Raw genomic sequence first — 576,716 nt, 5'->3', positions numbered from 1 at the left:
ACCCCCATCTTTTTTGGATAGTGGGTATAAAAGTATTGGTTAGCGTGGGGACCGATTTGAAATTAGCGGATTTCAAAAAAAATTTGTTTTTGGTCACAAATTTGTTAAAATTATTTCTTAAAAATACATTTTGTAGCCTATTTTGTAATTTGAAATATCTAAGACATTGTTAACCCTTATATATTTGGAGTCAAAATTGTCCAAGACATCATATAAAAAGAGTTAGCAATGTCCTAGACATTTCAAATAACAAAATCGTAAATAAGCAATCCAAGGAACAATGATGTGGGAGAGCGCTTATTATTTGGGAGTGATCCTGGTTAGGAAAAATATAAAATTAGGCGGTTAGAACAGGCGATCGTGTGTGTGGACACGGTAAAATTAGTTTAAAATTTTCTGCACTGATTCCTGATTGGCTCGAATGGGTTATAACATCAAGAAGATGATATCGCAGTGTGCACTGATGGCTTTGGTAGGGGATGTAGAGTTGATGGATTGTATTTCGTCGAACAATTTTAATGGTTGATTTGGACAAGTTGCAATAATGACGAATAATGATACCCATAGTTATCTGTGATGACATTACAGTGGGCAGATGTTGTTAAAACTACAAGATAATGATCAAATTGCTTAAAATTAAACAAATTGAAAATTTGACCATTTGTATTAGATGATATTATGAGTTAGTTCAAAAAATATTAAATTATCGTACGACCAATTTTTTAATAATTATTGAAAATAATTGAAGACGGAACGAATTCGAAATTATCATTCTGGTATCTATAGTACTAGAGAATTAAATTTTTAGTTTCATAAAATACCAATCAATATATACTATATAAAAAAATACAGATTTCCGCTATATGTATACTGTTTCTGCTCTTTGAGTCCAAGCTTTAAAACACTGAAGCCTGAATTAATAATTTGAATTAAAAAAACCTTGTTAGTTAATTTTATTCGTTTTCTATTTTAAGACAACAATTGTTGATACGTTAAAAATTTAGACCCATTATATTTTCATTAAGAAACTTTTTCTAGAATTGGAACAAGTTATGCCAAAAATTTTGAAATTTAAAATGCGTATAACTCGATAACTACTCTGTCCAACAAATTGAGACTTTTTGATTGGAACAGAATAGCGAGTCAAATTGACCCTTAAAGAGTGGAGATAGATGGTTAAGATATTCCACAAAAATGATCCCCATAAAATTCCATAATATAACTCTAACAAAAAGAATTCTCTCAAATATTAACTTACAACATTTTTTTCAGTTAGTATAATGCTACAAAAATGATCTACTCAAAATGCCCTTTCAGAATTATAGGGTCACTATTCTGTTCCAAAAATGCTGTAGGACAGTGCTATTAGAGATAAATAACACAAGAAATATTATTATTGGCCTAATCCGGTACTTTCTGATGTGAATACTTATTTGCTACGCCTACGTGAAATTTTATCGGATCAGACAATTAGAAATTGCTGGTTTATTTCCTTAATATTTTGGTCTGGAAATGATGCATCAGTCAGCCACTCAATGGATATATTGAGAAAAAAGCTTCAGTCCTACTGGAAATTTGGTCTGGAAATGATGTATCAGTCAGCCACTTAATGGGTTGAATTTTCCAGTTTTAGCAACACAATTCTGTATGGGGTGACTAAAATTGTATATTATAGCAGCAATTTAAAGGATGTTTTTTATAGAGACGGAGAACGAGTGTTTCTGGTTTATATGCATAAACCAGGAACTTAACATATACCTAGAGAAAAATAATCTAATGGCGTCAAATAACATGAACAAGGTGGCCAGGTCCATTTCTTGAAATAATTCGTTTGCTAAATGTTTATCACAGTTAATTAATTGTATCGTGCGCTGTGTGACATGTGGTACTATCCGGCTGAAACCACATGTCTGCAATACTAATGCCTTCCAATTGCGACATGAAAAAGTTAGTAAACTGCTACGTTGTGACTATTGTTATTTGTGAAGATATATGGACCAATGATTCCACTGGCCCATATATATGTCGCACCAAACTTGAGGATTATCTGCGCTCTGAATGTGTTAATTCTGTTTAACTATTGGCATATTTAACCAAAAGTGTGCTTCATCACTGAATAAAATTTTCAAATGGAGGGTGTGCGAAAATAGGAGCTCAAAGCATCAAACCATATTTAAACTTTAATGCCATACAATTATTTTCTTTATTTTATTTAAATTTAAAGTTCTCCGCCTTTTTAATAAACACCCTTAAGTACTCAGTTTAAAATTTTAAAATTTTGAGTTATGACTATTTTTTGCAGGTAAACTCAAAGTCCTAATGTTGTTGATTCACACAGTCTACAATCTAGATGTTTGAAATGTCTTTATTGAACTTTGTAAGAAAAAGCCACAGACTTCTTTGTTGATTTTTTTAATTTTTATCTAGCTGCGTTATATCCAAAGAATTATTTATTTAAGAACATTTTGACACGTGAAAATTATATAAATAGATAAAGTTCAATTCAATGAATGCGCAAATTTTTGCACTCTTGTTACGATGAACTTTTGTTTAAAAAATAATTATTAGCCCTACATTAAGCAACTTATAATATGTAAGATGGTTTTCGAAAAGTTATTTTTAAGAATACAAAATTTATTTTTTAATTCGTTTTAATATTTTTGAAACAATCCTTCAACTGGCCTATCACAACGAATCGTCATATCGGAGATCGGAGCGTAAGAGATCGTATGTGAAGCCCTAATCGACACGAAAGCCAAATATCCATGGCGCTAAGGTAATACTCTGTAATTGGTGGGAGCAAAAGGGTCCTATCTATTATGAATTGGCCAGACTATCACAGGAAACAAGTACCGATCGCAAGTGATTCTTTTGAAGTGAGAATTGGCGAAAGACGGCCAGACATGAAACCGTAATATTCCATAATGACAATGCTCTGCCACTGGTTGCAATACCTGTTAAAAGGTATTCACATTGACATTGTTAAATCGACTCAGAAAGTGATTCTATGATCTTGAGACTAATGGTTTTCTCACTATGGTGGTATACAAATTTGAAAATTTTGCAAAAAATGTAAAGTGTAGTACTCAATGTGGTCGATCTAAACCGAGTAAAAATGTTCACTTGCTTGTAATATTTTTGATTTCTACATAAAGAAGAAGCGTTTTCCAAAAAAAAAAATGTAATAGATTGTTTAACTTTAGCGACTGATTTAGAGACTGACTTTTTTGTGTGGATTTGTAGGTACGAGCGAGTGTGTGTGCGTGTATGTATGATAGAGTATCTGTGTATTTTTTTCGTATTTAGTAGATAATAAAGCTTTGTCTAACCACTGTCCCAAGTAACGACAACTGGCTGCAGTTACTGAGTGCTGAACTTGACTTTAGGTAACGGTAGCTCTGTATATCAATGCGAATTTTAGTCACTGACTTTAAGCCAGCGCAGACAGTTGGATTTTTGGATTAATACATAGTAGATAGATGTGGTTTTTCAATTTCAAATTTCAATTCAATTATTTTTTTTTGACAAATGAAGTACTCATACAATAAATAAAACGAAAAAAAATAACCATAAAAACACACTCAGAAATTAATAAACAAAGAAATTAAATTTGAATAAAATAAAATATAACGTTTATTAATAAAAAAAATCAAAAAAAAGTAACAACAAAAATAAATAACAATTCACCTATTAATAATACAATTTTTTAATTAACCAAAAACCCCTTTAAGGCAATTAAAATTAAAATTGAAAAATAATAATTAGTATTATTAAAATTAAACAAATAACGAAAATCACATAGAAATTTAAATAAACCAAAAAAAAAGTATCTACTATAAATAATGTATTAAAAGCAACCACAAAAAAACCAATAATTTGCTTAAAAACTGGAAATTCAACACGAAAATTTCCACATGTGAAAATATTTAGTTATTTATTTGAAAATTAACGAACAGCAACAAACAAAAAAAACCGAAAATTATTTAATAATTATTTTGTACAAAACAAAAAAATTAAATTGAAAACCAAACTCCCATCATACATAAAATATCAATAGAGTTTAGCAACAACAACTTTGTTGTTATTTATTGTAAAGAATTAACAACAAACACTTATTATTTACAATTATTTTGATTTAATAAAAAAACTAAATAAATTTGAAATACAATAAAAAAAAAGTACAAAAATAAAAACTCTATTGTATCTAAGCCCGTATTAGAAGATAAATTCTTATGTGTGTGCGTGAATGTTGTTGGCTTTAGTCGTTTTGTATTATATTTTTTCCTGTCATAAAAAAACCACAACTGCAAATTTAAGGTAATAAAATGTACAAAAAATAAATTCAAATTTTCAAATACATTTTAGTTGTAAGAAGGGTGGGCCAAAAGTACCTAAACTTTTATATAATTATCTACATACAAAAAATACAATTTATTTTGTAAATGATATTTTATAGACAATATTTTTTTATAATTTTGTGTTGAGTTATAAACATTTTTTAGCAACAACCTGTCAATGACTTAAACCAAAGTCAGCCCCTAATTATTTATTATTTTTACTGTTAAAACTCGTTATGCAAAATATTGGGGTGAATGGAAATTGATCAACGATAACGAAACGGCCTTGAATTTTGGCAATACTTACAATGTTTACAAGGGAAAATGTTTATATCTTATACACATCAAAGAGACTATTTGCTGGTTTTCTGTTTACAAATTTCCAATAAAAATTATGGAAATAGAAGTTCAATCAAGTTGGCCAATTTGATCCCAAGTGTTAATATAAAGATAGTTTTAATCACAGATGCAACGCACGTGGCGCCCTTAGAACAAGTGAGGTTGCAAAAATCGAAAATTTTGTGTGCCCTATTATTATTACAATCGGTTCAGAAGATATAGCCCTTCAAAGTTGACTGATTTTCAGTGTTCAAAAAAACAGACAATTTTTAGGTAATTTGGCCCGTTTTCAGATACAGTATCTCCAAAATTAGTTAACGGATCTTCATTCTTTTTGATTCTATTTATTAAAAAAAAATAAAAACAAGTATGAGAGCTATATTATATATATAGATCTCTTTTTTTATCCAAATTGTTTTTTATATTTTTTTTTAAAAATTAAAAAAGTTTTTTTCCATTTTTTTTTTTAATTAAAAAAAAATTTGGAAAAAGACTTTATGAAAAAAAATGTTTGATGAAAAAAAAAAATTTGGTTAAAAAATATTTTTCCCGATTTTGGCCCATATTCTTACATACATGATTCATACATCAATATATCGGGAATTCGTCCGGCTCTGTTGCTATTTAAAATCGAAAAAATCGTTCCATAAATGGCTGAGGTATAAGGAAAAAACCGGGATAACCTCGATTTTTGGCCTATTTTTGATCTTTATCTGGATTACTAAGTCATTAATATAGACAATATGGATATTCAATGATAGATATTTAAAAGTCCATTGCAACGATGTATATAAGGCTATAGTAAGTTGGACCTACAATGGTTCAAAATCGATAAATTTTTTAATCCAAATTTTTTTTTCACCAAACAAATTTTTTTGTCATTTTTATTGAAAAAGAAATTTTAAAAAATTTAAAAAACCTTTTTAAAATAAATTAAATAACAATATAAAAAAAAATTTAATTTTGATTACCTTAAAATATTTTAAAGTATAATTTGATGAAATGTATATAAGATTCGGAACAGAAAATTGCTTATTGGGATTATATGTCCCAGGATAAAAGGACGATTTCAGGAATATGCAGAACATAATATTTTTTTACATCTTTTAGAATATGCAAAAATGTCTACCATATATATTTTGGTTATCAAAATAAAACTCCGTCCCAAAAAATCGTTGGCGAATATCAAACAAGAATTAAACTCCTTTCAGCTAATTTATAATTTATGAAGATAAGGTTGCATTTAAATGTTTTTGGTATCTATATTAGTTTAGAAGATATAAAGTTACTGAATTTACGCGTTTTCCCCAAAACACTTCTTAGTGGAATTACATAGTCCGGGAGGAACCCTTAGACATCAAAAACAAATTGTCATTAAGACCTAATTATATATTGATAACAATTTCGTCTATAAATTAGTAAAAAATATGCAATGTTGAATTATAAATACTTAGCATGTATTGTTTAAAAAAAATTAGTTGGAGAACCTTAAAAAATTTTGGGGAACCAGGAAAAAACTTGGCCTTAAGTCGATAAGCCGCCGCCAAAAAAAATTAGACAGCTTGCATCTTTGAGCTGATGTCGGATTTTGTAGATTTAAGATTCATTTGAAAGATAATTTATACTCAAAAAATGCACTCATGAATCATGATACACAATGCTATTTTCAGATGCACAATTGTTGTACATACTCTATTTGTAAGAAAACATACAAGAAACAATTTTTTTAAACAAATATTTTTTTTTGTATTGAGAAATTTGTTGGTGTTAAATGTAAGAAAATATCGTTAGCTTAGTACGCAAACGTAACAAGTACACTTTTGATTGAAATTAAGATTTTAATGCAGAAAGATAGTAAAACTTAAGATACATATTTTGTAATAAAAAAATTTCGTTATTTTGTTTGATTTTTCAGTGATACGCAAAAGTGCTAACTCCACAAACAAAAAATAATAATAAGAAAACATGCTAAGTCCAGCTAAAAACATTGAATATGCTATTTAAATATACTTTTTCAATACTATTTCCTATAATACTTTGAAGATTAACAAATTTTCATGTAATCACTATAGTGTGGTTACACAATTCACTGTAAAATAAAAAAAAAATATTTTAAATTTTGAAGAAATAATAATAAAAAACTAATTTATTTAAGATTTTGAGTTATTTTCCTTTACAGCAATGAAATAAGACAGTTTTTTGTTATGTATTTAAATAATATAAAATAATAATACCAATTTGTAAACTAATAAAACAGAAATTAAAATTTATTATAAGAAAATTTGCTAAGTCCAGCCAAAAAACACAAAATCATAAAAATCATAAAGCTAAAGTTATTTCAATTATTTTATTTTTTCAGCTGATACTTAAAGCCAACAGATCATAGGAGATAACTACGTTTACAGATCTAAAGAATATTGAAAGCAAAAAGAGATAGAACGTTGTTTGTCTCTCCTTTAAAATTCCAAAAATGGGACTTGGCACGTTTGCGTACTAAGCCAACGATATTAAAAATAGTAGCACTTCTCGTTGCATAAAAAAGTGATTGGTTGTTTAGTGTGAAAAATTATAAATACCACTTTTAAAAATTAACACCATGGAAAAATGAAGTTGGAATTTTGAAAATGCTAAAAAACAAACATTTTTTAAACGTAAAGTATTTTTTGCGATTTCTTTTTCTAGAGATTTAAAGCACATGATCGAGGGAATTATAAGTAAACCTAATTTTTAGACTAAATTTGGACTTTGACAAAAAGCACTATTTCTACAACAGTTCTAAATAGGTGAGTTTGCCTCGCAAAGCATCTGTAGAATTTGTTCCGACTGAGGCAATTTCAAACAAAAATCATTGGTCTGAACAAGGGTTCCTAAACGGCAAAAATTTCCTGAGAATTCCCGGGAATATTCTTTTAGACATTTTGGGAAATTTTGGTACTGTAACTTTAAGTTTCCTTCTTATAGCTACAGTACTATTTCCGTACAGATAAAACAGATTTGTTTGTGATTTGTTGCCAATCGAATGATTGTATTAGATTTATAGCTTTTTTCTACACTAGCAACAGAAAGTCTGTTGACGCAGAAGAATTGCGATTAGAGTTATAAAATATTCGACATACACAAAAACTGAGGTTCGGATTATTCGAAAAAGCGTAATTTTTAAAAACCGATTTTCGGGTTAATCTTTCAAAACCCGGTTCGAATGACCGGTTTTTAGTCTTTTTGACAATTTATTATTTTTTATTATTGTAAAACTAATAAAATGAATTTTTTAATGCTTAGTTTAAAACCGTCTCTTTTAAAAACCGGTTTAAAAAAACGGAAAATTGGGGAAAAACGTTTTCTCCAAAATATTAAAAAAATCCTGGGATTGAAAAGACGTTTTTATATCTCCTGGGAGTGGAAAAGTCCGGGAAATTAGGAACCCTAGTCTGAACGCCAAACTAGAACGAGTACTGACTAAGAACATACGTTCCAGAACTAGTTGCGAAATTTATGTGGGTTTTTTAATGCTAGAACAAATTTTGTATCTTTAATTTAAACTGTTTATTTCACTTTTGAATTACACTGTACAACACATGATTTTGGGACTCAATTCTAACAATTGCACGTGAAAGTAGCCCCAAAAATAAGAACTTATGCATCATTAGTTTTGTCAATTTGGCTGCCGTAATAATTTAATGGCCATACGAATTTTTTCCTCAAGGTGGATTTTAATCACTTTTTCTATATTTTAGCACGGTTATATCTCGTATACCGTACGGAATATCTCTTTTGTGGCTGAAGAAAAGTTGTAGATATTGAATATTAGAAGAAAAGTACGGACCTAATTTCATGGTTTTCGGTCCATAATTGGATTTGTAATCCAGTTATTGAGCAAAAAAGGTGAAAAATTGGTAAAAAATTTAAAAACAATGGGCATTTTTGCGAATTTTAAGGCACTGGATGCTACTTTTTCGGGTAGGTATGTTCCGTACTTTTCTTCTACTATTCAATATCTACAACTTTTCTTCAGCCACAAAAGAGATATTCCGTACGGTATACGAGATATAACCGTGCTAAAATATAGAAAAAGTAATAAAAATCCACCTTGAGGAAAAAAATTCGTATGGCCATTAAATTATTATGGCAGCCAACTTGACAAAACTAATGATACAGAAGTTCTTATTTTTGGGGCTACTTTCACGTGCAATTGTCAGAATTAAGTCCCAAAGCAATGGACTGAAAAATGTTGTATTGTGTTATTAAACCAAAGTTAATAAATAATAATAAATTAAACTAATTCACTGGATTTAAGCTCATAATAGTTAATATAATTACTATTTGTATAAATATTAATTGTGAAAAACCTAACTTTGGCAAATGAAGAATATATGTTAGTTAATGAATTTTGTTGTTGCATTGAACAAAACGGAGTGTCTTGCCTCTATGTATAATTCTCTAAGTATTGTTTTACGATAGAAATTATTATTAATAACTTTAGGGCAAAAACCTTGAAAATAATACAGAATTAAAAATTACAACATTAAAAGAATCGTTTAAAGTCATTAGATTAAATCAGATTAGAATTGTTAATTTTTAAAAACTTTACTTCAAAAACAAAATTTTTGCTTCAAAAACCAGTTAAGAAATGCAAAGTTCCAAAAAATATTGTTGATGTCTACAATACATTTAATTAAACATCTTCCAATTATACTCTTAGAATACTAATTACCTTTAAAAATTCCTTAATGTACCTTCAGACGATAAGATTTTTGGTACGACTTTACGAGAGAAAATAAAACTGTCAAAGACTGCCTGATGTGTTTATTGTTTTATGTTTTATGATAACTCGAGCCTCTAAACAAGTGAAGACAAAAATAATCTGCTGTGCTAGCGACACCACCTTATAATAAATACTTCTTGGTCAATTGGTTACATTACATATTACATTTAGAACGATCCCATTCGTACTCTTCTACACACAAATTTGACAGATCATATCACTTGTGATTTCTATGAAAAACGTCATAGTTTAACTTGACTGTTATATTACTTCTATCTAGATATTTGTGTAACTCGTAACTGATGTAACAGGTTAGTATTATATAGGACAATACCCTCTCTTATTTTTACAAAATTAAATATATTTACTTGTGTAACATATATTCATTGTTTATTCTTTACACGCGCTCCATATCTATACAAAGATTAATAACATGCAATACGATTCAAAATTATTAGCACGAGTATATATTAAATATTGACGAAAAACGTGTACTTCCCACTAAATATTGATTTTTAAAAAAATGTTGTTAATTGATTATTCGGTTGATATCATTATTATTTATTGTACAAATCCGAACACAATCTTTTGCAGAATATTAATCCGTCATACCTTAAAAAAGATAAACTTTCCATGGGCGCAAATGTAGGTCAGGTTCCAGTATCCCCAGTTAGATATGCAAATTGATAAACCTCTTTAAGTAAGACCCTAGGAAACCAGCTAGGCTATTCAAACTTCTGCCCTCACACCAAAGGGGCGTAGGTCAATATTATATCACCAGTAGTTCATTCTCGGGTTTAGACTCCCAGTCCTAGTTGCGCCTAGTCGGGCATAAAATGCCTTAATGGGCTTTCTCATAGCACTAGACCTGTGACGATTCTAGTTGTGGGTCTTGTATAGAATAATTCCAAGGTTTTAACCCTTTCTCACTCATTGATCGAGCTATTCAAGATCGTCTTAGTAAGTCCGAGATATTTGCATTGAGTTAATGACAGAATTATAGTCTTTGTCAGTCTGATTTTTAGTCGTCTTTCCATGACCCATTTGAAATTTAGATCATGAGACTGCTGCATCAGTGTCCATATCGTTCAGTGCATATGTACGGAAATCATAATTCGTTAAGTAAACTATCTATAACCTTGGTTTACATTAGGGTGATAATAGCTTGATCGTTCATACGGTTCTCGAAGTTCCACACAGCTAATACTTAATCAGTACGGAGGTCAGCATCTTATAACATGACTTTTGTCAACTTATATTTGTAAATTGTATTAATAATTTAAGTAATTTAACAACTAATAGTGATAAAGCTAGAAATGTTATTAAAATAAACCCAAATTAGGTTAACACAAAAAAACCGTTGGCGAAATAATAGAATTTAGCCATAAACATTTCGAATCGGTACTGAAACTAGCCCCATTATATTAAACCTCAATACATTTGTTTTAAAATATCTAAGGACGTTGCTTTGCACTAAAAATATAATTGATTTCAAAGAAATTTTATAACACATTAGTTAATATATGCATTTGTAATATATGTAAATACAAAACCGTTAGGAAAGGAAAATCCCACACGAATTTTACAATTTAATTTATATTTAAACAATTCGTGAGAAAATTATTTAATTAGTTCTGAAAAGCAATTTATTTACAGTAAATAATTAGAGATAAAAGACAATTAATCAATTAGAATCAAAAGCTTCTATAATAAAGATTATTGCCTAGCAAACAAAAATAATAATACAAATAAAATTATTTAACATTTGAAAAGATTCTTATCTGTTAAACAAAACGTCACACTTTTAATAGCAGTTTTTGTGTATAACATTTCTTAAGATTTTGAATGTTTTTGTGATTTGTGTTTCGTACAATGTTCAAAGCCGTAATAAAACAATTAAATGTTTAATTGCTGCGATGGCTCATCTTCATATAGTATGTATGCGTTATTATTTCAATCTTAATTATTAAATTGTTATCATTTTTATTCCCATTATTATAAATATGGGGAGTATATTGGGTTTATCATTCCGTTTGTAACATATAGACTATATATTGGTCGTACAACCAAAAATTATATATATTCTGGGTTCTTATAAAATTCTAAAACGATTTAGCTTTGACCGTTCGTCCGTATTACACAAATCATGTGTATTTATGCAAAAATCATACTACTGGATTCCATAATTGGCCATAGCTCCCACATAAGATCCACTTCCGAGAATAACTCTAACAACCATAAAACAACAATATTATATGACGATCCTTACTTAATATGTCATAGCTCCCACTTAATAGGTCAAAGCCCATTTTTTTACTAAATACACATCGGGTATATAAGCTTCGATATAGTCGAATAAAACACTTTATTATTGTACATCTAATTAAGTTTGCGTGTTTTAATTGCAATAATAAATAAATAATTGCGAATTCGTTGCACAAATAACTCCAATACTGTTTTATTGACACATGCTTTACATTTTAAATACTATTGTTTATCTAAATATTTGTGTTTTATTTAATTACTGTTTAATGACATTTTCTATAATTATATTCATTTGTTTTATTATTGGAGATTTGATAAGAACATTTTTTTTCTCGTTTTCGTTAATTTGCGGCAAAAAAAAATACTACTGAATTGTTGTTGGTTTCTTTTTTGTTGAAGTAAAAACAAAAATATAATTAATTGTCTAACACTTATTAACATTTAGGTTTAATTTGAATCACTTAAGTTGTATGGAAAAGTTTTAAACGTAATGAAATTAGTTTTTGTATTCAGTTTGGAGTAAATGTGTTGAATTTTAAAAACAAATGCTTTGGAAATTTGATGTTAGGCGTTGAATAGAGGCGAAATTGATAGTTGAGTTTTTATTTAATAAAATAAATATTTAAAGTCAAAGGTTTTTAGAATAAACATATATCTCCGTCATGAGTCCTATGAAATTTGGAATTATTACATTTTATTATTATAGTGGAGTTAATCATTTGATTCTTATATAATTATGGGGGATTTCATGTCAAGTGAACCAACTTTTGATAGTAATTCAGACACACATTTTTAACAATATCGGTGGAGAATTCTCTGAGTTAGAGGGGGTCAAAATTTTACATTTTGTCCAAGCAGGTGTTTTTTGTCATCCATGTAACTTATTATCTATTTTCTTAGCAAAATGTGCCCCAAATTTGACATTTTTTTCCGATATTAAAAACTTTTTGACTTTTTTTTTTTAAAAAAATGTGACCTTTTTTTCTTGAAGACCTATTTGACGCTTAGTGGGATGCGAGTTGGATATCCATCAATATAAATGTTTTGTAAGTCAAGATATACAATTTTTGATTTATTTCAATTTATTTATTTATTTTTTTTGCTCAAAAGAAAGCTTAGGTACATTCCTTTAAGAAGTTTATGTTTTGTAACTCAAGACATAAAATTCTTAACTTTTTTTTGTAAAATCTAACTTTTTTCCACAATTCACTGTTTTTTTAATTTTTATAAAATTTTGATGGTAATTTTTTTTAAAACTTCTGAATATAAAGTATCTTTATTATTTTGGCTATAAAGTAACTATGTGGCCATTTACAGTGCTGTAAAGTAAAATGTTTTTTCTTGTCATTTTAATATTATAAAAATGTGATTTTTTTACTTTTGAATTGAAGTATCCTGTGTTTTTTTAAGTTTTTTTTTTTTGCAAATTAGCACATGTTTTCATTAAATGGTTAGCAGTTAACAATTCTATGTATGTAGTTATTAAGGAGTTTTTGCGTGTTCTTTTTATATAAAAGTGAAGTGAAGTGAAGTTTCAAAGGCCAGAACAAATTAAATGGAGCTATTAGAGGTTAAGTGTAAATTACATCTAATACTATAAAGTATCAGGAGTAAGTACTATAAATTTCAGCTGCAATTATCTGCCATTCCAATAACCAGAATGATTTCAGTGCCTTCATATTTTACAATTTTTTTGTATATGTTTTTGTATATTTTTGGTCAATTACAAAAATTATGTAAGTTTGAGAGTTATTTACGTCTATGCTGAATTGGCCAAACCATGTATTTGTATGTCGAAATATTTTCAATGGATTATTTATGTTATTTTTAATTATAAACCTAATTTAAGCCATGTACAAAAATGACATACTTTTTTCGATACTTTTATAACGTCAATGTTTATTTGGCGTTATATTATAATATAATGTCAATGTTTATATTATAATATTTTTTGCGATGGATCTAGTGAGTTTTTCTTAAATGTACACCAAATTTAAAATTTTACATGAATAATCTAACTTTTCCGATAATTTCAAAACGTCCATGATTGTTTGGCCAAACCCTGTATATGTATTCCGAAATTTGTACGACCATTTTTTTCAGTCACTTATTCATACATTTATATGAATAACCTAATTTTTTCGATGCTTTTATAACGTCCATGATTGTTTGGACAAACCCTGTATATGTGATCCGAAATTTGAATGACCAATTTTTTTTCGATTACATATTTTATTCTTTATTATACCCTACACCACCATAGTGGGGAGGGTATTATGCGTTTGTGCAGATGTTTGTAACGCCCAAAAATATTAGTCTAACACCCACCTTAAAGTATACCGATCGACTTAGAATCACTTTCTGAGTCGATTAAGCGATGTCCGTCCGTCCGTCTGGTTGGCTGGCTGGCTGTCCATGTAAACCTTGTGCGCAGAGTACAGGTCGCAATTTTGAAGATATTTCGATGAAATTTGATACATATTATTTTTTGGGCTCAAGGACCAAGCCTGTTGAAACTGGCTGAAATCGGTCCATTATTTCACCTAGCCCCCATACAAATGTCCTCCCGAAATTGGACTTTATCGGTCATAAATGTTTAATTTATATATGTATCTCCACAAATTCCGCTCCAAATAAGTTCTATATACACAAAATTCATGTCACCAAATTTTGTTACGATCGGTCCATAATTAGTCATAGCTCCCATATAGACCCGCTTCCGAAAATCACTTTAACGTGCATAAATCGCTTAAAAATGTTGGTAAACACACAAAATTCAACATAGTTAACTTTAATATACACATAAATCACACGACCTAATTTCATGGTGATCCGTCCATAATTGGTCATAGCCTCCTTATAAGGCCTAATTCCGAAAATCACTCAAAAATATAAATTATTTAAATTTTAAAAGAAAAAGGTTTTTGCTCTTTTACTTAGTGTAGGGTATTATATGGTCGAGCTTGACCGACCACACTTTCTTACTTGTTTTTGGACTAAATTTCAGCCACTTACATGCAATTTGTTTGATACTTTTAGAACGTCCATGCTTTTTTGGCAAACCCTGTATTTGAAAATCGAAATATTTATCGATCGATCGGTTATGTTAATCTTAATACAAATACAAAATTTCAAAAATTTTTATGAAGAAATAAAGAAGTTATGTATTTTTAGCCGGAATTGGGACCTTTTTATACCCTTCGCCATGAGTGTGTAATAAGTTTGTCATTCTGTTTGTAATTTCTACATTTTTCATTTGCGACCCCACAAAGTATATATATTCTGGATCGCTATAGATAGCGAAGCCGATATAGCCATGTCCGTCAATATATCGGAAATTCTTCCGGCTCGGTTGCTATTTAAAATCGACAAAATCCATAAATGGCTGAGATATAAGGAAAAAATCTGGATAATCTCGATTTTTGGCCTATTTTTGATCTATATCTGGATTACTATGTCATTAATATAGACAACATGGATATCCAATGATAGATATTTTAAAGTCCATTGCAACTATGTATATATGGACCTACAATGGGTCAAAATCGATACATTTTTTAATCCGAATGTTTTTTTCACCAAAAAAATTTTTTGTTTCAATAAATTTAAAAATTAAAATAAAAAAAATTGTAAAAAACTTTTTTAAAATAAATTAAAAATATTAAATTTTTTTTGTTAAAAAGAAAGCTTAGGTCTATTACTTTAAGAGATTTTTGGTCGCTTGGTCAAGACATAAAATGTTTGAATTTTTTTTTCAAAATCGGACTTTTTTTTCCAAAATGGGCCTTAAAGGAAAGCTCAGGTGTTTTCCTTTAAGAGATTTTTGGTCGCTTGATGTAAATGTTTTGGAACTCAATACATAAAATGTTTGACTTTTTTTTTCCAAAATGGGCCCTTTTTTAATTTTTTGCTCAATAGAAAGCTTAGGTCTATTCCTTTAACAGCTTTTTAGTCTAGTAGTGGGATGCGAGTGGAATATACATATATCAAAATAAAAGTTTTAACTCGAAAAATGTATGTCTTGAAATACGAAACATTTATTTTCAAAATATATCTTTGGTGCAAATTTCATGCCGATCGGAAGACATTGATTTTAAAAGTTGGTTCATTTGACATGAAATCCCCCCATATGTATATAAAAACTATTAACAGTTTTCAAAAATATTTAAACAAACAATTTTAAAACGTATATTTAGGCTTAATTTATTTTAATGTTAAATAAACATATAACTGAACAAATAGAAAGAAAAACTATTACAATAAAAACATATTTAACTAAGTATTATTTACACTATAAAATAAAGTAAATAATACATTACATATTAATTTATTTATTTTATAAACTGTACTGCAATTTTTTTTAAATAAATATTAAACAATAATTTAAAAGGTTTTAAATTGTCTATACTATAATAAATTAGTAATTATTTCTAAAAAACTGTAAATGTTTATGGCTACTAAAAACTTTTGAATTACAAATCAGTGGAATATTTCTTTAAACTTTTCTAGTAATATTCCAAAAGAATTTTTTCATATCTATTTGTTTTCTTATTATAAAAGATATAAATTTGCTATATAAATTTTACTTAAATAATCAACACTGTGAAAACAACTTACAATTTAACACGTAACTTATTTATAATCAGTGTAATTTTTATAGACATTTTACAAAAAAAAAATTATGTGATTCTATTTTGGTTTTTTTGCTTTAGAAAAATTCTTGCATTTTACAACTATAATAAATAGAACATATGATAATTATTATTATATTTTTTAAAAAAAACCTCACGTAGCTATTAAACAATTAAATGCTTTAATTAATTTGTTATTAATTATAGTGTTTTTTTTTAAATTGTTGACAACTAAATAGATTAAATAGATTTATTTTTAGTGGGTTGCAATCGCTGATTTCAAACGAAATATATATAATTGACATTTTGAAATAATAAACTCAGACAAAAAATAATGAATTTGTAATTAATTTAAAAATAGTTCCGCAAAACTAGTTCGATTAAATGATGCACTACAAAGCATCATGATACTCTATTATACAAGAAGTCCTTTCGTAGACACATTATTAATTGTATGATTTAATTTTGAGCATTATTTTAATCCCGCTCTAAACTCTAAAGTGACCAAGTATACTAATTAGACAGTATCTCTCAGTATTATCAAGACTTCAATTTACATATTATAGGATTATTTGATATTTATGTATTTTTTGTAATGTAAAGAGAACAGGCAATTGTCTATTTCAATTTACCTAATACGTGCGCTACTAGAGAATAAGTTAGCTTCTAAGAGCAGACCATTATACTGCCCCTTTTTTTCTTGCAATCGCTTAACTTGAATATTCTAATATACCTGAATTGGCTTCTTCTTGGTTCTAATCAAGAGACAAGTTTTGTGACTTTTTCTTGGGGTCTACAAAAAGCATGATCATGCAGTAATTTGCTGCTCTCTAAGACTTCCTCATTCGTGCAAAAACGATTAAAGTTAAAATTGAACTACATACAGATCTAAGATTAAAACTTAAATTTTACTAAAACCTATGATTAAAGCTAAAATTGGACTATATAAAGACCTACGATCTACGATTAAAGGGAAAATCGGACCACCTACAATTAAGGGTAAAATTGTACTAAATACAGATAAACTATGACCATATAAAGACCTACGATAAAAGCTAAAATTGGGTTACATAAACCCATACGATTGAAGCTTATATTGGACAACATAAAGACTAACGATAAAAAGTAAAATTGGACTACATATCGCACTGGTTGCTCTAAATAGAGTCAACTCAAAATTTAAAATGTTTTTTTTTTTATACATTACAATGAAATTTGAAAACGGATACAACTGTATTTTTTGGCGAAAGAGTAGAGAAAACGATAGCAGATTTTTATAGTAAGTAGACATGACCACTGTATATCCATTTCTTGCAAAAAAGTGAAAATTGAAAAATTTTCAGTTGGAGCTCTTTAGAGGAACCAGTGCGATATAGATCTACGATAAAAGCTAAAATTGGACCACATAAAGACATACGAATAAAGCTAAATTTTGATTACATAAAGACCTACGATTAGTGCTTAAATTGGGCTACATAAACCCATACGATTAAAGCTAATATTGGACAATAAATACTTAAAATTCCACAGGGCAACAAAATCGATTTCTGCCGTTTTCGATTTTTCATGAACTTTTTAAAACAAAAATTTTGCTATTTTCACGTAAAAAACATATTTATACCCTACACCACCATAGTGGGGAGAGTATAATGTGTTTGTGCAGATGGTTGTAATTTTTGTGCAGATGTTTGTCCATTATTTCACCTAGCCCCCATACAAATGTCCTCCTGAAATTGGACTTTATCGGTCATAAATGTTTAATTTATAAATGTGTCTCCACAAATTCCGCTCCAAATAAGTTTTATATATACAAAATTCATGTCATTAAATTTTGTTATGATCGGTCCATAATTAGTCACAACTCCCATATATGTCCGCTTCCGAAAATCACTTTAACGTGCATAAATCGCTTAAAAATATTGGTATACACACAAAATTCAACATAGTTAACTTTCATATAGACATAAATCACACGACATAATTTCATGGTGATCGGTCCATAATTGGTCATAGCCCCCATATAAGGCCCACTTCCGAAAATCACTCAAAAATATAAATTATTGAAATTTTAAAAGAAAAATGGTTTTGCTCTTTTACTTAGTGTAGGGTATTATTTGGTCGGGCTTGACCGATCATACTTTCTTACTTGTTTTTGCTTCAATTTGTTATTATAGCTCCGAAAGTACTGACCCGAAAATGTTTTCAAAATTCTATCAATCGAAAGAAAAACATTAATTACTCAATTTTATGTAATTCAAACAAAGAACTAAAATTTTGTAAAAATGAGCGAATTCACTTAATTGTAAATAAATTCGAAAAGATTCAATCGATTTTTATGATCGATATCGCATTTTGTTCCTATTACATGTGGCTTTGCAATAAATTAATAAATCTAAACAATTTTTACCGTATTCGATTTTTCATGATTTTTTTAAAACAAAAAAAATTTTATAATTTCACATAAAAAATATATTTTTTGCTTCAATTTGTTATTATAACTCCAAAACTACTGAGCCGATGAAAAAGCAATATATATGTGAAAATTGGTACATAGTATGGGTTAAATGCTTTCAAAATTCTATCAATCGAAAGAAGAACACTAACTACTCAATTTTATGCAAATCAAACCAAAAACTAAAATTTTGTAAAAATGAGCGAATTCACTTAATTGTGAATAAATTCGAAAAGATTTAATCGATTTTTATGTTCGATATCTCGATTTGTTGCTATTATATGGGGCTTTATGACAATGTAATAAAACTTAATATTTTCTGCCGTTTTCGATTTTTCATGAATTTTTTAAAACAAAAAGTTTTGCTATTTTCACGTAAAATATATATTTTTTGTTTCAATTTGTTATTATAACTCCGAAAGTACTGACCCTTTTGAAACGCAATACATATATATGTGAAAATTTGTACATAGTATGGGGAAAATGTTTTCAACATTCAATCAGTCGAAAGAAGGACATTAACTACTCAATTTTATGTATATCAAACAAAAAAGTTAAATTTTGTGAAAATGAGCGAATTCACTTAATTGTGAATAAATTCGAAAAGATTTAATCGATTTTTATGTTCGATATCTCATTTTATTGCTATTATATTCGGCTTTCTGATAAAGTAATAAACTTGAATAATATCTGCCGTTTTAGATTTTTCACGATTTTTTTAAAACAAAAAAAAATTCTATTTTCACGTAAAAAATATATGTTTTACTTCAATTTGTTATTAACTCCGAAACTACTGAACCGATTAAAATGCAATATATAAACAGATTGAAGGTTATGTAAATTTGAACTATTCTGAGTTTATTTCAATAATAGCCTTTTTGAGTTATCATAAATTATGTGGAGAAACTTCTAAAACAATTCTCAATTTTAGAAGAAACAAATTTTAAAAAAATCTATCCACAGAATTAAAAAATTTTACCATTTTTGTACATAGATAATCATGATGCATCAAATCTATATAGTGGTTAGTGATGCTTTTTTTGCTGTTGACCTGTGCTCTAGTTTAGTGACCGAATTTTACACTTGTGGCTACAAAATTTTAGAAGGGGTAACAAAAATTTGATTGCTTTAACCAAAATTCCTCTTTATTAACTGACTTTCTGTTTATAGAACCGAAAAATTCTATGTGTGCAACCGAATCATTCGATTGGCAATAAAAATTAGGTAAAAGAGGTAAAATTATTAGTTCTGAGACTTTAGTTGTTTCAACTGCATGATTTCGGTTAGGATTCTGCAATGTTCAGATTAAGTCCAATATGTAACGCAACTTCAACTGGATGTGTCCATTATATATATGGGAATAGTAAGCATTGATCATGTTGCTCCATCCCGATCTCTGTTGTTCCGAAACATTGCTTTGCAGTGTGTATTCGGTTTCTACAATTAATGATGAGTGTCTTCCTAGTACAATATTCATGCAGTAACCTGCAACCGCTGTGTTCATTGCATCCCTATGAATATCGTTAAAATCAGCTACTTACGTCTTGTGATTCAGCGGGTAATGTCATCAGAACTACCGGGTACATTAATTTAAATAAAAAATTATTTAGAAAAAATTTAAAATTAATGATTTTTAAGCATATACAAACACTTATATTCATACCCAGTACAACGTCGTCATCATCATCTTCCAACAGCATCATTATAATGAATATTTGTATGTGTATAAACTTCCGTTATAGTTAATTTAGATAAATAATTTTTTTCATTTAAATACACTAACTACAATACAAACAAATATACAACAAAAAAACAATCATTTAAAACTAAATGTATGTATGTGGAACTATAGAGGGATGTGTGTATGAGTACTTAATTATTTCTTTTATATATAGTTTATTCTACACTTTTTTTATTGTTCAACTACTTAATTTTTTAAATGCAGTTCAACTTGATTTGTGCAAAAATTTAAATGGTTTTTTTGTTTTTTTTTTGTAGTTTGATGATACAATGTCAAGTTTATGAACAATTATTTTGATTTACAAATACAGCGACAATTAAAATTATACAGGCGGAAAGACAGACATATTGAAATGTTAAATCTCCTACAACAACTAGTAGTTGTTGTTGCTGTTTTATTCATCTCCTACTGTAGCCAGCCATAAATAAATGTACAATTTTATTATGATGTAAATTAAAAGCATGAGTCTAGGCGCCAACAAAAAATACAAAAAAAAACAAAACAAAACAATACTTGTACAAAAACCCATCTCAATTTATACATTTTCATATGAACGAATACATAGTCTCAATTAAATAAATCTTTCTTTTAATGGTTTTTGGCATTTTAATTAACGAAAGTGTAAAAATTTAAGCGAAAACTAATTGAAAGTACTAAAATCTGATTAATGTTGATGTAATTCATTAAACTATGAGTAGTTTGTGGAAGTGTTGCGTTGTAATTTAAACAATAGTTGTGGTAATTTGTTAATTAAGGGATTAAAAACTATATCTGGTTAGATATGGTAGTATGGATTGTCGCATAGTGGGGCAATTAAAACAAAAAGTGAAAATAAAACTGTAATTTCTAAACGTATATTCCAAATTTATGTTCTCAATCAGATTTGAAGGAATCTACTAGAAAAGATGTAGAAAGAAGTGTTCGAACAAATGAATTAACAAGACAGGGCAACAAAATGGAAAAAAAATTGTAGAGGCTTTTTAAACCACTACACAATTTTGGTACAAATATGGTCCAAGTTCTAAATTCTATAAGAGGCTTTTTTTTAAAAATTTTAAGTAAAATTGTGAATTTTTGTAGAAACGGTTAGTCCGATATTATTAAAATAAACTTAGAAAAATTTAAACTTATATAGCCTTTAATCCGTTTATATATTGCGTTTTAATCGGCTCACTTGTTTCGGACATATAATAACAAATTTAAGCAAAAAATATATTTTTTATGTGAAAATAGCAAATTTGTTTGGTTAAAAAAATTATGAAAAATCGAAAATGCCAGAAATTGTTTAGGTTTATTGCTTTATCGCAAAACCACATATAATGGCACCAAAATGAGATATCGATCATAAAAATCGAATGAGCCTTTTCGAATTTACTCACAATTAAGTGAATTCGCTCATTTTCACAAAAATTTTGTTTTTTGTTTGAATCACATAAAATTGATTAGTTACTGTTCTTCTTTCGATTGATTGAATTTTAAAAACATTTTCCCCATACTATGTACAAATGTTTGCATATATATTAGGTTTTAATCGGCTCAGTAGTTTCGGAGTTATAATAACAAATTGAAGCAAAAAATATATTTTTTACGTGAAAATAGCTATTTTCTGTTTTAAAAAAAAATCATGAAAAATTGAAAACGGCAGAAATGGTTCAAATTTGTTACTTTATTGGAAAGCAACATATAATAGGAACAAAATGAGATATCGATCATAAAAATCGAATGAGCCTTTTCGAATTTACTCACAATTAAGTGAATTCGCTCATTTTCACAAAAATTTTGTTTCCTGTTTGAATCACATAAAATTGAGTAGTTAATGTTCTTCTTTCGATTGATTGAATTTTGAAAACATTTTCCCCATGCTATGTACAAATTTTCACATATGTATTGCGTTTCAATCGGCTCAGTAGTTTCGGAGTTATAATAACAAATTGAAGCAAAAAATATATTTTTTACGTGAAAATAGCTATTTTCTGTTTTAAAAAAAATCATAAAAAATTGAAAACGGCAGAAATTGTTCAAATTTGTTACTTTATTGGAAAGCAACATATAATAGGAACAAAATGAGATATCGATCATAAAAATCGATTCAATATTTTCGAATTTATTCAAAATTAAGTGAATTCGCTCATTTTCACAAAATTTTAGTTTTTTGTTAGATTTACATAAAATTGAGTAGTTAATGTTCTTCTTTCGATTGATTGAATTTTGAAAACATTTTCCCAATATTATTTACAAATGTTCACATATATATTGCGTTTCAATCGGTTCAGTACTTTCGGAGTTATAATAATAAATTGAAACAAAAAATATATTTTTTACGTGGTAATAGCATTTTTTTTTGTTTTAAAAAAATCATGAAAAATCTAAAACGGCAGAAATTGTTTAGTTTTAATACTTTGACGTAAAGACACATGTAATAGCAACAAAATGAGATATCAATTATGAAAATCGATGGACTATTTTCGAATTTATTCACAATATAGTGAATTCGCTCATTTTCACAAAATTTTATGTTACTTTTATAAACGGATTAAAGGTTATGTAAATTTAAATTTTTCTATGTTTATTTTTATAATCTCGGACTAACCGTTTTTCAGTTATCATTAATTATGTGGAGAAACGTTTAAAAAAATTCATAATTTTACTTACAATTTTTTTTAAAAAAAACCTCTCCATAGAATCTAAAATTTGGAGCATATTTGTACTTGCGTCATGGCTACCTATGATGCATCACATCTCTATAATGGTTATTCAAGTGTTTTTTGCTGTTGACCTGTGCAATCAATCAATTATTGTTATATTCATGTTGAGCCTAGATTGAAAAAATGGTTCTAGCGATAATCTAACGTAGACATCAATGATCCTTTCCATTAGTCTATAGTTCTTAGACTTTTTTGACAATACAGTCCGAACAAGGATCTTGGATTTTACCCTGCCTTTCTGAATGGACTAGTAGACATTTTTTCGCTTAAAACAATTCGACTAGAATCTACATTAAATATCAGATCAAAAGCATGTGACATGTGATCAGAAATGATCAGAACACAATTAGTTGAAGCATTCCAAATCAACTCATTTAAGTCATGAATGGTAATTGTGGGTTTTTTACAACCATAAGCTGATGAAGTTATCAGTGTTAATAGAGCAGTATTTTTTTAACAAACAAAATTTCCACCCTTTAATATGAAGTTCAGACCAAGTATTTTTAATTATTTTCTTATCTACGTTTTAGAGCAATTTCCCATTGTTAATTTTAAAGTGTAAAGTATATTTTATCATATGTTATGAAGGTTATAATTTATCCAATTCAATTATTCTAATCTTAATGGTTTCTATTCGACTTTTATTTGGGTCAAAATTTTACAAACAAGCTTGACAACAAGCTTGACATGATTTTTATACAGAATGCCAGAATTGAAATAAAAAAAACTTCTTGACACTTTATAGTGAGAGTAGTGACCTTAATAGTCTGGCTTGTTAAAAAATCTATGCAAGTCATTTTCAACAATTTAAATTTTAAATTATTTCCCGATAAATTACCAACAAATTCCCCATCATTTCCATATGGTTCTCATAATTTTTTTTGTAATATGTTGCACAATCAAAGTTGAGATAAAAAAAACAAATAATTAATGAATGAATGTATTCCCCGAGAATGAATAAATATGAAATACTTTTCACACATATTTTGAACACAAAAAACAATTAGATTTTTTTGTTTTTAATATACTCCCACTTGTAAATTGTTGCTGCTGTTGTCGTTAAGTCAATTTTAATTTAATTTTTTTGTTTTTCCCAAAAAATCTATTAAGAAAAAAAATACTCGTTCATATAAACTTGTGCGGGAAACTGAATAGAAGTTGAAAAAACAATAAACTGAGGGAAATTAAAAAAAAACAAATAAAATTAATTTTATGACGTCACTGTAGCAAACAACATGCTTCAATGATTTATAAGCAAATAAATAATTTGCCACAAATACCTTTTTTTCCGCCATCAAATTTAGTTTAAGTTATTGGATTTTTGTAATAAATAAGAACGAAATACTATTCAAATTATTACTACTATTTCTATAATTTATCTACAAATATAGTTTTAAACTTCGGTTTACGTTAATCATGTGAACATTTGTTTAAAATAGTTTAGTTTTTTTTTATTTAATTTAAAACTAATACAAAAAAATGTTCTAATTTAAGTGAGAAAAAGTTGTTGAAGTATGCAGCAATTATTTAATTCAATATTAATTTTGTTTAATTAAATCTTGACTTGCATTTTCTGTGGGAGCATTATTATGGGAAACAGTGAAAAGAAATTCGAAAAATAATTATTTAATTATTTAATACTAGAAAAGTCCATTATACAGTGAAAACAATTAAGAATAAATAGTCGGGTTTAACTGACCATTTGATACCCTACACCGACCACAAAAAATTGCTATATGTTTCCTATAAACTTCCGGTTCATATATAAGAAAATTTTAAATGTAACCACTTCAGCTATGAACGAGTTTCAAAGGTCTTACTATCAAATGAGGGGTGTAGAAATGAAGGCTGTAATGTCCACTTTTATAGTCTCTGTAGTAATATATTGGGCGTATAACACAGTGCAACAAGAAAAAAATCACCATATACGGACACCAGTGCGTGATAAAAGACCAAAAAAAAGACCCGTATCTCCCAGTTTTGCCCAATGTCATGCACTTTTTTATGGACCCCCAAAGATTTGGGGCCTCGGTGTCATTTTGGCAAAAAAGTGATCAGTTTCTCAGGCTCATATCTTGCAAACAGTTAGGAATTTTGATTTACTCTCTGAGGCAAAGCCCTTGTCATAAAGAACAAAAATGTTTCCCCTGGTCAGGTAGCAAGCCGTTCAAAATTCAAACAACTTTATAGAACATATGAAATTCCTAGGAGTGATTCTAAACACCGTTTAAGTAGATCAATATAAGTTAGGAAGAAAAAACTAAAGGAATTGGGACGTAAACTATTAAATTATTATAAACTAAAGCATACTTTTGTATATCTATTTTTTTAAAAGTTTATTGCGATTTTGATCTTGAAGATGAAGTTTTTTTGATGTTATATATTCACAATTTTCTTTATGGCAAGGGCTACAACTTTGCCTCAGAGAGTAAATCAAAATTCCGAACTGTTTGCAAGATATGAGCCTGAGAAAATTATCACTTTTTGATTGAGGGCCCATAAAAAAGTGCATGAATTTGGACAAAACTGGGAGATAAGCGACTTTTATCACGTAGTGGTGTCCGTATATGGTTATATTTCAAAAAATTATACATTTTAATAATTTATATGTCATTTTAAAGGGTGTCAATTTAATCTCACTTAGTTATTGAACATTATAGCTTAAACAACAAAGTTTGTTTTGCTTGAAAAATTTCGAATTTTGTACCAACAAAGCGTCATATACGGGAAGTTTTGCTTTAATTCTTTAATTTGAAAGAAAAAAAGTACCGCTGAAGTACACAGATTGATCACAGAAGCTTATGGTGAATGTGTTCCATCGGTTTTAACGTGCGAGAGATGTTTTGTGCGGTTCAGAAGTTCAGACACGGAACACAATGATATCACAGGTCAGCCAAAAATGTTTGAAGAACAAGAATTGCAGGCATTGCTCCATGAAGATTGTTGTAGAACTCAACAAGAGCTTGAAAAATAATTATCAGCTTCTCAATCAACAATTTCAAAACGTTTGCGAGCAGCAGCATTCATCCAAAAGCTGGAGAGACCTTGAAAGACGATTTTGCATTAAGGAATTTAACCTATTCTTTAATCAAAGCCACGTCTTTGGGTATTAACTCTTCATCCGCTGCTTCTATCTTCCATCATCCTCCTGGGATTTTATTAAATCTGTTATTTCCGGATTTGGATGTATATTATTATTACACCCTTCACCTTCTTGAGAAGGGTATATATAAATTTGTCATTCCGTTTGTAATTTCCACAATATAATTAAGCCATGTCCGTCTGTCTGTCTGTTGAAATCAATTTTCTGAAGACCCCAGATATCTTCGGGATCCAAATCATTAATAATTTTGTCACACATGCTTTCGAGAAGTTTCCTATTTAAAATCAGCAAAATCGGTCCACAAATGGCTGAGATATTAGGAAAAAAACAGGACAACCTCGATTTTTTACTTATTTTTGAACTATATCTGGATTACTAAGTCATTAATATAGACAATATGGATATCTAATGATAGATATTTCAAAGACTTATGGACCTACTTAAGTTGGACCTACAATGGGTCAAAATGGAAATAAAAATTTTTAACCCAAATTTTTTTTTCACCAAAAATTTTTTTAAATTTAAAAAAAAAAAATTTTAGATAACAATTCAAAAATGTTTTTCCTAAAAATATTTAAAATTTGTATTTTGAAGTATAATTTGGTAAAGGCACAGCCGAACCGATTCTTCAGTGGTTCTTGACCCGTTTGACTTTATTTCATGTGCTAATCTCTTCTTGCCTTGTGGTAATTTTTTTTCTCCTGACATAAGCTTCCGTATTGTTTCATCATTTACCTCATCTACATCTAACGTGCCCAGTTCATGCTTGTTCAATTAACTCTGCTTCTTCCAATATTTTGAAGATTTCCTCATCGGTTTTTTCTTGAAAATCATTTTTTTTGAAATTCCGTTTTTGCCTTGCTTCTTTATGTAGCTCTTTCTCTCTTTCTTCTCAATCCTTTTGTTTAGCTTCCTAAACTCGACTCTTTCCATAATTTTTCAGCTTATTCTTTGTAATCTTTAACACCCTCGATATAAGGTTTTTCGAATTTGTTTCTGATAAAAGAAAATTCTGCTAAAAGGATTACAATAATCCGAAGTGTAAGATATCGTATGTGAAGCCCGGCCAAACAACCGAATCGAAAACAAAGCCAAATATCCATGGTGCTAAGGTAATTCTGTGCATTTGGTGGGAGCGAAAGGGTCCTATCTATTATGAGATGCTGAAATCTCACCAGACCATCACAGGGAACCTGTACCGATCGCAACTGATTCGTTTAAAGCGAGCATTGGCCCAAAAACGCCCAGAATATGAGGCCAGACATGAAACCGTAATGTTTCATCATGACAATGCTCGACCACATGTTGCAATACATGTTAAAAACTATTTAGAATGCGATACGCTTCATCTTGGAACAGAGTATCCGATTTTGGCTTGAATCGTTCTTGGCCTCAAAATATGAGCAGTTGTTTTGGCTCGGAATTCATATGTTGCCAGAAAGATGGGAAAAGTTCATAGCTAAAAATGGCCTGTACTTTCAATAAATTTATATTGTACAAATGTTTTAAAATAAAAGCTAACAGTTTTTAAAGATCCAGCATTTTTAAGTCATACACTCAATAATAAAAAAGTACACTATTAATATTTTGTGTGGGTCCATCCTTAGTATCAATGACTGCTTTTGTCGACGGGATATTAAGATCATTTCCGTGATCGCGGGTGTAATTTCTGTCCAACATCTAATAATTGCAAATTAAAAAAATTCCAAATATGCTCAATTGGGGGATTGTGGAGGCGTAGTCAATATTGAACTGTATGAAATGTCTTTATTATCCTTATTTTATTATCCTGCTGGAAAATTCAGTCATTTCCAAGACTCAAGCTATCTACGGATGCTTCAAATTATCTTCCAGTATACTCTTATATATATGGCGGTCTATATTTCCGTCAATGAAAACTAAACGACCCACTTCCGATGACGCCATTGCCCCCAAACCATAACGCTCCCACCACCATGTTTTACAGTAGTTGCAATATTTTTGGGATCTAATGCTTTATTTTCTTTTCTCTAAACTTTAGAGCAACCATCACTACCGAAAATATATATATTATTAGTAAAGAGGACTCGTTTCCAAAAGTCATTTCAGTTTCGCAATTGAGTTTTTGCGAATTCTAACCGTAATTTACTGTTTGTTTTCTGAAATCCGAGGTTTCTTTCGTGGCACGCTTTTCTTCCGTGTTCATGAAGGGCTCTTTGAATTGTTTTCGGATGGACTTTGGAGCAAAAAAAGTTCCTGCTTTCATAAGATAATTGTTTTCCAAGATGAAGAAATGTTTACCGTAGTATTTAGTAAATGTGTAGTTATGGTCACAGAGTATTTTAAAAATGGAATAACATTGCTTATCTTAATTGTATTTAGAATTATTCGTATAAAGGAAACGAGAGTTCATCTATTTAATTAAATCCAAATATTTTTCTTATTCTCCCAGTTATAGATAATGGGTGCCTCTACAGAACCCTGCCAAACTGTGGCAGTAACAAAAACAAAACTAGACGAAAAACCTCCACTAACATGGCGGGAAAAACTGGAAAAAATCAGAAGAAATATAACTGTAGAGCCAGTTGTGGCGGCGTATATTATGCCGAGTGTGCTCTCAAATTTGGCAACGCAAAATTTAAATTTGGAAAAAGCCTGCCGTGTAAATATGGACTATGGTGATGTGATCTGTGATGCATTGACAAGAAGAGAGACAGCGAATTATACGATGTGAGTAAAATCGATTTAAATTGTATTAGAATTATTGTTTATCTAAAATTCCATTTAATTGTCATGCAGGGAAGAAGAAACCATTCAAAAAATGGTAGCTCACATGGTGGCCTGGAAAACTGTGATACAATCTCTGTTCCCCTGCTTGCTGATATTGTTTTGGGGTTCGTGGAGTGATAGACATCATCGGAGAAAACCGTGCATTATGATACCCATAGTGGGCGAATTCTTAGGCACTGTAGGTCTGATGTTGTGTGTATATTTCAAAGATACTCCCATGGAGGTGGCTGGTCTAACAGAAGCCATATTTCCCTCGCTAAGTGGTGGTTGGTTTGTAATGCTAATGGGGGTCTTCAGTTATATAGCAGACATTACCACCGAAGAGGAGAGAACACTGAGAATTGGCATCTTGAATGTCTGCTTTTCGGTGGGCGTGCCCATAGGTACAGCTCTCAGTGGGGTGTTGCTGAAGTAAGTAAATCTTATAATTTTCCTTATTTATAGACAATACTTAAGTTTTTATATATTTTTTTTAGAAAAATTGGTTTTTATGGCGTTTTCTCCATATCGGCCAGTTTGTATGTTTTCTCCCTGGTGTATGGTTTCTTCTTTTTACCCGAACCCCGTCCTCGTTGCGTACAACCTGAAACAAAAGAGAAACCTAAAAGCTTACTAGCCGACTTTTTCGATAAGGAGCATGTAGTGGAAACATTCCGCGTGGCTTTCAAAAAGGGTGAAAACAAAAGAAGAGAACGTGTTATTTTACTCATGATTGTGGTGATGGTGGTCATAGGACCCATTTATGGTGAATATTTTAATTATGATTTCCTCAAAAAAGGAAATAATTTAATGTTTCTTTAACTCCTTTTCAAACAGGTGAAATGAATGTCATGTATTTGTTTACTCGTTATCGTTTCAATTGGAATGAGGTGGATTTCAGTGTCTTTAACACATTTGCTGTGGTAACGGGATTAGTAGGTAAGTTGTTCTGGAACTTCAAAATAAATAACTTTAAAATAATGTCTCCTTTATAATTCCCTTTAAAGGTGTCCTGTTTTGTGTGGGCATTTTATCGCACAAACTCAAAATTGACGATGCTCTTATTGGTGTTCTATCCAGTACTTCAAAGATTCTCTCGGGCTTTGTTTATGCCTTTGCCACATTGCCCTGGCATATGTATGTGGGCGCTATAGTGGAGATTTTTAATGGTACCTCATTTATAGCCATGCGTTCTATGGCCACCAAACTGGTGTCCAAAGATGAATTGGGCAAAGTAAACTCATTGTTTGGAGTGGCCGAAGCTTTAATGCCAGTGGTGTATGCTCCCATGTATAGTACGCTATATGCTGCCACTATAAAAGTATTTCCAGGAGCATTTTATATTCTAGGAGGCGGTATAACTGTATTGGCTGTGTTAATATTTTTGTAAGTTTGATAAAAGAAAGTAAAACAAAGTATTTATAATAATGTCTATACTTCCCTTCCAGCTGGATGTACAATTTCCAATGTCAACTGAATCGCAAACTAAAACAAACCGATCAAGAGTCCCCTAAAGATACCAATGGCAACATCAGTACCATCGACGCCATTGCCTTGGCCTCCGAGGCAAGGGGCCATTTAAATGGCATCGTTACGAACGCTTTGCACGAACACATTTGCGATCACAATTGCCAGGCAGACAATTGTGTGCGGGCGAGCAGCAATGGTCTGGACAATAAAGCCTTTATGCCCGATGTGATCGATAATGGGGATGTAAAGTCAGAACACAATACGCATTTGTAATTTTAGGTTGTTTTTTTTTATTTTAATTTTTCTATGAGAAAAATTCATAGAAATTGAAAAATTAAAGTGATACAAGTATTGTTTTTTTATGTTTAATTTTGTTAATATAATGTTAAAGTTAAATAAATAATAAAAATAGATTTTAAATGAAGGCGATATTATTTTAGTTTAAGTGTATAATTTAGTATACGAATTTAAGGATCAGAAGCGATCATTATATGTAGTTAATTAATCTAATACCTTTTGCTCGTCAGTTGTCCTAACAAAATATTTAATAGAAATAAAATTATGAGATTAGAACAACTTTGTCAGTCAAAATATATTTAATGCTTCTTTTAGGCTTATGAAATTTGATGAAATAATGATAACACTGCAGAATGAAAGTGAATTGTAAATTGTTACGAGAAGTTTTCTCAACAAAAACATTCGTTGCAAAATAATGGGTTGAAATGCGTTAAATAAGTCACTATATTTGTTGGCATCAGTGTATTCGTATTTGCATTTGAATGTGTATGCAGATTAAGCAGAATTTCTAACAAAATGGAATTTAATCAGCAATTCTCCGATTTTAATAAAACTTCGCACGCTTTCTAGCGAGTCTTGTGATGTTGACTATTTTGGTTGTAAACTGTTTTTTTCACTGATTCATGATATGAGCTTTTTAATGGTTTAATTTACATCAAACATTTAAATTCAACAGTATTTTTAAGCATGTTAAAAGCATTGTTCTGATTCTGAACTCATATATTTAGGTTTTTATAGATGTCAAAACCTATATTAGAGATTTCTTGGAAATTTTTTTGGAACAAACATTTTAAGAAATTAAAAATTGGAGATTTCGAACATAAAATATGGCGAGAAAGGTGAAAAAGAAATATATTTGTCTGAAAATTCATCAAAATTGCCTTATAAATACAAAATAGATTGTAAACTTCTTATGAGAAATTCAAAACATTCAAACATTTTACTTTTGATGCCGGTAATGAAAGGGTTAACGTTTCCCGCTTTCAGTAAAATCTACAGTATATATTTACAATGGAATGAGTAATCAATTTGGCTTAGTAAAACTAAATGACAGTATAAAGTTTTTCACGAAATCCTTAAGATTCAAATCACAGATAAGGTAATATTATGAGAGATATTGAACTATTATTTTTAGGCTTCTATTTTCGTATATTTTCTTAATAAAATCAATTTTGTTTAAGCAAATTTAAAAAACATGTTCAAATTTACACCATTATAAGATAGATAGTGTTCTACTAAGTGCTCCTTTCAGGATTCTAAGACAGAATTATGATTGAGGCTTCGTATGAAGCCAATTATTCTATTTGATGAGAGATCATATACATCCCCCGGGTCCATTAGTTTTGCACATTGCAAATATTGGGTAGTCGCATAGAACATGTTCAGAGGTTTCAGCATGAAGTTCACAACACCTACACTGTTCATTCTCAACAAACCACAGTGTCCGGTGAATGATCCAGTCACCCTTTCCAAGCGATAGCAACATGGTGTATCCTCGTGGGATACCAAAGAAAGGTTCAGTACCTTTAAACGAGCGTCGGGAACCCCTCCAGGCAATCAGCACGTTCATTCAAAGATGTTCAGCAGTCCATAACAACACCAGACCTCACTTCATATGATGATAAGACTCTAAGAGCAACCTGGCTATCCGACATAAGAAATATTCTTGTAATGCTTAATCTGCTTCTCAATTATTCATTAGAGCATATAAGGATGGCGTATATATCCGCCTGAAATATTGATGGGAATGTACCCATTGGGAATGTAGCCATTTTGAAAACTGGGTCCATATATACCAGCCCCAGTGTCACCATTAGCCTGTTTGGAAGCATCGGTAAACCACACTTTATTGGTATTATCCTATCACCATGTCTTATTTATCCACTCATTCCTCCAGTTATAAGGACCTAAACTTCCTATGTAACATCAAAGTTGGTGACATATAGTCTGATATTGCCCTAGTATAGCAATATCAGACTATATGTCACCAAAGATGCCTAAAATACGCATGTGCCCAACCAGATCACCCGGAATTACACGGGATATCTCCGGTAGTCTGGATGCACTCCTATAGGCTTCCTCCATTATCAATATATTTAAGGGTGGGATATGTAGGATTGCAACTAGAGCATGAGTGAGACAGGTTATCATGGAACCAGTAATAGAAATACAGATGAGGCGATAGACATTATCAAGTTATGATGTCGCAGTCATATGTTCCACCTTATTCCATACCAAGGCCTTAACACTGTAATAAAATACCAGTAAATCATCTTCGGTTTTAACCTCCATGTTTTACCAAATAGTCGCTGGCAGGCATATATTGCCATAGTAGATTTTTTTATTGTAATATTATTACAGAAAATTTAAAATATATTAATACGATGTAAATATGTAAGTACAATATTGTCACCCAATCAGGATCATATAATGTATAATGAATAATCTTCATTAAAATGGATTTTTCCATTTTATCCCTTTTTCTCCATTTTCCCGTTTTTTACCATTTTTGGTACTTTTTCTCAATATAAAATGACAATTATTTTATGAAAAATGTACCAAAAACTGATAGTCAAAGCTTGTTTTTATATTTAAATATCTACATATTCTAAGCTTATTAACAAAATATTTATTTTTTACATAAATAAGTAAAGCCTTCATTATTCAATTATCTACACTATATTAAGTGTTAATACTTATTGGTTTATTTTTTCATTTTAGTTTTTTGACATTTGTTAAGACCAATTGTTGTTTTTGTAGACCTGCCACCACCTTGTATGAATTCGCCTTGCCCTTAAAGGTACGAATTTTTAATGATTTTTAATATCCCCCAATAGACTTACTTCTTTGGGGAGGATAGGAACCTACAGTTAAAATTAATGAATCAGCCAGTCAGTAACGTTACTATTAATATAGATAATATCAGCAAAATATTTCCAAGTGAAATTCAAGCTCTGCTAAATATTTGGGTTTAATTGTTGAAAAACATAATTTTAGCACATTTTTTTTAAATTTTAATCTCTCTACTCACTTTATCAAACTCATTTTAAGTGAAAATAGCTAAGCATTTGTGTACGTTTAACAAAAAACAACAATTAAATACAAAAATCATTTAAATTTATTGCTGATTCATTTACGAAAATTATCACATAAAATTGTGTGTGCACAAACAAACGTACTTATGTATTTTTCAACACTGTTATTGCTGTAAGTCTATCAACATTACACTGTTCAATAACAGGACTTGAGTTGTATAAGTATAACAACAAATGTTATTAACATTTGTGGCTATAAATAGATTTATGGGTGTAAACATTTTCAAATACTCATTTAGCCATGCGGATTGCACAAGCAGTCGTGGCCGAGTGGTTAAGGCGTCTGACTCGAAATCAGATTCCCTCTGGGAGCGTAGGTTCGAATCCTACCGGCTGCGAAAATACTTTTTTTTCTTTTTATTTAATTTATTGTTATTCTTTTTGTTTAATTTTAATTAATTTTTTATTTTGTATAAACAAATTTTACTTGTATTAATTACACTATATGTAAATTGAGATTCTGTAATACTTATGTACTACATATTAAATACAATTTAATCATTAATCTGTAGAAGACTATGAAATAAGCAAAATATCGCCACCAACGTTGCTAATGTTTTTTAACTCGTATTTCTTTTTTCCTTTAGCTATTTTCATTAAAATATATGTACAGTGTGTTGTTGTACATGGTTAGCTTTTAATGGATATACAACCTGTTATTATTTATTAACTCTATAGAATAATAAAAGTTATATTAAGTTTTTCATAAGATTAGATAAAATAAAAATACTAAATAAAATTTTAAATTTCTAAAATTGGTCTATATTAACCGAGAGTTTGTACATGCAAGTTCGAAAATTCACAGTTTTGCATTTGTAAATGCAATGTTAGTTATTATTAACCCTTTCTTAACTTTACTATTTGAATTAACTGTCCGTTAGCCAAAATCTTTTGCAATCGAGACTAGGCGTAATGTATCAAAGAGTAATAAGTAAAAATATATTTTTAACGAAAAATAGCATAAAAATTTATGAAATTTTTTAAAAAATAGGGAAATACAATAATCATCAAGATCAGTTGCGACTAACGCAAGAGTTAAGTTAATAACGAGTTAAGAGAAACTCGTTCAGGAAGTACATGAGTTAAATAAGCCGAATTAGAGTTTTCAAAAAACCGAAGAATTTCAAAACCGCAGTTTCGGTTTTAAAAAATTGGAAACCGATCGGTTTCGGTTTTATTTCAGTTTTGTGATAATTTATTAAAAATCAAGTGTTATAGAAACAAAATCAGTTGATAATATAGAAAATGCTATATAAATTTAAAATTCAAACTTGACAAGTGTTCAAGAGGATAAAGGAAAATTGGTACATTTTCTTTTAATTGTGCTTTTTTAATATGTTTAATTAGTTAGCTTATATAAATTAAAGTTGGCTAATATGATTCTCAGTAATGGTATTGTGATACTATTGAGCCTCTTTCTGTTAGCATTTTCTATAACAATGAACCAATAAACATGAAACTAGAGACATGTTATATACATCCTGAATTATTATAAATTCACAACTATTTCTTTATTCTAATTGGGATGGCGTAACGCTATTAATCAGCTATTAATCCATACTTTTATCGGATATTTGAAAATAACAATTTTTTTAAAAATTAAATAAAATGAACAGTCATTTCAATTTTAATTGTCAGGAAGTACTCGAACGATCAATCCTTTTAAATTGTGTCATTCTTTATTAACAGGTTTCCTTGGAAATTGGTTAAATCTTTGAACGAAAAAGTTTATTTTTCATTTCTAAATTTTGAATTTTTCTACTGAAAATAGATTAAAAGTAAAAACTGAAGAATAATTGTCGGTTTCGGGTTTAGGCCTTGAAAAATCGCGGTTTCGGCTAAAACCGAACACTTTAAGCCGAATATGATAAACTTTAAGCCGAATATGATAAAACTGAACCGAATATTCATAAAAGCTCTTGCAGGTATCGGGTAATCGAATAGACAACAAAAGTTTCAGTTCATCGGAGAAAATTCCCGAGCCCGTCTTCTGTCTTTGAACCATCAGTGTAAATTGAAATCACGTCGTCCCCAATCATCCCTTGTCGGTATTTTCATCATAATTTATCAAAATTCGGTGAAGGTACTATGTAGTCCGTTTCTTGACCCATGATTGGGCTGCCTATATTTTGTAGGATGCTGCCGTGACCAATACGATCATGTTTCAGTCCGATCGACTGTTTAAGTTGTAGAGCAGACTTGGCAGAACTGCATTTGATATATATATCAAGGGAGGTTATATTTACCATCGTCTCCAGACTGTCCTGAGGACTGGAATTCATAGATCTAGTAATTACAAGACATGGTAGTCTTTGTACCTTGTTTAGGATAGGAAGGTATCTTAATGTCCACCGCTCTCCACCAACAAGAGCCACATAGGTCAAAATAGGTCTTATGAACGGGGTGTACATCCAGTGTACAATATATGGTTTCTCTTCCCAAAGGTTTTCTTACACTCTCAGCATTACGATTCCACGAGAGCTTAGAGTCTTACATTAAGCCAAGATATTTGGCTTCACTTGGAGTCTTCTGAAGAGTCCCATCCAGTCGCGAAAGTCTAAATTCTGGAATTTTATATCTCCTATTGAAAAGAATCAGTTCGGGCAAATACGCTGAGAGCTGATTCCATGAGTTCACTTATTGTGGGAAGAAACTTCCCTTAAATAAGCACAACATCGTCAGCATATGCGACTACTTTGGTGCCTATCCTTTTTTATTTACGACAAGATTCCACAGAAATGGAGATAACACACCACCTTGTGGTGTGCCCTTGTCACAACTTTCCTTGTCCTACCAATACTCATATTAGAGTTAAGAATATTTCCTGTCCAATTCATTAACCGCTGATCTACACCTAAGACACCCATAATAGTCTGGTCAGATTTCAGCAGCTCATGCTCCCACCAAATACAGAGAATTACCTTAGTGCCACGTTAATTTGGCTTTCGTGTGGATTCGACAGGTTGGCCTCTCTTACACTTTGGGTTATTGTAATGTATCCATTTTTCATCGCAAGTAATGATTCGGTGCAAAAATTATTGTCTTCAAGCTTGCAAAATCGTCTTTAAAGGTCTCACGGTTTTCAATTCGTATAGTACCCAATTTACCTGTTTTTGGATGAATCCTCTTAATGATATTGCAATCTCTTGTTTTACAATAATCTTCATGGAGTAATGCCTCCAATTCTTGGTTTTCAAACCTTTTTGGCTGACCTTGGGCGATCTTTGTCTTCCGAGTCAACATCACCACTCCTGAACCGCATAAACCATATGTCACACGTTGAAACCGATGGAACACTTTCACCATAATCTTTGATGAGCAATCTGTGTGATTCAGCGGCACTTTTTTTTCAAATAACAGAAGTAAATCAAAACTTCCTGCATATGAGTATTCGTTGTTAGAAATGTGTACCAAGTTTTAATAAATTTGGAAAATGTTTGTTTCCTCCCAACTATGACGTTAAAATGACGTTACCGAAAAAACGCCAAGACCTGAAATACTGAAAACATCCAAACCGATGAGATTAACTATTTCGAATCGGTTGCCAATCTTGAAATTTTTTAATAAGAATATAGTTTGAAATTAAAATGTAATCAAACTTGTTAAGATTTAACTTTGACATCTAATATCTCGAGCATTTATTTGGAACAACAAGACGAAGTTCTATTATAATTTTTCATTAAGCAGTTTAGTAATTTCTTAAACATATAGTTAAGTACATAGCTAACTTGCATTACCTGTTCAAGAATTTTGATCGACGTCTTGAATATTCCGTATGTTTGGTTTTTATTGGACGGAAGGAATTCGCGAGAGATGCAACAATTGTTCGTATAAATGCGAATAATTCACATTATATTTTAAGTCTTAAATAAAAGGGTACTTCAAATTCACCTCCCATCCACATGTTTTCATTGTTATAACAGAAACATTAAAATCGATTTATTGATAAAAACATTAAATAAAAAATTACTTTAACTACAAGCGACTTCATAAAATAAAACTAAACGGCCTGAAAGCTAAAAAAATAAAATAAAAAACTAATTAAAGTATCGTTGTTCTATGTTGTTGGCGGGCGTTGCCGTGTGTTTTAATAAAAACTCACGGAAAAAAGTAACATAAATATTTATAATGAAAAAGAAAAAAAAATCGAAAAGAGGCAAAAAAACGGCAACATTGTCATGCCTTTTGGTCTTGTTTTTGCTGCTATAGCCGCTTTTAATAGTGCTCTTACCATATTGTTGTTGTCTGTCGATGCCTGGTTTGTTGTTGTTGACTTGAGTGTAGTAAAGTTGAAACCGTTTTTTTTTTCGTAGTTGTTGTTGATACTGATACGATTTGGGTGCTGCCACAAAATGCACTTGACGTTGTGTCGTGTTACAAACATTTAAACTGCGGTTATACTCGTCGTTGTTATTGCTGTTATTGTTGCTAGTATTTATTTGTCAGTGAGTGAATGTTTAGCTGCAGTTTTGTTTTTGTTTTGTATCCTCTTCTCACCCTCCATTTCGCTCTCACCTTCACTTCTTTCGTTGGAAATCCATTGGATGGATGATGTATCATGTTTATCCATTTAACTTGTTGTATTTGAAAAGATAAACGATACCCAAGAGTTGGGTTTATTTTGATGTTTGTTTTTAGTTCAAATAAGAGTACACGGAGAGATATGTTGGTAGGTTATCGGGTAACTAGTGGTCAGAACTAAAATAGGGGGAAAAAGGTAATTCAAAGAAATTTGACGAATAAATCTAGGAAGACCCATGTCTACCTTTTCTCAAATATTGTCTTTGGTGGTTATACTAATTTTGGGACTCCATGAGTTCAACTCCTGAGGGCAGTCTGGATACAATGCTGGACATACCTTCGTTAGATACGTCAAATCCATCCTTACTTAACATGAACTTCTTAGTCATGACACAATCCTACAAAAAGGAGACAGGAACTTGTTCGGGAATTTTTTCTTAGTTTCTCTCAAATTGCCAAGGCTCCTTTTGCTGACGAAAATTAATGTATTCGATACACTTGCAAGAAGAATCCGGGAATCAAACCTCGAGCCACCGACCATTGATAAATATGTGAATAGTCTTGCATTAATCAAGACTCTCAACTTCAACGAAATGTCTTCTCAATCTAGAAGCATCTGGTCTGAATGGACATAAGTTTGTCGGAAAGTGAATAATGAAAAAAATCGTTATAACATCTTCTGCAACTATTCCGCTTTACTGAAGCTCTTACCTAATTCATGATCTGGCCAGTTTCAAAGATGTGTTATTGATGGATCTAGTCAAATTTGTCAGAATAATTCACATGAATTCGCGAACATTTTCTAGGCGATCGCAATGGACCTAACTGCATCCGAGAGCACTAATTACCAGAGACCCATGTAACCTAAAATATTTAGCGATACTTTCCCTCTGCTTTAACACATGAAGTAGCAGAGAACTCGTTGCTCCGAATCATCTCCAATTGGAGCCTGTATCCTTCTTGAGTAACATATTGCAGTTGATGTTTATATCCTCCCCAATTATTTAAGATTATTCTCGATACAACTCGCCTATCATCGATATTTCTCTCAGTGTATCTCATCGTTTTCATCTCTTATTTTTTGTCCATTTTTATATTCCTGTCTGACCAATTGATTGTCTATCACAAAAATTGGTATTTTGTGTTAAATACGTTTTGCTGGATACTTTGGTAAACCAATACTAACTACCAAACAGCATCAACTGTATCTATGGGTGGTTAAGGCTATGAGTGTGTGTGTGTGTGAGTGTTTAGGTGTATCTGTATACAAATGCAGGCGACATAAATGCCAATTATCAGTAACATGAGCAACTCAATCGTTTGAGTTAAATACAGGTTGCGTTTTGTTATCAAATGATCTCGAATGGAAAAATGGTTACAAAAACAATAACAACAACAACAAATATAGTAAAACATTAAATACCCACCATTTAACCGTGGTAGTCCAGTGTATAAATACTACAATTTTATAGGCATCATTTTGTTCATTTAGTTTAATTTTTGTTGTTGTTGTTTTTCCAATACCTGTGGTTGGTTTTTAGTTTTTTTGTTTTGGGGTTCAATAGTTACACTAGATTTGTATAGTAATATGTAGCATATGTCCGCATTAGATAAAGGGTGTTGCAACAAGGTTTTTCTCATATAAGGTACTCATGGGAAGAATTTCTGCAAGCAGCTCACTTGGGTTCATCCAAAACATCCATTGTGATACCCAAGTAGTAAACAGTAGGTCCCTTAATGATTAGATTTGAGATTCAATCCCGGCAGATCTGCCAAGCATGAGAGTGGTACCAAACATACCTTCCCTCACGGTGACCAAGATCAGACATTGACAGAATATGTGAGTTACCATCTTCATTCTTCACAACTTCTGCAGTAATCGTTGAACCGGAGACCCGGCAAGCTAACCAATAGCCATATGTACTTGCAATTGAATCCAGTTGGCCAAGACGACCTCGCAATATCACACATAGTTTCATTGTACCACTTAATATGAGCAAGCCCAAACAGTTTCTGTTGGACTAGTGACTTATAATATACAAGGAAATGGGTCAATCGCTCATCAATGTTTCCGTGACAAGTTCATCAGCTATCCAAATTCCCCAGCTGTTACCATAATTGTGGTCCATATTAGCGTTATCTCGCTAAGTCATTCAGAGACTTCTGCCATTCTTAAGTTACCCTAAATTTCGAGAAGGTTTCGACCTTCTTGGCGGTGAGACGAAACTATTATAATCAAATCCAGCAGTAGGATCATGTAACTAACATTACTTGATTATGATTGTATATCCTCATAGTATTTTAACATTCTATAGTGCCAAAAGTTCTTACGAGAGCACGAGTCTCCAGCATTTAGCCTAACAGAGATCAACAACCAGTTTAACATGTAGGATGATCTATTCGTATGAATGGTTATCTCAGAGAAATACACAATTTATTCACTACACTATCTCCAGCGAAGTCCTCTGCAACACTCTTCATCTGACGATGGGGTTCAAATTCCGAACGTGAACTCCCTACAAATTCTGGGTGTGCTTTTTACAGCCTATTTCATCCTAGCTGAGCCTCCCTCGAGGCATGTTGGAGAACATGAAAATGTATGTGCAGGATCCAATGATTTCAACGAAAATCATAGAAACGCCATCATTATCACGATTTTAGGATATCAAATGAATGTCGTACTTGGAGGTCGCCCATCGCTCATAGCAAACTCGGAGAAAAATCTGCCGCGGCATAGCAAGGTCAGAATTGAGCAACAGGATTATTACCTACTGTTATGCATGAACCGTACCGTCTCAAATATATGTCCAGCATATTCAACTACTTCACTTTGTCCAATGATTTGTTGAGCAAACCCGTAGAGGAAGCTCAATTTCTAGGCCTTGACCTCGACGCAGAACTGATTAGAATATTGTATAGTTTTAGTTGTTACAACAACATGTTTGAACATGGAACTATATAATCCCTTGATTGAGATTGATGTTTAAAACACTTTTCTGTATTTATCCTGTTAGGAATAAATGGTGTTGTGGACACCAGTTATCGATAAACTACTGGAAGAAATTACACACTTAGGATTCCGTACATATGGTTACGCTGACGACTTAGTAATATCTGTTACTGGGTGTGATGACGTAATGATATCGGAAAGGATGCAGACTGCTCATTCATAATCACCAAGTGGTGCTAGAAAAGGGGGTTGACCTAACCTAACCCAGCCAAGACAATTCTTGTACCATTTACCAGACGGAAAGTTATTAGACCTACACATTACATGACACATCTATAGAGTTTTTCAAATTATCTTTGGATTACACTTGATGGGACTTTCAATTTGAATTCTCACTTATCCAACACTATCAAAAAAGCCTGCCATATGCTTGCCAGCGACTTTTTGGTAGAACGTGGGGGTTAAAACCGAAGATGCTTTACTGGTCTTTTATTACGGTTATAAGGCCAATAATAACATATGCTGTCTTAGCATGGTGGGAAAAAGTGGAACAGATTACTGCAAAATTATTACTTGAGAAGGTCTATCTCCTCATCTGTATCTCTATTACTCGATCCATGAGGACCTGTCCCACTCATGCTATGGGTGTAATCCTACACATCCCACCCTTACATATATTGGTAATGGATGAGACATATAGGAGTGCATCCAGATTACCGGGGATATCCCGTGTAATGCCGGGTGATCTGGTTGGGTACATGCGCATTTTAGGCATCTTTAGAAATGTTCCTGGTATTGCAATATCATACCAATTTTGGTGTTACATAGGAAGTTTTAGGGTCCTTATACCTGAAAGCGACGAGTGGTTTATTGATGGTTCCAAATACGCTAATGGTGACACTGGGTCTGGTATTTATGGGCCCAATTTTCAAAGGGGTACATTCACATCAATATTTCAGACGGAGATTTACGCCATCTATATATGCTCCAATGAATGTTTGAGAAGGAGATTAAGTTACGCTCATTTATAGGTGCTGAACCGTTCTCTGGCATTTCACGTGGATACACTATGGAACGAATTCGTTCTTGTGTTGAAACGGAATTTGCCCGATTTTTGGGTAATTTACCAGGACTAAGACAGTCCAAATGATTCATTACCCTTTCCAGACGTAGATTCCAGTCGTTGCTTATGCTTGGAAAGGATGACTTGAGGATATTTACTGGATTATTCAACGGACACTGTGGTTTAAGGTATCACCAATTTATTTTAGGTAATGTTGAGAGGCTGCACAAAAGATCCTGTGGGTCGCAGTGCGTAGAGCCTCATTAATAATAATCCTTGTACTTGAGGTTTATTTAATTTTTGCATTAAAATGTATACAAAGAAATACTATGGATCTCATAGAAATTCTTTTATTCTTACTCTTCTTCTCTCATATATTTGAAATTTATGAGAAGACAGCGAATGTTGTCCTTTAATAGGGATTAATAAGTTTATAGCTCAAAGTTGTTGGGCCCAAACCGAGTTCGGAACCGATCTGATTCCTCTAAATTATTAGCAGCACCTGGAACGTAACTCAGAGGTTCATTTGCTGGAGGAGGACTGTAATGCTATAGAGAGTAAATCATACGAATTAGCCACAAATTTGGAGAAATTATTCCTTAATGCAGCACCCTTTACATACAAAACATCCATACCGCTAGATACCAGAAAGTATGTAAGTAAGTTGTTGTTGTTATTACTATTGGTTTTTGGTTAAACAAAAATTACTTACTTGGTGAGTACTCATCGTACGAGTTTATTTTAATTTTGATCTCTATTTGTTACGCCGTACGACATTGTACAACCAGATAGATACTCGTATCAATGTAAATATGTTTGTATATACATATTTAGATGTTTATTATTGTTGTAAATTGGTTTTTACTTTATTTTACAGAGCATGTAATTAGAAACGTTTTCATAGACATAGCGCCGCCAATTATCTAGTCAAACTCTCTCGCTCACACATTCATAGACCCGATAAACACACACAAACATTTGTATTGTCTGTACCGATAGATATGACCATAGATAGGCATTGTATTTGTTGTATATTGACTGGAAATTAGTTTTTTTTTTATTTTATTGATTTGATGGAGATAGGGGGTTTTTTCTATTGAAATTTAAAACAAAATAAAGTCATTATACGAATGTGTTTTAAGAAACTCGCAGACTGAAAAGACATTTAAGATAAACATCGCTGTTAGACAGTTTTTCCACACATTTGCTGTTCGTTTATCAATTAAATCTTGGAGTAAATAATAAAGTGATTAGTTGGTAAGCTGCAATTGGGTCAGGAAAATATTTAATTTCGAAGCAAAAGTGTTTTAATTGGTTTATATGTAAAGTGTGGATGGAGTTTATAAGGAATTTGTTATGTAAATATTAACTTTAAGGTCATTGAATGGAGTGTTTCTGATATTGCTTAATTTTTAAATCTATTTACACTTTAGAGAGCTGGTTATTTAAGATTGAAGAGTTTAAGTGGTGGAATTTGTAACAAATTTAACAAATTTAATAATAAATAACACATTAAAGAAAAATGGAGCTATATTTTCAAACTGAAAATAATTGCTGCCGGAAAATGAAAATTCGTGTCACTAGTTAGATTTATCGAAATCATAACGGTAACACTCCTTTAACAATTGCATTATTTATCAAGGATTATTGAAGAAAATATTGTTTGGAATTAAAAATATATTGTTACAGCTTAAATTTCAAAAAGCCTGATTACCACTTTCCTCCAGTCCAAGCATTTACAAATGCTGCAGTTTCCCAAACTTCTTTGATGATTGTTTGAACAGTGTTCAGCAAATCATTATTTATATGTCGCAAGGTCATGACACCATATCAGCAAACTTTTCACATCGTCATTTGATAAAACTGTTTGTAGTACAGAAGAATCTCGAAAAAGTTAACCGAAATGTCCCAAGGGTAATTAACTTTTCCGAACTATTAACCATATTTGAGCGCAGAAACTAAATATATATATTAAGTTGTGCAGAGTAGTTTAAAGAAACAGTCTTGTTTTTGTTTCTTCTTTTTTTGCGTAATAGCTCTTAATCATTTTCGTGAGCATATTAACGAGGTCTTCCATCTGATTTACTTAGATATTATTTTCAAACCATTTTATCAATATATTAATACTTTCAACAGCTTTTGAGAAGCTCACTTTTGGTTGTTCAATCGTAAACCGCACAGAAAAATTAACTTTTTAGAGCGGCATGTAGACGCTGAAATTCGGTTAACCTAGACGAGCGTTTAACTTTTTCGAGATTCTTCTAGGACCGTCGGTAATGCGGTGATGAAACTTCTTATATTTTTAGCACCAAATATGGATGTTGAGCCATCGTTTATGTCGTCTAAAGAGAGAGCTCTTTGAAAAGATACAATGATTAAATATACAAATAATAAATAATGCTCTTTGAAAAGATTCTGCGGAATAGTAGTGCACTGGTAATTTTCCTTTAGAGATCAAATATACAATGTTTACTAAGCAAGTCATATGCAACTGACCGTGTAAAATACATGAATTTTCAAAATTTAACGATTATCCTTGCGCTTTGTTAATGGTTATAGCAAAGGCAAGACGAAACGGGAACTGGAGCCGCTTGAATTCAAATGGTAAGTCGTTGGAAATCATCGGTATTCGTGGAATCAGCATTCGAATCTGCCACCGATGAATGTTGTCTCAATTGGTGAAAAATGTTTGATGGTCAATCTGGTTCTGTTGCATAAATTGCAGATAAGAATATCGGTGATCCAACCTTCAATGTTAATACATGTGGTGGCATTCCGGCTCGTTCAAATTCAGTAGGATAATTGACGGCTTGTTCTTCGTTCATTACTAATTTCACATTACTCAATCCGAATTTTTGTATTTGATTGTAAGACTTTGGAATACCTTGTCGACAATGGCTTGAAAATTCATTTGCATTGTGAATTTTTCCATTTCCGATTTCCAACAATTGCTTTGTGAATGTATCGGCAGAAGGGTATTGAAGCAAATGCACACGCATGTTCGAAGATTACATTCGGCTTCTGTAGCTTCATTTCCAGTGAAATAAATTTGAAGGCACTTCGCATCATCATTGGGAAGCGGTAGCAATGATCCAATTCTGTGGTGCATTTGACCATGAACTTTAAAAGTGGGCATGAAGCCGACATTGTTTACGATATTTGTTGCCCCGAAGGACGTCATTTGAAAGCATGAATTGTACTTTCGGATATTTTTGAGGAAGTACTTGGAAATCGGAGTTAATATCTCAATTAAATTCAAAAATATGCCACACTTAAAACTCGGTCCTTCAAAATTTCAGAAGGACGTAATTTTGAAGGACCAAAATGTCCTCCGTAAAGATGCCTTACAGAAAAACATAAAATTCTTATATGTTCTCAAAGAAAGTTTTTTTTTTTTAATAAAAAAAGAGTTAAGTCACCTTTTCGCCCAAAAATCTACTATTTTTTTAATTTTTAAATTGAAAATCGTTTATTTTTGAATTCATAATTGATATTGCTCTGAAATCTTTTGTGTACTATTGTTTAGTTGTCTAACTAACAAAAAAAATTCGACTCCATTTGGTCTAAAAGTACGCCCTATATTTTTAAAAAAGCGGACCAAGGTATTTCAAAATTTTAAAATTTAAATTTTGAAATGCCTATAGCTCGGAAATTATAAGAGATAAATAGCACAGCCAAGGATGTTTTTTCAAGACCTAGTCGAGCACTTTCTAAAAATATAAAAGTTTTGAAATCGGATGGGAAACTAAATTGCACGTGTTTAAAAAATTTACATGTCGAAGGTACCCTGGAGCATTTGTAGGGCCCATTTTAATAACCCGAATACTCCTTGGCTACGTCCACGTCAAATTTTATTTAGATCGGACCAGAGGTCTCTCTTGTTCGAGACATTCGGGAGCGATTGGCTTCTAGTATTTCGATATGCTGTTCGAGTGTCTCTGAAGCTCTCGATGAAGATGCACTGCGAAGCCGTGCACTTGCTGAAGCCGTGATTCGCGTTCTCTTTCCGTTTCTGCGGCTCTAGACGTAGATGGCCTTTCCCGATTTTCCTGAGGACGTGATTTGCATTCCGCAGCTGCTCTTTTTTCGCTGATGATGATAATGATGATGTTAAGCAACGAAACGAATATTTTGTTGAGAAAAACAATTTTTGGACAAATGTTTTTTTTTTGACAAGATATTTTTTTTTTATAATTTTTTTTTTTGCCTATTTCTTTTTTTACAACAACTACTAACCATTAAAACCTATATATAGGAAACTATATAAATTATCTATAAGATAAATTTCTTTTCTGTAATTCCCCAAAGAATATCTCAAGTAATAAACAATAAAAACGAATTTATAAATTAGTGAATTTGATTTAACACTTAATAATAATAGTTGAATGCTTTTGGACATTGCCATAAAAGTTATCATCATTATATTAAGAGTTCCAGCAGCTTTAAAATAATTATCATAATTTATAATAAAAATTAAAAGTATTCAAGTTAGCTATTTAACTAAAATTAAATTAATTATGATTAATTATAAACAATAATTTTAAAATTCATTTAAAAATACATATTCAAATATTTAAAAATAAATACCGTCTCTTACATCGCACACATTTACTAAATGTCATGTTGCAGCAATGGGTGGTCTAGTAGGAATCATGTAAAATTTAATGTCTATTGAATCAAATTTCCATAAACACATCGTACGACGAGGCAACTACTGCATATGGAAGACACGTTTTACACATTTTCTTTAGCTGGTTGTACTAATTGGGAAAAACTCACACATTTCCCCCCATATATTATGAATGCATTACATTTTTCAGTAACAAGACATTAAACTGTTAACAAATTGCAGTATGTTTTAAAGAAGAGAGGACACATTTAAAATTAATGATTTAAATAGGTTTAGAAACAATTCGTTATCAACATTACGTTTAAATGTTTAATTAAACAAAAAAACACAAGTCGCGTGCCAATGTTCCCAGCAAGCATTTAGGTTTGATACAGATCCCAAAATTTTGCTGATTTTTCAAAATGAAAGAGCCGATATATAAAATATTATTTTCAAGTTCCACCTTGTATGTATTAATCGGTATATTTTATATCAAAATGAGTAAATACCTCTTAAAACTCTTATAAATGATTTAATATTTAATTTTGTATTTGAGAATGATTTAATTAAAAAACATTTTATATCGATTTTATAAAATAGCACTTATCAAATCCAACTCGTAGTTAATACAAAAGTGAAATTCAACCATCTGTTTCAACCATCCGTTTGTTGGGTTGGTGTTGTTTTTTATTTAACATTGAGAGCAATAACAACATTTGTTGATGAGCGCACTTATTATCTACATGTTGCTAAGAAATGAGAAGTAATGTTTTTTTTTTTTTTTTTGTAGAAGAGAATGAATGTTGATAAGAAACTTTGCAAAAGAGAACTGTTAATATAAATTATATCAACATGTTGATTAAATGAAATGTTAATGTTATTAAATGTAATAGCAACATGTTTATTTAAAATTTAAATTTTAAATTATAAAGTTAATAGCAAGGCATTTAACATGTTGAATTAATTAAAATTGTTATACTCAAAGTATAGTCTATGCGGACCAAAGAGTTCAATAAAAAATTTGTTTTATAAACTTTTTATGAATTTAAAAAATTATTTTATATAGGGCACGCTCCTGATGGTGACAACTTAAATAGAATAAAATACAAAATTATTAATATTTATTCATATATTGCTTTTTGTTTACCATACCTTTTCAAATATCCAAAAAACATTCCATCTTTATGGATTAAGAAAATTGTTTTGCCAATTTCTAAAATATTTAATATTTTATTTATTTAATTTCTTCACTATTATAAATACAATTATTTTCTTGATTTTCCATTTTTATTTTTTGTTCGTCCGCACTAGGGTTCCTATGCGAGAGCAATTTACCGTTTTTTTTTTTTTTGGTAATAATTGCGTATCTCAGGAACTATTGAAGATATTATTACGAAATTTCACATGTTTATAGCTGAGGTATTATCATGCGAGTGCGTTGCTCCTCAAAGTTGGTCACATCGGGACTCAAATTAATTAAACAAATCGCCAAAAATCCATTTGTGATCGGAATGAGCTGAAGATCTGCAAAAAATACGCTTACATGTGTAGGTTATCTCAATTAATTTAATAAACATATATTTAGGTTTATTGATTTATTTTTTTTAATTTTGCTCGATCTTTTTATGGATTTTAGAGATGGCGGGCTTACGGAGAATCGAAATTTATTTTTAAAATATCAGCTGTATTGGTGATAGAATTTTAAATAAAATAAAATAAAAAAAAACTTGTTAACATTTATCCAGTCCCTGAAAAAAGTTACAGGCATCCAAATTTGGAACTGACATGTTCCGGGCCGTATTTTTTAAGTTTTTTTCCAACAAAATTTTCTTCGGGACTATATATAATTTTTATATGATCCGGAAAGAGCTCACTTAAGCGGACTCAACACTATCCAGACCCATCCAAAGTTGGCCAATTTAAAAAAAATTATGTTTGGGTAAAAACTTATAAAAAGGCAAAGACCCGATCCTCGAAAAAGCTCAATATTTGTATAACCCTATGTGTTTCTTAATAACTTACAAAGTTATTTAACTATCACACGGTAAATAACGTCACAGTAGGAACTTTTCTAAAAAAAAACTCAGTTTTTGGAACACATTATCCACGTTTTAGGAATTTCGGTATTTGAAAATAAAAAATGTCAAAAATTTTAATGCCATTGATTTAAAGACATTTCAGTCTATATTAGTTCCAAATTTTGTTATGATATCTTCAAACTTTAAAATTGTACATTAATTAAAATTCTATATTTTTCTTCATGGAAATGACGTTCCAAATATTTATAAAATTATTTAATTTTACTAAAATATCAATCTTCAAGTCATAAGGTTTTCATCAATACTCCTCAGAAGTTCAACAAACCTTGCCCCTGGGCTTTCTTGAGTTAAGAACAGTGCATTCTAGATTTGACAACAGTTCGTTCTTAATTTGACAATGACCTCGATTTTTGGCCTATTTTTGATCTATCTGGATTACTAAGTCATTAATATAGACAATATGGATATCCAATGATAGATATTTCAAAGTCCATTTCAACGATGTATATAAGGCAATAGTAAGTTGGACCTTTGAAAAAAAATTTAAATTTTGTGAAGGCTTTATAAGATTCGGGACACCCTCTTACATGTTTTTATTACAAATTGAGATAATATGAATTTTGAAGTTAAGTTTTACCTAATTTATTTGCCACGTAAAATACATAAGGTAGACATGTTTTTAATTAGTTCGTTCTTAATTTGACAACAGGCCGTTCTTAATTTGACGTCAGGTATTTTTATACTTTCTTTTGCAAACTTTTCATATGCTAAAACCAAAACAGCTGATTCGTTACGGAACGAACAAACTAATTATTGGTATCTGATTTTAAATATGTGTAATTATAATGGATTTATTTGCTTATACTGTTTTTGTTTTTAATAATTTTTATGGGCAATTCCATGTCATCGTACGTGACATTTGTACGCCTATATAATGGAATAGATTTTGCAAGAATAAGAGTATCTGAAAAATAATTTGGTCTTTATGTTACATTCTGAGGGTACTATATTTTAAAATAATAATAAGTTCTGTCAAAACATTGTTGTCCAAAATATCGAGCGAAATAAGGTTATAACGTACGTGATATAAAACGGAAGTAATTTTGAGGTACATGTAGAAATTTGCGAAAATTTGCGAATCGTGCGAGGCGTTATGTTTTCTTTTAATTTCTTATACTAAACCAAATATTTTTCCTTTACAATCCGTCATATTTAAATAAAAACAATCTTGGGATGATTTTATAATAAATAAAATTTAATATCGTACGTGACAGATTTTTCTCTTATAGTAAAACAATATATATTCTGCAAATATGTGTATTCAAAAACTAAAAAATAAAATATGTATATTCGGTTTAAAAAAACAATAAGGTTAAAATTTTTGCCGCCATCTTAGCCTAAAACATACTAATTAAATTAAAAAATTAAATATAGTCAGTTTAAACTATTACTGTTGCCCTTAAAATGTTGTAATAAGTTCAAAATACCTTCATAATTTTTGTGTATTCTCCTTTTCAGATCATCTTGAAAAAAAAGTTTTAAGTGTTTTTGTTTTTTCAGTCATGGTTGTCATTCTCGTGGAATTGCCCATACGGAACCATCTTGAAACCACATCAATATCATCCAATTTAGACAGACAGAACTCTTTTATAATAAATGCGCACCAAACAGTGCCACGTTGCACAGTGGTATGAGAATAAAAAAAGAGGGAAATAAATCTGTAACTTTTAAACCCTTACGCCGATTTGAATGAAATTTCACATGTGCAAAGAGGAAGTATAGTCGAGTTTAAGTTTTGAATTTGGGCCTCATGAGCCTACCAGGAGCGGGACCAGTGGTTCCCAAAGTAGGACACCTCGGGTATGTTAAATTTTTAAAATGATCCTATTTCTTCGTTCGTGTTACGATTTAAAAAAAATTGCACATTTAGAATCTCCTCGTCGAGCACTATATAAAACCTCCTAGTAGCTATCAATTATCTCTTAGCTTAGGAGATATTCGCATTTGAAAATTTAATTTTCAAAATTTTTACCCAACCTACTCCAGTTTTTTGGTGACCGCGGTCCAAATATTTCCCGATTTTATCCATTTTTTTATAGGATTAACAATAGATCTATATAGCAAATAAAGAAAGAAGTGATTAAAAATCATGGCTGAGTCCAAAGTTATATTTATTTGAATGTAAAAAAAATTAAAAAAGGCGATTTTTCGCAATTTTTTGGGGAAAAAAGTACTTTTATTCTTTTTAAGTTATCTAAAAAATTTCTAACAGTATAATGTATAATGAATTTGTACTTTTTGAAAAGCTAACTTTACGCCAAATATTTTAAATGCAAAAAACATTTATAATTTTTGATACCGACGGGAGCAGGTCGATTCAAAAAATGCCTATTTTTTATGTAAAATTCAACTTTAGGGCAAAAATTCTCAAATCGCATATTCGATATCAAAATATAGTAACCTATTTTAGATGGCCCAATAAGTTCTTAATTATTTTGTAAAGGGTTCCGATAACCCCGCCCCTGGTATGGATATTATAGCCAAAAAAACGAAAAAATCCCATTTTTGGGATTTTTCAAGATTTTTTGATAACAAATTTCAAACTTTGTTTTCATTTTTGCATTTTAAATAGAAAAATCTACATAACTGTGAAATTTCATTAAAAATTATTCATAAATAAAAATTTTATTTCAATTTGAAAAATTTGTATCTATGCAAAATTCAATAAAAAGCATTTTTTGTCATATTTTTCAAAAAAGTATTCCATGAATTTTTTAATTGTCAAAAGTTACATACATTTTTGAAAAATAGACAAAATCCTCTATCCATTGATATATAACATAATAATAATAAATAAATTAGGGAAAACTAAACAACTCGCTGAGAATTTACCTAGCACTGTTATTTACATTCATAAAAATGTTGTTATGTAGGCAACATGCTTTTTTATGAATTTCTATGTTAGGTAAATTCTCAGCGAGTTGTTTAGTTTTCCCTAATTTATTTGACACGTATCATAACAAATCACATGTTATATATCAATGGATAGAGGATTTTGTCTACTTTTCAAAAAATTATATATATTTTGACAATTAAAAAATTCATGGAATACTTTTTTGAAAATTATGACAAAAAATGCTTTTTATTGAATTTTGCATAGATACAAATTTTTCAAATTGAAATAAAATTTTTATTTATGAATATTTTTTAATAAAATTTCACAGTTATGTAGATTATTCTATTCAAAATGGAAAAATAAAAACAAATTTTGAAATTTGTTATCAAGTATCCCACAATTCCCAAAAAAAATCTTGAAAAATCCCAAAAATGGGATTTTCGTAACACAAACGAAGAAATAGGATAATTTTAAAAATTGACCAGGGGTTCCTACTTTGGGAACCCCTGGTCCCGCTCCTGGTAGGCTCATGATTCGACTACACTACGTCTTTGCGCATGTGAAATTTCATTCAAATCGGCGTAAGGGTTTAGAAGTTACAGATTTATTTCCATCTTTTTTTATTCTCATACCACTGTGCGTTGTGGATATTTCTTTTCGACAATTACATGTGGGTTCTGTTGGCGAGTAACAATACCATCAAAGTGGAAATGTGCTTCATCACCTAAAAATTACAGATTTATTTCCATTTTTAAATTCTCCCACCGATAGATAGTCGAAATAAAAGGGCATTTTAGAGTAGATAATCAAATGTAACCCAACTTGATAAAAACGAATTATGTATTCAAGCAATGTTTGAATCAACTGTATAAAACAATGCGCCCTGAAATTTCATTTAACAGATCATTAACATTAAAATAGCTTGTTATCAAATGCTGATTTTATGCCAAAAAACAAGGACTACTAAACATTTACAAATTTTAATGAGCAAATAAACAAAAGACAACAACAATGATAATTTAGAAAACAAAAACAATAGTACACAACAAACAATTACATGCATCGTTAAAATAATGTTGGCCAAAACAAAAACAACTAGATTTACAACAAAATTAATAAAATAACAACGAAAATAAAAGCGGTTGCAGAGAATTTAATATAAAAACATAGACAGAGAGAAATAACTGTAATAATAACTACAAAACAAAAATAATTTATATAAATGGGAAACAAATGTAAGAGACCGACCACAAAAAAGGACAAAAGACATGTGTGGGTAACTATTCATATAAAGGCTATAAAAGCGAACAACAACCAAAAACAATTATCATAAAAAATTACCACTCTCTGTACAATTCATAAACTCACCCACAGACAGATCCACACATAATTATATACATATAGTAGTACACTCATTCACACAGATGTCCAACTCATAAAGTCAAATTTGATTATGTCGTTAATGTACGAGAGGTGGTAGCCATCCTGGGGGAAATAGAAGATTTTTATTTAGCAAAGTAGACTGCAGAACAGAGCAAAACAAAACTAAATAAAAAACAAAATTTTCATTCAACCAAACTTTATATGGGTCATTATGACAAACCAACAATAACAACTAAGAAAACACAACAACACAGTTGGAAAATTATAAAAAATGCCATCTGAGACCTGACATCAAAAATAGTATTTTCTTTATTTTCCCCTTCTTTTATACATCTGTATAAAGAGAAACGATTAAATGAACTGTTGCATGAATAATGAAAGACAAAAATTCCTAAACAATACAGAAATAATAAAGTTTTCTTGGTTTTGTTTAAAAAGAGACAAATTATGACTTAATTTATGGACAAAAGAAGGAAAATATTTTGTTTGACCAAATGTCCATACAATGAAAAAAAGAACAACATTTACAAGAAAAGTATAATGGAAAAACCACACAAGAATGAATAGAAAAAGGAAATTGCAGGGAGACACATTTACCTTTAAAAATTAAAGAGAGCTGCCAGAGGGGTTTAATTATACCCTTCACCATGAGTGGCAAGGGTATATATAAGTTTGTCATTCCGTTTGTAATTTCTATAATTTTCATTTGCGACCCCACAAAGTATATATATTCTGGATCGTTGTAGATAGCGAAGTTGATATAGTCATGTCCGTCTGTATGTTGAAATCAACTTTCCGTAGCCCCCAAATAATCTGTTTGATACATCAATACATCGGGAATTCTTCCGGCTCGGTTGCTATTAAAAATCGACAAAATTGGTTCCATAAATAGCTGAGATATAAGTAAATACCGAGACAACCTCGATTTTTGGCCTATTTTTGATCTATATCTGGATTACTAAGTCATTAATATAGACAATATGGATATCTTAATGAAAGTCCATTGCAACGATGTATATAAGGCTATAATAATATGGACCTACAATGGGTCAAAATAGGGAAATTTTTTAACCCGATTTATTTTTTTACCAAAAAATTTCTTTTTGGCATAATTTTTTTTTCACTAAAATAAAAAAAAAATAGTTTTACAAATTTTGAAATTTTTTTTTTTTAAATTTTCCAAAAAAAAATTGTTTAGTTTAGTTTGGTGAATGGTATATAAGATTCGGCCAAATATAGTTGTCTTACTTGGTTTTTCTTAATATGAGTAATGGGAGAATTGTTTCATATTATTTTTATGATATCAACAACAGGATTTCTTTCGATGTGGCTGGCTGGCATACTTTTTAAGTTTTGAGGGTCAGAGGTTATTGCAAACCTTGCGAAGATAGTACGGATCCATGTTTAATCAGTGATTATGTCGTGAATTATTATTCTTGTTCCTTTGCAGCAAATACGGATTGCACAATGTTATCTGGGAAAACACTGCCAGACAATACATTTAACAAGGCATAAGTAGATAGGTACCCCAAACCAAGAAGAGTTCCTTTAGTTCCATAGTGATATATATCTAGAAAGTCCTTATGTATGTATATCCGATATATCAGTAGTTCTGTATCATTCATTGCTCATAAAAGTTAAAGTAGTTACAAAGAAGGCAGTCAGTGTCCTTTCCTTATTCTCGTACGCACAACAATTGAAGAAATAATTGCATTCAGTATAGTCACAAAATTATGCTGTTCTATGTAACTAGAATAACGTATTCGGATTATGAAGATCAAAATAAGCTTTATTACCTTGGTAAACTTGAAGTTTTCCATGATTAATTCCTCAGAGGAATTTTTAAGTTTATGCTTGCAAAATACTATGGGAAGAAACACAAAAAAAGAAAAAATCTGGCAGAATCTATAGGTTAATACAGTAATTTTGACTTACCTGCACAATCAACTTTGCACGAAATTTTGTGCAGGTAAGTTAAAAATGCAGTTAACCTCAATGCACTTACCTGCTCATTGATACTGTTAAGTGCATTTACAGTTTACTGCCCAAAAAAGCAGCTAACGGCAAATAATTTACACGAAGCTTTGAGATTTTTCCGTCTAAAAATAACGTCAAATTGATATTTTAGCTACTTTTAAAATTATTAAGAAGTGTACAACATATTTTTTCATTCAAAATCGTATTTTTCTTATATGTTTTGATTTAATTTTGTATTAGGCAGCTAAATTAATTTTTTTTTCATGAAAACCGGTTATAGCTTCCAAAAGTATTATGCACTTATCTTAAATGTGCAGGTATGAACAATGCACTTAAATTACCGAATTTATATGGAGTTTGGTAAATAAATATACAAAACACAAGTTTTGTGCACTTATATGCAAAATGCTCTTAAGTGAAAGGCAGGTAAGTCAAAACTACTGTACTTGCACTTATTCATGAACTAACATTAATATCCCTTCACAGCTGTCTGAATGTCAAAGTGAATAGTTATTGCGACGTTGGGTTAGGTTGCACTGGTCGCTCGAAATTAGTAAGTACACTCGTAGGCCCTTAAAAGTTTTAAAAATCGCCTTCCGTAATTCCAACGATCTTCTGCTCCACATGAGAACCAACCGGAAAATTTTAATAAATACATCAGTGACACATCTCCACATGAGAACCAACCGGAAAATTTGAATAAATACATCAGTGACACATCTTTGAGACAGTATGATTCCCAGTCGTTATCGTTATAGTTAATACATTCATTCAGACATATGTCCAATCATGTAGTGTCCAGTAAGAACACCTATAAGATGTCTAATCGAGTTCATATCATGAGAGTCCTGGTCGTTTCCAGTGTCGGAGAGAGCCAGATGGATATTTTACAAATGATAATCGTAGGGTTATTGGATTGCTACTTTGGAGTGAAACAGGTTAATCTGCAGCACCCTGAAGCCACTTGGATGCCTAACTTAATTTTTCTGTGGGCAAGATCTGTCGAAGCATATTAAGCCTAAATTTGATAACGCTTTTAGACATTAAGAAGAGTCGGAGATAGTCTGAATTAATTTTTTTCCAAAGATTTTTACCTTCATGCTTGGCCCTCGTGCGTTCTTATTCCATCATTCTCTTCACCAAGCCTCTTACTCAGATACTTATTAAGTTTTATGGTGTATTTATTCGACAAGTTAAGAAGAGGAAGCCTCTCACCTTCGTTGGAAAAGGGATGTTATCCTCGATTTCTTTACTTACGTTGGGCGAGAATTCGATATCTCCTGGGATACAGTTTGTAAAAACACATAAGGACCTTTCTTTTTCATATATTATGACCGTGACATCCCTGATATTTGTTGCCATCGAACGCAGTAAAGAAATCATTTTCATGTGTCATGTGCACGTAGTCCATTTAACCTAAGTTTGACTACGATCAATGCTGACCACTTACAGCTTATGTATTGCTGTCAAGGTAGTTGAAAATATCAAAAACTTACCCTCAGATAGCTACATTTCGCACGTAGTAATGAAATCATTTCCACTGCATGCGATTTTCTCAATTAGCGACCGTACAATCTCTTCTTCTAAGGGAAGCCATGTGCTCGTAACCCTTTTAACCTAAGTTTGACTACGATCAATTGATAATGACAAGGTAGTAGAAAACATCGTTTATCTTGACCTAGTAGTCCTATCGCAGGATCTTTGCTAACTGTTGCAGGACTTCGAAATGAGGAATAGGCAGACAGATTCGTTGGTATTTTTTGACTGGTCTGACCTCAAAAACTGGAGTATTGGACATAGTTAAATAGTCTATATGTGGTAATCATGTTAGAGTCAAGTCCACCAGATCACAATTTCAACGATCTCAGGTAACGAGGAGAGGCTTATAATCCGAGAACATCATTGGTTTGTTCTGTTTCGTCGCCTGTCGCTAGTCATCCGTAGCCTTTAGCGACTGGATGACTAGGATGTCTTCTACGTCGGTCGCATAGTGGTTTATTCTTTAAGAAACATTGCGGTTATCGTCACTGTCGTCCGAGTTAACTTTGACCTGTCTAGTACCCGGGGTAACCGTCTGGTCAGTCGCTACAGCATATAAATGAGTTCCAATACAACTTTACTTTTATTTGTATCTTTCATTGCAATATTTGATACTTTTAAAGTCACGCTCACTCTATCTTGCTATTCCAGTACAAACGGAAACTTTAATGCTAATAATTTCCTCTTCTAGCCCATAACTCCCACAAAAACCATAAAAACTGTCACCACACATGTATGCAATTACATGTGGTAACACTGACAGCATGCTGCTTTTGATTATTACAGTTATAAGTACGAGTATATGTATGTTGGGAATAAATATAGATATTTATTCCCAACAGTTCTGGTGTAATGTCTCAAACTATAGATTAGCGGTAATCACCAATTACATAAAAAGCTACGTAACCATACATAGATTACAAAGAGACTGTCTGATAGCTGGTCAAAAATAGTCACCGCATGGGATTCACATACCGGTTATATAGAGCTAGCATAGCTGGTTACGTACGTATCCTAAGCTGGAACTAATTGACCTCAAATAGCCAGTCTAAAAGACATCTCCTAGACTGTTCAATAACCTGTTGCTTGTAAACAAACCTTCCTCCAACTATTTTATGCTTACTACAATGGGAACAGCTACATTTTACAGTCAAATATCCCCAAAAATGGAATGAATATTAAAAACAAATTTCAAAGAGACATCATAAAACATCATAACATCTTACTCAAGTGCAGTACAAAACTAATGTTTAATGTTACTAGACTCTAGAATACTTAAAGACATTAAAGTGATAATTGATTTCACGCCTGATTACCGGAGATACATATAGTAATCAATTGACTTAACTGCAGAACAATGATGTAAAAATTAAAATAAATTTGTATGTAAATTGGAGTCAGACAAATGATCAGACATTAGTGAAAATTGCATTCTATAGGGATACATTGACTACTAGTAAAACTACTGGGTTATTACTTACTTATTTTTACTACCATTAGAAAATTTATACGAACAAACGACATGCCATTTGTTGACATGTGTGTAATATATAAAACCAAAACTAACGGAGATTTCGAAAAAAGTAACAACAACTAAACAACCAAAATATTATACAACTAAAATGTGGGTGAATATTTCAACGACAATACAATACAAAATGAATAAAGTTTATTGGGGATGATAATGTTGGTAAAATGGTACTTTTTCTTGGTATTTAATGAAAAGTACATTGCCAAATGGGGGCAATTGAAAGAAAGAAAGTAAAATTCATATATAAAATGTATAGTGCTGTTGGTACGATGTGTCATAAACTTGAAAGCACAATAATGCTTTCTATTGTGAATTAGTTCATTCCGGAATATAATAATTTTGATCATCATAACATTCTGCATATTTTGCTTTTACTACGTTTCATAGCATAAGAATAGAGACACATCTTTAAAATTGGTTCTATTGACGCTTCCCAGTAAGGATCTATCTACGTTCCAAATTTCAATAAAATCGGTTCAGCCGTTTAGGCGTGATGCTCAAACAAATAAACAAACCAACAAACAAACTTACAAAGACATTTATATATTTATATAGATTAAGCGCTCCCTACTTTTAAATTGAAATAAAACACAGACGCATCCGACACTTTCAGTATTCCATGAATCTGTTGCATAAAGCAGGATATATTTCAACGACAAAATCACATCACCACCATGCCCTCAATTCGCTCGTGCAGGCGGCAAGTAGCCACACATCATCCAATCATCCAATTCAGGCCAAAAGAATTTAGTAATCATCGACCTATAGTGCTCGCCGTTAACGATGATGACCTGTTCAACGTTGTTTTCAAAAAAATATGAACTGATGACGCCACCATTCCAAAATCCATACCAAACAGTGACTTTTTCGGGATGCATTGGACACTCTCGGATCTCATGTGGATTTGTAAAGTCCCAAATTAGACAATTTTGCTTGTCGCGTGAAATGGTCGAACAGAGCACTCATTTTGAGAAAACAATTTTATCATTTAAATGTGTTCTGGAACGCTATCTATATCCATCCATGGTGATTTGGCAAACAAACTGAATAAATGACATCTAATTCGACAGATCACAGTGGGGCAGAATCAATTTTTTTTGGAAATAAATCTGATATTTCTAAACGGCTGGTCCGATAAAATTTGACGTGGGCATAGCCAATGAGTATTCGAGTTTAAATTATTAAAATGGGCCCTACAACTGATCCAGGGGCGGCCCTATTCAAGTCAATATCTCAATGTTTTTTCAAGACCTAGAGCGCTTTCCAAAAAAATTAAAATCTTTGAAATTGGATGGGAAACAAAAAAATTGCACGTGTTTAAAAATTTTACATGTCGATGGTATCCTACCTTGAGCCCCCTTAGTCACTGGATCAGTTGTAGGGCCCATTTAAATAACATAAACTCAATCCTTGGCTACGCCCACGTCAAATTTTATCCCGGTCGGACCAACGGTTTAGAAATGCCAGATTTATTTCCAAAAAATTCTGATTCTGCCCCACTGTGCAGATGTAGATGTAACACCATGACCGCTATCAACTGTCAAAGTTCGGATGTACGTATTAGAAGACCTTTTATTTATCACAGATAACTCATGTAGGCACATTATAATGTTCAAATGTGATAATTTTACAAAGTTTTTAGAACGGTGGACCGTGTTTGGAAAGTACATTTCTTCAATGTCATTGGTACAATTTGTATCTTTCATCTCTGCTCTATACTAACATGGAGTTTTCCTGCATTCGGTCATTCATTTCTTTTAAAAATTTTTGGCAAATGATGATTACGATTATGATGACGATTATTGCAGGACAGGGAAATTGTGCTTTTTTTTAACGAAAAATTTGTGGTATTGAGGGTAAAATATCATAATGAGAGTTATTTTTTACATTTGGACTTTTGTGACACAATGGTTAGAGGGGAGGGTTATTCATGCTTACTCCAAAGTAAGAGTGGGTTAATAGTGACCAAGCAGGGTTAATGTTAAACACCCTAACCTTAACCATAAAACTAAGGAAACTTCCTTCCTTTTTTCTAGCATTTTTTTTTTTGGTATTTGTTTTGAAATGATTTTGTAATCAACTGTTTTACATTTGAAATGTTTGGTCTACTAAGAAAATGTTCACATGTTGTAAACAAATGAAAAAAAAACTAAAGCATTGTTGAGTATTTGCAGGCTAAAACTGTGAAGAAGACCATAAAGTAAAACAAATTTCCGTTGTTAATAGTTTGTCAGAACATTTAATAGACTCGAGAATCCCTTTTTTCTCCATAATAAAGATGATGTTGTTATTGCTCAACATAAAGGAAATGGAATAAATTGGGTCTTTAACTTGAATATGTTGAGTGGAGATTTGTCATTAGACACATAGACTTTTTTTGTTGGAATACAAAGGCAAGATACTTATTCAACAATGTGGAAATATCCTCAATAGTCAGGGCCCTAAGAGACTCAAGAAAATGGACGGGGAATATGATGAAGAGAGTTCAGGGGTAGATCAAGGAATGTTGAGGCTAAAGGCTCACCACAAGGTTGAGTTATGTCTCCACTTTTGTGGAGCTTTTGTACGAATAAGATAGTCGCATATGTTGATGATGTGATCCTTATAAATAGAAAATTTGATTCCTCATGGAATCTGCCATATGCATGCACCAATGAAACAGGTGGTCAACCCGCCGACAATCAAATTGGTATTTTTGCCAGAGGATATGTAAACACGTAATTTAGACAAAGATGGTTATATAGAACTATTCTGAAATTTCTAAGGAAAGACGAATATCATAATGTTGGACTCTAACTAAGCTCTCATGGATGTTATTACAAGTAAGAAAACCATTGGGAAGAGATGAGGTCAAACCTTATATTGTACAATTTTGTACTCTTGTCTGGTGGGTTGGACACCAATCATACCTTTCCATTAGGTACAAAGTACAGAGACTCCATATTCTCTACTGATGGAACTGAGGAACGAACGTATTGGTCGCGCCATCGATATGGATAAGTATCCGAGAATTAAATTTCGAACGTCGACCATTGATATTGTATCAAGGCTCCAACGTAATAAGGTCGCAATGTCTTCACAATTGCATTTTTTTTTTGGCCCAGCTTTGACAAAAAATTATGTGTAGAGGAATGCACAACAAATGGATCGCCTTTGGTCATTTATATCCTTTTGAATCATTCAAAGGTGCAGATTGTGCTAGGGTGTTAAGATTGTTTATTGTGGCAATAAGAATTCCTTCGAAATTTTGCGAATTTAGTCAAAACTCAAAACAGAAAGTGATTCACGCCACTGAGTTGCCCTTAATATAGTGTAGGTTCCACCTCCCTTAATACCAGTGGAAACCATACTGGCAATACTAACCAAACAGAAATATAATCTCCTTACAGATCAGTGGAGGCTAGTTACATCAATGGTGTGCAAGTAGAACACCGGAAGGGATTATCGATCGAAAATCCCTTGAATTCATAGATGTAGTGAAGGGGGTTGTCAATTTTGGTCTTGGCACTGTCAGGTTTCGGTACTCGGAACATTACAAAACCAAAATGGTCCAAATAAATCTATACCACTGTGTGGCAACTTCGGCAGAATTAGCAAAATTCATCACCCAATCCAAGACGGACTTGGCCCTAATCCAAGAACCTTGGATTAACAAAAATAAGGTTTGCGGATTAGACGTTGCGGTTACGGTTGACAAGGTTAGATCGTGTATTTTGACAAAGAATGAACTCAAATTTTTTATATCTCTTTCTTTCAGGAGGGGATATCTCACAAGGGTGAGCGCATGCTGACAATGGCCTCGGAGTATATGCCGTACGAATCAACAGAACAACCAGGTAATGGGGTGAAGGTGTTGACAGCATATACGAGAAGCAGAGGCGCCAACGCACATCACACTGACATTACCAAAAGAGGTGAGTTTGTTTTGAATTTCATAACTTCTAATAATCTTATAATATGTAACAAAGGCATTATATCCACTTTTAGGATTAAAGATAGGGAAGCGGTTATAGATATCACTCTAACCAATAGTAATGATGATCTCATAAGACATTGGTGGCTAAAGACTCGGATCACTGTCGCTTTACCTTCTCGTTGAATTTTGTCGCGCCCTATCGGGAATCCTTCAGGGATCTTAGACTAACAAATTGGGGAACCTTTTACAGCAAGGTTCAGAATGACATGACGCACCTAGCTTTACGTGAATTGTTGCCATTTGACATGGATAGTGTGGTAAATAAGTTTACCCACTTATTTAGGGAGTGCTATGAGCTATCATTACCGGTGAAGTTTCTATGCTGGCAGATACAACCTAAAGAACTTCACGTTCAAAGATTGACGTCTAAAAGGCTGTTTAATAAGGCCATTCTCACAGGACTTTCGAGCGACTGAAACAGATTTTCAATATGTTTAAGTTTGATTTATCTCCCCCAGGACAGCAATTTTTGTACACGTCATTGAAGCCAAAATATATTTGTTTATTTCATTCTAACGAAATTATTGTATTAAGTTTATATATAATTATTATAACACATTTTTTTTATTTTCTCTTGATTTTCCGATTTAATCTCTTCCTAAAAAACTTGTTTATCGAAGTAGTGGAGTTGTGTTTAGTTTTTGAAGGACTTATAATTCTGCAATGTCTCCCCATTTAGTTTCTCTGTTATTTTTCCTATTATTGTTGTAATTTATGTAAAAGGATGCAAAAATTCAAATAATTTATGTTGTTATTGATAAGAATCATATTGGTTTGATTTTGTTATTTTTATTCTGCTGCTCCTGGCAATACTTTCTCCATATATAAATAAATACAAGTCGATTTTTTATATTTGTCCCCCTTATAATCTCTGGCCTTTTGAGCTTAAAGGAAAAAATAGGGAAAAAAATAAGAAAAGGCATTAACAACAACAATAATAGCATAAAATAATAAATAAGCCTCATATATTGGTTACGACAAATTGGCTTTTTTACTTAATTTAATGCTTAAGTCTAGAGATTTATTGTTAGTATTGTTTTAAGGTCTACTAGGGGTGTTCACTTAGTGGGGAGAAATAATCGTCGAATTGATAAAATATAGTATATAGCAAACTCGATAATACAGTAATGCCTTCATTTATTAATCACACAGAAAAATTGGATTCATTGTGGCAACCGAATTTAGATTATTTTCGATTCTAGCAACATTAAGTCAGTTGCTAAAGATTAATTACGGTTGATGCAACTTACATTTTCTCATTTCAGCTAATATTTTGCAGATACAACTGGAAAATCCAGTCATTAGGTCTAAGTCATTCAATTGTTGCTAAATGGGTTGTCATCGCGATTATCTCGTCTCTGTGAATACCCTTAATACTTTATTTTTTATAGGGTTCAGTTATTTTATTCGATTTTTTGTATTTTACTTCGATTTTTCTTCTATTAGCTTTTGTTGTTTGTTGTTGTTCCTGTTGTTATTGCTATTGAATATATTGTTCCCAATTCTGGTTGTTGTCGTTGATGAAGTATGTTTTTGTTTATTTGCCAATATTGTTTTATCTTGTTGTTGTTGTTGATAATGATGATGAAGATGGTGTTGTTCCTGTTGTTGTCCAACAGACCAGCAAATAAATTTTAATTAATTGTTTGTGATTTGTTGTAAACAAACAAACCCACACATCCTACATACATACATATGTATGTAGACATTCAGCAACAATAAAGCAAAATCAATTGATTGTTTTCCTTAAAAGAAATCAGGGTCTTATATATAAACACATATGCATATGAGAACATACTATAATTTAGAGAACAAATACATTGCTAAATATCTAAGCTTAGGGATAATTTATAGGATTTCATATGAAGAATTCAATATTTCTCATTATTTATGTTAGTAAATGTTGGCAGAGAAGAAATTAGAAAACCTAGTGGATTTTTCTTTTCAGTAATTTTAAAGTACTTAAAAAGATCTTAAACTGTAGTTTTTTTTTATGTAGTTGATGTTAATAAGTTTTTAATAGGATTCATATGAGTGTTAGGTTAGGTTTCATACATAGGCAGTCGAATCCAAACATTCGTCTCACTTGGTTACAAACTCCAATCTCTTTGAGATACCTGAAAGGATACAATTTATCGGTCTTATCAATTTAAGATTACCTATTCCTTAACATAAAGGAAGAATCTCAAAAAAATTCTTTAGTGTTTAAGATTTAAAATCTTGACAATGAAAAATTGCTGATGACAGGGTAGCAAAATCGCAAGTTTCACTATCAAGCAATTAGACTTGCAAAACTCTTTCCGAACTAACAATTTTCCACTGGATTAAGCAAAATATCAATCAAAGAAGGAAGATCCTCTCTTCTCTAGCGGATCTACAATAATCATAACAGATATATCAGCAATACCCAGCACCAAAATGAGCTCCAACTCAAACTAGAGAAAAGAAACGTTCAGATAATCTCTGTCTTTCCGTAACTGAATAATGTTATATTTAATACAAATTGAATATAGAAGGGTGTTTTTTATAGAGTGACACAAGTTTAAATTGTAATAAAACAAGGAAGTATATCTTTAATATCAATGAAACGGGCTTTATTTGAAAGAAAATTTTATGAAATTAATATTTAAAAATGATTTCTGCCATGTGGCCGCTACGGCTGGCGCGTAGACGGAGCAATCTGAAACACCGTATTTCACCGATAACTCTTCGAATGTTGATTTCCAGGTGTTCCATTGTTTGTGGTTTATTGACGTAGACAAGTGACTTAACATAACCCCAAAGAAAATAATCCAATGGTGTTAAATCACACGATATTGGTGGCCAATTAATGGCCTCATTGCGTAAAATTATTTTTCATCAAAAGTTTCTTTGAGTAAATTAATTGTAGCGCCCGCTGTGTGGCATGTGGCTCCATCCTGTTGGAACCACATATCAGCAAGATTAATGCCACTTAATTGAGGTACGAAAAATTTCGATTCATGTTCCTATACCATTCACCATTGACAGTAACATTCTGACCATCATCGTTTATCATTTTCTTTAACTTCTATTTCCCTTTTCCTTCTTTCTGTTTTCATTTTACTTCTTCAGGTATCACAAGGGGAACGATTATTGGACCCAAGATAGCTGCACGAGACGAAGGTTTTGGACGGCTGCCTGAATACCATACTTAAAATCAATAGTTTCCGAGTTCGTTCTAGAGCAAGAGTCTTGCAGGATCGAGTCATTCATTACAGAATCATAGGCCTCCGTTTTATGTACATATTCTTCCGGGTTTCATGAGTCAATGGACACTATGCGTATGTCTTCCTCGTTTGTTTCAGAAACGTTGAGTTCTTTAAGATAATTGAGATTGACGTCCGCAGTCGCTCCAGTAAATTCTATCCTGAATCGTCAAAAATCTGTTCGATTTGAATGATTTGAATATCCCAATAACACAACGATTTAACAAACCCTGGTTAAACTACTTATGAATTTGTTAGATTATACTATCCCAATAGCACAAAGATCTACCAAATTCGGAATAAACCTAAACTTAGTTGTCACTTCAGTGGAACTCAGACCTGAGCTTTCCTTCCGAGTACAATTCTGAACTTCACATTTCATTAATGGTTGGTTTTGGCTGTTTTTACTTATAGAAATAAGGTAAAAAAGCAGCTCATCTGGAAATAGAATATATACGACGCATATATTACTTTAAATGTAAAGACTTTTAAAAAACTTTTTACATTTTACTCAACTGGATTTGGAAAAATACTACCTAACAGTAGCAGAGGGCACTAACATAACCGAAATTAACGTATGGAACATAAACTGTAGGATGAGGTTATTCTGCACAATAAATAAATGATACAGGTGCACAAGAAACCTGGGGAAAATGTGCTACTAAGTTGGATCATGGAGTCACATCAGTCGCTGCGCAAAAGCACGAGATCTTCGTGTGCCAAAGTGGTAAGTCATTCATTAAAATAATAAAGGATAATGATAGTTCTTAAATTCCTACTCTATTAAGGGATGGCCAATCATTCATTGACCCGATTGATAAAGCTTACCTTTTGGCTGAATTATTTGCAAATAATTCTAACTTACCGGAAAGCAAACAACCACTACCAGAGCTCGAAAGAGTACCAGTTACTATGCCGAATATATTATTTCGCGCTCGAGCAGGTAAAAGGGTTTTAGTGGTTCTCAACATAAAGAAGTCTCCTGGGCCTAACGGAATACCAGCACTGGTCTTGAATCATTAGCTAACTTTTTCAGCACTTTATACCGTGCCGGGAAATTTCCTCTATGTTAGAAGGTGGCCAGGTAACGCCAATTCCTAAAAAGGGAGACCCTGAAAATTATAGCCCAATATCAATTTGGAGAGTATGGTTAACTACTATCTTGTTAAATATTTAGAGTCCAACAATTTGCACAACGACCGGCAGTGTGGCTTTCGTAGAGGACGCTCTACGGGAGACTTGCTAGCCTTCCTATCTGAAAAATGTTTGACGAAAGTAAAGTGGTGGCTCTAGATTCTAAAGCGTTCGATTAAGTGTGGCATGGTGCGCTTTTATAAAAAATGATTGATTTTGATATCGGTAATAACTTCACTCGATTTATATCGACCTTTCTCGCACTATACTAGTTGTTATAGATAGAATCTCATCAAACAAGTTCAATATCAATTCAGGGGTACCGCATTTCTTATCTTTTTAAACGACCTTCTCAAACTTTCCACCCTATCTACTCTTTTGCAGATGACTGCAACATTTGCCATTCATATTCATTCAATTATATCCCAAGATTGTTGGAGATGAGCAATGAGGCAAAACATGAATGATAACCAAGATCTTGTGACATGGGGTTGTGCTCTCTGATTGGGGTTATGCGAATACATTTTAATGCACACAATGATGTATCTTAACACACAAACGCACAACAGATCATGTTGCTCCATCTGTTTTTATGGGTGGTGTAAATATTAAGGAATCAGAAGCTCTTGATGTTCTAGGCATTCAGTGCGATGTCCGCTGGACAAAACTAATTTTTCAAGTGTCGAAAGAAGCATTCAAGTGTCTTGGTTTTCTAAAACGGGAACATCATCGAAATATGGGTTGTGTTTCACAGTTCTACCTATATTTCAATGGTATGTGCTCTGCCGAAATTAGGAAACTTGTTCCCGAAATTCACTGGACAGTGGATAACACAACACATTATGGGGAAAATTCGTTCTTTAGCCGTACTGTCCTATGTGGAATAAGCTTCCTCCTGAAGTCTTTCCTGTCACTTTCAATATAGGAAAATTCAAATGAAATGTCGACAAAAAGTACTCCCTCTATCCTCCCTACCATAACCTATTTTCCTAGTTCCAACACAATGATTTGCATGAGTTTCTTGGACCCCTGAGTGATGATCAGAGAAAAAAAAATTTGGGATGGGTGTTTCTTAGACCACATTCTTTACAAATAATCTCCTTAAGTTGTGTATATAATGAAGAGTCTGGTCAAAGCTGACTGGTGATGGTCCAATTTGCTGTGAACTATCTGGTATTTGTTTCAAAAATTATCATAAAACAAAACATTTGTATATGACAAAATTAATCCCGGAATGGCGCCAATAGCGGTCACAAAGAAACCCCTTGCAGCCAAAGTGGGTCACTAGCAGTCGTTTAAATAATCATGGAACCAAATTTAACGAGGAATAACAAGGAAACTATTAACTTCGATTAAAGATAGGCAATTATTTAGGATTTATCTTGTCAAATCAAAGCATTCTCACTTAAGATTTATATTGAAATAAATCTAATACTGTTCTTACATGATCATGTTAAGTTCATAATATTTATTAATTGCTTAAACTTTTCTAACACGCTCTTAAACGCTTCTTAATTCTGTTCTACATAAAACTTTCTCTTTTTTTTCCAACATTTAAGTAGAAACTGAATTTATCTTTTCAGTTAATCCTCTACAATGTTACCTGTTTCTTAAGGTAAATTAAACAAAATATTTTCTTTTTACCAAAAAAACTTTGATTTATTTAAATTAAGACTAATTGTTACATTTGCTACACAAATTAATCGATCATAAATTTACATACTTGTACAAAGTTGCTCTATGTAGGTAAGTATTGTAGTATGTTCATGTGAATTTATAAATTGCTTATATTACCAATTTACCTGCAATAAATCAAGTGGTATTAGAAATTGTTGGAAATATTTCAAACGGATTATCCATCTATTAAGTCCATGATATTACATGGCATTAAAATTAATAAATACTCTCGTACAAACATACATGTATTTTATGGCAAATGTGAATGAATGAATGAATCATAATGTAATGAGCTATTTTGAATTGAACTACAGATGAGCTGGGGGTAAGTGCAGAAGGAGGAGAGGAAAGCTCATTACGTTTACAAATATTTATAAGTTTATATTGTATATTTTGTATAGACGATAAGAGGTTGAATGAGTTGAAGATACGAGAACTGTAAATGCAGACAACATGATGCCACTTGACTCCGACGACAACGTCTCATATGTTTGTTAATGATGATGATGATAATCATCATCATGTTGTAGTAAAATTGTCTGGAATATTGTATCTTATTAGTAAATTGATTTTAACTTCGAAGAGTTTGTATTGTTATTGAATGTTAAATATTCAAAATTATTTATTATGAGAATTTCGTTGGAATTCATATATGTTCGGGATTACAATTTAGGGAAATGAATTTACATTCCCTAGACTGTTCATTAAATAAATTATTACCACATATGTATTTAAATACTAAGAACTTGTAACGGCTGTCATATGATCAGATTTATTTATTACAATTTAAGTTGCTAGTTTAGAAGTTCAAATCAATTTCCACGATACTGAAAATCTGAAAGCGGAGCTTAGTATCAGTTTACATTTTCTGTGGGAGCTTAAGATTTTAGAGTATCCATGATTTTCAGTTAGTAATTTCACTAAAACTTAATTTTTGTATCCAAAATATCAAATTTCAACTTCTTCATGCTCTAAAAAGCTAAAATTGAAATGTTATTATCATTTAAATTCATATAAACCCATCAATAATTAAATACAAATTATCGAATTACCTCTTTTTGACAAATTTTATGGCCTATTAATCAATTTATTTGTGAAATTTATTAACATCATTTACATAAATACTATATGAATTTAAAAGAACAATAAATAAATGAACCAATTTTGAAATGTTTTGTGTTGCTTGTGGTTCGTGTTGTTTTTCCAAATTACAATATTAGCTAAACCTACATGTAACTTTAAAAATTCAATTGTATTGAAAACAATCGCTTGAGGATTGTTCCATCATCTTCTTCCTACCACCTACGGTGAGTTCAATGGAACATTGTCTAACAACTGAAATGGTTGTTAAACAATCTTATTTAGTCAATACAAAAGATACAGAAGAGACAAATGGAATAAATGCATAGACACAAACACTTACAGAGATAGATACCACCCATAGATTGACAACAGGAACAGAAATTGATACTACAACAAGTGTCCCAGAATGGTGGAAGAAAAAAAAATACATGTTTCAATACAATGAAATCAATAAAACCAATTGAGATTTCGGTTTGTTTCATTTATGTGTTTTTTTTTTTATTTTTCTTGAGGTTTTTTGTTATTTTTTCGGTATTTGTTTACTTTCAAGAAGTCACGGCAACAAAATATTCTTTTTCCTCAATATGTGAAAAAAAAACAAGAAAAAACCTTAATATAAATACAAAAAATAAATAAATATGAGTCTGTATACAAAAGTGACTAAGAGTAAAAAGGGAATGTTACATGAAAATACGTTTTAATAATAGCAATTAATAAAGTCATAAGTTATAAATATTTGTCTACGTCTAAATACATTCATAAATACTTGCAAATGGATTGAAAGCTACACTGTGGAAAATAGTAATAAGGTTATAGGCTTGTATTACTGTAAAAATGGCCCATTATAGATCAAAACAAGATTTTTTGGTTATACATTCAATTTTGTGAATTGTGGTACCCTTAGAATTCCCTTATGCTGAGAATTTATTCATAAAGGGAGAATAGTTTCGCTCACTAATTTTGTTGGCTATCTGATTCCTGTCGTACCCGTGAGAACCAACCGGCACTTCTAATAAATCTGGTCATATGTACTAGTGACACATCTCTGAGACAGTCCAGATCATTAAAAAAGATCTCTACCAAGATATAGACTATACTCTTCTAAGGCTGGCCAGTCACATAGAATGGGTTGTACTGATTCTTCCTCCTCTTCATCCAAACAAGTTCTACAATAGCTATGATGTGGGTAACCCATACCTAATCATACAGTGCTCAGTGATTGTACCCGTAAGAAGCCTAATCGAATTCCTACTAAGAGACAAAAGAGTCCTGGTCCTATCCTCTGTCAGAGTGAGCCAGAGCATTCTGGATATTCTACAAGTGATGATATTTGACCACCTAAGTTCCGTTACATTCAAAGCCAATTTGGCAATTTGTTGGTATTCTGATCCTTAATGTTCTATTAAAATTCGGTTTAGGTACTATGTAGTCCGTTTCTTGTCCCTGCCTATATTTAGTAGGATGGTGACGTGATCAATACGATCATGCATATATATATATATCAAGGGGAGTTATATTTAGTATCGTTTCTAGACAGGCCTGAGGTGTGGAATTCATAGAGCCTATAGGGACTTTTTCTTGCTAATAAGCCACAGCGACATAACCTATGCCATCGGTGAAATTCAGACTCATTTATGTGCCAGAGTCATGGGAAATTGGACATTTAGGATGCGCTATGATATTTCATACACTTTTTTATTTTAAATTTTAAGATATGAAGCGATTAATTAAATACCGATTATTTCCAGAGCAGCTTTGCAGATCAAACAAATTTTCTTAAGAACCATTCTAGAACTAGATATTTTACACTAGATATTTTAAATGACCTTCTATAGATGAATGATTATAGTGACGTCTTCCATATTATTAATTTGTGTCGGTTAACCGATTAACCGAAATTTATTTTTTTTGCACTTTAACATATTTTTTTGTTTTTAATTTTCCATTTTAATTCAAATACAAATGTCAAAGTAAAATTACATATTTTTCGAACATTCCAGAAATATGTTTAGTAAGTATAATAACTGATATATTTAATTTACATGTAATTGTCGGATGAGAAACTAAAAAATAACTGACACTTATAACGCCTTACTTTCGATTTCTCCAACATATACATTCAGCGAGAGAGTGTTTTCCAAAACTAAAGAAAATTATTTACTTTTTGGTTGTATTATGTTTTGTTTATTTTTTATGTTTTTGTTCTTTTTATTAATAAAATACTTCAACATTTAAATAGAAATTATTCGGGTAATCGAATAATTTAAAATTAACCGATTAAATCTAAACCCCGATTAATTATTTGCTCGATTAAACCAGAAACCCGATTAATTGAATACCCTAATGCATACTTCTGTTATCGTGAACTTTATGGGAACTTTATGTGACAATATGTTCCGACAATTCGTCGTCTCTCATCGACCTCTCACGGAATCGGTTGCTGATTTAAAAGGAGTGCATGTGAGGAGATTGAATATTTCTTCTAAAGACTTCTGCAGAAGTTGTCATCTTGAAGACGGGGAAAACCATAACTGCCCTTGCCCTACTCTATATAGGAGTGGGACTGCAACACTGGGCAGTACATTTCTAATGGATGTATCGTGGGTAGATTTTAGAATTCTTAATTCGTTCATTCGTGAATAGGTTTAGTTCGATACTGAACCACATATGGACATGCCAAGGTCTACGTGATCCTTTTATGGTATCATAAAAGTACCAATTTATGGACCCAAGTGAGCTGGCTGTTTTTATAACTTACCCTACTTCTATCTGTAGCTCCCTGTCAGTCAAATATTATTAGGTTTTTTGTGGGAGACAAGATGTATTCTTGTATTATAACTTTAGTATTATGTCCAAATCAACAGAAATCCCAGTAGAAACTTTATATCTCCATCTACTTCCACATGGTCTTTGGTGACTTTCTTAAGATGTTTATACAGAGTCAGATACAGTTCTAAAGGAAGAGTTTTTGTTGAACTTGAAGATTAATCTATTGCGTGACACTGAAACATACAATCGGCCTGAGTGTTACTAGCTAATTTACTGTAAGCACAAGTGGCTAATGACTTGAATACATTAAGTATTTCTACTGTGTATTTTATTTTTACCATGCGAAAATTAGGTTATGATAGGGAGGAAAGAAGGAGTAGTGTATGTGGACATTCGATTTGAATTTTCCTTCATTGAAATTGACGGGAAAGACTTCTGTAGGAAGTTTATTTCCCTGGCCAATCGTCCACAAATGGATGAGTTATTGATGAAAAACGTAAAATTATGCGGGTATCCGGAATAAGTTCCTTAATTTAATTTTATTATCTATAGATCAGTGAAAAATAAGCCACATTGCGACGGTGCTCCAGCGCATCTAGGGTAATTGAAATTGAGTGCGTCAAAAATTTTTTTACATACATACATTGTATGTAAATGCAATAATTACAGAAAATGATTTGATATCAAATGAAACTTCAAAGCTTGTGAAAAAGTTTACTCTCGATATTTTGACGTCTTTGATTATTATTTTGACGTCTTTGATTATTATACTTCAATGTTAGCATAACATATTTCAGTCTGATATTCAATTAGAGGTATGTCCCGGATAAAACTTGGATGTTGACAGTTCGATAATCTGTTGAAGTATGGAAATCTATCTTGAGAGTTTCTCTGTGTAATTCTACCTAGTTATACCCTACACCACCATAGTGGGGAGGGTATTATGCGTTTGTGCAGATGTTTGTAACGCCCAAAAATATTAGTCTAACACTCACCTTAAAGTATACCGATCGACTTAGAATCACTTTCTGAGTCGATTAAGCGATGTCCGTCCGTCCGTCTGGTCGGCTGGCAGGCTGGCTATCCATGTAAACCTTGTGCGCAGAGTACAGGTCGCAATTTTGAAGATATTTCGATGAAATTTGATACATATTATTTTTTCGACTCAAGGACCAAGCCTATTGAAACTGGCTGAAATCGGTCCATTATTTCACCTCCAAATAAGTTTTATATACACAAAATTCATGTCACCAAATTTTGTTACGATCGGTCCATAATTAGTCATAGCTCCCATATAGACCCGCTTCCGAAAATCACTTTAACGTGCATAAATCCCTTAAAAATGTTGGTAAACACACAAAATTCAACATAGTTAACTTTAATATACACATAAATCACACAACCTAATTTCATGGTGATCGGTCCATAATTGGTCATAGCCCCCATATAAGGCCCACTTCCGAAAATCACTCAAAAATATAAATTATTGAAATTTTAAAAGAAAAATTTTTTTTGCTCTTTTACTTAGTGTAGGGTATTTACTTGTTTTCTTACTTGTTTTTTTTTTATAATAAACCGAAAATGTCTGGGTGCCAAACAATTGTTCACAGTGTAGTCTAGATCCACGAGATGACTGTTAAGTTCCTTTGGATACAGCGATGATTAGTTGCAACTGTATTTTCAAGGATATTGTCTATAACAATCAGAATGAGTAGTGAAGACAGACTCTGCAATGAAAGTTAGCTTATTAGGCTCTTATGAGAGGTTATTAAGATATTCCATATCTTGCAACGGAAGCAACGGAGAATCCTTAGGAGGATTCTTGTAAATATTTTGGATGGTATTTCTAGGATAATTCTTACATTGCGAAAGGTCAGCAGTTTTTGGTATTTTTATAAGGATTCCTTGAAGCCAGTCGTCTGGTAATTTTTCTTCGTATCAAATTTTTTGGAATATCGTTGCCATTTACTTGGGCGGCATTTTGCAATAACTCTAAAATCATTATAATGGTCCTATTATATACCCTTTCTGTATGATTTTTATGATATTTAATGTGTATCCATCCTCAAGGTTGTTAGGATAATTTTTACGTTTCAATTGGTAACATGGGAATATCCGATCATTGTCGGCCCCTGATGACTATGAGTGCCGATCTCTGGTACAGAGTGCAAATTATTTGTACGTCTTACAAATTTAACTCACTTTTCCATAATTCAATAAAGCCGTACTTAAGAAATCTGTCCTCCCTTATAAATACTACCAGTGGTGTAACAATTTTTTCAGCATCTCAACACACAGAGATAGAGATGAAATGAAAATGAATAAATATTATCTTTACGTGCCTATTATGTTATTGTTATTATTTAGAAGTTGATGTTTTTGTTATTATTCCTCCTGTTGTTGTTTATTGAATAGTTGACTAAATGTTTGAATGACTGACTGACTGTATGGATGATTTGATGAGTCGGTGTAGTATAGTCAGTCGTATCTTAAAAGAATGGGTTTCTTGCATGATTGCTTTGAAGTTGCTGTGTTTTGGGATCATGATATTGAAGCGTATACGTTTCTTAGTTTTTTTTTTATCTTAAACCCACTTGAGTTTTAGGTTTTTTTCTTTAAATTTTAACAATTTGTTTTCATTATAATTTGTGTTGTTTGTATTTTGTTTTTATTATTCTTTTAAATTTATTGGACTTTTGATGAAAGGTTTCTTTTTGCATGGTTGAGCATTAATGGCTTTTGGGTATTTGTAGTTTTGTTTTTTTGTAAGAATTTTCCATTACTTATTGGTATGATATTGATGGTAGAGTATGGTTGATTTAGTTTTATGACATTTTAAGGTAGTTTTTTTTAGTGGATATGAAATGTTTTAACATATTCGTCTTGTGAAATATGCATATTAAAATATCATGATGTAAGTTATAGTATTTTTGTATCTACTTATGCTGTTTTCACTTTTGATGTTTGGAAATATTTATTCAATCAAATATATTGAGGCACAATGTTATAATTTGTATTAATTATATATAGGAATATAGCGAAACTATAGTAGAGACCTGACAAATTAAAATACTGGAGTCTGGTGTGTCAATGTTCACTACTTAGGCTTTAAAATATTTAAGCAAAATACTCAAGTTGAAGGGTTTTGCTATAAAATATGTTTAATTTTTTGGAATTTTCAACAATTCAATAAAGCTGTTCAACACAGCTTTACAAGAAGACTAAAATTTATACGACAATAGTCCCATTGTGCTCTTTTATATTCTGTAAATGAAGAAAAAATTTCCTTTTTTACCTATACTCTACTGTTTCCTTGCCATAATGAAAGTGTTGAAATATTCCTTAATATTTTTTTCTGTTTTCCTTACATATTTGTTTACCAAGACAAGCAGCAAACAAAGCAATTTTCCATATTTTCATATTGATGAAAGTTCTGGTTAGTTATTGGCATATTTTCCTTTAAAATAAACAATAGAATTTGAGTCAATACAATTAGGGTTAAGGGTTACATACTAATTTTAGATTTGAAAGTACTTGGAATACAATACGTAATGCTACACTGAGGATTATTAATATTAGTATAGTTTTGTTACATTTTCCCAGTTTTAATCAGCTAAATCACTAAAAATATTGCATTCGATATTCTATTTGCAGAACTTGTACAGGTGACTTCAGACCTCTTAAGATTACTACACGCAGAGAAAAAATATAGTTGGGCATGGTTACTGTAACCATTTCAATATTGTTACAAGTTTGTTTAACTATATAATAGTCACAGTAACCATTTACATGATTGTGGTAACCATAATATGGTTAATTTACGATTCACATGATTGTATCAACCATACATATAGTTACAGTAAGCAAATATATGTTTGTGACAACCATTCATATGCTGAATGGCGTAACTTTGTTTCATTTTTTTTTTAAATTCTTCCAAATCGGATCGAAACTACAGTTTTATTATAGTAGAACTATTTGTTTAGAAGTGACAGATTTAGTTCTACTTTTCTCAGTTTCCCCACTCTCCAATATTATCGTTTTTATACACTAATCCCCATTTGTCTAGGTCCGTATAAAACCATTCTTCATTTTTAAGAATGCTGTTACCACATCATTTACATGAGAATTTAAAGACCTCTCCGAAGGGCGTTTCTGGGCTAGATATGATATTTAGTGGTGATGTGAGTTTCGTGTCTTATTATTTTCTTAATATTAGGACAGAATAAATCCTAATTTATTCTCTTTGGATTCCTAAAGGACTGTGTAGCATCCGGTTTAATTCAAATTCCAAATATTCATGGACTGAGAAAGTTATTTCATTCGAAAATTTCCATGATAAAATTTCCAGCGGAGTTGAATCACAAGCGTCAAATTTACCTGGTTTTTATCTCAAAAGTATGTTCTTCTTCCTTATCAGCAGTAAGAAATTTGTTCTCTATTATAAAATCGATAAAAGGAACGAATCGACATTTGTATCTGTACACACCCACACGAGATAATGACCATTTGTGTCATCATTTATTAAATCTACATTGGCCTGCTCAGAATGTCTTGAAAATCATCTCGTAGTTTCTGGATGAGGATCAGATTCCTAATCATAAGCGAAATATGATATGAAAATAAAATCAAGTGCATCTCTTCCTTTTTAATTTCTACTTCCATTTGAACTTTGTTGGTACAGTGTTTTAAAATAACACACTTTAACCCTTTCGGGACTACTGGGATAATACGTCCCAGCAATCTTCAAATGCAATTTCTTATCTAAATAACACCTAAACCATGTTCAAGAGTTCATTGGAACTATTATTATTAAAAACACTTGGTCTGTTGGATGTGATCCAGGGTTCTTGAATCAAAATCATGTCCTCTTTATACCTGTTGTTATAGGGAATTAAATTTTTTGTTGGCTCGATACACTGATGTAGATTAATTTATAGAACTTATGGGAGGTTGTTCTTCTATTTAATATTTCGCAACGGACCTTCCAAATGGATTATTTGCCAATTATCTGCTGGATACAGTGTATCATTCTGTCAACTTAATCTCGACGCATGACATTCTTCTTTGTTTGGGTTGTATTGAGCGAACTGTAGAGCACTCGATCTCAAGTAGTAGTTCTTCAAATGATCTAAACACATGTTCTCGTTCACTACTTGCTAATTTTAGTTATTAGCTGTTCGATTCTGAAGTTGTTGGTGTTGATAATACGACTCGCTGCTTCTCCTGGAATGTGTAGTTACTCAACTGCGATGTAGCGAGCGTCAGCTGGGTTGACTACTTCCTCATGGGTTGGTGTATGTTGAAGGTTTTTGACGACAGGGACGGTAAATTTTCAGAAGCAGTGCAAGTCTGATTTCTTTAGGTTGATGCATGTAAGTTAATTTTAGAGAGACGATGAATAGTCAGTACATAATAGAAGCTTTTTTTTGTACATGGAAACTCCAAGGTATGTGACACGAGTAGAGTGTGGGATGTTCACGTTATTAAGTGTGAGACAGCTTATTATCTTAACGAAAACTTAACGATTTTACTCGAATTCTCAAATTTTAAACCACATGTAAACTCTTGAATGAAACACAGGTTTTTGGATAAAAAAATAATTTTATTTTTCAATGTAGTCTCCTTTGAACTCAATACACTTTCTCCAATGTTTCTTCAATTGTTTTATCCAAAACTCAATCGATACCGTTCTCATACCCAAGTGATCATTCAAAATTGAAAGCGCTGAGCAATGTGAGATACCTATTGCTTCCACAATCTCTTGCAATTTCAATCTTCGATCAGCCAAAACCATTTTTCATTTGTTTCGGGTGTAGAGACCTCAACTGGGCGTCCAGAACGTTCGGCATCTTACGTATTTGTACAGCCACAACGAAATGCAGTTAACCAATTTTTTACCATTGCAATTGATGGTGCAGAGTTCTCATAGTATTTATCAAGCTTATCCTTGGTTTGAGTGATGGTTGGTTTCTGCCAAAAAAAAAATAATTAATGAGCAGACGAAATTAATTTGTTTCCATTTTATCCATATCCTGCTATCAATGGCATAAATAAAATGATGCAGAATTTTTAGTCGTTTAATCTTTTTGGATAATTTGGGGCATATAGATGATATTTACACAGATCCGAATTATATTTGATAATACATTGTTGGATTTCAAATATAAAGTGGAAAATGTCATTGTTATTCGTTAATTATTAAATTGTAAAACACTGTGTACCGTACAATAATGTCCTTTATTTATCACAATTTTTAAACTAATTTACAAGCATTCTTGATTTTAATTTAAGCACATTTGAGAGACAATTTTCAGGCTACTAATACTTTGCATGTCTATAACAAAATTAAATAACTAAAAATTATTTTCATATATTTTAGATATATGAACATATTTTTCAAACAATATGGTTTATGTTTTGCTATTGTATTTAAAGCATCTTATTTTATTTTATAAAATTTGTTTTTCTATTAAATATTGTACTGGCAATAACAAATTCTAAGCACATTCATTCAAAGTCCAACACAACTGTGAACAACTTCTTACCACAAATTTAATTCTTAATAACTTGCAATGAATTTTTATGTTGTAGTAAATTTACTCTTTAGTTCTATAAAATATTTTGATCATTTGTTAAGTTCGAGTGCTTACAATCATGTATTGTTTGTCAAGGAGAGATAGTTGTGTGTAAAGTCTTGATTGCAATTGGATGAAAGGATTATGATATGGATTGACTTTGTCTGAATTCTGAAATACTCTGAAATACATTCAATGTATTTCAGAGTAAAAACTAAAAATATTATATCATTTGTCTAAATGTATCAATTTCAGGATTCTAGTAATGAAATCATATTGCTTCTCATTGTTTAAATGATATGGATTTCAGGCTGGAAACGAACCAACTAGTCTACTAAAGAGCTCCAGTTCTTTTTATTGTCATATTTATTTTACTTTTAATCTTAAACTTCTCCCTCGACCTACGCTTACACGTATGTGTAGTGCTTAAGGGCTTTTAGTAAATATTGCAGGTATTTTTTCTGTTCAATTCTTAATTCTTCCTCGAACAAGCATTAGAAGTTTGTTTTTTGCTTTTGTCCTCTTCTCCCCTTTTGTTTGGATTTCTAGTGTTTTGTTTATTTATATTTTCCAAAGTTTACTCTTTTTTTGTTGTTATTTTTTTTCCAATGTTTGAGTAAGTCTGTCCATGTGTCGGTCTGTTCGGTGTACAAAATCAATAGAATAAAAGTGCAGTTTATTTACTTTAAATACACTTTTTTGTTTGTTAGTTTTCTAATGATTTCACATAATTCAATATGTCTGTATAGAAAATTGCAGACATGCACAAACATGTTTTGTTGTATTTTCTTATTATTTCTTTTTTTCTTTAATTAATACAAGGGCAATTTAGAAAAAAGTCTGATAATAGTTATTGTTATGGAATTTGGAAGAGTATGGGAAGTGCTTAAAGTAGGAGATTTTTATTTAAAGTCTTTAAGATGATAAATTATCTACAGAGATCGACATATCGAGAATGGTTTAAGTTCAGTGGACATCTGCTCCATTCAGCATTGATTACTTATAAATGAAGTCTTGAGTATTGAAACCCTATGCAATGGTTGTCATAAGATCCCTATTAAGCATTTTGTTTAACTTGGATAATGTCCAATGGACATGTGTATTGTGTTAACACGTTTTGGGAGGGAAGAGAGAAGGAATAGTTTTTGTGGCAATTCGATTTGAACTTTCCTATAATTAAAGTGAGAGGAAAGGCTTATGCAGGAAGTTTATGCCACATATAGAATGAACGGTTAAAGAACGAATTTTTGAAGTAGTATTTTGAGTGATCCACTGCATCATCGAACACGATTGGATGAGCACATGCTGAAAAAATTGATATGGAGAACAAGTTCCTTAATAACAGCAGAATACATTACATTCCAGTATCGGAAGAACAGTGAAGGATAGTGAATAAACAGAGTTGGATATCCTATCTGTCACCGATAAGAACTATCGCTATCTCCTGTACGGTAGCAAGTAACTCCAAAATTGACTGTGAAGCACCGCCCGTACATGAGAGCTGTATTCCATTTGTATTCCAGGTTCAAATAGTGAAGAGATCTGATGGATTAAGCATATCTTACACCATTTTAAAAGTCCGACTCACTTGAATGTTTCTATAGACTAAAATGTGTTTATTCCAGCTGAATTCTCATGGCCTGTTGTTCCTATAAGGAGCATAGGGCCGTAACGATTTCATTAATCATTTTAGCTTCGGATGATTAGCGGATTGGGCTAAAGCATCCTGGACTTATGCTATGGCTGCTAGCTAACCCTACCAGATACGCATGGAGAACATCCGAACATCAAGAACAGACACCCGCTTGCAGATGTACCAAATCGGCGACACCCCGTAGTAGCTATTGGTTTTGAATGGCACCAATTACTGTCCATGTCATTTCGAGTATCATTGACACTCAGAATTTAGGTGGTGGAACCTGTAATCCCTCTGAGACTCTATTCTCGAAAACGCTGATCTGCGGGACGTACGACTATCCGCAACCTATGACCGGTAGCATTCAGCTATGCTTCTCACAGGCAGATAATAAATCGGGCACCAACACAGAGGTATTGTCCGAATTATTATCCGCAATTGGGCGGATATCAAGAGCATTTGATTCCATAATATTTATACAACCTTACAATACAAATGCAGAAATAGTTAAATCAGTCTGTATACAATATCTAGTTGTATGGAATCGGCATTAAGTACACTGAGTGTGTGGAGTGTTTCAAGTGGACTTAGTGTGAACGCCCAAAAGGTATGGAATCAGTCTTGAGATCAGGGATAATGCAAAGTACCTTGGCATAATTCTAGATTAAAGGTTATCCTGGAATCTAAACATTCAGAACAGGATTAATAAGGCCTATGTGAAAGCGCAATTGTTACTAACTGGAGTATTATGCCGAAGGGTATCAATTGGATGGGTTGTTAAACCCATCTTGTTCTATGGAGTATTAGTGTAGTGGCACGCCCTGGATAATGCTACTCACTGGAAGGCCGCTGAACGAGTTCTCAGGACTGTCGCGATACTGATTACCACCTTTAAGGCACTTTTTACTATTTTAAATTGGTTACCAGTTGATTTGATGGTGATACAAATGGCTATCAACTCTGCTGTGAGACTCAATGCTGGCTGTTCGTTGTCTAGTAAAGACCATATGCACTCTAAGATACTGAACTACTATGGACACATGCATAGTAATGTCGATTACTGCATTGCAAAACTTTTTTTTTGACGGGGGCAATAGGGCGGGGGAGGTTTCCATATTGAAAACTTTGGGATAAAATCATACTTTAGGCTACCTAACGTGCATCCAATTATTATCGATTATCTGGTGATATATGAATATTTACTGATAGCAAGGCTGCCTTTAACAGAATAGCGGGTGTCTTCACTGCATTAACCGGGGACTGCCAGGTATCTCTAAGTGAGATAACAAGACATTCTAGGATAACGCTTATATGAGTCCCTAGACACGATGGAAATCGGGGCAATTGTATAGCAGATGAATTGGCCAAAAAGGGTGCGATGATGAATAAGGAGGGCATCGGTATATTTCTTGATAAATGCATGATGGCTGTACAACAGAAACTATATGAGACTGCACAAAACAGGTTATGGAATTTCGTCGTGAGCAAATAAGGCTAATTGTCTCCTTTATTACAGAACACTGTATAATTGGGGCGCATGCTAGAGGACTGGGCTTACTGTAGAAGCTGTCATAATGAAGAAGAGGAGGAAGCTCTGTCTCACCTTCTCTTACAATGTCCGGATCTGACGAACCTGCTTGGATGATCTATCAAGAATGAATCTTAGACGAATCTACTCCTTCATCAGGGAATCTGATAGATTTAACTCGGAGGCAACGGAAGTATTTTAAATACCCTGCTGTTTTCCCCTTGGGTATCACAATGAGATCAGTTTTGAATGGACCCAAGTGAGCTGCTTGATGAGAGGCTGCTCATGGAACCTAATTAAACCTACATCTGTCATGCATTTGTATACTCTATTAGAACAGTCCTATTTTTGAGATTTTCAAAAGATCAATGAGGCTCACTCAAGATCAAGACACAATTTCCGATAGACTTGGACATATCTGCAAGAGAATAGATAGGGTTGGAAGTTTAACGTAGAAGTTCATTTAGAAAAATAAGAAATATAGTAGGAGAAAGAACGGAGCAATGCGATACCCCACACTCAACCTTGAACTTGTCTAAAGAGATCTAATACTTTTGCCAAAACGAACAATGCAACTATACTATCTTTCCTATAAGAAAGCAAGGTAGTCTCTCGTACAGTGTCCCTTACGTATCCAACAAGATACATTACCATACATTCCATAACTTTGGAAGGTGCAGAGAAAATTCTATTATGAATTATTGTTTCATTCTATGTTATGATTGGCTTATAATTGAATGAATTAAGAGCAACCATGGGACAGTTTTTCACAGCTATGTTATTAGCTATTGTGTATGGAGGGCATTTGTTAATCTGGTAAATATTTACTAATGGATTTATTAGTTGTAAAAGCGGTTATACCTCTGCCACCTAATAAAACTTTGGTAATTGAGTATTGGTAGGATTCTGAGGTTATACCCGTTCCCAGCCTACTCAATCGTCTACCCACTCCGGTAGTCTCTCTTGTTGACGCCTAAGACGTGAGAGTGTACTACGGGAAGCCGTTCCCCGTCATCACATGCTTCTCTCCGTGAGAGTATATACAGGAAGCCTTTCCCCGTCATCGCCGTGCCTTTCTCCGTGGGCTACTTTACTCCGTGTTAGTCGGTGGCTAACGTCGTGATAAAGTGTTGTGTTAGTGTTTAAGGGAAATGAAGTACGATTTATAACATTTTAAGGAGAAGAAACCGTATTTTAATCCTTTGGCTTAAAAATAATATTTTTTAACGAACCCTGAGAGCCGCGAGCTCCACCCCGGCATAAGGTGGAAAAACATCATTAGTTTTATATAAATATTTGTTATGGTTCATAAATTAATCAATGCAATTTATTTTTATAGTATTTTTTAGGTTATTTGCCAAACAGAAGCTTTAATTCTTTAATTGATTAGAATCTTAGCTAGCCACAATTGCATGTAACATGCAACTTATTTGAACGCAGTCACTAAATACAATAAATCATTTGAATTTTGTCTAAACTATACATTGTTCCACTGTCCGATCTTAACTATAAAACAAAATCTAAACAAGAAAAATACCTGTAATATTTCGTGTTTATTGGCAAACATAAAACATAACACAAAAACCAAAAAACTCATCAAAGTAATCATAATAATGTATTGATTTGTAACAGAAAAATGTCTGTTATTAAATTAACAACTTCTTCTTTTACATGTTGCCATACATTTCCTTGATTCTGGAAACGATGTGTTTGGCTGTTGTTACTCCATCCCATTCAACACTATTAAATACAGATGAACAACAAACATTCCGGCTTGTACACCTTGTACAAATGTTGCCAAATTACAAAACAGTAAAACAACTCAATTCCAGCAGACCGCTTCCATTTCCCTCCATATGCATGAAGTTTCGGTATTTATGAGTGTATTTCAAAGAACAAAAAGCCTTTTGGCTGTGATTTGATAATGATGGAGGTGATGATAATGATGTTGTTTCTTAATGTTGCTTCAGTTTCAGCAAACTGTTGTTGTTTTGTTATTTTGTGTCGGCGATAAATTGAAGGTGGTGATTTTTGGTTTTCTTCATGCTTCATTGCCTTGATTTTAGTGTTCTCCGATTTTGTTGTTTGGCTTTAATAATATTTGTATGTTTGTCCCTCCATCCGTCCAGCCACCAACCCCGTCCAGCCATCCTTTTGTCATGTTTAGCAGTTTTTTGCTGAATTGTGGTTAAATGCGGTAGCAAAACATTTTAGTACAAATGATGCTTTAAAATTTCATTTCATCCATTTAATTCCATCGCTCCAGCAGCAACAGCACCAATCACAACACAACCATCATCACTTCCATTCGATGAACGAAATATTGAAATATCGAAACTGAACATTGAACATGTAATTTATGTTGCCTTGAGGTTTTTCATCACAAAATTTTGAGCAGAAGAATAAGAAGAAATATTTTGTGGTTTTTCATTAAATATTGGTATCAAGGTTGTGGTTTGTTTTTGCTTTTCTTCTCTCCTTACGGTCGTGTGTATCAGTTCCAAGCACCAGATGTAAAATATGCTCTTTCTGTTTCTATTCCTTTGGATTTTATGGTTTCTTTAACTATCCTAGAGAAAAATCATATACAATTTATAATGAGGTTTGTACTTTCTAAGAACACTCCAGGTTAATATTCCTTGATTACTGTGGCGTTATTGTAAATGTACTAACGGTATGATGGTTGACCAGTTTTTGTACACTTCATCATGAGTGGTAAGGTTATATATAAAATTGTCATTCCGTTTGTAATAGGTATACATACATATTCTGGAACGTTAGAGATAGGGAAGTCGATAAAGCCATCTCCGATTGTCTTTTAATTTAAATAGTTTTTTATTGTGAATCCAGGAAGACAAGGATAAGGAGAGTATTTTCACAGATTCCTCAATCATTCAGTCCCGAACATTTTTAAATGTCAATGGAAGTTCCAGAATACATTTTTATTATTTTGAAGCAGTCCATATTAATTTTGAATCGATTGTATTATGTACTGGATGGGCTATTCTGGAAGAACTCGTATTTTCGGTAACAAGTTCCCGAATTTTCTCTGAACATATACCATTACAATAATCGATAGAAGAACAAATTACAACTCACATAGCGATGATTTTCAAAGGAGTCAATTGAGTTAGATCACCTACTGGCTCCATAATTGACTTTGAAGAACCGGTCCATACATGAGAGATGTATTCCATCAGATGGAGTGAGGTATGTTTTACAGGATTTAGAAAAAACCGATGTACTTGAAGTTTCCTTATCAACTACATAGAAATGTGTGTTGAGTCCAGTGAACATGACTAGACTTGGGTGAAAAATAATAAACAGATTTGAATAAAGGACGGAGCTTTGCGGTACCCTCAGTAACTCCTATGATTAGATCCCGTTTACTAAAGTTAGCAACTATAAACTTGCCAAGTTTACAAAAGGTATTTCCTGATATTGTTTTTTAAAGACCTTGTCCTGCAGAGAGTTGAATACTTGACAACTAAGTTTAATCTGTCAGAAAGAGCATACGATACAATGACTGTAGAATGGGTTGAGCGATCCGGAAAATGAATGTTGAGAGTAACGGACCGAAGAATGCTAAGGGGTTTGACACTTTCTGTAACATCAGTCATCCAGAATATTCTTCAGTTCACAATGCGCAATAATAGGAAAATATGGATTGCAAATAATCGACGGCCAGGTGGTCGTAAAGTATTGTAAAACTTTCTCAAAACCTTGTAGAGGAAATATCTAAATCGTAAGAAAGTTTAATAAATATAGGTAATGTCATGAAAACGCGACAATTTCAGACAAAAAAGTTTGAAGACATTACTCCACGAAGATTGTTGTAAAACTTAATAAGAGCATGCAAAATCAATGTATGAGAGCAGCAGGATTCATCCAAAAGCAGGCAAATTAGGGGTACCGGTCTACCAGTCGATTCGACACCAAAGCCAAATTAAAATGGCGCTAAGTTAATTCTTCGCAATTTTTTATCATGACAACACTCGACCACATGTTGCAATAACTGTTAAAAACTATTTAGAATGAAGTTGTTGGAAATTTTATCTCTCCGCTTTATTGTCCAAACCGTGCCCCGCACAGTGGATTATATAGGGTGAATGCATCTCATAATTGATTTTTGCAAATGATTGATATTAACCATAAAACAAGTTGTATCGTAAAGTTAAGATGTCAAGCAATAATTATTTGCAGAAATTATAGTTATTATGTCAACAAAAGTATTCGAAAATGGCGGCAGAACACACTACTTTCGACTTTAAAGATTTAGGGAGTTAAAATTATACCATATTCAAGCGCGTATTATTAATATTTATAATTATTTTTTTAGGATTGTTATTAGGGTTTTTAATTTAACGACTTTTTTTGATTCCCGGGAATCGGGAAATTTTTTCTACATTCCCGTGTACCCGGCTGTTCTCGAAATATATAATGATACTGTAAATTAGGAATATTATTGCCAAATTTCATATAAAAACTTAGTGTTATAATTATTACATATCAGAGCTTTGAATTAATTAATAAAATTTGTGCATAATTCAGTAAAATCTTAATCCGTAATTAAAAAATACCAGTCTTTCATTCCATAAATCCATTCCTAATATTTAAATTTTTAGATTCATTCCAAAGCCTTTGTTTAAACTGAATTAATTTTCAAGTTAATTAATAACAGAATTTATTCAAACTTTTAATGATAAATTTTTTGTTAAAATTAATCGAAAAAATTGTCTTAAGCCTTTTTGTAATAGATTTGAATTGAAGAACAAGTTAATCATTTAATAAATATTATATATAGTTATTGATTTGAAGAAGAAATTTAAAGATTCAATAAGAAATAAATTCAATAAATAATGAACACTTTTTAAATTTTCCCCAAATAAATAATAATAAGCGGTCTATTATTGCCGAGATATAAGCAAAAAACTGTAAAAAATTTCCACTATTTTTGGTGAAAAAATAGAGTTCTAACTTGTTTTCTATGTATTTTATTCAGTTTTTAATTCCCGGGATTCCCGACTAAAAATCCCGGGAATCGGGTAGTGAAAAATTGGCAAATTTTTCGGGTTTTTATCCCGGGAATTCCCGGTACAAATTTCCCGGGATAAAAACCCTAATTGTTGTTAGCAGATTTGAAATTTATTCCTTTAAAATATATAATGTTTTTTGGCTTACCTATGCAACTTTGACTTGGATTTTAACTATTGGCGCTGTTTGCCGCCCATTTAGTTTTAACATAGAATTAAAGTTTAACTTATTATCTAAAAGATATATCGAAATTAGCAGCCTCTTGGTGCATATAAACAAATGGCATGCGAAAATGTTGAGCAACTTATCAACTTTTATTTGATTTTAGTTGCTTTTCATTGCATATTTTGTAATGATACCTTATAAAAATTTATAAGTATATATAAAGCAAATTTAATTCTTAACAAAACAGTGTTTCAATTTGCTTAACCGGATGAAAATTGTAAAAGTTATTCAACTTTTCATTTGCACCTTTTATAGTATTTTCTCCCTCTGCGAATATGAATAAAAAACAAAAAAACAATTTTTAATTTACAATGTAAATTTTTTCGAGCTTTTTTCTGAAAAGTTAAATAAGTTTTGCAAATATATACCGATTTTAACAAGTAATGTATCATTATTGTCTATATAAAATTATATTTAAAAAACTGTGCAAAAAAAAAAAATAGGATTTTATAAAAACAAATTAAAATAACCATTGTTGAAAAATTACGACAAAAATAAAAAAAAAAATGCAAAACAGACATTTATGAAAGATTAATTCGATGCCTCTCCATAATTGTTTAAAATTTTGAATTTGTCTAAAAATATGTGAGTTAGAGGTACTATAATACTATTACATTTATATAAAAACTCAAAAAAAAAAAATTAAAAATGTATTTTTAACCGCTCATAACTTTTTTTTAATAATTCGATTTTTATAACTAAAATACATGTTAAAGCTTATAGTCCAACCTATTCAACAAAACAAAATCTTACAAAAATCCTCATCCATACAAAAGTTACAGAATTTTGATCCGAAAATGACAATAATTTTCCACTGTGCCCCGTCCGGATATTTGTTTCGATAAATGCAGAACGCTCTCTGTGCCATACGCTTCACTTTGGAACAGAGTATCCGATTTTGGCTTGAATCGTTCTTGACCTCAAATATGAGCAGTTCTTTTGAGTCGGACTCCATATGTTGCCAGAAAGATGGAAAAATATCATAGCTAACTAACAATGACCAAATGTTTCAAAAAATGTTTGAAAAACTTCCGCATTTTTAAGTCATACACCAATATTTAAATTGTTGTAAATTTTATTAATAATTTAATACGGAATTTCCGTTAACGGATTCACAGCAAATATCGTTACGTTAAAATACCATTACCGAAATAAACCAAATATTGTTACTGCTAAAAATCGTTACCAAAATAATGCAAATTATCACTGTTGCGACTGTAACGACATGTCGTTAGCTTTCTAAGCCACTCAAAAAACGAAAAGAGTTGATTTGATATTCACTGATAAATTTCGATAAAAAAATTTTTGTGCGAATCCAAAATATTTTTAAAATATTTCTAAATTAAACAGAAGTAGTACAATGAGGAAACAATTGAAAGCAATTTGTCTCCTGTTTCTTCGAAAAGTCGACACCGAGTGATTGCATCAACAAAAATCTTCGATTAGAATTGATATATTTACTTTTGTTTTGTCCAAAATTCTATAGAAGAAGGTTTATATGGAGTACGTAACCGATTTGGCATTCACATATGTACTTACTTTCATTCCCCAACATCAAAACCAAATATATTACGAGTTCAATGTTTGAAGCAAATTATTTCGTATTGGAAAATTGTTTCAAATTGGTTTTACTCTTCATAAATCGATTTTTGATTCACAGCATTTAACTAAACTTGTTTCATCTCAACCCTCATCTCAACCCTCCAATACATTAATTAAATATTAATTAATATTGACCTTATCTTTATTATTTAATTAAATTTACAACATAATTTAACGCCCTTTAGCTTAAAACCATTTGTATGTCCATAAAAAAACAAATTCACCGCCAAGAGAACCCCTCTTTTCCATAAATTATCAACGAATTTTTTTGTGGAAATTTCTTGTTTTTGGGCTTTAAAAAACAAACCCACCATTGAAAAGAATTTACTGTCAGTAAACACCAATTAAAAAACAAAAAACACAAACATTTCTTTGGTCATATCAAAAACGTAATACATATTGACCATAAATTGAACCATCGCCGCATCAACTCTTAACGGTTGTATTGAATACAACAACAATGACGACAAAAACAACAGCTACAACAACATGTAATCATAATGGAATGGATTTAGCCCAAGGAATATTGCAGCCACAAAACCGATACATTCAGAAATGCTGGCTCGTATCTCACATTCTTGCCTCTGTTTTCACTGCTTTGATAAGAAAACATGCAAGAATGAAATTAAAATACTGTATGGTGGAGGGAAGGGAAAGTAACCAAACATTGACATTGAAAATCACTGGCAGTAGTTTGGTATTTGTGAAAATATGTACTAGAGTAGGGTGTGATGGGTTTTCTAAGTTGATAGTCTAAAAATATAGTCATAGAAAATTAAACAAAAATTAATATTTTATGGATTAATTTGATGTTACAAATTGGATTTCATGTTGTTAAACCATTACGTTTAGGGGGACCTCGGGATACTGACTCCATTTAGATATTCGCTCCGACTCTCATAAAACTAAAGTTTCGGAAACCAACAGCATCTGAGTTAACTAGAAGTTTTTATTGTTGGAATGAACTTTTGTCAATAAAGTTTTGTGGTGATAAACGAATTTGTAGCTAATCAAATGATTAATGACCGAATTTTCCTGTTGTGACTGACAAATTTAACTTGGGTTGACAAAAAATCGGATATTTCAATCGTAATCCTTCTTTATCAACTGACTTATTTTTTTAGCAAGAACCGAAATTGGCTAAAAATTTGGTCATCACATCGCACAGTGGTTTAGAAACTTTTTTTTTGAAATAATTCGGTATCTTGGGAACTATTAGAGATTTTGTTACGAAATTTGTGTTGAAAAATGTTCAGCTTCCTAGCACTAATGTTGGTCAGTGCGCAGCCCCTCAAAGTTGGTCACTTCGGGTATCAAATTTCAAAAAAAAAATCGTAAAAAATCCATTTATGATCCGAATGAAATTTTAAATATAAATAGTCCTTGAGAAATTCTACAAAAAATACGCTTACAAGTGTAGGTTATCTCTATTAGTTGAAGAGATATTCAGGTTTATTGAATTTTTTTTTTAATTTTGCTCGATATTTTTATTATTTTTTAGATATGGCGGGCCTACGGAGCACAGAGGGATTTTGTTGTCAAAGAGTCAATTTTTCAAACACTTAATTTCAAAAACCAAATGATACAGTTTTGTAGAGTAATGTTTAAAGATGAAATGTACACTGATAGTTTTAAGAAAAAAATTTGTTTTTTTTTTCTAAAAATTAAAGTAAAGTCCATGTAAGGGTGTTAAGCAAAAATTTACTTATATTTTCACGCAATTCAGTGGTTTATTTATGTATAATTTTCCTAATAATACCATTTAACTTTAACATATTCGAAAAATATAGCATTTCTCCATAAATACAAAAAAAATTATGGGGATATCATAAACCGTTAAGAAGATATGGCCATATTTATACGCCTCTAAAAATTATTTTATTTTTGATTTTCCATGGAGAAAAAACAATGTTGCCCCACTTTCCTCCAAGCTGTTTTTATAATAAAATGAAGGGTGGGATTGTCTTGTTTCGATTAAAAAACAAAATAGTTTTCGGAAGTTTTCGGAACAGGATGCAAACTTAACATTTTTTGTCGAATAATAAACGAAATATCAAAAAAAATTCTTATCTATGTATGGGATTCGTGGACGGTGGGCGTGACCGATTTAATTTAAACTCGGCATGCATTCCTCTTTTGTTTCAATAAATGTATGTACCAAATTTCTAGACTTTTGCTTGGATATAAACAATTTTATGCGAAAAAATCAATTTGGATTGTATGGGCAGTGGGCGTGGTCGATTTTGATAAAATTAAATTTTTTTCTTAATTTAGTCCATATAATTCTCGGTGCCAAATTTAAATGCTCTAGGACCACTCCTTATAAATTTTGCAAAAAAATGTATGAAGCCTCTGTGCGGAGGGTCGAAATTTATTTTTAAAATATCAGCTATATTGGCGAAAAATTTCTAAATAAAATAGTAAAACTTACTAACAGGCATCTCTTCCCTATAAAGAGTTATACGCATCCAAATTTGGAACTTGTAAAAAGGGCCGTATTTTTTACGATTTTTCCTAAAAAAAGTCCATATATTTTTTTCTTTTGTAGACAAAAATTTTCTTCGGGACTATATAGAATTTTTATATGATCAGTAAAGATAGCTTAATGCAAAAGCGTATAATGAAAATTTTGGCTCACTGAAGCGGACATATCACCCCCTATAACTATCCAAACTTGGCCAATTTAAAAAAAAAAATCGGTTTGAGTAAAAAATTCTAAAAAGGCAAACCACCGATCCACGAAAAAGCTCCATATTTGTATAACTCTATATGTTTCTTAAAATATTTACTAAGTGTTTTTGCTATCACACGGTAAATAACGTCACAGTAGGCTCTTTTCTAAAAAACTCAGTTTTTGGAATACATTTTCCCCGTTTTAGGAATTTCGGTATTTGAAAATAAAAAATGTCAGAAGTTCTAATGCCATTGACTTAAAGACATTTGAGTCTATATTGGTTCCAAATTTTGTTATGATATCTTTAACTGTTAAAATTTTACATTAATTCAAATTTTATATTTTTACTAGCTGAACCGGGTCCGCGTTGCTGGCCCTTAGAAAACATCTGTTTTATATTGCATCTCGATTTTAATATACAGTTTTGGACAAAGTCGGTGATCCAATGAATTCAAAAATTCAGTAGGATAATCAATGGCTTGTTCTTCGTTCATTACTGTGTCAATCTATTTGTATTTTATTGTTTTGCCAGGCAGTTTCAATTGTCTTTGCTTATTGATCTTGTTAACATCATAATTTGTTGGTGCCAAAATTGCATGTTCCCACAGACAATCCGAATTGTTGTAGTTTGTTGTAAGACTTGGGAATACTTTGTCGACAACGTCTTGAATATTCATTTGCATTTGGCAGAAGTCCGGAAATGAAATCTCATTTATGGAGTGATCAATTGGAATTTTTCGTATCGCCATTGGGAAGCGTGAGCAATGATCCAAATCTGTGGTACATTTGGCCTTGAACTTTAAAGGTGGACATGAAGCCGACGTCATTTGAAAGCATGTGTTGTACTTTTGGATATTTTAAAGGAAGTGTTTGGAAATAGGATTGGCGCCAGAAATGTAACTGGTGGCAGAATAACTTTACCGTTCGATCAGCACATTCCCGGGGATTCCTTAGGGAACTTCAAAATGCTGCAATGTAAGTAATGTTTGTTCATTGCACCAATTAGTACATCCTTGTGGTTCCTGTAGTCATCATACTTATTGTAATAAAATCCGGGCAACTTTAAATCGATTCTTTCTCTTGATCGAGCCATTCGGGAGCGAACAACTATATGCTGTTGAGGTGTTTCTGCAGCACTCGATGAAGATGCACTGCGACGCATTTGCTGAAGCCGTGAATCTCATTATCTTCCCGTTTCTGCGACTCAAGACGTAGATGCCCTTTCGAAAACAAATTTTATTTGAATAAAACCGTTATTTTTTATTAAAAGTGATATGTGGAGAGTTATTTAAAATATTATTTTTTTAATAGATTTCATATGGCAATTTTTTAATCATACACCTAATTTGCAAGAGTAAACAAAATTGTTTATCATCGATTGAACTTCTATAGTACCGGACATGTGTTGGAATGTATTCCTTTTTTCGCTTACACCAAATCATTAATGATGATACACCAATAGAATGATGTTAAGCAACAAAATGAAAATCGTCATTGTTTGAAATTTGGAAATAAAAAAAGTATTTATGTATATGTGTTACAGTGTTACCCGCTATGCTTTTCTGAAGATTCCGTGAACATTTTATCAAAATCGGTCCAGCCGTTGAGTCCATATGGAACATACATACACACATCTGTTTTGATATATAATCGCATTAACGGTATAATGTAAAAATTAGATTTTTACACACATCTCCGCCCACAGACCGAATATCAAAAATCTGACTTTACAGTGTTACCCGCTGGGTTATTCTGAAGATTCCCTGAAAATTTCATCAAAATCGGTCCAGAAGTTTTTTTTATATATATAGATGATATTAGCGGTATAATGTAAATGCCACGCCCCTCCGCCCACAGACCGAAAATCTAATATCTGACTTTACAGTGTTACCCGACAGGCTATTCTAAAGATTCCCTGAAAATTTCATCAAAATCGGTGGAGCCGTTCTTGAGTTTATTCGGAACATACACACACACATACAAACATCCATTTTTATATATATAGATTCGTGGAAAATCACCATATTACAATTTTTTTTAGTTCTTAAGGTCCCAAAATGCGATATTAAAAACATGTTTGATATCACATTTCATTGAAACTCCGATTTTTCTATAAATATTTGCTCGGATCTCGATACATAAAGATCTCAGAACATAAATACTTAAATTAATCATGAAATATTTGTTAAACAAATTGCAATACTGCCCATTTCATTCAAATTGTTTTGTCCTTCTCGCCCAGCCTTCATCTAATTGCGATAATGAACTATCCGCCAAAAAGGGTAAGTTTATCATTTTCATTTTGACATAATTAATTTGCCCTTTGGCAACAAAACTTCTTTATATTTGATTGGTATTCGTACACCAATGTTCAGTCATTTTGGCTCATACTTAAATGATAACTATCGCAAAACGAACCAAGCCATTCCGCAAAGCCTAAAAAGAAGTAAGTAATTTGTTCTTGTTTCCTAGTGGTGTGATTTCCAACAGGTATTTATTACCAACTCACATCATTTACTCCACAGCCACACACAAAAGCTTACGCATGCATACTTTCGTTCAACGAAACATTGGCAGAATTATAAAACTCCACTTTAATCTGGCAATTTCAATCATTTAAAAGCACAATGAGCTGGAGTTGACTGGAGTCTGTTTTTTTCTTCTTTTTTTTCGGTAACATGACCATAAGCCCCTCTCTGTTGCTCAATAATTTGCAGTTAGAAGCAACACATGTATTTAAGCTTTCAGCATAAAACCATTGTGGCTGTTAGATGGTCAGTTTAGTTTGTAGCATTATGCTGGTTTCTTTTGGTCGCAAGCCACCCATATTTGAAAGAAATAAATACAAAAAGAATCTTAAATATAATCATTAGCTTTGCATTGGAAATTACATTGAAAATTATCTCTTCATTAGATGTAAAATTCTGCTAAAAGATTCAATTTTTGTTTGGCTTAAATAGTGGTAAATGGAAATTATATGGTAAGCTCTAGCTTAATCATTAAGAAGCGTTAGTAGTAATGGTTATAATATAAAGAAACTAGTATTGAAGCTGTAATTTGTTAATTTAGAAAAACAATCTTTAATCGGAATTACCTTATTAAAGTGCCATCAACCTATTATCATAACAATTAAATTATTTAGAAACAAATTAAATTTATATGAGGAAGTCCTATATTGCAATTATTGCATTGTGCTAAAACCATATTCCGGCCAAAAACCCATAATTTATAATATACAACTTCGATAACCAGGTTTGCCCTCTCGATAGCAATATATTTCATAAATTGTAGAGTGCTAAAACCATATTCCAAGATGAACTTTGTATAAAGACTAAGTTTCAACTACAGAAAGAGGCCAGAGACAGAGACCAATGAGATATCTGCATAACAGGTCCGAACTTGTTATGAAGCCAATTATCTAATCCTGTTTATCAAAAAAATCTTAAAATTTATCTTATATGTTTCAAAGACTATCTCAATATACGTAAATCTCAATGTACATATCCAGAGGTTTCATTCCGAATCTCACAAGATCAGTACTGTTTTGGCTCAACATTGCTTTATGCTAATTTATGTTATTTCGGACCACATTATTCTGCATATGCCCAGATAAATTACTTCTTTGGAGATCAAATTCCGATTCAACTCATAAATTCTGAAAAAGGTAAATACATTCAAATGTTAAATGCGCTTTATTTGGTCATTGCGTCCAGAAGGTCATTGATGAACCTACGGCATTGCAAATAAAGGGCAGATTGATTGAATTTGGTTGTTGCAAAATATGGGTCTCTAATAACTATGTTTGTCGGAATACTCTTTTTCGTTAAAAAAGTTATATTTTTTCTCATGCTGGTAAGTTTGTCACATGAACTTATACAGTATTTTCTGACCACTTGCTCCCGCTGAGTTTGTATTGACAATAGCGAGCCTATATATACACTGTTAACCTTTAACTTATGAGGTGGTGGTAAATTTTACACCCTCTCTTAATTTTTTTTTTTATATCAAAAAGGCTTGCGAAATAAAGTCTCTGCATTTTTGTTTCAAATAACATTTTGCATTCTTTTTTTAATTTTTTTAAATTAAAATTGTTGTATCCTATTGTTAAAAAGCAAATATAAACGAAAAAATGTTTTTTAAAGTGAAATTTTTTGCAAAAATTATAAGGTGTAAAATTTACACCACATCTGTGACTATGTCAAAAATTTTCACGTCATAAGTTAAAGGTTAAATAACCATAGTTTATGTTATGACCCTTTCCCTTGAATTTGGAGGTAGATTTTTAGGTAAATTGCAAAGGTAAGTAAATAATACCTGCTTCAAATATTTTAGGCGAACAAATAATTTTCGTGATGTTCAAAAAGAATCCGAGTCCTGCGTGTCCGGTAAAGGTCTTTATATCTCCGGAGAACCAACTACTGCAACAAAGCGTCATATGCGTGTTCGGTAAAGGTCATTGTATCTCCGGAGAACCAACCAAAGCGTCATATGCGGGACGAAGCTTTACTTCTTTAATTTGAAAAAAGTGTCGCTGAACCACACCGATGGCTCAACGAAGCTTATGGTGAATGTATTTCGTCGGTTTCAATATGACTTTTACACGAAGACAATGATTTTTGGCTGACCTGGGCAGCCAAAAATGTTTGAAGACCAAGAATCGGAGGCATTACTCCATGAAGTTTGTTGTAAAACTCAACAAGAGCTGGCTCAATCATTGGGAGCTATTGAAGCAGTAATTTCAAAAAGTTTGCGAGCAGCAGATATTGCGCCGATATGAAGCCGAGAGACCTTGAAAGTCGATTTTGCATGTCCGAAATGATGCTTGAAGGCTATAAAATAAAATCATTTTTCACCGAGCCATGACTTGCGATGAAATATGAATCCATTACGGTAACCCTACTCTTCGGGTATCGTATGTATCGTATGATATCGTATGTGGAGCCCGACCAACAAGCCGAATTGACACCAAAGCCAAATATCCATGGCACTAAGGTAATTCTTTGTATTTTGGTGGGAGCAAAATCGTCCTATCAATTATGAGCTGCTAAAATCGACCATCACATGGAACTCGTAACGCCCAGATTATGTGGTCAGACGTGAAACTGTAATATTCCATCATGACAACGCTCGGCCACATGTTTCAAAACCTGTTAAAAAGTATTTAGAAAGAAGTGGTTGGGAAGGTTTGCATCACCCGTTTTATATTCCTGACCGTGCCACGTTCGACTACTACTTACTTGTTTTGATCGATGCATAATGCCCTCTCTGGGATACGCTTCACTTTGGAACAGAGTAACCGATATTAGCTTGATTTATTCTTGACCTCAAAAGATTAGAAGTTCTTTTGGCACGGAATCCATATGTTGCCACAAAGATGGAAAAAGGTCAGACTATCTCTTATACTATTGGATCGCTGTAGTATAATTCAGGACGAAGTAATGGCTATTAAGACGGTCAGAAGAAAATTGAAAATTGACGAATGTCTTAATAAAGGTCAATACTTTGAAAAAATTTATATTGTGAAGATATTTCAAAATAAAAGCTAAAAATTTAAATAAATCTCGCATTTTTAAGTCATACACCCAATATTTAGCCGATAGACTGGTTCTAGAGTTCCAGAAGTCTTGATAGGATTCTGTGTAAAGATCTAATATATTATCACGCCAGTTTCTTCAGGACCAGAGGTAGTGCAAGAACATATGAAGAAACATTCGGCTTACTCCCATGCACTTTCCTCGGCTTCCAAACGAACAATTACAAGTCTTAAAAATCATTCCAAAACTTCAAAAATATGCCTGCATGATCCTAAGTGAGAGAAGAATCATCCGATTTCAACGATTATTGACCGCAATGCATGCAATGAAACCTTCTGCTCATGAATGCTAATTGTCCTTTATCTGATGACTTGAAGCGATACCTTTCATCGCAGAGATCGATATATCTACCTAAGATTCATGCTATACCAACTAACCTAATTGAGATCCTGGAGTTTCTGCAGATCCGTGACCTTTATCTACTCACACAGGACTTGAATTACTACTGAAATAATGAATGAGTAGAAGGCTTCTGAATGGAAACTGTCATCCTGAAGTGTGACCAGCTACCGTTATTTTGGAAGACTCATGAATCAGTATAAAGCAACAGAAGGGCAACTGTCATCCTGAACAGTAACCAGTAACTCCGAATCTACATTGGGTATAAAAAGGAGGTCCAAACAGTAGAGGAAGCGAACCATATGAGCTGTGGCGACGAGAATGCATTTTGTTTTGCTAGAAAAGATTCCCCATAGGTTACTGGAATTGTGAGTAAATTCTTTGGTTAGATGGAAGTAGTAGAGTATGACCACGCCCTACAAAATTTTTTTTTTGGAATTTCGGAACTCATACCCTCTAATTTTTTTATATATGGGGGATTTCATGTCAAGTGAACCAACTTTTGAAATCGATGTCTTCCGATCGGGATGAAATTTGCACCAAGGTTAGCTCTATTGGATAGTAACTCAGACACAATTTTTCAACAACATCGGTCGAGAACTCTCTGAGTTATAGGGGGTAAAATTTTGAAAATTTGGTCAAACAGGGGTTTTTTCTTATCCATGTAACTTATTACCTATTGTTCTTAGCAAAATGTGTTCCAAATAGTATAGATAGCTATTTCTTCGATCTTTCGAAAAAAAATATTTAAAAAAAAAAATAAAAAATTTTTAATATTTTTTTTCCGAAATCAAAAACTTTTTTGACTTTTTTTTAAAATTTTTTCTCTTTTTTTTTTTTTTTTTTTTTTTTTTCTTAAAATAAAGTTTAGATATTTTCCTTGAACACCTACTTGGTCGCTTAGTGGGATGCGAGTGGGATATCTATCAAAATAAATATTTTGTAACTCAAAACATAAAATTTTTGACTTTTTTTGCAAAATCAAAAACTTTGTTGACTTTTTTTTTCAAAATGGACCCTTTTTTAATCTTTTTTTTTAGGTCAAACAAAAGCTTAGATATTATCCTTGAAGACCCTTTTGGTCGCTTAGTGGGATGCGAGTGGGATATCTATCAAAATAAATATTTTTTAACTCAAGACTTACAATTTTTGACTTTTTTTTTTGCAAATACGATTTTTTTCCAAATGGGCCCTTTTTTTAAATTTTTTTTTGTAGTCAAAAGAAAGCTTAGGTCCATTCCTTTAAGATATTTTTAGTCCCTTAGTGGGATGCGAGTAGGATATCTATCAAAATAAATATTTTGTAACGCAAGACATACAATTTTTTAATTTTTTTTTGCAAAATCAAAATTTTTTTCCAATATGGGCCCTTTTTTATTTTTTTTTTTTTGCTCAAAAGAAAGCCTAGGTCCATTCCTTTAAGATATTTTTAGTCCCTTAGTGGGATGCGAGTGGGATATCTATCAAAATAAATATTTTGTAACGCAAGACATACAATTTTTTAATTTTTTTTTGCAAATTCGAATTTTTTTTCAAAATGGGCCCTTTTTTAAAAATTTTTTTTTAGTCAAAAGAAAGCTTAGGTCCATTCCTTTAAGATATTTTAGGTCCCTTAGTGGGATACGAGTGGGATATCTATCAAAATAAATATTTTGTAACTCAAGATATACAATTTTTGATTTTTTGGCAAAATCAAAAACTTTTTTGACTTTTTTTTAAAATGGGCCCTTTTTGTAATTTTTTTTTTTGCTATAAAGAAAGCTTAGGCCTATTCCTTTAAGATGGTTTTGATCGCTTAGTGGGATGCGAGTGGGATATATATCAAAATAAATGTTTTGTAACTCAAGACATACAATTTTTGTGTTAAAACATTTATTTTGATAGATATCCCACTCGCATCCCACTAAGGGACTAAAAATATCTTAAAGGAATGGACCTAGGCTTTCTTTTGAGCAAAAAAAAAAAATTAAAAAAGGGCCCATATTGGAAAAAAATTTTGATTTTGCAAAAAAAAATTAAAAAATTGTATGTCTTGCGTTACAAAATATTTATTTTGATAGATATCCTACTCGCATCCCACTAAGGGACTAAAAATATCTTAAAGGAATGGACCTAAGCTTTCTTTTGACTACAAAAAAAATTTTAAAAAAAGGGCCCATTTGGAAAAAAAATCGTATTTGCAAAAAAAAAGTCAAAAATTGTAAGTCTTGAGTTAAAAAATATTTATTTTGATAGATATCCCACTCGCATCCCACTAAGCGACCAAAAGGGTCTTCAAGGATAATATCTAAGCTTTTGTTTGACCTAAAAAAAAAGATTAAAAAAGGGTCCATTTTGAAAAAAAAAAGTCAACAAAGTTTTTGATTTTGCAAAAAAAGTCAAAAATTTTATGTTTTGAGTTACAAAATATTTATTTTGATAGATATCCCACTCGCATTCCACTAAGCGACCAAGTAGGTGTTCAAGGAAAATATCTAAACTTTATTTTAAGAAAAAAAAAAAATAAAAAAAAATAGCGTATTTTAAAAAAAAGTCAAAAAAGTTTTTGATTTCGGAAAAAAAATATTAAAAATTTTTTATTTTTTTTTTAAATATTTTTTTTCGAAAGATCGAAGAAATAGCTATCTATACTATTTGGAACACATTTTGCTAAGAACAATAGGTAATAAGTTACATGGATAAGAAAAAACCCCTGTTTGACCAAATTGTCAAAATTTTACCCCCTATAACTCAGAGAGTTCTCGACCGATGTTGTTGAAAAATTGTGTCTGAGTTACTATCCAATAGAGCTAACCTTGGTGCAAATTTCATCCCGATCGGAAGACATCGATTTCAAAAGTTGGTTCACTTGACATGAAATCCCCCATATATAAAACTATAGTTAAATATGAAATGTTGTCTTTCTATCTTGATTGCAACCCGTGCCGACTTGCGATTTAGTTTTGAGGTGCATTTACAAGGGGAAAAATGCAATTTTTTCTGTTTTTGTAAAAATTTTGCCATTAAATAATTACTTTTGCAATTTTATTTAAAAGAATCGAAATGTGTACTTAATTGTCGTTGTAATGAGATATAAAAGACAAAAATTAACATATTTTGAGAAATGAAATATTTACTTGTATATGAGCTTTTGTCTTAGTAGGAAACCGTTAACCTATTCGCAGGTATGAATAAAAAAAGTATTTTATTAACGACAGTTTCAAAACTCCAATGTCAAATTTTATAACATGGGGATTAATTGACAACATAACAGGAAATAAAAATGAGGAAAAAGTATGTCAATACCTCCTATAGTTTTTCCGTGCCTGCGATATAAATTTTGCGATTTTCGAGAAAAACTAATTTTTTGAACATATTTTGGCAAATGAGACCGATTTCCTTACTGTTATTAATTTTAAGTAAAATCTGTCCAAAATATTATAATCCAGGTAATTTTAAATATAGTCTGAAGGTTTTCTTAAAATCGGAAAACGTTAACTCTTAAATCGTGAAGGTCAAAAGTCAAATTTTTCAATATTTCGAATTTCTAATGGAAAGATCGCTAAATGTTATATATTTTTGGGCCGATTTTGATGAAACTTAAGAAAAATATAACATGAGGTGTAGTAATTACAATAACCGGACAAAAATGGAAATTAACCCTTAAGAGCACTTGGGGTCAAAATTATTGTGTTTTTCGTGATTTTAAAAGTTCAGGGTCATTTGTAACCCAAGTGCTATTAAGGGTTAACGTTCTCGGATTTTAGGAAAACTTTCAGACTATATTTAGAATTACCTGGACTATAGTATTCTGAACAGATTTTACTTAAAATTAATAACAGTATGGAAATTGGGCTCATTCGCCAAAATATGGCCATAAAATTAATTTTTCTCGAAAATCGCAAAATTTAAATCGAAGGTACGGAAAAACTGTAGGAGGTATTGACATGCCTTTTTCACATTTTTATTCCCTATTATGAACTCAATAAATCCCAATGTGATGATGAACAAATTTTGAAATTTGTTTAACAAAATTTTTAAAATTTTGAAATTGGCGTTTTGAAACTGCCGTTAAGAAAATATTTTTTTTGGTTATACCTGCGAATAGGTTAAATGTATCTTATGAAGATAAAAACTCATATACAAGTAAATATGGATATATTATAAGTAAAAATAAACTTTTGTTTTAATATTTCTCAAAATATGTTAATTTTGTTCCAACATTTCTTGTTCTAGTGGCCTGAGTCGCGTTAATGGCCTGACGATTTTTTAATAACTTTAACATTTTTTAAGCAGTTTTAGTCTTTCATATCTTATTAGAACGACATTTACGTACACATTTCGATTCTTTTAAATTAAATTGCAAAAGTAATATTTTAATGGCAAAATTTAAAAAAAAAAATGAAAAAAATGCATTTTTTCCCCTTGTAAATGCACCTCAAAACTAAATCGAAAGTCGGCACGGGTTGACCTTCTTAGAACAAGCTAAAAAATTTGGTACTTGGTGTTTTAGGTCATATTTTGTGAATCAGAATACTATACAAATGCGTCTCACTTGGTCAACGAGGTGGATAATTCAGACGCTAAGTGCAAGACATAATTGTCTGCGAGTAGTGCCTTTTGGAAGGCCTTTTTTGACATATATTTCTCACCGGAAATTTTTGTTCATTGCAATCGGCTTCACTGTAACACGATTTCCAACCTTTGTTTTTCATTAATGTCCTGCTCAAGGCATATTATGTTTTATTTATAACTTAATTTTTTTTATTTAAAGAATACTTGATGCTGTTGTTTTATAAACATATACATAAATATTTATTTATGTAGAGTTTTTTTTTTGTTTAAAGGTTTTTATTTCCAAAATACTTGACATTTTCACATAAACATAAAAAAATCTTTTGCTTAAAATACACACAAAGCGATTTTCAGTTTTGTAACTAGCTGGTGTGGATGTGAATGGATGGATGTTCACCATGTATCGCAAACTGTGGCTTCTGGAGCTGCTGTCGCTAAATAATGTTGATGGCGGTGGTTGTCTGAATGTTTGGCTGGTCGTATGACTCCGTGACACTGTTGAAAATGTGAAATTTTTTTTGTAAAATTTAATCTGTTTAAATTTTGTTTGTAAATTTACAAGCAGGATGTTCATGTATTTTAAAATCATGTGCGTCTTTAAATGTGTCTGTATGGAGGATTTTGTTCATATTTTTTTATTTGCTTTTAAGTAGAAATGTGACAAGCGGATTTGTGTTGCTGGATATTTTTTGTATTTTGCATTCTCAAGATTTTATTAGTATTATTTTAATGAAGTTTTACTGTTTATTTCTTTTATTTTTAATATTTAATCATGATTAGGCATATTTAACCTTGAAAATGAGCTTTACAAATTGCCTATTTGTCTGAAAAGATGAAATTTTTTTCTATATTTTATATTTTTAAATGAAATATTTTTTAAAAATTTTAAAATTTTCGCATTTAAAAGAAGGTTAAAATGATTAATGAAAGTTCATCTATCAATCGGCAAAAAGAAAAAGTTTTCTTTAAAACTATGTTACATATAACAAAGTTTTTAGATCTTAAAGATATTGGATTTTATATTGCCTTTCGTATGGCACAGTGGCTAAAAATGAGAAAAAAATTATAATTTTCTGAATTTGGGCAAAAGTTTAAAAGCATTTTAAAGGCGTGCCTTCATTTGCTATATCTCTAAAAATTCAAATTTTGGAGAGCAATAAATTCAAGATTTTAAATATCTATATTAAAATGCATTCGGTTTTATTTATAAAGATCATTTTTAATTATTATCTTATACACACCTTTATCTCTTGTTTTGAATATTACTACAATTGGATCAAAGTAATACATTTGAAATTTTTTAGCCAACAATTGCTGTTACTTGCAACACTGTTTATCTTGTTGCACACTGAAAATGTTACAGTGACTTATATAAATGCACCAAGTAGACATTAATACCAAAAATGATAAACAAACCTGAGATGTCACAAACAATAAATCAGCATCCAAAATACCACACAATAACAAAAAAACATAATAAGAAACAACAACAAATAAATAAAGAAATATATGAACTTGCAACATGTAGAGAAATCCTAAGGCAATGATTAAAAATGATATTTTACAATGTTTTTCATATCACTGAGTGACTTACTTATACGAGGTTCCCTTTAAATTGCAGGAATAACTAAATTTTACATGATCAAATGTTTTGTCGAAATTGTGGGAGACCTTGATCTATTTCATTCTGGTTTTTGTTCTTGTAAATGTCCTTAATACAATCCTAAAGATCAATTCATAAATTGGGAATCTTAGAAATGTGTAAATTTTCCAAAACTGAGTAAAATTGTTTTATAAATTTTTTCATTAATGTGTTCTGAGATACATAATAAAACCGATTTTTAACTTTTCTATAAATTTATTGTGGATGGATGAATAGATTACGAAATAGGTATAAAATATATTTATTTACAGTAACCGAAAAGTCAAGCAGATTATCAACCTAAACGACCCGATTCGGTCATTATCATTGTCCATTAGAGTGCTCCAAAAAAATAAAATTGCGAATTTTGACCATACCCCCCTCTAGAATTGTTCTATGTATTGTGTAAAATATTAGGATGATAGGATAACGTTAACTGGTGGCGCAACGACGCTGAAGTTTTGAGGTGCATTTACAAGGGGAAAATATGCAATTTTTCAGTTTTTGTAAAAATTTTGCCATTAAATAATGACTTTTACAATTAAATTTAAAAGAATCGAAATGTGTACGTAATTGTCGTTCTAATAAGATATAAAAGACAAAAATTGGTGAAAAAATTTTAAAGTTATTAAAAAATCGCCAGGTCATTAACGTGTCTCAGGCCACTAGAACAAGAAATTTATGAACAAAATTAACATATTTAGAGAAATATTAAAATAAAAGCTCATTTTTACTTAAAATATATCCATATTTACTTGTATATGAGTTTTTGTCTTCGTAGGATACCGTTAACCTATTCGCAGTTATGACCAAAAAAAAAATATTTTTTCTAATGGCAGTTTCAAAACTCCAATTTCAAATTTTTTAAAATTTTGTTAAACAAATTTCAGAATTTTTTGATCATCACATGGGGATTTATTGACAACATAATAGGGAATAAAAATGTAAAAAAAGTATGTCAATACCTCCTATAGTTTTTCCGTACCTGCGATATAAATTTTGCGATTTTCGAGAAAAACTAATTTTTTGGCCATATTTTGGGGAATGACCAGAATTTCCTTACTGTAATGATTTTTAAGTAAAAGCTATTCAGAATAATATAGTCCAGGTAATTCTAAATATAGTCTGAAAGTTTTACTAAAATCGGAAAAGTTTAACCCTTAAATCGTTAAGGTCAAAGGTCAAATTTTTCAATATTTGGAATTTCTCATGGAAAGATAGCGAAATATTATATATTTTTGGGCCGATTTTGATGAAACTTACGAAAAAAATAAAATGAAGTCTAGTATTCACAATAACAGTACAAAAATGGAAATTAACCCTTAATAGCACTTGGGGTCCAAATGACCCTCAACTTTTAAAATCACGAAAAACACATTCATTTTGACCCCAAGTACTCTTAAGGGTTAATTTCCATTTTTGTACTGTTATTGTGAATACTAGACTTCATTTTATATTTTTCGTAAGTTTCATCAAAATCGGCCCAAAAATATATAATATTTCGCTATCTTTCCATGAGAAATTCCAAATATTGAAAAAATTTACCTTTGACCTTCACGATTTAAGGGTTAAAGTTTTCCGATTTTAGTAAAACTTTCAGACTATATTTAAAATTACCTGGACTATAATATTCTGAATAAGTTTTGCTTAATATTCATAAGAGTAAGGAAATAGAGCTCATTCGCCTAAAAATTGCCAAATAATTGGGTTTTCTCGAAAATTTAAAAATTTAAATCGCAGGTACGGAAAAACTATAAGAGATATTTTCATAATTTTTTCACACTTTTATTCCCTATTATATTTAATTATCTTAATAAATTCCAATGAGATGATCAAAAAATTCTGAAATTTGTTTAACAAAATTTTTAAAAATTTGAAAATGGAGTTTTGAAACCGCCGTTAAAAAAACTTTATGTTTTTGTTCATACCTAAGAATAGGTTAACGGTATCCTACGAAGACAAAAACCCATATACAAGTAAATATGGACATATTTTAAGTAAAAATTAGCTTTTATTTTAATATTTATCAAAATATGTTAATTTTGTTCATAAATTTCTAGTTCTAGTGGCCTGAGACACGTTAATGGCCTGGAGATTTTTTAATAACTTTAAAATTTTTTCACCAATTTTTGTCTTTTATATCTTATTATAACGACAATTACGTACACATTTCGATTCTTTTAAATTAAATTGTAAAAGTCATTATTTAATGGCAAAATTTTTGCAAAAACTGAAAAAATTGCATATTTTCCCCTTGTAAATGCACCTCAAAACTTCAGCGTCGTTGCGCCACCAGTTAACGTTATCCTATCATCCTAATATTTTACACAACGTGTTTCTACAATACATAGAACAATTCTAGAGGGGGACGGCCTGTACCTAGAAAGTTTCACAGTCTCCACTTACCACAGCATCTAAAGTAATGTATTAGTAAGCGATATATATGAGGAGCCCGTGTGGTAGTTAACAGTCTGCCAAGCTCAATGGTATACTTTAACAAATATCATGCATATGATCATTGAAATGTACAGCAATTTCATTAGGAAATGTCCTGCAATCAATCGTTATATTATCCTCAGGGACGATGATTTCGGAGATCCAGGTTCGACTATACGATATTCGAATCCAGCATCTTTTTGTAGAAATGCCATTTTACCAAAAAATCTTGGTATAATTTGTAAGCCAGGAAGTTTCACTGCAGAGATGGCCAAGAACAATTCCGGTGTGGGTAGAAAATTTCTGAAGTTATCTCTCAAAACTATCGCTCTTGAAGTTTGAACATAAACTTACTATTAAAATACGAGGCTGTTGTACAGGTCTGCTTTCGTTGATAGTTCTTCCCTGAAATATGAATATACAAAATGTAATTAATTGTGTTAGTGTCATTGGATGGATTTGAATAAATCGTGTCAGATCATTCGATCTCATTCATATGTCCATGGGATGTAAATTAGTGTGAAAGAGATGATCTGTATCATGAGGGCAATGGAGGTAGGCAGGACATCGATTCAAAGTGACGGGAACAATTCATTAACGATATCAGTTAAGAATACTAGAACACCGGGATCTTAATTGTGTCATAGTTAAAAGGGTTTAACTCGGTAATTGCCGCTTACTATTCCAATTCGCAGGATGATATTCACTGAGGACTTTAGTTCTTCTGTAGAAAAATCGGTCGACGTCCACAGTATATCCGGATATGTCGAGAGAGGTGATCTTCCATCAATATTTTATGATTATTGTATCTTGGCTGCTGACATGCTATTAGGAACTATCTGGCAGATTCAGTGATCCACATTATCGGGACATATCAAGTTGCCGCTTACTAATCCAAATCCTAGGAGGATATTCATTGAGGAATTTAGTTCATTTTTATCTGTAAATATTCAATTTCTCCTGAGTATTTGACATATGGGGAATTTGGGGGATGGGGTTTTTCAAAGAGTTGTACTTGTGCGTAAACATCACTGTCTGCCACGAACTTGGGGGTGATAAGAAGCTATTTCTCTTTTTTTGAATATCACAAGCAGCTCACTACTTCCGGTTTAATACCAAGTATCCCCCGGAAATGTCGATGAGGCTCCCGTCTGGAACAGCTAAAGTGAGAAAGCGTTCAATTGAGTAACCTGAATGGCATGTCAACATCACTGTATCTCAGGTAATTAGGTGTTTTTCACTGAAACGCAATTGTTTCTAACCTGCCTAGAGGTTGTTGGCAGCCCCAACACTAGCATTGGAGAAGGTGGCGCAATAAGTCGCTTTGTTCTAAACATACATTATGTAATATTTAGTAATACTATTTAAGCTAATAGAGATATTAACTGGTGTCTTAACCAACAACTCGAGAACCTTTAGTATGCAGATTATATCTGCCTCCTTTCACACAACTATAAATATATGGCATCTAAACTGAAGTACATCGATACAGAAGCCATACAAGATGGTCTAAAAATATAGGTAAACAAGAGTAAGGTAATGCGCTGTAATGCTGCAAACTCCAACAAGTTTCGTATAGAGAACATTGAACTAGAAGAAGTCTCATCATTTTGCTACCTAGACAGCATCTTAACAAACACAGGTGTCTCCAGCAAAGATGTATCGTACCGAATCTCAAAAGTTAACCAAGCATTCGGTACCATTCGGTCAGTATGGAAATCTTCTGCCACATTCAAGAACACCAAGATCGTTATCTTTAACTCTTGTATCAAGTCTGTGCTCCTATGTCCATGCGAGACGTGGAATACCACAGAACACGACGTTAACTCCCTACAAGTGTTTGCTAATCGATGTCTCCGAAGAATATTAAAAGTTTTCTGGCCTGACACCATATAAAATATGGAATTCTGAAGAGAAACAAATCAGCGGACAATCCATATTGATATCTTGAACCGCAAAAAATGGTATTTGCTGGGTAAAATGGTATTTGCAATGCCATTAATCAGCATGGGAATGATCAACATTGTCAAATACTTTGGACAATTCCATTCAGCTAATAATTGTGCGATGAAACGTTCGCTGCTTAATGATGCAATTTAGAGAATATCAAATGCTAGTGATTCTCTGATGTCATGTTGATGTGAGGCGACCGAGAAATGCTCTTTCACGGATAACAATAGTAGTGATTTCAAAATAGGTAGATCTTATTTGCTTCTTTAGTATACTTTGAATTTCCGGACAAGAGAATTCTGTTCCATGCCTGATAATAATATTCATACTGCTTGGTTTTTTCAAAATGGTTAAGATACTAAATATTAATTCCACTACTTCGAAGTCTGTGTTGTAAGATATTGGTAGCGTAAAATTATCGATGACTGTCTGGGTTGTGTTTCATAGGGAAATATTATTTAATAAGTAGCTCATCTATTTGTGGTCGATTGGCTGGTAGATCTCACAACACATCACAGGTAGAAATAGATCAGTTCATATGTTGCAAAACCTCAACGGAAAAGTTTTTCCCAGTTCAATGCTCACAGACTCAGCTCTCTATTTTCATTCCCAAAACGTAATTTTCTAGTTACCTAAAAGGAAGCACTGCTTCAGCAGGGGCCATCACCAGATTGCTGGTTAAAAATATTTTCCAAGTACTGATAAAAATTTTAGAGAAATCCCATATTTGACAGAAATAAAGAAGTTCGAACAGATTGGCCGGTGGATCTCAATAATATGTCAATATTACATTCAGTTTTGAAATAAAAAAATGTCACCAATTCTAAAAACAATTAAAAATGATTTTCTTGGTACTTTTACTCTCAAAAAGAACAACAAATCCAAAACAAATTTCTCAACATACAACCCTCGTTAAGATGATGTTTATTCACTTTGTTTTTGACATGTTTTGGGATGAAGAAAAAACGGCCTTTGTGCCCAAAACAATAATGCTGTTACTGCTGCTGATGATAATGTGGCTGACTGCCTTAGTGGGGCTCTTTGACACGAAAATTTATATAAAACTATAACAAAACAAGCGTTACAAATTGGTAGGCACTCGCTGGAGACACGCAAAGGGCACACGGCTTAGTAATACACTGACATACCTGTGGAAACCCAAAGCGAAACAACAAATAAAATCATATATTCGATGGTAGGACTGCAAAACTCATTCAGTTGCTCACAAACGTATCGAAGAGAAAGAATGAACAGAAATAAAAAATCCAAAAAACATTTAAATTAATTCACAGAATTTGTAAAAGAAAACAAAACACAAGAAGATACCAGAAAAAAGACTAAATGTTGACTGAGTATGGTGGGACACAATTCAGTTTTTGGTTTAATTTTTTTGCCTTTTTCTCTCCTTAACATTTGAAACTGAAAACAAACACAGCCAGTCAATTCAATAAAATGCGGTCAAGCAGTGTAACATTATACCCTTATTATTTTTCTTATTATTATTGTTTATTATAAGCTTTACCAATACATACATATTTCTTTAGAGGAAGAGCTTAAACAAACTCAGACATTCTAGGTAAAGTTTTTAAGATATACGAGAACAGAAAAGGTAGAAACTGAAGAACGCCCATTCCAGCCATCGATAGCCATTCATTTTACAAGTGTAACAGAAATTTAAACAATTCTTTGTTGGCACACAACGCAGCTTATGCGAGGAAGCTTCTTTGCTAGCATGTATCATCTTTAGATACATGGTTACACAAAAACAATACGATAACAACAGCAACTGCAGCAAAAACAACAATAATAATAATCGTACTCCTATCTGAGATCTGGACCAAACATGTCTTTATGCCACTTATAAAGTATTAATATCAAACAAACAAAAACGAAATCTAGAAAAAATAATATTATTGTGGAGCAGACGGAAAGCTACTCTAGGAAAACAAATTGTTTGGTTAAGAGAAATATTATTTTCATTAAAGCATTATTAAGAGAAGCAAACTCTTAAAGAAGAACGAGGAATAGTGTAGGGCTTGGCACTCGGCACTATACTGATCCTCCGGATGTCTCGGTTACAAAGTCCATAAGCTACTATACACGAAAGACACAGGTAACATAAGATCATGTATAGTAGCCAGCAATAATCTCAATATTTTCAATCTTTCTGATTGCATCGATGAAGATACTGTAGTAGGGGCCTGGGTAACTGATGTAGGAACTATACTAGTTATCTCAAGCTACATGGCACATGACCACAGCGAACCACCACCGAAGACCTGGGGAATAAACCATAGGAATACTTATGTATGGTGGAAGGCTCTAAGTAAATCCACCTACTGCTTGATGATTGAGAGAATCCTGCGAATGGTACCGTGAAATAGCTCCCAAATGAAATAACTCCCAATGAAATAACTTCCAATGAAATAATTCCCATTAAAAATGAAATAATTCCCAAACTTGAAAAATGAAATAACTACCAAAGGGTAAAATGAAATTACTCCTAATAATCGGCGGTTTCATAATTTTAAAAATATTAGTCCCAAAAAAGAGAAATAACTCCCAATGAAGTAAATCCCAATAGAAATGAAAAAATTCCCAATCCGAAGCAAAAAAAGTGAAACTATTCTTCGCTTACCAAACATATTTTGCATTACGGGCCTACGGCGTAACGCAAAGTTTTACTCTTCTGGGATGTGTAAAAAACTGGCTTCGCTCAGAAAAGTTTTTTTGCATTGCCGGCCTTTGGCCGTGCGCTAAGGTTTTCTCCTCTGGATTGTATCAAAAACTGGTTTCGTTCAGAAAAGTTTTTTGCATTGTCGGCCTTCGGCCGTGCGCTAAGGTTTTCTCCTCTCGGGTGTATCAAAAACTGGCTTCGCTCTGAAAAGTTTTTTGGATTGCCGGCCTTTGACCGGGCGCTAAGGTTTTCTCCTCCGGGGTGTATCAAAATCTGGCTTCACCTTTTTGAGTGAAGCCAGTTTTTGATATTTATGGGTTCTGGTTTTGCTACCCATTAAAAATTAAATTACTCCCAATACAGTGAAATAACTCCTAATTCCCAAAATAAAATGAAATAATACCCAATAAAAATTTCATTGGGAGTTGTTTCATTGGGAGTTATTGCATTACGAAATAACTCCCAGCTAAAAATTATGAAATAACTCCCTATGCGTTAGGAGTTGTTTCATAATGAAATAATTCCCAAGTTGTATGAAAAATTTGTTGGGTGTTATTTCATTTTTTCGTGGGGAGTTATTTCATTTGGGAGTTATTTCACGGTACCCCTGCGAATCTCTGCACTTATGGTTTCGGGTGCGCAGTGCAGCACTCCGTGTCGTGTTTTATTCGTTATGCTGCACTGGCTACCGGCTGATGTCATAAATTCGGCGGTTAGGTTAAGCACTGTAGGAGCATGGAGGTCTGGTTGTATCGACCATGCGTCTATTTTGGGATGTATATCTCCCTGTGAACATTGACTACTGCACTCCCTTACCCTTTATTGAGAGACGCTTCTCTGTATCGATGGCGGGTGAGTTACATTTTCTTGGGACACGTTTGCCATCTATACAGATGGCTCCAAGTCTGCGGTTGGGGTGGGTGGTTGTTTTCTATATTCCCCGTTTTCAGAAGGGGTGTGTTTCAGGCTACAGGATCTATGTAGTGTAATTCAAGCTGAAATTTCAGCCATCAAAAGGGCGGTACACTGGATGAAGTACTATAAGTACTATAGTACTATAGTAAGCCTGCAATCAAATTCATCTCTGGTGTCTATTCGACATCCTGATTGGCCGGGTATCTTTTAACGAGAATGCGAGACATTCTAACCTGGAGTTATTCTGCGTTCCGGGTCACTCTGGTTTACTTGATAATGCTGTTGCGAATGAACTGGCAAAAAAAGGCTCACATCGATCAATATTTTGGCCCGTTTACCGCTATCCTGCTGTAAATCACCCATACAGCAAAAATTGTTTGCGTCTGTTCAGTTCAGATGGTCAGTTCAGATTGGCCCGTTTTTGACCATCATAGGTCAATGTCCCTCACGGGGCTATCACGGGCTAGTCTGTGAATTTTGATATCCGTGCTTACTGGGCACTACTTGAGTGGTGCGCATGCTAGGAGACTGAACACTCCATATAATGACTTCTATAGAAGTTGGCTGATGAAGACGAGGAGGAAATTATTGAACATATCTTCTGTCTTTGCCCTGCTCTATCGGGGGCTCGGACTTCGACAACAGGTAGTCCTTTTTTCACGGCCTAGAGGATCTATCTACTGTGGACGTCAGGAAGAATCATTAGTTCAGTCGTGCATCAGGTTGGTTCGGAACCTCTTGAGGACTTAAGCATTATCCTTAGGGTATCACAAAGAGACTAATTCATGGACCCAAATGAGCTGGTGGAAAACAAATTCATCAAATTCAACGTATCACTGTTTGATGCGGATTTTGGTCTCAGACCTCATTGGTATAGTACTTTTTCGAAAATGAGGATAGTCAAGAACTGATTGTTGATGGTGTTCCTTATCGGAAGTTCGGTGTTCTTTCTGCCTAAATAGGATGATATTGATGTGGACGACAAGTGGTTTTAACAAAATGGTGCCATTTGTCATACATTACGTGCAACTATTCAATTTCAGCATGAGCCATTTCCCAATCGTGTGCACTCTCCTTTCGGTGAACAGAATTGACCACCTAGATGGTGCGCCCATAACCACCCTGAAGGAGGAAATGCAATGCTGCAAATTGAAATACGGAAAATGGTTATGGTGAATTTCGACAAAAGTGTCGAAGGCCTTGAAGCCCGATGTACAATTCCATATATGATTTAATAAAAAACTAGCTATCAGTTTTCTATTAAATTCAAATCTTCCATAAATTTTGGCACTTCCTTTAGATTTATTTCATGAACTAGATAATAATAGTTTTCGGGGAAGCACAGTAAGACAATAATTTGTTTTAAACCTCCATTAACCAAAGGAAACGAATATTTCCCCTACCCAATTCATAGTATTTTTTTTCCATTTAAACACTATTATTTGAAACTCATCTTACAGACAAACTCAGAGTCGAACTGAAAGAAAAAACTAAGTAGTTGAACCTATGAATTATTGAATTTTTAGACACAAAAAGACCAAATTCGTACATATGATGCACTGACACACGCATTTTTTAGCTTTGTTAAAAAAAACTAAAGATTCCAACAAATGGAAGAAGAAAAAATTGAACTAAGTTTTTCATCTGCTTGCTACGTTTCTTTCAAGTGTCTTCTTGATTTAACGAAACGAAATCCACTAACAGATTGTGTCTGCCCTTTTTCTGTGTATCAAAAACTCATACACAATGTAACTAGTACTCAGTGCTAAAAGCAGAAAGAAAACTCAGAATAAAAATCAACAGCATCAGCTACAATTCACAGCTTCCTATGGAGTTTTTGTATGATTATCTGTCTTAGTGTTTGCGTGTGTCTGTCCGTCCATACGTCCGTCCATCTGTCTGGCGGTGTGTGTTTATCTTATAAAAATATGCGACATGCATATGAATTTATGAGTTATGCTTCCACAAATAATAATATGTATAAAAAAAACTTTGTTTAAGAAAAAAACACAGCAAAAAACCTAAAGTAAGTAAATAAAAATCAAAATGATTCGGCGAAAGTAAAACACCCATGCCGCTGCTAACTGCAACAAAAAGGAAACAAACTTTCTTGATTTCAACTTGATTTATCAATGAGTGTGAGTAAAAGTGTTTTAGTTTCCTATTGTTATATTGTATGTTTGTGTTTGTAATTCCCCTTTTTTTTTCTAGAGGGTGTTAGAATTTACAGTTTATTCCACAAATATTAAATTGGCTCAAATTTCTGATTTCATCTCTCGTTGATTTATATTCCTGCTCACACAATGCGGATTAGAAACCACACATGTGAACAGCAAACAAATTTTGAAAAAAAAACTATCTTAAAGATAAGATAACTTTTTTCTCATTGAATATCTTGAGTGCTAACATTGGGGGGCCAAGACACCTACTGGGTCTGTTGGCTGACAGCTTGAGATATTTTTGCTTGGCCAAAGCGCCAAACTGATATGGAGGAAATGTGTGACAGTGTTTAGATGTTTTTAATCATTTCGTGGAAATCTAAGTGGGAGTGGTAACAATTGTGGGGACAAAATATGGATATACATATGTATGTATGTAGTTTTTAATTGATAAAGCTACGTTGTTGTAAGATAATGGTACTAAAACTTTAGTATTTTCTTTGGTGTATGCGAAAGGTATTTTTAAGATTGATAAAAGTGCAATGTTTTAAATAAACTAACAGCTATACCTAAATAATAGTGTTGTTTATTTGTCAACTATTCTGTGGCCCATATAACTTGTACGAAGAATGCCGAACTAACGTAGCGGATTTATTGAAGTTTTTGTTTATTTTTTTATTTTCTTCAACTATTTTTTAAAATTTTAAACTAAACTGGACGCCTTTCCAATATAAATGTGTTTGAATTCATAATATGGCGATTTTCCATTAAGAAAAATTAATGTAAAATTTTAACGATACCTTTATCATAACAAAATTGTGAATTAATTAGGGTATTCATTCGACTAATGATCGTTCGATCAATCGAATAATTTCTTACGAATAATTATTCGAACAATTTAAAAATGGCCATTTTCGAATAACGAATAATTCGTAAAATTTTATGTAGAATAATCGAATAAAACGAATAAATGTTCATATACAGTGGGGTGTTTTCTGTAATTTTTATGTTTAATATGTAACAAAATGAATTACAATTCAAAACAAAAAACATCCAGTTCTAAATAAAAAAACAGACAAAATTAAAATAACTCGCATGTACCCAATTTTGCCCCCCACATAAACTTTAGGGAAGAATTGCATTTTTTAAAAAAAATTTAAAAATCCTTTATTACGTAAATAAAATTTTACACTCATTGGCATATTTTCTATAAATTGTTCATTAACTTTTTTTGGAATACTCTCTCGTGCTCAATCCGCTGTTAAAGCTCGTACAAATTGGTAGGAGTTAATCTGTATTGTTTCAACCGCCAATTCACGATTCACTAAAAATTCTCAATAGGATTGCACGCAGGACATTAAGCTGATAACTGCATTAATAAGAAATTTTTCTAGGAACACCATTCTTTACGATTTTTGACGTGTGGATTGGGTCACCATCCTATTGAAAAATTAATTGAGTACATGCGAGTTATTTTAGTTTTGTCTGTTTTTTTATTTAGAACTGGATGTTTTTTGTTTTGAATTGTAATTCATTTTGTTACATATAAAACATAAAATAAATGACAGAAAACATTTTTGGGTTTGCTTTATTAGGTTTATTTTTATTCCATAAGAAGTGCAGAAAATAGAAACGTGTACTCATTTGAGCTCCCCACCGTATATTTAAATTTATTAAATTGCTTAAAAGTTTTCATAATTTCAAACTTAAATAAGTAATAATGACTCACAAAAATTGTATTGTTTCTGAAATTCGACAAATAACTAAAGACAAAGAGACTTTCGATCACTGTAGATGAGTGTTCCGATAGCTCCTTCTATAAATATATAAATATTACTGCAAAAAGTTACAATGCTAAAAACAATTGTTTCAAAATTTTTAACTTAGAACTTGAACCAATGAAAATAAAAGGTACGGAATAAAATATTTGTTATTTAGCTGGCGAAATATTAGAAGAATAACAATTAATAATCAAAATATTAACTTAGATTAAAGTAGAGTTGAATGTGTTGGAGAATGTGATTTTGAAACGGTCGTCGAAAGTGATATTAAGGATGATATTTATAATGATTACATTGAAATAGATGAAGTCCATGATCTTAAAATATATGTATGTATATAAGTGATGTTATTAATATGTTGCAAAATATTTAATAAATCGAATGATAAACACAAATATTGCAAACCAACGTTTAGTTGCAAGAAAAGCATGGACTTCGTCTTATACATGATTTTGAACATCGTTGAACATGTTTGTCTAACATAGTAATAAACTTTGTTCGTATTTGTAAATGCTTCAATCATGCACTGCCTGACTTCAAATTAGCCACGTTCACTGACAATGAAATCAAACTTTGGATAGATTCCCTTTATTGTGTAATTCCCCAAGACCACTTTATTAAGCAAAGATTCGGCAACGTTGATAGAGCTTGATGTACAATATAATTTGTTATAAATAATTTAGAAATATTGAATAATTAATTTACTAAAGAATTAGTTACTCAATTTAAAAACCGAATTAATGAACGGCATAAAAAAGTTCTTAATACGTTTATATTGTATTTGAACTCAGGATCATGTCCAACTAACTCAAATTTTTTAAATCATAGCTCTAAAACGGAAACTAAAGGATTTGCTAGTCAATTGTTTTGTAGATTTTTCGGGAGTTAATCTGATCAGAATATTTCTGTTGAAAATGTAATGAGGGACTTTGTTTTTGAATGTTTTTTAACATTATCAATACTTGATTTGTTAACTTTAACGTTATTTTTTGTTTTTCTTTAACAATAAAATATTAAAAAACAGATATCTTCATTCTTTACTTTTTTAAAAAAATTTTAAATTATTCGAATAATTCGATTAATTTTAAACGTGTGATCGAATTATTCGAACAAGTTAAAATCTCTTATTTGAATTATTCGTTTTATTCGAACAAGAGAAAAATCGAATAATTCGAATACCCTAGTATTAATATAGAACCAAATGTATTAATATAGAACCAAATGGCGTTGTAATTTTTTCTATTTTTATACCCTTCACCATGAGTGGCAAAGTTTGAAATTTCTACATTTTTCATTGGCGACCCAACAAAGTATATACATTAGAGTGACAGCCGATTTTTTTTTTAGATTTCAAAGAGTGCCGGGTGGAATATTGTGACACTAGGCCTAAATGTTAAGTGCTAAAAATTTGAGCCAAATCGGGCAACGATTTCTGGGCGCGCATCGAGGTCAAAGTTCAGATATATGCAAAATTTTACTGTTAATATGGAATAAATAGGTGAAACTCGTTAACTTTCTGCATTGTTTTCTAGAAATATGTAGATTTATTTATATTAATGAATATTACATTAAAAAAAAGTTGGAAATTAACCCTGTATCTCCTTTGGTTCAAAATGACCCAAAAACTGTATTATCGCCAAAATTAGAGAAAAATGCAAATTTTTCAGTTTTTGAAAAAATTTTGCTACTAAATAAATACTTTTGCAATTGAATGCAAAAGAATCGAAATATGTACGTAATTAACGTTGTAATGAGATATAAATGACAAAATTTGATTAAAAATTTTAAAGTTATTACAAATTCGCCAGACCATTAACTTGTTTTAGGCCACTTGAACAAAAAATTTAGGAAAAAAATTAAGATATTTCGAAAATATGTCCATATTTACTTGTATATGAGTTTTTGTCTTCGTAGGCTACCGTTAACCTATTCGCAGGTATGGCCAAAAAAAATAATTTTTTTTAACGGCTGTTTCAAAACTCCATTTTCAAATTTTTAAAAATTTTGTTAAACAAATTTCAGATTTTTTCGATCATCACATTGGGGTTTATTGAGATCAAAATAGGGAATAAAAATATGAAAAAATTATGTCAATACCTCTTACAGTTTTTCCGTACCTGCGATTTAAATTTTGCGATTTTTAAGAAAAACTTAGGCGAATGAGTCCAATTTCCTTACTGTTATAAATTTTAAGTAAAACCTATTCATAATATTATAGTCCTTGTAATTTTAAATATGTTTTGAAAGTTTTACTAAAATCGGAAAACGATAACCTTTGAATCGTGAAGGTCAAAGGTCAAATCAAAAAAGGATCGTTATAGATATCGAAGTCGATATAGCCATGTCCGTCTAGCCGTCTGTAGCCCCCAAATAACTTACAAACATGATTGATACATCAATATTTAAAATAAAAATTTTAAATATTTTTAGGTAAACAAAATTATTTCTTTTTTCAAAATTGTTTTTGAATTTTTTTTTTAAAAAAAAAAAAAAAAAAAAAAATTAAAATTTTGTTTACCTAAAAGTATTTAAAATTTTTATTTTTAAATTATAATTTCTTTATTTTCAAAAATCGAAATTCTTTAAACGGGGAAAATATGTTCAAAAGTCTGAGTTTTTTTAAATTGCCGACTGTGACGTTATTAACCGTATGATAGTAAAAAGACTTTGTACGTATCGGTCCTTGCGTTTTTAAAATTTTTTAGTCAAACCAATTTTTTTTAAATTGGACAAGTTGGATTGGATCTGGAGGGAGGTTAATAACTACTGGTTATGTATGAGCCAAATAGGGACGAGATAACGTTAACAAGTTTTATTTTACTTTATTCAGAATTTTATCACGAATATATCCGTATATCAGTATTTTAAAGTAAATTGTTGACCCTCCGTAGGCCCGGCTGAATTATTTCCAAAAACCACTGCATGACGGCATATCCTTGCTCATTTTCGAATTAAATGTAGGCTTACGATGCCGCCTGACCACAAACCGAAATAAATTTCTCATGCTACATCTGAATTGTTTGGACGGCTCTGTGGATCGTGACATTGTCTTGCTGTCAAAGATCACCAATGTCAAAATTAGCCAATTATGACCACAAAGAAACGGTTATCATGGAAATTCACGATGACCGTAATTCCTTGCTCATTTTTTTTCACAAACCGAACCTAAAATTTACCCAAGTTTGTCCTACTTATATGTCAAAGGATGACAGTTCAATTCTTGACATTTGGCAAGTAATTTACTCCAAACTTCAAATTTTACCTCATTCCTTGGCAATGCAAAGAAAGGTGACAACTGAAAAAAATCGCAACAAAACATGTTCATATCTTGGTTGGTAAGAGCATTCCGAAATGAGTTTGCAGTTTTCATTAATGTTCTAAATAATTCTCTAGGAATCGAGTTGCCGCCTTTCCATCAGCAAATGTATGATGATACTGAACTTTTAACTTGGCTACTCTTATAGCCACAATTTCACATGGAATTGCCTCTTGAGGGACAGTCGCTAATTCAACAGTTCCCAATAGATACCACAGCCGAGATTTTCATAATTTGTTGGTGAATATTTTGTCATAATCTTGTCTATCTGGTATTTACGTTATAGAACCTAGATGAAAGACGTCTTAATCAATAGAAAGATCAATATTGACTTCCTACTGATTATTGGTGTTCGCAGCTACATATATCTTTGTTTTAACAAAATATTTGGAGGTTACCAGTTAGATGTTGTATTCCTAAATTCACCTGTTATCATAATCGTTACTATTCTCATAATACGTTCGAATTTGCTTCGAACTTTTCTCCTCCAACGCTAATCAGCAAAACATCGCATTATAGAAAATAATTGGTATTCATAGAGTTTAGTTAATTAACCTTTTTTCTCAATAGAGTAGTTGACGCTCTGGTGGTTCCAAATTGTGTACTAATTAGATGCCAATGTGATTTGTTATCCAGAGGTGTTATTTGTTAATTCGAAAGAAAAATCCATCGCACAGTGGGGTCAAATGCCTCTTTTTTACGGATTTATTAATATCTCAACAACAATAATAGCGACGCTCGCAAAATTTTACGTGGTTAGCCCTTAGACCAATCCACATATTGTAACAAAATTTTAGGGATATAGGAGGGGAAAGTCAATTACCCACCATATAAAATAATTATTAACTGTGCTATATCTATAGAACTAAAATAGTTATGCACACTAATTTTGCTGCGGGTAACTCTAAAAATAAACTACACGTTCCCCCAAAATCGGAAGGGTATACGAGGGTGGAATCGGGTTCCCCCCATACAAATGAATTATTAATTCTCCTATATCTATAGAACTACATCAGTGAGACACACTAAATTTATGCATGTTATTGATAAAAAACTACCATCTTGTTTTAAGATGATATCATTATATCATCTTAAATCTTTCCCAACTCCTGCCACTAAATGACTTGCAAAGTTTAAATGCACTGCTTTGAAATTTATACAACACAATATTTGAAATGAGACAATATAAAAACTACAGATCTGAACGTAACTGGCTCCCGATATAAAACTTTAAAATTCTCGCGATCGCGCTCACTAACATGATTTTTTTATTAAGCTAAATTGCCTGCTATCGGATGACTTCGTATTAACCACAAGAAAAAACTTCGAATTAATCACAAAAAAAAACTTTTAAACAAGCATATACAAGCGTGAGTGCATGAGAGTTAAATTGTTAAAATTCCGCGTGCTATTCATTCACGATTAGAAAATCAACGGATGGAAAACTAAACTGAAATAAAGAAAAGTAATTGGTAAAAGTTTATTATTGTTTATCTCATTATAATACAAGAATATAGCCACGTCCAGGCCTGACTCACACGTGACTCTCGTATTATTAATCACAACACTTGCACATCTCTTATAAAACAAAAAAAACAATGACAATAACAACGATACCAATAAAACGTTTATCAGAATCACAAAGTGATTTTTGATGGTAGACTTAAAGGGTGAAGCCTTTACTAATTTACATATAACTTATGAGGCGCAACCTAATTTTTTCTGAAACAACGCCTAACTGTCCAGGCTTTTGAATTATATTAAATTCTCTGCCCAGCTGATCCCAGCTAATAACTTTATGTCCATTTGAACTGACAAAATCCATTTCTTTTTTGCCCTTCCAATATAAAAACTAATAGCAAAGTCACTTCCACAAATAATTCAAATTTAAATTTAACCAAAACATATCAATAAATACCTGAACTTGATGTTTGCATAATTAGATTTGTTAATTTTTTTAAATTACCTATCACAAATATTATTTATTTGCGCAATTTTTATTTATTTTTTTTATCAATTTTTTAGGTTTTTTTCTCATAATATGTAATTTCAACACGTGACTATAAAAATACCTTTTAATAATTCACATTAATTTTTTGCCTGCTGATGTAGAATTTTGTGCTCTTTAATCTGGCACTTTCAGTTTTCACGATACTTGAAATTTGTTTTTTCAATTAATCCGCAAAATTAGTATGTTTGGCCCCTCTGTGCATCGAATTTGTATGCTTTATACATGGAAATTCGAATCATATTACACAAGATATTTGACATATTCGGATAATATTAGTCTCATTATTTTAATCATTGAATTAACAAATTTATTTTAAATCGCCTAGTGAATAGTATTAGTTCCGTTTTATTTCTATTTACATCCAGTTCACAACCCTGGCATCATTCTAATAGTAGTTCTAGGGCAGATTCCAGTAGTTACAATAGTATTTTTGCTGTTCTCCATGGCTCCATTGGCTGAGTACTGATGTTAAGGTAACTGAGCAGTGGTTGGATACACCTCTTTGTTGTGTAACCAACAGTATTTTTAGAAATATTTGAGGCGCCTAGGGTGGATTGAATACATCTGTAGTTTCAAAGTTATCCGATAAATAAAATGACTTCAGAATTAATTGCCAGTTCTCTTATAATGTCAGTTACTGATTCAAGTTTGACGTTGTTGAATACACTCATGAAAGAATCTTTATATTTGACAAAATAATGAGTTTCGTTAGTTCTGTCCTGGCGTGTGCGAGAGGATCTTATGTAGACATCAATGATTTTGTTACAAATGTTTAAGTATAAAGAAAAAGAAGCCAATTGGTCTGAAGTATTTTCCATATCTTTCGCAAAATGTTTGGTGAAAAATATTGCTAATTTTTAAGATATCTACCACGTTAAAAATCTAATCAGATTTACGACCTTTTTCTTGTTACTTTACAAATGCTGTTATGCTGTATCAGCTTAATTAGAATATCCAATTTTATTTTATTATCTTAAGGAACTTTAAACGAATTCTTAATTATCAGACATGTTGAAAGTAGTGATTCCTTGCGTTCTCCTACATATAAATAAATTTCTAGTTTTCCTATATACTCAGTTGAATGAATCCTGTGACCTTTAGTCCTTTTTATTTAATTAAACTCTCAGGTCAACCATCAATCTTATATGACAATTTCATAAAATATTTATGCTCCAAAAATGTGTTATTTAATTAGTGTTGCCCCTTAAATGAATCCATCCATCAATGTCAAGCAGGAAACTCTAATGAATTAGGAATCTGGACTCAATATATACCAACAATATTAACAAAATTTTCATATAATGTAATTAATTTCAAGCACTTGACAAGCGGCTACCATAAACGTAATTTTCTTGTTACACTTAATTAAAATTAAGGAAAAAATAAAATACAACAGTATGTTTTAAGGATAACATCGGAAAAAACCGTGAATATTTCACACATGTAGCATACAGCAGTGTAAGGCTAATATTACATGAAATGTATCAAATAACACAGTGAGTAAAAGGCGATTTAACATGTTCAGACTTTTTACGCTTCAAACCGAACTGTTACAGACCATATTTATTACATGAATGGTGGGGATGGATGTTAAATATACAAATTTCTTTGGATTACAGTTTTAACAGTTTAACAATTTATACTGTTAACTAACTCTTAAATTTGAAAATGTTAAAATACCATCCACTTGGAAAATAAGAAAACAGAGAGAAAATGTTTAAGATTAAAAGAACAGAGATATTTGTGTATTTTGTTTTGTTTCTAGAAAGAGAGAGATACGAGAGCATTACCTGGTGATGAGTTGTAATGAAATGTAAACAAATAAACCAATTGGCCGCATGAATAAACATGCAAGCAAACATAAACAAAACAAATGCCAAACATACACACGCATATGTATGTATTAACATGCAAATGCGGCTCCCAAACATGTTCGTACATTTTTGTTTTGTTTTCAAAAGAGAGCCAGAGAGAGTACGAAGAATAACTTACCACATGTGTGTGTGTAAGTGAATGTGGGGTTTTTCTGGTTTGCTGTTGCCAACAATGGATTCCTTAGTGTTGAATTTTCTTTAGCATCAGTATTAATTGAGCTCTCGTTTGGTAAACATCATACGGTACGGGAGAGTCTATAACGGTAAAGTGCGTGAAAACAAAATAACGGAGTGTAGCTGTTACAGAAAAACGATGGCGTACGAGTGAAACGGTTGTGCAAAAACAAAATTAAAGGAAGTTTTTGTTTTTCATTATAGTGCGTTCGGTTGCGAGTGTGTGTGTGTATGCGAAAGCTTAACGGGTTTTACGGAAGTGTGGTGAATATTTAGCATGAAAATAGAAATTCAACATACATAGTTGAAGCCAAAAAGGAAAAATAAGCCCAGAATAATAATCGTAGTAAATAACAACAAAGAAAGTTTACATACATAAAAAAGTGTTGATTATAATTTCGTTAGTTTGATAAAGCAGTATGATGATGAACTAACTAAAGGGTAGAGAGAGAGTGAGAAAGAAAGGATGCTGTAAAGTGTGTGTTTTTTGATAAATTTGTGCTTGACTGATATTTTCAGTGTTTGTGAAAATTATTATTAAAACAGAATAACGGCAGCAGCTGATGGTTAAGGACCATTATTAACGGATGCTGGCCGCCGAAAGGAAAACGAATTTCTTACTGTTTTTTTACAAAAATGTTTAACGTTTTCTAACACATTTACAATTCGACAATTCAAGCTAGACTTTAAGACGACTTTGCCAGCTTTTATGCTAGATTCTAAAAGACTTTTGCTTAACAACAAATAGTGTTTGGGTGTAAAAAAGAATAATAATTTTTTTTATTTCAACTTGTATTGTGCTACCATGTCTCAGTGGCATTGTTTAACTTTGTTTGATGCCTTTGCCGTCATATGCAAATTGGTGTAAATTTTATTTTTACCGGTTTTACGTTGGTTAGCAAGTGTTGTTTGTGGTTGTTTTTGTTTATATTTAAAAGAAAAAAAGTTTTTAAACTTGTGCATGTTTACAACAACATCAAAGAAGGTGCTAAAGTGCAGCCATAACCGTGACATGAACATAAAATTACCATCATCATCATCACCATCTAATGGACTTTATCATTGAAATTTCTTTGTGGAGTGCTAGTGTTTTCAAAACAAAATAAAAGGTGTTAAATCTGTAAAAGGCCAACAAAGATAGTTTGGCTCTTCAAAACTTAATTAAAAATTTTCCATATAATAAATTACATAAATTTAAAAAAAGAAAATCAACAAATTCCCTCACAAGCTTGAGAAAATTCCTGTGAATAAAGAAAACCATAAAAACGCATATTTTAAAACGTAATTAGTAATTACAAAACGTGTTTGTACATGCACGTGCGTGCTTTAAAACGAAAAAGAGTGTTAATAATATAAAACGTGATTTTAGAAGTTCTCATTAATAATAATAAGAAAAAAATGTATCATCGAAAGCCTACCTTGTGGTTTAGCAGCCTATTAGTGCTCTTGTGTGCTGCCAGCTTAACTTTGGCCAAATCTTCGCTTTCTAATGGCAACCACAATAATGATCCTTGCTATTTTGAGGGAAAACCACGTAAATGTTTGCCTAGCTTTGTTAATGCTGCCTATGGCAATCCAGTGCAGGCATCCAGCACCTGTGGTACTCATCAGCCTGAAAGATATTGTGAACTGAAACGTGATGGTTTGATGGATGAGTGTCGCATGTGTGATAATTCAAGACCAGATTTGAAATTTCCACCACAATCGCTAACCGATTTAAATAATCCCAACAATGTTACTTGCTGGCGTTCGGCCACCGTGCCGGTACCCACTGATCCGGATACAGCTCCTCCCGATAATGTCACATTGACCTTGTCTTTGGGCAAGAAATATGAGCTAACCTATGTGAGTTTGTCGTTCTGCCCCAAGTCACCCAAACCCGATTCTATGGCCATTTATAAGAGTTCTGATTATGGACAAACCTGGCAGCCTTTCCAGTTCTACAGTTCGCAGTGTCAAAAATTCTATGGTCGCCCGGACAGAGCCAAAATAAGCAAATTCAATGAACAAGAAGCTAGATGCATGAACTCTCATCATGATGGCAATACCAATCGTTTTGCTTTTAATACCCTAGAAGGCAGGCCCTCAGCCAATGATTTGGATTCTTCATTAGTTTTGCAAGACTGGGTAACTGCCACCGATATACGAGTAGTTTTCCACCGTTTGGAATTACCCAAAGAATTGATAAACATACAAGCGAAATTAGACAACAAGCCAGATGCCAATAGTTTTAGTGATGAAATGGCCAGCAGCCAAGAAGATGAGGAGGATGAGGATATTACTGAAGATGATTATGACTATAATTTGCATGACAATGATAGTGTACCCTATGAAGACGATTTGGAAGACTATGCCGAGCCCAAAAAACATTTGGAACTAGACGATGATTTGGATTTAGATTATGCCAATGATGGCATTAATATAATGGCTCTAAAACCTAAACGACTTAATGCTTATAAACAAAAATCCATGAACTATGAAAAACACTATAAAAATAAAGCTGCCAATTTGGCCATGCCCACAACCTCCTCCTCAACAACAACTACTTCCACCACAGCCCAACCAACCACCACCAATAAAAATTCGTATTCCTCTGTTGCCTCCAAAAACTCACAAAAATCTTCATCGTTGGACAAACCTACACCTGTACCTTCTGTACGTGATCTCTTGGCCAACTCACAACACTATGCCGTTTCAGATTTTGCTGTAGGTGGCAGATGTAAATGCAATGGTCATGCCTCTGAATGTGTGGCTCATGTTAGCTCCAACGAGGCTAATCTCTTTAACCATGAGGACGATGATGGTGGTGGCACTGGTCTAGGCAATTTGGGTGAATCCTCAGATGATGCTATAAATTTTGGTCGTTCTTCATCTATGGTGTCAGCAGCGGCAGCAAATACTAACCTGGCCATAAATGCCAAACTTACAATGACATGTGCTTGTAAACACAATACAGCCGGACCGGAATGTGAAAGATGTAAACCCTTTTACTTTGATCGACCATGGGGACGTGCCACCGATACTGATGCCAATGAATGTAAAAGTAAGTTTTAAACAAATATCTGTACTTTTTTTCTTTCTTTTTGCTCTTTTTCCATTCCCATTCCCTTGGTCATGTGTTATCAGTGTGATGTCATATACAGACTCAAATCATAAAAATTGCAAAAATATGAACTGAACTTTTCTAGCAAGCATGGCTGTTGAATTTGTTCGTTTGGTTTGTTGGAGGAGTGTGATGATGATGCTTTAAGTCAATATGTTTACATTTCATTTGTTTGCAGTTGATTTTTTTTTTCAACGCTGCTTTGTTTTTGGTAGGTGATTTGGTAGTTGGAAGATTGTAAATATAGAGGGGGTCTGTGACGGTTATTTAGTTGTCGTTAAAGTCAGTCAATGATGTTGTTTTGTTGAAGGAATATTTTTGGGTAATGGGATTTTTGTTTTAAAGACACAGTGTTTTTTTTTAGGGGAATTGGTACATGAAAAATTCTACAGATGTATTGACAGTTTCTCAACTAAGTAGTATTAATTTTTTATTATAAAAACGGACTTTTATTCTGAAACATGTATACAAATGATATTTTTTATTATTTAATGAATTCCAAATTAAGAAATCGAGATAGCTCAGATACATGAATACATTTTCAAGAATAATATGAATTTTCAACGAAAATGCAACAGATTTGTATAGAATTTGTATCAAAGATTGGTAGAGCATATTTGGCTAACAAAAGCTCAGTTCCTACCTCATTGTGCAACCCAACAAATTGCTAGATCCTATAGTTACTTTAAGTTTTTTAAGCATTTATGTAATTTTTAAAGAAATCATTTAAAATGCAATTTTTAAACACTATTAAAATCAAATGAAAACCACTTCATCAACATTCTTTGTGTGATTTTAGCGCCAGCTGTAAACATCATCCATTTAACTCATATGATTCTAAACTTTTGACAAGTATTTAATTTATTATAAAATTTATGAGTTAAATAGATGATGTTTACATTACAGCTGGCGCTAAAATGACACGAGGAATGCTGATGAATGTCAAAATTTTTTATTAAATTAATTAGCGTCTAAGAATTACATTTTGATTATTATGCATTTCTTAAAAATGTTAAATTTGTAAGATAATTAATAATATTAAGTGATAATCAGGCGCTCTAAATTTCACTATTAACCACAAGAGCTGCTCATATTTATAAGACATTCATCGAAGAAAACATCCTAAGTCTCTTTGGATATAGACATCGAGTCAACTGCTATGGCGAGAGATGATTCGATGATCTGGTTTTTTTTTAGATTTGATTCAAATACAGCTTCTTTTTCCTACTATGTTTCCAAGACAAGTGGAAAATTGTATAAATAAACTGAGTGTTTATTCTAGTAAAGCTACCTCTCATCCATAATTTTGAAGCATTTGGATTGTGCCTCCATGTATTTATTAGCCAATTCAAAAAATATCCCCAGATATAGAGAAAAGTTTAGTCTCATGAATTAAGGAGTGAGATCGAAAAATTCTTAACATACATATATGTTTATAAAAAAGAAACCACTAAACTTACAGCTTTAATTTTTTTTTTTATTTGATTGAAATTATTATTACAATTTACAAAAAAAATTATTTTTATAGTTTTAATCACTAGTGATGAAATTTTGAACCTTTTTCGGAAACCCTTCCATTAACGTTTTTATAGTGCTTTCTGTCACTTTGCTCGAACATGTAGTCCATCTCCGTTTAAAATCTACCACACTTTTGGACACCTTTTTTGTACTCTTCAATTCTCTTTTAACAAGAGCCCAATATCTCTCCACTGGCCTTAGCTCCGGGCAGTTTGGAGGATTTGCCTCTCTTGGTACAAATACCACATTATTGTTCTTGTACCACTCAAGGGCTTGTTTGCCATAGTGACAGGATGCCAAGTCAGGCCAAAAATAAGTGGACACATTATGAAGTCTTATGAATGGAAGCAGCCTTTTTTGTAAACATTCCTTGATGTAAATTTCGGTATTTATAGAGCCCGTTGTAACAAATGAGTGGCTTCTTTTGCCGCAACTGCATATTGCTTGCCATACCAAGAACTTTCTGGGAAATTTTGTCTGCTTTTGGGTCCTAAACTTTTCTTCAACATTCCCTCGAGCATCAGCAACATAAAATTTTTGACCTGGAAGTTGCGAAAAATCTGCCAGAACATACGTTTCGTCATCCATTATGCAGCAAGAATATTTTTTTATAAAACTTGACTTCAATTTCCGTGCTCTGTTTTTGGCCTCTAAATTTTTAGTAGCGTTCCTGTCAGGAACTTTTTGAGCCTTGTATGTTTTTAAACCTGCATTAGCTTTAACTTTTCGTACCAAATAGTCCGAGCACTGAGCTAACCGGGCTGCTTTCCTACCGGATGTGTTGGGAGCTCTTTTGAAAATGCGTTCTATTTTTTTGGCTTTAGAAACATCATGTGGACCATTCCTTCTACCTGAACCAGGTTTTCTATCAACTGACAAGTTCTCCCGGTACTGTTTAATAACATTGGAAACAGTTTGACGGCAGACCTTTGTATGCTTGGCCAACTTTTTGTAAGACCAAGTTGGGTTTTGTTGAAAATATTTAATAATTTCAGTACGCACTATTTTCTGGTCACTCATTTTAATCAGATTAACAAAAAAATTAATATAATTGACATTACACATAATAACTGACATGTTTTTCAAAGGTAACTTGATCAAAAAAAAATTCAAATAATACTTGGGTTAAAAAATGTAATGAAAAACGTGTGTTAAGAATTTTTCGATCTCACTCCTTATATGGTTTTTGGACACTTATATCACTTTAAACTTTTTTGTTAATACAGTCCTCAGATAGAATATTTGGATTTGCTTTCAAAATATACCAAAAGTATTTGTGAAAAATTCAGTCAGAATGTTAATTTCGGTCGAATTCTAATGAACTACTGAATTCTAATGAACTTTCTCTGATAATACCGCATATTTTCAAGCAAAGCAAGTAACTTTTTGGATTATCAATTTGGAATGCTCTCTTTTAATTCCGATTTATTTAAAACTTAATATGAATATGTTTCCTTCCTATATGAAAAATAAACGGAGGATAAATTAATATCAAGCAGCACTTTTTCATCACTTTTCACCATTAGTGCTTTCTTATGAATTATTTCGTTAAAAAATATATTGCAAATAAATGAAATTAATAAATTTGTAAAATAAATAACAAATTACATTTTCTTTCAATGTTTTAATAAAACTTTGTAAAGTAAGACAAACACTTGTTCTAAAATTGTTTGCTTGTAAATGTCTAAAGAAAAGATGATTCTAACAAATTTGTATGAAAACAAGTAAGAAAGTATGGTCGGTCAGCCCGACCATATAAAGAGCAAAAACATTTTTCTTTTAAAATTTCAATAATTTATATTTTTGAGTGATTTTCGGAAGTGGGCCTTATATGGGGGCTATGACCAATTATGGACCAATCGCCATGAAATTAGGTCGTGTGATTGATGTCTCTATGAAAGTTAACTATATTGAATTTTATGAGTATATCAACATTTTTAAGCGATTTATGCACGTTAAAGTGATTTTCGGAAGTGGGTCTATATGGGAGCTATGACTATGGACCGATCGTAACAAAATTTGTTGACATGAATTTTTTATATACAAAACTTATTTGGAGCGCAATCTGTGGAGATACATTTATAAATTAAACATCAATGACCGATAAAGTCCAATTTCGGAAGGACATTTGTATGGGGGCTAGGTGAAATAATGGATCGATTTCAGCCATTTTCAATAGGCTTGGTCCTTGGGCCGAAAAAATAATATATAACAAATTTGATCGAAATATCTTCAAAAATTGCTACTTGTACTATGCGCACAAGGTTTACATGGACAGCCAACCAGCCAGCCAGCCAACCAGACGGACGGACATCTTTTAATCGACTCAGAAAGTGATTCTAAGTCGATCGGTATACTTTGTGGGTGTTAGACTAATATTTTTAGGCGTTACAAACATCTGCACAAACGCATAATACCCTCCCCACTATGGTGGTGTAGGGTATAACTATTCGAAAGAATTTTAAAAACTGAGTGTTTTCCATACAAATTTGTTATTTCGACATCGTGGAACAGGCAGTAAATATCATGTTTATTTCTGAAAAGATTATGTTTGTATAATAATACATGACTTCCAAATGAGGGCGTATCTTTTGATCGAGGTTTTTCTGTCATATGTCATTTATTCTCTCTTACTTATTGAACATTATGGTGTAAACAACAAAGTTTTTTTGCTTCGAAAATGTCGAATTTTGTGCATTGGAGTTATTGCTCCATGAATATTGCTGTCAAACTCAACAAGAGCTTGCAACATCATTGGTAGCTACTCAATCAGCAATTTAAAAATGTTTGCAGGCAGCGGGATTTATAAAAAAGCTCGGAATTTGGGTACCGTACGATTTGAAGCTGAGAGACCCTGAAAGACGAATTTGCTTGTCCGAAATGATGCTTGAAAGCTATAAAAAAATCATTACTTGCGATGAAAAATGGATCCATTACGATAACCCGAAGCGTTAGAGTTCGTATGTGAAGCCCGGCCAAACAGCCGAATCAACACCAAAGCCAAATATCAATACTCTGTCTTTGTTGGGTCTAAAAGGTTCCCATCTATTATGAGCTGCAGAAATCTGGCCAGACCATTACAGGGAACATCTACCGAACGCAAATGATTCCTTCGAGACGATCATTGGTCTAAAACGCTCAGAATATGTGGCCAGATATGAAACCGTAATATTTCATGACAACGATAGGCCTCGTGTTGCAATTCCTGTTAAAAAGTATTTAAAATGAAGTGGCTGAGCAGTTTTGCCAGAGTTTGTCCCGTCCGAATACGACCGTTCTCTCTAGGATTTTGGCTCGGCATCCATATGTTGCCAGAAAGATGGGAAAAAAACTTTGATGTAGTAGTATTATCTAGTGAGTAGTAAATTTATATTGCACAAATCTTTCAAAATAAAAGCTAAGAATTTTAAAAAATCCCGCATTTTTAAGTCATACTCCTAATATTATGGGTGATATATTAGCCGTTACCGTTGAGCTAACATTATACCTAAAATATTCGTTTAGATCGACTACTGTTACATCCCTAATACCATTACCAAAGAACTTCAATTACCGTTACCACTAAAATTCCGTTACTGATACCGTTAATTGAAAATATCGTTACCATTATTTTATAAATAATTTGAAATTATAAAAAAATATATTCTGAATAATTAAGCCCTATATATGAGGCCATCAGCGCAAAAGTGGTGTAACCACAATTTTTTTTGGTTGCTTTTCTGATGTATCCTTACATAACAACTATCAATACAAAAGTGGGGTAAGCTACCTTTTCAAAAGCAGATGGAGCTGAAAAAATCGTTTTTGCACAGAACATAATATAACAAAGTAATGTAGCAAAAGTGGTGTAATAATTCAATTTATTGTTATATTTTAACAATTTCGAATCCACACCTAAATTTGTTGTAAACCATATAACATAATTATTTTAATGATGTTGTAAATTTCCTCTATGTTTTAACATAAATCCCATTTTGTCTTCCATACTAAAAACTCTAGTTTAGTTTAGTTCTGTGAAATTAAACAAACTGCAAAATCTTTTGTAAACCCCTAAAAACTTATTTGTTTGGAACAAAATTATTTATATACATACATATGTACGTAAGTGTGTCCCCAAATAATTTCTGTGGACAGAGCTTCTCATATTTCCTTAATATTGCCAATTTTTGTTGAACATTTATTTAACTTGAGGCATAATTTTCCAACTGGAAAAACGCATTAAGAAACAAAACAAAAAACTTCAAACAGAAAATGCGGCATAAAAAAGTTTTTCATTAAATAAATCTGGCACTTAATTTAAAAATTGAATTTCCCTAAAACTGGCTACAAATTTCACTAAACCGCCTTGTGTACAATGAAAATGAATAAAACAATATGGGACGTAGTACTATTTTCATTGTCATCAGCATCATCATCATGAAAAGCAATATCAGTAGCAGCAGCACAACCAACATTGTCATCTGGTATTGGATTATTTGTGTAGTTACATTTTAACTACGACTACATTTATGTTTTGTAGCTCTACATACAGATATTGTTGGAGTACAATATTGTGCCCTTCAGCATTTACAATTTGCTCTTCAAAACAATACTTTTTTTTAAAAAAAAAACTTTTTTATGTTTTTTATTCTGAGTTTATTTTTTGCTTTTAATTTTTGTATGTAAAAACATGTATCACCCATGGCGAAAAGTGTGTCTCTGTTTCACAACTCACTTCACTCACTTTACTTTACCATCATCATGTAGTTGAAACCAATGATTATGTCTGTATGTTGGTGTAATGTTGTAGTATTATTGGTGGTGGTTGCAGATTTTCCACAACAACTACTACAAACCAGTGATATAATAGCCAAAGCAGACCATTTAGTAGAAATATCTGAATGAAAGATTTGTCAGACTTTCAGACGGTCACCTAAAGACAGCAAGTGGTTTTGATTTTGTTTTTACAATCAATACCATTCGCTCATCCAGCCAGTCAGCCAGCCATCCATTAATATATTCATTCATTCTTTACCAATGTCAATTGTTTTTTTGGTTTATTTAATGAAATGGGTATAAAATATAGAATTCAATATAAACATTTTTATTTAATCCAGCATTTAAATGAAAACATATCAATTCTTTAGGTTCCTAGGTCTGAACATTAGTGTTTGCTATGAATTCACCCATAGAAGCTCTTAAACTAAAGAAAGCTTTATAAAAAAAGTAGTGCCTTACTTTGTTAATCTCCTGTAAGCAGTGAAATAATGTTTTTTGTTAAACTTGTTCTAAATTTCCCATTAGTTTGTTACATTAATTTGCCAACCTCTTAATTTTATTTTTAAATACATTTAATTTTATTTCATTTAAATATGCTGCCTTAATTTCCTTCACTTGTGTTTTGTATTATTTAAAACATCTGACTGCAATTATCTTTAAAATCCTCTGCAAACAGTTTTACTTAATATTTAAATGGCTGGAACACTTAAATGCATGCAGCTATTAAGGCGAGTGGATTTAAATACAAATTGCAGGGATTTGTAATTTCTAATTGAATTGATTTGAGTTGAGTAGCTGCTGCTGCTGCTGTTGCCGTTGATGGTGGTAGTAAACCCCAAATTCTAAGTGCATTTTAAAATAAAATTTCCAACAGCTGCAAATACTAATGGCTTGGATTTGCCATAAATTTATGGCCATTTAATAAAAACAATTAAAATGCCATGTTTCCCAATAGTCTATTCACTCAAAAACTCAACAATAGAAACAGCATTGTCATCAATGCAAAACTTATTGTTTGAAAAAAAAAAACAAAGATTATAGAAATTGCCAATTTAATTTAATTTTCTAATAAGCAGATGTTTTTCTACAATATTTTGGTGCATAAAGAAATTCAATTTTTTGCAAACATTTCAAAATTTTCTTTATTAAACCAACATTATTTGCCTAAGCAAGTATGTAATCAGTTTGTTCGATTTTCTGTAGTTGCTGTTAAATGACCACATTTCATTGCAAACTTTTAGAAGTTCAATTATCATGCCACATCTATGTATGCCAGACACACATAAATACGTTTCTGTAATAATGCCTTCATAGATATTGGAAACAATTTTTAACGGTTTAACCACAAAATAAAACCACAATATTGGTTTACCATCATCATCATTCTCATCATCGTGTACCGTCAAAGGCATAGACATGCAGGAAAAAGATGAACCCATATATTCTCCAATACAAACTAGTTACTAATAGGGTTTCTAATTGGTACCGTGAAATAACACCCCAATGTTCCCTACAAATTGGAACTTCCAATGGAATTATGTTGGGTGTTACTTCATTTTTATGGGATTTAAAAGTTATTTTATCTAAAACTTCGCTCAAAGATTTTCTCCTATCGAATGTATTAAATAGCGTTTTAGCTCAGTAAAGCTTTTTGGATTGCTGGCCTTTGTCCAGTCTCAAATGTTTTCTCATCTAGGGTATATCCAAAATTGTATTGCTGGCGAAAAGGTTTTCTGTAAAACACATTTTTATTGGGAAAAGCCGGTTTTGATATACCCCAGAGGAGAAAACATTTGCGACCTGCCAAATTCCGGCAATGAAAGACATCTTAACTTAGCGAAACCGATTTTTATGCAACCTCGAAGAGAAAGCCTCTACCGTTTTGTACATGGACATGGATTTAAGACAAATATATGTGATATATCGGGATCAGACTGCCTGATCGATATTGAAAGCGACAGGTTGGATCTAGTAGTAGGATCTTACTAGCATCCAGTTCTGATGTAGTTTTTTAATCCCATAGAGTGGTGTGGTTTATTACTTGATTGAACTCGAAATAAATGACAAAATTATAAAATCGCATATCATAGGGAAACATCATAGTGTTGGCTTTAAATTAAAATTTTTAATTTTCCTAAAATTATTTGCTTGTTTTTAGTAACATGATGGAAATAATTTTTGAAATCTCCAAAATTTCCCGGAACATTTTTTTTTCCATGAGAAACCCTAGTTACTACTCATATACTTGATGTTGCTGCTGTTCATGTACATCATAAATTTTTGCACAAAACTAAGAAAAAAACAAATTTCCAATATGACTTTTAAAATAAACGACAGCCAGGCAAAGAAAGAACAAAATGTTAAGGATAGAGGAGATGATTTTTTTTTGGGAAAAAACTTAAACAAACTCTAACGATATTGAGAGACGATATGTTGGTTTTGTGTTTTTAGCAGGGTCATACATTTTGGGACAAATTTCATAAAATGAAAAATGTTGAAATTTTGTCACAAATATTTTCAACTTCGTTTTTGGGTTAATAATCAAATCAATTAAAATTGTTAAATAGTTCGTTACTTGAAATTGTAGAAATTTTGAAAATAAGTTCAAAGTCTTTTTAATTACCAGTTAATCCAACCCTCAGTAGATCTTTGAGAAACAAACTGTCCAGTATTATCTTCGCACAAATCAAGAGAGTCCTCAAACTGACAACTTTTACAATAATCGTCATAACTCAAACGGAATATTCTCGTGTGCACATCTATTACATAGGGCCCACAGTCTCTAGCTCCCTCAACCAAACCCGTGTTATAACCCAACGTTATCACAAAGCCAGTGAGTATCATCCAGTTCACTTGTCTTCATGAAACAAGTCTCTTTAGGATTCTTAAAATGGAGTTTATTAGGTGTTTTCGTATCCAATCTAATAACAAATCAACCGGACATACGAATAAAACTATCTGTTCTACAAATATTCAATCCTAATAGATATTTCAGGTCATGCAGATATCAATTGTCTGGTATTGCGTTTCCACTAATTGAGAGAGCTTTGTATTGACAGAGGTTCTCCTCGTTCTTACACTGACTATTTAGTTCTGTCGTGCTCACCTCTCACATAGTGCCCTGTCAACAGAGTCACTAGACCCCGTACTGATGCTGGCGATGGCCGGCATTCTTGAAAGGGCAAAACATGTAGAACATCTTTTTAAAGTCCTCTCAATTTCCAACTATTGAATGATGAAATTTTTTACTGCTTCTGCTTTTCAAGCATTAAAATCCGTATTTTTCAAAGGTCATTTGGGCTCATATTACTCCTCATTTTATTATACACGAAGAGGAGCATTCTGTGTTTCACCATATTATGTCTAATGCCAAATGAATCACGCTAACGAATGAATATATCTATCATATGAATATTAAGCCCCAATAAATCCTTCAGATCATACAGTATTGTGTTCCTAAGTCTCGAGAGAGCTTTGTATTCTCGTCCTCTCGTTATAGCGGAAACTGTGTCCTGTCAATACAGCCATTAGATTCCATAGCCAAGCCCATAGAAACGCTAACTAAAGCTGTCGATCGTGGACAGTAATAAAGGGTAAACAATTCGGTCCGTAAAGAGCTATATAGATCCCTCTGAACGACTTGCAGAATGAGATGGGTTCTCCAACCATTTAGTCTCTATCGTACAGACGGAAACCGCATTAAGCCAGTTCCTGTGCAAATGTTTTACCAGGAAGCGATTTAATTACAGTCTGAATATCGATAAATATTTGAATACCCTCACCGGATATCTTATACTTTTTCACACCGTTTGCAGCACTCTTATTGGCTTATTGAGACCTTAGCCTAAACGGCATTGATACGGCATCTTAAACGTTACTGATTCCCTAAAACGGGGGGGGGCCACATACATTAGTATGAATTGTTGATTCAGGAAATATACATATATGCGTTAAATTGTTTATAGTATCCACGTTGTTTATGTAAATTGACGTATATCATTATTTTCGAAGCCCAAATAACGAAAATAGCCCGGATTACCCTGAGCTGTTTTAAGGCTAGGCCGAAGAGCTATTTGGCGTTTCTCGGAGTTATAGCCATGGACTTGCCTAAGACATAAATTACCATAAGTGCCACTCTAGTTTGGATGATTCCCAGATTCTTCGCAATAACAAACAGTTAAATTTCATAAATGTTGATTTTGTGCTTTCATGAGAAGATCCGATTTCTCAGGATTCAGGAAACTTTAAAACATTTTTAAATACTATAATACCTATTAAGATTAAGTCATTATGCAATATGTTGGAGAATTGGATGCAGAGAGGAATTGGTGAAACAACCACTCAAAAACTGTCACAGGGTTAGTTTACAGAATATTCTGCTACATGAGAAAATTCAATTCTGGTTGAGCAGATAATAGTGCAGAGTCTTATGTTCTTTGTGGGCCAGACTGAACATTGGAGGTACCAGACTGCTACAGGACCTGGACAGAAGAAGTATAGGGGTAATCATAGGTATGGTCACGGCATAGTTACATTATCTAGTAGCGCCTTATTGACGTGTCTTATTGCTGAGACGTGGAAGGCTCCACAAGATAGCACTGACAACAAATCGGACTGACTAAGTGACATATAGGATTGGTGTAGAGTATTTAATTTATACTAAAAGAAAGAATTTCGACATGTGCACTAAAACAGTTGCTGCAATTTTATTTCATAAAAACAAACACCCTCTACCTTTGATTATTATACTTTTATAGCCATAAAGTTGCAATAAAATCCTACCAAGACATTAAACAGAATTAAACTATAAAATGTTAACATTTTCCTTATACACCCTTGAAATAAAGCTTGAACAAATTTTTTCCAGTACTTTAATAATGACCATAAAAACAAATTTCAAAATTCCTTTTTTCCAAACATAAAATGACATTTTTATAACACTTTGGGGAATTTACCAGAAAAATAAAAAAAAAAAATTAAAAAGAAATAAAATAATTTCACATTTTTTTCTTTTATATATAAACATAAAAAAATACATGCATACCTTAACAAATTTACCATATTTATATAGGAGAGATACATACATATTTTGCAATACAATATTATGAACTTATGAACATACAAATAAATACAAATACGAGTAAAGAGAATGGCTAAGTTAATGTACGTACGTACATGTGGATAGATAGATACACTGGTGGCTGACTGCCTGGCTGGGTTGGCACCTTAATGTCTACGGGGTTACAAAACCAACACAACTACTAGGAACTTTGCATATTTATGTAAAGGGGCTACAAAACACACACACAATCATATAAAACGAGGTATGGAGAGTCACGCACACTTTTTCAAAAAACCAAAAAAAAAACGGGGAAAAATTATGTCAAAAGAAATACCAAATGAAGGTCGATTTTTATTATTGCCTGTCTAATGTGTATAAGAAAGTCAGTTTATATGTGTATTTATGTTTCTGTTTGTATTTGTTGGTTTCTATAGGAAAATGTTAAAATTTTTCCCCGTTTTGCCCCATTGTTGGTACTTTTTTTAGACTATTAACGAAATTAGTTCAAAATTTATTCGAACATAACATTTTATATGTTCAATGTATTAGGAAGATTATTTTAGTACTGGAAACTTAAAAAGGTACTTTTTCAAAAATATACTACTTCGATAATAGTACTTTCCACAAGTATGATTTTTTGACGAATGTAATACTTCTAAAATAAGAATTTTTCGATAAAAGTCCTCTTGGAAAAAAGTACATTTCGAAGTAAAACTTTTCAAAAAAGTATTTTTAAATGTACATTTGAATATATAAGTAGTTTTGGAAAAATGTATTTTTCTAAAAAGTAGACTCTGTTTAAGTATGTATTTATGTTTCCACTATTCTTCGTTTTACCCATTGTTGGTACTTTTTTAGACTTTTAACGAAATCTGTTCAAAACTAACTTGAACAGAACATTTTATATGTCCACAGTATTAGGAAGATTATTTTAGTACTGGCAACATAAAAAGGTACTTTTCGGAAAAGGTACTTTTGCCCCATTATTGGTACTTTTTAGACTTTTAACGAAATCTGTTCAAAACTAACATTTTGCATGTCCAAAGTATTAGGAAGATTATTTTAGTTCCGGAAACTTAGAAGGTACTTTTCGGAAAAAAGTACTTTTTTAAAAATATACTTCTTCGGTAATAGATCTTTTCGGAAATAAAATTTTTTGTTGAGAGTAATACTTCTCAGAAAAGTATTTTCCGATGAAAGTACTTTTGGAAAAAAGTACATTTCGAAGTAAAACTTTTCAAAAAAGGATTAAATGTACCTACATTTCGAATAAATAAGTACTTTTTGTTAAATGTATTTTTCTGAGCAGTGGACACTATTTTTTTATTCTTCGTTTTACCCCATTGTTGGTACTTTTTTAGACCTTTAACGAAATCTGTTCAAAACTAACGTTTTGCATGTCCAAAGTATTAGAAGGATTGTTTATTACAGGAAACTTAGAAAAGTACTTTTCAGAAAAAGTACTGTTTCTAAAATATTCTTCGTCGCAAATATGACTTGCTTCTCAAAAAATATTTTCCGCTATAAGTACTTTTGGAAAAAAGTACATTTCGAAGTAAAAAGTACTATTCCATAAAAGTGCTTTTCCAAATAGTAAATTTTCTTTAATTAGAATTAAAAACAATTTTTTTAAATATTGAAAAAGTACCATTTCTAAGTCTTATTGGACCTGTTTGAAATATAAATTGTTCATCCCTGTTGTAAATATATGAACGAATGAATGAATGAAGGCATGAATTAAGGGATGCTCATCAAATGTGAGCATTAAGATTTATAGTTGTATTAACCAGACAAAAGGACTGTAGGATGGACGGACAGACAGATCGACAGACAAAACAACAAATAACCCATAATGCCTGCACAACACAGTAGATGTGTGTAAAATATACTTTTACTTTTGGCTCGTGTGTAAATTTACTATCCATCTACCTAACTAATCCTGGTACAATCCCTTTTACTCCGTTTACCCTGTTCCTTCTTATTTTTTTTTTGTATAATGTCTAATGTGTTTTATTTTTATTTATTCCACAAGACAATAGAGGCGTGTTTGGTAATTTCCCAATTCAACACACATTTGTTAGTGGGTGTTTTTGTTGTTCGAAATGTATTTATTTGAAAAAATTTGTAAATTTCTAATTTACTATAAAATGCATTTACTTAGTTGTTGCTGTTGTTGTTAAAAAATTTTCAAAATCATCTTAATTTCCTTTGGCATTTATTTCCATCATTGTCATTATAAATAAATTTCCAACAACTGTTGCTAATATCGAGTGAATTATTAAGTTTACATTTATTCAAACATATGAAAGTAGTATGTAGTAGTTTTTTTTGTGTAGTTGTTGTTGAATGTTTTTAATAAAAAAAAATATGAAAATTATTTCACTGATGGTGTTTAAATTATTGTCATTTCCAATTCATTGATTTCATCTTAATTTGTATTGCGCTTGAAAAAAATGTATATTTCTGTAGAAAATATGTTTTGATTTGTAGAAAAACTACTCGTGCAGGTTTTGGCATTAACGATTTTGTTGAAATATTTGTGTAAGTGTAAGTTTAACAGAGTTTTTCTTCTATTAAATACATGTTGGAATGATGGTTGATTTACATATTTAGTTATCGTTATTTATCTTTAAATAAATCTATTAGAAACTTTATAAAAATTTATTGTTTTTTGTTAAATAAGTCAGCGTTGAGAGAATTAAAATTAGTTTCAGTAAGTTTCAGATTTACATATTTAATCTGATTGTCGATTAGCTACCGGAACCCCAATGTTAGGTTAGGTTTAATGAGTATCACATAATTAATGTGTGCATTTTAACAGGATCGTTGATCCATAGTGACGCCGTTGAGATCATAGTCATAGGTTTGTCAACATTTTATTCTTTCGGATATATTTTGCTAGCTTCGTAAATTTTACTATTATCAATGGGTCCATTAAAAACAAAGAGAGCCCAAACATTTAAGCTGATTCCGTGAAAGCACATGATATAAAGAGAGCAAGTGAAGTGTTTTGTCCTCTTCGTCAACAATCTGAAAGTATTATTCTCTCTCAGTTCTCATTAAGAAATATTTAGGATCATTATGTTATGTAATAGTTCTCAATTCAGGTTTACTCGTGCCTGATAATCTCTTCAATGTCATGTTGCTCAGTTATTCCCGCAAGGATTTTGTCGGAGTGTATCTCTGAGAATTATTTCACTTATAAGTTTCTTGTACAGAAAGTCACAGCCGGGCATAAACTTTATTATAACAAGTCCAGGCTTAATAGAAAGAAGTCTGACTATCTATGGTGATGTCATTTGAATATATCGACCTTACGGATGTCAATCCAACTCCTTCAAAGACCGAAAATATTCCTCCTTGGAAAATGCAGCATGAGGTGCTCAGTTTAGAGCCATCTAATACCCAACCTTTCAGAGAAAACTTTAATTTTCTTGCCATTTTCTTTCTTTGTAAATACTTCAATAGCCTCTGTATTATGATTCAAATACTCCCAGTTATCTCGCTTGTTCTTGGACTTGATTCGTCATGTAAACGGTTTTTGTTTTTCTTGATATTGATATTTACATATCATAAATTAGTGTCCAGATTATCTAATATTGATCTGACAGTTATGTTTCAGTCTGTATTCAGCAAATTATTTGATATAGAGATGCAACGAATCCAGTTTCAGTATTCTACAAATATCCAGTATCTGTCGGTAGCTGTAGACCATGTAATACTTAGAACCGCTATTTTATATATTTTATATCCAATAAATTATTCATGGTTTAAATCCCTAGATTTTAACTATTAATTCTTCGTAGGAATACATCACCGCTTAGACCTTTCTAAAACTTTCCTTCAGGTTAGTAGTCAATTTAAGTTTACAATCGAAAATCACACATAGAAACATCGCTTGCTTTGACAGATTTAGAGATTATCATTGTGAATTGAGCCATCTTCGCCTCTTGAATAGAACAATCTCTGTTTCTTGATTTTAAATCGGCAATATAACGTAGAAACTTAGAACTCTTTGGCGGCTTAGCTATTTTTCCCAAGTTGGAGGACTCTGAAGTTCGGTATTCTTCACCGTGTGATATGAACAACTTCTCCTTGTAAATAGAACATTCGATATTCTTCTCCTGTGAATAGAACCATTTCTGTTTTCTGAGTATAAACAGGTATGATTACCAACAAACTCCTCATCCTAGTTTAGGGATTCAAAAGTTTGATATTCTTCTCCTTGTTAATAAAACTGTCTCTGTTTTATGAGTATTAATAGACATAAATACCTAAAAAGTTCGCTTTCTTTAACAATTTTAGTATATTTACCTTATGTTTAGGGAATTAGATGTTCAGTATTCTGCTCCTTGCAAACATGACCATCTACTTTTCTGAGTCTTAACAGTCAAGATTACATAGAACTTTTGAGATTTCCCCGAAAGTTTAAGTAGTTCGAAATTCTTCTCATTCAGGATTACACAGGAATTTCGGTCCATCAGTTGCTTTACAGATTTGTTCCCAACCTGGAGTTCGGTACTTTACTCCTTGTGAATATAAAACCATAACTGTCTTCTGCGTATTAACAGACATGCTTACCGAGAAACTCCTCTTCTTTTGACAGCTTTACAGAGTCCTCCATGTTTAGGTTTTAGAAGATCGATATTCTTTTCCATGTTAATGGAAAAGAATATGGATCTTGAGTCTTAACAGTCAAGATTACATAGAACTTTTGAGATTTCCCCTAAAGTTTAAGTAGTTCGGAATTGTTCTCATTCAGGATTACACAGGAATTTTAGTCCATCAGTTGCTTTACAGATTTGTTCCCAACCTGGAGTTCGGTACTTTTCTCCATGTGAATATAAAACCATAACTGTCTTTTGAGTATTATCTGACAGGCTTACCGAGAAACTCCGCTTCTTTTGACAGCTTTAGAGAGTCCTCCATGTTTAGATTTTAAAAGATCGATATTCTTTTCCATGTTAATAGAACCATCTCTGTTTTATGAGTATTAACTGGCATATTTACTTAGAAACTTCGCTTCCTCTAACCACTTTACAGTATTTACCCTATGTTTAGGAACACAGATGTTCGGTATTCTTCTGCTAGTAAATTGGACCATCTATGTTTTCTGAGTGTTAACAGTCAAGATTACATGAATCTTTTGCGAGTTTCAGAGATTTTCCTGGAAGTGTAGGAACTTTGTAGTTAGGTATACTTTTCATTGTGAATAGAACCATCTCTGATTTTTGATTATGAACAGGCTGGATTACCCAGGAACTTCGGGTCCTTAAGTAGCATTGGAGATTTTTTCACAACCTGGAGTTCGGTATTATTCTCCTTGTAAATAGAATCATCTGCATTTTCTGAATAGAATGTTCGGTACTTTTCTCCTTGTGAATATAAACCCATCACAGTCTTCTGAGCAGGGAAACCAAAATATGCAAATGCATGTTTTTTCTGGTGAGTCTAATGAGCACATGGATAAGATATTTACACGTTTCAGAACTATTTAAGAATTTTGGCATCGATTTGTTAGTGCATATTTTACCCTTAAATACATATTTTTGCATATATTTGTTTTAAGAGCATATTTATGTCATATTTTGCGTTTTTAGAGCATATTTTACTGTTTATTTTGAGTTTATCAAAAACAAATTTTGTCTTACTAATTTTTCGCTGTTGTGTTACAGGTTTTTACTTCCTTTGTTTAAAATTCAAAATTGAAAAATAGATGGCTTTTCACCAAAAAAAAAAAAAAAATTTTAAAAACAGAAATTTTTTTTTTAAAATTTAAATAACAATTCGAAAAAGTTTTTTATCCAAAAAATTAACAAACTGAAAAAAATTTTTGTTCACCTAAAAATATTTAAACTTTTTATATTAAAATATAATTTTTATTTTGAAGTATAATTAGGTGAAGGGTATATAAGATTCGGCACAGCCGAATATAGCTCTCTTACTTGTTTTAATATAAAATAAGCACTATTTTAATAATAGCTCCATCTAAATATCAAATTTTAGTTCTAATTCAAACTTAACCGTTCTAAGTGTTAAAGAAATATTGTCTTTTAAATTTGCTCCTGTAACATCAGTTGATGTCGAAAGAACATTTTCTATGTTTAAAAATGTTTTCAGATCCAATAGACAACGATTTTTATTTGAAAATTTAAGTAAATTTTTTTTGGCTAAAAATTATGTAAAAGTTTGTTTTTTTAAGAGCATATTTTTTAAATTTTAAGAGCATATTTTAAAGTTTTTACTGCATATTTAAAGCGCCTAAAACATTTTTTTTAGAGCATATTTCCGGTTTCCCTGCTTCTGAGTATTAACAGACAGAATTACAGAGAAACTCCGCTTCTTTTGACAGCTTTAGAGAGTCCCCCATGTTTAGATTTAAGAAGTTCGATATCCTTCTCCTTGCTATTTTATGAGTATCAACAGGCATAATTACGTAGAAACTTCGCTTCTTTTAGCAACTTCAGAAGTTACTTTTAGCAACTTCAGAAGGTACTCAGATGTTCGGTATTCTTCAATGATACCTAGAAACTTTTGAGAGCTTTAGAGATTTCCCCGGAACTTTAGGAACTTTTATTTGTGAATAGAACCATCTCTGTCTTCTGGTTATTAACAGACAGGATTACTCAGGAACTTCGGGTCATTCAGCAGCTTTAGAGATTAGATAGAACCATCTCTGTTTTATGAATATTAACAGCCAGGATTACGGAGAAACTCCGCTTACTTTGACAAGTTTTTGAAGCTTGATATTCTTCTCCTTGTAAATAAAACAATCTCTATTTTATTAGTATTAACAAACTGGATTACCTAAAAACATCGCGTCATTTAGAGATTTCCGTTCAAGTTTTGGGAACCCCGAGTTCGGTATTATTCTCTTTATGAATATAACCATCTTCTTCGACAGCTATATAGATTTACCACAATTTTAGAGACCTGAAGTTCGAGACTCCTCCAAGTTTAGGGACGCCGCATTAAGGCATTGTTCTCGTTGTAAATAAAACCATGTCTATTTTCTAAGGATTAACAGATAATTGTGATGATAAAGTGCCAAGAGAGTTCAAATATCAAATATTAATATGAATCTGTCTATAACTATTTGTGGATGTCAATAAACATTAAATTAATAAATAAATCTGTCGCCTTGCTATTTCTAAATATTTTTTTATGTACAGCTCCTGAATGTCTTCATTGCCGAAATAACATTACGTTTCTTCCCCCAGTTTCTATTGCAATAAAATACAATTTGTTTATTTGCTTCCTCTCCGCTGGATGCATTTTGCAATATAAATTTCAAATTACATTACAACGCGGGGTTGTTTGCCGTTTGTTGCTGTTGTTGATTTTATTATTATTAATATTATTGTTGTGCTGATGCACAGATTGTTTAGCAGAGTAAAAGTTAATCAAAGACATCTGTTGATGTTTTATTATAGCGCAGTCAGTATTCCATAGAATTTAAATTCGTATGTATTGTAGGTATGTACGAGGAACGTGCCTTCGTCAGAACAAGAACCCAGAATACTGATTCCAAATAATTTACAGCAAAATATTGTACTAAATCGTACTTTCATTTTTGCTATGGTAAAATTTCAATGCCATTGATTTTGAATTTGTTGTACAAGTGAGTATTTTCCAAATGAAGTGATTGAATAAACGTTATTGACGACGACGACGACGATGATGATGATGATGATGATGACTTAACATGTTAGATACAGTCAAATACTCAAGGTGGTGGTACTATGGACTTGTTTCACTTGTTTTTGTTTATTCACTGGAACGTACCATTTGGTCAATTTGCGTTCGATTGATTTAATGACTATTTTATGTCTTTCTGTCCGTCTGTCTGTCTGTCTGCCTGTCTTTCTTTGTTTATTAAAGTTTGTGCGCGCAAAACTAAATATTTTCAATTGCTTATAATACAAATTGTCAGTTGCTGACAAATGGAGAAAGACACTTGTTTTTTTGTTTTGTTTTGTTCACTTTGTATATAAATCGCGTTAATTTTTAAACAAATTTTTTAAGTAAATTGATAATGACAAATTGAAATTTATGTGAAATGATCGAAAATTGATCACAGTGTATTTGAAAAATGAAAGCAATAAGCTATTTTTTATATTATAAGAAACTAAATAGTCAGTTTATTTACTAAAGTGTTTGAAATATATTTATTTGCCCATAAAGACCTTGTAGAAATGTTTAATTTAAGTTTAATTTAATGAAATGTAAGAGAAAAATGGAAAACATATTTTTAAACCTGCATACTAAAGAAAATCTAAATATCTTAAAATTTCCGGAAAGCTTTCTCATATCCAAGGGATCATTCGAAGTTTAAACCCCTGAGTCATGTGAGATGCCTATGGATTCCACAATCTCTCGCACTTTCAATCTCCGACCGCCCACCATATCTTTATTTATTTTTATTATTTCGGGTGTAGAGACCTCAACTGTGCATTCAGAACGTTTGGATTCTTCCGTGCTTGTACGGCAGAAACGAAATTCAATAAACCACATTTTTACCATTGAAATTGAGTGGAGAGTTCCCTTAGTATTTATCAGGCTTAGCCTTGGTATTCATCTTCTTCTGTCCGCATAACTGCCCGTGGAGCATATGGCCTCTACAAAATTTCTTCAAGATATTCTATCTTTCGCAAGTACTTTTATTTTATTCCAGCTTCTTTCGCTGTTTTCGATGTCTTTAAGCAAACTTCTTTTCCATGTAATCTTTGGCGGACCTCTTTTTCTGTGGATTCCAATCTTGGACATGGCGGCTTATTCATCTGAAATCTGAGTAATGTTTTTTTCCACAAAAACCAATGCTTAATGAGCATACAAAATTATACTTTTCTCCTCTAGTAACTAACTAAATGACGTAGTTGTTCAAATTTTGACAGGAGTCAAATGACATATGACTCTTGACAGAAGCAGTATTGCCATTTCAGTTGGCGGAAAATTAGAAGGGCACTGACTTATTGACCAGCTCTTGTATTTTGTAGTAAATAATATTAAGGTCTTCATTTCCAAAGATTAAAATCCGTTTTTCCAAATACATCTCATTCACCTCACTTGAATTGAAAATACTAGCCTCTTCATGATCATCGAAGAGGAGCATTCTATTGGTTTCCGTATTCGGTATAATTCCAAATCAAACGAACGCACGAATGAAGGTATCTAGACCTCGAATATTCATCCCCAATATATCCTTAAGGTCATGCAGAAATAAACTGTCCAGACAGCCCCTCTTCTCGTTCTCGTCATGTCAACTTTAACAGTTTTCGTTTTAAAGGAAACTAATTCTCCTCCCGTGTTGTCCTATTACATAGTGCAATGTTAACACAGCCAATAGATCCCGTAGCAATAATTAAAATTCAAGATATTATTCCGATTTTTCTTTCTAAACACTAAAATACTTTTTACTAAAACCAGCGAGTTTGGGGTCAATATTCGTCTATTTGGAAACTTATTGGCCTAATTATCGCCTTATATATCCCATAAATTATTCGTTGTTTCCACGTTTTAACTATTAATAACTGACTGGAATACATACATGCATTCGACTTTCTATATTTTTCTTTAAGTTTAGGGGCTTTAGGAAGTTTGCAATTTTTTTCATTGTGAGTAGAACCTCTTCTACTTGTAAATAGAAAATCTTAAATGTGTTGAATTTTTCCAAATATCAAAAATTTTAACTTTAGAATGCCTTTACAAACAATATTCTTGTATATTTATTTTGTCAAAAATGTAGCAACCTTTATCTTTTTTGGGTCAAAATAAAGTTACTTAATGAACAAATATCTTGTTTCACTCCCGCTAAACAAAATCAACAATTATTTTGACCAAAATTCAATTTCTTTTCACATTTGCCTTTTTTTTGTTATGAAGGCACCTTTTACCCGGTAAAATGTACTTTTATATTCACATTATTTAAGTCCTCCTATTGTTTGCCTTCGACCAAAATAAACAAAAAATATTTTTACCTTTTTTGTTTGTTGAAACATGTGGCAGGGAAGGCAGGAAACTTGTTTAACACCCCACCACCCAGCAAAAATTTTTCATTCATACACCATGTTAACTGCTAACCTTTTTGCTTAAAGTTTAGGGTGGATAATAGAGGTGTGTTTCATTCTTTATAGACTGGCTATTATTTTTCCGCAGTTTCGCTAAGGGACAGGGAATTGAAAAAGAAGTTTTAAGCAGTAGGAGCAGAGGTATTGGAGTAGATTGCATTGTGTGTAAAGGTGTTGTTTTTCGTGGTATTTTGGCCTTTCTTTGATTAATTTCCTCATACTTGTAATTTCATTGTTGTTTAAGTTTAAAAAAAAAACTAATACACAAAGTTAATCGCTTGTAATTTATAGTCTTTAGATTCTTTTATTCCGTGTTTTGTAATGTTTGCAGAGAAAATTTGATAAGAATGAAGAGTTGTTGATGATATTTCAAGCGGTTGATGGTTTGTAAGTTTAAACAGTGTTTTTTTGTAACAACTAAACAGTGATTAATGCTGCAGTCTCTGGAGAAACTAAAAATCCTTTTTTCTGCCATTGATTAAAGCTGCTTTCTCTATACTTCCATATTTGCTGCTAATCAGTTTTCCGTTCTCTTTGGATTTGGGGGATATTTCAACATGTTATATCATTAATTAAGGCCTGACACTCAAGTAAAATGCAAAAAAAAGAATCTAAAGGACTTGAACATAAATCTAGGAAAAATGTTACACGCAAATTTACAATCACAATACAAGAATAAAGTTTAACATAAATACTCAAGGATTTCCTGAATCATGCACTCACACTCTTTCTCTCTCTAAACAATTTTCATTCAAATTCAGACCAACTTACACAGCAACAACGCACCAGGACTCAACCACACACATACACTTGTTTGCCACATTTTTTTTTTTTTTTAAATGTGTGCATATTTTTTGTGTAATTTTACTGTGTGTTAGTGCAGCTTATGGTTGCATAGTTACTACAGATATTTTTTCTATCCCTGCAGCAGTAGAAGGAGTAGGTGGGAGGGAGGCTGTTTTAAAAAAAAATAATACTTGTACATACTCGTACATACGGATTTCTCGTGTAAAGGATTATTCTTTTGGTTCTTGTGCTCCTTTTAGTTTGTTATTGTTGTGTATTACTGCAGTAAAGGATTACTTTACAGCATGTGTATCGTTGTCGTTACTTGTACATAGAAACACTCATCCAAGCCTGCTGCTGCATTCATATTACTTTCGCAGAGATACTAGAATCTTAGCAGCAGTAAGGTTGTTGTAAATGTGTATGTTGTGCCTGTGTAGGTGAATTGCGTATTATTGTTTGTGGAAATGAAATTGTTAAAGTGTTACTTTTGGGGAAAAAGTAGTAACGTTAGGGTTGCCAGAAAGCTTAGTAATAGTTTTAAAAGCTTTTAACTAGAAATATGCTAAATTTGTTTAATGAAAATGTTGAAAGCTTTTAAATAGCTTTGCTAATCATTCAAAATTGAAACCACTGAACCATGAGATGCCTATGGCTTCCACAATCTCTCGCACTTTCAATTGGCCGAGCGGACCAACACCATATCGTGAATTTTTTCAATTGTTTCGGGTGTAGATAACTCAACTGGGAGTTCAGATCTTTCGGAATCTTCCGTGCTTGTATGGCCACAACGAAATGCAAACCACTTTTTTATTATTGAAATAGAAGGTGGAGAGTTCCCTTAGTATTTATCATGTTTAGCCTTGTTAGGAGTGATGGTTTTTTTCCGCAAAAATTAATTTCATTTTTTCCATTTTCTCCTCTTCTGCTATCGATTTATGTCAAAGACAAAGTAAATGATGCAGCTTGTTCAAATTTTGACATTAGCCAAATGACATATGCCTGTTGACAGGAGGAGTGTTGTCCTTTCAATTAAGAGGCGGGAAATTAGAAAGCCACGGATTTATTGACCCGCTCTCGTATTCTGTGGTAAATAGTATTAGGATCTTCTTGTCCTTCTTTGAAATGTTGGCAGGTCGATTATCATTTTCAAATATTCGTAACTTTCCAAAAATTAAAATCCGTTTTACCAATTCCATCTCCATCAACTCACTCAAATTCAAAATACTGTCTATTTATGATCACCGAAGAAGTGAATTCTAGGGATTTTCTTAATCGGTATAACTCCAAATCAACCGCAAAATCTTGAAAGCTTTTAAATAGCTTTGTTAATAATTTTTGCTATTTCGGCTAGACTAAAAACTTTAAAGCTTTTAGTTATTTTAAAAGCTTATTGAAAACCTTTTTTTTAAATTTTAGGTTTTACTTTTATGTCTGTATATTGTAAAGCTTTAAGCTAAAAAAAATTCAAAAAGCTTTAAAGCTTTTGTCCAACAAAAACTGCAAAAAATTTTAGTAGAGACATTTTATAGTTTTATATTAAGCCTTTTTTCAAAACACCAAACATTTACAATATATTTAATGACTTTTAAGAGATAAGTTAGATTTATTTAGGAATGTGAAAGCCTTCTGTAAAACTTTTCTTGAAAAGCTTTTACATTCACAAATAATTTTAAAAGGTCTTTTTAAAATCATTAAATATATAAAAGATGTTTTGTTTTATAGAAAAAAGCACTAATTTGTAGAACTTTTGAAAGCTTTAAATTAAAGCTATTGCATTTGTAAAAATCTGTAAATAATCTCTATAAAGTCATAAGGATACTATATTTTTCCTTTTATTTTTATATTATGGTTAAGCTTTTAAAAGCTTTGTGTTTAACTTTTCTTAAAAAGCTTTAACATGCCTAAATAATTCAAACTAATCTCTTTAAAAATTGAAATTACAACATTTTTGCTATTTTTCTTGAACAAAAGCTGTAAAGCTTTTTGATTATTTTCTAGCTTATTGAAAAGTTTTTTTTTAAATTTAGGCAGAATTCTTATGTAGAAAGAAGCTTTTATAAATGATTGGTTCTTAGGCTTTTGAATCATTATATTAAACTTTCCATGAAAAGCTTTTACATTCACAAATAATTTGCTTGAAGTCTTTAAAAAAACATATTCAGTTTTCTAGAAAAAGTTTATAATATTGTTGAGCTTTGGAAAGCTTTATGTTAAACTTTTCTTGAAAAGATTTTAATTTATAAATAATATGCTTAAAAGTTTCTTTAATTTTTAAAGCTTTTATTGCTTTTTATAGTAACGTATACGTACATGAAAGTAGTAAAGCTTAAAGCCCACAGTTTTTTATATCCATTTTAAAACCTTTATTTATATCAATATAAAATAAAATAATAAAATTGTTTGTTGATCTAAAATTTAAGTAAATTTTGTAGAGTTTGTTATAAAACTGTTCAAAAGCTCTTTGAAATCATTTGCTATTTCTTATTAAAATATTCCTTTTGAAGTTCACTGACCTGACCTTGGCAACTCTTTTCCATTCACTGGTGTGGTTTGTATTTTCTTGCATTCTCTTGCATAAAACAGCAGATTTCTAGGTAACAAAAAAAAAACTCTTTCTAATAATTGAAGCTTCATTCACTCGGTTTTTCTTTGGCTGCGGAATGAATACAAACAAGTACATATGTATGAATCTAGAACATTGCATTTCATATCACTGCTGCCATACAATGTTGGCTTGTTTGTATGGCGGTTTATACATTTTTACGAAATGAGTAAAAAAAAAACTTTTTTCTTTTCTATGTTTTTCTACATGCTTTTTTTTCATATGTTTAAGTATCCTTTTTCAAATATATCTAAACATTTACATATACACACACACATACTTAATACCTACATGTATATATGAAAGCTTGCACTTTTGTGTATATGTGTGTGTAAATGAAAGGATATATCGTAAAGTATTTGTAGTGGTGTCTGTAACTGTGTTACAAATTGCAATTAGTGTTGACTTTTATGTAAGAAAAATTGTTGAAAAAAAGAACCAGAGTTAAGCCATCCCAAAGCTAAAGTCAAAGTAGTTGTACTTTGTTGAAAAAAATTACACATAAATACACACATACATTTTTAGTAAAGATTATACAACTACAAATACCAACTACTAAAGCAAGTCTTAAGTAGTAAAGGATTTTGAGGTTTTAATTGTAGATGGGATTTAAGCATGAGCAAAATAGAAGATATATATTTTTTTTTAATTTTAAAAAGAATTATATTGAAAGAGAGAAGGATTTATGAATGATTTAAGGAACGAAAAACCTAAGAGATTTGTTATTTAATTAAAAGTTTTTGGGTAGCTTGCAAAATGAAAATAATTGCATTGGTTTTGGGTTAATTTGAATATTATTAAGATTAAATATGGTAATCGTTATTTTCAGATTTTATCAATACAAAATTAGGCTACAGGTAGTCTAAACTGTTATTAAATGTAGTCTTGTGGTAGTCTTTTGAAAAAACCATTCACCATAGCTCCTTTGATAGAATCTTGTACCACCATATGGAGATATCTCTATCGCACTTGACACCATTATTGAAGCCATGTAAATCTTGCTGTAGAAGTGTATAGGGTCATAGGAAATCTGATTGGGAATAGTATTACATATGATACAATTGCAATTGAATTGAAATTTCAAATTGAAATTAAAAAACTTCCAATTTAAATAGCGAAATTCAAATGAAATTCAGGATTTTTATTTAAAATTTAGAATACTACAATTAAAATTAAGAATTTCAATTAGAAAATCCAAATAAAATTGAGAATTTGAATTTTATATAGGGAAGTTTCCAATTGAAATTGAAAATTTCAATATTTCTTAAAATACAGAAATACAAATATTTAGAGCGGAAACTCGCCTGTCAAAGACCTAACTCAGTTGTAAAAAACCTATGTGGTGAGAATGTATTAGTAAAATTATTAATACACTCTCACCACTTAGGTTTTTAATAACTGAGTTAGGTCTTTGACAGCAGAGTTTCCGCTCTAAATATGTATGTATATTTCTCTATGTTAAGAAAAATATAAATGAAATTGAGAATTTCCATTAACAAATTGTGTTTTTAGTTTGAAGAAATATAAAACATTGTTTTTCTTTTGAATAATGCCTGCGGTAACAATTAACATATTTTCGTGTAAAGCCAATTGATCTAAACTGGGCTTGAAGGCTAAGCAAATCAATTGGGTCTTTGAATTTGTAATTAAATCCGCCTGAAGATTAAATCTGATTGTAGATGTTCTTGCGGAGGAATATGAGATCTGTTGGTTCTTTAAAGCGATAATTAAACCCGCTTAAACCGTTTGGGAATTTATTTGTGTTGGAATATGCGATAAGTGATCTTTTTAGATTGCCTGACAATTGCAATGTACTAGAATTGCAGGATTCTGTCATTATGGAGTATTGGACGATTTATGAATTTCGTATGGGTGTCGACAGATCTATAGCACGAATGCCGAGTGACTTTGAAGAATTTTGCGAGACATTTGAGTGTAACGCTGATTTGTGGTTTTGTGTTTGCGAATGATATTGCCAATCATAAAGTTATGATCGACCAATTGATTGGAATTGCGAGCTGGTTATTCAACGGAATTTATATGAACTAATACAGGTACGATGGGACAAAGAACCTTGTGGCCTAACATCGACTAGTATTTGGTTTTGTCGAAATAAAATTACACAATTTGGTGTTCGGTACTGTGTCATCATCGAGACTCATGTCAGGAGGCTAAATCTGCTTTCAACGATCATTGCAAATAGTTGTCATGATGAGGGGGTAAAGGAGCCGTTACTTCACACACTCTGCCACTATCCGGCCTTGGTGGTCTGAATTACTTAGAAATTCGACTTTGTTCTGTTTGGATCACTAATCAGGAATCAACTGCACTTCTTCATCAAGCAAACAGTAAGATTTGGAGATGTTGGTTGCCGACGGAAGTGAGGTAAGAAAGTGGGATCAAAGATTAACGGAATCAAGTGGACTGCTTCTACAGGAGGATAATCTTTAGCTCAACGACCATAGAAAATAGTCATGATGAGGGGGTGAAGGAGCCATTACTTTGTTCTGTTTGGGTCAAGGAAACAGTAATATTTGGAGATATTGGTTGTCAGCGGAAATGATATCATCAGTCTGTGCCACTCGCACTCAAGGTAACAGAATGGGATCGAAGATTAACGAAACCAAGTCGGCTGCTTCAACATGCAATAGAAGTTGATGCCCGTGGAACCTGGGCATCAACATTATGCATTATGAACCATTTGCCAATTCACAGTGGGCCAGAATCAAAACTTTTTGGAAATAAATCTGGCATTTCTAAACGGCTATTCCGATCGGGATAAAATTCGACGTGGGCGTAGACAAGGTACTTTAGCGCCGCCCCAGGAGCATGTGAAGGGACCATTTTAATAACTTAAACTCAATTCCTTGTCTACGCTTTCATCAAATTTTATTCCGATCTGACCAGTCTTTTAGAAATGCCAGATTTATTTCCAAAAAAATTTAAAGCTGCCGTGAAGTACCAAGCAGCAATGTCGAGTGCTCATACAAAGCTTTTTTCAACACGGACCTTAAGGTACCAATAAGGATTGAGTGGTTTTTCATTCTTCGTAAGTCCTTCACTGTGGGCTAAATTTAGAAGCAAATGTTTAAGGGGAATTTTATATTGCACGTTTCAGACTTAAAAATGTCTAAAAACTGACTAAGGTTTCATTTGACATTACCTGAGATAGGCCTATTCGTCGGTATGTAGCTCTTGTGTAAACATGGAGTCCAGTAGAAACTTTATGCTTCTCCTTAGGCAACATTAAAGGACCATCTACCTTCGATCGATACCTTTGACAATTATTTTGCGAACTAAACTGCATAATTTGCTAGAGGTGATCATTCGAAATTTTTGTAATATCTTTTATTTCAGGTAAAGATTTTTGGTGTGATCTTTCTCTTTATATTAAAAATAATATATGTATGTATGCCAACTTTAACAAATTATGACAGGTGTTGGCTGGATTTTTTCAAAAATAAAACACATTTTTAACATGTTTTTCAAAATGTTAACAGCATATTTTACAACTTCCCGTCTTAAATTATTCAATCTTAAAATGTATAATAAAGAAATTTGTTATAAAAGTCATTTCAGTTGTTAATTACAATAATTCAAATGAAATTATATCCACGTTTCTTTCCAACATGAATTAAGAATTTAAAATATTTCAAACAATAAAAATCGTCAAAAAACAGCAATAAAAATCATAAATTTTCCAAAAAAAAGCAGGAAAAAACATTTCAAGTAAAAATGTCTCCCTAAATACTTAGGTTATTTGCAAAAGGTGCTTAATTTAATGTTAAAAGGAAAATAAATGTAAAAGAAATAGAAAACATAATAAAATCTATGAAATATATTTCAAGAGAGCTGGTAAAAGTAGTTTTACTTAAAAAATTTTGAAAATAAAATTCGTTTATTTAAAAACTCCCTATAAACAAAAGGCCAGCACATGCATTCCCCTTAAATAGCTACAAAAAGGGGGGAATAAGTCTTAAAATTTATGTTCATACTTTAACGGGTGGCATAGTTTATTGGTTTTTATCATTTTAACACAACACTCTACTCTATTTTGGTTACACAGGGATACAATAGGGAGCACACAACCACCGGGAGTTTTTTTTTTTGTTACGACAATCACACTTGAAACACCTTTTGCGGCAAATTGTTTAATGTGTGTGTTGTAAGTTGTTGTTGTGTGTTGTATGGCAGCAAGTCGTCGTCTAGTTTAATGAGCTGCCAGCCACAATTCAACTGTAAGTTTTCTAATGTGGCGCGTTTGTTTTTTATGTTGTCGCCTGCCTGTTTTAATTTCATTTGTTAATGTAAATAGATGGAAAAGAAGCTGAAATAGAAATGAGAAAAAGTGTTTTTTTTGGAAAATATATTGATGTTTTCAAATTAAATGCGTGAAAATTTGTAAAGTCATTAAAATCGTAGAGAAAAGAAGGAAAGAAGTCTTGTAAAGTAACATGTTGACAATTTTAATCGTTTTTTTTCACACACTCACTCAGTCTTAATGTCGCTATGATGTCTTTCATTTCATTTCTCATTATGAAAATATTTTTTGAGCAAAAATGAAATGAAAGAAAAATGTTTGGTGGCAAAAAGAAAATGTTAGGGGAGAAAGTGTTGGTGGCATTTTGGTGGCTGTTTTGATGTTGTTCAGCATGTTAATGATGCTGGCAGCAGAAAAAGAAGGTGTTAAGTTTCATTAAGTTGAAAGGAAAATGTTTTAAATAATTTATTAACTAGATGCGGGCTGCTTTGTAATAGGGTAGGTTAACAAAAGGTAATAAAACAAATCAAATGGAAACTGCGCTACTAATTTAATGCATATTTTGTAGGATTTTATTTTTGGAAAGCTAAGAACTACGACTATTAATACATACTACTACTATTAACATTAGCTTTCTAAAAGTGACATTGTTAATTGATTTAGGAACTTTTGGAATTTTAGTCATACTTGGATTGCAGGATTTATATAACAAATTTATGCTACCTACAGTCGCTTAATATGGTTGACCGGCTTCCTTCTGTACGATGGTAATCAATATGATAACGTTTTGACAAGACAACACCATTCAGTGAGATCCTTGAAATAGATCAAAACTGTTGAGGTATCCAATAAGGTCACGTTGTATAGTTCCCAACACCTCAAATATATCGTCCAATATATATGACCAAAAATCTGTGTGTTATTACATAGAGAAGACATAAAAATTTTGCGTCCTTCTCACGATCCCTGCTGTACAAGTCTGCATACCGATCATCATTGAACATTTCTTCGAATCTCTATTCAAGATGTGAGATGGGACAACGAACTCATATGTTGAGTGATAAGGGAGATTAGACTTGCTTTGAAGTACTTCTGCAGCAGTTGTGAAGATGAGGGGAGACTTAAATTAATCTGCCACTGTCTGACTTTGGCGGTGAAGATGGCCAGATTACTGATCCACTATTTTGATGTGGTAATTTGTTAGGAATCAACTTGAGGTCACTGAACTCCTTCACCGGCGATACGAGATGTTTTAGTTGTGTAGGAACATTTCTGGAATGATATCATTTGGCTGTGTGTGACACAACGATATCGAAGACTCACGTACCCAAGTGAACTTCTGCTACTGGAAATGGAAGTTTCCCTCATTTAATCAAACCTAGTGAGTAATCTCTCCTTGTGAGTAATTCGCTATTGTCTCAAGATCGAAGGAGGTTTGGAGCTGATCACGATCAGGCTAGTTAGTCCTCCTGATTATTACCCTATTAGTCTTACAGTCAGGGACCCTAATTTAAATTGAATGAAGTGTGGACAGCCAGTTGAATTGCGATAGATGTTATGTGTTCCTATCTAGGAAAGCTCCCATTGTTCATTGTTCATTGTTGAAATTCAAGTGATCCATCAATGGTCCTTGAACCTTTTGGTAAGCATGTTTACAGCACGAGAGTCGCAAAGAGCTCTTCAGCTTTCCAAGTTTTAACAGCAAAGATTATGGGATTATTGGGCGCGAGTCATCCACATTCTCGTGACTTCTTTTGGTATTCTTGGGAATACAAATAAAGTTTGATCTCTCCAACAAAACGAAACATGTTTGAGAGAGAAGCAGAGTTGATATATTGTATGGAGCCAAGGAATAATTGATATCTTTGAACTCTGCATCTTTCCTGTAGAATACTATCAGATGCTGGTGATTTATAAGGAGAGAAACTATCAATAGCAAGTAAAATGCTGTCGTTGAGTGGGAAATGTTAAACCGTTAACTAAAATACCGCAAGCCACGTCTGAGCAAATCTAGGACATGGGTATTGAGTAGAATATTCAGAGAGTCATTTCAAGGTTCTGACATAAATTGCATTGCAGTTCCCTTGGATAGAAACTTACAAAGTCTTGCATAGTTCTTGGTATTCTGAATAGATTCGCAGAAATGCTGCCATGAATTTCTTATTAAGATTTCGATGCCATTCTTATAAAATATCTAGAGATTCCGTTGAATATCCAGAGATTCTACTGAAGATTTTGACCAGGAGTTATCAAATCTTTTGTCAAAGATTGAATTGGAATGCACCATGCCTAGAACCTGGCTTCTTTACTTAGTTTGGAGAGTTCCGAATATCTCGTCTTAATCTTTGTTTTGACATTATCAATACCACCAATCATGTCTTCGACTGAGAACTGATAGATGTCATTTACGGGTGTAATGTAAAGAACCTCTTCAAACACATTAACATTTAGCCAACCGTATTGTCATCACATGAAGGTGTCTGATGGTGCAGGTTTATCATGAGCCATGTGGAAAGATGCAATATGAAACTTCTCTGGCTAAGAACGAAGAGAAATACTATATTATGACCTCCTAGTTCACTTCACAAGTTTCCTGAACTGCTCCACTAGAAGGACCTTAAATTGTCTGTAGAATTTGCAACGTCGTCGTTGCTAGGTCTTGTTGAGAGTTCATTGAGCATATTGTTGGCATATGCATCATCGAAGAACAGCTATAGTTGGGATTCTGAAGCTTTAGACATTGCAGAATTTTGGTTCCGTAATTATCCATTTTATGTAGGAAACATTCTAGCCTGCAGTCTCATGAGAATTTCCACTTTCGATGTGGAAATTCTTTTTGGAAAAACGTTCAAATATTTGATTACTCTGTAGATCCGGTTTATCATATGAAAAGTAGAAACCAGTTGTCGACTTATTCCAATTGCCGTGAAAGTGAACCTAAATTACTTGCCACTACCCTTCATGGGAATAGATTAATATAGCATTTTTAGACAGTTGTGAAAATAACTTCCAAAGAAGTGCAAACCATTCTAATTTTTAGTAAAGAAAAGGTAATTTGCTGTTTAAATAGCAGTTTTCATTAAATATCCCATAAAATATACTAAAATATTAAAGTCAGTGTGATCGACTGCATTTATTTTGCTTTAAACTAATAATTTTATTTCAATCCCTAAATAAGTCTTTGATGACTACTTCCACACCCTTCGGAACACTGCCTTTACTTGATGTTTTAAGACGCCTGTCGTCACTTGTAACGGCAAATCAACTTGAATAACTTCATTAACTAGAGCTTCTTTAAGACTCTTATTGACTTAAAAGCTTTTGCTAGTGTTTTTTTCCAACAATTTTCTTGATTTTTTTTTTACTTATTATTATTTCTCCCTCAATTAATTACATCTGTGTTTATATACATTTGCGCTTTTACTAAAAGCTGATGTTGTTTTGTTCGTTTGCTTTTATTTTCAAAAAATACATTAAAGAACAAATTACGCTCATTAAATGTACATTAAAGACATACGAAGGGAAACACTAAGAAACAAAGCAAAACCAAATATACATCAATATAAAAGCGCAAAAAAAGTAGAAAAAACAATTCAATGAAATTACAAAAAATTGTAACCACAACAACAAAAAAAATATTTCAAACTAATTACACATTTGTAGCCCCAGTCCTGCTCTTATACCCCTTGGCTTGGTTTTGAAAACATTTTGGATTTAACCGCAAACCTAGAGAGTGGAGAAAAAAAAACGAATTTCTAAATGAGGCAAGGAAACGGCAGATTATTTGCAGTAATCATGCCATCTCGAAATATTTGGCAAATGCAACAAAAACAACAACAAACAGCGGCAAAACATTAACCGTACTAACATGCCACATAAAGTATTGGGCATGCAACAACAAATGCTGCAGCCGTATGCATTCCACTGCTGCCTGCGAGTACGAGTAATTAACGACAGGCGAAATTCTGGCAAAAATTACAATAGTAGTAAAGAAAAAAAAAGAAATTCTAAATGAGTATGAATGGATTTGTATTTTTGGCATTTTTTAATATCCAATATGTACTGAACAGTTGAAGACAAAAGTGGTTTAACAAAAATTAATTTGGAAAGCTAACCAAAAATCGAGAAATTGCTTATATTCATTGAAGAATTCTGTGTATAAAGCAACGAGTGCGAAGAATGATGACGAAAGTCGTCCATAAAAATCTTAAGGCTCTTTTTCAAATTGTGCTGTTTTGACAATGTGATAGTTCTGCAAGATTAATAGTCCCATGAACTACAAAATTTAAAGGAAAAGGATAATGCTTCCAAAAAATTACTATCTAAGAACGACATGATGTCTGTCACTGTGTCGCAGAGACTCATGCCATAAGGATGGGACTTGCTTTCAACAATTCTGCAGTAGTTCTGAAGATGAGAGGAGACGGCACTTAATTTAATCTGCCACTGTCTGACTTTGGCGGTGAAGAGGGGCAGATTATTGTACCACTGGTTTGGTGCAGGCGCGTATCCTGTTCAACCATTTTGGGGGGGGAGGGGGTTCAAACTTAAATTTGTTCTACATTTTTTTTCCTTTTTTGTATGAAAACATTTCGGTTTTTTTGGGGGGGGAATTCCAAATTTCACCCCCTCTGAATCCACTCCCGGTTTGGTAATTTGATAGGGAACAACTTGAGGTTACTGAACTCCTTCATCAGGGATATGAGAAGGTTTGGCTATGTAGGAACATATCCGGAATGATACCGTTTGTCTGTGTCAATCTTATGAGTGTAACAAAACAATATCGAAGACTAATGGACCCAAGTGAGCTTCTGCTACATAAAATGGAAGTTTCACTCATTTAACCTAAACTAATCTTGGTAAACTCTTTTTATCAGGATGTACTGGTTTGCCAATATGTTAGCCTTGTGAGAATTGATCTCAATACCATACTAGCCTGGTTGGTGAAGTCCCGAATCATAATGACTACTGCTTACACCCAAATCATTCTTTGACAATAACTATCTGGTGTCAATGGGGACTGCGATGTTGTTCTCTCCTAGTGAGTAATTAGCTATTGGCTCAAAATCGAAGGAGATTTGGAGAGGATCGCGATCAAGGAATTTGGTTCTCCTGCTCATACTCAGGGACCCCTACTAGGGTAATTTCAATTGAATGAAGTATGGACAGCCAGTTGAATTGCGATAGATGTTATTTTGTAGAACTTTTGACTTTTTCTATATCAAGGAGAGCCCCCATTGTACATTTTTTGGATTCAAGTGATCATTCAATGTCCTTGTAAAGCAGTCTCAGTTCATTGAACCTTTTGGAAGCATGTTTACAGCTCAAGGGTCGCAAGGAGTTCTACAGCTTTCCAAGGTGCAACAGCAAAGATTATAGAATTATTGGGCACGAGTCTTCCACATTCTCGAGTCCTTTACTGATGGATCAATGTTGAAGCAATTTTGGAAGAGGGCGTTTGTATTTCTGAATACCAAATCAGTATAGAGTTCAACAGGCTTAATAGTCCCATGCAGAACTGCAACATACTTACACCACATTTAAGATATTGAACGTGGATCGCGATCAGTAATTAAATCAACTTCCATATCGTTCGAAAAGGTATAGATCTCTATATTTATGTTACTAATTCATTTTGACGAAAAACTTCTGGGAACCAAGTGGAATTACCTCGAATTGGTCACCACACTTTCAGAATGTTAAGCTTAATGCTCCTATTTTCAATCATCCTCTTGTTTTTCCTTCCACTGTTCATAGAGACAGTATTTCCTAGAAAGCATGGGAGGGTTTTTTTTCATGGCGTAAATTTGCAAACAGAATTCAATTTAATGAACCATAGATGATTGCAAATTCTCGCACAAAATTTATTAAGAACTTCACATTAAAACCACAAAATATTTGGATATTTTTCAGCTGTGAAGTGCAACATTCTAAAAGAAAAATATTAACTTGTCGATTTTTAGACAGTTGTATGAGAATTGTTTTTCTGTTTTTGTTTAGTTTTCAAATATAAAAATCGTTTTTTTTTACACAAATTTTCGTGCACTTGTAAATGAGTAATGGTGGGTTCTGAGTATTTAGTAGGAAATTTTTAACAATATTTTTTCTTTTACTTGAACAGTGGAAAGCTATTGTAAGGCAGGCTAGGTGGGTGGCTTTTGCTTTTGTGGCGCCCATTCTTAGTAAATTGTAATGAGTGTGTTCTAGTGTAGACAGCTTTACGTAGTAATAATGTTTTAGTTTTTTTCTTTTACATTTTTGTAGAAAATTTTCAGTTTCAATTATATTTTTAATTTTTCTTCTAAACATTGTTGTGGTGGTTACAACTAAAATTTGAACGATTTTTTTTGGTAATTTGGGAAGGAACCAAGCTAAAATTTTTTTACATCAATCATAGAAGTTGTTTTAAAACTGTGTTAACATTTGTAGAATCTTCAATTGAATTGTTAAATGACAAGCATCTTTACTTGTATTAGCATCTTTTCTAAAGTTTTGTGACAGTTACAAAAATTAAGTCGTATTCGCTAGTAAAATTCAGCCGTTGAGAATGTATTGGGTTTAAAAAGCAAATGAGAATGTGTTGGTGCCTTCGCACTGAAATATTAATATTCAATCTGGGTTGCGGGTTCGATTCCCGCCAGGACTCCTAGTGTATCTGGAAAAAAAAAAAAAAGCTTCGCAGTTTTTAGGTTTTTTTTTAACTTTAAACAAATCTTTCATAAACACACATAAAAGACACTAAGTGGCCTGCTGTTTTACACGTCGCACAGTGGCGTCCGTAGAACAAGTGAGGTGCCCCTAAAAAATATTAAACAAACCTCTTCTCAACTAACTGTCCAACAATTTCAAATATGCTACTCTTATAATAATCAGATTTTTGGTTGAGAAGCTATAGCCCTTCAAAGTTGACTGATTTTCAGATACAGTAACTCGAAAACTGAGTATCATTCTTTTTGATTCTATTGCAGTGATGTTCAAAAATAAAAATGAAGATATTTGGTGAGAGAGCTACCCAGCAAACATAATGTCAAACACTTAAAATAACAACAAAATGAAGAAAGTTTAAATTTAGAATTTTTGTCAAATAAAACCAATTTATTAAATGAATATAATTTAAATTTTAAGGAAATGAAAAAATATACATTATACGGCCGAAATACTCTCAAATTTTTTATTTATTTTTAACTTTGTTTTTTTGTGTTCAATTGTAATTGAAACGCGTGTGTTTGCTATGCTTCATCCAAAAACCAACCAACAACAATGCTTATTGAATTTCTGAAAAAATTAGACATTTATTACGCTCTTTAAAAGAGCGTAACAAATGTGTTTAAATTTTTTAAACAATTGTTGTATGGGATGAACATCACTGTTCTATTGATAGATATATTTATTAAGAAAAGAATAATAAAGAAAATTGTTCTGTTTGCTTTGTGTTTGCCTATGTTAATCGATATTTACCAACTATCCATTTTTTTTAATAGTTCTCAACTTTGATGGAAAATAAAAAAACTATAAATTTCTATATTTAGCTAGAGGTAAAATTTTAAAAAAGAGGCAGGTTCCAAAAATGAGTTGAATGCATTTTTGGGCAATTTATGACATATAACCGTGAAAACCCATTAGATATACCTTCTTTTACGGATTGTGAGTAATATTTTACAAAAAATTTAAAAATTAATAAAAAAAAAATTAAAATCTTAAATCATAAAAGCCTTTAAAAAGAAATATAAAAATTCTAAAATTTTAAAAATATTTTATTTCACAAATTTCAACTTTGATAATCTATAAATAGGCACCTAAAAGGCACAAACCGATTTTTAAACACTCATTTCATAGATTGATAAATTATCTATAATATGGCTTTTAAATTTTTTGATTATCTCATTTGGTTCAAAAGTTATGATTTTTGCAGCGAAAAAACTCAAATGGCGACACTGTGCATCAATGATTGGACTGTATATACTTAGCATTCGATTGTCATACGTTGACTAATTTTTACCAGTTATCAGCCCAATTTCCAATTTAACTTTGAAATCTATTCAAGCTTTATTGACTTTCTCTGGATATTAGAATCGTTTTTCTGTATATTATTTCAAGTTAAATCTTAAAAACACTATTTAAAAATTGAAAAAAATTTTCGGTAAATAAAAATATTTTTGTGAAAAAAAGTCACTATTACGTTATATACGTCTTTGGAAAGGTCTTTGAAATGCCTTCAATTTAATATCCTTTATCCATGTACGTGACTTAGTTAGCGATATATATTTAGGTAAAAAACTCGAGGTTTATGAGCTAATTTTCCCGATTTTAAACAGCAACTGAGCCAAGACTATTATAACCGATATATTGATGTATCAGCTAAGGTTATAAATTATTTTATTATGGCTTTCTTTCAGTAAATTAATATTCTTTCTTTAAAACACTTTGTTATCTGTTGGATCCTAACTCCGTTTAAACAACATTGTTGACATTGCTTGTGGCAATTGAATTATTTAAAATTTAAAAGCTTTTATAAGATATTTTATTGAGGATACCTCCCCTTTCTCCATGTGTCATTTTAAGTATTTAATATTCTTTCTTTTATACACTTTGTTTTCGTATGGATCCTAACTCCATTTAAACAACTTTGTTGCCATTGCTTTTGGCTTTTAGTTTAGCCAGCCAAGAAAAAAAAAAGAAAAGAAAATAAAACGTTTTAAAAGTGTTGGTTGGTTGGTACAACAATTTTTTCCTAACTGTCTGTTCTGGAGATGGTGTTTATCATCATGTTCTTGCAAATGTTAAGGTTGTTTTTCGTATTTTCCCAAACATTTTCGTAATTGTACATGTAACTGTAAGTAGTATCTGTGTAAAATCAATGAAGTTTTTAAATTTCTATGTATTTGCTTAGATTGTGCGTGTTTTTCTTCTTTTTTTTTGTATGAGTATTTGAGTGAAGTGTTTAAAGTTAAAACATTTTTGAAACAGTTTTTTTTTTTGCCATTTTTCATTTGCTGGTTGTTTTTTGCTCAAAGTGTTCATTCATGACCAGTCACATAGAGCAAGTACACTTGTATTTACAAGAATGTGTACAAATCTATTTTCTATTTACACGTGTTCTATTCAGTGTTTTTTTTTGGTTAAATTTCTTCTATTTTGCTTTATACTGGCCTGGCCTGTCTGCAGGGGTACGAGTCGTTGGTTTTTTGGTTTTAGGAGAGAAACAAAAAAAAAATAACGAAAATCGTTAAAATTGATTTTAAATTGCTTTGTAATTGATTTGCCAACACCAAATAATTTATGGCTTTTTGTGGAGTCTGATGATGAGTTACAGTTTGCAAATAACTTTAGCTAGAAGTTACTGCAATGGAGAAGTGAAAGAAATGTTAGCTTGAATTTTTTGTTAAAGTATAGAGAAATTAATTTTATTTTAAAGTGGTTTATTAGAATTTTGCGGTTCGTAATTTTTATAAATTACAATACAACTAGAGATATATGATTTGTAGTGATTAAAATGATGTAATGGAAATTCAAATTTACAATTTGTCTGTGTACATGACTAACCGGGATGTAGGTCCAAAATAGATTAAAAATCGAGGTAGTCGTGATTTTTTGCTTATATCTCAGGCCGATTACGTAGGTTAACATCACAAAAAGGCTTGATTAACCACTATATAGATTTGACGCATCATGGCTACCAAAGTACAACAATGGTAACATTATTCAATTCTATGGTTATTTTTTTGTTTTTTAAATATGTTTAATTAAAATTATAAATTTTGTTAGAAAGTTCTCAACATAATTAATGATAACTGAAAAAGAAATAAACTTAGAAAAGTTGAGATTTACATAACATTTAATCCGTTTATATATTGCGTTTCAATCGGCTCAGTAGTTACTGTAACAAAAATAAAAAAATTTAAAATTTTCACTCAAAGTACACGCTTTTGTGAAAATGAGCGAATTCACTTAATTGTGAATAAATTCGAAAATAATCTATCGATTTTTATGGTCCATATCACATTTTGTTGCTATTACATGTGGCTTTGCGATAAAGCAATAAATCTGCACAATTTCTGCTGATTTCGGTTTTTCATGATTTTTTGAAAACAAAAAAATTTTGCTATTTTTTCGTAAAAAATATGTTTTTTTGATTCAATTTGTTATTATAACTCCAAAACCACTGAGTCGATAAAAACGCAATATATATGTGAAAATTTGTAAATATCATGGGGAAAATGTTTTCAAAATTCAATCAATCGAAAGAAGAACACTAACTACTCAATTTTATTTATATCAAACAAAAACGTAAAATTTTGTGAAAATGAGCGAATTCACTTAATTGTAGATAAATTGGAAGATAATCAATCGATTTTTATGACCGTTATCTCATTTATTCCTATTATATGTAGCTTTGCGACAAATTAATAAATCTGAACAATTTCTGCCGTTTTCGATTTTTTATTTTCTATTTTCACATAAAAATTTTCTATTTTCACATAAAAAATATATTTTTTTCTTCAAATTGTTATTATGACTCCGAAACTACTGAGCCGATTGAAACGCAATATATATATGAAAAATTGTATATAGCATGGGCAAAATGTTTTCAGAATTCAATCAATCGAAAAAGAACATTAACTACTCAATTTGATGTATATCAAACAAAAAACTAAAATTTTGTGAAAATGAGCGAATTCACTTAATTGTGAATAAATTCGAAAGGAATCCATCGATTTTTACGATCGATATCTCGTTTTGTTCCCATTACATGTGGCTTTGTGACAAAGTAATAAATCTGAACAATTTCTGCTGTTTTCGATTTTTCATGATTTTTTGAAAACAAAAAAATTTGCTATTTTTTCGTAAAAAATATATTTTTTTGATTCAATTTGTTATTATAACTCCGAAACTACTGAGCCGATTAAAACGTAATATATAAACGGATTATAGGCTATATAAGTCTAAACTTTTCTAAGTTTATTTTAATAATATCGGACTGACCGTTTTTGAGTAATCATTAATTAAAAAAGTTCACAATTTTACTTAAACATTTTTTTTTAAAAAGAAAAACCTCTCCATAGAATTTAAAATTTAGACAATATATGTACAACTGGAGCCACAATACATTAAAATAGAGTAGCGATTTAAAATACCTCTAAGTTTTTTTCGATTTTGTTGCCCTGTTTTATAGGCCGATTTTCCAGATTTTAAATAGCAACGATCGATATAATAATGTATGAATCATGTTTGTAAGTTATTTCCGGGCTTTGTACAGTTGATTTCAACACACAGATGGGCACAGATCTATGACGATTCAGAATGTATAGACTTTATGGGTTCGCAAATGAAAAATGTGGAAATTACAAACTTGCCACTCCTGGTGAATGGTATAAAAAACCCGTTTTCAAAGTTATTTTACTTAATTGAAATGTATATTTTTGCTGTTGACTTGTTTGACTTTTGACGACTAGTAATAAGACAGAAATATGATATTGTTTTCAAAACTATGGCACTCAAAGCCCACATTAAATATTATTTTTATAATTAAGACAATAACTTAAGAAAAATTTAACTAGTTCTGAGCTTATATAGTTAGCTAACACAACAAATAAATATGTATCTTTAGAACTTTGAATATAAATAGATAAATATGCTAATAACTGCTTAACTCTTTACTACCACTAATTATAAATATTCATTAAACACTTTTGTATTCGAACAAATTTACATTCATATAAATTATTTATGCATAAATTTGTAAATCTCATAAATTTAGATAAATTTATTTATACACGGTTTTAGATTAAAAGAAAAATAAATAAAAAATAATTACTCTTAGACACACACGAGCACAGCAGTAACTAACTTTAACTCTGAGTTGATTTAATTGATAAATGGAATTTCAATTAAGAAATCTTTACGTGTCTAATGATTGTTAATAATATTAACAAATGTGTTTAGCTGAGCTTGGTTAAGAAAAATAAAAACCAGAATTAACCACAATTTTATAATTACTTTTAGAAAAACAGTAAAAAAGAAAAAATAGATTCCAAACGCTTACACGCCTTAACAACTCGTATTCTCAGACTTGGTGGTATGTTCAGATTTCAACTCCCCTGAACAAAGACTAAAGTAATCAAAGCCTTTTCTACTCATTAACTGTGGGATACCGTATGGCCACAGTGACCAAATGTATTTATTGTCATTAAGCAGAAATAAAAAAAACTATATTTAACGATTTTAAAAATAATGTGTTTAAAGTAAGCGTGGTATTACAAACATGTGGACTGCAGCAGGCCTTCAAACCAACAAACAGCTTCTAATACTAGCGACAAAAGAAAGACAAAAAAGAACCAACTTGCGGCAAGCACACAACTACTACTGTCACTACAACAACTACTGCTGCTAGTAGTACTTAAGTAAATAGTTGTTAATGCAGCAAATAGTAGTGGGGCAAGAATCGGAAAAGACTCGTGCCGTTTTGATTCGAATTCAAATGAATTCCTGCTGTTTAACACATGCTTACATGTCTCGCATTTAGCATCCTCAACTGAAAATTATAAACATTTCCCCGGTTGTATTTGTTGTTGCTTTTTATAGTTTTAATTTGTATTTTAATTTTTTGTTATTATTGTTGCCTTGCTTTTCTGTAGTTTGCTCAACATTGACAATCACTGTATTGCAGTTGCTTGGCTGCTTTTCTTTCTACAGATTGTGTGTTTTTCCATTTATCTGCTCATGTTTATGTTCGAGACCCCAACACATTTTAAATGACTTAAACGAATTGTTAGCGGTTTGTTTTTTAGAAGTTTTTCAAGTACTTGGTTTAATTTAATACTGCATTTAATGTGTTGCTAAAAAGAGAAACGGAAACATTACGAAATGAGAGCGAATGTTAAAAAGTTATTGAAAATACAAGCATATTTATAAAAATGTATCATGTGAAATGACAAGAGTTGAAAATGTTAGTGGGAGATCTTTAAAAATAACTAGTTCACTCTATAAATAGTTTTACAAATTTAAAATAAACCACTTTAAGTCGTTCATTTCAATGCAACACACAAAATCCCAATAATACGACTTCAGAAAAACCCCTTCTTAGATGTTGTAGTGTAAGAAGAGAACAAAACACACACAAACTTGCTTCCAATTGGAAATGATCATGCAAAAATGTAAGGGAGATGGTGAGCGCCACGTTTGTTATGCAGTTCTGGAATTTATTTTAGAAAGAAGGTTACCTTACAGAAGTCGTGAGTTTTGTAAGTTTCGCTTTCTCGCTTACAATTGATCACTTACAATGCTGCATCTAAAAAGCACATTTTTCTAAAAATCCTTTAACCCTTAACTGGTATCGTTTGGTCAAAATGGAACTCAAAATTAAAAAAAATACTTAAAAACAAAAGGCTACTATTTATATAAGAAAAAAGTTATGTTATATGCAAAATGAATTAATAAAACATATATTTACATATAAGAAAATGTTGTTTAATTTAAAATATAAAAACTAAAAATTATGTTTCGAACAGTAAATATTTCATTTCTTCAATGGGGTCAATTTGGACCACCGATACCAATTAAGGTTTAAATATTTCACATATGTACTGTAAAATATTTCATTTTAAACAAATTACTCTTATTCACATTTACATATCTTTCCCTTATGATAAAATAAAAACATTTTAATTAAATTCTTTCTTTTCTTACTTTCTTTTTAGGTAAGTCTAAATGTTTAAAATATCATATTTAAGAGTAAGTACTACATAAATGTTATATACTAAGTAATGGTAATAATTCCACTATACTGATTATTAATTCAACCTGTTGATGCCATTGGAAGCAATTATTTTAATATGACGCATTCTAAATATTGTAACAACTCATTACCCGCAAGGACTAACCCGCAAGGACAGAACAGAAATTTAAAGTTGGTTATTACAGTACATGACGTATACACCTGTGGGGTATTTTTGGACATCTGAATTATTTAGAAAATAGCAGAACTACGTGCGAATCCTAAACTGTTTTCTCGATTTTGAAGAAGTAATTTGCGTAAAATATTCTGAGAATGTTACTAGTTCTTTGTAATAGCACCTTAAAAGTTATTTTTTTCGGGGTATGCTTAATTCTCCAAAAGTTTTTGAAAGATCTGGTTCTTTTGATATAAACTTTACCACAGAACTGATTTGTATTTTCGGGATACGACTCTTGATCTAGAACATTGATGACCATTTCATTGCACAATTGTACAAGCCAACCACACACATATTCTTATTCTCTTTGGTTTAGTAGTCACTGAGACAGCGACGAATGCTCACGGTAAAGCTGGGTTTCCGTATACACCGTAATCGGAGCCGATAACGAAAATTGAAACTGAAAAACGTTGGTGTTCGTCACCGATTCGTTTCTAAATCGTTTTTGTTTCAGTTGGGTGCGTTTCGGCATAAAATAGAAACGAAATTATTTTAATAGTTGTCGTTTGGAAATCAAATAAAACTTCATTATTTTTGACAAAATTATTATTTTTTCTCTTCCAATAAAGAAAATTTATTTTTTTATTCATTTTGATTTTCTTTAAATTTGAAATAAAAAAATAATTAAAATAATTTCGTTCCTACAGCACCGAAAACAACCTACTTGAAGTTGTTTTCATTCCGGCCCCAAATGACAGGTTTTTCGTTACTGATCGGTGCCGTTTCGTTCCCAATTTTCGTTGTCGATTTCTGAAACGAACATTTTTTCAGTGCAAATGTATGGAATTTCGTTTTCGGTGCCGATTACGGTGTATGCGGAAACGTAGCTTAAGCGGGTGTATTGAATTTTTATTTTTTATTAAATTTTTGTTCATGATCAACTTTAAAAAATCATTGAAGTGTTGTCTGGTTTTTCCCCTCAATCTACTTCTGTGAACAATTTTTATCAGATTTAAAATGATTTTATTCCAATAACGTAATAAAATAAGCAAAAAAAATATTTTACATATTTTAAATATTTACAAATTTGCAGAAAATTATTAATATCGAATTTCAACTAATGAAGTATTATAATATGTCGCAGATAATTTGATTAAAATTGTTGACTTGATTTTAGTTCACTAAACTTTTCTTTCAGTGGAGCTCTCTTTCGCTCACCAACACAAATAAAGTTTTAGCTTTGTGCATCTCTAGAACTATAAACGACTGAAAATAAACCGACGAGAATAATTCTTTCAATTGGCTCTCAATTAGCAAACTTTAATGAGTGAGATTAATCGGCTCTCAATCGGTTAACTACAATAATGTGAAAAGATGGATTCTCTTTAAATCGACGATATAAATTCTTCGACTCTTAAGCAGCTGAGAACTAGTTGTTGGGGGAAAAAGTAACGAGCACAATCCCACGAGATAAATCTTTCGGGAATTCGTCGGCTAACATCTAGATTTTGGGGATAATAATCTGTGAGATATACTAATCCAACGATATGTTTTTTCTTACAAAAAAATAAAATTTTTCAGTAAAAACGAAATTACTTTCAATGAATTGTCCTAAAGACAGATATAATTTGGTATTACCACTTTTAGAAAGTGCTTTGAAAACAAAATTCTTATGAATTTGTTAGAATTTTAAAAATAGTAATTGAAGTGGCTGAAAACGATTTATTCCACTAATGCTTGTAATACATCGTTTCAAGTCTTGTTTAGAATTAGTAGTGTTAGCCAAATATTTAAAATTCAATTAAAAATTCAAAAAAAAAAAAAATTCAATTCGATTTGCACTTTGATTTTCACATAAAATCCGAACTTAAGAAAACTTTTGTAAATACTGATTTAGGTTTACAAACTTTATAAAAAATCTAAATTAAATTTTTCATTTTATACACGGGTGGTTGTGGTCTTATTATAATAGATCTTTGAATTCAAATTCCGATGACCGAAATGTGGGAGTTGTAATTGAATTGATTTACGGGTTGTATGGTATGTGGCACCGTACTGTTGAAAACACATATCGTTCACATCAGCATCATCTAATTTAGGCAAAAAAACTCTATAAATATGTCGCGATATCGAGCACCAGTAACTGCCACTATTTGACCAGCTTCATTTTCGCAGAAATATTTCCGATAAAGATCGTTGCAGTTGAGTACGCAGAATATTTGTCAGACCAATCGATCGACGATTGTTATGTCCAGGTACATAAACTCTTCGTGTAAATGAAGAGTGGTTCCTGCTCCTCACGTTGGTTCTATGTCAGTGTCATACCTATTAACCGCTACAACTCTATATACGAATGTGAAACCATTCATGGCTTATGGATACTTAATATAAATGCCTTGTATCCGTTAAAGAAAGATACATCTTCTCTGACAATATTCGAACTGAACTCTTCATCTACTATATTTTTTTAGTTTTGTATCTATCGGACTAGTATTAAGTTTTGAATATCTATATTTGTTAAAATTTTTATTACAATAGATCCTACTGTGCTTCAAACTGCACTCCATTTAAGTGTATATACATAAATGGTTTCTACTAAAATACCAATTTTCTCACAACAATTAAAGCTTTATGATTTCTATGTGCCACATACCTCCAGTTTTCATTATAGTGTTTCAACAAATTCGTTGTTTATTATTTTAATTCTTTTCGAAAATATTGTAAATTTTTTACATTATTTAACATGACACTATAATAAAGAAACACAAAACAAAATAAACACACACAGCAAGTGCCGCTTGCACTTAACAACATGCTGTGACTTGAACATTTTTTATACAAATATTTCGAATCAATGCAAATACTGAAATCTTGCTGCTGTTGCTGCTGCTGCTCACAGTATTTTTTATTTTCTTTATTATTAAACATTAAGAAGAAACAGAAAATTCTATCTCAGCTAAAACCACTTGGAATACCCTTTCACCTCGTTTATATTGTATGTATGTATGTAAGTATTTTCAAAACTGGCATAGTTTTTACTTCAGTTTTATTGCTTTTCAATACACTCCTCGTATAATCGTGTACTTCTACTTCCTTGTCTATTGTTGTCTGATTTGTTGTCTATGGTTTCGTTTAATTTCTTTCCAATTTTATTTTTTTCTATTTCTATTTCAGTGATTCAAGTACTTGTACGAGTACTTGTTGTATGAAGTGTTTTGTATGATGAAACTTTTTTTTTTATTCAGCTTTTTTTCACTTTTATTTGTTTCGATTTTGCTGCGTTCAGGCGGCGTTGCTTGCTGGGTAAGAGGTTTTTTTTAAAATGTAATTGTATCCATCTATATTTATCAGGTTTTCTGTTTTTTTTTATTGTTGTTTTAATGTACAAGTATCGTATCTATGTATCTATCTTTTGCATTAAACAATTGTTTCATGTAATTTCAGTTGTAGTTGTTGTGCAGTGTGTTTTCCATCCCATCTAGCCTGAGGTATCACAGTATTGTTTCTCACTTTATCATTTTCTGGTCATTGTTGTTGCAATTGTAACTTTATTTAATGGTGAAAAAGTATCAAAGTGTTAAATAAACTGTGAGAAAAATAGGACTTTAATCTTCATATAAGTTTTAATCGGAGTTGATAATTTCAAACGCGATAGGGGAGTGCACCTGTTCATCATTTAAGAAAGCTTTTCCAATGAAGAGTGATTGATAAACTTAGTTCCTCTATGGATCAGATCCGTTCTGACTTTAAGCAAGAAAAAGACGCCCATCATTAACAATATATTTTCAGCCTTTTTCGAGCAGTTAGAGGTGTTGTTCATCTTATCTTTGTCTTGAATGCAACTCCTTCGGAAGTTATTATATCGCAAAAACCATTTTCTAGCGTCCCGAGAGAACAGGCAGTGACTACTGACAATTGCTACAACTTTCATGTGAAATGTTGAACAGGATTGCTGAGCGTCGACTGTCATTGTTGTCCCACAGGTGGTCTCAATGGACATAGAGAATCCCTTGCATCAATCGTTTGTACTATTAGATCGTTCAACCAAATTTGTTCAAAAGAGAGGCTCCATTTTCGGCCAGTGCATAAACAATATATTATTCTCAACATGAGGAATACCACTTTGTTCCGGTAGTAAAAGACTACCTATCATCCACTTAAAAATCTTAAATGGATTCCACCATAGAGTTTGTATCTCTTCAATCGGCCCATCAGTGATCGACACATTAAAGATACTGCAGAAGAAGGGTTGTGTGAGTGCAATAATCAATGTTGTACGGGAGTTCGCTGAGATAGCTCAGAATAGTCTCATGCCCAAAGATTGCATACTCCAGTATTATCTACTCTCAAGGCAGCCTTGAGCAAAAAGTTCTGAGCTATATGGTCAACAGAGAAAAGACCAGCAGTGTCGATGTCCGTACTTCCTGTACTTCCTTGGGAACAGTACAATATCAGTTTTCGCGGGGTTCGCACTTCTAGTGTTCTATTAAGAGAGTTTTCAAAGTGCCGATCCAATTGTTTGTGGATTAGTGCCCAGATATTTTCCAGAAAAAGTTTTCTAATCCATAGAATCAAGTTCCATGTGAACTCTACATTAGAGCTGTTAATTTCTATTGGTTGAAGGCTCCCTTTCCCTAAGAAAAGCTCCAATGTATATTCGCGGTCTTTAGGAGTTCCCTCAATGAAATTCACAAGCGTGTGAAGCACCACATCGACCGTTTTGCCTTACAATTAGGCAGTTTGAGAGGTGGCTAGAATATTAAGTATAATCTAAGCTTTCGGTCTAATCCAGAGCTTTCAAATAGAGAGGAGAGTATAATAATATTCCTATATTCAGTTGTGTATGTGATGACTTTCCACTTTTGGGAATGAAGACCAAATAGTCGACATTGAAAGATAAACACCCATTATTTCTTCAGAAATATCGAAAGGATCATAAGCCTTCCACTTCATATGAGATATCCTTACAGCTTTGGGGATGAAAAACACATTGCATGACTTCGCAATATAAAACAACTCCAGACAGACTGTATATATCATAATAAGCCACTTTTGGGAATGAAGACCAAATAGTCGACATTGTCAGATAAACACTCAGTATTCCTCCAGAAATATCAAAAGGATCATAAGCCTTCCACTTCATATGAGATATCCTTACAACTTCTGGGATGAAAAACACATTGCATGACTCCGCAATATAAAACAACTCAAGACAGACTGTATATATCATAATAAGCCAGGGAGAATTTTGGTGCAGAGCAGCCGATATGATACCGTCGATACTCGGGGATTTGAAAGGACCAAAACGACTCAGGACCATATTTAAGCCCTCCTCATGAATGGAACGTCGGGTAAGATTATTGAGGGTAATTCTACATCCAAGAAAGCCACAAAGCTTGTATTTCTTCTCTCATAACATTGAAGACAGACCGTACGTATCCTAATAATCTGGGACATAATTTGGAATGATTGATATTATAACGTCGTGGATTTGATATTATAACGTCGTGATCCGGAGATTTGAAAAAGCAAAGTGACTTGGGAGACGCTTTAACCTCCCCTCAGAAGTGGAAACTGACAGGTCATATAATAGTTCTGTGTCAAAACCAAACAGAACAGCCAGGAAAATGGGTGTTTATTACTACTTCTAGGGTTTCTTGTTCAACAGCTGTCCAGTTGTCACAAGATTTTTCTATGTAAGTCCATCTAGAGTTTCCAATACCTGTGTTTTACGTTCCTTAACATGTTCAACAATGACTTATAAAGTGTTTAGTTTCCCGACTTTATTGCATTGTTGAAAAGTTTTCGACACTTTTTCCCATTCTCTTGAACCTGTTCAACAAAGCCTTATAAAGTGTTTAGTTTCCCGAATTCCTTGTATTTTTGAAAAGTTTTCAACACTATTTCCTAGTCTCCAGGATTTTGAAGGACCACCATTGTTGACTTGGTCCTAAAAATTAAACATTTTCTCCTTTTAAGCAAATAGTTCATAGTTAAACTTTCTGCCTTTAATCTTTTAATTAAGTTGAAGAGCACTTAAGTGCATCTACTTAATTAATTCTAACAGTGTGTTTTACTTCATTCAATTGCCTTCACTAGACTACACTTTTTGTTTAATTCAACGATTTTTATCCAACATTTTTTTTGTCTCTGCCTTAGCAGTAGTTCTGTAGTAGTGATGATGGTAATGAGCTGTTTTTTTCATGCGATATTATTTTTTTTATTTTGCTGCTGATAGTGTTACATTTAAAAGTCTGCATTTAGTTGGCAGTATTGTATTGTCTTGTCTGTACGAATGTTTAAAGTAATCGAACTTCTTCTCTCTTTGCATACCATTTATTTTCTTTTCTCACCTTGTTTTTTTCCACCTATTTTTCCTACACTTCACTTCGTTTCATTTACAGCCTGATTTTATTAAACCGCACCGTGCCACCACCTTGTATCTGTGCTGTTGTTGATTTCATTTCATTATTGCATCTGCATTGAAACGTTTTGACCCTTGGAGGGCGAGCGAAAACAACTCTCGATATGATTTTTATTGTCAGTGCAGTTTGTTTGTATCGTCTCATGTCTTTTGTATGCCGTCTCTGCCATTAATTTAAGTTGAAGTGGTTGGTTGGTTGGCTGTGGATGGCTGGTTTATTCCCTTTTTTTCATATTTTATTTCGTTTCATTTCATTTTTTATTGCAATTGAAGTACACAATTATTTGTTTTCTTTGTTTTTTTCTTGTTGTTGTGGGTATTCTGTTACTTATTTATGCATTAATTTCATTCAAATCTGATTAACTTTGTAAATTACAAATTCTAAAGATTTATTGACTTTGATCATTTGCAGTCTTTATGTGCAAACCATTAAAAATGGTTAATAAGTTTATAAGGTTCAATAAGGTCTGAAATTGTGTTGTAATTAATAGTGAAGAAAAGTGAAAATAGTTGTTTTTGAAAGTGGGAATAGTTTGAAAATAAGGAAAATTCTGGAATTTTAGTTTGTTGCTTAGAACATCAAAATGAAAGAGTATATCCTCCAGTGTACTACAAAAATATGAGGTAAGTGACAACATCCCTCAAACAATAGCAACCAAAAGTTTTACAAAAACATGACTTTAAGAATTTCCAAAGATAATTTAAATTTTATGCAATATACCTTAAAAACTGTTCCCTGTTGATTTTGTTATACCGTTTGTAACACATGAAATTATTTGTCGCAGATCCACATTCAAATATAAATTCTGGATTCTCATAAAATTTTAAGGCGATCTAGCCATGTTCTTCTGTCTGATGAAAACAATAGGGCCCAATCGAAAGGAGCCAGCTAGACAAAAGTCTTATACTCCATGTTCCACCATGAATACTTCTTCTCCCTAAGAATGCAACACCTCAATGTAAATCACAAGTGTGTGAAGCTCCATATCCACCGATTTGCCTGTCTATCATTTAGACAGATTGAGAGGCGGCTAGAAAATTAGGTATAATCGGAGCTTTGGCTCTAAGCGAGAGATTTCAAAAGGAAGGAGAGTATACTAATAGGTTTATATTACTTTATTCGGTTTTGTATGTGATGACTTTCCACGCTTGGGATGAACAGATAAAAACCCAGAGTTCCTCCAGAGATATCAAAAGAATCATAAGCCTTTCATTTCACATGAGATATCTTTCCAACTTTGGGGATCAAGAACACAGTGCTTGACTCCGCAATGTAATACAACTCATTATACATTGTGTGTATAATAATAAGACGTCGGAACTCGGAGATTCGAAAGGACCAAACGATTCAGGAGCATATTCAGCCCCTTCTCATGAATGGTACGTCCAGTGAGATTATTGAGGGTCCTTCTTCATCCAAGAAAGCCACCAAGCTTGTATTTCTGCCTGCATTTGAAGACAGTCTGTACGTGTCCTAATAAGCGAGGACATAATCTGAACTACATATATATTCTGGGTTGTCATAAGACGAATTAGCAATGTCTATTCGTCTGTCCATCTGTCTGTCTGTTGAGAACACGAAAGGAGCCATTTGGCTGAAATATTCTTCATGGATAAGATTTGTTTGGTATTGGAAATGGCCAATATCGGTCAATGATTTCTCCTAGCCCCCATTCAAATGTCCCCCGGATTACAGATTGAGCAGTCATACATATATTGATTATGCGGTAATACAATTTTGCACATATTAGTTCTAAGTACTATGAAATTATACTGTAAAGTATGCCTAAATCGGGCAACATTTGTCCCTAATCCCCATACAGGGCCCCCCTCAGAAAATGACTTGAACATTCATAGTTGTCTTATAACAAGAAATATCTTAATGAAATTGGACATAAACAAGTTCTAGATGAAACTAAATGTTTCTACCAACTTTTGTAAGAATAGCGACAGAATTGAAAAATTATGTACTGTTCGAAACATAACTAATTCAAGTCCCCCTAGAAGGCCAAAACTTCCCCTTTAATGGTAGGTATACAAGATTCGGCACAGCCGAATGTAACACTCTTACTTGTTTCTATTAATTTTTGTTTGTTAAGAATTGCTACATTTTCATTTAAAAACTTCATTACCTTTAGGCAACATTTTGTTTTCCAAATAAACAAAAAAAATAAAACGAGACACGAGAAGTATACCATTTACATACAACATTTAGGGGGAAAAAAGCTTTGGTTATTAAAAAAAAGGAACCAAAACAACACAGAAAATAATATAAATTTTAATTTATTTCTCCAAAATTACACATTAGTAAGTAAATACATATTTTGGGAGGATTTATATACTTGTGCTCCTAAAAAAGAATAAATATTAAGTAAACGTTTGTTTTTTTTTGTTCATTCTGGAATTGCTCCAAATAAAACAAAAGATATTAAAATTGTAGCCTTAAATTTGTTCTTGGCACTTGGCTGGTCTTACAAATTTTAAGCAACAATTTTTATGATTACAAAATGTTTGTTTTTTAGACTTTTTAAGAGGGAGCGATTTTTGTTTTTAATACCAAAATATTATTATTTTTTTTTTTTGGGGGGAAATTATTTACATTTCTCCACTAAATTGTTTGCATTACTTTTATTGTTAAATATTTTTTCTTATTGTTTTTATGCGTTGTTATTTTTTTCCTGTTTTGTTTGTCTGTTTGAAAAAAGTTCCTTATTCCGTTTCCGCTTTCTAGGTGGCTGAGGGTTTGGTATTTTTTTTTACTAGTTTGTAAAATAAAAGACCCATTTCACAATCACTTGTAGTAATAATAAAAAGTCAAAATTTTTCTGTATTTTCTTTTTGGTTATTTTTCCTTTCTTTTGTTTGTTAAAAAATTGTATTTTTAATATTTATTGTGTTTTTTTCTATCTATAATGGAAAGGAATTTGTGCTGTTTTATATTCTTTTACTTGGCCAAAGATTTTTTAAACCAAGTGTTTATAATTGACATTTATGGAAATTTCAAGTACAACAATTTTCATTATTTTTCTGGTAGTCTGGAAATAATTAAAATTTTGTTTAAAGATTATGAGAGTTATTAAGAAAGTTTATGAAGAATTTTTGTAATTTGAATTTTAAGTATTTGAAAATGACAAATTAAAAGTATATTTTAAAGAAAATTAACAGAGACCTTGTTGACGTATTAATATTTATTATTAAAATATTCATAGAATCTTTAAGTTAATAATAAATTTGCTGGTTTTAAGGGAATGTTTAAGATTTTAAAGAAATTGTTTAATTATTGGTAAAAATTAAACATGAAATTAACAGGATGTTTAAAGAATTTTTTTTCAAAATCATGATGACGTATGATTAATATTAATTCTTTAAATTTGCAAAATAACACAGGTCAACAGCTTCAATATATTGATTTATGATGCATCAAACCTAAGTAGAAATATGGTAAAATTTTTGAATTCTATGTATAGATTTTTTTTAATTTTTTTTCTAAAATTGTGAATTTTTTTTAGAAGTTTCTCCACATAATATATGATAACTCAAAAACGCTTAAGCCGATATTATTGAAGTAAACTTAGAAAGGTTCAAATTTGCATAACCTTTAAGCCGTTTATATATTACGTTTCAATCGGCTCAACAGTTTCGGAGTTATAATAACAAATTTTAGTAAAAAAATTATTTTGTTTTAAAAAAATCATAAAAAATCGAAAAAGTCTAAAATTTTTCAGGTTTATTACTTTGTCGGAAAGCCAAATACAATAGCAATAAAATTAGATATCGACCATAAAACTCAATTGGTTCTTTACGAATTTATTTACAATTAAGTGAATGCGCTCATTTTCACAAAATTTTAATTTTTTGTTTGATATACATAAAATTGTGTAGTTAATGTACTTCTTTCGACTGATTGAATTTTGAAAACGTTTTCCACATGCTGTGTATAAATTTTCATATATATGTTGCATTTTAATCGGCTCCGTACTTTCGAAGTTATAATAACAAATTGATGAAAAAAATATATTTTTTAAGTGAAAATACAAAATTTTTTGTATTAAAAAAATTATGAAAAATCGAAAACGGCTGAAATTGTTCAGAGTTATTACTTTATCACAAAGCCACATGTAATAGCAACCAAATGAGATATGGACCATAAAAATCAATTGATTCTTTTCGAATTTATTCACAATTAAGTGAATTCGCTCATTTTCACAAAATTTTTGTTTTTGTTTGATATACATAAAATTTACTAGTTAAATTTGTTCTTTCGAGTGATTGAATTTTGAAAACATTTTCCCCATGCTATGCACAAATTTTCATGTATTTATTGCGTTTCAATCGGTTCAGTAGTTTCGGATTTATAATAACAAATTGAAAAAAAATATATTTTTTACTGAAAATAGCAATTTTTTTTGTTTAAAAAAAATCATGAAAAATCGAAAGCTACAGAAATTGTTCAGATTTTTCGCATTATCCCAAAGCCACATGTAATAGAAATAAAATGAGTTATCGATCATAAAAATCGATGAAGCCTTTTCGAATTTATTTACAATTATGTGAATTCGCTCATTTTCACAAAATTGTATGTGCCGATTAAAGCGAATTTAAAATAAACCTCTTCATAGAATTTAAAATTTGGACCATATTTGTACTACTGGAACCTATACAATTTGTTCGATTTTGTTTCCCTGTCAATCAGAAACTCGATTGAATTTTTGTTTAGTTACGTCCGTTTGCATTTAAGGTGACGATAGAATCTTTAAGTTACTAATATAATTGTCAATTTTAAGGGAATGTTTGAACATTTTAAAGAAAATTAAACAGGAAATTGATGGGTTTTCTAAAGAATTTTTTTTTTGAAAATCATGGTGACGTATGATTAATATTAATTTCTTAAATTTGTAAATAATCTTTAAATTAGTTTATAAATTAACTATTTTTATGGACATTTTTGAAAACATCTAAGAAATTTTAAAGAAAAGTGATGAATGTCTTTGCGTTTTGAAATTTTTTTTTATTTGTTCAGTTGTGTAATAAACAATACAGAATTTTGAAACATTGATTTTACATTGGAAGTCGTGATCCAAATAACTGCTTAATTCCTAAAAGACAAAATTATATATCACCTTTGTTATTCTCCTAGTGTTATTTATTGTATAACTTTTAAAGTTTCTTAAAATAAATTTAAGCGTTCCAACCTAAATTTGCCTGCTTAATCTATAAAACTATTTATTTTGTAAAAGCTTTAAAAAATAATTAATTTTGCTTGGTTTTTTTCTGTTTAACTCCCGCCCAATCATTAAACACTTTAAAGGTCATTTTGTGGGGGTTTGTATTTGTATTTAAATTTTATATTTTTTTTCGTTCACTTTCAACAATTTTAATGACGGCATTTAAATGCAAAATACATAATTTAACTAAATGATTTATTGAAATTTTATTTGCTGCTTGCTGTGTATTTGTGAGGCTGATGTGTGTTTGCTGCAAATATTTTATATACAATTTTTTAATTAGCTTCATTAATTTACAAAAGAGTGATATGAAAGGAAACCGGTAAAGTATTTTAATTTATGGCAAAATTTGGTTTTTAATGTTTTATAATGGCTTCAAACAATTTTAATTTAATGTGGCAACATTACAATATTAAGCCAGTAATTAAATTAGAACAATTGTAAGCATATTTGTAAACTAATTAAAATTATAATATAAAAAAATATTTAAAATAAAAATAACTTTATTTAAAATAATAAAAATATTATACATTGCTGTAGTAGCCAGAACTAAACATTTCATTAATTCTTCTTTTTTACTTTCTTTTCATTTTAGGTAAGTTTTTCAAATTCTTTAAAATTTTCTTATAAATTCACAACAGTAAGTAATTGTTTTTATTTGGAATTATTCTTTATATTATTTACAGTAAATTTCCATAATAAAAGTTTTAAGTTTGTTTAAGAATTCTTGGAAATTTTAAGTTTTCTTTAAAATGTCCATCTCTGCGTATGATTAATATTTATTAGGGTAATATTTTAAAATTTGCCAAATTTTGCAAATATTGTTAAATATTTTCCAACTTTTTATTATTTTTTCATAATTTAGACAATTTTATCTTTATCTTTTTATATAAATGTTTAAATTTTCTTAAAGTTTAATGCAAGTTATTTACTCTTAAACTTTTAATTTAAGATAAAAATCTTTAAAATTAAAATGTTCAAAATTCATTTTAAAATCATAATTAACTTTAGGTTTTTTTTTTGTTTTGTTTAATACAAAACCGTTATTATATCAGATTGTACCTGTACAATGTTACATTATGTTAACTAGGAGTGTCAGTATTTATTTCATTTGAAAAAAACAGACCTTAAAGATAAAAATAAAATTTACATTTACAAATGTTGTTTGAAAAACACAAACATTATCTAACAAACAAATCAGTTTTTGTTGTTTTTGGAATATGTCATATACAAATAATGTAAATTACCATAAAATTATATTAAAATAATACAGACTCCATAGACATACATGTATAACATGTCATAAACCCAATTCTCTGCTAGTGGGAACGTAATGTTAGTACGTTTAAAATTTTTTGTGTAGATATACAAATGTCATAATTTGTATTGATATGCAAATTAAATTTAGAAAAAAAAACCTGCAGATATATTTGTTTATTTACAATACTGGTAAATAACATTTTTTTATAACAGTTAACATGATATTTTATACTCTATTATAAAATTTATGACTGGGCCACACTATAAAGAGAAGGGAAAGATAGTAACAAGATCCCAGCAAGAAATTTAGAAACTTATAACATCATTTTAATTGGAATATTATAAAATTGTATTAACAGTTGTATAAAAATACCTTTTTTATATAGAAATCTACATGAAATTGAGAATACTGTTGTAAAATGTAATAAAATTTTTCTGCTGGGACATTAAATTTTATAATTTGCCTGCCTGTATAAAACTGAGAATGAGTGTGATTGTTTATTACTTTAAATATACACTCCATTTAAACTACAATTTCCTATAAAAAAATCCTTACATTCCAACAAACAGTAATAATACTAAATAATAAATGTAGTATAATAAAATTTATTATTGCATAATTGGCTGCATAAACATTGACATTCAATCCATACAACAAAACTCAATACTACAGAAAATTAAACCAAAAAAAAAAAAGAAGTTAAACTAGCAATTGAACATGCATCATGATGACATCAAACATTGACAATCAATATATAAATCAAGCAATGGAAAACTCATCATCATCATCATGATGACGTTAGAGAAGTCATCAAACTTGTATAAATTTTGTTGTATTGTGGAAATAAAACTACTGCAACTACTACTCTTCATACTCGAGGAGACCAGCAAAATGACATTATTTTTTTTTTACATTTGTCAATCATACATATCAAGATGAACTTTTTGTTTTCATAAAATCTGTTTGAACGATTTGATATACAACTCTCAAATGTCTATTATTCAATTATACTGGAGTATGATGGCTGGGAAAACTGTAATGAAATTTATAATATTAAAAGAAATATCTTTTATGCTGAAATTTATATGCAACAAAATGTACAATAAAATATTTATTGCTGATAAAAAGCTGAAACTATATAGAGAGATGCTGCATAAATGTGATAACAGTGGAGCAAGAAACTTTTTAGGAGCTAAAACCCATGAGTTCCAAAACAAATGGTTAGAAAGCTGAATCTTCCATAGTTGTTTAGTTGTTTAATATGACGACATTGTCATGTCATGCTCTTCAAACATGCTTGGCATGACATACCTAAGTTATGACAAACACAGCTTATGTAAATATTTAGTAACATCTTTTTAACATTGGCATGCCATACATGAACATGAAGAAGGAACGGTAAATTAATGGGTGGTTATGAACTCATTGGCATAGACCTTTGATCTAAATTATCCCCTGAATACAATGTTGTTAAATCAAACGATCATATGCCAATTTCGGTCACGGCAGCAAGACTTGTGGCACCACAAATCGTTTCGTCTCTTGTGGCGATATCAAACAAAAGTAACAGTTGATAATTCACCAGTCTGATTTTCAAAGAATTATAGTCCAATGATGACTCCAGCTCAAAATATATGTTGTGAATGCAATTGCTTTTCGATAATCATATGAGGTTTTTGTGAAACCCAAATAACACAGTTTTGACAATTAAAAAAGCCACCAAGATAAAGTGTAGAATGATTTTGCTCAAAACTTTGACCGACAAACTTGCCTCTCGATTGACTGGACGATATTGAGCTGGACTGTCAATCTGAGAGATGCGGGTTCGATTCCCGCCAAAGACTCTGCAGACAAGCATAACGTGTATCAGTTTGTGTTTGTTTTTGAAAAAAATAGGTCTTAAAAATTCAATTAGTTCAAATTTCACTGTTCTAGATTCAAATTTAAAGTAAAATACATAGATATGGAAAATATTTAAGTTTTTCAGCCTGTTCGAATCATAATAATTCAATTTCGAACTTACTTTTCAAATATTTAAATTGGAAAATCTTACGAAAAATTTTATATTTTTGTATTTGCCCACTAAATTTAGAATATGAAGCTTTGAACTAATAGAAGCTTTGAACATCATATTCGAAAATTCGAACTTAATTTCGAGCATTTTGAAAAAATCTGAAGCAAATCTTGAGAATAATTTTATATTTCGCTATGTGAATTTCAAATTTAAACAGCGAAATATTTTAGTTGCTTCAGCATGTTCGAAACATTATTTTAAAATTTCAAAATTAATTTTGAAACTTTGAATTCGAAGTTTTAAGAACAAATAAAATGTTTGAAATTTCGAAAATTCTAACATAATATAAAAATAGTTTCAAATTTATTAAACATTTCATTGTATTAGTTTTAAATTTAATGATGTTTACTGTTTTTCAACATGTTCGAAAAATAATTTTAAAATTTCGAATTTAATTTTGTAAATTTGAAATTTTATGAAGAAATAATATTTTTAAAATTGGTCTGTTGAATTTAAAGTTAAATTAAAAATTAAAACTTTTAACAACATTTTCGAAAATTCGAACATAATATCAAATATTTTGGAAATATAATTTTAAAATATCGAACATAATTTTGAACCTTCGAATATGAATTATTATAAAAATTAAAAATTGTGTCTGTTAAGTTTAAAGATAAAGCTAAAATTTAAACTTTGACTACAAATTCGAAAAGTCTAACTTTATTTCAAACATTTTCTAAAATAAAAATTAATTTGAATTTTCCAAAATATAATTGTGAAACTTTGAAATTGAAAAATCTTAAGAAAAAATTAAATAGTTTGTTCAGTTAAATTTAGAGGATAAATTTATTATTTTAAGTACATACTCGAAAATTCAAACTTAGTATTGAATATTACAAATACATTAGAAAGGAATTATGAGCAATTTCCGTGTATTTGTTTTAAAATGATCAGAAATATTATAGTTTTTTCAACATGTTCGAAACATTATTTGAAAACTCGAAAATCCGATTTTAAATTTAAAATTTTTAATTTCGAACATTTGAATTTAATTCTTAACCAATTTTATAATATAATTTTGAAATTTAAAAATTTACAAGTCTTAACCCCAGTAACACGAAGTCTGATTATGTGTAAACTAATAGTTATACTGACAGTTTTCATACAAAAATAATTTTAACCGACAGTATAACTATAAGTTAATGCGTAACCAAGCTTCTTGTTAATGGGGGTTAAAAAATTCAAATTTTATAAATTTTTCTGTTACATACATAAATTTGAATTTAGAAGACAAACTACATATCCGAAAATTAGAACTTAATTTAAATAAATCTGAAACAAATTTTTAAGTTTCAAATTTAAAGTTATTGAAATAATTTTTACTTTTTAAAAATGTTTTACAGTTCGAACTATAAGGCCCTAATTTTGTAAATCACGTCACCAAAGTGAAATTTATATGGAAAGCAAAAACAAAATTTCAAAAATTTTAAAAATTTGTTTTTGTTTGCATGAAATTTGGTGCGTTTGTTCTGTTAAGAATTTGTATATAAAACAAAACCAAATTTTTAAAATTTTTGAAATTTTGTTTTTGCTTTCCATATAAATATCACTTTGTGACGTGATTTACAAAATTAGGGCCTAAGTTTAACCAATCTTAGGAAAAATTATGTAAAAGTTTTTCGTTTTTTTAAAGAGTTTTTCGCCATATTCGAAAATTTTGAACTTAATTTTGAAACTTCGAATTTGACAAATCTGAAGAAATATTTATTTTTGGAATATTCGAAGTTACAATTTAACAATTTTAGCTTTTAACAAAATATTCGAAAATTCGAACTCAATTTCGAAAATTTTTAATAAATCAGAAAATATCTAAAAATTATTATATATTACTTTAGATACTACTAGTATATTATTTTTATTACAGGAAATTTTAAATATTTATTTATTTCTTCATACTTTTAGTTCAATCATTTTTTAAAATAACTTTTTTTTAAATATGCATTTTGACTTATTAGGTATTGTGTTTGTGATTTGTTTTTTATTTAAATTTCATTCTTGATAAAAATGTTAATGAAGCAGTTTTTCTAAAATTCCTGTTTTATCTATATTTCCAGAAGTTTAATTTATTCATAAATATCTAAACAGTTGTATACTGTTTTTCTAATAATTTCTGTGTTTACACAAAATGCAATTAATCTTTTTTATCACTTTACATCTAAAACACAAAGATAGGGTAATTCGTTAGTAGGAGTAAGTTTAAATCAACAACTAAAAATTATAATTAATTAAAAAAAGAATTTAACATTATTAATTTTCTTCGATTAAATAAATTATAAGATTGAAAGAAAAAATTGTCAGACAATTAATAAAAATTTGATTTTTATCCCCATAATCACAATCAATTTTTATTTATTAAATGGCTTTAATATTTTTATTAAAAACTCTCTGTAAATATCACCTCTTATTTAAAACTCCTTTATAGAACATCATTAACTGTTTGCCGGTGTGCGTATTTCACTTGTGCACGCGGGTCAGTAGTGAGAGCTGGAAATTGTTTTAAAGAGTAAGAGTTTTTGTGTGTTACATAGTAAATTTTATTTATTGTTTACACTTAACGGTAATTAAAGTAAATTACATTGAAAATGAACAATCAATCAACTCTCTGCTACAACATTATTAGTGTGTTAAAATAACTGTTGTAAATACGAAAATAAATTTATTTGATCATTAAACGAAAAGCAACTACTAGATAAATAATTATAAAAAAAACAAAAAACAATTTCAAAAATAAATCAATTCTCACCACAATAATTAACACACAGGCAGCAACTACAAAAATATTGAGTGAGTTTATCAAATTCCCATCATATCATTAACTGAGACATCCAGCCATATTCAATAGTAACGGTAATAAAATAATAATAATATTATTATTATGGCTATTTTCAATATGACAGACCTATTGTCGCTGTTTTTATGGGTGTAAAACTCTTTTTTTTTGTAACTCCCAAATGAATTTTGAAATTCTAAACAATAATAACCATAAAAAAAGTTTAAATAGTTAATTATATGTAAATTTCCTGCAAAAGAAAAGCATTAAAAACAACAATAAAAACATCAAATAATGAGAAATTTACATAATTTATTATAAATCTACCTACACTCATACAATCGTATAAATCCCTTTATTTACTCATAAAATCATAGCAAACACACTCAATCACTCACTCAAACAATTAACCCACATGTGTAATATTGCTCTAAACAGACAACCAACCACACACCGTTTTAGAATATTTAAATACAATTTAGAGTAAAACCAATAAACATTTGCAACAACAATCAAGTGATAATTTAAATTAATTATTTACATTTAAAATTGTTTAGTTGTCATTATTGTAGTTATAGTTATTGTTGTTCCTGTTGCTATTAATGTTTTTTTTTCGTTTAAATTGTAAATTATTTGCATTTAAAATAAATTTGAAAATCTAATGGATATTTAAATTTCATATTAATTGGAATTGAAATTTATTTTAAATTAGTTTAAGTAGTAATTAAATTAAAATATGTAATTTATGCATATTAAGTAAAATGAATTAAATGGAAAAAACAATTTCAAAGTTAATCAAATGATTTTTAATGAAATTCCATAGAAAACTAAAACAACCCTCCAGTACTAAAAGTTGTGAATGAGGGTAGCACTGCAAAATATTCAGCTAAGATTACATCCAAAATACATAACCGAAATTTATGAGACTCAAACATAAATATTTACCATTTATGTAATGAAATCAGTTTGCTCAATGATGGCAACAATAATTTGGCAAATCATTACTGAAATTAAAAATTTAAATTACACTGTACAACACCAAAAAAAACAAGTAAGAAAGTATGGTCGGTCAAGCCCGACCATATAATACCCTACACCAAGTAAATGAGTAAAAATATTTTTCTTTTAAAATTTTAATAATTTTTATTTTTGAGTGATTTTCGGAAGTGGGCCTTATATGGGAGCTATGACCAATTATGGACCGATCACCATAAAATTAGGTCGTGTGATTTATGTCTATATTAAAGTTAACTATGTTGAATTTTGTGTGTATACCTACATTTTTAAGCGATTTATGCACGTTAAAGTGATTTTCGGAAGCGGGTCTATATGGGAGCTATGACTAATTATGGACCGATCGTAACAAAATTTGGTGACATGAATTTTGTATATATAAAACTTATTTGGAGCGAAATTTGTGTAGATACATAGATAAATTAAACATTTATGACCGATAAAGTCCAATTTCGAGGGGACATTTGTATGGGGGCTAGGTGAAATAATGGACCGATGTCAGCCAGTTTCAATAGGCTTGGTCCTTGTGCCGAAAAAGTAATATGTACCAAATTTTATCGAAATATCTTTAAAATTGCGACCTGTACTCTGCGCACAAGGTTTACATGGACAGCCAGCCAGCCAGCCAACCAGACGGACGGACGGACGGACGGACGGACATCGTTTAATCGACTCAGAAAGTGATTCTAAGTCGATCGGTATACTTTAAGGTGGGTGTTAGCTTCAAATGAGTTATTTTGTTACCATTGTAGATAAAATATATAAATATTCGAATATCAAGTGAATCTAATTGTAAGAGTCTTTATACTTTGTGTAAATTACGTTGATGCCAGTGTCCTGTTATGTCAGAAATTAAGAATGGGTGCCACACCCCTTGTTCCCATCCGTCCCAATTTTGGATAAACTTCATGTAATAAATATTGATATCTATAAATATTGATAGAGGAGACAAAAAAAAAAGACACGTGCATCGGCGTTTTGAAAGTTTACATCTGAGTTTCATTTGAGGGGGGGTTAAAGTTTCCCAACTCTGGCACATTCTTATTGTTAATCGTCATAAGAAACCATGTGATCCTTACATTTTAGGTATAAAATGTGTTCAGCTAATTTATGTAAAATGTTATGGAGAACATTTTTTTAGAATATGTTAACCCTCTAAATCCACAAGTCATGGGTCTTTTTTGTCCTTCTCTTAAAAATGAGCAAAAAACACCATTAAAACAGGGTTTTAAGGGGTTAAAATGTTCCGAAAAAATATTATCCGTAAAATTTTACTATATGTCCATAAATACACCAAAACGGAAAATTCAACCAGAAAGTCAGAAATAAGACATAACAAAAGAGAGCCGAGGGTTAATTTCGCATTTATTAAGAATTTTATTTTAAAGAACATTTTAGGTATAAAATGTATTCAGCAAATGTATGCATAGTGTTATGGAGAACATTTTTGTAGAATATGTTAACCCTCTAAATCCGCAAGGCATGGATCTTTTTTGTCCTTCTTTTAAAAAAGAGCAACAAACTCCATTCAAACAGGGAATTAAGGGGTTAAAATGTTCCGCAAAAATAATATCCGTGAAATTTTATTATAAGTCCCTGAATACACAAAAACGGAAAATTCAACCAGAAAGTCAGAAATAAGACAAAACAGAAGAGAGCTTACACGATACACGTGTCTTTTTCTTTGTCTCCTCTATCAAAATTTATTGGTCGGACCTTGTAATTTTGAAAAAAAATTTATTTTGTTGTATAACTTTATTTATAGAATAACGGTAACGGTATTTACCATTTTATCGGTAACGGTAATTGCAGTTATTTCGGTAAGAGTTGTTGGGGTGAGAGGGTATCTTAATGGCAACGGTAACTTAGCGATAACGGTAGCCAACCTTGCATAGTGGGGCAGAATCAAAATTTTTCAATAAAAAATAAATCTGGCATTTCTAAACGGCTAGTCCGATCGCACTGGAACATTTGTCGGGCCCATTTTAATAACTTAAACTCGGCTACTTCATGGCTACGCACACGTCAAATTTTATCCCGATCGGATTGTGAATAAATTCGAAAAGAATTCATCGATTTTTATGACCGATATCTCGTTTTGTTCCTATTACATGTGGCTTTGCGATAAAGCAATAAATCTGAACAATTTTTGCCGTTTTCGATTTTTCATGATTTTTTTAAAACAAAAAAACTAGCTATATTTACGTAAAAAATATAGTTGTTTGCTTCAATTTGTTATTATAACTTCGAAACTACTGTGCCGATTGAAACGCAATATATATTTGAAAATTTGTACATTGCATAAGAAAAATGTTTTCAAAATTCAATCAGTCGAAAGAAGAACACTAACTACTCAATTTTATGTAAAAACTAAAATTTTGTGAAAATGAGCGAATTCACTTAATTCTGAATAAATTCGAAAAGAATCCATGGATTTTTATGATCGATATCCAATCCCAACCAATAAATCTGAACAATTTGTGGCATTTTCGATTTTTCATGAATTTTATATTTTTACGTAAAATATATATTTTTTGCTTCAATTTGTTATTATAACTCCAAAACTACTGATCCAGGTGAAACGCAATATATACTTGAAAATTTGTACATAGTACGAGGAAAATGTTTTCAAAGTTCAATAAATCGTAAGAAGAACATTAACTACTCAATTTTTTTCTATATCAAACAAAAAAGTAAAATTTTGAAAAAATGAGCGAATTTACTTAATTGTGAATAAATTCGAAAAGAATTAAACGATGTTCATGACCGATATCGCGTTTTCTTGGTTGCTTTGTGTTAAGCAATAAACCTGAACAATTTTAGCCATTTTCGATTTTTCATGATTTTTTTAAAACGAAAAAATTTGGTATTTTTCGGTAAAAAATATATTTTTTTTCCTTTAACTCCGAAACTACTGAGCTGATTAAAACGAAATATATATATGATAATTCATACATAGCATGGGAAACATGTTTTCAGAATTCAATCAATCGTAAGAAGAACAGTAACTACTCAATTTTATGTAAATCAAACAAAAAACTAAAATTTTGTAAAAATCAGCAATTCACTTAATTGTGAATAAATTCGAAAATAACACTAGTTTACAATAATTTTGCTCATGAATTGAAACATATGGGGATTTGTGTAATTAGGTCTTCTAACTTCGGAAAAAATATTAAAAAAATCCTGGACGTCAAACTTTTGAGATATTTCTTAAAAACGAAACATATAAAAATTTACATTAAATTAGTACAAAAAAATTAAAAGTGAAGTGTTTTAGTCCTCTTTTTATAATTATTTTCATTTGTCTCCCTCACGACACTCCCACAGTAGTCTCCTAGCATATTCTGATCCCAAAAACCTTGATAATTCCTCTCGAAAATCTTCAAATCTTGATGGAAACGCTCTCCATGTTCGTCACTCATGTGTCCGAGGTTTTCCAGGAAAAAATCCACATGAGAATGTAAAAAGTGAATTTTGAGGGATATATTTACACCCATCAGTTCAAAATTATGTAATAAATTCACAACAATATCTCTGTAATTTTGACTTTTCTTATTCCCCAAAAATTCTTGAACAACAAGTTTAAAAGAATTCCATGCTGCATTTTCAACGTCGGTTGATAGACACTCAAATTTGGTATCAACCAAAATGTTTCTTATTTGAGGACCCACAAATATCCCTTCTTTTAGTTTAGCCTCAGAAAGACTCGGGAACACGCTGCATAAATATTGAAATGCTGGTTTTGTCTTATCTAAAGCTTTTACGTAATTTTTTAATGTAAATAAGCATTTTGCAGTGTTTGTGTTATAGGAAAACCTTGATTTGACTGAATAATTTTTCCGCAAATAAAACAAAAATGGTCTGGGTTTATTTTACACTTTCTATAAGACATTTTAAAATAGTTTTGTATTTAATAGCGATTTATTAACGTTTATCTACAAGAAAGATGTACTTTTAAACAGTATTTATTTTTTTCCCGTTAATTTTTTTTTGAATTTGTCAAAAGAATACAACTCTGAAAGTATCTAGTAGCTTCGCCAGAGTGTTGTGTACCCAAAAACGATGTAAATACATAATTACCACAATTCGGTACACTACAGTATGCATTAGTAGTACTCAGGTTTGGGGAAAATTAAAAACCCATATATCTCAAAATTTGGACGTATAGAAGGGAAACAAAAAATGGTCAATTAACTAGCGTCCCTAGCTCTTCTCGAAAATATAAGTTTCATTCCATGAGCAAACAAAAATGTTTGATTTGTAAACTAGTGTAATCAATCGATTTTTATGGTCGATATCTCATTTTAATGCTTTTACATGTGGCTTTACGATGTCGCAATAAATTTGAACAATTTCTGCCGTTTTCGTTATTTTCATATAAAAAATATATTTTTTGCTTCAATTTGTTATCATTAGCATCTGTATATATGTACATAATTATTCCTTTTTAATGAACAAAAGCCGATAGCCTTAGTTGCTAGTGCTTTAGCTTTAAGATTTGTTGTAATTTTAATTATAATAAATTAAATAAATAAATAAAAAACTCCGAAACTAATGAGCCGATTAAAACGCAAAATATAAGCGGATTAAATTCTATATAAATTTAAACTTTTCTAAGTTTATTTTAATAATATCGGACTAACCCTTTTTGAGTTATCATAAATTAGGTAGAGAAACGTTTAAAATAATTTTACAAAATAAAAATATAATAAAAAAAACTTCTCCATAGAATTTAAAACATGGACCATATTTGTACTACTTTAACCACAATACATCAAAATTGTGTAGTGGTTTAAAAAGCTTCTAACATTTTTTTTTTGGATTTTGTTGCCCTGTGTATGCTCATAGTCATAGCTTCCATATAAGTTCCGCTTCCGAAAATCACTTTAACGAGCATAAATCTCTTAAAATATTGGTATCAACATAAAATTCAACAGAAAAAAGTTTCATATAGACATAAATCACTACCTAATTCCATTATTAGCTCCTCTTCCAAAAAATCATTCACGAAAATAAATTATTGAAATTTAAAAAAAAATGTGTTTGCTCATTTACTTAGTGTAGGGTATTAGCAGGTCGGGCTTGACTTGTTTTCTTATAAGTTGAACAATAAAGAAGAAAGTCATATGAAAATTGTTTCAAAGCTATATTGTTTACAAGTTCAAAATTTAAATTTGAAAATTACTAAAAGGTTGAATTTTCGAATTTTTTTTAGCCAAAAATCCGCCATTAATCTTTGTCTCACAGAAAATAAGTTTTTTAAGGAACTAATAATGTTTTTCTGATATTTTTTTGTATCTCAACAGGGATAGTTTAAAAATAGAAAATGTTTTAAAAATTACTAAAACGGATTTCCCTAGGCTCTATTGAACTTAACCTAATTTTTATCCAAATTTTTAATTTGAGCTATTTTATTTGGATACCATTATTTTGAACTGATCAGCAAAAATTTTCAAAAACTTTACTAGAAGATTTCCTTTTATAAAAAACTGTACTAATTATAGTATTTCTACAATCTTTAGTTTGTTTTTTAAAAGTTCGAAAATTCGAACATAATTTCGAAATTTTAAAAATCTTTAGTTTTTTAACAAATTTAAATATCTTTAATTCTTAACCTGTTATTAATTAAAATTTTTAATAAATTTAATTTTAATCTTTCTAATTTTTGTTGCACAAAAACAATAAAAGTCACAAGACTGTGACGATATTTTTTTCATACTCTAACGAATAAGGAAAATGGAAAAAATAAAACCAAGAAAACCAGAGAACAAATGAAAAACTTCTTATTTTTTTTTCGAGTTGCAAATTCTATGATGAGATTTTATTTTGTAAAACTCAACTAAAGAGTTACTCGTGGTTGGATTTTCTATGTATGACTTAAGGTTTTGTTTTTGCATGATAGATTATGGAGGGGGATAATGGCAACTCCATGGCAGAAGGTAAATGGCATGCCATGGCTGCCTCAATGGCTGGCTGAATGGTTGACTGCCGGGGTACTGATACATCTTTTCAAAGACCATCATGTATATACAACGTGCAAATGATACTTGAAAGTACAATATACTTGACTTGGAGTTTGTGAACGACGAACGTTGGGTACATGTTGCAAAAACACTGAAATGATAAACAAAACTAAGGAAGGATGACTGACTGACTCTGAGTAGTAGTCGTAGTAGTAGTAAATTCTAGGCCTGTTGTTGTTGGTGGTTGTGAGCCTGGTTATGTGTAGGTATTCTCCTATTAAGTACGTGCCCCCAACTACTCTTGTAGATTTTCTGTATGTGTTTTTGAATAAGAAACACTAGAACCTGACTTTGATATTGATGTATGTTTCCATTATAATACATCATAGAGATACGAAACTGTATGTATCAGAATTTCTTAAAAATCTTCATACAACTTTAGTTACAATGTGTGTGACAATACAGAGGCAGGCGGAAAAGTTATTATTTAAATTCAGATATGTTCTTTTTATCCTACTTAAATTTAAAAACTGTTCATCTTCTCCTCGTTGATAAATTTCATGCAGCACACATATGGAAAGTTGATGTTTTTATTATAAGTTTTTTGTCTTTATTTTCATGTTATTTTGTTCATTCTATTCTATCTAGTTGTTGTCTACAAGATATTGTTAGTTTTTGTTTACTGTATTTTATATATTTTTTTGCATTTTATTCTTCTCCTTAAATACCTAGATAAACTTTAAAGTTATTGTTAAATGTTTTTTACCTGTGCAACATTTGTGCTTCTTCTCCATTCACACAATTCAATGTTGTATACATTTTCCTGATTGTTGCGCAAAATTTAAAATTCTTTTTTAGGTTTAACTGCATGCATGACATACCTTTAATTCTTTATGAAAATAAATCCAAACAAAGAAAAAAATAAAAAGAAAAGGATTTAAGTCTTTTTTCGTTTGTGTATATTTTGTCGTCAGCTTATTCTTATTTAAAGTAGTACGTTCGTTGGTTTCATCTTCTCTTTCTATATATTTATATAGTTTTCCATATTTAAGTTAGATTCAGTACTTGACAAAAGGAATACAAGTATTAGCACAGACACAGTAGTTTATTTAAAATGTATGATGCTGTTGTATAGTTTTTTGAGCAGTGTATTTTCCTAAAGTTTAAGTTTTTTTCTTGCTGTAGTTTATGTCTGAAATATAAGCTCTCTTGACAGCCAGACAGTAAATGACTAAAACTATACAAAGACATAGAAATATACAAATTTACATAGGTAGTTTTTAATAAGGCTGGTGAATTATTTCATATTATTAGTTATATGTTGTTGGTTTTTTAAAGATTTTAAGCATATTGTTATTTAAATTTAATATTTCCAGTTAAAAAAAAATGCTAACCAAAGTCGTAGTTAAAGAAGGTAAAACACATGCACTTATTAGGAGCATTAATGTCAAAGTGTCGCAATACATTTCCAAATAATCTCAATCATTGTCGTAAACAGTCATGTTTTCTCACATAAATTATATGGTCATAGTCAATGTCATAGTCAATGTCATAGTCAATGTCTTAGTCAATGTCATAGTCAATGTCATAGTCAATGTCATAGTCAATGTCATAGTCAATGTCATAGTCAATGTCATAGTCAATGTCATAGTCAATGTCATAGTCAATGTCATAGTCAATGTCATAGTCAATGTCATAGTCAATGTCATAGTCAATGTCATAGTCAATGTCATAGTCAATGTCATAGTCAATGTCATAGTCAATGTCATAGTCAATGTCATAGTCAATGTCATAGTCAATGTCATAGTCAATGTCATAGTCAATGTCATAGTCAATGTCATAGTCAATGTCATTGTCAATGTCATAGTCAATGTCACACTCATAGACATTGTCACTGTCATTGTCATTAAAATATTCGTCTTCAAAATAGTCGAAAACACAAATTAACTTTTTAAAAAATGTTTTATTATGGCTCAACCTACTTCCACAATTTCACATATTTTATTTACATTTATTCTCTTTCCATTTAGTAATTTTTCTAGCCATTTAATACTTTATTATTTCACCGCCTAGTGATCTATTTTTTTATATTATTTTGGTTATTTATCTCCATACAAACAACAGCTTATAAAGCCAAAGCTGCTGGCAGCCAATGCAGCTAAAAAATACTCGTATGTGTGTCTAAATGTAATACTGCTGCATGTATTGGCTGGCGGGTTGGCTGTTTGCCAAAGGTAGACAGCTTTTAACAATCCGTCCTTGCCTGCAATCTCTTAATCTTTAATACACATTTAAACTACTTTAGTTAGGAATACCAAAAATAAAAAATAGAAAAATACAGCAGTGTTCGTATCTATTTTTTAGATGTGTTTTTTTTTCTAGTTACAAGTCAAAATCGACTTTATACTTCCCCTTTTTACTCATTTTGTTTAGACTGTTAGACCAATATTTGCCTAAAGCATCACACCAAGCACTAAAGTAGTAGATTGTCTTGGGTTAAGTTTTAGTTCCCGGTGTAGTTTGCATTGCATGGGTGCTACTGGTAGTAAAATAATTTAAGCTTTTTGCTTGCATATTATCGCAGTTTGCATATGGGAATTTTTTAATTTATCCTGAGCATTTACGTATTTATTTTACATATTTACTAGAGTGAGTACACTTCTGTCCAATAATAGTTGTATTGAGATTTAACAATTACTTTGCTTAATACTTAGTCATATTCTTCTTCAAGCCCTTGTCAAGTAAAACTAGAATTAATAGAAAACGTTATATTAAAGCCATCAGCATATTTATGGCTTTAGAATATTTCTAGTTTTTAAATTATTCTCAAAATTTTAAGGCGAAGTTGAGTACTCAAACTTCGACTCAAATCTCTTAAAAAGAATGATATATTATCATCTCTATTGAAGACTTTTCTGCTGAAATACCTTCAGGTTATCTAAGGAATTAGTATGATTCATCCTTTAGACCTTAAAACAAAGTATCTCAAATGTTATGTAGTTCATTACCTTTCTAATGACCGCAGTACACAATTCGATTAACTATTTTTTTCTCTTTAAGGTTTTGAAAGATTGCACTTTATTTATTTTTAAAGACAGGCAATTAAAGAACCAGCTCTAGTACTAAACTGCTTAGGAAGAAAAAAACTTAAAATATGCAAAGGCGATAAAACTAAAAATTTACTCAATTTAAGCTTCAAGAACAAAGAAAATGAAGATGAGCACTACCACACACTTTGGAAACATTTCATTTCATCGTATATACCTTTAGGGATAACATATGAAAAACATAGACCAGAGTATGAGAGTTTAAGCTAGTCATATTGAAGCCCATAAAGCTGATGATAAAATTAGCATTAATATTAACAAAACTCTCAAATAGTTTTTTGTATTTTTTTATATTAAACTTAAGTATTAATAGCATTGAATAGCTTCAGATTTGATTATAAATTGCCCATAAATTTGGAGGAGCAGTTTCACCCGGGCTCACAACGCATATGACGACCATGATGATTTTTTTAAGCTATTTATAGCTATTGTTAATAAAGTTTTAGAGATTGTCAACACATAATTTTGTACAATGATTTCAACCTTAACTTGTTGTTATTGAATGAGGATTTACAATGAATTTGAATAAAAAGTTGTAATTTTTTCTGGTAATATTTTAAGAGATTATTGTAATAAATTACATCTACTACTTTGACTTCCTCATTATAGTTTATGTATTAGTTGCCGAACACGTTTAATAAATCGCTAATTTTGGTATACCCACAATCAAAAAGATGAGGGGTATATTGATTTTATCATTCCGTTTGTAACATATTAAAATTATGCGTCCTTATAAAATACTAAGAACATATAATCATATCCGTCCGTCTGTCTGTTGAAGGTACGATAGGGTTTAGAGAGAAAGACTTTGAGAATGCAATTTTTCTCAAATATTTTTTGTTGATCAGAAAATGGTTAAAATCGGAGGAGTAGCTATGCATAGTTATGAAACAAAATGTAAGACAATAGAATCAGTCCATGATTTGTCCCAACCATTATACAGATTCCTTCCCGGAATATAACTCTATGGTACATAAATGCCTATGAATATCAGTAGCTATAAAAAATTCAGCAAAAATAAGTTCCATGTAAAAATACATAAAAATCGACTTCCCAAAAACCACTTAAATGTGCATAAATCTCTTATAAATTGCATTATCAGAATAAAATTCGTCTCAAATAATTTCCATATATGTATATATAAATCGAATATTATGAAGATCGGCCCATAAATGGTCATTGCTTCCATATAAGGACCACTTCCGAATCGCTTAAATAATAATAAACATCGTTATCAATTTGAAATTCGACATAAATTATCCTCATGAATATAAAAAACTATTGGATTTCGTAAATATCGGTTCACATTTGATTGTATCCCCATATTAGGGCCTCTTTCGAAAATCACTTAAATACACAGAGAAAACAGATTCGTATTCACAACCGAATTTGGCGCCAATCGAATTTTGTCGGTTGCATGTACTATCACATAATTCGATTCAGACTACTGTGTATTTGGTAATCACAACTGTTAATTAAAAAATAATTCGGTTGGAATAACCAGCAATGTTTATATATTTACATTAGGCTGGCACAATGAAAAAAATATTTTTTTATTATTACTAAATATGTGTTTATTTATTGCAATTTATGTAACATACATTAATATAAATAAATATATAGACAAATTTAATATACGTGAAAGATGTAAAGACGTTAAAATTTGTCTGTTTTCTTTTATGACATAATTCAGTTAAATATGGTTTACTTGAATGCTGCATATATGTTCCGGGTAACAAAATAGATATTTCCATGGAACCGCGTTTCAAAAGTGAGGCTTGACGACGAATGGCGACGTACTATAACGATATTGATCATTAAGAAAGAAATACTTGTTGATAATGCTAAAGAGAATTTACAAAATAATTAGATCATTAAATAAGTGAATGATTGTAACAAAACGGTTGACTATATTGTAAATTCACAATTTCCTTACCGTTATTCGTCCTTTCATCTCTTAGGAACCAGTCAAACATTTAACTACCAGACATTAAAACATGGAGAAGCACTTAGAAGTATGCACAACGACCTGCTTTAGTGCAAAATTCTCCAACTGGATTAGAACCTCACCAGAAATCATTGGTAAACATGGAAAAGGAATGAGAGTTTGTTGGATTAAGTAAATTTTGATTATTATTTACAAGAAGGAGTACGATTAAGTCCACCTTACCCAGGTCTACCGATAAATCATCAAAAATTCGCCAATTTTGTGTTAGTCTATAAAATCTTCTGTAAAGAAATGCAGTGAGAAAAGTTGAATTAATATTTCATAAATTACCCACAAATGGCTCACTTACCGTTCTAAGACCGAGGGTTACTGCACTCTGTGATAACTTATCTTTTTTTTATTAATATTGTACTTTTAAGTGTATGTACAAAATTTATCTTTAATTTCTAATTAATTTATTGTTTATTTTTGAAAACTGTCAAACAAATTTATAATAAACATAATCGTTTGTCGGTTGGAATCACCGAATTTGATTTTTTGGTTTTCTGACCGAATTTATTGGTTATTGTAACTGAAATCGTCAGTCCTCTCTGCCGAATTCCTTAATTTAATATTAACCAGACTCAAATTGATTACGTTAATTAATAAAACAATTGTAGGAACCTCAAATTTATTACAATTATGATTTTTCACTTATAAATAAAGATAATCTGTTGAATTTATAAAGTTTCAATTACTACAACACAATATTGATTTATTCTACTAAATTTTCATAGTTGCAACCGATTTCCAACCAATCCGTTTTCTGTGTGTACGCATATATCTCATATAAATGTAGTTATCGATTCGCCTTTAATAATCCTCATATATATAAAAATCGCTGTCCGAATTTTATGAAGATAAATTGTCATATCTGACATATAAGAATCATTTCCGAAAAACACATTAACCTACTTAAAAAATTATTATAGGTATCGATGTCGAACCAAAATTTAACACAGTTCAGTTGTATGTATTCAAAAATCATACTACTGGATTTTGAGACGGAATTCCGGAATATATATGGAAATCACGTCACAACTTATTATGAATAAGTCATCACGCAGAGAAAAATTATAGTTGCACATTTTTACTGTAACCATTTCAACATTTTTACAAGTTTTTGAACAATATAATGGTCATTGTAAATATGTATATGATTGTGGTAACCATAATATGATAAATTAAAAAATTTTTATGATTGTATCAATCATATATATGTGATATTCGACGTTAGCTTGTCCATTAGCTATCCTTTTCAGCACTTCATACCGTGCCGGCGTATTTCCTGCATGTTAGAAGGTTGCTAATGACTTGCCATTTCCTAAAAAGGGCGAGGCTAATAACGCTTAAAATTACCGTCCAATAGCAATTTGTTCTGCACTTTCCAAAATTATGGAAAGTATTTGGAGTCGAACAATTTTCTTAACGACCGCCAGTATGGCTTCTGTAGAGGTCGCTCTACGGGAGATTTGCTAGCATTGTGTTAAAGTGTTGGCTATAGATATTTCCAAGGCGTTCAATAGACTGTGGCATGTTGATCTTTTATCAAAAGTTATTGCTTTTGGTGTCGGCAGGCATTAACTTCTCTCGATTTATATCGAGCTTTCTCAGAGATCACACAATACGAGTTGTTATAGATGGGATCTCATCAAACGAGTTCAATATGAATTCAGGGGTACCACAAGGCTCCGATCTTTCTCCTACTCTATTCCTTATTTTTCTAAACGACCTTCCACGTCAAACTTCCAACCCTATCTATTATTTTGCAGATGGCAGCAGCATTTGCCATTCATATTCATTCAGTTAAAGACTAAGTCTGTCGTAGATTGGGGCAATGAGGCAAAATACGAATGATTCCATTAATCGGGACCTCTGACAATCTCTGAATGGGGTCGTGCGAATAGGGTCGCTTTCAACGCTTTTAAGATTCAGTATTGCATGTTGAAACAAAAATGAACGACAGACAATGTCGCTTCATCTGCATTTATGGGAGGTGTCAATATTGTGAAATCGGATACTTTTGATATTCTGGACATGAGAATACAATGCGATTGATGTTTGCTGGTCTAAACACATTTGGAGGAATTACTTCACTCCATCTGATCTCCTCACTATTTACACCACAAATATCCGATCTTCTAAGTATATTTTGGAGCTTCTCTAGGGTGAAGGAGATTGTTGGTGACAATAGGGTATCGATCCGTACGTAGCTCCGTCACAATGTTGGTTGCGTTTCATTGTTCTATCGGTACTACAATGGAATGGGTTCTGATGGAATTGGGGAACTTGTTCCTGATACTAGCAGATTTTAACGGAATACACGTTTTTCAACAAGAACACAACCCATTGTGTAAATTTCTTCCTTTAGCTGTAATGTACGTATGTGGAACAAACTTCCCGCTGAAGTGTTTCCTGTCATTTTCAATTTTGAAAAAAAGTCAATTTTGAAAAAAAAGTCAAAAAAGATAGTAAGTTAAATGGATGAGAAAAAACACCTGTTTGGCAAAATGTCAAATTTTAACACCCTCTAACTCAGAGAGTTCTTGGCCGATCTTGTTGAAAAATTGTGTCTGAATTACTATCCAATAACCTTGGAAGACATCGATTTCAAAAATTGGTTAACAATGACATGATAATGAATATGACAAAGACTATGACCATGACAAAGATTACTAAAATTTCTATAATTACTACTAAAGTGATGAAGACTTTTGACATTAGTATACATTGGTTGAAATTCAACTGAACAAAATCTGCACTTTAGTTAATAGTACATACTTCAAATATCATTACTACACAGATTTGGCTTAGTGATCGAATTTTATGGTTGTGGTTTAGAAATGGTAACAAAAGTTTGGTTGCTTCAACCGAAATTCTTCTTTATAAACTCACTTACTGTTGATAGATCCGAATTCGATTGTCAACAAATTCGATAGCTACTACGAATCAGTTTTCTCTGTATATAATATTTTACTTCTAACTACTCGTTGATATACATATGATCAACAATTTAAAGAGTTAGGAGGTATCATAAAGGACATCAAACTGTGAATATTTAAACATAATTGGTCAATTCCCAAAGTCTCTTATCAGTCATATTGTCATAATGTCCTAATATATCACGACTCGTCGGCTCGGCTTAACCGACTCTTAGGCATTCGGCGCAGGTCTCTACTGGTTAGTTAAGATAACATAATAAACATAGCATACAGAGTAGTAGTATTTTAGTATTATTGCTTGAAAAGCAATAAAAACCATTGTGAAATATTAGGACATTATGACAATATGACATGATAAGAGACCTTGTGAATTGACCAAATATAAGTTCTTTTAGCTGCATTTTTTTTTTTTTTGGAAAGTCTTATCTTTCTCTAAGTAAGTAATAAATTGTTTATATTGTTAAAATTACCAAAGTAATTTATAAATATTATAGAGAACATCCTTGGCCTTATTTCTGTAGTGAAATCAAATATTTACCTTTTAGCCTTTCAATCAGGTTTACCTAAAAACCATAAACACATAAATACAAACTCCTGTATAAATAAAAAATATATCTCTTTAACCCTTTCATTAACCTTCCGTAACGATTTTCTTTTCTCAGCTGAACTGCTGGGTAAATAGACATAAAACTTTTAACACTGTATTAAATAAAAAACAAACGAACAAAAGAAAATAAAAGTAAAATGCTGGTGGGGGTCAACATCTCTCACCTGCCAAGGTAAACAGTAGTAAGAAAGACGGGCAAAAAAAAAGTAAAGGTCATGTTAAGATTTTTGTTTGCTCATTAGGAGAAGCACACACTAACAACAAATGTGCCGACGAGGATTACAACAATAACAAACAAACAACAAAACACCTGACATGTTACATACTCACTTACACTTTACTTAAAAACCCCCTACGCTCTCTTTAGCATTCATTGCAAATAAATACAAATGTAATGATGAGTGAGAGTATTTTTGTAGGAGTAAATAACTGTGTTGTAAACAAATATTAGAAACAACTGAAAAGGGGTGGGAGGGGGCACTTCTCAAAACAAGTTGTAATGTACATGTGAGTGGGAGTAGAAGTGAGTATTTGTCAGGGTTTCGATATTCAGCTCTAGCAACATATTTCTTACATTTGACTATGCAATAAATATGAAATTATCTCATTTCATCACAATCAGCTAATATAAATATTCATACTGTTCGTTCGTATTACTATTAAAATTGCAATGCTAGTCTGCAATTTTTAGTAGCAAACACAATCCATTGCATATCCACCAAAATATATGTTCGTGCTTTAGTACCACACACAGTTTTTCTGTCGTGCTAATATTGCACTCCATTCGTTTTATTTTGTTGTGCTGGCAAACTTTTCTAGCAAAAATACACACTTCTGTAGTTGTGCTATAGCACAATTGACATTTCTGCAATTGATGCTATCAGTTGCTGTTCTTGATAAGTGCATAACAACATATCAGTAAACACACCCAATGTACAGTTGGGCAGAATCAAAATTTTTTTTAAATATATCTGGCATTTCTAAACGACTGATCTGATCAGGATAAAATTTGACGCGGGCATAGCCAAGGAGTATTCGAGTTTAAATTATTGAAATGGGACCTACAAATGCCTCAGGGGCGGCGCTATGGGGGCTCAGAATAGGGTACCTTCGTCATGCAAAATTTTTAAACACGTGCCATTTTTTTGTTTCCCATTCGATTTCAAAGAGTTTTATATGTTTAGAAAGCGCTCGCCTATGTCTTGAAAAAATATGCTTGTGTGTGCTATTTATCTCTTATACTTTTCGAGTTATAGGCATTTCAAAATTGAAATTTTAAAATTTTGCCATACCTTGGTCCGCTTTTTTAAAAATATAGGTCGTACTTTTGTACCGAACGGGCTCGATTTTTTTTTGTTAGTTAGACAACTAAATTATCAGTAATATACAAAATATTTCAGAGTAATATCGATTATAGATCCAAAAATAAACGATTTTCAATTTAAGAATTCAAAAAATAGTAGATTTTTGCTGTTTTTTGGATGAAAAGGTGACTTAAATCTTTTTTATTAAAAAAAAACTTTCTTTAAGAAGATATAACAATTTTATGTTTTTCTGTAAGGTAGCTTTACAGAGAACATTTTGATATAAAAAACATGTCCTATTTTTTGAACATGTTGCCCTTTCGTCCTTCGGAATTTGACCTATTTTTTGATAAAAATTTCAACTTTGGGCCACATGTTCTAAAATCCCAAAGTTGGGATCAAAAAACGGAAAGCAGCTTTAGAAACCTTGATTTGTTCCCTATTTATCCCCAAAGTATTTTCCCAGCCCCGAAGGAAATGTAGACCATATGGTTAAAATTGTAAAAAATACCATTTTCGGGATTTTCGCTTAAATTTTTAGGAATTGTGGGATTCCTTTTAACCTTTTGAAAAGTTTTTTTACACTTTGTAATTTGGAATGACAAATTTAAAAAACGTTGAAAATTTCATTGAGTTTTGCTAATAAATAAAGATTTTATTACAGATTACATATTTATTGAGTTTCTAAAACTAAAATTTTTATCAAAATTTTAATAGGATTGCAAATACATATTAGGAACAATTTGATCCACATTTATTCCGAACATTTTTTTTTCTTGTTTAGATATTTTAATTTTTGGTCTTACAAAAAAAATGCAAGTCAATATCTCAGTTAGATTCAAAAATATTTACACTAATGAATAATCGTTATTTCGTATTACATACTTGACAATAAAATAACTAGCAGCATCCAAATAGCCAAAAAACAAGAAATATCAATGCAACCATAGCAAAGCAACCAAAGAAATGTAAATTGCTGCCAGAGAAAATTGATAGCACAACAAAACAAAAACGAATGCTGACGCGCAATATTAGTTCGGCAAAAAAGTGTGTATGCTGCTATAGCACGAACATATATTTTGGTTGTTGTGCTACAATAACGAGTTGACAACTGGTTGTATCTGCTACTAGAAATTGCAAACTAACATTGCAATTTGTATAGTAATATATGAATAGTAACAGCAATTTATATTAGCAGAGTTATACAAAATTATAATAGTAACTATATTTTTAGTATGCAGATTGATAAAAATGTATATTTACTGCAATTGACGGCTAATATAGTAGCAATTGTAAACCCTGGTATTTGTGTATGTTGTTGTAGGAGAGAACATGTTGGTTTGCAAAAAAAAAAAGGTTAACATTAACGAATTGTTATGAATGTGAAGGCATGTTGCTTGAATTTATGACTGTATTGTACTTGTTATTATTGTTTTTTTTAAGGTTTTTTTTTTCGAGAGTAAGAGTAAAAAGGTAGAGAATCAGCAAAAATATGTTTCTTTTTATCCTTGCTAATGTTGTTTATGACGACGTTGTTTTTATTGTAGCTGTTGATGATGTTCGTTTGAAAGCCCCTTCGGCATTGTAAAATATACTACATTTATTTATGTTTTGTTGTTGTTTGGTAAAACAGACAGACAAACACTCTTCATTTTGTCTATGTTGGTGGTAAGAGATTTGTTCTTGTTGTCGTTGTTACTGTTGCTGCTATTGATGTTGTTACTGTTTTACAGTGCGAAAAAAAGGAAATGAAGCATCTAGTTAGTAAATTTTGATGAGGCAAAATACGCTATACAATGTGTATGTTTATGTTTGAATAATGTTTTTGAAGAACAAGAGAGTTTTTCTAAGTCAGTCCTAGTAATCTATAAGTGGTGTAATATTTATATTTCTGTATATTTATGTATATTAATTTGTGTGTTTTACTAAAGCAGTAACTTCTCAATGAATTATGACCGAAAAAATGCCATAAAATCAATAAAAAAAAAATCAAAATTCAAAATTGCTAGATTTTCTACTGCAATTTTGCTCTTACTCGGAAATTTTGCTGTCTGAAAATAACTTTGTATCTACTACACAAAAGGCTTTAACAACCACTATATTGATTTGATGCTACTTAAGTACAAAAATGGTAAAATTTTTCAATTCTATTTAGAGATTTTTTTTTAAAAATTTTTAAGTAAATAAATAATGATAACTCAAAAACGCTTACTTCGATATTATTAAAATATACTTAGAAAAATTTAGATTTCCATAATCTTTAATCCCGTAATATATTGTGTTTTAATCGGCTCCGTAGTTTCGGACTTATAATAACAAATTTAAGCCAAAATATATTTTTTACGTGAAAATAGCTAATTTTTTTGTTTTAAAAAAATCATGAAAAATCTAAAACGGCAGGAAATGTTAATTTTTATTACTTTATCGCAAAGCCACATGTGATAGCAAAATAATGAGATACCGTTCATAAATATGTATGGCTTATTTTCGAATTTATTCACAATTAAGTGAATTCTCTCATTTCCACAAAATTTTTGTTTTTTGTTTGATATACATAAAATTTAGTAGTTAATGTTCTTCTCTCGATTGACTGAATTATGAAAATATTTTCCCCATACTATTTACAAATTTTCACATATATATTGCGTTTCAATCGGCTCAGTAGTTTTGGAGCTATAATAACAAATTGAAGCAAAAAATATGTTTTTTACGTGAAAATAGCAAATTTTTTAGTTTTAAAAAAATCATGATAAATCGAAAACAACAGAAATTGTTCAGATTTATTACTTTATCGCAGAGACACATATAATAGAAATTAAATGAGGTATCGATCATGAAAATCGATTGATTCTATTCGAATTTATACACAATTAAGTGAATTAGCTCATTTTCACAAAATTTTAGTTTATTGTTTGATATACATAATATTATGTAGTTAATATGAATTTGTTTGATTTGATAATTATCTAATATGAAACTTATTCTTAAATGAGCTGTCCTATACTAGCACTACAAAATCTGCTGTTGTTAATTTATTTTGCAAAACTACCAACAATTTTTACTTTTATTAATGTATGTACATTGGGTCTTAATTCCTTGTTAAGTTGCTGTTTGAAAAAGAAACATACAACAAATCTTGCAAAAATCATTAGCAGACAATAAATTTATTTGTGTGAATTGTGTATTTTCTTGTACACTGTAAACATATTTTCAACAGCAAACAACAATGCAGACGCCCAAACAACATTTTCAAATGTTGCTTTTTTGCCTTACAGGCATAATTTCATTTACAAGCATCATTTATATTGTGTATATTGTTAGACGTATTAGAATTTGAAATAATTTCATGAAATTATGAGAATATGTACATTGTACAAGCACACACACACACCGAGCAGAGAGGAAACTTATTAGGCACGGAAATGAATAACGAAAAGGAAAATTAAGCTTCATTTGCCATATTTTAGGAAATTATAAGGGCTATTTTAGCAAAGAAAACATTTGTTTGAGGGTCAGCATTAAAATAAAAATTGAAAATGTAGAACTAAAATATTTTTTGAAAATAGAGATGTTTTGTTAGAGTAATTATAACTATATTTTGCCGGGAAATATGTTTGTTTTATATCACTAAAAAATTAATTACTATTTTCATAACTGCATATAGTTTTAAAATGTATTCTGACTTTAGTAACTAAAAAGTAATGAATGTTTAATTAAAAACAGGTGATAATTAATATTAATCATACGCTCTAGTAGACAATATTTGGAAAGATTTACGATATATATGGGGATTCAAACGGTCTCCTATTAGGTCGTATTGTCATAATTTCATAAAATATTTTTTTAGTTTAAATAAATTTTTTTTGGATTTCGAACAAAAAAGTTATAAACTAATAAGACTTTTAGAACTATGTTTATTGGTTTGTCATAAAATAACACTTTTTTTGTTTGCTCAACAAGCACAACAAGAATTTGTTTAAACTAAAAAAATATTTTACGACATTATGACAATACGACCTAATAACAGACCGTTTGAATTCCCCAATAGTGAAATTACTGAAAATAACTAAGATAATCGGATAGATATTGAGTGTATGACTTACAAATGCGGAATGTACAATAGATGGCGTATCTTTTTTATGCGGGAAGTTTTGCTATGTTTCTTTAATTTAAAAAAATTGCCACTGCAGCTCACCGATTGCTCACCAAAGCTTATGGTGAATGTGTTCCATTGGTTTCAACGTGCGATAGGTAGATAGGTTTGTGTTTTTTCAGAAGTTATTATTTTGACACGGAAGACAAGGAAAATTAAAGGCCAAGAATTGGTGGCATTACTTCATGAAGATTGTTGTCAAACTCAAAAAGAGCTTGTAAAACCATTGAGAGCTACTCAGACAGACAATTTCAAAACGTTTGAGAGCAGCTGGATTCACCTAAATTAGGATATTGGTACCCAATTACCTTGAAATACGATTTTGCATGTTCGAAATGTTACTTTAACGGTATAAAATAAAAGTATTTCTGCACCGAATCATTACATGCGACGAAAAATTGATCCTTCCATAAGCCGAAGCGTAAGAGATCGTATGTGCATCCCGCCGAATCGACAACAAAGCCAAATATCCAAGGTGCTAAGGTATTTGGTGGGAGCAAAAGGAGCCTATAGATTATGAGCTGCTGAAATCTGGCCAGACCAACACAGGGAACTTGTACCGAATGCAGCTGATTCATTTGAAGCGAGTATTGGCCAAAAAACGCCCAGAATATGCAGCTCGCCCACTTGAAGCAATACCTGTTAAAAACTATTTAGAATGAACTGGTTGGGAAGTTTTGCTTCACCCGCGCTATAGTCCAGACGGTGGCCCATCCGACTACTATTTGTTTCGATCGATGCAGAACGCTATCTCTGTGATGCTTTGGAACAGAGAATCCAATATTGTCATGATTCGCTCTTGGCCAAATTATATTGTAGAAATATTTAAAAATAAAAGCTAAGAATTTTAAAAAATCCTTAATTTTTATAGATGTCCATTTAATTAACTGCTAAAATCCCTGGTGCAAAAAAAAACGGTGGAAATTTAAAAAAAAATGTATGAGTACTATTTCCTCAGTTTTGTTAAGAATTATGTTTTTTTTTATATCTTTACTAAGATAAAGCTCTATTTCTGTAACACTATTTAGTTTTTGAAATCATTGAAGCCCAAATAATTAAAAAGTTATAGCTCTTTATTTAAAACAAGTGATAATTAATATTAATCATACGCTCCAGTATGCAATATTTGGAAAAATTAAAAAAAATACCGCAGAATAGTAAAATCATTGAAAATAACTAAGCAGATATGATTTGTAATGACAGCTTTATATTATTTCAACACTTTTTTGGAATACTTTTCTATTTAATTTGCCTTTAATAGCTCTTTTCAAAATATTTAAAATTAGTTTTAATCTTAATTTTCTTCTTTATTTAATTTGTTTACAATTTTATCTTCTTTAAAGTTGTACATTTCTGTAGCTCAGAAAATATAATTTTCATCATTATTTCTGCAAACATTTGTAAGAGTTTCTCATGTGTTTTTTTGTTTTGTTGTTTCTTATAAAATTTTAAATTTCTTACGGCAATTCTGCTGTCATAATAGAGTAGAGTAGTAGATGTAGAAGAAGAGTGTGGTCTTAAACTCAGACCAGACATTTTTATGACAAACCCAACAAACGAAGCATGGTTAATTATCAACTAGAACACACAATTAGATACATATCCACACAAAAGCGTGCTTTTGCAAGTAGAATCAATGTTTCTGTAGCTAATGTGGCATGTTTTTACGGGAACACACATGAACTTGTATGTTTAAATATTAAACCCGGTTGGAAATGGCTAGGAAACAACTTATAAGGAATATTTCACAAGTCTTCTGCTCTTACTTAAAAGTCTTATTGATTTTCTATTAAATTTGCTATAATGTCCAGAAGTCTAAACCAATAAATTGTTTGGAGCATAGACAAATACACATAGATAAGAAACTCTCCTGTCAAAGACCTAACTCAGTTGTCAAGTGAGAATGTATTAGTAAAAAAAACTATACGAAAACAAAAAGAACGCTTGTATGTGTGACTACTTTGAGTATTTTTATTTCTAGTTTTCGCTCTATGTAAATTTCTCTATGGTTTGGAGTACAGGCATTCCAATCATATTCCAGTAAATCAGTCTAGGAGTAATAGTGTCATGTGATCGTTAACGAATATATATTATTGAATCACTAACAGACTTATGAAGTTTGTCGGCAAACCATAGCAACTGTAACATGATTTGATGACGAAATTATCTTATTTACCTAAAGAAACTCTCTCATATTGCATTCAAGACAAATTTTCCCACGGGATGGTTACAAATGGCTGGGTTGGTAAGACAGACATAACTATACCCATGTAAAATCATATAATTTATTAATAGTGGGTGTTTGTATATTCTTCCTGATGCTGTTGAATGAAAAAATATGAAAAAAAATCTACAAAATTATGTGTAAAATGCTTGGCAGTCAGTGTGTCTGTGTGTGCCCTTCATTAATACTTTCAACAGTTTCTCAGACATCATTTTTGCCTCTAACACATTCAACTAATTCCTTTTAATGTTTCTTTGCTTTCCTTAATGTTAAATTAACAACATGTCTGTTGGTAGTGGCCGCATATATAGAAGGGCTCATATATGTATGTTGTAATATTTACTACCAACAATAACAAAAATAAAACAACAACATCATCATCATCATACAAAAATCTCAGCATAAATTTCAGTTTTAGTTACTTTTTCCTAAGAAATCTGTTGAACGAACAGCTTTTTTTGCTCCATAACATTAATGTAATGTTTGGCTGAGTCTTTATTTCCACCCTGAAACTTTTTGCTTTGTTGGTATCATTTTAAGCTGTTGCCTTTTTTCAACATTAATTGCATCTTGCTCAATTTAATATTGAATTTAATTAGGGAAATGAAACGAAACATTTTTAGATGTGTGTGACTACGTGTGTTTAAGATACTTTAAGGTAAATGTTAAAAGGTAGTTATTTTTTTGGAAATAAAATTAATATCAAAGGCGGTATTAATTAAAGAGACAGGTAGAAGTGAAATTTATAAGTGCTGTATGTGAAAAGAGTTCTTTTTTTTCTATCATAGAGCCAAAATGTTCTTTAAATTGATCTTATTTTGTTTGTAGTATAATGAAATTTGTGTTAAATACTGAAGTAGCTCAAAGGCTTGGCTTTCAATTATTTTGTAACCTCATTAATTTCAAAGTTATTTGTAATTATGTGAAGAATGTCTAAAATAATAGTTCATTCCATGATTCAAATTTATGATAAAAATTGTTTCAGTTGGGATTGGATTGAATTTTCTACTTTCTAGTTCTAGTGCGTATGATTAATATTAATTATGAGGTTCATCCTCATATTAGCAAATAACTTTAGTTCAAAGTAAGCCACCAAGTAATATTTTACATTTACGGAAAGCTAAAAATATAAGTTTTTACATTGGATATACAAAATTTACGTTTCAATCAAAAATTAAATATGTTTCTTAAACCAATATAAATTTGTTCTAAATTTAATTTTTATAAATAAAACGTCGTTCCCTGATCAATATTTTGAGAAACAATTTGTGTCAGTTATAATTTGATTGAATTTTCAACTTTCTAGTTCTAGTACGTATGATTAATATTAATTATGAGGTTCATCATCATATCAGCAAATAACTTTAACTCAAAGTAAGCTACCAAGTAATGTGTTACCTTTATGGAAATCCCTGACTTTTCACTAGCTGTGCAATATATTAGTAGGTGTATCACGAAAATATGTGGGATTTTTTTTTCAAATATTTAGCTTTTATTTTGAAATATTTGTACAACACAAATTTATTTAATGTATTGGCCATTGTTAGCTATGAACTTTTCCCAACTTTATGGTGATATATGGATTCCGAGCCTAAAGAACTGCTCCTCTTTTGAGGACAAGAACGAATTCGGCCAATATTGGATACTCTGTTTTAAAGTGAATCGTATAATACAGACTGCGTTATGCATCGATCGAAACAAATAGTAGTCGGACGGGTCACGGTCTTAGGCAAATCTTCCCAACCACTTCATTCTAAATACTTTTTAGCAGGTATTGCAAGAAAGCGAAATATTTCATCAGGACAAAGCTCGGACACATAGCTTTGTCCTGATTAAATATTTCGCTTTCTTGTCTGTCCGCATATTCTGGGCGTTTTCGGACAATGCTCGCTTGAAACGAATCAGTTGCGTTCAGGTTTCCTGCAATGGTCTTGTCAGATTAAAGCACCTCATAATAGATAGGACCCTTTTGATACCACCAAATACAGAGAATTAGCTTAGCCTCATGGAAATTTGGCTTTGGTGTTGGCTGGTTGGTCACTTCGGGTTATCGTAATGGATCCATTTTTCATCTCTAGTAATGATTCGATGAAAAAATGATTTCCTTTGATAGCTTTCAAGCATCATTTCAGACATGCAAAATCGTCTTTCAAGGTCAATTTCCCTGCTTTTGTATGAATCCTGCTTCTCGCAATTGTAATTGTTGCCTGAGTAGCTCCCAATGATTTTGCAAGATCCTGTTGAGTTTTACAACAATATTAATGGAGAAATGCCTCTAATTCTTTGTCTTCAAACTTGTTTGGCTGGCCAGGGCAATATTTGTCAATAGTGTCAAAATCACTACTTCCGAACCTCAAAAACCACTTTGAAACCGATGGAACACTTTCACCATAAGCTTTGGTGAGCAATCGGAGGGGGTTTCAGTGACACTTTTCTTCAGACTGAGAAAGTAAAGCAAAACTTCCCGCACATGAAACAGCATTCGAAAGATAAGTCCCTCATTTTTAAGTCTACACCCCAGTCATACAATGATTCAGAAACAGGAACGGAACATTTACATTCAAAATTTGTATGAATATCATTTACTTTTTAAATATATTTTGAGTGTTTTTCAATATTAAAGGTGTTATTTTTGCTTTATCACAGGGGCAAAATATTCTTTAGATTGAGTTTTATGTTTGTTATTTCCCGGAGAAGAAGCTTGTAGTATTGTCTTTTCAAAGGTAATTTAAATTAGTTTGTAACTTTACCAGTTCTGAAGTTATTAGCGATTATGTAAAAATTGTTTCAGTTCTAAACTTTTTAATTTACTGCATAAGAATCCTAAAGACTTGACCTTTTAAAAATAATTTCAATTCTTTTGTAATTCTAAAACTAGAATTATTTGCAATATTGTAAAAAAATACCTAATTAATATTAATCATACGTACTAGGAATCAATAAACTAAAATTATAAATATGTGAAGCTCTGATACAGATCTGCATTAATATCTCTTAGGTTTTGATACTATTTTGTGTGGCTTTTCAGGCATATGTTCATTTATTTGTAATCGTCGAAGGAATGCACTAAAAAAGTTATTTAGACACTTAGCAAACAAACTGAAGTGTAGTTTCTGTCACGCTATAGGGTTCTTGAGCAATCTTTTGTTGTTCAATATCCCTTGTAAATATCATATATTTTAACTAATTTTTACTGAGAAATATTTAAAATATCCATTTTTATTTCTTATTGTAACAAACACTTTCAAAAATCCATATATACCTCTTTGATTTGTAGCGAAATTCATTAAAAACTTTAACCCCTTTGTATTCATTTCAGTTAATGGCTAAAAAGTGTTTTGCACAACTTTTTTTTATGTTTTAAATATTAAAATTAATATCATGCTCATTATAGTTTTTAAGAAGCAAATTAAGTTTAATTTTATTTAATAGTTTTAGTGATATTAAAGTTTAAATGAATACTACGTGTTGATTGCAGTGAGTTTTATAGTTCTTGATAAAATAGTAGCGGTTATAACTAGCAAACGAATTTAGATTTGGAAAAAATAGAAATAGTTGCAACAATACTACGGATTTTATTATAAATTCTTGAAATATCAGTTATATAATAACGTAATATAAAACTCCAAATTAAATGATATTATGGCGAGAATGTTCAAGAAAGCTTCTAATCAAGCTTTTATGGGATTCTGCTGACACTTGCTAATACTGTTCGAAATGTTGTGTTGGTTTACAGCCAACTATAAAAATAGTTTTTTTATTATTACATATTTAAATTTTAAAAATTCCTTAATGTATTGCATCATGATTTATAGCATGATGCAATACTTATGTTTAATATTTAAATATCTTAAAATTGTTAAATCTTAGATTAACCCTAATTAGTGTATTCTATTTCGACATCTTCTTTAAATACTTTAAATCCCTGCATATAATTCTTATGAATTTTGTAGGACCAAACAAATCAAAAATGATTTAATGAAAATAACAAAAACTGTACAACAGCCAACAGTTTCATAGCCACAGACAATGGATTCGAACAACATAAAACAAATACGAACAAAATGAGAAAATGCTTTTGTTTTTAATTAAAATTCAAAATGCAATGAATTTTCATTAATTACGCTCAAATCGTTTATGAAAACCAAATTCATAAACAAATATATACAACGGAACAAACGTACATAGACATCACACAAACTGACTTACATTCAAACAGACTGCAATAGACAGAGTGACGGATATACATACACATGAACACCTTTTTCAGTGTGTGTATGCAACATTATGTGTTATGTAGAAAATCCTATTTTCCTAAAAATTGTGTGCCCCAAAAACAAGTGGCTACTAAGCTGTCTGTAAGCATATGAATGAGTGAATACATCAACAGTGAAAAGGGGGTACAGAGTGGCATGAAATTGCTTAATTTTGTTTAAAAAATAAGATTTAATAGAATTCAGTTGTCTAATATCGTTATAGAATTAACAGAATCTCAAATATTTTGTTCTTTTTTGTGCCTCTCTGCTGCAGTTTTTTAGCAAATTATATTTTGTATCTCTAGCGCGTATGATTAATATTAATTTTGAGGTTTGTTATTATATTAGCAAATAACTTTAGTTCAAAGTAAGCTACCAGGTAATATGTTACATTTCTGGAAAGCTAAAACTTTAGATTTATCCATAAGCTATGCTAATTTGTCCTGCTTTAACCTGCTGCTAAAAAAATTAGCTGTCCAATCAAACAATTTTAACTTTAATAAATCAATTTAATAGAATTTGTAGAATTAACAGAATTGCAAATATTTTGAGCTTTTGCTTTTTTTCTGAATCTCTGCGTATGATTAATATTATTTATGAGATTGATCATCATATTAGAAAACAACTCTATTTCAAAGTAAGCCATTAATATATGTGTTACATTTATGGAAAGCTAAGACCTCAGGCTTTTGCTATAGCTGTATAAAATTGTCATGCGTATGATTAATATTAACTATCATCATATCACAAAATAACATTAGTTCAAAAAAGTAAACTTCCAAGTAATATGTTACATTTATGGAAAGCTAATACTATTGGCTATATATAATTTATATGCTCGATTTGCAGCTGTAAATGTTAACTATTAAAACTATAATAATTTCTTAAAATTTTTTTGTAAGGGAGTTATTATATAAATACTAGTCTATAAAACTATATATGACTAAGAAACACTTAGTTCCCTGATTAAAATTTGATCCATTGGGATTTAAAATTAGATTTTAAACTTTTTAATCTTGTATACCTCTAGTGCGTATGATTAATATTAATTATGATGTTTATCATAGTAGCAAACAACTTTAGTTCATACTAAGCTATTAAATAACACAGGTCAGCAGCAACAAAAAGGCTTGAATAACCACTAATGTAAAATTTCCACTCAAAGTAAGCAATTTTGTGAACATGGGCGAATTCGGATTAATTTCTGGCGTTTTCGATTTTTCATGATTTTTCTAAAACACGTAAAAAATATTTTTTTTGCTTCAATTTCTTATTATAACTCCGAAACTATTGAGCAGATAGAGACGCAATATATATGTGAAAAATTGTACATATCTTGGGAAAAATGTTTTCAAAATTTAATTGATAGAAAGAAGAACATTAACTACCTAATTTTGTGTATATCAAACAAAAAACTAAAATTTTGCGAAAATGAGCGAATTCACTTAATTGTGAATAAATTCAAAAGGAATCTATAGATTTTTATGGCCCGTATCTCATTTTGTTGCTATTATATGTAGCTTTATGATGAAGTATTAAATATGAACAATTTCTGCCGTTTTCGATTTTTCATGATTTTTTAAAAAAAAAAAAATTGCTATTTTCAAGTAAAAAATATATTTTTTGATTCAATTTCTTATTATAACACCGGAACTATTGAGCCGATTGAAACGTAATGTACATGTGAAAATTTGTACATAGTATGGGGTAAATGTTTTCAAATAAATTGATCGAAAGAATAACATTAACTACTTAATTTTATGTATATCAAGCAATAAACTAAGATTTTGTGAAAATTAGCAAATTCACTTTATTGTGAATAAATTCGAAAAGAATCAATCCATTTTTATGATCGATATCTCATTTTCTTCCTATTACACGTGGCTTTACTATAAAGCAATAAACCTGTCAATTTCTGCCATGTTCGATTTGTCATGATTTTTTTAAAAGAAAAAAATTTGCTATTTTCACGTAAAAAATATGTTTTTTGCTTTAATTTGTTTTTAGAACTCCGCAACTACTGAACCGATAAAAACGCAATATATAAACTGATTAAAGGTTGTAAAAATTTTAATTGTTCTAACTTTATTTTAATAATATCGGTCTAACCTTTTTGAGTAATCATTAATTATTTGGAGAAACGTCTAACAAAATTTATAATTTTACTTAAAAATATAAAAAAACCTCTCCATAGAATTTAAAATTTGGACCATATTTGTACTACTGGAACCACAATACATCAAAATTGTGTAATGGTTTAAAAAGCCTCTGTTTTTTTTTAAATTGTGTAGCCTCTAAAATTTTTTAGATTTTGTTGCCCTGTGTAATGTATTACATTTATAGAAAGATAAGATTCTAGGCTTTTTGTGTTGTTATACATGATTTTCATAAGTGATCTACTGCTTTAAAAATTCGGTGTTAAATCTATCAACATTTAAAAAATGAGTCCTCAAATTTGTTTCATAAAAGTTTCTTGGATCAACTTTAATGTATTTTAAAGTAGCTTTGTATATAAATGCAAGTCTATAAAACAGTTTACGCCCAAGAAACACTTCGTTCATTAATCCAAATTAAAACAAAATTGGAGTCGATGGGAATTGAAATAAGATTTTTAACATTCTGGTTCTAGTGCGTATGATTAATATTAATTATGAGGTTCATCTTCATATTAGAAAAAAACTTTAGTTAAACGCAATCTAGCAAATAATAAGTGATATTTGTGGAAAGCTAGGATTTTAGGCTTTTGTACTAGTTATACAAAAATTAAATGCTTGACGTGCTGTTATAAAAATTAGCTATTAAGTCTGTAAATTTTTTAAAAAATACATAATTTCCCAAAATAAATTTTCAAAATAATTAATTAGATCAAATTAAGTTACTTATAAAGTTAAGTGTCATACAAATAAGCCTGTTCATGTCGCAAAATTCTCGGCATCGTGACGAAGTCTTTCTGAGTCTTTAATTAGCCTTGGATTAAAGAAAACTTTTGCCACTATTTTCTTGTTAATTCTGTAGTTCTGCTGTTTTGGTCACACTGTTGCTACAGCATCAAATAAATGATTTTCTATCAACACATACCTACAACATTTCTGGGTCTTACATATGCAACCGAAAAAATATGAAAAAAAACAATATTTCAAACAAATTAAACTCAATATGAGCGGAGTAGTAGTTGCCGTAGTAGTGGTTGTAAATGGTGTTGTAGTATTAGTTCTGCATGGCGTTGTTGTTGTTGTTATGGTCCTTTATTTTTTATATGTATAGGTGTATAAATGACGTTTTTGTGGCGTCTGCATTGGCATGACACAGCGTGTCAACAATTCAATTAACGTGCTGTTGTTCCGTTTCAATCTCTATACGGTAAAAGTGTTGTTTGTTACTTACTGCACATGCTGTTCAAGCTGATGCCTCTACTACTGATACTGATGATGATGCTGCTGCTGATGATGATGGTGATGATTTTGTGGCATGTTGTGTTGTATTGTTTTAAGCCTGTAAAACACAGACATTTTTCTGTTAAAATTTGTTTTATATTCACATCATCAGCCATTGTCTCGTTGTGTCTGTTTTTTTTTATGATTATTTTTGCAAATTTGTTTAGTAATGCATTCTTCATTTGTTTGTCTGAAAAAATATGTTTTTTTGTTATATCATAATTTTTTTTGTTTGTTCATCACATCATGAGTATTACTATTGTTTTTATACTCTTTAGAGTTATTTTTTTGTTTTAATGAGAAATTAATTGTGATAATGTGTCTTGCTGCTGCCAATCGTGCTTATGATGTATAATATGCATTTTTTGCTGTTGCACGCATTTGTGCATTCATTTGCTGCTTGTTTTTTTTATTTTTTATGTCTCGCCTAACATGTGTTGAAGTTGTTGCTGTGAATGAGAGTATGAAATGAATATTAAATTTCGTTATGTCATTAAGGTATTGTTAATTGTTTTGCTTGTTTTTGTTTGTGTCACTCTGATTGTCTGAATGTGTATTTAATGCCATCTTTAGAGCTGCTTTCTTTTTTTCTGTTGTTTTCTTTAGTAAAACATAAATGACAGCTTATTGCTGTAATGACAAACTGTCGATGTAATTTAAGGCGTTAACAAATTTAAAGTTGCAGTATTAATTACAGGCAGTAATATGAGAAATATTATGGTTTAACCTTATTTTTAGACTAGAGCGTATGATTGATATTAATTGTGAGGTAGTTGGCTATTTTAGGTGATAAGTTCAGTTTTGTTGTAGATATGAATAATGTATAAATGGGTTTTAAACGCTAAGATTCAATACAATAAAACTGTTAAAATAAGGTGCTAGAGATACAGTATTATTAAAAATCCTTTTCAAATTCCAAATTTTAGTTACAAAATAGACTAGCTATAACATGAGAATTTAATTGAATTCATTTAAAAACCTTATTGAGAAAATAGTTACTAGGAAGAAACTTGTTTGGGCGGTAAACACTTTTGATCCATATAAATCACCGGGTCTGGGAGGTGTAATTCGGGATATGCTATGTAACATCTCGGAGATGGCAATATTTCTTTTAGCGGATATATTTAAGAGTTGTCTCAGTAGGAGATATCTGTCCAAGGGTTTGTGGGAGGTTAAGATAGTTTTTATTCTTAAAGCCGGTAAGGCCAGCCACTCCAAACCAAAGGATTTTAGACCTATTAGCCTATCTTCTTTTCTCTTGAAGCATGCATATCTTAAGGGTAAGTCTGTTGAGAGTGCACTTCATGAGGAGGTGGTTTGTATAAAGTACATTTTGAAGCATAGGGAATATACTTTGGCTCTGTTTTTAGATATAAAAGATGCCTTTAATAACAAAAAGATAGAGGCTATTAGGGATTCGTTAGTGGACCTTAGGGTTAACGACTTCCTGGTGAGTTGGATAGTTTAAATTCTGGATAGAAGGTTCATTAACTCAACCCTAGGGGACAATAATATCAGAAGACGACTTACCAGAAGCACACCGCAAGGTGCAGTTCTATCTCTTTTTTTTTGGCAACTGGCGGTAAAAAATGTTCGGTCTAAAGGTAGGATGATAGTCACCTATGCGGATGACGTTGTGATTCTGATTGAAGGAATGTTTCTCTCCACTATCAGTGACATCAAGCAAGAAGCGCTTGGTGATCTCAACTCATCGACAACAGAATTGGTGCTCCTTACCAGGAAATACAGGGTAAAGAGTTTCAATTTGTCGCAATTAGACGGCGTTGAGCTGATTTTATCAGGCGGGCCAAGTATTTATGGATCTTCCTTGATGGAAATTTATCGTGGAAAATAATTATTTAGGATAGAATAAAGAAGTGCCTTAATGCCTAATAAACATTGGGAAAATTGGAGTTTGCGACCAAGTATAGTAAATTGGAACTATACATCTGTTATTACACCTATTATTACTTATGGTTGTTAAGGGTGGTGGGCAAGGTTGCCAATTTAGCCATTTTCCGGCTAGATCTAGCGATTTTATTTTCATTTAGCCATAAAAAAATGGCTAGATTTAATCTAGCCGGAAGATCTTGCTATTTTATTTTGTCCTAGCCTTTTTTATTTTATACTTTTCTTGAACATTTTTGTAATTTTTTAAAAATAAAACAGTATTTTTTATCAAATGACAAAGAAACAGTCCTTTTAAACAAATTCGTCTGTTGATGATTTGATGAGAATATTATTGGTTTTATGAAAACAGTCTTCTAAATTGTTTCAAAAAGGAAAAAAAAATATTGATATTACAATCTTTAAATCTGCTAAAATCTTTGATACTGCCTCCACCAGTAGTTTGGCTTCGTTCTATTGTTTGACCGTTTGATTGGCATGGATGCATCGCAGGCTGTTTTCAATGCTACTGTGATTTGTTCTGCCATGTCTACTACCCCGCTTTCATCGATTTGATGACTACAAAAAGCTTTTTTGCTGTTGACCTGTGTTATTATGTTCGAAAACTTTTTAAAACTGTTAAAATAATCTGATGACAATATTATGTTCGAAACTTTTTTAAAGCTGTTTATAATCTCTAACCCCCATTAACACGAAGTCTGGTTAGGTGCTAACTAATAGTTTTACTGCAGTTTAAAAATGTTAGTATAACTATTAGTTAACACATAACCAGACTTCGTGGCAATGGGGGCAAGAAATGTAATATTTTTGAATTTGTATTCAGTTATTTTTGGGTTTTAGCCATTTCTAGCCATTTTTAATTCAAAATCTAGCCATTTTCTGAGCTGAAGAGTTGGCAACCATGGTGGTGGGAGGCAATGATGAAGTGTAGTTATAGGATTATACTCAGGAAAGCTCAAAAGTTTTTATATCTATGAATAAAATTAAACGGTCATATAGACTCTCTGAGAAGTGCAGCGTCTTCTGGGCAGAGAACTTCGCTATCTGGTAAGCCACAGAGATGATGAGAGATGGTCTGTAGTGACAATTTATGTAGACAGCCAGGCGGAACTTAAGGCTTTGCAATGTCATTTAATACATTCTATCTTAGTGGAAGACTGCAGGAAAGCTCTTGAAGAGTTATTGATATACTACGAAATCAGATTGTGTTGGGTACCAGGGCACTGTAACATACAGGAAAATGAGGTAGACGATGAACTGGTCAGACATGGCTCAGATCTAGACCATGGTACTAGGGAACGGGGAGTAAGTCCTTCGATTTGGCACTAATAAAGGCTAATATTGGAAAGATTCCGTGACTCCACCAACCAATCCTGGAATAGTTAGCAGTATGGATTGTCAAGGCCTTTTAGCCAAAACTGGATGCAAAGGCAACCAAAACACGCAAAGTTTTTGGATAGGTGTAGTATCAGGGCCTTTGAAGGTAAATGAGGTAATAGCACACAGGATTTTTGTAGGATGTGTGGGTATGTAGAGGAGTTGGAGACAGTAGAGCACATTATCATAGATTTAAATGGCAAGTTAACAGATTTCTAGATGAACTTGGGAGTGTTGCTGGCAGTAAATTGAGTAAAAAACTAGATTTTAAATGATATTCTATAGTGAATTAAAATTTGCAACCACTTTTCCCCCTTTATGCAGATTTGGATTATTTTTTATGTTAAGACACTATCTTTCTCTTCATTATCTTCAGGAATGGCATACTTTTTCTTATTAAGGGAATCACAATGGAATTTATAGTCTCCGAGTGGAAGTGCTCTACCCTTTCAAACTAAACTATTAAATGAAATATAGCCTTAGAAACAGCCTTACCTAAATAAAAGGCTTATATGTTTGTACCTGGGTAAAATTAAAGTACTATTTAACTATTTAACTCTTTCACTTTTTTCCCTTGATTTTACTTTTTTTTCTATTGTGCTTAGGAATTTTATATTTGGATTTCCTGTTAGTAATTTATGTATTTCCTAATCCAATGGACCTATGTAATTCTTCTAAATTAATGAAACAAAAATATGTAAAACAATCGATTTGTTATCAATGAGGTTCCAGCTTCTAGACCAAATATAAAAAATCAAATTGTACGACCTCTAGAGCGTATGATTAATATTAATTCCTGGTTATATAAAAAGTGCTCGTAACTTTTTACAAAGACAAATTATGAAATGTATAAAAACTAATTCGGAAAGCAGAGATTTCATTTTAAACAGCTATTAAAATTGTTTTTATTAATATGCGTTTAATATCAAAAAACTTTGTCGAAACACAATATTTTATATTGATAAATTCAATTAATTTTTTGTAATAATTTCTTATAAGTTTTTCCATATTTTTACCTTCAAAATCACTTTATTTAATACATATAATTAGACTATATTTCCATACTACTAAATTTCCACTTATAACCTTTTATAAATTGAAATATTTGCCCCTAAAACTCGACCTTAAGTTTGTATTACTGTTTCCGTTTTCACAATTGCCAACATCCGTTTTGTAATGAACTCTCCAAACAACCAACCAACCAATAGTTAAAGTTTTCATATATTATACTAAAAATGGTAATTTCCTTAACAAATATAAATGCGGAAAAAAACAAAAACTTATAAAACCAACGCAAAAAATGTATGAGGGCAGGTATAGGAGAAAAATCGAACTTTTATTATTATTAAAAGTTTTACCTTTAATGCAATTTCACTTTTTTATTTGTTGAGGTACAATTCCATTTCATTGTTTTCTATGTTCTGTTGTAGTTGTTGTTGTCCTATTGAAATAAGGCCTATTTTAAAGGCAGGGGAGTAACTATATGTGGGTTTATGTATATCTCTATTTGATTGCATTTGTGCTGTTATTAGCCTAAAGGACTTTGTTTTTCCCCAGTTTATTTTTTGTTTTCTCTGTTTTCGTTATAAACAAACCTTAACTTTTGTTGTTTTTTATTCTGTTTTTGCAAAAAAGTCATTGTTTTAAACTTGACCAGGTTGTTACAATGGCTCGTATTTTGATTACATACTCGTACACCCTCTTGTTGCATTTAAGTCCTTAATACTGCTGACTCTTCCTCCTCAACACTTCGTTCGGTCTGTGATAAAATACTGTTCAATTTGAATTGTTTGTTTTTTTCCTTTCATTCTCTTTTTCAACGATTTGTTACCATATGTGTAGTCTGTCTCTCATGAGTTCATATTTTAACCACAGTGCTGTAGCATGCAACAATGGCAACAACAATTTAACATTGTTATTATGTGGAGGTAGTTTTTGTTATTGTTGCAATTTTCAATTCTCTGTTATACTGTTACCAATATTTGCTAGCTGTTGTATGTGGGAGAGGGAGTGTGTGTGTGGCTGTGTTCATTTTCATTTTCAATCATTGTTTGTATGACCCAAGCTTTTGACCAAAAGGTTTTCCACACTTCTCTACCTGGTCGATTCCGGAGTTTTTTTTATGTGTGTGTGTTACATTTGTTTTGTTTCCGTTGCCCTACTTTAAAATGGCAATATATTTGGCTGTTGGTTGTCGGTCAAACATATTTGTATTTATTAATATTGTTGGGCTGTGATTATTACGGAGTGTATCTGAAACTTATTTGTGTGATTGTTTGACCGATATTTTACTTTCACTAATTTATCTTGCGTAATTTTTAATTAAATTAAATTTTTCATTATTTAGTTGATATCTAAGGATATTGATTTTGAACGAATGTTTGTACATATTTGTTGTTGGCTTAAATCAGCAGAGGCCTTGTGAACGGATTATCCTTGTGGCACTTGACCTGTCGAAGGCTTTCGACACTGTCACACTCTTCCAGGACATCCTGCAGTCCACAATGCCCAACAACACGAAGAGATGGATAGTGATTTATCTGACTGACAGGCAGTAATTCGTGGAGTTTAGAGTCAAATGCTCAAAACCCTGTAGAGTTAAACAAGGAGTCCCTCAGGGAGGAGTCCTGTCGCCGCTCATATTTAAATTCTTTCTCTCTAAACTCCCAGTGCCTCCACAGTGTGTGGAGAGGTCGCAACATTGATGAAATTTGAGGCTTGGTAAATGGTTATCGAACGAAACCACAATTTCTTCACTGCACGTAACCTGCAGCTATCACCAACGATGTCATAGGCAATACTCTTCTCCTCCTGGACGAAGGAGGTAAAACTCAACTTAGGCATCATAGCAACAAGGTCCTCAAAGAACTAGCCGGCAACACTTGGTGTATGGACAAAGAAACCTTGCTAGCAACCTCAAAGCTGTCTCTGGAATGTCACCGGAGGAGTCACTCAAATTTCAACGTCACACAGTTGGAACCTTCCTCAAGGTATGTCACACAGGACCTTAGAAAAAACGAGGAGAGCATGCATAGGTATATGTAGGATCCATTTAATCGCAGCTCGTATATGACAGCATTGAACAACATTCACAGAGACGCCATCAATTCCGCAGTAGCAGGATACCGTATGAATGGCTTACTCCAAACACCACTGATAGCAGATGCTGATGAGACTCTAAAACAAGAGTCGTTCTGGCACAACTAAGATCAGGATGAAACAACAGGCTTAATGCCTTCTAGTAACGCATAGACCATGACGTCTTCAACTTATATCCAGCATGTGGTTAGGGTCTCCATGACACGATACACATATTCAATGGTCCAGCCAACCCTACTTCACTACGTCCAGTGGATTTATGGCCCACCCAGTAGAAGTAGCAAAATTTCTTGGACTTGATCTGCATGCAGAACCTCCAGATTAAATATTGTAGAATTGTTCACGCTGCTACAACAAAAACAACAAAATTTAAATAATATTTTTCAAATAGAATAATCACTGCATTCCTAGAACTCACAATTGTATCATCAAATAACTCCCCATTTCTAATTCCCCCAACTTCCAGCATTTATAGCTCACACCTGCAATTCGTTCTTGACCATTTGCACAAACTACCACACCTCACACCACACTTTCAATTTGAGCAACTTGTTCAAATGAAAATGTTTTGTAACATTGTTTCAAGGACCATACTCGTACACCGTACTACACTCTGGATATTCCAGACAAATTCAAGTGTGCTTGTCTGTAGCTGGCCTGAGTTGGCAGGCAAAAAATAACGGCATACAAGTTGTGTTTATAGGCTTGGCCTTCATTTTGTTTTTCTGCAGTTGTTGTTGTTTTGCTTGTTTTCATACTCTCTATAATTGTATTTGTTGCTCGATTGTTTTTCGTATTTTTTTGTTGTTTGTTTTCAGTTATTTTGAATTTTGCATTGTTGTATTTCTGTGAGGAGTGCTATTTGTTTGTTTCATTTGCCTGAATATGTGGTAAATTTAATTTGCTATAAATGAATTTTTTAAGCCATTGTTTTTAAAAACACAGATTTTCAAATCTATGGATGATATAAAACAAAAAAGAAATGGAAAACAAAAAGCTGTTTGGGCGTTTTGTAGGTCCAACAAATATTGAATGGGTATTAATTTTTTGTATCAAAAAAAAGCCAAATATTTCCTTTTTATATGTATGTATCTGTGTATATGAAAAATGATAAAATGAAGTTAAAGGATTAATTGTATGTCATTGTCATTTTTTTGGGCCAGTTTTGGTTTTATCTCACAGTAAATATTGGAAATATTGAGGCGTTTAAAATAATATTTTCTTTTAATTTCAAGTAATTATAATAATATCACATTTTGTTTTTGGAAAATATTTGCATACAGTTTATTAAATTATGAATGACAATGTCTTCTATGGAAGTCTAGACGTATGATTAATGTTAATTTTTTTGTTATAATTTTGTAAGTGCTTAAAATATTTAATAAATATAAATGGTATTGAAATATTGAAAATATAAGCTATCTAAAGAAATATAATAAAACTGGCTTCTAAAAATAATTCATTGAAATAACTTTTTAAACATACATAAACATAGTTAAATAGTAGGGTTGACTTTATTTTGCACTTTTCCATTTACAGTGTTCCAAAGGTCTAAAATTGTTCTCCGCCATTGATAAATCAAATGTTGAAAATTTGAACAAAATCGAATAACGTTTGGAGGATGCTAATTTTATTTGAAGTTTCGAGTTTTTGATCAAAGTAGAAGTATTAAAATAGATTATGTATACCGAATACAAATAGATTTTGCATTTTATTTATCCATAGATAGAGTTTAAATATAAATATTTTGGATAATAACCCATTATAATTTGATACCAAAAATAATCATAAATTGATTATGATATCTAATAGCCGAGTATAACATAACTGGTTAGTACTTCATCATATAAATCCTTCATATACAAATATATACTTGCTTACAGTAACTATATATGTATATGGTTGATACAATCATGTGAATCGTAGATTAATCATATTATAGTTACCACAATCATATAAATAGTTACTGTGCCTATAATATTGTAAAAATGTTGAAATGGTTACAGTAAATATGCAAAACTATATTTTTTTTTCTGCGGGAAGTTTTCCTTTACTTCTGTAATTTGAAAAAAAAAGTGCCGCTAAAGCACACCGATTGCTCACCAAAGCTTATGGTAATTGTGTTTCAGCGGTTTCAACGTACAAGATATTGTTTGTGTATTTCAGAAGTGGTGATTTTGATATGGAAGATAAAGATCACCCAGGCCAGCCAAAAAAGTTTGAAAACCAAGAATTCGAGGCATTATTCCATGAAGATTGTTGTACAACTCAATAAAAACTTGGAGAATCATTGGGAGCTAATTTACCAGCAATTTCAAAACGTTTTCGAGCTGCAGGATTAATCCAAAAATCAGAGAAATTGGGTAGCATACGAATTGAAACCAACAGACCTTGAAAGACAATTTTGTATGTCCGAAATGATGCTTGAACGCTATATAAAAGAATAATTTTTGCACTGAATCATTACTTGCGATGAAAAATGGAACCATTACTATATCCCAAAGTGTAGGTAATCGTAAGTAAAGCCCTGACTACCAGCCGAGTTGATAGCAAGCCCAAATATATATTGCGCTAAGGTAGTGCTTTGTATTTGGTAGGAGCAAAAGAGTCCAATTATAAGCTGCTGAAATTTGAACAGACCATCACAGGGAACCTCTACCGTAAACAAATGATGCGTTTGAAGCAAGCATTCGCCGCAAAACGCACAGAATATGCGGTCAGATATGAAACCGTAATAATCCATCATGACAACGCTCGGCCACATGTTGCAATACCTGTTAAAACGTATTTAAAATGAAGTGGTTGAGAAGATTTGTCTCACCGGCTTTATGGACCAGATCGTGTCCCGCTCGACTACTATTTGTTTCGATCGATGCAGTACGCTCTCTCTGAGATACTCTTCACTTTGGAACAGAGTATCCGATATTGGCTTGATTCTTTCATAGCCTCAAAAGATGAGCAGTTGTTTTAGGCCAATACTTTGAATAAAATTATATAGTACAAATGTTTCAAAATAAAATCTAAAAACCCAATACTTAATTTCAGGGCCCTTCTTATTATTTATTTTGTTGTTACAGTATTCACTAGGTCTTGGTGTTAAACTTCCAACATTAATTCATATTTTAAACAAACATGAAAGGGAAAAGCTTAAAGTTTTGGATAATATTGCTTGACCTTGCTTACACTGATATTTCTATAATTTCTGTTCTCAAAAGTTATCGCTAATCATGGATTGATCGTCATGAAATTAAGACGCATGATTTCCATTGCTACAAAACTTAATTGTGTTGAATTTTATTTGGATTCCAATATTTTTATGTTATTTATGCTCGTTATAGTGATTTTCAGAAGTGGACCTTCTATAGGAGTTATAACTAATTATGGACCGATCGTTATGCAATTAAGACTCTTGATTTCCTTAGATACAAAACTTAATAGTGTTGAATTTTATTTGGATTCCATAATTTTTATGATAAATTGATTTAATGTTAAATTGATTTTCGGAAGTGGGCCTTTTATGTCAGTAGATTTAACCACACAAAATATTCAAATATAAAATTTTCAATATTTTTGGGCGTTACAAATATCAACACAAACTCAAAATAATCTCCCATGTATGGTGGTATAGGGTATAATCAGATACACTTGAAAATGTCTTCACTGCCTAGGAAAAATTTTGTGAATTTAGGAAATGGCAACTAGTTACCACATACATTATTTTATGAATGTAAGAAAAGATGATTTTTTTTTTTTAAATAAACATAAACTGAGAAGTGGGATTCGAACCCTCAACCCTCAGATTGATAGTCACGGACACTATCGGCTAGTCTATCGCGCTTATTGTTGGTGTTTTGTTTAAGCTTTGATATTTTTACAACTAAAGCTTGAGTGTCTGCAATTATCTTTCACTCTATAGTTTTATTTGTATAATAATTATCTTTAGCTTTTCTAAAGCCTTTTGGGAAAAGGTTTCCTGATGATCTGGCCTAAGCAACCAGTGAATTGTGCATAGGAACTAACTTATCCCCAAACAATAAATTTCAGTGGATTTATCAATAATTAAATTGAGAATTTAGCACATAAAACTTACATCTTACAAAAATATTAACTTTGTATTCCAACATAACTTGTGTTTCAGTCAAATAATAAGTAGTTATTATTTATCCCCAATATTAAGTAGTAGTTTTAGCTGTGTGTTTTCACAATTTTATGAACTGATTCAGCTACAATTAGACATTACGTTATAAAAATTATTTGAAAAACGTTTTAAGTTTTCCGGTTCGTTAATATAAAAGATGACTTATGATAATTTTAAAACTATTTCCTGATTCGATGACATACATAATAATATGACATAAAATCTATCCTTTTAATTGCCCCAAATATTAAATTTATTACTTAAATCAGACTAATTAAAGCTTATCTTTAAAACGTTTAAATATTTTATTAACCACGTCTATTTATTTCTTTTCATTTTAGGTAAGTGTTTAAACGATAAATTTGAAATTATCTAAATATTAAATTTGAAAGTACAAAGTGAGTATTTATTACCATATAAACTCTAGCATTCAACACATTGTTGCCACAATCAAGTAAAAACAAATCTAAGAGAAAAAAAATTTCATATCACTAACAAATTTGACAATAATTTATGGATTTTTAATTTATGACAAATTTTCTTGGATAAAAATCATCAATAATAGAGATTATTTCAAGCGTATTAATTACACAATTCAATATCAAATAACAGCAAGTCTCCCATAAACCAGAGTCGCCATAAATTTATGGCATTTTAAATTTCCCAACTCATTAAAACCAATTAGTAAACAAATTATTACGACTATTATTATTAGTAGTATTATTATTATTTTGTATATTAAATAAGCAAAATGTAGGTATTATTGATAAATCTCAAGCTGTTAAAGAAAAGCTAAAGCAAGACATGCAGGCAGACGGACGGACGGACGGATAGACAGACAGATACATAGTAGAAGAGTTATTCATAATTCATTCTGTTGAGTGTAGTTTAAATAAATCAGTGTTGATAGTTTTATATGTTTATTTAAATATTGTTAAAAGTAAATATGTTGTTATTGTGGTTGTTTATCTAAACAACTTAAAATTTTACAACCAATGAAGCAAACATGTGTCATAAAAATGTCAAACAATTAAGGTTTCAAATTACTAAATGATAAAATGGTAAATCAAACAAGAACCAAACAAAACAAAAAAACAACTTGTACAAGAAAGAACCAGCCAAAGATACAAACAATTTATGACTTCATATTGAAATAATGTGAATTTATATTCTTTTTCATTACACTGTGCTGTGTGACCATGCCAGCCATATGGATGTCAACACTAAACCATGCAGCCAAGACATTCATTTATTCATTCATTCAACAAACCAATCAACTTGGTAATGACCGATATTTCTTTATTATCGCCTTTTTTTTCTTCTCTTAAAATATATATTTTTTTGTGTTTTTTTGTTAATAACAAGGCTAATAAACATGCATATGACTAAAGAAAAACAAGCAAAGAAAAAAAATTAAGACACATTTATGGCAGCAGCATGAAAAAAGAGATTTTTTTAATTTATGACTTAAAGTAGGCAAACACTGAAAAAAAGAAGAAAATAATATAAAGTGTTGTAATAAATATGAAAAGATTAATAATAATAAAAAAACAGAAGGCGCCTCTTGCCTCGTGTTGTATAAAAGACAACGACCACAACAACTGAAAAAAAAATCATAGAAATCGTAAAAAACTGTTGCTTGCAACTCTAAAGTGTTTAAAAGTTACATTAAAGTCATCATCATGATCATATCATCAGCGCCACCATTAGCAGCCATGGCTGCCTTAGCTTTGTCATCTTCATCATCATCATCATTTTGACCATCAACAGCAGCAGCTGCTGCAGCCGGCACTAGCCAGAGCAGTTTTAGTTAGTAAAACTAATTAAACAGCCAATGGTGTCACCAGTGACACTTGGTTTCATAGTTTTAACTATTAATATCCAGTACAGCTACTATTTACTACTACTTCCAGCAGTGCTGCTGCTACTGCAGATAAGGCACAGTGGGGTTTAATACTGGGTAAAAGATAATTTAAATTGTTTCGGGCGGATATAAATAAAGTCAAGTGAAAAAGCTTTATTAGTTAAAAAGCTTTCATGAAGAAGCTTTTTTTAAATGTTTACATGAAAAAATAATTTTTGTGTTGCAATTCTTTAAAAAAAAAAGATTTTGAAAAATGCTTATTTTGTAATTTTTGATTGGGTGTATGACTTAAAAATGAGCGATTTACAATGGATGGCGTAATAATAACTTATGTCATTTTGAAGAGTACATATCTGTCATTTATTCTCTCTTAGTTATTAAACATTATAGTGAAAACAACGAAGTTTTATTTTGCTTCGAAAATGTCGAATTTTGTGCCTACAAAGCGTCATATAGGAGAAGTTTTGCTGTACTTCTTTAGTTTGAAAAAAGTGACGTTTTAGCTCACCGATTGCTCACCAAAGCTTATGGTGAATGTGGTCCATCGGTTTCAATGTGCGAGAGATGGTTTGTGCGCTTCAGAAGTGGTGATTTTGACAGTCAAGAAAACCAAGAATTAGAGACATTACTTCTTGAAGATTATTGTAAAACTCAATAAGAGCTTGCAAAATCATTGGGAACAACTCAAGCAGTAATTTCAAAACGTTTGCGAGTAGCAAAGCAGGAAAATTGGGTACCATACGAATTGAAGCCTAGAGATCTTGAAAGATGATTTTGCATGTCCGAAATGATGCTTGAACGCTACAAAAGAAAATAATTTTTGCATGGAATCATTATTTGCGATGAAATATGGATACATTGCAATAAGAGATATTTAGTTTGAAGCCGATTCGACACCTAATTCAAATATTCATGGAGCTAATGTAATTATCTGTATTTGGGGGGAGCAAAAGGGTTCTGTCTATTACTAGCAGCTGAAATCTGATCAGACCATCACAGGGAACCTGTACCGAACGCAACTGATTCGTTTAAAGTTAGCATTGACCGATAAACGAACAGATTATGCGGCCAGACAACAACCGTAATATTCCATTCATTCTAAAAAGCATTTAGAATGAAGTGGTTGGGAAGTTTTCGACTACTATTAGTTTCAATCAATGCAGTACGCGCTCTCTGAGATACGCTTCACTTTGGAATAGAGTATCTGAAATTGGCTTGAGTCGTTCTTGGAATCCAAAGATGAGCAGTTCTTTTGGTTCGGAATCCATATGTTGCCAGAAAGATGGGAAAAGGTCATAGCTAACAACAGCCAATACTTTGAATAAATTATGTTTTACAAATGCTTTAAAATAAAAGCTAAACATTTGAAAAAGTTCTGGAAATTTTTGTTATTTGGAGAAATCACTTACGTTTATTTCATATTGTTAAAATGTTTTCTTTTAAATGGTAATTTTGTGGTAAAAAAATAAACAAAATATTTATTTTATTTAAAAGTGGAAAAGTGTGAAAAAAATTTGTTTGAAAATATGCTTTTTGAGATAATTCTTTCATTTTTTTCCTGTCACTTTTGTGTTTTGGTGAAAAAATTTTATTTAATTAATGGAAAAACTGGCTGGACCTAATTGTGCAAAAAGCTTTATTTTGTACAATGTTTTTTAGTTTGATTAAAGCACTGTATTTTATATTATTTTGCACAAAACCTTTTTTCTAAAATAAAATAAGCTCTTTTGGTACATTTCTTAAGGTCAAAAGCTTTTTTTTTTTGCAAAAAATCAACCCTTTTTATTATGTAAAAAAATTGTTTCTTAAATTTTTTGGGAAAAAAATATTTTTTGAAAAATTTAGCTTTGTGAAGCTTTTTTTAAAAGAAGCTTTTTCGTAAAAAGTGATTTTTATGCAACAATTTTAAATATTTAGAGAGATGAAGACAGATGTTTTACCAGTATTTTAGAGGGAAATCAAAGTTTTTTTTTGGAAAATAAGCTTTTTGGAGAAAGCTTTCGTTTTTTTTTTTTTGGCGAAAAAGCTTTTAGGGTGAAAAAGCATATATGTAATAAGAGAGACATTCTGATTATTTTATAATTTCAAATAAGGAGTGAGATCGAAAAATTCTTAACACACGTTTTTCATTACATTTTTTAACCCAAGTATTATTTGAATTTTTTTTTGATCAAGTTACCTTTGAAAAACATGTCAGTTATTATGTGTAATGTCAATTATATTATTTTTTTTGTTAATCTGATTAAAATGAGTGACCAGAAAAAAGTGCGTACTGAAATTATTAAATATTTTCAACAAAACCCAACTTGGTCTTACAAAAAGTTGGCCAAGCATACAAAGGTCTGCCGTCAAACTGTTTCCAATGTTATTAAACAGTACCGGGAGAACTTGTCAGTTGATAGAAAACCTGGTTCAGGTAGAAGGAATGGTCCACATGATGTTTCTAAAGCCAAAAAAATAGAACGCATTTTCAAAAGAGCTCCCAACACATCCGGTAGGAAAGCAGCCCGGTTAGCTCAGTGCTCGGACTATTTGGTACGAAAAGTTAAAGCTAATGCAGGTTTAAAAACATACAAGGCTCAAAAAGTTCCTGACAGGAACGCTACTAAAAATTTAGAGGCCAAAAACAGAGCACGGAAATTGAAGTCAAGTTTTATAAAAAAATATTCTTGCTGCATAATGGATGACGAAACGTATGTTCTGGCAGATTTTTCGCAACTTCCAGGTCATAAATTTTATGTTGCTGATGCTCGAGGGAATGTTGAAGAAAAGTTTAGGACCCAAAAGCAGACAAAATTTCCCAGAAAGTTCTTGGTATGGCAAGCAATATGCAGTTGCGGCAAAAGAAGCCACTCATTTGTTACAACGGGCTCTATAAATACCGAAATTTACATCAAGGAATGTTTACAAAAAAGGCTGCTTCCATTCATAAGACTTCATAATGTGTCCACTTATTTTTGGCCTGACTTGGCATCCTGTCACTATGGCAAACAAGCCCTTGAGTGGTACAAGAACAATAATGTGGTATTTGTACCAAGAGAGGCAAATCCTCCAAACTGCCCGGAGCTAAGGCCAGTGGAGAGATATTGGGCTCTTGTTAAAAGAGAATTGAAGAGTACAAAAAAGGTGTCCAAAAGTGTGGTAGATTTTAAACGGAGATGGACTACATGTTCGAGCAAAGTGACAGAAAGCACTATAAAAACGTTAATGGAAGGGTTTCCGAAAAAGGTTCAAAATTTCATCACTAGTGATTAAAACTATAAAAATAATTTTTTTTGTAAATTGTAATAATAATTTCAATCAAATAAAAAAAAAATTAAAGCTGTAAGTTTAGTGGTTTCTTTTTTATAAACATATATGTATGTTAAGAATTTTTCGATCTCACTCCTTATTAAAATATATTCAATCCGTAAGTAATTCAGACTGAAGTCTGAGTTTTTTAATAATTTAAAAAAACTGGCGTTATATCTTTGAAAAGAAGCTTTATTGGTGAATAATGTTTTTGTGTGAAAAAGACTTTTTTTAATAGTTTTAAATATTTAGCATGATTAACACGCAAGTTGGTTCAATATGTTAGAGCGAAGCTAAGGCACGACTTTAAATCTCCACAAAATTAATAGAAGCTCTATAAATTTAGCTTTCCTTTGTATAAATTCAAACATATTTTACTACTGTTTTCGAAAGTCAACCCACCAAATGCAGCTGCTGCTAAGTGCTGTGTGGCTGCTGCTAATGATACAGAAAAAGGGGTATAATATGCAAATCTAATGAAGAATAATGCTGTGCATTTTTATATAAAAATACAAGTTCATCGCAACTCATTTTTTTCCACAACTTCTTTTTATATTTTTAAACAACATTTAGTGCATAAACAACCAAAATGTTACAACTTCAACAAGTTTTATGCTTTTGTTTTATTACAACAATGTACACAAGACGGTCGGTCGGTTGGTCGATGGATTCGTGCAGTATTGTCAAGAAGCACAGATACAGATTTCACACAGTCATATAAATAAACCAACAGATAGATGATAGTACGCTCGACCGTCCGTCTGAGTGAGTGAGAAATTCACAACAGACTGCCTGCTGACAAATTATGATTTATGTTGCTTTGTAGTCTGTGGGTTTTTTTATATTTAAATTCAGTTTTTTTGTTACTTTTCTTACAGCGAACGAACACTTTTTTGTTTATGGTTTTATAATTTTTTATTATTGTTGTGCTTTTTTGTTTGTTTTTGGAAATATTTTTTTATCTTATTAGTTAAAAAGCAAAAGAAAAAATAAAACCATACTAAAGAGATTTGTCACATAATCTTGTGTTATATTCATAAGTATTTAGTTGTTGTTTTTATTTTATTTTTATGTTTAAATAATTGTTCCCCTCTTCATCCACAAATTAAAGCCACCTTAAACAATGGGGCGTAGCAGCTTCATCAGCGCTATGATATTAAAATGCTAAATACTTCGGTTAATTAGTACAGAAAAAAGGCTGTATTTGTTATTGTTGTGGAGTCTGTATATTTGTTAAGCTGTTTAAATTCTTAGAAGGCGCTTTTTTTAAAAAATTTATAAAAAGCCTCACTGACAGTATTAATGTGAAATCCTATAAATAATACTTTTGTTAATTAAAAAAAGAAAAATCCACCCATAATATTTTAAATGAATCAGAAATTCATAATAATTTGGAATTATGTGTGTGTATATTTTTTATGGAAGAGTATTAATGTGTATTATACCTTTTCAATTAATTGAAAAAAAGGTAGAATAATTAAATCAGTTGTTTTTTATGTGTGTATTAAAATAAAGTGTTAATCCTAGAATAATTTAGCTGTATATGTACTTGTAAAAAGCTTTTCTGGGATGAAATTTTACGAGTAAAATTTTTTGTGAAAACAGTTCGACATTTTTATTGAAAATATTTTTTCTTTATATAAAAAACCATTTATTAAAACAAAAATTTACTGAAAAAGCTTTTATTGAAAAAACTTTTTTTACTTAAAAAAGCTTTTTATTGAAAGCTTTTCACTGGAACATTTTTTTATTCTAAAAAAAGTATTAAACTAGTTTTTCAATAAAAGCTTTTTCAATGAAATAAGTTTTTTCAGTAAAAGTTATTATCATTAAAAAGCTTTTGTTAGAAAGCTTTAATTAAAATTGTGTTTTTTAGCTTTTTATTAAAATATAATTTTTACTTAATAATAGCTTTTTAGTAAAAATGAGTTTTTTTTTACTGAAAAAAACTTTTTATTTAATAAGCTTTTTTAAGAGAAAATAGCTTTCATGAAATACTTTTTACAGAAAAAAGCTTTGTATTGAAAAAATAAAAAAATTAATATTTTTACTGAAAAAACTTTTCTAATTCAAAAGAGTACATATTTTCTGGATCCTCATAAGTCGATATACCGAAGATCTTTTTTTTTATGAAACAAGATTTTTCAGTAAAAATTCTTTTCATTAAAAAACGAAAAAACTTTTGTTATGAAAGCTTTAAACAAAAAATTTTGTTGGAGTTTTTACTGAATGTAATTTTTACTAATAGCTTTTTAGTGAAAATAAGTTTTTTTATTGAAAAAGCTTTCTTTACTGAAAAATACTTTTCTACTAAAAAAAGATTTTTAATGAAATAAACTTTTTTTACTGAAAATAGCATTTTATCGAAGAAAACTGTTTTACTAAAAAAGGCTTTTAATTGAAAAAGTTTCTTGAATAATTAATTATTGGATATAAAGGTTTTAATGAAAATAAGTTTTTACTGAAAAAAGCTTTTTATTGAAGATAACCGTTTTCTTTACTAAAAATCTCATAATTGAAAAAAGCTTTTAATTGAAAAAATCAAAAAAAGAATTCTACTAAAAAGAGTTTCTTATTGAAAAAAGTAAATATTTTCTGGATCCACATAAGTCATAAGTAAGGAGGTACATGCTAATATATTCAAGAGATTTTTGGAATTGAAAATCTGCGAAATCGGTAGAGAAATAAAGTTAAATATTGGCCAATTATAAAAGGCAATTTCACGAATGAAATTACAATCCATAGATGTGTTTCGTACCATTTGAATGCGAGAAAATTAAATGAAGGTATTTTGCAAAGATTGATGATGGTTCGATATATTTATTTATTTAAAACAATTTTCACTATACAGAAAAATAGTAAATTAAATAAAAGTTCACAGGGAACATTGGTCGTCTACAAATTCTCTCCACTTTGTTCCATCGATTATTAGCTAGGATCTTTGCTTGGTTCCAAGTTAGATTATTCATTCGAAGCCAAGAATTCCCGTGCCTAGCAGGAGTTCTCTGGCCCTGTGGGTTCCAGTCCAGTGCTTGTCTTGCAATTTCATCAGCAGATTTCGGATTCGATTGGTGTGAAGGTCGTCAACATGAGCAGCTAGGAAAAATATCGCAGAATTTGTTTTAAACATTGTAGCTTCCGGCGTGAAGATTGTCTTGTGCTCCAGGTGCTGCAGCCATACAGCAGTACTGGTTTGAAACTACATTTTGAGCTTTTTTGTAGCAGTTATATTATTTGCCCTCCATATTTTGTGCAGGGAATGGAATGTGGCAATATCGGCACTAGAGCCAACGTCAATGCAGATTGTGTTTCCGAGGTAATATATATTCTGTACATGGTAAAGAACTAGCCTGCCTGTTCTTTACCATATATACAAAATGCCTCTCTACTAAGGCGGCTCAAAAACAGAAGCAGGCACTGTCTCGGGAATTATCGCAGATGAGCTTGGACTCATAGTTGCTCTAAGGATGATCGATACATGCACCGTCTTCTAGTAGGGAGTTTACACCATCAATGCAGCTACACGCAAGAATCTGAGAATTAATTTTGTAGACGTCAAACATTGATGTCTATGTGAGCCTACTTCAGTCAATGAAAGCTCTCAATTCCAAAGTAGTGGAAATGTTTATTTTCATAAGCATACGGGCACCACAAGATTCACAAAGTCAAAGTCACTAATTCGGTATATCAGATTCGTGATAGCAACCGAATTTGTTGCCAATCGAATGATTCTGCCTTAGTGGTCGAATTTTACAGTTACGGCTACAAAATTTTAGATGGGTTTGGTTGCTTCAACCGAAATTCTTGTTTATCAACTGACTTTCTGTTGATAGAACCGATAAATTCCATGTGTGCAACCAAATCATTTAATTGGCACTACGAATCTGTTTTCTCTGTGTAATTGTTTTAAAAGTACATACTTTGTGAATTAATTAAACAAATCTGTTATTAATTACAACCGACAAAACTGTCACGAATTATAATTTTGATTTTAACAAACTGATATACAATTTTTTTTAATTTTGTAAATAACCAGCATTTTTATTTCAATAAAAAATTAAAACGTTACGCTCTATGAATCTTATTGTTAAATTAATTAAAACTTACATGTTCTACAACAAACTGAATAACAAAAAAATTACATTACAAAAGAACTGCAAAGATCAGCTTTTGAATTCAACAAAATTTGATAAATTATACTTGTACAGAATAATTTGCACAAAAAAAAAAGAACAATCAATGCATGAAGCCAAAAGTCAGTGACCTATAAAATCATTAAATTTAACAAAAACTGAATGAACTTTTTTTTATTTTTGTGATACACGATAATTTGTTGAAAGTTGTTTTTTGGTTTAATTTTGCCACAATAAAACGCTCAAGTGCTGACAATGTTATGGATTTGAATATAAAATTGTATGAATAAAAAGACAATGAAAGTTTTTGATATGACAAAATGTGCAAAAAAAAAAATCACTCACCATACAATTGAATACATGACAAAATGTTTGTCATATTAAAACTAAAAATAAGTCAGGAAGAAAAGAAACATAACAGAGTTTTCGAAAACTGCCAAAAACTTGTAGAAATGCTGTTACCAGCTACCAGAGTGTTAATGACAAGCAGCTGAATAATGGCAGAGCAAAATACAAACCCATCAATATGCCAAAGTGACAGACAGTCAGTCAGACAAACAGACTGACAGACTTTCTTAAGGACAGACAGATAGGCAGACAGATCGAAAGACTGTCAGTCTTTTAGTTATACTTGTTATCTGGAGACATTAAGACAATAAGAACATGCATAAAATTCCATTCGTATATTTGTTGTGGTTTTTTTCTTCAAAATATTCTTTGAGAATGTTTGTTTGTACGAGTATGACAGCCTAAAAGCTGTTTCCAATTCTTTATATTTCGGTTCTCCATATGACGTTTGCATACAAACTATTTGAGGGGCTAAAAGACAAGAGGGGCCTGAAACAAAAACATGATTATTTCGCACAAAAATACATATTATTAATAAAAAAAAACAAAACAAAACTGAAATAAAGCAAAAGAACAAAGTTTTCAACGAAGAAAACAGGATTTTGCCATCAAATGTCTGAAGTTGAAAATAAATGAAAATCTGTGTTCCTACTGACAACTGCCTGCACAAGAAACAATCGAAACCATTCAAGCAAAATGCAAAACAAAAAAAAAACTAATGGAGAAACATACGGCATGCGACACAATTTAGTTTTTTTTATATGTAGTATGTTTTTTTGGCTTAAGATTAAAATTTAAGATGTTAAATAAAGCTGCATTTACAACTGGAAGGGGGAAAATGAATTGCATATACTGCACCAATTAAGTTTTGAAAATGTGCGTTAAAGTTCAAAACCAATCAGTCTTGTCTGGCTGTAAATCCGTTACTTAAATACAATTTTAGATTTCTATGACTGATAATAATTAAGAAATAATTTTGGAAATCTATTAAAAATCTTTATCTGTGGAAATTTAACAACAATTAAAAATGATTAATTGAATACCAGAATTGTTGGATAAGTGTTGATAACTACTTTTTGGGACCAACTCAAAGTTGTTGGAAACGCTAAAAATAGCATTTATAAACAAATATTAAATTTATAAAAGGTTTATAAATCGAATTTTGCAATAATACCGCAACACTGCTCCTGTCAATATGCATCTGTGAGTTGACTCCTGTCAAAATAACCTGCGTCATTTAGTTTGTGTTTGATAGCCATTGGTAACAGACTACTTCGTGATTTGAGGAGAAAATAGAAAAAAGTGAATTTCATGTGCTCATTAAGCATTATTTTTGCGGAAAAACATCACTCAAACCAAGGCTAAGCTTGATAAATACTATGGGAACTATGCACCATCAATTTCAATGGTAAACAAGTAAGAAAGTTGGTCGGTCAAGCCCGACCATATAATACCCTACACCAAGTAAATGAGTAAAAATATTTTTCTTTTAAAATATCAATAATTTATATTTTTGAGTGATTTTTGGAAGTGGGCCTTATATGGGAGCTATGACCAACTATGGACCGATCACCACAAAATTAGGTCGTGTGATTTATGTCTATATTAAAGTTAACTATGTTGAATTTTGTGTGTATACCAAAATTTTTAAGCGATTTATGCAATTTAAAATGATTTTCGGAAGCGGGTCTATATGGGAGCTATGACTAATTATGGACCGATCGTAACAAAATTTGGTGACAAGAATTTTGTATATATAAAACTTATTTGGAGCGAAATTTGTGTAGATACATAGATAAATTAAACATTTATGACCGATAAAGTCCAATTTCGAGGGGACATTTGTATGGGGGCTAGGTGAAATAATGGACCGATTTCAGCCAGTTTCAATAGGCTTGGTCCTTGGGCCGAAAAAGTAATATGTACCAAATTTGATCGAAATATCTTCAAAATTGCGACCTGTACTCTGCGCACAAGGTTTACATGGACAGCCAGCCAGCCAGCCAACCAGACGGACGGACGGACGGACGGACGGACGGACATCGTTTAATCGACTCAGAAAGTGATTCTAAGTCGATCGGTATACTTTAAGGTGGGTGTTAGACTAATATTTTTGGGCGTTACAAACATCTGCACAAACGCATAATACCCTCCCCACTATGGTGGTGTAGGGTATAAAAAGAGATTTACTGAATTTCGATGTGGCCGTTGAAACTTGGATAATGACGAACGCTCTATATGCCCAGTTTGGCCGTTCGGATATTGAAAGTGCAAGAGATTCTGCAGCTCACATGGTTCTGTGGTTTCAATTTTGAATGATCTCTTAAGTATGAGAAAGCTTTCCGCAAGATAGATGCCGCGTTTGCGCAGAATCGACCACAAACGCAATCGTGTGACAACTTCGCAGAAGTGTCTGGCGTTGTTTAAACGTTTCGTAACTGTGGACGAAAAGTGGATCCATAACAACAAACCACAGATCTAACAGTAGTCAAAACAGTGGGTTTCTCGGGGTGAATAGGCGCCAAATAAGGCCAAGGTGGGTTTGTCAGCCATGGCGACCGGTTTTTGGTATGTACACAGTAAAATGCACATTGGCTACCTTCAAAAGGGTAAAACAATCAATGGCTAATGTTATGGTTAACTTATTGGGCCAATTTAATGAGAAAACGACCGCATTTAACCGAGAAATTATTTTATTTTTCACTAAACAAAGCAAGGAGCACACATGTGCAGTTTCTATACCAAAAGTCCCTATTCTCCGGATTTAGCCCCGAGTGACGATTTCCAAACTTGAAGAAATTGCTCGGCGGAAAGAGATTGGATTCAAATGATGAAATCATATCACAAAAAATACCTATTTTGATGACCTCGACAAATCTTATTTTTTGGAAGGTATAAAAAATTGGAGAAACGTTGGGCAAAGCTATATACAGCTCAAAGAAGTCTATGAAAAATAATTAAAAAAAACGAGGGCTATTTATATTTATAATATTTTCAAAATCCTAAAATTCCGTACCAAACGCCTTTAAAAACTTTAGACACTATACGGATCAGGGTCAGACTTAAACAATCAAATTAATCCACCTCAAAGAATATATCGAGGGCTTATATTCAAAAATGTTTATTCAATAAAGAATATTTAGGATTAAGGAACCATGCGCCAAACTTAGGTAGGATTTTTAAGATCAGAATATCGATAAGAAATGACTGGGCTGCAAACTATGTTTTCCGGCATGATGGTTCAGAGACGGAAACTGGCTCGGACATTTTCTCTGATGATCTTGGTATCTTAAATGCTCTCAGATACATCGATGCCTGGACCCTTTTTCAGTACCCCCGAATACAGCAGCAGCAAGAAAACTCCGAGAAATAAATCTCAGAACGTCGACAATAACAATTCTCAACTCTAAAGTAGTAAGATACACAGAGAAAACAGATTCATGATAGCAACCGAATTTGTTGCCAATCGAATGATTCGGTTGCACACATAGAATTTTTCAGTTCTAACAACAGTAAGTCAGTTGATAAAGAAGAATTTCAGTTGAGGCAACCAAACTTTGGTTACCCCTTATAAAATATTGTAGTCACAACTGTAAAATTCGGTCACTAAGATAGAATCATTCGATTGGCAACAAATTCGGTTGCTATCACGAATCAGTTTTCTCTGTGTAGGAATGTATTTTCAGTTATATATATTCATTCATTCTGAAAAACAACTTGTCGATTTAGAACGTCATGAGGACATCTAAGGAAATTGTTGACGAAACTATATCGTAAAATGATATTCCTTATATACCCTTGATACTGTGGTATTGAATGGGTTTTAAAAGATATGGAACGCTGTCGGTCTACGATCATTGTACAGATTCATTCGAAAAATGAGAATATGAGCCGTTTAGAATATTTCGAAATAATCCCTAACTTTGTTTGAACAGACCATAGATCTTGGTTGTCATAAAAAGGAAGATAAATTTAAAATCTTCAGGAATCAAACTAAAGCAACTTGCTTCTTAATGAATCACTCTAACTATGTACAAAGCTAAGGCCTGGAAATCATGACATATATTGTTACGTTCTTACCATAGTTGGGGGTAATGCACTAAATGTTGATTGAAATCAGCATTGCACTATCACTCACTAAAATTGCAAAAAATTTAGTTTTCACTATTTTTGATCAGCTTTGGTGATAATGCTTATTTCTTAACTAGCACTAAAAAAAAATAGTGATAGTGATAATTTTTTAACTATAAATAAACGAAGATTTAGTGCAAAAATCTGCACTACAATTAATTAGTGCAAAATTTTAACCTGCAATCAAAAAAAGCTGCATTAAACAAACTATAACTAAATTTTCAAAAATGAGTAGTCATTAAATTGTTTAATCCAAATTCGAAAAATAAAAATTTTAAATATTTTTTGTTATTTTTAAAGAAATATTAGTCTTAAGTTTTAAATTAGTGTACAGGAATAAACTCAAACCATTTTGAACTTAAAAATTTAGTGCACAATTTGAAGTTGCACTCAAATTAATGCATACAAAAAAGTTGCAATAAACTGATGATTGCATTTTTTTAAATCAACTAATTTAATTTTGAGTGCAAAATTTTTTAACTCACTATCACTAATGTTTAGTGAGGCTGCTAATTTTCAACTCATCACTAAATATGAACAAAATGATTGCACTAATTTTGCACTATCACTAAGTATTAGTGCAAACTGCACTACCCCCATCTATGGTTCTTACCTTTTAAAAGTGGTGGTTTATTTCTTTTAAATAAACCGGATACTTTTAGTTGAAAATAAAAGCGATCAGTGGTTAAAAATTGTAACAACAATTTATTTATTTAAATTAACACAACCGTTTAAATAGTCACTCTCTTTTAATACACACACTTATATTACACACTTCCATGAGAAATGAGAATTTCCACAAAAAAAACTCATGTATTTTAAAACAATTTCTTTTGTTTCGCAATAGCACTTTTAAAAAGCACTATTATTAAATGAAACTCTTACAATAATTAAGATAAAGAATGTTGACATATATTTTTCCTCAGGTTAAGGGTCAAATTTTGCATCACAATTAAACCTAAAGTATTTAACTAGTTACTACAAACATACAGATACAGTGTAGTTGTGTTCATCTTATCTGACAACAGTTTAAATAAAGCACTTTTTATTAAAATCCCTTTAATTGTTCACAAAGCAAAATAGTAAACTGTTTTTTTTCGAAATAATCTTAATAAACAAATGAAAGAGTTACAAAAACAAAGAAGAGAAAAGAGCTAAAATAATAATGTTATTAACCTTAAAAACAAAATGAATTGCTACCATCAACCTAATTTACAAAAAGAAACCTCTCCCTGCCTAAAGCTATAAAATAGCAGCAACAGCAGCACTAAAACCAAATGCAGCAAAAACTATACAAAATAGAGGCAGCAACTGAACAAAAATGGAACAGAGTTCATAATGAAAGCCGTTAATGAGTGAAAAAGACTGAAATGTACTTAAATTAAAGCAAATTAAACACTGCTGTAGTAGTACAGCAAACTAAATTAATGACTGACTAACTGACTGACATTCTAAAAACTGTAGCAAATGCTGGTTGCTGGCCTCTCCTAACTGTTTACTAAACAACCCACTTGTAAAAGCTATAATAAAGAAGTGATAAAATAGTGGTATTGCAGTTTTAAAGGGCTCTAGATTTTATAGGTTTTAAGCTGCATATTATGTATACATATGTCTGCAACTTTAATTTAGCATACAACAAAATAACTGCAATGAACTATAGCAGTAGTACTTGACAAACTGTAAGCGCCACTAACATAGAATCCTCATAATTATCACCATTATCACCATCATCAACACTGACACTCTGACAATCCCTAATATTCTCATCATCCTGTATGTAATAATTATGAAGTTACACCTCTTTACTCCTCCTCCTGCACCTCAAATTGTTTTGGTGATGCTCTATGAACTCATTCATGACTGTGGCAATAGTTGCTACTGCTGCTGCTACAGTTGCACGAGTAGTAAAGTAGTATTTAATAATGATGTTGTTGATGTTTGTGATAGTGATGATGTTGTTGACATTAGTGATGAGTACGAGTTTATTTGATAAGCCAGGGATGTCAACAAAAAAAAAGCAGGAAAAATGCATGAAATAAAATGAAACAATTTTGCAAATGTAGAACAAAAGAATGTGTTTTGCTTATGAAAACAAAAAAAAACAGCAAAAACGTTGTACTTAATGATAATTAGAGTCATTCTAACACCATTGTCTTCAAGCGTTTTTTTTTTTTTTGTAGATTTCATTTAGTTTTCAGCACAAAGGAAGTAACGTTAAGCAAAAACGGTAGTAGTACAGGTCATAAAACTGTATGAGAAAGAATTAAATAGTTTGGTTAAAAGTTTTCTGTAAATCTGCATAGAGTTGAATATTAAATTGTTAAAGTTTTTAAAAATTCAAAAGGTATGATATACAAAAATGCTACACTCAAATATTTTATGCTTTGCTAAGTTGCTTGATGACTCAAACAGGGGTTTGAGCATTGCTATGCCAACATAAATACGTTGTCTTGCTATATCATTGCAATGCAACCAAATTGTTGTGCTGTGTCATGAAGAATACCAACTGCTGTTAGTTTATTCAGTTCGTTAACATATGCTAACATTTTAGCATATTGTTACGTTTTTACCTTTTAAAAATGGTGGTTTCTTTCCTTTAAATAAACCGGATACTTTTGATTGCAAATAAAAGCAGTTCAGTAGTTTAAAATTTGTAATAACTCTTTATTTATTCAAATGTATACAACAAGAGTTTAAATAGTCAACCTATGTTTTAATACACATACACGTTTATAATTCACATGAATGCAGTTGATGCTAATTCCAACAGCTCCTATGAAAAACTAACTACCGACTGTAACCGCTGCCACTATTTATACACAGCGTCATCTTCCTTCCAGTAGCTTCATGAGTTATCTTAACGGACAAATCTGGAATATTCTATTTCTAGAGCTTTTAGCAGCTTCAAAGTTAATGTTAGTAGCTTTAACATTTAGTGTCGCCATACTTACAAAAAATGCTAATAACTGCGTGATATCAACATTGTTTATAAGTAGGAGCTTCAACTGATGGACATGTTTATAAACATGATGAATGTTGCAAGCAGTCGTTACAGACCGTCTGTGCTAGTTCTCTTTCCTCATTTTTTACATTTATGAGAGCTTAATCCTATTACGGAAGATCGCTGAATTCATTGATCGATTTTAATCAATTTCAATTTGGGACGACTTTTGTATAGTTATTTCCGCCTGTAATTGTTTAGGCTATACAAATATGGACTTTTTTCCTTACATTCACTTCATACGTGAATAAAACAAAACAAATAGTTTACTTTTCATACATTCTATCCTGCCACATAGCACGTGTACACAATAGAAAGAAAACTACTTGCTATGTATGACGAATATTCCTAAAAAAAAACGGAAACTCATTAGCACATCCACAGCTGGCATGCAAAATGATAAGAAAAGTTGCAGGAGCAGCAAAAAACTTTAGATGATGCTGGAAAAAAATAAGCTATTTTTTTCCAGCATCATATGCACTTAGAGAAATTTTTAGAACTTGCATCTTTACAAATTTATAAATGTCCCAGTAAAAACTTTAATTTTAAAGTAATGACTTAAAATAATAATCCATATAATGATTTTATTACTACACGGCCAGTAACATTTCAATTCATTGAGTTAACCACCTGATGTCATTAAATGCTAATAAAATTCATCACCATTTGTGCAGTAAAATGCTCCCAACCAATTGAAAAAATAGCTGACAGTTTAGGGTTAGTAAAATTGCTGCATTTCAAGAGAGAAAAAGGCGTATTCATTTCTGTATGAAATTTCAAAAATAATGACAGTTTGACGGGCAATGTTTGAAATTTACATACAAAGTATATTTGGAATATTGATTTAACTTCGTCAACTGTGAGCAGAGTAATTGGCGATGCCAATTTTTTAATGATCACAGGTCGTCAAACACAAGCCGCTCAAATGTTAACATCGAAGCTGTGAGTGAGAGTGCTGGTGAAACACCAGAAACATTAATTCGACGTCGATGATAAGAATTACTCTCAACATTTTATACTCACTGAAGATCTGCAGCCTCATGCTTACAAAGTTCAATTGACACAAGAACTGAAGCCCAATGACCATTTAAAGAGAAGAGAAGTTCGCTAAATAGATCAACAACTGGATGCTGATTTTTCGAATCAATCACCGTAAGCAATGAAGTATATTTCCACCTTCATGGTTTTATTACTCTTTCGAATTGACACATTTAGGGTACAGAGAACAAATGCATCCACAACTCGTTTGGTGCTGATTCTATTCTGCAGTCATTGTTGGAATATACTTCTTCGAAAATTATGCTGGTCAAGCAGTGACTGTTACTGGAGTTCGATATCGGTGCAGAATATATGTATAATAACATATTTTTTTCTGTCTAAACGGTGAACATGTCATACAGCCAGTGAAAAATGGATTTAAAACTTTTGCATACCACATTCAATATTTCAATAATTTTATGACTTTTTGACTTTCCCAGCTCTTAACTGAAAGAGCTACACTGCTCCTGTCAAGAGACATCTCACTGTTGACTCCTGTCAAAACTTGAACAAGCTGCGTCATTTAGTTTGTGTTTGATAGCAGACTACATCGTGATTTGAGGAAAAAATTTAAAAAAGTTAATTTCGTCTTCTCGTTAAGCATTTTGGGGAAAAAATAAGGCTAAGCTTAGTATTTATCCTATAGAAACTCTGCATCATAAATTTCAATGGTACAAATGTGTTTTACTGAATTTCGTTGTGGCCGTACAAACATGGAAGATGCCGAACACTCTGATCGGCCAATTGAGGTCTCTACACAATTGAAAAAATCACGATATGGTGTTGGTCAATCGAAGATTGAAAGTGAAAGAGATTGTGTGAATGATTACGTGGGTATGAGAAAGCTTTCCGCAATATGGCTTCCGCGATTGCTTACAATCGGGTACACAAAAGGGTGCACTAATGTGCTTCCTCTTCCGCCCTATTTTCCGGATTTTGCCCCAAGTGACTACTTGTTTTTTCCATACCTACAGAAATGTCTCGGCGGAAAGGGATTTGACTACAACGATGAAATTATCTCACAAAAATACCTATTTTGATGACCTCGACAAATCCTATTTTTTGGAAGGGATAAAGAAAGAGGAGAAATATTGGACATATGTAAGAGACTATGTTGAAAAATTAAATAATTTTATTATTGAAAAAGGCACAAACCTTTTTTATGCAAATAGTGTATTTTGATTTATTTTAATGGTTTTTATTAAAATCTAAATTTTCATAAAAACTGGAATTAGCACGTTTGCTAAGTTAACTGAACTTACTATATAAACTATTTCTTAGCAATTTTCTTTCAGTTCTATAAGCAGAAATCAATTCAAAATCTCTTAATTAATCATTTGTTTTCTTTCTTTTTTAGGTAAGTGTTTAAAATTCTATACAAATTTCCTTGTAACATTAAAGCAGTAAGTAGTTGCAGTAATATAATTCTATCCTTAATTTGAGTTTATCATTGGTCATATTGAATTTTCAAAAACCTTGTATGTTACAAAATGTTTAACAAGTTAATTATACTAGGATTTTCAAAATATCAAGGCAGCAAAACCATGTGCACTGCTGAACTAATGAATCCCAAAGGATTCAACTAGTTCATGTATGAAGTAGATTTTGGTGAATTAGTTCTCTTTTAAACAAAATTTACATAGGTTTGTGTATATTAAACTTGAAATTTAATGATTCTAAAACCCAGTCCCATATATTTTCGGCTGGCTCCATTTCGTTGCTCCATATCAAAAACAAACAACAAATTTTAAAACTGAAACAGTTTTTTATAACAGACTTTAAAAATAAATACAGACAAAATCATGACACAGGTTTTTTGTTTAATATATTCAACACTGATGACATCAATATCCTTTAAACCAGGTTGCAAGTGTATATAAAAGAGTGTGAGTGTAAAGGATTCCCAATACCACCTAAGCAAAGAGTAGTGACATGACATGTAACCGCCATTAGTGAAGCGCTGGAGCTTTAAGATTCACCATGTAAAACAGAATTTAGTTTTTCCTACAACAGAAAACAGAAAAAAAATTCTAAATCTTTGTTTTTTTTTGTAAATATTTCAGCAGCATTACCTGTCTCAATTTTTATGCAAAATAAAAAAAGCAGAATAAAAAACTAACATATCTGTATGTCTGCATAAAAGCTTAAATTGCGTCTGTGTTTAAAAATCCGGAACTAACTGTTCAGGTATTACTACTCCATGATATTGCCACCACAGCTGGAAATTTTTTCCACTCACTTTTATCCCTTCTTTACAGCGTTTTGTTTGATTTCCATATGAAAAGGAACGTAGAGAAGTAAGAAAATTGTGAGGAAAAAAAATATGGCCTCAGGCGTGAAACAATTCATTTTCAAATATTCGTATAACGTAGCGGAAAATATTGTTTTCCACAGCTTCTGGGAGTGTTTCTTGTGTTGTGCTCTTCTGCTTATTTTTCTTTTATAAGGAAGACAAATTTAAATACGATTTAAGTTTTGCCACGCAAAATATTTAAAGTCTGTATTAAGGTAATAGAAATAAATATCTTGCTATTAAATCAGGTCTTTGGGTGAGAAGTCAGTGAACTTATTTTTGCTGATGTCTAAGTAAATATAATGAAGATGTCATAGTGCTAAGTAAGCAGTTTTTCGTTTATATTCTTATATTTATAATAATTTGTCGTTATTTTTTGCAAGTTCTAGAATATTCATTTGCTTACTTAAAAAGTATGTAAAAGGTCTCCCAATAGGGACTCGCGAACTTTGACAGCTGATATCATCAGGTAAATTGGCAATCATTCAGCAGCGTGTTCAACAACATGCACGCAGAGAAAAAATATAATTGGGCATGGTTACTGTAACCATTTAAATAGTGTTACAAGATTTTTAACTATATTATAGTCACAGTAACCATTTACATGATTGTGGTAACCATAATATGGTTAATTTATGATTCACATGATTGTATCAACCATATATATGGTTATAGTAAACAAATATATATTTGTGGCAACCATATTTATGATGACGATTTTTCACTAGTTTTTGCGAATAAAAGTACTTTTTTTCTTTTTAAGTTATCTAAAAAGTTTCTAAGAAGATATATTAAGAGTTTATACTTTTTGAAAAGCTAACTACACTAAACATTTTAAATGAAAACAAATTTAAAAAATTTTGATACCGAAGAAACCAAGTCCATCCAAAAAAAACGCCTATTTTTATGTAAAATTCAAATTTAGGGCAAAAATTCTCAAATCGCATAGTCGATATCAAAATATAGTAAACCAGTTTAGATTGCCAAATATGTTCTTAATTATTTTATGGAGGATTCCGATAACCCTGGCCCTGATATGGATATTATAGCCAAAAAATTAAAAAATCCCATTTTTGGAATTTTTCAACACTTTTTTCGGAATTCCGGGATTCTTGATTATAAATTTCAAAATTTTTATTTATTTATCCATTTCCAATAGAAAAGTCTATATAAGTGTAATATTTTATAAAAAGATATTCATAAATAAAAATTTAATTTCAATTTGAAAAATTTGTATGTTTGCAAAAACTCAATAAAAACTATTTTTTGTCATAGTATTCAAAAAAGTATTCCATGAATTTTTCAATTGTCAAAAGTTATATATATTTTTGAGAAGTAGACAAAATTCCCTATCGATTGATATATAACATGTCTACCTTATGTTGTTTACGTGGCAAATTAATTAGGTAAAACTGAACTATTCGCAGAGAATTTAGGTGTCCTACTCGACAACACTTCTTCTTTGCCCATGTCAAATTTCATTCAAACTCACATGGACGTGATGTGAAAGTTTTCTTGTGGGTTTTCTTCAGCCTGATTTATGCGCCAGAGTCATGAAAAATTTGTCATTTATAATGGACGCCTCCCAGCGAAGCCGCGGGGACATTTGGACAATGTTATATTCCATACATAATGACTTTGTCACTGCTTGTCAAGCATAATTTTCGAAGAATTATGGTCCAAAGATGCCTCCATCCAAAAATCTACTCCAAACTGTGATGTTTCTGTTTTTCGATAATCATATGATTAACAATGCCATCAAGTTGAAAATGTGATTCATGGCTTAGGATGATTTGGTCGAAAAATCAGTATTCATTTGGAGATGTTCACTAATCCATTCAACGAATTATCTTCGCTATTTAAGGCAATTGGGTTTAAGTTATTGTGCCAATTGGACCTTGAAAGCAAAACTACAAGGTAATCACAGTGATTATACGCTGCAGAGAGCTTCTTGAATTTGGAACTATTGTCAAACACGCCAAATTGATGTTCCTGGACTTTGAAAAATACTCTTCGCAATGTTTCGATATTGACATTTCAATGTCTTATTTTTAGACGACCTGAGTGTTTGATCAATCTCAGTGAAAATTATTCTCTTCTCAGTTGACGAAGTCGAAGCAATATTCCCATGAAATCTTTGTAGAAATAACTGACTTTCTACCCAGAAATTGTCATATGGTCCTTGTTACTAAGCTGCGTGAAATATAAGCTTTTGTAAATCTCTAATTTGGTTATGAGTTTATCTAAATCAATTTGAAAACTATCATTCCATTAATGTCAATGAAACTCAAACAAGTTTAAACATGGTTATTAAATTGCACACATAGTTTTCAATTATTATTTTGTATTTCTACTAAAGACAGAGAAAGGACTGTCATGTCATACCATAAATGATAACAAATATTTTCACTTTAATTCAATACTTTACCAAGCAGCTTTAAATCGCTTTAATCCCATAATTTGCCTTGAGAATATGCCTTCATAAACCTCAATGGAAAACTGTCTAAAAAAATTACATACCCATAATATGAAGTGTCTGAAAGATAACACTTTATATGTAATGTCTTTGTAACATTTCTATGTTACTTTCTACAATATGTGTATGAATGTTGCAACATGCAGAGGCAGTGCTTTAATGTATTGACAGTTGAAAAATAATCCATAAATACAAAGAAAAAATGAACTAAACAAACAAAACTTTATATTATTTGGCACTAAAAACACGCAATCGCGTGACACATTTTGTTGCAAACAACATACATTCCCCTATAATATAAAAATATGTTTAACAAGAGTTATAAGCAAACAATTTCAGGACAATAATATTTTGAACACTCATACATATAAACTGAAAGCGTGTTAAGATTAATTAATCGAAAAAATATTCAACAATATGAATTTGGTTACAAAAATATGAAAAAAGCAAGCCCGACAAACACATTTTCCAGAAATATGCGTAAAATCATAACGTGCCTCATGCCACCACCAAATAAATAACCAGACACACACTAAAACTAACGAACATATGTTTATTGAACAACTACTAATGATTATATCTAAGAAATTGAAAGTTTTCTTTATTTGCCAAGACTATTGGGTAACTAACAAAATTATTTGAAATCAATATTTGACTGTCTCTTTGAAAATCGCCCCTAGAAATATGTTTAGCTATTAAATTTATGACTTTAGGAAAGAAAAGCCATGACAATAAAGTTAATTAGCAGGGTGTGTTAAGCTTTCTTAACAAAATCCAAACAAAATGCTTATTTAATTAAAGAAAATACTTAGTTTTTTCCCCTTTCTTCTATAAATAAATGAATAGAAGTTATACACCTTAATTTTTTACAAAATGTTTATCTTTATTTTTTTTCTATACAATGTTTGCTGACATGTAAACGCCAACATTTGTTAATAAAATTGAAGAGTATAATAAACATTTTCTTTTTCTTGATATAAAGAAATAATAGTCGTAATAAGATAGAAAAGTGATTGTCATACGCGTGCCTTAAAATTGAAGGCTGAAGTCTGAAAATAGATGCGCCAAAATTTTAGACAGTTTGACAAAAACATACTCGATGCCTAGGAAAAAGGTTAACACTTGGAAAAAAATTGGTTTATAAAAATAAATCGCTGTAAAGTAAAGAAAGTAAAGAAACTGAAGAAAATAATGAAATTGAAATAGAGTGATCTATTTTTGCAAATCGTAGTTATCGAAATCAAAAATTTGTTTTAAAATTGATTACAGAAACATAGGTTTTTGAACAGAAAATTATTTTATTTATCAACATACGGCCATTTTCACAATGTATGATTATTTCATTTTAACCGGAAAATTAACTAACTGTCGGTTTGTTTAACGGGGACCATTTAACCATCGGTTACCGATTTACGTTTCACCATCATTTGATTATTTAACCAAAGCATTCAGTAGAAAGTATGGCAATAATGCATACATTTGTTTACGAAAAATAGTGTAATGAAAGATTGAAATATAAAAAATTTTCTAAAAGACGGCATAAAAATAATAATTTGTGTTTTTTTAGTGGTATAATAAAAAAAAACATATAAAACTCAAAAATATTAAGGTACCTAACTGTAAAATTTTCAGAACAAACTGAACAACAATTACTGAAAAGCAACAAGGAAAAGTGCACATTTGTTGTTTGGTTTGTAAGTGCAATATCCGGGTGGTATATGGATAACCCCGTGCAAAATTTACTTTTCTTAGCTTTACACTTTTAAAAATTATAAATATTACAAAAATATAAATGTTTTTCCATGTTCTTTTATTATATTTCTTACAATTAAGATGCTAACCGGCGAAATTTATTCGGTTATATTTAACAGCAACTTTGTTGTTAAATAGTGTCAGTTAAGAATTAATTGTACATTGTGAAATTCATATTATCCTAACTTGCGGTTAAAGTTCACGTTAACTTTTAATCGTACATTGTGAAAATGGCCGATAGTCTCCTTTGAGCTCTATGCATTTCATCCAAAGTTTGTCCAATTTGTTTATGCCTTCCAAAAAATATGATTTGTCAAGGTCAATAAATTAGGTATTTGCTTGTGATATCATTTTAACTTTGGAGTCAAGTTGAAATCATCAAGCAGAAGAGGGAGCATTTCGTAGCCTGATTCATGGATTTTTGCCATGTAAACTAAACATATGTGTACCCTTTTGTGCACCCTTTTGTGAGCAAACTTGCGGAAAGCTTTCTCATACCCAAGTTATCATTTAAAATTTAAGCTACTGAGCCATGTGAAATGACACAATCTCTCGCACTTTCAATCTCCAATAGGCCAACACAATATCGTGAGTTTTTCAATTGTTTCGGATGTAGAGACCTTAACTGGGCATCTACAACGAAATTCAGTAAACCACTTTTTTACCATTGAAATTGATACTGCAGAGTTCGCATAGTATTTATCAATCTTGGCCTTGGTATGAGTCATGGTTTTTTCCGCAAAAAATAATGCTTAATGAGAAGACGAAATTCACTTTTTCCAATTTCTTCTCAAGTCACGAGGTGCTCTGCTAACAATTGCTGTCAAACACAAACTAAATGATGCAGCTTGTTAAAATTTTGACAGGAGTCAATTGACTGATGCGTGTTTTTACTACTTTCCAATATTTTGTCTACTTTTGGTATCGATATATTTCATATTTGGTGTTGCACGTGATCTTTGATGTCCTAATACCGAATAGAGAACCGTGGTCCAACAGGAGTTGTTGAAACGAAGTAGAGAACGAGTATGGCTCACTAACGAATCCAAGTTTAATTAAGGCTTATAAGTTTTCTTGTGATGCCAGGTTTCTAGGCTTCGTTCATGTACTTATCATCATATGTGATAGGGTTGTCTGTTAAATTAAATAAGTAGACATTTGCCATTGTTAGCTATGACCTTTTCCCATCTTTCTGGCAACATATGGATTGACGCCATGAACGAATCAAGCCAATATCGGATAATCTGTTTCAAAGTGAAGGGTATTTTTGTTTTGCTTGAACCAGCACTCAGGGGATGACCCCTTCTCATGCAATGCATTGTGTTGGAACTAGGCAAATAGGTTATGGGAAGGAGGATAGAGGGAGTAGCTTATTTCACATACGGACGGTATGCCTAAAAAACGAATTTTTCGACCACGAATGGATGAGGGTATCGGGAACAAGTTCCCTAATTTCATCAGAATGCATTCCATTTTAGTATCGATAGAACAGTGAAACACCTCCCACATTGTGACGTTGCTCCAGAGAATCAATAGAGCTGGATAACCTACTGCCACCGATAAGCACTTTCGCCCTCTCCTGTACGCGGTCAATTAACTCCAAAATAGACTTCGAAGCACCGGACCATACATGAGAGTTGTATTCCATTTTGGGTCGGATATAAGTGGTGTAAATAGTAAGGACATCAGATGAAGTGAAGTATTTCTTAAACCGTCTTAGAAAACCGAGGCACTTGAATGCTTCTTTCGGCACTTGAAAATGTGTTTTTTCCAGCGAACAGCACACTGAATTCTCATGCCTAGAACATGTAGAGCTTCTGAATCCTTAATATTTACGCCACCCATAGAAACAGATGAAGCAACATGACCGTGCGTTTGTGTGTTAACATACAACATTGAGTCTTGCGTGCATTGAAATCGACTATAGTCGCACAACCCCATTCAGAGATTGTCACAAGATCTTGGTTAAGCGTTTCATTCATTTTTTAACTCATTGCCCAAATCTCCAAAAGGCTTGGCCTGTAGTTGAATGAATATGAATGGCAAATGTTGCTGTCATCTGCAAAAGAATAGATATTGTTGGAAGTTTGACTTAGAAGGTAATTAAGAAAAATAATGAAAAGAGTAGGATAAAGAGCGGAGCCCTGCGGTACCCCTGAATTAGTCTTGAACTCATTTGATGAGATCCCATCTACAACAACTCGCATAGTGCGATCTCTGTCGTTACCGACACTCTTCGGGTTATCGTAATGATTCCATTCTTCATAGCAAGTAATGATTCTGTGCAAAAATTATTTTTTTATAGCGTTGAAGCTGCATTTCAGACATACAAAATCGTCTTGCAAGGTATCTCAGCTTCAAGCTCAAAGTATCTTCATGATACCCAATTCCCCTGCTTTTGAATGAATTTTGCTGCTTGCAAATATTATGAAATTGCTGATAAGTAGCTCATCAATAATCTTTCAAATCTTGGTCTTCAAACTTTTTTGGATGGCTTGGGTGATCTTTGTCTTCTGTGACAAAATCACCACTTTTGAACTGAACACACCATCTCTATCATGTTAAAACCGATGGGACACATCCATAATTTTTGGTGAGCGTTCGGTGTGCTTCATCGGCACTTTTATTCAAGTTAAAGAAGTAAAGCAAAACTGCCCGTATATGACGATTCGTTGATACAAAATTCGACATTTTCGACTGCAGATTTCTGCCAATTTCTGAAACTTGGGGAAGAGTTTGAAATGTTCCAGGATGATGGTATCCATACATGATTTTATCTTTGATTGTTTGTCCGCCATTTCATTTCCGATAATACCGTAATGGTCAGGAATCCATATTATCTTAAGATATCCGCCATTTGAGTAAGAATTTATATTTCATTCATACATTGTAAAACTTTTTGAGATTTAACACTGTCGTTTCTTAGGGATTTGATAATCGTCCGACTATCCTTAAAAATATGAGTTGGAGTTTTTGTTATCAATCCTCTGCAGCCATTTTACATCCTCTGTAATTGAATGTAGATAACTTGGGGTCAATAAAGTTATTTATCTGAAAAATTAAACACAAAGAATACACTGCTAAAGTATAGTAAAGTGCATAAGTCTCCATCAGTCATATGGGTGATATGTTGCTGAAAGTTCTGGCACAGAGGAATGCATTGTCATATTGTGATGTACTAATGGGATGTTGTTTCTGCATAGATTCTCCGATTCAACGATTTCTATCTACATTTTCAATGTCATTGCGAAATGAAAGCTTTCATTCCACCAAAGAAAACTTCGATCACAAGTACAAAGTGGCAGTGACACAGATATAACGTGTAACATATGTTCTGGCCAGCTAAGACCTTCTTTAGTACTCTTCTGGGGCACATGCTTGGTGTATAACAATTTTTACCAATTTTTCCCTATATCTCTCAGTGTAAATCCTACACTCATTCAAAATAAATAAATTTATAAAAAAAATCATCCTTAAAATAACAGTTTAATAGCTAAAATAACAACAATAAAACAAATGCTCTCGTAATAATAACATTTTTCCGTATTTTTACACCGACTGCATACAAATTTCATTTATTTGTTTAAAAATTTCAGCTTGATGTTCATATCGATTGTATGAGTACGATTTTTTTGTGTTAACTCGTATTTCTGTCTTGATACCTGACAATCTGTTGTTGACATATTGCTGACATTATTATATTGTTTGTGTCTGAGCACAGAGACAGACAAAAAAAAAATCAACCGACAAAAAAAAAGCGAAAAAACGCAGCTACAGAAATTAAAACAAAGTTTTTTAACTGACGACGCACCTTTAACATGGAGTTTTTTATTTTCCTATAGCGCGTGTAATTCTCGAGCAATTTTCATCATAAACCATTATTGGTATTCATTTTTTTTGTATTTGTACATGTTGTTGGTGGTGGTGCTGTGTGTTCTGTTGTATTTGTTTGTGTGTTTTAAAGTCTGTCGTTATTTTTTTGTAATTTTAATTTAATTAATAAAATTTAATCAAGTCTTAATTGAAAATATGTTGATTTTCTTGCTCTGTTGGTGGCAGTTTGACTTGTTGGGTTTTTCTGTTGTTTTCGCTCTATGTTTTGTTGTTTTGCTTGATTATTATGTTGTTCGTTGTGATTGCTGTTGCTGCTCATGATGACGATGACGACGACGACGATTATGATTTTATGTAGTATTTGTGTGTGTTTGCTGGTTGTTATTACAACTCATTGATATTTATATTGTACCTACAAATAAATATAAATACAGCTTTGCAAAAACATCTAGCACTTGTTTTATATATTAACAGCACAAGTCAACATTCTCTACACAAATGTCATATACAAATATGTCATGCTCTTATGTGACTACTAAAGCGAGGTGCTGTCCCTGACTCTGCTAACTCAAAGCCATTGTCATATTATGTCATTACAACAAAGTTTAGCAGCATGTTTAGTTAAACATTCCCCAGGTTGAATGGAAATGACACAGATCAGTCACGTGACTAATTTCTGGGGGATATAGATCGGTTGTAGTTTTAACATTTTATCTGAGAGGAGCCTGTGTTAAAAATAAGATGTCAAATTGTTGAATTCAGTTAAAGACAGTTAATCCATGATAACCGGAAGCAAAATATAATATTATATGTATGACCTAAAGATACGGGATTTTTTCAAATGTTTAGCTTTTATTTTGAAACATTTGAACAAAATAAATTTATTCAAAGTATTTGCCATTGTGAGCTATGACCTTTTCCCATCTTTCTGGAAACATATGGATTTCCAGCTAAAAGAACTGCTGATCTTGTGAGGCGAAGAACGAATCAAGCCAATATCGGATATTCTGTTCCAAAGTAAAGTGTATCCCAGAGAGAGCGTTCTGCTTCGATCGAAACAATTAGTAGTCGGACGGGGCACGATCTGGACCATAAAGCGGGTGGTGTAAAATTTCGAACCACTTCACTCCAAATAAGTAGTTTTTAACAGATAGTGCAACATGTGGCGGAGTGTTGTCAATGTTTTATGTTTGGCCGAATATTCCAAAGCTCGCTTCAAACGTTTCAGTTGCATCAGGTACAGATTCCCTATTATGGTCTGGCCAGATTTCAAATAGGACCCTTTTACACCAAATATAGAGCCATGGATATTTGGCTTTGGTGTCGATTTGGCTGGTTGGCCGAGCTTCACATACGATCTCTCACGCTTCGGATTATTGTAATGGATCCATTTTTCATCGCAAGTAATGATTTTATGCAAAAATGGTTTTATATCGTTTTCCTTTATATCGTTGAAGCAGCATTTCAGACATAGATAATCGTCTTTCAAAATCTCTTAGCATCGATACATATGTTACCAAATTTCCCTGCTTTTAGACGAATACTGCTGCTCGCAAACTTTTTGATATTGCTGCTTGTAGCTACCAATGATTTTGCAAGATCTTGTTGAGTTTTACATCAATCTTCATGGAGTAATGCCTACAATTCTTGGTCTTCAGACTTTTTTGGCTGGTCTGGGCGATATTTGTCTTCCATGACGAGAAATGGTTTGTTCTGAACCGTACAAACCATCTCTCGCACGTTTAAATCGATGGAACGCATTCACCATAAGCTTTGGTGCAATCGGTGTGCTTATACGGCACTTTATTTCAAATTAAAGAAGTAAAGCAAAACTATCCGCATATGACGATTTGTTGGTACAAAATTCTACATTTTTGAAGGAAAGAAGAACTTTGTTTTTAACACTATAATATTCGATACCTAAGTGAGATTAAACGACTGATATGTTCCCTTCAAAATGGCATATAAGTTGTTAAAAACAAAAACCACATTCCAATGAGACGCCAGCCATTGTAAATACGCCATTTATTGTAAATATCCCAATACGAAAAATGAGAGATGAATAATAATGTCTTTATAACGAGAAAAACAGAGAAAAATTGCTCTTAGTTTTAAGTTAAAAATTGGATTGAGTGAAATGACAGTTAAGCCGAATGACATTTCCATTTTGTTAGAAAAGATAAGTAAAAATCTAGACATTCATATATTAAGAAAACTGAAATTACTACGTTTTATATACGACAACTACTCAGCAGCTGAGCAAGTAGTCATTATATCCCTTATAGACAGTAATTGTAACTGATGTCTGATCACCTGGCTGACAACAATTTATATATTTTGGGTCATTTGACATGGCCTTAATTCATTTGCGGCTTGGGGACTTTGTTTATTGGGGACTTAGTTCGTAGCACCAACTGACGTTATGTAACCAGTATGTTAATCCAGTGCGTTAACTACTTTGGACCAGCTATCGGACAGTCTCATTGTAATCAAATAGTTTCATAGGTTATGTAACTAGTTATCACCTTAAATTATGGGTAAAATCACTAGTTCTGGACTTTCTCCTAGAACTGCTGGGTAATTACAAAGTTATGCCTAAAAATATGTATGTATTGTTAACCATACAATGGCCGTTAATCAGGGACAATCTTTACAAAATTGAAAGTATCTTTTTGAGATATTCTTTTTTCAAGGACAATTTTATGGTTCAATATCCTGTGTTCAAAAGAAATTAGTTTAAGTAAAGTTTATTGAAACATAAGCATTACTATAAGCCCAATATTGTACAAATTAGATAAGTGTATTGTTTTATAAAATTTTAACTTTGAACCTCGATAAAAGACAAAACAAAATGAATTTATAATGTTTGAGTAATTTTACATTTTACAAGATAAAAAATAACATGGGTACCAAGTTTTAATATATATGGAACGTTTAAAGTCCGCTACCTTGGCGAAAATTTCTGTTTCCTCACTACATTATTTCATTTCGATTAGTATTCATTGACGTTTGTGCTGATTAAGTTACCAAGGCTGTAACAATACACGTACAATATAAATTATGTGAATAAGTCTTTATTTTTACTAAATATTTTGTTGTTGTTATTATTTATGATTTTTATTTTTTATTTTAATGTCAGACAGCAATAAATATGTTGTAAGACATAAATCATTAAGCAAGGTGTTCAAGAGGAAAATATTCATTAAAACTTCTCTACATATGCTTTTCTACATATTCACATGTGTGTATGTAAAAGTGTGATTCTTTTTGAATGTGTAAGTAAGTAGTTGTTGTTTTAATTCTTAAAACTGCTACTGCTGATTGTTTGTCATGTCTCTCTCTGTCTGTCTGCTAGTCTGCCTGTCCACCTGACTGACTAACTGCCTGCCTGGCTGTCTACTGGTCTATCCATTCTGCCAGCCATCCATTCCTTCCATTTGTCGGTATATCTCTCTTCTGTATGGTTGGCATAAATTTTATGCATTTTATTATTTATTAAAAATTAATTTATTAAGGTTGATATTTATGAAAACAATTTTTATTATTATTTTTTTCCTTTTTGGTTTTTTTTACTTGAGAGAAGAAAATTAAAGCGAGTGCTGCATGTAGAATATTAATTAAGGGTTTTTGTGTAAGGAATTGTTTTTTTTTAATGTCTGCATTTAAAATGGGAGTGGATTGTTGTTCAGTTTATGGCTTAAAATATATAATTACTAAATAATATATTAAGATTAAGTCAAACAGGCAGTTATGTTGCAGAGCTATTATTAAAAAAAAAGATTGATTAGATTTCGAATTTACTTTCCTTATAAGGTAATTGAAGCCAATAATTTGTATTACTAAAGGATCCTGATTAAAATTTTATGGATTTTGAATTTTAAATTTCATTTAATTAAAATTGAAAATGTTCAGTATTTATTTGCAGATATCAGCATTTGACAAAATCTGTGTGATATTCATATTATAGTAATAAACTCATTTGCCAGTTATGTCTTTAACAAACAAACAATAATTAATATATCCTTAATAACAAAACTTTTAATTAAAATCGGAAATTATTGAAACTGCAGTATTATCAAACATGCGAAAACAAACACAAAAATTTAATAAATAATTTTTCTGTTTTCCTGATTCATCAAACAGCCTGTACCAGCCAGCCAGTCAGTCTCAGTCATTGAATAAACACTTAAATTACAGACAGACACACACAGACTACGAATAAGAGAATGGCCAGGCATTCCAATGTACAAAAACTGCTTCAAATATTAATTTCTATACATTTTCATTTTATTTTGACCATAAAAACATCAAATACTTATACATCCATCCATATATTCCTACGTATGAGTTTAAGACAGACAACTGGCATTCAGTCCGTCAGTCAAACAGTCAAATACACATTCAGTCCTTAATATTTTCTTTCAAACAGAGCTGGTAGTGAAGACAAAACAAAAAAAAACTTACATTAAAAATGATACTGAGATATTTTCAACTTGCCAAAGCATTTTTGGCATAAACAATTCAATTAAAATCAAATTAGAGTTTGCTCTTCTTGTGAACCCCCACCCATTTAGTGGCCTACGGTTGCTTGCAGTTTCTGATTTTGATTTTATAGACACTGTTGCCTGTTGTTTTTATCATAAAACAAACAAAACATTAAAATGTTTTCAAACAGCAGGGAAAATTAATTAAAGGGCCTTTATTCTTTTAAAAATCATGAAATGTGTTCTGGATTTTTTCAAACAAAAGTTCTTCAGAAAGTCTACTTGAGAAAAAATGTTTTTGTATATCATCACCACAACCATTTCAACAATATTACATGTTTTGCTTAACAATATAATGATCACTGTAACTATTTATATGATTTCGGCAAGCATAGTATGTTAATTCTACGATTTACATGATTCAAGCAATCATATATGTGATTTTTGTAATTCAGTATATGTTTGTGGCAATCATAATCATGATGAATGATTATAACATACAATAATCACTAAATAGTTATGATTGCTACAATCGTGTGAATTATAACTTTAACATATAATGATTGCCGCAACCATATAGATAATTTCAGTGACAATAATATTGTTAAAATCTTCTAATAATGTTGTCATGTTTGCGTGCTTATGTACAATTATATTTTTAACCTGTTACTGATTTTGGCTTAAAATTATTTGTACGATAAGTCTGATTCTAAAATGAAGCAAATAATTCTACAGATAATAAAACAACTTGGTCTTGGTCTTGCACAAATAGGTTCAAAACTCGACTAAGCTAATATCACATACTATATAACTTCTTGGAAGTCATATTCAGTCATATTCCCTGGCATCGATTTTGGCTAGAAAATTCAAGTAATTTGTACGATAAGTCTGTTTCCAAATAATTCTACAGATAATAAAATAACTTGGGCTTGATCTTACACAAATAGGTTAAAAACTCGACTAAGCTAATATCACTTACTAGATAACTTTTTGGAAGTCATATTCGTTTGTATAAAATGTTCTAGTCTAATCAAGTTCTGCAACCTTTCCTTCAACCAAAACACTTTAGTAATAAGAGATAATCTGAAAAAATAAATAAGTTTTAATCTCAAAGCCCTTTTACAAGGCCATCTTACTCCTTACATTAACCCCTCAAAAATGTATACACTATATATCTTGATGTTTATAAAAACATCAAAATTAAAGTACCAATATGTAGCTGTTTGTTTGTAATTGAAATTAGAAAATTGTTTTCCAAATAACCGAAGACAGAGAAAAACATCATGGCTCTTTAAATGTTTGAAGTAAAATTGTAAATTGTACTTTACTTGTAAATGTTTTGTTACAGGGAGTTAGTGCTTCCATTCAATGGCTTTTTTTTTGGTATATAATGGGCGAAGATGTTTTAATTGAAATTACAGCTGTAAATTTAGCTTGCAGTGTTTAAAATCATAATTTCAGGCAAAAATTCGTATAATAATTACAATTCAAATTTGTGTTTAATGGTAAATATAAGAATGATTTGAATTGTTTGAGGCGAAAAATTTAAAGTATCTTAAAATTTAAGCAATTAAATGCTTAAGTTATGGATATTTTAATATTTAAATAGATTGGTATTTTAAATAAAAGGTGTCTTATATAATTTGAAAGTATTTTTTTAATTTGGTTTAAGTTTTATTACAATTAGTCTGTAATAATTCAAAGAATATTACTAAAAATTAATTTTAGACAATTGGCAAATTGGAATACATTTTCTACCCTGCCAAGGGAGTCATCAACAATCTTTATTGTCAAGGTCTATTGTAAATATCATATATTTAACTTACAAGACGACTATAAATTATCCTTTACAAGGTTTTCAATCCTAAGGATGCAATCCTAATAGGCCTATAATACATTGGTTTAATGAGCTACATCTGATACCCAAATAAAAATTTGCTGCTACAACTTCCCCGCCAGTTTCGTTTTCCTAAACTTTAAAAATCCATATCTTGAGTTTCAAGCATTCTTTTTTTCTCTTTTGCGTATGAATCCTACGATTTATTACTATTTCTTGAAAACTAAAAATTTAAAATTTTCTTAAATTGCAGATTTTTTTTTTTTAAATTTGATAAAATCAAATTTCTATTTCCCTAAATTTCAAAAGTATGAAAAACTGAAAATTAAATTCATCGATTTTGATAATTTTTTTAAGAAATTGCATACAATATGAAGTAATATAAGCATCTAAATAGATTTTCTATTCAAAATTCACAATATTCCAAAAAAATTAATTTTATATTTTTTTCAATATTTCCGCCACTTTAACATAATAATATTTAGTAATGGGATGTGGAATTTTCAGATTTTTTTGGATTGGTTTGTGGTCGATGTATGACTTAAGTTTGAACTTTAGTTATGTTGCCTCAGTTTTTATGATTAATTATTTCTGGCTAAATGTCACATAATTTTTTCAGTTTTAAACACTAAATTTTAAAATGACTGAAATACAAAGTTATTTTTATAAAGCTGACCCTTAAAACACTCCATAAATTTAATGTTTTTTTAAACACTAAGTCAATAGCTGCCACAGATTTAACACAACTAAAGATCTTCATAAAACTTAAAGAAAAACATTAAATGATGTGCTTATTTGTCCACCAAAAAAAAATAAAGAAAAAATTTAGTAAATCCTGCAATTAATGCAAAATAAAATTTTAAAACCATAAAAAAATACTCATAAAAGTAAAGAATTTCTTATTCATCTTTGAAAATTTGTATGATACATTCAACATGCTTTATTACTTTAAATCCATCAGAGGATCATAAAAAATTAAATACTCGTATATACTTATTTATGTGTGTAATATGAACTACTGACTGACTGCCCTTCAGCAGTATTTTATTTATTAATTTTTTTCTCTTCTTTTTATTATAATGTAAAGTTATAAGGCTGTGTTTTTTTATAAATTTTTATGTTTGAGTTGGATTTCTCAGGCTATTCTTTTGTGTTGGATGCCACAATCGACTGAAACTTGTCCAAGTGTCTGTTATGTTGATTTCAGTTCGACATCTTATTAAAGGCCACAAAACATGCAGCCAACACGACGACTACCAGCGGCCACAATGAGAAATGTCTGAAAGGAATAATAAGAGAGACAGACATCCTGCAAGGATGATGGAAACTATTTGAGAAGCAATAAATCGTATTTATGATTTCAGTTTACGCATACACAAGAATTGCATTAAATTTTTAATGCGCATTATAAGACGGGAACCTCATGCTCGAAAAACGGGGTTAAATAGTAGATTCTTTCTGTACGAATTTAACAGGGATAGAAAAAGAAGTGGATAAGCAGATTAGGAAAATGAGTTTTTCGGTTCAGCAGTCAAACATTTAAACAATAATCTAGTTGTAAGTATTGAACTGCAAGAGAAGAACTGCATTCTTGATTTTGAACTAGTTCGTTTATGATTCATTTCACAGTTTAAAATTACATTTTAAATCCAATGCTTCCTAATGTGTTGGACTGAAAAATGAGTGTGTTGGACTGAAAAATGAAACGACCAAGAGAAGAGCTAGATTCTTGATTTTGACTTAGTTCGCTTATGATCCATTTCACTGTTTAAAGTTTCATTTTAAATCCATTGTTTTCTAGTGTGTTGAGTCGAGCATGAGCTACATTCTTGATTTTGAACTAGCTCGCTCATGATCTATTTCACTGTTTAAAATTTAATTTTATATCGATTGCTTTCTAGTGTATTGGACTGCAAAATGAGACGAGCAAGAGAATAGCTAGATTCTAGATTTTGAACTAGTTTGCTCATGATCTATCTCACTGTTTAAAACTTCATTTAAAAACCATTGCACGAGTATTAGGTGTAAATCTTAAAATAGAATAAAACCAACTTTCAATGTTCCTCAAGTACACATCATAATATCATTCGAATAAAAAATACGAATATATGAATTGTATGTACAAACAGTCATACTTAGTTGCTGTTATTATTGTGGTATTTATAAGTGCTTCTTATACTACTTCGCATCTCTTCAATAGCGACATTTAAACATTCGACATCATGTGCAGCAGAAGCAGCAACATATTTTGGAATTGCATTTTAACAATTGAAAGTACATTTTATTTCATTTCATACATGTTGGTTTTTTCTCTTTCGTTTTTATTATTTTATTAAAAAGACCGACGTTTTTTTAATATTATAGACTGGTCTGCAGACAATTTTTTTGTAGCTGTTTGTTATTCTTATTTCTTGGTATCTGGTTTTGTAGATTGTGTTCACTCTCGACTGCAAGTTCAAAAATTCTTTATTGTATTGTAGTTTTTGAGGTTCAAGTGTTGAATGTGTCTGTATCAGGTTTATTTTCATTTTTTTATGAATTATTATTATGAAGTGTTTAGAAGTGGGTTTTTGTTTGAGGTGCGTTGGAAGTCTGAGAAGTTAGGAATGGGAAACTAGATTAAGAAATTGGTTTAAATTGCAATATTTAAACGTAAAACTGCAGTATACATATAACAGAACGTTTTGAGAACCTTGTTTTTCAATTTCAAAATAATTTCATTATTAACACATTCCTTTAACCCCTTACATATTACTCTAACTCTCGATTGTATCTCATTTAAAACCAACAAATCCTAAAAGTTCAAACTGTCATTGTAAAAATTACGTTAAATTGCGGGAAATATCAACTAAATAAAATTTTTATATATTTTCTAATAATTTTTCTTTATTAAAGAAGCAACATAAAAAACAGCAAACTATAACCCCTTAAGGCCAGTTAATAGTAGTAAATAAACATAAAATATAAGAAATGAAAGAAAAACTTAAACAAATAACTAATGGCAACTGTCAACAATGGCAAATTGCAAACGAACATTTGTAAATGTCTATAACTGCAAGCGATTGAAATCAGAGAAATTGCAAACAGCAAACTAACTTAACTAGCCAGCCAGCCAGCTAGCAGCAGCTAAACTAAACAGTAAATATGTTTGCATTTAATGCAAACAATCTAACAAGAAAGCCACTGTCTAACTGCTTGACCAACTGCAATCCGATGCACTGTGGCTTGCGAAAGGCAAGTGATTTTTTTAAAATAAATTTTTCAGAAAATCTCTCGGATTATATACTTACCCAGCAAAAACTTGTTACTAACTTGCTTTAACAGATTGCTCTACTTTGTAATGGCTACTAGATACCATCTACATTACTTAGTATTACTGTAGTAATGCCTGGCTTCTAGTATGATACTCCATACTCATAGTAATGTAGAAATGCAGACACCAACGATTGCAATGTGATCTTGCAAAAGTTAAATATAATTCTCATTTAGTTTAGAATAGTTTAAATCAAAGACTAGTTTAAGATGACTAGGACCGCCTGGTGGTCAAAATTACACCACTTTTAAACCGCTTTTTGCCACTTTTATGGAAAGAATTTTGAAACAATTTTTTATTTTTTGCAAATCTAGAGAAAATAACCTTTTAAACCACATATGTTTTATAAATATTGCTGGACAATAACATACTTAAAAGTGTACCACAAAAAAACGTGTTGCCTATTTATATAATGACTTTATTATGACTTTCTTTCACAGTAACGAACCATAATTTCGGTTTTATTAATAACGATTTTTGTAAGTCTTTGCCCTAAATGGGTACTTGCAGCTTTTAACAATAAAAATTTAACCTGAAGTTAGACTAAAATTAGGTGAAAATTTAATCATGCAAAATGTAGGTGTTAAATTTAACTTCAAGATAATTGTAGCAAAAATCATTTTGGGAAATGTTTAATATTATTGCTAACTACAGGTTAATGTGGGTTAGTGCTTCTGCAAATCATGCTGGACTCCAAAACATCCTATCTATAGAATCAAAGTTAGCTACTCCTATTTATATATGCAGATGGGCCATTGGGAAAACCTGGATTATAAATCCAATGAATAATAAATAGTTTTTTCACATGGTGGTCAAGCCCATACCAGTTTTCTGGATGTTGCTTAGTAAATCCATTTATTGTGGGATCAGTAATAGGATTCAGCTAACTTCTCCCCTGTTGATAACGGCATTGTTGATTAAACAACGCTATCAATTCCATTGGATTGTATGATGCATTGGTTGTCGGTTGACCACGTGGCCAGACAGTTGTCTCAAAACTCAACAGTTCGGCTAGCACTCTTTCAGGACATCTGTGACTATGATTGCGTTCTCTCTAGGTGCTATGCTCGACATCTGAACAGCCGGTTTCAAGTCTATTAGGGGGTAGGGGGATGGTGGCTTTTATATTTCTCGTTGAAGGAAGAGAAAAAATCATTACCTGACTGCAGTTTAGGCTGATAATATCCGTAAATACATCGACAGTCATTGCTATGAAGTCTCTTTTAGTTGCATAAAACTTATTCAGAGTGGTCGATGTATGCTGGACGACTCTTACAGAGATTCCGGAATATTATAACCTAAAGTTATTGAAGGGACCAGGTTGTTGCTTACCTGTTAACAACGTTAAGTATGAACTAACCATACCCGTCTCCTATTTGCAGTTAAGGAAGTCTACTGAGAACACAGTTCTTTTTATACTCCTTATATCACAGTAAAACTTGAAAGCTTCAGTATGTTCTCTTCTCACTGATGTAGCAAATTCAGAAGGGAAGGATATAAACGTTTCCACGCCAAAAATTGACAGTATCAAGTCGACACTGATGTGGTGTCAATTCTTCGTTGTAATATTAAACAAACTGGGTTGACGCCAAATGAGGTAATTTCATGCATATATGTATGTGGTTAGTTTTTCCCTGGGTTGCATTGGTTTGATAGGTTTGATAGGTTCGCATACGATTGGTTTTAACTGGCGTACCTGTTAAGGTTCTGAATTATATGGACAAAACTGGATCCCGTCTGAGTGACGATAAGATCGAATAGTTGGTTGGAGTTCTGCTCTCATGCTTGCTGTAAGATACATATTCGCCAGGAACCAGACTAGTAGGTCCTCTGAGACTACTGGTCTTTTTATAGTCCCTTAATGACAAGCAAAGCTAGAAATATTTAATAAGGATATCACGGAATTATTGGATTTACAAGGTAAAGATTTATGAATTTCCAAAACAAAAGCGGACAGTGTAAAGTTGACACTGATGGGGTGTCAATTCTTCGTTGTAAAATTTACCAAACGGGGTAGATTCATTATTGACTCCAAATGAGGTCATTTCATTGATGATTGTGGTTAGTTTTTCTCTGGAAGTAGCTGTGTTGGATACCGTTTGATAGTTTTGCATAAGATAGGATTAAACGAATAATAGCCTGGTAATAATATTCTAGCTAGAACTGGCTGGGTGTACGTTTTCTGATAGCTGTGTTGAATAAAGTTTGATAGTTTACAGAAGATTGTATTACATAATATTTTTAGCGATTACTCATGTCATGATGATGATGGGAAACACCTTCTTGGTCTTCCGGGATTTAGGACTTGAATAACATACAGTATCATTTATTCGTGCATCAGATTGGTTTGGCATTAGACATTGGTGGATCCTCCAAGCTAGTTTCGTATTCAGATATCAGAAAGAGTGCATGATTGTGAACCAAACTGACCGGATGATATTAGCTGGTTGCCACTATAACCACAACTATTATTCGTTGAACTATTTATGAGAATGAATGAAATTGCATTTTACTGATCCAAAAATTATTTGCATTTGAGGCTATACAAAACTTAACATTTTAAAATTCGAAATCAAGAGCTATTCAGAATTACTTTTATTCCTAAGCCTTACAATAAATATTCAAAACTTATAACGAAAACTAAAAACTATTTGCGCTCAGCTGAGAACCCTGATGGACAAAGGGTTGTCCAGTTAGCAGTGTGGTAAATCAGTTGTGTGTAGCCTAGTTAGATTTTGAGTTCTTGTAATTAAGATGTATCTCTCAGCAATTTTTCTAAACACGTCTCTTAGTAAGGGTACTTCTAAGTCTCTGTGCATGCTCACATTTCTTATCTACCATTGAACTTCCGTACTGGTCCTATGAAATTTGGATTAGGCCCTCTACTTAAGGTATTATTTACCTATCCCAATGTATGATCTCTATCAAAGTGAATTCCAATATAACATGATCAAAATGTGGGATATTCACATTATTAACTGTGCAAGTTAAATTTTATAAAAGCTTGCGTATTTTCTTACACTTCTTAATAAAAAACACCACTGTGTCAAGGTCTATTCATATTTAGCAGTTAGATACCAAACAAAATACTGTTTTCTTTTTCACAAATAATAGAAAATAAACAGGCTCATATTTGTATTATTTTTTTATGTTTTCCAACACAAAATTTTGACTTTGTTTATAAAGGATGAAATATGAAAGAAAGTAAAGAAAAAAAAGAAAAATAATAATAATTTTCACACTTAAACTCCCATGAAATATGACTGCTAAAACCAACAAAGTCTGTATGAGAAAATAAAGAAGTTTTCATGATAAAAAGAAAATATCCTACAGAGGAAAATTTGAAAAAAAAACACCAGAAGAAAAATGAATATGAAAACATGATTATAATCACAAGCAAACAAATACAAAAAATGAAAAGAAAATATTCTAATACAAATAATGAAAGCCTTCATTTGATGGTGTTGCAAACTGTGTGAATGTGTTAGAGACAACAGGAAAGCATATATGTGTGTGTGTATTTGTATGAACATGTGTATTAGTGGGAGGACAGTAATAAATATTATTTCTTTACATGTTGTTTGGTTTTATTTGTTTATTTTTTAATAAAATAAATGAAATGACACGTAGACAAGTTTTTCTCTATTTATATTTATTTTATTTTATAACACTCTATAGTATATCCATACAAATTAGGCTGGTCCTTATTTTGCCCATTCTAGGTTCCCTAGGTATAAAATTGTTCTACGTCACACAGTGGCGCCTCTAGAACAAGTGAGGTTGCAAAAATAAAAAATTTCATTCTACAGGAAACTATAAAACGATTTCAAATATGCTCTTCTTATTACAATCAGATTTTTGGTTCAGAAGATATTGCACTTCAAAGTTGACTGATTTTCAGTGTTCAAAAAACACACCATTTTTGGTCCACTTTCAGATACAGTATCTCGAAAACTAGATAACGGATCGTCACTATTATACCCTACACCACCATAGTGTAGAGGGTATTACGCGTTTGTGCAGATGTTTGTAACGCCCAAAAATATTAGTCTAACACCCACCTTAAAGTATACCGATCGACTTAGAATCACTTTCTGAGTCGATTAAACGATGTCCGTCCGTCCGTCCGTCCGTCTGGTTGGCTGGCTGGCTGGCTGGCTGTCCATGTAAACCTTGTGCGCAGAGTACAGGTCGCAATTTTGAAGATATTTCGATCAAATTTGGTACATATTATATTTTATTGGCCCAAGGACCAAGCCTATTGAAACTGGCTGAAATCGGTCCATTATTTCACCTAGCCCCCATATAAATGTCCTTCCGAAATTGGACTTTATCGGTCATAAATGTTTAATTTATATATGTAACTCCACAAATTTCGCTCCAAATAAGTTTTATATATACAAAATTCACGTCGCCAAATTTTGTTACGATCGGTCCATAATTAGTCATAGCTCCCATATAGGTCCGCTTCCGAAAATCACTTTAACGTGCATAAATCGCTTAAAAATGTTGGTATACACACAAAATTCAACATAGTTAACTTTAATATAGACATAAATCATACGACCTAATTTTATGGTGATCGGTTCATAATTGGTCATAGCTCCCATATAAGGCCCACTTCCGAAAATCACTCAAAAATATAATTAATTGAAATTTTAAAAGAAAAATGTGTTTTCTCTTTTACTTAGTGTAGGGTATTATATGGTCGGGCTTGACCGACCCTACTTTCTTACTTGTTTTTTTTTTAAATTGTGAATTTTTTTTACACGTTTCTCCGATATTATTAAAATAATCTTAGAAAAATTTTAAAGATTTACATAACCTTAAATCCGTTTATATATTGCATTTTAATCGGCTTAGTACTTTCGGAGTTATAATAACAAATTGAAGCAAAAAATATATTTTTTACGTGAAAATAACTTAATTTTTGTGTTTTAAAAAATCATGAAAAATTGAAAACAGCAGAATTTGTTCAAAATTTATTGCTTTATCGCAAAGCCACATGTATTAACGACAAAATGAGATATTGATCATAAAAATCGATTGATTCCTTTCAAATTTATTCGCAATTAAGTGGATTCGCTCATTTTCACAAAATTAAAATTTTTTGTTTGATTTAGTGGTAATATTCTTCTTTCGATTGATTGAATTTTAAAACATTTTCCCCCTGATATGTTTTTTTGAGTTATCATTAATTACGTGGAGAAACGTCTGAAAAAAATATAATTTCACTAGAATTTAAAATTTGTACTTTGACGAAACTTTATATAAAATGTGCAACTCTAAACGTTAACCGATTTTGTTAAAATTTTCAGCAATGACAGAAAACAATTGAAAAGGTGCATAATAGGTGCCAACCTACTACATAATAATGTATACAATTACAAGTGCACATTTGCACACACATATCAACAACAAATTATCCACATAACTTAACACTAACAACACACACCACAAATAAAAAATAAAATATTGTATGAATGAATGAATGTTTGAACGAGTGAATGAATGAATGATAAATATAACGATGAACATACAATAATAATAACTACAGCAACACTATTTATTAAAATGAAAACATAACCAGTGGAAAATTTAAGGAAAACAGGACATATTAATGATAGTTTACATAAAATATTTACATTTTGTTTGCCGAATACAATATTAAAATATTGACGAAACAGGAAACACCTACAGAATATATCAATATATTGAACATTAAAAATGTGACCCTAAACATAAAATTTCCTACTGACCTCAACCACCGCGCTCATTTATAACACACACTGGAAAAATGTCGTGCAACATAAAACAACAATATTAAACACACACAAACAAAGTTGTCATAATCCTCCACATGATGATGATTATATGTACAAGTGTGATGTATGTATTTTTAGCCAACGTGCTTCGTTCATTGTATGAATGAACGTAAATGAAGCGTCAAACATTTCACAGTTCACAAACGAAATAAACCACTTGAGATTTATTCACACGCACAATTTTTTTTTTTATTTCATTTTATATATTATATTTCTTGTAGTGTTCTTTTTTTCCATGTTTAATAAAACATAACAAGAGAACTAAAATAAATAAATGAGTATAAAAATAATAAAAAAAAAATAAAAATCTTTTGCATTTCAATCTACACAGATGCCACAGCCATAAACAACATACTAAATACACATGCCACTAGTGGCTTCCTTTTGTCATGCATTCAATTTCGTTACGTTTCCTTTTTTATGAATTCTTCTTTATTCTTCTTCTTTTTTTCTCCATTTAGTAGTTTCAATTGTTCCTTTTATATGAAACACAGTTTTTTTTTTTAAATTATAAATAACAACTCAAGTACGTGTAGTTTTTATCATCAACATCATTATTATTTTGGTTCGAAAATATGTATTTGTCTGTCGTCGGTTTGACTGTCTGGCTGTTCTACTGTTTTGTGGTTTAAAAATCGTGTTTTGTTTTATAGTTTTATTTATAGGTTTTTTTTTGCCGAATTTTATTTTATTAAATAATTTTTTTTTTTAATTTTTTTCAAATTTTTGTTTAATAAAAATGTAAATTCTAAACTACTAAATATCGCGATTGGATACAAATTATGAATGATGACTAGTAGTCTAACGATTAGCTTAATATATTGTTTAATTTTTTCGTCATATTGAGGGAATACATTTAATAATACCCTCTATCATAGATTTTAATAAAATTAGTGTTTGATGGCATAATACAGCTCCACCCAAATATATTCTATACAAAGGATTTTTGTAAATTTTAATGTATAGGGGGTAAATATGGGTAAATTTGGTTATTTTAAAGATATAGATATCATGTTTATTACTCGTCAAAAAATACCAAAAAATTTATTTGGTACTTTTTGAAAATTCGGAACTTTAACCATCTAACTCGCACCAATTATCTCAAAACGTAATTATATATTTTTCTTAAATTTAACTGTGACTTTTGTTACAGATTTGTTAACATTTCCCTCGAAGGTCGAAATGCATTGTGACTTTTAGTTTTTGTTCTGTCAGCTGTTTTGTGAGTGATGTCCTAATTTTAGCACGTGAAATTTTGTGTGTCATTTCTTTTTTTTTTTTTTAATCAAAGTTTTACTAACTTTTAGTCGCCCGATCTATTCGAAATATTTCTTATTATTTCTTTTTAATTAGTTTTTCAATAAAATCGTATCATAATTATTGTTTTTTACAGCTACACCGGCAAATATGCCCTGAAGCACTCTTCACCTTTTTGCACCTAAACTTAATTTGAAAATTAGTTTCTGATTGCTGTTCTGAGTTTATTGGGTCATAATTACTTTAAAATAAATTATTCAACACCGTTTTTTTTAGCTTTTCAAAGTTTGCGGGTTAAGGTATAAAAATTGCATCAAATTTCACTTTCCATCAAATGAAGACTTTTTTATTGGAACAGAATAGCGATCCTATAATTCTGAAAGGTCATGTTGAGCAGATAATTTTTGTGGAATAAGTTTACAGTCCAGCTGGTCTGAGTTTTTTTACAACGGGTCAAAGTTTTAATTTTTTGATCGACTATATATACTAAAAAAAAAATTGGTAGTTAATGTCTGAGAGAATTCTTATTGTTAGAGTTATATTGTGGAATTTTATGGAGATCATTTTTGTGGTAGATCTTAACCCTCTAGCTCCTCTCTTTAGGGACAACCAAAAAAAGTCCTTTAATATATTTCATGAACATTTTTTTGGTAAATTTCAGTGTGGGTCACCATAGATACCAAAGTAGTAAACAATGCTCTTTATGGTTAATTAGCAAAATTACACGCCACCTTGAGACTAACATTTTTTTTAAAAAATCTCCAAAAATTCATTTATATTTCGAATGAGCTGAAATTAAATATGCTGATAGTCCTTGAGAATCTACAAAAAAACATCTCTTTTAGTTCCAGATATATTTAGGTTTATATCATGATACAACAATATAAAGTAGAAAATAAATTCTCAAATATACAATTCTTGTAACGTAAAACAAAAGAAAATTTAAAAAAATATGAAAAAAAATCAAAATCAAAGTTTGACGTTATAGGGCTAAATATTGAAAACTCTCCTAGTGATTCTACCTTCTACAATTATTGTATCATGGTTTATATATTATTTTTTTTTTTATTTTGCTCGATTTTTTTTTTCGTTCACACATGATCCTGAATCTGTTAGAATCCAGATTCAGATTCCAGAAACTAAACTCATAATTCTGAATGAACTGAGAACACACAAAGAAGTACTTAATGGTACAGTTTCTTTCTAATAAAAGCACTTCATTGATTTTCTATAAAAATGTGCCTAGAATTATTAAATTAAATATAAGGGGTATTTTTTAAGTCCGTTAGAACTTACGAAATAGTTAACTGGCAAACAAACTGTTATACTGAGCTCACTTTATGATCACTATACCTTGGCAAATCATCATGATAGATTGAAGCTTGAACAACACTACCAAATTATCTAAATTTACTTTGAAAACTTAAAGAAGACTGTGTTCAATTCGCAATATTGTTATCAGTGAAGTGGTTAATTTTTTGTTTCATGGGTTTGTTAGTAAACAAAATTGCCGAATATAGAGGGAGACCAATAAATCCTCAATAGACCCTACAGAATCCATTTCATACAGAAAAATGCATCGTTTGGTACGGTTGAAAAAAAGGAAAACATTTTTCAAAGGGGGCAAGGTTTGTGGAACTTCTGAGGAGTAAATAAAGGCTTTTAGAAAAGTATTTGATACTGTTGAAAACATTATGACTTGAGGATTGATATTTTAGTGATTTTCCACGAATAAGAATATAAAATTTGAATTAATGTAACATTTTAACCATTAAAGATATCATAACAAAATTTAGAACCAATATAGACACAAATGTCCTTAAATCAATGTTATTAGAATTTTTTATTTTCAAATACCGAAATTCCTAAAACGGGGCAAATGTGTTCCAAAAACTGAGTTTTTTTAGAAGAGTGCCTGCTGTGGCGTTATTTACCGTGTGATAGTAAAACTACTTAGTAGGTATTTAAGAAACATACGGGTTTATACAAATATGGAGCCTTTTCGTAGATTGGTGCTTTGCCTTTTTAGAATTTTTTTCTCAAAACGACATTTTTTTTTAAAACTACCCAAGTTTGGATAGGACTTGAGGTGATATGTGCACTTAATTGAGCCAAATTTTTCATTACAAGCTTTTGCATTAAGTTATCTTTCCGGAAATTTTATATAGTCCCGAAGAAATTTTTTTGGGAAAAAACGTAAAAAATACGTTTACTTGGAATTATATCGCCAATATAGCTGATATTTTAAAAATAAATTTCTACCCTCCGTAGGCCCGCCATATCTAAAAAACCATAAAATTATGGAGCAAAATTAAAAAAAATAACTCAATAAACTTAAATATATCTTCAACTAATAGCGTATGTAAGCGTATTTTTTATGGATCTTCTCAAGGACTATTTATATTCAAAATATCAGTTCATAAATGGATTTTTGGCGATTTTTTTAAAAAATTTTAGACCCGAGTTGACCAAATTTGAGGGGCTACGTACTGGCCCCCATTTACGCTAGGAAGCTGAACAAACGCAAATCAATTCGAAAACACCTCAGCTTAAACCATGTGAAATTTCATATCAATATCTTCATCCGTTCCCCAGATACCGAATTATTTCCAAAAAAAAGTTTCTAAACCACTGTGCAGCAAGAACAAATTTCGGTGATATGCCCGAAATAATTTTCAAATGTCAATGCCATATGTTGATCATTCAAATAAAAATTTGTTTTATTCGAAAGATTGTTAATGTTACTTTGTGAACATTCAGTTAGATTATCATGCCCATTAGTGATAATCGATAAAAAGGGACTTAATTTGTTTCTTATAGGGGTATTTTCTATAAAAATGAACAGGGAAACAAGAAATTAAAATTTAAAATTTTTCTATTATTAATAAATGTAATAAATAATTTCCATATTAAATTATAATAATACTTATACAATATTTTTCATTTACTTTCATTTTAGGTAAGTTGACTAAATTTTAAATCAAATTGTATCACCATTTAAAGGCAAAACGTAAGTTTCTTTTAATCTTAATACACTCTAACAAAGTCCTTTGTTTGGGGATAACATTTGCAATTTCTCATTATTTTATGTTTTTTTCGTCATTTGCAAAGCCATTAAAGTTTCCATAAGAGAAATAGCAGCCACAAATACTTAACAGCATAAAATAATGAGTTCGTTAATCCAAACAAATTTTCTCTAACAAATCATGAGGCATAAAACACCCAAATGATTTTCAAGTTTTATGAATATAATTTTTCATTTACTAAAATGCAAAAAAACACACACAAAATAAAGTGAAACAAATGGAAAAACTACTGGGAGGAAAAAAAAAACAACAGTTTTGTAATTTTGTTTGTTTTGTGTACATTTACTTAACTGCACTTAAGTGCAACTGTTGCTATTGTTTGACCAATTTTAGTCATTTTTCTTTTCGAGCAACTAAAACTGCAAAACAATTTCATTCCATGTTGGACAACAATTCACTTCTACTCGGTATGTTTGAATTTCATAGCAAAAACATTCATTTATATAATTTTGTAAGCAGTTTTTCAAACAAACAGTAGCCGAAACTTGCAACAATAACCAAAAGAAAAAAATCAGGAATAAAAATGGCTACAGTAACAGTTAGTAGATGTAGTAGATGTGTGACAGCGTTATTTAGACGATGCCAGCCTGAAGTGAACTTGGCTGCATTAGCTTGACACTTGTGATAAATGTCGCACAAGTTGTGTGAGTTTCATTTTATGCGATGTTATTGTTGTTGTTGTTGCTGCTGCATTTGATGCTAAGAGTTAAACTGTGACAATGCAACAAACAAACATTAAATGTCGTTTATACTACTTGCCAGTGCAGTAAAGTTGTTGCCGTTTGTTGATTGTTGTTGGACCATAAAAAATTTTGCGCATAAATTTTAATGTGTGTGCAACAAAAGGCAGCAGGAGTCTTCGTTTAGCTGCAGCTATACAAAAACACAACATTGCAACATTTAGTTGCTTTTACGTACTACAAACTTTGTTTTATTTTCCGTACCAAATATTGTGTTGCATTCGTAACTTAGGCTGTTTTCATACTTTTCATGCTGGGATTTTAAACCAGGGTGGACAGAGTATTGTTGCTTTAGTCTAAAACAGTAGCTATGGCAAACGTTTTGCTTTAGCTGGTAATCAGCTCTTCATACTCCACATACCAATTTCTTTGTGTTACTTTGTTACCAGCATGAACATACAATATATGTATGCAGATTTTAATACCGGATCCGATGTGCATAAAACTTCCAGCAATTATCAGCTTCATCAACGTAATCATCATTATGTAGTATGAGTTTTTATGCATTATATTTGCATGTAAGTTTCTAGTGCATTGGCTGCTCTTAAGTTTGCATCTAGCTACTCCACATAGAATGCATGATTTTTTGTCATTATTAATGTTAATGTCTTCATTTCAATTCATTCATTTGTAGCACATTTACATTTATGTTTGCTGCTGCAGCTACTGCTGTGTTTTTCGGAGAGGTTTTAAGGCAATTTTAGCTCAACACGTTTGTAAAAAAAGATAAATGTAACCAGCATAATTTAGCATTTTTATAATAGCTTTGTGTTAAGCAGCCTTGAGAAAAGGTACCAAAATTTAATAATTTTAGAATTTAGAAAAATAAATTTGATGGCAATATTTTTTCACAAAAAAAATTATTTTTTGGAAAGGCGAAGTACTGTGTTTTCTTGTAAAAAACTCTTTAATTTTTCTATTTTCTAAATAAAGTGCCTGCTCCTAAAAATCTTTGAAAAAAAAGTACTTCTCTCCATAAAAAGGTACAAAAAAGAACAATTTTTTAACAAAAAGTAGTATCAAGTACTTTTTCCGACATTATTTTATATAAATGTATGTTAAAGTACTATTTTGTACCAAAAATTACTTTAAACTACCTTTTTAAGAAGAAAACTATTTCAAAGAGCTATTAAAAAAAATAAATTTGAAATAATAATTTTTTTTTGAAAAAAGTACTTTAAATTTCTGTTTAGAAAAAAGTACTTCAAAGTACTATATTTTATAGGAAATTACTTGTAAGTACTATTTTTAGAAAAAGTTCTTTAAAGTACTATTTTATTTTTAAAAAAGTTTATATTTCCTGAAATTATTTAAAAAAAAGTATTTTCTTATCAAAAAAGACTACTTTTTTCTCAGCAAAAAGTACTTTAATATAAGATTTTTTTTAAACAAAATATAAAAGTTTTATTTTTTATAGAATGTTACTTGAAAGTACTATTTTTTTAGAAACAAAGTACTATTTTAGTTTTATAGATAAAATCATTTTTTTCACGAAATTTTTTTTTAAAAAAATACTTTGATGAACTACTTTGTTTCATTAATTACTTGAAAGTACTTTTTAGGAAATTTTATTTTAAAGTACTTTTTTTTAGAAAAAGTAATTCAAAGTACATTATTTTTAAAAAAAAATTACTTTTAATTGCTATTTTTTAGAAAAACGTATCTTAAATTGATACTTTTTATAATGAATTACAAAGTACTATATTAAAAGTAGGTTTTTTCATAAATCGTATGAAAAATATTAAATCTTTTTAAAAGACTAGTTTTTTTTGGAAAAAATGTACATTAAAGTAGATTTTTTTTAAATAAATTACTTAAATTAAAAAAGGTATTTTGCATACAAATTTTAAGGAAGGAAAACATATTCACTAGATACTTTCTTTTACTTTCTACTTGAAGAAGATTTGTTTAGGGACCTTAAATAACGGTTATTCAGAAAATTTTGAATCAAAATCTCTCTAAGTTATATCTCTAATGTTACATACCAATAGATTCGTATTGACGTGATCTTTCAGATCTCAACTCCACAGTTAACAGTTATTTATCAACATAAAAATAAAAGTTCGCATGAAACTCTTAAAGAAAGCCGTTATAAAAAAACTCATTTGAGGACTTTTATTTTTTCCGTCATAATAAAAATTCATTTGAGGAGTTTTATTTTTCCCGTCAGAAAATAAAACTCTTTTCTTATTTCCTACTTTTTTCAGTATATTTTATTATTGAGTCCATCTGATATAATGTTTGTAGTAATTTATTTGTTTAAGAAAAAAAAAAAACAACAATGTGATAATAGGAATCAAACAATAACAAATTAAAATCACACTTGATTTTATTTTAATGACAATTTTTTCAATTGCAATGCAAGGTGCTTTACAAATTGTAATGATCTGACCACCAGCAAAAATAAAACTCCTGAAATGACTTTTAATTTATGACGGAAAAAATAAAACTCCTCAATTGAGTTTTTTTTTCTGACGGGAAAAATTAAAACTCCTCAAATGAGTTTTTTTATGATGTATATTTAAAACTCTTTTTTAAAGAGTTTCATGCGAAATTTTATTTTAAAGTTGAATAGTAACTGTTTTAGGTGGATTTTTAATGTCACAAAATAACTGTTATAAAATAACTTTTTCGATATCATTCATAACCGTTACGGTCCCCGGATTTGTTTAAAAAAAGTACCTCAATCCTAGAAAGGTCAAAAGTAGAATTAAATGCAATCGATTTGGCAAATGTAAGATGACTGTAGATCTTAATTGGTCTAATTGACTTTTGTATAAATAAATTTTAATATCTCTCACATCTTTAAAAAGAAGTACAGCAAAAGTATTGTACTGTATTTTTAATAAAATTCTTAATTCAGTTTTTAGTATTTTTAACTCGGAATTTATTTGCGACAGTAAATTCTTATATACCTTCCATTGAGAATAAAGTACTACAGAAGTACTTTTTCCGAGGGCAAACTATAAAATACGTCTAAATTTATGTACTAACTTAGTACCAATTATATTTAAAGAAATTTTAAAAAGAAAGTACCAAAAATTATTAAGTAAAATATGGAAATTGGTAGTAAGAGCTCGAATAAAGTACATTTTTGAAAAGATTTAAGAAAATACACATTCCAAAATAAGTATGTAGGTACTGATATTGTACTAATTTTATAAAAAAAAAATAAAAACATATTAATTTTCCATTTTTGATATTTTTTAGATTTCATTGTTTTCCCCTAAAAAAGTACCAAAATAGTACTTTTTTGAGAAAAGTACTAATTAAATAATTTTTCAAACAACCATTTAATTTGTATAAATTTTTTAAAAATACACATTTGAGGTGAAAAAAAAAAATTCTTGCAAAAAATTAGTACTTTTTCTATGAAAAAAATTTAAAAATTAGTATATTTCTAAATTTTTACCCAGATTTAATATAAAATACCATTTTGAACTCTAAACATAAACAAATATTATAAAGTATAATTGTACAAAGTAAAATTTTGTATCGAAAAAGTACTTTTGCCCTACAAATTGTCCTAGAATAATATATATTTGATATCAAAAAAAAATTAAGTCTTAGTGGAAAATTTCAAGACCAACTCAAAATGATTTAATATTAAAAATAAAATTTGAAATTTTTGTTAAAAGTATGAAAATTATTCCAAATTTTATATAGCAACTAGAAATCCGTACCAAAATTTCCTTTTGTTGGTACCATTTAGTGCAGCTATCAACTTAACTAGGAGTTTATGAGTTTCAATTTGATTTTTCATGTTTGAAGTCATAGCAAAAAAACTGCTGTTGTTGTTGCTATTATATTGTAAATTATGGCCTTAAATAAATTACACTAATCACTTTAAAAAAAAAAAAACTTAAACGAGCACAACTACAACAAACCAATGAGCAGCACCATGACTTCTTTCTTTAATAAACTATAGACTTTTAGGCGCTTTAGCTGTGTTCGCACCATCTACAGGCTTGAAGCTTTTGAGTTTAGTTGCTGTAGCTGTTGTTGATAGCTGCTGCTACTGCTTCTAGTGTTGGCTGCTAAAATAAAATTATTTAGTTTTGCTTTAGGCGATTATCGTAAACATAAGCTTTAACACTTTATTTTTGCTGCAATACTTTCCCTCGCTACGCCTTTAAATCCCCTGAATATGTTTTGTTTTTTTTTATATATAAAACTCCTTCTTTTTCTCTCTACTTAATAAAACGAGTATAAGACTTAAAGGAAGCCATTAGTTTTTAGTTTCTTGATGTTTTTTCTTAGAGAAATAAAGTCGGCAGCAATTGCTGAATTGACACAAACTAAAGAAGCAAGGAAGAAATAAAAAAAAAATGGAAATGAAATTGTGCCACGCGCATTAACTACATACTCGTAAGTATTTTGACTTTAAGCCATTTTATGACTTTATTTTATAGTACTTGGCCTAGTCCTTACAAAACAAACTCACACACTTTCGTTCCAAATATGAATTTGTTTTAAGAAAGTTATAGAAAATGTGGAAAAAGCCATTAATTGTGTAGTTAGTTGATTTGAATTTAGTTGCAGTTACTGCTGCTCTAATATTATTTAGAATTGTTCTATAGCCATTGTTAAAATATGTAAATTTAGTTTTTGGAATATATGTAAGAAGCTTAGTATATTTTCAAAATGCAAATCTTAATAAACAAATAAAAATGTTAGTGGCTTTAGCTGAACGAAAAAAAACTATATAAATAATTGTTGTTTTATTTAAACTCAAGTAGTTTAGAGAAAAACTCATAAACTACAAAATTCCATTGGCATTAAGCTGGTAATGGCTTTTTCTTCTTAGAATTGTTATTTTATGCCTTTGAAGTAATTTCATTTTAAGTGATTTTTAGTTTTGTTAGCGAGTAACTAAGAAAGTTGTAAAATTTTATGTGTTACTGGGGCATTAAGTTATTTGCTTTCTTTATTTACAGATTAACATAAATATAAAATTATTGGGAGCTAAAAATGGAATTTTAATCATAAGATTTTTAAGTCATATTAAAAGACTGTTCATCAACATTTTTTAATTGCATATTAAATCTCTATAATTTTGTTGTATGAATATTTTTGTTTGCCATTACTGTAACTAATTCATATTCAAGTTATTTGAATGCAAAATTAATGAATATATTATAAAACATAAACCTGTGTTTGTGGAAAAATAGCAATTTTCGCAAAAAATCTTAATATTACAAATTGCTAAAACAAATTTTATACATTTACTTAATGTTCATGGAGTATGTTTGTTTTTTTAAAAGCTTAAGCAAGTGCTGGTATATATTGAAAAATGTCATTACTTGGTAAAATTAACACTTGGAGAAAATTTTACGTTTTACTTACAAAATAAATTAGTTCAAATCTAGCGTCAAGACAATTGTCACTTTAGTGTCTCTAAGTAATCTAGAGTGTAGTCACTTTAAACATTTATTTTATACTGCAATTTAGAAATTTGTTATTTTACACACCATAAGTAATATATTGGGGAGATGTTGAAGAAGGTTGGTTTACAAGCAATCGGTTATTGGACTGTCTTTGATATGTCTTTTTAACTGACTATTTGAAGTCAATTTGCATTAGTGCTTTTTTAAATAACTAGCTATATAGCAGATCAAGTAACCATTTAATCAAAAAGGGTCAATGACCCCTGCTTAAGACCTGTACGTGTTAAAATATCAAGTCACAACTACTTATGTAACTATATTTCACAATAAGTGATAGGTAAAACCACTAGTTCGGGACAGTCACCAAAAAGTGCTGGGTAATAGTGGTTCCGAACCCACATCTATTGTACATATATAATAGATGTGAGGGAATTAACTTAATGCTAGTGAATTCTGAGCACCAGAGTATCTTCTCTAATCATTCTGATGCTTGGCTTGTGTTCTGAGACTTTGGAAACCGATTGCGTAAAATATTAGCAACCTCACCAATTCTACCAAACTACATTAGGAAACCCCCTTGTTGATAGACTCTATTAAGGACAGTGTTGCCATTTTAGAAATTAAGAACAGCGTCAAGTGTATAGTAAAAACGGGTAAAAAGGGTAAAAAATTACGAAAAAAAGAGTAAAAAGAGCCAAGAGAAAAAAGTAAAAGTTTAACAAAAAATTTGAAAATTTATTTTTTCACTTGCAAATAACACATTCAAAATGGGTACCCAATAACCACAAAAGCCCCAAAATATCAAGCACTTGAAGATTTTACTGGAATTTGACTTGAATGCAAATGTAATTATGTTTTAAACTGGAAAAATATTTGAAAATTTAAATATTTTTCAAACAAAAAACATATGGCTTGAATTTATGTTTCCTTTTTACTGGAGAATGCTATTGAAATAAAGTGTAATACAACTGTAATTCAATTGCTTGACTATAATTCAAGGCTTGAAATACACTTGATTTCAACTTGAATTCCAGTAAAAATGCTTATTGGATATAATATAAATTTTTAAGGTTTAAATTTTTAATTAAATTATTTATTTTACTTAGGAGTAAACAAAACCTTAAAATAAAATATCAATTCAATAAAAAACGAAATAATACATTTCAAATAAATCTTTTCAATAATCATCATCATCACCGGACCACAAAACGATTTTAATGAAATACTCAGGGGACAAATTGTCCCACTCGTAATCGAAATAAATTTCTAACGCAATCATAATTATAACTTGCACCACCATAGTGGGGAGGGTATTATGCGTTTGTGCAGATGTTTGTAACGCCCAAAAATATTAGTCTAAAGTATACCGATCGACTTAGAATCACTTTCTGAGTCGATTAAATTGTAAACCTTGTGCGCAGAGTACAGGTCGCAATTTTGAAGATATTTCGATCAAATTTGGTACATAATATCGGCCCAAGGCTGAAATCGGTTCATTATTTCACTTAGCCCCCATACAAATGTCCTTCCGAAATTGGACTTTATCGGTCATAAATGTTTAATTTATAAATGTGTCTCCACAAATTGCGTTCCAAATAAGTCTTATATATACAAAATTCATGTCACCAAATTTTGTTACGATCGGTCCATAATTGGTCATAGCCCCCATATAAGGCCCACTTCCGAAAATCACTCAAAAATACAAATTATTGAAATTTTAAAAGAAAAATGTTTTTGCTTTTTTAAAAAAGGGTATTTGGAAAAAATAAAAGGGTAACGAGACCAAAAAAGCGTCATAAAATACCCGAAAAGCGTCAAAATGGCAACACTGATTAAGGATGCTTTCGTTTTTTTTTTTTTATGGTTTGGTTATAACTATTTCACTCCTTCTAGATCTGCACCTGGTACACATATATGTTGACTCAGATATTCAGATTATCAAATTCGTTCCTAAAAACGACCTTTCAAATTACCGGGTCCGGATGTTATTATACCCGCTGACCTTTAGAAAAATGAGGATCGACATGGCCTTGAACAGGGAAATTGTTATTTATTTGAGAAGAATTCATCTCTAAATTTCAACATGAATATACAAAGAAACGATTTTTGGGAACTGCTCTTCATTCATCCAGAATAGTATCAATAATTCAAAAAGGCAATTGGTTATAATTGGGGTAAATTAAATTTAACTTTATTTCCCTCCCAACGGGTAACTTGGATCAGTGGCTGGTCTAAGGGGAACCATTAAAGATGTTATGAAACTTATCACACCACTGGAAAAGCGTTGAATGTGTTCAAAGTACTTTTGTTATTCTAATAACAGAAGCGGAAATGTCTACGATATTGAAAGTGTTATTTACAATGTTAAACTGGGTGTCAGTAGATTTTTTATAGGTGTATACAATTTACTCCTAGCTCTGTGGTGAGGTTAAACGTTTCATGATCTCGTAAATACTCTGCGGGATGTCTTTAAAGGATGCAATCTTATTTTTGGATACCTGACTTTTCTACTGCACTACAAGAGGGAAATTATGTTAAAAAGCTGACACCTTTTATAATAGGTATATAAAGAAAATTATAAATATCTTTATATACCTATATCGAATTATAATTATCGAACACATTGTAATTTTTGCATATTGATGGATAGCTAGGATGACGTGTCTTGATAATTTCCTGGCCTTCCTCTTGATCACTGCGAAATTCTTGTCTAGCTGAAACTGTTTGGGTTTGTACGGACTAGATAATACAATGAAAACATCTAAGCTCTTGCGAGGTCGACTTGGCCGGAATATGAATATGGCAGGACAAATCTACTTATTGTATGCAGTCGGAAGCATATAACTATTACAGAATACTGCATCATAGGAATGCATTCTAAGAGACTGAGTATAAAGTCCAATAACTACAACAGAAATTGCTCTAAGTAAATATTCTGTCATTTTCCTCTATGATCGAGCTCATATCTCTCAAGGCCTGTAGAGAATGAATCTCACATACATCTACTCATTTTTCAGAGTATTTGACGTGTCGATTGAGGGTTCTACATTTTGTTCGTTGGGTATCACAATGAGTTCAGTTTTGGATGGACTCAAGTGATTTGCTTTTATGAAATGTATACTTTTTTGGTTTCACATTAAAGACTTTATTATTTATCAATATTTATGTACCATTTTTTAATATTTTCTCAGTGTAGTTTACTTACCAGTAGTTGAAGTCACAAATTTATTCACAATTTTGAAGAAAATTCACATCAAAAACATGAAAATATTTTATTTTCCAGCCATCATATAATGTTAGTTATTTTATTTTATTTTCCACTCACCTAAAGCACGTAAAACATTTCATCTCGGTTGTCTAAATCATTTATAAAGTAAACCGAAAACAAAAAATTGAGGAAAAGCAAAAAATACATTTTAGTAATGATTTCATTTTCATCATTTACCTAATCGAAACGCGTGCCAAGTTGAAAGAAAAACAAAAGATTTTAACATACATATTTTTATGTCATGTTTTTTCAAGACATTTTGCCATTTCACAAAACAACAAATATGAAACAATTTGTTGTGGAGAAAGCAGGGAGTTAAGCCACCCTCTTTGGTATCACTTATTTATTTTTTTTTTATTCATGTTTTGATGATGATACCAAATTGTTATGTAAATTAAATTTTGTATACTCTTCAATGAGCTTTTAACTGAAAAATAAGAAACAATTTAAATTTGTTCAGCTTTTCTGTTTGGAAAAAGGTATCTTTTTTTTGGAAGTGGATGCCTTGTGTGTTACCTTAAACCAGCTTAAAGGTATCAGTGTAGCAAATGTAAAATGAATTTTATTTTCAGCTACACTGCACTCTCTTAGTCATTTAGAGGTTTATTTTTTTACATACAGAAAAAAATGTTCTTTTAAATATTGTTGATAAAAAAGAACAAAAGTAAAATAATACTTTTAGATATTTAAAACACATATTTATGTGGAAGTAAACTGACTATAACCCTCACCTAAATTTTAATGAAAAGCTGTAGAAATGATCAAAATATACAAAAACGAATACACTAGAAGCCCTGCATAAACACTCTTAAACCGGATACGGATGTTGATATGTTTTCATAATGATGGGTACAGAGAGAGATTGAGGGAGTGTTTATTTTAAGAGAGAGTTAGTTTAGTGTTTAGTTCACCGTTTTCGTTGTAGCTTGTCTTTAATGTTTTTTTAAGAAAATTTATTTAAATATGAAAACAAAGTTATTGAGGGGATAAAGATAAAAATAAAATATAGAAAAGAAAAAGTTAAAGGCAACAAATCCTGTGATACTTGTAGTGTAAAAATTTAATTATACAGAAATTCATTAAAATATTCCAAAGGCAGTTTTTGAATAGAGGAGGGTGTGATTTTTTTTAGGGTGGCTTAAAGCCTGATTATGTGGGAAATCTTTTATAATTTGTTTTTGATTTTTTTATGTAAATTAAAAAATAAGTGTAAATTTGTAAAGATTTAAAACAAGACAACATTTTTGAAAAGTTTTTTGTTTATTTTTTCCCAAATCCTTGGCAATAAAAACATAAAAAAACAATAATCTCTCTACATTATCAAATTTTCAACAACATGCAGCATTTTTTTCCATTTAAGTTAATATTTATTACAACTATTGACAAAAATAAAGAAAATAATATAAAAAAAACTCAAAAACCAATCTTCCAAAAGTATTACTTAAAACGGAAATTTTCCATTTTCCAGTTATTTAAGTGTTAAAATGTTTAACACACAAACATTAGAGACCACTCTACCAAGACACACCCAACATTCCTCAATACATATTGATGGCATCGTAAAGTCCCTTCATAACATTGACTACAAAATATTTAAACCTTAATTTTCAATATCTAACAAAAATATTTATATCTTGGTAAAGATATATTAGTCTATTACCAATACAGCAATGCTAACAGCAACAACAAATACATAATTTCCTTTTTCCATTTCTTTAAACATCAAGTGCAGAAAAAGGAAATTTTGAACAATTTAACTTTGACATTGTTTTCAAACACACACCAATGTTAAACACAATTGTCGGGTATAAGAAAATGCTGTTTTCAGCAAATCTAATACTTGGCTTCATACAATGTCAATGCTAAAAATAAATAAATAGATGTAAAAGAAAATACACAAACATACTATACTACACTTATACTTCGTCATCTGTTAGATGTACAACAATTGTGGAAATTCTTAAGAGCGGATATTTAAACATTACGACAAAACACAACAACTACTAAAACAACAGCAACAATAATAAAAACAACTACAATATGACGACATCAGGCGGCAATGTCAATAGCAAAAAATAACAAGTTACAAGTGCCAAGAAGAGGACTACTATAAAATAAATAGTAGAAAGTCGAAATAACTACAAGTTGCCAGAGAATCTTATACATTTTTTTTGGCATTGTTTTATACTTTCATTCTATATCCTTGATTGTAGCAGAAAGTAAATGAAAATAAAGCCCTAAGTTTGGTCATATATTTCAGGGACTTGCAAAGAAAAATTCGATTTGGAAGTCCAAACTTTCTCAATTTTCGTTAGCATTTGCCATGTACTGAACTACTGCTCCAACTGGAAGAAAACTTGTAATATTAATAGTTAGAAGAGAGGTTAAGACTTTAGAATATTACTTGCTGAGATATCAACACAAAGAAACTAATTTATCCAGAATTATTCACTTAGGAAATGAAACACTTCCATAACAACCAAACGGGCTTCACACATTTACCAAACCTTGATTTTAAAGATAATTTAGTTGTTAAACTCCACTTATATAAATAAATATTTTCAGATATTTAATGAGTTCATATTCACTTAATCTTAAAGAAGTCTATTCTTTTGAAAATCTGAATATTTTAAATAGGAAAATGAAATCACTTCAGTAAGGACTTAAACAGAGAAAATAGATTCGCCGTTGCAGCCGAATTTCGGTTTTTTTTAGTTAGTAACCGAATGTCTGTTCAGAAACTTCGTTCATTAAGACTGAATCATTCGATTAGCAACAAATTCGGATGCCTCAGTGAATCAGTTTCTCTGTGAAAACAAGTTGTTACTTATGAATTCTGTCTATATATACATATTATGTTATGATTATCTTATAAACAAATATTTAGTCATCTATTAATATTTAAGAAACCTGCATGAGTAGTATAAGTTACATTTGCTTTAGAATAGGGGCGATTCAGTCGCCAGTTTCAGCATCAGTTTCTGGTAAGTAGGATAAGTACCCAGTCTCCTTTATATAAGTTATGAGGAATGTCCAATCCAAGACTCTTCGCCTCTCTTCATCATTCCCTTAGATATTATTTGTTCTTTTTAAAGTCATGTTTTCATAGATCTTCATATTTAAATAAACCCATAAACAGAAGTCCAATGGTATTAAATCACACGATCTAGGGCAACAATTTTGATCAACTGAACGAGAGAAAATGCCTCATGCAGTAATTGAATTGTTTCATGAGCTGTGAAATATCCGCACCAAACAATGACGCGTTGTGGACTATGTAAGCATGAAAACGCAGAAGTTCAGTGTGTAGATCCTGTAGAGAGCTACTTGAAATTTAAAATTCTTGTCGACTCGGCGTCTTTGATGCTCCTGGACTTTCACCAATACATACTGACATTTGAACGGGTTTTTTGAACGAATAATTGATTCAATCTCCTTGAATTTTCAGTTACTCTCTTCACAGTTCTAGAAGTTAAATTCATATTTCGAAAATATTTAATTGAAAATATGTTTGGCGTTGTTCTCTCGTGTCCCATTTTTACTAATCCTAAACTGTCAGCTGTAAGACTGTTTTCATTTTGTTGGCTACACAAATAGCGTCAAATTCAAATCTTGCATGAATTTTGAGTCACTTTTTATACCCAAACGAGGGCTCTATACAATGTTCAAATGTCTCGTTATGATGCGAGCTACTCTAATGTCTTTGTCTATTCAAAATCAGGTTTCTCTCCATTATTTTATCGTTTGCCCCTCATTCCGACAGTTATTTATAGACAGTGTTTGAAATATTCACAAAAAACGTAATCATTGAGATCCTTCTTGAACAAGTTTTGTAACTTGTATTACATTAACTTGTAACATTATTTTGGGTTTAATATCCCATAATTCAACAGTGACCTGCCTTGATAATCTTTGCGGGTTTTGTCGAATTTTATTTCCTTCTTATTTTCCAAGATATTCCAATTTAACGATATCGTTTCTTAACGTACATATTATTAACACCTTGACTGTCCGTGATAATAAGTACTGGACCGCTATTATTATATTATTACTATTTGTTTCCCTCTATTATTGCCATAATCTCAGCTTGAATGCCATATTGCGATCTGGACGATGGATGTAATTGCCTAAATCGCGTATTTTCGAGCCGTCGGTATATATAAAGATTTTTTTCTTGTTAATTCATTAGAATTGTGCTGATGCAGTTAATATTCATCGTTGTGCATTGGTAAGAAATTCAGTATCTTCTGGTATCTGATTTCATATTCATCGTCTTTAAATTCGCACATAGCTATCATCCTAGTAACAGACAGAGCTTCTTCATATTTCACCTATATTCCGACCAGGATTATGGAGAGAATATCTTGAATATCCGTTGTCAAAGATGAAATCTGCATTATATCATATATCCTTTTTGGTGATGTCAAGACTATTAAAAATTGGTATTGGCTAACTTTATCGTGCTCCTTTGTTTGTTATTACAGCTTATTTGTTATATCGATGTAGAACAGAAATTATTAATAGAATAAACTAGGGATTCTAATACCGTTGTGTAGCATGAAATACAATGTTTGTGTTCTTGTACTTAATTTTCTTTTAACAAGAACTAAACTAAAGATGGTTTGTAATTTCCGATGGAACTACAATTGACACCCTTCAAACACTAGACATAAATAAACATCTAGCATTAGTTCGTTTACTTTTACACACACTGTACAACTAAAAACAATCTACATAAATTCATGAATCAAGAGCACCACCCATCTTCAAGACGAGTACATACTCGAAATTATTCTTAAATAAAAATTCTAACAAGGAAAAATATGTAAAATATTTTATGTAAATTTTAAAATTTTTTGCAAACTAAAAAGAAAGGAAGCCAAAAATTCTTTAAAATAAAAAACTAAAGCAATATATTGCTGTATAGCCGGCAAAATGACCTATGTGCTTTTTAACAACTTTTAGGAGAGCCACATAAATTTATAATAGAGGGACTGTATGATGACTTCGTGACCGGTTAGATGATGTTGAATATGCTGATGATATCTGCCAGCTCTCTTATCGTTACTCTGATATGACCATCAAATTGCAACGTATCAGAGAATTAACACAGAAATCACAAATACCATGTCTCCTCATCTGTATTTATGGGTAGTGTAAATATTGTCAGAAGCTCTTGATGTTCTGACCATGAGAATATAATGTGATGCCCGCTGGTCTAAATACATTTTTCAATTGTCTCGGATTTCTGAATCTGTGTAGGAATTACTTCACTCCATTTGATCTCCTCACTATTTACACCACCTATATCCGAGCAAAAATAAAACTCTATTTATTCGCTGGAGCAGCGTCGAAATGTGGCCTTCGTTTTATTGTTTCATCAGTACTACAATCGAATGTGTTCTGATGAAGTTAGAGAACTTGTTCCTGATACCCGCAGATGTTTACGTAATACACGTTTTTCATCAATAACACATCCCTTTGTGGTTGATTGACCAGTGGACCGCACAACACACTACAGGGAAATTCATTCTTTAGCCGTACTGTACTTGGAACAAACTTCCCCCAGAATGTCCACAAACACTACTCCCTTTTTCCTGCCTCCCATAACCTATTTTCCTAGTTTCAACACAATGCTGCATTAGCGGGTGTCATTCCCTGAGTGCTGGTACAAGGCGATATTACAACATTAGGGGCCTCGGGTTCTGATATTCCCAATTGAATAAAAAAGGCGACGCAAGCGTATGGCCAACTCAAAAAGATATAGAATTCTCCAATTCTTTCTCGCCGTTTCAAAATAAATTTATTTAACTCAAATGTTCGATCTATATTACTTTATGGCTGCGTAACGTGGAATGCTGGCCCTCGCTATATGAATTCCCTGCAAGTTTTTGCAAACAAATGCCTTAGAAGAATCCTTCATGTTTTTTTTGGAAACAGACAATGTCAAACAATAGACTATGGCATCTAACGAACTAATGGAACTGGATAGGTCACATCATAGGTATTGCTGAAACTACTATTGAGTGGAACCCGCAAGGGAGTCGCAGAAGAGTACGTCCAGTTGATATGTGGCGTAGATAAACTGAAATTTAATCTGGCGTGTACTAATGAGCTCTCAGCTTTACTAGGAGAATTGTGGCCTGGCGAGAAACTGTATGAGATTCCGGTAAGTGAGATGCCCCACAAACCGAGATCAATCGCAGTCATTCCGGCGGAAACGCATGATCCTGAGGAGATATGTGTGTATATTCAGAGCTGGATCCATAACTGGAAAGTGGTCAATGTTTCCGCTCCTGAAGGTGCAAATAGTAAGGTGGTGGTTGACCTGAATATGAAATCATTAGCGCCACTGCGAGAGAAGCAAAGCCGAATTTACTGCGGATTTGATAGCATTAGGCTGCGTATCTATCGTGGTGAGGACCCCATTAACCCGGAAGACTAAATGGAGACCCAATCAAACTCCGGTAAGGTTGGGGATCTCTTCGAAATGGCGAAATGGAGAACAAAGTGGACGTTACTGTCGTCTGTGGTCCTGACCATGGTGAAGCTGATCCAGGCGAACCTTCACCATGCAAAAGCAGCATCTGCTGCACTAATCCACCACATTGTAGAAAATGGGGAGGAAAATTGGCTGGAATGAAATAAAACAAGTACAGACCTATATTCGGTTGTGCAAATTTTAAATATTTTTAGGTAAACAAAATTTTTTTCTTTAAATTTTAAAATAGTTTTTTTTAAATTTTAAAAAATATTTTACCCGATTTTGACCCATTGTAGGTCCAACTTACTATGGTCTTATATACGTCATTGCAAAAGGTCTTTCAAATATCTACCATTAAATATCAATATTGTCTATATTAGTGACTTAGTAATCCAGATATACACACAGCCTCAAAAGTGAAATTTTTGATTTTTTTAGGATCATGAAAATTATAGTCCGACTTAAATCTTTTTTTTTCAAAACCGAATCTATTATTATACTCAATCTCCAACAAACCGAAATATTAAAATTTTAATTGATGATAAATTTTAGGATTTTCATTATCTAAAAAAAATCAAATATCTTTTGAGGCTCACTGTAGGTCAAAAATAGGTAAAAAATCGAGGTTGTCCTGATTTTTTTCTCTTACCTCAGTCATTTGTGGACCGATTTTGCTGATTTTAAATAGGAAACTTCTCGAAAGCATGTCTGACAGGATCCCGAAGATATCTGGGACAGACGGACATTGCTTAATCAACTCTGCTATCTGTAAGGATCCAGAATATATATACTTTATAGGGTCGGAAAATTATATTGTGGAAATTACAAACGGAATGGCAAACTTATATATACCCTTCTCACGAAGGTGAAGGGTATGAAAACATCGCGATGAACAGATCGTAAGAACGATGGGAATGATCCTTTGTGATGACTGTAGAATCAGTAGATATATTTGGTTATAAATTAGTAACTGAATAAGCCTCTCAAGTGGGCAAATAAGAATATGTTCTAACAATTATACATAAGCCTTTTTGCAGACAAGGCGACAATTTTTAAAAGAATATACCAATGTACATCTACATTTGTATTTAAAAAAGCAATATTATTTAAAAATCTAAAATAAAGCTTTTTAAAAATCATGACTTTGTTGTTGTAGCGTCAAATACGACAAAAAATAACAGCTCCTTAGTTTGATTTATTCATGGTGTACAGTTTTTTTGCGTATACTTCCGGGTTTGTTTTTTGAAATTTTATACGCATATACTTATTTCCCCTGTTTAATAAAAAAAGGCAGCCTTATCACTCCTCACTTATGATGTTTCTTGTTGCTTCCCCCTGAAATCACCTGTAATTTGACTTGCATACAGTCATTTTGTTGTTGTCGTACATAATTTACCATAAAGTTACTCAATTCCTTTTTTACATATATTATGTTTTTTTTTTGTGTTGCAAGTATATTGTAGAAGAAAACATGATATAAAGAAAATGTTTGTTATTTTGACATTTAAGCTTGGTAACGTTTGCTGTTTCTTTTTTTGTTTGTTTTATTTTGTGTGAAAATCTTACAATATCATTTTCTTTACCAAAGACACTGGAAGAAAATAATTAGTTGGTTGTTTAAGATTTTAAAACAATTACAAACTTAATGAAAATGTTCTATATTAAATGGTTAGTGCTAAAGCTGTAAAATTGGAATATCAAAAGATCGAATCCAACCTAAACCTGGAAAGTTCAAATACAGCGACTTTACATTTCCAGTTTTGCTATTTGGGGTGTGAATGACTTTTCTATTCTAATTTTATGACACAAATCAATTTGTTTCCCTTTTATTTTTTTTGCAGTGTATCTTTTCTCACTTTGCACACATCTAACGCCATTTGAACAATCAAAGAAAATTGTTAAGTGGAGGGTTAAAATTACACAAAAACACATATTACTTACCTACACACACTTACCATGTACTAGAAATGTATGTTAAAAGATACATTGTACATATGTATCTACGTAAATATATTTCCATTTAGTTGTTTTATGAGGTGAAAATTTCCATGTAAATGCTTGTGGATTGTAACTATTGATTGCAAAACAAAAAATATAAAAAAAGGAGAGAAACAAAGAAACAAACTTAAATGTAGGTTAAAGGTTAACAGCAAACTGTATGTAGGTTAAAGTTTTTATAACAAAATTATGATAAAAATCTGAATGAATAGTTTCAGCATGAAAAATGAAGGTAAGAAACGCCTAAAGAAATAAATTTTTTTTTTTTTTGTTTTGTAAATGTGATTTATATTGTGCTAAAGCATTGTAGTGTAAATGTGTAAATTGTTTTTTAAACAGTTTGATGTTTAAATTATTTGTTACATGAAAGCCACGATTGTTTATAGTAATTGTTGGTAATTTAATGTTGTTTTATGAAATAACATTAGTAAATGAATTAATAAAATTCTAGTATGGTGCTGAATTATATATAAATGCAAAAGAAAATGCTGGTTTGTTTTTAAAAATATATAAAATTTACTGGATTTTTTGTAAAAAAAGGCATTTTTTAAATTTGTTTTCTACTAAGTAAAAGCAGAATCAGGAATTTACTTTGAAAAACAATTTAAAACATATAGAGCTAGTTTCTAACTTGTCAGTCAAACGTAGCTTAACACGCTGTTATATTAAACCTGTGATTGTGCTTCTCACTAATGGATTAATACTTTTAGTCAAATCACATGTGCATTCCTCAAAATTGTTCATATAAATATGGCAATACTTTAAATTTTATAAGAAAAAGTAACCTATATCTTTTTGTAAATTTTAACTTTTTTAAAAAAAAAGTGACATTAAAGTATATAAAAGCATATTAAAAATTATATTGATGTTAATAAAGCAAAACAAATCAAAACGAAGAGCTGCTATGCTGAATTGTTTATTTTGTTTTTCATCTGTTGGTGCTTTGGAATTTTATACTTAGGTTTAACTCACCAATGATGCTCAGTTAAACCTAGTACTTTCCGCAACTTAAGTAACACTAAAACTAATTACAAGTAAAAATTTATTAATCACAGAAAAGGCAGTTATGTAACAGATAATAAATAAATAATTATACAATAACTTCTAAGTAATGCATACGGTATAAAGTAGTAATTAAAAAGTAAGTTATTTAGTAATTACAAGTCATTGCCAAGTTTCAGCTGGGTATCTTTCATAAAATGCAACAAAATCATTATGAGAATTTTCCACAACTTCGAACGTGGGATTTCGTTTGAGTTCTAGTTAGTCGAAAAATATACGATTTTTTTCCATTAAAAATGCGGGACTTTTCAAATTATTAGCTTTTATTTCGAAGCATTTGTACAATATAAATATTGGCTATACCTAATATAATATAATATTAGCTATTACCTTTTCCCGTCTTTCTGGCAACATATGGATTCTGAGCCAAAAGAACTCCTCATCTTTTGAAGCCAAAAACGAATCAAGCCCTCTGAAGTTTTGAGATGCATTTACAAGGTAAAAAATGCAATTAGAACTATGTACATAATTGTCGTTCTAATGAGACATAAAAAAAGAAATTGGTAAAAAATGTTAGTTATTAAAAACTCCCCAGGCCATTAACGTATCTCAGGCCACTAGAACAAGAAATGTAGGAAGAAAATTAACATATTTTGAAAAATATTAAAATAAAAGCTAATTTTTACTTAAAATATATCCATATTTACTTGTATATGAGTTTTTGTCTTCGTTGGATACCGTTAACCTATTCGCAGGCATTACCTAAAAAATTAAATTTTTTTAACGGTAGTTTCAAAACTCCATTTTCAAATTTTTAAAAATTTTGTTAAGCAGATTTCAGAATGTTTTGATTGTCTCATTTGAGATTTATTTAGAATATAATCTATATATATAAAAATGAAATGGTCCATGTATGTTATGGTATCACGTGAGAACGGCTGGAGCGATTTGGCTGATTTTTATACCCTTCAGCTTCGTGAGAAGGGTATATATAAGTTTGTCATTCCGTTTGTAATTTCTACATTTTTCATTTCCGACCCTATAAAGTATATATATTCTGGATCCTTATAGATAGCGGAGTCGATTAAGCCATGTCCGTCTGTCTGTCTGTCTGTCTGTCTGTCTGTCTGTCTGTCTGTCTGTCTGTCTGTCTGTCTGTCTGTCTGTCCGTCTGTCTGTCTGTCTGTCTGTCTGTTGAAATCAATTTTCTGAAGGCCCCAGATATCTCCGGGATCCAAATCTTCAACAATTCTGTCAGACATACTTTCGAGAATTTTGCTATTTAAAATCAGCAAAATCCGTCCATAAATAACGGAGATATGAGCAAAAATCCGAGACAACCTCTGAAAATTTCATCAAAAAACACAATGTATTGCATGCTTTGACAAAAAAAACAACAAAACGTATGTGTGGATGTGCAAGTTTTGTGTATTTTGTTTTTTTTTGTGTTTTGTTTCTTTTGGCATTGTTGTTGTTTTTTATACAACTAAACGTTTGTTTGGTTGTGTGTTGGTTTTTTTTACAAAAAAGCAACAAAACGTATGCTTGGTTGTGCATGCTTTGCGTATTTTGTTTTTTTGTGTGTTTTGTTTCTTTTGGCGTTGTTGTTGTTTTTTATACAACTAAACGTTTGTTTGGTTGTGTGTTGGTTTTTTTGACAAAAAAGCAACAAATCGTATGTGTGTTTTGTTTCTTTTGGCGTTGTTGTTTTTTATACAATTAAACGTATGTTTGGACGTGTGTTGGTTTCATTGGCTTGCGTATTTTGTTTTTTCTTTTGGTGTTTTGTTTCGTTTGGCGTTGTTGTTGTTTTTTGTGTTCTTGATAAATTTAGGATGCTGTACGCTGAAAGTGGGCAATGTACATACATACATATATACTAATTATAAAAAATAATAATGCATCCACAACAAAGGTGAAGGGTATATAAGATTCGGCATAGCCGAATATAGCACTCTTACTTGTTTTTTATTCGATTCGAAATTTTCAGGAGATGGTTTGTAAAGAAAAAAATCAAAAATTCCGGGTGGAACTCGGAACTTAATTTTTTGAGTCCAGTCAACTGTAATAAAAAAAGCCCCCTAAAGTATGCAGTACAAATTTAGATATTTTATTTGCAAATAAATAAGAACAGGGTTGGAGAAACTTGAAGAACTAACATCAGTAAATAGCTACCGGGCGAAGCCGGGGCGGTCAACTAGTGGGGAATAAAAATATGAAAATATCTCTTATAATTTTTCCGTACCTGCGATATAAAGTTTGTACAATGTACATGCTTACCGTAAATATTTCAACAGTTTTGAAAGTCTTTAACAATATTATGGGTACTGGAATTATTTATATGATTGCGGAAACCATAATATGTTTATGTTATTGTGATTGTAGTAAATAAAAATATGTTATTGGCAATTATATCCATGATGAGTCATTATATCTTAATATGTTATCAGATAACCATAATTCGATAACAATATAATGGTATAATCATTCATCATTAAAATGGTTGATACAAATATATATTTAATACAGTCATAAACTTGATTGGTACAATCATGTGAATCGAAACCTTAACAAATTATGGTTGCCGCAATCATGTAAAAAATTACAGTTACCATAATATTTTAAACACTTTCTCAATCTCAATCTCAATGTACAAAAACTATCTCATATCATCCTCTTCAATTTCTTTTGTAGCTAATCAGATTTCTATTATTAGTTTTGACTTGGTAATTGATAGCCATCGGATCTTACATCATTGTTTCTACAAATCTTCTGGCTTTTCATTCTACTCTTCTGCGAAGAAAGTCATTTAGTTAGGTTGCAATAATCGGGAAAACATAAAGACAACCATTTTAAATATAATTCTGAATCCAAATTTATTTCAGTCCCATTTGAATTTCAATTGGATTATATACAACAAAGGGCCACAAGAAAGTTTTTCCATTGTGATCTATCCTGCGCTATCAGCTTTATTTCGGCCCAAGACTTTCCAGTTGAGTTTGCTTTAGTTTCGATTTGGCTTCTCCAGGTGCTAGCAGGTCTGCCTCTTCTTATACTGCCTTGGGGGTTACATTCAATTGCCATCTTGGATACGTTATCGTTGGTGCATCTGAGAACATGCCCAATCCAACTCCATTTACGATTGATGACCTGGATACGTATTGGTGTGTCACCTGCTGAGACGTGACGAGCGAATAAAGAATACCTGCAAGGATTGCAGGTATTCGCGGTGTTCCAGGATTCACGGCCATATAACAGGACGCAACGCACGTTAGATGAAAAGTAGTGGAGCTTGGTCTTCAGATGAACTTGGGGATTGATTTGAGAAAAAAGTTTGACAGATGTCACTTTTTCAACTTGATCAAATTTATTTTAAAATTATGCTCAATCCGAAATTTATAAATAAAAGCTTGAGAAAAAATTTGTCATGTACAAATTTGAAACAAGAAAATTCAGTAAAGAGTTATAGTACTTCATTGCTCTGAATTGAATAAAATATAGTTGTTATCTGATCGATATATAATTTCCCAATAAACACCATAGACCCAAAAATTCAAGCACTTGAACATTTTGTTGGAATTTGACTTGAATATAAATGTAATTATGTTTTAAACCTTAAAAATATTTGAAAAATTAAATATTTTTCAATCAAAAAACAAATAGCTTGAATTTATGTTTAATTTTTTACTGGAGAGTGCTATTGAATTTGTTTACTTAAGAGTGCTAACGAATCCCAGTAAAAATGCTTATTGGATTGTATTGTTTGAATATGAAGAAAACTACCTAATAAGCATTTGTGCTGGAATTCAAGTTAATAGCAAGTCTTGATCATAGCCAAGCAATTAAATTACAGTTTATTTTCCAATAAAAAGAAAACATAAATAAGTTTTTTGTTTGAAAAATATTAAATTGTTTCAAATATTTCTTAAGTTTACAATATATAAATACGTTTACATTCAAGACAAATTCCAACAAAATGTTCAAGTGCTTGATTTTTGGGGCTTTGGTTTTTATTTGGTATTGTTCTCAAATTGTTTTCAAATCATTATGAAACGTTTGACATTTGAGAGGTCTGTTTCATACTTAGTTTCAATCCACATTTGAAATGCATTTGAGAAAAACGTCAAACCTCCGTTTCTTGGGAATATCAAACATGAAAATGTGTCTCACAGATACATGTTGGGAATACTAGGGTCAAACAGAGTACAGTTACGGATTATTCTTTTGGTACCTATCTACATCGCCCCTGATGAATATGAAAGAAATAGATTAACATACATTTATGTAATATTGCTACAAACATTATAATAAACTTGCCAAAGCTTAGTCCTAATTTGACTGACCTAAATATAAACTCATTTAAAAAGTACTTTAGGTACAATATTATTTGGCATTCTAACTCCATTTTATTAATTTCCCATTAATGTGTACATTTATTCGTTCACCATTGAGTTCAGTTGCTATTAACTTTGTCTGATTTCTCCTTTTTATTTAAATTGTTCCATTTAATTTCTTTCATCTTGTTTTGCTATAAAAATCCATGTTAATACTTATCTCATATTCAAACTTTTTGCTCAAATTTCCATCTTAAATACCATATAAAGAAAGACTTTATTTAACTGAAACTGCTGCCAAACAATAGAGACATAAAATGGAAGAAGGCTGTATATAAAATAAAAATTGGAAATATATTCTTTTATGTTCATTCATTCAATCTTAAACTAACTGGATTTTGTTTAAGCAGTAAGTAAGAAAATAGTATTATGACTGCTTAAGCTTCCCGAATAAAACGCAAATAGAAAAAAAAACTAAGCAAACAAATCGAAGAAAAGATTGTAATGGAAATTCAATACTTAAAGCAACATGAAATCAATAGAGATAAAAAACGAAGAATATTTATAGGGACATGGTGGAACAGAATAAATGAGACAGGGAAACAGTTTTAGGGTAATGGATTACATACTTATGTTCAAAGATAAATGGGATCAAATATCGTGATCGCAACTTTTTTGAAATTACGAAATTTTTAAAATTTTTAGCTTTGAATTGTTTCAGTTATTTTTGAGTTTTATCTAAATTTTTATTAAAAATTAGCCAAAGTAGTAAATAAACATGTTCTGCTGGTTAAAATTTGAAATATCAGATGATATTAGTGTTTTTTGGACATATTTGAATGATTTTTTGTCCCTTCTACTATTTCTCACTCTATCTATTGAAAATATATGTCGTCTATTTAATGAAATTCATGAACTAGAAATTGTTTTTATGCTAAACTCGCCAGCTAAAGCAATGTAAGACGAAAATCTTGCCATAATATCTACATTTTTATTAAAGGAAAAAATTTAATAAAATTTACATAGCCAAACAGAAAGAAATACTAATAATATTTAATAAGTAAAACGGATAACAATATTAAAGATTTTTTTCATCCCATTCTTTTATTTTTTGTTTCGTGTAACAGGATTTAAAGTTTCACTCCATTAAATTAACCACTAAAAAGAAATCTCTTAAGATTAAGCAAAGAAAAAAACTGATAATCAGCAGAGAGTTCATTAACAAAATCAAGAGAGTGTAACAAAAAGCAACAATAACAAACACTTGTTTTTGCTTTAATGAACTTTGAAGGGTTTTTAATTAAATAGTTATTGGCCCAAGGTCAAAATTAATATGCGCATAAATTATCCTTATTTTTTTGCTTTGTCTCTTTTGAATATCTAACTAATAAGGGAGTTTGTGTAAAAGTTTTAGGACAACGAACCCTTGCTGTCTTTTTTTTGGATTGAAAAAAGTTAGTTTAGAAGTAGTTTTGTTTGTTTGTAAACTTATATTAGCCATGTCTATTTGAAAAATGTTTAACATAATAAAACTTTAAATGTACAAGAGGATTTTCCACAAATACAGCAATAAACTAAAGAGTAGTGAGGAAGACTATTATAGAAAACTATACTAGGTGAGGACAGAATTTTAAATACCCTTTATGAAAATAAGAGAGATTGGCGGGCTAAGTCGAACAATATTATACCTTACGCCATTCATTAATTGAAAAAAAAAAACTAAATAATTCCTCATCGACACCCACATTTAGATAATTCATGAGCTATTAAGTAATTTTAGGGAGAAAAATTTAAGAGATTTTAAAAAAACACGTTATAGGGCTATGGTCAATAATGGAACCATCCTCAGAATTATCAAACATAAAATTAAATGTTTGAAAAATTACGAATTTAACACTTTTTTCAAACACTGACCGAGAATTAGGTATAAAATATGAATTCAATTTGAGATTGATTTCAGAACAAAAATTTGGTAAAATTTTATCAACTTGATTTCAAATGTTATTTTCATATCATACTTAAACTCAAATACAAGTTTCATATTATGAGAAAATGTTTGAAAATTATGTTTTCTCAAACCCTAACACAAATTGGATTTCGGTTGGATATTTAAAAAATGTAGTTTTCTCAGATTGTTTTTAAATTTATTCTCAATTTTTAGTCTTAACTTTTAGTTTCGAGTTCGAAAGCATTAACTTTAATTAATCATTCCATTAAAAAATTCACTTAGTTTGAAATATGATGACTACAGTGTTCGAGGTTCGAGTTTCAAATTTAAATTAAATGGCAGTTTTTCAACTTGATATCAAATGTTATTTTCAAATTATTCTTGAATCTGAAAATAAGTTTCAATATATGAGAAAATGTTTGAACACATTATGTCTTTTTCAAATAGATATTAACTGCTATTATCAAATCTTTCTCAAACCTGAGTTCGAGAAAAATATTTGAAAAATGCTGTCTCAATTTGTAGGTTTGACTCTTACTTGGGAGCTAGACTTTCAAAAAAATTAATCTTAATTCAATTTTTAAAATCCAATAAACAATATAATATTCATAATATGAATTAATTCATAGGCTTATTACATTCTTGCTTCCAACATATTGAATTCAATTCTTTGAAAATTCATGATTTACAGAATTAAGTCCTTATTGATGCAAATTCATTAAAAAATAGCTTTTTATAATTTATTTATCATTCAATGTATCTTGAATTCAAATGAAGGGTGTTTTTAAAGACCGATATAACTTACGAAAGGCTAATCAAACGTACTGTCATACTGCTCTCAATTTTTGACATTTATAATCAGTATAATCTGGCAAATCATCATGAATAGATTTACGCTTCAACAACACTACCAAATTATCCAAATCTACTACGAAAATCTGTGATTGATTCGTACAACATATCGACGACTTTGTGGTTTTTATGTTAATACAATGTATTGATATTTTGAAAAAAAAATTGTTGTATTAAAATTTACGGGCTTAAAAAAATGCACTTTATATTAGAAATCGGCTTTAGACAATTTGTTTTCAATTAATTTTGTAAATAAATAATAACAAAAAATAAACAAAATTTCCATTCAATGTGGATTAGATTTGAATTAACTATTGAATCATTTTATATATATATCAATTCAAAGGTTGTTTGAGTGAGTTTATTGGGAATAAGTTGAATATAAAAGTACATATTTCCAAAATTAAGAATGAATTTCTCTAATTCTTGAGAAAACTGTTATTCACAAATTATTTTCAACTCATTAAAACGTTTGATATTTGAGAAGGAATTTGAGTTCCAATCATTGTCAATTAGAGATCAAACCTCGGTGTTTGCTAGGAAATATACATTTTTACCACTGAATCTCTAAAGATTTTTTTAAAAATTATGTTTCTTTTTTTAATTTTTCTCAAATTCCCAAATAATTTCAGGTAGTCCGCAATAAGTGCTTAATAATATTCGAGTGATCGATTAATTTTAAACATTTTTAAGACAATTTTCAATCATTTAGCATCCTAGAGGTCTTATTTTCAATGACTTGAAGCATAGTTCCGGCTGAATTTGAGCGTTGGCCTGGGTTAGGTTGATGTTGGGGGTATCTAAAAATAGTCTAGCAGCTCCAAATCGCACGATCTTGTTGTCCAATTCACGTCGCCTCACTGAGAGATAATCCTTTATATAGTGGATTATTAATTGGAAAATCTTTCTAACTATATTGCAGACAACTTAACCTTTCTCTTAGTAATACAAAGATTATCGAGTTTAAGTTATCTTTCATAATCGTGTTATGTTAATTTAAAATGTATTGAAAAATATATGTTCGATGAGTGAAAATTTTTGGTTCTTGGAGATATTTCTGTCATTCAAATTAACTGCGAAATGTGGTTTTTGTTGCTACTAGTTAAATGAGGATTTATCTTCACACACATAAGTTATTAATGAGCGCCAAAGATCTATATATTTCGGTAGGAGATTATATGGGGACAGTTACAACAGGGGTAGTCACTGCGTGATAAAAGAATCATCATCAAAGAAATGCAACTACAAATTTGACTGCAAGGTTAATTTTGATCAGAATACTAATTGCTAAACTTAAAGTTGAATATTTCATCCCATAATGTTAAAGGCATTACATTACAGCAGTGAAATTGTATACCTCAATTAGTCTTCTTTTAAGTTGTCTTATATGCCGGCGGTAGGGCACTAACTCATATTAAGCTAAATAACTATATTGTTCACAGCAACCAGTAAATTTTTCTAAAGTATGTGACTATAAGCATGAGTATTCTTCGTATTTGAATGTGAATTTGTATGTATGTGTGTCATAAAAAACTTTTTCATCAAATTGAAATGTTGAATGCTAATAATCAAACAACTCATACACTGACATACATTCGTAAATAAACAAACAGAGAGAGAGAGACAGACAGACATACTGACAAACACACAAACAGTTTTACCAACACATGAATAGTATTAACTACTTACTGTGTTTGTATTTAAACATATTTGTTTAACAAAACAAGGCTTATTTGGTTAGTAGTTGTGCACACATGCACACACTCTAACACACACATACATACGTATGTTTTTTATATATCCTGACATACATTAAGGATCTAAATACAAATCAAGACAAACTTTTCCTACTTTTGCTGGGTGAAAAAAAATAATGTGAAAAATGAATGAGCATTTGAATAAATGTGTTTACGCATATTTGTATAAAAAAGGTGAGTGTCAAAATTATAAGGTCATTTATTTTTCGTAGCACAATTATATTTGTGTTTTTGGATAAACACAATAAACGGTCAAGATGCGTTGTTTTATTGACATAATCTATGCTGACCTTATAATTTTGACGCACTTCAAAATGCACATTTTTTATATTTTGGTTTATAAATAGAATGAACTGTAAACAAATGAGACGAAAGGATTACTTATATGAACAACATTTAAGCAGCAATTATTTTCCAAATAGTACCTATCAATTATTTTTGCGACCTTATAATTTTGACACTCACCTTATGTATTTATGTTTGTATTGAGATGCATGTGTATGTTTATAAACAAAACTTGTTGTTGTTGTTTTTTTTTTGCCATTTCCATTTCCCTTTTCTGTTTGTTTATTGTATGGAAAAAATAAGAAAAGTTTTTTTTTGTTTGTTGTTGCTTGCTACTACTACTGATTTCAATAACTACTCAAAAAATAAAAGTAAAACACACATTATTTTTCTCTTTTTTTTATTATTCCTTAAAAGGATCAAAGGATGTTGTAAATACTTGTATGTGTTTAAATTTTGTATTGTTTGAATTATCAACACATTGTAAAATACTTTTTTGTGTTTTTTTTTAAATTTTATTCATTTTTTATTAAAGACCTAAATAAATATTTTTTTGGGGAAAATGTGCAAAGTACCAAAAACAAAACAGGATGCATACATGATTTAACTTGAATTTGAAGTTTTAGACAATATATTGTTTACAACATTCAATAATATCAACCCGGCAGGAATGGGATTTTAGGTAAAAATTCATTGGTATTGTTATATGATGAAATGTCAGCAGGAAAATTCCAACTGGGAATATTTTTAATTTTATTTATTTGTGGAAAAACTTTAAAGTTAAGCAATACTATTACAAACATATTTGTATGCATACATATTTATTTAGAATTTCATTAAATTTAAATATATTTGCAGTTAAGGATCAAAAGACTTCATATTTTGACAAGGGTTTACAAATGAATGTGAGCTACCAGGCTATCCAGCATAATGAAGTTTACGCACAAATCTTATACAAAATAATTCTTTATGAATATTAAAATTTGTTTTTATTTTTAATATTAATTGTCAATCATAAGTTTTTCTTTCTGCCAGTAAACAAAAACTCAAATGTTTGAAACATTTTAATGTTTCTATTTGATATCAAACCTTATCATCAAAGGTTTCTCATACATAAACATCTGATTAAATTTCACAATTTAAATTGAGTTTCGTTTCAAAAATAATACAAATCATTTCACATTATTTTTACTGCATACAAATGAGTAGACCTTCATTGGAGTCTGCTTATTTGTTTAGCTAAAAATTTAGTTTACAAAATGAAAGCATAACTTCTACATAAAAAATAAATAACTATTATTTAAAAATACTTATGTACTTAGTATTGAAAACGATTTTAAATTATAAATCTTTCTACAATTACACAAAATATTTAACTACAAAACACTATAATAATCCCTCAATTACTAAGTAATACGATTTTGCTGTAAAAAGTATTATTATCCCTTTCTTCCAACTTCCCAAGACTTATATGTAAATATAAAGAACATATTATGCAAATGTAAATATAAAATTATATTTCTAGAAATTGCTTTTTACAATTTAAACAAAAAGAAATATTTAAATTACTTACATTTCCTTCCGTATTTTTATTGTATTATTTCAAATATTTAGCCCGCAGACAAAATACTTATAAAATGTTTCGTATGAATTTTTGTTTATTACATGAAAATTCAACATATCTTCAGTGAAATGTAAAAAGAAATTTTAAGAATGTAAATATTATATTTGCATATATGTAAATATTCAAATATTTTAGTCTACATTTGTTTTATATTATTGTTGTTTTTTTTACCTATATTTATTTATTGTTTAGCATTTGTTAAAGAATATTAAAAATGTAAGTAAAATTTATAAATAGATGTGAATTGGAGAGGGTGAAAAAAATGAAAACAATAATTCAACATGTGTTTTGCTTGTTGAAAATAAGTATTGATTTAAATATTGTGACATAGGGAATTAGATTAATACACATAGAATGGAAACTCTCCTATCAAAGATCTAACTCAGTTGTCAAAAACCTTAGTGTGATAATGTTTTAGTAAAAAAAACTATTCGTATGTGTGATTATTTTGAATAATTTGTTGTTTGAGTTTTTTTCTAGTTTCCGATCTATGTGTGTTTCTCTATGGTTATATTTTTTGATGAGAATTTTTTATTTACTATGTGTTGTTTCTTGTCGGTTAAATAGCAGAAATAATTGTATTTTTTGTCTGCTTTTGTAGGAAATGTAGTTAATTAATTTGTTCTGCTAATTTTGTTAAACAGACATAATCCTTTTTGTTTTTAAAAAAAAGATTTTATGTACAATTGTTGATCAACCTTTTCTTCAATTCTTATAGATAGTTTCCTATATACAGGTTTTCAACGCCAGAGATTGTAGTAAAAAAAAAATTTAAAAAAAAATAAATTTGTCAAAAAAATTAATTTTGTCCAAACCATAGGGTAACAGAGACGATACGTAATTGTCAAAAAACTAACTCTTCCAACAACAAACTACATGTAAGTCAATGTATTTTGTTTTTGTTTCACACATATGATTTGTTTTATCATGATATAATAAATATAGAATCACTAGGGAGAGTTTGCAATATTTACCCCTATAACGTCAAACTTTGATTTTGTTTTTTTTCGTATTTTTTCATATTTCTTTTCTACTGAGTGTACCTTATATTGTTGTGTCATGGTCCAAAAATTTTTGTTCTCAACAAAAAAAAAATTGTCGAAAATTTTTTTTTTCATTCGAAAAATAAATTAATTTTTTTCATTCCCAACGTTCAACGAAAAGAGGACGCTAATTACGGCTTCAGCATATGCATCGCAGTGCATCTTCATCGAGAGCAGCAGAGACAGAATCGCTCCCGAATAGCTACATCATTACACTAAAGAAGATGACTACAGGAATCACAAGGACGTACTGAGTGGCGCAATGAACAAACTTTTCTTACATTGCAATGTTTTGAAGTTCCTGAGTTGTTCTGACACCAATTATTGAGCCGCCTGATCCGCTTCTTAGTTACATTTTCCAAGCACTTCCTTCAAAATATCTGAAAGTATAATTCATACTTTCAAATGGCATACTTCGGGGCAACTCATATCGTAAACAATGTCGGCTTCATGGCAACATTTAAAGTTCAAGGACAAAAGTACCACAGAATTGGATCATTGCTGGAAATTAAGCTACAGAAGTCGAACAATATCGACGAAAATGTAGAGCATTTACTACAAGACCCTTCTACCGAAATATTCTCAAACCAACAGTTGGACAGCGGAAATTGATCCCGCCACAAATGAGATTTCGTTCCCGCCGAACTTCTGCTAAATGCAAATGAATATTCAAGCCGTTGTCGACAAGGTATTCCCAAGTCTTACAACCAACTAAAAAAATTCGGATTGGCTGAGGGAACGAGCAATTTTGGCAGCAAAAAATGGTTATTGAATTCAATTGAAACTGCATGCCGAAACAATGAAATAGAAATAGATTGACACAGTATGAACGAAGAGCAAGTCGTCAAGACAGGACAGCACAATCGAAAAAATTTTAGAGGTTTTTTAAACCACTACACAATTCTAATGTATTGTAGTTCCAGTAGTACAAATATGGTCCAAATTTTTTAATTATATGGAGAAGTTTTTTTAAAAAAAAAATGTTTTTGTAAAATTTTTTTAGACGTTTTTCCATATAATTTTTGATAACTCAAAAAGGGTTAGTCCGATATTATTAAAATAAACTTAGAAATGTTTAGATTTACATAGCCTTTTATCCGTTTATATATTGCGGTTTAATCGGCTCAGTAATTTCGGAGTTATGATAACAAATTGATGCAAAATATATATTTTTTATATGAAAATAGATTTTTTTTGTTTTAAAAAAATCATGAAAAATCAAAAAACGGCAGAAATTGCTTTATTGCAAATCCACATGTAATGGGAACAAAATGAGATATCGGTTATATTAATCGATTGATTCCTTTCGAATTCATTCACAATTAAGTGAATTCACTCGTTTTCACAAAATTTTAGTTTTTTGTTTGATATTCATAAAATTGAGTAGTTAATGTTCTTCTTTTGAATAATTGAATTTTGAAAACATTTTCCCTCTGCTATGTGCAAATTTTCACATATACATATATTGCGTTTCAATCGGCTGAGCAGTTTCGGAGATATAATAACAAATTGTAGCAAAAAATATATTTTTTACATGAAAATAGCTAATTTTTTAGTTTTAAAAAAATCATGAAAAATCGAAAACGGCAGAAATTGTTCAGATTTATTGCTTTATCGCAAAGCCACATATAATAGGAACAAAATGAGATATAGATCATAAAAATCGATGAAATAGTTTCGAATTTATTCATAATTAAGTGAATTCGCTCATTTTCACAAAATTGTATGTGCTTACTTTAAATTTTACATGTGTTTTGTTATTGCAACAAAAACAAAACCACATTTGGAACCACAAAACATCAAAATTGTGTAGTGGTTTAAAAGGTTTTTAACAAAATTTTCGATTTTGTTGCCCTGTGTTATTTTTCAATCTCCTTTTTATTTAGGAGATATATTTAACACCCTTTATGCAATTTAAGGTAACAGACAACTTTTGCCAAAATCCCTTAAATTGTTTATCTTCAAACCCAGCCTTTCTTTCAACATAATTCCATTTTGAAATATTTATAACTTTCTGTTAGTTTCATTGCAGCCAAGTTCATAATAACTTTAGTGGTTTCTCTTGCAGTTTCTTAACAAAATAAATTCATGTGCCAAACTCTTGCATTTAAGTTTGCCACTAAACTTCTGCTACCTTTTAAATAATACTACTGCTAAAATATATAGTTTTTGGCAAGAAAATCCTACAACAAATATTGAAATATATTTGCTATTTTAAAGCCTTAGCAACAATAAAACCAGAAACAAACTCAGCAAAAGAAACGAGGGAAAAAGGAGGAAAGAAGGAAAGAAATACACAAAATGAACATGTCATTTATGGTGCAACATTTGTTTCTTAAGAGTTGCACAATAAAATAAGCAAAATTTATGGCGGTGGAGAATGAAGGTGGTGCTTAAACAGCAAAGACATTAAAAAGTTTGTTTTAGAACATTTCGAGCTGATATTTGACAAGAAATGTAACTTGTAATTTATTTGCCTGTGGTTGTAAAAAGCAAATTTGTGTCAGGCAAAGAAATTTATGGTTTTAAACGACAATGTATAAGATTTTAAATTACATATTTGTTATAAAACCAAAATTTATTTATTCAAAAGTAGTAAATTCTAAAAACATGGCGTATACTTAATATTTAATTAATTAATTTAATAAATATTACTTATACGTTGTTTGTACACAAAAACATTTTTTTTGCTAAATACTAAAATTCAAGTAGTTTTAAATTTAATATGTTTTTTATAATGAAATCCTTAATGTTTTCCTTTTTTATTCCAAATCACTATGAAAAACTTTTATGCTTCTTATAAAAACTGGCAGCCTGGTCATGGCTTTTAAAGTAATTAGTAACAATCTGTGTAAAAATTTGTCAAACTCATTAAATTAAAAACTTTTCAGTTTTCAGTTGCAACTTTTTTCCATTCAGAATTGTGTGCCTCTGTTTTTGTGTTCAGAGCTCTTTCAGATTTTAGTTGCTCTGTCTGTAAATGACTGACTTATAAAAGTGAGTGACATTTAACAGCAAAAAGAAACAACTTTTTTGTTGTTGTTGTTTTGTTGCCACGTTTCTTTTTTAATAGAATTTTGTTAATAAAAGCGTAAAACAAAAAGCGTCTGTAAATTAAATCACATCAAAACTTATAAAAAAGAACTACTACTGAAAGCAATGGGTAAATGCAACAATAAGTTGCAGCCTACACTTTTGTCTGTCATGTTTTTTCTACATTATTTGATAACAAAGTGAAAGGGGAATACAACTCAAAGAAGTTTCATGGAATAATTTTTTTTATAAATTTTTACATTAGTTGTTAAAATCAGATTTTCCTGAAATTTGTAACAGACATTTTGTCTGCTATTTCAAATATTTTTTTAAATTATTAAAATTTATTCTTAAAATTAATTAAAATAAACAGTTTTTATTTATAAATCCATTTCCTTATTAGGTTATAGTTATACTTGCCACTTGTAGCTCAACCAAAAAAAAAAAAAAGAATAATAAAATTATGTTGAACAAATGAAAAATTCTTAGCACGCGACAACCATGAATGAATAAAATAAATGAAAACTGTTGCCATAGTTAGAAAGAAGCCCAACACAAAAACTATAAAATACAAGTTTGTTGCAAAACGACAACTATTTAAAAACAAAAATCAAGTAAAAGTTTTCTGCTGCTTCTTTATTTTCAATGTTTCTGATAATGTAACAAACAAAATGAGAAAAAAACATTGAAAAAGTACCAAACATGCAGCTGCCTGCATTAACAGCAATAAACAAAAATTCAACGTTTGTTGCAAGCCAACTCTAATACAAACACAAGAAAAAACTTAAAGAAATACTTCCAGCAGATGTTTTATTACAACAACAATAACTAAAACAAAATATATGTATAGTAATAAGGAGTGAGATCGAAAAATTCTTAACACACGTTTTTCATTACATTTTTTAACCCAAGTATTATTTGAATTTTTTTTTGATCAAGTTACCTTTGAAAAACATGTCAGTTATTATGTGTAATGTCAATTATATTAATTTTTTTGTTAATCTGATTAAAATGAGTGACCAGAAAAAAGTGCGTACTGAAATTATTAAATATTTTCAACAAAACCCAACTTGGTCTTACAAAAAGTTGGCCAAGCATACAAAGGTCTGCCGTCAAACTGTTTCCAATGTTATTAAACAGTACCGGGAGAACTTGTCAGTTGATAGAAAACCTGGTTCAGGTAGAAGGAATGGTCCACATGATGTTTCTAAAGCCAAAAAAATAGAACGCATTTTCAAAAGAGCTCCCAACACATCCGGTAGGAAAGCAGCCCGGTTAGCTCAGTGCTCGGACTATTTGGTACGAAAAGTTAAAGCTAATGCAGGTTTAAAAACATACAAGGCTCAAAAAGTTCCTGACAGGAACGCTACTAAAAATTTAGAGGCCAAAAACAGAGCACGGAAATTGAAGTCAAGTTTTATAAAAAAATATTCTTGCTGCATAATGGATGACGAAACGTATGTTCTGGCAGATTTTTCGCAACTTCCAGGTCAAAAATTTTATGTTGCTGATGCTCGAGGGAATGTTGAAGAAAAGTTTAGGACCCAAAAGCAGACAAAATTTCCCAGAAAGTTCTTGGTATGGCAAGCAATATGCAGTTGCGGCAAAAGAAGCCACTCATTTGTTACAACGGGCTCTATAAATACCGAAATTTACATCAAGGAATGTTTACAAAAAAGGCTGCTTCCATTCATAAGACTTCATAATGTGTCCACTTATTTTTGGCCTGACTTGGCATCCTGTCACTATGGCAAACAAGCCCTTGAGTGGTACAAGAACAATAATGTGGTATTTGTACCAAGAGAGGCAAATCCTCCAAACTGCCCGGAGCTAAGGCCAGTGGAGAGATATTGGGCTCTTGTTAAAAGAGAATTGAAGAGTACAAAAAAGGTGTCCAAAAGTGTGGTAGATTTTAAACGGAGATGGACTACATGTTCGAGCAAAGTGACAGAAAGCACTATAAAAACGTTAATGGAAGGGTTTCCGAAAAAGGTTCAAAATTTCATCACTAGTGATTAAAACTATAAAAATAATTTTTTTTGTAAATTGTAATAATAATTTCAATCAAATAAAAAAAAAATTAAAGCTGTAAGTTTAGTGGTTTCTTTTTTATAAACATATATGTATGTTAAGAATTTTTCGATCTCACTCCTTAATAAGAATAAAAAATAATCGACAAAAAACTGTTAGCAAAAGTTGAAGAAAATGAGAAAAAAAAACAACAAGTTGTAGCAACAACAAGAAAACTAACAAAGTTCTAAAGTCATTAAATTACCTGCACTACACTCACATACACCCCAACTGTTATACTCATGCACTTGCCACAACAACAATTACAACAATGAGCATAAACAATAAGAAAACAAAGTTTTACTTGCCATAAGTTGCTCGCTCTCCTTTTTTTATATTTATTCATTGTGTTTTTTTTTTTTTTGTTGGGGCATGAAAGTTGTTGTTTCCCTCTTTTCATATTTTTTTTGTTTTAGTCACTTCTTACACAAACATGTTTCATTTTCATTTTATAGTTCTTTTTATTTAATAAATTTTTCCCTCCACTGTATTGTTTTAGTTAGTTATTTTGTGCCTCACTTTTGTTGTTGCAGTGGCAACATCAACACAACCTTCACAAACATTTTATGTGTGAAAAGCTAACGAAAACACAAATAAGTAGAAAACTATCAAGTAGAACAAAAAAAAAAAACAGATACTATTTTCACTTAAAGTTCTTTTCAATTGTTTTTCTGCTTTTCGGCAGCAATTTTCCATTTTTGTTTTAAATTGTAGTTCTTCATTTTGGTGTGCTTTGAGAATAGTATAGTAATAGTTATAGGTTCTTTTTTGGGCTTTTAAAGAAACTGCAACTGTCTTCTTTGTTATTAAAGGGTGCCAAAGATGCAATTTTAATATTTATTCAGATTTTTACATAGTATTTTGGAAATTCTTTCTAACATTATTAAAAGTTGTTCAATAATATTATGGTTACTGTAGTTATTTATATGATTGGAACAATTATAATATGTTAAAGATTCCATTAACAAATCTGTGGTAATCATATAAGTAAATGACTCTGGTAATTAAGTACATGTTTTGCAATCATATATATTATGAAAGATTTTACCATAATTTGTTGCTCCCAGATTATCATATCCATGTTTTTTTTCTTCGTACACATAGTTGCTTTTATCATACTCTTTCAGTAACAGCAGCCCTGAAATTCCAAAATCTGTTAATAGTATTTTTGCTACCGTATATTTTAATTATGACAAAGGCCATGAATGGGAAATCTGAAAGTAAAACTACTCTAAACTACTCTTGTTTTTCAGTTCTACTATATCAATATATCGTCAGCTTAGTGCGCAAACGTGGTAAGTTTCTTTTCACAAATTTTACAGAAGACACAAAAAACGATAAAAACGATAGATAGGTATAAATGTTTTTTAATCAAACAATGTATTTATGCTTATTCTAATTTCCTAAAATAAGGACTTAACTCGTTTGCTCACTAAGCTAAAAATATGTATATTATATCAAAAAACGTAAATTCAGGTTTACAAACAGTTACAAACAAGTATGGTCCTATGATGCGTACAGCCAAAAATCCGCACCAAACAGTGATACATTGTGTATGAATTTGGTTTTATAATACTCTGAACACCAAATTTTTAATAATGTTGATGGAAAAATGAGGCCGAATTGATCACTGATGAGTTTACTCACAAAAGAAAAACATTAACTGCATAATTATTCGCAACTACTTGACCGCCCCGGCTTCGCCCGGTAGCATTTACTAATGTTAGTTCTTCACCTGCCTGTTCTTATTTATTTGCAAATAAAATATCTAAATTTGTACTGCATACTTTAGGGAGCTTTTTTCTTACAGTTGACTGGACTCAAAAAAAATAAAAAATTTCGTGTTTTACCCGGAATTTTTGAATAAAATAAAAATCAGCCAAATCGCTCCAGCCGTTCTCACGTGATGCCATTACATACATGGACCATTTAATTTTTATATATATAGATATGTGTTAAAATAACTTTCGCACAATTAACAAAAGTCAATAATTTCTGGATATTTATCCATAATATCAATATCAAAACATATGTGCATAAGTGGACCCATAAAAAATATGTGAATATTCCCAACTAAATTGAGTGTTTAATTCATTCTAGGACACATTTTCAGAATATTTTTGTCCTTGCATCCCCAGGACAATAATTTTGAGAAATGGTATCCTCAAACAAACTAAACTTTCATTTTAGATGGGAACATCGACACCTTATATGTATATCCTCCTATTGTGCCTAAATTATATGAACATTTCCATCGTCAAGAACGTTACATACGTGATGTGAAAAAAGGAGGAAATTTTAAAAATGTTTATCCAAGTTCTATTTCTCGATATCATTTTAAAAGCAATGTGGTTAGTCCAAAAAGTTGTTTCCCATATTTTTTGGAAAAAATATAATTTTCATTCCTAATCTGTGATAAGAATAGAAATATTGTAGCATTAATTTCAAACCGATATTTTAAACAAAATTAGAATAATGTATCATTTTATTAATGGTTGCCTTGATTCCATTGGCTTTTTTAACAACCTTTAGAATAATTTGGCACGCTACACCCCAGCAAAAACTTTACTTACAAATAAGCTGAAATATAAGGGGAATTTGACAATTAGACTACTTATTATTCTACTCAAAAAATTACTTATTTTTGTTCGCGATATCCCAAAATTAATCCTTTATATCTTGGCCGGAAATAAGTTGTTTTGTTAGTAGAGTTATTTATAGAATTATGTATTTTCAAAAAAAAAAAAAAAATAAGTCGTAGCCACGATTTGAACAAACAACCATCTGGCTGCTAGTCAACTGTTGTACTCACTACACCACTGCTTAGTTATTTTAATTTGCGTCGAATAAAATTTTCACACAGTATAACTATTATCTTTTCTGTTTTTCTAAAAATAAACAAGCAATCAAAAAAATGGGCAAATTGAGAAAAAGTAACCGTTTATTTTGATATCTTAGACTTTACTACTAACAAAGTTTTTAAAAATGTCATTACTTGTAGCTTTGAAAGCGAAGTTTTTGCTGGGACATTAACTCGTCACGTTTGTAATAATGATTAGTTAGTTTTAACAACAGCTTTGTATTTATTATTCAATGCTTTAAAAACTACAATTCACTAACTAAGTCTAACAGTAATGCATTTCTTGTTTTGCCCAATATTTGCTTGCAGGACGCCTCGTTTTCGTTAGCATACTTTTTCATTCTACAGAGCAAATTTTCTACATTATCTACATTATGATTTATTGTTACTTGTCTTTGCCTATATCATGGCGTCTTCTCAGCTATTTTAACGCAGTTTTATCCATCTAAATATGTTAAAATAATAAAAACTTTTGTTTTTTTTTTAAGAAACAGTTGCGATAGCTAACGCGAGAGATCTTGATATTCCAAAAAAAATGTTTGGTCTAATTATTATATGTAGCCATCTTTTGTTAGTAAAAGTCCCTTAGATTTGAATTATAATTGTCAGCCCCTTAATTAAAACATGAATTCCACCAAAGTATATAGAAAAAACTTAAGTTTTTAACTTTGGATATTTCCATTTTTATTCATTTATATTTCAAAATATTCACGATTTACATTTTATTAAAACCAGAAAATTTATATGGTTATGATAAAATAAGTTTAAAATCAACCAAATCTGACAACAGCTTCATAAGATCACATTATCCAATATTTTTTTATTTTTCCAAAAATTAAAATTTCAAATAAAATCGCGAGTTTTTTTGCAATTAAAAAAGAAATGGAAATATAAAAAGTACTCAAAAGTAAACACATAATATGAAGAAAATTGGAAGATCTAGAGATTATTTGTTTGTGCACAGAGAAAACAGATTCATAGTAGCAACCGAATTTGTAACCAATCGAATGATTCTGCCTTAGTGACTGAATTTTACAGTTGTGGCTACACAATTTTAGAAGGGATAACCAAAGTTTGGTTGCTTCAACCAAAATTCTGCTTTATCAACTGACTTTCTGTTGATAGAACTGAAAAATTATATGAGTATATCCGAATCATTCGATTGGTAACAAATTCGATTGCTACTACGAATCTGTTTTATATGTGTGATGTCTTCTAGAATTTATTACATATTTTTGAAGAAAAGCATGTCTTAAATCCAGATATATAAACTGGGTCAACATTTTTGTTCAGTTTTATTAAAAATAATTTATCAGTACTCCTCCAATATACCTTCAATATTTAATTTGTTAAAAGTTTTATTTATTTATGATATTTTCATTTCAAAAATTGCTTCTCAAATCAATAAATATAGTCATAAACCACTAGAAGGTTTAACGGCATAAAAAAACCCTTCATATTTTTTATAACTTCAATGATTAAAGGAAGTATTCCTTTAGCAGAAACATGCAAACACATTCCAACACTTACACAAACCTACATATATAAATATATATGTATGAATGTATGAATGCATACATAAATACATATATAAAGCAATAAAGCATATTTGAGTAACCAACACCATCTGCATATGAGTGTTTATACCACAGTGTGTGACCTTTTATGATAATAAGATACACACATGCTTAAATTTTATCCTTTTCTCAAATACATACATTTACACACACACACACGTACGCCAAAAGACCACATAGATACATATCGTCACCTAAAATGCAAAAGGGCGTAAGAACCAAAAATATCAAAATTTAGTTTTAAATGTATATTGGTACAGCGCAACAAAGCACACGTCTTCACAAATTTTTAGCTTCCTGTTTTTTAAAAAAATAACTAATTTTTGAAGAATGAAAATCATGTTTTTAACCACAACACTTTAAATTTTATTATGTTTTTGCCTCTCCTGTAAAATTTAAAAAGCGTTGATAGGCCCTTTTGCATTTTAGATGACGATATAGACATATTTGCATGCTTAAATGCCTCACAGGAAAACAGAGACCATAGAAATGTATTTGTATGTGTAAAAATCAACATACAAACACACCAACAGCCAACATAAGCGAGAGAAAAAAGTCAAGTATTTTGCACCTGTTTAAAAGCCACGTTTCATTTGCATTTTATGATCATAAAAATAAAATACATATGAAAAAGAAAAAACACAAACAACTTTCTGCATACCTGGGAGAATATTTAAAAGAGTTATAGAGGAATGTGTGAGTATGTAAGTACTTGTACACTTACTTACATACATTTATGTAAGTGAGCGTGTATGTGAATATGTGGAATATGTATGGGAATGTTCGAGAATGTGTGTTTCTGTGAATATATTCAGATATAAATATATATGAATATGCTAGAATATATATGGCTTTCAAAGTCATGAATATTATACATATTTGTGTTGACACACTAACACTTTAATGCGAATCTACTAGGAGTATCCTGGTATGTATAGTAGGGCGCCTCTTATTTTGCACTATTTAGATTGTTGCTGCTCTCCATCACTAAAAACAAAATTAAATACAAGGAGTGAGATCTAAAAAACCTTAACACACGTTTTTCCTTAAAACTTTTTCAATTTTTTTTTTGATCAGTTATGTTCATTTGTTGTTAATCTGATTAAAAAGAGTGACGAGAAGAAAGTGTGTACTAAAATTATTAAAAATTTTCTACAAAACCCAATTTGGTCCTACAAATAGTTGGCCAAACAACCAAAGATCTGCCGTCAAACTGATTCCAATATTATTAAATAGTATCGGGAGAACTTGTCCGTTGATAGAAAACCTGGTTCAGGTAGAAGGAATAAATTCAATAAATAGAAAATATTTTCAAAAGAGCTTCCAACACATCCGGTAGGAATGCAGTCCGGTTATCTCAGTATTCGCACTATTTGGTACGATAAGTTAAAGCAAATGGAGATTTAAAAACATGCAAGGCTCAAAATGTTCCTGACTGTAACTCTGCTAAAAATTTAGAGAACAAAGACAGAGCACGAAAATTGAAGTCAAATTTTATAAAAAAAATATACCTGCTGCATAATAGATGACGAAACGTATTTTCTGGAAAATTTGGTGATTTTGACAAGAAAGACAAAGATCCCCAAACCAGCCAAAAGAGTTTGAAGACCAAGAATTAAAGGCATTACTCCATGAAGTTTGCAAAATCATTTGGAGCTACCCAAGCAGCAATTTCAAAGCGTTTGCGAGCAGCAGGATTCATCCTAATGCAGATTGAAGCCGACAGACATTGAAACACTATTTTGCATGTCCGAAATGATGCTTGAACGCTATAAAAGAAACTAATTTTTGCACCGAATCAGAACCATTACAAATTCTCTGAATTTGGTGGGAGCTAAATAGTCCTATACATATTATAATATTGGCCGAAAAATGCCCAGAATATGAGGCCAGACATGAAACCGTAATATTCCAGCATGACAATGCTCGGCCACATGTTACAATACCTGTTAACAACTATTTAGAATGAAGTGGTTGGAAAGTTTTGCCTCACCCGCTTTATAGTCCAGACCATACCCAGACCGATTATTATTTGTATCGATCGATGTAGAACGCTCTCTCTGGGATACGCTTCCCTTTTTTTATTTATTGATTTAAGACAATGGATTAAATCCTTACAGACTTTTATGAAAGTTATACATATAAATAATTACAAAATATTTACAAAAATAATTAATCATTTAAAAAAAAGAATAATATTATGTTTAATTACATCTGTTCTTAGGGAAATATCAATGAGATGATAAAGATTGTTAAATTCGCAGTATAATCTCCTTATTGCATCAGCTTGGGCGTAGTTAGTCCTAACGTTTTTGACATACAGTGGCATGAAATGACGTGACAATCGTTGAGGGACGTTAAACGTAACATTATTTACAAGGAATTCGGAGCAGACAACACCATTAATTATATTGATCAAAAATGTTACATTAAGCATAGTTTTCCTACTGTATAATGTAGACAATTTTATTAATTTAAGTCTATTAATGTATGATAGAAGTTTTATTTCAGGATTCCAACGTAAACCACGGAAACAGAAGAGTAAGAATTGTTTTTGAACAAATTCTATTCGTTGTACATGAATATTATAATAAGGATCCCAGATAATAGACCCATATTCCAATATAGGTCTTACTAAAGAGATGTAAAGTTGTTTTGTGATGTAAGGGTCGCTAAATTCCTTAGCCCAACGTTTTATAAATGCAAGTACACCTCTGGCTTTATTTACTGTCATAGTAATGTGCGAAACAAAGTTCAATTATGGTCTAGTAAAATTCCGAGATCAAGAAAATTTTCAACAGATTCAAGTTGATAATTGCCCAAAGTATAGTTGCCAGAAATATAATTACTTCTTGAAAAACGCATAAGTTTACATTTTTTTAAATTTAATTCCATTAAGTTTTGACTACACCAGGAAAAGAAATTGTTGAGATCGGATTGGAGATATAAATGATCCTCATATTGAGAGTAGCTCAAAAAGATTTTGACATCATCCGCATACATTAGAATATTGCAAAAATTTAAAACATCCGGAAGGTCATTGATGAACAGGGAGAATAGTATAGGGCCAAGGTGGCTCCCTTGAGGTACACCAGAAGTAACCAAAATATTTTTGGAGAATTTGTTATTGAATTTAACACATTGAGTTCTATCCAAAATATAAGATTTTATCCAGTTTAGGCTACGAGAAGTTAAACCCAAAAGGTCCAGCTTAATAAAAAGAAGATTGTGATTTACCTTATCGAAAACTTTACTAAAATCGGTATATACGGCATCAGCTTGTTTTCCTTGGACAAAGCCTTGGTTTACATGTGTTGTGAGATGAAGGACATTCGTTGTAGTAGAACAACCTTTCCGAAATCCGTGTTGACATGATGACAGTATAGACGATGATTGATGGAACATGTAATCTGTAATAAAGTAAAGGTACAGAGTATCCGAAATTGGCTTGGCTCGTTCTTGATATTTTTGCTGGAAATCCATATGTTTTAAAATTCAATCTAAAAATTTAAAAAAAATACCGCATTTTTATGTCATACACCCAATAAATAATCTGAAAATAAATATTATTTTTAACGAATCTGTTACCAAAACCAAACCATAATAGGTAGAACTGCTAAAACTTAGGATTTGAAGCCGCATGTAGCTTTTATTAGAATCAAGCATCATTTTACTAATTTTGAGAAATTTCGTTTAAAAAAATTTTGAAAATGTAAATTTTGCGATTTGAAATATACACTCAGGTCTCGTTTTATGCGGATTAAAATTTATGCGATTTTTAAATTAAATGTTTTTTTTTAGAATTTTAAGAGATTTTGAAATTTTAGATGTTTTTTAAAGCTTTTTTACCGTTTTTAAATTTAACCAACTTTGCATCACTAGTATAATTGTTATAGTTTGTTTTTTACAGAATCAAATTCAGAAACGGAAAGAGCATTAAAGATTCATCGCGGACTGACTAATCTATTTTCCGGATATCAAGAGTTGCATAAGCAACTTAAAAATCCAAAATCGCAAAGTTTTATGACAAATTATTTTGCAAGAAAAGAAAGGCTTCAGGATTGTAGCCCCTAAAAATTCTTTGATCTCGTCCCCTATTCACTAGATTAATTCCTGTGATGAAAATGATATTTTACCATATGATGACAATAAGATTATATCATCTAGTGATGAAACGTTGAACCAATTCCAAAACGATGCAGACAATTATTCAGTGATTCAGATTAATCATACATATTTACAGAATTTCCTGAAAAATTGTTTTAGCTAATTTTTTTGGACCATTTTAAATTTTTCTGTAATTAATGAATTAATATTATATTTTGGTTTAGTTTTTTTTAACGTATTTTGTATTTATTGCTTACGTAAATTAAATAAATATATTTTTGTTGATTTTTTTGTTCTAATTTTTTAATTAAAATCTGAATTTATGCGGTTTTCAGTATTTTGGAACGAATCATTAGTTTTTATATGAAGCTGGAGTATCGTTTTATGCGAATTAAATTTATGCTATTTTTTTTGGAACGCATCTATCGCATAAAACGAGACCTGAGTGTATATGGAATTTTATGATTTGTTTGTTATTATGTTATAATGGATTAACGGTATCAGAATTTTAATATTGTTATGTTTTTACCTTTTAAAACGGTGGTTTATTTATTGTAAATAAACAGTATTTTTTTAATTGCAAATAAAAGCGATTAAAAGTTTAAAATTTGTAACAACTCTTTCTTTATATAAAAACACACTTTACAATGTCCAAGAAGATACTCGTAATACCGTTGATGTTAATTCTAATAGCGCCTATGATAAACAGACTCACTGCAATTTGCCATTACTATTTATATATACAGTGCCCTCTTCTAGAAGTTTCATGAATTATCTAGAGGACAAAACTAGAATGTTCTATTCCTGGAGCTATCAGCAGCTTCAGCAGTTAATGTTGTGCTGATGACTAGAAGTATCCACTTATGACAATACAAACATACAAAACAATAAATGGTGGAAACCAGTGTTAAAACCGTTAAACACGAAATTGATAGTGCAAGTTCGTAACAATATTTTATATTTAAAAAATTATGGATGAATAAGATGCAAGAACTATTTTGAATTGAATATTTTTCATTATCTAATTTTTATAAACGTTATGCAATTTTGATTAAATTAATTGTATTTGGTTTTTAAATGACTAAGAACCATTTTAGACCTTGATAGTAGAAAAAATCTGAAAAGTTTGCTCTAAGGTTCACCCTAATGAACACATTAAAAAACAAAACTAAACTTTAATTTGTTAAAAACTTTAAGGCAACATGAATAATAAATGTATGCAAAAAATTAACTAAACTATTAGTTTTTTTTTGTGCTAGTTTTATAGAAACATTATAAAAATTTGTAATCGTGTTTATTTTTATATAAAAGTTTATAAATCTAGCATGTAGTTCATTTAAGGGCTGGTAATAGAAATAAATGTGTTAGAAAAGGAGAATTACAAATATATAGGGAAAAGCTACTAGTCTTTTGATAGGAAGAAAATGAGTAAAAAATGGTAGAAATTCTAGGTTCGATTGATGCACAATAAAGGGAATTTTATGGGCTGGTAATAGAAATAAATAGGTTAGAAAAGAATTATAAATATATAGGGAAAAGCTCCTGGTTATAGCTGGGATGCAAGTGAGAAAAATTGTAGATATTCTAGGGTTAATTGATACACAATAATGTGAAATTTATGGGTTTCATTAGATCATTTTATATCAGTCAGTATATCAGAAAGAAGAAGTACTATGGATTGTAATAACATGTTATTCTTTTTCTGTATTGAGACCAGATTATCAATTGTTTGTGATTTTTGATTCTTAGTTAATAGTTTTTTGATGTGGATGACATTTCTGTTTTTTACATCTAAATATTCAACAAAAGGTTTCAGTTTTAACCTTTTTGTTTAAGAACATATTTTCTGACTTCTTGAAATTTAGAAACCTACAATAAAGTAAAATGTAACTCATCTCAGTCCTTATCCTCATATTTTCTATTGTTTTTTTTTTTTTGTTTTTAACATAGAGGTCTATTATGTAAAAATAAAATAAAATTTTAATACTAATGTTTATATTGTCATTGTTGTTTTGCTGTTTTTAATATCCTTTAGAGTATTTAAAATCTAAAACAGAAAAAAACTATCAGCTACAAAAAGTTGCATGCCAAAGTTTTTCGCAACAAATTTCAGAAAATAAAAACAAAACTACAAAGTTGTCCTTAATTGAACAACTACTGACTTACTATTTTCGAGTCCTGTAGTTTTATAAACAGACATTTTGACTAATACTCTTACTAAGGCAGGTCAGTTTTTGCAACATTAAAGTTAACAAAACAAAAACTTATGAATATTTATAGTCATGTTTTAAACAAGTTTTTTGATAAAACTAATTTCTCAATTGTGAAAAGAAAACAACCATGATTTCAAAGATTGTTTAAAATCAAAAAAGTCTTTAAGATCTAAGAACAATTTTATTTTTTGTAATTTATTAAAAATTCTCTTTAAAGTAATTACTTCCCTTTTAATAACAATTTATACCCCTTTTGTGTAATTTTCACAGCCCTACGAGCTAAATGAAAACTAAAGACCCCTCCTTAAACGAATAATATCTCCAGAAAGTCATAAAATTTAATTAAATCTATATACAACATCATGCATAAAATTTATAACAATAAATTTACTAAAGTGTATTTCTTCTTCTGCTATGTTTGCAACATTTGCTTGTTTTCTGTATTTTTTTCGCAACAATTCAGCCAGAGCAAACAACATTGATGAACGCCAACCTCCAGAAGAAGATGAAAAAAAAGAGTCTCCAAAATACCTAATAACCACCCACGTAGACATGAAGGTTGGCTGGTTTGGCTGGCTGACTGGCTGGTTGTTTGGTTATTTAGCTACAGTTTTGTTTTAACAACATTTTTCTCAGGGTAGTGAGTGTGTTGCTTACATTAAAATTTATTACCAACCAAATAAACGTGTGAATGTTGCCAACTTAATGCTTAACAACAGCTGCAATATATTGTAAAATAGCAAGCGTCAGAGTACGTACCAGAAGCAAAAGCAGAAGAACTACAAGCAACAGGAATATTAAGCGAGACGGCCAACAAAGTAAATACTGTGTACTTTGAATGTTGTAATATTAAGCCAAAAAGCAAATACAAAATAGTTGTACGATTTTTACATGAAAGTTTTGTGTATATTTGTTTATTTGAAAAGGGTTTATGGGGAAGGTTTCCAATTCGCTTATTTTCACAAACAATTTTGTGAAAATGAGCGAGTTCACTTAATTGTGAATAAATTCGAAAAGAATCCATCGATTTGTATGATCGATATCTCCTTTTGTTCCCATTACATGTGGCTTTACGATAAAGCAATAAATCTGAACAATTTCTGCCGTCTTGGATTTTTTATGAGTTTTTTAAAACAAAAAAATTTGGTATTTTCAGGTAAAATATATTTTTTGTTTCAATTTGATATTATAACTCCGAAACTACTGAACCGATTCAAACGCAATATATACATATATGAAAATTTGTACACAATAGAAGGAAAATGTTTTCAAAATTCAATCAATCGAATGAAGAATACTAACTACTCAATTTTATGTATATCAAACAAAAAACTAAAATTTTGTGAAAATGGGCGAATTCACCTAATTGTGAATAAATTCGAAAATAATCAATCGATGTTTATAATCGATATCTCATTTTGTTGCTATTATATGTGGCTTTGCGATAAAGCAATAAACAATTTCTGCCGTTTTCGAATTTTTATGATTGAAAAAAAAAGTTTATTTTTTCATGCAAAAAATATATTTTTTGCTTCAATTTGTTATTATAACTCCGAAGCTGCTGAGCTAATAGAAACGCTATATATATGAGAAAATTTGTGCATAGCTTGGAGAAAATTTTTTGAAACTTCAGTCAATCGAATAGAACACTAACTATTAAATTTTATGTATATAAAAAAAAAACTAGAATTTTGTGAAAATGAGCGAATTCACTTAATTGTGAATAAATTGGAAAATTATCCATAGATTTCTATAAGCGATATGTCATTTTCTTCACAGTGCATGTGGCTTTGCGAGAAAGCAAAAAATCTGAACAATTTCTGCCATTTTCGATTTTTCATGATTTTTTTAAAACAAAAAAAATTTGCTATTTTCACGTAAAAAATATACTTTTTGCTTCAATTTCTTATTAAAACTCCAAAACTATTGATCCAATTGAAACGAAACATATTTTCAAAATTCAATCAATCGAAAAAAGAAAATTAACTACTTAATTTTATGTATATCAAAGAAAAAAACTCAAATTTTGTGAAAATGAGCAAATTTACTTAATTGTGAATAAATTCTAAAATAATCAATCGATTTTCATGTTCGGCATCTCATTTTGTTGCTAATATATGTGGCTTTGCGAAAAAGCAATAAACCTGGACAATCTCTGTCTTTTTCGATTCTTTACGATTTTTTAAAACAAAAAAAATTGCTATTTTCACGTAAAAAATATATTTTTTGCTTCAATTTGTTATTATAACTCTTAGCATAGCATGGGGACAATGTTTTCAAAATTCAGTCAATCGAAATAAGAACATTAACTACTCAAATTTATGTATATCAAACAGAAAACTAGAATTTTGTGAAAATGAGCGAATTGACTTAGTGTAAATAAATTGGAAGGTAATCAATCGATTTCTATGATCTATATCTCATTTTGTTTACAGTACATGTGCCTTTGCGAAAATGCAAAAAATCTGAACAATTTCTGCCATTTTCGATTTTTCATGATTTTTTTAAAACACAAAATCTAGCTATTTCCACTTAAAAAATATATTTTTTGCTTCAGTTTGTTATTATACTCCGAAATTACTGAGCCATTGAAACCCAATATATATGTGAAAATTTGTACATAGCATAAAATTTTTTTTTTTCAAAATTGAATCCTTCGAAAGAAGAACATTAAATACTCAATTTTATGTATATCAAGCAAAAAACTAAATTTTTGTGAAAATGAGCTAATTCCCTTAATTATGAATAAATTTGAAAAGATTCCATTGATTTTTATGATCAATATCTCGTTTCTTTCCTATTTCATGTGGCTTTGCGACGAAATAATAAATCTTTAAAACTTCTGCCGTTTTCGATTTTTCATGATTTTTTAAAACAAAACAAAATTGCTATTTTCACGTAAAAATTATATTTTTTACTGAGCCGATTGAAAAGCAATATATACGTGAAAATTTGTACATAGCATGAGCAAGATATTTTCAGAATTAAATCAATCGAAACGAGAACATTAACTACTCAATTTTATGTATATCAAACAAAAAATTAAAATTTTGTGAAAATGAGTGAATTCACTTTATTGTGAATAAGTGGGAAAAGAATCCATAAATTTTTAGTTTAGTTGCTTTTATATGTGGCTGTGCTAAAGTGATAAAGTAATAATCCTGAACTATGTCGAACGTTTTCGATTTTTCTAGATTTTTTAAAACAAATCGTTTGTTAAAACGATTTTTTAACAAAATATATTTGATAGTTGAACTTAAAAAGGTTTTTGCTTTTTCAACAAAAAATAGTTTAAAAAAGCTTGATCCAAGAAAGCTTTTACACAAAAACCTTTTATAAAATCATAATTTTTTTTCTAAATAAACCGCAAAACCCTTTCGCATAAAATATTTTTATAAAAAAGCTTTTAGAATTCCATTAGCTTTCCTTAAAATCCTACTTCTAATTCTAAAGTTATTCGTTTTATTACAACCCCTTTACCTAAGTATTCCTTCCCTTTTGATAACCCTATTTAGTAAATTTGGCTCATATATACATATATTTAATTTAGTTTTAAAGCAGGAAATATGCGTTTATTTCTATTTTATTTTCGCAAGCCACTAAAGCAAATGAAATAAATAAAAATTCATGGCATAAAATCAACATGAAAAACCAACTCCAGCTCTACAAAATGTAATAAAATTTAGCTGTGTCTTAAAGGCACAAAACGTGAAAAGTAATAAATTTTTTAGCAGCAAATAAAAAAAGAAAAATGTTACAAAAAAATGTGCTTTACCTTACATAATCATATAAATATTGTATGTATGAGAAAATACCTTAAAAGTAGCTCTAAAACTCGCATGTTCTATTCTACACTTTGTTGTTACTTTTTACTTAACGGCCAGATGGCTTAAACCTGGCAACATTTAATGTTTATTGTTGGTCAGGTATTTAACCCATTTCTAGTTTTGTTCGTTTGTTTTCTCTTAAAACACTTTTTCTATTTTTTTTTCTTACTTTTAGTTTTATTTCTATGGTCAGTGTAGAAAATAAGGTACTTTTCTTTAAATGGGTGCCAATAAAATTTGTGTGCAAGACAATTGTGTGTTTAATGGTGGCGTTTGAAAATAGAAATGTAGAGTATTTATTGATTTGTGTTAAATAAAGCTAATAAATTGAAACTTAAAGGGAAATGAACTTTGAATTTAAAATTATAGAAATTAATAAAGTGTTTGGAAATTTCTGAAATCAATTTAAATTTTATGAAGATTTTTTTTAGACATGTTTAAAAGGAAGTTAATTAAATATATCCTTTTGTCCTTTAAAATTTCATTATATATTATTAACGTATCTCTAAATATTTTATTGATTACTTTATATTAATTACTATGTTTATCTTTCTGTTTCTTTTTAGGTAAGTTTCTGTTATTTTCAAATTATTTTAAAACGATGTTAAAATAATCTATCAAAAGTGTCATGAATTAACAGGTATTGATTTTATAAATTAGCTTAAAGTTTAATAAATTAAATTACAAACAAATATTATAACAAAGTAAAACATTCTAGTAGAAATTGTTAATTCATCAATTGTACAAATCTCTATTCAAATACATACATACATATTTATTAAAGTATTTAATTAATTAAATATATTTATTTGCCATTGTTGTTAACATTAATAAGTTTTCTATGTAAGCTAACAATTTCTTATAATCACAAATTTATACACAAAAGTCAAGAAAGTCATCTTAATAGAGACTTAAAACTTGAAGTTTTAAATAAATTAAAACAATAAGCAATTACACTGTGCTACAGCTAACAACGTGAAAGGTCTGGTTAAGTATTATCAGCCAGTGAAATACGCATAGAATCTAGCTTATCCCCCAACAATAAAATTCAATGGATATCAATAATTGAGAATTCAGCACACTAAATCTTATCAAAATATTAATGATCCTCTATATTAATTTTTCTTTATAAATTTTAAATTATAATATTGAAAAAGAAAATTTATTTTATTTGAATAACCATTTTCAAAGTTATATATATTCCCAACAAAGCTAGCTGTGTAAATTTCTCGATTTCACTAAGAAGAATTTGATAAATATTTTATACACGTTAATAAATTCGCAAAAATACAGACACACTTTATAATGTACATGAATTCACATGACAAATACAGCACACTTTAAGGCACTCAGCTGATATTTATTCGAATAGTGTCTCTGATAAAACTGACTCACGACTGCAACATCTGCCACTATTTATAACAGTGCCATCTGCACTCTAGATTGTTCTTTAATGTCAAAGCTCGTATATTCTAGAGCTTTCGAGCACATACGCCATCTCTGGTAACTTTATACAATGTTCTTTAACTGTCAAAGCTCGTATATTCGAATTCGAATATACGAAAAAGAAAAGCCAGGTATAAACTTAATATTATTTACCATAAGTTCGCTCCAAATATGTTTAAAATACGACTAAATTTGTTATAAAAAATATGAATAAAAAATTAAGTGATTTTCGGATGTAAGATTTATATGGGAGCTATGACCAATTACGGACCGATCGCAATGAAATTAAGTCGCTTGATTTCGTTTTATATGTAAGTTGTATATAAAACTTATTCGAGTAAAAATGTGTTTGGGTATCTGAATAAATCAAGAATTAATGCCTATTTCGGTAAGACATTTGTATGGGCGCTAATTGAAATAATGAAAGGTGGGTGTTAGACTAATGCTAATAGACTTTTTAATTCAGAATAACTCAAGCTTTAAAAAAATGCATTTAATTTATAGGCCTGATAAACTTGTATCATGATAAACGTCAAAATGGTTGTAAAGATAAAAAATATCAGGTATACTCTCCATTTATTAGTATAATTGTTTCGTTATGACAAAATTGTTAGTGCTTTTGCTCAGATAACATTATCTTGACAATAAACGTCATTAATTGTTATGATAAATATTTGTCAAGTATAGACAGGGGGTTAAGGTGTTTTGAAATTTTGAAAATTTATTATGCTTTTAATAAATAATAGAAAAAATATAATATTGACAAAATAATGTTTAGTATAATTTTAATGCAATTGAATAAAATATGTACTAGAAAAATATTTGAACAAATATTAAGGTAAAAATCGAAAATTTCAAAAATGAAACTTAAAAATTAAATTTGTACAAAATACAAGTTCTACAATGTTTTGCATGCAGGTGGTGGTCGACTTTAACATCCTGTATGGTTTCAACAAGATGATGCCACATGTCATAAAGCCCGTGAAACAATTCAATTATAGCATGATACATTACCTGGTCTTGTAGGTACTCTCCCATTTCGCTGATCAGAATAATCTCTCTAGATCGTTTAATTTAACATCATTTGTTTTATTTTTGATGCGGGATGGCATCAATCTGATGCCACAAAAATTCAGTAACATTCATGCAACATGATCATGCGAAATTTGAACAAGAGAGTGCTTATATTGTAGCCAAGTTGTAGAGGCCATTTGTCTAATGTAAAATTCCATAACCCTCTAATAATAATTGTGCAATTTTGACAAAAAAAAAACTTATCACCTTTTTTGTGCTTAACAACAAAATAATTGTAAATCTTTTTTAGCAAACATTGTATTTTTTCTTAATCTAACGTTTTGTATTAACATCTAAATTTTCATAAAAAGTGGACTTAGCATGTTTACTTTCTAAGCCTCCAATAGTTGCTTTGAACAAATTGAATGTATTGTTATTATTGGTTGTTATTAGTTATTCAGGCATACATGCTTCGTATTTAACAAATAAATAAATATTAAAAGATTTTAGGGAATTTTATCATTCACATGAATATTTATGAGAAGTTAAATTAATTTTATACAATACATAGATGCAGAACTGACAAATGTGCTAATTAGGGTGGCACCAGAAAAAAAGTTGTAAATGTTTCCAATTTAAATAACTCGAAGGATGTTTCCAACTCAAATTATAATATTACAATATCAGCAGGTTGTCATGAAAAATGTTGAACATTTCAGCAAAATGAAAGAACCTACCTATTTCATCGGATTTTTCATTCAAGGGCATGTGATATGATTTGCTTATACATATTATAAATATTCAACTGGTTATAATAAATTTAAATGTGTTATTTTTACTAGTTACATTCTACATATTAAGCTACATAACAAATACCTAATATATTTTCTCAAATATTTATGTTAAATATTTTTCATTACAAATCAATGGCTTCATTTAAATAATAATAAAATTCCAACCATTCTCTACGTTATGAACTAAAAACAGAATTTTTGATTTGATTAGTATCATTGTTAAATATTTCATTATTTTTTTTCCAACAAATTACCATAAATACAGGCTTCATATTTACATGAATTCTGTTCGATTTCGTCATTTGTGTCTGTCTTTATTTCATATCTATTGTAGGCCACTGCGTATGAATAATATTTAATTAACAAAAATATATCAATCATATGTCTAGGGAGATGTTTTATACAATAAGCTTATGTTTATGTAGTCAGTTTGTGAAATATGTTATATTCATATGGCTCTTTGACAAATAGATTAAGCCTGTAGATATAAAATAAAGAAATAATATTTTTAATATAAGTTGTTTGTTGTTTATTAAGAGCACGGGCAGTAAAATCTAAAGATATTCGAAAGTGGAGTTAATCAATTTAGCAAATAAGATATACATAGGCAGACATATGTGTTTATTTATATGTAACTGCATTTTGTTAGTTACATAACATATATTATTATGTATATTCTATACAATACAAAACAGTAATTTTATTAAATTCATATAAATGTTTTATATTTTCCTAATAACATTTTAGGGAGATTTATAGATAAATAAGAATAACTCATAATTTAAATAATATTTAAATACAAACGTTATGTTTGTATTATAATATAGTAATGTGGATGTGTTTCGAGAAAAACTGTATTTTTTAAAAAAAAAAATCAGGTTAATTCTTTCAGTTTCTAAATTGATCCGCCACATGCAGTAGTCAAAAAACTTAAAATATTGAAAATCACCAAAATTTTGGCTTAAAAATGAAGAACCTTATAACTTTCTACCGGATGATGATTGAGTAATAACGTATATAACAATATCAGTGCTTCATATCTGCTGAGCATTTAATTCATGGAACTCTAAATCCAAGAGTTGAAAATTGTGATAAAAAAATTTAGTTTTTTTTATTTATTTTTCAATTCTGAAACTTTGCAATTTTGTTGCTAATAGTGTCATTCACACAGAAATATTTGCTATTTTGACAAGATCCTAAAAATTTAAGTAATAGTGAACAATTAAGGTTGGTTTCATATATTAAAACACAGTTTTTTTTACCATAAAAGTCATGTGAAATTTTTATTTGAGGGTCTATGACTTTGAATTTCCCGGCTCTTAACTGAAAGGGCAACACTGCTCCTGTTAACAGGCAAGATTTAAGCATTTCGTCTGCTAATTAAGCATCATTTTTTGCCGAAAAAACCATCACTCAAACCAAGGCTACACAGATTCGTAGTAGCAACCAAATTTGATGCGAATCGAATGATTCCGCTTTAGTGAACAAAATTTACAGTTGTGGCTACATTATTTTAGTAGAGGTAACTAAAGATTGGTTTCATCCACTATTATTCTTCTTTATCAACTGACTTTCTGTTGATAGAACCAATAAATTCGACATGTTCATCCGAATCATTCGATTAGGAACAAATTGGGTTGTTACTACGAATCTGTTTTCTCTGTGTATGCATTACAAATATCATCTGAACTCTTCAAAAAAATATGGTTTACTGAATTACGTTGTGGAATTACAAGCACGGAAGATGACGAACGTTCTGGATGCTCAATTGAGGTCTCTACAGCAGAAACAATTGAAAAAAATCACTATACGGAGTTGGGCGATCACAGATTAAAAGTGCTAGAGATTGTGCGAGCCATAGGCCTATAAAGATATGGCTCAGTGGTTTCAATTTTAACTGCCCACTTGGGTATGAGAAAGCTTTCAGCAAGATTGCTGCTGAGTTTGCTCACAATCGAGTGCACAAAAGGGTACACACATGTGCAGTTTAATGGCAATAATCCTTTAATTAGTTTAACAAATGCTCCCTCTTCCGGCCTATTTTACGGTTTTAGCCACAAGTTACAATTTCTTGTTTTCAAACCTGAAGAAATGTCTCGACGGAAGGAGATTTGACTTCAATGATGAAATCATCTCACAAAAAAAACCTATTTGGAAGACCTAGACAAATTTTATTTTTTGGAAGGGATAACACATTGGAGAAACGTTGGACAAAGTGCATAGGGCTGAAAGGAAACTATGTTGAAAATATTGGTTGAATGACTTACAAATCCGTGATTTTTTAAAATATTTAGCTTTTATTTTGAAACATTTGTACAATACAAAAAAAAAATCAAAGTATTGGCCATTGTCAACTATGATAATTTCCCATAAGTATTTCTGGCAACATATTGCTACGTTTTAACCTTTTCAAAACGTTGGTTTATTTCCTTTAAATAGTAGTTTGAAAATTGTAACAACTCTTTATTTATTTAAAATGTACAACAACAGAATTAAATAGTCATTCAATGTTTTTTTTATACACGTTTATAAATTCGCAGAAATACAGACACACTTTATAATGTACACGAATTCACTTGAAAAACACAGCACTCAGTTGATGTTTATTCGAAAAGCGTCTCTGATAAACTCACTCACGACTGCAACCTGTGCCACTATTTATAACACTGCCATCTGCACTCTAGATTGCTCTTTAACTGTCTAGAGCTTTCTAATACATTAGCCATCTGTGGTGTTCTTTCTACAATGTTCTTTAACTGAATATTCGAATTCGAATATATGGTCGCAGCAAACATCGTTGCCAACTTTCGATCAATGGTCAACTGAAAGCTTTTATTCAATGTTAATAATGCCCACATATATGTTACAGTTTGCTATTTCAGCACTGCTATTTGAAAGCATTATGCTACTTTTAAATCAGCAGTTAATATCGTTATATTTGAATTCAAGTACAATTTTGTAACAATATGGATTCCGAGCCTAAAGCACAGCTTATATTTTGAGGCCAAGAACAAATCAACCCAATTACGGACACTCTGTTCTGAAGTGAAGCGTATTACAAAGAAAGCGTTCTGCATTGACCGAAACAAATAGTAGTCGATTGGGGCACGGTCAGGACTATAAGCCAGGTGAGGCAAAACGTCTCAACCGGCATAATGTTGCCATTTATATCTGTCTACGTATTCTGGGCATTTTTCGAGAATTACTCGCTTCATTCGGTATAGATTCCCTGCGATGGTCTGGCCAGCTTTCAGCTGCTCATAATAGATAGGACCCCTTTGTTCCCACCAAATACAGGGAATTACCTTATCGCGATTCGGCTGGTTGGCGGGGCTTCACATGAGATCTCTTACGCTTCGGGATACCGTAATGAATCTATTTTTCATAGCTAGTAATAATTAAGTGCAAAAATGGTGAAATTGCTGCTTGATTTTGCATGCAGTTATTGAGTTTTACAGCAATCTTCATGGAGTAATACCTCCAATTCTTGGTCTACAAACTTTTATTGCTAGCCTGGGCGATCTTTGTCTTCTGCGTCAAAATCACCACCTCTGAATCGCACAAAATATCTCTCGAACGTTGAAACCGTTGAAACACATTCACCATAAGCTTTGTTGAGTAATGGGTGTGCTTCAATGGAACTTTTTTCAAATTAAAAAATTAAAGCAAAACTTCCCACATATGACGCTTTGTTGTTACAAAATTCGACATTTTCAAAGTAAGAAAAACTTTGTATGTTTGGTAATTGAGTGGGAATAAATGACAGATATGTACCCTTCAAAATGGTATATAAGTTATTAAAAACAAAAATTTCATTCAAAAGATACGCTATCTATTGTAAATCCCGAAATTTTAGTCATACACCCAATAGAAAAATATTTTATCCAAAAAAAAGTATTTTATTCAGAAGGGCACTGAGTTTTTGACGTCGATTTTTTTTTTTAATTTTAAATGGCTAACGAAATGGCTGCGTTAAAATTTGTTAAGTTAACAAACTCTCAAAAAAATCTATTATTGACTTTAACTCCAAATTTTTTTTGGTTTTCAAAAAATTTCAGCAATAGGGTAATAAAGTCCTCAACCTGGCCTACAACCTACTCTTAAACACTTAGAAAGTAGTTCCTAGCTGTAGCCAATTGTTTCTTGCGCATCAAAGCGTATGATTAATATTATTTCAATTATATGCAAGTAAATTACATACGAACACTCTTGCGTATGATGAATGTTAAATGTTTATTTACTTTTAAATAAATGTTTAACTTTATATTACAAGAATTATGTAACAAAAAGCTTTTATTTTCCTTTATACTACCTGCAAGTACAATTCCTAGAAATGTAATCATTAAAAATAATAAATCCTTTTTTTCTTAGCTGGAATTAAATAAATAAATGAAGAAATTTTCAAGAAAAGTACTCAAATGAAATGCTTTATACTTAGTAATTTATATTCCTTTAAAAAGGAATTAAAGTTGTAAAAAAAATTATCTTTAAAAGTGAAATTTAGTAACGTAAAAGCTGATTGATGTCGCTCAAGACAACCAGGATGTTGAAAACAGTTAAAGCTTAAATCATCATCATCATCCACACAATCCCCTCGAGTTGGCACAGATGTGTAAGCATATGTATTTGTATGTAGAAGTTTATATTTATTTCTATGTATTTAAGTTTATGTTTATTATTGTTATACAGAAATTTTGACATTCCTTTACACAAATACAGACATATGTACTCCCTCATTTGTTTATAAATGTGAAAGGAGTGTAAAGAGTGTGTGTCAGAGTATTAGTTCTTCATAAACCAGAAAAACATTTCACATTTATATCCATTAGGGCGGCCCTTATTTTGACCTTTTTGGATTTTCGAAGCTCGCAGCTAAAAAACAAACATTTGAAATTCCTAAATCTCAAATCGATCCATTGCTAACAGATACAACAGTTAAATTTTGGTAAATCAGTTAGCGTTTATTAGAATCAACAAGAACCTCATTAATGTTTTTGATTTCGTTTAAAATTAATTTTGAAAATGTAAAATTTTGATATTTAAAATTTCATAACTTTTTTGGAATCAATTTATAATGAGTTATATGTAGATGTCAGAATTTTTTTTTATTTGAATATCTAATCAATTTTTATTTGGATTTTTTATTTTGAAATATTGACCCAAAACTTGAATTAAATTACAAAATATGTACTTGAAAATTAAAAAAAAAATGTGCAATATCTAAACGTTATCCGATGTTGTTCGAGTTTTCAGAATTTCAGTCCTTTTTGTAGCATCGCAAATCCAAAAACTGTAAAATTAGGACCATTAGGATGTCTGCATGTGTTGTTTGAGATTTGTATTTGTTAGTTATTTGAGTATCTGTGTGTGTTTTTGTTATAAAAACATATTTAAATTTTGTGTAAAACATGGTTGAGGGTATTTAAAGTTCAAAATCATTAGTGCTGATATGTTGCTAGAGTTAAGTTAAGCTGAGTATGAGGAATGAATGTTTGAACCAAAAAAAAACAAAAAAAAAATACTGCTGGTTGAATAATCAAATGGAAAAATCCTTCCAGTTGCAAAGCCAAAATAGAACGAGCAAGGATGGGGAATACCCAAATGCTAAATGTTTGTTAAGATGAAGTTTCTCATGGATGTCGTTTCTGTTTTTGTTGTTTATGCTAAAGACTTTAGCACAGCTAAGGCTTACTAATCCGTAAACATTAATTTTTCTATTTTTTTCACATTACACTGAGAGAAATGTTTCTATTTGGAAGTTATGACCGTAACTTCAACATATAGATATCTACGGTGTAAAATATCCAGCAGATAAATTTACCTAAAACGTTACTTGACATTAATTTCAAATCAATATCTACGGGTAAAAATTACCAAATATTTTTACTCCATAAGTAACTAAGCTCTGATAGATATCTATTTCTTGAAATTACGGGTATTAAGCAAAAAAAATAATGTTGGGGAACAGTGAAAATGAATTGGAGGTATATTTTGTAAAATATTTATTTAAAAACACCTAATTATTCAATTTATATGGATCTAAGCATTCAGAGAATTAGCATTTTAATCACCCAGTTGGAATAAAAGTTGACCTAAAGGGTATCAGAGATGACCTAATTGCTACCTGAATGCAGCGTTTCCAATTTAGCGTTTTTCATGTTAGATTTCACACTTTTCAATAACCTTAAATTCAAATTTTTGCCAGTCTGTGCGCTCTTTTGGAAAAAATCACTAAAATGGCAAAGTTTTATCTTAAAGCAAAGTCAGCACATTAGAGCTGATGCGAAACAAATTTGGATACATTTATTAATAATTTTCTGCATTAATCTAGACGACAGATATGAAATTTTAATTTCTTCTTTTAGGCCAGCAATATTGTGACTTGTCAACATATTCTCGAGACTTCAATTAAATAAGTTGGTTGAAATCACATCAAAGAGAAATTTAAATTCCAACTTAAATTTTTGTATCAACAATTTCTGGTAGAAAAATCTTGTAACAAAATATCTCATTTTATATCAATACTCATCCTTTTGTTTCTTCATAAATATTTAACATGACTGCGTGATTGCAACAAATCAGTTCTAGCACTCATTTCACTAGCATCTAGTGTTGATCCAGTTAACTGATCTAGTTCAAGGGTTCTAGTCAAAACGGAATCATATCGTTTCGAATTGATTGCTTGTGTGCAACCTAACATAAGAGTTGATCTCATCGAGTTTAAGATCTTTTGTTTTTATTATATTTTCTTTCACATTATCTAATGCATATTTAGAAACAAAATTCATGCCAGACATTAAAATGTCTCCTACAATTTTTCCATTTAATTATTTTTTCCAAAATTTATTTGACTTCAAAATAAAGTCCTAGTTTTATACTAAATTTTTCCAAGTCTATTAATCGTTTCAAGTCTTTTAATCACTGTCATATATATTTTCAACCTTAGGGCAGGGTATTCAACAGATAAAGAGTGTCCCAAAATTATAGTTAAATAAAAGGCGAAGCTTTTTCTATAAATGTTTACACATTAGAGTGTTACATAAGGAATTACAGATTACCAGGACTTGCTGGTATGTAAATAATCATTTATCGAAATTTTCCATGATCAGTTTGCATAAAAATTGCTCATTTTGGTTGATGCACCGTTCAATACACGGGTGATTGTAAACTTGTTGTTATAGAATTTTAATTTCAAACAACCCCATTAAAACTAATCCGATGATATTAAATCAAACGATCTAGAGGGCTAGTTATGATCATTGAAACGAAAGTACACAACCAGGAAATGTCTCATGTAGAAATTGAATCTGGTTGTTAAAAACACATGTGGTCTATATCAATTTATGTAAAAAGAACTCTATTACATGTCGCAATATTGAAACTCTGCTTAACCAGCCTAATTTTTGAAGAAGTATTGTCTAATGATGCCACCATTTCAGTATCCACATCAAGCAGTGACACTTTGTGAATGCATTTGTTTTTGGGAAATCACCTCCACGTGAGCTGACCATGCCCTCAAATTGCTCGTGCAGAATTTCCAATGTCCATATCATCCAATTCAGGCTATAAGAAGTTGGTCATAGACCTATAGCACTTGCAGTTGACGGTGATGGCTTGGCCAATGTAGCACAGTGGCGCCATTTGAGTTTTTTCGTTGCAAAAATCATAACTTTTGAACCAAATGAAATAAGCATATGATAGATAATTGATCAACCTCTAAAATAAGTGTTTGAAAAGGGTTCTATGCCTTTTAGGTGCCTCAGCAAAGTTTAATTTTGTGGAAAAGTCTATTTTATTAGAAGTAAAATAAAATATTTGTTAAAATTTTTGATTTTTTATGTTCCTTTTTAAAGGTTTGTATGATTTAAAATTATTTCAGAAAAAATTTAAAAAAATATTTTTTTTTAAAGTTTTTGTAAAATATTGCTCAAAATCCGTAAATGAAGGTATATCTAATAGGTTTTCACGGTTATATATTGGTGTCATAAATTGCCCAAAAATGCATGCAACACATTTTTGGAACCATTTTAGCTCTAGCAAAAAAATAGTCCGTTTTTTTGAACACTGAAAATCAGTCAATTTTGAAGGGCTATATCTTCTGAACCAAAAATCTGATTGTAGTAAATAAAATAGTAGTAGCATATTTGTAATTCAATTAAATTTTTTTAGGGGCACATACAATTTTTGATTTTTGCAATCTAATTTGTTCTACGGGCGCCACGTGCGTCGTTTTCAAAGAAATGTTGGCCGATGACGCCGCCAGCCCTGAGTGCACAATTTTATCATTAGCAGCTGTTGTTGAACACTATAACCGTCCATGGTAATTTGGCAAAACAAACTGAATAAATGACAGCCAATTCGACAGATATGGCTGCAAAAATATGGCCTCTTTCAACAGTAAAAGTTCGGGAGTTCATATTGGAAGACCCTAAACTTCTTTAACCTAACGAATGGTTTCCTTTTTTGGAACGCTTTTCTGCCCAAATAGTAGCGAATTCAAAGATTGTGTAAATTTTGGAAGACCCTTTACACACTAATAATCTTGGTAACATGGCACAATAACAAACAACAGAAAATCTCAACGGAAGTTAGCATTTTAAGTCTCACAGCACAACCAGCAGCTAGAAAAGCACCAGCAGCCTACTGAAAAAAAGTCAGGGAAAAAAAATCCAAATGAACTTTTCTCAAAATGATGAATTAGTTATGGGATCTTTACCAAGAAAACGAAAAGGCTCCATCTATACATAAGTATATTTATGTGTCTATGTGTGGGAAACTGCTAATGCTGCTTGCTACTGGTGCTGCTGTTGTCATTAATATATATTATACAAGTGTTGTAACATAATACACACTCACACACTCCAGTGTTGCATGTACAATATTTTCCTATGTTTTCTTATATGTGTAATTAAATATATGAATATCCTGTGTATGTATGTTAGTTAATGTGTGTTTGTATAATTAATGTTTAACTTCATCATCTTTCAAAAAAAAAAACGAAAAAAGACTGTTGATGCTGATGCCTGATGACTGCCTGTTTTTGATGCTTTTGGCTCAAATGTAAATACATACATCCGTTTTGTTTTTGTGCCATTTTTCCATTTAACATTTTGTTAATTCCTTTTTTGTTTATTTATTTTTTCGTTTTGTTAAATAAATACTTTACACAAGCACAGAAAAACCTACTTACTTACATATGGGCAATTCCATGTCATCGTACGTGACATTTGCACACCTATAGAGTGGAATAGATTTAGCAAAAATAAGAGTATGTAAATAATAATTTACTCTTTATGTTCCATTCAGAGGGTACTATATTTTAAAAAAATAATAAGTTCTTTCGAAACACTGTTGTCCAAAATATCGAGCGAAATACGGGTATAGTACGTGACATAAAACTGAAGTAATTTTGAGGTTCATTTAGAAATATGCGAAAATTTGCGAATGATGAGATGCGTTATGTTTTCTTTTAATTTACTACGCTAAACCAAATATTTTTCCTTTTTAATCCGTCATATTTAAATAAAAACAGTCTCTGGATAATTTTATAATAAATAAAATTTAATATCGTACGTGACATACCGAACGTAACAGATTTATCTCTTATTGTAAAACAGTATATGTTCTGTAAATATATGTATTCAAAAACTAAAAAATAAATAGAAAATATACATTCGGTTTCAAGAAACAATGTGATAATAGCAAAAAAATAATCAGAGTTAAATTCATTTCATACCACATGATAATTGGGAGCTTAGTTTTCGCCGCAAACTTAGACCAAAATATACCAATTAAATTAAAAAATTAAATAACGCCTTTAAAGTGTTGTAATATGATCTAAATACTTTCACATAGTTACATTTTAGTGTTTTCTCTTATTCAAATCATCTTGAAAAAATATTTTTGTATTTTTAGTTGTGGTTGTCATTCTCGTGGAATTACCCATATGTACATATGTATATGCAGATGAGAATTAAAACATATATTCAAATAATATTTTAATGATAAAATATTTGTGCTGTAAGGCATTGCTTTTGTAAAGTATATAAATTTAAATGAAATTAATGTATTCCTAACAATATGATGAATATTAATTGTAATGAATTTAACAAACAAAAAAAATATATTTTTACTAAGGCATATACAGAGTTACAGGGCAATATGCTTACACTTTGAGCAAACAGACACTTGTCTTGTGAAGCCAGACCTTTCGTTTAAAGACAATTTTATTTCACTAATTTAAAAAAAAAATCTTATTATGTTGTTAATTAAATAAATTTTGCTTTTGTTAAATGATATTTACAAATTCAAGGAAGAGTTTCTAGCAAAAAATAAATTTGTCACTGAAAGGTAATTTAAAGTATATTCTTGTAAAGTGAATGCTAAATACGATATTTTTTAAATATATTTTACAATACATATTGAAAAAATATCAAACAATTGAATTTTTTAAAGCTGCCACTAGCAATTACTTTTACTAGCCAAATTTGGGTCATATTTATACTAGTGGAACACATTACCTCAAAATTGTGTAGTGGTAAAAAAGCTTTTAAATATTTTTCGATTTTTCATGATTTTCTTTAAACAAAAAAATTAGCTATTTTCACATAAAAAATGTATGTTTTGCTTAAATTTTTTATTATAACTCCGAAACTACTGAACGAAGAACATTTACTATTCAATTTTATGTATATGAAACAAAAAAAAATAAAAATTTTGTGAAAAGGAGCGAATTCACTTAATTATGAATAAATTCGAAAAAAATAAATCGATTTTTATGACCTGTATCTCATTTTGTTTCAATTACATGTGGCTTCTCGATAAAGTAATAAATCTAAACAATTTTTGACGTTTTCGATTTTTCATGATTTATTTTAAAACAAAAAAAAATTTGCTATTTTCACGTAAAAAATATATTTATAAATCCGAAACTACAGAGCCGATTAAAACGCAATATATATGTGAAAATTTGTACATAGCATGGGGAAAATGTTTTCAAATTTCAATCAATCGAAAGAAGAACATTAACTACTCAATTTTATGAATATCAAACAAAAAACTAAAATTTTGTGAAAATGAGCGAATTCACTTAATTGTGAATAAATTCGAAATTTTATGATTCGATCGATTTTTATGATCAATAGTTCATTTTTTTCTATTGCATGTGGCTTTACGATAAAGTAATAAACCTGAACAATTTCTACCATTTCCGATTTTTCATGATTTTATAACTCCGAATAAAATTAGTTAATAGCATGGGAAAAATGTTTTCTAATTTCAATCAATCGAAAGAAGAACATTAACTACTCAATTTTATGTATATCAAACAAAAAACTAAAATTTTGTGAAATCGTGCGAATTCACTTAATTGTGAATAAATTCGTAAACAATCAATAAATTTTTATGATCAATATCTCATTTTGTTCCCATTTTATTTGGCTTTGCGCTATAGTAATAAATCTGAAAAATTTTTGCCATTTTCGATTTTTCATGATTTTTTTAAAACAAAAAAAATTTGATATTTTCACATAAAAATATATTTTTGTCTTCCATTTGTTATTATAACTCCGAAACTACTGAGGCGATTGAAACACAATATACAAACGGATTAAAGGCTATGTAAATTTAAATTTTTCTAGGTTTAGTTTAATAACATTGGACGAACCGTTTTTGAGTTATCATTAATTATGTGGAGAAACATCTAACAAAATTTATAATTTTAATTAAAATGTTTTTTCCCATTTTTGTAATTAGGTTGGTTATTCAAGCCTTTTTTCGCTGTTGACCTGTGTTATTTATTATCTTAATTAAACAAACCATAAATTTTCACTTTCTCCTCTAACTCAATTAAAGGGTTCAAAGACTTGTACTTACTAACTTTCCCTTTAATGGCAAACAAATGATCAATGATGACTTACGATTTTTAGCCATAATAATGCTAATAATTGTAATAAAAATCGAACAAAAACTATTAAAAGCAATAATAAAGGCAATAAAAATGTAAAATTCATTTGTGAATGATAATCTTTTTTTTGGTTTTAATTTATGAAACTTTCACCACGTTATAAATATTAATGTTTAAATTTTAAATCAATTTATTGATTTAATTGCTGTGTGAGTGTGTTTTTTTTTTTGTTCAATAAAAATAAATAAATACATAAATAATTATGGAGTATTTTCAATACAATTTGATTACAATTTTGTATTTTAACGCCTTCACAAATTAACACTTCCTTGGCGTCCAAAGGCTTACACAGGCAGACAGACAGACAAACAGTCACATTTATGTATAAAGTATAAAATGTTTTAAATTTATACGTTCTCATATGCGCGTGTAGTTTTATTTTTTTTTTTCTTATTTAACTCTATAATAATTTCCATTAACAAATTTGTTTATTTATTAATAATTTTTTTTTGTGTGTTTCTGTATGTACGAACGTAAATCCCCCCACACCACTTATGACAACCATAAAAGCGCAACATAATAACAATGTATGTTGAATGTACGAGTATGTAGGAATGTTGCTTGGTGAACGTGCAGCACGATGCGTTTTTGAAGCACAAGCCTTTATTTTATAAACTCTATGATTAAACAGATGGTGTGAACAATTCATTTGTAAAACAAAACACACACACATAATTTTGTCTTTTTTTATTAATAAATTATAGAAAAATTAAATAATAATAAAGAGTGAATTAAAGAGGGGCAGAGTAAACCTAGCAGTGTATAATCCACACATAATCTTCATCTATAAAATGTTGTTGGAAATGAAAGAAAAAAATAAAACATGAAAACAAACCACAAATTGCAACAGATCCCACACAATTTGCCATTAAATTTGCTTTAAAACTTCAACTGAATATTCACACAACGTTTTTAAAATGAATTTATTATGTGTACATAAATACAGTGAGCCGCAAAAGTGAGTATACACCAAAAATTATTGGATATTTTTTAAGATAATGAAAATTCTAAAATTTATCCATGATTAAAATTTTAAAGTTTCGGTTTGATAGAGATTGGCTTGAATAATATCTTTGGTTGTGAAAAATATAGATTTAAGTCGGACTATAATGATTTTCATGATCTTAAAAAATCAAAAAATTCGCTGCTGTTTACTCACTTTTGAGGCTTTCTGTCGAAAAACGTGTGTTTTTTTCTCTCTGTGTAGTCTTTTTAATTTTCTATATGTGGTACAAAATTTATAATTAAGTATTTGAATGCTATCGTATTTTAGTAAATATTGTGTGATCTTTAGGTGGCCTTTAGAAACTAGAAACAGGCACAGTGTAACGTTTTATTAAGTTAAGCGAATTTTCCCCAAATATTAACTAATACTGAAGATATTACAATTGAAATTTATATAAAAAAGAAAAAAATCTAACTTTAAAAATTTATTCGGGAATACAAAATTTTTAATAAGATTTAGTTTTCATGTCATCATACGTGACATTTCAACGTCTATAAAGTGGAATAGATTTTGCAAATATAAGAGTATAATTTGGTATTTGTGTTCAATTCAGAGGGTAGTATATTTTAAAAAAATAATAAGTTCTTTCGAAACATTGTAGTCCAAAATATCGAGCGAAATAAGGATATATTGTACGTGACATAAAACGGAACCCATTTTGAGGTACATGTAGAAATAAACCAAATATTTTTTTTACAATCCGTCATATCTTTGGATGATTTTATAATAAATAAAATTTAATATCGTACGTGACATACCGTACGTGACATATTTTTCTCCTATATAGTAAAACACCATATATATTCTGTATATATACATATGTATTCAAAAACTAAAAAAATAAATAGAAAATATACATTCGGTTTCAATAAACAATTTGATAATAGGAAAAAAAACTATCACAGTCAAATTCACTTCATACTACATGCTAATTTGAAGCTTAGTTTTCGCCGCAATCTTACCCTAAAACATACCAATCAAATTAAAAATATAAATATAGTCAGTTTAAGCTATTATTTTTGCCCTTATACTTTCACATAGTAGCATTTTAATGTTATCTCCTATTCAAATCATCTTGAAAAAAAGTTTCAAGGGTTTTTGTTTGTCAGTCATGTTTGAGTCAGAAAAAAAATTTACGTTTGAAAATTTTGTTATTAATTATTATTAGGTGTATGACTGAAATATACGGGACTCTTTCGAATAAGTTAGCTTTTGAAACATGTTTACAAAAAAAATGTATTCATAGTATTGACTGTTGTTAGCTACGACCTTTTCCCATCTTTCTGGCAACATATGGATTCCGAGCGAAAAGAACTGCTTATCTTTTGAGGCCAAGAACGAATCAAGCCAATATCAGGTACTCTGCTGAACGTATCGTATCCCAGAGAAAGCGTTCTGCATCAATTGAAACAAATAGTAGTCGGATGGGGCATGATCTGAGCTATAAATCGGGTGAGGCAAAACTTTACAACCAATTCATTCTAAATGAAAAAAGGTATTGCAAAATGTGGCCGAGCGTTGTCATGATTGAATATTACTGTTTTGTCAGGCAGCATATTCTGAGCAGTTGTGTTCGGTACAGATTCCGTGTGATGGTCTGGACAGATTTCAGCAGCTTATAATATTAGGATGGACTCATTTGATCCAGCCGGAGAATTACTTTGGTTCCATGAATATCTGGCTTTGGTGTGGATTCGGCTAGTTATCATAATGTATCTATATTTCTTCGCAAATAATGATTCGCTGCAAAAATGTTTTTCTTTTATAGGTTTCAAGCATCATTTCGGATATGTAAAATCGTCATTCAAGGTCTTTCGGCTTCAATTCCCTGCTTTGGGTGAATCCTGTGCTTGCAAACTTTTTGGTGTGGATTCGGCTAGTTATCATAATGTATCCATTTTTCTTCGCAAGTAATGATTCGCTGCAAAAATGATTTTCTTTTCAAGCATCATTTCGGACATGTAAAATCGTCATTCAAGGTCTCTCGGCTTCAATTCGCAGCTTTTGGGTGAATCCTGTGCTTGCAAACGTCTTGAAATTGCTGTTTTAGTAGCTCCCAATGATTTTGGAAGCTCTTGTTGAGTTTGACAACAATCTTCATGGAGTAATGCTTCCAATTTTTGGTCTTATAACTTTTTTGGCTGGCCTGGGCGATCTTTGTCTTTCATGTCAAAATCACAAAAACCAACTTTAGCACCGTGAAACCGATGGAACACAATCACCATAAGCTTTGTTGAGCAATCGGTGTGCTTCAGTGGAACTTTTTTCAAATTAAAGAAGTAAAGCAAAACTTCCCGCATATGACGCTTTGTTGGTACAAAGTTCTACATTTTCGAAACCAAAAAAAAACCATGTTGTTTACACTATGTAACCTTCAAATTAAAAAAATTTTAATTGAAAACATATCATATTTTCCTGCTTAATGTTCAATAAATTCAATCATTTTATTAAAAGCTTTAAAATTTAAAGTTCTTTACAAAATCAAGAAAAAAAGTGATTTAAAATATTATTTTTTTACAAATTTATAGAAGATTTTTTATGAATTGTCCAGAAAATATACTGTTAATTTTATTAAAATTTAAAATAAATTTGGTTTCTTTTTAATATTTCAAACAGTTTTATTTAAATTTAAAAATTGTGAACATGGGATCGTATGATTGTTATTAATTTTTATATCATTTGTTAGAAATCGTTATGTCTTCAAAAATATTAAAGATTTTTAATAAAAAAAACTTCTCACAGTTCAATATATATAAAAAAAGTTAACAAATCATATTATTAAAAGCTTATAAAATTGAAAACAGATTACTATTGCTAACGACTTGTCTTCTTAGAAAATTTCTTATAGGTAAAAATATTTTAATTATTTTTTTGATTTTTTTTCATATTTTTTCCGTGTTTGATTTACTGTGCCTCTTTTTCATAATTAATTTGTACTTGTTGTGCTAATTGATTTATTTTTTTTTTATAAGAAAATTCATATTTCGTGATGACTGCTAGTGTGTATAACAAAATATTTTGATTCAAAATATAATCGACCATAAATCCTTTGGAGTTATTTTTGGAAGAGCAGAAATAATATTTATGCTTTTGTAGGTTAAGATAATAATGCACAGATAACTAAAAAGTTCTAAGCAAAAAAAAATATGAGAAAAGCTACTTAAATTTGGGTGGTATACTTAGTTGGAAGAATATAATTACTTGCACAAGGCTGTCAGTTGCAAAACAATAACAAATATGGAAATTTATTATGAAATAAATTTCGTTATGAAATAAATTTGCATAATACCTTTTAAAATGATGGATAATTTGTAAAAAAAATTACATGAACAAAATTAATTTTATTAATATTTATGGTTTTTCAATAATGGCAGGTCGGTGGTGAAATGGAAGAAAAACGAGTGAGATATGACGATGTCATATCTTGTGTTTGTTGTGTTTGCCGAACTTGTGTTTGTTGTGTTTGTTGACAGCTCCAATTTTGAATGATGCTGGCTCATAAATCCAGCTGAGTTCGAGCGAAGGCCTGGGTTATTTATTGCCTACTGTTACTTATTGTCAAAAATAATCTTTTTGATAACTTTTGATGTAGGGTACAATAAATTCAATAAACTTGCTCTTGATAATTTGTGTATTTCTCACATTTTCATTCAAAATATTTAAATGTTTTTATAAGAATTTATTCTCCCTTGCGTTGCTCAATATTTGCATTTCCAATATTTTAGATGGATTTATATAAATGTTCTTGTTGTTGATACTTTCTCATCATTGTATTTTTACTATGGTTTCAGTTTATTTCTATGCAATTGATGTCGGTTGTTTATTTTCTTAAGGTTTCTTGAATACTTTTCAATGTTTGTCTAGCACTTGGCATGAAATTTCAATGCATAGAAAGAAAGAATAATCTTTTAGCATAATAAAAGTGTAAATTTATTGAGTAAAAGATTTTGAGATCATTTCAAAGTATATTTTTGTATTGTGTGTGGTGTTATTTTTATATAAGATTAAAACGATTAGCAATGATTTGTAAAAAAAAGCAATGGAAAAATGAGTTTTGATTTCTTTAACAAAACACATGCAAATATTAAGGCAGTTCACAGTTTCATCTTAATAGATCATAAAAAAACTAATTTTGCTTAAACCTGTTTAAATTTAATTACAAGAATTTTAATTTAATATGAATTGTTTGTGTTTGAGTTTGAGGTCTGCTTAATCTTCCTTTTCACATCAGTTAGGTGTTTTGCTTAAGGTATAATTGCCAGATGTTTAAATAATTACCTTGTATTTATGTAAGTAGTTTTTTTTTCGTATCTACTTACAAAAAAAATTAATATTATTATCACAGAAACCCCATAAAAAGAGGTCATGTGGGCAATTAAAGTTTAACATTTTGTAAATTTATTTAACAATTTTGTATAAACAAATTATTTCGATTTGCATTTCAGCTTTGGCACTTGGCATTACAACTTGTTGTTGGTTGTTTGGTTTGTTGGTACCCACTGAACAACATTTATGTGCTGTCATTTATTTGTTGCACATGCAACACAACACAACACAAGTAACAGAAAAATGGAAAAACAAGCGGAAAATTATTGTTGATTCAGGCATTAAAGTAGATTTTGCAATTTTATTGCTTAAAAATGCAAACAAAATTGAATTATGACTTTGTAGAGCATCTACTAGCAGCAGCAATATATTCAACTGTTTAATTGTTGATTTAACAGAGTATTTTTATGAGATTTTTTTGCCTGAGAGAAAAAAAACTTTGTAAAACTGAAGATATGTTTATTGATCTTTCAAGTCTATGTTAAGGTTAACAATTTTTTTTATTAAGGGAAAAGAGATTTATTGACAGAGGATTTAAACCATAAGAAAATTTAAATTGACTAAAGAAATATCGCTTTTTAACTTGGCCATTTGATAAATTTTTCTCAATTGTACTTTCGAACTTATCAGGGATTTTATGGTCTTCTTCGATATTGAAAGTAGTAAATCGTCATCTAATTTATCAAATTCTCATATACTGCACATCTGAGAAGCTTTTCTGATTCATCTGAAAAACAAGAAGAGAGAATTGTGGTTCTCATTTATTCAAGTCAGATAAAGTTAGCCTCCTCTATTTGTCAAGAAGCGTGTGCTAATTTTTTTATCTATCTCCATAAAATTTTTATTATTTATGACTTATCTTTAGACAACTAGGTGCCTACTGTAAGATAAGACTAACTGATCTTTAATCAAATTCATCATGTCGGTAATTTACCAACAAGTGCTTAGAATAGAAATAAAAAATAAAAACATTTCAGTTTTAAAAATAAATAATTTTAAATTTATTTAGTATATTTTTAAATCACATCTGATGTATTTATAATATGGGCAATTCCATGTCGTCATTTGTGAATTTGTACGCTATAGAGTGCAATAGATTTTGCAAAAAAAAAGATTATCTGAAAAATAATTTGGTTTTTATGTTCCATTCAGAGGGTACTATATTTTAAAAAAATAATAAGTTCTTTCGAAACATTGTTTTCCTAAATATCGAGCTAAATAAGGGTATACGTACGTGGCATAAAACGGAAGTAATTTTGAGGTACATGTAGAAATATGCGAAAATAGGCGATTCGTTATGTTTTCTTTTAATTTGTTACACTAAACCAAATATTTTTCCATTACAATACGTCATATTTAAATATAAATAATAATGTTCGGATGACTTTATAATAAATAAATTTAATATCGTACGTGACATACCGTACGTGGCAGATTTTCCTCTTATAGTAAAACAATATATATTCAGTACATATATGTATACAAAAACCCAGCGGCTTAAACTAATTCGGGTACGCTGAATTCAGTGGTGCTAACCATTTTTTTAGGTTAGCTCGTATTTTCGAGATGTACCGTTATTTCGAAAATGGAGGAGGTTGCACAACATATATTCGCGTAACTCAACAACAGTTTAGTTCATTGAATAAACTGAAAAAAAAACGAAATTCCGCAACGAAATTACCTTCAAGAAAAGCTTAACATGTTTATAATCTTCGCAGTCGTTTTAGAAATATAAATTTTTTTTGGCAAAAAAAATTGAATGAAATTCGACATGTGCAAAGAAGAAGTGTTGACGAGTTTTAGGTTTCAATTTTGACCGCATGAGTTTACCAGAGGTGCGGCCAGTGGTCCCCAAAGTAGGACTCGGGTATGATAAATTTTTAAAACGATCCTCTTTCTTCGTTTGTATTCCGATTTCAAAAACTAGAAAACATAGAATCTCCTCATCGAGCACTGCAAAAAACCTCATCGTGGCTGTCAACTAGGAGATATTCGCATTTTAAAATGAAATTATCAACATTTTTACCCACCATACTCTAGTTTTTTGATAACAGCGGGTCCAATTATTTCTCGATTTGCTCAAACAAAAAAAGAAATGTTTACAAATCGTGACTGACTCCAAAGTTATATGCATTTGAATTTAAAAATTAAGACGTATATGCATTTTCCCATTTTTAATGCAGTTTTTAAAAAACAAAAATTTCGAAATTTTTCTAAAAAAAAATTTATATTTCTAAAATGACTGCGAAGATTAAAAACATATCAGCCTTACTTTTTTCAGTTTGTTCAATAAAATAAACCGGTTTTGAGTTACGCGAATATATTTTGCGCAACCTCCTCCATTTTCGAAATAACGGTATATCTCGAAAATACGAGCTAACCTAAAAAAACGGTTAGCACCACTGAATTCAGCGTACCCGAATTAGCTTAACCCATCGGGATAAGTGTAATAAAAAAAAACAATCAGAGTAAAATTCATTTCATACTACATGCTAATTGGGAGCTTAGTTTTCCCCGCAATCTTAGCCTAAAGGTAGGGTCACACATGACAAATATTTGACGAAAAAGACGTAACCACTAACTAGAATATATTTGAATTCGTTTATTTATTTCAAAAACTTATTTTACTTAGGATTTATTTTATTTGATGCTGTTTGATCTTACAAAACACTTGTAAGAGTAAACACGTCAAACAAATTTGTGTTAAAAAAAAGTGGTTATGCTTTTTAAATATTTGTCATGTATGACCCTACCTTAAGACATACCAATTAAATTAAAAAATTAAATATAGTCAGTTTAAGCTATTATTTTTGCACACAAAAAGTTTTAATAAGCTCTAAATACTTTCACATAGCAACTTTTTAGTGATTACTCCTATTCAGTCGTGGTTGTCATTCTCGTGGAATTGCCCATATGTAAAATATTGATTAAAAGTCAAAAAAATATTATTTACTTCAAATTACAATTGCTTATATATGTAAATTATGTACAAATTAAAATTATTGCCAAATTGAACAGAAATTAAATTTTATAGCATTTTTTACATAAATTTACATATGCTAAAAATTAGTAGAATAAAGTAAACATTTAGAATAATAAAAAAATTAGTTATATCAATATTTTACATGGCTAAATCTACTTAAATTATTAATATTTTAAAAAATATTTACACCATGTAAACAACAAGTAATAGGAAGTAAAATATAAACATTTTTAGGCCCTAATTTTGTAAATCACGTCACAAAGTAATATTTATATGGAAAGCATAAACAAAATTTAAAAATTTGTTTTTGTTTTATATACAAATTCTTAACGGAACAAACGCTCCAAAATTCAAGCCTTTCATAATTTGAAAATTTTGTATATAAAACAATAACAAATATTTAAAATTTTTGAAATTTTGTTTTTGATTTCCATATAAATATCACTTTGGTGACGTGATTTACAAAATTAGGGCCTTAACTTGTTGTTACATTTTTAATAAAAATTTCATAATGTAAACAATGTAAAATATAATGTAAATAATGCATATGGGATAAATTGACAAATTAAAAATAAAATGATCATGGAACAGACATTTTATACATTTTCATGAGATAGTTTACATAATGTAAAGAAGTGTAAACATTTAATATTTCGCAATTTTTTTTTAATATTTTCGCTACGTTTTTATAGAATTATTTTTTTTTATAAATTTTACATAAATTACATAGTGTAAACAATGTAGAATATAATGTAAACTATGTATAAAGAGCAACTGTTTTAAATTAAATGTACATAGATTGATTGGTGTTACAATTTTACACATTCATGATGAAGAATATGGTGTAAATTGGTAAAATTTTGTTATTTGGCTAGTTTTATGATTTTTGACATATTCAGTCTTACGTTAACACTTTGTTTTTTCTAAATAATTAACCATGTGAAGTAAATATTATGAAAATAAAAAATTTGTCTTTTTTAATACTGAAAACTGAAAAATTTATTTAATTTTTATGAATTTACACAGTAAAACAATATTTCATTACTCTTGTGATTAGTTATTTGCTTTTTCATAAATTTAAAAAAATTTTAGGTAGAATATTTAGTAATCTTGGACAACTTAAGATGGCTTAGGATACTTATAGCGGACCGGAAATTGTATCACTGTCTAATAAGTGTCTAAATGGCTTTTTCATAAATTTAAACAAATTTTAGGTAGAATATTCAGTAATCTTGGACAACTAAAGATGGCTGAGGATAGTTATAGCGGACCGGAAATTGTATCACTGTCTAATAAGTGTCTAAATGACTGACATATAAATTATAAATTTACTTCATATTGTTTCGAAATTGTACTTGAATTCAAATATAATGGTTTCAATGGCTGGTTTAAAGTTGTATAATTCCTCTCAAAGTGCATAATTCCGCCTCAACCTTTAACATATCTGTGGGTATTATTAACATAGCTGTGGAAAATACAATATTGAATAAAAGCTTTGAATTGACTATTGTTTGTAAGTATGGCAATACTAAATAATTAATGATTAACATCGAAAGCTCTAGGGTTCAAATGTACTAGTTAGAAGATCATTGTAGAAATAGAGTTTTCTAGATGGTAATGCAGTGTATATAAATTGGACGTGAGAACACAAAACATCAACTGCATTACCATGTGTGTGTATTTCTGAGAATTTATAAACGTGTTAAAAACACAGTGTGACTATTTAAACTGTTTTGTATACGTTTAAATAAATAAAGAGTTGTTACAAATTTTAAACTTCTAAAAAGTATCCGGTTTATTTCAAGGAAATAAACCATTGTTTTTAAAAGGTAAGAACGTAACAATATTACACATTATAAGTTCAAATTAAACGTTTCATTTCATTGAAGCAGCAATTACTTTACTCTTGATTTGTTTGGTTTACATAATGTAAATAATATTCTAGTTTGTGTCAATTTCTTATTTTACATACTTTACGTCGTGTAAATAATGTTTTATTTATTTATAAGCTATAGTTTTAATGAACACATTTTTGTCATTCTCGACACAGTGTAAATAATGTATGTAATCTAAGGAAAACTTAAATTTTCCAAATTTTTAGATACCGAATTATGCATCAGTTATATTAAACTAGAAATTCCTTGCTTTAGGTTTCTTTTCCCAAAAATCTCACCCTCACATTTATGTTAATCATTTGCTGCAATGTTTCCTCTTTACATTTAGCATTTTCCAATATTATGCTAGCAGCCTCATGTGTGCCAACAATTTGTAAGTAATTTCCTAATAACAATTTCATTCAAATTACTTGCACAGAGAACATGTGTAGATAAATACATGTGTATTCGCATGTCTATTGCATAAATTGTTTTTGGCGCCTTTCAAACACGATTTGTCATTATTTATCATTTCTAATTTTCATAAATTGAACGCAGAAAAAAACAACAAAACAAACATCGATACACAAATGTTTATATAGAAAACATTGTCACCCCATAAAAGAAATGAAATATTAGCAATGACTCAACCTACAATCAATCAATCTTCTAGAGCAATCAAAAACCATCATTTAAATATTGTTGCATGTTTGTCTGTGTGGCGGGCCTGCTGCTTCCCCATGCCTCATTACAAACCAGCCTCAGTGAAGTGAATGTGTTTTTGGTTCCCCTTCACATTTTAATGTTGTCATTTGGAGACACGATTTTGTGTTTTTGTTGCCATTCATTATGAGTTTTTTTTTATAAATAATCTATCCAAAAAAAGCAGAAAAAATAACATAAATGTTATAGTAGGATGTGTTGCAAAACAAAAAAAAATAAAAAGAACAGCAAAAACTTTGTGCAAATTTGTAAACAAATTGCTATAAAATCTTTAGAATCTTAAATGCATTTAATTTTGCTGTTGTATTAATGCTGATGCTGTTGCATGATACTGCAGTATATACAGCCTTATAAATGCAGATAAAATAAGAAAAGTAAATTAAAAAAAAAAATGTAGATAAACAAACACTCTATGATTAAAACAGATTTTCCAACAGCAGCAGCATCAGCAGCATCAGCAGCCACAGCCTAAAAACAACCAAAAGAACAATCTTTATTTTCCTGGGCTGTTATTACTCGTACTCCCTCCCCATCAGCAGCTCTCATATTGCTGCCTCTATACAAGGGCGTTGAAAGCAATTTTTACTTTACAGCCTCTTTTACAGCTAAAAGCCATTGAAATGGGAAATTATAGACAGACAATTGTAGTTCTAGAGGCTGTATTAAATTGTATCCAGCTGAGACGAATTTTAAACATACTTTTTTATAGTTATAAGGAGTTTTTTTTTTAATTTCTAAAGAAAATATTGACAATGTTTTTTGAAGATTTCCAAAACTAATAAGGAAACAAGATCAGACAATCAAAAAGATCAGGATTGGCAAATGTTTCATTACACATGATAAAAATTCAAGATAGAATTCACAATCTTAAGGTGGACCGCAGCGCCTAAGTAGCAACTGTTCGAGGAGGATACTCTTCGTGGAATAAAAAGTTCCAAAATCATGACTTCCATGATCCCAGGTCAGATCGTATAAGTAGATGACAAAGGAACATCTCATGTGGAAGATCAGTGACCGCACTGCAAGTGATGTCACCATTTCTTTAGGGAAGTGAGTGCCTGGGCTTTAAGGGGGTGTTCTTGAAGTTTGTCCAGAATAACTCAGAACTAACACTCTAGTATGAAGATGTTGGTTGGTACCAATGTCACATTAAGCTCATAGATTGTTCAGATGAGCTGTACAAAGTCGCCGTCAAGTTTCACGGAGAAATTTGGCCAGGAGTGAAACTCAAGCCAATACATCTCGCCAATGTATCACAGAAACCCAGATATATTGCCCAGATTTCTGACATACCATCCGACCCAAAGAAGATCCTGAAAATTTCAACATTTTAGTAACCCAGAGTAACCCAGACAGATGTCCACGCAGGACTGGAAAGTAGTGAAGGTTACTGAAGCTGTATAAAGTTCCAGGAAGGCCTCTGTTATAATAAATGGTAACTCACCTAAACTTCAGAATACTTAGGGAAACGTTTTCTTTGGATTCAAAACTATCTTCCTCAGAGAATATAAGGAGAAGCATTAAGCTCCAATAACAAGGAGACCAAACGATGAGCTATGATGAAGAACCTGCTCTTTCATCAGACACCGATGACACTCAATCGGTCTCCAGGCTAATGGCTGACTTCTTTGGAAAGAATTAACTGATGATAAGGACGCCCTTCTGGAATCTGACATCTATTCAGAGGATATCAATATCACTGTCGTCCACAGCGTCCAAGTTTACCAAAATCAACTTTTACCACCCAAAATCAGCTCCAGCTGCCCTATTCCTTCGACTGTCAGACACTGGGAATTCATATATGTCCTAGAATCATTGTTGTTTAAATACAGGATTTGCGAACTAAACAAAGACAGCTATATTATGTATTTAGCTGGACTTTTGGCATTTGGGTACCTGAAACGTAGACTTATTGGTCGGAAAACACTCATTGACAAAACGGCGGACATGAAACATATTACAAATGGTGCGATGGACACAAGGTATCAAAATTACTTCTTAAATCAATACAAAGAGCACTTGATCCAAAGGTCGAGGCCGAGAAATATTGCCAAGATTTGTGACATACCATCCCATCCGACTCAAAGGAGATCCTGGAAATTCTACAGGTCAGCAACCCTCAAAGGTCTGGAAAGTAGTGAAGAATACTGAAGCTGTAGAAAGTTACAGAAAGGTCACTGTTATTATAAATAGCCACTCTCCGGAACTTCAGAAGACTTTAGATGTTTTTTGGATTTGGATAAGCCCCAAGTTCCGGATAACAAGAAGATCGACCAAACGAAGAATCTGCTCTATTGTCTGACAACGATGACACTCAATCGGTCTCTAGGCTAATAACTGACTTCTTAGGAATGAAGGAAGTGGCAGAGGATGAGTACGCCCTACTGGAATCTGACGTCTATTCAATGGATATCAACATCACTGACGTTCACAGCAAGCAACTACGGTAGAGCTTACCTAACATTTACCATTTAAAATCGGCGTTAGCTGCCCTAGTCATCCGACTGTCTTGAGACACAGATGAATTCACATATTTCAAAGAAGCATTTTTGTATAAAGCCAGGGTTTGAGAACTAAACAAAGACTGCTGGTATTCTGTATGTAGCTGGAATTTGGAAATTGGGAACAGGAAACGTTGAGTTATTGGTCTACAAAAACTCATTGACAAAACCTGTCTAGCCGGTGATGATTCATTGTAAGATAAACTTCTTCATCTAAACATCAGGGTGGCTGCCAAGAAACATAGGAAAAATGGTGCGAACACAGAAAAAATTATGACTAAAATATTTTCAAACATATGCATGTTTGAAATCAGATTTGTAATTTATTATTTAGTTTATTTGGTTTTATAAATATTTTAATTGGTTTTAAATTTTATGGTTAACAATGCTAACAACTTTTTTTAATAATGAGAAACGTCTATTTTTTTGTAAATCTTTTAACATAATGTACATAAAATCAAGTACGTTTTCATTTTGTGATACATTTTTATAATATTAAAAATAATAGACAACACTTGTACATAACAAAATATTTTCTTTATTTAAATTTTGTTTGAATTTTTTTATAAAATCAAACAATTTTTTAAATGATTGAAAAAATGTTTGTTTACTTTGAAACAAAAACAAAATTTATAGTGAATTTTGACAAACAGCTGTAAAATAAAAATAAATTATACATATATTTAAAAAAAAATATTTACATATGTACACAATTTTTAAGTTTTGGTCTTCATGAAAGAGACTAGGAGTTCAAGGGCTCAATAACTCCTCACGTTTCTAGACTGGTAAGTATGTATGAACTTAAAATTCTTTATTATATTATTGCTAAACCTTCCGGTATAATTGCAGACGTTGTTAGCTTCCCATATCACAAAGGAACGATTATTGGACCCAAGTGAGCTGTACGAGATGAAGGTTTTGGACGGCTGCCTGAATACCGTACCATAGCTTCCTATGACAGAAATTTGGGAGAATACGTCATAAATGGTAAGACGATTGAATTTCATTAAGATGAATGTGAAAACTGGTTTATCTTCCCACAGGTGAACAATTCCCTTGGATTCCCGTTTGCTGGAAAGTCCGTAAGTTTGGCAGAAACTAGTTCATATTTAGTATGACAGTATTTTCTATAGAAAATATTGTGTATAACAGTATTTTACTTAGAAATTATTGTATATAACAGTATTTTCTTTAGAAACTATTGTGTATAACAGTATTTTTGTATAGAAAATATTGTGTATAACAGTATTTTCTTTAGAAAATATTTTGTATAGCAATATTTTCTTTAGAAAATATTTTGTATAACAATATTTTCTTTAGAAAATATTTTGTATAACAATATTTTCTTTAGAAAATATTTTGTATAACAATATTTTCTTTAGAAAATATTTTGTATAACAGTATCTTCTTTAGAAACTATTGTGTATAACAGTATTTTATATAGAAAATATTGTGTATAACAGTATTTTATATAGAAAATATTGTGTATAACAGTATTTTATATAGAAAATATTGTGTATAACAGTATTTTATATAGAAAATATTGTGTATAACAGTATTTTCTTTAGAAACTATTGTGTATAACAGTGTTTTTCTATAGAAAATATTGTGTATAACAGTATTTTATATAGAAAATATTGTGTATAACAGTATTTTATATAGAAAATATTGTGTATAACAGTATTTTCTTTAGAAACTGTTGTGTAAAACAGTATTTTCTTTAGAAAATATTGTGTATATCAGTAGTTTCTATAGAAAATATTATATTATAATATTTAATTAAAATATTTATTGATTTTGAATTTAAATGTTATTAATATTTTAATTGATTTAATAAAAAATATTGTTTGAAAATCTATTCAAAACCTATTATTTGTTTGTATGGTTTTATTAAAAATATTGTTTGATTTTATGCGGAATTTCAAATAATATGTTTCATTGATAGTTAAAATATTTTAATAAGAAAAAAAAAATTTTTTTTCAATAAAATATTTACAAATAGTGTTGTTTGATTTTGTGATTTTTATGATAGGTCCCATTTCAATAAAATATTCAATTAACTTTATGAATTTTGTAATTGGATTTGAATTTTAGTTTTTTCTGTGAAGTTATCAAAATATATTTTTAATGCGATACGAAGAGCATTTGATCCTAAGATCCCACTGTAGGGTACAAAAATCACACAGAGACACCATAGAAGAGACATGCAACAACAACAACACAAAGAAGACAAGAAAAAAAAAACAAACATTGTGCAACTTTTTCAATATTGCGGCTGTTGCTGCTGTTGTACGTTGAAACCACACTCCTTTATGCGGTGGTGTTTAATTTTCTTTTAGTTGTTTGTTGTTTGGGAGTTTCGTTTCGTGTTTTTCTTTACAACTTCTACTTACTTTTTTTTCTTAAACGTTAGTTCAGATGTTGCTGATGCCGATGCTGTTTTTTTGCGGTTTATAATTTAACGCCAAAATATGAATAAAACAGACACAAACTTACCAACAAAGTACGAGTACAAACAAACTTTATATAACTTTTCCTTTTTGTTGTTGTCTATTGGTAAAAAAAGAAGTAAGAAGTAAATATGGAAATTTTGTATAAAAGTGTGAGCAGCCGTAATAAGAGCAACTAGCAACATTTGTTGCATGCTGTCATTAAAGTGAATGTATGTTTCGGTATTTGTTTGTCTGGTCTTCTAAAGTTGCTGGCTGCTCTTTCTGATGTTATTGTAAGGCTTCTTTCTCGTGGCAATCTTTAGGTGTCTGTGCTACACATTTCCATTTGTATGTTTGTTGCTTCTGTGATTCTTACATAAAGTAATTTTTTGTATTCCTTGTAAAGAAATTATTTTCTTTATTTAGCTACATATATTTTTTGTTGTTTTTATTGTGAAGTGTTTTGTTTTTTAGCAGATTTTAATTTGCTGCATTTAAATTATAAAGTTGTGGTGGTTAATGTTTTTTTTTTACTTTTTGCTTCAATTTTGAATTTTCTATTGTTTGTGTTGGTTTTTTTTCTTTTTGGTTGCTAGTGTCAAAATTGGTTTGTTGTTTGCAAATGACTCAACACTTTTTATTAAGCGGAAATGAAGATTTTAAACAGATTTGTGGTAAACGTGGATTATTTTGGTGGGTTTTTAATGTGAAATTTCTAGTAGAAATTGTATTTATAAGAAAATAGAGAAAATAGCAATAAAATTAAATAAATAAGGAATGACTTATGGTAATTTCGTTATTTAAAAAAAGCCAACACAAACTACGAAGCTTTTTGCTTGTCTGTAAATACACCCAAAGTCTCTGGAGGGAATCGAACTCGCAACCCTGAGATTGATAGCCCAATATACTATTGTCTAGGCTATCGGGACACTCACGTACCATTGAACCATTGTTGAAAAGACTTAAATTTCCAAGAGACAAGTGGATAATACATAGACAGTATGATTTGGTGGCTGCGAAATCGTTCACGAATTATAATTAATACCCTGCTGTTTACTCTTTGGGTATCACAATGGGATCAGTTTTGAATCGACCCAAGTGAGCTGCTTGAAGAGTGGCAGCCCATGGAACCTAACTATTTGTAAGCGGATCAGACATGTCCAAAGATCTATTAAAAACATCCGAAAGATTATTTTTGCAGCTGTTTTTGCGAGCATGATGCAGTCAGTCAGACTGGTATGGCTTGTTTTTTCGACATTTAACGGGAATTGGCAGCTTATGGAAATAAGAACGATATTTAAGGAACATATCAGCTCTACATCGATGCCAGTTATTTCAGAGACGATACTATGGTCCGCAAAAGCTCGACGGGCAGTATTACCATCATTAGTGCTGCAGAAGCAGCCCGTGTAAGGCTTATCAACTTGGAAGCTAATTTGTTCCCAAAATAAATTTAGAATTTCTGTTTTTCTTTCGAAAAAAGCCTTGCGATCGTCTTCTTTTCGAACTTGCCAAATTGTTCTCCAACAAAAAGGCTAGTGTTTCGTCTACAGTTAAGCGAACTGGCACCATTTCAGCACTAAGTGCAAGTTTTCTTATTTTCGATGGCATTGTTGGACTAGCTACCGTTTCTTTGAGAACTGCTGCGATATCTTCCATGCTTTTGCTTTCGAGCCGATACTGAATCTATCCGAACCAGCAATTCTGTTTCATAGCATTGACTTTTCGAGAGATCCTCTGCATCTTTCCTCTTTGTTCGTTTAGATTTCTCATGATACTCTTTCTTTGGATGCTCTCTTAAAGATGCAGTTGCCTTAATTTTAATTAACAAAATTAATTCAGCGTTTAGCCAGAGTTCCTTTTTCCTCTGAAATAGTTTAGGCTGCCTGTGAGAATTCTCACATCTAACTAAGATATTTTTACGAACAATTCGCACTTTTTCCTTCACGTAAGTCGATTCCTCATTCAAAACTTTGCCACATTCAAGTTTTTTGCGGTGAATGTAAATAAGCCTCTGAATCGTTTAGCTCTCAAAGAGAGTATCCGACAAGAATGTGGAAAATTAAAGGAGTTGTTGCCAGAATGATAAAGGATGTGGTAAAAAGAGTCTAAATTGATCAACAATAACAGCGGACGTATGATCGCTAACTGTACAATACGATTTCAGGTTGCTACGAAGTTTACATATTGATACAACCTGGGGACCAATACATTACAAGCTGTCCTTTCATCTAGACAAATGACAAGTATTAATTCATGCACAGATGTAACAGATTCGTAGTAACAACCAAATTTGTTGGCAATCGAGTGATTTGGTTGCACTCATAGAATTTTTCGGTTCTATCAATAGTAAGTAAGTCGATATAGAAGAATTTCTGTTGAATCAAGCAAACTTTTGTTACCTCTTCTAAAATTTTGTAGACATAACTTTAAAATTCGTATACTAAGGTAGAATCATTCGATTGGCAATAAATTCAGTTGCTCCCACGAATCTGTTTTCTCTGTGTACAAGTGAATTAAAACATAATTAAGTTTGATGAATATGATTTATTATAGATTAAGGAAATTAAACTATAAATTCTCTTCAATTAAAAAACAAATATAAACACAAAACATTTCCCTTTTTTGAGACGTAATGAATGCAAAATTTTTCATTATAAAGATGATTATGATAGGCCATTTAGATATTCTGTAAAATATATGCCATTTTAAGAACCTTTAAGATAAATCTTAAGCAACTTTTATAAGTTCACAGCAAATTGTTACTAAATATTCCTTCCTTAGTAGTTAAGAAATTAATGAAATTTTTCCTCTACACTTGCCAATTTGTCATACAAACCAAACTTTGTGAAGCGACGAATATTTGTAAAATGTTCAAGACGTTTTACATTCTATACAATTTGCTAGTCATTTTCATTTCCTTAAACGTTTTCTTATTAGCATTTATGTCCAAATTCTACATAGTTTAGGCAACAAAAAAAACTAATGATTGTTTTATATTGGGCAGAGGCGAATACAAAATACACTATATTGCCTGAACAAACTATGGAACTAAATATACAAGTAAATGCAGACACTACTTAAATATGCCTTTATTTTTTATATTTTTGTTCCTGTAAGTTTCTAAAATATTTAATATTCTGTTTCTCTGAAACAGCTGATCCTGGTTACTTTTAAGATCGCCCAAGATCGTAAAGTTAATCGTAAATATTTCACTTATTGTGGGGCTTATGTTCTAATTTACTGTGTGACAAATATCGGTCCATCTTTTTCAGTCTCAATGATTTCAACGTGAAATTGAAATGGTTCGAATTTCATATTTGTGGGCCTGGAATTTTGGATATTTTGTATCATTTCTTTTGTATTAACAGAAAAAATTAAAATAAATTTATATAAATTGAATGGAATTACGTGTCTTTCAGTTCTATTTTACAGAATTTTGAAAAATATATTTTACCAAGTGTAGCTAAAACACTGAGATAATAGGCCTGACCCGTTAGTCAAACATGAAGCCAAGTCTCTGGGTTTTAATGTTCAGTTTTTGTACATTTAAAGCAACTAAATCAGTACTTCTTGACGTTACAAATAAAATAACAAACTAATTTATACAAACTTATCTCTAGCGGTGAAGAGTATAACAATCAGAAATCCAACACTTGACGTATATTTGTATACAAAGGTATTTTGTTTAAAAATTTTTCTGAAATATTTTTCTTTACGAAATTTGTGGCGCCGCTAAAAGTATTTATTTGATGTGACATTTAACAAAATACTTAAAAATTAGCAAAGCAAAAAAAACCAAACAAAAATCCCTTTAGAATAAAATAAAAAAAAGACATGTATTTCAACCAAAAAAAAGAATGAAAAGAAAACAACTTAAAAACAACAGCAACGTCAAAGAAACAATTAAACTAGTGATGCTGTGGGATTTAATTGTTGGCAATAAAATGCAGCCAGCATAAGTAACAGCAACAGCAACAATTCATAGCAACGACAACTACATGAATAATTGCATTTGCAAAATTCAAAAGCACGTAAAGAAAAACAAAAAATAAATCCCCAAGTACTGAGTACCAAAAAAACGAACTGAAAATACAGACATAAAATTAAATAGAACTTGTTATATTTTATTTTTTTGGGGTCTAGAGAAAATCGGCTGCTAACTAGCTGCACAAGTTCAAGTTTGAAAATTCACAACAAAATAGTGACTCGTAGATGCAATTTTCTGCCTTTGTTTTTGTATTTTCTTTTTCTGCTAAATATCTTAAGACATTTAATGTCATGTAAACTAAACAGAAAATGTTGTTAATTTGAGAGAGTGAACAAAAAAATACAAATAAAAATAAAAAAGAACTGAAATAAAAAACATGCATTTATACATTTTGCAAAACTACATGACATCTAACAAATACTGAGATGTATTTTTAAGTGAATACATTCATACTATGTATGTTAGTACCTACATAGTTATCGGGTTGAAAAACTGGATTCCAAGGTACTTTTTTTTGGTACATTTCATAGCTCATAAGTACAATGGTAAACTAAAGTGGGAAGACCAAAAACTTCAACAAGTCACTTTTAAAGGAAGGACAAATATAAATACATTTGAATGGCACATACTAAAATATCTTCCCTTTAGTTTTCTCTAACATAGCTTATCTTATTAATCGGGCGCTGCTCGAAATTTCGGTTACTTGTCTGTAGCCCCAATTTATTTCGTATCTATAAAGATTTCCTAGGTTAATTTCCCAACAATTGCTTAAGCAAATGTCTTATTAAAATTGCAATCAACAAGAATTCAATTTGTACGATTTGTTGGTACAATTTTGTAGTTTCCATTTAACATTCCTGATTACATACTTGCTCATGGTAAAGACAATGTATTTGCAGCCAGTACTAGTATTTGAGCACTTGTAAATGATTGACACAAACAAAATTGTTTGCATTTAAAGATTGTTAATGTTGTTCTAATGTTATTGTGTCTGGGTATTTACAATAAAGATATGTGACAATAGAAATTATAAAATTTTACATGAAACTTTAATGAATAATGTACTGATGTTTTGTTTGGCATGGTTTTGTGTGAATAATTAAAAAAAAATGCAGTTTGAAATATTTCTTACCTTCTTGGAAACTAAACTTGTGCAGATATTCGAATATCTGTCAGGGATCCGAGCTGAACCTCGTTTGGCATTGCCCAATTTACGCTTGCTAACATAGCAATTCATCCATTAATTCACCTCACTCACTAATATGGATTCGTACGGTTGCAGGACCAAGTCCCGATTAAGATTTTATGACGATCTTGCGTTCCTTTGTTTGGCCACCAAACATTGGAGAGTTGACTTTGAAGGGGATCTTGCCGGTCATTGTAAGTTGCCAAAACAGAACTTTAAGCTACATGGAAGCGCCTACTCCAAAAAAAATCATTTTCGTGTGAGCGGTTACAGCGATGGTTACACATGTCCCCAATATCCAATTGATCAATTTCAATAATAAAAAACTCAGTACTCTTTATATTTTTTTTTATATTTAGTCTGCCGTTAATGCAATATCAGGTCTATACTATAAATGAGATTTCGAGATATTCTAGGATAACGCTTATATATGTTCCTGGATAAAGAGGATAATTGATGAAATGTCCAAACGGGGTACGATGGATGCTGAATCGTTTGTTCCCTCTCCAGGTATTCCTCTTCCTAACTTTTAACTTAATGCCCTAAGGGAACTGTTTGGACTTGCACAGACAAGGTGGTCCAATGTGTCATCGCGATGTCAACGTGGGTCGTATATGAAGCTGGCTGGACGAATTAACTTACATCGTTTACATCGTGACTAGATAAGGCTAATTGCATCAACCATTACCGTATTATCGGAACGCACACCATCAGATTGCGTCTAAGGTTTAAAGACTACTTGTTCTGTCTATGTAATGCAGCGAAATGCAAACTCACACCACTACAGTTTTTAGATATTGTAGTTGTATGAGTTGAGAATTATTCTCTGGCAAAAACAAAAACAAATAGCTGAAATAATGAAATAAACAAGCATAAAAGCGTAACACAACCTGCCTCTATCAATGCTCATGCGAGACTGATTGTTTTTATACAATGTGTGTGCTTGCGTACATGTGAAAATAAAAACAAGAGAGCTCATTTGAGAGCTCATTGCATTTCGCTGATGTAATGCCTTCTTCAATTCAAGGGAAGGTTAATTTTCCGTCCCCTTCTCCTCGTGTTTGGAGGATCTGAGCAGCTCAATATGGAAACAACACGTATAAATTGTGAGACTTCCTGTTTACATCATGGGCATTACTATGGTATCAGTTTGGATCCAAGTGAGCACGGAACCTAATCTAACTTAAGACTCTGTATCGCTCACAAGTCATAAAATAGACCTGGTGATATATTCGGCGTAAATTGCACATAATACAGTGACTTCTAGTGGATGTAATGGCTATTTGAGAAGGATACCTATTCATTCTCGGGCAAAAATTCTCAGATTCTCAAATCTTGAATTAATAAATTATAATAGCAGTTTTCTTTATTTGAAAATGTTATGACATCTTTCGATGGTGATACATCCAATACTTCCGAACTTTGGCAGTTGATAGTCGCCATATTGTTGAAGCCACATCTGTCAAATTAGCGTTCATTTATTAAGTTTGTTTTGCAAAATCATCGTGCAAATGATAAAATTATTTTATCAAAATGGGTGTTCTGTTCGGGCTACGTTCCGCGCTCTTCTCCCATTTAACGGTGAGGATCAATTCTTGATAAATGGATATGTCAACAATCAAAATTGTCTAATTTGGGACGCTACTAATGCACATGAGATCCAAGATCGTCCAATGCATCCCGAAGAAGTAACTATTTGATGTGGATTTTAAGCTGAAGGTGTCATCAGTCCATATTTTTTGGAGGAAGACGTTAGCCAGGCCAATATCGTCAACGGTGACCGCCATAGTTCGATGATTACCAACTTATTTCATCCTGAATTGGATGATATAAACACCAACGACATGAGGTTTCAACAGACAGCATTTGCCACTTTGGACATTCTTCACGACCGATTTGAGGGCATGTTCAGCTCACGTGGAGGTGATGTGAACTGGCCACCGAGATCGTACGATTTTACCTCGTTAGACGTTATCTTGTGCGATTTTCTTAAGTCGAAGGTATTTACGAATAAGCCGCAAACCACAGCGGCCCTCAAAGCCATTATAATCCTTGACATCTGGCAAAGTCAGCCTGATTTATGTGCCAGAGTCAAATGTTAGCGAAGCCGCGGATGACATTTGCACGATGTTATATTCCATACATAAAGGCATCACACACACTTGGTTTTATTTAAATTTAAAGATAGCAGTTAAGCAAGTATAGACAGTAATAGTCACTAATTTCTGATCACTTGGTTGAATCCAATTTATATTTTTGGGTCATTTGACACATATCTGCTCTTTCTAGTACAAAGAGAAGTCTACATCCCAGGAAATCTAACGTGAAGTCAATCGTCACTTTAGTACCTTTAAGTAATCTGGAGAGTAACCACTTTAAACGTTTATTTTCGTACAAATTGGTTTTATACAAATTGTGTTGATTTAATTTTCTGACATCCCATTTAACCTAGCGTGAAGCCAATTGTCACTTTAGTGTCTCTAAGTAACCTAGAGTGTAGTCACTTTAAACGTTTATTTTGTACTGCACTGTAGGAAGAAATTATTTTACCCAAAGGAGGAAGGTTTTTTATAGTCAATCGGTTATGGGACTCTCTATGAGATGTCTTTTCAACTGACTATTTGAGGTCAATTAGCAGTTATGTAGCTAGTAAACTGACTTTATGTAATCGGTATGTGAAACCAATGCGTTGACTACTTTGGACCAGCTAGTTACGTAACTAGTTGTTACTCTAAATGATTGGTAAAATCACTAGTTCGGTACAGTCTCCTAGAAAAGCTGGGTGTTAAATAGTAGAACCCTTATAAGAACAGGATTTTGAGGTCAGGATTGCTCAAGTCTTAATGAATTAAGCTAAGTATTAAAAGGCGTCTGCAGATCAGAAAATGATCAAAGACTGGGGCAAATACGAAATTGTATGTAACGTAAATGTTATGCATTTTTGGATTGACATTTTTAGAAACCAATATGTCGACCTTTCACAGTGTTGAGTTTTTCAGAAAAGAACAACTAAGATGGAATTTAAAGGCAGAAGACATTCAAAAGCAGCAATTTTGTCGGAAAACCAAATAAAATAAATTAAAATATTTGAAGACATTTTTCTAACATTTAATTTGTCTGCCACTTTTTCCTCCTTCAGGCTAGACTACATAACGTTTTCATATTTACACAATTATTTATGATTTCCATTTAAAAAACGTTCAATTTTTATTAAATCTTTTTTATAATCAATTTTCTTAACTTGCGGCTTCAATGACATTTTTACACTGCAAAACGAATAAACGTTTATGGTAAAATTTATTTACTATCAATTTAATATCGACTTCCCCATAAAAATGTCTTATAAAATTAAACAGGCTGAGCAAAATAAAAATTAAAAGTAAGCGTAAATTTATTATTATCTAGACATTTATCGCACTCAATAACCATCCAAAATGAAACCGCAAATAAAACGCATAAATATTCAATGAAAACACTACTATAAACCACACGCATTTTAAACATGATTTTTTACAAAATGTAAATGAGTGTAATTTTTTTTTCAAATGCCTTATTGGACATGGTAGAAGTGATTACAAGTTTTATAAAATCAAACAAATCAAACGCCTAAACACTCTATACTTACATACATATAATACACAAAATTTCACCTCAAAAGACTTGAACTTAATGAAGGAAAATCAAGACATTTCTTTTTGTATAGGTTTGTGTGAAATTTTGTCATCATATTTGAAGAAATTTGTTGTTATATGTAAGTAGTTTTCACTCAACCATATTAAAAAACCAACAACTTTTCACCTATTTAGTTGTTCCCACTGAAAGGCGTTTATAAGTTGGTTGGCTTGACTGAACTTAAGAAAAAAAAAGTTGTTTCAATTCATGAGACGCTCCCTAAATATGTAGCAGCTTGCTCGTAAATTCAAATTCAAAGATTTGTTTAAGACCTTGTTTATAAATAAATAAGAAATTGTTGTCATTTCTTTAAAACTATTAATAATTTCCTTATATGTAATCGTAAGTTTCTAGTATTTTTTACATTACTTTATTTCAGGGTTTGTTTTGTTAGTTCTTGCTTTTTCCAAAACGCCTTAAATGATTTGTGTATGAATGGTAAACAAGAGTTTCTTAAATTGAAGATATCTTTAAATGTTTAAAGGAAATTTTCTTAATTGTTTTTTATATATCCGTGCTGCTTATAAGAGACTTTATAACTTTAAGGAGTCAAGGGAATCCAGAATGGAACAGACTAACCCCCATTTTCTCCATCTCTGGTTATCGTTTTTAATAACGATATACTTCCAATTAAGATAATTTCTGTTTGAGAACTGTCAGTATATCCTCACGATAAAAAAATAACCAGATATTGAGAAAATGGGGGTAAAATTCCTAAAAAAATCTGATCCAAAATATTTAGTACAAAATGTTGAATCCCAGTGATTTTTTTTCACTTTTAAATGAATGAAAAACTACTGATTTTTTTAAAATCAATTTCTAGTTTGAGAACCCTGTGCAGTGTAAATAGTAATACTGTGGTATAGTTATTGTCATGGCTCATTAATTTTTATATTTCTTGTAGATTTTTCTTTAACGCTTCGAATTACATATATTCATATGAATAAGAAATTTTTTTAAGAGTTTTCAAAATAAACAAATCTCAGCACAATTTATGATTTGTATTAAAAAGGCGTAGCTAAAAATATGTTAAAGAATTAGCCTACTTAAGACTGTTTAACTCTTTCAATAAGAGCACAGAAAATTCTATACCACTTCTTTGACTTTGGTCCATGGTCCACACTACACACGCTTAAACTTACTTAATTTTCTTCTCCTTTATTGTCTCGTCTAGACACTGTTGTAAACTCGATATCGTGAACGTTTGATGTTAAGTAAATTGACTTTCTATCCATCCATTTATAGTAACTAGTATCAGTGATATATACTCAGAAGTCCCAATCACCACCTTTCATTCTTTTGTCCGGTTTCAAATTTGCTGGAGTTAATTTAGAACGAATAGTGTAACAAGCCAAAATTCTTTTGGTTTTTAATTTTTCGAGAAATCGTATTGAAGTGAAATAGTTGCCGAAGTAAACCATTTTATTTTTGACCCAATAATTTTCTGTCAATAATAAATCTGCCCTTTAACCAAGGGCAAAGCCATTTTGATCAGCCAAACATTACATTTTATGACTTATCTTTAGGGGTTTCTTAGAACAGTATTGGTTCATTGAATTTCTACCCTTAAATAGAATCATAGATTCATCGACAGAAATAGGCAGCTATTACCATTGTAGGCGTCCTCAAACATTTGCTTCCAGCAATTAATGACTTTTATTATTTTTAACAACCGATCACTGGTATCGTTGGAATCTTAATATCTCAGGATCAAACTTATTGCGGCTCATGGTTTTTCTAACTAGGGATATTACCAAATCTTCGCTCCTAATCCAATAGTCCTTCCTACTTGAATGTTTGTGATATTCCATAAACAAATATATACAGTGTGGCCACAAATTTAAGACAAATACTTGAATTTTTTTCATCAACTGAATTTTAAGTGCGTTAGAGCCAAAATAAAAGGACCTCTAAGGATATGCAATTTATTATAAATGTTTCTAGTTTCTGAAAAATGTTTGGAAAAATCGGTAAAACATATATGGACAAATATATGTGGAAATACGTTGACCCACCTCAGCGAACATCCGCTGTTATTAACATGATATGACCGAAACTAATGGAACTAAAAATACGAAATTTGGTCCGAATATTTTATAATAATAAAAATATAATGATATAAATGTGAGAAAATATGTTTATTTAAAAAAGAAATTTTTTGGTCAAGTTGTAGAAAAATCTTATGAGTTCGTGGTGAATAAGTATGAATTGAAACAGTCGAATAAAACACACTTGTGTGTTAAAAAATAATTGACAATTACATGGAATTTAGCAAACAATTTTTGTCTTAATTACCTGGACACCACTGTACCAAAGAAGGTATGAAATTCTTTCTGCTAATAGGTTGTACGAGTCTCACTAAGCTAACGATTCAACTTCAACGTTTGGTGGCCAAATTTGAGACAACCTGTTCATTGAACACATCTCCGCTGTTCGCAAGTGTGTGCAGAAGGCAGTAATTTCCTCAACGTGGTGAATATTACATTGGGGCTACACACAATGAAGTACAAATTTTATGACCATAGACAAAGTCTTTGTCATTCCAAAAACGTTTGTAAAAAAATCACGAAATAATGACCCCTTATGGTGAGATCGTCTTCATCTCAAGATATACGTAGTCCGATGCCTTTTCAATATTGATAGCTCTGTCATTCTATCGATGTTACATTGAAGTTGCCCGAGTTTAATTAGATAGAATAAATTATTTTATCTAACTTGATCAAAAACTGTTTCTCATTTGACCTTCGTGGATTCGAAAAAGATAAGCTTCTTATCGAAGTGAAGTTATTCTTTTAATGTACTTTCATGCAGGTCTGCCTTGAGCCCTATATGGAGCATAGACTAAGTCCAAAATGAGCGAATGCTAAAACTGTATAGGAAAGGAGGACGATATTGTATGATCGTCCTCCTTTCCTATCCACTTCGGAAAACCCGAAACTCTCAAATGAGTAGTAGCTACAACTGCAGATGTTGCACTAAAGACTTGAAGTCATTTTGGCAGACATTCCTAAAACAATAAAGTCTGATGACAAGCTTATGCAAACCGAGTACTAGACAAAATTGTGCAGCTGACTTGTATTATACTGCAAAGGCAATATGCCATTCTGAAAGTTGTTTCGGAGGACATGATACTATGGACGAAAATATTCGTATGGCAATTTCCCAAAAAAACCTTAAACCACGACTAGTAGAATATTATCCCTCATCAAATGATAATCTCTCTGTAGAGTATTGGAACGTCTTGAATCGGGTCAGCAAATTAATGCTCCAAAATAAGAATACAAAATAAGAAGAGAACCCTAGTGCAGGAATACCAAGTATAATTCAATTATCTAGAAAACTATTAATATCTTCGAGGCATCGAAGGCAATAATAGAGTGATTTTTGCAAGAACTTCTCTTGCAAATGCAGCTACTCCACTGTTGTCACTTTACTATAATTATCTTGAAAAATTTTAATATTTTCGTGCCATCGAAGGCAGTAATATAATAATCTTTGTCAAGAATTTCTCTGGCAAAAGCAGCTATTCCTCCGTTGCCACTCTCAGGCTTTCCACTTGTAGCTCAGGTGCTGATGTCAAGCAGATCGGAGGTTTCAACTGTCCTAAAACAACTCTTTGCCGCTTCATACTCTGTCGCTTTCTCTGATTTTGCCAACAGACTTCTTCTTACTGGTTAGATTATTACCTCGATTTTGGCCTTTAGAAAACGGGAGTATATAAAGAATCTATGAATAAGTAATAAAAAATTAAAGGAGAACATTTTTGGAAATCAACTTTTAAGTAACTTAACCCCCATATCTTATTTCTTACACTCATCTGCCCTGTTTAAAATTATGAAAAAGCTTGCAATTTAATTCTTGAAATTTTAAAGTCATGGTATATAAATAAGAAAATAGTTTGTGTGTAGTTTTACAAATCAACCTGATTAGTAATTGGGTGAAATTTTTTTGTAATGTAATTTTATTACCAATGTGGGCTGGCTCATTTCTATGCTTTTCTATCATCTACTATAAAAATTATTTATTTTTTTTCACTAATTTTAAGTGGGTTTTAGTTTTCATGTTAAAAGTTTTCTTTAAACAAATAATGATACAGATTTCTTTATCAAATAAATAGTTCAAAACTAGTTTTTGGAGTAAATTTGCAAAATATTTCCTTAAAGAAAGAAAATATAGTTAACAGAGATACTTGTACATATAACTTAATAAAGTATTTCCTAAGAATTGCGTTGGTTTTTACCAAGACAATTTATTTGGACAATTTGTAAGAATTTTGTTGGAAATATTTTGGGAATAATGAAATTTTTTCTAGATTTTAGCATTGTTCAGTTTGTGTGTTACAGATCTTTGTATGTTTTTAGGTTATTTGTTTTTCGAATTTGTAACAATTGACAGCAAAAAGACGAAATGTGGGATACAAGTCACGCTTTTAAGAGGAAAAGTACACTAACACGTGCTATATTAGGATGTCCCTTTTTTCGTTGCACAAAAAATAAAGGAAAATCAAAAATGTGCACCAAAATATTTGACAAATCATAGTTATAAAAATAAAATCTGTGTAGCTTTTCAAATTTCCTGAAATTTATTAAAATCAAAATAGCTAAAAATCCATACTGAGTCAAACAGTTTTGAAATAATCAAAAATTACTTACATTTACTGTGGTACGATTTATTCACTGGACTTTATTACAGCTAAGTACAATTGCATGAATGAAGTACTTGTAAATAAGACTCAAACATAACTCATATGTATAAACATGCAAGTGCATGCATGTGCATGAGTTTTATAAAATAAAAATAAATAAATAACCTAAGTACTTGTATAATACGTATTATTTCTACCATTTGTTGTTTGCAGTAGTTTAACAATTTTATTTTTATTAAGTTGCTCTGTCATCATTGTAAGCAGTTTTGTTGCTACTGTATTTTAAACACAGTAGTAGTAATACTTTTTCTATTTATATAAAATCCCAGCTCATACTTGTGTACTGCAATTGCACAATTTCTTTTATTTTGTATTATTAATTTTATTAAAAAAAAGTATACAGCAGGATTTTCTAGGATTTTCATTGTATTTGTATTTGTTTTCATACAAACATTTGTACATTTAAGACAAGATAAACAAAACAGAGAGAAAAAAAAAACCAAATTGTTTACGAATACAATACATTTTATGTAGTTATAAACAGTTTTGTTATATTTAAAGATTATTATTGTCATAAACATATGCTGTCTTTTATCTCTTGGATTGTAGTTATATTTAGTTGTCTATTGTTTGAGAGCTTAAGTAAAACTAGTAAGAAATTATAGTCGATTTTATGAAACCCTACACTAGTAACGATTATATTTAGCATAAAATAACTTTTAGTGGAATAATTTTTGACATTCACCTGACAAGAATCTTCTTTTTACTAAATCGTATATGATAATTTTTTTTTTTATCATCAGTTATTTATTGTATCTTCATTATTTAATGAACTAACTATTCTTGAAGGTAGCCTGTAAGAAATTCAAATTTTAACCAAAGTTGTCTGACCTCAGCATAAAAATAAACACAATACAATGTTGAAATTTTAAGGACAACAAGTAAGATATAAATTCTTCACCAAATTATACTTTAATGTGCTGTTTTTCAATAGCGAACGAGTTCTTTGAGTGGAAATTTAACATGTGTTTTGTTATTGTAAAACAACAAAATACATGTAAAACGTCCACTCAAAACGCTCACTCGCTATAGAAAAACAGCAAATAAAATAAAAATTTTAAATAATTTTACGTAAACAAAATAAAAAAAAAAAAATTTCAAAATTTTATGGCTAAAATTATTTTTTAAATTTTTTTATTAGTGAAAAAAATTTTATGAAAAAAAAAATTTTTTGTTGAAAAAAAATATTTATCCCGATTGTACATCCTACTTATAATAAAATAATTTTATGAAAAATCGATGTCCATCTTTATATTTTTTGGTATAAAACTATCTTATCTTAATATTTAGTTGATCTACGTTTGTTTTTCACAACTTTATTGCATCAGCGGCTCAAATCAATGTCAAATCACTCTTCCTGGATTTGTTCCCATAATTCGTTCTTATTTTTCGGACTGAAACCCTCTAGCTTCCTCTTGAGCACTCCCCAAAGATGTTTCATTGGGTTAAGGTCAGGTGACTGCGACGGCCATTCCATAAGAGGTACTTTGTTGACAGCAAACCATGATTTGACATTGACAAGGGCGTTTGCATAGAAATTGGTTGATTCCATGAGCCGCAGATGCAATGAAGTTGTGAAAAACCAAGGTAGAGCAACAAAATATTAAGATAAGATAATTTTTAACAAAAAATATAAAGATGTGCCTCGAAAAGTTGAATACTTTTACGCGTTTCTATTATTTTTTCCAGTAAAAATATTGACTCTATACATTGTTAGTCATATAATGTATTAAAATATAAATGAAAATAGGAATGATTATGTTTTTTCTTATGCTGTATGTCTGATAAACAAAACTGCATATAAATGTTTTTAAACAAAACTAAATTTGACTAACATACTTAAAAAGTTTAAAAAAAAGCATTCGTTCCTATTATTTTTTCCAACACTGTATATATTATGTGGTGTCGCATTTGAAAAATCTAGAAATTACAAAAAGAATGACAAATTTATATATGAAAGTTTGCCACTCATGGTGAAGGGTATAAAAAGACATGTAGTTAAAAAAACTTACCACAAAAAGGCAACCAAAATTGTTAAAATAAGTAGGTACTTTTCTTCAATTTATATTAATTTACTAAAGTCTCAATTCAGAATTTATCAGCAATGTATACCACAACAGCATTTCCAACAAATCAAATTCTTTAACTTTATTTGAAATGAATGCAATCACTGTTGAATTAATTCACAGCAAAATGAATTCAATATTTGAGTGGTTAAATTTTAGTTAATTCAAACAAATTGATTGATAATATTTTTGCTTTTCTTTAAATCATTCACAATAAAAACATTTTATTAAAACATAAATAAATATAACAAAACCAAAAACTTATTCAGAAAAATCAGTGAACTTATTGTCCTTATTATGGAATATGTTCACAAAGCTGCTTTATGGGCTGCGAATGCAGCTTTTTATTTTCTTATAATTTTCAAAACTTCAATTAAAACATGTTTGAAAATAATTTGAAAATGAACTTAAACTAAATCCTAGAAATTTTTTTGTTATGCTTATGTTTTTAATGATTTATTTAAACGTTTAAGCAGCTAACATTAACATTGAAGCTGCTAAAGCTCTAGAATTTGAACAATCTAGTTTTCTCCGTTATGATCATTCATGAAGCTACTGGAAGGAAGATGGCGCTGTGTATAAATAGTGGCAAAGGTTGCCGTCGGTTTTTAGTTTATGATATACTTGTACATTATAAAGTGTGTAATATGCGTTAAAAGGAAGTGGCTTTTAAATTGTTGTGTAAATTTGAATAAATAAAGAGTTTTTACAATTTTAAACTACTAAACTGCTTTTATTTGCAATCACAAGTATCCGGTTTATTTAAATGAAATAACCACCGTTTTTAAAAGGTAAAAACGATACGAACGAAAACAATATATTGAAACTTATAAAGAGCAAATCAAATTAATGGTTTGCTCTTGATTTTTGAAAGATTTTGATTATGCTGGAAATGATTTTATCTAACCAACTTTGCGGTTAGGCATTTGAAATGGATTCCAGCGCTAGGTATTTTTTGTATTCAAGGGAAACCCGTCACAGTGTTTCAGTATAGCAGTTCGGCGGAAATTCCGACCATTCCAGCAGCTAAGGGTAGCCAGCCTTAGCGGTAACGGTAGCCAGCCTTAATTAAATGTATAATCTATAGAAATTATACACAAAGAGCTGCTTTGAATTGGAAACCTGCAATGACGTATAATGAGAGTCGGTCTGGACTTTTTTAATACAAATTTCGAAACGCCACGGTATTTCATTATGGACTTTGTTATAAATTTTAGCTTTTTGTTAATTTTGAATTCATTTTGTACATCCATTAATGCCACAGATGGGATCCAGTACATTTCCACAACGAGAGTGTCGCGAAAACCCGAAAACATCAATTCGGCATCGTTCTCAACAACTTCAAGCACTACGCCGGGAATTTTGACAACAGACCTCCATGGAAAGCGCCGGCAATTTCTTCAATGGTTAATGGAGCAAAGTGTTTTTTTCGAAAAAAGTCATCTTCTCCGTTGAAGCGCCTTTAGAAGCTATATAGAGTTGGTCATTAAATTTACTTTCATATCTATAATGATCGGGAATATACACATATGTATAGCTTATAGGGTCTCAAATGCGTATTATAAATATACCTATTTGTATGAACAGAAGTAAATTCTTAACATCTTGGTGAAAGAGATATAAGAAAAACTCAAATAAATATTCCTTCTACAACAATTTAATGACACTTTGCTAGCATTAAAATTTTGCCACAAATCTTATTTATTAGCACACAACAAATATCATTTAAAGATAACACATTTTTTTATTAACTATTTAATTGAACATAACTCTCAGTGTTCGCAGATTTATGAAGAGGAAATAAATACACACAAGAAAAGTATTTCAACACTAATTGGCTAAGTTATGTAAAGAAATGTGACTGTAAATGCCAGCAAACAAAATGATCATTAAAGAAAACGACACGATTTATTTGCCAAGGAAATTCAGCATTTTTCTCATATACAACTAATAAGGCTAATAAAAAGTAAAATAGGATATAAGTATAAGAAAGTATTCTTTATACTGCTTATAGAACTAAGTTGAGTTTTTATTTGGTATTTATTTTCTGCTGTTCGAATGACCATTAAAAAATTATGGTTGTGATGTTTGTGGTTGTTTATTTTTTGTAAATATAACGAGTGTCTGGAATGTAATCATAAATGCTTATAATCCGCTTAAAACATTATTTATTGCCATACTTATGTGGAGTTTAGGCAGTTACTAAGCAAAAATCTTATTGAAGCTAAAGAAATTTGCCAATACTTCAATACAAGTTTAATGTTTGAGGCCAGCAAAAAAAAAAACAGCAAAATTTACTACCCACACCTTGATTTCCGCTGCCACCCACCCATGCTCAAATAATGATGCTAATAAAGTTATAACAAGTGTTAAATTTATCTTCACCATGTTTGCACTCTCTCATTTACGAGTACCAAAACAAGTAGACAGATACTTGTGAATCATGTATGCGATACATGTGAAATCATAAGATACAATAACATGATTGTAGCTCAAAGTGGTTGAGTGGAAAAAAACATCTCTTACTGGGCTATTTATCTTTTTCTTTTTTTTTAGAAGTATTTGCTGTTCTAGCTGTCATTGGAAGTTGTAATGGTACGCCTTGACCACTGAATGACTGATCAAAGTAGATTTATTGTCATTGCATTTTCATGTAACTGGCTAACTAAGAGAACAAGTAGACTCTGCATGGATAAAGAAATGTTTGCTATTTCAAAGGTTTAAGTCAGGGAATGTAACGGTTATAAATGATATCAAAAAAGTTATTTTATAACAGTTATTTTGTGACTTTAATAATAAAAATCAATGTAAAACAGTTATTATTCAACGTAAAAATAAAAGTTCTCATGAAACTCTTAAAAAAAGAGTTTTAAATAGCCGTCACAAAAAATCTCATTTCAGGAGTTTAATTTTTTCCGTTTAGTTTATTTTTCCAGTTAGAAAAAAAACTCAATTCAGGTGTTTTATTTTTTCCGTCATAAAATAAAAATCATTTGAGGAGTTTTATTTTTACCTTCAGAATAAAAACTCATTTGAGGAGTTTTACTTTTCCCGTCGGAGAAAAAAACTCAGTTGAGGAGTTTTGCTTTTTCAGTCATAAAATAAAAGTCATTTGAGGAGTTTTATTTTTTCCGTCAGAAAAAAAAACTCAATTCAGGAGTTTTATTTTTTCCGTCGGAAAATAAAAGTCATTTGAGGAGTTTTATTTTATCCGTCAGAAAAAAACTCATTTGAGGAGTTTTATTTTCCCCGTCAGAAAAAAATCTCAATTCAGGAGTTTTGTTTTTTCCGTCAGAAAATAAAAGTCATTTGAGGAGTTTTATTTTTTCCGTCAGAGAAAAAAACTCAATTGAGATGTGTTATTTTTTGCGTTATAAAATAAAACACATTTGAGTAGTTTTAATTTTCCCCCCAGAAAATAAAACTCATTTTGTGTAAATTGACACCTAAAGCTGCCGCTGGTCAGATAATTACAATTTGTAAAGCCCCTTGCATTATAGTTGAATAAATTGTCATTAAAATAAAATCAAGTGGGATTTTAATTTGTTACTTTTTCAATCATATTATCAAATTGTTGCCGTTTTTTTCTTAAACAAATATATTACTACAAAGATTATAGCAGTTAGACTCAACAAAGAAAGATACTGAAAAAAGTAGAAAATAAACGAAACGGGTTTTATTTTCGACGGAAAAAATAAAACTCCTCAAAAGACTTTTATTTTATGACGGAAAAAATAAAACTCCTCAAATAAGGTGTCAATTTACATTAAATTATGACTTTTATTTTCTGACGGAAAAAATAAAACTCCTCAATTGAATGACTTTTATTTTATGATGGAAAAAATAAAACTTCTCAATTGAGTTTTTTTTCTGACGGAAAATATAAAACTCCTCAAATGACTTTTATTTTATGATGGAAAAAATAAAACTCCTCAAAAGAGTTTTTTTTCTTACGGGAAATATAAAACTCCTCAAATGACTTTTTTATGACGGCTATTTAAAAATAAACGTTGTTAACTGTGGAGTTGAGATCATTGTTTTAATATCACCATAGATTCTGGAAGATGACGCCAATACGAATCTATTGGTATATGACAATATAGGTTTCCGTTGACTTTAACATAGATAGTTTTTGATTGCAAATTTTCTGGATAACCGTTATTTACGGTCCCTGGTTTAAATAAAAAATCTTTACAGAAAATTAAAGTCATCCCACTGTTTTTGCTAATTTTGTGATAAGAGTTAGAACATAAAACTTCTATAGCAATTTTATGCATAAATACATGTAAAAGTAAATAATCTTAAGAATAAACTAATAAAACTGGTACTGAATAAAACCCATCTTAATCCCTTTTACATGTAATGCACTAAATCAACAAACACCATTATTATGCATTAAGTCATTCTCGCATTCATTCACTCATCCACTTAGACACTGAAAGACAGACATTCCAATCAAATGAAATCAAGTCTATTCATATCAATAACATGGTTTTTCGCACTGTGTATGATGACTCTTTTTTCAAAGTTATTGATGCTGGTACTTGCTGGTGTTATTACTGTTGCGTGTTCAAACGTTTGCAATATTAATTCTCGTACTTCGCATTTTATCTTTATCATCAAAGTTGTTATTGTACATATTATTGCTGCTGCTGCTGCTGCTGCTGTTGATGTTGCTGATGTTGTCATTATGATTTCAAAAGGAAAATGATTGCAATGATACTTCTTACTCAACAACAATATAATATAACAATGACAAACCAACCAAAATTGACAGAGTTAAGAAAAACAGCACCCACCCACACAATTTTAATAAATACAATAATATTTTTCATTTATACCCACATGACCAGAGCATTATCACCATCGAACTCCCTCAAACATTCGAGAACTACTATTGCAAACGATTCGATTTTCGATTTGGATCATTATTTACCGATTTATAGCCACTTTTATGATTTACTTGATTTTCATATAAAACTCTATATTTGGGTGAAAATATAAGTGATCACAGATGATCCTCCTTATGCCACTTTTATGTTTTATTTGATTTTCATATAAAAATAGATTTTTGGGTGATCACTGATGATCGTACTTTTTCGATTTGGAATATTATTTACCTGTTTATAGCCACTGTTATGTTTTACTTGATTTTCATATAAAAAATCGATTTTTGGTTGAAAATATGAGTGATCATAGATGATCGTCCTTTTTTGATTTGGACTATTATTTACTGACTTACACATTTTCAATTGTTTGATCGTTTGGGTTATATACAACTCCTATGATACTTCAACTACATCATAGTACTTCCTCTCCATTTCCAATCATTTCTTGTAGTTCATCCTTCTTGTTGTTTATTATACATGGCTGGGTGTTTGTTATTGCTCAACACAATAATGTCAATTCATATTGTATCAGTATTTATCTTGAGCAATAAGTGCAAATGTTTGAGAGTATTTTTTTTTCCTTTAACTCTACCTCTTTAAATAAATTTCATTACCCACATTGTTGTCAACTTATTTATTATTAATTTTTCTTCGTTATTCTTTTTTTTGCTTCTTTTAATATTTATTATTATTATTTTTTTGCAGAGATTGTTATAAAGTTAAAGGTCTCTGTAGTGTTTGTATAGTGAACACCATGTTCTTTATTTTTTCCTTTTGGAGTTGCTACAATGCCAGCAACTTTTATAAGTTTTAATTGTGGTAAAAGGTCTTTTGTTAATGTTGCATTATGAATTATTTTTTGTTTGTTCTTCAATTTCCAATTCATTTGAGTTGCAACATGTTGTTGCAGGTTTTTATCGTACTATTGATAAAAATAATAATAAAATTCAGGATTTATAATTGTTTGGATGGCAATTAAAGTTGATGGGTCCATTTGCACGGGTCTACATGTTGCAGAAAAAACAACTGAAGTAGTTAAGTAGTAGTTTTTAAAATAACGCAGGGGTTTCTCCAAGTAGAAGTAAGGATTGAGTAAGAAATTCCCATTAATGTCCTATTTATCGTAAAGTTTTTCAAATAAAATGCTTTTTTATCAATCGAAAAGTCAAGGGAATACTTATATAAATAGATTTCTAAAATATATCGAAGATTCAGTAATTACGGTACAATTTAAAAGGAATACTATTTTGAGAGAACTAGTACTTTCTTCATCTGTTCTTCCCAAACTTGACATATAAAGACATTTTTGGATGAATGAGTATGTTAACAAGCAAAATGGCTGTGTATAGGACTATGATATTTGTTGGAACGTATTTCCACGCCATCACCTCCAACAGGAAATTTGATAACAAAAACTCTCTATGTTAGAATCAATGGAGACCTATACTGTTATATACCAATTGATTCGTATTGACGTGCTCTTGCAGAATATGTTAAAATTAAAAAAAAACTCATTTGAGGAGATTTATTTTTCAATTCAGAAAAAAAAACTCATTTGAAGAGTTTTATTTTTTCGTTTATTTTGCACTTTTTTCAGTATCTTTCTTTATTGAGTCTATCTGATACAATTTTTCTAGTAATTTTCACGTCAGAAAAAAAACTCATTTGAGGAGTTTTATTTTTCCCGTCAGAAAAAAAAACTCATACAACACTCTTGCAGAATATGTTAAAATTAAAAAAACTCATTCGAGGAGATTTATTTTTCAATTCAGAAAAAAAACTCATTTGAGGAGTTTTATTTTTTCGTTTATTTTCCACTTTTTTCAATATCTTTCTTTATTGAGTCTATCTGATATAATTCTTGTAGTAATTTTCCCGTCAGAAAAAAAAACTCATTTGAGGAGTTTTATTTTAGAGTTTATTTTCCACTTTTTTTCAGTATCTTTCTTTATTGAGTCTATCTGATATAATTTTTGTAGTAATTTATTCGTTTAAGAAAAAAATAAGAATTTGACAATAGGAATCAAACAATAACAAATTAAATTCTCACTTGATTTTATTTAATGACAAGTTATTCATTTGCAATGCAAATTGTAAGGATTTGAGGAGTTTTATTTTTTCCGTCATAAAATAAAAGTTATTTGAGGAGTTTTATTTTTTTCATCAGAAAATAAAACTCTTATCATTCATTTTCTACTTTTTTCAGTATCTTTCTTAATTGAGTCTATTTGCTATAATCTTTGTATTAATTTATTTGTTTAAGGAAAAAAACAGAAACAATTTGATAATAGGAATGAAAAAATAACAAATTAAAATCCCACTTCATTTTATTTTAATGACAATTTATTCAATTGTAATGATCTGACCAGCGGCTAACTTTAGGTGTCAATTTACATAAAATGTGTTTTATTTTCTGACGGGAAAAATAAAACTCCTCAAATGAGTTTTATTTTATGACGGAAAAAATAAAACTCCTCAATTGAGTTTTTTTCTGAAGGAAATAATAAAACTCCTCAAATGACTTTTATTTTATGACGAACAAAATAAAACTCCTCAGTTGAGTTTTTTTTCTGATGGGAAAAATAAAACTCCTCAAATGAGTTTTTTTATGACGGCTATTAAACTCTTTTTAAGTGTTTCATGCGAACTTTTTTTACTACGTTGAATAATAACTGTTTTAGATGAATTTTTATTTTTAAAATCACAAAATAACTGTAGCAGGACGGCGCTACATGCCCCACAATGGGTACAGATGTGTCTAAGATTAACGTGCTTTCCTGCCTCGAAAGCTTAACACCACTGCGATCTCTTAACACAGATGGAGACAAAGCGACTATCATCGCCATTGTGTGAACTTGCAAGGAACACACAATTAGCAGCTTTTCGTAAAATTATTGCATGGATCAGATAGCTCGGGCTATCTAGTTCCTGTCATCCATAGCTAGTCAATCAGCAAAGACTTCATAGACTCCCAGCCGATATAAGTCAGCGACTAAGCAAATGGAGTCAAACTGACGTAATTCGAATCGGTAATAATGAATGGCTCTGTTGTTTCGGCAACAGCACCTAGTAAGGTTGTCCGATATTTACCACTAGCACAAACATCAGCCATTTAATTAACAGTATTTTACCCGGTTTAGATATTAAACCACATCCAGTACATGGATGAAGGGAACTCACCAATATACCAGTTAGGATAAGTCCTGAGTTCCAGATAAGTCTCCGGTCAGCTGCATGTTTAAAAGCTCTTAACGGCTTTAGGTTTCAAGGCACTGGTGTCACCACATGTATCCCTCCAAAATATAACATCAAGGTGTGAAGGGAACTCACCAATATACCAGTCAGGATAAGTCCTGAGTTCCAGATAAGTCTCTGGTCAGCTGCATGTTTAAAAGCTCTTACCGGCTTTAGGTTTCAAGGCACCGGTGTCACCACATGTATCCCTCCAAAATATAACACCAAGGTGTGGGACATCCCCATTATTATACATGTCACAAAGGGACCAACAATGGGTACAATACACATACTGCAATTGAACTCTGCTAGTAATTTCCTTGCTGGATTTTCTGAAGTTGCAAAGTCTTTGCCAATAATCAGCAAGTGATAGATCTAGTATCTAAGCGACAGAGTCATTAATCTCTACGATCCTTGCAAGTGTACTCATTCCAATTGCTGGGCCTATAATGTAAGTTCTGTATTGTTATATTTTGTCACTACTGCCTTTCCTAGATGTGGTAGACTCTCTCGCCGAATTCGAACCTCAATTTTCCAAGACTGATCAGAAGAGAATACTGTTACCACAGACTCGTTAATGCTATTGGCGGATGTGAGTTAATTGTGCTGAATATTAAACCGATATCAACCGATCAATACTATTCGTTCTAGTTTATAAAATTAGCTTCAAAATTAAGAGCTGTACTTTGATAACAATTTTTACTTAGACATACAGACATCGGACATATTTGCATTTCAGAATAACTTTCTTTGTCCATTGATATAAATTATGATGGATATTGATTTTCCATTGTGATTTCCTTCAATCTATTTATTTAGTAGAACTTTAAACTCTTTCAACTATAATATTTCTTAGTAATTGTGTTTATTTGTTGTTAATATTTCTTGACTTACTCCAGCCAACTCTTGCTTTCTTATATTTGTCTATTTGGCTGCATGTCTGTCTGACATGCCTGGTATATTCTTAAGGGAATTAATATTGTTCATTTTATTATTGCGTTGCGTTGTACATATTTTCTTTTTTGTATGATGTCTAGCAGGAGTATGTTTTTCTGCTAAAGTATTGATATTTATGACGGAACAGAAGGCGTTACACTTTATGAATTCTGTCGTTTTGTTGCGCCGTGTGTATTGTACTCATTATTGTTTGCTTGTTAAGACTTGAAAGTCATTGTCATCATTATGATTTCCTGTTTTCCACCATGACTATAACAATGTCCTGTTTTTTTTTTGGAGTTCTATACTGCGTAAATGCGTTGGTGTAGGTATGTTTTGTTCAAGAGAGTGGGTGTTGTAGTTGGGGTAAAGGTGTAGGTTTTTGTTATAGTTTCCTTGTTAAACAAGACCAGCAATAATCATTAATTTTATATTGCCTGTCCGGAATTTGTTTTAGCTTTTATTATCATTATTATTATTATTATTTGTAATTGATATTGGCTTTCATTATTATTATTATAACTTCTGTTGTATCAACTTGTACCCTTAAAAATGTTTGGTTACTATTTGCTTTATTGATTGTTTAGGTAGGTTGCTTGGGGTCTTTGATTGTATGTACTTTTCTGTAGTTTTCATTGAATTATTTATTTATGTATTTGTTTATGAATTATTCATTAGAGTCTGCTTTTTCTGTATGCATTGTATTGTGGTATTAATGAAATATAATCAACAATTAGCATTTTATCCACAGTTTTGTCATTTATTTAATTGCCTTTGACCATTAACAATATTATAAATATGTATTTGTATAATCATTCATGTGACAGTAAATTATAGGTTTTAGTTAGCCTACAAATACAAAGTGTTTATTGAGACAAGGAAATGTTTAAGAGACAGAAAAATATGCATGTGGGAAATTTCCAAAAACTATTAAAGTTACTCGAAATTTTAGTAGACAAGGTTCCGTCTGTAGCTACTCTTCAAGTAGCTCATTTGGGTCCATCCAAAAGTTGTTCCCATTGTAATATCCTAGAAGTAAACAGCAGGTAACTCAATCGACAATCATTGTTTCCGTCTGTAGCTACTCTTCAAGTAGCTCATTTGGGTCCATCCAAAAGTTGTTCCCATTGTGATATCCTAGAAGTAAACAGCCGGTAACTCAATCGACAATCATTGTTTCCATAGTGAACTAATCAGATTATCTGATTAATGAATGGTTGTATTTGGGAGTTATCGTCGAGAACTCCTCAAAGCACGAGAGGAAAGTGGTCTACACTTTCCCAATACTTTCTAGCTATGACAGCTTCTACAGTAATCGTTAAATGGTAGGCCCATTCTCATAGCACGTGTTCCAAATATGGAGTGCTCTGTAATAGTTGAAACAATTAGCTTTATCTGTATCTTCAGTATCCCATAATCTTCAGTAAACACCTACCCCTTTACCCCTCTTGGATCCATCAGTGTATACTCTCAGGTGCTATATAGAGAGAGGAGGGATAGAGTCCATTCTGCCACATATCCCAGTGACACCTTTCTAAGTAAATACTGAGAATATAGTTGTAGTTAAATTGATTGAAAACGAGTGGTGGGTACTTATAGTCACCAGGGGCGAACGCGATAGACTATCCTGATGTCCACAAAACGAATGTAACCGAAATTCTATAAAATTATCAAAAGTCAAACAAATTGGATATACAGAATCAGATAAATCATGTTATGCTCCATAAAATTATTGTTACGAAATTCCACTATCAATTTGAATTTAAAGGCTTTAACACGATTTCAACATCCACCAGCTTTTGTATATATTGTCAGCATATTGCTGCCAACATTAACTGTTAAAGCTGCTAACATTAAGGCTAGAAATAGAACATTCTAGTTTTGTCCATTAGATAATTCATGAAACTTCTAGAATATGGGAAGTAGTAGTCAGTCAGGTGCTCTTAGAATTAACATCAACTGTATTACTAGTGTAATTTTGGACATTATAAAGTATGTTTTAAGGTTTGTAATAAAAGTCTGTGTATTAAAAGAGACTTACTATTGAAATTCTTATATAAATTTAAATAAAATAAGAGTTAAATAAATAAAGAGTTACAAATTGTATACTATTGATCGCTTTTATTTGCAATTAAAAGAATATGGTTTATTTAAAATAACTAAACCACCGTTTTTAAAAGGTAAAAATGTAACAATATATTTACTATTCGGAATAATTGTGTAAAACTGCATGTCAGAGGATGGTCCTGGAATGTAGTAATCAACAGTGCATATTCCCATAGTAGTCTAATATTTAATTGTGTCTTACCAGAACTCGAGACTCCAGGGTTCAGCCTCTCAGCAGAGTTGAGAGCTATTTGTATCACCGCTAACCAGTTTAGTATGATAAACAAAATGGATTAAATAACAGCTTTAAATATTCAATTGATACCCCCAATACCCCAATTAGTAACCGTTGCCCTTTTGCTAGAATAAATGACCATTTCTGCCTTATTAGTCCTGTTCTGAATGTTTAGGTTCCAGCATAATATTCTTTCTGGAATGATGCCAATGTTATTTGCAATATCCATGATATTCAGTGTACTCAGTGATGAATCCATTCAACACAGTATTGAGAAATTTACCAGATATTAATACCGCGACATTGTCAGCATATGCGACTGATTTGATCCGACTAAAACAGCAGTGTATAGTACTTATCCATGTAGAGTATATATTTCCGACTAAGTGGAAATATACCTGGTCTACACAGGTCAATCCCATGCACTTCCATAACATTTAATGCAATTGCACTGGACCTGACATTATTAAAAGCTCCTTCTACATGTCAGAAGTCTACAAGAGAATACTTCTTACGACCCTTTAAGTGTATACTCCCTTATGTTGGCCTAGACCGGGCAAAGACCGACTAACTGGGACACTGTCTCCACTGACAGGCATCTACACAGGTCAATCCCATGCCCTTCCATAGCAGATGGAATTGCGCTGGACTTGACAGCTCCTTCTACATGCAAGAAGGCTACACGAGAATACTCTATACGACTCTTCAATGGAGCCTACTAGTAAAGAGCTTTTTCCTCAGATCTGCTCTTAGTAAAGGCATGTCGAAAATTTTTGTTTGTATAATCATTCTAAATTAGTTGACATTCTTTACTACTTCTGCGGTAAATTCTTCAGAAACTTGCCTTATTAAAAGTAAGCATAACATAACAAATATGTATGTACATTTACAAAAACAAACCAATTCAAAAGTTTTACCTGAAACTTAAAAATAAATACTACTTATACATGATAATAAATTCAAGCGATTTTCTATTGCTCACATTTTAAAGCTACAACTCTCCCACACTACTCTCTCCATGGTCTTAATTCCCTATTCCCATACCCGAACACACCACTCCAAGAATAACTAAACAATTCAACTATTGCTGTTGTCGTTATAATCCACTTAAAACTCTTATGAATATTAATACCCACCAACCATGTCGATACTTTGGCCAATTGTTTTTGGCGCTAATGCATACTTAATCATTTAAATTGAAAAGAAATACTCAATAAGATACAAATATAATCCCGTTGAAAAGCATATTACAAGTGAGAGTATCAAATAAGATTTTGCTTTAATTTTTTCCTCATCTTTGCATTTGTTGCCTCAAACAAACATCCCCCCAACTCATCAGCTTCGGAACATCAACTAACCTACACCCACCCTGCTCTGCTCTTTTGTTCGTGCAACAATAAAGATTCATTAAAAATTCATAAATGTGCTGAAAAGTCATCAATATTGTTACGAGCAGAAAATGCTTACAAATTAACATTAGATGAGTTGGGCTGAACATTACAAGGCTATGGGGACAGTATATAGGGGGGAAGTAATTAAAATTCATAAATTCAAGCAATCATTTTATAAATATTTATTAACTCAAACTAATTTGGAAAAAGACTTTGCTGCAAAAAGAAAAGATTTTAAACTGTTTAAAGCTACATTTTTATTTTTCACTAACTTGCAGTAATTTTTCTAAAAAAGTGTTGCTTCCATAAGTTGATTTTTTATTTTTTATTTTAAGGGAGTAACTATGACAATTTTTATTTTCCATGATTGATGTTGTTCTGCAGAAAAATGACAAATTGACTTTAGTTTTATAGAAAGTAAATTAACAACAAAAAAAATCTTGAAAAAAATACCATTAGGGATCATTTTCCCAAAGTTGACAAAATATTGCTGATGACAATGAGAAAGTTATAAAAAATAAATTCAATTGACAAATTGTTTTCCATCAAGAACAAAAAAATCACTTGCTACCATTTGATGATGACACATTTGTTGGGTATTTATTATTAATCGAATGCAAATTTTCAATTTGTTAATGTTAGTAAAATGACAAAAAAAGATTAAAGAGATTAATAACCAGAAAATCGGGTTCAACAATTTCCAAACTCTTTCTCATACATAATTTGAATTAATATTATGATTACTGTTTTACAAAATTCTTTATCTTAACTCTTTCTTTCATAGTTTTATAATCAAAACAATTGCATTTTTACTTTAATTGAGATTCATATATTATGAAAATTAAGAAAAAATAAAAATACAGCTAAAGGTTTTTATGGAAGAGGTGGTTAGTTTATTAACCACTATGGCGATTGACTTTAAAACTAATTATGATAAACATTTTCGTAGCATATAACTTTTCTGAACAAATCAAACGAAATAACTGAGTAGGTGAGACATTCTCCAGTTTTTTTATATCATTTGGTATACCCCCACCTTTTGTGTAATAAACCGGATCTTCCAATAGACAACTTTTTCACTATTTTGGTCCCACCACAGCAGTTTGGTTAGATAATCCGAATAATCCGAATCAGAGCCCCGAGTACCATCATCAGATCGACATGCTCAATTTAATAATTCTCTTCTTAGTCGGGTTCAATACTGCAGACACATTCCCTTCCAATTAAATATCTTCAATTTAATGTTCATTGAACATTCATCGTTTTAATGTGCTTGACTACATCTACGTCGGTGTATAGCTCGTACAGCCATTGGTTCATTCTAATTCTGAATCCATCATCAATGCGTATAGGGCCGGATAATTTTCCTCTCAAACACTTCCAACAATGACTCATCTGATATTTACATAATTCATGTTTCAGCACCATAGAGCACCATGCCTAATAAGCCAAAAGTAACATCTATTGCTAAGAGTTATTCCAAATATCCGTGGTTTTAATTTTTGTTTCTTGCTATATTTTCTCCTCTCATTGCTTTAAAGGGGTGAGTGAGGTTTGCTCATATTTTGAGGTGCTTTGGGTATTTTCAGCTCCATTATGCAAAGCCGAACGATCTTTGTAGGAATACCAAGCTCAACTACGGTAAAATAAAACACTTATCTTATCGGGCTATCAAACGCAGCTTTATAGTCGACGAATAGATGGTGGGTTTCGATTTATTTTTATTTGATTTTTTCCAACGTTTGGCGTAGTGTGAATATCTGATCTATGGTGAACTTACCAGGTCTAAAAACGTAGTGATACTTTCCAATCAGGTCGTTAGTGTATGGCTTCAATATTTTACATATTACGCTAGTACACGCGGCATCCTTACAAAAAAACAGAACGTTATGTTGAGAAACACATTATAAAAAAACTATTTCAGTCACAGTGGTTAGTAATCTAACCACTCTATTACTTACGTTATTTAAAATAGATTTTAGTATAAAATATTACCTTTTTAGCACAAGCCAACCAAACAAATACTAAATAACAAAGTAACACTGAATTTGACGAACAATAAACACCCTGACCTTTTTTATTGAAAGCGGGAAAACAACTTAGAAAAACTGGGATTTACAATATTTTCAAATTAATATATTAATCTAACCAGAGCAACCTGACCTCAATGTTTTTCAAAAAAACTTAAAGAATGATTTAAAAATATTTAATTGTTTAGAAAAATACCAACAGATGTCACTAAAAATTGTTTAAAGACTCTAGAAAGGGTGGTTAGAAAAGTGACCACTAAACCGGAAAGAATTAAAACTAAATATTTTGGAATTTTAACTCATTTTTAAACTTGAATATAATCTTTTTGAAGGAAGTGCCATTCCTCTGAAGGTCCTATTACATGTTAATAACCTTGTAAATTGTTTAAATGTATTCATTGGCCTAAATGTGTTACATTCGGTCTTTTAAATATCTTAAACTTGATTTTTTCCATTCTATCGTCGAAAGTTGAAATTTTTCAATATGTGTTTTAAACTGAAAATGATCATACATATTTAAGGTGTTTAAATTTGTAAACATTTCTTCAGTTTAAACCAATTTGTATTCACACCTTTTTTAATTTGCAATTCTACATATCTGTGTGTATTTGTTTTTCTGTTTTCTTTTTTTGTTTTGTTATACAAATATATTTGTTGGTTTCCATTATTACTGTGCGAATAATGGCAAAAATATTTTCATTTATATTTAGTAGAAAACCAAAAATGCCATCCACTACACTAGCACACGACAAACGCATATTACGTATGTACGTAGCTCTACATACATATGGCAAGTACGACACACACCATTGGTTGACAATAAAATTGTGGTTTTAAATTTAATTACAAGGTTCAATGCAAGCAAAAAAATTCCATACAAACACATTCTTTTATGCAACATATATTTACACACAAACGCACCCACTGTCAAACAGATAGAGTGCTATAATCATTGTAATGGTAGTAGTAGTGAATGACTAAAGTCAATTCAAAACCAAAACCATCAACACCTTTTCATGAATTCGAACTATATTCATACATTGATACATACAAATGCAATCATGTTATAAAATAATTCATGTAGAATAGGGTAACCTGAATTTCACCGTTGTCATGGGTTATGTTGGTTTTGAGGGAAATCGAACGTAGTCAAAACGCACTATCTCGGTGGCCATTTCATATAATCACTACGTGAGACGACTATGCCCACAATTTTATTTTTAAATATAGCTTCTTTGACCCAAAACTCGAAACTACAAATGTTATCCGATTTTGCTCAAATTTTCAACATTTGGTTTTTAGATGACGAAGAACAATTGGGAGCATGGAAAATCCTAAAAGTCCTAACTAAGTACCATCCTAATGTAGAAATATTTTCATGTTGTGTGAGTGTAATTGCATGTGTATTTGTAATGGTTTACAATTACATTTTCATTTTAAACATCAACATGATTATCCAACAAAATGTTCATTCATCACCAATACTTGATTATCGTAAATGCAAGTGCGAGGGTAGTACCAAGCTATATGCATTTATATAATGCATAAGCTAGAAGAGAAGTTTTATGTTGGAAATCGAACTCAGCCATTCTCTGGAGAACCATTTATTAGTGAATAGTGGTCGCTTGGTGGCATTTACAAACGAAACTGTTCCAAAACGTTCTTTCGTTTATTGGTATTTTCTAAATGTTGATGTCGAACTAGCAATTTTGTTCTTCTTTCTTTTTATGGTTATTACAACAGTCGGTTCGAGCCTGAGGAAAAAAAAGAAAGCCAGCTATTCATTTCTTCTGCATGCTGGCGCCAATTAGAGACACCAAGTGTTTTTAGATCTTGTTTCACCTGGTCATTCCAACGGAGATTGGGCCGCTCTTTGCTGCGAGGCCCATCGGTGGGTCCTTCTTTATATGCCTTTAGAGCTGGAGCGTCATTATCCATTCGCCAAATGTGTCCTAGCCAGCGCATTCGTTGGATTTTAATGCGCTTGACTACATCTACGTCGGTGTATAGCTCGTACAGCTCTTGGTTCATTCTAATTCTGAATCCATCATCAACGCTATAGGCCCGGACAATTTTCCTCTCAAACACTGCCAACAATGACTCATCTGATATTTTCATAGTCCATGTTTCAGCACCAAAGAGCAGGACGGGCAAAATGAGCGAGTAGTACAAATGACTACTAAGCCCAAAATAACATCTATTGCCAAGAGAAATTTTTGTTTCTTGCAATATCTTCTCCTCTCATTGTTTTAAAGGGGTGGGTGAGGTTTGCTCCTATTTTAAGGTGATTTGGATATTTTTCAGCTCCATTTTGCAAAACCGAACGATCTTTGTAGGTATACCAAGCTCAGTCATCGAACGCAGCTTTATAGTCAACGAATAGATGGTAGGTTTCGATTTCTTTTTCTTTGGTCTTTTCCAAGGTTTGGCGTAGTGTTAATATCTGGTCTATGGTGGACTTATCAGCTCTAAAACCGCACTGACACTTTCCTATCAGATTGTTAGTGTATGGCTTCAATATTTCACATATTACGCTAGAAAGTATTTTGTGTGCAATGGCGTGGAGAGAAGACTTAGTTGGTGCAATGGGTAGGGTCTCCTTTATTGTGAATAGGGCAGAGTACACTGAGGTTCCATTCACTTGGCATATATTCTTGAGACCATATTTTGCACAAGAGTTGGTGCATGCGGTTTACCAACTCTTCGTGTCCGGTTTTAAACAGCTCAGCGGGAAATTCTTCAACAGGGCTATAGCTGTTTGTATCTCAATGTAGTCGGGCGGTGGTATGTCAATGCCGTCGTCGTTTATTTACGTTTCAGGTATGGAATTTTGATTTGCGGAATTGTTGACTTCATCGCCTGGCAAAATCTTTTAAAAATGCACCTTCTACAGCCTCAGTGTGCTTTGTGCGTCCGTTTCTAGATTCCCATACAGGAAGATGCTCCGCATTTAATTCCTTCAGTTTGACGCTTTTTTTTTTAAATAATTTCCGGGTTTCATTCCTGTCGTAGTGCCTTTCTTGTTCTAGTTTCTGTCTGAACAGGCAACGCTCTCCCTACACAACTAGGTTGCAGCATTCCTTTCGGCTTGCGTAGCAGCTGGCTGGGGGGTTGCTCTTTATGCATCATTTTTTCTGCAGTGGCATCGCGACACTCCTGGTCGTACCACTGGTTCCTTCGATGTCGATCGTTCCTTTTACATAAGTAGTTACGTGAGTAGTTATTTTAACTCGTACATATACTGACCCTTTTTGACTACAATATGACTGTCTGATAGCTGATCCAAGGTAGTCAATACATTGGATTCACATAGTTACCGGTTACATGTTCACCTAAAATAGTCAATGAAAAATACATAGACAGCCCAATAACCGATTGCATTTAAACAAGCCTTCTTCCGACAACTCTCCAATTGATTACTTCAGTTGGGTAAAATTATTAAATTTAAAAGTGCAGAACAAAAAAAAATTAAAGTGACTAAACCCTATATTACTTAGAGACAATATAGTGACAATTGACTTCACGTTAGATTACCTGGGGTGTATAAAGTAACCAATTAACTTCTCTCTGTACTACTAAGAGCTCATACGCGTCAAGTGACCTAAAATACACACAGCCTCAAAAGTGAGTAAATACCCGCGAATTTTTTGATTTTTTTAGGATCATGAAAATCATTATAGTCCGACTTAAATTTTTTTTCACAACCGAATATATTATTCAACTCAATCTCCAAAAAACCGAAACATTAAAATTTTAATCGATGAATAAATTTTTTTTTTTGTTGTATACTCACTTTTGAGGCTCACTGTATATCAATTGAAGTTACTCAAGTGATCAGACTTGCCTAACTGCTGGTATATTGGACGACCCTCGCTCACATAAGCACAGAATGTGTAAAGCGTGTTAAATGTATTGGCAGTTGTTATAGCATTTGTAAAATAATTTTACATGCGGTAAATTCAAACAACATTTTACTTAAAAATACTTAAACAGAAGTTATAGAGCAACATTTTTGGAAAATAAAACTAAATTGAACAAAAATCCTCCCAAAAAAAAACACTTCAAAGAGTAATTTAAGTGCAATTATTTGAATGAACTCAAGAGCAACAAAAGCTTTACTAAAACAGCAACTTAAAGTGCTGCTAACTATTGTTGCATACAAATCAGGTGCATGTTACTGCATGCTGTTTAACAAAAAAACATTTCAAATTTCTTATGCAAATGCAGCAGACATTTGAAAATACCAAAAAATAAACTTCATACTCAAGGAAACTAATTGAATTAATTTAAACTATTTGTAAGTATGTGTAAATTTGAGAAAATGTTTCTCAGAATTTTCAAGTTTGTTGCTCAATTTGTTAATATTACATTTGCAAATGACTAAAGTCTATAGCTACTTGCTATTTTGTTTAATTTTTGTAAAATTTTGTTGGAATTTTAAGTTTTTCCAAAGAAATTTTCTTAGCAAAATTTTTGCACAAAACATTTCAATGTTTATTGTGGTTTAAACAAGAATTTCTGTTGATTGAAAGGTATTTTTTTGTTTGTTTCTTGTTAAACAATTTTTTGAAATGACAAGAAATTTCTTTTTAGAAAGTTGTAAAGCTTATTAGGTAGAAAATAACTTAAATTTGAAATTTTCAGTATTCAACATAAAATAATAAAAATTTAATTTCATTTAAATCATAGTACTTACTAATTAGTTAGTAAATTGCTTAAAATAACTCTTTAATATAATTATAACTTTTCTCTTTGTTTTTCTTTAAATATTTTCTTAATCATTAATTATTTTCACTTTTTTGTGTTTCTTTCTTTACAGTGTGCCAATGTAATGGTCATGCACGTCGCTGTCGTTTCAATTTGGAATTGTATAAATTGTCTGGACGTGTATCGGGTGGTGTCTGCTATAATTGTCAGCATGATACAACAGGAAGATACTGTCATTATTGTCGTGAAGGATTCTATAGAGACAATACAAAACCGCTTAATCATCGTAAAGTATGCAAACGTAAGTAATGATTTTTATTTTTTAATTGAAAACTCGGAAGTAAACAATACAAATAAAATCACTATCGAAGAAATAGTCGAATCTAATAAGTATAAGCCTTTAGCATATAATTTTCTTAAAGGAAGTAAGAAAATCACACTAACTACGAAGTAAGCTTAGTAAGTTCAAACTTGAAGGTCTACTATGGGTCCTATTGGACAGAAATTTATGTACGAATTAAAAAGAATGACTTAAGCTTTTAGAAATCATAGTTGGTTATTTACATGTGGATAAAAGGAAATATACAGCGCCTAATATATTTAAATGCGAATGACCTACAAATACAAATTTAAAAAATAGTTGATGGCTGCTTATCTACAATTTTTTAAATGACTCTTTTGAAATGTTCTCAACATTGAGTACTGAGACTTCATAAATATCAGTTTCCCAAAAAAAACCTATCAACACAAGATGCGGAAACTTATATGATTTGTTAAGTAAAAAATGTTGTAATGTAGCAGGCTTTAGCATACTTCCAGCTTCCCAACCATACAATTTCGGTTAAAAAATTGGCAGAAAATACGAGAAAGTCCGTGCATTTTTTAATGAAATACAGGTTTGTGAGCAAGCGTGGCAGCCATCTTGCAAAAAACTTTCTCACATTCAAGTGATCATTAAAAATTGATACCACTGAGCCATGTGAGATGCCTATGGCTTCGACAATCAGTCACACTTTCGATTTCCGATCGGCCAATACCATTTCGAGATTTTTTCAACTGTTTCGAGTGTAGAGAACTCGGGATCTTCCGTGCTTGTACGGCCACAACGAAATTCAGTAAACAACTTTTTGGCAATTGAAATTGATAGTGCAGAGTTTCCATAGTACTTATCAATATTAGTCTTCCTCAAGTTTCACTGATATCAATGGCTGTTTCAAACTAAATGACGCAGCTTGTTCAGATTTTAATAGGAGTCAACTGACAGACGCCTATTGATAGAAGCAGTTTTGTCGAAAATGGAAATTTTGCGTTCATTTCTACCGGCAATGGTCGCAAAAGTTGATACGACTGTACTATCTGATGTTTAAAAGTACAGTAGTACCTCAGCGCACAGTGGAAAATTTTGGTCATTGATCAAAATCCTGTAACATTTGAATGGATGAGGATTTTTGTAAGATTTTTGTTGATTAGGTAGGACTTTAGCTTTAATATGTATTTATTAATAAAAAAAAGTTGTGAACGGTTAAAAATACATTTTTGTTTTTTTTTTAATTTTTATATAAAAGTAATAGTACTATAGTACCTTTAACTCACATATTTTTAGACCGATTTCAAAATGTTAAGCAATTATGGAAAGGCACCGATTCAAGTTTCAACGCTGTATGTAAATCGAGATATTTACACATTCCTATAGACTACGAATTATTTCCAGTTCGAACATGTCCGTTCATGTCATGTTTATTTTCTTATTTTATTTTAATTTCGCCCTATTGAAAAGCACTTACTACTTTTGAATATTATTTTGATATAGAACAAATATTTAATTTTTCATCTCAGCTATCGGCAGATTTAATCAATATATGTACCTGAAAGGGGCTTAAAGAAAATCACTGAGTTCATTGTGTTTAAATCTAAAGCCTCTGACTTCAAAAATATTTTTATTGACTGCCTGCAATATTCTGTTACTATTTATATCTTCTAGTAGTTTCCGTAAAACTGTCCTCCATTTAGGTCTGTTCATCCCGAATAGGTACAGATTCACCTTTCCCGTAAGCAGCTAATCGCTCTAGATGTACGACCTTCATTTTAGGTCTCAAGTTCTTTTCTTTCTGTATTCTGTACACCACGTCGTTTAATTTTTTAATCACCATGTATGGTACATCCCATTGGGTTTGTAGTTTGGGAGCCAGTCTTTTCTTAGGTTGTGGGTTATACAAAATATTACAAGCTGGGCTTCATTAACTCCGTCAGAATTCGCTGCTCAATGATATCTGACTTTCATTTTGTCGCTGGTTATTTTTATTCTTGGAGTTCGTTAAGGTCGTCTTGTTCCTGGCTAGAGTTTTCATTGTCTTCATTTATTGCTGAGGGTTTAGTACCAAATTCTTAATCGTCAGGCAATTTCAGATCAGTTCCAAAGACAATTTTTGCAGGTGTTCGAGAGGTGGAATTATGAAGAGCTGATCTGTATGCCAGCAGAAATTTTGGTATGTGTTCATCCCAGTCCTTTTGATATGCACTGACCACTTTTCTTAAATATTCCTCTAGAGTCCTATTAAATCTTTCGACCATGCCATCGGATTGAGGATAAAGCGGAGTTGTTCTAGTTTTTCTTATTCCGTATACTTAGCATATCTCCTTGAATACGGCAGATTCTAAATTTCTGCCCTGGTCAGAGTGCAACTCCAACGAAACACCATAGCGCCACATCCATTTCTTCACAAATACTCCTACAACCGTCATAGCTTCCTGGTTCTCGGTTCCAATAAAAACTTCGTTTTAACTTTTCTAGGGTTTTTGTCACACCAAGATGACCACCACTGAGACCGTCATGGAACTCTTTCATTACTTCTTTTGTTTTAGAGGACGGTACCACAATTAGATTTGTCACCGTTCTACCGTCAGTACTTTCCCATATGCGGTATAACCAGCAATGTAACAACTGTAGACTATTCCATAAGTCCAAATATAATTTCATCAGTGGACTTTCTGCGGATTTTTTATTGCGTGTAGGCCTTCTCTCTTCTTATTTAACCGATATTATATTCGCTAGTATTGGGTCACTTCCTTGCTCCACACACTAATTGTTACTGGAATCCGCACGTATCAGTCGAACATTAAGGACGCATTCCCTTTGTTTTCCCCTCTGTTTGTGCTCTTGGGTGCAAGGCTGTCTTGAGAGCGTTTTTCATAATTCCTTTCTCTTCCTTGCCATTTTCTCTTAATTGGAGCTTTGCAATGACGCTGATGTGATCGACATTACCACAGTTATAACCTTTGATTCTGGTCCTGCTACATGTTAATGACGCATTCCCTTTGTTTTCCCCACTGTTTGTGCTCTTGGGTGCAAGCCTGTCTTGAAATCGTGTACATGTTACCGTGTTTTTCATCATTCCTGCCTCTTCCTTGCCATTTTCTCTTAATTGGTGCTTTGCAGTTACGCTGAATGCGATCGACATTACAGCAGTTATAACATTTGATTCTGGTCCTGCTACACTTATCATATAATGCCTTTATAACTGCCTCTTTTACAGCGTTCACCATATTTCTCCTCTTCTCAGCAATAATTTCAAGATCTGTTACCTCACATCTTTGCTGTGTAGAGCTTATCTTGGCGGTTTGTTGTGCTAATGCGAATGTGAGAGTTTCTTCAAACAATGGCTTCATTTAGGCACATACCGCTTGTTTTACGTCAAGATAATGAAGAATCCATCACAAATGCTTCAATCTTGAATTTTTCTATCAACAATATTGATCCATAATTGTTTAAATTAATACGTTTGTTTGTTGTGCAAACGTGATAAATCCCTTATTTAAGTTATTTGATGTGATTTAAAATGATAAATAATTATAGTTTTGAAGAAGTGTGCTGGCGACTTATAGAACCTATTTTGGTACTTCGTATTAGGTTAGGTAATCAGGCAGCCGTCCAAAACCTTAGTCTCGTACAGCACACTTGGGCCCTTTGTGGTGCCTGAGGAGAAAATAGAAACAAAAAGAAAAGAGAAGTAAAAGAAGAGGGAAATCTATAGATTGAGTAGGAGTTTACAAGAGAGAAGATGAAAAGGAGAAACATATAAGTAGAAATTTGATGAGTAAGAGGAGAAGAATTCATGGAATTCAGCTAACGCAGACCACCATGGGACAATGGCTGGGTCACTATGAGGTGCAATTTCCAATTTGTTCGGTCTTATAAACCACCTGCTTTCAGTAATAAAGGCGTCTGTCTATGCACCTTAGTTCTTTCCCAGATAACCCTCAGATATTACTAAAGGATCGTTCACGTAAAATCCAGGCACGTCGATCACCCAGTGCCGGACAATTACAAAAGAGGTGCAGGAAATCCCATTACTTTCTTATAAAATATTTGGCTGGGTACTTGCAGTTCCTTGTAAGTAAAGCATTTGGAATCGGAACTCAATAACCTTGCAGATAATATAAATTTTTTTGCTGGTGTTTAGACCAACCACCTTCTTAAAACTCGAACAAAAATATATATTTATTTTGCAAACATCTAACACCACCTTCCAAAATCTTAATTAAATTGGTCTCAACAAGAATGACAAAAATTCCAAAATGTCATGACAAAAAGATACATTATCAACAGAAAATAATAACACAAGAATAAATTCCAGTGAAAAGTTAATTTAACAAAAGATTTCAACAATGCTGAACATTTTATCAAACACTCCCTTTCTTTCTACCTAAACGTTATATGTCACTATGATGACCATTATGATTCGTCAAATAAAATGCCAAAAATAAGTCAAAAAAAATAAATAAAACCAAAAAAATGTTTAGTAATTCATAGGAAAAAATTATTTTTTTCAAACACATAAATAATCTATTGGACATGACTTTCGTTATGGCTAAAGGAATTTGTAGCATTAAACAAACAAAAAAAGTTTTTAAGCGATTAAGGTGGATTTAAGTGGTATTTTTATTCAATAATCCAGCAAACAACAAAAATAAACAACTGCAAAAAGTTGCCTAAAATACTCATACTGTTTCTGTGAGTGTTCAGTGAGAACTATCAACTGAAACTTTTAGTTAAATTCCAATTTAATCGATTTTTAGTTTTTTTGTTTGTTTGTTTGTGTTAGAAATTTGGAATAGAATCTAGTGTAGCAATAACACGTTTGTAGCTACAAAAGTTTTATAATAAAAACATTAGCAAAAGACAAAAATAATTCTAAAAACTGGGTCTTTTGTATGCAGACACATACACCAGCACCGACTGACACTCTCAAACAATATAAAAAGCCAGCACTGTGTCCATCACCAGCATCATCGTCAGTAGCAGCAGCATGAGTTTAACCATTGGGACTACACACTCCACTTTTAATAGTCTATGAAGTTGTCTGTATTCATACTTCATCAATTCATTGATTTTTTTTCCACACTCTCCTCGTACTACCTCCCAATCCTGCTGTTCCTTAAATGGATTTTTATCCCAAACATTGTATTGGTGCTGGTGCTACACAATGTCCAGTGTGCTTTTGACTTTGACAAACAATGTCTCTCTATATAAAATCAAGCAAGAAAAAAGATAATTTTTGAAATTCTTCTTTTCTATTCATTATTTACATTCTATTCAGTTTAAGTTTGAGTATTTTATTTTTGTTTATTTTTTTTCGTCGATTCCTATTGTGTTTTTATGGCAGCATTTTGGAAGTGTTTAATAATAAACTTGATTTTATTATGGGAGTGAAAAACTAAATAAAATAAATATTTGTAAAAATTTCCAACGTCATTAAGTGGGAGTGTATGTGGCCAAATTAAGTAATACCTCAGCAGAGGTTTAAAGGAATTAAATGAATTATATAAATGTTGGCAAAGCAATCCAGATACATATATGTTCACATTAGATGTATAAAAGATATCCCAAGCCGAAGTCGTGCAAAATGCCCCAGATATCCAAGTTCTTTCTAAGTAAACCATTCAAAATATTTACTGTGCTGTTCAGTTTTATTTATGTCTAACTATATTTAAGATTTTTTTATAAATCTAGGCCTTTTCCCTTCTATAATACATAAACTAAATATTTTTTTTAAAACAATCACAAATTGCGAAGACTCTTATTTGCCTGCTGATACACCCAGAGTCTCTGGCAGGAATCGAACCCGCAACCGCCAGATTGATAGTTCAGTTCACAATTGTCTAGTCTATCGGGGCAGCTATATTGATATTTCATTAAAGAATTTATTCCTTTCCCTCACTGCCATCATTTAGTTTCTGTACACTTGTGTGTATTTGAGTTTGTGGTTTTTTGTTATATTTTCAAATATTTTATTTTGGCGGCATTTAATTCGTTTTATATCGTATCACCAAATTTATTTCATTATTTTTGTTGCCACTGTTCGTTTTAATGGACCTTTTAATTTTGTTTTTTATTTTCATTTTGCTAAATTAAATTTTATTTAGATAACAGCGTAGGGGTGTGTGCCCATTAAAGTGATTTTGGAAATATTTTAAATGTTTATAAAATTAGTTTTTAATTGAATTTAAATTACATTATTGCACATGTTTGGAAAACAATTAAAAAACGACTAAGATAACTTAAAAAGTTTTATGTGAAATGCTATAGAAAAAAAAGTAGTTGTTTAATAGATATTTAGGTTAAATGGAATTTTGTATATAGATTATGAAGAGTTAGGGTATTATTTTTATAAAAACTTATAAAAAACTAAAGAATATGCACCTGAAATATTTTTCTTTTTACTGCCATCCCTGGAAAATACTATACTCTTCTCATTATACCACAGGGATTGATGGTTCCACTTAAGTTAGATATGACTTTAATTTAATAGGTATAAACCGTTTCAATATCAATCTGGGTTATTATAAAGCGTACATTTAGTTCCAGAATATTCTTCGTTTGAGTTACTCCATAAAATCTTTATGGTCTCATTTACAATTGTTTACTCTCTGTGTCTGAAACGATATGAGACAGATTCTCCACAGTATTTTACGGCTGGTGGTTTTGAAGTTTCTATCTTCATTGAATTATTTTTATTTAGATATTTTACGACCCTCTGCAGCGATTGGGTGTGGGAAAAGAAAAAACGATAAAGATAAGAAAGGAAAGTGAAAGTGAACGAAATAGCAGTTCCCATAATCCCTTCAGTAAGCTATCTGATATCCCAAAAGAAAAAGTCAAAAATGATCAAACTTAAAATTTTATGAAATTGTAGCCTGCGACAATGACAGTCGATATGTTTCATAGTCTCAATCTAATCGAAACCTTCGCACATTATACATAATCTCGGAATGCTCTTGTACTAGCCCTTATTGTATACATATAGTACACTCTGCTCTCCTAGGATCGTTTGGTATAATTCAAATACCTTTTATATATTATCCTATAAAAGTGAAACATTTTTGGTTTTATCCCCAACTCCCTCAACTCCAAATCTAGTCCCGAACTTTGTCTCTCAAGTTCGACCTCAACCTTATTTCCTCTTATAGTACAGTTCCCCGGTACCCAGCACATCCTAGTATTGTATAGACTCAAAAGCCCACGTAGAGTTATTTTACTACCTTGGATCATTCTTCAAATAATTCAGCTAAAATTGATGACGAAATAGTCCAATCTACCCTCTCAAAACCGCCAACTTCACAACATGGAAGAAGAATTTTTGGTTGATTTGGAAATCAACCACTATATCAGTCAAAACTAAAATAAACACATTCAAGTCAAACGTTCTATCAGTTTTGCTTTATAGCTGCGAAACGTGGCTGACAACAACAGCACTGAACTGTAAGTTACAAGGTTTTACAAACCGCTGCTTGCATTACATTTAGAAAATCTGGTGGCAAACGTCATAACCAACGACGAACTATACAGAAATAGCAACATTGAGCCTATCCAAATTATTATTAAAATAAGAAAGTGAAAATGGATCGGGCACACTATTAGGAACGATCCAGATGAAATAAGCCACCAAGAAGAGTTCGGCCAAAGACTATAGGGAAAAGAAGCTTGCTTAAAGGCATCGAAAACAGCGGAAGAAGCTGGAATAAAATAAAAGTACTTGCGAATGATCGAAAATCTTGTAGAAATTTAGTAGAGGCCCCATGCTCTACAAGAAGTTAACCGGACAGAAGAAGAAGATTAGTCTCCTCTATTAAGATCCCTGTTCATATACCTTGACAAATCCGAACACCCTATATACAGTCTTAGATACATAAACACCATTTAGGTTGTATTACCGAATTCGAGTTCTGAGAGCCTAATTCGTACTCCGTGATTGGCGCATGAATAACGCCGTGGAACTTATGGCATTCGTAAAAGCGTGTTAGTTCTTCTCTGAACTATTTTGGAATCTTTCGATTTCGTGAACTGTCGAATCAGTTTTTTGTTTAGCCATCAAAGTACATTGCTCCAACCTCTGACTGTTAGCAGCTATATTTCCTCCTCACCTCCTCAGAAAGTAAGGCCATATAAACCAGCCTCTGTATGGTACTGCTTTCACCAAAGAGGTCTTTTGACAAGCCCCCAACATATCACCTCAGTTGTGTCGGTGGATATCCTCCGCAATGATGTTCAAATCTACACTAGGCAGTATCAGTCTATAGAGCCAGAGTCGATTTCGTCCAAACCCTTGGTCTCACTAAGACCGTTCCTTTGTCCTCAGCTCTACTTATCAGGATATCCCCCAGTCAGTTTCATTGTTTTCAACCTCTTTTTTATTTTTGATCATAACTAACTTACTTCGACTTCAACATCATTGCGGAGGATATCTACAGACATAATTGAGGTAATGAGTTGGGTAGTTGTCAATTGACTTTATTGGAGAAACCAGTACCACACAGAGGTACTGGAAACTTAGTTGAAAAGTAAGAAACTGCCTACTCAGGGGATGATTCCATTGAGACATTACCTCAATTATGTCTGTAGATATCCTCCGCAATGATGTTGAAGTCGAGGTAAGTTAGTATCAGTCTGCAGAGCCAGAGTCGTCCTCCTCCAAACCCTTAGTCCCACTAAGACCGTTCCTTTGTCCTCATATCTACTTATCAGATAACCCCTTGCTAGATTCATTGTTCTTAACCTAATTTTTTATATTTGTTCATAACTGATTCCCTAGAGTGCCAGTTTCGGACTATGCAACTAAGTTTCCAACTAAATTCTAATCCTCGTCACTGCTACCAGACACCTTGTATAAACTAGGCAGTCAATTAATATCTATGTAATGAAAAGTGGGAAAGTCAATAGAAGTTTAATCGTCCATCCTAGATATTATGACAAGATTAGGAACTTTTTGAAGCCAGAACGACAGAAACCACTTAAGCCCACGTATCGCGTCTAGATTGTTACCAAGGTTAATCGTAAAATTTGTAGCATTTCGCGATCAAAATATGGACAGGAGTTTGCCTATGTATCTTTAAAGTGTTTAATTTTTTTGTTATAGGCATTATCAGATTCTTCTATCAAATTGAAAGAATATTATTTAGGTCGTATAATCCCGTTTTGTTGATCAAAGTTGGTGAAATTTTACGGCGTTGGACTTTCATCTGTGGTATTTGCAGAATATATATATATAATTGTATGTCTAAGCACTTCTGTGAAGATTCTAGCAGGAACACTTCTAACATTGCTTTGTTGTGAAGTATGATTATTATGTTGCAGACGATAATTCGTCTTGGAAATACTGCGTAAAAATATTGAAGACTTTTAGCCCGATTTTCTCAATCTCTGGTTATCATTTTTATTGAGAAAATGGCGCTTATTATTAATTTGAATTACTTCAATTTGTTTTTAATATAAATACTTATGTTTTTTTTTTCTTCATTTCAGGATGTGACTGTCATCCTGTGGGTTCGACCGGCAAGACTTGTAATCATTTGAGTGGCCAGTGCCCCTGTAAAGAAGGTGTAACTGGTCTAACCTGTAATCGTTGTGCCAGAGGTTATCAACAGACCAGATCGCATGTAGCACCCTGTATAAGTAAGTGTCAGAGAAATGTAATTGTTTAAATAAACAAGAACACTCAATCTCAAATATACACATGACTGCTAAAAGCTTGAGAGAAAAAAAAACAAAACAAATATAACATACATCGATAGTCAGACAGACAGGCAGGCAGACAAACAGCCAGTCAAACTCTTTCAGTCATTTAGACAGTCACTGTTATAAAAATGCAATTTAATTAAAACTACTATAGAGACTGTTAGTGTGTTGGGATTTTTTTCTTGTTAATATTTAACAAAAAAATTAAATTTTTTATTAATATATTTCTGTTTTTTTTTTGTCTCTCTTTCCCGTTCCTTTTTTTATTGTGCTTTGCTGCTGATGCTGTTTGTTGCACATGCTATACTTTTAATTTCATTTGGGGCAACACCAAACAATTCAACTCAATACAAATACAAATACTTACTCAAACCATTCATGCCACCATCAACACTACCACCAATGACGATGATGATGATTTTATTTTATAAAATGCTTTAAATGAATGTTGGCCATATTGTTGTTGCTGCTGCTCTTATTGCTGCTGCCGTTATTGTTGTTGTACGACCCAATTAACAGAAGTGCCAACAAATGCAAATATGATACAAGCTGAAAGTGCAGCGGTCAGTGAATATAGAGAACCCACCCAAGCAGAGGAAATGAAAAAATGTAAGTTTCAAAAACAACAACGAAACAGATTTTATAAACTTTAATGATGATATATAAATTTTTATAACAAACCGAGAAAAAAATTTAAATGATTTTTAAATTTCTTTTTTTTTTTTCATTTCATATTTAACAACATGCATCAGATTGTGGCAAATGTAAAGCAACACCAAAAAAATTGAATTTAAATAAATTCTGTATGGAAGATTATGGTGAGTTTTTATTATAGCTTTATTACTTACAATATTTCATTTAAGAATTGTTATTTGTTATTGAATAAAAAGTGTTTACTTTTTAGTATGAATCTAGCTTCTAATATAATTTGTTTTGTTGGTTTTATCTATTTTCTTAATTGTAGCCATTCTTGCCAAAGTTATTGGCCATGATCGCGCCTCACAGGACATTAGCACTGAGAAATTCTCCATCGAACGACAAAATGAAATTTTCAAATACGAAATCAACATTCAAACGATATTCAAACGAAATGCCATGTCTGGCACCACAAGTTCTATGCTGAGTAGGGGACACATGATGTGGCTGGTGCCGCGTAAAAATTTAGAGTGCCAGTGCCCTAAAATTAAGTTGAATAAGTAAGTAGTAAATATTTACTAAGAAATTATTACAAAAACCTTTAATTTGACATAAAGTCTATATGAAATCTTTGATCTGCAATATCTAAATTAGCTCACCTTTGTCGCATTGCTCAAAATATGCTGAGGATTTTACATAGACATTATTAGCTAATAGCTATTCATCTTTTATTCCAAGACTTAATAATTAGTTGACAGCCATTTTCAAACATTCTCATTATCGAGTAACCTTGAATAAATTCTCGTACAGAAAAGACCCGAAAAGAATCGTATGGTTCGATGCAGAACCTCCATGGATCAGGAATAAACTAATTCATCTTCTAAATATCCGCCCTCGATTTATAAATCAGACTACGATCCATATCCCCAAGGAGGACAATAAACACAATCGGTGGGCCTCCAACTTCTCCTTGTTCTTATCATGACAAATTCTACACATCAAATAGTGTCCAATCTACACATGATAAATTCTACACATCAAATAGTGTTCAATCCACACACCTACCAAAACCCGTAGTTCATCCCCTACCATCGCACATTGGTGCAGAATCAAATAAATATGCGATTTCTAATCGGCTGAACCAATTCACATGAAATTTCACACAAGCATAGCAGAGTATCATTGGCAGCAGAGTTATAATCGCCTCTGTGAGTTTAGTCGCCAGTGTTTCGCTATCCCAATAGTTCGATATGCAGGAGTTCAGTTCTTAGTAGGGTATTCGAATTATTCGATTTTTCTCTTGTTCGAATAAAACGAATAATTCGAATAAGAAATTTTAACTTGTTCGAATAATTCGATCACACGTTTAAAATTAATCGAATTATTCGAATAATTTAAATTTTTTTTAAAAAGTAAAGCAAGAAGTTTTGTTGTCGGTTTTTTAATATTTTATTGTTAAAGAAAAACAACAAAAATAACGTTAAAGTTAACAATTCAAGTATTGATAATGTTAAAAAACAAAGTTCATCATTAAATTTTCAACAGAAATATTCTGATCAGATTAACTCCCGAACAGTCTACAAAACAATTGACTAGCAAACCCTCTAGTTTCCGTTTTTGAGCTATGCTTTAAAATATTTGAGCTAGTTGGACATGATCCTGAATTCAAATACAATATAAACGTATTAAGAACTTTTTTATGTCGTTCATTAATTCGGGTTTTAAATTGAGTAACTATTTTTTTAGTAAATTATTTATTCACTATTTTAAAATTATTTATAACAAATTGTATTATACATCAAGCTCTATCAACGTTGCCGAATCTTTGCTTAATAAAGTGGTCTTGGGGAATTACACAAATCTGTTCAAAGTTTGGTATCATTGTCAGTGAACGTGACTAATTTGATATCAGACAGTGCATGATTGATGTATTTAAAAATACGCAAAAAGTTTATTTTCATGTTAGACAAAGATGTCCAACGATGTTCAAAATCATGTATGAGACGAACTCCATGCTTTTCTTGCAACAAAACGTTAGTTTGCAATATTTGTGTTTATCATTCGATTTATTAAATATTTTGCAACACTTATGTACGCGGTATAACATCACTTATATACATATATGTTAAGATCATTGCATTCATCTATTTCAATGTAATCATTATAAATGCCATCCTCAATACCACTTTCGACGACCGTTTCAAAATCACATTCTCCATCACATTCAACTCCTCTTTAAGTTAAAATTTTGATTATTAATTTCGATTCTTCTATTATATTTTATATCCGTACCTTTTATTTTCATTCGTTCAAGTCCTAAGTTAAAAATTTTTAAAGATTTGTTTTTAGAATTGTAACTTCTTGCAGTAATATTTATATATTTATAGAAGGAGCTATCGGAACACTTATCTACAGTAATCGAAAGTCCCTTTGTCTTTGGTTATTTGTCGAATTTCAGAAACAATACCATTTTTGTGAGTCATTATTACTTTGTTTAAATTTGAAATTATGAAAAATTTCAAGCAATTTAATAAATTTAAATATATGTGAACATTTATTCGTTTTATTCGATTATTCTACATAAAATTGTTGGAATTATTCGTTATTCGAAAATGGCCATTTTTAAATTGTTCGAATAATTATTCGTAAGAAATTATTCGATTAATCGAACGATCATTAGTCGAATGAATACCCTAGTGCTTAGTATACAGTCGGCTTCCAATAACTCTGGAGGTATGTTTTCCGGACCAGGTGCTTTATTGGACTTCAGGGATTTGCGCTTTAGTTAGACTGTTGTAAAACTTCTCTTTCTGTTCATACTCCGCAGCGTCGGATGGGGTGTTCGAAATCTGGCCGATATGCTACGGTCTTTGTGGGCTTTCCATTCTGTCAGAGCTCCATATGCTTCTTTTGATAGAAGAAGTCCAACACCACTCTCTCTTCTTTGCTCCTCTCGTTTTCATTAGAATAGTAAATTTAAACCGTTCGGGTCAGGGAATTCACCAAAATCGGGCCATCTGGCCTCGGTTATCCCAAGAAGTAGGAGTCTGCATTTAGGGAATATGTTACTAAGCTGAGCTAACTTGCATGTTTCACGTAGTGTGCGTACATTCCATGTTCCATTTCATGATCCATGTTTCAGCTGAAGGTTGTAAACGGTTGGTTTTGCTTTATCACTGCGCATCAATTCTCCATGTTTCCCTGAAGGAACTTATAATGTTTTTATATAAATTTGAAAAATGCAAACTTGGTTTTTTGGAGTTGCAAGATTTGTTCCACAATAACATTTGCTATCGATATGTTAACGAACAACCCTTAAGTTTACATGGACATCCACTCAAGGTCCGATAGGCATTCGCCATTCTCGGTCATGGATCAACTGCGAATAGAAATTTTAAGACGTTCGGGGCAGAGAATTCACCAAAATCGGGCCATCTGACCTCGGCTGTCCCAAGGTGTAGGAGTCTGCATTTGCGGAATATGTTACTAAGCTGCGTTAACTTGAATGCATGTACGTACATTTCATGTTCCAATTCGTGATCCATGTTTCGTGTTCAATATTTTTGAATGACGAAGTTTTAAAGTGGCATATTTTTAAATCTAACTGAGATATTAACTTGAAATTTTCTTTATCAGACCAAAAATTAGTTTAACAAAGAAAAAATAGTTCGGAATTAATGTGTATCAAATTGTTCCTAATATTTGCAATCCTATTCAAGTTTTGATACAAATTTTACTTTTAGAAACTCAGTAAATATGTATGTAATAGGTAATAATTTTCAAAATTTTTTAAATTTGTAGTTCTAAATAACAAAATGTAAAAAACCTTGTCAAATGGTCAAAGGGAATCCAACAATTCATAAAAATTGGAGCGAAAATTCTAAAAATGGTAATTTTAACAATTTCACCCATAGGGTACACATTTCCTTCGGTGCTAGGAAAATACTTTGGGGATAAATAGGGAACACATCGGAGTTTCCAAAGCTGCTTTCCGTTTTCTGATCCCAGCTTTGAGATTTTAGAACATGTGGCCCAAATTTAAAATTTTGATAAAAAAATATGTCAAATTCCGAAGGGTGTAGGGGCGACATATTCGAAAAATAGGACATGTTTTTTACATCAAAATGTTCTTCTTAAAAATAGCTTACAGAAAAACATAAAATTTGTATATGTTATTAAAGAAATTTTTTTTGCCCAAAAAACAGCAAAAATCAACTATTTTTTGAATTTTTAAATTGAAAATCGTTTATTTTCGTTTATTAATGAAACAAAATTTGATTCCATTCGGTCCAAAAGTACGCCCTATATATTTAAGAAAGCGGACCAAGGTATGGCAAAATTTTAAAATTTCCATTTTGAGATGCCTATAACTCGGAAATTATAAGAGATAAATAGCACACATGTTTTTTCAAGACCTAGCCGAGCGCTTTCCAAAAATTTTACATGTCGAAGGTACCCTACTTTGAGCCCCATAGCACCACCCCTGAAGCATTTGTAGAGTCCATTTTAATAACTTTTCTTTTTAATTTTTCTGAACAAAAATATTAAAATTTGAAAAATCAAAATTCAAATTAATTGGTTTAACATAGTTTTGGTTAATCAGAAACGTCCATTACTAAATATATTGTCTCTGATTAATTGATTATTCGATTAATCGTTAAAATATTAGATTTCGGTGGAATCACATAAAATAACAAGCGTTTAATAATGTTGCTTGTTTATGGTGCCCTACTTTGAGACCCCGCATCACCACTCCTGAGGGTTATGCTATTCATTTATAAGACACATATTTGTATTCTGCCTACTGTGGATTATATAAATAAACAGAAATATAATTTGATTGTGCCTTTAACACCTTCAATTTAAAATGCTCAGATGAAGACACATTTTGAAGCAAATCCTTTCGGGACTTAATTCCTACTTAACTGACCTGTTAATCCAATGGTACCAGGGAAAAATGTTGTGGATATTAGACCTAAACAGTTTAATATTGTAAGAGACAGAGAAAACTTCTATAATAGAAAATAATTACTAAGTTTAAAAGATACATAATTGGGGTATTCACACGGTCTAGTATTTGGTCATATTGTCATAATGTCCTAATATATTATGAGTTTCAAACAAAACAGTTGTAAAATAATTAGACTATTCGAATTATGTTTATCGTTTTGTCATAAAATAATACTCTTTTTGTTTAAAACACAACAACAACTATTATATTAGGACATTATGACAGCAGACCGTGTGAATACCCCATATATTACTATATTCATTACAATTTCTAAACAATTTAAAATAAAATATTAAACAAAACTCTATTATTTCTTATTTTAACTTACAGATCATATTTAATTTTGGGACGAGACTCGGAGGCGGCACCCGGCTATCTGGCCATCGGTCCCAGTTCCGTTGTATTGGAGTGGAAAGATGAGTGGTCACTGCGTATGAAACGTTTTCAACGACGAGCGCGTAAATGTAGTTGAATCGAACCGGAAGCGGAATATGTCAGAGCGGATTTTAATTTCGTACATTTGGAACGTTATAGATTTTTGTATAAATTGTACAGTTTGCTCAAATTTTTAACTTTCTTTGGCATTATGCTATAATTAGAAACAAATAAATCAATAATATTTAATTAATATAAATACATACATACTTATATATATAAAAAAGGAACACAAACAAACACACACACACATATAAACAAATACAAATAATATAATACATACAAACATATACATAGAAATACTAACACTTACACAGAGATAGACAGATGTATTAAACAAATTAAAAAAAAATTAGCTTTTAAAATAATGATTTACATTTTTACGTTTAGTTTTATTATTATTTTTTCAAATTTAATTTTAAAGCCCAGATACTTAATTATTTTTACTACACACACTCATCACTCACACAAATAAAAGTGGAATCAAATTCAACACTCTCACACACATCAACACATATTGTTTTAAAAAAAATATTGAAATTATGGCCACAGAACAGAACGGAAAAAGAGAAGAATTTTTACCACAAATTATGGTTAAAACTAACGAGGGCAGAAGGATTAAAAAGCATTAAAATAAAAAAAAGAGTAGAGGCAACAAAATTTATATTCATGCATGTCTAGAGCTGTGTAAAATCATGGTTAATTAATTATTCAATGAAAATCCCTTAAGGGAATATAGAGAGATTTTTTGTTGTTTTTTAAATTTTTTTATTTTCATTTATAATTTAATTTTGTACTCGTATTGTGAACAAACTCGTAATAAAAGCGAAAAAACTTAACTTGATAAATAATTATTATTATTTTATTTTTTATTTTTTGTGTTTATTCGTCATTAACGTTTTTTTTATAATAATTATTGTAGTTATTATTTTGTATATTTATTTATTCAATTTTGCCATGTTTTTCATTTTCCCCAAATGTATTTTTATGCAAATATTTAAAATAAAAACAAGAATTAACATAATAATGATAATGGATATACATATTTGAAAAATACTTAGTTATAGTGATAATATGTAGTAAGAGATTGCGGTAGAAAATATGATGGTAGTAATTTATCACCAAAAAAAAATTAAGAAAGATTTAAAACAAAAATAAATTATGTAAAATCACAAAATATCATTGACATTTTCTTTTAGGCTGTGTTAACGTTTTTTTATTTAATTCAAAATTCGTTAACTTTAATTTTAAGATGAATCTAATTTATGTCTGTAATAAAAATAATAATAATAAAATATTTTTAATTAATACTTAAACTATCCAAACAAATCTTTGATTCAACATTTAATCATGGGGCAGAAATAAATTTTGAGATGACTAAATATAAAGAAAACAAGTAAGAAAGTATGGTCGGTCAATATAATACCGACGACTATATAATACCCTACACCAAGTAAATGAGCAAAAAGATTTTTCTTTTAAAATATCAATAATTTATATTCGTGAGTGATTTTCGAAATGGGCCTTATATGGGAGTTATGACCAATTATGGACCGATCACCATGAAATTTGGTCGTGCGATTTATGTCTGTATGGAAGTTATTTATGTTGAATTTGGTGTATATACCGACATTTTAAAGAGATTTATGCACGTTAAAGTGATTTTCGGAAGCGGGTCTATATGGGAGCTATGACTAATTATGGACCGATCGTAAAAAAATTTGGTGACATGAATTTTGTATATATAAAACTTATTTGAAGCGAAATTTGTGTATATACATATATAAATTAAACATTTATGACCGATAAAGTCCAATTTCGAGAGGACATTTGTATGGAGGCTAGGTGAAATAATCGACCGATTTCAGCCAGTTTCAATAAGCATGGTCCTTGCGCCGAAAAAATTATATGTACCAAATTTTATCGAAATATCTTCAAAACTGCGACCTGTACTCTGCGCACAAGGTTTACATGGACAGCCAGCCAGACGGACGGACATCGTTTAATCGACTCAGAAAGTGATTCTAAGTCAATCGGTATACTTTAAGAAGGGTGTTAGACCAATATTTTTTTTTCGTTACAAACATCTGCACAAACGCTTTATACCCTCCCCACTATGGTGGTGTATGGTATAAAAACGGGGTCAAAGGAAAATTTTCAAAACGTAAGCTGTTGTCGAGTTATTAACCGGTTTGCTATCGTCCAAATTCTAATTAAATGCATAACACTAACACGATATTAAACCAAATTATACTTTAAAATAATTGTTTTTAAATATTTTTAGGTAAACAAAATTTAATTTTTTTTTTTTTTAAATTTTTTTTAATTTTTTTCCAAATTATTTTTTATGTTTTTCAATTTTTTTTTGTGGAAAAATAAATTTGTAGGTCCAACTGACTATAGCCTTATATACATCGTTGCAATGGACTTTTAAATATCTATCATTATATATCCATATTGTCTATATTAATGACTTAGTAATACTTAGATCAAAAATAGGCCAACAATCGAGGTTATCTCGGTTTTTTCCTTATATCAGCCATAGTTGGCCAATTTTGTCGATTTTAAATAGCATGCGAGCCGGAAGAATTCCCGATATATTGATGTATGAATCATGTATGTAAGTTATTTGGGGGCTACGGAAAGTTGATTTCAAAATACAGAGGGATATACGGACAGACGGACATGGCTATATCGACTTCGCTATCTATAACGATCCAGAATACAAATGCTTTGTGGTGTCGGAAATGAAAAATGTAGAAATTACAAACGGAATGACAAACTTATATATGAGGGGCTTAGAGCACATGGGATTCAAGTGACTAATGTTTAATAATGAGAAAAATGAGAATAAAGTTAATTTACAATAAAAAATGTTAGATGCTATCTGGAGTATTGCTTTTTAATTAATAGAGATCCTGAGATATATTTTAATCTAACACGATAAAAAAATACCATATTTTACATGTACAAATACCCAGGGTTTAAAATTAGTTAAACGTTTTTTACATTTGACTACCGACTGCGCAATAAATATGAATCGTTTTCATATTAATGTGCACAAATACTGAAAATATACAAACTATAAACCAATGCCATATATGCACAAGCTTCATGGTAGAAATATTTGTCGCAGTTTTTCCAAAAATATTTTGCCTTACAAAATATTTTACGTTGCAGCTAGAAGACAAAATGAAAATTTTTCATTTTTAAAACATTTGCTGCCTAAATATATGTATATTTTTGGTTAGCAAAAACAAATGAAATTGCTTGTGTATAATATACAAAAAAATTACTACAAAAACATCATACATGCAAACAAATTGCAGCGTGAAAACCATATACTGCAAACGATATGCGCAGTGAAAAATTCAAACAATGAAAATATGGAAGATGCTAAAAGTAGACTGCCAAACCATACGAAGTTGAAAAATGTAAAATACGAAATTGTGCAATGTTAAAAATGTTCACAATACATACAATTACATACCTCAAAAAATAAAACTTCTATTTTATTGCACTAAAATTCTTTATTAACACACATTTCAATACAATTTTTTATTTTGTACACCCAAATCAACTTCATAGTTTTTTTTCACATTTTTCTACTCAATGACTATATGCGGCAAAACAAAACCATATATGCGGCGGAAATATTTTAAAAATAAACATTTTCGCTTTAAACATTTTTAACTTTGCACAATTTCGTATTTTACATTTTTTAACTTCGTATGGTTTGGCAGTCTACTTTTAGCATCTTCCATATTTTCATTGTTTGAATTTTTCACTGCGCATATCGTTTGCAGTTTATGGTTTTCACGCTGCAATTTGTTTGCATGTATAATTTTTTGTAGTAATTTTTTTGTATATTATACACAAGCAATTTCATTTGTTTTTGCTAACCAAAAATATACATATATTTAGGCAGCAAAATATTTAAAAATGAAAAATTTTCATTTTGTCTTCTAGCTGCAACGTAAAATATTTTGTAAGGCAAAATATTTTTGGAAAAACTGCGACAAATATTTCTACCATGAAGCTTGTGCATATATGGAATTGGAAAATAGTATTTATATTTTTAGTATGTATACAATGAAATATTATCTTGTTAAATATTTGTTGCAGTTTTCATGTAAAATTATGAATTTTTTTGCAATTTATTGACTAATATAGTAGTAATTTTAAACTCTGCAAATACCCAAAAATTACCTTTAAAGTGAGGAAAGTCGCACTTATACCCCTTGTGCTTTAATTTTTTTCAAAGTTCTGAATTACCTGATAAGAAAACCACATAGACTCAAGTTTTTTTTTTTAAATTTTATTAAGAAAAGCTTTTATGGTTCTTTGTTACATTTTTTAGTCGTCATAATCAGATTCCATGGCATCATCGGGGTCATCCTCACTTTGATTTTCGATTCTTTCCGGAATTTATTCCATTCTATCGTGAGGAAGTGCTTTAAACCATTCATGGTAAATTGGTGGTATATAGCAAAGAAGATCCTGTAGGTTCCTGAATTTCTGGAATATTATTGTTTTGACGCTGTTTTTTGGAGGAAGTTGTGGTAGTAATTACACGACTCGGTCAACATTTCGAGCTTTCAGATTTAGTTTGGTGAAGTTTTCACATTCATAAGATCATCTTTGTATGAGATGATCAGATTCAGAAAATTCGTCAATATTATTTTCAGATTCACTTATTTTTAATAAATAATAAAAAATCAACAATTATTAATATACTCGATTCCATTATTTTATGTTACTTTTTCTTTTTTGGAAAATAATCCACAAAGGTATTTGAAACATGTGTTTTGATAACAAGTGATAGAATTAATCGCTAGATTTTAGCTGATCACTTATCTGAATTCACTAAATCAGTCCATGTGAAAAATGAATTTTAATATTTGCTTAGATCACAAGAGGTTTAAGTGCTCATGTACCCCTTGTGCTCCAACCGAAACAGGTATTTTAATGACAAGTGCTAGAATTGTTCGCCATATCTCGCTAACGGATGAGAATCCCACGTTCAACTCTTGTGCTATGAACTTCTCTGAACTTCACCTACTAACTCCATATGTTAACTCAATTTGAGAAAAAAAGGCACTTGAACCCCTTGTGCTCTAAGCCCCTCATATACAATTGCCACTCACGGTGAAGGGTATAAAAACATTGTAATATCATGCACTGAGAACAATTTGGTTCGTCCGAAGATGTAGCTCATAATGGGGTCTTTGGAGAACCTTTAAATATATCTTATGTAAAATTATATGTTTGTTATTTAACATATCGCACTCGTTCAACAATACTGTATTAACTCAAAATTTTAAAATTTTCAGTAGAGGGCAAAAACTGTTTGTGATTACATATTAAGAGAATTTGAAAATCCGAATACATCATAGTAAGCAAATTCCATTTGAAAATATACTTACATTGTTTTTTTTTTTAATTTTTACAGTTATTGCAAAATAGGTCTATTTTTTGAGTTACTACCATTTTTCTGGAACTTCTCGATATTTTTTGTATTAGTTTATCAACAAAACAGTATCAACTCAAAATACAACCAAATTTAAATAAAATAATTTGATTATTTTTAACTTTAATAAAGGCTCAATTCAAAATAAGACATTTTTTTATGAAAAGATACGATGTATATTTTCATATTTTTTTTGTATTAGCTCAAAATAATATCTTTTTGTTGATACAAGGTTATCACTAATTATCACGAAAATGGTCTCAAATGTGTATTTCAAGATGAAAGAGTAATCGGAATACGTTTCAAAATCTGTAAAAATCCTATTAATTTTCAGAATAACATTTACTATAAGAACTTGAAATTTCTCGATTTAATGATATGTCGTGATGAAAATTTTAAAACTCGAAGCGATTAACATTTCGTAATAAAGTTTTGAAATTATATTGATCGAAAGGTCTTTTATTCAATGGATTGATTGGCATTATCTGCACTAAAATATCGAAATTTTTAAAACAAGGAAAATATGTTCTACAAATTTATTTGTTTCATAAAAGACGCCGCTATTTTCCGTGTGATATCTTACGAACTCTTGTTAAATTTATGTAACATAATCTGGGCTTTGGGTTTTAGAAATTTTTAGATAACTCAGTATGACTGCAGAATTACCAAGTTTGCATAGCTAAGGGGCTCTGTGACTCCAAATTTTGTTTTTACGTTAAGTTTTCTTTCAGACACATATACAAAATATACACGAGCCTGAATAGTTTTTTTTCTATAAGACAAATAATATGAAGAAGTTCGGAATGTGAATGCGTGTAAGTTTTTATAGAGACCAGGGGGTCGATTCTGGTTCTGTGAAACAATGAAATGAAAAGTTTTTTCATATTCTCATTGAGTTTCTGATTCTCTTTTAGTGAAAAAATGATAAATAAATGATGAAAACAACAAGTTGAATAAAACAAATTGAATGAACGAGAATAAAAAATACAACAGATATTTTAAAAAAATGTCCGACCCCAGGTAGTTCATCAAAAAACCCAAACAAAGTTGGCGAAAAAATTAAAAAAAAATTCAATGCAATTATGTCTTGAACTGAAACAGATAAATCACACATTTGAGTGTATTTGTTTTTATTTTCAAGTAACAAATCAACTAAGAAATATCTCAGTACTAATATTTTCGGAATATTGACCATATAGAGGATCTATGTATAATTATGTATCGATAGTCACAAAATACAGTAGTAAGATTTATGCATACTTGAAACAAAGGTTGACAAATTGATTTTTATCAATATCGATATTTTTGAGCGTTAATGTATTTTTCGGATGTGGGCATTATATAACAGCTAAAAAAAAGTTTTGTGCCCAGATATCGTTAATGGTTTTGCATTGGTGTGCATTGGTAACACCTATAATGCTTTTAAATATTATATTCCTACGTGTAGCTTTGGATCTATCTTAATTTTTTCATATTGGCTGTCATAAGAAAATTTGAGTGCCCGTTTCGTAATCTTCTATGTACATTTCTATAAATAAATTGATTTTAACATTATGTCCTTATCGTGTAATAGTTGTCGCAATGACCGAAATGTGTTTTCTTACATTTGTGTAACAAAATACGTATTTCAATTATATTAAGGCTCTGAATTATTCGTGGGTTCCAAATATTAGGTGTAAAGCGTATGAACATTTAACCTTCGCTTTACCAAAGCGTTTTCTTATTTACATGGTTTACCAATACCCACCCAAGGTACTGCACTTCTATAAATATATGCGACGAACGAAATTTTAAAAAATCTAAAAAACCTTATAAAAAGTTTAAAATGTTTCTATTAAATTCTATAGAACTCTAAAATTTGTTCAGTGAGTATAAATTTCATTAAAATCGAAACAAAATTAAAAAATATATTAAACCAATAAAAACGAAGTGGTCACCCGGGTGGGTATTGGTAAAGCGAAGGTTAAGACAGTTGGAAAACGTTAAACGTAGTCATTTGAAGTTCGGTGTTTTTAATATTTGGACAGAACCGAAAAACCACATTGATGACAGCTATATTTTGTGTTGTTAAATTACATGGCATGAATAAAAGGAAAATAACATATTATAATTTAACGTCTGTCGTATCACCTTCTATGAATCAATATTTATCAGATTTGTCAGAACATAGATGGTGGAAGTTTATTCGAATGAATATGCAGCGATTTTGAAGTTTTAACGAAGCCCTCACCTTTTCCACATGATGCCTTAAGTAACATGATAAGATACCTTGACCTACATTACAGATCAAATTAAGACTTATGAAGCTATATGTGAAGGCATTCGATAAAACTGGTCCATGTTTTGCCTTTCTTTCAATATAGTGCCCAGATTTGTGTACAGAAACCTAAAAGGTGGCTAACAAATACTTTTAATGAAAGACAATGATTTCATACATAAAATTATGATTTCATTTCAAAAAAATAAATAAAAATTACGAGGAATTAGTTATATACCTTTTAAATAGCTTGGATGTTATATGACCATAAAAGTACACTATCTTCATAGTCATTTATTGTCCTTAAAATTGATGAAAGTGATAAAAAATAGATACCAAGATCGGTGTGATGCACATATGATGGCAGATTACTATTGGAGTATCACACGGGAGTGTTTCTTAGAACGTCTATCCTAGAAAATCTAAAAAAATAATCATCGTTTCTTTTTTTATCCCTACAGTTTCCCGAAAAATATATGTAGCATTGAAAAAATAAGTATACAGATAGAATCAGGGTATCGAAATCTGAAATTCCAAAGCCAGGAATATTTAATGGACTACGGTTTTATATACCCTATCATGTTTTGAATATGCCATGTAAGACATTCAGCAGCTTCGGACCAACTGTAAAAAATGTGCAATAATTACGAAATTGCCATGTTTGGGACTTTTTTTTATAATTTCTGTGTGATTTTTTAGTTTTATCAATTAACTATATATCTAGGTAGAAAATGTCATAGAATTAAAATCGAATTTTAATTCTAAACCCTTCAATGAATGTGAGGGGTTTCTGAAACCATCAACGAAAATGTTAATTCCAAATTCTATCAAATTATAAAAGCTTCTTTGATGTAGAGTATTGGATTGAAAATACATCGAAAATATCAACAATTTAAAATATTTCTTACATAACTTTTTTTAAAAACACGCTTTTAAATTATGCAAATTAAATAATGTCCACCATTATTTCTCACCATAAATTAAATTATTAAGGAAATTTGATATTTTTTCCAACAAAATTTTGAAAACAATGCAATAATAATTAAATATTTCATATTATAAAAACCGAAATGAACAAAGAAAGGACACAAATTAATATTATAAAGAATACAATACCATACAAAATTATTCATTGTGATTATTGTACATACGTATCTGTCTGTGAGTGAGTGTGTGAATTTGTGTCCCTCTTTTATCAAATAATCAAATTCAATTATAATTAATTTGTGTTAAACATTTAATAACCATAACGAATGGTCATTTCAATTTCCCCAAATTCAATATTCATTTAGTTGCTCATTAATCTTCAGGGTTTCACTGGTATGTCTTTCTTTTATTTTCTTTTTTATCCATCTTTCTATCTTTATTTTTTGTTTTTTTTTAATTTACAATATGTCTGATGGATTTGCTTTCAGTACATTGTTGTGATTGTGGATATTTTTGGACAAATGTCAGTTTTTGTTAAATCTAAAAATAACCATCGAGCGCATTAATACAAAACAATTCGTATCTTTTTGGTTTGTTTATTTGTATCTATGTATCTTTCAATGTTTCAGTTGCTGCTGTTGCGACTAATTCTACGCCACAGTACACATGTCACATGAAATCCATGTTCATTACATTTCATGGCAACACCTACACTACTCATGAAATAATGTTTTATTACGATTTGGGGTTTTTGTCGCTTTTTGTTCATTTTTTTTTTGTGGAAACTCTGACAGTTTAACTCCAACTAAATAAATCTTGAGGATTGAACGAACAAGTGAGAGATATGTTGTGGGTATGAGGGGATTACAAAGTTCGCTATAGTAATATTAGTAGTTGGAGAAGAATGATTTAGCTACAAATATCAAAAGATTACCTGCTTCTAAATCATTCATTGAATATTTGAAATCATTGTACTTCATTAAAATTTTTATTTGTGGGCCATCAAAAATATCAGCTTTTAGTTTTCTGCACTCAAACCTGAAAACATTCTGGAAGGAAAGGCTAAAAATGGACCACTTTTAACTAATGCCTTCACATACTGCCTCATAAGTCCCAATTTGATGTGTAATGGAACCAAAATGATCTTATCTTAGAAAACCAAAGGCGGCTTTATAACATTTTGTTTTCCAACCGGCAGGTTTTCTCTCTGATGGCCCACAACATACACATTTAGTATTCACACTTTGTTGACCAAACAAGAAATTAACAATTTTTAAATCGACGCATATAACATTGTTGATCCGAGTACTTAAGATTTTTTTTTAAATCACGATTTACGTTTTGTATTTCTTACTAAGTCTGTTATAGGCTTTCAAATCTTTTTGACTGAGTATTCACCACAAGTATAACAAAACAAACTACGGTCATTGTGACAACTTTTTCGCGATGATAACATAATGTTAAAATCAATTTATTTATAGAAATTTACTTAAGATTGCAAATATTGAAAAAATAAGCTAGATCCCAAGATACCAGTAGGAAATCAAATTTTAAATATTAGTGCCGAGATAACCACTAACGATATTTCGGCATCAACATTTTTTTCGACGACTCATTTATAATGGCATTATTTTTGTTGTGGCTGAACAATTTTAGTTGGGGCAAAAAAAAATCGGCTACAGCAGTTATTTATTTTCAGAACCAAAAAAAAACTATGGATATTAGACGCCTCAGAAATTTCGTTCAAAGCTAGCTTAAAATTCTCTTTTTAAAGAATCATGGAAGTTTAAGTGAGTGAATAGAAAAATGTATTGTTCTCTATCAGAGTTGGGGGTAGTGCACAAAATTTGCAGTTTTCACTAAATATTATTGATAGTGCAAAAATGTTCACTATCACTAATAGCTATTTAGTGGTGAGTTGAAAAATAACAGCCTCACTAAGCAATAGTGGTAGTGGTACAAGAAAATTTTTCACCGCAGTTTCGGTTTTAAAAAATTGAAAACCGGTTTCGGTTTTATATCGGTTTTGAGATAAATTATTAAATATTAAGTGTTATAGAATGCACAAAAGGAGATTTTAGTGGTACCTTTCTTTAGCATTTCCACGAGAATCGCTACCACGACTGAAAAAACAAAAACCCTTGAAACTTTTTTTCATAGAATAGAAGAAAATAATAAAATGTTACTATGAGAAAGTATTTAGATCATTTTAAAGAAAAAAATAATAGTTTAAACTGATATTTAATTTTTTTAAAGTTTTAGGCTCCCAATTAGCTTGTAGTTTGAAATGAATTTGACTCGGATAGTTTTTTGCTATTGTCAAATTATTTATTGAAACCGAATGTATATTTTCTATTATTTTTTTTAGTTTTTGTATACATATATTTACAGAATATATATTGTTTTATTATAAGAGAAAAATCTGTCACGTAAGGTATGTCACGTACGATATTAAATTTTATTTATTATAAAATCATCCAAAGATTGTTTTTAATTAAATATGATGGATTGTAAAGGATAAATATTTCGTTTAGTGTAAAAAATTAAAAGAAAACACAACGCCTCTCACGATTCAAAAATTATCGCATATTTCTACATGTACCTCAAAATTAGTTCCGTCTTATGTCACGTACGATATACCCTTATTTCGCTCAGTATTTTGGACAACAATATTTCGAAAGAACTTTTTATTATTTTGAAATATATGGTCAATTCACAAGGTCTCTTATCAGTCATATTGTCATAATGTCTTAATATATCTCGACTCGGCAGCTCGGCTTAACCGACACTTAGGCATTCGGCGAAGGTCTCTACTGGTTGGTTACGATAACACAATAAACATAGCATACAGAGTACTAGGACAATTTTTACTTGAAAGTAAAAATGTGAAATATTAGGACATTATGACAATATGACATGATAAGAGACCTTGTGAATTGACCAATAGTATCAATATTTTTAAATGAGTTTATGTCATTCATTATTAGCAGGTTTTCTTGCATAGCATACGAAATGTAGCCTGCTACATCATCTGAAGCAATTATAGTAATACAATTTAAAGAAATCTTAAGATACTTTTACTGATCTGTTTTTAAGGATATTGGATGAAAAAGTTTATTTCTAATTTTTGAGGGTGACTCGAAATTAAACAAGTAAGGTAGCTATATTCGGCTGTGCCAAATCTTATATACTCTTCACCAAATTATTCTTAAAAATATTTTTGTTTTTAAATTTTTTATTTAAACAAAATTCATTTTTTTAAATTGATTTTAATTTTTTTTTTAAAAAAGTTTTTTTTACATTTTTTTTTTAATTTTTTAAAAAAAAATTGTTTATGAAAATAAATTGTTTATAAAATATTTTTCCCGATTTTGATCTATTGTAGGTCCAACTTACTATATATAACCTTATATACATCGTTGCAATGGAATTTGGAATATCTATAATTAAATATCCATATTGTCTATATTAATGACTTAGTAATCCAGTTATAGATCAAAAATAGGGCAAAAATCGAGGTTGTCCCGATATCTCAGCCATTTGTGGACCGATTTTGTCGATTTTAAATAGCAACCGAGACGGAAGAATTCCCGTACATACATACGGACTTCGCTATCTATAACGATCCAGAAATTGTGGGGTCGCAAATGAAAAATGTAGAAATTACAAACGCAATGACAAATTTACTGGTCATATCAAAAAACTGAAGCAAGGTGGGTAAAAATGTTTAAGAATTTAATTTTCAAATACGAATATATCCTAAGCTATAAAAGATAACTGATAGATACGATAATGCTTTTTATAGTGCTTGACGAGGAGATTTGTTTTGGCGATCCCAAATTGACATATTTTGGGATCCCCTGGCCGCTCCCCTGGTGGGTCCATGAGGTCCAAATCCAAAACTTGAACTCGACAAGATTTCCTCTTTGCGCTTGTCTAATTTCATTCATATTGGAGTAAGCGGTTAGAAGTTGGAAATTTATTTTCCTTTATATTTTTGTTATACAGTAGTTTTGACTTACCTGCCTTTCACTTAAGAGCATTTTGCATATAAGTGCACAAAACTTGTGTTTTGTATATTTATTTACCAAACTCCATATTAATTCGTTAATTTAAGTGCATTGTTCATACCTGCACCTTTAAGATAAGTGCATAATACTTTTGGAAGCTATAACTGGTTTTCATGAACAAAATTTAATTTAGCTGCCTAATACAAAATTAAATCAAAAAACAAAAATACTATTTTGAATGAAAAAATATGTTGTACACTTCTGAATAATTTTAAAATTAGCTAAAATATCAATTTGACGTTATTTTTAGACTGAAATATCACAAAGCTTCGTGTAAATTATTTGCCGTTAGCTGCTTTTATGGGTAGTAAACTGTAAATGCATTTACCAGCATCAATGAGCAGGTAAGTGCATTGAGGTTAACTGCATTTTTAACTTACCTGCACAAAATATCGTGCAAAATTACTGTACTACTGTTCGGCCGACTTCCAAACTACTCAAATTTCAACTATGTTGTGAAATTCATTTTCAAGCTACATGAATAAGCATTCACCTTATATTATCCACTGTGCGGTGTCACCATTGATCAAAGTTACAATATTGCTTAGTGTAGGGTGTCGCTGCAAAACGTAATCATTAGGTAGAAATCTCGATCTTTAAGCATTTTCCTGTGGTCTAGGCGATTACTATACAGAACAGCATAACAAACAATCAACAAAAAAACAAAAAACAACAACTAGAACAACAACAAAAAATGTCAAAATCACTAAATGAGGTTATGGGTTCATGTAGTACAGACTACATGACATAGGCAGGGGATAAAACGGAGGATATTAAAGACATTAACAGTAAAATTATATATAAACAGTTATACCTAATAGGGTAACTCATACTCATGCTATTAAAATAATTACTATTTACTATAATACTCGAATACCATAGAATTCTATATTAAAAAGCGCGGAACTAAAATTTTTAGGAACTCCAAAGATTTTTTAATCCCCACTTAACTGGAAAGTAATTATAAAATTCCAATTCAATCTAATTGCATAGTAATTCCAAGATGCTTTGAAGAAAAAAAATGACAATATTTGTTTCGGAGTTATAATAACAAATTGAAGCAAAAAACACATTTTTTACGTGAAAATATCAAATTTTTTTGTTTTAATGAAAAAATTAAAACCGCAGAAATTGCTTTTTGTATAAAAAATAATATTATACACAAGATTTTCTATAGAAAATACTGTTATATCTGTGAATATTAGAACTCCAGGTTACGCCGTGAAAGATAAGTCAATTGGTTACTTTATACATTCCATGTAATATAGCGTGAAGACAATTGTCATTTCGGTGACTCTAAGTAATCTAGAGTGTAGTCATTTTAAACGTTTATCAACCAGAAGTCAGAGGAATGTTTGTTATTGGATTGTCTAAGAGATGTCTTTTTAACTAAGACGACCAGATTTTGAAAATGAAAATACAGTGAATGTCACTTAAAATCGTACAAAATCGTACACCATCGTAGTCAAATTTTATTCATTAGTTTTAGAAAGTTGATGTTTTGGAAATATTTTAAAATGCTATTTTTATATTGTGTGTGCTATTGCCTATCATAAAATTGGGTATAATCTTAATTGCCCTTATCCACAAATAAACAAATTGGGTAAGACTGTCAGTGCCCAGAATATCAACGCTTCATTTACAATCGTAAAGGCACTAAAAAATAGCAAATGATACCCTACAAAGTATTAGGATTATTTAATATTAACATTTTTTTTTTAATTTTTAAAGTTTTAATTAAAATTTAATATAAGTGTACGAATTTAATTGAAATATGAATTTTGTGATGTTCTTTAATTTTCATCAATATTTTATTAAGGAATTGAGGTTTTGTTAACTTTTCTGTTGAAATACATATTTTTTGTTTCAATTAATAAAATGACTTTTAATTTTTTATATAATCTCCTATAACATATTTAAAAAAAAATATGTTGTACGATTTTGAGTGACACTCACTGTAGATGACATAAAGAAAAAAGTTAAAAATTTATTTGAATTCAAGGTACGTTTTCTATGTGTTCTATGTATTGTTGAAACACTTGTGTAAAATATTAGGATAAACGAATCGAAATGTGTGCGTAACTGTCGTTCTAATGAGATAAAAAGGACAAAAATTGGTTACAAAATTTTAGAGACACGCCATTAACTCAGGTCACTAGAACAAGAAATGTAGGAACAGAATTAACATATTCTGAGAAATATAAAAATAAAAGATATTTTTACTTAAAATATATCCATATTTACTTGTATTTGAGTTTTTGTCTTCGTACGATACCGTTAACCAATCGCAGGTATGACCCACAAAATTAATTTTTTTTAACGCCAGTTTCAAAACTCCATTTCAAATTTTAAAAAATTGTGATAAAGAATTGTGCTGAATTCCCAATTATTGTTAAATTCACTAAAATTTATTGTTGGGGATAAGCTAGTTCCTATGCGCATTTCACTGGTTGCTTAGGCCAGATCATTAGGGAACCTTTTCCCAAAAGAGTGAATGAGAATTACAGACGCTTTATTTGTAAAAATATCAAACAAAACACAAAATTTTGTTTAACAAATTTCAGAAGAGTATGAACAGAACAATGAAAAGAAATATACGATTTGACAAAAAAACCGGTGACCGGCGGGAAATCAAATTTCTTTTCATTTATAAAATTAAAAATAAATATTGATCATGCTTTTAAAAATTAAGATTACAAAAGATGGCAGATTAGGAAAAAAGATGACAGATAGAGGACACAAATTTTATAGATGACGGCCAGTTAAAAAAGAGGACGTTTGGTCACCTTATTTTAACAAACTTTTTGAGGTCAATTAGCACCGGTTCATGTTAAAATAACTATATAACCTGTATGTGATACCAAAGCGTTGACTATTTTCGACCAGTTATTAGACACTCTCATTGTAATCCAAAAAGGCTCAATTGACTCCCTGCCTAGGGTATGCAAATGTCAAAATACATAGCCACGATAGGTAAAATCACTATTTTGGGACAGTCTTCTAGAACTGCTGGGTATTGTCTACTTTATACAAATAAGTAGCAGCCTAATAATCCTAATGCCACAATTTAGTCTAGTTTTTTGTATTAAAGAGACTAAAAAAAACGTTGGTCAAACAAAAGATTTCTAGCTATATGTTGTTTATCATTCATATTCGAATTCGAATATGTTGTGTGTGAGTATGAATGAAAATGAATTGTAGAATAAGATTGCAAGTATCTAGCAGTGAATGTTTGTATCTAAAAGTAGGTGTGTATGTATATTTGTTACTACATTAAAGTTTAAGTAACAAATTTATCATTTAGAATGACCATGACCGTGATGTTATAAATCATTATGGTGGTGTTTCGTTCGTTCGTTGTTTGGTTGTTTGGTCGTTACATTGTTGACAGTTAACATGTTCTTATTCTATTTTGATACTTTTCCTTCTTCAAGTAATTCGAGTTCAGTATGTAATTGTGCTACAATTTTTCATATAGCTGGTTGTATGGTTGTTTAATTTTTATTTTTGTGGGGTGGTAAGCGAAAACACACTGTGGTCCTTTTTATATATAAGTACTTAATATATTTTGATTTTCTTTTTAAAGTCAATCTTTGTTTAAGTGATATTAATGATTTTTATTAAATTTTAATGAGAATGATGTGAACACTGATTGTTTCCAAAGGAAATTTGTCATTAAAAACTTAATAATTAATAATGGAAATGAGTGGAATATAAATAAGAAGGAGAATTAACAACATTTTAATTCATCCAAATATGGTACGTCCATTTTAGAAAACATACGTGAATTTCAATTTTCAGATCTCATAATCGGAACAAGCAATATATAGTAGTTGGAACTATGTTAGTACTCGTATATTGGATATAAATCTACGAATTAATTATAACTCACTCCAGTATCTGAGATTTTTCGAATGAAAGAATCCTCTCATATTTACATAACATGGCACAGCAGGCCAGAATCGAATTTGTTTGGAAATAAATCTGGCATTTCTAAACGGCTGGTCCGATCAGGATAAAATTAAAGGACTGAGTTTTAAAAGTGGCTTATTTTTGAATCTAATTGAGATATTGACTTGAAATTTTTTTTGTAAGACCAGAAATAAACTTATCTTGTTCTAAATAAATGTGGATCAAATTGTTGCTAATATTTGCATTCCTATTCAAATTTTTATATATATTTAAGTTTTAGAAACTCAATAAATATGTAATAAAATCTTTATTTATTAACAAAACTCAATTAAATTTTCAAAGTTTTTTAAATTTGTCATTCTAAATAACAACGTTTAAAAAAACTTGTCAAGAGGTCAAAGGGAATCCCGCAGAGGTCAAAGGGAATCGAGCGAAAATACCAAAAATCTATTTTTCACAATTTTACCCAAAAGGTCCACATTTCCTTCGGGGATGGGAAAATACTGTGGGGATAAATAGGGAATACATCAAGGTTTTAATCCCAGCTTTGGGATTTAAGAACATGTTGAAAAAAAGTTGAAATTTAAAAAAAAAATATGACAGCCGTTTAGAAATGACAGATTTATTTCCAAAAATGTAGATTCTTCCAAAAATTATTAACCTTTTAATTAGCTAAAATGCATTGTACAACAATTCTACTTATCAACAATGTTGATAGCATGTAGTTATTAGCATTGTTTGTAAGTATGTCAACACTAAATGTTTAAGCTGCTAACATAATACTCTAGAATTCGAGTATTCTAGTTTTGTACGTTAAGAACAATCGAGGCTACTGGAATAAAGATGGCACTGTCTATAAATAGTGTCTGCGGTTGTAGTGTGTGAGCTTATTATATGCGCTGTTACAGTTAACAGCAACTGCATTCTTGTACATTATAAAATGTTATTTAAGTGTGTTTGTGTACAAAATATTATAAAGCGGAAAGGAAAAGATACACATATTATATATCAACGTGTAGGAAATTATTTCAAAAATGTACAAAATTTTTAAGAATTAAAAAAAATATAGAAGAATTTTTTCAAAAATATGGAAATAAAAAATGGTAGCTTATTTTTTTTGGAAAATTTTAATTTTTAAAATGCAGTAAAAGATTTGTTTATGAATCGTTTTTATATATTTTTTTTTTCAGTATCTTTTTTTCTTTATTGAATCTTTCATTTTAGAAATTTACAATAAGTATTCAAATCTTAACCTAAACTAAAACTAAAGTTGTTATTGCCGTTGCAATGTCCAACATGAGTGTTCGTTAAATGATTATCTGACCAGATGCAGTGTTTCAAATCGCCTCAGTCGTCTATGACCCTCAAATGACAGCAACTCCCTGGCAAGGGTGTTTGGATGATCCAATAGTTTTGAAATGTATTTTAGACTGGAGAGTTTGATCTCCTCGCGTATTATGGGGACATTGAGATCCCTATGGATATTACTATTGCGAATGTACCATGGGGCACCTGTTATTGTCCTTAACAGTGCTGACTGCTTTCTTTGCAATTTTTCAACGTTAGATGAGGAGGCTGTTCCCCATAGCTGAATGCCGTATTAGCATATCGGTTTTATAATTGTTTTGTACAAAAGCACTTTGTATTCCAAGTCTAGAGCAGACCGTGTGCCAATTAACCAGTACAGTTGGACTGACTTTAATTTTATTTGCGTGACCTTGGCTTCAATATGGTGGGGCCATGTTAAGCGGCGATTAAGATGGATACCGAGATATCTCACATGGCTCTGTTCTGGGATTTTGATATTATTTATCTGTATGGAAGGGCAACTTTCTCGTCTTAAAGTAAATGTAACGTGAATACATTTTGTTGCATTGACCTTAATTTTCCTTTTGTCCAGCCATTTTTCTAAATCGCCGATGTGAGACTGGAGTTGTTCAGAAGCTACTACGGGGTTTTCATGTGTACTTAAAAAAGCGGTATCATCCGCAAATGTAGATGTGTGATTCAGTGCGCTCGTAGGCATATCTGCAGTATATAAAATATATAGGAACGGCATTATAATACTTCCCTGTGGTACACCATTGGCTATTTTTCGACGTGTTGAGATCACATCCTTTGATATGATTTGGAAAGATCTTTCTTGTATGTAATTTCTAAGCAGTTTATGTACGTTCGCAGGTAGTAATCTAGTAATTTTGTGTATTAGTCCATCGTGCCAGACTTTATCGGAGGCTTGAGATATGTCAATAAATAATGCGGAGCAATACTGCTTGCTCTCGAAGGTTTTCCGAATAAATGTACTTATCCGATGTACCCGTTCGATAGTACTATGTTTCCTTCTGAAACCAAATTGATGGTCAGGAATAATGCAATTTTCGTCAAGGTGCACTATAAGTCTCTCAAGTAACAACTTTTCAAAAAGTTTTGAGAATATTGACAATAGGCTAATGGGACGGTATGATGTCACTTGAGTGACATCTTTTCCCGGTTTTGGTATCATAACTATATCAGATATTTTCCATGAGGATGGGAAATATCCAATACGTAGTATTGAGTTAAATATGAACAAAATAATTCTCAGTGCTGAGTTTGGCAGACTAATTATCATCGTGGTAGTAATTTTATCTATACCAGGTAATTTTCCAGCCTTAAGACATTTGATTGTCGTCTTCACGGTAGAGAATCGGAATTTTAGTGGGGCTGGCACCACATTATTTATGATATTATCTCTAATATATGAATTTGTATCATTTGGGGTAAATACCTTATCCAAGTGATTGGCAAATACTTCGAATTTTTCTGAAGTATTTTTTGCCCATTCTCCGTTCTGAAGGCATTGCATATTTTTCACAGCTTTCCAGAGACTATATTCTGTTTTCTTAGTAGGGTCTAAGTTTTTAAGATAATTTCTCAGGTTAGATTCTTTATTAATCTTTAAGGCGACGTGAATTTTTCTTTCTCTAATATATATAACGTAAATAAAATATATATAATTTAATCTTATTCAAACTATTTTCGTGTAGAGCCACTGTCACTAAATCATATTTGATTAAGGAGTCTTGTACACCAATCAATTAGTACAAATATTTTAAAACTTCATCTAAACAATATAGACATTTTCCAAGAATATTAATAATTATAATGATTTTGTAATTAATCAAACTACAAATTTCCAACGAAAATCTTTCTGCATGTTTCTCTTTTTTAACGAAATTACCTTTAAATTCGATTTAAAGCATCAACATGATTCCCTACAAATTAGTCGAATTAAATATTCAACCAAATAACCAACAACGACTAACTGACAGACACTGAGAGATGCAAATTAAATTCCAAAAAAAAAGAAGAAAGATTTTACTTGTTACGGTATTTTTGGTTGTAACAATTTTCGGTGACTTTTAATAGTGTTTCTAAAATTGTGAAACAATGTTGAAATGCATGTGCTTGAGTTTGTGTGAATGAGAGAGTAAATGTTGGTAACAATATGATACATGGTTTATGTTGTTGACATGATGTTGTGACATCAACAACATTGAAACAGACACAACAACCAAACGTACGGTTTCAATTTACACGACAAGACACAAAAAATAAAACACATAAAATACAATAATGCAAATAGAGGTCCACAATTTCTCTTTAATTTCCCAACAAAAAAAAATATTACGGACTTAATCACGAATTCATGCATTTTATGAACATTTTCTCAATATTTTATGTATTTTTTCATAACGAGTTATTAAAAAGTATGTTTTTTTTAAAAAATTTATCCTTTGGGAACCTCTGCTTTAATATAAACGTTAATGAAAATCTACAATTATTACAAAAACACATACTTAAATACAGCAAAACGTTTTAAATTAAAAAAAATAACCGAATACAAACACGATTTTACAGTGTGTTGTAGTATTTATTTTATTAAATTCATTACATGGTTACTGCGGTTTTTGCAATGTTGTTCACATTTTTGAGTTTTTATTTTTACACCCTTCACATTTTTGTAATAAATGCATAAATACATTTAAGTTTTTCTTTACATATGTTACATTTATGCCCAACATTATAAAGGCCGTCAGTGAGTGTTAGCCGGCTTAATTAGGTCTATAATCTCGTATCTTTGTGATATCCTAAAAATATAAAGTTTCGGTTCCCGAAATAGGAGCTTTGCAACCCATGTGGGGTTTGATACTAAACCAAATATCAATAGATCCGTCGGGTGGTGAAAAAATGGACTAATCAGTCGTTATTCCCGATAGAGTAGAGAGGGATTCCACCGTATCCTTCTCTTCCTCGTCATGACCACTTCAGTAAAGGTCATTAAAAATATTATTCAATCTCCTCCTCTCCCGTAAACGATCCTGTGAGAGCCCCATACGCAGACTAATAGCAGTACCTTAGGAACTGTAAAATCGATTTCCTGTAGACAAGTTAGTCTGAAACCTTATTATCAGTTATCCACCAAGAATAGCTCCATATTGGAATATCTTATTAAGAGACCCAACTTTCATACACTTTCATATAATATGAGGTTTACTACCGGAACATATTTGGATATTCTCGCTGCATATTCTGTAGTTTCTCAAAAAGTTTATTTCCCCCATACAGCCTGAATCAGATACCTTTTCCGAAAACGGGGAATATTAAAGCCAATACTTGGATTCATCCTTATATATTTCGAAAGTGGTCAGAAACAATCAGCAGTTCAGAAGTCCGCTGGATATTTTCAATAGTTCCGCAGTAAGTATATTATATAAGTGCCAATCGCGTCTCTTGGATTGATACATCTACATATGTACATGGCAATATGTAAATACCTTGGATGCTCTCACTTAAATGTTTAGGTAACAAGATAGCTTTGAGTCCAGAATGATTACCAGATACTTCGTACTATCACACAGCCTGAGTTGCGTCACATTAAGGCGCGTTGCTGTTACCTTGTACGTTACTGATACGAGCACGAAGTCCATTTCCCATGACTCACACGAAGTTCACGGCTAAGCAGACTTAATGATGTTGGTAGGCATTGTCAAAGAGTCGTCAGTTGTCTCCCAAAAACTACCACAGAAACATCTCAATCAACAGTGAATTTGAAACAGATCGTTTAAATAGATGAATGAGAATTATGTTCCAAAAACTATATTTGGATCTATGTTTTTAAACAACCACAAACTGCTTTTAGCTTGTCTGCAGATACACCCAGAGTCTCTGTCGGGAATCGAAACCGCAAACCTCAAACCTCGGGTGCTCCGATAGACTAATTAATTAATACTTAGATAAAATTTATTTTGCAAGTCTGTAGATTTTTCAATATATTTTTGCTCACTCTACTATCTCAGATTCACTAGATTTTCAGACACAAGTAGTGTCTTGTTGTGTCACACAACAATGGTATTGCCCATTTTAGAGATTTTGTGACAGGTCACGGAACCAATCCAAACGAACTTGGCACTAATTTGATTTATAATATTTTTACGATTTTTTTTCAAATTCATTAATAAATTGTCAATCATTTGGAATTGCACTAATTCAACAGGATAAATAAAATGGACGTAGTGAAGTCAGTTTGGCTGATCTGGTGAATACGCAAGGAAGTCATGAGGTTGCTGAACATGCCTCTGTATGTTTTCACGTAGATACGTAGTTCCATCCTGACATCTCTTGAGGGAACTTCAACTGTGAAATGACGAAGTTTGGATTACAGATCCGATGACTTTCCAGGAGGAACTTATGCGTCAACATAATGTTGAGTTTTCTGACATGTAAAGCCATTGGTTCTTTAGGAATATGTTGTTTCGATCGTATTTCTCCACTGGGTGTCATTCAACGAAGGTGATTACACTAGAGCAGGCTAGTGGGTCACCCAGCAACAAATCGTTTTATATGTGTTTAGCTATCAATATTTATTTATATAAATATACCCCAAGTGCAGTCAGTTGGCGCCTTAAGGGTCCTAGGATCAGGCCGCAATTCGTGCGTGATTTCTGTAGCTTGTGATGAGATGGTAAAATCGCAGGCAAATATTTGCGGTTGGTGCAATGTTAGATTTGTACGCCATTGATTACAATTCAAAATACTGAAGCAATTGTGAATTTCTTTGAGATATCTATTTATCATGACAGATATTTCCACAGGTATTTGTCTGTTGTCAATGTGTTTACACATATGATCACTCCTAGAGAGGTAGAAGTTAAACAATTCATATCTTGTCATCTCTTGTGATTGCGTCATATTTACCAGTCCCTATTATGGTTGTTTTCAGCAACTGCACAAAAAGAAAAATAATAGAACAGTTGGTCTCATCCTTAATCAGTTAAATTTAACTGTCTCTGGGTTAATTCAATATCATGGCACAATATTTGCACTTCGGGTTTCTTTACAGATGTCCAAATGCGAGAAGGAATATGACTATCAAGCTTCGACGGCCTTTCCAATGCCATATTGAAGTTTCTTAAGAGTTGTCCGAGCAGTGAAATTGTAGTTGCTTGTGATTTCAATGTTCACAACTACTCTTGGCTTCACCACTCTGGCCACACGACTACAAGAGGCCAATATGTTGAGCTATTCGCCGCGCACAATCACCTTGCGCAATTAGTGAATGAACAAACACACATTTCACGTGTTGAAGGGCGCCAACATAAAAGTTTTGACCATTTTCTCAGCTCACATCTTGAAAAGTATGAAGTGGATATTCTAGTGCCTCTGGGTCATTCGGATCACTGCACTATTTCCGCCTTCTTTTCGCTCTCGGAAATTCGCAATGTTTCTCAAACAGCTACGAAACGATCAATATTTATCTACGAAAAGGCTCGTTAGGCTTAGTTCAACAATTTTTTTCGGTATTTTAATTGGAAACATTGTTTTCTATTGCATGCCAGCGCTGGTCTTGAATGAAACCTTTTCTCAACGTGACGGCGTATTTCCTGTATGTTGGAAAGTTGATAATGTCACGTCAATTCCTAAAATGGAGAGACTAATAACCCTGAAAATTACCAATAGCAATTTGTTCTGCACATTCCAAAGTTATGCAAAGTATGGTAAACTGCCACACGGTTAAATATTTGGAGTCCAACAATTTACTTAACGACCACCAGTATGACTTCCGTAGTGGATGCTCTACGGGAGTGTCTCAGATTTCTGAAACGGTGTAGGAATTATTTCACTCTATCTGATCTCCCCACTATTTACACCTCCTATATCAGGTCGAAAATGGAATACAACTTCTATGTATGGGCTGGTGCTTTAAAGTCTATTTTGGAGCTTCTCGACTGCGTACAGGAGAGGGCGATGGTTTTTCATAAAGAACATCCCTTTGTGGTCGATTGGCCAGTGGACCGCACAACACATTACAGGGAAAATTCGTTATTTAGCCGTACTGTACGTATGTGGAAGAAACTTCCCACTGAAGAGTTAACTGTCATTTTCAATGTAGTAAAATTCAAATCGAATGTCCACAAACACTACTCACTCTTTCCTCCTTCCCATAACCTATTTCCCTAGTTTTAACACAATGCTTTGCATGAGAAGGGGTCACCCCCTGATCACCAATCCACATGAGAACCAGGAGCATCAAATGCATCCCGAAAATGTCACTGTTGGTCGATGATTACCAGCTTCTTTTGCCAAGAATTGGTATGTGGTTTTATCAGGACGTGTCACATTTGACATTCTACTCAAGCGATTTGAGGGCATGGTCATCTAACGTGGAGGTGATGTGAACTGGTAACCGAGATCGTATATTTTGACCTCTTAAGACGTTTTCTTATGGGGTTTTCTTAAATCGGACTATGAGAATAAGCCACAAGTCACAGAGGCCTTCAAAGCCAACAGAACCCTTGGCATTGGCCAAATTCAGTCAGATTTATGCAACAGAGTCATGGAAAATTCGCGAAACCCGATGGGTCTTTCAAACGAATAACAAATTTCGATGATATCTCACTCATACTTTGTTTTATATAAATTTAAAGATAGGAAACGCTTCATGAAATGCCCTTTATATACAATTTTTAATAATTAAAAAATTTATGGGGGACAAAAAAATAAAAAGGCTCTCTGCTGAATTTCTGCGCAAATATTTTTCACATAATCTAAAGGTGTAACGATATTTTTGAAAACTTTAGCTAATAGATTTGATATACATTAGATTCTTGTACTCTAATGAGGAGGAGGAGTTTTGTAAAACCGATTTCGATTAGTCCTATTTCAGGACTTCAATTTAAGTATAACTCTGCTCTATTCATGTTGAGTTTCATTAAACTCCGACTATCCGTTTAGAAAATGCAGATTTATTTCCTTTATTTTTTTTCATAAATCCATCACTTGCTATTTGAAATTGGTCGACTTGGCTGAAAGTTTAGCGTCTGAACAATAAATAGTTTTGACGTACTCTTTACCTTAAAAATGGTTCTTAATGGTTTTTCTTAAAGAAAATGTTAGATAAAATTATGTATATTAGGGCCATAACATAATATTGACAACTCAAACTACTAATTTAGGGTAATAAAAATTCCGTCTATTCAAAATAAAAACATTTCAAATCTGTTCGTTATTTCTCTCTAGTTTGTATGACTGTGGCTGATTTAATAACTCTTTTTAAAAAAAAAAAAATAACAAAATTTTTTTGTTATACATACATAAATATTACCATATAAATTGATATTTGTATATTATGATTCTCAATTTAATGTTTTTTATGTTGCTGTTGCTTGTTTTTTTGTTTTTTTTTTGGAAAAAGCAACAATATTCTGTAAAATATGTTAATGAATTTTTAATACCATGTGTCAGTTTCCTTTCACAAAAAATGAACACAGAACGTGCACCAACCACAACGACACAACAACAGAAAAAAATACAAATAAACACCAGCTACAAAATCTAGGCTCTTGTCAACAAATTTATTATACATATTAAAATTATAATAATAATTTTTCTCTTTTTTTTTGTATGGGAGTTATGTTTTCGTTTAATTTATTCCATTTTTAAATCCACTTTATTAATAATGCACTTTTTTAATCAAATTTATTATTTATATAATATAATATTGTATTTTTTTAATATTTTTTATTAAACATTATAAAATTGAATTATTTTGCTTTTAAACTTTAAATACATTTTAAATGCTAAAGCCAAATATCTACAACAGCCTAAACTGTATTACAAAACTTTATTTAATTTAATTAAATCAAATTTTATATAAATTTAATTGTAAAGCAAAATGTAGGCAATTAAAAGCCTAACACACATACACATAGTCATACAAATATTGTCTGACTTCCGCTTCCGTTTAGTTTGAAATATAAAATAAAAACAGAAATTATTAAACAAAAAACATATTTTGCTTTTCAATATTTAAACGTTACAAAAAAATATATTAAATACCACAACAGCAACAAAAAAAATAAATATTGTATATAAGTAATATTAAATAATTAGTTTTAGTTTGAATAAATATAATTTAATAGTCATAATTACTAGTGCTAATAAAACAAGTAAGGACTTTGTCGAATCTTATATACCCTTCGTCAAAGTATACTTTAAGAAAAATATTAAAAAATATTTAAAAAAAAAAATTGGGATAAAAACTTAAAACGATTGGTGAAAGAAAATATTTGTAGAAAAAAATTTGGGCGAAAAATAGTTGAAGAAAGCTATTAGGCGGAGTTTTTGGCCATGTTGGCCGATTTTTTCGATTTTAAATACAAATCTAAATTGGACTTCAGCGGATATATTGATGGATCAATCATGTATGTAAGTTATTTGGTGGCTTCGGAAAGTTTATTTCAACATTCAGAAGGATGGACGAATATGGCTATATCAACTTCGCTAGCTATAACGATCCAGAATGTATATACGTTATGGGGTCGAAAATAAAAAATGCTAAAATTATAAACCGAATGATAAACTTATGTTGCCACACATGGTGATGGGTATAAAAACATTTAATAGAAAATTGTTTTATTTAAAAAATGTGCGTACTTATTTAAAAAATATATAATTAAACAAATACCTTTTATTTTTTAATTAAAACGAATATTTTAAGTACTTTAATTATGTATGCAATACAATTTAATTAAGAAATGCTGCAATTACAAATCCTAGGTTACGTTAGGTTGAAATAATCATACAAATTTTAGGTATAGAACTATTTTAGTCCATATTGTTTTTTAAACAATAAATGCACTAAAAATAAAGGCACATACAATGTAATGAAAATGAGAAGTAATCTTCTAATGTTTTACAACTGTCACGAAAACGTGAATGGTGCTTTTTCGAGGTCGATGTTCTTTTAGGTAATATATGCCCTTAAAATTGCGAAGTATGGCAAAAAATATTAGCTGGCTGAAGTTTCCAAATCAGGATATGTGAGAAAAGTCCAACCATACCACACTGTGGTAAATCCCAAATCTAGCTGGACAAAATTAAAAAATAAATGTCTGGCAACATTCCTTCTGATCATTTAATGAGTTTCTCAATACAATAGGGAACTGTAATTCATGTTTTGTTTTTTTGGTTTTTAGCTCCGATTAGGAAAAACTAAGCTTTAAAGTCAGTTGTTGTCAACAGGTACATTAAGATTTCAAAGAGAAGTGTATTTTTTGTGTGACTTTGGTTTATGATTAAAAAGGCTACTGTGATTTTATTGTCATATTTTTTTTATATTATTATTAAGCTCCATTTCAAGGAAATATGCAACAATTTTCATTTAATTATTTCCATTGTAACTATTAAAAAAAACTATTTTTTGTGAGAAGATCAGAAATTGGAAAAAATAAAATATTTCCTTTTTTCAAGTAGAGTTAAAGCTGTTTATTTGGGTTAATCTGCCAAGTGTTCACTTTAAGGTAAATCAAAAACATCTTGCGCATTTTTGCGACCGCCATACATTTTTTTTCACTTTTCCAGTATGACCACACAAAAAAAAATAAAATATTTCCTTTTTTCAAGTAGAGTTAAAGCTGTTTATTCCGGATAGTTCCGGTGCAAAACTATATTTGAGTTAATCTTTCAAGTGTTCACTTCAAGGTAAATCAAAAACATCTTGCGCATTCTTGCGACCGCCATAATTTTTTTCACTTTTCCAGTATGACTTCTACTTTTTCACGAAAGAAAATTTTTGAAGAATGGGTAAAAACTCCCAAAATACATTGCGAAAAAAAGTTGGTTTTTTATAATAGTTTATATATTTGAACTCATTTTTTATATGATTCATAAGTGAGAAGTGAACCCAACGTGATTTATTAATTTTGTCCAGTTAGATTTGCGATCTACCACACTGTGCATACCTTGGAAAATTTAAAAATTAACAGACTGACGTAATTAGGGGGAGCGAGTCATTTTAAAAGTTCAAAATATCAAAGCTGATAACATTTTTCAACTTTTGATTTAGGAAAAAAGCATATGGAAAGGAAGCATACGTCGGTACAGTTCGAAAAAATGAAATATTTATTCCTCCTAAATAGATTTTTTAAAGGTACTGTTTTGAAGAAAAAACCAGCAATATTTTCCTCCTAAATATAACTCAACAAAATGTTTGTACAGCTTTGTCATTAGTATTCCGTTATTCTGATCATTTTTCTATCTTAGGAGGTGTAGATACTGTCGTCCAAATGATTGACTACTATAGTAAAAAAACGAAAAACAAATCGATGGCCAAACGTTGTATTTTAAAATATGATTGACATGTCCGTATTGAATGCATTTATATTGTTACGAAATTGTACTTGAATTCAAATATAACGATTTTAAGGGCTGATTTAAAAGTAGCATAATGCTTTCAAATAAAAGTGCATATCTGTGGTCATTATTAAATAAAAGCTTTCAGTTGACCATTGATCGTAAGTTGGCAACGCTGTTTGAATTCGAATATTCAGTTAAAGAACATTGTAGAAAGTACACCACAGATGGCGTATGTATTAGTAAGATCTAGAATATTCGAACTTTGACAGTTAAAGAGCAATCTAGAGTGCAGATGGCAGTGTTTTCGAATAAACATCAACTGAGTGCCTTAAAGTGTGTTGTATTTTTCAAGTGTAAATTATAAATTGTGTCTGTATTTCTGCGAATTTATAAACGTGTATAAAAAACATTGAGTGACTATTTAATTCTATGTTGTTGTACATTTTAAATAAATAAAGAGTTGTTACAATTTTTAAACTACTAAACGGCTTTTATTTGCAATCAAGAGTATCCGGTTTATTTAAGGGAAATAAACTAACGTTTTGAAAAGGTTAAAACGTAACAATATTATTTTCTCTGAAACTGATGTTTCGTGGGCAGCAATGGAGTGCAGAATTTTTGATATTATAACATGATTTTCTGATTGTGCCAGAGGTGTATTAAGTCAACTCATATGCAAAATACAATGAATAACATCTGCTCATCATGCACAGATAAAATTTGATTTCTATAAATTTTGTTCATAAAACATGAGCGGACCAAAATTAACCTGAGATTTGTAGATTAAAAATTTCGTAAAAGTAATAAAATATATAAATAGCACATTAGTTAACGTTTTAAGTTGACATGTTGAACCGTTCCGTTGTCAAAGCGAAAAGAAAAAAAATACCAAAATGGTCCAAACCTAACAGCAGTATTAATTATAATCGGCAGCTGCTTGATAGCTCACTTGGGTACAAAACAGGTCTAGGCAGTCGTGTCCTCTGCATATCTATGTTTATAAATATTTTTTTGGTCAGCTATATGCCAATGTCACCAATTAATGTCTCGCTATCACTTTTAGAGATTATTCGGTTTTCTGTTCTCACTGAAGTTGTTTTAAAACATCTACATAATTTGAAAGCTTATAGGGTAGAGTATCTTGGAGATTATTTTCATATTTTTCGGAAGAGGTTTAGAGGTCGCTCAAGTCGAGTTTTTGCCAAAAATAGGGTTTGTCGGCCTTTTTTGAGTTTTCTTCATAACTTTGTCAAGACCCACGATTTTTATTACTTTTGAGGACACAGTTTAAAAGAAAAATGTCCATGCTTTATTTCTCTGTGAAAACCTTTTTAGTTTTTGCAATGAATTGGCTCATTAAGGTGCCCTACATTACAATTTTTTGAAATTTTTCCATAAATTTTGTAAATAAGGCTTTATAACTTTTAAAATTTTTATGAAAATGAAAAAACTAACAATGCAGTTTGAAAGATCAATTAATTCTTAATAATTTAGGGACAACAATTTTTTTATTAAAATGTACCAACATTTTTAAAAGATTTGTGCTCGTTAAAATGATTTTCGGAAGTAGGCTTTGTATGGTAGCTATGACTAATTATGAACCGATCGTTATACAATTTGTTGACATGACTTTTGTATACGTATAACATAATTGGATTGAATTTTATTTGAATACAAATATTTTTAAGAGATTTATGCTAGTTAAAGTGATTTTCGGAAGTGGACCTTAAATGGGAGCTATGTATAATTATTAAAGGCCGACAAACCCGATTTTTGGCAAAAACTCGACTTGAGCGACCTCTAAACCACATCCGAATAATCTGAAAAAAATCTCAAAAATACTCCACCCTATAAGCTTTTAAATTATGCTTGAGCACCCATGAAAATAGGAAAAAAAACACTAATCCACACTTGTTCACTCGGGTTCCAAATAGCACACTGTTAGTTTTTGTATAACTGGAGGAATCAATGCCAATATCAGATTGTTTGGAATAACCCTTTTTGATAACTTCTTTTCCCTATTGAGTTTTTATTTAAATAAATTCCAGATTCGTAGTAGGAGCTCATAATAAAATACATATTCATGTTTCTTTACCAATTTATAGAAAAACTTATTTTACTAATAAAGTACCAAAAATAAATGCAATTATTACCCATTCAGGGTCCTAATTTTCAAAAAGTACCAAATGTATATTTATTGTTTTTTGATAAGTTAAGTTAATACGATTTCAAATTTATTTCTATATTTATTGGTATAAAAGATATATATATACAGTGTTCAAGTTTTAAAAATGTACCACACCTGCCTGCTCTTTTTTAAATGTATGAAGATGCATTTTAAATATTTTTCAGACTTTTGAGCTGTAGACTTCGAACTAATTATCAGGATTGCCACATAATCAAATTATGTATGGCTGCAGAAACAACATTCCAGGGGATATTTGTATGGGGGCTATGTGAAATCATGGACCGATATCGCCTATTTTCCAAACAAACCTTATCAGCACAGAATATTTGTAGAAAATTCCACCCAGCTAGCTCCTTTCGGTTGGGCTCTATCGACAGACAGACGGACGCACATAGCTAGATCATGTTAGAATATCATAAGGACACATAATATACATATATATTTTCTATGGTCTGTGATAAATATTTTGATGTGTTATAAACGGAATGACAAAATCAATATATTCCCCACAATTTTTGATGGTGGGTATAAAAAGTTTCAACTTTGCTTAGAATCATATGCATATTTCATGTTTCTCGGTTCCTCGTAAAATAAAAATCGAAATATATGTAAAATGCAGCATTTTGCTCACATTTTTGTGTTTTCACTTCTTAAGTTAGTGTTTCTGGAAGCATTATTAAATGTTTCTCTCATAATTTACATTTTGTTGACAATAATATTGAAATGTTCTCATTCTTAGTAATGCTAAATACTATTTAAGTTTCTTTTAATAATATGGCAACATTTCATTTATGTGAAAACCTGCAGCTGTGATCTAAATCATGCTGAGAATATTTATTGAACATAAAAAGAATTTATTTCGTTAAACGAATATAAAATTTCTTTTAATTTAAAAAGAAACAAAGGCTAAATAAACACGGTCATAGCAGGTGTTAAATATTGCTTAAGGTCGTTTTTGTACTTTTTCTCTACCTCAACTCTGCCTCCTTAAACATCATAATGCTTTCTTTAGTTATGAATCATAAAGATGGAAGGTTTTACGTTGCTATTGCTGCTGTAGTTCTAGGTGTGTTGAGGTTACTTCCTTGGAGGTAATTTTATCCTTGTTAAATTGTCTTTTAATTAGTACAACGTATATAAAGTTAATTACGTATCAGCAGCTTCCGTAATAATATTTAGTTTCTAATGAACGCCAACCCAACACCCTGAATTCGCTGTGCTAGGCTACAAACATCTCTTCGCACTTTGCCATTTAATTTGTGCAGCATGTTGTGGACATATTACAATCTATTTAATACGGCCCAACACCCCCAAAAAAATAACCATCACCAACCCTGTGATACAGTTTTAAATAAACTTTTTAGTCTTTTGCTGGCGTGTTGAGAAAATTAAATGGATGGATGGTTAGTTGTGATTATTATTTATTTAGTATGTACAGAGTTTTCTGCTCATAACCCACCTCTACCCCCATCATCTTGGGAAAGTTTTCATTTCCATTCACTTGCTTCAATTTCTTAGAGAAGTAAATCTTTTTAATTGTTTCATAAATTTCCACGTTGTCTGTTTATTAGATTTTACCGTTTGTGTTGATAGATTTCAAAGTACAAAACAGTATCAGGATGTGTGTCCTTTTAACCTTTTTGTAATTTAAACTCAAAGTGGGTTTCTTGGTATTTTTTAAGAGTTCGTTTTTTGTTTAATTCAGATTTTGCTTTCATTACAAATTAATCAAAGTATTTGAAAATAATATAATTAATTATGTTAAAGTTTTGGCAAATTTATTGAAGTAATTTTAATTAACTGAAAAAATATTAGATTGAAAGATTTGGTTAAAGGTTTCTTCTCCCTATCGAATACAAGTTGTATGATTTTAATTGGGAGTTTGTAGGAATGGTTGCTTAAATATAAAAAAATCAATATTTATTTAGATCTAATGGATCTAACTGATAAACATGGCCCAATTCGAATTACTAATGTGAAATCTAGGTATATTCATAGAGAATGTTGACTCAACTTATATTCGAAATGATTTGAATAAATTTCACAATTTGTACTATGTTAAATTGAACATAGTATTTACAATATACTTAAGTAATTGCGATAAAATTAAGAAGTATTTACTACACTGTGCAACAAGAAAATCTTTCCCGAATGTGACCAACGGGAAATGAAAGTAGATAATTAGTATACCAAAACCACCAAAGGGTTTTTAAAAGTTAACTAAATTTATTCGCCTTTAAAGTTCAGCTTTTTTGAGTAAAAATTGTTCATATATATTTGATGAATAATCTATTGAAGTAAGTCAATATTTATATAAAGTAATTTTAGTTGAATGTTCTAGTCAAATGATCCCATTTTGATTACACAAACCAAGCTAGACTGCATTATTGCAAAGGTTGGACTTTCACAACGTAAGTCCGAAGAACTGGCTAGATTTTTAAATTCAAATAATATCTTGGCCCCTGGAACCAAAATATCAGCCTACAGACATCGCCAAGCAACACTGCAAGAATGTTTTTTTGCAAATAACGAGCAAACATCTGTTTACTGCAAGGATGTGGACAAACTAATGAGCCAAATGGACATTGGTTACAATGCGGCTGAGTGGAGACTTTTTATTGATAGCTCCAAAACCAGTTTAAAAGCAGTGTTGCTCCATCAAACAAACTCAAAACCATCGGTACCAATTGCCTATAGTGTAGAAACGAAAGAGACGTATGACTCATTAAAAACTATTCTTCAAGAAGTAGACTACAATAAACATCAATGGAAAATAAGCTGTGACTTGAAGGTGGTAGCAATTCTTCGGGGATTGCAATCTGGATACATTAAATACATGTTCTTTCTATGTGACTGGGACTACAGATATAAGGGTGATCAATATGCAAATCATGAATGGAATACCAACGTCATTGAAGATCCCCTGTTACCTCAAAGTTTTATTACCACCATTACATATAAAACTCGGTATAGTAAAAAGTTTTCTGAAAACTGTGGTTAAGAGGGATGAAGTTTACACTACTTTAGCAAAAATTTTCCCCCGACTCACTGAAAGTAAATTAAAAGAAGGTAAAACATTTAAAATAAGTATATTTTTCTTGAGTAAAATATATATTTTTTATAACTTTTCTTCCTTTAGGTGTTGTGAATGGTCCAGACATTCGGAAGCTGGTCAAAAATCAGGAATTTGATAATATTTTAAATAAAAACGAATTGATTGCTTGGCAATACCATTTGAAATGAGGTAATTTTTAATATACATATATTTTTTTTACCAATACATTTTAACACAAATTGTGCAGATATCGAGGAAAAAAGTATACCGATGCTGTATTAGCGTAAATTTGTTGGTGGAGCATGAACTTGCATTAAGATGATGAAGGAGAAGAAAACACAGAAAGTGCACTACAAAATTTGTCTACTTCAATTTCTGGTTCTACAGAGCATCCACCAGAGCAGAAAAGACCTCGAACTATATAATGTAAAATTAAATATATATGAACCATTTTTACTCAAAAAAGCTGAACTTTAAAGGCGCATAACTTTAAAATGCGAGCTAACTAACGTTCTACTATCACTTCCCGTTGGTCTCATTCGGGAAAGATTTAATGACCGAAATTTGATGCACAGTGTTATATTAACATCAAAATAATGACAAATTCTTAGAACATTACCAACTTAATTCTTTGCGGTTTAGTGGTCAGTTTACTAACCACCTTTTCTATAGTCTTTAAAACATAGTTTAATAGCATCTATTGCCAATATATTAATTTGAAAATATTGTAAAAATATGTTTTTTTAAGAGACTTTCACGCATTCAATAAAAAAAAGCGCAGAGTGTTCATCGAATTCAATCTGAGGTAAAATTGGCGGCGTCAATTTTGAAATGTCTTCTGATTTACATGAAAATCGGTATATTCACAAATCTGAGGCAAAATTTTCCAAATTCTTAATGGCGGATCCATTTTTATTTCCAAAACAACAAAAAAAAATTATCCTTCACGTAAGCCGATTCCTCATTCAAAATATTGCCGCATTCAACTTTAGCAATATTAAAATTGTAAACAGCAGCATTCTTCTCCTCTTTCGTTTGTTCATCCAACCAAACTTCCGCAAGTTCGTTATTTTGCAAGCGGAGGCTGCCTACGAAAAATGATATTTCTCAAAAAGTGCAACATGAAATTGACAAGTTAAACTCAAAATTCTACATTTAACACGCTTCTGATTGTTTAAACCCGGCCATATTCGGCCAACTTTTTAAAAGTTTATCCAAAGTCAATTTTTCAGAAAATATTATAAAATTAAATGTTATGTCAGAAGTAAATTTTTTCGCAAAAAACTATTTTATTTTTTACAAAATATTTTTCTTAAACTATTAAGCACTTACTATCACTTTTGTTTTCCATATTTAATTTAAATTTATGTTTGTTTTTTAACTATTTAAATAAATTTAAAAATTCCAACAAATTGCACTGTATATACTCAACACTTTACTCACAATCAATGACTTTGACCACTTGCTAAGCAGTCGCCGTTATTTTTGTACAAAAACAAAAATTGCTGTTGTTTGCATTAATGTTTTCTTTATCAAATACCAACAACAAAAAATGCATTCATGAAAGTTCAAAAAATTACTTTTTGCCTCAAAAATGGGTAAAATTACCCCATTCGAATGGGGTGGCTTTTTAATGTTTTGATTTATTTTTTCTTACTTTTTATAATAAACTAACCTTGATTAAAGTAAAAATGCAATTGTTTTGATTTTAAACTGATACACAAACAAGTAAGAAAGTATGGTCGGTCAAGCCCGACCATATAATACCCTACACTAAGTAAAAGAGCAAACAAATTTTTTCTTTTAAAATTTCAATAATTTATATTTTTGAGTGATTCTCGAAAGTGGGGTTATATGGGGGCTATGACCAATTATGGACCGATCACGATGAAATTAGGTCGTGTGATTTATGTCTATATTAAAGTTAACTATGTTGAATTTTGTGTGTTTACCAACATTTTTAAGCAATTTATGCACGTTAAAGTGATTTTCGGAAGCGGGTCTATATGGGAGCTATGACTAATTATGGACCGATCGTAACAAAATTTGGTGACATGAATTTTGTGCATATAAAACTTATTTGGAGCGGAATTTGTGGAGATAGATATATAAATTAAACATTTATGACTGATAAAGTCCAATTTCGGGAGGACATTTGTATGGGGGCTAGGTGAAATAGTGGACCGATTTCAGCCAGTTTCAATAGGCTTGTTCCTTGAGCCGAAAAAATAATATGTACCAAATTTGATCGAAATATCTTCAAAATTGCGACCTGTACTCTACGCACAAGGTTTACATGGACAGCCAGCCAGCCGACCAGACGGACGGACGGACATCGCTTAATCGACTCAGAAAGTGATTCTAAGTCGATCGGTATACTTTAAGGCGGGTGTTAGACTAATATTTTTGGGCGTTACAAACATCTGCACAAACGCATAATACCCTCCCCACTATAGTGGTGTAGGGTATAAAAAGCGTTACTGAAAGAGTTAAAGTAAATATACAGTAGGGAAGAGTCACTACATATGTATATTAGCATTTTAAGCCATTACTCGATAATGGAAGTTTTTTCACTTGTTTACTTTAACATATTAAATTATTACTAATAAATCCAATTAAAAGAACAAATGTTTTATTTGTAATTATATTGTTCTAATTTATTTTGTATTTTTTTTTCTTTAGTTTTTCGTGCGTTATTTTTTTTCTTTTACACAATTCATTTATAATTACTTGTTTTTGTTTTATTTATATATTTGTTATACAATTATTGAAGTTTTATTATTTGTTTTGTATACAATAATAATTAATTAATTTTTGATAATTACCAACTAATTATAATGTCAGACGTTAATGATCATAATCATTATAAATAGGTATGTATCATATTCTATTTAATCATTCATTATTATTAAATTGTTTCTTTTGTAATTTAAGATTTTTGCAGTAACTTACATTAGTTTTTTTTAATAAAAAATAGACAAGAATTTTCTGCTATTTTTTACATAATAAAATATGAAAAAAGTTTGAAAATACGTCCTACACTTAGTCCGCACCTGCGATTTAAATTTTGCGTTTTTCGAGAACTACTAATTTGTTGGCCATATTTTGGCGAATGTGCCGAATTTCCTTACTGTTATGAATTGTAAGTAAAACCTATTCACACTATTATAGTCCATGTAATTTTAAATGTAGTGTGAAGTCGAGTATTTACAATAACAACACAAAACTTAAAATTAACCCTTAATAGCACTTTGGGTTTGACCTTGACGTTTTTCTACATTTAAAATTGCCTGGACTATAATATTCTGAATAGGTTTTACTAAAGTAAGGAAATTTAGCTCATTCGCCTAAATATGGCCAAATAATTAGTTTTTCTCGAAAATTGCAAAATTTAAGTCGCAGGTGCGGACAAACTGTAGGACGTATTTTCAAACTTTTTTCATATTTTATTATGTTAAAAATAGCAGAAAATTCTTGTCTATCTTTTATTAAAAAAACTAATTTAAGTTACAGAAAACATCTTAAATTACAAAAGAAACACTTTAATAATAATGAATTATTAAATAAAACATGATACACACATACCTATTTATAATGATTATGATCATTAACGTCTGACATTTGTTCATATTTTCATTGCCTATTATATTCTCAATGTATCCCAATGTGATGATAAAAAAATTCTGAAATTTGTTTAAAAAAGAAAATTTAATTATTTGAAAATGGAGTTTTGAAACTGCTGTTAAAAAATAGTCATACCTGCGAATAAGTCAACGGTATCCTACGAAGACAAAAACTCATATACAAGACGTTGAGTAAAAATTAGCTCTTATTTTAATATTTCTCAAAATATGATTATTTTGTTCCTACATTTCTTGTAGTGGCCTGAGACTCGTTAATAGCCTGGGGAATTTTGCATTTTTTCCCCTTGTAAATGCATCTCAAAACTTCAGAGGGTACGTCTTAACCTCAAACGATTTACCTGCAATTTTTTCAGGATGACTTTGTTACCAAAATTCACCAAACTGGAGGTGAGACTGGCTAAAATCTAACTTTTGTTTATTAATGGCCACCCTAATATTTATGTATTCGAAATTATCGTAGCCTAGCAAAATGCTACAAAAATCGGAACCAATGGTAGAAATAGCATTTTAAAATTGTACCAATCAGCCTTCATATTTGTACTTTTTTGAAAATAATTTGAACATTTTTTATTGTTAATACATTTTTGATAGGAGAATATTATTTCCACATTTCTTGATTAAAGAGCAATACACAAAATTCATCTTACACTTTGGAAAATTAATTTTAAATTTTAAAAAATTTGTTCCAAAATTTACTTACACTACAATTTTTATTGTAATTTCCAGAACAGCATGGGCTCTAAATATAAGACGTTAGTCCTAATGAAAGATGATTTTCGTTAAAATTTAAGTCAAAATAAGTCATATTATATTTTTTATGTGGAAGAAATTCTAGATTTTTATCGAATATCGAAAATTCGATTATTTGACTAACAATCGAATTTTATAAGAAGTTTATCTTAAGATTTCGAATATTTATTTATTATTAATATGTAAATCTTGAGAAAATCAATTCAGTAAATAACAATTGCTTAATTATTAGGTATAAATTTTAGACCTAATAAAAAAATAAATTTAGACTCTAAATAATAAACTCACCTGATATACTATTTACATTTCTTTTATTTCTTTATTGTCATTATTATATAAATTAAATACCCGAACCGATTACCGTTTTTATTTACACTTGTTAGTAAATTGGCAACTCTATTTTGCTTCTTTATTCAGTTCAGAACAATGATTTTGTTTGTGTTAAAAACAATTTTCACTTCTCATCTTGCTCTGCTTTTACTATGTAAATGTTGCTTATTTTCCATTCATGCTTTTGCTATATGCAAAAACAATAACAAACAACAACAACACCACATATAATGCACAGCATCCCGCGCAAGGCGAATTCATACAAGGTGGTGTCAGTTCTACAAAAACAACGATTGGTCTTAACAAATGTCAAAAAACCAAAATGAAAAATTAAACAAATAAGTATTTAATCTTAATATAATGTAGATAATTCAATAGTTAGGGCTTTACTTATTTATGTAAACAAAAAACATTTTGTTAATAAGCTTAGAATATGTAGATATTTAAATATAAAAACAAGCTTTGACAGTTGTTAGAACCAAAAAGCGAAAAAAAAAATTATCAGCTGTTTGACTGACTCCACCTTGTATAAATTCGCCTTGATCCCGCGACACACACGAAAAAAACAACAACAACTAAATACAGCTAAATACAACAACAATGAATTTATTGCATACACAATCATTATGACATTTTTGTTTTTTTTCCACTGATTAACTTTTTCCATAAAAACTTTATTTTTACAATGCTTTCTTATAATTTTCAATTTTGTTTAATTGCATTAATATGTTTAATATTTTAATTAGCACTTACACTATACTTTATTTTCGATTAATGACAAATAACACGAACGATTTTAGAGAAGACCGTGTAACAACTAAAATGTTTGCCAAACAGAGTAGAGTTGCCAGTGAAATGGAATTCTATGTGATAGGGGGATTTTATTAACTGGATAATAATTTAATGGTAGAGAGCTATAGAAAAAGACGAACTGATGAAGTCACATGACTAAGGCAGGGACCGATTCAATTACAACTTTTAACATAACGTAATCAAACGAGGGTAAAGTTTATCCTCCATATTCAAATTGATGAAAGATTTATATATTGTAAAACAAAATTTGTTCACATTTTTGCACGTTTAATTTTAAGTTTCGAGTTTTGGGTCAGTCTTTTGCTAGTTTCAAAAAAAATGAAGACGAAATGTTGACAAAAATCTAAATCTACAAGTTACCGTAACTGTTTATCATCAAAGTCAGCAAATAAAGAGTTATTTTTTCGAGCAGAAATACAAGTTATTTTTTGATTTTTAAAGCAAACTACATTTTTTGTAAGCATCAAGTTTATAAATCATAAAAAATCTCCATATTACAATAAGTACGTCCAATTAGTTTGGCCTTTTGTCTTAATAATATTGTTTTTTTTTGTTTTTAATATTTTATTTTTTAAATAAATTCTAAAAACACAAAAATTTAAATTCAGACATTATTAAAGACTATCGGATATAAGTTGAGTGTAATTTTAACCCCAAGTGCTATTAAAGGTTAATATTGGTGCCATTTTGGTGCTGTTATTATAAATACTATCGGATATAAGTTGAGTGTAATTCGGATATAAGTTGAGTGTAATTTTAACTCCAAGTGCTATTAAAGGTTAATATTGGTGCCATTTTGGTGCTGTTATTATAAATACTAGACATCATGTTATATTTTTCTTAAGTTTCATCAAAATCGGCCCACTATCTGTCCATGAGAAATTTCAAATATTGAAAAAATTTACCTTTGACATTCACGATTTAAGGGTTATAGTTTTTCGTTTTAAGTAAAACTTTCAGACTATATTTACAATTACCTAGACTAAGTATTCTGTATAGGTTTTACTTAAAATTCATAACAGTAAGAAAATTGAGCTCATTCGTCAAAATATAGCCAAATAATTGGTTTTTCTCGAAAATTGCAAAATTTATATCGCAGGTACGGAAAAGCTATAGGAGATATTTTCATAATTTTTTCATATTTTTATTCCTTACTTTATTCTCAATAAAACTCAATGTGATGATCAACAAATTCTGAAATTTGTTTAACAAAATTTTTAAAAATTTGAAAATGGAGTTTTGAAACTGACGTTAAAAATTTTTAAGTTTTTGGTCATACGGTATCCCACGAAGCCAAAAACTCATGGACAAGTAAATATGGATTTTAAGTAAAAATGTTAATTTTGTTCCTACATTTCTTGTTCTAGTGGCCTGAGACACGTCAATAGCCAGGGGAATTTTTAATAACTTTAACATTTTTTAACGAATTTTTCTATTTTATATCTCATTAGAAGGACAATTAAGTACATATTTAAACTAAATTGCAGTAGTTATTTTTTTACTGTCAACATTTTTATAAAAACTGAAAGAATTGAATTTTTTCCCTTGTAAATGCACCTCAAAATTTCAGCGGGATTGAATATAAAGAAATTATATTCAATATTATTGAATGACGGAGATTTAATGTGGCATATTTTTCAATCTAATTTAATTGAAATTTTTTTTGTAAGTCCAAAAAATAAGTTATCTAAACAGAAAAAATAGTTCGGAATAAATGTGTATCAAATTGTTTCTAATATTTGCAATCATATTCAAATTTTTATACAAATTTTAGTTTTGGAAATTAAAAAAAACGGTAATAAATTCTTTATTTACTAACAAAACTCAATGAAATTTTCAAAATTTTTTAAATTTGTCATTCTAAATAAAAAAGTGTAAAAAAAACTTCTCAAAAGGTGAAAGGGAATCCGGTAATTCCTAAAAATTGGAGCAAAAATCCCAAAAATGGTATTTTTAACAATTTTGCCCATAGAACCCATATTTCCTTCGGGGTTAGAAAAATACTTTGGTTATAAAAAGGAAACACATCAGGGTTTCCAAAGCTGCTTTCCGTTTTCTGTTCCCAACTTTGCTATTTTAGAACATGTCTCCCAAATTCGAAATTTTGATACAAAAAATAGGTCAAATTCCGAAGAGCGTAGGGGCGACATATTCGAAAAATAGGTCATGGTTTTCAAACGAAAATTTTTTTCGTAAAGATACCTTACAAAAAAAAACATAAAATTGTTATGTGCTCTTAAAGAAAGTTTCTTTTAATAAAAAAAAGTGTTAAATCTACTATGTTTTCTAATATTTAAACTGGAAATCGTTTATTTTTGGATCCATAACAGATATTTATCTGAAATCTTTTTTTAAATTATTGGTAATTTAGTTGTCTAATACTCTAAACCAGCAGTTTAGAAGTGCCAGATTTAATTCCAAAAAATGTTGGTATTCTGCCCCACTGTGCAGTGTAATATGTAGTTATCACTTACTAGCTCCAATATTACTTTCTTCCTAGGTACACTGATGGACGAAAGTCACCGCCATTTCCCTTCAGAATGTTTAAAGGACTACCACGTTATAAATATAATTGAAACACAAAATTTTATTTTTTCAACAAAAACAATAATTCAATTTAATTATACTTCAGTTAAAACAAGTCTTTTTAACTTAACCTAATTTACAAATACGTACCGTGGCGATATTTTACACATCCTAAAGAGGAAATGGCGGTGAATTTTGTCCATCAGTGTATGTAAGTAGAATTTTTAATGGGAATGAACCTAGTATTTTAGTTATTGAACACTTTTTAATTGCGATTGGGGTGGCGAAGTGAACCGCGTCAGATAGTTTTTCATAAAAAATATATAAACTAATCACTGTGCTATTTTATTCCGCAAGTTTCTTGGACATTTGGTCAATAAACCAATAATATTTATTGTGGTACAATATAAAAAAAATATACATATGTAAGTACGTTCAAATTAAAAACTTTATTGAAATTAAAAATTTCCCCAACTAAATCAGCATTTATGCAAACGAATATAAAAACAATATGTACCATTTCACGCCATAATTCAAAACAATATTTATGTGTTTAACAAATGTGAATATAAAATTAAAATCATAAATCTTTAAAAGTAATAAACCAAAGCACAAATATTTATTAACTAAAAATGCACACAAAGAAAAAAAAATAACAAAACTAATGACTAGAGAAGGCCAACAATAAATGGGTGGTTGTGTTAGTAGCAACAACACCTTCCAACGGCAAAATGAACAAGTACAACAACAACAAAATAATATGCAGTGCATAAATTATGTTTCTTTTTTACTTCTATTCTCTGCGTTTTTCTATTATTTTCATTTCTCCCCACACAACTCTTAAATTAATTTTCATTTGGAGCGAATATTATAAAAAAAAACACGCGCCTTAAAGTATGCAATTTGCAATGTTAGTGCGGCGGTGTTTTAATACAGGAAACATAAATGTGAATGAGAAAAATTGTGTACAGCTACAAAATGAATCTTTATTATTAAAACCAGCAAGTTATTATGTAGTTGTATTAAATTATTATTAACACAACTTTATTAACAACCATACAATATATATACCTTGGCTTGGCATAATGGTTGTTTTTAAGCATTAATTTTAATTATAAAGTTGTAAAAGATTTTCTTTTCTTTCATGAGACATCATTCGTTATACACAATAATGTCTTAGTTAAAATTTAGAAAATTAACATATTTGCTGTGAAAATAATGTGGCAGAGTATATGGTTTGATAAATGTTGTTTAATTAATAAATGTTTAAGAAATAAAGTTAATTTTAAATAACTTATTAGAAACTGGGTTTAATAATGAGAGGAAATAAGATGATTTAAAGAAAAGATAATTATAAAATTGGATTTTATATTAGAAATTACTTAAACAAGGGCAAATTTTAATTGAAACCTATCAAAGTATTTAAATGATTGTAAAATATTTCTCTAAAATCGTTTATTAACCAGTTTTTCCACGAATTCTTTTCTAAAAAATCCTGCTACCCCAAAAAATTTTAGTGAAGTTTTAGTGAAATGTTTTGTTTTATATTTTCCCCTTAGTTTAAATTTAAATAAAATTGTATTTTCACTCAAATTTCTTTCTGTTATTTATACATAAATATCTCTAATATCCCTTTTTTTTCTCGCTCCCATGATAAATTTGTCCTTAATTAATTTACTCAATTTTTCGCAACGCAACATATTTCAAATTTCCTTTAACTTTGAACACAACTAAACAAAAAGAAAATCTCAAATAATTCCATCATTTGTTCCATTAATCCTAGACATTAGTTGTTAAACATAAAAAATCTACTAGTATTTATTTATATTTAAGTGCGTATTACTTTTTTTACATGAATATATTATGAATTTTGTAAGTAAGCCAATTTAGTAGAGAGCCAACGAAACGAGTAGAAGAATTATTAGCCATATTTATTGCCAAACATTTTGTGCGTCGCCAACGAGACCAACAACTACTGCACTGTTCACTGTAACAAATTTCCCAATGATCCCTTTCCATGAAATCTTCGTCTTATTGGCAACAATGTTAAATTAAATCCCTACCCCAGCCACACAGCCCTTTTATGCGCTATTTATAAAGCGAAAGTGTGGCGAAATGAATGAGCGAACGAACGGAAACATTATTATTATTTTTTTTTAAATTTTTCACTTTAATTGAATTAAAAATTTCATTCGTTGCGCTTATGAAGCATTTATAAAGCTTATTGTTTGATGATGATAATATTTTTTTGATTCAATTGTTCGAAGCAGAGATGTGAAATAATGTAATGTTTTCTGTTGGAGGAACTAAATCATGAAAACAACAAAAATCAAAAAATTCTGCATTCTATGTGAGTGCATACTAATGCATCTCGGTACAGATCTCTTTTATCTCTCTAAACTGTCTCAGTGATGTGTCACGATTTTATCAACTTTGTTAGAATTACCGGTTGATTCAGAAAGTCATCGGGATTAGGGATTTTTTTAACGCTTTATTTATTGAATCTGTCTTTTATCGACCTTACAATAAGTATTTAAATGATTTAAATTAAATCTTATAACTAAAATTAAAACTAGGGCTCTTGATTGGAACGCCTTCCTTTTCTGACGTCATTAATTCCACATGCTATACATGTGGAATTGTCTCCAGGAGTTAAGGACCTCAAAAACATTGGAACTGCTTATGAGAACAAATTTTCCTGGGCTTATGAATGATGAAAAGGAAAGTTCCAGATCGGAATACTTCCCAGTTTGTTAACATAATTGAACTGATAGATTTTGTAATTGGAAAATAAATTATGTGGTCAGTGACATCTTTTAAGTCACAAGGGTCAGATGGTATTTTCACAATGCTATTACAATTTTCGGTATCAGCCATCGCGATGCATCGTGACATTTCTTACCAGAATCTATAGGGACAGCATAAAACCGAGCTATGTTCCTAAATAATGATGAAGGTAAAATTGGTATTTATTTCCATTTTAGGAGTATCTTCTTATCATGTAACTTCTGCAAGTTGGTATTGTTAGTATTATTGAGGATACACTCAACAAGAAAGAATACATAATGACATAATTTTTTATATAAAAGCTGCCTCCCTAAATATGAATATATTCCCTATAATCGAAGACCTATGCGACTGAGGAGAAGATCAAGAGATAACAAACTAGACGAGGAACATACTCAAGGGAAGGAACATAAATTCAAGTTTCTATATGGGCACAAGGAAGGCTGTAATAAGATACATTTGAATTCTCGACGGGGAATATACTCAAGAGCAGGTATAAAAATTTAGGATTATGTATTGGCACATGGAAAGCTGGGGAGTGACATTAGATATCTCGTCAGGCTCAGTAAGAAAAACTTAAAATACTGATTGACGTTCATGTCAGAAGTAACCTCTAAGAATTATTGGCATTATCAAGGAATCACGTTACTTTTGTATATAGAAAGTCCTTCAACAATGTGAATTTGTAAACAATTAGCAAACTGGTAGGGTAATATAACCATGCGTAGAGTAATAAATTCTAGTTTGTAACTTGATGCTCTCTGAATGGCAAGGTATATTGCCACTATTGCGCAACCTTGACGTCATGTCCAGGGTCAGTGAAAAATACCATTGCATATTCTGATGACTTCATACTCTTTATAAAAGAGAAGTAATGAACTCATGGAATCATCTTTATATACAAATTGACGTAAGTCCTACAAGCAACATAGGTCTTAACAAATGTTTCCTATTCGGGTCTGCTTTCCATTTCGTTCCACGAAATATTCCTAGATCGTTTTGGATTTGCCTTGGCCACGTATGTGCTAGTCTACCTTAGCTACAGCTACCTTATGGGATTCATTCAATAGCATTTTTTTTTTAGCAATATCTGATGTTTCTTTATGGAGAGTGTGTCCAATTTCTTTGGCTATTGGCGTTTGGTATGTTTCATATCACAAGCTTCTTGAGTCCAAAAAATTCGTAGTATTTTAAGTAAACTTCTATTTACAAATACTTGTAATGATTTAGTATTCGTGTTCCAGGATTCGCAGCCATATAGTAGAGTTTTTTTTTACTTGGAATTAAAAATATAAAACGCGGTGCGAAATTATTGATGATTTCCACATCTTGTTCGCTTACAAATGTCTGAGCTTGAGCCCCTAGTGTCAGTAATAATGAAGCCAAGATAGCAAAATGAGTAAACATAAGGAAAGGTCTTCTGATTTCTGAATGCATTGTTAAAGTCTTTGTCCTTCCGATATTAATTTTTTTTTAAAAAGTACTGGCGACATCACACAGCCTCATTCTTACGTGAAAACGAGTCCTCGTAAATGAAGGCAACTCCTGCATATGTTGTTTTCTTATTATTGTTGGAATTATATTATCCCATATCCTCTTATTAACAATGTAGATCAAAATAAGTAAGGCGATTTCATGCCAGTTGTTCCGATTTGCCAGATCACCTTTCTTGGCTACCTTCAGTACAATGCCTTCCGTAACTTCATCTGAAATTCTTTCCGAAGAACCGATTTTTTCAATGACTGGAAGGATCAGTTCTGCAATAGTTTGGGGATTTAAATATGTTGTCGCTTCCAGGTCATCTGCTGTTTTTTTATTGATTTTATAACCTCCGCGATCTTAGAAACTCCAGGAAGGGTTGAGCTTATAACTGAATCAGTTTTGGGTTTTTATAATCCTGAACCATGTAGAAGGACATCAACTTGACGAAGACGGAAATGATACATTTATCATGAAAATACAATATTCCACTTTTCAGGCCCCTCTCCAAAAAAAACCTAACAACTTGGTGTAGACTAGACTTTAAGCTCTATTGGAAAATAAATGCTGAGAGACGTATGCGAAAAACCTTTACACATGAAAGTGCAGAGACTCGCCTGGATTTTATTAGCCGTTGCAATGATTTCTAATCCTCAAGCCAGCCTGCAGACTTTCCCTTAGAATTGTTCTCATAAACACTTCTTCTAATTCAGTCTTAAAACTAAAGGAATTTAATGAAGTAAATCATTGTTGTAATGGAAATGCACCATCATACAGATCATGGACAGGCTAAATTTTTAAACAACTTTTGTGGCGAGAATATAGACCACAGAATTTTGAGCAAACTCTGACCTCCAAGAATATGTCTGGAAACGGACACAGGTTTGGGAATCTCAGAATGACAATTTCTCCACGGATTTCCAAGTTTCATAGTTTCAGCTGCACAAATAATCTTTAAATTTAGAGTCTTCAACCATTGATATATAGGGGTCAGTCTTGCAGCAATCAAGACTCTTAGTTCCAAAGTAGTGAAATATTAATACTTACTCGATTATATGCATTTACTAACCCATCTTGCACATCACCATGTCGAGAGATGATGAATCGCGGTACACGAAGCCATTCGAGGGAATCTCTGGTTCCACAAATAGTTTTATTCAGTTTACATAATGCAATAAGATTTCATGTCCAATACGATCATGCTCTACCCGGCCTGAATCTATGAGTAGCTTACGATCTCAATGCATCAATAATTACAAGATAGACTATTTAGGCTAAAGTAAAAATATGTATTTTACTGTCCACCATCATCCATCAGACAAATTTGGCATAGGTAGGAATGCATTAAGTGACTGCTGAGTACATCCAGTCGATACAGTGTACGTTTTGAAAACATATCTTTATTCAGTAATAGTTTTGTATATGTATGTGAAGGCGCATATGACTATTTAAGTTCTGGATTCAGCATCGAATTTTTATTAGAGCTTAGAGACCTTGACAGCTTTCGAAACTTCCGCAGCACTGCCATACCGGCAATCTGATTGAAATTACATATTTTATATCCCGTGTAGCTCGTTTCTGTATTTCTCGCATCGGAAAACTTCTCACATGAAGTGTAAAACAAAAAATTCCATCGTTTCTCGATGTGCGAGAAAAAAGTGTGTACTTTTTGTGTACTTACATGTGTATATATAATTATTTTATTCAAACTCTGTGCTACTTACATGTTCGGCTGATTTGTGTTCCATATTTATACATACGAAATTAAAAATATCTATATTTTTTAAAATTTTGTTTTTCTCACACCAATTTCAAATGTGACTTGTTTTGACAGTTCTTGTGAGAAACTTTTCGCAAAATATTGTGACAGAAACACTTTTTCTCACATCCTTCCAGATAATTCTCGCAAACTCAAGATACAGAAACACTTGTGCGAGAAAAAACATATTTTGTTTCATTTTACACTGTTTTTGTTGCAATTCAATCGTTTCATGCGGAAAGTTTTTCGATTCGAGAAATACTGAAACGGGCTACTGGTTAGTTTGACTTCAAACCATTTTCCTTGATTCATCCTCCACCATGTTTAATAGTACAACTATCCCTCAATAAAAGAATTCACTTAACATATCATATATCCGTCTAAAAATGGAATACGACTCCCATGTATGGGTCGAGTACAGGAGAGGGCGAAGGTGATTATAGGTGACAGTAGGGTATCCAACTCTATTGATTCACTGGAGCAATGACACAATGTGTGCTACGTTTCACTGTTCTATCAGTACTACAACGAAATGTGTTCTGATGAAATTGGGGAACTTTTTCCTGATACCCGCAGATTTTCACGTAATACATGTTTTTCATCAAGAACATATCCCTTTAGATTGACCAGAGGGAAAATTCTTCCTTTAGCCGTACTGTCCGTATGCGAAAGAAACTTCCCGCTGAATTTTTTCCTGTCATTTTCAATGTAGGAAAGTTCAAATCGAATGTTCACAAACAGTACTCCCTCTTTCATTTCTCCCATAACCTATTTTCCTAATTCCAACACAATGCTTTGCATGAGTAGGGGTCATTCTCTTAGTGCTTAGTCCAAGAAGATAAAACACATAGGAGAAAATATTCCACCATCATCATTAGCGACTAGTGTAAAGCATTTGCATTCCATATTAAAGTATATTTTAAACATTCCACTCCTTTAATGGCTCTCTCTAATAGTTATACACTGGCAATTCATTATATTTGTTCCACTTGTAAAACACAACACAATTTTTTATTTTTGTGGCGCTCAGATTTTTTCCGCAGTTGGTTGATTTTTCGTTGTTGTTGTTTTATTTTGATTGCTAACTGAAAAAAAGGAATAAAGTTGTTCGTCGTTGTTGTTGGAAACAAATTTTTGATTAGAGTTTGTTTGTCAGTTTGCACGTTGGTTGGGTTTGTTTTGGTCGGTTTGTTTAGAGGAAGTTTTTTTAAAGTTTTACTGGGATTTTTTTTTGTATATTCTGGCGAAAATACGTAAACGCTTGAAATTTTTCACACACACACACACACACACACACAATTGCAACCCTTAGAATTTGTTAAATTGTAAGAAACCAAGTGAAAGTGTTAGTACAAGTATGCTGGGTGCTATGGCAAACCACCAAGAACAGCATTTGTAAGAACAGTAAATAAATTGAAGGAAAGGAATACGAAAATGAAAGAAGGGAAACGGAAATCTAAAGTTAAATGAGTTCATTAACAGGATGGAGAAAGAAAAATTCTCTAAAAACATTTTACGCAATTTTTGTGGTTTCATAAGCATGAAAATTAAAACATTTATAATTTAAAATTTAATAAAAATTATTTATGAGCCATGGTGTGTTAAAGTGTGCATAGAAATTGTAAATGAGTGCGTAAATGATTAAATGTTTCATCCGCATAGGAAAGGCATAATGTGAAAAGAACTGGCAATTACTAGTGGCCAATCCCTGGAAACTTGGAACTGCACGCATCCAAACTTATAGAAATGCTCCGCTATTATTGGCCTTTCGAGTTATTATATGGTAGCGGTACGGGAGTTACTGAAGAAAGATTTACGGGTATTGAAGAAACGTATCAATAAAGACACAATTTAAAATTAAATTAATTCTAATATGAAGATTAACATAGACTAGTGGGAGGCCGAAAATCGCAACAGTTTTTACTGATCGCTCAAGATGAGGTACAGATAGTGGAGTATGTCCCGCAATATCTTGAAAGTTTATAAAAAACCCTATGCAAATCTCCATAGAAGTATTTATTTCTTATGACACTGTGAATATCCTCTGAGCATCAATTTGGATATTGGTCTTGTTAGGTTAGGTTGAGTAAAGGGACCGTTTTATGGCCGATACTCATATCGGTTATATACATATCCTCATCTCGGTATGTTTTGGGCTCTTCAGGAAATGTTCTTCTCGAGTTTTCGGAAACCTATAAATCGTACATCTAGGTTAAGAACATAGTTAAGATGATACAGGTTTGGTATGATGTCCATATTCAAATGTTTGTCTCTTATTCGATTTAATACAAAACAGGGACACAGCCAATGTTGCAATATTTCGTTCTCTTCCTTAAACGCTTTTCAGATGGTGTTGTCGGATAGACCGATGCGAGCCAGATAAGCCTTCAACTATATGTGTCCAGTTAACACATCAAATAGTCTCCTGATTATTTGCCTGTTTAGAATTCCTTTTGATCTCTTTAGGCTTGGTTTTCCTCGAAGAATATTGGTCATCCTGCCGACTGTAGAGTAATGCCAGTCTCTGAAGGGTTTGTTTTGCCTACTCCTTTAGTTCGTCTTTGGTATTATACAGATTGATGGCATCCATTACTGATTTCATACTGGATAGCTTTTCCACTAGCTTACTGAGCCAGAAGCTCCGCTCTCCAAGATTGTGTGTGCTCATTCTACACTGATGTTTTAAATAAGGAAACGCTCACTGGTTCGTTAATTTTCTCTGATATTCCTAATCTTTGGATATCTCTCAGAATCCATAACTTTGCAAATAATACAGGAATACAATCAAAAGTAGTCGACTATTGATGTCTACGTGGCCAGTCTTACAGCAATCAACGCTCTTAGTTCCTCTTTTACCACGAATTAGCCATTCAGGTTATCGGCACTGCTACAAACCACGTTAACCTTACAAGTGGGGGAAGGGAAAAAGGGGAAGGATAGAGGGAAGGATAATTTTTGGTCATAAAGGCTTTTGAGTTCATTATCTCGAAAGTTAACCATGCATCAGCCTTATCCACAACCAAGAATAATAACCACAGCCAACACTAAAACCACCACATCGAGACAAGATTGTTATCCAGGTAGCGGACCGCAAGAGGTCACCTCAACTTATTTTAATTTCCCTAATCTCCTATCATCTTTCTTTGGCAAGAATATGAAGTTTGTGTGAAAGTAGTTATTTAACTCTTAAGAGGAGAATGACAATATAACGACTAAATTCGTTCAATTCGTTCCAGGAACCCACACAAAGACAATAGATTTTTTCACTATTTCCTCTAGAGACTCCCGACATTACTGTACAATTTGTGAAATGTTATACACACTCCCTAGAGATCAAATGGCTGATTAAGTATCTAAATATGTGAAAATCTCTGATCGATATCCTTTGAGAGTAAATATGTTGTGCGGCTAATTTACATATATATTTCATACAGATACAAATGTGAACACTAATTGTTAGCAATATCTTCTTGCTAGCCGATAACTACGAAATCTACTCAGCCCTTAATGACAAAGGGCTCGTGTTATAAAATGCGCTTCTAAATGTAGTAAACAATTTTATAACAAACTAAAGTAAGCGAAAAGGGCCTTAAAAAGTTTCTAACCCAAACCAGAAATTCTATTGAGATTTATTAAAAATTGCTAACAATCCTTTATATGTATATTAAATTCACTTTTTTCCAATCAATAAATAATTGTCAAACTCTCAAAAAACTTAAACTTTGCATTTAACCTTTTACAAAAATCAACCAAAAACTTTTGTTAACTTCGATTACATTTTTAAACTTTCCAAGCAATAAATTGATAAGCTAAACTCGACAATAAAAACGCATAAATCTATTATACGCTAAATTCATTTCAAATTATTTTCATATGCTAAAGCATTTGATTTATATCGTTTATAATCGACTCTTTCCAACTCATATTATGCTTATGTGAGTACCTTTGAAATCCCTTTTAAAACTACTTCAATTTTTAATTTTATATTGATCCCCAAAAGTATGCATATAAATTTCATTTCTTATTATTAACTTTTAACAACTTTTAAATGGTTTGACAAGCACATTATTGCTTCTACTTCTTATTTAACAATATAAAAAGTTTTCTTCTACTCAAGCAAATATAAAAAGAAAGCTGAAAAACGAAAAAAGAAATTTACTTTTCTATTATAGACGCCACTTAAGGTGTCAACTTAAATGAAAAATATTTTTACTTTCACCAAAAACTAAATACACTTGCCAGGCAAAAATTTATTATGCTCAAATAAAACGTTTGAACAAATTGCTATAAAATACATTTAATAAAATTCAAATCGACATTTAGTCAATAAACTTTCTTTGCCAGTAAGAATTCTACTATGCTGGCTTTGCGTAAGGAAAAAAGGAGTGAAGAAAAAAAACTCTAAAAGAAATTGCTTAACAAATTTAGGGCTTACAGATAGAAAGAGGACGTAAACGAAGTTTGTAAAGTTTTTAAATTATTGTGTATTAGGCAAGTTTGTTTAAGAGCAAATGTAAGGGATTTTTCTTTTTTCTACCTCTTTTCTTAAGAAAAATCCAATAGGCTTAAATTTTAGAAAAATCTTGAGAAGAAAAGTTCAATAAATTCATAATAAAAGTGAAAGAAAAAAGCAATAAGTAGCAAAAATCTTTACTTTATCTAAAGCAACAAAAAAGAAAGTTAATATATATATAAAAAAAACACAAAAATAAGGCCGGAAGGAAACTCTTCGCCAAGTGATGAGAAAAAAGGGGAAAATTGTCGTTTTAGAAAACAGTGGAATGGAAAGAATTTGTTTAAAAAAATTATGAAGCTACACTGAGGGAAAAACCATGATGGAAAAGAGACAAATGTTAGGATCATTTTAATTCCTTGTATTTTAGAATTTTAAGTTTTTATTAAAAAAATGTAACTTGGAAAAACCCTAGAGAAGAGAGCTATGCAAATCCAAAAGCATATAGATCCATAAACCCAATGTTATTCTTGTTAACAACCATGTAGCGATTTGTCAATACAATGGTAAGGGGACAAATACCAGACAACGCAATGAAATTTAATGAACACGCCTATGTAAAGGATAGATCCTTTATATAGGTAGTCACCGCTACCATGGGTAACTACCATATATACACAGAGAAACAAGATTCGTTGTTGCATTCTAATCAAATTCGTTCGCTTCCGAGTATTTCGGTTGAATCAATAAGTACGTAAGCTGTTCTCCCAAATGAATGAAAAAATGATTTCGGTGAAAATAACTAACTCTAATATTACTGATATGAATTACACTAAAATCTCACATACTTTATTTAAGAATCAAAGGAATTACAAAAAGGAAAAGATTTTATAATTCATAAAATATAGAAATAACGATAAATATTCGAAGTTATCTTGAAATTTTCTTCAATATATTTCTGTAGAATCTGCACTGTTCATTCTCATCCACAATGTCCTGTGAATAATCCAGTAAGTATTCTCAAGTCACCCTTTCCGAGCGATAGCAACAACTGAGATCTACATTTGGATAGATTAATGAGCATATATTGACTTAGTAGCTTTTTTGATAGTATTGTATAAGTGAGAAATCCAATTGGAGTTTCATTAAGTGTAACCCAAAGATATTTTACCTCTTTAGAAAACCCTATAGATGAGCCTTTCAATGTAGGCTCTATGAGTCTAATAACTCTCCGTTTGTTAAATGGTACAAGAATTGACTTGACTGGGTTGATGCACAACCCTCTTTTCAAGCACCACTAGGTGGTTATATTCAGAGGAGTCTGTATCCTATACGATATCGTTATGTCATCCCACCAAGTAACAGCAATTACTAAGTCATTGGCGTAACCTTATGTATAAATCCTAAGTTGTTAAGTTATTCGAGTAGGTCATCGATAACCCGAGTCCACAATAGAGGCAATAATACGACAAATTGTGAACATTCTCTAGTTGCTTTTAAGGTTTTCGATTATCCTCCTAAGTCCAACTTAATAGCCCTCGATGACCGCATTTCCAAAATTCATTTCCTTATAATGTACGGAACCCCTTTCATATGCAATGTTAGATCAATAGCACCGTATGACGTATTGTCCAAGGTCCCCTGAATGTCAATAAACGCATTAGCGTCGTCACATGATGAATAGCAGTCACACGGTAGATTTACCAGGATTATAAGCAAACGGGAAATGTAATTATCGAGTAGTTGCTCCATCGTTTTCAAGAAAAACGAGCTGAGACTAATTGGTCTGTACGACTTTGGCAGTTGTTCAGACTATTTAAAACTCTCTCCAAGTCATTGTCACATGACAATGCAGTAAACTTGATTTGAAGGTTTTCGATGGTTGAGGAACAATAATGTCACCTCATTTTTGTAGAAAGCATGTACAAATTTCATATGTTCTTGGGGATTTAAATGGTCTAAATTTTGATAACGCCCACATTGCCCGCTCTTCACCAAAGATTCTACCTACAAACCGGATATTACTTTTGGATATTGAGGAAACCCATGTTTGAATTGGAGTTGGACTGAAAGGCATTGAACCAGGAAAGTGAGGAGAAATGTGCAGGTCTGCTTCGGTGATTCAGTGTACACACAATCGGGACGTTCAGCATACAGGGACCATTGGTATGATCCCAAGATAATGTCTTTTGTAGCTGAATAGCTTCCGTGAGATTTCTTTCGCTTGAGATTATCGAATTAGTCTTTATTTTCTTGTAACCAAATTCTGTTGTATTTTTGCAATCAATTATTTCATTGCAATAACTGAATACTTATTTTTAATTTAAAATATTTTAGTACAAACAATTTTACGATTTCAATTACCAATATTTGTAATTGAAGCAAATAAAAATTGGTTACATTTGCCGAATCATTAAACTAAATATTAATAACTGAACATGTTGGTTTATTCAACCTTCAATCGCAAAGTGGATACAAATCTGATATCATTTAAATCTGAACGACAACAAAAATTTGGCATAATCTTTAACTTTTCATATACCCGAAATAACCCACTTTAGAGCCCCCGTTATAAGGTTGAATTCTGCTACATCTTAAAACTGAATCAGAGAGAGACATCTCTGAATGTAAACCCAGATAATGTTTATGTTCACTATGCCTTTCAAAAGCAGACAATAGAAATAACAAGAAAATATGAATATGAGGCATTGAATATGAGATCGCACATTGGCTGTACACGAGTATATAATCACCAATTCTTATGTATGCCTTATATTTTTTCGCAATGAAAAACACATCGACAAATGCTATTGAAAATGTATTATTAATACTACGAATCGAAATACAGATACAATGTGAAGCAGGTTTAATATTACAGGGTGAATCGGCTATAAAAAAGAACTGATTATTTTTTCAAATTTCTGGTTCTATTGGAAAGGTTGAACTTTGTCATTTAAGAATGGACCACAATAACATTTATATGACTACCACGACAGGCTCGGAAGTACTTCATCCGATCAGCAAAATTGTTCAGTACATTTTCGATTGTTTTGGCAACTTCGATTTCATATTTCAATGCTTCAATTGTCTCTAGATGGCTAGCGCAGCATTTATCCTTAATGGCTTCCCACAGAAAATAATCCAAAGGGCTCAAATCATAGCTCTGTGGCGGCCAATTGACATCACAATTTCTGCTGATTAGTTGGTTGGATTAGATGGTTGCGTTGAATGTGTGACACGAGGCTCCGTCTTGGGTTGAGCGGATGAGTTAATGCCGAGCCAGTCGTGGAAACATCATACCATCATAGAACCGCCACCAAGCATAACCGCTGGTTTTATATTTCTTACATTTAAGGCTTTAATTGGTTTCCTCCGTACCGTACGTCGCCCATCTGAACCCATCTAAACCAAAAATGTTGCATTTGCTTTCGTCGTTGAACATAACAGATTGCCAAAGCTCAAAAATTTTTATGGAGTTCAGCAAATGATATCCTCTTCCCAAATAGGAAGTTTTTTCCTCGACTTTTTATTATTTACATTTATACACAGTGTTCTTCATAGCTTGTCGTTGAGCAGACAAATTCACACGATTTTCCTTGAGAACTAGTCCTTCCTCTCTTGCATTTAAGGATTTTGGGTGACTATTCAGAGGTAAATTTTCAATGCTTTCACGTACTATTGACTAATTTAGTATTTTTTTTTGTTTGACGATATCTATTCAATATATCATACATGTATTTAATAGATTTTCCTTTGTTGTGAAAGTGTAAAATATTTTTTCTCTCAGAAATGTAAAATTATTTTAGATTTAAAAGCCCTTCAAAACCATGTACAATAAGGACTAAATTGTTACTAACAACAACTGGAAAATACATGAAAAGTAAAAACGTGACCATTGTGATGCAAAATAATAAAAATCTAACAAAAATTAAAAAAAAATTTCTCGTTAAAATACGTAAGCAAAATAGTTATATAATACACTGTAGGAACTACTTCCAAAAACTTTTGTTAGCCACCTATAAATTTCATACATACTATATTATGATTTTTTTTTTAACAATTTCATCAATAAATCTTTCTATAACATTGTGTATGGCTAAAAAGGATATATAAAGGACAACTAAACATAGATATGGTTAGAAACTCGCAATTTCTTTATTATTTAACATGGACTTTTACACTGTTAACTCAGCAGCTGAGACAGCAACAACAGAAAAAAAACCAACATTTGATAACGTTATGAATCCCAATGTGAGTTTATTTTCCAATTCGCTTCTTAAATATTTTCTTTAGCATACAGTTTTTCTTTTTTTTTTTCTTATATTTCCTGGGGATTAAGCCTTTATCACCCTAAAGGGGGCAAATGAAAGACAAACACTCAACAGCATCTTCGTATGTTTTCCTTTTTATAAATTTTTGTTAGCGTGTTATGTTGTGCTGTTCTTCTATCAAACGTTACATATCTAAGCCTTACAACAAAAAGCAATATCCTTAGGGATCTGTTTGATGGTTTTAAGTGTTGGTGTTTTTGTTGTTGTTTTTTCTTCTATACTTTACTTTACGTTTTTTGTCTACGCAAAAGAAACAGTAGCAGCAGCAGCATGCACGTTATTAGAGTTAAAATCCCAACATGTTTTCTTGCCAAGCCTGAAAGTATGCTAAGCAAAAATGCAGAGTAAAGTCTTGTGGAAAGAAAGAAAATCTACACTGTGCACTAGATTTCTAGTCAAGTGTAAGGGAATTCTTCTTGCATGTTGAACCTTAAAAATAACAAAACACTTGTTTTTGTTTTTGCATTTCTTTATTTTTCTATTTCACTGTTTTTTAATTTTTTTTTTTTTGTTTTTATTTCTTCTGTTTTTTTTTTGTTTGTTGTTTTGCTGGAATGTCTACATAAACACTTGTGACAAAGGAAGGCACTTTTGTGCACATATACAAACACTTAACAGGGCACAGTGGGCAATAGGGTAGTATTATATGTATACTAAATGGAATTATTCTTAAGTAAATTAAGTTTTTAATGGGCTAAATAAAACTCCCAAAGTCTATTTTTACAAATAAATTATTATATAATATTAAACGTATTGTTGAGGGGAAAAGCTAAATACATATTTCCTTTCCAAATGTTTAGGAAAACTAGAAACATCTTATAAAAGTCTCAATTTTTATGTGTAGCCACATCTCCTATTCATTGGAGGGCGTTTTGTGAATGCTTACACATGTGATATCATTCGCGAAGATGGGCGTGTGAATAAGTGCTATTGAGGCCATATACATAAGCCATATAATATTGTTACGTTTTAACCTTTTCAAAACGTTTGGTTTATTTCCTTTAAATAAACCGGATACTTTTGATTGCAAATAAAAGCCGTTTAGTACTTTGAAAATTGTAACAACTCTTTATTTATTTAAAAATGTACAACAACAGAATTAAATAGTCACTCAATGTTTTTTTATACACGTTTGCAAAATCGCATTTATAATGTACACGAATTTACTTACAAAACACAACACACTTTAAGGCACTCAGTTGATGTTTATTCGAAAAGCGTCTCTGATAAACTGACTAACGACTGTAACCTCTGCCACTATTTATAACACAGCCATCTGCACTATAGATTTATCTTTAACTGTCAAAGTTCGAATATTCTAGATCTTACTAATACATACGCCATCTGTGGTGTACTTTCTACAATGTTCTTTAACTGAATATTCGAATTCGAATATACAGCGTTGCCAACATAGGATCAATGGTCAACTGAAAGCTTTTATTTAATAATGCCCACAGATATGTTACAGTTTGCTATTACAGCACTGTTATTTGAAAGCATTTTGCTACTTTTAAATCAGCCCTTAAAATCGTTATATTTGAATTCAAGTACAATTTCGTAACAATATATAGGAAATATTAGTTTGTGAAGAGATCACATCTTTAGACCAAATTTGGAAAGCGCTGTATGTTATGTAACTTTGAAGTGACTTATGCAGTTCTCAGACGATAAGCAAATAATTTTTAGTATTAGTCCACCGTGCCAGACTTTATGAAATGCTTGATAGATATCTATATAGAATGTGGAGCACTATTGTTTGTTCCAGAATTTTTTCCGAATAGTACTGTGCCTTCCTCTGAAACCAAATTTATGGTCAGTAATAACAACTTTTCAAATAATTTAAAGAATATTGACAAGAAATAATTGAGCGATATGACGTCACACAGTGGGGCAGAATAGAAATTTTTTGGAAATAAATCTTTCATTTCTAAACGGCTGGATCGGACCGATCGGAATAAAATTTTCGTGGGCGTAGCCAAAAAGTATTCGAGTTATTAAACAAAAAAAATTAGTTCGGAATAAATGTGAATCAAATTGGTCCTAATATTTGCAATCCTATTAAAATTTTGATAGAAATTTTAGTTTTAGAAACTCAATAAATATGTAATAAAATCTGTATTTATTAACAAAACTCAATGAAAATTTCAACGTTTTTTAAATTTGTTATTTTAAATAACAAAGTATAAGAAAACATGTCAAAAGGTCAAAGGGAATTCCGCAATTCCTATAAATTGGAGCGAAAATCCCAAAAATGGTATTTTTTTACAATTTTGCCATAGGGTCCACATTTCCTTCGGGGCTGGGAAAATACTTTAGGGATCAGGGTTTGAAAAGCTGCTTTCCATTTTCTGATTCCAGCTTTGGGATTTTAGAACATGTGGCCCAAAGTTGAATTTTTGATAAAAAATAGGTCAATTTCCGAAGGTCGAATAGTTAAGTCGCCTTTTCGACCAAAAGACAGCAAAAATCTACTATTTTATTAATTTTAAAATTGAAAATCGTTTGTTTTTGGATTCTTAATTGATATTGCTATGAAGTTTTTTGTACATTATTGGTAATTTAGTTGTCTAACCCTATATTTTTAAAAAAGCGGACCAAGGAAATTATTTTTCAAGACCTATTAATATTTTTGAAATCGGATGAGAAGCAAAAAATGCCATGTGTTTTAAAATTTTACATTTCGAAGGTACCCAAATTTGAGCCCCCATAGCGCATATGTAGGGTACATTTTAATAAGTTAAACCACTGCCATTGATGCCTGAGGAGACTCTAACAGTGGTGGTCATAATGACTGTAAACATTTCAAACAGATTGGATTTCATAGCGTCAAGACTGATATAAATGTAAGGTACAAATTCTAGATCCCAAAAAACAACAAATGCTTACATAAAGAGTGAGTCAGAAAAACTTATACTTGTATAAGGTTAAAGAAATAATTAAATCGTTAATACAAAAATTCTCAAAAATAAGTAAATTTATTCAAATATTTTACAAATTCATTAAACATTAAAATATTGGCATATTAGTCCGTATTTATAAATTTATCCACTTTTTCTGGAAATCTTCCCATTAAAGTTTTACTTATTAGTTGCTTCCGTTATCTTTATGCACGAGGTGGTCCACTTTCCTGCATTCTTTAATAAAAAAACTATAAAAAAAGTATATACTGAAATATCATTTTATAAAAGACGAAATGCGCAATATAGGATTTGATTTTAGACCTATGATTTCTTGGAGAACATTTTTTGGAATTTTCCGTAGAATGCGTTTCTGTTATAAGATTTTTCGTGAGAAAAATCGACCCACCCTAATGAACATACCACGTAATACATTGTTAATTTTAAGGAATAGGCGACTTACCCCATGAGGACAAATGTTGAAATGGATGTGAAATTTTATCGAAATTCTTGAAAGAATCATGAATGTCATTGGACGGAATATGACATAGTTCAAGGCTTCTGACGGAAGCAGGGACTCGTGAGTTCTAATTTGAATGACTCTACCTCTGAGATCTTGCCCTCATGTCCTGGAAACCAATATGAACGCGACGAAATATTGTGTCAGTTGTGCCAGTGATTGGATACAATTGAGAAGACTTTTCGTCCTTGATTGATGCAAGGCTGTCCAAGTAGATATGTATAGTCGAATTTTCGAGAATCAGTTCCCGGATTTTTCTTGCGACTGTACCGGTGGCATAGATCTCTGCCTGGTATCGTGCAATCGAACTAGACTAGTTAGTGTGTTAACTGCATGTATCTGCAATTTATATGATTTCTAGGTACCCGGGAATTCCCGGGAATATTTTTTGGTTAATTTTCGGGAATTTCTTCATAAGTTTTCTTCTAAAAGTTACTATATTCAGATACATTTCGAATACCCAGTCACCCAAAATGCTGGATAGTTATTTTTCAATCAGAAGAAAAAGTGTAGTTAGTTAGCTAGTTTTCAAAAAATTATGAATGATGCTTTACAAAATGCTAATATTTTGTATATGTATCTTGTGTATTGGATAAAGATGGTGATAATGATTTACAATACAGTTTCATTTAGAACTGCAGCTCAATCTTGTAACTTTACATGAGGATTTAGCGTCAGTGGCTGAATAATGTACAAACACAAGGCCGCACGACCGAACTTTCTGGAAAACTCTTTATAACAGCATTGACTCAACATTTATCGCCATTTACCCACTGTTCTTCATATACATATCTATGTTTAAATTAAATCCATACAAACTCTTTTATCTAGACATTCGACTGCTACTAATACATTTAAAAACATCTTTCGTTTTTACACTTATTCATAAGATTTCCTTAAGTTTTTATTCCCCACGTCTATGAACTAACTTTTTTACTGCAATATTTGTTTTATTTTATGTGATAAAATAAAAATAAATCTTAAAAAAGTATTAAAAAAAATTACGCGCTCACTTTTTTGCTCCTATAAACTTTTCGACACAATCGAGTTTTTATTTAACTTTCGTTGATTTTATTTGCAATTTGGATTTTAAGGTTTCAAAATAAACTTAATTTTATTTTTTTTTATTTTTATTCGGGTGATGGTTGATGATGTTTTATGCTCCTAAATTCGAGTAGTCTTATATCAAGAGTGTTAAGGGATTTTCTTTTTTTGGTACTAAACAAAAATCCTGAAAAACGTTGTTTGTTTTGTACATTCATATGTATGTTTATATAAAAAAATGTTGTAAAAACCATTTTATACAAGTTGAAAGTTCATTTTTGCTGACTTAAGAGCCGATGTAGGTTGGAATTTTTAGTCGTCTGTTGCTCGATGTGTGTTTAGTAAGCAGGCTTTTAAAAATTTGTTTATTTTATAACTTTAACATCACATAAGTAGACTTAATAACCATGTTATAAAATATTTATTATACACACATACACACACTCACTCTCTCACTCACCAAGGACCTTAATTTAATAGCTCTCCATGCTGAAACACACACAAAAAAGGTTAATGGCTGTTTTGGAATTCAAGTAGAAATTGTGTTTGAAAACTTTTGCCGTTAAGGAAGTGCGGGAAGTATTATTTTGGGCTGTAATGCAATTTTAAAAACTTATTTAATAACAATTTCTTGTTTTGAAAAGCTTTACAATAGACTTGATAAACATTAATAATAAGTTTATTAGCCATACAAAAAAGCATTTAAAATTGTTAACAACTTTTAATGTTCATTGTCACACTAAACAAAAGAGATTGTTTAAATTTGAATAAATTGTGGATGAACTGCAAGTAAAAGTGTTAGGCTGAGTTTATTTTTTGTAAAAGTAGGATTTGTATCATCTTAATATGATTCTTTTCGGACTACCACTTTACAAGAAACTACGTTTCGATATAATAAGTTACTACCTTAAAACAGCCTGGATGCTCAGTTGATTTGTTTCCCGTATAGTATCGCGTATGTGGTACAGATCCTACTTTAGGTGATAGGCAAACCTTAGGCTAAGGAAAAAGTAATATTTGTCGAAATTTTCTACAACCATTTTACCTAAATTTATTTCATTGCACGGGTGGTTGTGGGCTTGTTGTCACAGACCTTTGACTTCAACTAACCCCATAAAAAGAAATCCAATGGTGTTAAAACGCTATATCAAGGGGTTAAAATCTGTTATCCGCACCACACAGTGATAAATTGTCTTTTGATCTTGTGGACAAAAGTGATGCTCTCAACTTTGATCAATGCTGGTCGATCCCATAGGCCAAAAATAAAAAAAAACAAAGTGAAGTTTGTTACCAAATGTGTCATCACTATTTCTTATAAAAATAAGGTTGTTTTAATATAGTTGTTTTTGTTTTATTCCAACTATACTCTTCAAGAATAGCTTTAAAAGTGAGAGCATGTTGACAGTTGGTTTTTGCGGAGTGAAAAAGTGGAAAATTAAGCGCAACTTTAAATTAATTAAAACCATATAAAAAAATGTTTTTTTTAAATAAATCGAAATGAATATTGAATTGGAAGGTATTAACTTAATTTTAAGATAATTACAATGTGTTTAGCTTCTTGTGTATTTTTTATTAAATTAATATTTGCCCAGTGTCATTTTTAGTGTTGGTTCGTCCATATATTTCAATTTCAACTAGAGTTTTAGTTGTGTTTCCCCCTGAAGTCTCCAATGGGATTTTTTCTGGTTTATTAGTTAATATTCCAAGATTCTAAAATTGGAAATTTCAGCTGCATCCTTTTGCATCTCTTTGATTTATGTCCCATACACCAAAGCGGCCTCGTTGTTTTTGATGTCCAACTTTGAGTTTTTGTGAGGTGTCTTGTTAGTTTATGTTCGCGTTGCTTTGTTATTGTTATGCATGTAAAGAATTGTGTTTGTTTTTTTCTTTTCCACGGACTTTTAATATTTTTAATTTATGAATTTGAACAATTATAAATTGTTTTTGCAATAGTCACATCTTATAATTGCAAACTTTCGCGCTCACATATTTTTGATATTTGGTGCTTAGAATGCTGAAAAAGCTCAAAAAGTGAAGGATGTCGTGAAAAACTATATTAAAAATGAAGGCTACACATTTGAAGAAAGTCATTTAGAAACACACTTAAATTATAATTGCAAAAAACTTTCAAAATTTTGGCAAAAATGCAATCGTATAAAAACAAAAGTTCAAAATACATATTCTGATTGGCTTGCCTAAAAGGAGTCGATTTTATTAAACTCACATGACCACGCCCAGATTTTGTTTGCAACTTTTTTTAGTAAGAATTCTTATTGATTTTTAATTTTTTATCAATTTTAAAAAGTTTATAGTTTCACTTATATGGGGAGTGGGTGTGGCAGTTGTCCTTATTATATATTGTACCAAAAATTATAAATGTACTATTATTTATTTCCGAGATATGGAATTTTGATTAACTAGAATGTCATAACCTCGCACTGCGCGTTGGGGTGAATTTGAATGCTAAGGTATGGTTGGGGGTGGGTATGAGTCATCAACCACACCCGTTTTATCTTTCAATAGTTCCGACATATTTATAAAGCCGTGACCGAAATTACAATTTGATACCTACACTGGAAGTATTTTTGGCCGCCGACTTCATACAGCACCGACCACTGTGGGGCGCTTAGAATCGGGTGAAATATAGACATGCGACTGTGCTAGATAGTCTGGAGAAAATTGCAGACAATATTGATTACAAGACTACTAAACTTTTCTACGATGGAGAAGCTTTCGTGTAGATCACGATCAAATTATTCGACAGACAGGTTGTTTTGCCAGCTTGTTATACTTTTTGACAAAATTTCTAATTTTTGTTTCAAAAATCCCTCATTGATTGCAAGACTTATGTTGTAAAAATAACAACATAATTTTGAAAGCCTTCAAACTATATACGAATCAATTACTTATCACTTTTCTACTAATATGCTAGGTCAAAACTTGCTCACTGTAAAAACGTATGAAATATGTACCGAAGGTCTTAAGAAAAGTATCAAGATTTTTTAAAATCGCAGGATATTTTTTATACTTTTAAAGGCAAAAGCATGGTATACATAAAAAACATTCTAAGAAAAATGCTATTTCTGGATTACACGAAGAAAATTCAAAATCAATATTTTGTAGGAGACCAGTTTTATATACCCTAATATGTGTAGAATTTGTCATAGGCTCCTTATCAGCCCCATACCAAATATAGTCTCAATAGGCAAACATTCTAAAATTGAAGTTAATTTTTTCAAATCCATACAATTTGTAAATCTAAAAAAAATATTTAAACATTTAAAAAATAAAACTTAAAAAATGCACTAAGTAACTTTCACTTTAATCTAATGTTTTATTTCAACTTAAAACTTCTGTTAAAGCAAATCATCATTAAAATTGCATTAATACAAAAAGTAAATCAGGTTCCTCTTCAAATTTTCCACTAAATTTACGTACATATACATTTTAAAAATGTAAAAAAAAATTGTATATAATTTTCCGCACAATTACTTGAGGCAACAACATCCCCATACATAAACACCATTAACCGAAAATAGCAAAAAATATAAAATGTCTTTGCAATGCCAAAAGTCAGCCCAAATAAAGGACCAACTCACATACACACGCTGACACACTTTCACTTCCGTTAACAGCCGCCCTTTACATTTGATACACACTTGTACTAAAAATATGCCAAATATTCGAAGACTTCATATAAATATAAATAAAAATAATAATGTTAATAAATTGCCTTTTGAATAAAATAAAGAAATATGAAAGAAGAGAAGCTAAATAAAAGAAAACAAATTAACTTCATGCCACTTAAAATCACATTTTAAGTTAATATTGTATTTACTACACACTCTGGTTGCTACAACCAACTATACCATCTTATTCCTGGTTTTTAACAACCCCCCATGCCCTTGTAAATGAAACTGAAATGAATTTAATAAATTTATTTTTTAGAAAAGAAACAAAAATAACAAATAAATTTAATATTTTACAACATTTTTGTGTTAAGGACAAATACTGAAAGTACAGCGGAATAAAACAGTATAACCAAACAGAGTATTAACGAAACAGTTACATACAATTTGTATTCCCGTATTAGTCACATTTACAGACGTTAATCAGAATCCTCAAAAACCAAAAAATTACAGGATTGTTTTATGTATTGCAAACCTGACTTTTATGAAAACATTCAATACATTCATTTGAAAGGTAATTTAAAGTTATTTAAAAATTTTATGTTGTAATACGTCTTGGTAAAATACCCTGTACTATTTTCTATTAACAACTTAAATACGAATAATATGTGCTCAATTCATCAAATTATGTCTTTAATTGGCTTTCCTACTAATTCTAGTTCATTGGAGAGAGTATTCTGAATTTCTTATTTATACCAATTTGATCAAATATTAGCATATTACGAAAAGTACTGAATTGTTTTGAAATTGTCTTTAAATTAATTTCCATGTTCAGAAGTGATGTAGAACAGAACGCTTTAGGACCCTACAAATTCGTTATACACGTATTCGATTAAATCAAAAAATAAACCTTAAAATATTAAACATAAAATAAAGCACCAAATTGTTATAATATTTACAAATAAATGTATATAATAAAAGTAATGATAATAACAGTAACAACAAAACTCACCTAATAATCCTTATCAAAATAAACAGTAAATGCGTTTTTCACTTCCAAGTACATATATATTTGACATTTGCAAAACAAAAAGCTATACAAACTTTGTGAAAAAGAATAAACAGAACTTTTATTGCAATTGTCTCTCGAGTGTATGTTCATTAGGGTGGCTATATATTTTTATCTTAGTAAAAATAAACCACCAAACGAAATTTTATTTTGATCGGTCCATATTTGATCATAGCCTTCATATATACGACTTCATAAACTCATTTAAATATGCATAAATTTCGAACAAATATCATTAGTATGAAATTCGACATAAATAATTATAATATACATATGTATATGTATATATAAATCGCCGTAGTAAATTTTATGATCATCAGTCCTTATTTGGTCATAGCTCTCAAATAAAGGTCACCTCCAAAAAAAAAAACACTTAAATACGCATAAATCTCTTATAAATATCATTATGACATAAAAATTTTACACAAATAAACATCATATTGTTACGTTTTTACCTTTTAAAAACGGTGGTTTATTTTCTTTTAATAAAGTTTAGTAGTTTAAAATTGTAACAACTCTTTATTTATTAAAATTTATACAACAATTTAAATATTCACTTTCTTTTAATGTACACACTTATATTACACACTTTATAATGTACAAGTAGCAGCGTCTATCATAAACTAACCACCGACTGCAAGTGCTGCCACTATTTATACACAGCGCCAACTTCCTTCGAGTAGCTTCATGAAAGTTCTATTTCTACAATGATCCACTCAAAGCTTTATTCAATGTTGTATGTTCCGCAGCTATATTAATAATATCCACAGATATCTTAATAATGTTCACAATTATGTTAACTGCTGTTAATCGACAGGTAAACAACATTGTCCATAATTAGATGGAGACTTCTAAATAAATGTTGAGAAACTCGATGCAACTGAAACCAGCCGCTAGAAACCGTTATATTTGAATTCAAATACAATTTCGAAATATTATATATAGAGAAATCATGGTATAAGCTTTAATATCTACATAAAGAAAAATGTGATTTAATAATGTTCAAACATAAAATTTAATCTTATTTATTAATATAAATACTTTTGTTTCTAATAAAATTATTTAACTAGTTTTTGAGTTGATGGTACGTACCCATTAACTTTTGCACAACTTTTCAGTTCACCTATGCTGAATATTTATTCCAAGCAGATAACATTTTTTATTGTCGATAATAGCACTTAAATTTTTCTTTAATTTAGCTTTGACAATAGCCCAGTAGTTTTCTATTGGCCGAAGCTGTGGACAATTGGGTGGGTTCATATATTTTGGTATTACATCCACTTTGTTGCTTCGACACCAATCCATGGCAGCTTTGGAATAATGACAGGAGGCCAAATAAAGCCAAAACTTTACTGAAGAATGGTGTTGTCCGATAAAGGGTAGAAAACGTTTCTGAAGACATTCTTTGATATAAATATCTGAAGTCATAGTTGTAGAGGTTACAAACGGAGCACTATTAAGACCGCCATGCAAATAGCTTGCCACACCATTAACTTCTTACCAAATTTATTAATTTGTTTATATTTATATTTTTGATTGACATTGCCGCTGCTCTCTGCAATAAAATGTACGTCCTGATAGCTGTTGAAGGTCCATTTTCACATACGTTTCATCATACATGATAAGGCAGTTATTAAATTTTGTCAAAACTTGTTCGTAAAGTAAACCGTTTTACAGCAGTAATATTTTGCTTTTCTGTACGATTTGGATATTTAATGCTACGATATGACCGTAAGCTAGCAGCCAGGCGTATTCTTCTTGCTGTACTACAACTGGTTTTACATTTTTTTGGCGCGATCCATATCAACGCACAAAGTTGTATGACGATCTTACCCTTAATAGGTTATAGCTTCCATATAGGTTAGGTTAGGTTACGTGGGTTGCTCGCAATTTAGCGAGTTCACTCGGAGGCCTTGTGGCCCATTGTGATACCCTTAGAAATACTATTGCCTTATGCTGAAAATTCGTACATAAAGTGAGAATAGTTTCCCTCCCTAATTTCGTTGACTATGTGATTCCTGTGATTCCCGTGGGAACCAACCGGTACTTCTAATAAATCTGATCATATTTACTAGTGACACATCTCTGAGACAGTCCAGATCATGGAAAAGAGCTTTACCAAGATGTAGTAGTCTATGCTCTTGTAAGGCTGGGCATTCACATAGAAGGTGCTGTACCGATTCCTCCTCCTCTTCATCTAAACAACTTCTACAGTAGCTATAACGTGGGTAACCCATACGTTCCGACATATGTCCAATCATACAGTGCCAAGTAATTATACCCGTAAGAAGTCTGATCGAATTCCTGCTAAGATACAAAAGAGTCCTAGTTCATTCCTCTGTCAGATTGGGCCAGAGCATTCTTGATATTCTACAAGTGATGATATCTGAGTTACGTCTCACTCAAAGCCCATTCATCTATCAATCTCGATACTGTCACCAGGGGAGTGTGAATATCCCTTTGCGCTAGAGATACGTCCAGGGACGACCAGTTGGGTCCATATAAGGCCCACGAAAAATTTTTTATAGCTCATAAATATCGATATTGATAAAAAATTTAACACACATTTGTTCGGGTATGCATATTAGTATCTTACTACTGGGTTTTGTGACTATCACTCCATAATTTTACTTAGATCCTACGTAACGCCCATGTCCGGAAAATCCATTATCCTCTAGCAATGTGAAATTTACCTTTTATATTTTCTAGTAAATATAAATATATTAAACCAAACCAGATAAATGTTTTTATACTATAAATCCTTTTAGATTTCGTTTAAAAAATTTTAATTTCGATTTTGAGATACATATGTATGGATATTTGTGTATGAAGTTATAATGGGTTATCGATGTCTAAAAATGTTTGTATTTTATATTTCTATGGGTAAATGAACTACTAAAACTATTTTTCAGCATTAATTTTTTTCAATTTGTTTGAAGTTATTGCTACTTTGACCCGAAACTCGAGACTTCAAATAAAATGTGCTACCTATAAATGTTATCCGCTTTTGCTCATCATTTGATGACGAAAAAAGTAAGTTCCACCTTAATGAACTGGTGTGTATTTTCGTGTAATACACGCATTTATATATGTTTGGGTGTATATGAAACAGTTTACAAACAAATTAAGTTACAGATTATTACCTGTGCTTAAAGCTTACTTTAAAGAAAATGAAAACTATTATTTGTTGTCTTACTTTTTTCAACTGAACTTTGCTACAACAATAAAAAGAAATAATGGTTGTAAAAGAATAAGAAAGAAAAACTTTAAACAATTTACAATATAAATAAATATACACACTGGGATGTTTAAATGAGAGAAAAAGGACAAACATACAAGAAAACTGGAGTTTAAACTTTGACACCAGACATTGAAAAATTATGTTTCGTTTTTTTATTTAGGGAGCAGGAAAGGCGACAAACTAGACACAATAACAATTCCCAAAACGACATTTATTTGTTGAAATAGGATGAAAAAAAAAACTGAAAATATATAAATTGAAGTGAACATCAGTAAGTAGCAAAATAAAGTGGTATTTAGCCTACTTAACAAAGAAAACTAAAAGGTGTGTTATATTTTTTCTAGGTTGTTAAAGAGGGGAGGGAGAAGTCTTTAAAATTTGGAAGCTAAATGGTTAAGTTGATTTGCTTATATATAACACATGAATTTTGAGCACTGAACATAGAACTTAGAGTGATCTTCCTGGAATCAGAACATGCTGGACCAAAATAAAATTTTTTAATAAAAAATTGTGTTAAAATCTTTAAAACTATTCACAGTTTTCCTTTAAAATTAGTTCTAAAAATAATAACATAATTTTATCCCACATCACATGACATCCCTGAATACAAAAAACCTAAATTAGGGTAATCGTACTTATTATATGCTTTTCTAGGGGGAAGCTTCCATTGTTGTCAAAACTTAAGCCAATTTAATAAAAATTCAAATTTTCAACATAAAAGTTTCCTGAATAAACACAATGAAAAAAACATCAAAATTTATAATAGAAGATGAAGTAAAAAATATATGTATGAAAATTCAAAGAAGCGTATTTAATGTCAATCACAATGTTTTTACAAACAATTTGTTCACATTAGCCGATATGAAAAGAAAATATTGTGCTTATAAAAAAATTGGTGGGATAATAGAGTATGTACTTTTATTTGCTAGTTTAAGAGAACTAAAGTTATTAAAATTTTTTAAAGAAAACTTAAAGCAATGTGTAAATATATGTTTTTTTTTCATATTTTATTTATTGTATCTTCACAAAATAATGTGATATATCAATAATTTGTTCAAATCTTAAATCTAAATATTAATTTTTATTTACGTCCCACCACAATTGGACGAAATATGATGTTTAATTTATGGATCCTATCATCAGCGCAGGTCTGTTGGATTCCTTCTTCTTAGGCGGATGTAGCCGTTACTTCTAATTAATGTTCGTGCAAGTGGGTTAGGGTGAACTTCTAACACCTAGGTCCTTATGAATGTTAATATTTCTCACATACCAGGGCGCTGCTGTTATCATTCTTAATATTTTATTTTGGAATCTTTGAATATTTTCAATATTAGAAGCTGAGCCCAATAATTGAATTCCATAGCACCATATGGGTTTTGTTATTGAGCTGTACAGCAAAAGTTTACAATCTAAACTTTACCAATTAGCCAGTAAATTTGTAATTTTAACTTCATTTGAGTCAATTTCGTATCTATATGCTTTTTCCAGGTAAGACGTCAGTCTAGATGCAGACCTAGATATTTAACTTCAGTTTGTTGAGGTAGTATATGATTATTTATTAGGATTGGAGGGATTCTCTACGCAATGTGAATGTAAGATGTATACATTTTTGCTCGATTTTATAAAATCAAGAGATTTTATAAAATCGTTTAATTTTACTAAAATATCAATCCTCAAGTCCTAAGGTTTTCAAAAATACCAAATACTTATATAAAAAACCATTATTTACACCTCAGAAGTTCCAAAAACCTTGCCCCCTTTGACAAATTTGTACGTTTTTTTAATTTTTGATTCAAACGTTACCAAAATTTTCCACTGTGAGGCGTCAAAAGTTTGACGTAGCCATCTTTTGTCCACTGTAGCGCCATTTCAGCTTAAAACTGATACCTTCAAAAACATATTATGTCCCTAGTTTCAAAGAAAGCCGACCAGGTGTTTGTAAGTTACATATTTATTACCATGTATTTTGCTATCGTTCCCACTGCAGTTGGTACTTTTTCAAAATAGTGAAAATAAAACCCATAAAACTACTTTTAAAAACATTTAAATTAAATTTTTACCAGTAAAATTTATTAACAATAATAAAAACTAAATGTAACAAATATTAACGTCGAGTAAATGCAAATTCTTACTTACAATCTCTCTTGACAATTAAAAAATTATAACTAATAAACTTATTTTTTACTTAATTTCCCTTCGCCGCCGTTTTCAATACTCTCAACTTTGAATAGATAATATCCCAGTCAAGATAGGCTCCCACAATATAACGTACATTATCATCGGAATCATCATAACCTTCGCGACCATGCAGCAGCCGTATGTTATTAAAAGTCAAAACATTACCGGGCTTCGTCTTGAAAGCATAGGCATCCTTACGAGCGAGACGTACAAATTTCTCGTAAGCCTCATACCAGGGTATAACTTCTTCCAATTGTACCGAAAAGTGACTGTCACGTTGGGGTATACTGTGATTTAAACGCGTATAATTGCCGTCTTTGTCCAAGCTGTAAAGAAAATAGAGAAAAATAAATAAAATCTTAAATAAGAAGAATTTTAAGAACTACTATATTTTAAATAAAATTATATCAATTAGTTTGTAGTATGAAATGAATTTGAATGAATTTTTTGCTGTTGTCTAATATTTTATTGAAGCCGAATGTATATTTTCTATTAATATTTACAGAATATATATTAAGGGTCCTCATGTAAACGCTTATATGTCTCGTAAACTGTGCAATCTGTGCATTTTTACACTCTCGCAAATGAACTGTCAAAAAATGTATGGAAATTCGTTTGCACAACTCCGATAAGTTTGCGCGTCAATTTAGACTCGCAAACTTGAATTTATTGTGCATTTGATGAATCAGCTGCTTTTGTTTATTTTTATTTATAAGAAATAAAAATCAAAAAATATAAAAATTTTGTGCTTGTGAAAATTGTGTAACTTTGGAACAGAATGATTGGATTAAATGGCATTGTGTCTGAAAACATTAACCAACAGATAGAATATAAATAAAATCTTACACACTATGTATATCACCGTTTGTTCCAAAGATTTAACTTTCATTCAACATTTTTAAAATTAAAATTTATACAATTTGAAAATTTATTTTTTAAGGCTTTTGTTGAATTTATTTTTATTTGACATTTGTATCAAATAGAGACAAATTTAATGTATAAACTTGCACAAAATTGAAAAGGTGGGTTCATGAAACACGTCGCGCAAATTTACACAATTGAACAAATGGGAAACTTAAGCGTTTAAATGAGTACCCTTATTGTTTTATTATAAGAGAAAAAACGATATTAAATTTTATTTATTATAAAATCATCCAAGGATTGTTTTTATTTAAATATGACGGATTGTAAAGGATAAATATTTCGTTTAGTGTAAGAAATTAAAAGAAAACATAACGCCTCTCATGATTCGAATATTTTCGTATATTTCTACATGTACCTCAAAATGAGTTCCGTTTTATGTCACGTACGATATACCCTTATTTCGCTCAATATTTTGGACAACAATATTCCGAAAGAACTTTTTATTTTTATAAAATATCGTACCCTATGAATGGAACATAAAGACCAAATTATTTTTAAGATACTCTTATTTTTGCAAAATCTATTCCACTCTATAGGCGTACAAATGTCACGTACGATGATATGGAATTGCCAATATGTGACATTACTAAGCATTGCAAAATTTGATGGACATTTATGTATTGTGTGTTTCAAAAGAAATTTACATAATCATTTTTTGGATAAAAAAGTCAATAAAAATAATCGAAAACCTGAATTATTTTCATTCGATTCTTTAAATACCATTTTATTTGCACACGATTCTTAAGAAACGATACTTTTTTTATTGGTTTCATTGAAAACCGGTTATATTTTTTATTCGGTTCGTTAAGAGTCATTAAGAACAGGTTCATTTGTTTCACTATTTAAGAATAGGTGATGTTTTTATTTGTTTCCTTAAGAACCGGTTAATTTTTTATTCGGTTCTTTTATAACCGATTATTTTTCATTAAATTCTTTAAAAACTGGTTAATTTTATGTTGATTTGTTCATGGATTCTTTGTGCACCATTTTAATTTGTCATTCGATTCATTAGAAACCGGTTTATTTTTAATTACACTCCAAAAACCCAGTTATTTTTTTATTCGATTCTTGAATAACGGTTCTATTTTATTCGATTCTTCAGGAAACGTTTAATTTTTCTCAGATTCTTTGTGATTCAATATAAACCGTCTAATATTTTATTAGATTTTTTGAGAACCGGTTAATTTTTTTATTCGTTTCCACAAAAGCGATGCATTTTGTCATTCGTTTCTATAGCATTTGAATTTATTCTATTATATTTAAATTTTTTATTCGATTATATTTGAACCGGTTATTTTTTTTATTCGATTCTTTAAGAACCGGTTATTTTCTTATTCGATTTTTTAAGAATCATTTCAATTTTATTCGATTTATTTTAAGAACCGGTTAATTTTTGTATTCGTTTCCTAAAAACCGGTTCTTTTTTCATTGATTCATTGGGAATTAGTTAATTTTGTCATTCGATTATATATATTATTGGAATTTTATCATTCTTTTTTACAATAACCTTTTAATTTTTTATTCGTTTCCTAAAAACCGACTCTTTTTTATTCGATTATTTAGTTAAAGGTTCTTTTCTTCCATTATATATGGTTTTGTATTCTATTCCAAATAAAGTGTTTCTTTTTTATTGGATTTATTAAGAACCGGTTATTTTTTAATCGATTATTTAAAAACCGGTTATTTTTTATTCGATTATTTATTTTTGTTTTTGATATTTTTATAGTTCTTATAACTTTTTCCTGCTGTTATATACTTTTTTTCGACTTTTGCACCATGTCGATATTATATAAACATTTTGTAAAGAACATATCTGAAGCAAAGTCGATTCATTTCGAATACTGCGTGTTGAAATCCATATATATGTTTTGCTTTACTAATTATAGTTTAAACTGAGTTTAAAACAAAATAAATTATATCTAAACCATAATATTCAAGGTTTAAACTTCGTTTAATCAATTAAATATAAAAGTTAATCCACAATCTATAAATTTTGCTTACAATTTTTAATAAAGCCTACAATTTTCCCTCTAACTCTTATGAATTCTTCTAAATACTTATAAACCGCAGCAAAGCAAACTGTACACCAAACCTAAATACTCCTCCTACTAACTACATCGTTTGTCAGCCTAAAGTACTTCTTCTCCAGTCATACATACAAATGAAATATGAATAGAAGAGGAATACATAAATGAGTGAGTATTCTACAAAACCTAACCGGCAGTCGTCTCCTGTAAACGAACTCCTTTTTCTAGGGAATAAACTTCAACATATAAATTGTGGCGGTGGCATCGTCAGCAAACTACTACTACTATTTCCTTCGCCCTCTACTCTGGGACTGGTAGTCCTGGGAATTTGTACTAAAGTGGTGTTAAAGTAAATGAAGTGTCAAAGCGATAAAATGTATTGGTATGTATGCATCTCATTCTCTCCGCCTGCCTGCCTGTACATACGTCTTCAGCGGAATTGAACGAAAAGGAATGGTAGGAAATAAGGAATGTTAAAAATTGCAATAAATAAATTGAAAATCGATTTTTGTTCCTTTATTTTCTTGGTTGCATGGGTAACCATGTGCAACTACGTGGAGGGTTTATTTTTTTGTTTGTTGATTTTTTTCTTCTGTTTGTTTTTGCTTTTGTTATCGGTAGAACCGATTGTATTTAAATATTTTGTTGTTAAATGCGCCATATGTTGTTGTTGTTGTTGTGCATGGCGTTTTTGATTATTTTACTGTTTGTGGAGTGCAACCGTGATTTTCAGTTTAATTCAAGAACAGTGTTTTAAAAGTGACAAATATGGAACAAACTTTAAAGTTTAGAGGTTAATACAGGGTAGCTGCACAGAGAAAACATATTCGTAATGGCAACCGAATTTGTTGTCAATCGAATGATTCGGTTGCATACATAGAATTTTTCGGTTTTAGCAACTGAAAATCAATCGATAAAGAAGAATTTCAGTTGAAGCAACCGAATATTTGTTACAAATTCTAAAATTTTGTATCTACAACTGTAAAATTCAGTCACCAAGGCAGAATCATTCGATTGGCAACAAATTCGGTTGCCATTACGAATCTGTTTTCTCTGTGTGATGAAAGCCGTTACCAAAAGTAAACTGAATTGTCTTTTCATGTCTGATGACGCTCATTTCGATCTGAATGGAAATATATGGAGTGGATCCAACTCAGCAATACTGCAGGAGAGAAGATTGCATCTAATTCGCGTCACAGGAGAACAGGGCGAACATTTAAATTCAATTATCTTTAAGACTAATTAAACTATTTTTAACACTATTCAATGGGCTTTGAAATGAAAAAAATATTGAATAACTTCCATGCATTACAAACAAAGTTATTCTAGTTTCTTAATGTACCAAAATTCATCAGCCTAGTAGTTATTAATCGTGCTTCTATATATCACTGAACTTCTTCTATAGCTGTCTGAAATAAGTAACATTGGTTTTCGAAAATTTATTTCCTCATAAGTTTTTCCTTTCCAAAACACTGTCCCTGTTAATCTTTTGTCACAACCATGAATACTTATAGTTTGAAAATTAAAAGGTTCTTCACACCATGTCATTCTTAACAAACACAAAATAATATGAAAAAAAAAATCTCACTCTTCCTTACCACCATGACAAACTGCTCTTGACAATAAATTTGTTAAACAAATCCCTAAAGTAAAAACAAATATTCCAACAAATCCCCTCTGCACCCCCTTCTCCCTATTACTTACCATATAACAGGAGCACGCCAGATATTATGAAAATGTTTATCATCCTCACTGCCAATATCATTCCAATCCACTAGCGTTTGTGTTAAAATCTTATAATCCTCTGGATGTTCCTGCTGCATGCGATCGGCTATGTGGAAGGCATCGACCAGTAAATTACTGCCACCTTGTGATTTTGATTGCACCATGCAGTGTAAAATATTACAACTTGGCTTGTACTCATAATACGGCAAATCAGTGTGCAGTGGTAAAGGATCCGAGAGATAAGCGAAATTTTTAGCACCCGGTTTTGATTGTACTATAAATTCTTCGCTAGAAGTGAGAAAATGAGTAAGAGATGGGAACATTAATTGAAATTTATTTGCATTTTATTGTCAAATGTTTTTATATGTGTCTGTGTTAATTACCCGTAAGTTGTGCGCCGTATAAAACCAACACGTTCAGCTAATTGTCTCACAACAGTTTGTTCGATGGGTGAATTTTTTATCATGACCACACCATGGATAGCCAGGGCTTCAAGCCATTTTTGTAGGGCTAAAAGATAATTGGATTTTTTATGAGTGATTAAATGCAGTGTAAAGGGAGAAGGTAATTTTGTATTACAGGTGTAACGAACTGAAAAATTGCCTGAAAGAGCTTTTTATACATCAATGATTAATGGCAATTTCTGGCTCTGTATAATTCCAGTTTTAATACGAAATTCCGGATCTATTAAAAATGTTGGGATACTGTTTTTTCAAATTAATTAAAAAATAGTTCAAAGTTTTGTCTCTAAATAATTCCAGTATTAGTCAAAGTTTTGTCTCTTAAAAATTTCATTAGTAAGACATTAAATAAAACCACCATTAAGGCAGACTCTAAATAATATCTCGATTAGTTCAATATTTCGTCTTTTAATAATTACATTAGTAGGCAGAGTTCCGACTCTAAATGCAACATTGATTAGTTCAAAGTTTTGACTCTTAATAAATCCATTATTAGTAAGAGTTCTGACACTGAATAAAACCATGATTAAGACAGAGATCCAACTCTACATAAAACCACGATTAAGTCAGAGTTCCAGATCTAAATAAAACCTCGTTTAATATCTTAACAATTCCATTGTGACACTAAATAAAACCACAAATAAGTCAGAGTTCCGACTCTAAATCAAACCTCGATTAGTTCAATGTTCTGTCTCTTAATAATTCCATTAGTATTCGGAGATCCGACTCCAAATAAAACAACGATTAAGTCAGAGTTCTGACTCCAAATAAAACCTCAAATATGTCAGAATTCCAACTCTAAATAAAACCAAGATTAAGTCAGAGTTCCATCTCTAAATAAAACATCGATTAATATCTTAATAACTCTATTATTAGTTAGAGTTCCGACACTAAATAAAACCTCGATTAAGTCAGAGTTCCGACACTAAATATAACCACGATTAAGTCAGAGTTCCGACACTAAATAAAACTGCGATTAAGTCAGATTTCCGACACCAAATAAAACTGCGATTAAGTCAGAGTTCCGACACTAAATAAAACCTCGATTAAGCCAGAGTTCCGACACTAAATAAAACCACGATTAAGTCAGAGTTCCAGATCTAAATATAACGACGATTAAGTCAGGGTTCCGACTCTAAATAAAACCAAGATTTAGTCAGAGTTCCGACACTAAACTAAACCTCGATTAAGTCTGAGTTCCGACACTAAATAAAACATCGATTGAGTCAGAGTTCCAGATCTAAATATAACGAAGATTAAGTCAGAGTTCCGACACTAAATAAAACCAAGTCAGATTAAGTCAGAGTTCCGACACTAAATAAAACCAAGTCAGATTAAGTCAGATTTCCGAAACTAAATAAAAGCACGATTAAGTCCGGGTTCCGACACTAAATAAAACCACGATTAAGTCAGAGTTCCGACACTAAATAAAACCAAGATTAAATCTGAGCTCCGACTCTAAATAATGCCTCTATTAGTACAATATTTTATCTCTTAATAAAACTCGATTAGTTCAATGTTTTATCCTTTAATAATTCCATTAGTAGTCAGAGTTCCTGCTCTAAATAAAACCACGATTAAAACCTCGATTAAGTCAGAGTTCCGACACTAAATAAAACAACGAATACGTCAGAGTTCCGACTCTAAATAAAACCTCGATTAAGTCAGAGTTCCGACTCTAAATAAAACCACGATTAAGTCAGAGTTCCGACTCTAAATAAAACCAAGATTAAATCTGAGCTCCGACTCTAAATAATGCCTCTATTAGTACAATATTTTACCTCTTAATAAAACTCGATTAGTTCAATGTTTTATCCTTTAATAATTCCATTAGTAGTCAGAGTTCCTGCTCTAAATAAAACCACGATTAAAACCTCGATTAAGTCAGAGTTCCAACACTAAATAAAACAACGAATACGTCAGAGTTCCGACACTAAATAAAACCTCGATTGAGCCAGAGTTCCGACACTAAATAAAACCACGATTAAATCTGAGCTCCGACTCTAAATAAAGCCTCGATTAGTACAATGTTTTATCTCTTAATAAAACTTCGATTAGTTCAATGTTTTATCCTTTAATAGAGTAACTTCGGGTAATGTGGACTACCGTTTTGTTTTTTCTAAATTTTGGCCACAATATATATGGATATTAAAAGAGTTGTGAAGCAATAAATTAGCTAATGTATTCTCTAATGGTTTTTGCAGTTGAAAATTTTTTCCGTTAAAGGATAAAAAATTTATGTGAAAATATTTTAAGGAACCCAAAAATCAGCATTAAAAAAATTGGAGGGTAATATGGACCACTATATGAGGGTAATGTGGACTAGTATTTAATACATAAAATTCATGAACCAGCTAATCATGAATGATTAAAAAATTTAATTTCAATATATTTTTATTAATACAAACTAAAAAGTCGCGTTCTTGGCTTAGATAGATTGCTTACAAAGTACATAGTTATTGTCGGGTAATATGGACCAGTAGTACATAATCAAGTAATTTAAGTGGTCCACATTACACGAACTTGGGTTACAGTGGTAAAAAGTTATTTTTACCTAATAATCTAAATGTGCTTAAATTCTTACCAAATATATGCCAAACTACGTGTCCACTTTAACTATATAAAACAACCAAACATTAAATTCTACCAAGTAACTGTAAAAAATTTTGTTTCTTACTTGAGCCGATAAAAATGTTGAGCAGGCGCATTAATTTCAATACAAGAATAAAAAGTCAACATATCAATAACTCATGAAAGCAAATGTGCAATTGTCGTTTCAAACAAATTGTAAAATGTACGACAAATCAGTTTTATCATACCTTCAATAGTTTCTGAAAAAAGACACTGGTCCACAAGTTACTCTAATTCCATTAGTAGTCAGAGTTCGTACTCTAAATAAAACCACGATTAAAACCTCGATTAAGTCAGAGTTCCGACTCTAAATAAAACCTTGATTAAGGCAGAATTACGACTCTAAATTAAACCCTGATTAAGTCATTGTTCCAAATATAAACAAAACCATATTCCAGTCTGCAATGCGTGTTTGTCGAATTTGTTGTTGTAAATAAATAAGAGAAAAATTAAACAGTATTGATTTCGCTCTGTTTTAAGTTAGAGTTGTTATAGAAAACAAAGAAGAAGACTTTAGTAATTTAATTTCACTTAAATAAATATATTTTTAATGTGTTTTTTTTATTTTCTAACTCCCATATGCATAAACAATTTTTAAATTTTTCAAAGGTTTATAAAACAAGATTCCATTCAAAATTTGTTTTATAAACCTTTGACAAATTTAAAAAACTGTTTATGCATATGGAAGTAAATATTTAATTGTACATAAGTAAATAGTTATTTTATAATATGTGCAGAACTATAATTGTGACGATTTTCAACAGTTTATCACTGCATGAAGTTTAATGAAAAATGGGACGGGTCGGAAAAAATTATGAGTCGCCTGCCATACAAAGTAAATAGTTATTTCAAAATATTTTGTGAACTATAATTGCAAGATTCTTCAAACTTAGTCTAAATGGCTCACTTATAATTTTGCATAGTTTCGCTGAAATTGTTCGGGAATATCTGAATTAATTTCGAATATCTGTAGAACTATAATTGTAAAAGTGTTTAAACTTTTAGCGAATTAATTTCTTATTACTGTGCGGAGTTTAGCTGAATATAGACGGAATTAGATTAGAGGGCATAGCACCTCCCATACAGAGTAAATACTGATTTAGAATATCTGGGAACCAAAATGGGAGGGGCCGAAAAGGAGGTAGTCACCTCCCATACAAAGTAATAATTGCAAGGTTCTTCAAACTTTGTCCGCATAGCTCTCTTACCATTTTACACAGTTTGGCTGAAAATGGTCGGGATTGCATTGTGGCACAAAGTAAATAATTAATTTTGAATATCTGGAGAACTATAATTCTAAAAGAATCAATCAATTTATTACCATTCTACGGAGGTTAGCTAAAAACGATTTTATTCCTGTTCCCTGTTCGAAGTTTAGCTAAGCATGATCGGCTTAGTAGGAATGACCCCTCCCTTATAAAGGAAAGTTAAAGTAAAGCTTGATATTTACATAAAAGGTATAAAAATGGGTGAGATCAGAGCAGTGGAGTGGTATCTCCCATACAAAATTAGTTAGTTATTTTCGAATATCAAGTGATCTTTAATTGAGAGATTCTCAAATTTTGTATGTGTTATTTTCGTATTTCCTTTCATATTTTTTTTAATTTTACTAGGGTAGGGGTAGCGAAGTGCACCGGGTTATGCTAGTAATTATTTTACATTCAAAATGAAATAACTTCTGCGCAAAATAGTATTTTTAACAATTGTTATATTATTTCCTATATTTATTTAATAGTATTTCAATGACATTTTCTCAATCCTCATACATAATAGGATGAGGATGTAACTTCTATAATTCTCATCATATTTCGGTGGAGGGTATTTCAGACTCGGCACGGCCGAATATAGTACTCTTACTTGTTTTTAAATGTAAATCATAACTTACAAATTTACTTCGTTTTAAAAATAGTTTGTTAATTTTGTTCAATAGTCGTACATTATATTTCAAAAATGGTCAATATGTTAGTTCTGAGAAGTAAATGTTCTAATTTAGAGGGATATAAAATGATATGAAGTTGGAGTTTCGAGTTAATACGTCTTGAAATGAGTAGAATGTATACTTTGAATTTCAGAGAATTCGAAGTTGCTAAAAATCCATATACATATGTACTTCGAAAAAATTTAAAAATTATTGTTTACAAACTATACTTATATAAAGATTTTCAATCTTTGTTGGGAAACTGAAGACTAATTTAATTAATCGAGTATGCATCAGTAGATATGTATGTGTTACTATATAATATACTGGTGTCGGCATTCTACTGCACACTATAAAAATAAATAATTGGTAACTTCAGTAATTTTATATTTTTTTTAATAATAAATACTTTGAAAGTAATCATTACATAGTTTTAGTCATATTACTATTACTTTTTCTTAATTTTGTAATTGTAATTGACATTTTTCAATTACAATTACATGTAATTGTAATGTAAAATTTTGCAATTACAATTACTTGTAATTGTAATTGAAAAATTCAATTACAATTACATGTAATTGTAATGTGCTATTGTTCAATTACACATTACAAGTAATTGTAATTGCAAAAATCCAATTACAATTACAAGGTAATGGTAATGTACCAGTAATATATTACACAATGTAATCATTACCGCCCAAGCCTGCTCAAAATAAAGCCACGATTGGTTTAAAATTTCATCCTGCATAAATCCACGATAAATTATTAAAAACTTGATTGTGAAAAAAACCACGATTAATTAAAAATTAGATTCTGAATAAAACCACGATCAATTCGAAATTTGGTTCTGACTCTAAATAAATTCACGATAAATTCCAAATTTGACGATGAATAAATTTAGAATTATTTCTCAGTTCTGACTTTTTACAAATACAGGATTAATTCAAAATTTGACTCCAAATAAATCTGCGAGTGATTTATACAGATCCACGAATATTTGAAAGTTTTGTCCAGAATTTCATTCTGTTTATATTCGCTATTATTTAAAGATTATTTGAAGTTTGTATTCTGTTTAAAGCCTATTTTATTTGAAAGCTTTGTTCATGATTTTATTCTGTTCAAATCCACGATTATTCCATGTTTGTGTTCTGTTTAAATCCACCACTATTTACAAATTTTGTCCTGGATTTTATTATCTTTAAGTTCACGATTATTTCAGAATTGTAAATTAAGGTTTTGTGTTCTGTTTAAATCCATGATTATTTGGATATATTAATTCCGTTTATATTCTTGATTATTTGAAGTTTTTATTCATTTAAATCATGGATTCGTTAAAGTTTTTAGTCGGTTTATTTTCACGTTTATTTAAAGATCTTTATTCTGTTTAAGTCATCGATTATTTGACAATTTGTACTCGGGTTAAATTCACCATTGTTTTGAGAATTGTTTCTATTTGAATCAATGATTCATTTTAATCCGTGACTATTTGAGGTTTATTATATTGTTTATTCTCATATAATATTTGACTTAAATAGAATAATTTTCTTTACATTTAAATTTAAGATTGTGATTTATATTTAGGAATATTTTTTTGTCTTGTAACTAAACGAAATAACATATTTGCTACCTTTTGTCTAACAAGAATATGAGAAATAAACTTGAAAGTTCCTTACCTTCGTCACTGTTCATAACATCTTTGAATTCCAGCACCTCAACAATATTCTCAAATTCTGAACCCTGCCAATGTTTGGGTTTCGGACGATAGAAATCACTTAAATATTGAGCACGTCTCTTATCATTAAATGCACGTTCCTGCAGCCATTTCAAGTCATACACCGATTGATGTTTATCACTCCAATTGACAATTAGTTGTTTTGTGTTATTATTTGTCTACACACAAAATAAATACAAAACAAAGACACAAAATTAATGGATCATTAAAACCAAAACACAGCAGAGCAGAGAGAAGGAGAAAGGCATCATTAAAACTCACTTGCAATTTTTCAACTTTAACCTTCACATCGAATTTATCCCAATCGTGTTTACGTGATTTGGAAGTGGGATGAAAACACTGCTCGCAATAACAATTATCACGTAACCAAACACCGGGAAATTTTAATGGTTCTTTTGATGGATTTAATGTAACATCCACATCGGCTTCCTCCTGAACCACAACAAATTTTCCATTCTCTACACAAGCACTGATGAAGCGTTTCAGCAACACTGATGTTGTCTGTATGGAATTGTTTTTATTTTTTATTAAATTTTTAAAGGTTTTCGTTAACATTTCTGTGAGATTTTTATATTTCTTGTTTGAATTTTAAATTTAAAAGCTATTTATTTGTATTTCTTTATCAGTTTCTTTAGTTGTCTCAACTTGTTGCCGGTTTTAAAAAGACTGACTGCTTTCATAGCGTCTAAGTTTTGAAGCGCCAGTCTAGACTGCCTGCATACGCAACTTTCGCTGTGTAATCATTGCTGGCCCCCTCCAAACATTTGTGCTGCCTCATCAAACTGATTAACATTTAATATTTTATTGTTATTGTTACTATTGGGTTAAATTATTTATTGTTGCTTTATTTAAATAGTGTGTGTGTGAGTAATTTATGTATGTGAGTTGAATTACTGGACTTTGTAGCATTAATTTTAAAGTGACCAGATAAATGAAATAAAACTATAATTGATAAGATTGATTGAGTTTTTTTTTATATGAGGGATTTACACAAAAATATTAATTTAATCTAATATATTGAGATTTCAAAATTGTATAATATAGTGGCCAGTGGTTTAGAATTTTATTTTTTTTTTAATAATTCGGTATCTCGTGAACTATTCGAGTTAAGTTACGTTTGTTCGGCTACCTAGCGCTAATGGGGGCCACTGCGTTGCCCCTTAAAGTTGGTCACCTCAGTTCTCAAATTTTTTAAACAAATCGCCAAAAATCCATTTATGATCAGAATAAGCTGAAATTTTAAATATAAATAGTAGTTGTGAAGATGTACAAACAAAATTGAAATATTTGGGACGTCATTTAGCTTAAAAACTAAAAATATTATAATATGTATGGTGATTTTCCATAAAGAAAAATATAAAATTTGAATTAATGTAAAATTTTAGCAGTTGAAGAAATCATAGCAATTTATCACCAATATAGCTGGTATTTTAAAAATAAATTTCGACCCTCCGTAGGCTCGCCATTTCTAAAAAACCATAAAAAGATCGACCAAAATTTAAAAAAAAACAAGTAAGAGAGAGATTCGTCTGTTCCGAATCTTATATACCCTTCACCAAATTATACTTTTACATAGAAATTTTAAATATTTTTAGGTAAACAAAACTTATTTCTTTTTTCCATTTTTTGGAAAAAAAAATTTTTCGAATTGTTATTTTAAAAATTTATTTTTTTAATATTTTAAATTTCAAAATGTTTTTTTTTTAGTTTCAAAATTTAATTTTTTCCGATTTTGACCCATTGTAGCTCCAACTTATATACGCCGTTGCAAATGTCTTTGAAATATCAGTCATTATATATCCATATTGTGTATGTTAATGACTTAGTAATTCAGATATAGGTCAAACATCGAGGTTGTCTTGGTTTTTTCCTCATATCTCAGCCATTTGTAGACCGATTTTGTTGATTTTAAATAGGAAGCTTTATTGAAGAAGAATTATTGAAGATTTGGATCCCGAAGATATCTGGGTCGGAAAATTATATTGTGGCAATTACAAACGGAATGACAAACTTATATATAGACTTTTCACGAAGGTGAAGGGTATAATAAATCAATAAACCTAAATATGTATATCTTAAACTAATAGAGATGATAACCTACATATGGAAGCGTATTTTTGTAGACCTTCTCAAGTATTATTTATATTTTAAATTTCAGCTCATTCGGATCATAAATGGATTTTTTGGCGATTTTTTTAATAAAATTTGAGACACGAGGTGACCAACTTTGAGAGGCAAAAGTTGGGAAATAAATCTGTAAAAATAACGATTAGTTCGGTTTGAAAGAAATTTCATATGCGCAAAGAGGAAGTTTTGTCGTGATTTAGTTTTGAATTTGGACCTCATGGGACCAACAGAGACGCGACCAGAGGCCCCCAAAATAGAGACACCTCGGATATGATAAATTTTTAAAACGATTCTATTTCTTCATAATGCTTCGATTTCAAATATTTGGATATCAGTTCTCTTATAGCATAGGAGATATTCGCATTTGAAAATCAAATTTTCAACATTTTTACCCACACTACTCCAGTTTTTTGATAACAGCGGGTCCAAATATTTCACTAGCAATAAATTAATGTGCCAAATAAAAAAAGAATTGTTTAAAAATAAGGACTGAGTTTAAAGTTATAAGCATTAGAATTTAAAAAAAAAATAAAACTGGCGATTTTTCACTAGTTTTTTTTGGTAAAAAAGTACCTTTTTTCTTCTTAAGTTATCTAAAAAATTTCATAGCAAATGTATAAGGAATTTATACTTTTTGAAAAGCTAACTTTACATCAATTATTTAAAATAAAACAAAAATTTAAATGATTGATACCGAGCGCACCAGGTCCATCCAAAAAACGCCTATTTTGTATGTAAAATTCAATTTAAGAGTAAAAATTCTCTAATCGCATAGTATATATTAAAAAATAGATTTAGATGCCAAAGATGATCTTAATTATTTTGTAATGGGTTTCGATATATCCGACCCTGGTCTGGATATTTCAGACAAAACACTAAATAAATCCCATTTTTGGAATTTTTCAAAACTTTTTTAGGAATTGCGGGATTCAGGATAACAAATTTAAAAGTTGGTTTTTATTTTTCCATTTTCAATAGAAAAATTTATATATGTAACTGTAAAATTCCTTTAAAAAATATGCATACAAAATATTTTGATCAGATTCCCTCCCAAACAATCTATAAAACAATTGACTAACAAGCACTTTTGTGTCCGTGTTGGAGATACGCTTTAAAAAATTTGAGATAGTTGGACATGATGCTGAATTCAAGTACAATATAAATGTATTAAGAACTTATTTACGTCGCACAGTGGGGGATCTGAAAAAAAAAAGTGGAAATAAATCTGTAACTTCTAAACAAATAGCCCGATTTTAATAAAATTTCCCATGGCTATAGAGGAGGTGTCAATAAGTTTAAGTTTTGAATTTGGGCTTAAACAACCAAGGGGGGGGGGGCCGAGCCACAATGCCCCAAAGTGGGGCACCTCGGGTATATCAAAAATTAAAAATGATGCCAAATTTTTGTTTGCGATCCGATTTGAAAGATTTTTATATATATGGAATGTACTAGACGAGATCTACAAAAAACATTGCTTAAAATAAATTTAAAATTAATGTAGGTACTTTTTTCGAAAAAAAAAATGGCGAAAAAACGACTTTTTTATTTTTTTTAAGTTTGAATGCACATAACTTTTGACTCAGTAGATATTTTTTAACAATTCTTTCTTAAGATTATTAATAAATTTGTTGTTAATTCAAAAAAAGATACCTCAAGAAAATCGGGAAAGAATTGGATCCGTTATTAGCAAAATGGCAGACCAAGGTAGGCAAAAAAAATAAAATTTTACTTTTCAAATGCGAATAACTCGTAAACTGTAAGAGATAATATATGGCTAAAGCAATGTTTTTTGTAGATCTCGTCTAGTAAATTCCATATATATTCCATATATCTTTCAAATCGGATCGCAAACAAAAATTTGGCATCATTTTTAATTTTTGATTTACCCGAGGTGCCCCACTTTAGGGCATTTGGCATCATTTTTAATTTTTGATATACCCGAGGTGCCCCACTTTGGGGCATTGTGGCTCGGCCCCCCTTGATTGTTTAAGCCCAAATTCAAAACTTAAACTTATCGATACCTCCTCTATAGCCATGGGAAATCTGATTAAAATCGGGCTATTCGTTTAGAAGTTACAGATTTATTTCCACTTTTTTTTCAGATCCCCCATTGTGCGTCGTCAATTAATTCAAGTATTAAAATGAATAACCAATTTTTTAGTAAATAAATTATTCACTTTTTAACAATAACAAATAACAAATTGTATTATACCCGCAAGCTCTATTACGGTTGCGAATCTTTGCTTAATCAAGTGGTCTTAGGGAACTACACAAATCTGTCAAAAGTTTGATATCATTGTCAGTGAACGTGGCTAATTTTAAGTCAGACAGTGCACGATTGATATATTTATAAATACATACGCAATAAGTTTATTAACATGTTAGACAATGATTTCCAACGATGTTTAATATCATGTACAAGACGAACTCCATGTACAAGACGAACCACACTTCTTGCAACAAAACGTAAGTTTGAAATATTTTGTGTTTCTCATTAGATTTATTTAATACTTATGTATTTATAGAAGGAGCTGTCGGACCAGTGATCAAAATACTCCCTTAATCTTTAGTTATTTGTCAATTTTAGAAACAATACTGTTACGAAATTGTACTTGAATTCAAATATAACGATTTTAACGGATGACTTAAAGTTGCATAATGCTTTCAAATAGCAGTGCCCAAACTTTAACATATCTGTGGGCATTGTTAACATTGAATAAAAGCTTTCAGTTGACCATTGATCGTAAGTTGGCAACGCTGATTGCTGCGACCGTATATTCGAATTCGAATATTCAGTTAAAGAACATTGTAGAAAGTACACCACAGATGGCGTATGTTCTAGACAGTTAAAGAGGAATCTAGAGTTCAGATGGCAGTGTTATAAATAGTGGCAGAGGTTGCAGTCGTTAGTCAGTTTATCAGAGACGCTATTCGAATAAACATCAACTGAGTGCCTTAAAGTGTGCTGTATTTTTCAAGTGAATTCGTGTACATTACAAAGTGTCTGTATTTCTGCGAATTTATAATCGTGTATAAAAAACATTGAGTGACTATTTAATTCTGTTGTTGTTGTACATTTTTAAATAAATAAATAGTTGTTACAATTTTCAAACTACTAAACGGCTTTTATTTGCAATCAAAAGTATCCGGTTACTTTAAAGGAAATAAACCAGCGTTTTGAAAAGGTTAAAACGTAACAATACAATTTTTGTAAGTCATTATTACTTATTTCAATTTGGAATTATGAAAAATGTTAATTAATTTAATAAATATAAATATATTTATGTACATTTATATTTGTTTTATTCGATTATTATACATAAAATTGTTCGAATTATTCGTTATTCGAAAATGGCCATTTTTAAATTGTTCGAATAATTATTCGTAAGAAATTATTCGATTAGTCGAACGATCATTAGTCGAATGAATACCCTAGTATCTACATTATAGTATATAGTTAAAATAGTAATTCACAACAAAAGAGAATTTGTAAAAATTCAAATAAATATTTGTACGCCACATATACATCTGGTAACCTTAATCACTTATGCACACTTCAAACTTAATTGACAAGTGCTTCCGAAAAAAAGGCATGTGGCAAGCACTATTAAATCAAATAAAACAAGAGACTATAAATACATGATAATACGTCACAACAAATTTCATTGATAAGGATAATCATAGAGAAGAGTAGAGCAGAAAAAGTAATAAAATCAACAACAAACAAAAAAAATTTATAAAAATGAACTATCATCTCATATGACACATTTCCACAGAGTAAACATCGATACATACATATATGTATTTAGTAATAAAATAGTAGCAAATTCCAAAGAATATTAAACTAAAATTTATACAGATGCACAAGCATACCGAATACAGATGATAATGTTGTACACATGTAACCAGAAACTATAACCCATTTGTATCTATCTATCTGCTCGATATAGTTGATGGTAGTTTTCTTCCACGTTTTGTTTTAACGATAGTCAGACAGTTAGACGTGTATAGATGGTAGAGACACGTAGTCAGCCAGCCAGCCAGTTAGACGAAAGGAGTTACAATGTCAATGTAGTAAGTAGAGTTTATAGACTAGTTACATGCAAAAGCAATAGATTTTAATATACATTTTATTGATTATAAAATTGTAACATATTTATGGGGTTAACGAACCCATCCACCCAGCAACTACAACAACTAAATGCACATGAAAATGACGACGATGATGAAGCAAAAATGAAAAAAATAACAGAAAAAAGTGGGAAGATGCTCTTCAGCAAATGTAAAAGCGACACATCAGTGTTCGAGCAGATAAGACCACTTGTCTATGGGAAATAAAACTGAAATCACATTGAAGTAGTGACGTAAACTAATTCAATTTTAAATGGTCTCATATTTTAATCTTAACAAATTTAATTATGAGCACAAGTTTGTGTTTTTTATTATTTTTTTGTACAAGTTTACTCTAGTTTTATTTTAATTTTATTAAAAATGTTGTGGCATGATAATATAAACGCAACCGCAGTAAAAGAAAACAAGTAATAGGCGCAATTTGTAAAGGCCTCGAAATATGTATACACCTTGAGTGCTTTTTTATTTTAACAGAAAATATTTAATGGATGCTGAGCTAAAAATCTTAATATTTCATAAGTAAATTTAAAAATTTATATTTAAAAAGAAGTAAGAACACTAAGTAAATGAGCAAAAACATTTTTCACATTTTGATTTACGGAAGAGGACCTTATATGGCAGCTATGGCTAATTACACTACACCAAAAAAAAATACGAGGTCCGACAAATAAATTTTGATAGAGGAGATACAAAAAAAAAGACACGTGTATCGGCGTTTTGAAAGTTTACATCTCAATTTCATTTGAAGGGGGGTTAAAGTTTCCCAACTCTGGCACATTATTATGGTTAATCGTCATAAGAAACCTTTTAGGTATAAAATGTGTTCAGCAAAGTTATGTAAAATGTTACGGAGAATATTTTTGTAGAATATGTTAACCCTCTAAATCCTCAAGGCATGGGTCTTATTTGTCCTTCTTTTAAAAATGAGCAAAAAACACCATTACAACAGGTATTTAAGGGGTAAAAATGTTCCGCAAAAATATTATCCGTAAAATTTTACTATAAGTTATTAAATACACCAAAACGGAAAATTCATCCAGAAAGTCAGAAATAAGACATAACAAAAGAGAGCCGAGGGTTAATTTATTACGAATTTTATTTTATTTATTTTTGTCTCCTCTATCAAAATTTATTGGTCGGACCTTGTAATTTTGTATAAAATTTGATTTTGTTGTATAGTGTTATGGACCGATCATCATAAAATTAGGTGACATGAACTTCGTATATATAGAACTTATTTGGAGTAAAATTTGAGTAGATAAGTTTGACATTTATGACAGATAAAGTCCAATTTCTAGAGGAAATTTGTATGTGGGCTAGGGTAGCCAGATATAAAAAAAGTACATCAATGAAAAAAAGCAGTACATGTAACAAATAAAATTACATTCGTGTTTTTATTGAAAACGTCCTCAAATTCATTAAATAACATAAAACAAACAAGAGAGCTGTGCCGAATCTTATATTCTCTTCAGCAAATTATACTTCAAAATAAAAATTTTAAATATTTTTAGGTAAACAAAAATTTTTTTCCAGATGTTTTTTTAATTTTTTGGAAAAAAATTTTTTTCGAATTGTTTTTTTTTAATTTATTAAATTTTAAAATTTTTTTTTTGTTTTTTTTAAATTTTTATTAAAAAAAATTTTTGGTGAAAAAAAAAAATTCGGGTTAAAAAATATTTTTTCCAATTTTAATCCATTGTAGGTACAACTTTATACGTCATTGCAAAAGTCTTTGATATATCTATCATTAGATATCCATATTATCTATATTAATGTCTTAGTAATCCAGATATAGATAAAAAACTAGGTCAAAATCGAGGTTCTTGTTTATTCCTTATATCTCAGCCATTTCTGGACCGATTTTCTCGATTTTAAATAGCAACCGAGCCGGAAGAATTCCGGAGATATTGTTTTATGAATCGTGTATGTAAGTTATTTGGGGGCTTTGGAAAGTTGATTTCAACAGACGGACAGACAGGCGGACATAGCTTAATCGACTCCGCTATCTATAAGGATCCAGAATATACTTTATAGGTTCGGAAATGAAAAATGAAGAAATTACATACGGAATGACAAACTTATATATACCCTTCTCACGAAGGTGAAGGGTATAAAAAGCAGTACATGTAACAAAAAAGATACATTCGTGTTTTTATTGAAAACGTCCTCAAATTCATTTAATAACATATTCTTCAGTAAAGAACAAAAGAAAAATTATATCGAATAACCACATTGGTGACCGAAAAATAATTTCGATATCGAAATTATAATAAAACGTATTAATTTAATTTCTTGCACGATATCGAATACCTTAAACTCGAAAAAGAAAATTACGATAAATTTCACTCGATATCGAATTCGGTAATTCAGTTTCAGTTTGGTTGTTTATATAAGGACTGAGATCGAAAAATTCTTAACACGCGTTTTTCATTAGAACTATTAAACCAAGTATTATTTGATTTTTTTGATCAAGTTACATTTGTAAAGCATGCTAGTTATTATGTTTAATGTCTAATATATTCATTTCACTTTATTCGCGTAAAATGAGAGACCAGAAAAAAGTGCGTATTAAAATTATTAAATATTTTCAAAAAAACCCAACCAAATCCAATGTTATTAAATAGTAGCGGTAGAACTCGGCCGTTGATAGAAAACCTGGTTCTGGTAGAAGAAATGGTCTACATGATGTTTCTAAAACAAATAAACAGAAAGCATTTTCAACAGAGCTGCCAACACTTCGGGCAGGAAAGCAGTTCAATACTCGAACTATATGTTAAGTTAAAGCCAATGCTGGTTTAAAAACATACAAGGCTCAAAAAGTTCCTGACAGGAACTCTGCTAAAAATTTACAGGCCAAAGACAGAGCACGGAATTTGAAGTTACATTTTATACAAAAAATATATGTGCCTGCTAATGGATGACGAAATGTACGTATGGAAAATTTTCGCAGCTTCCGGATCAATATTTTTATGTTGCTGATGCTCGAGGGAATGTTGCAGCAATGTTTAGGACCCAAAAGCGGACAATTTTTCCAAAAAGTTCTTAGTATGGCAAGCAATATGCAGTTGCGGCAAAAGAAGACAAACATTTGTTACAAACGGCTATATAAATATTTTTGTTGCACAAAAAGGTGTCCAAAAGTGTGGTAGATTTTAAACGGAATAAAAACCATAATGGAAGGGTTTCCGAAAAAGATTCAAAATTTCATCACTGGTGATTGGATCTATAAAAATATTTCTTTTTTATAAATTGTAATAATAATTCCAGTCAAATAATAACAAAATCAAAACTGTAAGTTTAGTGGTTCCATTTTTATTAACAATTATGTATGTTACGATCTCAGTCCTTAATTATTAAATAATTACTCATATTTAATTTTTTGGTATAGAAAACATAAAAAAAAATTTTGAACAATTTAGTAATGATCTACTTTTTAAAAACTCATTAATTTTTCTTCAAAAGTTTTTTCGTTTGATACATTTCCAGGAAAAGTTTTTACTTTGATGAATTCATCAAACAGTTGATGCATGTCAATGTTTTTCATAGAAAATTATTTACTGACATTTGCAAATTCATGAAATGATATTTTCGAGTTTAGATTAAAAACAGAAAGTTTTTTGAAAAATTAAAAATATTTTCGTTTTCTTTTGATTAACAGATTGATCACAATTCTGGCGACTGATTAATATAAAGAAAGAACGATTTTTTGCTTCTCATATAAAATGCAATGAAAAATACTTTGGTTTATAGCTAAAAATGTGTTCATGTTGTAGAAACATTTTAACAGGGCGCTTCAAATTATAGGATTCTTTCTGCATTGAAAAAAAAAATGTTACTGAAGATGTTAAATAGAGAAAAAAAGTACAATTAAAAGTACAAAATGAAAAAAAAGTACTTTAGCGAACTTTTTAGGGATTATGCAGACAACAGTACATTGACTAAAAAAAAGTACGCGTTCTGCTGAAAAAATACGTCTAGAGTCTAGGGCTAGGTGAAATAATGGACCGATTTCAGTCAGTTACAGGTTTCGTCCTTGTACCGAAAAAACTGTATGTAAAAATAAAATTTATTTATCGCAATATCTTAAAAATTGCAACCTGTAATTTACGCACAAGGTTTACATTAGTGTAGGGCGGGTCGATTTGTAGGGACGCAAAAAATTGCCCAAGTGGTAAGGAAAATCGTATTCTAGGGATCAAAATAAGAAACTTTGACCAAGGAACCAATGAATGAATTCTGATGTTCTTTATTTTGACCCCAAGGTTAAAAAATTTTGAAAAATTTTAAGAATTTTACTAAGCATATTTGACTAAGCTGATTCTCACAGACGCATGATTAATATTATTTATTACCTACATCACATTTATATTTATCATACGCTCTATAAACAAAATTTATACATAATACATCATACAAAAAATTGTGATTTTTTTAAATGTTTGTATGTATGCAGGGGGTGTGCCACTAGCATGGTTGGGTCGGCCCTCCTAAGTTAGTGGTGGTCGGTCATACATTTAGAATCGATTGCGGGTCAAAGTGGGATTTTTCAAAATTTAACATTTGGATCAAAATAAGGAACATCAGAATTAATTTTAGAGGTATGGTTCCTTGGGCAAAGTTTATTCCCTATCCTATCCTCAATTTTGATCCCTAGGGTACGATATTCCTTGTCACTTGGGCAATTCTTAAATCGACAGACAGACGGACGGACATGGTTTAATCAACTCAGAAAGTTATTCTGAGTCGATCGGTATACTTTAAGATGGGTGCTGTGACATTATTTTTGCACGTTACAAACGTGCTACAACATTTGATTAAATTACAATAATTACGTGTCAAAAGACGGATCTCAAGCAAATGATCTCCCACCAATACTTTACTTAATAGATATCTACGAATTGCCTATATGTGACAATTTATTAGTTTACACTTGGACTCACGTTATCATCTAGAAAACTATATTATTATATGGACACGTCGCACAGTGGCGCCAGTAGAACAAATTGTTTAACGATTTCAAATATGCTACTCTTATTACAATTGGTTCAAAAGTTATATCCATTCAAAGTTGACTGATTTTCAGTTTTCAAAAAAACAGACCATTTATAGGTAATTTGGTCCGCTTTCAGGTACAATATATAGAAAACTATGATTCTATTGATAGATATATTTATTAAGAAAAGAATTTGCCCAGGTAAATCGATATTTACCAACTATCCATTTTTCCAATATTTCTCAAATTTGATGAAAAATACAATTCTATATTTTTCATATTTTCAAAATAAGTTCTTCGATTTACCAAATGCAAAAATTTCCAGCTACTCGTCCTTGCCCCATTTTTTGCTAGAGGTAAATTTTTGAAAAAAGACATATAACAACGAAAAACAAAACAAAAATTTTTTTTAAAAAAAAAATCTTTGTTCTCGAATAATTTTAAATCATAAAATCCTTTAAAAAGAAACATAAAAAATCAAAAATTTTAAAAAATATTTTAGTTTACTTCCCATAAAATTGATTTTTCCACAAATTTCAACTTTGCTAACCCATAAATAGGCACCTGAAAGGCGTAGAAACCTTTTGAAACACTCATTTTATAGACTGATCAATTATCTATCATATACTTTTTAAATTTTGTGATTATCTCATTTGGTTCAAAAGTGATTTGATTTTTGCAACGAAAAAACTCAAATGGCGCCACTGTGCGTTGCAAAAAGACTGGCGATTACGATTGAATAAATTTAAAAGTCCGATTCTCCCCGAGAGAATTTGTGTCAGAGGAACTAAAGGAAAGTGAGCAACCTGCAAAAAAACCAAATAAATCTGGCCCAATATAGATATATAGAATAGAACTCAACTAGGAAATCTCATAGCGCACAGTGGTTAATGAACGTTTTTTTTTTTGCAAACAACTTCTGAAGAAGCTGTTATGACGAGGATGAGTCCATTGAACTTCTGCTCTGTCAGGCCTGTTACAAATACTTATCGATAAATGCTGTCTATCAAGAGGTGATTTGGGTAAAATCCACATCTTCATTAAAGCAACAGGTTGGAGACAAGTGCACTTAATTTAACCTAACCTAAGAATTTAGGATTTTTATGCTAAGTTTGGTAAATTTATAATAGCTAAACTTAACCATTTATTTTTTTAGTAAAATAGTTTTATGCTAAATTCCCAATTTTTAATTTGATAAATTCACTGAAATTTATTATTGGGGGATATGCTAGTTCCTATGCGTATTTCACTGGTTGCTTAGGCCAGATCATCAGGAAACCTTTTCCCAAAAGGCTTTAGAAAAACTAAAGATATTATACAAATAAAACTATAGAGTGTTTGAGAATTACAGACACTCAAGCTTTATTTGTAAAAATATCAAAGCTTAAACAAAACACCAACAATAAACCGTGATTTATTTTTTCCTACATTTCCTTACTACAATTATTATTTTTATTTTACCAAAATATTTAATTCATAATTTGTGGGCCACATAAATCATAATTTTAACAGGCCATAGCTGACATCCTTCATGGCCATGATTAACACTCATATTTGTTTGTTGGTCTGATGGCTTGTTTTTCTTAAATTTATTTTTCTTTTTTCCGCGTTTTTGGTTTAATTTAACTCAGCACCTTGTAAAACAAAAAAACTCCTAAAAGTATGCTGTAGAAATAAATGAAAATATATTGTGTGTATGAAGATTTGTGAGTGTGTGTGTGTATTTGTACCAGTATAAAACGTAACTAAAATGCATTCGCGTGTAATAATTTGTGGTTTCCACAACGTTAACATTTGAGTTGATGTTTTTCTTTTTTTCTTCTTATTTTTTTTCAACTACAATTTCCCTTTTTTCAATCTTCCCTTTCTCCATAGACGTTTTTCTTTTTAGCTCTTTATTTCATGTTGGCAGACATGTCGCAGTGCAACAATATTGTGTGGAATTTTTTCATTTGTTTCTTTATTTTATTTTTATGTATTTGTTTCTTTGCCCCTCTTCCAGAAAACAAGAAAAAAAATTTAAAAGAAACTAAAGGGATACACAAACATTTTTGTACATAGAAAATAGAACGCATTACAACGCATCACATTTGAAAATGTTTTTTTGTTAGCAACAACAGCAACAAAATCTGAAGCAGCAGCAAGTACATCATGTACGTATCACATCTACATTATACAATGTTGGTATGTGTGCGAGTAATTGTGTACGTGTATAAATTGTTGCAATGTATAAGTTACAATCATCCAGCCTGTAGTTTATGGGAGAATGCATGAAGGTTGGCTGTTGATAACTGTCTTTTGGAGAATGTTTAGTTATTTCAAGTAAAAAATTTGTTAGTTTTGTAGACGAATACCCTACAAAGGATCATAGTAAGCCTAGCTGTTGTAGGATACTGTCGAACTAGTGATGTAATCAACGCATTGGTTGAGTCAGTTACCTTACTAGCTACCTACCTGGTTACTTGATAAGCTACATAACTAGTTATTTTAACATGCAGGCTTGATAATTGACCTAAAATAGTCAGTTAAAAAAACATCTCATCTCACCATGAGCCATAATTGGCGTAGAAATAAGTTATGTTGGACTGGATCTTTTTATTGGCCATGATCTGAAGTCTTTTCTACTTTAGTTCGGAATCTTGATTGAATCTTAATTTACTACACGGATTCATTAAAACTTTGCTACTCGCAGTTTCTTAGTGCCACAGATTAATTCCTAAACCTGCGGCATACAGTATCTTTAAGTCATTGTGCAACCCGTTTTTACTCACAAGAAAAATGTATCCTATTTCAGTATGTCTGACGCTGTCTTTGCTTCGTCACATCTCACTGTGTCGTCGTCGTCTCGTTTTGCAGTTTGTGACAATTTGTTGCCAAAAAAATAGAACAGGATGACGAAAAAAAGCCAGGCGAAACTAAATTCTCTCCATTAACAGAGTTGTGCTTGGGTGACATTTTCGTTTCAGTTGTTTTTCTTCTGTGTTTCTGTTCTTTTTTCTTTCTTATACAGCCTGTTATTTGCCGTTTTCTTCATCATCACTGTCATGGGAAGAATGTGTTAGAATGTTTTTTTTGCCATTTTTTTTGTTTGCTAAAAAAAGGAGAAAAAACAATTTCCGTCTAAAACAAATGATGATTCTTTTTTGCAGTGTTGATACTCATGTTTTTGCTGCTGCCGTTATTTTGTGGAGTGGAGAGAAAATTGTACAATTGCATGATGGTGAAAATTTGTTAACCTTTCTGTGATATAAAATTATACATATATGAGAGAGGATATAAGAACGAACTGAAAAGTGTTTTCAAAATATGTTTACAAGATCTTGGTCTGGATCAATCAACTGTAAGGTTCATCATGAACCTTCTACGATACAGGATCATTCGTTCCGAAAAGGTAACGGCAGTGATCACAAGAATGGCCACTAGGGGTACGTCTCAGGGAGGCGTCTTATCAACACTTCTGTGGAATCTGGCCATAAATTGTCTGCTCAGGAAATTGGATCTCATGGGTTACAAAACTGTCGCCTACGCGGATGAAGTCGCGGTGGCAATCTCTGGGATCCACTTGGACACGATATCACAACGCCTGGAACATGCACACAGTGTACTAAGTCGGTGAAGTATAGACAGTGGATTGAATGTTAACTCAAGCAAAATTGAACTTGTACTGTTCACAAGGAAGTACAAGATTCCTTATTTCTCGCTTCCCCGATTAAATGGTGTTGAACTAACACTATCGGACAATGCTAATTACTTAGGAGTTATTCTGGATAGTAAACTATCCTGGAAAGCCAATACCCTTTCAAGGACGTCAAAAGCCTTGACAACTATGTATGTCTGTAAGAAGGCGATAAGTACGCTAATATGGCAATCCTGATAACAGGATCTCTAAGAACGACCGCAACAAAGTCGCTCTTTACTATATTGAACTGAATCCCCGTGGATCTAATGGCAAGAAAAATGGCATTTACTTCTGCCTTTAGGCTAAACGCGATTGGGTGCTGAAAACATGCTCCATACGGTCACGCCAGGATAATAAGTAGTATTCAGACTCTTCCGGATAATATCGATTACTGCATTTCTAGGCCCTTCATGGCGGGGAATTTCGATTTCTCAATTCCGTATGATACGGATGCAATGGACGGACCTTAACATGACACAACGGGTCTCTCAGTCTATACGGACGGTTCTATGAAGGGAGATTGAGTTGGCGTAGGTGTCTACATTCAGGAATTCGACATTGGGTTATCTTTTAGACTTCCAAATGAATGTAGCATTATTCAGGCTGAAATATCGGCCATGAAAAGGACGGCTAACTGGCTCAGTTATAACATCATATCATTAGAGATTTTTCTATTCTTTGTCACTGCCCGGCATTAGGAGATCTACGCCTAAGGTTTCTGGAACATCGTTCCCTAAATAGTCTTAATGAGCTCTCGAATATGAGGCTTGAATCATTAATGCCTTTATAAGGAGTAGTAATTGGACAAAAATAGCAGACATGGGGATCTCTTTAGAGTAACCTAATTGACTGCCGACTCATTGGTACGCAACTTTTAAAAATTTCCTCCTTCTCTCTTTCCTCTGACATCTCCTTCTTAACTTTTTCAATCTTCTCTCTTTTCACTTCTATCTGTTCCTCTTTTTCTGTTTTTTTCTTCTTTCAGGTAACACAAAGGGACCATTGCTTCGACCCACGTGAGCTGCTCTTCTTTTCTTCATTTCGTGGCTGCCTGGAAACATAACCTAACCTATGTGGCGGTTATGATATGATGTGCATTTAGGACTCCTCGGTCTAAAGAATTATTAAGTGGTTACCACCAAATATATATGAGAAACCAGTTGCCGCGACCATCTCAATAATGCTAAATACCACGAAAGTATGGAAGTTATGGTCCTGCCAACATTTCAGGTACCGTCAATATGATTATTCCTGTTTATCATTCGATACTTCATCAAGGATTTATGACAAATATACCGGATAGATCAGCTTATGACAATGTTCTCCACCATCCGGAGAGTGTCATCCAAAAATTCACTTACGAATAAAGATCACATGGTCGGTTGTAGTATCTTTTTTGAACCAGCTGAATCTAAGATTGTTACTACCAGCAGAATACTATATTATAATTCAAGCTGAAATAATGGCTATAAAAGAAGCCGTGGAACAAGTTCAGTATTAACGGATATCGAACAGAGATTAAGTCCCCAGAAAGTTGGTACACCACATCAAAAATTGTCAAATAATGATGGATTTCTATAGAGGAGATAGCACCATTATAATTTCGAATGAATTCGGACGTAATATTGGCAGTCCTCTGTTGAGGAGGAAGGAAAACACTGATTTTACACAAACTTCATTTAAATGTCAAGGAATGACGGGAAAGATAACCCACTTGAAAGGAGACCAGAAATGTCTGGCCTAATATGGATATGCGGAGAAACTTTATATCAGTCATTACTGGACACCGACCTCTACCAAAGCTGTAGTGACGAGGAAGTAGAGGAGTCCAGTGAAAATTTGGGGTAACGTGGATTTATTGAGCAATAAATACTTATAGATAAAATCTGTCTATTAAGAGGTGATTTAGGTAAAATCAACAGCTTCATTAACGCAATAGGATAGCTGATGTATGACGGCAGCCAAGAAACATAGGGCGAATGGTGCGATGAACATAATATATCACAATGCTTGGACCCAAGTGAGATATGCTTCGAGCGGCTATATTTACTATAAACTACAACCTATGGTAATGCCTGGACGGTGATTTCACCAACTCCTTCTTCAGTTCCAAGGATTACCTAAGCCAGCTCATCCGCAATTTTATTGCCTTCTATATGACCAGTCTATATCCAGTCATTGACGGCTCCCTTGCACTGATGTACAGGCTGTGACCCTGTAACTTTCCAGAGCCTTCAACGCCGTTTGACAATCAACATAAAAAGTCAACACATTTGCAAAGATGACATCTCTCAATACAATATCTAAAGCTTTCAATATCTGAAACCATCACAATTTCTGTCTGAAAGGTAGAATCTTCAACCGGAACTTTTAAAGGCACCTTAGAGTGCACCTTTATAGTAAGTGAATACCTCATATTCACCGTGCAATCTCTTGAAACTCTTAAAGTCATCCCTAACTAAGGTTTTTACTAAGGGTGTCGTTCGAAGTCGATTTCTATTACCGTGAAGTCCGAGATTCCTGAGAGTCTATGTAAGGAAACTACAGTCGTATAAGATCCTAGTGTGGTCCGTTTTCCATTGCTTCAACAGAGTTTCCATTGTTTGTAGAGTATGAGTAAGCTCTTGTTGTTATTCCTACTAAATAATACTCAATGAATTGTATATATGATTATATCTATAGCCACATGTAATGCTTCTTCTGGATCCGATAATGTCAAATCTCTACGATTTGTCCAGTCTCTTTCTATGAAAGTCAGACCTCATCGCCTCCCATCACTGTACAACAATAGATGTTAAGATAGGGTTCACTATATTCGGTCACACATTTTAGATATAGAATTCAGGCAAGAATAGTAGGCATTGATTCTCTTTCTCTCCAGTTTATTGTGTACTTCGAAACACCAGCAAGTTTATGCACCACATCTTCGAGTTTCGGTGGCGTGAAAGTCTCCACCTTTTAACTTCTGGTGTTAAGAACAAGTTCAGTCTTTTCAGAATTGACACCTAGTATTTCAGGTTCAGCTCGGAAGAGAGTTCACAAAATGCCATTGGTTAGAAGTATATTGATACCCTCCTGTTAATCATCGGCTATATTTGAATTGATAATTCTGCTGCTAACATCATTATTATCCATTGTACCATCGCACAGTGGGTTGAATCGCATCCAAAGGGACGCTGAACTCAGACAATAATGTTAGATTTTTTCCATATATTTTTTTAAAAAGATTAGTAAAAAAATTAGAAAAAAATTTAAATAAAAAATTTTATAAAAAAAATTTCACAAAAGAAAAAATTTTCAAGTCCATTGAAAAAATTTTTAAAACTGATATCCTCCATTCGGGACGAAATTAGCAAAGATAGTGCTATCGGATAGTAATTTAGACAAAATTTATCAACAAGATTGGCCAAGGACTCTCTGAGTTAGAGGGATTCTAAATTTGACACTTTGACCAAACAGGTGTTTTTTCTCATCCCGAGTTACCTCAATTTGAGGCATTGAGGCTCCGGCGCGTATTAGTGATTTAACTCCTAATTCAAAACTTAAACTCAGCTACATCTTCTCTATTGGATAATTTTATTAAAATCGGACTATACGTTTAGAATTTACAGATTTATTTCCATTTTTTTCATTTATTTCCAGCTCGAGTCTTTTAATAAAATCTTAATTTAAAGAAAGGCGCGCAAACAAGCGCAACATTTTTTTTGTTAAAATAAAAGCCAAAATATTGTACTTTTTTTATTATATAGTTTAAAAACAAAAAACTACCAACATATTTAGTTATTATCCATCAAACATTAAAAATACTCTAAATTTTGAACATTTAAAAAAAAAATAAAAATACTTTTCCAAAAAAAATCTAAATAAAAGATTCTTATTCATATACTCAAATATCTTGAACATGATTCAACTATTTTGAACATGATTCAATCCAACGTGGATCGCCCTAATTTCAACATTATTAAAAGATCCTTCTATATCCAAGATTGCCACCTGCGTGGCAATCAACAGATTTTCCCTTGAGGTAGGTATGTTGAGCTTCACGATTGAGTCTTAAAAAAATACGACAGACTGATCTATCTGAATAATCAAGTTCATAGTGCGTGATACCCCAAAAGACTCCATCCAACCTCTGTGGTTTTTATTGGTCGAAGTTGGCATGTTATGTGATAAATCACTTCAGAATTAAAGGAACTTATCCGCAAGTCAGCACAAATGAAATCGTGTCTCAACATTGAATTCAAAGAAATTTCATGGATTACACTAAGCTACGCTTCGAGCGGGTACTCATTTCAGTTTATCAAATTTTAAGAAGACTATGTTGACAAATGTTGACAAATAGAAATACAGATAATATATTCTTAATTTGAAAGTACTTTTCAGCCCACCCTTCTGTATGTTTTGCTATATGTATGTTACTATATGTATAATACAAACATTTCTTCCAGTAAGTTTGTATGTGAGTAAAATTAGTAATGGAATCTACTTGTTTCTCGACGTTTGTCATCAGATGTGAATGCGTATGATGCACGTATATGTGAATGCATGCATCTACTTGCTACATATGGATATGTGTATCTGTGTGTGCTGCATTTAAATGAAACCATCTATATCATGGATAATAAACCACAATTTACATGAAAGAAAAATCTCTACCAACTTCATCTTGTTGTTCCTGACGTTGTTGTAAGTTTTTCAAAAAATTCTTTAAAACTTTGCTTTGAGATTCATTCTTCACTTCCAAGTAAAATTCTTATACATTTCTTTTTCACTTTAATAAAAAAAGAGAATCTTACACATGATGTGAATTTGATGAATTGAAATGATGTTTTAATTAAGAGTTTCATTTAAAATGAAGATGCTGCAGTGTTGTGAGAAAATTTAATTGGGAGAAAGATAAGCGGATTGAAACAATTTAAAAATTAGTTATTGAAAATACATACTTAAAAATAATATGAAAACAAATTATTTTGCTTTTAACTACATATAATTACAATTAATTAGAATTTTGTGTTCATTAGTTTTCTTAAATTACCCAATAACGGCATTGAAGCGTTAAGTGCAATAACCAAATATTGCACAATTTGACGTCAATTTTAAAAATTAAAATTTTTGGATTTTTTATTTATTTCTGGGGATTTAAATCGTTTATCCCCAAATTATTCAATGTATATGACTATTCCCATTTGGAAACAATGCATACTGGGAATGCTCTTGTAAATAAAATTTGCAAAATAATGTAATCCACAATCGAGTTTATAGAGCCGAGGAATGAAAGTGAGAGAGAAAATAGAACTGATACGCAAAAATCTGCTTTCAAATAAAAACTCTCGAAGTGCATGAAAAAAAATTTTTTTTTTTAAGTGCTTCGAAATTTTTTACTACTGGCCTGATTCCAAATATATAAAAAGCAAGTTAATAGCATCAGCTTGCGATTTTCTTGGAGCTGTAGACATTATTTGTGAAAATCGATTCAAGTAATAAGTATCTGCGGAGTAGTCTACCACAAAGCGGACAAAAACCTCTTAAAGGAATTTTATATTTTGAGTTACAAAACTAGTATTTGGATATTTTGAAACAAATTTAAAAATTTTTGCATTTTTTTCGAAAGACTGAAGAAGTAGCTAACTAAACTATTTGGGATACATTATGCTAAGAATAATAGATAATAAGTTACATGGATAAGGAAAAAACACCTGTCAAATATTGACTCGAGCTTCCTAGGGGTAATACGGGCCAGTTTGTGCCCCCTCAAAGTCGGTCACCTCGGGTCTCAGGTGAAGCTGAAGCTGAGCTGAAATTTAAAATATAAATAGTCCTTGAGAAGATCTATAAAAAATACGCTTACATGTGTAGGTTATCTCCTTCAGTTGAAGAGATATTTAGGTTTATTTATTTTTTTTAATTTTGCTCGATTTTTTTTTGTTTTTTAGATATGGCGGCCCTACGGAGGGTCGAATTTTTTTTTCAAAATATCAGCTATATTGGCAATAAAATTCGAAATAAAATAAAAAAAACTTGGTAACAGTTATCTCGTCCGTGTAAAAAGTTACATGCATCCAAAGTTGGAACATGTAAAATGGGCCTCATTTTTTACGATTTTTCCTAAAAAGGTCCCTATATTTTTTCTTTAGTAGAAACAAATTTTCTTTGGGACTATATACAATTTTTATATGTTCCGGAAAGAAAACTTAATGCAAAAGCATGTAAAGTAAAATTGGACACAGTATCCCCCAGACCTATCCAAACTTGGACAATTTTAAAAAAAATATTTAGGTTTCAGTAAAAAATTCTAAAAAGGCAAAGCACCGATCCTCGAAAAAGTTCCGTATTTGTATAATCATATATGTTGTTTAAATACTTAGAAAGTTGTTTTACTATCACACGGTAAATAGCGTCACAGTAGGCACTTTTCTAAAAAAAACTCAGTTTTTGAAACACATTTTCCCCGTTTTAGGAATTTCGGTATTTGAAAATAAAAAATGTCAAAAATTATAATGTCATTAATTTAAGGACACTTGGATCTAAATTAGTTCCCAATTTTGTTATGATAAATTTTGTAGTTAAAATTTTACATTAAATCAAATTTTATATTTTTATTCGTGGAAAATCACCATATGAAAGTTTTTTTAGTTTTTAAGGTAAATGAAGTCCCAAAATTTTATAAAGTTATTTAATTTTACTAAAATATCAATCCTCAGGTCATAATGTTTTCAACAGTATCAAATACTTATATAAAAAGCCTTTATTTACTCCTCAGAAGTTCCACAAACCTTGCCCGGTTTGACAAATTTGTACGTTTTTTCATATAATGCGTGCAAAAATCTGTTACACTAAAATTTCTGTTAAGTCAGTATGTGTTTGAATTCAAAATTTACATTTGATATGTTAATAACATTTTGTACGCATTATATGAAAAAATGTACAAATTTGTTAAAGCGGGCAAGGTTTGTGGAACTTCTAAGGAGTAAATAAAGTTAACACCTGAGAACCTCAGAAGCCAAAAATGCAGGTCTCTATGTAAACGTTTCCCTATAAATAGGGTGATTCAATATGTACCTTTATACTATCTGACTGAAAAGAAGGATTTTGTAATATATTTTGAAAATTCAATCGCTTATAACTTTTTATTTACAAAATGGATTTTTATGGAGTAAACGGTTTTCGTTAAAATTGTTTCACAGCTTTAATTTCGATGCACATATATGTTTTCACCACATTTGAAATCGTTTCCATATTATTTTTAAAAATTTGTTAAATTTTACATAAATTTAAGGTTTGATGGAATAGAACCTTATGGAATTCCTAATATTTCGTAAAAAGCTTAGCACCATTTTAAAGTACATACTCTCTCCTTTAATTACATACCCATTTAGTTTTGCTTCGGTTTGCGCACTGTAAAATGAGCGAAGCATACCGAACAGAACACCCCCGCTTTGGTTAAACAATTGTATCTTTTACACATTTGGTTGAACGCTATATCCGTCCATGGTGATTTGGCAAAACAGACTGAATAAATGACAGCTAATAGATATAGCTTCAATAATATGGCTGCTATTAACTGTCAAACTTCGGAAGTCCCTATTGAATGACCCTTTAGTAAGCACCCTAAAATAACTTAATTTTTAAAAATATTTGTATGATCAATGTTTCATATAAACCGAAATCTTTGCAATAAATTTAGCAAGCGTCCTCCTTCTCCTTTTTTAGAATGTAAGTATTGAGATAAATTGATTTATTTACACAAGATTTTGCTAAAGGAATTAATTTCGTTATAAATGCTGTTGTATTATCTATAAACATTACTTTCTTACTTTTAATATGAAAATTGTTTCCAAAACGTAGAGACTTTTTAAAGAAGTTAATAATAATCACCCTGCAGAAAGTGTCAATAGTGAAACTATACTGACTTACTATTGACACAGTCACCAGTACTAGTGACTTATTTTACCCCATACAATGCTATTTACTATAGACATTTAACATGTGCGTGTCATTGGAAGTCTACTACTGACGATATTACTATTGACTAGGTACTTATTCACTAGTACATTTTAGTAATTCTAATCTACACTTTTGGTACTTTTCTGAAGTAGATGTAAATAATCAAACTGCATATTTTGTTAACATTTGACATTGTATTAAACAAATTAAAAAACGAAATGGTATGAATTCATAACAGATGGATGAGTCGTCTTCGTTGACGCTTCGTTGACAATGTCGCTAAAAAGTCACCAAAATAGTCGACAAAACTGGTGACTTGGAGACACCAGGGCAGGAATTCGCTTTAACACCGTTTTAATGCATATAGGATATCAATTATTAAAAAAATAACTATAATCTATGATTTGTAAAATTTATCGAGATTTATAGCAAATTTTAGTTTCATTAATTCAAATGAGATAGAAATTTGATAAACAATTAAAAATTCCCACAGTAGAACAAGAAGTGGTGATTGCAACAAATTTGATGAATTGTCTATAAACAAAATTCTAGTCGTAGAATTGCAGAATAAACCAAAACTCTGGAAAATATTTAAAAGAATTGAAATAAATGTTTAGTAGTTTTGACGCAGAGCATTAGAAGTAATACGCAAGAAGCTATTATAAATACGTAATTTCAAATGGAAATTACCAAAAAACTTAATGAGTAGCATGTTAAGGAGAAGATCCTTGGCAAATTTGTGACATTCATGGAGGAGTGAGAAATAAATGTATTCAGACGGGATGGGTCGTTAACAGAATAGTGAAATCCAAGTCATGTTTTTGAATGAATAAAATAAAAAAATTGATTTTTTCATTTCCTTACTGAAGAGTGAAAATTATTACATTTCTTTTTCAAAACACAAAAAAAAAAGAATAAAAATTTCAACATTCCAAATACAAGTGCATAAACACACAAACATCAGAATAAATATTTTTACAAAAACCTCAAAACAAACAATAATAAAATCACACATCCAACCAAAGAAATAAGAAGAGCAAAAAAAAAAAAGAAGGCTGTACCGAATCTTATATACCCTTCACATTAAGATAAAGATAGCAAATATTTTTTAGTTAAAAAAATATTTTTTAGAAAAAATTAATGTTTTCTGATAAAACATTTATTAGTGAAAAAATATTGAAAAAAAAAGTTTTATGGTAAACATTTTTTCTTTAGAAAAACAGGTTAACCTTCGCTCTACCAAAGGTTTTTTTATGTACATGGTTTACCAATACCCACCCGTGGGGTACTGCACTTTTATACACATAAGCGACGAACAAAATCTTAAAAAAAGTTTAAAATGATTTTAATAAATTCTACAGAACTCTAAAATTTGTCCATAGAGTCTTAATTCCATTTAAATTGAAACAAAATTAAAAAAATATTAAACTACTAAATCTTTAACAGTCACACGGTATTGGTAAAGCGAAGGTTAAAAACAATTTTTCCCGATTTTGACCTATTGTATGACCGAATTACTATGGAATTATATACAGTGCCGGACTTAAATATTCACACAGCATACAGATTTATCTTTAATCGTCCATATTTTTTAAACGAAGGCCCCAACATTCGTAAGGGTTTCAACAAAAATATTTATTTACATATAACTTATGGAAATATATGGAAAAACTAAATATGGTGGCACATTTCAGAAAAATAATTATCTAATGTTTCGAAGTTCGATTTTAAGGGGGACAAAAATATTCACACAGTTTCTAATTTTTAATAGGAAAATAGTTTTTTAAATAGCTTAATATTTTGTGGAGTAGCCCATCTTTTTAATGACTTCTTTTAATCGTCTTGACATTGAATCGACCAATTTTTTGGTGACGTCAGCTCCAATATTTTTCGATTCTTGTAACAGGACTTCTTTAAGTTGAGTCTTACTAATAATATGGTCCTTTCCTACACGTCCGCAAAATTTATCCCACATATGTTCTATGGGATTCATGTCAGGTGATTGCGGAGGAGTCTGGAGAATGTGGGGAACATGATGCACTATCCATATTCGGACGTCATGGGCTGTGTCATTTTTCAATCGGACGGTAGAGTAAGAGTTTGGAAAAGGCCAATCACTGAATTGGAAAAGAACAATGTAGTAAACACTGCCAAACATGGTGGATGAGGGGTCATGTTGTGGGGTTGTATGGCTGCATGTACCAATGTATGTTATTCGGAGGCTACGAAAAGTTGATTTCAACTTACCGTCGGATATATGGACATGGCTATATCGACTCCGCTATCTATAACGATCCAGAATATATATACTCAATATTCTGGATCGTTGAAATTGCAAACGGAATGACAAACTTATATACGAAAGTTTGCCACTCATGGTGAAGAGTATAAAAAGCAAAAAAAAAGTAAAAAAGAATCTCTACCATATAATCGATTGCGTACAATTTAGCAGCAATAAAAATTGTGTTACCAAAAATGGGTATTTGTTGTTGACCACAACAACAGCAATAAAAGCAACAAAAACAAACATGAATTTTATTTTTATTGCAATTGATTTCAATACACAATTTTTACAAGATGAGAATTTAAAGATTCCAACTGAAATTGACCAAAGTAATGCGGAATACAGTGAGTGAGAAGCAAAATCATGTCAGTGTACTTTAGCTACAGAAGCAGGGACAAATACTTGTTCAAACAATTCAATATACAAATCTAAATAAACCGCTTGAGCAAGTACGAGTAACAAATAATATCAACAACAAGCAAAAATCTGAGTTGACATTTTAGATCGTAATTTTATTTTTCTGGTTTTGTTTTCAAATATACAATATAAAAATAAACAAAAGAAGACATCTTTGTAGCGTTATTTAATCATTGTTTTTTTTATGATTTTATTTTGGTTACAAGCAGGACCAAGGAAAGATGTGGAGAGATATTCAACCTCAGCTTGAAAGTTTCATTTTAAAGTGAAAACCATACGCAGCATCACCGTCATTGAACTCAATACACAATCGTACACACATTTTATGCAGCGAAAATACAATTCGCATTGAATAATAGAATTCCAAGTAGGAGTTGGGACCTTAGGGTTGCCGGGTGGTTTATTGCAAAATAAATCAACTGAATCTTAAAAAGGGATACAACTCGTTTTCTTTGTGATCTTTTTCAGAGTTATGAATAGCTATGCTCAGAGGGGAAAAATGCGTCCTAAAATAATGAACGCTATAAAATTGACAATAAGGCGTTCATAATTGTCGGAGAACATCCGTTCTTAAATCTAGAAAAAACGAAAGAATAAAAATACCAGACGTTGTGAAATTAAGAACTCTCTATTGTTAAATCAAGAATGATAGTATAAAAATACCAGACGTTGTCAAATTAAAAACGGCCGGTTGTCAAATCAAGAACAAGACGTTACAACCAACGCACGTCTTTTTTTTCGATTTTAATAAAATTTCTCATGGAAATAGAGTTTTGAATTTGGGCTTATAACACCATGGGGGAGCCGAGCCACAATGCCCCAAAGCACCTCGGGTATATCAAAAATTAAAAATGATCCCAAATTTTTGTTTGTCTTCCGTTTTGAAAGATTTTTATATATATATATGGAATCTACTAGACGAGATCTATAAAAATTTGCTTTAGCCAAATATTATCTCTTATAGTTTACGAGTTAATCGCATTAGAAAAGTACAAAATTTTCTGATATTTTCTATTGAATTTTGAGTTTCGAATTTGATAATTTTGACAATTGAATATACAATTTTCGTTATTGGTTGAAATTTAAATACAAAAATTATTGAATAGATAATTTTCGTAATTGAAAACACATTTTTGTTATTTTTGTGTTTTAAATTACGAAAATTATCTATTCAATAATTTTTGTATTTAAAGTTCAACCAATAACGAAAATTGTATATTCAATTGTCAAAATTATCAAATTCAAAACTAAAATTCAACTTGATTCAATTATGAAATAACTGCAACCAGTTCAATATGTGATAAATGTTTGAATTGAAATATAATTTTTTCTGTGTAAAGGTATTTATAGACGACAATACTGAGTACTAACACTTTTCAAATTTAAAATATTATTGAAATCTTTCGGTATTTAAAGAAATCTTATCGAAAAAACATTTATTGTTTACACGATATTATTACACATATTTTATTTCTTTGTTGATTGATATTTTTCTGCAAACTTTATTTTTATTTTATATTTTGTTGACATTTTTGTTTGCCTTTTTTGTATTTATTAATATATACCCGATACATGTGAAAATAAAAAAATAAAAATTGTTTTAAACAAATTTTGAATAACGACCGTAAATCAAAAAATCATTTGAATTTTTTGAAAATCTAATACAAATTTTATTTAGACGATGAAATTGTATTACGATACTTGAGTTTTTGACAAATATTAATACGCAGTGTTGCCGTCTGTAAATACCTTTAATAGTAGTAAGAAAAAATTGTTTAAAAACCTCTACTGAAGCAAAAGTTATATTCATTCAAACTTGATAACATTTCGGGAAATATTATAAAAGCAAAATAATATAAAAAATCGTATTATTGCGTGGTCCAGAGCTTTCCGAATTATACCTGTTTTTTATGTAAATTTTAACTATAGAGGTGGTTCACAAATTTCAAAAAGAGATACTCGACAAAACTTACCAGAAAAATTTTATCACCAAGATATTTCGATGTTGACTCCTTCAGCAACTTGGGTAGCATAATAACAAAGACAAAAGCCAGACAATCATTTGGTATGCTTAAAGCAGTCTGGAGCTCTCGAATTCTTTCTCGTCAAGTAAAGCTTAAAATATTCAACACCAACTTGAAGTGAATCCAACTCTATGGCTGTGAAACATGGAATGCTGCATCTTGAGAATGCAACAGAAATGATGAAACACTAGTGGAACTAGATCGGCCACATTCTACGTAGACCAGCTTACGACATCACCAGAAACGCTATCGACCGTTGTCAAAATGAGCATAAATGTGCTTTTCCCTCTGTGTGGATGAATCACACTCTAAACCATACAAGTTTTTAAAGCTGTAATTTTAAGCTCTGATCTAAGAAACGTTTTGTTTAATTCTCTTCTAAATTAGGAACTGTTTCATCCTGTTCTGGAAAATATTGAGAAAGCGTATTAATTACTTGGGTTTGTATCATTGGGTGGCAAGTGCAGCTGGAGAAGTTATGTCATCTAAGTCGGTATTACTGGGAAATTGTGTAGATGCAAAATATCATAAAGACTATTAGGCAGGTTTTGCAATAGCATGATCAAATTTAAGGATACTGGTGTATCTGGATCTCGATTTTCAGCAATTACCAATGCTGATCGTTATCCAAAATCGAAGAGGGATGTTCATTGATTGTGGATGATTGGGGTAACTTGGCAGATGTCCCACTAATAGGAACTGTCTAACAGGTCAGTCACATATGTCGTCGAATCGGAATCATACTGATCTCCTCATACAGATAAATCACGTTTGCCATCTTGACACATCTGGTAGTGATACTATGTTCATAATCGTAGTGATACTATGTTCATAATCCTCTTCTTTAATTAAAGAGGACTATACTGGGACAGAGTTAAGGAAGGAGTATCTGAGTCATGCAGAGACTCTGGGTGTATCTGCAGACAAATAAATCTGCAGATACACCCACGCTTCGCAATTTGTGTTTGTTTAAAAAATGATTTTCCTATCTATATTGACAAGGTGCCATTGGACGCATTAAAGACCTTAAGAATCAAAGTGTCATGCGCATGATCGTATGTATCACATACAAAAACAGGTAGGTTAATAAAGACGGTGCAGACGGAATATACAATACCCATATAGAACGTTTATTAAACTTTTAAGATCATAATACCTTCAAGATATGACAGTTCTGCGATTATTTTTCTCCGGTGTGATTAAATCTCAGTCTACACACTATTATTCGTTTCACAGGCAAAAATATGAAGGAAAATCAGATAGTCGTAGATTTATCACTTATAGAATGTTCAAAATGCTCAGAACTTCTCTGGCATGAAAAAGGACCAGGACGTTTTGTGCTCGATTAGACTTCTTGTAGTTTATATTTGTTATGTGCCAAACGTACTGCATGATATGGAAAGTCCAGTCAAGAAGGTATCTTCTATATTTCGATTAATTTTTCCAGTAGTGTAGGACTCATATGTCGCCATCTGGTAGCTTTTTGTAACTTTAGCATCTTTGCAGAATTGTGTTTTTACTGCATGATCTGTTCATCAGATGTGCTTCATAAGGAAAGTAAATCAATTAAGTGTCGATTAGTTTTTTCACACTTAATTAATATTTTCTGTAATGTGGGACTAGCGTCAAGTTATCTGGTTAGGTTCTGTTACTGTAGCTTGACGAATGTTGTATAAACATGTTTAAGAATTTGATATATGCCAAAGTTTAGTCAGTATCGGAGGCAATTTCATGTGGCATTCGATTACCCATGTGGCATGCTTGATCAGTAAGACCTCTTGTTCGAAGACTGATTAAACTTTATAGAATCTGATAAAGCGCTCTCCCACAAATGTTATTTTTTGTCTGATAAGATATAAGAAAATTGAAAAACGATGACAAATCCAAAAAAATATTTATTCGCAAAAAAGACAGTATCATGTAAATCATTCAAGATCATTGTTCTAGACTTCGTTGATAATAGTAATAAAAACGAATTGCTAAAAATACTTCAAAGAGATATGACAAGTCCGGGTCTCATTCCTAAAAACGACAATGGAGGAAACTCGAGAACAGTTAAGATCGATTAATTTTATTAGGCAGATTAAAATAGTTTTTTTGACTCAAAATTAAAAATGACTTAATTGATTTATCTTACCTTAAAATGATATTCTGCTGCTATGTTCAAGAACGGTTGAAACTTAAATTTGTGCCATAATATCAACAGAATTGGTAACCCTTTGCGGCATAAAAGTTTCTTGATTCGTTTTTTCAATGTATTTGTTGTTTTCGTTGTTGTGATGAGGGTATTACAGGCTAACGTGTCCACCATAAAAGGAGCTAAAGTACAAATCGTTGTCACATGTGAGTTGCATTTTTATTGCAACAACTTGGGAATTTGTTGCTTCTTTTCGTAGTGGCTGTATTTGCTTTGCGAATGTTTATATTTTGTTTTTTTATTTACGTACATTTTGCCACTGTTCAACGTCAGCCAACAATGGTCTTAAGATTTTTTTCTTTGTATTTGTTGCACAAATATTTATGGTCTGGCGAACGTATTTGGTCAAAAACATTTTAGATTCCGATATTAACACTTGTAAAAGACAAAACCAAAACAAAGTAATAAAAATTATTTTTATTTCAATTCAATTTTCTGCATTTTTTTTCTTTCCTTTAACAATTATTTCTCTTTATTGAATTAAGTAAATGCAGCAACGGTTGTTTTATTTAATAAATTGATTTATTTTTAGTTCTTTTCTTTTAACTTTTATTGTTTTGTGTTATAAAAACAAGTAGAAAATTGAAGTTTTTGTTTTGAAAATGTTAAGAAAAAAACAAATCGCTTTTATGTTGACTTGTCTCATCAGTCATCTCATTTCATCTACTTCATCATGATTGTCATTGTTTTACGAGTATGAGTTTATAACAAGCAGCTATGTAGAGTTTAATGGGACCAACAATTAGGTATTATAAGTGAGGAAAGGGTTTATAAAATTTCGTATGGAACACATACATGACGAAGTACTTCCTGCAGATGGTTCCTATAAAATGTTTTTCTTATATTACAACTGCCCACTTGAGGCCATAGTTAAATAATCTCATTGTATTTCTTCAAGCCTCGCACAAAACCAAAAACCCCCTTCTATAGAGTGAAGTCCACATCATTACGAAGCCATATCGTGGACAAATATTGCCATGTATTTCAATATAGTAATTTTAAATCCTGCCCTGTCAATGATTCAGTTCGTCGAGGACTTTCTACTTTATTATCGAGTTAAGAATCATTTTCTTCAAGATGAGAATCAGTGAGAATTACTTCAACATAGCGACATGTCGAATTAATTGTCACTACAGCGGGTGGATAGGTCACAGCGGGTTAGGGCTTGCTAGACGACGATATCGTTCATTTGGTTGGTGTGTCGGTTACATGCTCACTTATACTGCGAGAACTTAATTTCTTCTAATGTCAATTGCAGAAGTTATGATGATAAAGATGAGGAGGAAACGCTTGAACACCTTATCTGTATTTGCTCTGCTTTATTGGGAACTCGAACTGCGACAATATGCAATGATTTTCTGCACGACCTTTCGGATCTTAATGGGTTTATCTACCAAATCTCACACCGACATATGAAGGTCCGGATAATGACTCTTTAGTGAGGTGGTGCAACGAGCTGTCCATAGCGTTCATTTAAAATATCTTCCTCTATCGTATCACACGATCCGATCCTCATAAACCTTAATGGGTTTATTCAAGGCTTGATGGTACTGATTTCTTAGTACAATTATCCAATTGAATGGACTGATGATTTCCTAAAGTCACATCTTTATATAAATGTTTTTCTAGTAAATGGTGTATAGAACTCAAGTAATAGAATGCTTGAACTGGAACTCGTAAATAGTCCCACACGATTTGATGTTGTAACAGCCACAGCCACTAGTGTCGTTCATAGAACCTCTATACCTTCCACCATATTGAAGTCGACTGGCACTCATGGAGCTTTCAAGATAGACAAATAATCGTAAGCGTAATATATTTACTAAAATGGTATTTTCGATTCCGAATAACTTCTCTCGCCTTAATGTACGAAACGGACAACTAAGATCCTACGTATTTAGAGTTTCATAGATAAAACTTTATCAATGTTGATCCTTGTGTTTCGAACGCTTCGATTTTTCTAATATGTCCGAAGAAATAAAGCACAGACTGGCGTTCTGCCTGAATTGAAATGAATTCTTTTTCCATTACCCCTCTTGGGATCATATGGCTTCCACAAAACATCTCCATCTTACACGATTTGTTGCAATTGTTGTCGCGTCTCCATGTATTCTTTGGACAACCACGGCTTCTTGAACCGTGAGGGTTCCACTCTAGCGCCATCATTGTTATACTGTCAGGAATCTTTCTGATAGTATGGCAATCCACTTACTTTTCCTTTTTTTTGTGTTAGTATGGGTTCCTCGTTAGTAAAGTTCCAGAGATCCGTGTTGCTGATGTTGTTAGGCCAAAATATTCTGCATATCATTCTGAGGCATTTGTTAATGAATACCTGTAGTTTTAGCGTGAAGGTGTTCGATACTGACTAAGTTTCACTTCCGTACAACAAAGTGGTGGTTGGTCTGGATATTTGTGAGTTTCTCCATACGCAGTCTTCCTAATGCCGCTCTCGTTTTATTGAGCCTGTTATTGACGTCTGTTTCAGCGACGCCATTCCTACATAGCAGAAGCTTTCTACGTATTCAACTGGTTGGCCTTGTGATGTTATCGGTGCTAACGTTTTTGATTCTCATTGCTTTGGTTTTCTTGATATTTATCTCAAGCCCAACATTGCATGCTAATCTTTCCAAATCTTCTATTTTTGCTTTCATGTTGGAGATCTTGTGCGAGAGTAGACAAATATCATCTGCATAATCCAAATCCTCGAGTTGAAGTGAGAGGATCCATGTTATTCCTCTTCTATCTAAACAGACTTCGCTCATGATGTCATCCAGCACTATAGTGAATAGCAGAGGTGCTAGGGGACATTCTTGTTTAACACCAAAGTTTTTGTGGTACTCCTTTTCTGTGGTGCTCCTTTTCTTCGCAATGCTTTCCATATGATAGTTCGTCTGATGGTATCGAAGGCTTTCTTGAAATCTACGAACATTAGGTACGAACATGTGGTCGTAGAAGTTCAGCTGTGGTTTCGATGTCAATCCGATGAATTTCAGCTGGTATTCCATCTTCGCATACTGCCCTATTATTTCTTAACTTCCCGATGACCTCCTTTATGTCACTTATACTGAGTTTGCAAAATCATTTGCAGCTACTCAAAAGCAGCAAATTAAAAACGTTTGCAAGCATAAGGATTCATCCAAAAGTAGGGAAATTGGATACCATACGAATTGAAGCTGTCTGAAATGCTGCTTGAACGCTGTAACAGAAAATCATTTTTGGACCGAATCATTAATTGCGATGAAAAATGGACCCATTACGATAACCAGAAGCTTAAGAGATCGAATGTGAAGCCCGGCCAACCTGCTGAATCGATACCAAAGCCAAATATCAATGGCGCAAAATTAATGCTCTGTATTTGGTGGGACCAAAATGGTCCTATCTATTATGAGCTACTGAAATATGGCCAGAACATCACATGGAACGCAACTGATTAATTTGAAGCGAGCATTGGCCGAATATGCGGCAAAACATGAAAACATTACATTCCATCATGACAACGCTCGGCAACATGTTGCAATATCTGTTAAAAAGTATGTAGAATGAAGTGTTTGGGAAGTTTTGCCTCACCCGCTTTATAGTTCAGACCATGGCTTGTCCGACTACTATTTGTTTCGATGAAGCTCTCTCTGGGATACGCTTCATTTTGGAACAGAATATCCGATATTGGCTTGATTCATTCTTGGGCTAAAAAGATGAGCAGTTCTTTTGGCTCTGAATCCATATATTGCGAGAAAGATGGAAAAAGGTCATAACTAACAATGCACAGTGGGGCTGAATCAAAATTTTTTTGGAAATAAATCTGGCATTTCTAAATGGCTGGTCCGATCGGGATAAAATTTTACATGAGCGTAGCCAAGGAACATTCGAGTTCAAGTTATTATTGGGGCTCAAGGTAGGGTACCTTCGTCATGTAACATTTTTAAACACGTGTCATTTTTTTGTTTCCCATCCGATTTCAAAGATTTTAATATTTCTGAGATAATCCTTGTTAATCCTTGGCTACGCTTACGTCAAATTTTATCCCGATCAGACCAGCCGTTTAGAAATGCCAGATTTATTTCCAAAAAATTTAGATTCTGCCCCACTGTGCAATGGCCAATACACTGAATAAATTTATGTTTCAAAATAAAATTACCTTAGTTGAGACATATCACACACTGAGACGAATAAAGATATCAGGGAGTTTCGATTGCAAAATATTTCCACTTTCAGTACTGCACCAAAACTTAAACATCTATCAGTCCATCAAAACTAAAAATATGTAGTATTTTTGATTAATTTCATTATCTTAAATAGAAAAATACCTTCATTGAAACAAATTTTGAGTTGGTCTCATTCCTCTGACCACAAAGTTTAAAAGGATGCATTTAATCGTGTACGTGCATGGGTATGTTGATGTATTTTAACCTTAAAGTCATTCATTCACACATACATAAGTACATTCAGAAACAAATACACACACATATTCACGTACATACAAAGTTATTTGTATTTTTTTGTAAATTTTATTGCTTTCACGGGAATGCATTTTGCCATATAAAGTCAAACTGTAAAGAAAATATTGTTGTTCGTATGACTTCAGCTGTTATAGCAGCAACATCATCAAGAAGTCACTTTGTATTACAATATGCCGCGTATTATATTCTAGACATACGAACATTACGTATGAACGTTACACTCACCTACATACAAAAACACATTAATATTTATTTTTATACAAACACAGATACAGATATCCAAACATACATACATACAGACAGACATTTATTGTACTTGTGAGAATATTTTGATTATACTGCGTGCCAGAGACCACATTGCATTTTATTGCATTCAGTTGGTGCAATGAAGTTTTATGTTGAAGTAAAAGCTGCTGCTGCATACGGATTCTTGCAACAACAACATCAACAAAGGCAGCAGTTCTAGATTAAAATGATTTCCTATATTAAGGTATTATTTTTGTTATTGTTGTTTTGTTTCGAAGATTCATCTTCATTGTATAGCAAGAATTATAGTGTATATACAGTGGGCTTAAAAATTGGTGCAATCTTTTAAACATATAATTTTATTGATTGTTTCAATTTATGGTTCTCGTTTAAAGTGATTAGAAACGTTTTTTTTTTTTTTGAAATAATTCGGTATCTCGGGAACTATTGGATATATTATTACAAAAATTCACTTGGTAGGAGCTGAGGTGTTTTCGTTAATGCAGATATTCGGCTTCCTAGCTCTAATGGGGGCCATTGTATGGCCCCTCAAATTTAGTAACGTCGGGTCTAAAATTTAAAAAAAAATCGCCAATTTGTATAAAAACACAGATAGAGATTTTTTAAAATCTTGTTGTGTAAATTTGAATATATAAAACGAGTTATTGTATAATTTTTAATCTATTTGGCGCCTTTAATTGCAATTTAAAAGAATCCGGTTTATTTAAAGACAACATAACAATATTCTCAGCCTGGAAATGAATTGCGAATTGATACGATCCCATAGCACATATCCTGTCGAAGTTTTCCGCTAAGATATTCTTAGCTAGGACATCCTGCAGTCATCAAAGCGAAATAATATGAAGTTATAGGTTATAAATTACCATCAGTCATTTTCGCGTTTAGGGATACATGCTAAAAACTTCGTATATTACTTAAACAACCCATTTCTCAAAGTGGAGTCTGTGAATCTCGCATCTGCTAAACTCTGTGCACCTTCACATAGTGTGGAGGTAATTTTTCATGCTGATTACTTTTTTTGCTTGGATTAGCACTCAGGGAATACCCATGCTATGCTTTGTGTTGGAACTAGGAAAATAGTATATTTAATTGGAGATAGAGCGACTTCTGCTGGAAGTTTATTCCACATACGGAGGGTACAGACTAGTAATGAATTTTCAATACTTTAACCCTCGGAGGTATAACCATGCTTGTGCAGACCTTTTACATATAAAAGTGTGTATAACATTATTGTTTATCGTGTTAAGGTTAAATCCTTTCATGACTTCCTGAAGCAACATTCACCGGGCACAATGAGAAAAAAATCAAACCGATTGTGGTTCCGGAATCGGTGCAATCCAGATATTCAAATATTTTGGTTCAAACGACATAACCAGATCTGTGCAGACCTATGAACAAATTGTGTGTTAATTCCAGTGATGGAAAACGAAATATATGCTTTTATTTGCCTTACTTTGTTTTCCGGCATATTTAAGTCAAATAATCAGCCTGCTCCTGAGTTGTGGAGCAATAATGGAAACCCAATCTACCAGGTACCGATGTTCGTTATCCGATATAAACAGATTCTCAAGTACAATCGATTTGACAATAGCACTACATGATTCGCTCGACTAGTAGAAAGTAAATCGGCCGCCATAGACTACGTTTGGAAAATTTGGCAAATCTAGCCGAGAACGTTGTTCTGAAACTGGTGGAAAAATATTGTGGTTCTGGGCGAACAATATATGCTGATACATTTTTTCGGCATATGATTTGGCCACGGAGGTATAACCATGCTTGTGCAGACCTTTTACATATAAAAGTGTGTATAACATTATTGTTTATCGTGTTAAGGTTAAATCCTTTCATGACTTCCTGAAGCAACATTCACCGGGCACAATGAGAAAAAAATCAAACCGATTGTGGTTCCGGAATCGGTGCAATCCAGATATTCAAATATTTTGGTTCAAACGACATAACCAGATCTGTGCAGACCTATGAACAAATTGTGTGTTAATTCCAGTGATGGAAAACGAAATATATGCTTTTATTTGCCTTACTTTGTTTTCCGGCATATTTAAGTCAAATAATCAGCCTGCTCCTGAGTTGTGGAGCAATAATGGAAACCCAATCTACCAGGTACCGATGTTCGTTATCCGATATAAACAGATTCTCAAGTACAATCGATTTGACAATAGCACTACATGATTCGCTCGACTAGTAGAAAGTAAATCGGCCGCCATAGACTACGTTTGGAAAATTTGGCAAATCTAGCCGAGAACGTTGTTCTGAAACTGGTGGAAAAATATTGTGGTTCTGGGCGAACAATATATGCTGATACATTTTTTCGGCATATGATTTGGCCACGATTTTGATGACAAAACGGTTGTGTTATGTAGGAACCATTCAAAGAAACAAAGCCTGCATACCGAAGGAGATGTTGGATCCTTAAAGAGAGACATTGAGAACTTTATTATATTACCACAACAATAATGTCGCACACATTTAGTACTCGTAGATTCATCGAAATAGTAAACTAAAATATTGTGGGCACCATGGAACAGATTGGTGGTTACACTTGCAAACGGTCCACAAACCGATGGCCGTTAGCATTTTTTTCCAATATGTTGGACGTTGCAATGGAGTTATTCGGTGTAGAGGTCGATAGACGACCACCACCGTATCCTCTTCAAGTAGTCCATTATAAATTGGACAAAAAAAATAAAATAAAATAGCGTGAGTAGTTACCTAAGATGTATTATAATTTGTTTTTGTTGTTAATTTTTTGTTTTTCCTAGCATAAAAAAAATTACACTCACTTTTGGGATATCATTTTCATACAAATCTCATATAGGTCTGCACAGACCTGGTTAACCCTCCGAGGGTTAAAAATGGATATTTTTTTTAAATTTATGTCTTTTTCCCGTCTTTCTGACAACATATATATTCCGGGCCAAAAGAACTGCTCATCTTTTGAGACCAGGAACGAATCAAGACATTATCGGATACTCTGCTCTGAAGTGAAGCCCATCCCAGAGAGTGCCTTCGGCATCGATCGAAACAACAAGTAGCCGGAAGGGGCAAGGTCTGAACTATAAGGGTGAGGCAAAACTTTATAACCAATTCTTTATAAATAGTTTTTAACCTGTATTGCAACATTTGGCCGAGCGTTATCATGATGAAATATTACGGCTTTATCTTTGTCATCGTGTAAAATCGATGAAACACATTCACCATAAGTTTTGGAGAGCAATCGGTGTGCTTCAGCGGAACATTTTTTCAAATTAAAGAAGTAAAGAAAAACTTCCAGCATATGACGCCTTGTCTGCAAAAGATACGCCATCTGTTGTGAATACAATATACACCCAATAGTTGATCCACAACAAAAATTCATCAATAACTATTTGCGTGAATTACTTTTGCACCACACTGTATGTGTATCAGCATATCTGCGTATGAGTGTTAATAAAACATACATAATTCCAGTGTATGTGTTAGAGTATGTCGTTTGCATTTTACAAGGTATCATAATGACATTGTTTGGAGATCCTTAACATAAATAAATAAAGGATTATGTGAAATGGGGTCTTGTAAATGCTAGAAGATGTTTCATATATTTTTTTATTTTTTTTTCTTCTGCTTTTCAGTTTTGTTATCAACGCATTGTAATCAATTGCCAACACGCACTCCAGCTACATCCATTATGAACGTATTAAATTTTTTGATACAACAATTTATAACCGTTTTTTCTCTCTATCTTTTATACTACTACTACTTTGTTTATTCTGTGTTTATTTTCAGAAAAGTAGTTAAAAAATAAACTTTTTGTGTTGCTGTTGTTTAATTTTTTATTTTAAAAATTGTGGACCACAGTGAAGATACTGTATGCATTTGCCATGTGACATGTTTGTAACCTAAAAAACGATGTCACTGATGTCAAAGATTTGTTAAAAGATTTTAGTGATAAGAATTTTTGAAATTTAAAGCGAAAATTTTGTCATTTACAAGTGACATTTATAAAGTACTTTGTAGATGTAAAAGGTTAACAAAGAAGTTATTTTTAAATATAAAATTACTGGTTGAACCCGGTTCGCGTTGCTTGCCCTTAGAAAATATCTGTTTTATATTGCAAAAAAGTGGAAATAAATCTGTAACTTCTAAACGAATAGCTCGATTTTAATAAATTTTCCGATGGCTATAGAGGAGTTGTAGAGGAAGTTTAAGTTTTTTTAATTTTTTTATACCCACTTTGGTGTTATAAGCCCAAATTTAAAACATAAACTTATCAGCACCCCCTCTATTGCCAAGGAAAATCGGGCTATTGGTTTAGAAGTAGTTGCGGCAGATATCTATAAATACAGTGCCTTAAAAAAAAACGAATGTATTTAAGGCAAATGGGATATTATATTTATGAATTCATCTTCCAAGGGATATACAATGTTTCTTGTGTTTTTATTTAGAGTAGAAATATATAAATTATTTGGTATGCCAACTTGGGAGCAAGCCACATGTAAGCTAGCAATAGTCAACGATTTATTGTGTTTTGTTAATGGTTATAGCAAAGGCAAAACGAAACGGGAATTGGATCCGTTAGTTGGAATTTGTAAGTCATTGGAATTCATCGGTATGCGTGAAATCAGTACTGATTATTGTTGCCTCAATTAAACTTGGTGAACATTTTTTTATTGTCAATCTTATTCCGTTCCATAATTATGGCGTTTTTAAGTTGCAGAGAAGCATTACCGGTGATCCAACCTTCAACGTTAATACATATGGTGTCATTCCGGCTGGTTCCATTAACTAAAAAATTCAGTAGGATAATTGCCAACTTGTATTTCATTGTTTCGCCAGGCAGTTTCAATTTAATTTGCTAAGTCCCGGTCCACACTGTGAAACATTTGCTGCAAAACATTTTTAAATTCTCTTTTGAAACTGCATTCGTGTTCACAAAGTGAAGTTTTTGCTTTTCAGTTTTTGACATTTCTGTACAGTACGAATACGAACGAATAAATGTGGATGACATACTCAACAAAAACTTCATGTACATGAAACAAAGTTCCCTATTTTATTCCTCTTTCCCCTTTCATCAACAAACTCAAATGTTTTGCAGCAAATGTTTTACATTGTGGACCGGGACTAATTGAGCATTGTTTGTAAGACCTTGTCGACAACGGCTTAAATATTCATTTGTAATTTGCAGAAGTTCGGCGGGAACAAAATCTCATTTCCAGTTGGCTGGACCAACTGGAATTTTTCAATTTCCGATGTCCAAAAATTGTTTTGAGAATGTTTCGGCAGAAGTGTCTTGCAGCAAATGCACTCATGTTCGCCGAGAGCATTCGGCTTCTGTAGTTTCATTTCCAGTGAAATAAATTTGAAGGAAATTCGCATCAATGATGAAGCGGGATCAATGATCCAATTCTGTGTTACATTTGTCCTTGAACTTTAAAGGTGGGCATGATGCCGACGTTGTACTTTCGGATATTTTGAAGGAAGTACATGGAAATCGGAGTGGCGCCGGAAATATAATATAGAAGCAGCTCAGGCGGCTCAATATTCATTTGCATTTGGCAGAAGTTCGGTGGGAACGAAATCTTATTTGTGTCGGGATCAATTGGAATTTTTCCATTTCCGATGTTCAACAATAGTTTTAAGAATGTTTCGGCAGAAGGGTCTTGCAAATGCACACGGAAGTTCGTCGATAGACTCAATAATTGGTATCGGGACAACTTTACCGTTCTTAGAGCACATTCCGTGTTTTCCTTAGAGAACTTCAAAACGCTGCAATGTAAGCAAAGTTTGTTCATTGCGCCCATCAGTAGGTCCTTGTAATTCCTGTAATCATCATGCTTATTGTAATGAAATTCTGCCAACTATAAATCGATTCTTTCTCTTGTTCCAGCCATTCGGGAGCGGTTGGCCTCTAGTCTTTCGATATGCTGTTGGGGTGTCTCTGCAGCTCACGATGAAGATGCACTGCGACGAAGTTGCTGAAGCCGTGATTCGCGTTCTCATTCTGTTTCTGCGGCTCTAGACATAGATGCCCTTTTGCGATTTTTTTCAAGACGTGATTCGCATTCCCTCGAAAGCTTGTATAAAGGAAACTATATAAACTATTTATAAGAATTAAAGAAAAGGTCCATTTTTAAAAAATGTTTTTTTTTGGAACAAATGTTGCTTGATTATCGCCATATTTTGTAGTATAATTTCAGAGTACTTAGAAATAATTTACACAAAATTGTATCAGGATTGCCGCAAAATCAACATATTTGTGATTGCTCAAAAAGTTTTCCGGGGGACATTAACTATATGGGAGCTAGTGGAAAGCATGGACTGATATTGATCAATTTCAATACCAAACAAACCTTATCAAGAGAGAGTGGGAAATTTCAGCCATCAAGCTGCTTTCGTTTGGGCCCTATCGTGTTTTCAACAGACGGACACACGGACCGACATAGCTATATCGTCTTAAGCACCCAGAATATGTATACTTTTGTAAGTCTATGATGAATGTTTCGATGCGTTACAAAATTCTTAAAATTTTTTCGATACTTCAAAACCAACAAATATTTTCATGCTCATTTCTTTTTTATATTTATGCTGCAATATTTTTCAAATTAAATATTAAATTTATAAACTGCAATCAAATTGACCAATATGTTTATTTAATTTTTGTTATGTTTTTAGGTTTAGAAAAACCGATATGTATGTATTTCTATTTATCGTTTTAGATGCAAAACATTTGCCCATAGATTTCAACTATAAATGGCAGAGACATTTAAATATACAAAATATTTAAACAATTTTGCACAAGTTTAAATATTTGTTTAAAATACAAATATCTGCTGCTGGTCCAATAGAAAAATAAGAAAAAAAGATGAAAACAACACAGAGAAATACTTCAATAACTTTTTGGCCAAAAACTTTATTAATGACTATACAAAGTATATTTTACCAACTGTTGATAGAGTTCCAACGGCATGTCTACTGTGTACAAAAAGGCAGGCGGACAGACCAGCAGACGGACGGACGGTTGGGCAAATAGACAGATATCAAACATTTAAAACTAAATTTCAACTACTGTACTCTCCATAGAGAGACAAACAGACAGACAAACCATAGTTTTTCAATTTCAGCAAATCAAACTTAAACGATTTATATGTCAAGCTGTACACTACTTGAAAATGTTCAACACAATTGAACACTCACACACACCGATATTAGTGGACACACATAGATACTTACAAATATACAAAATATATTTGAGTACATCTCAACTAAAATCCATTTCAGGCATGATGATATAGTTTACAAAACCAAAAAAATATAAAAAAATGTCTGTAAAAATAAAAGAAATTTGTACAACATACCAAAAATATTGGACAATGATTTTCTATTTGGATCTGTCGATTCAATGCGAGAAATAGTAGAGAAAAAAAATCATGAATTTCTGATGATGCTACTGCTACCAGTAGTTCTAGAGCCACAGTACACAACCACTGCTGTTTATTGTATTGGGTTTGTTTTTGCTACCGGTTGTTGCATCAATGCAGTTCAACAGTTATTTAGCAGAGTTGCTTTCATATAATGGTCTCAACTATAGAAGAAAGAAGGAACAAAAAACAGAGATTTCTTTTACACTCCCCGGTCAATGATTTTTTTTTAACCATCCAATAAAGGGGGTATATTTATTTCGAACTTCCATTTGTAACATAAAAAAGTATTGATTAATAAAAATAGTAATCACGCTCCACTGACTCAATATCGATCATTATTTTCTCAAAGCAATTATTATAGAGATTATTCCAACTCACAAAGGTCCTTTCAAATTTAACTCATTTTATTATAAAATCCCAAAGCTGTGAATCTACAACGGAATAGAGTTTAATATACCCAATATGAACAAATCATAAAATTACGGCGTTTTGAAAGTTTCCCAACTCTGGCACATTATTACTGTTAATGGGCATAAGAAACCATGTGATCCTTACATTTTAGGTATAAAATGTGTTCAGCAAATTTATGTAAAATATTACGGAGAACATTTTTGTAGAATATTTTAACCCTCTAAATCCTCAAGACATGGGTCTTTTTTGTCCTTATTTTAAAAAAGAGCAAAAAAAACCCTTAAAACAGGGATTTAAGGGGTCAAAATTTTCAGCAAAAATATTATCCGTGAAATTTTAATATAAATCCCTGAATACACCAAAACTGAAAATTCAACCAGAAAGATAGAAATAAGACACAACAAAATAGAGCCTAGGGTTAATTTCTTATTTATTAAGAATTTTATTTTAAAGTACCCCAAAAAATTGGCATGAAAAAAATAGTTAAAATTTAACTAAAAATCACTAATATCTCTATTATTTTATCATTGATAGCAAATTTGGATAGGAAGTATTCATTAATTACAATGTCCAGCATATTTCAGCTATAAGCGTTCTTCAATGGGTGCGCATGTTTGATGAAATTGTGCACCATGCTTATCAGATTCTGTTGACAACTGGTTTTCAATGTAATCCATATGAGAATTTAAAAAATAATATAGCTGAATAATTTGGAGACGTTGCACTAACGAGCATTTTGTCTCAAACACCGGATAAAAGTTGGAAATACAAACTACATTAAATGTCACCCAAATTGTCATGTTGGTACACCTGAATAACCGCACTATAATAAAACTACGAAGGTATGTCAAAAAGTCCAACGTTTCTTCCAAAAAATATGATTTGTCAAGGTCTTCAAAAGAAGTATTTTTTGTGAGATGATTTCATCATTGGATTCAATTCTCTTTCCTCCGAGCAATTTTTTGTAATGCCACAAAGAAATTTCCAGGAATTATATATTATAGGAATCGGTCCATGATTTCACCTAGCCCCCATACAAATTTCTACCCGAAATATGGTTCTATGGTCTGTAAATGCCTACCAAATTGCAGTATCCACACAAAATTCAGGAAAAATAAGTTTCGTGCTTAAGAAAATCACAATACCAATTTTTTTGTGGATCGGCCCATATTTGACCATAGCCCCCATATAAAGTTCACTTCCGTAAATCACTTAAATAATTATAAATGTCTTATAAATATCGCTATTAAGTTTAAATTCGTCATAAATAGTCCCCATATATACCAAAATCGCTATACCTAATTCTATGAAGATCGGCCAATAATTGGTTATAGCTCCCATATAAGGACCACTTCCGAAAAACACAATAACCTACATAAATATCTAAAAAATATCAATATCAAAACAAAATTTCACACTAATCCGTAATTTATATTTACAAATCATACTACAGGATTTTGTGAATATCGGTCCATATTTGGCCATAGCTCCCATATAAGGTCCATTTCCAAAAATCAGTTAAGTATTCATAAATCTCTTATAAATACCTTTATCATGCTAAAATTCGACAAAAATAATACTCATATACATAGATATCACTGTACCAAATTTTATGCAGATTGGCCGATAATTGGTCATAGCTCCCCTATAAGGGCCATTTCCGAAAAAGATATTCACCTTAAAAAATATTTAAAACATATCGATATCAAAATGAAATTACGCACAGATCAGTAATTTGTATCTGGTAATCATACTTCTGGATTTTGTAAATATCGGTCCATATTTAACCATAGCTCCCATATAAGGTCCACTCCCGAAAATCACTAAACTCCTCATAAATTTCTTACAAATATAGTTATCAGGTTGAAATTCGAAACAAATTTGTTCAATATATGTATACAAAAATCGATGTACCAAATGTTACGATGATAGGCCCATAATTGGTCATAGCCTCCATATAAGAACCACTTCCGGAAAACACAATAACCTGCACAAATATCCAAAATAATCTGTACTGAACCAAAATTTTACACCGATCAGTAATTTGTATCCAAGAATCGTACTACAAGATTTTTTAAATATTGGTCCATAACTCGTCATAGCTCCCATATAAGGTCCACTCTTGTTAATGGCGTTGTTTATATGAAATTGTACAAAAATAGCACTCAAATACTTAGGCCCATAATAGGTCATAGCTTCCATACATTGAACCAAAATAGTACACAGATCAGTAGTTTTTAAAATCATACTACTGAATTTTGTGAATATCGGTCCATATTTGGCAACGGCTCCCATATAAATATATAAAAATCACGATAAAATATTTTATGACAATCGACTCATAATAGGTCATATCTCCCATATAAGTCCCACAACCCAATATCTTGAAATTTGTCTAAATATATTTGTATACCCTTTAGGTATACAAATGTTTGTATACCTAAAGGGTATACAAAACGTATTCACTTATTACACTATGCAACAAATGGAGACTTTTGGAAAAACACAAGAACATGACAGTATAGGTTCGACTCTACTACCAAAGGGTAGTAAAACCCTATACTCAGTTTTCCCATTTTGGTGACCGATTTTTTTTTATGGGCCCCCAAAGTTTCTGAAAAACAGTGGGGCCTCTAAAAAAGGTGTCATCAGTTTTTGGTTAGCAGCTAATTCAGACTTTGTGATACGGCTTAACTTTATATGGCAATAATATAGCTATGATTCCGCAAAATAAATTTTGTTAAAATTTGTTTCCAAAAAATAGCTTTTACGAGCACTTTTGTTGAAAAAATATAGGAAGAACATTTTTTTTTTTTACTTTTTTTAGAATAACTTCCAGGGACTCCTAATTTTTCAATAACAATATCTTGCAAAGTTGTAGCTACGGTAAATTTGAATAACTCTTGTGAACATATCAATGCAATCCGAACATACCTAGACATTCTAAATAGCTGTCAGAAATCACTTTATAGCTTAAAATTTTTAGTTTTTTACTATTTTTTGATTCTAAAACAATAATTTTTTGTTAAAAATGTATGTTAGAGTATATACTTCTCTATTGTGCTGGAATAACGAAGAATGGGCAAATCAATTTTTGAAAGTGGGCAAGGTTTGTGGAGCTTCTGAAGAGTAAATATAAGCTTTTTATATAAGTTTTTGATATCGGTGGAGACCTTATGACTTGGAGATTGACATTTTAGTGAAATGGATTAATTTTGTGTTTTTTCGGACGTATTTTACCATAAAAACTAACAATATTATAAAATGGTGATTTTCCATCAAGAAAAATAAAAACTTTGAATTAATGTAAAATTTGAACAGTTACAGACATCACAATAAAATTTGGAAATAAAATAGATCTAAATGTTCTTAAGTCAATAGCATCACTAATGTTGCCATTCTTTGTTTTCAAACAGCAAAATTCCTAAAACGGGGAAAATGTGTTCCAAAAACTGAGTTTTTTTTAGAAAACAGCCCACTTGACGTTATTTACAGTATGATAGTAAAAACGTTTCGTATGTGTATAAACAATATATAGGGCTATACAAATATGATGAGTTTTTGAGGATCGGTGCATTGCGTTTTTAGAATTTTTTACTCAAACCTAAAATTTTGTTTCAAAATTGGCCAAGTTTGGATTGGGCTGGGGGCTACAATGTCCGCTTAAGTTAGTCAAGTATTACTTTATACGTTTTTGCATTAAGTTATCTTTCCAAATCATAGAAAAGTGTATATAGCCACGAAGAAAATTAGTTTTTTATAAAAGTAAAAATATGGGCACTTTTTTGGGAAAAGACTTAAAAAACACATGCATACAAAGCTGAAATATATAAAAAGATGCTTCAACTTTGGATGCGTGTAACTTTTTACAGGGACGAAATAATTGTTATCAGATTTGTTTTATTTTCTTTAGAATTTTATCGCAAATATACGTCATATATAAAAAACAAATTTCGACCTTTCGTAGGCCCATCATATATAAAATACAAAATAAAGATCGATCAAAATTTAAAAAAAAATTAATCCTAAATATCTCTTGAACTAAAAGAGATAACCTACAGATAAAAGCATATTTTTGTAGACCTTCTCAAGGAATATCTATTTTTTAAATTTCAGCTCATTCGGATCATAAATCGCTTTTTGGCGATTTTTTTTTAAATGTGTGACATTGAGGTTCCACTCACTGATCCCCATTCCGAACACCTCAGCCGAGTAAATAATACAGCACAACATAGAAGTGTGGACTTGATCATACTATTTTAACGTCAAAAAATAGTAAAAACGAAAATTGTTAAGGTACAAAGTGATTTTTATGTGCTATTTAGAGTGACTAGATACGTTCAGAATGCATTGATATGTTCTCAAGAGTTGTTCAGCTTTACCGTAGCTACAACTTTACTAAATATTGTTAGTGAAAAATTAGGAGACCCTGGAAGTTATTCTAAAAAAAGTAAAAAAAAAAAATTTTCTTACTATATTTTTTCAACAAAAGTGCACGAAAAAGCTATTTTTTGGAAACAAATTTTAACAAAATTTATTTGGCGGACTCTTAGGTATATTATTGCCATATAAAGTTAAGCCGTATCACAAAGTCTGAATTAGCTGTTAACCAAAAACTGATGACACCTTTTTTAGAGGCCCCACTGATTTTCAGAAACTTTGGGGGCCCATAAAAAAAAATCGGTCACCAAAATGGACAAACTGAGTATAGGGTTTTACTACCCTTTGGTAGTAGAGTCGAACCTATATAGTCATGATCGTGTGTTTTTTTCACTGTTGCACTGTGTTATTAAGTATATAAATAGTTAAATTTCCTACGTTCTAATAGGAATTTCAATTATAAATTTCTGAATTAGATAAAATTTTTTGTACATTTGAAATAAAATATCTTCGGCGTAAACTAGTCTTACTAATAATTGTTATATTATTTCAGTTGTTATACCATCATATTTAGGTGGAGGGTATTTAAGATTCGGCACGGCCGAATATAGTACTCTTACTTGTTCAAAATAGTCTCCTTTGAGCTCTGTGTATTTTGTCCAACGTTTCTCCAATTTCTTCCAAAAAATATGATTTGTCAAGGTCTTCAAAAGAGTTATTTTTTGTGAGATGATTTCATCATTGGTTTCAATTCTCTTTCCTCCGAGCCATTTCTTCAGGTTTGGAAACAAGAAATAGTCACTCCGACCTAAATCCGGAGAAGAGGGAGCATTTTGTTGCCTAGTTCGTGGATTTTTGCCATGGAAACTGAACATTTGTGTACCCTTTTGTGAGCAAACGGGGCAGTCATCTTGGGGAAAGCTTTCTCATGTGATCATTCAAAATTTAAACCACTGAGCCACTTGAGATGCATATGGCTTCTACAACCTCTCGCACTTTCAATCTCCGATCGATCATATCGTGATTTTTTTAATTGTTACGGGTGTAGAGTCGCGAGTGTTCGGAATCTTCCGTACTTGTACGGCCATAATGAAATTCAGTAAACGACTTTTTTTACGATAGAAATTGAAAATTTATAAATAAAGTTTAGCCTTTATTTGAAACTTTGGTAGCACCAATGGCTGCCAAACAGAAACTAAATGATGTAGCAATATTTTGTAATGCCATAAAGATAATTTCATTCAAGTGCTTCCAAATCCTAAATCGTACCTGGCTTATCGATGAAGTCTTTTGACTTCCCATAACCACAAAGACAAAAAATCAAATTTTTATTACATTTTAAGCTTTCCATTCCTTTTTCAAGTCTTTGACATTCTAAAGAGGTTGATACCTGGAAAACATTATGTGGCGAAACGAAAAATTTCGAAAAAAAAAAATAAATTTTTGAAACTTTACTCTTCTCAAATCGGTAATTTGGTATATATGATTTCCATAGCCACATAAAATCTAAAGTTCGCTGGAATTTAATTCGCTTTAATAAGGTTTTATATACAGTAGCCCAATAAAGTCTACATAAATGAATTCAAATTAAATTTCTTTCGTTGAAAGCTGTATTTGTAAGTTAAAAGTAATAAAATATATTTGTTAAAAAATAAATTCACACTAAAAACAATTAAAACAACATCACTTAAGTCGGGTATAGCAACATTTCCTATCACGTCCAAAATTTTACCAAAATTTTTACAAAATTTTTGATTCTGAGTCAAATAACGATTTTTTTTTTGGTTGTTTGGGCTTTAATGTTCAAAATATTATGAAACTTAATAGCCCCGCCCACCCGAAAGTAGGCGTGACCGAGAATAAATTTTTCGTTTTTTTACTTAGAATCAATAACTCTAATAACGGTGAACTTTTTTGCGTTATTTGAATTTTTTTTTGCTAAAATCGACATAAGACATGTATTATTATATATCTCATAAAAAAACTAAAAAAACTGCTTTAAATTAAAGTAACATAATAATTTTTTCTGTATGTAGACTTTCTTGGGCTACTGTAGGTTTAAAGTTCATATTTTTTTAATTGATACCTAATTATAACACTAAGCTTTTATATGAAATTTGGCTATAATATTCCTAATTTACAGTATCATTATATATTTTGGGAATAGCCGGGTACCCGGAAATGTATAAAAAATTTCCCGATTCGCGGGAATCAAAAATGGTCGGGAAATTAACAACCCTAGTCATATTTTATATTAAAGCTAATGAATCGTAGATTTTTAAGTTTTTTTCTTTAAATCCGTTTCTCATCAAAACAGGATATGGCATTGAAAATTGGCCTTGAACAAAGGATATCTGAAAAAAGTAATTTCTATAGGTTTCAAATAATTTAGTAGATCATATTTGATTTAATTTAATTCTTTAAAATTGTTAAATAAAGTAAAATGAATTTATAATTTGTCATGTTATTTTCCCTAAATTAAGCATCCTACTTTACACAAAATCCTTTTTGCTCAGTAATAAAATAAGCCATCTTACCTATCTACAAATCGAAAGATGCTGCGGAGGCCCGTAATAAGCACTACCATGCATACCGACAAGCTTATGAAATAAGTTCAGCAAGGGTAGGTGGGTGAATAAGATTCGTTGACAACGTTTATTATTCGTTGAATAAGCATCTCTGGTTTTTTTTCTATAAGATGTACAAACTGAATAGCAAAACGTTCGTTCACCAGCAGTCAAGCTCAAGAGTAAAATATTATTGAAATGAAAAGAAAAATGGTTAAAATTTTCCAACTTCATATTGAAGTTTGTACAAGAAAAGCAAAAAAACAATATACAATAGAAATTCTAAGGAAGAATGCAAGCAAACTTGAAAAAAACTAAAATGCCATTGAACAATGTTCCGAAGGGACATTATTGACAATAGACAAACCAAACTATAATATTTTATTTTACTAAACCCTTCATCGTGATATCGAGATAATATTTAATGACAGTGTGTATAATTGGTTTATCCTTAAGCGGGTAACGTATGTAAGTCGTGGACAAAAAATTGTGGTGCAAAATGAATTTTCAAAAGGTCTTTTATAAGAAATTTTCGAGAGCAAATGAATCATTGTGTAAATTGGACTAAGAAGAGTCAATTGCCAAAACCATAAGACAAATGCCAATAACTTATCTTATATGAAAGTAGAAGTGGACGAAATATAAACAGTAATCTAAAAAACAAAAAATCGTTGCAGTAAAGGAATTTATCGAGTGTTACAATTTTCAATGACCTTATTAAATTTGTATTTTATGTGTTGTATTCCTAATTAATAAAACATTTAATATTGACCTACATACTTATAATAAGTTGCCCTTTTCTCCAGTATTTAAAATCAATATAAACATAAAATAATTCCTTAAAATGTTTCTGTTGCTGAATGTTCTTCACCTTTGCTTATTTTAATTTTTTAAGTTGATGCTAACTAAAGCGAACAAAATCAATATTAAGGAAGAGCTTTGAAATTTAGTGGCTAACAAATGGAATATACCAAGAAAAAATGCCAAATACATTTAGAAATGTTAAAAATAGTAGCACATATTCTAAAATTTATTATTTTTAAAATCAAATGTTGAATACAAACTTAATTAAAATACAAGACAATTCAAAATGTGTCACCAAATCTGAATTTTCTATAACTAAAGGGTGGACAATAATATTCATATGTTAGGGGTACGTTTTTATGAAGGCTATCCACACAGAAAGAATTATTGCTAAAATATTTTTAAACAATCGCTTGTCTGAAACTAATTTTAGTTTCTATAAATATTTTTATAGATTCTATTAATGTTCTTGTTTGATTTTTATTTTAATACAACACTTGGGATAAAACAACAACATTTTTTGCAAAATTCATTGTTTGAATTTACAAATTTTGTGATAGGTCCTAATTCAAACAAAATTTTGTCTGATTGAGCAAATTTCTTGATTGAATCAGAAATTTAATTCTTTCTGTGCAGCGATTTCTAGCATGTGACATATTGATGCTTCGCTTCTACAAATTTTCTCCATGTTGTTCGATGTCGTCCAACATTTCGTCAGCCATGCGATTTCCATGGGAAACTGGCCTATGCTATATTGTATATGACTTTATGCAGCTTGTGGCCAATCCACGACCATTTACGATGGCGGATTTCATGGGCAACAGGAGTTTGTTTGCTAATTGGCAGCAGGTCGGCGTTTTTGATGCGGTTTGGCCAAAATATTTTGTTTATGCAGACATTTATTTACAAACACTTGTAGTTTTCTTGTTAAAGGCTCAGTGACTTTCCACGATTCACACCTGTAGAGAAGAGCCGACTTAACGCTGGAATTGAAGATGCTTGCAAATATAAGAAGAAGTCTAGGCTTTACTCAGAGAGGCATAATCACCACGCGCTCTGTTTATTCTTTTTGCTGCACCTTCATCTGCTCCTTCATTTTTACTTATGGCGCTGCCATTATAGGTATTTTTTTGGATGCCATTTGGTGCGTCGATGTTTGCCTGATGGAGAACTGGGTCCAAAACTAAGAGGAAAAGCACTGTTGATACCGTACATGCTTGTCTCACGCGGTGTTCATATCAAAAGTCTTAATTTCTTGACATTTGAATCGCGGTGCTTTATAAGGTATTGGCCTACACCTGTTCGCAACTGTTTATTATTGTCCTAAGCAGTTTGGTATTGAAAATCAGCGAAATCGGTACAGTAGAACCAAAGTTATGAATTAAAATGTGTGGCAACCTCAAAAAAATGATTATTTTCACATATTTTTGGTAATTTTTGTAAATATATTGCAGCTAATATCATAAAATTTTGCAATCGTTACTTTTATGATAAAAGGAGTAACTCTGGTGAAAATTATAAGAATCGGTCCATGATTTCTCCTAGCCCCCATACAAATTTCTTCCCGAAATATGGTTCTATGGTCTATAAATGCAAAATAAGTTTCGTGGTAAAAAAAATATATTACAAAATTTTTCGTGGTTAGGCCCATATTTTACCATAGCCCCCATATAAATAACACTTCCGAAAATCTCTTAAAGAAGCTTAAATGTCTTACAAATGTCACTATCAAGTTGAAATTCGACATAAATAATCCCCATATAAACCAAAATCGCTGTTCCTAATTCTATGAAGATCGGCCGATAATTGGTTATAGCTCCCATATAAGGATCACTTCCGAAAAACACAATAACCTACATAAATATCTAAAAAATATCAATATCAAAACAAAATTTCACACAGATCCGTAATTTGCATTTAGAAATCATACTACAGTATTTTGTGAATATCGGTTGATATTTGAACATAGCTCCCATATAAGGTCCACTCCCGAAAATCACTAAAATCCTCATAAATATCTTAAAAATATAGTTATCAGGTTGAAATTTATTCAAATTTATTCAATATATACAAAAATCGATGTACCAAATTTTATGATGATAGGCCCATAATTGGTCATAGCCTCCATATAAGAACCACTTCAGGAAAACACATTAACCTGCACAAATATCAAAAAAAAAATTATAATGAACCAAAATTTTACACCGATTTAATTTGTATCCAAGAATCGTACTAAAAGATTTTTTAAATATTGGTCCATAATTCGACATAGCTCCCACATAAGTCCCACAACCAAATATTTTGAAATTTGTCTAAATATATTTGTATACCCTTTTTATACCCTTCAGCTTCGTGAGAAGGGTATATATAAGTTTGTCATTCCGTTTGTAATTTCTACATTTTTCATTTCCGACCCTATAAAGTATATATATTCTGGATCCTTATAGATAGCGGAGTCGATTAAGCCATGTCCGTCTGTCTGTCTGTCTGTCTGTCTGTCTGTCTGTCTGTTTGTCCGTCTGTCTGTCTGTTGAAATCAATTTTCTGAAGGCCCCAGATATCTCCGGGATCCAAATCTTCAACAATTCTGTCAGACATACTTTCGAGAATTTTGCTATTTAAAATCAGCAAAATCCGTCCATAAATAACGGAGATATGAGCAAAAATCCGAGACAACCTCTGAAAATTTCATCAAAAAACACAATGTATTGCATGCTTTGACAAAAAAACAAAAAACAAAACGTATTGGATGTGCAAGCTTTGTGTATTTTGTTTTTTTTGTGTTTTGTTTCTTTTGGCGTTGTTGTTGTTTTTTATACAACTAAAGTTTAGTTTGGATGTGCAAGCTTTGTGTATTTTGTTTTTTTTGTGTTTTGTTTCTTTTGGCGTTGTTGTTGTTTTTTATACAACTAAAGTTTAGTTTGGTTGTGTGTCGTTTTTTTTGACAAAAAAACAACAAATCGTATGTTTGAATGTGCATGCTTTGCGTATTTTGTTTTTTTTTGTGTTTTGTTTCTTTTGGCGTTGTTGTTGTTTTTTATACAACTAAACTTTTGTTTGGTTGTGTGTTGGTTTTTTTGACAAAAAATCAACAAATCGTATGTTTGAATGTGCATGCTTTGCGTATTTTGTTTCTTTTGGCGTTGTTGTTGTTTTTTATACAATTAAACGTATGTTTGGATGTGTGTTGGTTTCATTGCCTTGCGTATTTTGTTTTTGTTTTTTTGGTGTTTTGTTTCGTTTGGCGTTGTTGTTGTTTTTTGTGTTCTTGATAAATTTAGGATGCTGTACGCTGAAAGTGGGCAATGTACATACATATATACTAATTATAAAAAATAATAATGCATCCACAACAAAGGTGAAGGGTATATAAGATTCGGCATAGCCGAATATAGCACTCTTACTTGTTTATACTCTGTTTCTTCACTTGACGTATTACGTATTAACTAATTATTAAGTATATAAATTGTTAAATTTCATACGTTCTAATAGGAATTTCAGTTATAAATTGCTGAATTAGATAAAACATTTTGTACATTTGAAATAAAATATCTTCTGCGTATACTAGTCATTCTAACAATTGTTATATTATTACAGTTGTTATATCATCATATTTAGGTGGAGGGTATTTAAGATTCGGCACGGCCGAATATAGTACTCTTATTTGTTATTTGTTCGATAGTCGGCGGTACTGGATTTTTTCTGATTTGTCGCTGAGACTGTGTGGGCCTGTTGCCAGGTGTGGAGACTCGAAGAATTATTTCTATCGTATCATCTTCAATGTCGGTGTGGATGTTGTCATCGCTGGCGCTTATATTTGGTGTGATCGCGAGTTTGGATCCTCATATTCGCCCGAGCTAGCCACATTTTTCTGATACAGCCTGCGGTCAGCTCGAGCCTTTTTCTGTTTTAAGACGTTATTGCAACGATGATTTATTTGATGGAAATTGGAGTTCTGTACAGCTGTAAGTAGTTCTATTTTGCTACTTTTCAGTCAAATCACATATGATTTGACTCATATTTATACGAATCAATGAATGATTCATATAAATATGACAATACCAAATTTTTTTTATAAAAATCATCTCTTTTTCTTACAGATTAAGGATATGGAATACGTTATATATCTATTACACCTGAGCCTGTGGCATCTGGTTATTTTTCTAACCATTTTTAAACGTAACTACCTGCAAAAGAACAAAAACCCCATTTATTGTGTTTTGATGACTATTGTATAACACTATCCAACCAGGAATTCTCTCTATTGCCTAATGGAAAAATCTGACTCCAGTAGGATATAAAGTTCAATTGATATTATAGTATGCACAATTTAATCTTCAAGCTCTTCGGAGAGCATTAGAAATCTCTGGAAATGAGTAAAAGTTAGATTTTCGTATGAGTGTGGTTGAAGCAATGGAAAAAATTTCTAAAAATAATTGCCGTGGTTCTGGTAATGTTGTCATAAATTAACAAATTTCATACGATTTTCTAAAAAAAAATCTCTAATTTTTACTGAAAAAAATCAAATTCATATTTTACAAAACCCTTAAATACACATGCCATGAAATCATTCCTGCAGCCCAAGTAAGTGGACCTACCTAGATGAGTATACATTCTTAAAATAGAGAATATATGAAACTACAAGAGTGCAATAGGCTTTACTGGATTTCTATTCCGCCAATTTCCCAGAACCATTTATGTTCAGATTTTTAGAATTTGTAAAACTGGCGACTTTACACCCACTGATTCCCCACCATAGAAACCAATTTTTCTTGAGTAGATCTATTAAATTTAAGACTGAAATAAAGAATTCATCATAGGCCAAAGAATCATTTTTGGAAAATAGACGTAACTCGTCAAATATTTGAACATATCAGAAACAAACAAGTTACTTTATTTTTGGCTGAAATAGTGTACAGTTTATTTAAAGTCTTTAATCATCATTTCACTTATATTCTTTTTACAGAAAATATGAAGTAATGAAGTGTATTTAAGCTTGCTATAATTTTTCACTTAATTGCAAATCTGTTGCGACAAAACTCTACTGCATTTCAGTATAGTACCAGTATTTGATGAAGAACATTCGATATTTATGCAGTCCCATAAGGTTCATTTTGAAAGGAGAAAAACAACCTACAACAACAAAATGATACAGCATCCCTGGAAACCAAAGACATTTAAGAAAAAAGAGAAAAGCACAGCCTGGCTGGTTTGGAAAAAAATTCAATTGTTTGTTATTTTTAAGTTCCGACTCACAGTGGGACGATGAGAAAAACAAAAGGTAAAAAAAAATTTTTTAGATCGATTTTTCACAAATATTTTTTTGAAACCTAGCATGTTCCAAAATATTGATAATGTCTAACAAAGCCTTCTGTGATTTTAATAATTTTTGTACCGATCTGACCATTACATTATGATCTTTATATAACTATTTACAGTCCCAATGTGCACCGTCATCATTTCATTGGCATTCGAATGTTTGTAAGAATAAATTGTTGCCTTTGGTTTCTTAATGGTATTTTCTGTTCTGTTGAATTTGTGTGTTTCGGCTTGTGTTCTGTGTAGTTGGCGTTGTTGTTGTGAAGAAAGTGGTAGGGAATCTGTTGCAACTTGCAATTGTAATTTTTTTCATTTCACACATTCTTTACGATCGCCCTTTTATTCATCAATTGTAGTCTCTTTTTGTGAAATTTGTATGCATTTATTGAGTTTTTTCTTCTTTCAACTTTTATTTAAAAAAAGTTTAAGAATTTTTTCTTGTTTTCAAGTTTTATATACATACATACATACATACATTCATATGTATAGATATATGAATGTAATTTTATGAATGTTCAATAAGAAGTTTTAGAATAAAACTATCTGTGCAAAACGGTATGTTGTTATTCGCACATGTTCGTTTGTATATTTACAAGTTTATTTAAATTTTGAAATAAATTTTATATTGTCATATCAAAATCAATACTAAATACCGTAAACTTATGTCATCAATATTTTACTACACACTTGAATTTATTTAGTTTTTATAGTGATTTCAAACAAAATGCACACAAATATATTCTTTGGATGACTGTTTTACACATTTAAAACAGAGGTAGTGAGAAATATTCGAATTGGAGGGATATTTTAAGTATAAGAATTTCGTACTCATCACTTCTCAGGTAGCATCTCAAGGCAGTCTAAGGGGCAAATTGCAACAAATGAGAAAGATCCTAAATTATATCCATCCTCATCCAAAAGACGACCCTATAACGATGTAGTTAAAGACAATATGTTAGTGGCTAATCCTGTGCTAACGGATTGCCCTCAATCAGCCCTCAAGGAGTAGTCTGGCACCTAGTTCCGACTCTGGTGAGATTTTATACAGAGTAATCAAATACATGGAAATCTTCGTAACAGATTTTATTGGAAAATGTATCGTTAAGATAAGGGAAGGAGTTAGCGACAGTAGCACATGCTTAATTCCGTCATCTTAATTGCACTGGAGAAGGTGGGGTTTAAGTTGTTCTTCGGTGTGAAGAATGACAAAGTAAAGGTTTTCACCCAGTGGCTTTAGGTAGAGATAATGCAGTGAATCTGTAGTACTCAAAATGTGCTACAGATAAACTATAGGATTCTTAGAGCCTAGTAAACAAAAGCTTGGTGAACATTGGTAAAAAAAATTATACTGAAAAAATTTTAGGTAAATCGGTTGCGGTGTCATTTTAACTCCAAGTGACATTAAGGGTTAATTTCCATTTTAGTGCTATTATAATAAATACTAGACTTCATGTTATATTTTCCTTAAGTTTCATCAAAAATATATAACATTTCACTATCTTTCCATTAGAAATTCCAAATATGTAATGAAAAATTTGACTTTTGAGCTTCACGACATAAGGTTTAAAGTTTTCCAATTTTAATAAAACTTTCAGAGTATATTTAGAATTATCTGGCCTATAATATTCTGAATAAGATCTACTTAAAACTCACAACGTTAAGGAAATTGAGCTCATTCTCCAAAATATGGCCAAATAATTAGTTTTTCTCGAAAATTGCAAAATTTAAACCGCAGGTACGGAAAAACTATAGGAGTTATGTTCATAATTTGTTCACACTTTCATTCCCTATTATATTCTCAATAAATCCCAAATGAGATGATCAAAAAACTCTGAAATTTTTCAACAAAATTTTTAAAAATTTGAAAATGCCGTTAAAAAAATATTTTTTTTTGGTCATACCATCGAATAGGTTAACGTTATCCTACGAAGTCAAAAACTCATGCAACTAAATATGAATATATTTTAAGTAAAAATTAACTTTTGTTTTAATATTTCTCAAAATATATTAATTTTGTTACTACATTTCTTGTTCTAGTGGCCTGGGACACGGTAATGGCCTGGGAAATCTATATATAAAAATGTATGTAATGCCATCACGTGAGAACGGAGCGATTTGGCTGATTTTTTTTTTATTCGATTCGAAATTTTCAGGAGATGGTTTGTAATGAAAAAAAATTAAAAAATTCCGGGTAAAACTCGGAATTTTTTTTTTGAGTCCAGTCAACTGTAATAAAAAAGCCCCCTAAAGTATGCAGTACAAATTTAGATATTTTATTTGCAAATAAATAAGAACAGGCAGGTGTATATGGGTTGGAGAAACTTGAAGAACTAACATTAGTAAATAGCTTCCGGGCGGTCAACTAGTTTTTAGTAAACTTAACATGTTTTAACCAATTTCTGTTTTTTATGTCTCATTACAACGCACAGTGGGGCAGAATCGAAAGTTTTTGGAAATAAATCTGGCATTTCTAAACGGCTGGGCGTAGCCAAGGAGTATTCGAGTTTAAGTTATTAAAATGGGCCCTACAAATAATCTAGGGGCGTCGCTATGGGGGCTCAAAGTAGGGTACCTTCGACATGTAAAATTTTTAAACACGTGCAATTTTTTTTGTTTCCCATCCGATTTCAAAGAATTTTATATTTTTGGAAAGCGCTCGGCTTTAGTGTGCTATTTATCTCTTATAATTTCCTAGTTATATGCATTTCAAAATTGAAATTTTAAAATTTTGCCATACCTTGGTCGGCTTTTTTAAAAATATAGGGCGCTCTTTTGGACCGAATGGACTCGAATTTTTTTTGTTAGTTAGACAACTAAATTACCAACAACACACAATAGATTTCAGAGCAATATCAATTACGAATCCAAAAATAACAGATTTTCAATTTAAAAATTCAAAAAATAACTAGTGTTTATAAAAAACCGACTTTTTAAAAAACCGGTTTGTCGGTTAACAGAATATAGTTAATATTATGTAACTATAAATATGCAAAAGTGCTAAGTCCATTTTATTTTGTAAAAATTTCAAAATTATTATTTCATTTCAATGAAATTAAGTATAAATATGTTACTAAATATATTATACTTGTTTTAATTATTGGTTTATTCATAAAATTTCAACCAAAAAATGTAAATCACAATTTTTAATTAAATATTTGATTATTTTGAAATTTATTATCAACTCGACTTTCTGATATGAAACAGAAAATGTTACAAGTCCAAAAAAAGTACTTATGAGATGCAAATGCACTTCTTCTTAGCCGTAATTATTTGTCATTATAAATCATACTAAATAATTAATAAAACTCAATTATCAGATTTCAAAAATATTTCAAATCATGGATTTTAAAACGTTTTTCGTCTCTCCTGTAATATTTCTGAAAAGGACTTTGTACACTAACGAAATGAATAATAAAATAAAATTTTAAGAACAAAACACGCTAAAGAAGTCAAATTTATTGAAAGAAGTTTTTAATGAATCATTAGTAAGATTTAGCCTATACTTAATAGTGCCACACATCGTCCTCTACTATTTAGAATCATTGTAATTTCTAAAAATATTAATCTAAAGAGGTTTGTATTGTAAATCAGCAGTTTAGTTTTCAAATCAGACCAATATGTACACAATGAATATTAAAAATGCGAAAAAACATGAGATTCATTAATTTTTGACACAAATTTTAAAAGCCGGTTAACCGAGTGATAAACACCGGATAAACCGGTTAACCGAAAATCAACATTTTAAATTAACCGGTTCGCAAAAAACCGAGATTTCGAAGAAAAACCGGTTTTTCGTTTAACCGATTAACCGGTTTATAAACACTAGACATAACTCTTTTTTTATTAAAAACCAACTTTCTTTAAGAACATATAACAATTTTATGTTTTTCTATAAAGCTTCTTTACGGAGAAAATTTTGGTATAAAAAATATGTCCTATTTTTCGAACATGTCGGCCCTACGCCCTTTGGAAATTGACCTATTTTTTATCAAAATTTCAACTTTGGACCACATGTTCTAAAATCCCAAAGTTGGGATCAGAAAACGGAAAGCAGTTTTGGAAACCCTGATGTGTTCCCTATTTATCCCTAAAGTATTTTTCCAGCCCCGAAGGAAATGTGGACCCTATAGACAAAATTGAAAAAAATACCAACTTCTAAATATTACACTCGTAAATGACAAATCAATAAATGGAGATTATCAGATAAGAGCCCTTCTACGGACCACAATTGGATATTCTTTGATGTACGTCTTCGCCATCAGATAATATCATGCTTCGGCAATCTAAGAACAACTGACTGCTTAAGGCTCAATAGATTCCCAAATCACATACTAAGTGCAATTTCAGCAGTCAAGGTCACGACTGTTGGTCTTGATAAAGTCGAAGAAAAATTTAGCAAGCATATTGTCAAGGATTTTAAATTGTCTGTCCCAAAAAGACTTACAGTTACCATCCACAGTTTGATTTCCACCGTGAGGAGGTAGGTTATCAGACGATAAATGTAGATTATTTGATATCAGGTCTTCTTCAGGCCCAATAGCGTGCCACTGTATACTTACAATAGGAAAAGCACTAAAGAGCTCATGAACAATGATCGAAAGGATTTGGACATTAATTCACCTTCTCTGTGAATCTACTGTTCTTCATTAATCAAGACATGGATTTCTGAATTAACACAACAGTTTGGATCTAACACTGATTTTCTTGTCTTGATCTAGTTCAGCGATCTCATTAAGTAGTGTGGTGTTGTCAAAACAGTATAATTTCATATTCATTAAATTAAAGCTTTGGTCCATTAGGCAAAACTTGATTTAATTGCTGGCTATTGATCTTGTGACGATATCTGAATGACATAGCGTGCAAAGGATCGTGTTCAACACTCGCAAGATTCAATATTGAATGCTAATACACAAATAGCTAACTTGGCCCTCAATAGACGTGCAGGCAGGTCATTGTCAGAATTGGTTGATTTCTTATAGCCACTACTATAAGAAATCAACCAATTTGACAATGACCTGCCTTGTCACTAAAACATCGTCCCTTCTTCTTCCTCATTTTGACAACTTCTACAATATTTGTTGAACCAAATACCGAAAATACGTTGATCTATAAAGACTCCTCACGATAGCTTCCTTATCATCAACGGCCTTAACAAGTTAATTTTAGTCATCCAACCATTTCTTTTAGAATAGTTTTGCTAAAAGATTTCACAGATGAAGTGAAATGTGTTCTCCTTCTCTTTTTCGCCACACTTTTATCAATATCTTAAGCGCACTGTTGAATCTGTATTAGGAAATATCACTATTTCTGTATTAAAATCTACATATAACATCAATTTAGGGACTCATAGTATGCTATTCTATGTTCTAATGCCCATTGGTATCCACAAGGTATAAATCTTGGATAATTATTACACACTGTGTGTTCAACGAGCCTAAATGTATACCTTGTCACTTGTTAAACAATTTTTGTTCGAGTCCATACTAATTCATCCCCAGTTGCGTTACCTCCAATATTATTGTAACTCCTGTGGCAACGGCTCACTAAACTCGAACTAATAAATGTCAACAAATCAGAAGGTGTTAATTTTCTAGTCATAAGAACTAGAAACAGTTTTTAATTTCATCTAGTCTCCTTAAAGTTTACATCAACTTTATGCGACAAAAAATGGAAAACAGGTCTCATGTGTGTCCCGATGTTTCAGAATTTGTCAGAATTTATGGTAGTGTTTCATTGTTATGTCGATCTAGAATGAAAACTGTTAATTTTGTCTTAATATTGCTAAGAATGGATATAATCTAAGTGAAATAAAACAAAAATGTTAAACGTCCCTTTCATGGTTCCCCATTTTAAGCACATCCCTGTAAAAATTTTACAGTTGCATTTCGGTTTTTTTTATTTTATTTTTCAATATCATTGAAACTGTGTGACATCTCGACGAGACATTAAGACGAGACATATGAATACATACAAAAAAATCAGAAAACTTTAACATCAGCAGCCTGTTGTCGTCTGTCTATCAATTGGTTATCGGTCATATTTGTACGTAAATACATCATGAACAAATATACATGCATAAGTAAGTTTCTGATGATGTATCGCTTAAAAGTTAAACTTTTCATGCTACACACGCAGTCTAAATATATAGACAAGTATAAAATGGCAACAGGCAGCTTTTAGTTGCATAAAGCAGATTGACAAAAAAAATATAACTAAACTTCTTTACAATCATCAAAAATGTCTATTTGATGTCCATATTTGTAGTAGAATAAATAAATATGGAAAAAAAAGTACTCAAAAACTCATGCTCGTGTAAAAATATAAAATATTCTTGAGAATATATTTATCTTTTAAGTTTTTATATCTTATATGGATGAATATATTTAAGTAGTTGTTGTAACAACGACAATCACAATCACAAAAACAAATAACAACCAACTACTAACAGAAACAACAACAAAAACATAGTTTATGGTTTTTTGAATTCTATTAAAAATGTATGAGAAAAACTATTACAAGTACTCAACTGTGTTTTATTATTTGTTTTTATTTTTCTTTTGCGTTTAAATAAAATATGAACATTTTATGACAACTACTTGTTGGATTTTAAATGCTATTTAAGTTTTATTTTATTTGTTTTTCATTCTTTCCAAAAGAAAATATTAAGCGCACGCAAAACAAATCTCTTTTTATATTATTATTTAAATATTTGTTTAAAATGGTTGCTATTGTATACTTTTATGATGATTATATGAACGTAAATTGTGGCATACTTTTGGGATTTGCTTAATTAAGGGGGAATTGGTTTTAGGCGAAACTAAAATCACATAAGAATATTAAAATTTTGTGTAGGTGAAAAATATGTTATTTATAGAAAAATATATTAAAAATGATATACTTAATCACGAGATATTATTTGTAGTTTGACCATATAAGTTTGTCAAAACAGTTATTTTCGTTTTTAGATTTCATTTATTAGAACTTTACAACATACTAATTAACTCTATTATTACAATAAAGCTATGTGATCTATTATGCAATTAAAACTTGTTTAGATGATACTTCTATTTTAATAAGTTTAATATTGAATGAGGTTAAAAATAAATGTTTTCGTTGTATAAGTTTTTAAAAACCATAAAAGTGTTGGATCTGAAGATTATGCAATTTGTGAATGATTCATTTCTATCAACATTTATTGCGTTTGGTACAGATTTTCTCAAATCTTATCGATCTTTCTCAGAAATGCGAATGATGTTGCTATGGCTGTTTCTAAGAAACTTCTGGTGACTTTAACTATGCCTACAAATTTCTTTATGTATAATTAGTCGCCTCGTACTCTTTTATACTTTCATTTTCAACTCTTCTATACTTTCCTTTTCAACTTTAAAAACAGCCTAGATTAAACTTAAAATTGGACTATAAATTTTTTTTTTTTTTTTTTTTTCATTATTTATTAACTTTGAAATTGATTTACATTTTCTCTTAATTCTAACCCCGCGAAGCCTATTGGCTTGTCTGCAGGATGAAAAAACTTATAATATAAAATACAATTTAAATGTTTTATTTTCATTGCGAATTTATGAAATATAATTTTAATAATTTTTTTCTTCTATAAATGTTAGCGATGTTTAATATATTCGTTGGTATATTATTAAAAATATTTGGTAGGATAACATTTAATGAATTTTTGCCGTAGTTATTTCTGTGGCGATCTACTTTGTATCTTCCTTCTGCTCGACGTCTTGTGTTGTACAGGTGATCGATTGGTTTCAGGAATCTATGATCATTGTAGAACTCATTAATTAAAGTGGTACAGTATATGCTTTTGATGTTTAATATTTGTAGTTTGGTAGCTATGTTGTTTGCTGTGTTGAAACTACTAGCGTTTGTATTGGTGTTGTGTGTGATGTTCAGATTTATGTTTGAGGTGGCGTTGACATAAGCGTAATTGACGTTTGAGTAATTGACGTTTGTGTTGTTGAAATTTGTGTTGTTGGTATTTGTGTTGTTTAGATTTGTGTTGTTTAGATTTGTGTTGTTGGTGTTTGTGTTGTTGAAATTTGTGTTGTTGAAATTTGTGTTGTTGAGGTTTGTGTTGTTGGTATTTGTGTTGTTGAAATTTGTGTTGTTGAGATTTGTGTTGTTAGTGTTTGTGTTGTTGATATTTGTGTTGTTGAGATTTGTGTTGTTGATATTTGTGTTGTTGAAATTTGTGTTGTTTAAATTTGTGTTGTTGAGGTTTGTGTTGTTGGTATTTGTGTTGTTGAGATGTGTGTTGTTGAGATTTGTGTTGGTGTTTGTGTTGTTGAGGTTTGTGTTGTTGAAATTTGTGTTGTTTAAATTTGTGTTGTTGAGGTTTGTGTTGTTGGTATTTGTGTTGTTGAGATGTGTGTTGTTGAGATTTGTGTTGGTATTTGTGTTGTTGAGATTTGTGGTGTTGAGATGTGTGTTGTTGTTTATGTTGTTAATATTTCTGGTGTTGTTTGTACTTGCATTGTTATCGTTGCCATATATCATTTCATATTGTAGTAGTTGTTTGTGTTGATAATTTTTTAATAGGATTTTTAAGATTTGATTTTGTGACTGCTGAAGACTTCTGCAATATGTGGAGCTGCCCCAAGCCGTGATACCATGTCTTATGTATGATTCAGCTAGAGAAAAGTATGCTTGTTTCAAGACTTGGAAGGTGGCACAATTGCTTAAATGAAACAGACTGTATGCAGTTTTTCTTAGTTTGTTTCGAAGATAGTTAATATGAGTTAGCCACTTGAAATTTTCGTCTACGTACACTCCGAGATATTTATAGCTTTTAACAAGTTCTATAGATGTGTTACATGTGTCTACACAGAGGTTGGCATTGTGAAGGCATTTATTGTTGTGGAATTTTATGTTAATATCACTGTTTGTGAGATGTGGTGGTTTTATGTGAATGATTTTCGTTTTGGATGCGTTGATGACTAGGCCGTTATCATGGCACCATTTTGTTATCTTGTTTAGCTCATTTTGCATGATTTTGTTTGCGTCTTCTAATTTTTTGTTAGAGACAACAATAGCAGTGTCATCCGCATAGGCAAATACTGAGCTTTCTTTGAGAATATTTATCATATCATTTGCATATATAAGGTAAAGCAGTGGACCAAGTTTTGAGCCTTGTGGTACGCCGTTGTTTTTGGAAGATGTCTCCTTACTTAACGTATTACTAATTTTTACCCGGTAAGTTCTGAGCTCTAAATAATGTTTTAGCCATTGAAGACAATTGCCTCTTATTCCATTTCGTTCCAGAATTTCTAAAAGGTTAGAGTGCGAGAGCGTGTCAAAGGCTTTGCTAAAGTCGATAAATAAAGTTAGGCAGTGGATGTTTTCACAATAGAGCCACGATTGCAGTTTAAATTGGACTATAAATAGAGCCACGATTGCAGTTTAAATTGGACTATAAATAGAGCCACGATTGCAGTTTAAATTGGACTATAAATAGAGCCACGATTGCAGTTTAAATTGGACTATAAATAGAGCCACGATTGCAGTTTAAATTGGACTATAAATAAAGCCACGATTGCAGTTTAAATTGGACTATAAATAGAGCCACGATTTCAGTTTAAATTGGACTATAAATAGAGCCACGATTGCAGTTTAAATTGGACTATAAATAGAGCCACGATTGCAGTTTAAATTGGACTATAAATAGAGCCACGATTGCAGTTTAAATTGGACTATAAATAGAGCCACGATTGCAGTTTAAATTGGAATATAAATAGAGCCACGATTGCAGTTTAAATTGGACTATAAATAAAGCCACGATTGCAGTTTAAATTGGACTATAAATAGAGCCACGATTGCAGTTTAAATTGGACTATAAATAAAGCCACGATTGCAGTTTAAATTGGACTATAAATAAAGCCACGATTGCAGTTTAAATTGGACTATAAGTAAAGCCACGATTGCAGTTTAAATTGGACTATAAATAGAGCCACGATTACAGATAAAATTGGACTATAAATAGAGCCACGATTACAGATAAAATTGGACTATAAATAGAGCCACGATTGCAGCTAAAATTAGACTATAAATAGAGACAATTTAAACTGCAATCGTGGCTCTATTTATAGTCCAATTTTAGCTGCAATCGTTGGTCTATTTATAGTCCAATTTAAACTGTAATCGTGGCTCTATTTATAGTCCAATTTAAACTGCAATCGTGGATTTATTTATAGTCCAATTTTAGCAGCACTCGTGGCTCTATTTATAGTCCAATTTTAGCTGCAATCGTGGCCCTATTTATAGTCCAATTATAGCTGCAATCGTGGCTCTATCTATTGCAGTTTAAATTGGACTATAAATAGAGCCACGATTACAGTTTAAATTGGACTATAAATAGACCAACGATTGCAGCTAAAATTCGACTATAAATAGAGCCACGATTACAGCTAAAATTGGACTATAAATAGAGACTATAAATAAAGCCACGATTGCAGTTTAAATTGGACTATAAATAGGCCAACGATTGCAGCTAAAATTGGACTATAAATAGAGCCACGATTGCAGTTTAAATTGGACTATAAATAGAGCCACGATTGCAGTTTAAATTGGACTATAAATAGAGCCACGATTGCAGTTTAAATTGGACTATAAATAGAGCCACAATTACAGTTTAAATTGGACTATAAATAGACCAACGATTGCAGCTAAAATTCGACTATAAGTAGAGCCACGATTACAGATAAAATTGGACTATAAATAGAGACTATAAATAAAGCCACGATTGCAGTTTAAATTGGACTATAAATAGGCCAACGATTGCAGCTAAAATTGGACTATAAATAGAGCCACGATTGCAGTTTAAATTGGACTATAAATAGAGCCACGATTACAGTTTAAATTGGACTATAAATAGACCAACGATTGCAGCTAAAATTCGACTATAAATAGAGCCACGATTACAGCTAAAATTGGACTATAAATAGAGACAATTTAAACTGCAATCGTGGCTCTATTTATAGTCCAATTTTAGCTGCAATCGTTGGTCTATTTATAGTCCAATTTAAACTGTAATCGTGGCTCTATTTATAGTCCAATTTAAACTGCAATCGTGGATTTATTTATAGTCCAATTTTAGCAGCACTCGTGGCTCTATTTATAGTCCAATTTTAGCTGCAATCGTGGCCCTATTTATAGTCCAATTATAGCTGCAATCGTGGCTCTATCTATTGCAGTTTAAATTGGACTATAAATAGAGCCACGATTACAGTTTAAATTGGACTATAAATAGACCAACGATTGCAGCTAAAATTCGACTATAAATAGAGCCACGATTACAGCTAAAATTGGACTATAAATAGAGACTATAAATAAAGCCACGATTGCAGTTTAAATTGGACTATAAATAGGCCAACGATTGCAGCTAAAATTGGACTATAAATAGAGCCACGATTGCAGTTTAAATTGGACTATAAATAGAGCCACGATTGCAGTTTAAATTGGACTATAAATAGAGCCACGATTGCAGTTTAAATTGGACTATAAATAGAGCCACAATTACAGTTTAAATTGGACTATAAATAGACCAACGATTGCAGCTAAAATTCGACTATAAGTAGAGCCACGATTACAGATAAAATTGGACTATAAATAGAGACTATAAATAAAGCCACGATTGCAGTTTAAATTGGACTATAAATAGGCCAACGATTGCAGCTAAAATTGGACTATAAATAGAGCCACGATTGCAGTTTAAATTGGACTATAAATAGAGCCACGATTACAGTTTAAATTGGACTATAAATAGACCAACGATTGCAGCTAAAATTCGACTATAAATAGAGCCACGATTACAGCTAAAATTGGACTATAAATAGAGACTATAAATAAAGCCACGATTGCAGTTTAAATTGGACTATAAATAGAGCCACGATTGCAGTTTAAATTGGACTATAAATAAAGCCGTGATTAAAGCTAAAATTAACTATTAAAAGAGCCACGATTGACGATAAAATTAAACCGTAAATAGGACCAAGATTGAAGCTAAAATTATAGAGCCACGATTGAAACTAAATTTGAACCATAAAGAAGACCACTGTTGAAGATAGAATTAAACTTTAAATAGAACCACAATAGAAGAAGATAAAATTTGACTATAAATAGAGCCACGATTGAGTCTAAAATTGAAGCTAAAATTGGTCTATAAAAAGATCCACGATTGAAACTAAAATTGGTCTATAAAAAGATCCACGATTGAAACTAAAATTTGTCTATAAATAGAGTCACGATTGATGCATTGCATTCGTTCATTTATGCATCAGGTTGATTTTCAATCGAACGACACGTGACCATGAACGTTAGTTGCTTTTCTGGTATCATAATGGAACTAAATTATGAACTCAAGTTAGCTGATTATTACTGGTTGGCTGCCTTCATAACCTAATCTAAGCCATTTCGAGGTGACGCAGACCATGTCAAAATGTCCGTTACTATATATGCTGACGAATCTATCGGGAATGGATATTCGAAATATGGGTTATTTACTTCATAGTTCTAGTTAATTTGGTACCTTAACACCCCCGGTCATGCTAAGCTCGGTGTATGGTTTATTGTAAGTTATTACAAGGGGCTTGATTATAGACTCAACTGACTTGGATATTAAGTGAGAGAGCTGTCTTCCTTCAATACCTCACCTAAGTAAATCCATATCTAAATAATGTAGACAATGATTCGATTCATTTAATCGAGATATTATAACAATATCTGCTTAGTGTATTCCGGATAGAATTGATGTTATTATTTCAAAGTTATTCAACGTTGTAATTTTTTAAATATTACAGTTTTATTGGTGTAGTTTTTAAAAACATTTGGCAAAGCCATTATTTTAAAATATTATCAAATAATTCTGAATTATTTACATTTGATATCAAGGCTCCGTATTTGTTGGGAAGTACTAAATGTGAGACGTCGCAATTATTTGATGGAATGTAATATAATTTAATTACTTTGTTTATTTGAAAAAAATATATTTTACTACGATAAATCATAACAGATATTTAGCATAGTGAGGTCAAACCATTGCTAACAAGATGTTCCGATTGACAGTAAATTTTACATGGATGTAGGCGAGGAGTATTAAAATTTCAGTCATAACAATGGATCCCATATACACCTTTGGATCGGCGCACTGTAGTCTCAAAGTCGCAAAGTAAAAAAGATTGACAATTATCTCCTATAATAAGCGAGCCATACGGTTTGAAATATCAGACATAATTTATCAAGCAGTGAAAATATGCAAAAAAAATGGTCAATTACAATGACCACTTAGAGACTAGTAATTCTATTAAATTCTCTAATAAAAGAAGAAGTAAATTTTAAATTCTATTTTTTTGGTCATCTAACAAATATATTCGTAGAAAAACTAAATGAAAACTTTTGTAAGCACGTACTTACCAGTGCAAAAATAAATGAAAAGAAAATTGAAGAACACCCAGGGAAAATTAAAAACTTTACTTTATTCGCAGACAGTATTACCAGAAATGCATTTCAAATAAGCCTTAGTTAACAAACAATTTTCAAGAAAATAAGCTCGTATTTACAAAGACATTACTCCTAAGTAAAAACTACAAACCGATGCTTCCCCCTTTACGGGAAAAAAACTAACTAAGTAATAAAAGATAAAAATGCTGCTTTCGAAGAAAAACTTAAATTGAATTTTTAACCAAGATATAAGAAGACGTGTATTTTTTTTTCTATTTTGTGTTTTCGGTAGACCATGAAAAAATAATGGAGAGGAGTTTGAAGAGAGCAGAAAGTAAAGCGGAAATACTTTTTATTCTTAAAATACAACACATGTTGCAACAACAAAGGCCCAAAGTGTACAAGATTTAACATTTTATCAGTGTCTCTATTGGCAGTGAAATTGTTCATGGTTTTTCATAATGGACAAGAAAAAAATAGAAAAGTGAAGGAAAGGAAGCAACAAAAAAACCAAAGTTTAGCCGTCTAATAATCCTTACCACTGTTGCTGGTGTTACAAGTATGATGATGATTTAGTTTTTATATTCTTCCAGTACGTTTTCCTATTTTTTTGTTTTTCATCTTATAGAGAGAATGGAAAAAGTGTTGATGTTAGCGTTATTTACCAAATTGCGGTTGTAGTTTGTGTACGTGGTCAGCAGGAAATGCCTGCAACACAAACTCACACAACCGAGAAAAACTTAATCCGTCAAAACTACTTATTTGTGCGGGGGAAACTCATCGTATCATTTGGTTAAGTAAGGATTTGAAATTAGACGACTACATCATCCTTATCATCATCTTCATCCAATGCAGCATAATAAATGAATTGTAATGTTAAAATGGTGTAAATATTTGAGTAGACCCGTCATATATTCAGCGCATTGCCTAAGGAAATAGACAAACATTTCCAACATATTAATTTCATGGGAAAAGGAAATGAGTGAACTAATCAACGTATTATGTTATTGACCAAATCAAAACCATTTGTAAGAGATAACAACTGGGTTATTTAATGCAGCAAAAAACCGAATAGTTTTAAAATAAAACTCGTTTTTTTTTTTTAAATTGAGTAGTATGCCAACTTCGATAGATTAAATAAAATGCCACAATATTAAATTGGTTGAAGACATTCATAAAAATCTTGGCTAAACAAAATCGCAACTACAAAACTTTCTCCTGTAAAGTAAGAAGAACTTTAGTTAGGGCCTTTCAATATTAAGATAGCAATATAAAATATATATTATAAATTTTATAATTTAGAACTCAGAGCAGTACCATTATTTTTTACCTTTAATGTTGTTGTCTCATTGTATTGTTACGAAGTTGCACTAACCATTTGAGTTTAATGATCTGTAATTTCAATACTTAAAGGTGAAGCTTGCTGCTAAGTATAAAAAAACATTAACTGTTAGACTGCTAACATTAAAGCTGCTAGAAATAGATAATTCATGAAACTGCTAGAAGATGGCACTGTCTATATAAATAGTAACAGCAAGTTGCTGAGAAACAGTGTAAATTTAAATAAATAAAGAGTTGTTACAATTTAAACTACTAAACTGCTTTTATTTGCAATTAACCCATTAACGCCGAATGAGTAGAAAAATACCAAAAAACAGAGCAATTTCAGAAAAATTCTAGAAAATTTTAGGAGAGCGATATCAAATTTTTTTTTGGAATTGAGTCGGTAGGAGTCGAACTACTTAAAATAATTTTTTCGGTAATATTAGGTCATGCCTTGGAGGGGAACTGGTGGGCCAAAGTTGATAAATTTTACAAAATCACAAAATTCGAAAATAAATGGCACTAGAAAACTTGAGGAGTGTAATTCCGCTTGGATGTCTTCTATCAGCAAAATAAAAATAACCAAGTTATTAGGTCCACTTTCCTAAGCTATACGTACGATTTTGTGGATTGGGTATAAAAATACCCACTTCGGCATATGTGGGTTCTAAATAATATAAAATATGAATTTAATTTTTCAAGTAAAAATTTAGTTTTTTTTTTGAAAATCATAATAGAAAACATTTAAGAGTATGAGAACACATGACTATATAAAATATTTAGATGGTGAAAGGTAGACACAAACTTACTAAAATTGTTTCGACCATGAAATAATGATGCCAAACCTGTTCTTTTATACTGATGATGATTACCACAATTATCTTATGTAGAAAAAAATGTAAGTTATGTGTGTGTAGTTGTTTTTAGACCCCACAGTTAGAGGTGGCAGTCCAGAACTAGCAATCTCACCTACTTTCGGGTTACCACTAGCCACAGAATTAGTTTGTCCTAGCTTATTCTAGGAGGAAGTCAATTTACTCTTTAGAGACAGTAACTACATTTTGTTGATTACAATAGGACAACTTACTCTGCATTCGATTTATGATGATGAGTTAAATAACCATTTCTGATGTACAATACAAAAAAAAAGTTTCAAATGTCCCCATCTCTAGATTACTTAGGACCAGTAAAGTGACGAATGCCTCCGCCTTGCAATACCTAAGAATGTTTTAGTAACGACTATCTCCAACGTCTACATTACAACGGGTACATTCGGTTCGAATGACCCAATACATACAAGTTAGAGTCAAGCATGTGTTTAGACAATAGTGAACATTTCTGTATTTTACGGGTGTATGGAGTCCTTGTTGTACTGCTGCACTGTGGTTCCAAATCAAAATCTAGGTGGACAAAATTATGAAAATCGGTATCTTCAGAATTTGGAAAAATTAAGTTTTTTCGGAAGCTGACAATACAAATGGGTTTTTCTATTGGACATTTCAGTTTCTCGACAGATGCGCAAGAAGTTCAACAAATTTAGAATCATATTTTCGTTAATTTTTTTTTAATATTTTACTGCTTTACTAAATTAGATATATATCAATTGTTTTACCATATAGAAATTCATACTTCAAAACATAGATAAACATTGATATACGCTTTTATGAAGTGTATATCTTATATTTTTCTCCATTTTTCTGTTATAGTCCTTTCAACTTGGGTCTCAAATATATTGATATTTATACCCTACACCACCATAGTGGGGAGGGTATTATGCATTTGTGCAGATGTTTAAAGTATACCGATCGACTTAGAATCACTTTCTGAGTCGATTAAACGATGTCCGTCCGTCCGTCTGGTTGGCTGGCTGGCTGGCTGGCTGTCCATGTATACCTTGTGCGCAGAGTACAGGTCGCAATTTTGAAGATATTTCGATCAAATTTGGTACATATTACTTTTTCGGCCCAAGGACCAAGCCTATTGAAACTGGCTGAAATCGGTCTATTATTTCACCTAGCCCCCATACAAAGTTCCCTTGAAATTGGGCTTTATCGGTCATAAATGTCTAATTTATCTATGTATCTACACAAATTTCGCTCCAAATAAGTTTTATATATACAAAATTCATGTCACCAAATTTTGTTACGATCGGTCCATAATTGTCATAGCTCCCATATAGACCTGCTTCCGAAAATCACTTTAACGTGCTTAAATCGCTTAAAAATGTTGGTATACACACAAAATTCAACATAGTTAAATTTAATATAGACATAAATCACACGACCGAATTTCAAGGCGATCGGTCCATAATTGGTCATAGCTCCCATATAAGGCCCACTTCCGAAAATCACTCATGAATATAAATTATTGATTAAAGAAAAATATTTTTACTCATTTACTTGGTGTAGGGTATTATATGGTCGGGCTTGACCGACCATACTTTCTTACTTGTTATACCCTTCAGCTTCGTGAGAAGGGTATATATAAGTTTGTCATTCCGTTTGTAATTTCTACATTTTTCATTTCCGACCCTATAAAGTATATATATTCTGGATCCTTATAGATAGCGGAGTCGATTAAGCCATGTCCGTCTGTCTGTCTGTCTGTCTGTCTGTCTGTCTGTCTGTCTGTCTGTCTGTCTGTCTGTCTGTCTGTCTGTCTGTCTGTCTGTCTGTCTGTCTGTCTGTCAAAATTTTTTTTTTTAAATTTAAAAAAAAAAATTTTAAATTTAAAAAATTAAAATAACAATCGAAAAAAAATTTTTTCCAAAAAATTAAAAAAATGGAAAAAAAATTTAAATTTTGTTTACCTAAAAATATTTAAAAGTTTGAAGTATAATTTGGTGAAGGGTATATAAGATTCGGCACAGCCGAATATAGCACTCTTACTTGTTTTTTTTGTGTTTTGTTTCTTTTGGCGTTGTTGTTGTTTTTTATACAACTAAACTTTAGTTGTATAAAAAACAACAACAACGCCAAAAGAAACAAAACACAAAAAAAAACAAAATACACAAAGCTTGCACATCCAAGCTATAGACGTGCAAGAGTGTAACTTAAAGTATTGTCAAAACAAGTATACCATATACATAGCTGTTACTATGGGTATAAATATGAGAATGAGTATAACTAATGTTGTATGGTTTTGCTTTTGCACACACACTATACTCTTAAAAACAAAAGCATACGTTTTGTTGTTTTTTTGTCTTTAGTAACTAAAGTTTAGTTACTAAAGTTTAGTTTGGTTGTGTGTTGGTTTTTTTGACAAAAAAACAACAAATCGTATGTTTGAATGTGCATGCTTTGCGTATTTTGTTTCTTTTGTCGTTGTTGTTGTTTTTTATACAATTAAACGTATGTTTGGATGTGTGTTGGTTTCATTGCCTTGCGTATTTTGTTTTTGTTTTTTCTTTTGGTGTTTTGTTTCGTTTGGCGTTGTTGTTGTTTTTTTTTTGTGTTCTTGATAAATTTAGGATGCTGTACGCTGAAAGTGGGCAATGTACATACATATATACTAATTATAAAAAATAATAATGCATCCACAACAAAGGTGAAGGGTATATAAGATTCGGCATAGCCGAATATAGCACTCTTACTTGTTTTTTTTCTAAGAATGTTATATAGCTTGCCAAAAAAAAGACCGTCGAAGCCCGTCCAATGACTATATACATCATTCAAAGAAACTTCTGGGGAATGTCTTTGTAAAAAAATTGTAGCCGCCAGCACCCGCTGAAATACTTTATTTTTAATTTTTACGAAATGGAATTTTTAGAAATATTTCTTTAATTATTATTGATTTTTATATATCTAGAGTCTAGACCCTACAGTAACTTGAAAAAAAGTTTATATTGAGCTTTTAAACATTTTTTTTGGAATCGGAGATACCAATTCTATATCAAAAGTCCACCTAGATTTTGATTTGGAACCACAGTGTCCTGCACAGTGGGGTAGAATCAAAATTTTTTGGAAATAAATCTGGCATTTCTAAACGGCTGGTCCGATTAGGATTAGGAGTTTAACATATTAAAATGGGTCATACAAATGATCCAGGGGCGGCGCTATGAGGGCTTAAAGTAGGGTACCTTCGATGTGTAAAATTTTTAAACACGTGCAATTTTTTGTTTCCCATCCGATTTCAAAGATTTTCATATTTTTGGAAAGCGCTAGATCTTAAACCATGCTCGCGTGTTCTATTTATCTCTTCTAATTTTGGAGTTATAGTCATTTAAAAATTGAAATTTTAAAATTTGGTCATACCTTGGCCCGCTATTTTAAATAAATAGCGCGTAATTTTCGACCGAATGGACTCGAGTTTTTTTGTTAGTTAGACAACTAAATTACCAATAATATACAAAAGTTTTGAGGTCAATATCTGTTATGGATCCAAAAATAAACGATTTTCAATTTAAATATTAAGAAAATAGTAGATTTTTGCCGTTTTTTAGGCGAAAAGGTGACTTCACTCTTTTTTAATTAAAAAAAAACTTTCCTTAAGAACGGAGAATATTTTGGTATAAAAAACATGTCCCATTTTTCAAACATGTCGCCCCTATGTCCTTCGGAATTTGACATATTTTTTTTATCAAAATTTCAAATTTGGGCCACATGTTCTAAAATCCCAAAGCTGGGATCAGAAAACAGAAAGCAGCTTTGGAAACCTTGATGTGTTCCTTATTTATCGCCAAAGTATTTTCCTAGCCCTGAAGGAAATGTGGACCCTATAGGCAAAATTGTAAAAAATAATGTTTTTGGGATTTTCGCTCCAATTTTTAGGAATTGCGGGATTCCCTTTAACCTTTGACAAGTTTTTTTACACCTTGTTATTTAGAATGACAAAAAAACGTTAAAAATTTCATTGAGTTTCGATTTTATTACAGTAAAATTCCGAATGGCGTAGGGGCGACATATTCGAAGAATAGGACATGTTTTTTATATAAAAATGTTCTGTTAAAATTTAAATTTTGAAATACTTATAACTCGGAAATTGGTCGGATAAATAGCACACGCAAGCATGTTTTTTCAAGATCTAGCCGAGCGCTTTCCAAAAATCTTTGAAATCGGATGGGAAACAAAAAAATGGCACGTGTTTAAAAATTTTACATGTCGAAGGTACCCTACTTTGAGCCCCTATATCGACGCCCCTGGAACATTTGTATGGCCCATTTAAATAAGTTGAACTCGAATACTCCTTGGCTACGCCCACGTAAAATTATCCCGATCGGACCAGCCGTTTTGAAATGCCAGATTTATTTCCAAAAAATTTCGATTATGTCCCACTGTGTGCTGGGGAGTGTTAAAAATTTTCTGTATTTTGGGTGTGTACGTTTATGTTATATATCTTATCAATCAAATTTTCCATTCCTCCTCAATTTGTTATTCTTTGTGAAATGGTGAAGACGGTGAATAGTTAACATAATACAACTAACAAGTTTATTAATCCGGGAAAATGATTCAGCACTACACAAAAACCACTTTACACTTAAATTTCAAAAATATATGATAGATATATGGTTTCAACTTTTCATCATCTATATGATACCTAAGTATTGATAAATCTACAACATATTCATCAAAACATCGAAAAAATGTGATTAGGGCTTCATTTTTTCACTAAATTAAGAAAACAATATTTCCTCCTTTACGATCAACTTAAAATGTGAAGAAAATAATTTTTGTGTTGAAAAATGTGCATTTCTTTAACCCTCGGTTTTTTCGCTAAACGGTATAACCAGGTCTGTGCAGACCTACATATATGGGATTTGTATGTAAATACATAGTCAGGTCTCCTAAAAGTATGTTAAAATTTTATTGTTTGGCATTCAAGGCACGAATACCTGGCATGTGAATGCTGTAAACAAACCGGCTTTTTGCAATACATGCAATGAATCCACAATTATGTCCACGCATTATTAATGTGTGAATCCCCTTACATTATACATAGAAAAGAGGTATAGTTTCCTTTTTTTAATTTTTATTAACGTTCAAATTATTCATAGGTCTGTACAGACCTGGTTATAACGTTTGAACCAAAATGTTTGAAAATCTGGATTAAGCCGAACCCGGATCCACAATCGGTTTGATTTTTTGCTTATTGTGTCCGGAGAATGTTGCTCCAGAAAGTCATGAAAGGATTTGTCTCTACCACTAAAAACAATAAAGTTATATACACTTTTATATGCCAAAGGACCTGGTTATACCACCTAGGGTTAAACTTATACGAAAGTTACTCAGCCATTATCCAATCGATTTTCAGTTATTTTTATCACAGAAGTGTTTTACGATTTTTTTGTTATGAGAATGAGGTTTTTGGTCTTCCACTTTGTCTTAATGTTTTAAAGCTAGAGAAAAAAATTAAGAAAATAGGTGGTGAGCACTGCTGGGAATTGGGTAGCATGGCTGAGATATAATTGAAATTTGCAAAATATAAATAAAATTAATATAAAGAGTGAGCCAAAAAAAACTTTTAATTGTATTAAGTTAAATAAAACTTTAACCGTGCAATAAAACAATTCTTGAAACACGTAAAGTTATTCAAATATTGTTTGTACAAATTACTCGGTATTTATAAATTTGTCCACATTTTTCCGGAATTCCTCCCATTAAATATATAATTCAAATGCATCTCTGTTAAATCATCTCTAAGATTCAAAAAGTCAGGCAAGAAGAAACTGAGAATTAAATCTCTAGATGTCAACTATCGATATATATGCGGACAGTCTAGCAGCTGTCAAAGATGTTAACTAAAACATAATGTCTTCTTAATTGAATTTATACCCTGGGCCAGCTTAAATAACACCATATCAAGTTAGTATGGGTGCCAGGATATGAGAGCATTTCGAGGAATTAAATTTCTAACAAACGTATCGTCCTTTTCTTTAATTTATGTCTCTATCATGTCTATTTTATCAGTGGATTAGACTGGCTAATACAAGATAACGAGTACAATAAATGATTCGTCTAACGACTAATTATTGGAAAATACAGCTTAGGGATGTAATCGGAGAAGATAAATTCTTCAGCTATCATCGGCTAACTACAACTTATTGGCTATGACTAGCTAATGACTACAATCCGGAAAGATAAATGCTTCGGCCCTCAGTCGGCTAACTACGTTATTAGCACGATGTAAGAATTTTGGTCTCGTCTAATTATTCTCTGTTATCCGGGAGCAAAGTATAATTAGATCGGGACTTCGATTCTAGCCTCTCTTGTTCATGTTTTTCTTAAGTAGATGTTTTATATTAAAATTAACATAAACTATTAGGAAATTATTAACAACAGTATATAATGTATTAGTACAATTTATGTTAAGTTTATGTATTGACTTTTGTAAAACTGCGGAAGATTGGACTAGAATAATTTTTGAAGTTGGACAAATGCAAACTTGGAGGAAAAATAAGACGATCACTGATCATAAATAATCATGTAAAATTAGTTTGAAACAAAAAGCCGACTTTCACAACTTTAATCAACATTTTTCAATTTTAAAAATGCCAACTTTTAAAAAATTTTTGAATAGTCGACTTTTGCTAGTTATGACGAACGAATTTTATAGACTTTTGATTTATGGTTGCTAGATTTATTATGGACTTTTATTGAATATTCTACTTTTTTTGAGATAACGATTACTTTATTTCAAATATTCGATCAAAAATTCAACTTTTATTTTTTTTAGCGTAAAATTGATTGTTCGAACACTCGACTTTTAGAACCTAAAAAACAAGACTTACGTTAATAAGACGTTTTACTTTAATCATACTTTTTACAATACTTCTACCAACAGTGTATTTCTTAACAAAAATCTCTATTCTTAAAGTCATGTAACTCAAATTACGAAAATAACTTTCCTACATACCCAATAATGTTTTTTGTGACCTATTTAAATTACTCCAGTAATACTGTCAATCCCTAAAATCTGTTTATACAGACTTTTGGCTTCCTAATTGATAAATTTACTTTTGTGGCTTAAACGGCAAACAAGCTTATACATACTACATCATAATTTGTTAAGATTTTTATAACCAAATTTCATGACTTATCTTTATTTGGCCACAAAAAATCTTTCTTTGAGAATAAAATAATAAAAGCTGAAACTATTAAGTAACCATGATATGTACTAAACTGAGTTTCTGTGTGTGTTTTTTGTACACCCACTTCTATATATAATAATTTAACTAACTTATCACATTATTTATTATAATGACTGAATACATATTTTCTTATATCAAGTAGTGTTAATCTCTTATTTTTTTTACTTTAATCCTTATAAAGGACTTTTGCAAAAACATCTACATATAGAGACATACATACGATTATTCTTGATACAAACACATCCATACACGTTTGTTGTGGAAACGGAAAGAAATTTTTGTTTCGGCAAAAACATTGGAAAAGAAATAATGTGAAGAAAATGGAATAAGAAAACGAAAAGAAAATACTTACTCAACACATTTTAAGTGAATTCTTTGATGATTATTTTTACTTGTTGTGGCAGAGATGTAGCAATTGTGGCACATTTCAAGAGTTTTTTTTTATCGTGTACTTGTTTTACTACAAAATCAGTAGATTCCGACCGAATAGTCGGTTTCAGATTTTCAGTATAGCGACTTTGTCGTTTAACAGAGATATAAATAAACAATTTATCACTGTCTAAAAGTATAATTTATCAATGAAACGTTCTGGAAACGATTTTTTGTTATTTCATTAACCTTTGTGACAAAAGAAACGAATTTCGTAAAGGTAGTCTAAAATTGGTTGGATTCGCATATTAAAAATCACATTGACGATGGCGAAAGTGACTTTGTTCTAAAGTGAAATAAAGGCATAATGTTGCATACCACATAAAAAGGCTCTAGTCGATTGATATACAATTATGTTTAAACAAATTATTTCAGTGCTTCTAAACATGTCAACCAAATTTTGACGCACTAATTCGTGGAATATACTCATTAAACATTATTTGGGTATTCGAGATTCAAGGTGGGACATATTTTATCTATGTTCAATTCTATTAGAATGCGAAAACAATATTATATTATTGTTTGTGTGCGGTAGAAAATATATGTTGTGTAAAGATGTATTAGTGTTTATTAGACTGCTGCAAATTTAGATTAAAATAATATTAAGCTGATCTTAATGGGGGATTTCATGTTAAGTTCTTTTTTTTTCTTTTTCTTTATTGAATCTATCTTTTGAGAAATTTACAAAAAGTATTAAAATCTTAACTTAAACTAAAACAACTTTAGAAATCGATGTTTTCCGATCGTGATGAAATTTGCTCCAAGGTTAGTTCTATTTGATAGTAATCCAGACCCATGATCGGTCAAGAACTCTCTGAGTTATGCTAGGTATTCTGTTCAAAATTTCGTGCGAAATGCTGTCAAACTATATATAAAATATTTGGAATGAAATATATGCGAAATAATTTCGCAAAAGTCATACTCTGTTTTTATTGTGGAAAACATGTGAAATACATCTGGCAACTTTATTTTTCCACACGAAATAACATACGCAGCACTTCTTTCGCACGAAACTAAAAGCAACAGCGAGCTGTCAAACTGCATATAAAATTTTTCGCATGAAAAAACCATGATTTTTCTCAAATATGAACAGAGTACTAGGCTTTAGAGGGGGTCAAAATTTAACATTTTAGCCAAGCATGTGTTTTTTGTCATCCATGTAACTTATTACCTATTGTTCTTAGCAAAATGTGTCCCAAATAGTTTAGATAGCTATTTCTTCAATATTTCGAGAAAAAATATTAAAAAATGTTTTTTCTCAAAAGAAAGATTAAATTTTTTTCTTCAAGGCCTTTTTGGGCTTAGTGGGATGCGAGTTGAAGATATGTATATCAAAATAAATGTTTTGTAACTCAAAACATAATTTTTTTTATTTTTTATAAAAAATCAAAAATTTTGTGGACTTTTTTTTCAAAATAAACACTTGTTTGGCCAAAATGTAAACTTTGGCCCCCTCTAACTCAGAAAGTTCTTGACCGATCTTGTTGAACTACTATCCTTTGTGCAATTTTATCCCGATCGCAATACATCAATTTCAAAAGTTGGTTCACTTGACATGAATTTGAACCAAATCGGACAACGATTTCTGGACGCGCATCGAGGTCAAAGTTCAGATATGCAAAATTTTACTATTTATATGGAATAAATACATTGTTTTCTAGAAATATGTAGATTTATATTAATGAATATTACATTAAACATTTTTTTTGGAAATTAACCCTGCATCCCCTTTGGGTCAAAATGATCCAAAAACTGTATTATCGCCAAAATTCGGAAAAAAATTTCAAAGTTTTTTAGTTTTTGTAAAAATTTTGCTACTAAATAAATACTTTTGCAATTAAATGAAAACGAATCGAAATGTGTACGGAATTATCGTTGTAGTAAGATATAACTGACAAAATTTGTTTAAAAATGTTAAAGTTATTAAAAATTCGCCAGACCATTAACGTGTCTCAGGCAAATTGAACAAGAAATTTAGGAAAAAAAAATTAACATATTTCGAGAAAAATTTAAATAATAGCTAATTTTTTTATTTAAATATATCCGTATTTACTTGTGTATGAGTTTTTGTCTTCGTAGGATACCGTTAACCTATTCGTAGGTATGTACTATTTTAACGTTCGTTTCGAATCTCAATTTTCAAATTTTTAAAAATTTTGTTAAACAAATTTCAGAATTTGTTGACATTGGGATTTATTAAGATCATAATAGGGAATAAAAATATGAACAAATTATGACAATACCTATACAGTTTTTCCGTACCTGCGACTTAAATTTTGCGATTTTCAAGAAAAACTAATTTTTTGTCCATATTTTGGCGAATGAGCCTAATTTCCTTACTGTTATAAATTTTAAGAAAAACCTATTCATAATATTATAGTCCTGGTAATTTTAAATATGGTCTGAAAGTTTTATTAAAATCGATTTTAATGAATCTTGAGGAAAATATAACATAAAGTCCAGAATTTAATATAACAGCACAAAAATGGAAATTAACCCTTAGCAGCACTTGGGGTCCAAGTGACCCTCAACTTTTAACCCTGCATGCCTAATCATATTTTTTATGCGTTAGGACCAATTTTAGTTGATTCGACTAACATGCACGAAAAATCGATTCTGTGGAACCGACGATGCGCTTACTTCGCAAAAAGTACTGAAAACGTAAAATACTATACCTCTTTATATATAAAAATTAAAAACATTTATATTTGCTATGGTTTTTGATTTATTTGTAATTTAATCAATTGGCGTCTTTCTTCAGTCTTAGCAATATCACTAGGAGTTTTTAAAAAAATTAAAATAAATGAAATAAATTTAAAAACTTAAAATGCTTCCTGGCATTATAAAATTGAGGTAATAAATAAATTTAAGTAATTAAAGCTGAAACAAAGTTGTACTTCAATGTTTTGCACAAAATGCGCAAACCTCAACTTTGTGTTCGCCACATATATTTTTTCGCATTTTGAGCATGCAGTCTTTGTCATGCTGTGTTTCCGATAGGAACATAACACGCACATTTTTCTTTTCTTAATTTTTTTGGAGCTGTATTTCGTCTTCTGAGCAATAATGTCACTTGGATATTCATCGATGTCTTCTAAATCTTGACCACTGCTTTCATAATTGTCACTGTCCACTATATCTTTCGAAGAACTTTCTTCAGATAAGCGTGGCGCGTATTCGCTCTCGGAGGTAATAAAATCTTCTTCTTCATCATCGGATATAGCCAATATTCTTTAAAATTCATCATCAGATATTCCAGTTGCAGTCATTTTGTAAAGAAAACAAAAATTGCAATAATAACAATGTTAGTCGTTACGACTACGCTGTTTTTACAAACATATTCATACCACTTAAATGAGTTACACAACAAGTTAGTATTGATCGACAGCAGTCTCGCAACTAAATCCGATCTCTCAACGTAAAAAATGAGAACGAACGAAAGAGAAAAAAAGTAGGACAGGAAAAATCAATGATGTTAATCGAAACGACTAACAGTGGGCATGCAGGGTTAAAATCACAGCCATTTTGACGCCTTTAAGAGCACAAAGGTTAAAATCCATTTTTGCACTGTTGTTGTAAATGTTAGACCCCAATGTATATTTTCCTCAAGTTTCTTTAAAATCGGCCCAAAAATATAGAACATTTCGCTATCTGTTTCATTAGAAATTCCTTTGACCTTCACGATTTAAAGGTTTACGTGTTCCGATTTTATGAACAGATTTTACTTAAAATTAATAACAGTAAGGAAATTGGGCTCATTCGCCAAAATATGGCCATAAAATTAGTTTTTATCGAAAATCGCAAAATTTATATCGCAGATACGGAAAAACTATAGGAGATATTGACGTACTTTTTTCACCTTTTTATTCCCTATTATGTTGTCAATAAATCCCCATGTGATGATCAAAAAATTCTAAAATTTGTTTAACAAAATTTTTAAAAATTTGAAAATTGAATTTTGAAACTGCCGTTAAAAAAATTAATTTTTTTTGGTCATACCTGCGAATAGGTTAACGGTATCCTAAGAGGACAAAAACTCATATACAAGTAAACATGGATATATTTTAAGTAAAAATGAGCTTTTATTTGAATATTTCGCAACATATGTTAATTTTGTTCCTACATTTCTTGTTCTAGTGGCCTGGCGAATTTTTAATAACTTTAACATTTTTAACCAATTTGTATCTTTTATATCTCATTAGAACGACAATTAGGTACACATTTCGATTAAATTTTTTAATGCCAACATTTTTTAACTGAAAAAATTTAATATTTTCCCCCTAAAAATTAACTTCAAAATTTTGAGCGACGAGCGGTACAGGTTGCCCTTCTTAGAACAAGCTAAAACAATTTTGGTAGTATTTTAGGTCATTGCGAAAGTATTCAGCGGGTTCCGTTTCAATATTTCAAACATTTAATTCTAAGGGACACTCTACTGGATATCTTATATGGGACATTTCATGTCAAGTGAACCAACTTTTGAAATCGATGTCTTCCGATCGAGATGAAATTTTCACCAAGGTTAGTTCTATTGGATAGTAACTCAGACACAATTTTTCAACAAGATCGGTCGAGAACTCTCTGAGTTATAGGTCAAATAGGTGTTTTTTCTTATCCACGTAACTTATTACCTATTGTTCTTAGCAAAATGTGTCCCAAATAGTTTAGATAGCTCTTTCTTCAATCTTTCGAAAAAAACTATTTTAAAAAAAATAAAAAATTTTTAATATTTTTTTTCCGAAATCATATATCTATCAAAATAAATATTTTGTAACTAAAAACATAAAATTTTTGACTTTTTTTGCAAAATCATAAACTTTGTTGACTTTTTTTTCAAAATGGACCCTTTTTTAATTTTTTTTTTAGCTCAAACAAAAGCTTAGATATTATCCTTGATGACCCTTTTGGTCGCTTAGTGGGATGCCAGTGGGATATCTATCAAAATAAATATTTTTAACTCAAGACTTACAATTTTTGACTTTTTTTTTTTGCAAATACGAATTTTTTTTCAAAATGGGCCCTTTTTTTAAAAAAAATTTTTTAGTCAAAAAAAAGCTTAGGTCCATTCCTTTAAGATATTTTTAGTCCCTTAGTGGGATGTGAGTGGGATATCATTCAAAATAAATATTTTATAACTCAAGAAATACAATTTTTGAAATTTTTTTGCAAAATCGAAATTTTTTTCCAATATGGGCCCTTTTCTTAAATTTTTTTTTGCTCAGAAGAAAGCCTAGGTTCATTGTTTTAAGATATTTTTGGTCGCTTAGTGGGATGCGAGTGGAATATCTATCAAAATAAATATTTTGTAACGCAAGACATACAATTTTTTAATTTTTTTTGCAAAATCGAAATTTTTTTCCAATATGGGACCATTTTTAAAAATTTTTTTTTTGCTCAAAAGAAAGCTTAGGTTTTTTGATTTAAGACCTATTTTCTTACTTAGTAAGATGTGAGTGGGATATCTATCAAAATAAAAATGTTGTAACTCAAGACATTCAATTATTGACTTTTTTTTGCCAATTTGCAAAAAAAAAAAGTATTTCTTGAGTTATAAAATATTTATTTCGATAGATATCCCACTCGCATCCCACTAAGGGACTAAAATTATCTTAAAGGAATGGACCTAAGCTTTCTTTTGACTAAAAAAAATTTTTAAAGGATTGCAAAAAAAAAAAAGTAAAAAATTGTAAGTCTTGAGTTAAAAAAAAATTATTTTGATAGATATCCCACTCGCATCCCACTAAGCGACCAAAAGGGTCTTCAAAGATAATATCTAAGCTTTTGTTTGAGCTAACAAAAAAATTAAAAAAGAGTCCATTTTGAAAAAAAAAGTCAACAAAGTTTTTGATTTTGCAAAAAAAGTCAAAAATTGTATGTTTTGAGTTACAAAATATTTATTTTGATAGATATCCCACTCGCATCCCACTAAGCGACCAAATAGGTGTTCAAGGAAAATATCTAAGCCCATTTAAAAAAAAAGTCAAACAAGTTTTTGATTTCGGAAAAAAAGAATTAAAAATGTTTTATTTTTTTTTTAAATATTTTTTTTCGAAAGATTGAAGAAAGAGCTATCTAAACTATTTGGGACACATTTTGCTAAGAACAATAGGTAATAAGTTACATGGATAAGAAAAAACACCTGTTTGACCAACATGTCAAAATTTGACCTCCTATAACTCAGAGAGTTCTCGACCGATCTTGTTGAAAAATTGTGTCTGAGTTACTACCGATAGAACTAACCTTGGTGCAAATTTCATCCCGATCGGAATACATCGATTTCAAAAGTTGGTTCACTTGACATGAAATGCCCCATATATGTAATAACGATTTTTTTAGGAGAATTAATCTAGAACGTGAACTCTTATCTCACATCAAAAAACGAAAATCTGCATATTTAAGACATGTTATGAGGACACTAAATTTGAAGTCTGAAGTACCACAAAACAATTCTCCAAGCCAAAGCTGAAGGAAAACGTAGTAGAGCATAGTGGGGCAACATTTTTTGGAAAAAAATTTGGTATTTTTAAACGGCTAGTCCGATTGGGATAAAATTCGGCTAGTCCGAT

At 31.0% G+C, this 576,716-nt stretch overlaps 4 protein-coding genes and 1 non-coding gene across 5 annotated transcripts; 3 read left to right on the top strand and 2 right to left on the bottom strand.

Annotated features, from left to right (window-relative positions):
• The first annotated feature begins 4,170 nt into the window (after positions 1-4,170).
• LOC135956629 (probable peptidoglycan muropeptide transporter SLC46) lies at positions 4,171-30,977 on the top strand. Its single transcript, XM_065507173.1, has 7 exons — positions 4,171-4,317; positions 28,767-29,044; positions 29,114-29,515; positions 29,581-29,849; positions 29,921-30,022; positions 30,091-30,469; positions 30,532-30,977. Exons 2-7 carry the CDS (start codon positions 28,776-28,778, stop codon positions 30,824-30,826), a joined length of 1,716 nt encoding a protein of 571 aa, XP_065363245.1. The 5' UTR covers positions 4,171-4,317; positions 28,767-28,775; the 3' UTR covers positions 30,827-30,977.
• Positions 30,978-34,201: 3,224 nt separating this feature from the next.
• Positions 34,202-34,283, top strand: TRNAS-CGA (transfer RNA serine (anticodon CGA)). Its single transcript has one exon. It is a non-coding gene; the product is annotated as a tRNA-Ser (tRNA).
• Positions 34,284-123,125: 88,842 nt separating this feature from the next.
• NetB (Netrin-B) lies at positions 123,126-410,347 on the top strand. The gene is made up of 7 exons (XM_065508887.1): positions 123,126-126,061; positions 393,037-393,225; positions 402,724-402,873; positions 403,456-403,545; positions 403,689-403,754; positions 403,901-404,132; positions 408,914-410,347. Exons 1-7 carry the CDS (start codon positions 124,417-124,419, stop codon positions 409,053-409,055), a joined length of 2,514 nt encoding a protein of 837 aa, XP_065364959.1. The 5' UTR covers positions 123,126-124,416; the 3' UTR covers positions 409,056-410,347.
• Positions 410,348-479,893: 69,546 nt separating this feature from the next.
• On the bottom strand, positions 479,894-492,061 carry LOC135956811 (gamma-butyrobetaine dioxygenase). The gene is made up of 5 exons (XM_065507400.1): positions 491,703-492,061; positions 491,383-491,599; positions 485,083-485,209; positions 484,679-484,987; positions 479,894-480,349 (listed from the first exon to the last, which is right to left on the bottom strand). The coding sequence occupies exons 1-5, from the start codon at positions 491,994-491,996 to the stop codon at positions 480,031-480,033; spliced, it is 1,266 nt and encodes a 421-aa protein (XP_065363472.1). The 5' UTR covers positions 491,997-492,061; the 3' UTR covers positions 479,894-480,030.
• A 53,807-nt stretch (positions 492,062-545,868) lies between these two features.
• Positions 545,869-555,374, bottom strand: LOC135958515 (putative uncharacterized protein DDB_G0286901). Its single transcript, XM_065509419.1, has 2 exons — positions 554,574-555,374; positions 545,869-545,904 (listed from the first exon to the last, which is right to left on the bottom strand). The coding sequence occupies exons 1-2, from the start codon at positions 555,372-555,374 to the stop codon at positions 545,869-545,871; spliced, it is 837 nt and encodes a 278-aa protein (XP_065365491.1).
• Between the last annotated feature and the right edge of the window lie 21,342 nt (positions 555,375-576,716).

This window comes from Calliphora vicina, chromosome 4 (assembly GCF_958450345.1).
Source record: "Calliphora vicina chromosome 4, idCalVici1.1, whole genome shotgun sequence".
In the NCBI taxonomy this organism is placed as follows: Eukaryota; Metazoa; Arthropoda; class Insecta; order Diptera; family Calliphoridae; genus Calliphora; species Calliphora vicina.
Note: the sequence above shows the minus strand (reverse complement) of the source record. Positions and strands in the feature narration are given on the sequence as shown.

What these genes read in the sequence shown, in the direction of transcription:
- LOC135956629 (XM_065507173.1), top strand. Translation starts at nt 28,776, where the DNA reads ATGGGTGCCTCTACAGAACCCTGCCAAACTGTGGCAGTAACAAAAACA. An exon ending in GAGACAGCGAATTATACGAT is followed by an intron (nt 29,045 to 29,113) that starts GTGAGTAAAATC and finishes ATTGTCATGCAG; the next exon opens with GGAAGAAGAAACCATTCAAA. An exon ending in CTCAGTGGGGTGTTGCTGAA is followed by an intron (nt 29,516 to 29,580) that starts GTAAGTAAATCT and finishes TATTTTTTTTAG; the next exon opens with AAAAATTGGTTTTTATGGCG.
- LOC135956811 (XM_065507400.1), bottom strand. Translation starts at nt 491,996, where the DNA reads ATGTTAACGAAAACCTTTAAAAATTTAATAAAAAATAAAAACAATTCC. An exon ending in TTAAAGTTGAAAAATTGCAA is followed by an intron (nt 491,600 to 491,702) that starts GTGAGTTTTAAT and finishes TTTTGTGTGTAG; the next exon opens with ACAAATAATAACACAAAACA. An exon ending in ATACGGCGCACAACTTACGG is followed by an intron (nt 484,988 to 485,082) that starts GTAATTAACACA and finishes TCTCACTTCTAG; the next exon opens with CGAAGAATTTATAGTACAAT.
- LOC135958515 (XM_065509419.1), bottom strand. Translation starts at nt 555,374, where the DNA reads ATGATATATGGCAACGATAACAATGCAAGTACAAACAACACCAGAAAT. An exon ending in GAGCAGAAGGAAGATACAAA is followed by an intron (nt 545,905 to 554,573) that starts GTAGATCGCCAC and finishes ACTCATTTCCAG; the next exon opens with AGATTTCTAATGCTCTCCGA.
- NetB (XM_065508887.1), top strand. Translation starts at nt 124,417, where the DNA reads ATGTATCATCGAAAGCCTACCTTGTGGTTTAGCAGCCTATTAGTGCTC. An exon ending in AGCAGAGGAAATGAAAAAAT is followed by an intron (nt 403,546 to 403,688) that starts GTAAGTTTCAAA and finishes AACATGCATCAG; the next exon opens with ATTGTGGCAAATGTAAAGCA. An exon ending in ATTCTGTATGGAAGATTATG is followed by an intron (nt 403,755 to 403,900) that starts GTGAGTTTTTAT and finishes TCTTAATTGTAG; the next exon opens with CCATTCTTGCCAAAGTTATT.